The following is a 576,716-nucleotide window of genomic DNA, read 5'->3' as shown; positions in this document are numbered from 1 at the left end:
TTAGGGACACAAACAAAATAAAACTCAAAGGATGGAAAAATATATCAAGCAAACAACAATCCAAAAAGAGCAGGAGTGGCAATATTAATTTCTGACAAAATAGACTTTAAAGTTAAATCCATCATAAAGGATAAGGAAGGACACTATATAATGATTAAAGGGACAATATACCAAGAAGATATAACCATGTTAAATATTTATGCACCCAATGACAGGGCTGCAAGATACATAAAATAAACTCTATCAGCATTGAAAAGTGAGATAGATAGCTCCACAATAATCGTAGGAGACTTCAACACAGCACTTTCGGTGAAGGACAGGACATCCAGAAAGAAGCTCAATAAAGACATGGAAGATCTAAATGCCACAATCAACCAAATAGACCTCATAGACAAATACTGAATGCTCTACCCAACAACCAAGTATACTTTCTTTTCTAGTGCACATGGAACATTCTCTAGAATAGACCACATATGAGGTCATAAAGCAAGTCTTAGCAGAATCCAAAACATTGAAATACTACAAAGCATCTTCTCTGGCCATAAGGCCACAAAAGTAGAAGACAGTAATAGAAAAAGCAGGGAATAGAAATCAAACGCTTGGAAACTGAACAATACCCTGCTCAAAAAACACTGGATTATAGAAGACATTAAGCAGGGAGTAAAGAAATTCATAGAATTCAATGAGAATGCAAACACTTTCTATCAGAACCTTTGGGACACAGCGAAAGCAGTACTCAGAGGTCAATTTATATCAATAAATACACACATGCAAAAAAGAAGAAAGGGCCAAAATCAAAGAACTATCCCTACAACTTGAACAAATAGAAAGAGAGCAACAACGACAACAACAACAAAAACTCCTGAGGCATCAGAAGAAAACAATAAGAAAAAATAGAGCAGAACTAAATGAAATAGAAAACAGAAAAACAATTGAAAGAATTAACCAGACCAAAAGCTGGTTCTTTGAAAAAATCAACAAAATTTATAAAGCATTGGCCAAACTGACAAAATAGAAACAGGAGAGGAAGCAAATAACCCGAATAAGAAATCAGATGGGTAATATTACAACAGACCCAACTGAAAAGAATCATATCAAATTACTATGAAAAATTGTACTCTAACAAATTTGGAAATCTAGAAGAAATGGATGAACTCCTAGAAACACACTACCTACCTAAACTAACACAAACAGAGGTAGGACAAATAAATAGACCCGTAACAAAAGAAGAGATTGAAAACGTAATAAAAAAACTCCCAACAAAAAAAAAAGCCCTGGAACCTGATGGCTTCACTGCAGAGTTCTACCAAACTTTGAGAGAAGAGTTAACACCACTACTACTAAAGGTATTTCAAAGCACAGAAAAGGACAGAATACTCTCACACTCATTCTGTGAAGCCAGCATATCCCTGATACCAAAACCAGGTAAAGACACCACAGAAAAAGAAAATTACAGACCTGTAGCCCTCATGAACTTTGATGAAAAAATCCTCAGCAAAATTCTAGGCAAGAATTCAACAACATATCAAAAAAATAATTCACCATGATCAAGTGAGATTCATACCAGGTATGCAGGGATGGTTCAAGATTAGCAAAACAATTAATGTAATCCACCATATAAATAAAACAAAAGACAAGAATCACAAGATTTTATCAATCGATGCAGAAAAGGCATTTGACAAAGCCTAACACCCATTCATGTTAAAAACTCTCAGCAAAATAGGAATAGAAGGAAAATTCTTCAACATAATAAAGGGCATTTATACAAAGCAAATAGCCAACATCATCCTAAATGTAGAGATTAGAAAGCATTTTCCTTGAGAACAGGAACCAAAGAAGGATGCCCCTTATCACCACACTTATTCAACGTTGTGCTGGAGATCCTAGCCAGAGCAATTAGGCTAGATAAAGAAATGAAGGGCATCCAGATTGGTAAGGAAGAAGTAAAAGTACCTCTATTTGCAGATGACATGATCTTATACACAGAAAACCCTAAAGAATTCTCTAAGAAACTACTAAAACTAATAGAAGAGTTGAGCAGAGAATCAGGATACAAGATAAACATACAAAATTCAGTTGGATTCCTCTACGTCAACAAAAAGAACATTGAAGAGGAAATCATGAAATTAATACCATTTACAGTAGCCCCCAAGAAGATAAAATACTTAGGAATAAGTCTTACCAGAGATGCAAAAGTCCTATACAAAGAAAACTACAAGACACTATTGCAAGAAACCAAAAGAGATCTACATAAGTGGAAAAACATGCCTTGCTCATGGATAGGAAGATTTAACATTGTAAAAATGTCTATTTTACCAAAAGCCATCTACAGATTTAATGCAATTCTGATCCAAATTCCAATGACATTTTTTAATGAGATGGAGAAACAAACCACGAACTTCATATGCAAGGGCAAGAGGCCCCGGATAAGTAAAGCATTACTGAAAAAGAAGAACAAAGTGGGAGGCCTCACTTTACCTGATTTTAGAACCTATTATTACCGCCACAGTAGTCAAAACAGCCTGGTATTGGTACAACAGATACATAGACCAATGGAACAGAATTGAGAATCCAGGCATAAATCCATCCACATATGAGCAGCTGATATTTGACGAAGTCCCAAAGTCAGTTAACTGGGGAAAAGACAGTCTTCTTTTTAACAAATGGTGCTGGCATAACTGGATATCCATCTGCAAAAAAAGAAACAAACTGGTACCTCAGACTATGCAGAAAAACTGATTCAAAATGGATCAAAGAACTAACCATAAATTCTAAAATGATGAAGATCATGGAAGAAAAAAGAGGGACAACGTTACGAGCCCTAATACATGGCCTAAACAGTACACGAAACATTACTGAAAATGCAAAAGAGAAACCAGATAACTGGGAGCTCCTAAAAATCAAACACGTATGCTCATCCAAATGTTTCACCAAAAGAGTAAAAAGATTACCTACAGACTGGTAAAAGGTTTTTAGCTATGACATTTCTGATCAGCGCCTGATCTCTAAAATCTACATGATGCTCTAAAACTCAGCCATAAAAAGACAAATAACCCAATTAAAAATGGGCAAAGGATATGAACAGACATTTCACTAAAGAAGACATTCAGGCTGCTAACAGATACATGAGGAAATGCTCACGATCATTAGCCACTAGAGAAATGCAAATCAAAACTACAATGAGATTCCATCTCACTCCAACAAGGCTGGCATTAATCCAAAAAACACAAAAGAATAAATGTTGGAGACGTTGTGGAGAGACTGGAACTCTTATACACTGCTGGTGGGAATTTAAAATGGTACAACCACTTTGGAAATCAGTTTGGAGCTTCCTCAAAATGCAAGAAATAGAACTACCATATGTTCCAGCAATCCCACTCCTTGGAATGTATCCTAGAGAAATGCGAGCCTTTACCTGAACAGATATGTACACACCCATTTTCATTGCAGCACTGTTTACAATAGCAAAAAGATGGAAGCAACCACGGTGCCCATCAACGGATGAATGGATAAATAAATTATGGTATATTCACACAATGGAATACTACACATCAATAAAGAATACTAACGAATCCATGAAACATTTCATAACATGGAGAAATCTGGAAGACATTATGCTGAGTGAAATTAGTTGCAAAAGGACAAGTATTGTGTAAGACCACTATTATAAGAACTCAAGAAATAGTTTAAATGGAGAAGAAAATACTCTTTGATGGTTATGGGGGGGGGGAGGGAGGGAGGGAGAGGAGTATTCACTAATTAGATAGTAGATAAGTTTTATTTTAGGTGAAGGGAAGGACAATACACGATATAGGAGAGGTCAACACAACTGGACTAAACCAAAAGCAAAGAAGTTTCCTGAATAAACTGAATGCTTCAAAACCCAGCATAGTAGGGGCAGGGGTTTGAGGACCATGGTTTCAGGTGACATCTAAGTCAATTGGCATAATAAAATCTATTAAGAAAACATTCTGCATCCCACTTTGGAGAGTGGCATCTGGGGTCTTAAACGCTAACAAGTAGCCATCTAAGATGCATCAATTGGTCTCAACCCACCTGGATCAAAGGAGAATGAAGAACACCAAGGACACAAGGTAATTACTAGTCCAAGAGACAGAAAAGGCCACATAAACCAGAGACTACAACAGTCTGATATCAGAAGAACTAGATGATGCCTGGCTACAACGGATGATGGCCCTGACAGGGAACACAACAGAGAATCCCTGAGGGAGCAGGAGGGTAGTGGGATGCAGACCCCAAATTCTCATAAAAAGACTAGACTTAATGGTCAGACTGGGACTAGAAGGACCCCGGAGGCCATGATCCCCAGACCTTCTGTTAGCCCAAGACAGGAAACATTCCCAACATCAACTCTTCAGAGAGTGATTGCACTGGAATATGGGATGGAGGATGATACTGGTGAAGAATAAGCTTCTTGAATCAAGTAGACGTATGAGACTATGTTGGCATCTCCTCTCTGGAGGGGAGATGAGAGGGCAGAGGGGGCCAGAAGTTACCCGAATGGACACGAGGAGAGAAAGTGGAGGGAAGAACTGTGCTATCTCATGAGAGGGAGTGTGATTAGCCGTGTATAGTAAAGCGTATGTAAATTTTTGTGTGAGAGACTGACCTGATTTGTAAACTTTCACGTAAAGCACACACACACACACACACAAATTACCAGAAAGTGCCAAGTAGGACAACACTGGATGGGGTGAAATTAATGGGTCCAGGGTAACCAGGTTAGAAACACTGAGAATGAACCGAGGAATCTTTGATACTTTGAAGCCTTGCCAAGCAAAAGCAGAGCTGAAGCCACTATTGTTACCTGGTCAAGCTCTCACAGACAGAATAAAGATAGGCATTTTGCTGAAACAAGTCAACGTAGTAATGACATTAATTAATAGTAACAAAATTAGCTGTGTTAAATAGCAATTCACAGCTCTTGACTATGAAGGCAGTTCCAAGTTCAGGATTCCAGAACAGAGTCATCACACACCGGCCCAACATATGGGGCAAGCTGTATCACTTTGCTATCCTTGAGACAGATACATTTTACTTTCAAAGGACCTTTCTTTCTGTTTCTTGCCTGAGAGGTAGGGAATGTAGGAACACGTGTGTGTATTGTGATTGTGTGTGTGTAGGGAAGGGAGTTTCTTTTTCTTACGTGTATTGTCCTGGGTGTTCATCCCTTCTGGTGTTAAACTCCAGAGAAATTTTAGCATCCAGTCCAATTCCAAAATAGTTGTTCATGACATCTTTCTTTGACGCATCTGAAATTAGCCAAAGGGAACAAGACAGACACTGTTGCAGGAAAGAAGTGCCACTATCATTGGGTTGTAAATTTCCTCTGTATGATAGAAAGCCTCCTCCATGTTGGACAAAGAAAAAGTTCTTGAGAGGCACATGTATATGTCCTATTGTGTGAACAACTAGCTTGTTAACTCTAAGTGAGGGCATCCAGCCAGTTGGGAGGATTGAGTGGGACTGGGTCTCATAATAAAGAAGCAACGTTTATGATTTTAGTCATCTTTGGAGGCCCTCAGGTATAAGTGACCAATATTTTCTCCACATATAATAAAAAAAGGAAGTAGAGTCATTGACTGATTCCCTTAAAGAACTTTGAGCATCCCAGATAAAAAACGTATCATGAAAGTTAAGTGTGTACTGCTCTCAGAGGTGTTGACTCCCTTATAGCACTTTCACATCAAAGGGCAGAGTGAGCACACAGTTTGGGGAAAAGATTGACAAAAGAGGGCAGATAAGTAAACAACCAAAAAGGTCAGGCAGTTTTTTTGAATCTCTTGCATCCATCTGGTGGATGACTGAATGAATACCCCCTCCCAGCTGTCAACATCAAAGCCAGTGATGTGCTGGAGCCAGTTCATTCCAACTCATGTAAGCTGATTATGCATGACTCTTCCCAACTCTGCATTCAGTGACATCACATCAATAGCTTGAAATTGGCCATGGTGGAGGTTTTATACTAAGAATATATCAAGGTTTTTTTTTTTTCCCCTTAGAGAGGTGGTTGTTAAACATTTGCCAGCATAACACTGATCAAAACTTATTAGGTTAAGTCTGTGAAACCTCAGACATGAACTTAAGCCAATGGTGAGGTGGAGTGGGGTGGGGGCTGGAGATAGGAATAAATGGGAAGCTCCAGAAAATTTAAATAATTTCTAGCTGTGTCATTCTTTTGGGAAACTGAAAGTAGGTACAGTTCAGCCACTTAATCATGATAGTTTTTTCTATTCATTACTAAGCTGGCCCCACTTCTCTCACATGAGACCCCCACATTCCAGAAATTAGAGTTTTTCTGATGTCCAAACTGATCTTCTTAATGGAACTCAAAATGAGTGAGCGTGGTGGGGCCTGGCTGGGAATAGTCTAAAGAGATAGGCCTGGTGAGACAGACTTCCTTAGGTTTGCTTCCTAGTCTCCTAATGTTCATTTATTTATTTATTTTTTGCATCTCCAACCACTTAATGTTAAAGGCAACACAATAGAAAAACAAGTCTTCTGAAATAACAGCAAGCACTAACATTTATTGTTTATAATAATAACAATAATAACTGCTAACACATTTAGCACTTAATTATGAGTGCCAAGCACCAGTCTAAGTACTCTGCATATAAAAACTCAGTAAATTCAACAAACCTAAGAGGGCGTGTCCTACAATTTGCTCCATTTTACATGTGAGGAAACAGAGACTCAGAATCACTTGCCTAAGATCACATAACTAGTAAGTGGTACAGTCAGGATTTGACTCATGATATCTTGAGACTGTGCTCTTAACTAAAGAAAAGAAGGAGCCATAAAAAAGGTGATAGGGTTAACACTTGCATCGTTTCAGGCATAAAATGTAGGTGCTTCAATTTGAGATTATCCAGGTCTTCACTTTTGAGAGAAGATATAGAAGACAAAATGCTATGACGAGAACCTGGACAAAGAGGCATCACATTGGTGTCAAATGCAAACAATAAATCCCTGTTCCCTGCTTGTATTTCACCCATTTTCTCTATAGGGCAGGGTCAAAATCAATGACATTCTCATAGATAACATTCAGGCAACACAATAGAAAGACAAGTTGTGTTGTTCTCATTCCAAAGAGTGATTTGCTTGAATGGACAGGGACTTTAAATGAGAGAATAGTAAGGCCAGGCTGCTGACTTGCTGGCAGTCAAAACAGCTTTAAAATTTAGGATTCATCAGGTCAGCCTTTTCAAATGTCTAACAGGATCATTTCTTTGGGGGGGAGGGGCATCTTCTGGAGTGTAGGATTATGGTTAAAGGAGGAAGCATGAAAATATATTTTTATTTTCTGGAAACTAGAAGACAATTATGAAGGATAGAATAAGAAAAAGATGAGAAAGATCCTTACAATGTCTTGGGGTTGTCCTATTAGTATCTTCTGAGTCATCTCCCAGAAGGAAAATTGAAGTAAAGTTCTTAACTGATATCCTCTGTCTGCTTTCCTCATCTAGAACTATAGAGGAAAAGGTGAAGGAAGACAGGAAAGAAGGGAGGGAGGAAGGGAAGAAAGAAGGGAGGGAGGAAGGAAGGAAAGGTGGGAGGAAGGGAGGATGGAAGGAAGGAGGGGAGAGAGTGAGGGAGAAAGGAAGGAAAGAGGAACTGAGGGAGGGATGAAGGAAGGGAGGGAGGAAGGAAGGGAGTGAGGAAAGAGGGAAAGAAGGGAGGGATGGAAGGAGGAAGGGAGGGAGGAAGGAAGAAAAGGAGTGAGGGAGAGAGGGTGAAAGAAGGAAGGGAGGGAGAGAAAGAGGGAGGAAGGAAAGGGAGCGAGGGAGGGAGAAGGAAGGAAGGGAATGATGTTGAGAGGAAGGAAAGGGGATGAGGGAAGAAAGGAGGAAGGAAGGGAGTTATAGAGGGAGAAAGAAAGCAAAGGAGTGAGGGAGGGAGGAAGGAAGGGAGGGAGGATGGAAGGAAGGGAGGGAGAAAGGAAGGGAAGGAGGAAGGGAGGAAGGGAGTGAGGGAGGGAGGAAGGAAAGAAGGGAAGTATGGAGGGAGGAAGGGAGGAAGAAAGGAAGAAATGCAGGCAGGGAGGGAGGAAGGAAGGAAGAGAGGGAGGGAGAGAAGAAGGAAGGAAGGGAGCAGAGAGGGTGGGAGTGACAAAAGAGAGAGATGGAAGGAGGGACAGAGTAAGGGAGGGAGTAGAGAGGAGGGAGGATTGGTCACAATTATTGAGCATCTGTTGTGCTTAGTTAATACCAACCAACCAATGTGTGGGTAGATAACAGACTCCCATTTGACTGTCATCTCTTGTCCATGATGCTGTTTTTAGTTTCAGCTTCCTTAATATTGTTGCCCTTGTGTCTCTTCATACCCATGCCTGAAATTTCTGTCTTACTGGCTACTCTTATTCTATCACCCAGTAAATATGATTGTGAGTAGAAGCTCTAGGGAACAGGGTGGGGAACCCTCTGCTCTTCTACCTCCATTTTCACGTCTTTGTTAGCTCGTTTACTCACATGACTTCTGTATAGACTTTAGCCTCCAGGACCATGCCACACTCTTTCACTCAAATGTCCCACCCATGCCTGGAATATTTGAGAAGTCTCCTTCTTCTCACCAGCCTGTATCTTGCATAGCTTGGGTGCTCAGACTGAAACAGAGGACAAAGGCTGTAGGTTCAATACCTACCCTGCCAGGGGGGCCTTTCCCTGTCCTATGGTCACAAGCTGTACCTCTGAATCTGACAAAAGAGTTGATGTAGCAGGCTGAGGGTTGGTTGTGACAGGGCTATGGCTACATCAGATCAATCTTATCCCCACTACTTGGAAACTAACTACAGAAACAGAGGCAAACTGTTTAATTCTTTCACAGTGCAGAAGGAAGATATCTGTCCTTTCCTGGAAACTTGGCTGAGGTTGTCCTTAAAGGTACTGTCTTAGTTATCTAATGCTGCTATAACAGAAATGCCACAAGGGGAGGGGTGGCTTTAACAAGCAGAAATTAATTATTTCACAGTTTAGGAAGGTAGAAGTCCAAATATTGGGCATTAGCTCTAGGGGAAGGCTTTCTCTCTCTGTTGGCTCTAGGAGAAGGTCCTTGTCTCTTTTTAGTTTCTGTTTCCAGGTTCCTTGGAGATCTCATGTGGCATAGCATCTATCTTCCCCCATCTCTGTTTGCTTGCTCAATCAGCTCTTTTATATCTCAGAAGAGATTGGCTTAAAATACACCCTGTGGTAATACTGTGTCATTAACATAACAAAAAAACCCACTCCCCAATGGTATTATAACCACAGGTATGGGGGTTAGAATTTACAACACATATTTTGGGGGGACACAATTCAATCCATAAAGGTGCCAAGGCAAGGGACGGTGCCATGGCTAAACTCAAAGGCCAGCCAAAGGGACTACCTTGCTGCATGGGACTTCTGCTCAATTCCAGTAGCTCAGGTAGAACAGACTTGGTCTTATACTATCTTATAATCTATTTTCAAAGAAGTGGTATGGAGAAGTAGCAGTCAACATTTTAAATGACGAAGTTGGGGGAGTTTTCATACAAAGTTGGAGGCTTGCAGATTGTCATCAGTTGTAGGCAATGGCAATCAATGACATAATGGCCAGGACCAACCTCAGGACACTTGTGTTTGATTAATACTATGCAAGACATACAGAGATTGTCTTAGTCATCTAGTGCTGCTGTAACAGAAATACCGGAAGTGGATGGCCTTAACAAAGAGAAATGTTTTCTCTCACAATCTAGAAGGCTAGAAGTCTGAATTCAGGGTGCCAGCTCCAGAGTAAGGCTTTCTCTTTCTGTCGGCTCTGGGGGAAGGCCCTTGTCATCTATCTCATCTATCTTCCCCTAGTCTAGGAGCTTCTCAGTGCAGGAACCCCTGGTCCAAAGGATGCGCTCTGCTCCTGGTTCTGCTTTCTTGGTGGTATGAGGTCCCCCTGTCTCTTTGCTGGCTTCTCTCTTTTATATCTCAAAAGAAATTGACTGAAGACACAACCTAATCTTTTAGATTGAGTCCTGCCTCATTAGCATAACTGCCTCCGAACCTGCCTCATTACCATCACAGAGGTAAGATTTACAACACATAGGAAAATCACATCGGATGTCAAAATGGTGGACAATAACACAACACTGGGAATCTAGCCATGTAGACACACATTTTGGGAGACATAATTCAATCCATAACAGAGGTGAATATCATTTTCTTTCTAAAAGTCACAGGCTTGGTGGTTGGAAGGAAGCAGAGGCAGATGGAAAAAAATTTCATGGCTGGTGGTGGAGGTTGACAGTGCTTTGAGCAAGGCCACTTAACAGCTATAATTGCTTAGGATGAGTGTTAATTCAAAAAGTAAATATGTAACAAGATTTGAGTGCCTGGGGAATAGGAGAAGCCAAAGAAGCAACTGATCAGGACTGAAGCTTTTCAAATCGGAGTCTGAGTGAGGACTGACTCTGGGTGTTATGTGAATGCAGAAGCTAGTCAAATTTTGGTAGTGGAGTCAGCAAAAGCAGAGTTAGGGAGACCAGTAAACCAGCCACTGCAACCCTCCCTTTCTCCTGCCTCAATCACCACAACCCTAATCACCGTACCTTGTTCAACTTGAAATACAAGGAGTTTCAAGGATTTCAGGATATTATAGGCCTTTGTGGCCAACTCCAACTTGCACCTGGATATGTGGTCTAGTTGAGGCTTTTCATCTGCTTTGCCACTGTCTGGATGTACTGTTGTGATTTTCTCAACAGTTATAGCTGCTGCCTCCTCAGCTAGGACATCAAACAGGACACTGAGCTTATTGTACATTCCATCACTCTATATAGGGAGAAAGGAGACAGGGCATTGTTACCAGGGATCAGCAGATAAGAGCACGGAATGAGAAGTGGGGGCAGCATGGGGTAGGGGGAGGGGAGTAGTTGGCCAGGAGGACTGAGCATAGAAAGCCACATGTGGTGGGATGAAAGTTTGGGGAAAGTGGTACTTGGGTAGATGTGAGAAGATAACCAAAGGGTTCATGGGTTATCAAAAGCATCATTTGTTTCTGAGCACCTCAGCCATCAGTGTATGTTTCTGGGTCTTTCTCATGTCAGACTGGCTGGTAAAATGATGTGTAACATGGCAAATTAGAGGAAAGAAAAACATTTCTGGGTTGGTGTTTTCATGGACATGTTCCTATGGATGTCGTGTGCCTCTGAATGGGTGCCTGGTGTCTGCCTTTGTAGGTGTGTGTTTAGGTATGTACATCTGTTGCGTGATTATGGCTTTGATTCTCAGCTTCATCACCTAATAGTCCATGACCTAAAGCAAGTTACTTAACCTGTTCATGCCTGTATTTCCTAGGGCAGTTGTGAGGATTAAATAGGTTAATACATTAAAAAAAATACATTAAAATTTTAATACATTAAAAGTGCTTAAAATAGTCTCTGGCACACAGTATATATAAGCGTTAGCTATCATTTTTGCTGTTGTTAACAGAGGTGAATGTGGGTGCATTTCTAGTGTGTGCTTGTATGTACATATTTCCAAGCATGCTCTGGTATTCAACAATGTGCATGCATGCTTGGTGTACACTTGTGTCTAGATGTGGGCAGATGCTTGGTACCTGCTTAGGTACATGGCACATGTACATGCCTGCATAGTGCCACTCTTCATTTGGAGAAAGGTTGAATATTGTTGAAGTTGGACCTTCCCCATCAGGAAGGCCTCTCACTGCCCCTCCTTTCCTCCTTTTATAATTCCCAGTGAGAGGCACATTTGGTTCTATTAGAAAGGGAGCTGTGGCTCCAAGATGAATACAGACAAAAGAAATGGAAACTTACTTTCAAAATCGCAGACTCTATTGCTGTATATCCCCCACGGGTCTGTCAGTTTGTCGTACTGTGGGGGCTTGTGTGTTGCTGTGATGCTGGAAGCTATGACACTGGTATTCAGATACCAGCAGGGTCACCCATGGAGGACAGGTTTCAGCTGAGCTTCCAGACTAAGACTAGGAAGGACCCGGCAGTCTACTTCTGAAAAGCATTAGCCAGTGAAAACCTTATGAATAGGAGTGGAACATTGTCTGATATAGTGCTGGAAGATGAGCCCCCGAGGTTGGAAGGCACTCAAAAGATGACTGGGAAGAGCTGCCTCCTCAAAGTAGAGTCAACCTTAATGACGTGGATGGAGTAAACCTTTTGGGACCTTCATTTGCTGATGTGGCACGACTCAAAATGAGAAGAAATAACTGCAAATATCCATTAATAATCGGAACCTGGAATGTACTAAGTATGAAACTAGGAAAATTGGAAATCGTCAAAAATGAAATGGAATGCATAAACATCAATATCCTAGGCATTAGTGAGCTGAAATGGACTGGTATTGGCCATTTTGAATTGGACAATCATATAGTCTACTATGCTGGGAATGAGAACTTGAAGAGGAATGGTGTTGTACTCATCGTCAAAAAGAACATTTCAAGATCTATCCTGAAGTACAACGCTGTCAGTGATAGGATAATATCCATACGCCTACAAGGAAGACCAGTTAATATGACTATTATTCAAATGTGTGCACCAACCATTAGGGCCAAAGATGAAGAAATAGAAGATTTTTATCAGCTGCTGCAGTCTGAAATTGAAAGAACATGCAATCAAGATGCATTAATAATTACTGGCGATTGGAATGCAAAAGTTGGAAACAAACAAGAAGGACCAGTAGTTGGAAAATATGGCCTTGGTGATAGAAACAATGCTGGAGATCAAATGACAGAATTTTGCAAGACCAATGACTTCTTCATTGCAAATACCTTCTTTCACCAACATAAATGGCCACTATACACATGGACCTCACCAGATGGAACACACAGAAATCAAATTGACTACATCTGTGGAAAGAGACGATGGAAAAGCTCAATATCATCAGTCAGAACAAGGCCAGGGGCTGACTGTGGAACAGACCATCAATTGCTCATATGCAAGTTCAAGCTGAAACTGAAGAAAATCAGAGCAAGTTACGAAAGCCAAAATATGACCTTGAGTATATCCCACCTGAATTTAGAGACCATCTCAAGAATAGATTTGATGCATTGAACACTAGTGACCGAAGACCAGACAAGTTGTGGAATGCCATCAAGGACATCATCCATGAAGAAAGCAAGAGGTCACTGAAAAGAAAGAAAAGACCAAGATGGATGTCAGAGGAGACTCTGAAACTTGCTCTTGAGCATCCAGCATCTAAAGCAAAAGGAAGAATTGATGAAGTAAAATAACTGAACAGAAGATTTCAAAGGGCCTTTTGAGAAGACAAAATAAAGTATTATAATGACATGTGCAAAGAGCTGAAGATGGAAAACCAAAAGGGAAGAACACGCTCGGCGTTTCTCAAGCTGAAAGAACTGAAGAAAAAATTCAAGCCTCGAGTTGCAATAGTGAAGGATTCCGTGGGGAAAATATTAAACGATGCAGGAAGCATCAAAAGAAGGTGGAAGGAATACACAGAGTCATTATACCAAAAAGAATTAGTCGATATTCAACCATTTCAAGACGTGGCATATGATCAGGAACCGATGCTACTGAAGGAAGAAGTCCAAGCTGCTCTGAAGGCACTGGTGAAAAACAAGGCTCTGGGAATTGACGGAATATCAATTGAGATGTTTCAATAAACAGATGCAGCACTGAGGTGCTCACTCGTCTATGCCAAGAAATATGGAAGACAGCTTCCTGGCCAACTGACTGGAAGAGATCCATATTTATGCCTATTCCCAACAAAGGTGATCCAACCGAATGTGGAAATTATAGAACAAGATCATTAATATCACATGCAAGCAAAATTTTGCTGAAGATCATTCAAAAATGGCTGCAGCAGTATATCGACAGGGAACTGCCAGAAATTCAGGCTGGATTCAGAAGAGGACATGGAACCAGGGATATCATTGCTGATGTCAGATGGATCCTAGCTGAAAGCAGAGAATATCAGAAGGATGTTTACCTGTGTTTTATTGACTATACAAAGGCATTCGACTGTGTGGATCATAACAAACCATGGATAACAGTGCGAAGAATGGGAATTCCAGAACACTTGATTGTGCTCATGAGGAACCTTTACATAGATCAAGAGGCAGTTGTTTGGACAGAACAAGGGGATACTGATTGGTTTAAAGTCAGGAAAGGTGTGCATCAGGGTTGTATTCTTTCACCATGCCTATTTAATCTGTATGTTGAACAAATAATACAAGAAGCTGGACTATATGAAGAAGAATGGGGCATCAGGATTGGAGGAAGACTCATTAACGACCCACGTTATGCAGATGACACAACCTTGCTTGCTGAAAGTGAAGAGGACTTGAAGCACTTACTAATGAAGATCAAAGACCACAGCCTTCAGTATGGATTACACCTCAACATAAAGAAAACAAAAATCCTCACAATTGGACGAATGAGCAACATCATGATAAATGGAGAAAAGATTGAAGTTGTCAAGGATTTCATTTTACTTGGATCCACAATCAACAGCCATGGAAGCAGCAGTCAAGAAATCAAAAGACTCATTGCATTGGGTAAATCTGCTGCAAAGGACCTCTTCAAAGCATTGAAGAGCAAAGATGTCACCCTGAAGACTAAGGTGTGCCTGACCCAAGCCATGGTATTTTCAATCGCGTCATATGCATGTGAAAGTTGGACAATGAATAAGGAAGACCGAAGAAGAATTGACGCCTTTGAATTGTGGTGTTGGCGAAGAATATTGAAGATACTATGGACTGCCAAAAGAATGAACAAATCTGTCTTGGAAGAAGTGCGGCCAGAATGCTCCTTAGAGGCAAGGATGGAGAGACTGCGTCTTACATACTTTGGACATGTTGTCAGGAGGGATGAGTCCCTGGAGAAGGACATCATGCTTGGCAGAGTACAAGGTCAACAGAAAGGAGGGAGACCCTCAACGAGGTGGATTGACACAGTGCCTGCAACAATGAGCTCAAGCATAACAACGATTGTAAGGATGGCGCAGGACCGGGCAGTGTTTCGTTCTGTTGTGCATAGGGTTGCTATGAGTCAGAACTGACTCAACGGCACCTAACAACAACAACAACATTGCTGTATATTATTCCGTTTTATCTGACTCCAGGCCTTTACAATATCAACCACAAAAATTTCCACTGCCAAGCATTTTTAAGCATAGAAATCTAGAAAGACAAGGTAAATGATATAATGTTAATGTAATATGGACCATGAGGTCCAGAGCTCTTCATCTCTTGTAATGTCATCCATCCGTCTTCTGCCTCCCCCTTCTTCTCTCTGTCTCTTTCCTGATCTCTCTATCTCTCTGTTTTTTTCTGCTTCTTCATGTACACATGGTGAAATATGCTCCATCTCTTCTTCAGTCCAGTGTCACATCACTTCTTACATCAAGCACCTAAGAGTGTTTAGCATTTATTATTCCTAATTCCAAATTTTCAGGAAGTCTCTAGGTGGACTCAAATGGTTTGCCTAAGACTCCTAGGCAAAAGTTGATTGTTCTAAACCCACCCAGAGGTGACTCTGAAGACAGGCCTAGTGATCTGCTTCTGAAAGGTAACAGCCTTGAGACCCTATGGAGCAGTTCTAATCTGCACACATGTGGTCACCATGAGTCAGAATTGACTTGAAGGCGACTAACACCAACACCAACAACTTGGGTTAGGTTTTCACCCTGGTCAAATTAGCTGTGGTTCAAGGGCCCAGCTAATTTAGTACAAGCATAATGACATTGGAAGAACTACCCATCCTAGGGCCATTCTCAAAGGAGAGTGCGGTGAACTGAGCAGAAACCCAACGAAGAGTGTCAGGAGAAAGGAAGGACCCACATATTTAGAAGGAGAGAATGTGCTGCTCAGTCTATGATAAAGTAGGTGTATGTATTACTACAGAGACCTTTCCTGGTGGCAAAAATGGAAGGCAAGGTATCCCGACTGTAGGGAGTTCTGCTCTGCTCTAGATTGGTCTGGAATATTGTGTTTTCCTTTTGTAATCCTTCTTCCAAATTTCTAGTTTGGAATTTTTTCTTTTTGGAATAGCAGGTGTCCTCATCTCAATCTCATCTTTCTTACTTAAACTTTTCACTTAGTAGGCTTGAATTGGGAGAAATTCAGTTTTGGAAGGTAAGCATATAACCCTTGGTCTCAACACCCCAAGCTGTCAAAATGCACCCCGTCTTTGACCTGAGAATAGCTTGTGAGGAACAAAAACACCTCAAGGATGAGGACAAAGGAAGACTGACCTGGTTGCAATGATCATCTCTGTGGGGAACTTGGCCTTCAGGATTTTGTTCAGCTCAGTGGTTGCAGATTCTAAGTGTTGGATGGACACAGCCTAGGGAGAAAAGGAGTGCTCAGCCTTGGAACCTTAGTACTATGACATAGTGTGCTACCATCCTCATCCCCCATGGCTTCATTATTTCCTACTGACTATCAGTAACTCAACCATTTCTCTGGAAATAATTACCATCAAAAAGTTGTTGTTAAAGGAAAATATCCCCATAGATAATCTTGGATCTGTGATCATACTAAAAATAAGGGGTATATATTTGTTTCTTCTTATTTAAATTAATAATGAAAAACTCCTATGAAGGAAGTACTATTTGCCCCATGTTTCAAATGGACAAACTATCCCATATTACACAGCTAGTAAATGATAAAGCTGAGAATTGAACCCAATTCTTTTCAATGCCAGAGTGTCACCTCTTAAATTATTAAAATATTAGTAATAACAACAGTATCTCCTTATATAGTACTTACTATATGCCAGGATTATATATATATATGCAGTCATGTAATCCTCACAACAACCCATTTTCAGAGGAAGAAACTGAGGCACGGGGAAGTGGTAGCTGATAAGTGGCACAACAAGGATTTGATTCCAGGCAGTCTGGCTCTTGAATCTGTACTCCTAACTACAACTTGTACTCCTTCCTCTCTATCACTCCCTACATTCAATGGTCTACCAAGTCCTAATGATTTTATCTCTGCAATGTCTCAAACATGCCTACTTCTCCTCATCCCCATTACCCCAGTCAAATCACCATCATATCTTGCCTAGACTATGACAATATCTATTATACCTGTTTTCCTTGCCTCAAGTCTTTATCCCTTCAATCACTTCTCTACTCACCATACAACTCCTCTGCTTAAAACTCTTCTATTAGCAGAATAGATAGATGGCTAGGTATGTGATAAAGCAAGTGTAGTGAAATGTTAATGGCAGAATCTCCAATTTCAACTTTTCTGTACAAAGGGTCACTATGACTCAGAGTCGACTCAAGGGCAATGGATTTCTTTTTTGGTATGTTTTTAAATTTTCATAATTAAATAACATAAGTAAAGAAAACCCCTCTATGAGTCTTATTGCTCTTAAGGTAAAAGCTCAAACTTCCTACCACGGTTTAGCAGATCCCTTCTTGCCTGGTCCTTGATTACCTCTCCAGCCTCATCTTTAGTCACTCTCCCTACATGCCGCTCTCTGGTCCCAATACCCCAGCCATTATGAACATATTTCAGTTCTGTGAATATTCCATGCTCCCTTGCCTTCAAAACTACACGTGTTGTTCCATCTGCCTGGAACAAGCCTCCTCTTTCTTATTCTCCTGGTTAACTCTCTCTAGTCCTCAGGTATTCCAAAATGGCACTTCTTCTTAGAAGCTTTTTCTGATTTTCCCAGACTGGATTAGGTACACTTGCGGTGTATTCCCAACCCCCTCTACTTCCTCATATCCTAAAACTCATACTACTTTGTTAAAGCTGTTTGTTTTTCTATCTTTCCCACTAGAACATGAGCTCTATGACACCAGGGACTATGTCATTCTTCTTTACCCTCTAGGACATAAGAACAGCTCCTAGAACAGTATCTCACACCTAGTAGTTATTCCACAAATATTTTTGAGTGAGTGAATGAATGAATGAATGGTTGAATGAATTATATCCCCGATGCCTAACACAGTTCTTGGCAAATAGCTGCTGAATGACGTGTCCCCAGTCCTCAGTGATCGCATCCTCATGCGGCCCATGGATGATATAAAAACTTCCCTCTTGACCTTGCTTATTGTTTCATTATGTAATAAAGAGTTTTGCCTGAATCACAGCTGGGAAGTAGTTACCTCAAATTGGGGTACATCCATTGCAACCTGTCCTCTTGACAGTGGGATTTGCCAGGGATTGTCACGGATCATCACACTCCATCTGAAATGAAGTTCAAGGACAGGTATTTAGGAATCCGTTTCATCACAAGCTGGAATCAGTGGTTCACAGGTCAATAAAATCAAGACCAAAACCAAAACATTGCTGTGGAGCTGATTGCAACTCATAGCGACCCTATAGGACAGAGTAAAACTGCCCCATAGGGTTTCCAAGAACGCCTGGTGAATTTGAACTGCCGGCCTTTTGGTTAGCAGCTGAGGCCAATAAAGAGGCCAAGAATGTGTGGTGGGAAGAGGTGGGTTTCACGGGGTTCCTATGCAATCTCTGGCCACCTGATCTCAAGGTATACCACAAGAGGGACCTCTGTCTCATGCCTTCTATAGGCCAGTGTGATGGAAAAAAATCATAATAACGTTCTTACGGAACAGTGGTTTTTCAACCAGAGGTAGCCATCAAGACTGCCTGAAGTGTTTTTGTAAAATACACATGCCAGGGCCCTACCCAAGAACCACTGAATAAGAATCTTTGTGGTTGAGCCCAGCTTGGTATCTTGAATAAGCTCCCTAGTAGATCCTGATAAGAAGCCATAAATCAAATACTCATACGTGCCCCAGCATAGAAAATCTTCTCCAGAGGTAGAATGGCCACACTTTCTCTTCTCCAGAGTGGAGATAATCTAGGCCAATTGTTTGTGAACCCCCTTTTTTGTTTCTTTGGGCACCTGACGAAACTATGAATTCTTCCCCAAGAAAAGATGTGCTTGCATAGATAATTGGCAGTATAATTGAAGGAGGCTCACAGAGGTCTGGAAATCTATCCATGGAGCCCCTGCTCTAGAACCTTTTATGTTTGATAATGGGCTTTAGTGATGTTTGATGTCTATATGATAGCCTCTGGCTTTGCAAAAGACAAAAAAGACAAGCACCTCAAAACTGCACTGCACTGAAGCCAGAAAGGAAATGAAACTTTGTGAGAGAGGTTAGAATATTCCTGAGGGAGATGATGTAACTGGGAACAGCTGATGTGAGACTGAAAGAGGCACAAGGGCCATGTCTTTTGGCTACTCACCTGTCTAGTTCTACCTTGTTGAGGATGTTCAGGGGTGACTTGTTTTTATTCCAGAATGCGCCCCAGCCCAGGGCATGGGCCAAATCATTGCCAGTTCCAAGCAGGATGACTGCAAGCTGACACTGCAAGAACAAAAGCAAACACCGTTTTCAGGTGGTCCTACCAAGCTACACTCATAAAAGAGCCCAGACAGTGTTCTTTGGGAAGGATTGTGGTCTCAAAGCCAGTGGTGGTAAGGGACTTATGATTCCAGGAAGTACAATGGGAGGACTTTTGAAGTTGAGTGAAATTTTCCCTAAGGAATAGGACATATTCCTAGCAATACTGAACTATTAAGTAAAGGGAAAAGTCACTGGCATATGCCAGTATTTTATAGCCATGCTTACAGAGGAGAAATATAGCCACAAATTTCTATCTGGGATAGGTCAAGGAGGTGTGGTGCCTCAGGAGACAATGCTACTGGAGTCAGAAGAGCAGGGGGCTGCCTGGGGAGGATGCGAGAGGTAGAGGAAAGTTTCTGCTACTCTTGATACTAAGGGAAGAAAATCAGTGGCCTCAGGATAGGAAGGAACTTGGGGGTTTAATGCTTTTTGAAGCCACTTCATTTTTGCTTGCTCTCCTCCCCTTCAACACTTTATTTTGGGCCCTGGGAAATAGAGCATTGCTAATTCCTCCTGCTAACTCCCTCATTTCTCCTTCCCACAGACAGACAACCAGAAAATGGTCTAGGTGAATAGGCTTAGGCTGGAAATCTACCAGTCAGGTTGACTACAAAGACTAGAGCAGGCATGAATTGTGCAGACTAGGAAAGTAAAAACCAAGGTCTTCTTGAGATGAGCAACCTCACCTCTTCAGTTTCTCTAGCAATGGCTAAACTGAATCAGCCAGACACTCACCTTTTCATCTAATCCAAAGGCATCAATCAAAGACCCAGCTCACACTGCCATCTCCACCACAAACCACAATGCAAAAGCAAGAAAAGTTCTTGAACATACACGGCCTGGCAGGAAGAGGGGAAAAGGGAATCATTTTATGAGCTGCTGGGTTTCGTAACTCTTTCCTACAATGTGTCAGGATATTAGGACTGCTGCTTTGGCACCCTGCTAACAGGCTGCCTGCATTTTTTCCCTTAGCCTCTATCTCTTTGTATACCTAAGATCACGATGTTCTCACAAGCAATCCCAGAAATCAGACCTTGCCTCAACCCACACTATGCTACACCCAACCTCAACTTGCTGAGGGGCAGTGGGCTCACAGGAACCAGAGCTGAGCAGTCAGATGGCCCCAAAATAAAAAAGGCCTTTAGTAGAGATGTATATATTTGGTCCCAGGAAAAAGAGAGCAGCAGAAAAGGTGGAAAGGAGGTAGGCAATGCCCTTTGCCTCTTCCTCTGCCGTCAAGAGATAAGGTTTTATCTCTTCCAACCAGAAAGAGTGAAGCAAATCTGAGAGCAGGATGTGAGCTTGAAGGGATTCCCGGGAAAAGGCTAAAAGTCCTCCAACCAGCCAACCCAAAATGCGATGGAGTTATGTGTCTGTATCCTGACTTGAGAAAATAGCTCTTTCCTGCCCAGATACAAGAACTGATTCCAGGAAGCTTATCCTAATCTAGAATGCATAGAGGGAGGAGTCCCTTCTATATGCCCAACTATATGTGCTAACCCACAGTTACCCTGCTTCAGGTCCACCCTCTGTCAGGTCAAATGCTTGAGATGGGTTAAGGTATTGCTTGAAATTTCCAAGTAAAATAATTCCTTGATGATCTCCACTTTTGGAGTTGATGAAGATGAGTAGGGGACATGAACAGCTCCAGAAGTCTGAAGAAACCACTAATTGGCCTAATACACACACAAGAAGAAAAGAAAAAAGAATAGGGCCATTGAGATAGAAACGAGACATGACTCAGCATCAAATTTTGCAAGGACTTTTTGAGTACCTGTCCCAATTTTTGAGACTGAGGAGCAAAAGCAAACCCAGGATACAATCTAAAGGGGCTGAAAAGTCTTTTCCTAGCTGTTGCCAGATAAACTGTATTTTCCAAGCAACTACTATATACCAAGCATCATGCTAGGGGCATAGGCCTTGTCCTCAAGCTGGGAAGACAGACCCATACACAAGATTATGTTGGAACACAAGGAATAAGATAATTAGTGCCACAACCAAGGATAAGTAAAATGCTATAGGGAAACTGAGGAAGGAGAAGGTTGAGAGCCCAAGAAGAGGATCAGTACAACAGATAGTCATCTCTGCTTTGGAAAGCTCAGTTCTCACAATGAGAAGATACCAGGTCAGGAAAGGGTGTGAGAGAGTGGGAGGAAAGGCTTCCATTTAGCCAGGAACTAATGACAGACCTTGACAATGTGAGGTGGAGTTTTAATCGTTTCTCTAAGGCTCTGGCAGAGCAATCCCTGTTATCACACTAACTTTCCAGGGAAAAAAGACTATAAGGAAATTATCTGAATAAGGGAGAAACTTTTAATAATCCCCAACACTGAAGTTCCCCATAAAAAAGCGGTGTTACCAAAAACCAAACTCGTTGCCATCCAGTTGATTCTGACTCATAGCAACCCTATAGGACAGAGTAGAACTGCCCCATAGGGCTTCCAAGGAGTGGCTGGTGGATTCAAACTGCCGATCTTTTGGTTACCAGCGGAACTTGTAACCACTCCGCCATGTGTTACAGCCATATAAATACTCAAAGCAAGCCAGCTCATGCTGAAGCTTAGAGTCTGTTAGCAGAGAGACATTCTGTGAACCATGAATGCCCTCGAACCTCCAAGCCTCTGAGCTCATGAGTTGCTGGGCTGCCCCAGTAAAAAATAAATGCATGGGTCAAAAAGCAAGTGGCTCACTCCAGAGTGGGGGAGGAAGGTGGATTGAGATATCCCATTTGTTGTAACCTAGTTTTTTTTTTTTTTTTTAGATGAACGGGAACTTGAAGGAAGGCTGCTGACTTGGGCAGATCTGATGGTTGTTCTGCCTGGAAAAAATCTAGGACAGGTTTCCTCTATGGTACAATTCCCACTAGTTGGCCAGTAGAGCTACCTTAGCTAGGTAGCCAGTTTGCTCCAAATTTTCAGGGCTTGCTAGATCTCACAATTACAAGGGGGGCCTGTTGTGTCTCCTCAGTAGCATAGCTTGGAAGTCATTACTCTCTCTGAACACTTCACCCAAAAGTGGCACCGTTTTCAATTTTTTTTATAAAGGGTAATATCTTGACACAGTAGTAGTTAAGACTCATTCATTCACTTAATTATTCAATGAATATGTGTTGAGGGCATTCTCTGTGCCTGTCCTTGTTCCATGTTCTGAGACTAGAATAATAGACAGTATAGACAGTCTCTGCTTTAGTGGAGCTTATAGTCTAATGGAGGGAGACAAACCATAAAAAAAAATAGACTGTAAAGTATTGTGAAGAAAAATAAAGCAGGGAAACAGTACACAGATTGAAGAGGTGTTATTTTAGATAGGGTAGTCAGTACAGTCTCTCTGGGGAAGTGACATTTGAGATGACAATTAAATGAAGTGTCATTCAAATATCTTAGGGGAAAGTGTTTCAGGAAGGAAGAAGAAGTGCTAGAACCCTGAGAAAAAAGACTCTCTGGGGTGTATGAGGAGCAATGAATAAGAGGCTAGCATGGCTAGGGCGGAGTTAGTGAGGGGGAAGTGGCAGAAGATGAGGTCAGAGAGGTGACAGGGCCTGGATAAGATGACAAGATGTTAGCAGAAGCAGTATGAAAACAAGGTGTGACGGTTTAGTATGTAATCGAAACATGAGGTGTCAGGCTATAAAATATAAAGAAAGCATTCAAAAGGTGGCAATTTTTTATGTGCTGGCTCCCTGTCATGGATTGAATTATGTCCCCCAATTTGGCGGGGTCCTGATTTCCGGTATTGTGTGGTTTTCCTATATGTTGTAAATCCTACCTCTATGATGTTAATGAGGGAGGATGGGCAGCAGTTGTGTTAGTGAGGCAGGACTCAACCTACAAGATTGGATTGTGTCTTGAGGCAATCTCTTGAGATATAAAAGAAAGAAGCATGCAGAGAGGGAGATCTCATACCACCAAGAAAGCAGCACCAGGAGCAAAGCAAATCCTTTGGACCCAGTGTCCCTGCGCCTGAGAAGCTCCTCAACCAGGGGAAGATTGATGAGAAGGCTGACAGAGAGAGAAATCCTTCCTCTGGAGCTGACACCCTGAATTTAGACATCTAGCCTACTTTACTGTAAAGAAATAAATTTCTCTTTGTTAAAGCCACCCACTTGTATTTCTGTTATAGCGGCACTATATAACTAAGACACTTCCCTACCAGCCAACGGTGTAGGTCTTAGCTTACTTACCTCTCCTAGATTTTAGAATCTGACTTTGCTCTGTGCTTCCCTACTTCACTCATCAGCCTCTCGTCAATGGGAGCATGTGACTTTGGGTTTGCACCCCAGTTAAAGGATTTATGGAAACAGCTTCTTGCCAGCATCTAGTGGACCTGTGAGCTGTGCTTGAAAGCAAGGACTCACGTTGCCAGAGGACCAGGAATAGACCTGTCCATGTCCCAATGATTATAATATTGTCAAAGGCCCTTTGGAGTAGTCCCTTTCTGAAGGTCGGGTACCAGTGGCAATGAGGCCAACTACTGTGTTTGGGCCTCAGTTTCCTTATCTGCAGAATGAATCAATCACAAAATAACCTGTTTTCCAGAGTTTAGATAAAAATGTACTCTTAGTCATCTAGTACTGTTACCAATTGCCAATTTGACACAAAGGGTCCTGGTTTTCTCCCTAGTAAGAGTAATACACGCGAAAGACAAACTTTATCTTCAGCAAGCTTTATTTTGCTTGAGTCAAGCAAAAGGAGTCGGGGGGATCTAAGCCTCTCCAAAAGACTGACTCGAAAAGGGAAGCAAGGCCAGGGCGCTTATGTGGGTTCGGTGGAGACAAGAGAGTAATGAATATTTAGTGGGATTCTTTCAAGGGGTGGGTACATCTCAGAATGGCAGTGCATGCTAATTAGGTTGTGCACACACACATCTGGAATCTAAGATGGAACCCAGTGATATTCAAGATGGAGTCCTCTCGGCACCCCTTGGCATCACTTATGAGATATAGCACAAGCGCGCTTGATCTTCAGCATTACATCGCCGTCTTTGGAGAGCTAAGGAAGGTCAAACAGCAGTCACACTCTGCTTCTCTGTGCATATGGAGCCTGCAAAGGAGGAGGGGACTAGAAAGACACTAAGAAGGAGATAGTAATTCAAGGGCTGCCCCAATCCTATCTCATGTTGACAGGGTGGGTTCCTGTTTACCCAACTTCTAGATGATACTCTTTTAAAAGCTCTTTTGTTCAGCCACGGGCACAGTTATTCCAATTTGTCTCAGTGCTACCATAACAGAAATACCACAAGTGGATGGCTTTAACAAGGAGAAATTTATTCCTCACAGTCTAGTAGGTTACAAGTCCAAATTCAGGGCGTCAGCTCCAGGGGAAGGCTTTCTTTCTCTGTGGACTCTGGAGGAAGGTCCTTGTCCTCAATCTTCCCCTGGTCGAGGAGATTCTCAGGTGCAGGGACCCCGGGGTCCAAAGGACGCACTCTGCTCCCGGTGCTGCTTTCTTGGTGGTATGAGGTCCCCAACTCTGCTTGCTTCCCTTTCCTTTTATCTCTTGAGAGGTAAAAGGTGGTGCAGGCCACACCCCACGGAGACTCCATTTACCTTGGATCAGGGAGGTGACCTGAGCAAGGGTGGTGTTACAATCCCACCCTAATCCTCGCAACTTAAAATTAAAATCACAAAATGGAGGACAACACATGTCCTAACCAAGTTAATACACACATTTTGGGGGGGACATAATTCAATCCATGACAATGAACCTTTGAAAGATAGGAGTTATGCTGATGAGAAATGGAAATATGAACTGATTCTTAAAGATGAAAAGATGTTCAAACTTACTGACACTAAGAAATACACAAATTAAAACTAGTCCATGGTACCATGTTTTCCTTGGGTAGCAGACTGGCAAAAATTCAAAAGTTAGATAATACACTTGACTGAGGAAGCCATGGGGAAATATGCACTCTCATATACTGAGGATGGAAGTGCAAAATCATACGAGTCCTATAGAGGGCAACTTGACAGTATCTATGGAAACTACAAAGGCATATGCATTTTTAAAAATAATTTTTATTGTGCTTTAAGTGAAAGTTTACAAATCAAGTCAGTCTGTCACATGTAAGCTTATATACACCTTACTACATACTCCCATTTACTCTCCCCCTAATGAGTCAGCCCACTCCCTCCTTCCAGTCTCTCCTTTTGTGACCCTTTTGCCAGTTTCTAACCCTTTCTACCCTCCCATCTCCCCTCCAGACAGGAGATGTTAATACAGTCTCAAGTGTCCACCTGATACAAGTAGCTCACTCTTCATCAGCATCTCTCTCCAGCCCATTCTCCAGTCCCTTCCATGTCTGATGAGTAGTCTTTGGGAATGGTTCCTGTCCTGGGCCAACAGAGGGTTTGGGGACCATGACCGCCGGGATTCTTCTAGTCTCAGTCAGACCGTTAAGTCTGGTCTTTTTATGAGAATTTGGGATCTGCATCCCACTGTTCTCCTGCTCCCTCAGGAGTTCTCTGTTGTGTTCCCTGTCAGGGCAGTCATTGGTTGTGGCTGGGCACCATTTAGCTCTTCTGGTCTCAGGATGATGTAAGTCTCTAGTTCATGTTGCCCTTTCTGTCTTGGGCTCATAGTTATCGTGTGACCTTGGTGTTCTTCATTCTCCTTTGATCCAGGTGGGTTGAGACCAATTGATGCATGTTAGATGGCCGCTTGTTAACATTTAAGACCCCAGACACCACACTTCTAAGTGGGATGCAGAATGTTATCATCATAGAGTTTATTATGCCAATTGACTTAGAAATCCCCTGAAGCCATAGTCCCCAAACCCCCGCCCTTGCTCCGCTGACCTTTGAAGCATTCAGTTTATCCTGGAAACTTCTTTGCTTTTGGTCCAGTCCGGTTGAGCTGACCTTCCCTGTATTATCGTCTTCCCTTCACCTAAAGTAGTTCTTATCTACTAACTAATCCGTAAATAACCCTCTCCCACCCTCCCTCCCTCCCCCCTCTCATAACCACAAAAGAATGTGTTCTTCTCAGTTTATACTATTTCTCAAGAACTTGTAATAGTGGTCTTATACAGTATTTGTCCTTTTGCATCTGACTAATTTCACTCAGCATAATGCCTTCCAGGTTCCTCCATGTTATGAAATGTTTCACAGATTCATCACTGTTCTTTATCGATGCGTAGTATTCCATTGTGTGAATGTACCATAATTTATTTAACCATTCATCCGTTGATGGACACCTTGGTTGCTTCCACGTTTTCGCTATTGTAAACAGAGCTGCAATAAACATGGGTGTGCATATATATCTGTTCGTGTAAAGGCTCTTATTTGTCTAGGGTATATTCCGAGGAGTGGGATTTCTGGGTTGTATGGTAGTTCTATTTCTAACTTTTTAAGAAAACGCCAGATAGATTTCCAAAGTGGTTGTACCATTTGACATTCCCACCAGCAGTGTATAAGAGTTCCAATCTCTCCACAGCCCCTCCAACATTTATTATTTTGTGTTTTTTGGATTAATGCCAGCCTTGTTGGAGTGAGATGGAATCTCATCGCAGTTTTAATTTGCATTTCTCTAATGGCTAATGATCGAGAGCATTTTCTCATGTGTCTGTTAGCCGCCTGAATATCTTCTTTAGTGAAGTGCGTGTTCATATCCTTTGCCCTCTTTTTGCTTGGGTTGTCTTTTTGGGTTGAGTTTTAACAGAATCATATAGATTTTAGAGATCAGGCGTTGGTCAGAGATGTCATAGCTGAAAATTTTTTCCCAATCTGTAGGTGGTCTTTTTACTCTTTTGGTGAAATCTTTAGATGAGCATAGGTGTTTGATTTTTAGGAGCTCCCAGTTATCTGGTTTCTCTTCGTCATTTTTGGTAACGTTTTGTATTCTGTTTATGCCTTGTATTAGGGCTCCTAACGTTGTCCCTATTTTTTCTTCCATGATCTTTATCTTCCATCATCTTTAACTTTATGTTTAGGTCTTTGATAGACTTGGAGTTAGTTTTTGTGCATGGTGTGAGGTATGGGTCCTGTTTCATTTTTTTGCAAATGGATATCCAGTTATGCCAGCACCATTTGTTAAAAAGACTATCTTTTCCCCAACTAACTGACACTGGGCCTTTGTCAAATATCAGCTGCTCATATGTGGATGGACTTATATCTGGGTTCTCAATTCTGTTCCATTGGTCTATGTGTCTGTTGTTGTACCAATACCAGGCTGTTTTGACTACTGTGGCTGTATAATATGTTCTAAAATCAGGTTGAGTGAGGCCTCCCACTTTCTTCTTCTTTCTCAGTAATGCTTTGCTTATCCGGGGCTTCTTTCCCTTCCATATGAAGTTGGTGATTTTTTTCTCCATCACATTAAAAAATGTCATTGGAATTTGGATTGGAAGTGCATTGTATGTATAGATGGCTTTTGGAAGAATAGATATTTTTACTATGTTAAGTCTTCCTATCCATGAGCAAGGTATGTCCTTTTTAGTTTCTTGCACTAGTACTTTGTAGTTTTCTTTGTATAAGTCTTTTACATCTTTGGTAAGATTTATTCCTAAGTATTTTATCTTCTTGGGGGCTACTGTGAATGGTATTGATTTGGTGATTTCCTCTTCGATGTTCTTTTTGTTGATGTAGAGGAATCCAAGTGATTTTTGTATGTTTATCTTGTAACCTGAGACTCTGCCGAACTCTTCTATTAGTTTCAGTAGTTTCTGGAGGATTCCTTAGGGTTTTCTGTGTATAAGATCATGTCATCTGCAAATAGAGATAATTTTACTTCTTCCTTGCCAATCTGGATGTGCTTCATTTCTCTTTCTAGCCTAATTGCTCTGGCTAGGACCTCCAGCACAATGTTGAATAAGAGTGGTGATAAAGGACATCTTTGTCTGGTTCCCGTTCTCAAGGGGAATGCTTTCAGGCTCTCTCCATTTAGGGTGATGTTGGCTGTTGGCTTTGTATAAATGCCTTTTATTATGCTGAGGAATTTTCCTTCAATTTCTATTTTCTGAGAGTTTTTTTTTATCATGAATGGGTGTTGGACTTTGTCGAATGCCTTTTCTGCATCAATTGATAAGATCACGTGGTTTTTGTCTTTTGTTTTATTTATATGGTGGGTTACATTAATGGTTTTTCTAATATTAAACCAGCCTTGCATAAAAAAATACCTGGTATAAATCCCACTTGGTGGTGGTGGATTATTTTTTTGATATGTTGTTGAATTCTATTGGCTAGAATTTTGTTGAGGATTCTTGCATCTATGTTCATGAGGGATATAGGTCTGTAATTTTCTTTTTTTGTGGTGTCTTTACCTGGTTTTGGTATCAGGGATATGGTGGCTTCATAGAATGAGATAGGTAGTAGTCCATCATTTTCTATGCTTTGAAATACCTTTAGTAGTAGTTGTGTTAACTCTTCTCTGAAAAGTTTGGTAGAACTCTGCAGTGAAGCCGTCCGGGCCAGGGCTTTTTTTTTTTTGTGGGGGGGGGAGTTTTTTGATTACCTTATCAATCTCTTTTTTTGTTATGGGTATATTTAGTTGTTCTACTTCTGATTGTGTTAGTTTAGGTAGGTAGTGTTTTTCCAGGAATTCATCCATTTCTTCTAGGTTTGCAAATTTGTTAGAGTACAATTTTTCATAATAATCTGATATGATTCTTTTAATTTCAGTTGGGTCTGTTGTGATATGGCCCATCTCGTCTCTTATTTGGGTTGTTTCCTTTTCCTGTATTTCTTTAGTCAGTCTGGCCAATGGTTTATCAATTTTGTTAATTTTTTCAAAGAACCAGCTTTTGACTTTGTTAATTCTTTCAATTGTTTTTCTGTTCTCTATTTCATTTAGTTCAGCTCTCATTTTTATTATTTGTTTTCTTCTAGTGCCTGATGGATTCTTTTGTTGCTCACTTTCTATTTGTTCAAGTTGTAAGGACAGTTCTCTGAGTTTGGCTCTTTCTTCTTTTGGTATGTGTGCATTTATCGATATAAATTGGCCTCTGAGCACTGCTTTTGCTGTGTCCCAGAGGTTTTGATAGGAAGTATTTTCATTCTCGTTGCGTTCTATGAATTTCTTTATTCCCTCCTTTATGTCTTCTATAACCCAGCTGTTTCTGAGCAGGGTATTGTTCAGTTTCTAGGTATTTGATTTCTTTTCCCTGATTTTTCTGTTATTGATTTCCACTTTTATGGCCTTAAGTTCTGAGAAGATGCTTTGTAATATTTCTATGTTTTGGATTCTGCAAAAGTTTGTTTTATGACCTAATATGTGATCTATTCTAGAGAATGTTCCATGGGCAGTAGACAAAAAGGTATATTTTGCAGCTGTTGGGTGGAGTGTTCTGTATAGGTCTATGAGGTCAAGTTGGCTGATTGTAGCAATTAGGTCTTCCGTGTCTCTGTTGAGGTTCTTACTGGATGTCCTGTCCTTCTCCAAAAGTGGTGTGTTGAAGTCTCCCACTATAATTGTGGAGGTGTCTATCTCACATTTCAGTTCTGTTAAAGTTTGTTTTATGTATCTTGCAGCCCTGTCATTGGGTGCATAAATATTTAATATGGTTATATCTTCCTGGTCAATTGTCCCTTTAATCATTATATAGTGTCCTTCTTTATCCTTTGTGGTGGATTTAACTTTGAAGTCTATTTTGTCAGAAATTAATATTGCTACTCCTGCCTTTTTTTGATCGTTGTTTGCTTGATATATTTTTTTCATCTTTTTTTTTGAGTTTTAGTTTATTTGTGTCTCTAAGTCTAAGGTGTGTCTCTTGTAGGCAGCATATAGACGGATCGTGTTTCTTCATCCAGTCTGAGACTCTCTGTCTCTTTATTGGTGCATTTAGTCCATTTACATTCAGTGTAAGTGTAGATAAGAATGCGTTTAGTGCTGTCATTTTGATGCCTTTTTGTGTGTGTTGTTGACAATTTCATTTTTCCATTTACTTTTTTGTGCTGAGACGTTTTTCTTTGTAAATTGTGTGTTCCTCATTTTCTTAGTAGTTGAATTTATGTTTGCTGAGTCGTTTTGTTTTTCTTGGTTTTTATTTTGAGTTATGGGATTGTTAGACCTCTTTGTCGTTACCTTAATATTTGCCCCTATTTTTCTAAGTAAAAACCTAACTCGTATTGTCCTATATCGCCTTATTTTCCTTCCCATATGGCAGTTCTATGCCTCCTGTATTTAGTCCCTCTTTTTGATTATTGTGATCTTTTACATAATGGCTTCAATGATTCCCTGTTTTGAACATTTTTTTCTTTTTAAAATTAATCTTACTTTGTTTTTGTGATTTCCCTATTTGAGTTGATATCAGGATGTTGTGTTCTGTGACCTTGTGTTGTGTTGTTATCTGATGTTATTGATTTTCTGACCAAACAATTTCCTTTAGTATTTCTTGTAGCTCTGGTTTGGTTTTTGCAAATTCTCTAAGCTTGTGTTTATCTGTAAATGTTTTAATTTCGCCTTCATATTTGAGAGAGAGTTTTGCTGGATAAATGATCCTTGGCTGGCATTTTTTCTCCTTCAGTGCTCTATATATGTGATCGCGTTGCCTTCTTGATTGCATGGTTTCTGCTGAGTAGTCTGAGCTTATTCTTATTTATTCTCTTTTGTAAGAGACTTTTCTCTTATCCCTGGCTGCTTTTAAAATTTTCTCTTTATCCTTGGTTTTGACAAGTTTGATGATAATATGTCTTGGTGTTTTTCTTTTTGGATCAATCTTAAATGGGGTTCGATGAGCATCTTGGATAGATATCCTTTTGTCTTTCATGATGTCAGGGAAGTTTTCTGTCAGGAGTTCTTCAACTATTTTCTCTGTGTTTTCTGTCCTCCCTCCGTGCTCTGGGACTCCAATCACTCGGAAGTTATCCTTCTTGATAGAGTCCCACATGATTCTTAGGGTTTCTTCATTTTTTAAAATTCTTTTATCTGATTTTTCTTCATTTTTTTATATTGGTGTTAATTGCTTTATCCTCCAGCTGCCCCACTCTGCATTCCAGTTCCTCGATTCTGCTCCTCTGACTTCCTATTGAGTTGTCTAATTCTGTAATTTTACTGTTAATCTTTTGGATTCCTGAATGCTGTCTCTCTGTGGATTCTTGTAGCTTATTCATTTTTCCACTATGTTCTTGAATAATCTTTTTGATTTCTTCAACTGTTTTATCAGTGTGTTCCTTGGCTTTTTGTGTAGATTGCCTTATTTCATTTTTGAGGTCATTCCTGATGTTTTGAAGCATTCTGTAAATTAGTTTTTTATATTCTGCATCTGACAATTCCAGGATTGTATCTTTGTTTGGGAAAGATTTTGATTCATTAATTTGGGGAGGTGTAGACGCAATCACGATCTGCTTCTTTACGTGGTTTGATATCGACTGTTGTCTCCGAGCCATCTATAAGATATTGTAACGGTTTATTTTATATTTGCTCACTGAGACTTATCTTGTTTTGTTTTCTTTCAATATACGCAGTTGGGCTACTAGATTGTGCTGTATTGATTGTTGTGGCCCTTAAATCACTTATGTCCTCTTACCAGCTGGTTTGGGCCATTACCAGAAATATAAGCCTTAGAGTCCATTCACTATTCTTGAGTAGAATCTGATTTTGGGTCACCAAGTGTGTGGGGTAGACTGTCACCTCTTCGCTTAGAGGAGTAGTGGTGATAGTTGTGTGCACCATAGTCAAGTAGCAGCAGGGGGTCACATTCTGGGGGGGGGGCAGGATGCTGACAGGCTTCTCCCAAGTGCCAGTGAAGTAGGTGTGTCTCTATTCCTAAAGCACTTTGGTGGGGGGGGGCTCTGCAGCTGTACCTTAGGCACCCAATGCATGTACCTCTACAGATTGGGAGATGTCACTATCCTCAGGCCCCTGTGGCAGGAGGTTAGGTGGTTTGGGTGGAGCTTCAGCCCTCAGTTCCCCGTTGTGGGTCAGTGAGGGCTCTGTTTAATAGGTGGAGTTATCAGACCTGGGAAACTTGTCTTTCCAGTAATCCACTAAAACAATTACAGTCAGATCCCTATCAGAGTTGCCTTTGCATTATAATAGCCACCTTGTTCTCTGTAGGGATGAAAGCCCAAGACTGTGGATCTCAAATGCTTGGCTGGAGCTTGTTCTGTATTTTTAGTCCAATTTTGGGAAGTCAGGGAAGGATTCCTGGTCCCTGGGTTTTTTGTAGCTGCTTGTCTCAGGCCAGGAGAATAGATTAGGAAAAGACAAAACAAACAAAGAAAAAAAAACCTGTAGAGCACTTCACTCTCTGGCCCAGGAAATTCCAATGTTAATGAAGCCACCTGGGAAGAGGAGGGGAGGGGAGGGATCAGATAGATAGGAGAGAGTAGCACCCCTGAATATAGGCAAAATTACTTATCTTGCTTGGTGATGACTGTCTCATTTGAGATTCCCCAGGGGCTTATGGACTGTGTGTGCTGGCTGGGCAGAGATTGCCTCCGAGGGTCAGGCCTGTGTCCCATGCTTGCGCTGTCTCAGAAAAGCCGTGGTTATTTCCTCTGCTCCCAGTCCAAAGCCCAGCGCCAAGGTTCCCCAGCTGGGAGGCCACACTCCTGGCTCCAAACCAGTCGCTGCCTCCCGGTGACTTCTCCTCCTGTCAGCCGTGTCACTAGACTGCCTGCATGCACTGGCTGGGCTTTCCCTGAGGTCACTTCTGGGGGCTAGGGCTGTGTCTCGTGTTTGCGCCATCTCAGGATGCCGTGCTCAAGTCCCCTGTGCCCAGTCCAATGCCAAGCGCCAAGGTTTTCTGACTGGGATGCTGGCTCCAGGCTCTGAAAACAGTCGCTGCTTCCCCGTGGTTGTTTTTCTCTCGTTAGCTCCTGTGCAGCCTGCTTGTGCTGGCTGAATCTCTACAGAGGTTACCCCAGGGGGCTAGGGGTTAGGGCTGTGTCCCGTGCCTGCCCCGCCTCAGCAAGCCACAATCAGCCCCCCCACTCGGCACCAGGGAACTGCGGGGGCTCAAGGCTGTGGGGTGGGTCGCGGGTTCCAGAAGCGGTCGCTGGTTCAGGACGCAGCTTTTCACGCACCTGTCACTCAGGTCAACTCTTTAGATCTGTGTTTGATGGTCAGGGTTCGTAGATTGTCATGTATGTGATCAATTCATTTGTTTTTCCGAGTCTTTGTTGCAAGAGGGATCTGATTTCCTAGTCAGCCATATTGGCCCCGCCCCCCGGCATATGCATTTTGACCCAGTAATTCCACCCCTGGAAATTTTTCCTGTAGATACGTATGTAAAATGACATGTGTGAGGTTGTTCACTACAGCATTATTTTAAAAGAGTGAAACCACCAAATTATCCATTAATAGGGGACTGGTTAATTAAGTTATGGTATATCCATATGATGAGATATCTTGCAACTGTAAAAAAGAGTGAGGATGCTCTCTTTTGTTGATATGGAAAGATCTCCAAAATATATTGTGAAGGAGAAAAAGAAAACAAAACACAAACATGGTACAGAACAATATGCATAGTGTTAAAAGGGGGGGATAAGAATATATGTTTATATTTATGATAAGAAAGAAGTACTGGAAGGATATTCAAGAAACTAATGGCAGTGATTAAATATTTGTGAGTGGGGGTGAGGTGGAGTTGTAGGAGATTGATCAGATCAGAAAAAGAGCAATATTTTTTCACTGACTATTGGTTCACACACACACACTCCTACTCCCCCAAAATGTTTGACTGGTAAATAATAATTTAATTGTAATCCTTCTTCCCTTCCTTTGCCCCCTTCCCTTCCTCCCCACTGTGTTCTTGAAGTTAAGGTTTAGCTACCCACCATCAGGTCTCTGAGGGCAGTGGGAGGGATGACTGATGATCGATGATGTACAAACCAACATTCCTTGGAAAACCGTCTCTTGCAATCTTCATGCACCTGAAGCAATAAAAGAAGAGAAAGGAGGAAAAGGGAGGGGGGAGAGAAAACGATAACACTGATTGGTCTTGAATTCCAGTCCTAAGATCTGGGTCCCTAGTGTTCAAATCTTCCTTTCTGACATTTGGTGCCACAGACATACCCCCGACTCACCTGGACACATCCATGCTATCCCAAGCCTCAACTGTCCCTAAATGTGAACTCTGAACTCTAGTCCTTTCAAAGGTGGCTTTCAAACACTAACCCATCACCATGGAGTCGATTCTGACTCATAGTGACCCTATAGGATGGAGTAGAACTGCCCCATAGGGTTTCAGGCACTGAGAAAACATTAATCCTAAGGCCTAATCTTAGTGGCCTGCAGAGTGGGAAGCTTACTTGCAGTATAAGAGGGCTACTCCTCATAATATGCTATCACGCTTAAATCCTTACAGCAGCTGTGTGTGGTAGGGAAGACATTATTAGGTTCATTTTAGAAATGAGGACACTCAGAGAAGTAAAGGGTCTTGCCCAAGATCAAAAAGCTGGGAAATGATAGAACTGAGACTCTATTGCCTTCCCCATAAGTGGCCATTCTGTTCAGATTTCCAACATCTTCAAGTACCACTTCTAGGACCATTACACAGTTCCTGGGGGACATGAACCTGGCCCAGATATTCAAAGGTAACTAAAACAGAGCCAGAGGACAGCCAGAGTGTGCCAAGAAGAAGATTATACTTCAATTTCTTCTTGTCCAGAATAATCAGTTTGAGAGAAATACCTAAAAGTCTGGAAAGTCTAGAACATAGTTTCTCAAATTCAACACTATTGGCATTTTGAGTCAGGTAGTTCTGTGTTATCAAGGTCTACCTGTACATTTCAGGTGGTTTAGAAACATCCTGAGCCTCTACCCACACCTCCTCCCTCCACCTCGAGTTGTGGCAACCAAAAATGTCTCCAGGCATTGCCAAATATTTGGAGGGGGAATCACCTCCAGTTGAGAACCCTTATCTACAGGTATTGTAGTGTTGAAGTTAAGAGTATAAATCAAGACTCTCTTACTGGCTGAATGAACCTCAGTTTCCTTATCTGTAAAATGGGAACAATGAGGCCTGTATTATTAAGGTTGTTGTAAGGACTAAAAGAGATCAGGCATATAAAGCACTCAATAAATAGTGGAAATAATAATATTGTGTCAATATTCTTATCCATGGATACCTAGCGGTGTAGTGGTTAAGTGCTGCAGCTGCTAACCAAATGGTTGGCAGTTCGAATCCATAAGGTGCTCTATTGGGAAGTTCTACTCTGTTCTATAGGGTCACTATGAGTTGGAATCGACTCCATGGCAATGGGTTTGGGTTTTTTTTATTCTTATCCATTATTAATTAACAAATATTACAAATTTCTAGGAAATGGTTAATGAGGAATGTAGAAAGTTTATTAAGAGGTAGACTCAGAACTTATTTGTTAATTGCCCATGCTGCCATATGAGAGTTAAACTTTTTTCATTTGCCAATTAAGAAACATTAGAGATGAGAGTCTTAAATTTTTCTTCCAAAGACTCTAGAGCCAGATCTGGAAAGTCAGGATACTGAGCTCTATATGATGGAATTGGTATAATTTATGTTGGGGTAAGGGTCTCTGAGATCTCTATCTATGTGTCTGAACAGTCAAGTCCAAGCCACCCCTATTCCCAAAGTCAGGTTCTCCAGTAAGGAGATGAGTCTTACTGTAGAATTGCACCACAAACACCGGAAATCTTGAAGTATTTGATAACTGCCACAGTTCTTATGACACACTGCACACTGAGAGCTGACAGGCATGTTTCCTTCTATCCACTGATGTGGCATGTTTTTCTGAAGGGTAAAGAGAGACAAGAGGTAAAAGTTAGAAATATAAGGAGAGGAAGTGCCAACTGAAATAACAGTAATTCTCACTGCTCAATGGGGGACATCAAGGAAATTCTTCCTGGTGTTACCCTCCTCACCTCCAATGCTAGTGACCAATGACAAGTAAGAGTGGGGAGCTTTCATCCTTTGAGGCCGGTTTGATTGTGAGCCTGGGGAAGAAGCTTTTTGGGGGGGCATCTTGAGAGAGGAAAAAGTCTTCCTTCCCCTGTGTGTCCTGGCTGAAAGGGAGATGGGAGAGGGCAACTGTGAGAGGGTATGACTGGCACTCAATATTTCATCTGCAGGCAGAAGGAAGTCATCAGTGATAGACAAAGTATTCCACTTGCAGTCTTTGCTTGCTCTCAAAGCGCATATTCTGTGAGATTTGACTTTGCAAACTGTGACAGGAGGAAGAAAAAAGATGAGTGTGAGTCTGGTGACAATGAAGATTCTAATTCCCTTCCCTAAGTTGCTCTTAAAGGTAGAATCCAGATGCATTCTAAATAGTTCTGATCCACCTCCAAAGGTCTATTTCCCATATGATCCAGTTCCTTTTTATTCCTACCAGTTAAACTTCCTAGTATCCCAATTTGAATGGGGATTGATGGTAAGAATGAGGTGATTTCTGTCTCTCCAACCCTTGTGACCACATTGTCCCATTCCCCCATATCCGGTCCTCCATTTTCATTCATAAGAATTCCCCCTCATACCAGTTTCCTCCCATCTCCTTTCCTTAGTCTGTTAAGTGTCAGGTTTAACCTCATACCAGAGTCAGTGACCTAGTGTGAGTCAGTGATACTAAAGCCACATGAGGGCCTTCACCCCATCCCTACCTACTGAGCTCCACTTCATAAACAAATCAGGAAGATACCTTTATAGATGATAACATTTCTAGATAAGGCAGGAATGCTCTCGCGACAAACATTGCAGTGCTGGGTTCTACTACTGTGGCTGGAGTACCAATAGTGCATGCCAACAAGGAAAGGGTTGTTTTCTGCTGCAGGTATCTAAAACAAATAAAAGGGAAAGGATTTGAATGGAAAGTTAATCACAGAGACAGATTAAGGAAGGCCAGAAACTCTGCTGCTAAGGCTGAATGGCCAGCTATATAGGTGTCAGAGCGTGTGAAGGGGAAGACTAAAAGTCGAAGCCTAAGAAATCTCCCACCTCTGATGGCCGGTGGTTTTGAATAGGGAAAAAGAATAGGGGGCCAGATCATGGAATAGGAGGTGAAGGCAGGGTCAGAGATCTTTATGTTGCTTGACCAAACTACTGCATTGGTTTAGTCCAGCCAAAACTTGTTCTGTTAGCCTTGGACTTAATTCTCTTTGAGTATTGAGCAAAAGGAGGTGGTGAGTTGGAAATTCAGTGATATCCAAGTTCTCTGGCCAGGGAAGGAGGCAGGGCTCTGTCTCTGGGCTAAGGTATGCTTGTTAAGCTGTAGCTACCTCCTGGAGACTTAAACTTAGCTTCCTGGTCCTACTGTTTCCAGATGAGCAGAACATTGCTTTACCTGGACAACAGTTTCATCTCAGGGGATTCTTGCTCAATAATTCTTTTCTGAATACCACGCTCTGACTGCCCACAGCCAGTTTCCTGATTAGTCAATTAATTCATTCAATAATTCATTAAACAATTGTTTATTGCAGTAAAATATATGTAATATAAAATTTGCCACATTAACCATTTTTAAGTGTCTAATTTAGTGGCATTAATTATATCCACAATGTTGTGTAAGCATCACAACTATCTATTTCCACAACTTTTTCATCGCCCCAAACAGAAACTCTTATATTCACAAAGAAATAACTCTCTATTCTCCTCTTGCCCAAACCCCTGGTAATCACTAATCTACTTTCTGCCTCTATGCATTTGGCTGTTATATAAATGAGATCATATAATATTCTGTTATATTTGACTTATTTCACTTAGCATAATGTTTTCAAGGTTTATCCATGTTGTGGCATGTATCAAAACTTCATTTCTCTTTATAAGCGAGTAATATTTTATTTTAGTATATACTACAATTTGTATAAACACTTGGGTTGTTTCTATCTTTTGGATATTGTGAATAATGATACAATGAATATTGGTGTACACATCATTTTGAGTCCCTGCTTTCAATTCTTTGGGTATATATCTAGGAGTAGAATTGCTGGGCCATAAGGTAATTCTATCTTTAATTTTTTTTCCTTAATAGATTTTATTATGACAGTTGGCCTAGATGTCCCCTGAAACCATGGTCCCCAGACCCCCGCCCCTGCTACTCTGGCCTTTGAAGCATTTGGTTTACTCAGGAAACTTCTTTGCTTATGGTTTAGTCCAATTGTGCTGACCTCTCCTGTAGTGTGTGTTGTCTTCCCCTTCACCTGAAATAGATTTGTCTACTATCTAATTAGTGAATACCACTCTCCCTCCCTCCCAACCCTCATAACCATTAAAGAATATTTTCTTCTCTGTTTAAACTTTTTCTTCAGTTCTTATAATAGTGGTCTTATACAATATTTGTCCTTTTGCAACTGACTAATTTCACTCAGCATAATGCCTTCCAGGTTCCTCCACGTTATGAAATGTTTCACAGATTCCTCACTGTTCTTTATCGATGCGTAGTATTCAATTGTGTGAATATACCATAATTTATTTATCCATTCATCTGTTGATGGGCACCTTGGTTGCTTCCATGTTTTCGCTACTGTAAACAGTGCTGCAATGAACATGGGTGTGCATATATCTGTTTGTGTAAAGGCTCTTATTTCTCTAGGATGTATTCCAAGGACTGGGATTGCTGGATTGTACGGTAGTTCTATTTCTAGCTTTTTAACAAATCAAATTGATTTCCAAAGTGGCTGTAACATTTTACATCCCCACCAGTAGTGTAAGTGTTCCAGTCTCTCCACAACCTCTCCAACATTTATTATTTTTTGTTTTTTGAATTAATGCCACCCTTGTTGGAGTGAGATGGTATCTCATTGTAGTTTTGATTTGCATTTCTCTATAGGGTCGCTATGAGTTGGAATTGGCTCAACAGCAGCGGGTTTGGGTTTTTTTTTTTAATGGGTAGTGATCATGAGCATTTCCTCATGTATCTGTTAGCTGTCTGACTGTCTTCTTTGTTTAAGTGCCTGTTCTTACCCTTGCCCATTTTTTAACTGGGTTATTTGTCTTTTTGTTGAGTATTTGCAGTCTCATGCAGGTTTTAGAGATCAGGCGTTGACTGGAAATGTCATAGCTAAAAACTTTTTCCCAGTCTGTAGGTAATCTTTCTATTCTTTTGGTGAAGTCTTTGGATGAGCATAAGTGTTTGATTTTCAGGAGCTCCCAGTTAACCAACTTCTCTTCTGGTGTTTGTGCATAGTTAGTAATGCTTTGTATACTGTTTATGCCATGTATCAGGGCTCCTAGCATTGTCCCTATTTTTCTTCCATGATTTCTATCATTTCAGATTTTATATTTAGGACTTTGATCCATTTTGAGTTAGGTTTTGTGCATGGTGTGAGTTATGGGTCTTGTTTCATTTTTTTGCAGATGGCTATCCAGTTACGCCAGCACCATTTGTTAAAGAGACTGTCTTTTCCCCGTTTAACTCTTTTGGGGCCTTTGTCAAATATCAACTGCTCATATGAGGATATGAGGATGGATTTATGTCTGGATTCTCAATTCTGTTCCATTGGTCTATGTATCTGTTGTTGTACCATACCAGGATATTTTGACTACTGTGGCGATATAATATGTTCTAAAATCAGGTAGTGTGAGGCCTCCCACTTTGTTCTTCTTTTTCAGTAATGCTTTACTTATCTTTTTTTTTTTACTTATCTGGGACCTCTTTCCCCTCGTTGGAATTTGGATTGGAATTGCCTTGTATCTATAGATTGCTTTCGGCAGAATAGACATTTTTACAATTTTGAGTCTTTCTATCCATGAGCAAGGTATGTTTTTCCACTTATGTAGGTCTCTTTTGGTTTCTTGCAGTAGTGTCTTGTACTTTTCTTTGTACAGGTCTTTTACGTCTCTGGTTAGATTTATTCCTAAGTATTTTATTTTCTTGGGGGCTCCTGTAAATGGTATTGATTTGGTGATTTCCTTTTTGATGTTTTCTTTGTTGGTGTAGAGGAATCCAACTGATTTTTGTATATTTATCTTGTGCCCTGATAGTCTACTGAACTCTTCTATTAGTTTCAGTAGTTTTCTTGAGGATTCTTTAGGGCTTTCTATGTATAAGATCATGTCGTCTGCAAACAGAGATATTTTACTTCTTCCTTGCCAATATGGATGCCCTTTATTTCTTTATCCAGCCTAATTACTCTGGCTAGGTCCTCCAGCACAAGGTTGAATAAGAGTGGTGATAAAGGGTATCCTTGTCTGTCTCCTTTTCTTGAGGGGAATGCTTTCAGACTCTCTCCATTTAGGATGATGTTGGCTGTTGGCTTTACATAAATGCCCTTTGTTATGTTGAGGAACTTTTCTTCTATTCCTAACTGGCTGAGAGTTTTTATCATGAATGGGTGTTGAACGTTGTCAAATGCTTTTTCTGCATCAATTGATAAGATCATGTGGTTATTGTCTTTTGCTTTATTTATATGATGGATTACATTCATTGTTTTTCTAATGTTGAACCATCTTTGCATACCTGGTATGAGTACCACTTACTTGGTCATGGTGAATTATTTTTTTGATATGTTGTTGAATTCTCTTGGCTAGAACATTGTTGAGGATTTTCACATCTAAGTTCATGAGGGACTTAGGTCTGTGATTTTCTTGTGGTGTCTTTACCTGGTTTTGGCATTAGGGATATGCCGGCTTCATAGAATGAGTTTGGGAGTATTCCATCCTTTTCTATGCCCTGAAATACCTTTAGTAGTAGTGGTGTAAATTCTTCTCGAAGTTTGGTAGAACTCTTCAGTGAAGCCATCTGGGCCAAGGCTTTTTTTTGTTGTTGGGAGTTTTTTAACTACCTTTTCAATCTCTTCTTTTGTTATGGGCCTATTTAGTCGTTCTACCTCTGTGTTAGTTTAGGTAGGTAATGTGTTTCTAGAAACTAATCCATTTCTTCTAGGTTTTCAAATTTGTAGAGTACAATTTTTCATAGTAATCTGATATGATTCTTTTAATTTCAGTTCGGACTGTTGTGATATCACCCATCTCATTTCTTTTTCATGTTATTTCCTTCCTCTCCTGTTTTTCTTTTGTCATTTTGGCCAGTGGTTCATCAATTTTGTTAATTCTTTCAAGGAAGCACTTTTGGTCTTGTTAACTCTTTCAATTGTTTTTCTGTTCTCTATTTCATTTAATTCTCTTCTAATTTTTGTTATTTGCTCTCTTCTGGTGCCTGCATGTTTCTTTCGTTGCTATTTTTCTACTTGTTCAAGTTGTAGGGTTAATTCTTTGGTTTTGGCCCCTTCTTTTTGGATGTGTGCTTTTGTTGCTATAAATTGACCTCTGAGCACTGCTTTAGCTGTGTCCCAAAGGTTCTGAAAGGATGTGCTTTCATTCTCATTGGATTCTATGAATTTCTTTATTCCATCTTTAATTTCTTCTATAACCCAGTTTTTTCCAGCAGGGTGTTGTTCAGTTTCCAACTGTTAGATTTCTTTTCCCTGCTTTTTCTGTTATTGATTTCTACTTTTGTGGCTTTATGGTCAGAGAAGATGTTTTGTAATATATTGATGTTTTTGATTCTGTTAAGGCTTGCTTTATGACCTAATATGTGGTTTATTCTAGAGAATGTTCCATACACGTTGGAAAAGAAAGCATAATCAGCGGCTGTTTGGTGGACTGTTCTGTATATGTCTATGAGGTCAAGTTGGTTGATTGTGGCATTTAGGTCTTCCATGTCTTTATTGAGCTTCTTTCTGGATGTCCTGTCCGTCACTGAAAGTGGTGTGTTGAAGTCTCCTGCTATTATTGTGGTGCTGTCTACTCATTTTTCAATGCTGTTAGAGTTTGTTTTATGTATCTTGAAGCCCTGTCTTTGGGTGAGTAAATATTTAATATGGTCATATCCTCCTGGCATATTGTCCCTTTAATCATTATATAGTACCCTTCCTTATCCTTTGTGGTAGATTTAACTTTATAGTCTATTTTGTCAGAAATTAATATTGCCACTCCTGCTTTTTTTTGGTTGTTGTTTGTTTGATATATTGTGTTCCATCATTTGAATTTTAGTTTGTTTGTGTCTTTAAGCCTAAGGTGTGTCTCTTGTAGGCAGCATATAGATGGATCTTGTTTTTTTTATCCATTCTGCCACTCTCTGTCTCTTTATTGGTGCATTTAGTCCCTTTACATTCAGTGTAGTTATGGATAGGCATGTGTTTAGTGCTGTCATTTTAATGTCTTTTTTGTGTGTTCTCGACAATTCCTTTTTTCCACTTTATTTTTTGTGCTGAATATTTTTTCTTTACATATTGCCTTTTCCTCTTCTTCTTTGTCGTAGGTTTTGTTTTTGCTGAGTCTTTATGTTTTTCTTGTATTTTATTTTGATGTGTAGGATTGTTAGTCTCCTTTGTGGTTACCTTATTATTTACCCCTATTTTTCTAAGTTTAAACCAAATTTTTATTTCTTTATATTGTCTTGACTTCCTCGCCAAATGAAAGATGTATGACTATAGTTTTTATTCTCTTTTTATTGTTTTAATATTGTCGCCTTTTACATAATGACATTGCTGTTTCCCCATTTTGAGTGTTTTTTTTTAATCTTGATTTATTTTTGTGATTTCCCCCATCTGAGTTGATACCTGGCTGGTCTGTCCCGTGTTCTAGTCTGGAGTTGATAACTGATATTATTGATATTCTAACCAGAGAACTCCCTTTAGTATTTTGTATAGTTTTGGTTTCCTTTTTACAAGTTCCCTAAACTTGTACATATCTGGAAATGTCCTAATTTTGCCTTTATATTTGAGAGACAGTTTTGCTGGATATATGATTCTTGGCTGGCAATTTTTTTTCTTCAATGCTTCATATAAGTCATCCCATTGCCTTCTTGGCCGCATGGCTTCTGTCGGGTAGTCTGAGCTTATTCTTACTGAATCTCCTTTGTAGGTGACTTTTCATTTATCCCTAGCTGCTCTTAAAATTCTTTATCTTTGGTTTTTGCAGGTTTGATTATAATATGTCTTAGTGACTTTCTTTTGAGATCTGCCTTGTGTGGGGTTTGATGAGCATCTTGGATAGATATCTTCTCATCTTTTACAATATCAGGGAAGTTTTCTGCCAACAAATCTTCAACAATTTTCTTTGTATTTTCTGATATCCCTCCCTGTTCTGGTACTCCAGTCACTCGTAGGTTATTTCTCTTCATAGGGTCCCACATGATTCTTTGGGTTTCTTCATTTTTTTTAATTCTTTTATCTGATTTTTCTTTGAATACATTGGTGCCAAGTGTTTTATCTTGAGTCTCACTTTTTCTGCCTTACATTTCCTCAATTCTGCTCCTCTGACTTTCTACTGAGTTGTCTAATTCTGTAATTTTATTGTTAATCTTCTGAATTTCTGGTTGCTGTCTCTCTATGGATTCTTGCAGTTTACTAAATTTTTCATTATCTTCTTGAATAACCTTTTTAATTTCTTCAACTGCTTTTTCTGTGTTCCTCAGCTTGTTCTGCATTTTGCCTGATTTCCTTCCTGATCTCTTCAAGTGTTCTGTATATTAATCTTTTTATTCTATATCTGGTAATTCCAGGAAGACATCTTCATCTGGAAGATTCCTTGACTCATTGTTTTGAGAGCTTATTGAAGCAATCGTGGTCTGCTTCTTTATGCTGTCTGTGAGCCATCCATAAATTATTGTATTAATTTATTTTAAGCTTGCCTACTGTATCCTAGCTACTTGCTTTCTTTTGTTTTGATATTTGCAAATGGGTTGCTTGAGTGAGCTAGCTTGATTATTTGAACCTTTGAAGATCTAACATCCTGTCACCACATGGCTGGAGCTTTTACCAGGTATATGAGCCTAGGAGTCCATTCACTCGTTTTGAATGGATTCATCTCAGGTATTCAGGTAGTTGATCATCAAGTCTGTGGTACAGGCTTTGTCCTACAGTCTTAGAGGGGCAGGGGTGATTGGTGTAGGCACAGGTATGTGGTTGCAGCAGGGGGGTCATACTCTGAACATGACAGGGGGCTGACTGCCATCCTGTGAGTGTCTTTGAGGAATGCACGTCCCTGTTCCCTAGAGCACACAGGTGGGTGGGTTCTGCAGCTGGAACATGGGCAACCGATGCTTTTGGTTGTAAGGACTGAGAGGCACCACTTATCCTTGGACCCCTGTTGTGGGTGGCTAGGTGACATGGGTGGATCCCCAGTCCTCAGGCCCCTGATGTGTGTAGGTGAGGACCGTGTTTAATAGGCAAAGCAGTGTCAAACATCAAGAACCCCCCTCCCCAGCTCACAGCTGAAACAGTTGAATTCAGATCTCAGGGACATACAGCATTGCAGTAATGAGGGCCTAATCTCCTGAAATGGACCCACACAGGTCCATGCAGGGGTGAAAAGTATTCAAAGTCTGCAGATGATTTGTGTCTGGGCAGGAGCTGCTCTGTCCTGAGATCCTCAGCTTAGTGGAGCTGGCAGATTATCTTTTCCCCCAGTTGTTAATTTATTCCTTCTCCAGGGCTGGGAGAATGGCTCAGGACGTGCAGCAGAACCTGGGCTTGGAGAATGGCTCAGGACGTGCAGCAGAACCTATCTCAGGTCCAGGGAAATCCCCAGCCTCTGAAGCCAGCTTGGGAGCTGTGGGCGTGGTACAATAAATGCAAGTACTTAGCTTTTGCCAAGAGGGCTGTTCTTCTCTGGTTCCTTAGGCAAGAGTAGACTGTGTGGTTTGCTGTCTTTCCCTGAGAAAACTGCATCCCAAAGGCTACCACCGGCCCCACTGCAGTCACTCCAGTGGGTTGTGCCTGAGAGATACTGGTTCCCACTGAGTCAGGTCTGGTAACTCCTCCTCGCTTCCGAACCATCTCTCCCTCCCCCTGCCGCTCAGTCTGATTTCCTGTCTTTGCCGTTGAGGTTCTGGGCTCCTGGCCTGTCATACGTGTAATTGTTTCACTTGTTTTTTTAGGTCTTTGTTGTAAAAGGGATCACCTGAAGCGACTGACTACTCTGCCATTTTGGCCTCACCTCTGTATGTTTGATTTTTTGATGAACCACCTTATTGTTTTCCACAACAGCTGCACCATTTTGCCTTCCCACCAGCAATGCATGAGGCTTCCAATTTCTCCACATCCTCTCCCAACACTTATTATTTTCCATTAAAAAATTAATAGCCATCCTAGCGGGTGTGAGGTAATATCTGACTGTGGTCATTAAACAAATATTTACTGAGTGATGTCTATGCACTTGGCATTTTTCTAGGAATTGGGGATATAGTGATGAACAAGTCAAATCTCCTGCTCTCATGGAGTGACATTCAGTTTGGGTTCCTCTTTCATGGTTTTGAATATGACATTTACTGTTAGCCTTCCTTTGAATTCTGCATTTGTTTACCACAGCCTGACTCTCATGATTGTAGGGCAGGCATAGGATTGAAAGAAAGGGGGCTGGGCACACAAAACCCCCAAGTTTGTTTTGTTTGTGCCCTCCACATGGCTCTTCCATTCTTTCTCTAATTCCTGTGAGTGTCTAGTTTTCTCCTTCTCTGTATTCTTCTGAAGTTCACATTATTGTTGACATTATAATGGGGTGGGTGTGAGAAGGCATGAGAAGAATTTTAAAAGAACTATATACTCTCCCTGATACCAGCTGATAGTGTCCCGTTAGAGAGAGAGAGCTACTAAGGACTCTGGCACATTATATGTTCAACTTTGATCAATTTAAAGGAATTAGCCATCCAAGATAAAGTCTGCACATGGCACTCCCTAATCCCTCTTTCCCCATCTGACATGCTAGGTATGTGCTAAATTGCTGCTGGATTGACAAAGATGCTTCGGGGAAGAAAAGCTACTTTTATGAGCTAATGGCTCACCTGCTCCTGGATTACAGTACTTTATCATTACAATATGTCTACTGCATGCTAAGACCCTGGAATCCTTCAATACTGCAACCCAAAGCTTGACTTTTTTCTTCAGTTCTTTCAGCTTCAGAAATGCTGAGCGTGTTCTTTCCTTGCGGTTTTCTATCTCCAGGTCTTTGCACACTTCATTATAATACTTTGTATTCTCGAACTGCCATTTGAAATCTTCTGTTCAGTTCTTTTACTTCATCATGTTTTCATTTCACTTCGGCTACTCTACTTTCAAGAACAACTTTCAGAGGCCCTTCTATCATCCATTTTGGCGTTTTCTTTCCTTCCTATTTTTTTTTAATTGACATCTTGCTTTCTTTGTGTATGATGTCCTTGAGGTCATTCCACAAGTCGTCTGGTCTTCGGTCATTGGTGTTCAATGAATCAAATCTATGCTTGAAATGGTCTCTAAATTCAGGTGGGATATACTCAAGGTTGTACTTTGGCTCTTGTGGACTTGTTCTAATATTCTTCAATTTCAACTTGAACTCTTATATGAGCAATTGATGGTCTGCTCCACAGTCAGCACCTGGCCGTGTTCTGATTGATGTATTGAGCTTTTCCATGGTCTCTTTGCACAGATTTAGTTGATTTGATTCCTGTGTACTCCATCTGGCAAGGTCCACATGTATAGTCACCATTTATGTAGTTGAAAAAAGGTATTTGCAATGAAGAAGTCGTCGATCTTACAAAATTCCGTTATGCGATCTCCAGCATTATTTCTATTGCCAAGGCCATATTTTCCAACTACCAGTCCTTCTTCTTTGTTTCCAACTTTTTCATTTCAATCATCAGTAATTATCAATGCATCTTGATTGCATGTTTGATCAATTTAAGACTACAGATGTTGGTAAAAATCTTCAATTTCTTCATCTTTGGCCTTAGTGGTTGGTGCGTAAATTTGAATAATAGTCACATTAACTGGTCTTCCTTGTAGGCACATGGATATTATCCTATTACTGACAGCATTGTACTTCAGGATTAATCTTGAAATATTCTTTTTGACAATTAATATGACACTATTCCTCTTCAATTGGTAGAGTAGAGGATCAGCGAAAAAGAGGAAGCCCCTCAACGAAATGGATTGACACAGTGGCTTCAACAATGGGCTCAAGCATAGCAATGATTGTGAGGATGGCGCAGGACTGGGCAGTGTTTCATTCTGTTGTATATATTGTACATATGGTCACTATAACCTGGAACTGACTGATGGCACCTAACAACAACAACAAGACTCTGGAAAGTTCTAGGAATGTCAGAGTAGAGAGTGGAGAGTCCTGAGGAAGTGACATAGTCTTGGCTTTGGTGCTCTTAGATCCTAGCACCTTCCCACTCCCCAAGCCACTAGACTGTAAACCTATAAGCATCTTCCTTCCTTCCTGTAATTACTAGTTATTAAAGCCTACTATGTGTTGTCTACCATGCTAGGCACTAGAGATACAGAGATGATAAACCACAGTTTTTGCCCTTAAGGAGTTCACAGTCTACTGGAGGAGACAATTTCCTAAACAGATCATTCCAGTATAGAGCGACAAGTGAGCTCTCCTAGAACGTGCAAGGTGCTACAGGACCATGTGGAAGAAACACAGGGCTCTGCTTGGATAGAATATCAAACTTCATGGCCAAAATGACTATAGAATATAAACAAATATACAAAGTAAACATTGTCTTGGTTCAGCAGCTGAGGAATATATAAGTTGGGACTAGTATTCCTTGTGGTTATCCTATTCCATAAGGAAACTTTGGTACATCCAAACCCTGCATAAGTATGTCATTACAGGCCGTTTTACTTGTTGACACAGATTAAAAATCCATTTTGAAGAAAGATTCAAAACTGTAGCATGCATGCAAACCACTGATCTTTGAATGCTAAGGAAGGCTGTTTGACTTAGTTTGTGATTGTTCGGGTTTTGTGTTTGATTTTTAATCTCTCTGAAGTACTTAGGTGAATACATTCATGCAGAATCCATTGCTCCAGTCAGATTCTTCACTGCTGTAGGGAAGCGAAGGGCATTTTCTCCATCTCCTGAATGCCTTTCAGCATAATTGAGTAGTCAGACGTGCACACTTATTATTTGTCTAATCCTTAATAAGATCTTGTTAGTCCAGGTACATCATAAACTCTAAAGCATTATCCAAATGTGAGGACGTAATAATATTAAGCAAAGTACATAAAACTCTCAGAGGATACATCCATACAGCACAAAATCTTTTAAAGATGTAATTCCTTAAAAGAATCATCTTTGAGATAGCTTTTATGATGAAAAGTGGTGTTTAGATAAGTCAAAGTCAGTAGCGTACACAGTAACTTGAACTCTACTGCTCTGCTATACCAAGGTTTGTGTAATTACAGACGGTTAGTGTCTCCCAGGTTGTTGGTAGGGTGGCTATACTGTCTAAATCAGGACACTTTCAACAGTGAAATTGGGAGGTGTTAATAATTATGCTGGGACAACAGGCATAAACTGAATTTGTCCTGGGCAAACCACTAGCCATGGAGACACTTTGCATGAATTAGAGAGTCATTTAGCCACCTCGAATTTGTTTGTTGATCTATAAAATTCAATTGTCTGGCTTAGTATTTCTACTCCCTAATCACAAGGGGGAAGGGGCTAAAGGAAAGAAAGGAGAATTATTTGGGCACAAGAATTGAAAATGTCTTTCCAAGAGCATGGATTAAGAGATGGGAGACCTAAGATCTTAATTCTGCCACAATAAACTTATTTTGACAAGGCAACTGGACCTTTCTGAAGCTCAGTTTTCTCATTTGCTTAATAAAATCTTACAATCATAAACTTTTCAAGTTCAAAGGAATCTTGGAGCTCTCTTGTCTTACTGCCAAACTGAAAAGTTAATTTTATGTACAACATTCTGACAAGCAGTTGTTCAAATAGTTTGCTTGTAACACTTCCCAATGTTAGGGAGCTCTCTATCTCAAGAGATAGCTTACACCATTCTTCCAGTTCACATTGAATGTTAGAAAGTTCTTTCTTCTACTGGGACAAAATCTAAGAAAAAAGCTTCTTAAGATTTAGAGCTTTAGGAGTATTAAACGGGCTCTTTTGCAAAACATTGAATTCTATCTTGGTAAGTGTTCAAATAAAAGCTATATGACTTATGATCTCCAGATGCTCTAGGATCTAGAATCTGGAGTCTAGATGATTTTCAAAGTCCATTTTTGTTTCCAAAGTCAATGATTCCATGACAATTCATTAAAAAGAGCTAACCCAGGGCAGGGCCAAGATGGCGGAGTAGTCAGATGCTTCTGGTGAATGCTCTTACAGCAAAGACCCAAAAAACAAATGAAAAGATTACATTTATGACAAGCTAGAAGCCCTGAACATCAAAGACAATGTTAGAAAATGGACTGAGAGGCAGGGGGAAGGAGACACAGTTCAGAAGAGGAGAGGAGTTGCCGGACATGAATGGCAGGGAAGCCCCAGGCACCATTCCTGGGAGTGACTGTAGTGGGTCTGGTGGTAGTGTTTGGCTGCAGTTTCCTCAGGGAGAAACATCCAGCCCCACAGCCTACTCACACCTCCAGAACCGGAGAAGAATGGTGCTTTCAGTAAAAGCTAAGTACTTGCATATATTTTACCATGCCCTCCACCTGAAGTTGGCCTCAGTGCCTGTCGATTTCCCTGGGCTTGAGATAGGTCCTGTTGCATGACGTGAGCCATTTTCCCAGACTTGGAGAAGGAATAAATTCACACTGGGGAAAAGATAATTTGCCAGCACCACTAACGTGTGGAGCTCAGGACAGAAGTGGCTCCTGTCCAGGCATAAATGGTCTGTGGACTTTGAATAGCTTCCCCCCCCCCGCTGCATGGAACTGTGTGGTCCTATTTCAGGAAAATAGGCTCTTGTTGGCAGACCACAACTGTTTCAGCTGTGTGGTGGAGAGGTAGATTTTTGATGTTTGACGCCCCTTTGCTTATTAAACAGGGTCCTCACCTACCCACATCAGGGACCTAATGGTTGGTGGCTCCACTCGGGTCACCCAACCACCTGCAATAGGGGTCCAAGGATAACTGGTACCTCCCAGTCCTTACAACAAAAAGCATTGGGTGCCCAGTGTCTATCTGCAGAACCCAACCACCTGTGCGCTGTAGGGAACAAGGGCATGCTTTCCTCAGAGACACTTGGGGGATGGTTCTTAGCCCCCTGCCTTGTTCAGAGCGTGACCTCTGCTGCAACCAGATACTGGCACCTACACCAATCACCCCTACCCCTTTAAGATTTTAGGGCAGAGCCTGTGCCACACACTTCATGAGAAACAAACTGGACACCTGAACTGAATCCATACAAGAAAAGTGAATGGACTCCTAGGCTTATATACCTGGTAACAGCTTTAGCCATCTGGTGACAGGACGTTAGAGCTTCGAAGGCAAAAATAGTCAAGCTAGCTCACTGAAGCAACATATTTGGACGCATCAAAACAAAACAAAGAAAGAAGCTAGGATATAGTAAGAAAACATAAAATAAACTAATACAATAACTGATAGATGGCACAGAGACAACAGTCAATATCAAATCACATAAAGAAGCAGACCATGATCGCTTCAACAAGCTCTTAAAACAGGGAATCGAGAGATCTTCAGAATGAAGGCGCCTTCCTGGAATTACCGGAAGCAGAATACAAAAGATTAATGTACAGAACTCTTCAAGATATCAGGAAGGAGATCAGGCAATATGCAGTACAAGCCAAGGAATACACAGATAAAAGTGGCTGAAAAAATTAAAAAGGTTATTCATGAACATAATGAAAAATTTAATAAGCTGCAAGAATCCATAGAGAAACAGCAGTCAGAAATTCAGAAGATTAACAATAAAATTACAGAAATCGACAACTCCATAGAAAGTCAGAGGAGCAGAATTGAGCAAGTGGAAGGCAGAATTTGTGAGATTGAAGATAAAGCACTTGCCACCAATATACTTGAAAAAAAATCAGATAAAAGAATTTTCAAAAATGCAGAAACCCTAAGAATCATGTGGGACTCTATCAAGAGAAATAACCTATGAGTGACTGGAGTACCAGAACAGGGAGGGAGAACAGAAAATACAGAGAGAATTGTTGATTTGTTGGCAGAAAACTTCCCTGATATTGTGAAAGATGAGAAGATATCTATCCAAGATGCGCATTGAGTCCACATAAAGTAGATCTTAAAGAAAATCACCAAGACATATTATAATGAAACTTGCCAAAACTAAGATAAACAGAGAATTTTAAGAGCTGCAAGGGATAAACTAAAAGTCACCTACGAAGGAGAGTCAATAAGAATAGGCTTGGATTGCTCAGCAGAAACCATGCAGGCAAGAAGGCAGTGGGATGACTTACATAAAGCATTGAAGGAAAAAAATTGCTAGCCAAGAATCATATATCCAGCAAAACTGCCTCTCAAACATGAAGGTGAAACTAGGACATTTCTAGATAAACAGAAGTTTAGGAAATTTGTAAAAACCAAACCAAAACTACAAGAAATACTAAAGGGAGTTCTCTGGTTAGAAAATCAATATAAGATAGCAACCCAAGGCTAGGACACTGGACGGAGCAATCAGATGTCAACCTAGATAGGGAAATCACAAAAATAAATCAAGGTGAAAAACGCTCAAAACAGGGAAACAGCAATGTCATTATGTAAAAGAAGACATTAAAACAAGAAAGAGGGACTAAGAAATGTAGTCATAGATCATTCATATGGAGAGGAAGACAAGGTGATATAAAGAAATAAAAGTTAGGTTTAAACTTAGAAAATAGGGGCAAATATTAAGGTAACCACAAAGGAGACTAACTATTCTACTCATCAAAATAAAATACGAGAAAAAAATAGAGACTCAGGAGAAACAAAATCAACTACAACGAATATAAGGAAAAGACAATTTATAAACATAAGTTCCTCAGCATAAAAAATTAAGTGGAAAAAAGAAACTATCAACAACACACAAATGAAAACATCAAAATGACAGCACTAAACACACACCTAGCCAATATTATGCTGAGTGTAAATGGACTAAATGCATGAATAAAGAGACAGAGTGGCAGAATGGATAAAAAACAAGATCCGTCTATATGCTGCCTACGAAAGACACACCTTAGACTTAGAGACACAAACTAAAATTCAAAAGATGGAAAAAATATATCAAGCAAACAACAATCAAAAAAGAGGAGAAATGGCAATATTAATTCCTGACAAAATAGGCTTTAAAGTTAAATCTACCACAAAGGATAAGGAAGGACACTCTATAATGATTAAAGGGACAATATACCAGGAGGAAATAACCATATTAAATATTTATTCACCCAATGATAGGGCTGCAAGATACATTAAAAAAAAAACTCTAACAGCATTGAAAAGTGAGATAGACAGCACCACAATTATAGTAGGAGACTTCAACATACCACTTTCGGTGAAGGACAGAACATCCAGAAAGAAGCTCAGTAAAGACATGGAAGATCTAAATGCCACACTCAACCAACTTGACCTCATAGACACATACAGAACACTCCTCCCAACAGCAGCCAACTATACTTTCTTTTCTAGTGCACATGGAACATTCTCTAGAATAGACCACATATCAGGTCATAAAGCAAGCCTTAGCAGAATCCAAAGCACTGAAATATTACAGAGCATCCTCTCTGAGCATGAGGCCATCAAAGTAGAAATAAATAAAGAAACAGCAGGGTAAAGAAATCAAACACTTGGAAACTGAACATACCCTGCTCAAAAACTACTGGGTTCTGGAAGACATCAAGGATGGAATAAAGAAATTCATAGAATCCAATGAGAATGAAAAAACTTCCTATCAGAACCTTTCGGAACCAGTGAAAACAGTGCTGAGGACAATTTATATCAATAAATACATACATCCAAAAAGACAAAAGGGCCAAAATCAAAGAATTATCCCTACAACTTGAACAAATAGAAAGAGAGCAACAAAAGAAACCCTCAGGCACCAGAAGAAAGCGAGTAATAAAAATTAGAACAGAATTATATGATACAGAAAAGAGAAAAAAATTGAAAGAGTTAAGAAGACCAAAAGCTGGTTCTTTGAAAAAATTAACAAAATTGATAAACCATTGTCCAAACTGACAAAAGAAAAACAGGAGAGGAAACAAATAACCCAAATAAAAAATGAGATGGGCAATATTACAACAGACTCAACTGAAATTAAAAGAATCGTATCAAATTACTACAAAAAATTGTACTCTAACATTTGAAAACCTAAAAGAAATGGATGAATTTCTACAAACACACTGCAAACACACAAACAGAGGTAGAAAAACTAAATAAACCCATAACAAAAGAAGAGATTGAAAAAGTAATTAAAAACTTCCCCCGAAAAAAAAGTCCTGGCCTGAACAGCTTCACTGCAGAGTTCTACCAAACTTTTGGGGAAGAGTTAACACCACTACTACTAAATATATTTCAGAGCATAGAAAAGGACAGAATACTCCCAAACTCATTCTATGACGCCAGCACATCCCTGATACAAAACCAGGTAAAGACACCACAAGAAAAGAAAATTACAGACCTATATCCCTGATGAACTTAGATGCAAAAACCCTCAACAAAATACTAGCCAACAGAATTCAATAACATATCAAAAAAATAATTCACCGTGACCAAGTGGGATTCATACCAGGTATGCAGGGTTGGTTCAACATTAGAAAAACAATGTAATCCACCATATAAATAAAACAAAAGACAAGAGCCACACAATCTTACCAAGTGATGCAGAAAAGGCATTTGACAAAGTTCAACACCCATTCATGATAAAAACTCTCAGCAAAACAAGAATAGAAGGAAAATTCCTCAAAATACTAAAGGGCATTTATACAAAGCCAACAGCCAACATCATCCTAAATGGGGAGAGTCTGAAAACATTCCCCTTGAGAGTGAGAACCAGACAAGGATGCCCTTTATCACCACTCTTATTCAACATTGTGCTGGAAGTCCTAGCCAGAGCAATAAGGCTAGATAAAGAAATAAAGGGCATCCAGATTGGTAAGGAAGAAGTAAAAGTATCTCTATTTGCAGATGACATAATCTTATACACAGAAAACCCTAAAGAGTCCTCAAGAAAACTACTGAAAGTAATAGAAGAGTTCAGCAGAGTATAAGGATACAAGGTAAACATACAAAAATCAGTTGGATTCCTCTACACCAACAAAAAGACCATTGAAGAGGAAATCACCAAATCAATACCATTTACATTAGCACCCAAGAAGATAAAATGCTTAGGAATAAATCTTACCAGAGATGTAAAAGACCTATACAAAGAAAACTACAAGACACTACTACAAGAAACCAAAAGAGGCTTACATAAGTGGAAAAACATACCTTTCTCATGGATAGGAAGACTTAATATTGTAAAAATGTCTATTCTACCAAAAGCCATCTATAGATACAATGCAATTCCAATCCAAATTCCAACGAAGGGAAAGAGGCCCCAGATAATTCCACCGACATTTTTCGATGAGATGGAGAAACAAATTACCAACTTTATATGGAAGGGCAAGAGGCCCTGATAAATAAAGCATTACTGAAAGAGAAGAATAAAGTGGGAGGTCTCACTCTACCTGATTTCAGAACCTTTTATACAGCCAAGTAGTCAAAACAGCCTGGTACTGGTACAACAACAGATACATGGACCAATGGAACAGAACTGAGAATATAGACATAAATAAATCCACATATGAGCACCTGATACTTGACAAAGGTCCAAAGTACATTAAATGGGGAAAATACAGCCTTTTTAACAAATGTTGCTGGCATAACTGGATATCCATCTGCAAAGAAATTAAACAAGACCCATACCTCTCACCATGCACAACACTAACTCAAAATGGATCAGAGACCTAAACATAAAATCTAAAACGATAAAGACGAAAAACAAAAAAATAGGGACAATGCTAGGAGCCCTAATACATGGCATAAATAGTATACAAAACATTACTAACAATGCAGAAGAGAAACTAGATAACTTGGAGCTCCTAAAAATCAAACACGTATGCTCATCCAAAGACTTCACCAAAAGAGTAAAAAGATTACCTACAGACTGGGGAAAAGTTTTTAGCTATGACATTTCTGATCAGTGTCTGATCTCTAAAATCTACATGATACTGCAAAAACTCAGCCACAAAAAGAAAATGGGCAAAGGATATGAATAGGCATTTCACTGAAGAAGACATTCAAGTAGCTAACAGATACATTAGGAAATGCTCATGATCATTAGCCATTAAAGAAACGCAAATCAAAACTACAATGAGATTCAATCTCACTCCCAAAAAAAAAAAACGAAACCAATAAGGCTGGCATTAATCCAAAAAACACAAAATAATAAATGTTGGAGAGGTATGGAGAGACTGGAACACTTATACACTGCTGGTGGGAATGTAAAATGGTACAACCACTTTGGAAATTGATTTGGCGCTTCCTTAAAAAGCTAGAAATTGAACTGCCATACGATCCAGCAATCCTACTCCTTGGAATATATCCTAGAGAAACAAGAGCCTTTACACGAACAAGTATATGCACACCCGTGTTCATTGCAGCACTGTTTACAATAGCAAAAAGACGGAAGCAACCAAGGTGCCCATCAGTGGATGAGTGGACGAAAAAATTATGGTATATTCACACAATGGAATACCATGCATCAATATAGAACAGTGATGAATCTGTGAAACATTTCATAATATGGAGGAATCTGGAAGGCATTATGCTGAGTGTAATTGGTCAGATGCAAAAGGACAAATATTGTATGAGACCATGATTATAAGAACTTCGAAAATAGTTTAAACAGAGAAGAAAATATTCTTTGATGGTTACCAGACTGGGGAGGGAGGGAGAGGTAGGGTTTTTCACTAATTAGATAGTAGATAAGAACTATTTTAGGTAAAGGGAAAGACAACACACAGTACAGGAGATTTCAGAACAACTGGACTAAACCAAAAGCAAAGAAGTTTCCTGAATAAACTGAATGCTTCAAAGGCCAGTGTAGCAGGGGCGGGAGTTTGGGGATCATGGTTTCAGGGGACATCTAAGTCAATTGGCATAATAAAATCTATTAAGAAAACATTCTGCATTCCACTTTGAAGAGTGGCGTCTGGGGTCTTAAACGCTAGCAAGTGGCCATCTAAGATGCATCAGTTGGTCTCAACCCACCTGGATCAAAGGAGAATGAAGAACACCAAAGACACAAGGTAATTTTGAGCCCAAGAGACAGAAAGGGCCACATAAACCAAAGACTACATCAGCCTGAGACCAGAAGAACTAGATGGTGCCCGGCTACAACCGATGACTGCCCTGACAGGGAACACAACAGAGAACCCCTGAGGGAGCAGGAGTGCAGTGGGATGCAGACCCCAAATTCTCATAAGACAGACTTAATGATCTGACTGAGACTTGAAGGACCCCAGAGGTCATGATCCCCAGACCTTCTCTTAGCCCAGGACAGGAACCATTCCCAAAGCCAACTCGTCAGACAGGGACTGGAGTGGAATATGGGATAGAAAATGATACTGGTGAAGCGTGAGTTCCTCGGATCAAGTAGGCAAATGAGACTACATGGGCAGCTTTTGTCTGGAGAAGAGATGAGAGAGCAGAGGGGTTGGAAGCTGGCCGAATGGATACGAAAATAGAGAGCGGAAGGAAGGAGTGTGCTGTCTCATTAGATGGAGTGCAACTAGCAGTATATAACAAGGTATATATAAATTTTTATTGGAGACTGACTTGGTTTGTAAACTTTCACTTAAAACACAATAAAATTAAAAAAAAAAAAAAGAGCTTTTATTCTAGTCTCCCATTGCCCGTTGTGGTCAATTTCGACTCATAGCAATCCTATAGGACAGAGTAGAACTGTTCCATAAGTTTCCAAGGATCAGCTGGTAGATTAGAGCTGCTGACTTTTTGGTTAGCAGACAATTTTTTAACCACTGTGCCACCAGGGCTCCCTAGTTTCCCAAGCAGCTCCTTATTTCCAATTTTTCTATTTTTGGTTCTTCTTTTCAATCCCCCAAGCTCAAGCTTTTCATCTACCCATGACTCCTCTTTCTCCTTTGCCTCTCTCTATTTAAGTTCTCTCTCGTTTCCAACCCAGTATCTACTATTTGTCCCCTCTTTCTATCCTCATTCTGGGCCTTAATTCTATCTTGCCTGAATGTCTGATCTTCTGGCCACCAGTTTTTGCTTGTCTAATTCATCTTGTCTTTCTAAAGTATCTCTCTGACTGTCTATGTTCCCTTTCGAATCCATTCTCTTGAAAATCATCCTTAAACTGAGCTTCGATGACATTGCAAATCTTCTCTACTCCTTAGTCTGGCATTGAAAATCCTCCACAATCAGGCCCAACCTGCCTCTCCAGACATACATCTCAGACTCACTTCCCAGAACTCCTCTAATTAAATCAATTTCCCTTTTACTGTATTCGAAAAAGCCTCTGTTTCCTGTTTTTCAGCTTTCACTTATACTAGTTATCCTGCTCAGGATCCCCAACCCCTTACCCCCAATAAAATCCTATCCATCCTTCAAGGTCTGTCTCAAATCTCTCCTCTATTAACTCTTCCCAGAGGACTCCAGCCCATACTTATCTCTTCCTCCATGAACTCCTATACCACTTTACTGTCTATTTTCAGTCATCTGGCAATCTATCTTGCAACATCTCTATAAACTGTTATTCATCTCAAACATTGTTTTTAACTGTTCCCTTTGTAAATGTCTTGTCTCCCTAACTGCCGAAAAAAGTAACTGAGGCCAGAAGCCAGAGCTACACTTTTTTTTTCTATTCCCCATGGTGCGGAATTGGGCACCTAGTAGGGGCTCACTCATTAATGTGTACTGACTAGTTTCCAATCCCCAGTGAAAACCCAGTGCCGTTGAGTTTCCAATAGATTATCCAATTACTTTATAGTGACCTTAATAGGCCAGTGAGTTCGTGGTTATTGGTCCCTCACCCTACTTGTCAGGCACTCATTGTGACAGAAGATAGAACGGACTGTTAGAGATAAGGTATATATGTGAGGAGGCACATTTGACTAAGCCTCAAGCAAGACAGATTGCTACAACGCTGGTGGTGAGACCTTTCACTATTGGCTAAAAATGTTCCTTAATAGGTTTAGATCCCTGAAGCAACTCCATAAAGGCTGTGACTATACCTGATACTCACAACTCTTCCAAGAGAGTAAACAGGCAAATAACTTTTTTTTTTCATTCTAATTTGTGCTGGGTAGAGCACTGCGTGATTAAATCAATTGAGTCAGGAATGGCACATCAATTCTCTGATGGCTTTCTCTAGCATATTTCATATTCCTGGGCTAAAAATTGAAATTCAAAGTATCGTATGTGAACTTTTATACAAAATATAAAACGTTACATGATTCATAAGAAGCACTCAGTTTGAATAGTGGTAAGCCAAGGGAAGAAAAAGGGTTGATTCATCAGGGGTCAGGATGGGAGAGGAACATGGAATTCATAATTTTTTTTTTGTGGCTATCTCTAATTCTATGCCATAGTAGCCTTGTGCTCATGGGTGTGTGGGGAGGGGAGATATACTTCTCCATCAGGAAAGGGAGGAGAAAATAAGAAAGTAGTGAAATGCTGAGTGTTATGTCATGCAAAGACCATCCTCAGATTCTAAATAGTCTCTCAATTAAGCATATACAATGCGGGCCTTTGAAGAGGCACCCAGGCCCCATCTCAGCCAACTTGTCATGTTCCCCCAAACATATAGTTATGAGACTAAGTGGTCAAAAGCCTAAGAAACCCTCGGAGGGTGGGGATGGATGGTTCTTCTCCATAGCATTATTTTTACTTTTAAACCCCATTATTTACTGAGCCACATTCCGCACAATGCCACCACAAATGCTGAGCATACTCTTCTGCCCTTTGCTAGTTATTTAAGACATCAGGTTCTTTTTAGGGCTGGATGTCATCTTCCCCTTTATCTACAAGACTTTTACATCAGAACTTTGCTTTAGGATAAACCATATATCATTCCTTTCCCAAACCCTTGCTCCAAGATTCGTTTATTTAATCAACAAATATTTATTGAGCGTCTACAAACAAAAGACAACTCCCCCCCCCGAACTTATGTAACTTCTAACTGTGGTAGGGCTACAGAAGAGTGAGCCTAGGGCATGGACCGAAGTTTGAACAGTGGCATCATTGTTGCAGGGAACAGTGTTCAAGAATGTGGTATTTCCAGGGGGAAAAGGAACCCTGCTAAGCTTTGGGAAAGATTGCTCCTTGTTATTCTCTCTACATGTCTTTTGTGGTGGACAGAAAACAGAGAGGCAGGATGGTGTCGTGGGGAGGGTTGAACAAGATGGCACTGTCAGCAGTCACACACTCCTGCTTCCCTAAAACAAATACAGATGAAACCAAGCAAAAACTGATGAAACCAATAATCTCAGAACTCTGGATAGCAGTTAAAGAGGTGGAGAACCAAAGTGAACACTGAATCAAGAAAATGGTATCATACAGACAGCAGGAGAATGAAGATTCATCACATGTCCTCACCCCACCCCCCATCCCAGCTCAAAGTAGGCATCTTGGGGTGGCCACAACCAGCACCCGCATGCAGAGAGCCTAGGGTTGGAGCATCACAGATAGCACAAAGTGGGTCAGGCCTGGGACAAAGCAGTTCTGTGAGCACAATGAAGGCTGAAGCTCCTGTGAGTCCTAGGAAAGGGCAGCACAGTGGGCACAGTGCAGCCTATAGTAGTAAAAACAGTTGAGCTTGGGACAGAGAGGCATGGTGGGTACTGTACAAGCTGAGACACCTGAGAAGTTGGGCCTGGGACAGAGATGGTTGGCAAGCATAATGTGGGAGGGAGTTCCCATGAGTCCTGGGAAACAGCAGTGCAGTGGGTGCAGCACAGGCCATGGTGCATGAGTTGTTAGCCTGGGACAGAGAGGTTCAGGGAGCACAGTGTGGCTCGAACCACCTGGGCAGTCAGAACTGGGGCAGAGTGGCTTGGTGAGCATAGCATAAACTAGAGTTACTTTGAGGCCCAGGAAACAGTAGCATGGAAACCATAGTGTGGGCTTGAGTTTATGAACACTCAGGCCTGAGACAGAGAAACGGTGAGCACAGTGTGGGCCAAACACCTGAGTGTTGGGCTGAGGACAGAGGAATTCAGCGAGCTTAGTATAGGCTGCAATTCTCATGAGTCCCAGGAAGAAGCAATGAGGTGAGTACAGCACAGACTGGAGTCCATGAACAGTAAGGACACATGGTGCATCATCAATAGCTGTTGCTTCCAGGGTGGGATTCTGAAGCTCATGCAGCTGAGCCAACACTCCTTGGAGAGGAGTCTTGTAGTGTGTCAGGTGCAGATCCTGGGTGGAGGGGAGTCTAGTAACAGGGTTGCACAACTGGTGTTCACAGTGGAGAAGATTGATGGTAAGCAATTAGAGATAGTTGGTAATCACAAATGGGGGATGGGAAGGGCTACAGGGGCATAGCCAACATCCGTGGGGGAAAGTCTGGTACTGGAGTAATATGGGCAGCGTCCCCAATATCTGGTGCGAAGGAAACAACAGCAAGTGCTACAAGCCATAGAATTTGATGCTGAAGTGGCATAGCCAGCACCCCCACTCAGAGAGTGGCAGGTGGCAGGAAGATCAATAGGGAGAAGACAACAGCAAGTGCACATAGATGGGGAATTTGGAATTGAAACAGAGCTACAATCTTCAATTATCTAAATAATAATAACAATAGTAAAGAAGAAGTGCAAGAAGACTCTAATCTCCAGAGTTATCACAATAAAATAGCCTAATGTCCTGATTATGACAATCATAAAGCATATGGCGGGGCAGGTAAAGATAGCCCATATGAAAGACCAAACTAAGGGAACAGAAACTGTCCCCAAGGAAAGACAGATAATGGAATCAGTAAACAGACTTTAAAGCAATGGTATTAAGCATACTCAAAGAGTTAAAGGAAAACACAGAAAAAGAATGAAATAAATCAGGAAACCAATACAAGAACAAAACAAGAATTTTAATAAAGAGATAGAAATAATAAAAAAATAGAAATACTGGAGATGAAAAGTACTATAACAGAAATAAGCAATTCTCTGGAAGGGTGCAGCAGCAGATTTGAATTGGCAGAAGAAAGAATCAGCAAATTTAAAGATAGGGCAATTGAGGTTGTTCAGTCTGAGGAGGAAAAAGAAAAAAAGAGTGAAGAAAAATGAACAAAGCCTGAGGGATATGTGGGACACCATGAAGTAGAATAATGTACTCATTATGGAAGCCCCCAAAAAAGAGAAAGAAAGGGACAGAAATAATTTCTGATGAAAAAATGGCTGAAAACTTCTTAAATATGATGAAAGACAGGAACTCACACATTAAAAAAGCTCAATGAACTCCAAGTATGAAAAATCTAAAAAGAGCCACACCGAGGCATGTTAAAATCACACTTTTGAAAGCCAAGGGCAAAGAAAAATTTTGAGAGCAGCACGAGAGAAGTGAATTATCACATACAAAGGGTCCTCAATAAAATTAAGCACCGATTTCTCTTCAGAAACCATTCAGGCAAGAAGGCAGTAGAATGACATATTTAAAGTACTGAAAGGAAAAGCTGTCAGCCAAGAATGTCATTCAAAAATAAGGATGAAATTAAGACATTCCAGATAAACAGGAATTTGTTACTATTAGACTGGCCCTACAAGAAACACTAAAAGGAGTTCTCCAGAAGGAAAAGTAAGGTCACCAGATAGTAACTTGAAGTTGTAAATATAGGGGGAAAATCGCCTTTGAAGGGAATGTCTTGACAAGTATACAAGTCAGATTTAAGGTATTTTTTGTTAGCAAATACAACTGGTATGTCTTTCATGATCTGTAATGAAAAAAGCTTAAAAAAATAAAAATTGTCTATGTCTATCTCTACATCTATATGGAGCCCAGGTGGAACAATGGTTAAGCTGCTAACCAAAAGGTTGGAGGCTCGAACCCACCCAGTGGCTCAATGGGAGAAAGACCTGGAGATCTCCTTCCACAAAATTTACAGCCAAGAAAACCCAATGAGGCAGTTCTACTTTGTTACATGGGATTGCCATGAGTCAGAAACGACTTGATGACACCCACCACCAACATGTATATATATATATATATATACCCACAGCTGTTGTTATATATATAAACCCATTGCTGTTGAGTCGATTCCGACTCATAGCAACCCTATAGGACAGAGTAGATCTGCCCCATAGGGTTTCCAAGGAGTGGCTGGTGGGTTGAACTGTTGATCTTTTGGTTAGCAGCCAACTCTTAGCCACTGCACCACCAGGTTACATTTAACATCTTATACTTAGAACAACATGGTTTATATTGATACTAACTTTACTTCGGTTACATACAAAAATGGTGTACTTATGACAAACCTCCCTCCCATTTATGTTGTTGTTATCACTGACTACATTTTTATACCTTGGATACCCTGTAATTTAATCTTAGGAAAATCCTAAATTTAGGTAAAGAGACAAAGATAAAAAAGATGGACACTATATGATGATAAAAAGTGAATTCATCAAGAAGATATAGCCATTATAAATATTTATGCACCTAACCTCAGAACCCAAAAACTTATAAACAAACACTGACAGAATTGAAGGGAGAAATAGACAGGCCTACAAAAATAGTTGAAGACTTTGACACACCACTTTTGGAAATGGGTAAGACAACTAGAAAGAAGATCAATAAAGGAACAGAAGACTTATATGATGCTAGTAACCAATTAGACCTAACAGACATACATAGAACACTCCTCCGAACAACAGCACACTATCCATTCTCCGGTGCACATGGATCATTCTCCAGGACCTTATCTTAGGACATAAAACCAGTCTCAATAAATTTTAACAGGTTGAAATAATACAAAGTATCTTTTCTGATCACAATGGAATGAGACTAGAAATTAATAACAGAAAGAAAACTGGAAAATACACATATATGTGGAAACTAAATAACACACTGTTAAGCAACAAATCGGTCAAAAAAGAAAACAAGAGAAAAACTGAAAAATACTTAGAGTTGAATGAAAATGAAAACACAACATACCAAAACCTATGGGACACAATGAAGGCAGTACTCAGAGGGAAATTCATATCAATAAATGCCTATATTAGAAAAGAAGAAAGATCTCAAATCAATAGGCTAACTTTACAACTTGAGGAACTAGAAAGGGAAGAGAATACTAAAGGCCAAAGCTATCAGAAGAAAGGAAAAACAAATATCAGAGCAGAAATAAATGAGAGAGTAGAAATACAACAGAGAATCAACAAAACCAGATTCTTTTTCAAAAAGATCAGTAAAATCTTTGGTTCACAATGATGGAAAAATCGCATTGATTAAGGGTAGGGTTACACAGTTGATTATTGCAATTACTGTCAATAATTTGTATACCTGTAAAAAGTTGAGTTAGCAAAAGTTGTGCGATAGATATATTTACAAGAATGACCAAAAAAAAAAAAAAAGTAGCTTTTGAGGCTGCTTATGTACAAACACCTCATGGAATTTGGTTCCTTTGTTTTGGGGGTCTAGGGTCATGGTTCCATGAGACATCCCAGTTACTGGCCGAATAATGTGTTTAGTGCTTCTGTTCTACCTCCTATTTTACTGCACAGTGCCTGGGGTCTTAAAAGCTTACAAGTGGCCATCCAAGGCATGACAATTCATTTCTATTCACCTGGAACAACAGAGGAAGAAGGAGAATCAGGGATAAGAGGAGGATATGGATTGTGTGGGTAACTACATCTATGAACAACTCTCTCCTCTGCCATGAGAACAGAAGAACTGGATGATGCCTGGCTACCATTACTGAACATTTTGGCCAAAGATTCTATAGAAGAATCCTGATCAAAGGAGGGGGGAAATTAATTTCAATTTCTCATGGACTCCAGACTTTCTGAAGCAATGAAGGCTGGATGAACCCCTGAAACTATTGCCCTGAGATAATCTTTAAACCTTAAACCAAGAATACCCCTGAAGTCTTCTTAAAACCAAACAATAATTTAGCTTAACTAGCAAAAAATGTCTGTCTTCAACATTATGCTCTTTTAAGATCTATCTCTATGGGGTCAAAGTGACAACAACTAGAAAGTTTAGACAGAAACCTTAGGGGCAGTGCATTTATGTTAATGAGGGAGGAATAACTCAGAAAAGAAGGGTGAGAATGTTTGCACCACTTGAAGAATGTAATCAATATCACTGAATTATGCATGTAGAAACTGTTGAATTGGCGTGTTTTGCTGTGTATATTCTCAACAGCAACAATAACAAACAATAAAATAAATTATAAAAGAGATTAATAAAGATGACAAACCATTCGCTAGACTGACAAAAAGAGAGAGAGAAGATGCAAATACCTAAAACTGGAAATGAAAGTGGGGACATTACAACTGACCCTTTAGAAATAAAAAGGATTGTAAGGGAATACTATAAACAGTTATACACCAAAAAATTAGATAACTTAGAGGAAATGGACAAATTCCTTGAAACACACAAACTCCCTACATTGACTGAAGAAGAAATATTGGATCTCAACAAGTGAATGGATTGAATCAGTTAAAAAAAAAAAAACTTTTCAACAAAGAGAAGTCTTGAACCAGATGGCTTTACTGGGAAATTCTACCAAACACTTACAGAAGTGATGCCAATCCTACTAAAAAGATAGAAGAATAGGGAACACTTCCCAATTCATTCTATGAGGTGAGCATTACACTGATACCAAAGCCAGTCCAAGGCACCACAAGAAAAGCAAACTACAGACCAATATTCCTAATGAACACTCAACAATATACCAGCAAACCAAATCCAAAAACATATTAAAAGGATTTATCTCAGGATGCAAGGTTGGTTCAACATTAGAAAATAAATCAATATAATACACCACAAAAATAGAAGAATAACCACATGATCATCTCAATCAATGCAGAAAAGGCATATGACAAAATTGAACACCCTATATAAAAGGAGCCCTGGTGGTGCAGTGGTTAAGAGCTTGGCTGCTAACCAAAGGTCAGTAGTTCAAATCCAACAGCCACTCCTTGAAAGCCTTATGGCGCAGTTCTACTCTGTCTTATAGGGATGGTATGAGTCGGAATCAACTCGATGGCAATGGGTTTTTTATTTTTATTTTTTGTTCGGTATAATAATAAAAACACTCAACAAGATAGGAATAGAAGAGAAATTCTTCAATATAGAAAGGGCATTTATGAAAAACCCACAGCTAACATCATACTCAATGGAGAAAGACTGAGAGCCTTCTCATAAGATCAGGAACAAGACAAGAATACCTACTGTCACCATTGCTATTCAACATCATTCTGAAAATCCTAGCTAGAGGAAGTAGGTGAGAATAAAAAAGAATAGAAAGGTATCTAAATCTGGAAAGAGAAAGTAAAACTATTTTTCATAGATGTCATGATCCTATACATAGAAAACCCCAAAGATTCCATAAGAAAGCCATTACAGCCAATAAATGAATTCAGCAAGGTGGTAGAGTACAAGGTCAACACACAAAAATTATCAGCAATAAGCAATGAGCAGGTAGAAATTAAGGAAACATCACCATTTACAATATCTTCTAAAAGAATATTTTAAAAGTACCTAAAAGTACCTAGGAATAAATTTAACCAGGAAGGTGAAAACTTTGTACATAGAAATTTATAAAACACTACAAAAAGAAATTAAAGAAGATACAGAAATGGAAGGCCAATCCTCCAATTCATGGGGAAGGGCAAGGGACCCTAAATAACTAAAGCAATCTTGCTAAATCTATTCAATGGGGAAAGAAGTAGCTATTCAATAAATGGTGCTTGTAAAATTGGATATCCACGTGCAAAAGATGAATCAGGATCCATGCTTCACGCCATTCAGAAAAACCAATTCAGAATGCATCAAGGAGCTAACTGTGAAGACTACAACCATAAAATTCTCAGAAGGAAATACAGGGGCATGGCTGCAGGATCTAGTTTTTTTTTTTTTTACCAATGAATTGTCAGATATGACAACAAAAGCACGAGCAGAAAAAGACAAAATAGATAAATGGGATCTCATAACAATTAAACACTTTTGTTCATCATAGGACTTTATCAACAAAGTGAAAAGACAACCTACAGATTGGGAGAAAATTTTCAGGAACCATATATTTGATAAGGGTCTAATATCCCAAATATATAAAAAAGACTTCTACAACTTAACAACAAAAAGACAACCAAATCAAAAAATGGGCAAAGGACTTGAACAGACATTTCACCCAAGAGAATATTCAAATGGCCAACAAGCACATGAGAAGATGCTTAACGTCATTAGCCATTAAACCAAACCAAACCTGTTGCCATTGAGTCAATTCTGACTCACAGCGACCCTATAGGACAGAGTAGAACAGCCACATAGGGTTTCCAAGGAGCGGCTGGTGGATTTGAACTGTCGACCTTTTGGTTAGCAGCTGAGCTCTTAACCACTGCGTCAAAAACCACAAGATACAACCTCACCCCATTAGAATGGCAAAGACCAAAAAAAAAAAGGGGGGGAAACAACAGGTTTGGGCAAGGTTGTGGGGGAGCTGGAACCCTCATCTATTGCTAATGGGAATGATACAGCCATTGTGGAAAACAGTTTGGTAGTTCCTCAAAAAGTTGAACATAGAACTACCATATGATCCAGCAATCCCAATCCTAGGTTTATACCCAGAAGAAATGAAAACAGGGATGCAAACAGAAATCTGTTCACCGATGTTCATTGCAACACTTTTCACAGTAGTCAATATGTGGAAATAACGGAAATGTCCATCAACAGATGAATGGATAAACAAAATGAAGTCCTGATGCATGCCACAACATGGGTGAACCTTGAAAACATTATGTTGAGTGAAATAAGTCAGTTGCAAAAGGACAAATATTGTATGATATCACATATAAAATAAGCAAATATATAGAAATCAAAGATTATTAATATTTACCAAGGGTGGAGGGGAGGGAGAAAAGGGGTAGTTTTTGCTTAGGGGGCATTGAGTTTATGTTAATTGTGGTGAAATCACTTGGAAATTATAGCAAGAATGATATCAAAACTTGAAGAATGTAATCAATGTCACTGAATTGTACATGCACAAATTGTTGAACTGGTAAATGTTTTGTTGTGTATATTTTCATCACAACAAAAAAAAATCTTAAAAAAGAAAAGAACATAGGCTTTGGAGTCACACAGCTTGGTTCTAAATCCTGGCTTAGGTAGTTATTTTACCTTGCTCTTGCTCTTTCCCCTTTCTGAGCTTGTTTCCTTAGCTGTTATTGGAGTCACTCAGAAGCCCGAACTCAAGATTGTTGACTTCAGCTTTCCTAACATAAGGGCATCTAAGTTAGCTGTTCACATACATCTTGAGTGCCTCATCCATTGGGCATACTATGACATCAACATATCAAGTGGATGTGTACAGGGGCATCTAAACTACATACTTCCTAAGGTATGAGTCTAAATGAGTTACTCCTATTTATGAATAATTCTGGAGATTTCCTCATGATAAACCCAAACCAAACCTGTTGCCTTCAAATGGATTCTGACTCATAATGACCCTATGGGACAGAGTAGAACTGCCCCACAGGGTTTCCAAGGAGCAGCTGGTGGATTTGAACTGCCAGCCTTTTGGTTAGCAGCCAAGTTCTTAACCACTGTGCCACCAGGGCTCCTTCCTCATGACATGCATGTATAATTCCTGAAAAGCATGTTCTCTGCTTCCGTCTTATTATTCCCATTTGAAAGGTGGCTTAACTATACAATCAATTAAATATTTACCCCTGAGAGTTGTATGGATTCTCAGCTAGTTCCCTTACCTTACAAATTTCTCACTGATGGACAGTTTTTATGACATTAATCCGTTCTTCCAGAAACCCTGGTGGCCTAGTGGTTAAGTGCTACAGCTGCTAACCAAAGGGTCGGCAGTTTGAATCCACCAAACGCTCCTTGGAAACTGTATGGGGCAGTTCTACTCTGTCCTATAGGGCCGCTATGAGTCGGAACCAAATCGACGGCACTGGGTTTAATCCATTCTTCCATATCTTTCCAGTTGGGTGCAGCCAGGGTGACTTTTTGCTGTGGTGTGATCACCTAAACCAAAACTCACATCATTAGCTGGTTCCCATCCCACAACTTTGCCTTCAAACAGAACCTGTGAGCTCTCCAAGGAACTAGATAGATCTACCAAGCACAACCCAAGCCACTTCTTGAAGACAAGCCACAGTTCCCCAAGCCACTTGCAGCTCCTCATATATCCACCAAAATAGTGGTAACTAACACTTCAAGGGCACCTACTATGTGCCAGGCACTATTGTAACACTTTATGTATATTAATTCATTTAATCTTCACTACAACCTCATGAAATGGGTATTATTATTTTCCCTATTTCACAGACAGGAAAACCAAGGCAAAGAGAGTTAAATGACTTGCCAAGGTCACCGAACTTGTAAAAATCCAAGCCAGAGTTGAAATGCAAATTCTTTATTTCCAAAATTCATGCTCTTAAACACTAAGACATACACCCATCTATTTCAAGAAAGGCTACCTGAAAACTTGACTCGTTTACTGCCACCCTGTCTACTTGAAAGTGGTAAAAATAAGTGGCTATCAATGAATGAATAATAAACAAAATGCGGTACATACTTACAATGGAATACTACACAACCATAAAGGATAATGATGAGTCTTCGAAACATAACGTGGATGAATCTGGAGAATATCATGCTGAGTGAAATAAGTCAATCACAAAAGGACAAATATTGCATGACCTCATGCTTATAAAAAGACAAAAATAAATGTACATGCAGAAAACAACATTTATTGGTGGTTATCACAGATGGACAGAACAAGGGGATACTGAGTGGTTTAAAGTCAGGAAAGTGTGCATTAGGGTTGTATCTTTTCACCATACCTATTCTATCTGTATGCTGAGCAAAAATCCAAGAAGCTGAACTATATGAAGAAGAATGGGACATCAGGATTGGGGGAAGACTCATTAACAACCTGCATTATGCAGATGATACAAACTTGCTTGCAGAAAGTGAAGTGATTTGAAACACTTACTGATGAAGGTCAAAGCCTTCTTTATGGATTGCACCTCAACATAAAGAAAACAAAAATACTCACAGCTGGGCCAATAAGCAACATCATGGTAAATGGAGAAAAGATTGAAGTTGTCAAGGATTTCATTTTACTTGGACCCACATTCAACACCCATGGAAGCAGCAGTCAAGAAATCAAAAGACACTTTGCATTGGGCAAATCTGCTGCAAAAGACCTCTTTAAAGTGTTGAAAAGCAAAGATGTCACCTTGAAGACTAAGGTGCACCTGACCCAAGCCATGGTATTTTCAATCGCATCATATGCATGTGAAAGCTGGACAAAGAATAAGGAAGACTGAAGAAGAATTGACACCTTTGAATTGTGGTGTTGGTGAAGAATATTGAATATACCATGGACTGCACAAAGAATGAACAAATCTGTCTTAGAAGAAGTACAACCAGAATGTTCCTTAGATGCAAGGATGGTGAGACTGTGTCTTATATACTTTGGACATGTCGTCAGGAGGAATCAGTTCCTGGAGAAGGACATCATGCTTGGCGAAGTACAGGGTCAGCGGAAAAGAGGAAGACCCTCAACAAGATGGATTGACACAGTGGCTGCAACAATGGGCTCAAGCGTTGGGTTGCTATGAGTCGGAACCGACTCGACAGCACCTAACTACAACATCAGAGATCGGAGGGGGGAAGAGGAGGAATTACTCTTTAGATAGTAAACTCTTGTTATTTTTTTGATGGGGGAGGTAACACCGAAGGTGGGTGAAGTGCACACATCTTGACCAAGGTAAGTGATGTCACTAAGAAGTACACATACACATACAAAATGACGTTTTTGTTATATGCTAGGACTTATGTAATTTTGCAACAATAGCAATAACAACCAAAAAATATATGTGTGGTTATATATGTCTGTGTGCATGTCTATAGGTATGTATATTTGTGTATATGTGTGTGCGTATGTGTGTGCATATGTGTGTGCTTGCATGTACATTCATATATATATATATACACCAAGGCACTGGGTTTATAGCTATATATATATGTAAAAAACAAAGCACATGGGGGCACTGTTATGGATACTTCTTAGACATAACCAAACACCTCATAGTGTTGGTTTTCCGGGTTTGAAGCCTTAGGACCATAATTTGTAGGACAACTTGGTCAACTGGAATAATATAGTTCATAAAGTTTATGTTTTACATACTAATTTGGTGAGTAGAGTCTGGGACTTAAAAACTTGCGAGGAGGCGGAGCCAAGATGGTGGAATAGACAGACGCTTCCAGCGAGCCCTCTTTACAACAGACCTGAAAAAACAAGTGAAACGAGTATATTTGTGATAAGCTGAGAGCCCTGAGCGCCAAAGGCAAGCTTAGACAACGAACTGAGGGGCAGGGGGAAAAAGAGACTGTTCAGAAGTGGAGAGGAGTAACCGGGCCTGAATCGTGGGGAACCCTCAGGCACCATTCCTGGAGCAGCGGCGGTGGTGGGCTGGTCCTAGTGTTAGGCCGCAGTTTCCTCAGGGAGAAGCAGCCAGCCACACAACCCACTCACACCTCCGGAACCTGAGAAGAACGGTGCTCTCAGCAAAACTAAGTACTTGCGTATATTTTACTGTGCCCCCCCCCACCCCCAAGCCAGTTTCAGCGGCTGAATCTCTGGGCCTGAGATAGGTCCTGTTGAGCACCCAGAGCCATCCTCCCGGCCTTGGGGAAGGAAAAAATTAGCAATTGGGGGGAAAAGATAATTTGCTATCTCCGTTAACCGGGGAGCTCAGGAAAGAAGCGGCTCCTGTCCAGGCATAAACCGTCCGTGGACCTTGAGCACCTTTCCCTTCTACATGGACCTGTTGGGGCCTATATCGGGAGAATAGGCCCTTGTTGGCAAACTCCAACCATTTTAGTTGTACAGTGCAGAGGTGGGTGTTTGAGGTTTGACATTGCTTTCCCTATTAAACAAGGTCCTCACCTACCCACATCAGGGACCTAAGGACTGGTAGCTCCACTCAGGTCACCCAGCCACCCACGACAGGGGTCCAAAGATAACTGCTACCTCCCAGTCCTTAAAACCAAAAAGTTTGGGTGCCCATGGTCCCTCTGCAGAACCCACCCACCTGCATGGTCTAGGGAACAGGGACGCGTTTTCCTCAGAGACACTTGGGAGTCGGTTCTCAGCCCCCTGCCTTGTTCAGAGCATGACCCCTGCTGCAATCAGATACCAGTATATACGCCAATCACCCCCGCCCCTCTAAGACTGTAGGACAGAGCCTGTACCACACACTTGATGATCAGCTACCTGGAAGCCTGAGCTGAATAGATAAAAGAAAACTGAATGGAATCCTAGACTGATATACCTGAAAACAGCTCTAGCCAGCTGGGGACAGGACACCAGAGCTCCAAAGGCAAAAATAACCAAGCTATCTCACTCAAGCAACCCATAGGGGTATACCAAAACAAAACAAAGCAAGCAGCTACGACACAGTAAGCAAGCATAAACTAATACAGTACCTTATAGATGGTTTGGAGACAACAGTCAGATAAAGCAATTGAAGAAATTAGGAAGATTTTTCAGGCACATAATGAAAAGTTTAATAAGCTGGAAAAATCCACAGACAGCAATCAGAAATTCAGGAGATTAACAATAAAATTACAGAATTAGACAACTCAATGGAAAGCCAGAGGAGCAGAATTGAGCAAATAGAAGCTAGAATTTCTGAAATCAAAGATAAATCACTTGGCACTAATATATTTGAAGAAAAACCAGATAAAACAATTAAAAAAAAAACAAAGGAACCCTAAGAATCTTGCGGGACTCTATCTAGAGAAATAACCTATGAGTGATTGTACTACCAGAACAGGGAGGGATAGCAGAAAATACAGAGAAAATTGTTGAAGATTTGTTGGCAGAAAACTTCCATGATATTGTGAAAGATGAGAAGATATCTATCCAAGATGCTCATCAAACTGCACATAAGGTAGATGTTAAAAGAAAGTCACCAAGACATATTATAATCAAACTTGCCAAAACCAAAGATAAAGAGGGAATTATACTAGCAGTGAGGGATAAACGAAAAGTCACCAAAAAAGGAGAGCCAATAAGAATAAGCTCAGAGAGTAACTGGGAGTGTGTAGCAAGGTGTATATGGTTTTTTGTGTGAGAGACCGACTTGATTTGTAAACTTTCACTTAAAGCAAAATAAAAATTATAAAAAAAGAAGAAGAAGCTCGGACTACTCGGCACAAACTATGCAGGCAAGAAGGCAGTGGGATGACATATTCAAAAAGTTGAAGAAAAAAAATTGCCTGCCAAGAATCATATATCCAACAAAACTGTTAAATATGAAGGTGAAATTAAGACATTTTCAGATAAACAGAAGTTTAGGGAATTCATAAAAACCAAACCGAAACTACAAGAAATAGTAAAGGGAGTTCTTTGGTTAGAAAATCAATAATTTCAGGTATCAATGCAAGAATAGAACACTGGGCAGAGCAACCAGAAGTCATCTGAGACAGGGAAATCCAAAAAAACAAAGCAAGATTATATTAAAAAAAAAAAGGTCAAAACACGGTAACAGTGATGTTATTATATAAAAGAAGACAACATTAAAATAATAGAGAGGGACTGAGAAATATAATCATACATCTTCCACATGGAGAGGAAGATACAGCGATACAAAGAAATAAAAGTTAGGTTTAAATATAGAAAAAGAGGGGTAAATAATAAGGTAACCACAAAGAAGGCAAACTATCCTTCTCATCAAAATAAAATACAAGGAAAAAATACAGACTCAGCAGAAATAAAATCAACAACAGCAAATATGAGGAAAGAACAATATATAAAGATAATCTACTCAGCACATAAAATTAAGTGGGAAAAAGAAACTGTCAACAATACACAAAAAAAGGCATCAAAATGATGGCACTAAATTCATGCCTATCTATAATTACCCTGAATGTACATGGACTAAATGCACCAATAAAGAGACAGAGAGTGGCAGAATGGATTAAAAAACAAGATCCGTCTATATGCTGCCTACAAGAGACACACCTTAGAGACACAAACAAACTAAAATTCAAAGGATGGAAAAAATTCATCAAGCAAACAACAATCAAAAAAGAGCAGGAGTGGCAATATTAATTTCTGACAAAATAGACTTGAAAGTTAAATCCATCATAAAGGATAAGGAAGGACATTATCTAATGATTAAAGGGACAATACACCAAGAAGATATAACCACATTAAATATTTATGCACCCAACGACAGGGCTGCAAGATACATAAAACAAACTCTAACAGCATTGAAAAGTGAGATAGACAGCTCCACAATAATAGTAGGAGACTTCAACACACCACTTTTGGTGAAGGACAGGACATCCAGAAAGAAGCTCAATAAAGACACAGAAGATCTAAATACCACAATCAACCAACTTGAATTCATAGACATATACAGAACACTCCATCCAACAGCAACCAACTATACTTTCCTTTCTAGTGCACATGGAACGTTCTCTAGAATAGACCACATATTAATTCATAAAGCAAGCCTTAGCAGAATTCCAAACATTGAAATATTACAAAGCATCTTCTCTGACCATAAGGCCATAAAAGTGGAAATCAATAATAGGAAAAGCAGGGAAAAGAAATCAAACACTTGGAAACTGAACAATACCCTGCTCAAAAAAGACTGGATTATAGAAGACATTAAGGATGGAATAAAGAAATTCAGAGAATCCAACGAGAATGAAAACATTTGTACCTTTGTGATACAGCAAATTTATACACAATAAATGCACACATCCAAAAAGAATAAAGGGCCAAAATCAAAGAACTATCCCTACAACTTGAACAAATAGAAAGTGAGCAACAAAAGAAACCCACAGGCACCAGAAGAAAACAAAAAATAAAAATTAAAGCAGAACTAAATGAAATAGAAAACAGAAAAACAATCGAAAGAATTAACAAGACCAAAAGCTGGTTTTTTGAAAAAATCAACAAAATTGATAAACCACTGGCCAAACTGACAAAAGAAAAGAGGAGAGGAAGCAAATTACCCAAATAAGAAATGAGATGGGCGATATTACAACAGACCCAACTGAAATTTAAAAGAATCATATCAGATTATTATGAAAAATTGTACTTAAACAAATTTGAAAACCTAGAAGAAATGGATGAATTTCTAGAAACACCCTACCTACTTAAACTAACACAAACAGAGGTAGAACAACTAAATAGACCCATAACAAAAGAAGAGATTGAAAATGTAATAAAAAATCTCCCAACAAATAAAAGCTCTGGTCTGGACGGCTTCACTGCAGAGTTCTACCAAATTTTCAGAGAAGAGTTAACACCACTACTACTAGAGGTATTTCAGAGCATAGAAAAGTACTGAATTCTACCAAACTCATTCTATGTAGCCACCATATCCCTGATATCAAAACCAGGTAAAGACACAACAAGAAAAGTAAATTATAGACCTATGCCCCTCATGAATGTAGATGAAAAAATCCTCAACAAAATTCTAGCCAATAGAATTGAACAACATATCAACACCTGATCTCTAAAACCTACATGATACTGCAAAAACTCAACTGCAAAAAGACAAATACCCAAATTAAGTAATGGGCAAAAGATATGAATAGACACTTCACTAAAGAAGACATTCAGGTAGCTAACAGATATATGAGGAAATGTTCACAATCATTAACCATTAGAGAAATGCAGATCAAAACTACAATGAGATTTCATCTCACTCCAACAAAGCTGGCATTAATCCAAAAAACACAAAATAATAAATGTTGGAGAGGATCTGGAGAGATTGGAACACTTCTACACTGCTGGTGGGAATGTCAAATGGTACAACCACTTTGGAAATTGATTTGATGCTTCCTTAAAAAGTTAGAAATAGAACTACCATATGATCCAGCAATCCCACTCCTTGGAGTATTCCCTAGAGAAATAAGAGCCTTTACACGAACAGATATATGCACACCCATGTTTATTGCAGCTCTGTTTACAATAGCAAAAAGATGGAAGCAACCAAGGTGCCCATCAATGGATGAATGGATAAATAAATTATGGTATATTCACACAATGGAATACTACTCATCGATAAAGAACAGTGAGGAATCTCTGAAACATTTCATAACGTGGAGGAACCTGGAAAGCATTATGCTGAGTGAAATTAGTCAGTTGTAAAAGGACAAATATTGTATAAGACCACTATTATAAGAACCTGAGAAATAGTTTAAACTGAGAAGAACACATTCTTTCGTGGTTATGAGAGGGGGGAGGGAGGGAGGGTGGGAGAGGGGCATTCACTAATTAGATAGTAGATAAGAACTACTGTAGGTGAAAGGAAAGACAGCACACATACAGCGGAGGTCAGAACATTTGGACTAAACCAAAAGCAAAGAAATTCCCTCAATAAACTGAATGCTTCGAAGGCCAGCATAGCAGGGGCAGGGGTGTGGGGACCATGGTTTCAGGGGATATCTAAGTCAATTGGCATAATAAAATCTATTAAGAAAACATTCTGCATCCCACTTTGAAGAGTGGCATCTGGGGTCTTAAACACTAGCAAGCAGCCATCTAACATGCATCAATTGGTCTCAACCCACCTGGATCAAAGGAGAATGAAGAAAACCAAGGACACAAGGCGATTACAAGCCCAAGAGACAGAAAGGGCCACATGAACCAGAGACTGCATCATCCTGAGAACAGAAGAACTAGATGGTGCCCAGCTACAACAGATGCCTGCCCTGACGGGGAACACAACAGAGAACCTGTGAGGGAGCAGGAGAGCAGTGGGATGCAGACCCCAAATTCTCATAAGACCAGACTTAATCGTCTGACTGAGACTGGAAGGACCCCGGTGGTCATGGCCCGCAGACCTTCTGTTGGTCCGGGACAGGAACCATTCCCGAAGCCAACTCTTCAGACATGGATTGGACTGGACAATGTGTTGAAGAGAGATGCTGGTGAGGAGTGAGCTTCTTGGATCAGGTGGACGCTTGAGAGTATGTTGGCATCTCCTGCCTGGAGGGGAGATGAGAGGGTGGAGGGGGTTAGAAGCTGGCGAAATGTGCATGAAAAGAGAGAGTGGAGGGAGAGAGCCGGCTGTCCTATTAGGGGGAGAGTAATTGGGAGTGTGTAGCAAGGTGTATATGGTTTTATGTGTGAGAGACTGACTTGATTTGTAAACTTTCACTTAAAGCACAATAAAAATTATAAAAAAAATCAAAAGACACATTGCATTGGGCAAATCTACTGCAAAGGACCTCTTTAAAGTGTTGAAGAGCAAAGATGTCACTGTGAAGACTAAGGTGCACCTGACCCAAGCCATGGTATTTTCAATCAGATCATATGCATGTGAAAGCTGGACAATGAATAAGGAAGACCAAAGAAGAATTCACGCCTCTGAATTTGTGGCATTGGCGAAGAATATTGAGTATACCGTGGACTGCCAAAAGAACGAACAAATCTGTCTTGGAAGAAGTACAACCAGAATGCTCCTTAGATGCAAGGATGGTGAGACTGCATCTTACATACTTTGGACATGTTGTCAGGAGGGATCAGTCCGTGGAGGAGGACATCATGCTTGGCAGATTACAGGGTCAGCAGAAAAGAGGAAGATCCTCAATGAGGTGGATTGACACAGTGCCTGCAACAATGAGCTCAAGCGTAACAACGATTGTAAGGATGGCTCAGGACCGGGCAGTGTTTCATTCTGTTGTACATGGGGTCGCTATGAGTTGGCACTGACTGGGTGACACCTAACAACAACAACAATTTGTTTGTTTCTTTGAATTTTCATCTCAGGTCCTTGTTCAACTTAGTGGCCCCAAGCACGTAAAGGTTTGTTTGCATGTACATATTTTATCGAGTTGAGGCAACCCACGAACTGAGTGATTTTTGGCTTCTGCCTGTGCAAATTGGCTTCCTGGGGTGCTTATTGGATTTTTAAATAAATAATGGTTGATTTAGAAACAGTGACTGGGGTAGCAGGTAAGTTCCTCTGAAAATCAGAAAACCAAACGCATTGCAGTCGACTCTGTAGGACAGAGCAGAACTACCCCATAGGGTTTTTAAGGCTGTAATCTTTTCAGAAGCAGAATGTCACATCTTTCTCCTGCAGAGTGGCTGGCAGGTTTGAACTGCAGATCTTTCAGTTAGCAGCCAAGAGCTTAGCTACTGTACCATCGGGCTCCAGTTTCTCTGAAGTGTAGCAGAATTTAGAAGGAAAGGGACTACAGGAACTTTACCTTCTCCAAGATCAAGGTTTGGATATTCGTAGAAGTTCAGAGTTGATGATATACAGCCTGTGTTTAGAATCTATACCACAGGCTCTATACCTATGTGGCTTTCTAACCCATCCCCTTAAAAAAAAAACCCAGTGCTGTCAAGTCGATTTTAACTCTTAGTGACCCTATAGGACAGAGTAGAACTGCCTCATAGGGTTTCCAAGGAGCGGCTGGTGGATTCAAGCTGCTGACTTTCTGGTTAGCAGCCATAGCTTTTTTTTTAATTGAACTTTAGGTAAAGGTTTACAGAACAGACTAGTTTCTTATCAAACAGTGCACACATTGTTGTATGACATTGGTTAACAACCCCATGGCATGTCAACACTCCCTTCTCAACCCTGGGTTCCCTATTATCAGCTTTCCTCTTCCCTCCTGCCTTCCAGTCACTATCCCAGGGCTGGTGCGCCCCTTTAGTCTTGTTTTGTTCCATGGGCCTGTTCAATCTTTGGCTGAAAGGTGAACCTCAGGAGTGACCTCATTACTGAGCTGAAAGGGTGTCCAGGGGCATACTCTCAGTCTCTGTCAGGCCAGTAAGTCTGATGTTTCTTTTTGAGTTAGAATTTTGTTCTACATTTTTCTCCAGCTCTATCCAGGACCCTCCATTGTGATCCCTGTCAGAGCAGTCAGTGGTGGTAACCGGGCACCATCTAGTTGTGCTGGACTCAGTCTGGTGGATGCTGTGGTAGATGTGGTCCATCAGTCCTTTGGACTAATCTTTCCCTCGTGTCTTCAGTTTTCTTCATTCTTCCTTGCTTCCGAAGGGCTGAGACCAGTGCAGTATCCTGGGTAGCAGCCATAGTTCTTAACCACCGCACCACCAGTGCTCCCATCCCCTTACTATACATAAGTCACATTGAGATTTATCTGCTTCCAACTTGGTAATATGTATCTCACATGTATTGGCTTCTCACACACAAACTCTAAACTCAGAAACTGCAACCTCCGTTGGTTCTGGAAGACCCTACCCACTCACTCATTTTGTCTTCTGGAGAAAGTGACAGCGGCTATAGTTAAGAGGTTGCAAAATGTTTGCCTGTGGTCATCTTTGGCCTGCAGATAAGTTTTGTTTGACCCTTACAATTTTTTTTCCATTGAATTAGTTGCTAACTTTTCAAAATTATAAAATTTCAAACAAGAAGCCCAGATTTCCAACTTCTTTTGAAAAAAATGAAATGAGCTGGTAACACTGGTCAGCATTTAAACATTGCAACAATTACCTAGAATTTACTAGCATTAGACTTGGGCACTTCATTTCTCCACACTCCCTGCTAGGTCTTGTTGACTCTTCTGTTACAAACCAGCCTTCCATGGGCATTGCACAGACATCCTGTACTTAAAGCTTGTGCAGTAAAGTAACCAGCTAAATGTCATGGGTCAAAGAGGAGGTAATTGTGGTTTGACTGGTATACCCAATCACAGGATGGATGACTGGGTAGACACTGTCTTGGTGGAACCCCTCATTTGAACCAGAAGTTGAATGGCAATGGACATGAAGATTCCAAGGCTCTTTCAAAAGGTTTCTGAGTTCACATAACTCTAAATATCTGCCCCCTCTCTTTTGTTATTTTCTGCATGCTGACTTGCTATTGTTTGTCTACATGAATTATCAGTCCCTCCCCCTTTACTCCCACCACCCATTTCTTGGAAACAGGGACTGTCTGAAACTTCTTTAGTTACCCCTCAGGGCCTATCAAAAGATGGAGTACACAGTAGGAGCTCAGAAAATATATGTTTACTGATCAAATGAATGAAGCAGTTAATCCAATGATAGTTATACCACCAAGTCCTTTTTTTCTTGACTAGGGTCACTATGAGTTGAAATCAACTCATTGGTTTTTTTTTTTTTTTTTTTAATGACAAATGCTAGGTTCACGGAAGAGGAGCTGAAGGATTTGATGATTTGCTGTGTCCTGAGATTAATTTAGTTGCTATATCCCCAGATGGATAATAAAAAAATAGAATGTCATTAATTAGATTAGCAGGGCACAGATGAGGAAAGAAAATGGAGTATTTATTAAGAAACAGGAAGGGGAATTAAAGAGTGACCATTACTAAGGATTGATGGACATAAATGGCTGGGGAGAAGAGATTGAATTCTACTTATTTCAGCAAGTATTTCAATTCACAGTAGGCCCAGGGTCTGGGAATCTTCAGGAGAAACAAATTCCCCTCCTCATTTCCTCATCACCTCCTCATAATCATCCTACCCTGAAAGGAACAGGAGGAGAAGAGAGTTGGGTATGATGGCCGGGTGAAAGGAGGGCAGTTGAAGTTAAGGGAGGATAAAAGGGATCATTTGCCACATTTTGACTGGGGAATCCAGGGTTATAGGTTACAAGAATGGAAACGAATGAGTATTTTTTAAAAGGGTAATCCCTGAGAGCTTGTTTCCAGATTACCTACAAATTTGTCTCCTATGGTATTAATATCCATAATGTTAGCTGTTTTGGGTCAGAGTTAGTAATTTGTGCTGAATGAAAAAACAGGTGTTAACTTCATTGTTATCTTCTGCAAGGCACTAATTCTTCATTCGGTTCCTCTTTACAACGTTGTCTTGCGTCTTTTAACTTGATGGAGAGATTAAGCAATTTAAGAAACACAGAGCTTACCCACTCTCTAACATTGATGTTCTGTGCCTGTCATGGTTAACTATGTCCTCCTGTTTCCAGATGGTAATTTGGTTTTAACAGAAACAAAGTAGATAGGCAAAAAAAGGTCGTTTTCCACAGGCTGTCCACCCTGTTCTGATGCCAAGGGAATATAGGCTTTGGGCTGACAAGCCATAGTGTCTGCCAGAAGCAGTTCCAGACTTGATCTAAAATTTGTTCATTGGAAGACAGCTCCATAATCCACTTTAGGACTCTTCCTCAATGTCCACTAGTGAGACACAGCTCGAAACTCTCCCTTTCCCATAACATTAGAACCTGGATATCAGGTATCAGGGCCTCATCCTTGCTGTAGCTTTTCCACTTAAAGAACTCAAACCAGAAACCAGTTTCCATTGAGTCAACTCTGACTCATGGCGACCCCACATGTGTCAGAGTAGAACTGTGCTCCATTGGGTTTTCAATGACTGATGTTTTGGAATAAGATTGCCAGGCCTTTCTTCTGAGGTGCCTCTTGGTGGGCTCAAATCTGCAACGTTTTGGTTAGCAGCTGAGCATGTTACCCATTTGTACCACTAACAACCGCCCCTAAAACAGCCAAAGTATAGACAAGATTTTTGTTTGATTATTTTATTTTCAATGAGTATTATGTATATTCATGCCCCTGTCATGAAACATGGCCATATGTTTATGCCACCTGTGTTAGCTAGAATGTTCCTTGTATATTCCACATATTCTTTGTAAGCTAAAGTATTCCACCCATTCTTTTTTTCCCCCATTCTGGCTATTTTTAGACACATCTTTATTGAGAAATAATTCACATGCCATAAAATTCACCTATTTAAAGTGTTTAATGTTCACATAGTTGTACAACCATCATGACAATCTAAGTTTACAACATTTTCATCACCCCTGAAAGAAACCTGTGCCCATTAGCAGTCACTCAGCATTACCTTACTCTAGCCCAAAAAAAAAAAAACCCATTAATCTGCTTTTTGTCTCTATAGATTTGTCAGTTCTGGGCATTTCTTGTAAGTTGAATCATACAATATATGGTCTCTTGTGAATGGCTTGTTGCACTTAGCATGTTTTTGAGATTCATAATATGGTAGTATGGATCTACTTCATTCTGTTTTATGGCTTCATTCTGTTTTATTGCTGAATGATATTCCATTTTATGGCTATACCACATTTTGTTTATCCATTCATCAGTTGATGGACATTTTGGGTCATTTCTACCTTTTGGCTATTATGAAAAATGCAGCTATGATCATGTGTGTACAAGTCTTTGCGTGCATATATGCATTATTTCTCTTGGGTAAACGCCAAAGAGTAGAATTGTTGGGTCATATGATAACTCTATGTTTAACAATCTAAGGAATTGCTGAACTCTTTTCCAAAGTGGCTGCACCATTTTACATTCCTACCGGCAATGAATGGGGATTTCAATTTCTCCATGTCCTTGTCAGCACTTGTTGTCTGTCTTATTTATTATTTGAGTGTGATGGGCTAACATTGTGACTTGTTTTGCATTTCCCTGACGACAAATGATGTTGAGCATCTTTTCAGATGCTTATTGGCCATTTGTATATCTTTGGGGAAATGTCTATTCAAATCCCTTGCCCATTTTTAACTGGGTTATTTGTCTTTTTATTATTGAGTTGTAAGGGTTCTTTATATATTCTGGATATCAGTCCTCTATCAGGTATGCGGAAACCCTGGTGGTGTAGTGGTTAAGAGCTATGGCTGCTAACCAAAGTGTCTGCAGTTCAACTCCGTCAGGCACTCCTTGGAAACCCTATGGGGCAGTTCTGCTCTGTCCTATAGGGTTTCTGAGTCAGAATTGACTCGACATCAACGGGTTGGTTTTTTTGGGTGCAAAATGAAAACAGAACGTAAAGATTTGGAAAATTCTGTTGTACAACCTAAGGACACATGTCCTAAAATTTTCAACAAGGACATGGTTGCACAGTCCTGTTAAGGAGATTAAGCCTGTGACTGATGGATCTAACCAACTACCACACCAGAAAACCCACGAGCTTACACTGAAGGGGACAGAGAAAGAATGCTGTCTGCAGCTTGGAATCCTATAGGCAGGAAACAGGCCAAAGGAGCTACATCTGTTGTCCTCTAAGAAAAGAAAAGGACCATCCCCGGCGTGGCTTAGAGAGCAACAGAACTATTGGAAGGAGCACGGGAACCTGGGCCTTCTGGGTTTCAAAGGTGGGGCTACAGCTTCCTGGGATTCAAAGAGTCAGATCTTCACCCACTCGGTTCTGAAGTGTGGGGTTGCTGTTAAGGTGTGCCAGGGTGATGGTGCCACCTCCCAAAGCTGAGGGGCTGGGGCTGCCATGCCAAGGGGCAGAAGAATGGGACCTGCCAGGGCCAAGGTGGTGGGATCAGCACTCAGATGGACTAGGAGAATGGGGCCACCCAAAGCCAAAGGAGCAGAGTTGCCATCTCAGTGGGCCTGGAAAGCAGAGCTGAAGCCCAGGGCTGAGGGGCCTCCACCCAGCATCCAGAGGGTGTGGCCAACACACAGAGTCTGGAGAGCAGGGCTCTTGCCTAGATGATCTCAGAGAACAGGGGATTATTTTCAAGCCTTGAGAGAGCTAATGTAAATTGTTCTTCTGGGTTTTGGACTTGCTTGGTGCCTGTTATCCCTTCTTTCCCACCAATTTCTCCCATTTGTAATGGAAATGTTTACCTTGTACCTGTTTCACTATTGTACTTTGGAAACAGATAACTTGTAGTTTAGATTTCACAGGTTCACGGATGAAGAAGAATTTTGCCCCAGAATGGAATGCGCCTAACGTCTCCAGAGCCCACAAAGATAGAAAGCCTTCTCCTAGAACTGGCATTCTGAATTCGGACTTCTAGCCTCCTAAACTGTGAGAAAATAAATTTCTGTTTGTTAAAGCCATCCACTTGTGCTATTTCTTTTATAGCAGCACTACATAACTAAGACAGCTAATATGTAGAAATAGTTGATTTTTGTATATTGATTTTATATCTGCAAACTTGTTGAGCTCATTTATTAGCTCTAGTAGGTTTTTAAATTTTCTTTGTGGATTCCTTGGGTTTTTTCTGTATGCAAAATCATGCCATCTACAAGTAAAGATGGTTTTAATTCTTTCTTTCCAATCTGAACGCTTTTATTCCATTTTCTTGCCCAATTGCTTTGGCTAGAACTACCTATACAATTTTGAGTAGAATTAGAGAGTTTGGACATCTTTGTCTTATGCTTGATCATGGGAGTAAAGCACCTAGTCTTTTGACATTAACTATGATGTTGACTGTTAATTTTTCATAGACAGCCTTTAACTCATTAAGAAAATTAACTTCTATTACTAATTTATTGAGTCTATTTTTTTTTTTATGTACCATGAAAGGGGGTCAGATTTTGTCAAATACTTTTTCTGCATCTATTTTGGTATTTTTTTTATTGGTATTATCACGTGGTTTTTGTACTTTATTCTATTAATATGCAATATTACAATAATTGATTTTGGATGTTAAACCAGCCTTGTACTTCTGAGATAAATCCCACTTGGTCATGGTGTATAATAATCCTTTTTATAGGTTGCTAAATTTGATTTGCTAGTATTGTGTTGAGGATTTTTTTTTTTACGTCTATATTTATAAGACATATTGGTCCATAGTTGTGATGTCTTTGCCTGGTTTTAGTATCAGGGTAACACTGGTCTCATAGAATGAGTAGGAAAGTGTTCCCACCTGTTCTACTTTCTGGAAGATTTTATGAAGGAATGGTATCAATTCTTCTTTAAATGTTTTTTTTAGAATTCACCAGTGAAGCCATCTGGACCTGGGCTTTCAATTGTGGGTAGTTTTTTAATTACTAATTTAATCTCTTTATTTGTTATAGTTTAATTCAGATTTCCTATTTCATCTTGAGGCAGTATAGATAGTTTGTGTTTTTCTAGTAATCCTTTATAATCCTTTTTATAGCTGTAGGGTCAGTAGTAATATGCCCTTTTTCATTCCTGATTTTAGTAGTTGACTTTTATTTCTTTTTATGTATGATCTAGCTAGAGGCTTGTCAATTTTGTTAATCTTTATAAAAAGTTTTTTTTATTTTCTCCATTGTTTGCCCCTACTGTTTTTTCTATTATCTATTTCATTTATTTCCATTTTAATCTTTATTATTTCCTTCCTTCTGTTCTATTTGGATTTAGTTTGCTCTTATTTTTCTAGTATATTATGGTGCAAGGTAAAGTTACTGATTTCAGATCTTTTACTTTTTTAAGTTTTTTATGTTTACAGCCACAAATTTCCCTCTAAGTGCTGCTTTAGCTGCATCCCATAAATTTTGGTATTTTGTTTTAATTTTCATTCATCTTAAAGTTCTTTATAGTTTCCCTGGTGATTTCTTCTTTGACCCATTGATTATTTAGCACTGTGTTATTTAATTTCCACAATTTGTGAATTTCCCAAATTTCCTTGTGTTATTGTTTTCTAATTTTACACCACCGTGATCAGAAAACATACATTATACAATTTCAGTTCTTTTAAACTTATGTTACTTGTTTTATGGCCCATCATATGGTCTACCCTGGAGAATGTTCCACATGCACTTGAAAAGAATGTGTATTCTGTTGTCATTGGGCAAAGTGTTCTATAGATGTCTGTTAGGTCTGGCTGGTTTCAGTGTTGTTCAAGGTTTCTATCTCCTTATTGATATTCTATCTACTTGTTCTATCCATTATTGACAGTGGGGTATTAAAGTCTCCAACTATTATTGATCAATTGCACACTTCTCCATTCAATATTGTCAGTTTTTGATTCATGTATTTTTGAGGCTCTGTGGTGCATATAATTATAATTTTCTATTTTCCCAATTGATTCTTTTATCATTATGAAATTTCCCTCTTTAAGTTTAGTAACATTGTCTATTTTAAAGTCTATGTTGTCTGATATTAGTATAGCCACTCCAACTTTCTTATGGTTGTTTTCATGACATATCATTTTTAATAATTTTACTTTCACCTTATTTGTATCTTTGAATCTAAAATGTCTCTTCTGTAGACAGCAGACCTTGTTTTGTTTTGTTTTTAATCCAGTTGATAAGCTCTGCCTTTTGTATGAATTGTTTAATACATTCATATTTAATGTTATCATTGATTTAGTTGGATTTACATCTGCCACTTTGTTTTTTGTCTTCTATATGTTTCATGTCTTTTTTGTTCCTTTGGTCCTGTCTTATTGTCTTTTTTTGTATTAAGTGGCATTGTGTATATTTTGGGTTATTTTCTTTCAAGTTGCTCTAGAGTTTAAAATAAACATCTTAACATATCAGAATTTACTTCAGATTTATGCTAATTAAATTCCAATGAGATACAGAAACATTACTCCTATGTAGCTCTATCTGTCCTCCCTTTTTCATCCTATGATTCTTATACACATTTCATCTATATGTATTAACGAATGCAACAATACATTGTTAGAAGTGTTACTTATATAATCTTATGTCTTTTAAAGAATTCAAGAGACGAAAGGAGAGCAAGTATGTGTTTATAAAGTTTGTTATATTTACCTTCCTATTTACCTTTTCTGTTTTTTTCTTTTCTTCCTGTGGGTTTCATTTATGATCTGTTGTCATGTCCTTACTCCAATATATCCTTGCCCCCCACTTTCCTCCTTTGTAGTGTTATTGTCAAATACATTACATTTCTATATGGTATAAACCCCTATAGACCCAACAATAAAGTTATATACATATTGTTTCATGCCCCTGATCTTCAAGGCTTTTCCCTTGACATGCCAGACCTGGAGATGTCCCATACACCTGGAGAGCTTCTACTCTACAAGTAGGGGCAATGTAGAAGGAAGCCCTGTTGCTCTCAACTTTACTTGCCAGTAATAGAGCTTCTGCCACATAAGGCTTGGAGAGGTTAGAAACACTAGTGGCCTGCCTCTCCCATGGTGAAACTGTAGCCTTAAACTGGGATCTGGGAAGCCCATTTCCTTGGCCACACTCACACCAGCATAGCATTTCCATTAGACAGAGCTGGATGTGGGGAATGGTTCATGGCTATAGAATCTACTTGTTCTTAGAGTTTTAGTAGATTTTCTGGAACGAATGTTTCTCCATTTGCCCTTATTAATATTTCCAGACACTTCAAATGATGTTTTTATAAATATAATTTTATCCAGTTAAATGGTTGCTTTTTGGAAGGAATAAAGCCCCCCATGCTTCTCACTCTGCCATTCCAGAAGTTGGTCTGGACTTCGTCTGTTTTTGCATGGGTTCTGTCTGCATCTCTCTGGCCATCAGAAGGCTCCTTGGCTTAGTAATCACTTCTCAGGTGGTCTGGGGGTTGGATATTCCTCCCCTTTATTTTCTTCTTTTCTTAGCCAGAAGAAGTATTCGGTCTCAGTTTGGCTTCAAAGAAGCAGCCATTTGAAAGCCCTGAGATCATCATGGTAGTGTCCACCATAAGGGGAAACTATGAACAACAACACATTCTCTTTTTAGTACTGCCTGTTTGTGTTCTCCAAAAGATTAACCTAGGGCCACCCTCAAATAGATTTAACTAAGGCCAAAGGAGAAATAGCATCAATTTCCCTTTGGGTCTCCCATGAACATTAAAAACTCTAATGACTGTCTCTTTCTTGTGGGGTTAGATTATGGCTGTTATAATTTTCTTATTATGCTTCATCCCTAATTTTTGTGTTGGTTACCTCTTTACTCCCAGCTGCCCCAGGATTGGATCTTTTATATTTATCCATTCGCTTTACTCTCTACCTGTGTCTTTATTTTCTGGAAGATAAAAAGGACATGCTGCTCCACCTGAGATTTAGACATTTAGGGGAAATCATTGTGGGTGACTACATATTTGTCAGCATAAATATTTGAAATGCTCAGTCTCCACAATTCAATTTTTCACGATTCATTTGTTAAATATCAAGTGTCAGCAGGGGGCACAGGTCTGAGACGTCATCCAGAAGTCTCGTTGTAGTAATGAGATAGAGTTGGCTTAATTCTTTCTAATTTTATATGTAAACACATTAGGCTTGAAGCAGCTATTGATGTGCCTTCTTTCTTTCTGTTTGAAACCCAATCTTCAGCTTCAGGGTGTGTAAGGAAGAGGAGGGCAATGTTCCCTAATGAAGATTTATTTCCCAGATCAGTCATCCCCTTTGTGGTTTTCTTGTTCAAATCATTGCAGCTCCAAACTAAGGTCCAAGGTCAGCCTGTAGCGCCAAAATTGCTCACTTTGTTAACCAGTGTAGATTCTCCTCTCCATTCACACCCACCCTACACTTTTGCTGGACTCCTGCTTGAAAATGAGCACCTCTTTAGCTCTTCTTGTCACATAGAGCAGCTTGGGAAATAAGGAGCTGGCTTTCATGCTTTCAAAGGCCTTGGTATTACTGGTGGAGCTTGGAGGGGAGAAGATGATTCCCTGAGGGGGTGGAAGCTGGCATATTTGGAGTGAGTTCTGAATAGTGATGCAGGATGGTTTTCTGGGGGAGGGGATATGGTATAGAGGCAAAAAAAAAAAGGAACTTGAAGAAAGAAAGAAGGAGCAGTTTGTTCCTCAAATTAGTCCCTCAAGTTTACCTACAGGAGCCATCTTTTGGGGTACAAATGTCTATTGTGGCCCATGTGCTACCTAGTCTTCTTCCAAACAGCTCTGTAGCTGCCACAGGCAAGACATGAGGTTCTTCTTCTCTGGGTTCTTTAGCCTAATTGCCTTGGAATTGTCAAAGATTTGGCTAATAGGAGGAGGAGAATTGAATTGGCTATTGCCATCTGGTTCCGTACCCTCTGCACTCCTTTCCTGGGGGCATTTTGAGTTTCCAGAAGCACCAATAAGTTGTTAAATATGCTGAAATATATTAAGGCAGAAAGGGATTAATTGGACATTCCAAAGCTCTGGATGTGCAGAAATAATTATCTACACAATGTGTAGATAGTGTATAACTCTCTTTTTTATTTTGGGAAAAACATGAAAATAAGAAAAAAGCACCTTAATGTGTAACATATTTTTATGCAAATAACACATGTATTATACTTTTTTGCCAACCACACCCCCCACAAGGTATTTTCATAAGCATACTATGCCAATTTTTTACATTGCTGTAATTGGTATCACTAAATTGTACACCCAAAATATACTGAATTGGCAAATGTTGTGTTATATGTATTTTACAATGATTAAAAATGAATATGCACACACACAAAACCCCACTTTGAGTGATCAATAAGAACTGCTTTTCTGAAAAAGAGAGAGAGCTGAGAAAGACAGAGTATAACTTTGCCCTCACTGCCACTTCCACTCCAAGCGATTTCCCTGGTACAGTCAAAATTCTCTGCCTCCTTTCAGTCACCAGTCCCAAGGAGGGGGAAGAAGTTCTAGGGTGGATTATAAAACCAAAAAAAAAAAAAAACCTGCTTGGAATGTGGACTAGGTTCAGGAAAAAAAAAAAAGCCAAGTTGTCTGCACTAAACCAGTGATTTATCCTAATGCAAGTCTCCCAATGAAAGTGCAGCATTTGTTGTTCTTTCTCAACAGGAATGGGAGTGATTTCCCAAGCCCATACTCATATACACATAGCTGTCTCCTAAAAAGTTTTCTTTCATCCCTGTTCAAAATATCAAATGCAAATTAATAACTAGAGAAAAGGAAAGTCATATGCCTAGTGGTACTTGAACCCCAAATCTCAGCCTACCTCACTAATGCATGCTGTGAATGGTTTTCTGTGTTCTCATTCCTTAGTCAGTAGAAGAGCTTATCATTCTTGCTCACTGGCTCTAGTCTTTACTGGCCAAGGTCATTGGAGTGGGTTTTTGATTGCATAATCTCACATTCTCCACTAGTATCTTATCTGAGAACTAAACAAACTCATGTCTTATGACTTATCATTAAATAACAGTTTTTAAATTCATTTTCAAGTGGGCTCATTTTAACTTGGGAAATACAATAAAAATGCATCATTTTTATTTCTTCATTCCCACTGTCATAAAAATCCTAATTGTCTAGTGGAAAGCTGGACTTACTCCCAAGGCAATGTGAAAGTCTCTGTTCTTGTTAGCTGCCATCAAGTTGGTTCCAGCTCATAGCGACCCTGTGTACAACAGAACAAAACACTGCCAGGTCCTGAGCCATCCTCACAATGTTTCTATGTCTGAGCCCATTATTGCAACCACTGTGTCAATCCATCTCATTCAGGGTCTTCCTATTTTTTGCTGACCCTTTACTTTACCAAGCATGATGTCCTTCTCCAAGGACTGGTCCCTCCTGATAACATGTCCGAAATACATGAGGTCAAGTCTCACAGTTCTCACGTCTAAGGAGCATTTTGGCTGTACTTCTTCCAAGACAGATTTATTCGTTCTTCTGACAGTCCGTGGTATATTCAATATTCTTTGCCAATGCCATAATTCAAATGCATCAGTTATTCTTCAGTCTTCCTTATTCATTGTTCAGTTTTCCCATGCATATGAGGCAATTGAAAATAGCCTGATTTGGGTCAGGCACACCTTAGTCCTCAAGGTGACATCTTCGCTTTTTAAAATTTAAGAGAGCTTTGCAGGAGATTTGCCCAATGCAATACATATTTGATTTCTTGACTGCTGCTTCCATGGGCATTGATTGTGGATCCAAGTAAAATGAAATCCTTGACAACTTCAATATTTTCTCTGTTTTTCATAATGTTGCATATTGGTCCAGTTTTGAGGATTTTTGTTTTCTTTATGTTGAGCTGTAACCCGTACTGAAGGCTAAGGTCTTTAATCTTTATCAGTAAGTGCTTCAAATCCTCTTCACTTTCAGCAAGCAAGGTTGTGTCATCTGTATATTGCAGGTTATTAATAAGTCTTCCTCCAGTCCTGATGCTGTATTCTTCTTCATATGGTCCAGTTTCTCAGGTTATTTGCTCAGCATACAGACTGAATAAGTATGGTGAAAAGATACAGCTTTGACACACACTTTTCCTGATTTTAAACCACGCAGTGTCTCCTTGTTCTGTTCAAACAACTGCCTGTTGGTCTATGTACAGGTTCCTCATGACCGCAATTAATTGTTCTGAAATTCCCATTCTTTGTGATGTTATCCATAGTTTGTTAAGATCTGCACAGTCGAATGCCTTGGCATAGTCAAAAAACACATATAAACATCTTTTTGGTATTCTCTGCTTTCAGCCAAGATATATCCGACATCAGCAATGGTAACCCTCATTCCACATCCTTTTCTGAATCTGGCTTAAATTTCTAACTGTTCCCTGTCTATGTACTGCTACAACTGTTTTTGAATTATCTTCAGCATAATTTTACTTGCATGTGATATTAATATTGTTTGATAACTTTCACATTCCATTGGATCGCCTTTCTTTGGAATGCATACGAATATGGATCTCTTCTAGTTGGTTGGCTAGGTAGCTGACCTCCAAATTTCTTGGCATAGATGAGTAAGTGAGTGCTTCCAGCATTGCACCTGTTTGTTGAAATATCTCAATTGGTATTCTGTCAGTTCCTGGAGGTTTGTTTTTCACTCATGCCTTGCTGGCAGCTTGAACTTCTTCCTTCAGTACCATCGGTTCTTGAGCATATGCTACCAAGTCTCTGATTACTTCTGGGGTTTGAACTTAGGCAGTAAGTGACTCTAGAGCTCAGGAAGCCAGCTAGGTATAGGGCAATGGGAAATAGTAGAGATTTTGACAAACTGAAAATGTTTGCTACCCATGAAGAGGAATTCAAATTCAATTTTTGTTTACTAAAAATCATAATAGTCAAACAAAACTCTTTGCAGGCCACCAGTTTGCAACTTGACCTGGATTCTTTTTCTAGTCTGCTGCAGACTTGTGGAATGACTTTGCATTCTCTGGGCTTCAGTTCCTCCATCTTCCAAATGAAAGGGTTGCACTTAGACACTAGAGCAATTATTTTCAGTCTTTTTGCTTTTTGTTTATCTGTTTAAAGCAGAACCCTCCCTTCAAAAAAAATCTTAGCATGAAATACCAAGATATTTAAAATATAACCTGCCACCCCAGATATAAATCTACAAATGAATTCTTTAGGCAGGTTAAATATTCTTGGCTTGACAGAAAATAATACTTCAGGGACTTCCGGCCAACATGGCACCATAGACAGAAGTACCACGCCACCCCTCCACAGCAACAACCCGAAAAACTAAGTAAAACAGAGACAAACATCAGTCCTGGAACCCACAGTGTCAAATGAAGATACAAAACACTCAGCCAAGCGCCGAATGGGATAAGAACCTGACCGAGAAGAGAAATGAGGAGAGATACGTGCAGAGGTCCCCTATTGGCTAACACAGCATGGATTTGCCATCTTGGACTCCTGTCAGAGGTTGGTGGGCAGGCACCATGGGAGAGCAGCTTCACGGAGCTCCCAGTAGGAGACAGAGCACCTGGTAACCAGCAATACACACTTCCCACTCCCCATCCTCTCCCCGCTGCTCTATCTCTGTGCTTCCTGGCTGGCAGTTGTGGCTCAGCCAACCAGAAAGTACAGCATCCGTGCCACTTGGATTTGCCTTGCTCACATTGGATACCGGTGAACAGGGAGTGCGGGAAAGCAGCTTCACGAAGTTCCCAGCAGGAAACAGAGCACTTGGTAACCAGCGACATATGCTTTCCTAACCTCCCACCCTTGCTCCCCCCACTTCAGCCTCCTTCGCTTCCAGCTGGCCATAGTCTCTTGGCTGGGAGGCAACTGCTTCAGCCAGGTCTGCTTGGATTCACCCTGCCCATGCTGGCCAGCTCCCTGAGTGCCATTTGTCTGTTGCTGATGTTGCTTTTTCCCATTTCTTTTGGTTTCTTCCATGCCTCTGACCACCTCCCCCTCCTTTCTCTTGAGCACCTGGCTCCATGTACCATCTTTGCTTCTTCTTGAAAGGCTGTAAAGTGCACTCAGCTAGGGAACCATTCCTCCGGCCCACAACACCATGCTGGTGGGATCCCTGGGGCTTTGTGTTTGTTTGTTTTGCTTTATTTTGTTTTTCTTTTTTTTTTTTTTTTGTGACTTGGGAGCCCCTTCTAGCCAGGCTGCACTGCATGTCTTAGGAGCCACCCCCCTAGTCTGTGCAGCCTCATCAGTGGGATCCCTGGGGGCATTTCTTTTTTTCTTTCTTTCTTTTTTAAATATTTGTTTCCTTTCTGCCTTTCTTCATTTCTCAGTTCTTGTCTCTCTGTACTTACCTTCTTTTTCTGTCTCCTGAATATCTGGTACTGAATGACATCTATACCCCCTCTAGCCAGGCTATACTACACACCCTGGGAGCCACTTCTCTGGTCTTCTCAGTCACACCAGTGGGACCCCTGGGGGCTTAGTTTTTCTTTCTTTTTTTTCCAAATTTCTTACCTAGTTATTTTTTCTTTTTCACTTTTTCTCTTTCTTTCCCTTTTTGTCCTTCTCCATTTCTCAGTTTCTCATCTCTCCACTCCAATGGCAAGCTCCCTTAGCACTCTTTTTTGCTTGTTTGTTTACTATTGGCTCCTGTTTCTCCCTCCCCTCTCTCCTCTTTTCCCATATCCATATTAGCCCCATGCATCACAACCTCCCCTCTCCTTCCTACCTACCTGTGCTGTGTGCTGAACATCACGCCCCCAAGCAGCATAGGCACAGCCTACCACAACTTGCCTGACACTGATTCCCAGACTGCCCTGTTGGCCCTAGTACAGGCAACAAACAACCCATCCCAGCCCCTCCCATTCAGCTGGACCTGCCCTGCTGCTCAATAACTGAGTGATGGCTATGCTGATTGGACAAGGAGGTGGAAAATACAGTGAACACATATGAGTAAACAACAGAGAACCCACAGCATGCCTGCTCAGATATAACCAAATGAAACAAAAAAGCAGGACGAAATAAACAGATCTACAATCAATAAATGAATAACTAATGAATGTCCTGAAGACAGAAGACAATATCAAAACATACAAAAAAAAAAAGACAGGATGGTTCCAGTAGGCATCCAAAATAAAACACCAGATGACTTTCCAGTAGAAGAAAAGCCACTAGAACTACCTGACAGGGAATTCAAATCTCTAATGTTCAGAGCTATCCAAGAGTTGAAGCAAAAAGCAGACAAAAGTGAGGAAAAAATAGACAAATTCGTAGACTAGGCAGACAAATTCATGGAAAATACAGACAAAAAATGGAAAGATTCAGGAAAATAATACAGGAACAAAATGCCAAATTAAATTCACAACTAAAATTCATACAAAAACAACAATTAGAAATCCAAAAGATAAACAAGAAGATTTCAGAAATGGACAGTGTTATAGAAGGGCTGAGAAGCAGGTTTGAAATGATGGAAGACAGAATCAGTGAAACCAAAGACAAACACTTGGATACAACTCTTTTTGAGGAAAAATAACAAAAAAGAACAAAGAAAAATGAAGAAACCCTGAGAATTATGTGGGATACAGTCAGCAAAAAATTGCAAGTGATCAGAGTTCCAAAACAGGGGGAGAAAATGGAAAACACAGAGAGGATCATTGAAGAATTGCTGACAGAAAACTTCCCTAACATCATGAAAGATGAAAAGCTGACCATCCAAGAAACTCAACGAATCCCATATAGGATAGACCCCAAAAGAAAATCACCAAGGTATATCATAATCACATTCACTAAAACCAAAGAAAAGAAAAAATCCTGAGAGCAGATACACACATACATGGGAGAAACAATAAGACTAAGCTCTGATTATTCAGCAGAAGGCATGCAGGCAAAGAGGCAATGGGATGACATGCACAAAACTTTGAAACAAACAAACAAAAATGCCAGGCAAGAATATTATATCCTACAAAACTCTTGTTCAAATACGATGGTGAAATTAGAACATTTCCAGATAAATAGAAATTAAGGGAATATGTAAAAACCAAACCAAACTTACCTGAATTATTAAACAGAATTCTTTGGTCTGAGAACAAACAACCACAGACCACAGCCTGAATCTAGGATGCAAGATTGTGCCAGCCAGATACCAGCCTAGGAAATGAACTCTCAAGGGCTATCCAAAATGAAAAGAATTACAACAGGGAACCAGAGAGGTTCATCTGTAGATGACAACAACATCAGAACAATCAAAGAGGGACTAAATGGTGTAGGTACAGAACTTTCTGATGGAGAGGAAGGCAAGGCGATACCAAGTAATAATAGACAGCTTCAAACTTAGAAAGATATGGGTAAATTTCAAGGTAACCACAAAGAAAGTTAACAAACCTACTCATTAAAATAAAGAAGAAAAACATAAAGTCTCAATAAAAACAAAAGAAATGAAAAAGAAATCCACAAACAATAGGAATTCAGCACAGGAGAGTAAGAGGAACAAAGAAAATATCAGCACCACAAAAAAAGCACTACAAGATGACAGCAATATTCACACCTATCAATAATTACATGGAATGTAAATGGCCTAAATACACCCATTCAGAGACAGTGACAGAATGGATTTAAAAAAACAGTACCCATCAATATGCTGTCTACAAGAGACACACCTTAGAAACAAAGACGTAAATTTATTAAAACTCAAATGATGGAAAAAAATATATATCCAGCAAATAACTACAAAAAAGAGCAGGAGTGGCAATACTCAACTAAGATACAATAGACTTTAAAACAAAATCCACAATAAAAGACAAAGAAGGGCACTATAAAATGATTACGGGGCAATCTGTCATAAACACTTAACTATAATAAACATCTATGCGGCCAATGACAGAGCTCCAAAATACATAAAACTCTAACAGCACTGAAAAAGAGAATCTTACAGCTCCACAATAATAGTAGGAGACTTGAGCACACCACTCTCGGTAAAGGACAGAACAGCTAGAGAGAAACTCAACAAAGATACAGAAGATCTAAAGGCTGCAATCAACTAACTTGACCTCATAGACATATATAGAACACTCCACCCAACAGCTACGAAGAACACATTCTTTTCCAACACATGTGGAACGTTCTCCAGAAGAGACCATGGGGCAACCCTCAACAAAATCCAAAACACTGAGATAATACAAAGTGTTTTCTCTGACCACAATGCTGTCAAAGTAGAAACTAACAACAGGAAGAGCAAGGAAAAAAGTCAATTACATGGAAACTGAATAACACCCTGCTTAAAAATCACGCGGTAATAGAAGAAATCAGGGATGGAATCAAAAAATTTCTAGAATCAAACAAGAATGAAAACGCATGATGCCAAAACCTTTGGGACACAGCAAGGGCAGTCCTCAGAGGTCAATTTATAGCAATAGATGCACACATTAAAAAAAAGAAGAAAGGGACAAAATCAAAATATTAGCTACGTGACTTGAACAAATAGAAAGAGAACAGCAAAAGAAGCCCACAGCCACCAGAAGAAAGGAAATAATAAAGATCAGAGCACAAGTAAATGAAATAGAGAATTGAAAAACAATAGAAAGAATCAACAAAACCAAAAGTTGATTCTTTGAAAGGATCAACAAAATCGACAAACCACTGGCCAAATTGACAAAAACACAAGAGGATGCAAATAACCCAAATAAGAAATGAAATGGGGGACATTACAACAGACCGAACTGAAATAAAAAGGATTATAACCGAGTATTATGAAAAACTATACTCCAACAAATTTGAAAACCTAGAGAAAATGGACAAATTTCTAGAAACACATCACCTACCCAAACTAACACAAAATGATGTTGAAAATCTGAACAGACTCATAACAAGAGAAGAGATTGAAAAGGTAAAAAAAAAAAAACTCCCAACAAAGATGGCTTCACTGGAGAATTCTACCAAGCATTCAGAGAAGACCTTATGCCAGTACTACTCAAACTATTTCCGAACACAGAAAAGGAAGTGATACTTCTGAATTCATTCTATGAAGCCAGCATAACCCTAATACCAAAACCAGGCAAAGATGCCATAAAAGAAAGAAAGAAAGAGAGAGAAAGAAAAAGAAAATTACAGACCAATATCTCTCATGAACGCAGATGCAAAGATGTTCAACAAAATTCCTGCCAATAGAATTCAGCATCATATATAAAAAAAATAATACACCACGACCAAGTAGGATTCATACCAGGTATGCAAAGATGGTTCAACATTCGAAAATTAATCAACTTAATCCACCACACAAATAAAAGGAAATAAAAGAATCATATGAACATCTCATAGCAGAAAAGGCATTCAACAAAGTTTAATACCCATTCCTGATAAAAGCTCTGAATAAAATAGGTACAGAAGGGAAATTTCTGAACACAATGAAGGACAGCTATGCAAAACCAACAGCCAACATCAGTCTAAACGGAGAGAGGCTGAAAACAATCCCCCTTGAGAACAGGAACAAGACAAGGATGCCCTTTATCACCACTCCTATTTAATATTTTGCTGGAAGTCCTAGCTAGAGCAGTAAGGCAAGAAAAATAAATAAAGGGCATCCAAATTGGTACTGAGGAAGTTAAACAGTCCCTATTTACAGATGATATGATACTATACATAGAAAACCGAAAAGACTCCACAAGAAAACTACTGGAACTAATAGAAAGATTCAGCAAAGTGGCAGGATATAAGACAAATATACAGAAATCAGTTGGATCCCTATACATCAGTAAAGAGAACTATGAAAAGGAAATTAGGAAAACAATACCATTTATAATAGCCCCTTAAAAAATACTTCAGAAATCTAACCAGGGATGTAAAGGACCTATACAAAGAAAACTACAAAACGCTGCTGCAGGAAACCAAAAGAGATCTACATAAATGGAAAAACATACCTTGCTCAAGGATAGGTAGACTCAACATTGTGAAAATGACAATTCTATCCAAAACGATTTAAAAATACAATGCAATCCTGATCCAAATACCAACAGCATTCTTTAAAAAAAAGAGAGATGGAAAAATTATCATTAACTTTATATGGAAAGGGAAGAAGCCTGGGAGAAGTAAAGCAGTATTGAAGAAGAAGAATAAAGTAGGAGAACTCGCATACCTGACCTCAGAAACTACTATAGAGCTATGGTAGTCCAAACAACCTAGCACTGGTACAACGACAGACATATTGACCAATGCAACAGAATTGAGAACGCAGGTGTAAATCCATCCACCTATGGTCACCTGATTCCACAAGGACCCAAAGTCCATCAGACAGTATTTTTAACAAATGGTGCTGGCAAAACTGGATGTCCATCTGCAAAAAAAAAAGAAAAAAAGAAACAGGACCCATATATCACTCCATATACAAAACTAATTCAAAATGGATCCAAGACCTAAATATAAAGCCAAAAACTACGATGTTCATTGAAGAAAAAATAGGATCAAAGATAGAGGCCCTAATACACGGCATTAACAGGATACAAACCATAACCAACAGCACACAAACTCCAGAAGATAAGCTAGATAACTGGGATCTTCTAAAAATTAAACACTTACACTCATCAAAAGACTTCACCAAAAGATCAAAAAGAGAATCTACAGACTGGGAAAAAATTTCTGGCTATTACAAATCAGACAAAGTCTAATCTCTAAAATCTACAAGAAAATCTAACACCTCTACAACAAAAAGACAAATAATCCAATTTAAAAATGGGCAAAGGAAATGAACAGACATTTTTACCAAAGAAGACATTAAAGCAGGCATCAGACACATGAGGAAATGCTCGAGATCACTAGCCATTAGAGAAATGCAAATCAAAACTACAATGAGATACCATCTCACGCCAGCATTACTGGCACAAATCAAACAGGAAATAACAAATGTTGGAGAGGCTACAGGCAGATAGGAACTTTTATGCACTGCTGGTGGGAACGCAAAATGATACAACCATTCTGGAAAACGATATGGCACTTTCTAACCAAAGAACTCCCTTTAGTATTTTTTGTAGTTATCATTTGGTTTTTACGAATTCCCTAAACTTGTGTCTATCTGGAAATGTCCTAATTTCACCTTCATATTTGAGAGACAGTTTTGCTGGATATATGATTCTTGGCTGGTAATTTTTTTCCTTCAATGCTTTATATAAGTCTTCCCGTTGCCTTCTTGCCTGCACGGTTTCTGCTAAGTAGTCCGAGCTTATTCTTATTGAGTCTCCTTGGTAGGTGACTTCACTTTTATCCCTAGCTGCTCTTAAAAGTCTTTAGCTTTGGTTTTGGAAAGTTTGATTATAATATGTCTTGGTGACTTTCTTTTAAAATCTACCTTTTGTGGAGTTCGATGAGCATCTTGGACAGATACCTTCTCATTTTTCATGATATCAGGGAAGTTTTCTGCCAACAAATCTTGAACAATTCTCTCTGTATTTTCTGTTATCCCTCCCTGTTCTGGTACTCCAATCACTCTCAGGTTATTTCTCTTGATAGAGTCCCACATGATTCTTAAGTTTTCTTCATTAAAAAAAAATTCTTTTACCTGATTTTTCTTCAAATATATTGGTGCCAAGTGCTTTATCTTCAAGTTCACAAATTCTGCCTTCCACTTGCTCAATTCTGCTCCTCTGACTTTCTATTGAGTTGTCTACTTCTGTAATTTTATTGTTAATCGTCTGAATTTCTGATTGCTGTCTGTCTATCGATTTTTCCAGCTTATTAAATTTTTCATTATGTCCCTGAATAATCTTTTTAATTTCTTCAACTGCTTTATCTGTGTGTTCCTTGGCCTGTTCTGTGTATTGCCTCATTTCCTTCCTGATGTCTTGAAGGATTCTGTATATTAATCTTTTGTGTTCTGCCTCTGGTAGTTCCAGGAATGCACTTTCATCTAGAAGATCCCTTGATCCTTTGTTTTGAGAGCTTGTTGAGGCGATCATGCTCTGTTTCTTTATGTGACTTGATATTGACTGTTTTCTCCGAGCCATCTACATAAGTTATTGTATTAGTTTATTTTGTTTGCTTACTGTATCATAGCTTCTTGCTTTGTTTTGGTATGCCCAAATGGGTTGCTTAAGTGAGCTAGCTTGATTATTTTTGCCTTTGGAGCTCTGACATCCTGTCCCCAAATGGCTAAAGCTTTTATCAGGTGTATCAGTCAAGGAGTCCATTCAGTTTTCTTGTATGAATTCAACTCAGGTGTCCAGGTCATTGATCATCAAGTGAGTGCTTCAGGCTCTGTCCTACAGTCTTAGAGGGCTGGGGCAATTGGTGTAGGTATCAGTATCTGGTTGCAGCAGGGTATCACACACTGAACAAGGCAGGGGGCTGAGAATCATCCCCCAAGTGTCTCTGAGGAAAGCGTGTCCTTCTTCCCTAGAGCATACAGGTGGGTGGGTTCTGCAAACAGACCATGGGCACCCAATGTTTTTGGCTGTAAGGACTGGGAGGAACAGGTTATCCTTGGACCCCTCTCATGGGTGAATGGGTGACGTGAGTGGAGCTACCATTCCTTAGGCCTCTGATGTGGGTAGGCGAGGACCCTGCATAGTAGGCAAAATGGTGTCAAACACCAAACACTCACCTCTCCACCGCACAGCAGAAACAGTTGTAGTCTGCCAACAAGGGCCTATTCTCCTGAAATAGGCCCACACAGGTCCCTGCAAGGGGGAAAGGTACTCAAAGTCCATGGACTGTTTATGCCTGGACAGGAGCTGCTTCTGTCCTGAGCTCCCCCAGTTAGTGGAGCTGGCAAATTATCTTCCCCCCAAATGCAAATTTATCCCTTCTCCAAGGCTGGGAGAATGGCTCTAGTTGCTCAACAGGGCCTATCTTAGTCCCATTGAAATCAGCCACTGAAGCAAGCCTAGGGGCGGGGGGTGCACTAAAATATACGCAAGTACTCAGCTTTTTCCAAGAGTGCCGTTTTTCTCTGGTTCTGGAGGTGTGAGTAGGCTGTGTGGCTAGCTGCTTCTCCCTGAGGAAACTGCAGCCGAATGCTAGTACCAGTCCACCACAGCTGCTCACAGGAATGGTGCCTAAGGGCTCCTTGAGATTCAGGTCAGGTAACTCCTCTCCACTTCTGAACCGTCTTACTCCCCCTGCTGCTCAGTTCATTTTCTAACTTTGCCTTTGATGTTCAGGGCTCCTAGCTTGTCATAAATATACTCATTTCACTTTTTTTTTCAGGTCTTTGTTGTAAGAGGGCTCACCAGAAGCATCTGTCTATTCTGCCATCTTGGCCCCGCCTCTTAGTCTGTGAATATTTCCAAGGATTTACTTCATTTTATTCATTCATTCACTGCTTTAGTTTGTTTTTCATAATATTTGCTTGGAAAATTTTAGAGAATGAGATGCATTCATATGAGGCAACAGGACTTTGAATGATTGCTTCACTGGAGCCTTCCTATGGCTTCCTCCAAATGGTCCATATCTAGAGATTGTTTAAAAATTGTTTAGAGTGGGAATTTCTAGCCCTCATGGAGTCATGGGGCCATCGCTTTCTTCAGAGGGTGTTTTAAAGGACTCAAAAAGATTTCCCCCCAAAGTAATGACTATGCAACTTTAATTGAAAGCAGCATGGCATACATCATAATTCCACTGTTCCCCTCCCTTTCCCCACAGAGCAGAGGAAGTAGCAGATGACTCTCCCAGATGCATCCTATGTCTTCAACTCTAGATTAACATCTTACAAGTCTAAATCACTGAATGAACCACATAGGCTAGGAAGTAGTGGTGCTAGGATTCATGCTAGGCTTCCAGTTGTCCCAATTTCAGTTCCTTATCTTGATCTAGCTGGAGAAGAAACAGAATACCCCTAAGTAGCACAAAGAAAGTTTTTGTACTAAAAGAGTGGAATTAAGAGGGATGATTGATTTCACTATTGTCCACTTAATCCTGCCTTTCCCTCCTCAATATTTACACTCATACCTCTGACCCACATGGACAGTGCCTGCCCTAAAACAAATATTTTTCAGAAGACTAACAGAATAACTAGTCAAGCGTAGCATCACCCGCCCCAACCAGGTTTCTTTAAATCCCTAAATTAGGGGTGAATAACTTTTTAGGACCATTAACGCATAAAAAGTCAGTGGGGGAGTCAGTGATAGATCATTCACAAGTAGAAAGAAACTGCAATCACAATTGTTAAAAGTAAGCACATGGGATTGGAACCAGCTTTTCATTTCAACCTATTACATTAGTGTGGCATAGCTAGAGAATACACAAAAATGAGTTATAAACAGGAAACACAACTTTTGGAATTTTTATTAGTTGTTGTTAGGTGCCGTCAAGTCAGTTCTGACTCATAGCACCCTTATGCATAAAAGAACGAAACATTGCCCTATCCTGCGCCACCCCTACAATCGTTGTTATACTTGAGCTTATTGTTGCAGCCACTGTGCCAATCCACCTCGGTGAGGGTCTTCCTCTTTTCCACTAACCTTGTACTTTGCCAAGCATGTTGTCCTTCTCCAGGGACTGAGTCCTCCTGACAACATGTCCAAAGCATGTAAGATGCAGCCTCACCATCCTTGCTTCTAAGGAGATTCTGGTTGTACTTCTTCCAAGACAGATTTGTTCGTTCTTTTGCAGTCCATGGTATATTCAGTATTCTTCGCCAACACCACAATTCAAAGGTGTCAATTCTTCTTCTGTCTTCCTTATTCATTGTCCAGCTTTCACATGCATGTGACGTGATTCAAAACACCATGGTTAAGAGTGGGGCCAAGATGGAGGAATAGACAGACACTTCTGGCAAGGCCTCTTACAACAAAGACCCAAAAAACAAGTGAAATGAGTGTATTTATGACAAGCTAGGAGCCCTGAACATCAAAGGCAAGGTTAGAAAACAAACCGGGGGCAGAGGGAGGAAGAGACACTTCAGAAGTGGAGAAGAGTTACCAGACCTGAATTGCAAGGAGCCCTCAGACACCATTCCCAGGAGGGGCTGAGGTGGGCTGGTACTAGCATTCGGCCACAGTTTCCTCAGGGAGAAGCAGCCAGCCACACAACCTACTCACACCTCCAGAACCAGAGAAGAATGGCACTCTCAGCAAAAGCTAAGTACTTGCGTATATTTTACCTCACCCCTCCCCGCCCTCACTCCCAAGCCAGCTTCAGCACCTGATTTCCCCAGGCCTGAGATAGACCCTGTTGAGCACCTAGAGCCATCTTACCAGCCTTGGAGAAGGAATAAACTTGCAATTGGGGGAAAAGATAATTTCCCAGCTCAACTAAAGGGGGAGCTCAGGGAAGAAGCAGCTGCTGTCCAGGCATAAACAGTCCATGGACTTTGACCTACCTTTCCCCTCTGCATGGACCTGTGTGGGCCTATTTCGGGAGGCTAGGCCCTTGTTGGTGGACTAGAATTGTTTCCACTGTGTGGTGGAGAGGTGGCTGTTTGATATTAAACAGGGTCCTCACCTATGCACGTTAGGGGCCTAAGGACTGGTGGCTCCACGCAGGTCACCCAGCCACCCACAACAAGGGTCCAAGGATAACTGGTACCTCCCAGTTCTAAAAACAAAAACACTGGGTGCCAGTGTTCCATCTGCAGAACCCATCCACCTGTATGCTCTAGGGAAGAGGGACACGCCTTCCTCAGAGACACTTGGGGGATGATTCTCAGCCCCCTGCCTTGTTCAGAGCATGACACCCTGCTGCAATAACACACCTGTACCTATGCCAATCACCCCTGCCCATCTAAGACTATAGGACAGAGCCTGTACCACACACTTGATGATCAATGACCTGGACACCTGAGTTGAATTCATACAAGAAAACTGAATGGACTCCTTGACTGATACACCTGATAAAAGCTTTAGCCATTTGGGGACAGGATGTCAGAGCTCCAAAGGCAAAAATAATCAAGCTAGCTCACTTAAGCAACCCATTTGGGCATACCAAAACAAAGCAAGAAGCTATGATACAGTAAGCAAACAAAATAAACTAATACAATAACTTATGTAGATGGCTCGGAGAAAACAGTCAATATCAAGTCACATAAAGAAACAGAGCATGATCGCCTCAACAAGCTCTCAAAACAAAGGATCAAGGGATCTTCTAGATGAAAGTGCATTCCTGGAACTACCAGAGGCAGAACACAAAAGATTAATATACAGAATCCTTCAAGACATCAGGAAGGAAATGAGGCAATACACAGAACAGGCCAAGGAACACACAGATAAAGCAGTTGAAGAAATTAAAAAGATTATTCAGGGACATAATGAAAAATTTAATAAGCTGGAAAAATCGATAGACAGACAGCAATCAGAAATTCAGAAGATTAACAATAAAATTACAGAAGTAGACAACTCAATAGAAAGTCAGAGGAGCAGAATTGAGCAAGTGGAAGGCAGAATTTGTGAACTTGAAGATAAAGCACTTGGCACCAATATACTTGAGGAAAAATCAGGTAAAAGAATTTTTTTTAATGAAGAAAACTTAAGAATCATGTGGGACTCTATCAAGAGAAATAACCTGAGAGTGATTGGAGTACCAGAACAGGGAGGGATAACAGAAAATACAGAGAGAATTGTTCAAGATTTGTTGGCAGAAAACTTCCCTGATATCATGAAAAATGAGAAGGTATCTGTCCAAGATGCTCATCGAACTCCACAAAAGGCAGATTTTAAAAGAAAGTCACCAAGACATATTATAATCAAACTTTCCAAAACCAAAGCTAAAGACTTTTAAGAGCAGCTAGGGATAAAAGTGAAGTCACCTACCAAGGAGACTCAATAAGAATAAGCTCGGACTACTCAGCAGAAACCGTGCAGGCAAGAAGGCAATGGGAAGACTTATATAAAGCATTGAAGGAAAAAAATTACCAGCCAAGAATCACATATCCAGCAAAACTGTCTCTCAAATATGAAGGTGAAATTAGGACATTTCCAGACAGACACAAGTTTAGGGAATTCGTAAAAACCAAATGATAACTACAAAAAATACTAAAGGGAGTTCTTTGGTTAGAATATCAATAATATCAGTTATCAACCCAAGAGTAGAACACTGCACAGTGCAATCAGATGTCAACCCAGTCAGGGAAATCACAAAAACAAATCAAGGTCAAAAAATGCTCAAAACAGGGAAACAGAGATATTATTATGTAAAAGAAGACAACATTAAAACAATAAAGAGGACTAAGAAATATAGTCATATAGGTCTTTCATATGGAGAGGAAGACAAGGTGATACAAAGAAATAACAGGTTTAAATTTAGAAAAATAGGGCTAAACAATAAGGTAACCGCAAAGGAGACAAACTATCCTACACATCAAAATAAAATACAAGAAAAAAATAGAGACTCAGCAGAAACAAAATCAATAACAACGAATATGAGGAAAGGACAATATATAAAGATAATCTACTCAGCACATAAAATTAAGTGGGAAAAAGAAACTGTCAACAACACACAAAAAGACATCAAAGTGATACCACTAAATTCATACATATCCATAATTGCACTGAATGTAAATGGACTAAATGCATCAGTAAAGAGACAGAAAGTGGCAGAATGGGTTAAAAAAATCCATCTATGTGTCTTGCCTACAAGAGACACAAATAAACTCTAACTCAAAGGATGGAAAAAATATACCAAGCAAACGACAATCCAAAAAGAGCAGGAGTGGCAATATTAATTTCTGACAAAATATAATTTAAAGTTATATCCATCAAAAAGGATAAGGAAGGAAACTATATAATGATTAAAGGGACAATATACCAAGAAGATATAACAATATTAAATATTTATGCACCCAATGACAGGGCTGCAAGATACATAAAAAAAACTCTAACAGCATTGAAAAGTGAGATAGACAGCACCACAATTATAGTAGGAGACTCCAACACACCACTTTTGGTGAAGAACAGGACATCCAGAAAGAAGCTCAATAAGGACACGGAAGATCTAAATGCTACAATCAACCAACTTGACCTAATAGACATATATATACAGAACACTCCACCCAACAGCAACCAAGTATGCTTTCTTTTCTAGTGCACATGGAACACTCTCTGGAATAGACCACATATTAGGTCATAAAGCAAGCCTTAGCAGAATCCAAAACATTGAAATATTACAAAGCATCTTCTCTGACCATAAGGCCATAAAGGTGGAAATCAGTAACAGGAAAAGCAGGGAAAAGAAATCAAACACTTGGAAACTAAATAATACCCTGTTCAAAAAAGACTGGATTATAGAAGACATTAAGGATGGAATAAAGAAATTCATAGAATCCAATGAGAATGAAATCACTTCCCACCAGAACCTTTGAGACACAGTGAAAACAGTGCTCAGAGGTCAATGTATATGAATAAATGCACACATACAAAAAGAAGAAAGGGCCACAATCAAACAATTATCCGTACAACTTGAACAAATAGAGAGCAACAAAAGAAACCCTAAGGCACCAGAAGAAAACAAATAAAAAAATTAGAGCTGTACTAAATGAAATAGAAAACAGAAAAAAAATGGAAAGAATTGACAAGACTAAAAGCTGGTTCTTCGAAAAAATCAATAAAATTGACAAATCATTGGACAAAAGAAAAACAGGAAAGGAATCAAATACTCCAAATAAGACTTCAGATGGGCAATATTACAACAGACCCAACTGAAATTAAATGAAACATATCATATTACTATGAAAAATTGTACTCCAACAAATTTGAAAACCTAGAAGAAATCGTTGAATTCCTAGAAACACACTATCTAAACTAACACAAACAGAGATAGAACAACTAAATAGACTCATAATGAAAGAAGAGATTCAAAAGGTAATCAAAAAATTCCGGACAAAAAAAAGCCCTGGCCCAGATGGCTTCACTGCAGAGTTCTACCAAACTTTCAGAGAAGAGCTAACACCACTACTATTGAAGATATTTCAAGGAATAGAAAAGGATGGAATATTCCCAAACTCATTCTATGAAGCCAGCATATCCCTGATACCAAAACCAGGTATAGATACCACTCAAAAAAGAAAATTACAGACCTATATACTTCATGAACACAGATGCAAAAATCCACAACAAAATTCTAGCCAATAGAGTTCCAAAAAATATTTCACTATTACCAAGTGGGAATCATACCAGGTATGCAGGGATGGTACAACATTCGAAAAACAATTAAAGTAATCCATCATATAAATAAAACAAAAGATAAGAACCACATGATTTTATCAACTGATGCAGAAAAGGCATTTGACAAAGTTCAACACACATTCATGATAAAAACTCTCAGCAAAATAGGAATAGCAGGAAAATTCCTCAACATAGTAAAGGGCATTCATACAAAGCCAATAGCCAACACCATCCTAAATGGAGAGAGCCTGAAAGCATTCCCCTTGAGATCTGGAACTAGACATGGATGCCCTGTATCAGCACTCTTATTCAACATTGTGCTGCAGGTCCTAGCCAGAGCAATCAGGCAAGATAAAGAAAGAAAGGGCATCCAGATTGTCAAGGAAGAAGTAAAAGTATCTCTATTTGGCAGATGACATAATCTTATGCACAGAGAGCCCTAAGGAATCCTCAAGAAAACTACTGAAACTAATAGAAGAGCTCAGCAAAGTATCGGGATACAAGATAAACATACAAAAATCAGTTGGATTCCTCTACACCAACAAAAAGAACATCGAAGAGGAAATCACCAAATCAATACCATTTACAGTAGCCCCCAAGAAGATAAAATACTTAGGAATAAATCTTACCAGAGAAGTAAAAGACCTATACAAAGAAAACTACAAGACACTTCTGCAGCAAACCAAAAGAGACCTACATAAGTGGAAAAACATACATTGTTCATGGATAGGAAGACTTAACATTGTAAAAATGTCTATTCTACCAAAAGTGATCTGATCTATAGATTCAACGTAATTTCGACCCAAATTCCAACCCCATTTGTTAATGAGATGGAGAAACAAATCACCAACTTCATGTGGAAGGGAAAGAGGCCCTGGATAGGTAAAGCATTACTGAAAAAGAAGAACAAAGTGGGAGGCCTCACTCTACCTGATTTTAAAACCTGTTTTACCACCTGAGTAGTCAAAACAGCCTGGTACTGGTAAAACAGACACATAGACCAATGGAACAGAATTCAGAACCCAGATATAAATCCATCCACATATAAGCAGTTGATATTTGACAAAGTTTCCAAAGCAGTTAAATGTCTAAAAGACAGTATTTTTAACAAATGGTGCTGTCATAACTGGATATCCATCTGCAAAAAAATTAAAAAAAAAGAAACAGAACACATACCTCACACCATGCACAAAAACGAACTCAGACGGATCAAAGACCTAAATATAAAATCTAAAACAATAAAGTTCATGTAAGAAAAAATAGAGACAACATTATGAGCCCTAATACATGGCATAAACAGTATACAAAGCATTACTAACATTGCAGAAGAGAAACCAGATAATCAGACACCTATGCTCATCCAAAGACTTCACCAAAAGTGTGAAAAGATTACCTACAGACTGGGAAGAGGTTTTTAACTATAACGTTTCTGATCAGCGCCTTCTGTCTAATATCTACATGATACTGCAAACACTCAACCACAAAAAGACAAATAACCCAATTAATAAATGGGCAAAAGATATGAACAGACACTTCACTGAAAAGCCATTCAGATAGCTAACAGATACATGAAGAAATGCTCACGATCATTAGCCATTAGCCAAAAGCAAATCAAAACTACAATGAGATCCCATCTCACTCCAATAAGGCTGGCATTAATCCAAAAAACACAAAATAATAAATGTTGGAGAGGTTATGGAGAGACTGGAACACTTATACACTGCTCGTGGGAATGTAAAATGGTACAACCACTTTGGAAATCCATTTGGCGCTTCCTTAAAAAGCTAGAAATTGAACTGCCATACGATCCAGCAATCCCACTCCTTGGAATATATCCTAGAGAAATAAGAGCCTTTACACGAACAGATACATGCACACCCATGTTTATTGCAGCACTGTTTACAATAGCAAAAAGATGGAAGCAACCAAGGTGGCCATCAATGGATGAATGGATAAATAAAGTATGGTATATTCACACAATGGAATACTACGCATCGATAAAGAACAATGATGAATCTGTGAAACATTTGATAACATGGAGGAACCTGGAAGGCATTATGCTGAGTGAAACTAGTCAGAGGCAAAAGGACAAATATTGTATAAGACCACTACTATAAGAACTCGAGAAATAGTTTAAACAGAGAAGAAAATATTCTTTGATGGTTAGGAGAAGGGCAAGGGAGGCAGGGTAGGAGAGGGTTACTCACTAATTAGATAGTAGATAAGCACTACTTCAGGTGAAGGGAAAGACAGCACACAGTATAGGAGAGGTCAGCACAACTGGGCTAAACCAAAAGGAAAGATGTTTCCTTAATAAACTGAATACTTCAAAGGCCAGTGTAGCAGAGGCGGGAGTTTGGGGATCACGGTTTCAGGGGACATCTAAGTCCATTGGCATAATAAAATCTATTAAGAAAACATTCTCCATCTCACTTTGGAGAGTGGCTTCTGGGGTTTTAAACGCTAGCAAGTGGCCATCTAAGATGAATCAATTGGTCTCAACCCACTTGGACCAAAGAAGAATGAAGAACACCAAGGACACAAGGTAATTATGAGTCCAAGAGACAGAAAGGGCCACATGAACCAGAGACTACATCATCCTGAGACCAGAAGAACTAGATGGTGCTCAGCTACAACCAAGGACTGCCCTGACAGGGAACACAACAGAGAACCCCTGAGGGAGCAGGAGAGCAGTGGCATGCAGACCCCAATTTCTTGTTAAAAGACCAGACTTAATGGTCTGACTGAGACTAGAAGGACCCCAGTGGTCATGGCCCCCAGACTTTCTGTTGACCCAGGGAAGGAACCATTTCCAAAGCCAACTCTTCAGACAGGGATTGGACTGGACAATAGGTTGGAGAGGGATGCTGGTGAGGAGTGAGCTTCTTGGATCAGGTGGACACTTGAGACTATGTTAGCACCTCCTGTCTGGAGGGGAGATGAGAGTGGAGAGGGGGTTAGAAGTTGGCAGAATAGACATGAAAGGAGAGAATGGAGGGAGGGAGTGGGCTGTCTCATAGGGGGAGAGAAATCGGGAGTATGTAGCAAGGTGTATATAAGGTTTTGTGTGAGAGACTGACTTGATTTGTAAACTTTCACTTAAACACAATAAAAATTAAAAAAAAAGAAACTAACATGGCTTGGGTCAGGCACACCTTAGTCTTCAAGGTGATATCTTTGCCTTTCAACACTCTAAAGAGGCCCTTTGCAGCAGATTTGCCCAATGCAATGTGTCTTTTGATTTCTTGACTGCTGCTTTCATGAGGGTTGATTGTAGATCCATGTAAAATGAAATCCTTGACAACTTCAATCTCTTCTCCATTTATCATGATGTTGCTTATTGGTCCAGTTGTGAGGATTTTTGTTTTCTTTATGTTGAGGTGCAATCCATACTGAAGGCTGTGGTCTTTGATCTTCATTAGTAAGTGCTTCAAGTCCTCTTCACTTTCAGCAAGCCAAGTTGTGTCATCTGCATAACGCAGGTTGCTAATGAGTCTTCCTCCAATCCTGATGCCCTGGTGTTCTTCATATAGTTCAGCTTCTCGTATTATTTGTTCAGCATACAGGTTGAATAGGTATGGTGAAAGGATACAACCTTTCCTGACTTTAAACCACTCAGTATCCCCTTGTTCTGTCTGAACAACTGCCCCTTAATCTATGTACAGGTTCCTCATGAGCACAGCTAAGTGTTCTGGAATTTCCATTCTTCACAATGTTATCCATAATTTGTTATGATCCACACAGTTGAATGCCCTTGCAAAGTCCATAAAACACAGGTAAATATCCTTTTGTTATTCTCTGCTTTCAGCCAGGATCCATCTGACATCAGCAATGATATCCCTGTTTCCACGTCCTCTTCTGAATAGGGCCTGAATTTCTGGCAGTTCCGTATCAATATTCTGCCGCAGCCGCTCTTGAATGATCTTCAGCAAAATTTTGCTTGCATGTGATATTAATGATGTTGTTCTATAATTTCCATATTTGGTTAGATCACCTTTCTTGTGAATAGGCATAAATAAGAATCTCTTCCAGTCAGTTGGCCAGGAAGCCGTCTTTGAAATCTCTTAGCATAGACGAGTGAGCATTTCCAGTGCTGCATCCGTTGGTTGAAACATCTTAATTGATATTCCGTCAATTCCTGGAGCCTTGTTTTTCACCAGTGCCTTCAGTGCAGCTTGGACCTCTTCCTTCAGTACTGTCAGTTCCTGATCATATGCTACCTCTTGAAATGGCTGAACATTGACAAATTCTTCTTGGTATAGTGACTCTGTGTATTCCTTTTTTCTTAGTAACAACATATAAAAATATTTTAGTTCCATATTGTGTATACTTAGTGAGAATAGAAGAAAAAGAAACACAGAAAGACAAAACATTAGAAAGTAGGAAAAGAAGAAAGGGAAGCCAAGGGAGGGAGACAAAAAGTGTTGGGGAGAAGGAAGACAGAGTGAGAAAATAAAGAAAAGAAAAACCTCATGAGTTGAGAGAGGCATAAGAATTAATTACTCTGATCTTCCTTATATTGACAGCCATCCTTAACAATGTCTCTAACCAATGGCTCTCAGCCTCTACACGTACACCACAATGACAGGCAGCTCCCTTCCTCATAAGACTGTTCATTACACCCTTGGCCAGTTCTGACTCTGATAGGCAGGTTTTCTTCCTCTTAGGCCCCAAACTGCCTCACTGTAATTTTCACCCACTGGTCCCATTTCATCCCTCTGAAGCTTCACAGAATACATCTGATCTATCTTCTACATAATAATCCTTTAAAATATTTGATGACTTCTCTCTTCTCCTATTCTTCTCTTTTTTAGCTTGAACATCCCAGTGCCTTTGGCTGTTCCTTGTATGAATAGTTCCCCGTTGTCCTCCTCTGGACACATTTATCAACACTTCACTATAAAATGTGGCACCATTAATTGAATGTACTATTCTAATCTAGACAGCGAGCCAAGGATCACCCTTCTTCTGAACATGATTAATTGCAATAGTCTACAATTTGGTTGTCTTGCAGCATTAATCAGTATAGTGTGAGCATGGTCATTCTATAAGCTACAGTCCAGTAATCATTTCTCTTTCTTGCCCACGGTGATACTGTGGAAGAGCTTGGGAAATCCTTGCTGAAATATGTGTTCTTTTGGACATTCACAGGCTATAAAGGGGGGTATCTTAGTTTCCTGGACTATGGCTCACAATGCCTGAAGAATGGGTTCTTCTTCTCAGAAGAAGGGGGAGAATGTATTTGTGTAGATATCTGCCAGTCTGAACTAAAAAGAACTAAAAAAAAAAAAAAAAGAACTAGTCAGCTTTAAATGGAAAATGGAGGAAAGGGAAAAAATATCTAACCAAAAACTGTAAAATGAGCTAGTACAGGGGATACCATATAGGGCAAAATAAGAACAGTAGAGGAAGAATTTGGTAATTGACTGAGTAGAATAAGTGGCAGAAAATAATGGGTATGTCCTCAGGTATACAGAGTTGGGGCAGTTAAAATTTTGAACTTTAGCAGAAGGGGATAAATACGACCTCCTAGGAATCATGAAGACTTAGCGAAGGGATATATGGCATGGTGGAGAGGAGGTTTTTCCCATTCCCATTGAGTTGATTCCAACTCATAGCGACCCTATAGGGCAGAGTAGAACTGCCCCATAGGGTTTCCAAGGAGCAGCTGGTGGATTTGAACTGCTGGCCTTTTGGTTAGCAGCCGAGCTCTTACCTACTGCACCATCAGGGCTCTGGTGAGAAGGTAGAGAAACAAATGAGTGTTTACTATAGACTACCTGACCAGAGAGAGGAAAGGAGTGGTTTATCCTTAATGCTTAGACAAGCATTGTTTTCTCATTGTTGACTCACTTTCAACAATTTAAATATAATTTTTCATTCTCCCTGCCACCTTCTCCTTCTCCACAAGCTATTATCGTTCTCTTTGTCTTGACCCCAATGGCACAATTCTTTTGTAAGCATTTCAAGGGTGAGATAAAAACCGTGAAACTTGTCCAGTTGGGTTAGTGGGTGGGTGCCAGAAATGTTTGTGTGGGAAGATGGTAATGACATGTTGGCTAACATTAGGGCATAAGTTGACACCCTTTACTTTTCCTTTGACTTGTTCTTTTATGCCAAACTAGGGACACTTTTATCTTCCTTCCTCTCCTTCTTTTCCTTCTTTTCATAGATTTCCGAGTTAGTTCGTGTACCCAGAGCCAACTACATAATTTGTGAGGCCCAGTGCAAAATGAAAATTCAGGATCCCTTATTCAACAAGCAGAAAAAAGTGCCATTAAAGTACTAAAATGCAAAGCTTTTTCCTACTATCCATGATTTCTCTTGAGTTGTCATGGTGTTTTTATTTGCAATTTGATGTCATTCTAAGTAAAGAAAAATTAAAATTTTGAAACTAGCATGAGTTTTACATTCATCTGTATAATGTACAATGCTAGTTTTAAAAGCAAAGATAAGAGCATTTAACTCATACAAAGAATCACCAAAATTACATAATTTGTATTTAGCAGCTCATATATGCATGTGTATGAAATAAAAATAGTTCAGCTGTTTTTATTTCACTTCCTGGTATTTGCACATTCTACCAACACTCTCTGAAAAGAAAAGAAACTATGGGTTGCCGTATCTTTCCATTCCCTTTTATGTCATCATATTCAGCATAATTAGTTGTCTTATACAGGGAAGTAACATGAGTAAGAAAGTATATGGTAAGATTCTTTGGTTGTTTGTGTTTTATATAACATCATTGCCTTCTTTCTGCATTTGAAGCAAGTTCTAGTTTGAGTGGAAAGTATTGCCTCTCTGGGCTGTCAGCATCCTCTCTTACTCAGTCATAGATGTAACATGCTTAACTAACTTGTACTTGATTAGAGTCTCACTGAACACCCACGCATAACAGGTCCACAGGGATTCTGTGTTCATGGGGCCACACAAATGCCATACACAAATAAAGTGGTAAGGAACATGGGTGGATTTAAATATTGTGTGAATCTGTTCTGCTCACATGCATGCTTCATTGTCCTACTGAACGTCACCTACAAAACACAAGTTCAAAGATAAAATTATCAAGAATTTCAAGATGGCAACAGAAAAGCATTAAAACAAGTGCAGGGCCCTTCTGAGCATGAGGATCCCCATTTGACTACACAGGTTGCACACTGATGAAGCCACCCCTGTCTGTACCCCTAGTGCTGATTTCCTTCTGCTGGTTGGGTTGTATCTACTATAGCTAGTCTACAAGAGAACACAGACTTCAAACTGGATGGAACTAGCAACCAGGTCAAAGGCTGCCACCTAATAAAATAGGAGCTAACAACAATTTATTCTACCAGGCCCCTAGCTAGACCATACCCCATTATCTTCTCCAAACATAAACCTTTATATTTAGATAATTTTGATGTGATCAACCCAAGCCTTCCTAAAAATTCACATAAACTTTTGGGAAGAGTTGTGCTTTCAGAATAGTTTGGCTTGCTTTTTGTTTGTCACATGATATATCAACAAAAATCATGATGCTAAACAAATCCCAGCACTCTAGCCAAAGAAATGATTGGATCATGACTGTCAAAAATTCCTAGTAATGTGTGTGTGTGTGTGTGTGTGTGTGTGTGTGTGTGTGTAGTCTTCTAGTATCTCTTTGCTTCATTAACCAGAATGGTCCCTCCCCCTCTTATATTTTTCCAGTTTGCACACTTTGAAACAATTGATCTGTTTCACATTGCCTTGGCAGAAAGCAGCTATAGGAACATTTGCCACAGTTTTGGGGTGAGGAATACTGAGAAAGACTAACTGGGCAGGAGTGGGGGGAGGGGACAGCTGGGAAGGAGAATTGCCACACCCACTCGTTGATTCTTTGGACTTCAGATTCCCCAAGTATCCTTTGACACCAAAGCATGTATGGAAATCCACTTAAGGCAGTCTTACAAATAAGTGCTGAAGATTATTCATGCAAACATTTTCTACCAACCCCCTGATAAAAAAAGGAGAAAAAATGTTGATTCCGTTACCCATTACCAGCCCAGCATAAAGCTTAGCTAATTTTAGGGGAAGGACTATTATAAAAATGAGTCCTCCTGGTAAATATGATTTAGAAGAGTATCATTGAAAGGTTTTCAAGAGGTAGCTAATATGTTGTTAAAAAAAGAGTCAGGATGATTGAGCTACATGACATCTCTTTTTTTTTTCTTAACTTTTATTGAGCTTCAAGTGAACGTTTACAAATCAAGTCAGACTGTCACATATAAGTTTATATACACCTTAATCCGTACTCCCACTTGCTCTCCCCCTAATGAGTCAGCCCTTCCAGTCTCTCCTTTCGTGAAAATTTTGCCAGCTTCCAACCCTCTCTATCCTCCCATCCCCCCTCCAGACAGGAGATGCCAACACAGTCTCAAGTGTCCACCTGATATAAATAGCTCACTCTTCATCAGCATCTCTCTCCTACCCACTGTCCAGTCCCTTTCATGTCTGATGAGTTGTCTTCGGGAATTGTTCCTGTCCTGTGCCAAAAGAAGGTTTGGGGACCATGACCGCCAGGATTCCTCTAGTCTCAGTCAGACCATTAAGTATGGTCTTTTTGTGAGAATTTGGGGTCTGCATCCCACTGATCTCCTGCTCCCTCAGGGGTTCTCTGTTGTGCTCCCTGTCAGGGCAGTCATTTGTTGTGGCCGGGCACCAAGTAGTTCTTCTGGTCTCAGAATGATGTAGGTCTCTGGTTCATGTGGCCCTTTCTGTCTCTTGGGCTCTTAGTTATCGTGTGGCCTTGGTATTCTTCATTCTCCTTTGATCCAGGTGGGTTGAGACCAATTGATGCGTCCTAGATGGCTGCTTGCTAGTGTTTAAGACCCCAGACGCCAATCTTCAAAGTGGGAGGCAGAATGTTTTCTTAATAGATTTTATTATGCCAATTGACTTAGATGTCCCCTGAAACCATGGTCCCCAGACCCCTGCCCCTGCTACGCTGGCCTTCGAAGCTTTCAGTTTATTTAGGAAACTCCTTTGCTTTTGGTTTAATCCAATTGTGCTGACCTCCCCTGTATTGTGTGCTGTCTTTCTCTTCACCTAAAGTAGTTCTTATATGCTATCTAATTAGTGAATGCCCCTCTCCCACCCTCCCTCCCTCCCTCCTCTCGTAACCACAAAAGAATGTGTTCTTCTCAGTTTTAACTATTTCTCAATTTCTTATAATAGTGCTCTTATACAATATTTGCCCTTTTGCAGCTGACTAATTTCACTCAGCATAATGCCTTCCAGGTTCCTCCATGTTATGAAATGTTTCAGAGATTCCTCATTGTTCTTTATCAATGCGTAGTATTCCATTCTGTGAATGTACCATAATTTATTTATCCATTCATCCGTTGATGGGCACCTTGGTTGCTACCATCTTTTTGCTATTGTAAACAGTGCTGCAATAAACATGGCTGTGCATATATCTGTTTGTGTAAAGGCTCTTATTTGTCTAGGATATATTCCAAGGAGTGGGATTGCTGGATCCTATGGTAGTTCTATTTCTAGCTTTTTAAGGAAGCGCCAAATCGATTGCCAAAGTGGTTGTACCATTTGACATTCCCACCAGCAGTGTATAAGTGTTCCAATCTCTCCACAGCCTCTCCAACATTTATTCTTTTTTGTTTTTTAAATTAATGGCAGCTTTTTTTTTGTTGTTGGAGTGAGATGAAATCTCATTGTAGTTTTGATCTGCATTTCTCTAATGGGTAATAATCATGAACATTTCCTCATATATCTGTTAGCCACCTGAATGTCTTCTTCAGTGAAGTGTCTATTCATATCTTTTGCCCATTTTTTAATTCGGTTATTTGTCTTTTTACAGTTGAGTTTTTGCAGTATCATGTAGATTTTAGAGATCAGGCGCTGATAAGAAATGTCATAGCTAAAAACTTTTTCCCACTGTGTAGGTAGTCTTTTTACTTTTTGGTGAAGTCTTTGAGCGTAGGTGTTTGATTTTCAGGAGGTCCCAGTTATCTAGTTTTTCTTCTACATTCTTTATGATGTTTTGTATACTGTTTATGCCATGTATTAGGGCTCCTAATGTCCCTATTTTTTCTTCCATGATCCTTATAGTTTTAGATTTTATATTTAGGGCTTTGATCCATTTTGAGTTAGTTTTTGTGCACGGAGTGAAGTATGGGTCTTGTTTCTTTTTTTTTTTTTTTTTTTTGCAAATGGATATCCAGTTATGCCAGCACCATTTGTTAAAAAGACTGTCTTTTCCCCATTTAACTGTTTTCGGGCCTTTGTCGAATATCACCTGCTCACATATGAAAAAAAAATTTTTTTTTCATATGTGGATGAATTAATTTCTGGATTCTCAATTCTGCTCCAGTGGTCCATGTATCTGTTGTTGTACCAGTACCAGGCTGTTTTGACTACTCAGGTGGTATAACAGGTTTTAAAATCAGCTAGAGTGAGGCCTCCCACTTTGTTCTTCTTTTCCAGTAATGCCTTTATTTATCCGGGGCCTCTTTCCATATGAAGTTGGTGATTTGTTTCTCCATCTCCTTTAAGAATGTCATTGGGATTTGGATCAGAATTGCATTAAATGTATAGATCGCTTTTGGTAGAATAGACATTTTTATAACGTTAAGGGTTCCTATCCATGAGCAAGGTATGTTCTTCCACTTATGTAAGTCTCCTTTGGTTTCTTGCAGAAGTGTACTGTAGTTTTCTTTGTATAAGTCTTTTACATCTCTTCTAAGATTTATTCCTAAGTATTTTACCTTCTTGGGGGCTACTGTAAATGGCATTGATTTGGTGATTTCCTCTTCGATGTTCTTTTTGTTGGTGTAGAGGAATCTGACTGATTTTTGTATGTTTATCTTGTATCCCGATAGTCTGCTGAACTCTTCTATTAGTTTCAGTAGTTTTCTGGAGGATTTCTTAGGGTTTTCTGCATATAAGATCATGTCATCTGCAAATAGAGATACTTTGACTTCTTCCTTGCCGATCTGGATGCCCTTTATTTCTTTGTCTAGCCTAATTGCTCTGGCTAGGACCTCCGGCACAATGTTGAACAAGAGCAGTGATAAAGGGCATCCTTGTCTGGTTCCCGATCTCAGTGGGAATGTTTTCAAGCTCTCTCCATTTAGGGTGATGTTGGCTGTTGGCTTTGTATAAATGCCCTTTATTATGTTGAGGATTTTTCCTTCTGTTCCTATTTTCTGAGAGTTTTTATCATGAATAAATGTTGGACTTTGTCAAATACCTTTTCTGTATCAATTGATAAAATCATGTGATTCTTGTCTTCTGTTTTATTTGTGTGGTCGATTACATTAATTGTTTTTCTAATGTTGAACCATTCCTGCATATCTAGTATGAATCCCACTTGGTCATGGTGAATTATTTTTTTGATGTTGAATTCTATTGGCTAGAATTTTGTTGAGGATTTTTGCATCTACATTCATGGGGATATATGTTTATAATTTTCTTTTCTTGTGGTGTCTACCTGGTTTTGGTATCAGGGATATGGTGGCTACATAGAATGAGTTTGGTAGAATTCCATACTTTTCTATGCTCTGAAATACCTCTAGCAGTAGTGGTGTTAACTCTTCTCTGAAAATTTGGTAGAACTCTGGAGTGATGCTGTCCAGACCAGGGTTTTTTTTGTTGGGAGTTCTTTTTTATTACATTTTCAATCTCTTCTTTTGTTACGGGGTATTCTACCTCTATTTGTGTTAGTTTAGGTAGGTAGTGTATTTCTAGAAATTCATCCATTTCTTCTAGGTTTTCAAATTTGAGTACAATTTTTCATAGTAATCTGATATGATTCTTCTAATTTCAGTGGGGTCTGTTGTAATATGGTCCATCTCATTTCTTACTCAGGTTATTTGCTTCCTCTCCTGCTTTTCTTTTGTCAGTTTGGTCAGTGGTTTATCAATTTTGTTGATTTTTTCAAAAAACCAGCTTTTGGTCTTGTTAATTCTTTCAATAGTTTTTCTGTTTTCTATTTCATTTAGTTCTGCTTTAATTTTTATTATTTGTTTTCTTCTGGTGACTGTGGGTTTCTTTTGTTGCTCTCTTTCTATTTGTTCAAGTTATAGGGATCATTCTTTGATTTTGGCCCTTTCTTCTTTTTAGATGTGTATTGATATAAATTTGCTGTATCCCAAATGTTTTGATAGGAAGTGTTTTCATTCTCATTGGATTCTCTGAATTTCTTTATTCCATCCTTAATATCTTCTATAATCCAGTCTTTTTTGAGCAGGGTATTGTTCAGTTTCCAAGAGTTTGATTTATTTTCCCTGCTTTTCCTACTATTGATTTACATTTTTATAGCCTTATTGTCAGAGAAGATGCTTTGCAATATTTCGATGTTTTGGATTCTGCTAAGGCTTGCTTTATGACCTGATATGTGGTCTATTCTAGAGAATGTTCCACGTGCACTAGAAAAGAAAGTATAGTTGGTTGCTGTTGGGTTGAGGGTTCTGTATATGTCTATGATGTCAAGTTGGTTAATTGTGGCATTTAGATCTTCCGTGTCTTTATTGAGCTTCTTTCTGGATGTCCTGTTCTTCACTAAAAGTGGTGTGTTGAAGTCTCCTATTATTATTGAGGAGCTATCTATCTTACTTTTCAATGCTGATAGAGTTTGTTTTATGTACCTTGCAGCCCTGTCGTTGGGTGCATAAATATTTAATATGGTTATATCATCTTGGTGTATTGTCCCTTTAATCATTAGATAATGTCCTTCCTAATCCTTTCTGATGGATTTAACTTTAAAGTCTATTTTGTCAGAAATTAATATTGTCACTCCTGTTATTTATTTATTTTTAAAAATAATTTTTATTGTGCTCTAAGTGAAAGTTTACAAATCAAGTCAGTCTGTCATGTATAAGCTTATATACACCTTACTACATACTCCCACTTATTCTCCCCCTAATGAGTCAGCCCGCTCCCTCCTTCCAGTCTCTCCTTTTGTGACCATTTTGCCAGTTTCTAACCCTCTCTACCCTCCCACCTCCCCTCCAGACAGGAGATGCCAACACATTCTCAAGTGTCCACCTGATACAAGTAGCTCACTCTTCATCAGCATCTCTCTCCAGCCCATTGTCGTTCCTTCGATGTCTGATGAGTTGTCTTCGGGAATGGTTCCTGTCCTGGGGCAACAGAAGGTTTGGAGACCATGACCGCCGGAATTCCTCTAGTCTCAGTCAGACCATTAAGTCTGGTCTTTTCATGAGAATTTGGAGTCTGTACCCCACTGTTCTGCTCCCTCAGGCGTTCTCTGTTCTGCTCCCTGTCAGGGCAGTCATTGGTTGTGGCTGGGCACCATCTAGTTCTTCTGGTCTCAGGATGATGTAAGTCTCTGATTCACGTGGCCCTTTCTGTCTCTTGGGCTCATAGTTATCATGTGACCTTGGTGTTCTTCATTCTCCTTTGATCCAGGTGGGTTGAGACCAATTGATGCATCTTAGATGGCCGCTTGTTAGCATTTAAGACCCTAGATGCCACACTTCAAAGTGGGATGCAGAATGTTTTCGTAATAGTATTATTTTGCCAATTGACTTAGAAGTCCCCTTAAGCCATAGTCCCCAAACCTCCGCCCTTGCTCCGCTGACCTTCGAAGCATTCAGTTTATCCCGGAAACTTCTTTGCTTTTGGTCCAGTCCAGTTGAGCTGACCTTCCATGTATTGAGTATTGTCCTTCCCTTCACCTAAAGTAGTTCTTATCTACTAACTAATCAGTGAATAACCCTCTCCCACCCTCTCTCCCTCCCCCTCTCATAACCACAAAAGAATGTGACCTTCGAAGCATTCAGTTTATCCTGGAAACTTCTCTGCTTTTGGTCCAGTCCAGTTGAGCTGACCTTCCGTGTATTGAGTATTGTCCTTCCCTTCACCTAAAAAAAAAAAAATTTTTTTTCACCTAAAGTAGTTCTTATCTACTAACTAATCAGTAAATAACCCTCTCCCACCCTCCCTCCCTCCCCCTCTCATAACCACAAAAGAATGCGTTCTCAGTTTAAGCTATTTCTCAAGTTCTTATAATAGCGGTCTTCTACAATATTTGTCCTTTTGCTTCTGACTAATTTCACTCAGCATAATGCCTTCCAGGGTCCACCACGTTATGAAATGTTTCAGAGATTCCTCACTGTTCTTTATCGATGCGTAGTATTCCATTGTGTGACTATACCATAATTTATTTATCCATTCATCCGTTGATGGACACCTTGGTTACTTCCAGCTTTTTCCTATTGTAAACAGAGCTGCAATAAACATGGATGTGCATATATCTGTTCCCGTAAAGGCTCTTATTTCTCTAGGGTATATTTCGAAGAGTGGGATTTCTGGGTCATATGGTAGTTCTATTTCTAACTTTTTAAGAAAACGCCAGATAGATTTCCAAAGTGGTTGTACCATATGACTTTCCCACCATCAGTGTATAAGAGTTCCAATCTCTCCGCGGCCTCTCCAACATTTATTATTTTGTGTTTTTTGGATTAATGCCAGCCTTGTTGGTGTGAGATGGAATCTCATCGTAGTTTTAATTTGCATTTCCCTAATGGCTAATGATTGAGAGCTTTTTCTCATGTATCTGTTAGCCGCCTGAATATCTTCTTTAGTGAAGTGCGTGGTCCTATCCTTTGCCCACTTTTTGTTTGGGTTGTTTGTCTTTTTATGGTTGAGTTTTAACAGAATCATGTAGATTTTAGAGATCAGGCGCTGGTCGGAGATGTCATAGCTGAAAATTCTTTCCCAATCTGTAGGTGGTCTTTTTACTCTTTTGGTGAAGTCTTTAGATGAGCATAGGTGTTTGATTTTTAGGAGCTCCCAGTCATCCGGTTTCTCTTCGTCATTTTTGGTAATGTTTTGTATTCTATTTATGCCTTGTATTAGGGCTCCTAATGTTGTCCCTATTTTTTCTTCCATGATCTTTATCTTCCATGATCTTTATCTTTATGTTTAGGTCTTTGATCCACTTGGAGTTAGTTTTTGTGCATGGTGTGAGGTATGGATCCTGTTTCATTTTTCTGCAAATGGATATCCAGTTGTGCCAGCACCATTTGTTAAAAGGACTATCTTTTCCCCAATTAACTGACACTGGTCCTTTGTCAAATATCAGCTGCTCATATGTGGATGGATTTATATCTGGGTTCTCAATTCTGCTCCATTGGTCTATGTGCCTGTTGTTGTACCAGTACCAGGCTGTTTTGACTCCTGTGGCTGTATAATATGTTCTAAAATTGGGTAGAGTGAGGCCTCCCACTTTCTTCTTCTTTTTCAGTAATGCTTTACTTATCCGGGGCTTCTTTGCCTTCCATATGAAGTTGGTGATTTGTTTCTCCAACACATTAAAAAATGTCATTGCAATTTGGATCGAAAGTGCATTGTATGTATAGATGGCTTTTGGTAGAATAGACATTTTTACAATGCTAAGTCTTCCTATCCATGAGCAAGGTATGTTTTTCCACTTATGTAGGTCCTTTTTAGTTTCTTGCACTAGTACTTTGTAGTTTTCTTTGTATAGGTCTTTTACATCTCTGGTAAGATTTATTCCTAAGTATTTTATCTTCTTGGGGGCTACTGTGAACGGTATTGATTTGGTTATTTCCTCTTCGATGTTCTTTTTGTTGATGTAGAGGAATCCGAGTGATTTTTGTATGTTTATCTTATACCCTGAGACTCTGCCAAACTCTTCTATTAGTTTCAGTAGTTTTCTGGAGGATTCCTTAGGGTTTTCTGTGTATAAGATCATGTCATCTGCAAATAGAGATAATTTTACTTCTTTCTTGCCAATGCGGATGCCCTTTATTTCTTTGTCTAGCCTAATTGCTCTGACTAGGACCTCTAGCACAATGTTGAATAAGAGCGGTGATAAACGGTATCCTTGTCTGGTTCCCGTTCTCAAGGGAAATGCTTTCAGGCTTTCTCCATTTAGGGTGATGTTGGCTGTTGGCTTTGTATAAATGCCTTTTATTATGCTGAGGAATTTTCCTTCAATTTCTATTTCCTGAGAGTTTTTTTTTTTATCATGAATGGGTGTTGGACTTTGTCAAATGCCTTTTCTGTATCAATTGATAAGATTATGTGGTTTTTGTCTTTTGTTTTATTTATATGGTGGATTACATTAATGGTTTTTCTAATAAATCCCACTTGGTGGTGGTGGATTATTTTTTTGATATGTTGTTGGATTCTATTGGCTAGAATTTTGTTGAGGATTTTTGCATCTATGTTCATGAGGGATATCGGTCTGTAATTTTCTTTTCTTGTGGTGTCTTTACCCGGTTTTGGTATCAGGGGTATGCTGGCTTCATAGAATGAGTTAGGTAGTATCCCATCATTTTCTATGCTTTGAAATAGCTTTAGTAGTAGTGGAGTTAACTCTTCTCTGAAAGTTTGGTAGACCTCTGCAGTGAAGCTGCCTGGGCAGGGCTTTTTTTTTGTTGGGAGATTTTTGATTACCTTTCAATCTCTTTTTTTGTTTTGGGTCTATTTAGTTGTTCTACTTCTGATTGTGTTAGTTTAGTAGGTAGTGTTTTTCTAGGAATTCATCCATTTCTTCTAGGTTTTCAAATTTGTTAGAGTACAATTTTTCGTAATGATCTGATATGATTCTTTTAATTTCAGTTGGGTCTGTTGTGATGTGGGCCATCTCGTTTCTTATTCAGGTTATTTGTTTCCTTTCCTGTATTTCTTTAGTCAGTCTGGCCAATGGTTTATCAATTTTATTAATTTTTTCAAAGAAGCAGCTTTTGGCTTTGTTAGTTCTTTCAGTTTTTATTATTTGTTTTCTTCTGGTGCCTGATGGATTCTTTTGTTGCTCACTTTCTATTTGTTCAAGTTGTAGGGACAGTTTTCTGATTTTGGCTCTTTCTTCTTTATGTATGTGTGCGTTTATCGATATAAATTGACCTCTGAGCACTGCTTTTGCTGTGTCCCAGAGGTTTTGATAGGAAGTGTTTTCATTCTCATTGCATTCTATGAATTTCTTTATCCCCTCCTTAATGTCTTCTATAACCCAGTCTTTTTTGAGCAGGGTGTTTTTCAGTTTCCAAGTACTTGATTTCTTTTTCCTGATTTTTCTGTTATTGATTTCCACTTTTATGGCCTTGTGGTCTGAGAAGATGCTTTATTATATTTTGATCTTTTGGATTCTGCAAAGGTTTGTTTTATGACCTAATATGTGGTCTATTCTAGAGAATGTTCCATGTGCAGTAGAAAAAAAAGTTTACTTTGCAGCAGTTGGGTGCAGTGTTCTGTATAAGTCTATGAGGTCAAGTTGTTTGATTGCAGCAATTAGGTCTTCCATGTCTCTGTTGAGCTTCTTACTGGATGTCCTGTCCTTCTCCGAAAGTGGTGTGTTGAAGTCTCCTACTATAATTGTGGAGGTGTCTATCTCACTTTTCAGTTCTGTTAAAATTTGATTTATGTATCTTGCAGCCCTGTCATTGGGTGCATAAATATTTAATATGGTTATATCTTCCTGGTCTATTGTCTCTTTCATCATTATGTAGTGTCCTTCTTTATCCTTTGTGGTGGATTTAACTTTAAATCTATTTTGTCAGAAATTAATATTGCTCCTCCTGCTGTTTTTTGCTTGTTGTTTGCTTGATATATTTTTTTCTATCCTTTGAGTTTTAGTTTTTTTGTGTCTGTAAGTCTAAGGTGTGTCTCTTGCAGGCAGCAAATAGACTGATTGTGTTTCTTCATCCAGCCTGAGACTCTCTGTCACTTTATTTTTGCATTTAGTCCATTTACATTCAGTGTAATTATAGATAAGTATGTGTTTAGTACCGTCATTTTGATGCCTTTTTGTATGTGTTGTTGAAAATTTCATTTTTCCACTTACTTTTTTGCACTGAGACGTTTTTCTTTGTAAATTGTGTGTTCCTCATTTTCAAAGTAGTTGAATTTATGTTTGCTGAGTCGTTATGTTTTTCTTGGTTTTTATTTTGAGTTTGGAATTTTAGACCTCTTTGTTGTTACCTTAATATTTACCCCTATTTTTCTAAGTAAAAACCTGACTTGTATTGTCCTATATTACCTTGTTTCCCTCTCCATATGGCAGTTCTATGCCTCCTGTATTTAGTCCCTCTTTTTGATTATTGTGATCTTTTACATATTGACTTCAATGATTCCCTGTTTTGAGCATTTTTTTTCTTTTTAAAATTAATCTTAATTTGTTTTTGTGATTTCCCCATTTGAGTTGATATCAGGATGTTCTGTTCGGTGACCTTGTGTTGTGCTGGCATCTGATATTATTTGATTTTCTGAGCAAACAATTTCCTTTACTATTTCTTGTAGCTTTGGTTTGGTTTTTGGAAATTCTCTAAGCGTGTGTTTATCTGTAAATGTTTTAATTTCACGTTCATATTTGAGAGAGAGTTTTGCTGGATATATGATCCTCGGTTGGCAGTTTTTCTCCTTCAGTGCTCTATGTATGTCATCCCATTGCCTTCTTGCCTGCATGGTTTCTGCTGAGTAGTCTCAACTTATTCTTATTGATTCTCCTTTTTAGGAGACTTTTCTTTTCTCCCTGGCTGCTTTTAAAATTTTCTCTTTATCTTTAGTTTTGGCAAGTTTGATGATAATATGTCTTGGTGATTTTCTTTTTGGATCAATCTTAAATGGTGTTTGATGAGCATCTTGGATAGATATCCTTTTGTCTTTCATGATGTCAGGGAAGTTTTCTGCCAACAGATCTTCAACTATTCTCCCTGTATTTTCTGTTATCACTCCCTGTTCTGGAACTCCAATCACATACAAGTTATTCTTCTTGATAGAGTTCCACATGATTCTTAGGGTTTCTTCATTTTTTTAAATTCTTTTATCTGATCTTTTTTCAGCTATATATTTGTGTCAATTCCCTTATCCTCCAGGTCCCCCACTCTGCATTCCAATTGCTCGATTCTACTCCTCTGACTTCCTATTGAGTTCTCTAATTCTGTACTTTTAAGCTTTTGGATTTCTGAATGCTGTCTCTCTATGGATTCTTGCAGCTTATTAATTTTTCCACTATGTTCTTGAATAATCTTTTTGATTTCTTCAACTGCTTTATCGATGTGTTCCTTAGCTTTTTCTGTAGCTTGCCTTATTTCATTTCTGAGGTCATCCCTGTTGTCTTGAAGCATTCTGTAAATTAGTTTTTTATCTTCTGCATCTGGCAATTCCAGGATTGTATCTTCATTTGGGAAAGATTTTGATTCGTTAGTTTGGGGAGTTGTAGAAGCAATCATGGTCTGCTTCTTTATGTGGTTTGATATCGACTGCTGTCTCCGAGCCATCTATAAGGTATTATAGTGATTTATTTTATATTTGCTCACTGAGTCTTATCTTGTTTTGTTTTCTTTCAATATACATAGATGGGCTACTAGATTGTGCTGTCTTGATTGTTGTAGCACTTGAATCACTTATGTCCTAATACCAGGTGGTTAGGGCTGTTACCAGATATATAAGCCTAAGGTTCCATTCACTATTCTTGAGTAGAATCTGATTTTGGGTCACCAAGTGTGTTGTGGAGACTGTCACCTATCCACCTAGAGGAGTAGTGGTGATAGTTGTATGCACCAGATTCTAGTAGCAGCAGGGATTCACACTCCAGGGGGGCAGGATGCTGATAGGCTTCCCCCAAGTGCCAGTGAGGTAGTTGTATCTCTATTCCTAAAGCACTTTGGTGGGTGGGCTCTGCAGCTGTACCTTAGGCACCCAATGCAAGTACCTCTACAGATTGGTAGGTGTCACCATCTTTAGACCCCTAAGGCAGGAGGCTAGGTGGTTTGGGTGGATCTTCAGCCCTCAGTTCCCCATCTATGGTCAGTGAGGGTTCTGTTTAATATGCAGAGATATCAGACCTGGGAAACTTGTCTTTCCAGTAATCCGCTAAAACAATTACAGTCATATCCCTATCAGAATTGCCTTTGCATTATAATAGCCACCTTATTCCCTGTGGGGATGAAAGCCCAAGACTGTGGATCTCATATGCTTGGCTGGAGCTTGTTCTGTATTTTTATTCCAATTTTGGGAAGTCAGGGAAGGATTTTTGGTCCCTGGGTTTTTAGTAGCTGCTTCTCTCAGGCCAGGAGAATCGGTTAGGAAATGACCCCCCCCCCAAAAAAAAAACCACAGAGCACTTCACTCTCTGGCTCAGGAAATTCCAATGTTAATGATGCCACCTGGGAGGGGGAGGGAAGGGATCAGATAGATAGGAGAGAGTAGCACCCCTGAATATAGACAAAGTTACTTATCTTACTTGGTGATGACTGTTTTATCTGAGATTCCTGAGGGGTGTGTAGCCTGTGTGCATTGGCTGGGTTGAGAGTGCCCCCGAGGGTCAGGCCCACATCCTGTGCTTGTGCTGTCTCAGAAGCCATGGTCAGTTCCTCTGCTCCCAGTCCAAAGCCCAGCGCCAAGGTTCTCCAGCTGGGACAGTGCACTCCAGGCTCCAAAACCAGTCGCTGCCTCCCGGTGACTTCTCCTCCTGTCAGCCGTGTCACTGCATTGCCTGCGTGCACTGGCTGGGCTTCCCCCGAGGTCACTTCTGGGGGCTAGGGCTGCATCCCGTGTTTGCGCCGTCTCAGGGTGCTGTGCTCAGCTTCCCTGCGCCCAGTCCAAAGCCTGGCGCCAAGGTTTTCTGACTGGGACGCTGGCTCTAGGCTCCAAAAACAGTCGCTGCTTCCCCGTGGTTGCTCGTTCTCAGTCTACGTCACTCAGGTCAACTCTTTAGATCTGTGTTTGATGGTCAGAGTTTGTAGATTGTCATGTATGTGATCGATTCACTTGTTTTTCTGAGTCTTTGTTGCAAGAGGGAGCCGAGGTAGCTTCTACCTAGTCAGCCATCTTGGCCCCGCCTCCTCTTTTTTTTAATAATTTTTATTTTGTTTTAAGTGAAAGTTTACAAATCAAGTCAGTCTCTCACACAAAAACCCATATACACCTTGTTACACACTGCAGTTACTATCCGATCTTATTCTTATTGGCTCTCCTTTGTAGGTGACTTTTTGTTTATCCCTCACTGCTCTTATAATTCTCTCTTTATCTTTAGTTTTGGCAAGTTTGATTATAATATGTCTTGGTGACTTTCTTTTAACATCTACCTTATGTGCAGTTCGATGAGCATCTTGGATAGATACCTTCTCATCTTTCACAATATCGGAGAAGTTTTCTGCCAATAAATCTTCAACAATTCTTTCTGTATTTTCTGTTATCCCTCCCTGTTCTGGTAGTACTATCACTCATAGGTTATTTCTCTTGATAGAGTCCTGCATGATTCTTAGGGTTTCTTTTTTTTTTAATTGTTTTATCTGGTTTTTCTTCAAATATATTAGTGCCAAGTGATTTATCTTTGATTTCAGAAATTCTAGCTTCTATTTGCTCAATTCTGCTCCTCTGGCTTTCTATTGAGTTGTCTAATTCTGTAATTTTATTGCTAATCTTCTGAATTTCTGATTGCTGTCTGTGGATTTTTCCAGTTTATTAAACTTTTCATTATGTTCCTGAATAATCTTTCTAATTTCTTCAGTTGCTTAATCTGTGTGTTCCTTGGCTTGTTCTGCATATTGCCTCATTTCCTTCCTGATGTCTTGAAGGGTTCTGTATATTAAACTTTTGTATTCTGCAACTGGTAATTCCAGGAATGCACTTTCATCTAGAAGATCCCTGGGGTCTTTGTTTTGAGTGCTTGTTGAAGTTATCATGGTCTTTTTCTTTATGTGACGATATTGACTGTTGTCTCCGAGCCATCTATAAGTTATTGTATTAGTTTATGCTTGCTTACTGTGTCGTAGCTTGTTGCTTTGTTTTGTTTTGGTAAATACTTATGGGTTGCTTGAGTGAGCTAGCTTATTTTCACCTTTGGAGCTCTGACATCCTGTCCCCAGCTGGCTAGAGCTGTTATCAGGTATATCAGTGTAGGAGTCCATTCAGTTTTCTTGTATGAATTCAGCTCAGGTGTCCAGGTAGCTAATCATCAAGTATGTGGTACAGGCTCTGTCCTACAGTCTTAGAGGGGCAGGGGTGATTGGCATATACACCGGTATCTGATTCCAGCAGGGGGGTCACGCTCTGAACAAGGCAGTTGGCTGCTAACTGTCCCCCGCGTGTCTCTGAGGAAAACGTGTCCCTGTTCCCTAAAGCGTGCAGGGGGCAGGTTCTTCAGATGTACCATGGGCACCCAAAGTTTTTGGTTGTAAGGACTGGGAGGTTATCTTTGGACCCCTATCACTAGTGGCTGGGTGACCTGAGTGGAGCTACCAGTCCTTAGGTCCCTGATGTGAGTAGGTAAGGACCTTGTTTAATAGGCAAAGCAATGTCAAACATCAAACACTCACCTCTCCACTAAACAGCTGAAATGGTTCGAATTTGCCAACAAGCGCCTATTCTCCCAAAATAGACCCACACAGGTCCATTGAGAAGGGAAAAGTGCTCAACGTCCACGGACAGTTTATGCCTGGACAGGAGGTTCTCCTGTCCTGAGCTCCCTTGGTTAGTGGAGCTACCAAATTATCTTTTCCCCCCAGTTGCAAATTTTTTCCTTCCCCAAGGCCAAGAGGATGGCTCTAGGTGCTCAACTGGGTCTATCTCAGGGCCAGGTAATTCAGCCACTGAAGCCAGCTTGGGGGTGGGGGGGCATCGTAAAATATATGCAATTACTTAGCTTTTGCCAAGTGCGCCGTTCTTCTCAGGCTCCGGAGATGTGAGTAGGCTACATGGTTGGCTGCTTCTTCTTGAGGAAACTGCACCTGAACGCTAGCACCAGCCTGCCACCGCCGCTGTTCTGGGAATGGTGGCTGAGGTTTCCCCACGATTCAGGTCCGGTAACTTCTCTCCACTTCTGAATGGTCTCTTCCTCCCCCTGCCCCTCAGTTTGTTGTCTAAGCTTGCCTTTGATGCTCAGGGCTCCCAGCTTGTCACAAATACACTCATTTCACTTGTTTTTTCAGGTCTTTGTTGTAAAGAGGGCTCGCTGGAAGTGTCTGTCTATTCCACCCTCTTGGTGCCATCTCAAGGCTGTCCCAAGAACATTTTTTTAAAGAGATGGAAAAACTTATCATTAACTTTATCTGGAAAGGGAAGAAGCCCTGGATAAGTAAAGCACTATTGAAGAAGATGACTAAAGTAGGAGGACTCGCATTACCTGACCTCAGAACCTACTCTACAGCTATTTTAGTCAAAACAGCCTTATGCTGGTACAACTACAGATACATTGACCAATGGAACAGAATTGAGAATCCCGATGTAAATCCATCCACCTATGGTCACCTGATCTTCAACAAGGGCCCAAAGTCCATCAAGTGCAGAAAAGACAGTCTTTTTAGCAAATGATACTGGAAAACTGGGTATCCATCTACAAAAAAGTGAAACAGGACCCATACCTCACACCATATTAAAAAACTAACTCAAAATGGATCAAGACCTAAATATAAAGCCAAAAAGTATAAAGTTCATAGAAGAAAAAATAGGATCAAAGCTGGAGGCCTTAATACAAGGCATTAACACTATACAATCCACAACCAACAACATACAAGCTCCAGAAGATAACCAGGATAAGTGAGATCATCTAAAAATTAAACACTTATGCTCATCAAAAGATACACCAAAAGAGTAAAAAGAGAATGTATAGACTGGGAAAAAAATTTTGGCTATACACCTCTACAACAAAAAGACAAATAATCCAATTAAAAATGGGCAAAGGACAGTGTCAGTTAATGGCGGAAAAGATAGTCTTTTTAACAAATGGTGCTGGCATAACTGGATATCCATTTGCAAAAGAATGAAACAGGACCCATACCTCACACCATGCACAAAAACTAACTCCAAGTGGATCAAAGACCTAAACATAAAGACTAAAACGATAAAGATCATGGAAGAAAAAATAGGGACAACCCTAGGAGCCCTAATACAAGGCATAAACAGAATACAAAACATTACCAAAAATGACGAAGAGAAACCCGATAACTGGGAGCTCCTAAAAATCAAACACCTATGCTCATCTAAAGACTTCACCAAAAGAGTAAAAAGACCACCTACAGACTGGGAAAGAATTTTCAGCTATGACATCTCAGACCAGCGCCTGATCTCTAAAATCTACATGATTCTGTCAAAACTCAACCACAAAAAGACAAACAACCCGATCAAGAAGTGGGCAAAGGATATGAACACACATTTCACTAAAGAAGATATTCAGGCAGCCAACAGATACATGAGAAAATGCTCTCGATCATTAGCCATTAGAGAAATGCAAATTAAAACTACGATGAGATTCCATCTCACACCAACAAGGCTGGCATTAATCCAAAAAACAAAAAATAATAAATGTTGGAGAGGCTGCGGAGAGATTGGAACTCTTATACACTGCTGGTGGGAATGTAAAATGGTGCAACCACTTTGGAAATCTATCTGGCGTTATCTTAAACAGTTAGAAATAGAACTACCATACAAGCCAGAAATCCCACTCCTCGGAATATACCCTAGAGATACAAGAGCCTTCACACAAACAGACATATGCACACCCATGTTTATTGCAGCTCTGTTTACAATAGCAAAAAGTTGGAAGCAACCAAGGTGTCCATCAACGGATGAATGGGTAAATAAATTGTGGTATATTCACACAATGGAATACTACGCATCGATAAAGAACAGTGACGAATCTCTGAAACATTTCATAACATGGAGGAACCTGGAAGGCATTATGCTGAGCAAAATGAGTCAGAGGCAAAAGGACAAATACTGTATAACACCACTATTATAAGATCTTGAGAAATAGTAAAAACAGAAGAACACATACTTTTGTGGTTACGAAGGGGGGAGGGAGGGAGAGGGTTTTTTATTGATTAATCAGTAGATAAGAACTGCTTTAGGTGAAGGGAAAGACAACACTCAATACATGGAAGGTCAGCTCAATTGGACTGGACCAAAAGCAAAGAAGTTTCTGGGATAAAATGAATGCTTCAAAGGTCAGCGGAGCAGGGGCGGGGGTCTGGGGAACATGGTTTGAGGGGACTTCTAAGTCAATTGGCAAAATAATTCTATTATGAAAACATTCTGCATCCCACTTTGAAATGTGGCGTCTGGGGTCTTAAATGCTAACAAGCGGCCATCTAAGATGCATCAATTGGTCTCAACCCACCTGGAGCAAAGGAAAATGAAGAACACCAAGGTCAGACGACAACTAGGAGCCCAAGAGACAGAAAGGGCCACATGAACCAGAGACCTACATCATCCTGAGACCAGAAGAACTACTTGGTGCTCGGGCACAACAGATGACTGCCCTGACAGGGAGCACAACAGAGAACTCCTGAGGGAGCAGGAGATCAGTGGGATGCAGACCCCAAATTCTCATAAAAAGACCATACTTAATGGTCTGACTGAGACTAGAGGAATCCCGGCGGCCATGCTCCCCAGACCTTCTGTTGGCACAGGACAGGAACCATCCCCGAAGACAACTCATCAGACATGAAGGGGACTGGTCAGCGGGTGGGAGAGAGATGCTAATGAAGAGTGAGCTAATTATATCAGGTGGACACTTGAGAGTGTGTTGGCAGCTCTTGTCTGGAGGGGGGATGGGAGGATAGAGAGAGAGGGAAGCTGGCAAAATTGTCAAGAAAGGAGAGACTGAAAGGGCTGACTCAATAGGGGAAGAGCAGGTGGGAGTACGGAGTAAGATGTGTGTGAACTTATATGTGACAGACTGGATTTGTAAACGTTCACTTGAAGCTTAATAAAAGTTAATAAAAAAATGTCGTTGGAATTTGGATTGGAAGTGCATTGTATATATACATGGCTTTTGGTAGAATAGATATTTTTACAATGTTAAGTCTTCCTATCCATGAGCAAAGTATGTAGGTCCCTTTTAATTTCTTGCAGTAGTACCTTGTAGTTTTCTTTGTATAGTTGTTTTACATCTTTGGTAAGATTTATTCCTAAGTATTTTATCTTCTTGGGGGCTACTGTGAATGGTATTGATTTGGTTATTTCCTCTTCGATGTTCTTTTTGTTGATGTAGAGGAATCCAAGTGATTTTTGTATGTTTATCTTGTAACCTGAAACTCTGCTGAGCTCTTCTAATAGTTTCAGTAGTTTTCTTGAAGATTCCTTAGGGTTTTCTGTGTATAAGATCGTGTTGTCTGCAAATAGAGATAATTTTACTTCTTCCTTGCCAATCTGGATGCCCTTTATTTCTTTGTCTAGCCTAATTGCTCTGGCTAGGACCTCCGGCACAATGTTGAATAAGAGTGGTGATAAAGGGCATCCTTGTCTAGTTCCTGTTCTCAAGGGAAATGCTTTCAGGCTTTCTCCATTTAGGATGATGTCGGCTGTTGGCTTTGTATAAATGCCCTTTCTTATGTTGAGAAATTTTCCTTCTATTCCTATTTTGCTGAGAGTTTTTATCATGAATGGGTGTTGGACTTTGTCAAATGCTTTTTCTGCGTCAATTGATAAGATCATGTGGTTTTTGTCTTTTGTTTTATTTATATGGTGAATTACATTAATTGTTTTTCTAATATTGAACCAATCTTGCTTACCTGGTATAAATCCCACTTGGTCATGGTGAGTTAGTTTTTTGATATGTTGTTGAATTCTATTGGCTAGAATTTTGTTGAGGATTTTTGCATCTATGTTCATGAGGGATATCGGTCTGTAATTTTCTTTTTTTGTGGTGTGTTTACCTGGTTTTGCTATCAGGGATATGCTGGCTTCATAGAATGAGTTAGGTTGTATTCCATCCTTTTCTATGCTTTGAAATACCTTTAGTAGTAGTGGTGTGAACTCTTCTCTGAAAGTTTGGTAGAACTCTGCAGTGAAGCTGTCCGGGCCAGAGCTTTTTTTTTGTTGGGAGTTTTTTGATTACCTTTTCAATCTCTTTTTTTGTTATGGGTCTTTTTCGTTGTTCTACTTCCGATTGTGTTAGTTTAGGTAGGTAGTGTTTTTCCAGGAATTCATCCATTCCTTCTAGGTTTTCAAATTTGTTAGAGTACAATTTTTCTTAGTAATCTGATATGATTCTTTTAATCTCAGTTGGGTCTGTTGTGATATGGTCCATTTCATTTCTAATTTGGGTTGTTTCCTTTCCTGTATTTCTTTAGTCATTCTGGCCAATGGTTTATCAATTTTGTTAATTTTTTCAAAGAACTATCTTTTGGCTTTGTTAATTCTTTTGATTGTTTTTCTGTTCTCTAATTCATTTAATTCTGCTCTAATTTTTATTATTTGTTTTCTTCTGGTGCCTGGTGGATTCTTTTGTTGCTCGCTTTCTATTTGTTCAAGTTGTAGGGACAGTTCTCTAATTTTGGCTCTTTTTTCTTTATGTATGTGTGCATTTATCGATATAAATTGACCTCTGAGCACTGCTTTCACTGTGTCCCAGGCTTCTCAACTTTTAATGTGTACACAGATCTCCTGGAGATCTGGTTAAAATGCAGACTCTGGTTCAGTGGGTTTGGGGTGGGGCCTGGGGTTCTGCCTTTATAACAGCTTCCCAGGAGACAGCTAGGTGCTAGGTGGCTTTCATTTATTATTTTTAATAAAGTTTACAGACAAGAAAATGAACTCAGGGGTTGGGCAAGTTACACAGGTTCATGGATTAAGTAAGTGACATAGAATCCTGCACTCTAGAATTTGTACACAGTTCATTCTAATACCAAAGCTGGGCTCTTTCCATTCCACCACACTGGATTTCTGGAGCAGGATGAGGGCAGTTGGTATATGAATGGTGTATGGATCAGGAAAAAAGGAAGCATTTCAGTATTTCAGTGGGAGCTGCCTGAAGTACATTTAGATCTAATCCTTGGGGTTGTTTTTGAGAGCTTATCAGCAAGGACACTGCTTTCCATGGAGCTGAGAGTGAGTGTGAGACTAGAATATCAGGTAAAAGCAAATTATACTAGTAGATAGAACTCAAGATTGGAGAAGGTCTAGAAGGTGGTTCACCTCTCATCAGGCTAGACTTCAGAATTGGACTCTATAACTGTTGAAGTCTTCACCTGAGATTATACCCCTTGTTGAATCTTCCTTCATTCTAAATGCTGAATTGGGCTAGTTGTGATGTTCCTATCGGTTAACCATAGGGGAAGAAATGTATCAGTGAACTAAAGGGCAGGGCGGTGGTCCTGAGGTCTTTTTAAGGAGAAAAACAGCACACTTCAATCCCGTGGTAACAGAAGTAACATGTGGCATAAAGTCTGTGTTCCCTATCAGGGTGCTTTTGGAATAAATGTTGTAAAGCTGTGCCCCTAACAAAGGTTGTGGCAGATGCTGGCACTTTATTAGGGATAACGAATGGTATAGCATCAATGCTGTCCCTGAGGGGCCAGGGTAAATGTTTAGGGATGTTCATGAGTAAGGCTTTGGTCATATGGCTACCTATGAGGGACATAGGTGATCAATTCCTATCTAATACTTTTCAGCAGAATATTAGGGTATATCGTCACCTCAGTCAAAACACATGAGATATGTTTTTGTCCTTAGCACCTTTTATTGAAGTATGACCCTTGATGATAATCTGCCAGGTATATCAATGTCAGCCGAGAAGGGAGTGGTGGAGGACATAAATGCAGAAATATAATTAAAAAAAAATGATAGCTTCACATGGGATACATGACCCCTGACAGTTGTACAACAAATACTGTTTCTTTATCTATAGGAACAGACCCCTGCCCCACCCCCTCTAAAGATCTACTAACCTTCAAACAATACAATATGCTGTTACAGAAATATTGTTGGCATAGAAAACTCCTCGGGCAAGGACAACTGGAGTCACCATGCTCCAGATGGGTGGAAGTGGCCATAAAATGCCTAGCTTCTTCCATCTGGGGCCTGCAGAGTAGCATGTGTAGGGATGCTGGAGTTAAGGGTGTGGCTCTGCTGCCCCGGGAGCTTTTTGGCACAGAGGTTAAATGGAAAACAGAACCTGAACCTGGTCTTGAAAGAGGCTTTTCGTCTTTTTACCCTCTCTCCTTTCCTCTGCTTCCATAATCTCTCCCTTTCTAGACCTTTATTTATTTATATCTCTCTCTCTCTCTCTGAGATTCCCCTTTGGCATTTACTGCTACATCCTGGATGAGTCTGCAGCTGGTGAGACTCAAAGAGACTCAATTATCCAGCCTTCTGGGGAGGTAGGATAGTCGGGGTGGGACATGTGATAGGAACTCTTGCACCAACTCCTGTCCATCTCAACCAACTTACTCACTACCCACTAGGGCCTGTATGAGTATTTGAAGGGAAAGGGTAGAAGTCAGGACCAATAAGTGTCTTTGGTGGAAATCCCTTGGTGTGCACTCTAGACTGCTACCTTCTGGCAGGCCTGGGAGGAGGGCTGGGCCCAGGAAATGAGAAGGACAGAAAGGCACTGTATCTCAAGTGATATTGGCAGCTTTGCAGCACTATCATGCACAATGAGAATGCCAGGTCAGGAATGCTGGGAGTCAATGTCTATTTAGTAGTTAACTTTTGTCTGCCAAGTTTCACTGCTCAGTATAACATTTTTGAGTTATTTTTTAAGTGATTTGAAAACTGTCCCTCCATGTGAAAATGAACAACCTGGTGTTGTATTCTAATTTTAACTCTATAAGCTAATTTAGGGTGGGAAGGGGGACAAAAGCAACTGAGCCAATTATACTTTTAGTGTCAGAAACTTAAGGTACAGCCAATCTAACTAACACTAATTAGAAAAAGCCCAAACCTTGGCCCTGGTGTCCAGGTAAGTGAGTAGTCTTTTCCCTGGGCCCATATTCATAAAAAAGCTATGCATGATAGAATACATCAGTCTCATACCCCCCGATACAGGACATCTCAACTTGCTAATTCTTTGTCCTTGAGCCTGTTTAAAAACCAAGATGGCAACCACAGCCTCTATTCATAGCACTCCTCCTACCTTCTTCATCCTTAGCTTGGGTATGCCTAGCCTTTTACAAGTCATCAGCCTTCCTGAATAGAGTAGAATCCTCCACTGGAGGGAAAAATGACAGTTGACATTCAAACAGCAGTTCTAGCAGCAACAGTGGTTCTAAGAGCATACCAGGGTTCCACAGAACTGGCTAAGCTCCCCCCCACCAAGAACACTCTGTTGGCCAAGATTCTCCCATTGTTTTCAAATACAATGAAGAGGAAACAGAAGCTAGTAACCAGTATTTGTAACAGCAGCAAAGTTCCTTAGCAAATTTTTCAGGTGAATGAGGCACCTCTTCTGCTACAGTTAACTTCCAAGGGCCCTGAGGAACTCAGCAGTCAGTAGAAGAGATGCCAGGGCTTGGCTGGGCTGACCAGTACCAGAGGTTGGCCCCAGTTAACAAGGAATAGGGTGCTGAGTTGGATAATAGGGCAATGTTTGGCCATCTACTCACAACTCTCTTCCTCCCATTACCCACCTGAGAGCTTTTCCAGGATAGGAGCTGGCTACCAGTGTCAGAACCCTGGCAACATCAGCAGCATTGGTTGTTTGCATGCCTAAATTCCTGGCTGTATTTATTCCTGGGGTGGACTATTATTTGCTCTGGGGGACTGGGCCTAGGTGCCCCTGGTTTGGTTACCTGAATCAGGTTGCCAGGCTGAGGAAAGTAATTGTTGAATAGAGGAGCTCCTTTTGAGCTCACCTTTACTCATTTCTCAGCCTGGAGATGGTAGAGAAATGGACAAAATTTTGCCAGTTTCAGGATTTTTCAAGAAAAGAAAAAGTAGGAAAAAATTGAACCATGCTACCAAAAAAAAAAAAAAAACCCACTGCCATCGAGTCAGTTCTGACTCATAGCGACCCTATAGGATAGAGTAGAACTGCCCCATAGAGTTTCCAAGGAGCGCCTGGTGGATTCGAACTGCTGACCTTTTGGTTAGCAGCTGTAGCACTTAACCACTACGCCACTAGGGTTTCCTGAACCATGCTAGGGAATGCTAAACTCATGACCACCCAGACTTCATGGGAAGCATAGGGCCAGGCCACAGTAGGGAGGCTCTCTGTTCAAAGTGAGGACTCTTTTTTAGACACTTGTCAGTTATGGTGTGAAGAATTCAGGGCCTTGGCACTTGCTTACCAAGCCATGGTAGATTCAGGCTGATCTGCAGAAAATGCTTTCCTTCTGGGCTAACTTTTTCCTCTCCAACTTCCCTCTTCTCGCTTTATTAGTTAAAAAAGGAAAAAAATGAAAACATAAAAATAAATAAAATCAAAAGGCCATTTAAAATATAACAATAAAGAAAAAAAAAAGCCACCCCTCCCCAATAATGAAACATGTATCCAGAAGTCAGCTTTGATAGCGCTATTAATGGTCCACAGTGTGAAACCCTGGGGTGGGCACCTAAAACATCCAGCAATGAAAGGACAAGGTGGAAGCAGAATGTGACAGGCCCAAAGTTTTAGGTCAGGAGGAAGGCTACACCAGCCAAAGCTGAGAGCAGGGTTCCTTCTCCTCAACTAGTTGCTGGAGAAGGTGAGGGCGGAACCAATTTGCTTCAGTCTGGCTCTTTCCAGCAAGGCACCTGGGAATTCCTGGCCTTTGCTACAGTTCTGTTAAGTGCAATTCCCAGTTCTGTGCTTCCCACTACCAAAGCTTGGGCAAGGCCCTGAAACTGATGGTAGGTGAATACCCTGAAGGCAGTCAGACCCCTGTGGGAAATGGAGCCTCTAGCCTTGAGAGGCTGATTAGGTGGTTGGTGAGTAGATAACATATTTGGTGTCCTAGTACACAGCAGAACTTTGTTGGTTCTGTGTGCAGTGAATGCTTGCCTATGCAAACTGTTGGAAGGAGAGTGTGGTTGTGTGATTACAACTTGTTGCAAGTCCCTTGGGGAGAAGCTTGGAGCCTCCCCAGGGTCTCCTAGCTGGCTAGGGGAACTGCTAAGGAAGGGGCAGTGAGAGAAGTCTAGAGCAGAAAGTATGGAACAAACTGCTAACTAACTGTTATCTAATTGCTAATGAAGATTGAAAGCACTTCCCACTGTGGTTGGGCAGGGATGCTGTGGCAGACTGCTGGTGGAATTAGAAGTTGCCGGGCCCCAGGAGTAGGCTCTCTCTGAGACATTTGAGCTGCTCTTCCCCGAGCTTGATCTTCTCCTCCAGCTCTCGCTGCTCAATGATGAGGGCAGATTTCATCTTCACGAAATGCTGGTAATCTTGGAGCTGGTCCTGAGGCAGGTAGCAGGAGACCATGCTAAACACCAACTTCTCCCGGTGGTCAACATGCTCCTTCAGCTCCTTGGCATCTGCCAACTGCCCAGTCAGCTGCTGCTTCTTCTCTATCAGCACCAACTGGGGATGCAGAGGACTGATTAAGGATCATCTAATTACCAGTCAAATCCGCCAGTCATCTGCCTAACTCAGGGCTCCCCTAGGGATGCTACCACAAAGCAATGATACAGTCTGATAATTGAACAACCCTAGATTTCCTGCCCTTAGGTCCATCTGCATACAAAAGCCTGTCTTTCCTTTAGCAGGAAGAGTATAAACACTATAATTTCCTCTTTTCAGCTCTAAGGCTGCCTTAGAGTGGTTAAGAGGCCTACCCATTTCTTGAGAGCAATGGTTATCAAAATCTTTAATCTGTAGGCAACCACTGAGGTTGGGTAGAAGAAAGCTGAGTCTACCTAACTTGCCATAACCAACTCCTCCTCCTCTGATAAAGCCAGCCTGTGTCCTGTCCACCTGGTAAACAACCATCATTATGATGGCAATGCTTTCTAAAATGGTGTCTCTGTATGAGTGTGCATGTTTGAGTGTATGTATCCATGTGTGCATGCACATACATACATGCTTCTTATTGTGGATTCAAATTTGTACCCAAAACCACTTGTAGTGGGAATGGTAATGCAGTTTTGGTTAAGAAATATACACAGAGTGACCCAACCTATGAAACTGACAACTTCCCAATCTCAAATTACTTGGTGAGACCTCCTCCTCCAACTCTGAAATCCAAAACCAAACCAACTCATCACCATTGAATTGATTCTGACTCATAGTGACCCTACAGTACAGAGTAGAACCGCCCCATAGGGTTTCCAAGGAGTGACTGGTGGATTCAAACTGCCGACCTTTTGCTTAGCAGCCATAGCTCTTAACCACTGTGCTACCAGGGCTCCTCCAGCTCTGAAATTGGGGTAAAATTGCTACTGCTGCTACTGCTGGCAGCCAGCACTGATTCATTGTTTGCCCTCTTGTTCCAGGTCCTGTTTTAAGGAATTAAAATGGATTATCTAATTTAATTCTCACAACAACCCCATGAAGTAGGTCTATGTTCACCCCATTTTATAGATGAAGACTTTAAGACAATGAGGTTAAATAAATTGCCCACAGTCACATAGATAATAAGTGATAGAGTCAGAATTTCGAGACACTTGAAATCCAGTGCCCACATTCTCAGAGACCCTGACTTTACCTTCTCCTGGTTGGCCTCTGCATCAATGCTGTTGAGAGCATTCTCCACCCGGGCCAGTCGTCCAGAGAGTGACAGCAGCAGGTTGACCACTTTGTCCAGGTCCCCGATAAACAAACGGTATTTTTCAAACTCATTAGATTTGCAGACGGCTTTCAGGTTGGCCTCCACCTCCTCCCCAAGGGAGGAATTGGCATTGATGTCCTCCAGCAGCCCTCGCTGGGCCTCCCGCAGGACAGAGAGTTTTCTGCCAATGCTTTCAATCAGCTGTATCTAGGGGAGTTAAACAGGAGGAGACAAAGGATGAGAATGGGGATTAAAAGAAACTGATCTGCGCTCAAAATCTGTTTTGGGACCTAAGGAATAGATCTGTGGGTCCTATCCTAGTAATGGAAACAAAGAAAATGTGAGCAAGTCCTGAGCAATTCCAGTTTTTTAGACAGGCATCTTCCCTCTCAGGCTCTGCCAAAGCACTTCCATCTCTTTAGCTTTAGTAGGAATCTCCATGTCACCAACAAAATCCTTGGCTTAAGATAAGTGGTATCCATGGGCTAAACTTCATTTGCCAAGTGCAATTTAATAAATATTTGCGGAGACTTTAATAAGTAGGAATTGGAGTGCTTTGAAGAGCCTAGGTTGGAAAAGTATTGTGATCAAGTATTTGCCTATCACTGTGTTCATTCTCTTTCAATCTATTTAAGTATCTGTATGGTACTATGCTAGGTCCCTGCCCACTAAGATTGGTTTCTGAGGCTTTTTGAATAAGAGTGTGAGTTCTGGAATCACTATGACTTGGTTTGATTTCCAGCTCTGCCACTTCCTACCTGTGTGACGTTGGGTGATATTACTTTGTTGAGCTTTGTTTGTCTGTAGAATGGGGGGTAATTGCAGTACCCTCTGCACTGGGTAATAAGGTAATAAGCACTCAATGAGATAATGAACACAAAGAGCTTGGCACAGAGTAAGTGCTCAAGAAAAGCAAGCTATTATCATTATTCAGTCTGGCCCCACCACACCATTCTAATTTCACTCCTCAGAACCTATCAAGATTAGCTTCTCACTCTCCTCTATGCTCACAACATACTTGTATTCCTGATTTGCTTATGCAGTCCCATCTGTTCTTTATCTCTTTCTTTACTTTGGCTGGGGCCTTGGTGGCATGGTAGTTAAATGTTTGGCTGCTAATCAAAAGGTCAGCAGTTCAAATCCACCACAGCTGCTCCTTGTAAACCCTATGGGGCAGTTCTACTCTGTCTTAAATGGTCACTATGAGTTGGAATCGACTCGATGGCAATGGGTTTTTTTTGTTGTTGTTGTTTTGTTTACTTTGGCTATTTATAATCTTTTTTTCAGGGCCCAGTTTTACTCCCACCTTCCTTAGAGGAAGCCCTCCATGGTAGCCCTATGCTCAATTATCTCTTGTATTCCCTGAACTCCCAAGGCTTTATTTAGAGTCAGAATCCTCTAGCATAATTGGAAGTTGTTCACTTTCTGTTTCATGTGTGTGAGTCTGATTTCCTGGCCTACTACTATTGACTGTAAGTTTCTCAAAAGAAGTACTGCCTGTGCCTTCTGATTTGTATCTCCTACAAGTTCTGGGACTGCACTTATAGGAAGGCAGTGAGGTAGAGTGGAGTTTCGGAGTCAGAGACACCTGGATTCCAATCCCACTTACTCCAAATTGTGTGAACTTGAGCAAGATATCTAATCTCACCAAAACTTCTATTTTTCCATCTTTGAAATGGAGGAACTGAACCCCGCCCCCCACAGGGTTGTTATGAGTGTTAAATGAGTTCATAGAAGTAAAATATTTAGTATCATGCCTGGCACATTGATATGGGCTCAAAACATGTTTACTGATGCTATAATAACAATAATTTTCATTATTATCATCATCATTGTCATTATACCAGGCATTCTGAGCTAAAGGATACTTGTTTAGCTGCAAGGTTATGACAAGAATGGACCCATCCTATATTGTCCACAGCCTTTGCAGCCAGTATTGCATTATGGTTAAGAGCATGGACTCTAGCGCCAGACTACCTGGGTTTGAACCCCAGCTCAGCCATGAAGTAGTGGTGTGACCTTGAGCAAATTACTCAATCTCTTTGTGCCTCAATTTCTCCATGTAAAAAAAATTAGAATAATCATAGCATGTACCTCATAGAGTTGTTATAAGAATTAAATGAGTTAATATATGTTACATTCTTAGAATAATGTTTTGCACAAAAGAAGTATGTTACAGTGCTTTATTATTATTCTAGCCCAGGAACTCTGGGATAAGAGGCTTGTAGTTTGCTACAGTGTGTTCCTTTCTAGTAGTTTACTTAGAGATGTCCAAGGTGACCAAGATCAAGTCAGGAAGTCACCAGGATCTTAGTGGGAAATGTAATATATTTGCTTTTGGGGAAAATTCCAAAACCCACTGAGGGTTGGGGATCAGTGATATGAATGAGGCAATTGGATGCCAAGAGGCTCCCAATTATATCTGCATACTCTGCTCTTCCCCAACAAAACTCAATGCCAGGGACAAGGGATGAAAAAAAAATTTTAAAGGGATGGATAAGGGCCAAATGACCAACTTGGAAATCACCCACCCACCCTGGTCTGGGAGGGTGAAAGTGCAGAGAGCCATTTCCGTCTCTGCACTTGTGCTCTGCAACTTTAACCTCGACCCTGGGGAAAGTATAGAGAAGAGGGCTATGAAGTCATCGCAGACCCAGACAGGGCTGAGTTGCTTTTCTGGTATATTGAAAATCGGTAACCCTCCTCACCTTTCTTCCTCAAATACAAAAACTGTCCTAGCCCATCCACAATCACTTCAAATCACTATCTGCTATTCTGTGCTTTGACATTCAAGATCATTTCTCTCTTTTCCTGGTCAGGCTTTTATTAGGTCTGTTTTGGCCAAGGCCAGGTCCTAGTAAACCAGGAGCAGCCTTGCCATGCTGAAAGAACATGGGATCCAAGCAAGGAAGTAGTCATTTGAATCAATAAAACTTTGACATCACCATGCTTCCAATTTCTTCCCTAACATTTTGCTTCAGATGGGAAGGTGGGGGGCAGGCTCTTGTAAATGGCCCTGATCATGTCCTGCAAGAGAAATATGGACAGAGGTGCAATTTACATTGAGTTCAGATGTCCAAGAAGTGGTAAATTGGGCCTTTTAGGTTGCTATGGCAACCCTATTTGCTTATGAAATTAAATGGGTAAGTGCAGGGAGGGCAAAGTGATTCCAGGAATTTGATTAAGCTAGTGATACTTAGAGGGGGAAAACCCAGACCTAACCCACTGTCTTTGAGTCAGTTCTGACTCAGCAACTCTATAGGACAAGGGTTTCCAAGGCTGTAAATCTTTGTGGAAGCAGACTGCCACATCTTTCTCCCACGGAGCGGCTGATGAGTTTGAACCACCAATATTTTTGTTAGCAGCCGAGCATTTAACCACTGCGTCATGAGGGCTCCTTTACAGGGATAAAGGGGGAGGCTTTGTAACAACATCATCATCATCTCCATTTATCTATTTTAGTCTTTTTATGAGTCTATTGACCATCCTTGCCAATAAATAGTAAAGTTTGTCATCGTATAATTTCTCCATTTTGTTCTTAGGCTGTTCCCTCTTCTAGGAAGTTACGCTGTCTGGGCTAAAACCCATTGCTGTGGAGTCAATTCCAACTCATAGCAACACTTTAGGACAGAGTAGAACTGCCTGTAGAGTTTCTAAGACTGTAAATCTTTAAGCAGACATCTTTCTCCTGCTGAGCTGGTGGCAGGTTTGAACTGCCAACCTTTCCGTTTGCAGCTGAGTGCTTAACCACTGCACCATGAGGGCTCCTAGAAAGTTACACAGATGATAAAATCATTGATACTGCCATTGGTTAGAGCTCACTGGCAGAAACTATGATGTGCCCCGGGCAGGGAGTTACTTACAAGGCTGGCTTATTTCAGAGGGACAGCAAGCAGAGTAGAAAGTCAGTGTTAAGTCCTGGATATACCACTTACTCTGCAAAGGTGGACAAATTAGTCCCCTTAGCTGGTAAAAAAGGAGATAGTAACATCTATCTTGTAGAGTTGTTCTAAGGGTTAGAGAGACACTGTGATGATGATTTTGATTACTACTACAACTATTAGTACTATTATTGAGCACAGAAAGGAAATACAGAGTCCATAAAGCAAGCTATAGCTGTGCTTAAATTACAATTATTAGACTTAACCAATACCAGTATCCTGATCAAAAAAAGACTGCAGTTGGTCTAGGAGAAAATCAGAAATTCCCTTTTATTTCTGTATTGAAAATACAGGAATGCACCAAGAGGGTCTGGGGAGTTTAGAGGGCTGATTGCCCTCCAGGCAAACAAGCTAGATGTTAAATATTCTCTAGGGTGTATCAAAAAACTTCACCTTTTTTTGAGCCAGTTCATGGTCAACTTCCTCCTCTCCCAGGCCAGTCTCTGCCATCTCCGGCTGGTCCTTCAACTTGTTCAGAAGCTCTGCCTTGGCCACAGAAATATTGTAATAAGCTGTGTAAGAGGTTGGGATCCCTGGGGTCTCCTGAGGAAGGGAGAAGTGTCTGTAGAAACAAAGAATGAACATTCGAGAACCTCTGATGAGAGGTTGCTGATCTTTCTGTCTCTTAATTTTCCCATCTGTAAAAAGGGACCCTGCTTCATCAGAAGTTGTGAAAGAAGGAAATAATGGATTAGAAAGCAATGTTCAAATACAAATAAGCCACATGAGAGGTATATAGAAGGCAAGTAAAGGCAAACTAAGAATTTAAAAGGCTATTTCCATGTCCCTGACTTCATCAGCTAGGGGGACTTCTTTAAAGATAATTTGGTTTGATCATTAACATCCCACAAAACTGGCAGTCCCCTAAGTTCTGGACTTCTGATAATCAATGATTACCCCTTGTTCATGACCCAGTATACAGATCCCAAGGGAAGGGCTATATGGTAGGGCAGTATCAGAGACCTTAGCTATTTGTCCTCCAAGCCTGCTGGCTTCCCTCATACCCTTCATCCAACCCCACACCAGGCTCTAGTCTGCTTGCTTACAAAGGCACCCTGTGGCTTTCCTGGGCACTCTCATCATTTCTTCTTTCCCGATGACACTCCTGCTTGAAACGGCCCCTCCACTGCAGATTTCCCACAGCAAAGAGGTCACACATGACCTCAGCAGCAGTCACCAAGTTGGAGGCTGGGTTTAGCACTCCTGCCAGGGACTTGTCATGGCCCCCCACATCTGTCATGTGCTCTTCTGAGACTGCCTGCTGTGGGGCAGAACTTCGGCCTGAGAAAGGATAGCGTCTCTCTACTTCTGGCATATCCCCAATGGACCCAGCCTCCTCCATGGTTGCAGAATGAAATGGAAAAACAGTGGAATCAGTGACAACCAAGGGCTTGATAAGTGTAGCAGCAGACCCTGTTGCCTTGGGTTCACCAAAGTCTGAGGGGCTGACGTGTTGCTTTTCAGAGCCCCAGCCCATAAAAGAGAACTGCTCCTTAGGAAAGAAGTAGCTCTGGCTCCATGCTGGCTTGGGTTTTGACTCTTCTGCCATCAAGGCTTCTGGTCTGGAGTGAGGAAGGAAGTAAAGAGAAATGCTTCACTGTTGGTTTCAGAGATGGAGGGGCAAATAATTCTACCCATGGTTTATGCAAGCGGTCGCTCACAGCACTGTATTCCTTGTTGCCTACCCGCCACCCCTACCCTCCACCTGTCTGTGTCACTGCCCTTTCGCTAACCTCTAGCTGTTCAAAAGGGAGAAATGGAGAAGCTCTTAGATAAAAGTCAAAAATAGTGGTTAAAAGGCTCCATAGCTATTTATTGATTCATGCTATGCTGTCTCCTAATTCATCACACAAAAGAAATTCAGCCATACTAATATTCCTCATTCTAGGTAAATTCATTTTCCACGTAGGTTTTCAAGCTTAACATTTGTACAGTGTTTACTATACCCCAGAAGCTGCTCTAAGATATATATATCTATATAGATAAAAAAAAATAGATACAGATATATAGGTATAATTTAATGCTCATGACAACCATTTTACAGATATGAGAATATGAGGCACAGAGAGGTAAAGTGACTTTCTCAAGAACACCAGCCAGTAGATGGGCAGAGCTGTGATTTGGACCTAGGCAAGCTGACTCTAGAATCTGTGCTTTCAACCACTATGCTATACTGTCAAAGGGACAACTTGACATCATATGAAAACCCCATTTAAGGAATTCTGTGTCTGGAGTACATCTATGTTGACAGAGAAGGGAGAACATTCTGGAGGGAAGATGACAGTATGAACTTAGAGACTTTCTATCTACATAAAAATAGTGGGTGCACGTAAGAGTTCAGAGTTAGAAAGTACTGTAAAGAAAAAAAAGATGTGCTAATTGGAGATTCAGTTCCTCAGAAGACATAGCCCTCTATCATATTATATCATATTAGGCAACTATGTTCTAGGGCTTCTTTCCTCATCACCTCCACTTACATGGCAAGGGTTACAGGAAATCTCTGAGAACGTAATCCAAGTTCGATAATGGACATCAAAGCAAAAAAAAGATTCATTCTGCGGAGCACCGAGAATAAATGCATAAAGTCCATAAAGCAAGCTATATCTGTACTTAAATTGCAGTTCTTAGACTTAACCAATACTTGGTAACTCCATTAACCTGCTTCTAAATGCATCCCAGCAGTTTTAAATTAAATACTACTTGGGTTACCGAGATTCTGCAGTTTAATTTAGCAGAAATTAGGACATCATTTTTCACATTTTAGATTCGAAATATTACAGATGTGCTTACCTCTAACACAAAATCTCAAAGCCACTACCTTCTGGTTAGGAGTCTGTGCTCTCTTAAGGTCTGGAATGGGATCTTCTTGAGATGCCCTGAGAACCTGGGGCAATGTAGTGGGCATAGTGAGCCAGAATACCTGGGCTGCGATCCTGGCTCTGCTACCTTGTGACCTTGACAAAGTTACTTTACCTCTCTGTGCCTCATTTTTCTCATCTAAAAAAATGGGTGATACTAATGGTATCTATTTCATAGGTTTGTTGTGAAGATTAAATCGATCATTACATGAACTTGCTTAGAACAATGCTTGGCACATCGTAAGCAGGCAAAAAATGTTAGCTATGTTGGGAATGATGTTGCTCCTTAAATCTCCATCATGCATAGGATATATATAATTGATTTTTGAAGCCACAAGCCAGGGATGTGTGCAAACAAATGTTTCCACTCTCATCTCGTACTTACTTAAAAAAACAAACCTCCGAAGCAAGAAACAAGATCTCTGGTAATAGCAATTTCCTTCTCTCTGGTCAAGGTGCCAATATGTATGCAGGTACAATGAAGGAGGAAGGACCAAGAGGTTGCAAGTGGTATGGCTGGGACCTAGAACCGCTATGTTTGGTACACATTGCCATACAGGAGACATGAGGGCTTCATGAAGGCATGGCCTACTGAAACAAGATCTCTGAGAGAGGCTGCCTAGGATGGCAAAATCAGCATGGGTTTTAGAGCCAGACAGATCTGGCTTTGAATCTTTGCTGTGTAACTCTGAGTTAGTTAGTACCTTATTTTGCTAAGCTTCAGTTTCCTCATCTTTCAAATGAGGAATAATAATACCCCAGAGGGTTGTTTGGAGGATTAAATAAAATAATGGATGTAAAGTGACTAGCACAGTGTCTGGTACATAATAAGTGTTTAATAAATGTTCATTCATTTGCTTATTCATTCTTTTCTTCTAAAATCTTAATTAAGTGCCTACTATGTTTTTATGTCCTAGGTCACCTTCCCTTTTCACAAAATGTTTTCTAATGACAATAAGATGCTCCCCAGTTAGATGGTCAGCTTGAGAAGCAGTCTCATGGCGTCTGATAAGAGCTTCTCACAGTGGTTGGGAGCCACATCCTGTAAGTGCTATGCTTGTGGTAACTCAGGCTGTAAAAATTCTCAACTGGATTTGCCTGAGACTGGCTGCTGTCAATAAAAGACATGACAACAAGATACTTCTAACAGCAGCAAATCTGAGACAATTTCTTTCTATAAAAGGATTTAAAGAAAGCACTTAGAAGGATAGACATACCTAGCCACACCTCCCTCAGCAGAGAGTGGGCTGAGCTCTAGGCAGGAGGTAGACAGAGCTGAAAGACAACTCACTGACTGAAGATGGGTCTGGGGCTTTTGCTTTGGAACAAAAAGACAATCACCCCCTATGGAGCACACAGATGAGCACTGGCACAGTGAAGTGAATAGAACTGGCAATCTTGCTGCCAGACTACACTCCTGCTTTTGCCTCCCTGCCCAGGCCCCTCACCCTGCCAACTGCCACCTATTATCTGCTGAAGCAAACACAAAGAGGCAGGGGAATAAGGGTGGAGGTGAAGGAGAAAGTGAAAGAGAAAAAGAATGCCCTTACTGTTGTAAGAAATTATCAGGGCATAAAGCACCTAACCCTGGGAACACTTTTGATGTTGCGGCTAAGGAGAAGAGTTTGGAAACTGAGGCTACTTATCCAAGAGCAGAGCAGGTCAGGTCAGGAGCTGACTTCTTATTCTAGAGTGCAAGCAGAAGAGAAGGCAGAAAAAGGTCTGAGCCAGGCTGCTGGGAAAGACCTACTACAGGCAACAAGGGTTTAATGCCTTCTGGGTCAGGCGCCACTATACCTTAAAGACAAACCAAGACATGCTTTTTTAAAATAATGATGTTTAGGAATAAGAACACCAAAAGCTACCATTTACTACGTGCGCTAAGAATGGAGCTATGTCCTTTACACCCCATTGCTGTTGAGTCGATTCTGACTCATAGTGACTCTACAGGACAGAGTAAAACTGTCCATAGGGTTTCCAAGGCTGTAATCTTTACAGAAGTAGATTGCTGCATCTTTCTCCCATGGTGCGGCTGATGGTTTCGAGCCACCAACCTTCCAGTTAGCAGCCGAGTGCTTCGCCACTGCCCCACCAGGACTCCTTCCCATCCTTTACATAGGTTATCTTAATCTTTGCAACAACCGTGTAAAACAGGTATCCAGGTGAGAAAACTGAGGCTGGGAGCAATTTAACTGACCAGCCCAAGGTCACACAGCTCGTAAATGGTGGAGGTAGAATTCAAACTCATGTTGCCACCTGATATGACTCCAGCACCTGTCCTGTCTCTTCAGGGACTCAGTGTCTTTCACAGAGGTGGATTATCCAATTGGCAAGGTAAGCACAGTGCTTACCTTGCTTACGAGATCATCTGTAGTGAACAATTTCACGTGGGTTTCACTACCTCCTTGATGGTGAGATCCATGTGAAATTGTTCATTACAGATTAGTTAAGTAAGCAGAAGTAAGCCCCTGTCAGAGATTGTACCTTTGAACAGTGGCTTTGATTCTATAACAAGGTGCTGTGGGGTTGGGATAGAGACAGATGCCAGCCATACCTAGAAGCAGAATCTTTGATGTGGTGAAAAAAAAGTGAAATTGTTCACTACAGACAATCTAGTAAGCATTGTGCTTAACTTGCCTATTGGATAATCCACCCCTGCCTTTCTAAGCACTTACTTGGGGGAGTTAGTGGACTTAGTGTCCAGGGCCAGCTGCTCTGATGTCCTCCAAAGCCCACTGATGCCATAATAGCAAGTGGGGTTAGCCTGCTCAGTTTGAGATCCGAAGTGGCCACCTATTGGAAGTACGCTGGGCAGGAAATTGCTGGAATGGAGATCAAAGGCCTTTTGCTCTGCTGGGAAGCTTTGTGAACCCTGCCTTAAGACTTCCAGGTGACCAAAGCCCAGGGGTTGTGGCTGCTCCAGGACATCCTCAGTGTTGAGGGCAGAGGAACCAGTGGTTTCTGAACTGAAATACTGGGGTGGCAGTTCCTCCTCCTCCTCTTCTTCTTCCTCCCCCTCTTTCCCTTCCTCCTCTTTCTTCTCCTCTTCTCCCTCCTCCTCTTCCTCTTCTTTCTCTTGCTGCTGCTGCTGCTGCTGCTGCTGTTGCTGCTGCTGCTGTTGGGCAGCTCGGAGGAGCCTGTACTTCTCCCAGTTGGGGGGTGGAGGGCGAGGAGGAGGAAAGGCCTTCTTCCTGGCTCCAAGAGGATCCAGCTGGGTCTCATCAACTTTGGCAAAGAGCTCTCTCCGATTCTGACCCCAGGCCTGAGAGCTCTGTTGCTCCAAGCTGATATGACTCTCTGAGAAGGCCCGGCTACGCAGTGGGCGGGGCATGGAGGAAATGGAGCTCCCCTCCTCATAAACTGAAGTTTCCTCTGTTTTTTTTGAGGAGTGCTTCAAGTCTCCAAGGAGGTCAAGGGAAGAGGTTGCTCGGTAGCTTGACAAGTTTAGCGCTGGGTTCTCAAGGCAAGGATGAAAGTGGGTTGCCCATGAAAAGTTACCCTTGGAATGAGCAGTTTTCCTGCAAAATAGCAGATAAGGGTTGAGTAAAAAAGAAGCAAGTTGCCGATGAGCCCAAATTTTGGATGACATCATTTATGTAAAATTTAAAACTGCCACAAAACAATAAAATATATGTAGTAAATGTAATAATAATAATAACATAATGATGGCTAACATTTACTAAGCAGATATTAAATGCTAGTCATTGTTTTAAGTGCTTTACATGTATTAACATATTTAATCCTCACAATAATCCTATGAGGTAGCTATTACTATTGTCCTGATTTTACAGTTGAGGAAAATGAGGCACCGACAAGTTAAGTAACTTGCCTGGGGTAATAAAGTTAGTAAGTGGTGGAACTAGGATTTGAACATGAACAGTCTAGCTCCAGAGTCTGAATACACACACATCACCCTGTCTGTTTGTAACACTTGGAATGGATGGGCTATGTTCTGGGGCTTACCAATTGGGTTATCTTGCCACATCTGTTATTTTTGTTTTGTTTTTAGTTATGGAACATGTCAAATATTTAGAAATCTGCAGAGACTACTATAGTAAACACTTATGTTCCCACCTACTGCCAAGAATTAGCACATTTTAATAATTTGTCATCTATGCTTCATGATTTTTTTTAAGAAATAAGAAGTAATACCCTTTGTATCACTCTCCACTTCCATTCCTCTACTGCCTCTCCAAATGTAACTAGTATTATGAATTTGATATGTATAATTTCTGTCCATGTTTTTATACTTGTAACTAAAAACATCAAGCAGGCCACTCACAAATACCTGATATTTTGGATTTAAAATATCTCTTAATGCAATTCTAACCAGAATTCTCACCAGGAATCTTTTAACTACAGAAGTTTTAAGAAAAAAAGCAGGAGATGTTAAAGAATATTCTGCTACAGAAAAAAAAAATGTGAGGGGTAAGTAAGGGGTTAAGCATATTACAAAGTAATTATAATTAAAACAATGTGTTACTGATTAATGGAACAGAATGGAAAGTCCAGAAACAAACCAAACTATCTGTAAAAAAAAAAAAAAAGTTCATATTAAATTAGCCTTCCAAAACAAGTGATAAGGAAAGATTATTTAATAATTCTTTTTGGATAACTGTAGAGCAATGTTATTTGGAGCTACACCACATATTATATACTAAAATAAATTCCAGATTCAAGAGTTAAGTGTGTGTGTGTATATAATTTTAATATATTATAGATATAATTATGTATATATTTGAATTTATAAGAAAAAACTATCAGAAAATTAAAAAGACTATCATACTTGAGGTGAAATAAGATTCTCATCTTATAAACAACAGAAGAAAATCTCCAAGGAAAAAAAGCCCAGCTTTTTTTGAATATGTATAAAAAGTCAAACTTCTGTATAATAGAGTGACCAAAGTCAAAGGACATGTGTTCAGTCTCAGTGTGTAAAGAGTTAAGCCCACTAAGTCAGGAGACCTGGCTTCCTGTTGTACCCTGTGAGCAATCAACTTCATGCTAAGTACTTTCCAGTGACAGGAAATTCCAGGGATTCAATTAAATCATTGGACAGGATATTCATTCAGTAGTCATGATGAAGGCTGAGACTATTTCATAAAAAAATAATACACATAGTGATGGCCAAGCTCAGATAGAATGGAAAACAAAATTTCCCTCACTGCCCTCATCTCCAGCCCCTACCCTGGCTATCTCATCTTTCACGTGGATCAGAAATTCACATCCACATCCCCTTTCTGTTCTCACTTGGGCCTTACCCCACCTATAGCTCCTTAAGATTCTAACAATCTCTTGTGTGCAAACTGTTCTGCCTGGCATTTCCCATCAGGAAAACAAAAAGGTTATGAGTGGAAAGAAAAGTATGACAAATGCATACCAGGCAGAGAGGCCTTTCCTGACAACCCTATCTAAAACAAAGACTATTTATCTAATTACCCTTATTCTACCCCACCTGGCATTATATTACATATCTATTTTTGTTTATTTTGTGTTCTACCCTCTAACTAAAATGTAAGCTTCATGAGGGCAGAGATCTTGTGTCTTGTTCATCTGGCACCTAGTGCCTGACACATAGTGAGTGTTCTATGAATATTTGCTTAATAAATGAATTAATACCCCCCAAAAAATAAGGGTCATAATATTTTTATCTGAAAAAAAGTTGAATTAAAGGTTAAAAAAACAATAAAATAAAGAAGGGCACTGTAATGTTAAAGACTAGAACACATGATAAAGATCCAAAGTACTCTGAATATGCAACAAATAATATAGTATCAAAATTCATAAAGCAAACTCTATAGGAGATGCAAAAAGAGGCACAAACTAAATATGAGACTTTTTCAGGTGGTAAATAAAGACAATCAAAAAATAAGAAATTGGAAAATACAAATTTATCCATACAATAAAAAAAAAAGGCTATACTTTCTTTTTGGAGCCCTAGTGGTGCCAGTGTTTAAGTGTTCGGCTGTTAACCAAAAGGTCAGCAGCTCGAATCCATCAGGCGCTCCTTGGAAACCATATGGGGTAGTTCTACTCTGACCTATAGGATCGCTATAAGTCGGAATCCACTCGATGGCAATGGGTTTGGTTTTGGTTTGGATCATTATAATCATACTTTTTTTAAACCAAAAGACAACATCATGCTTAATATTAAAGATGCATTCGCACTAAACTTAGGAACAAGGCAAAGGTGTCCACTTTCCCCAATGATACATAAAACAATTTTTAATATCAAAAATTTAAAGAATCGATATGGGGGAGGGCCAAGATGGTGGAGTAGTCAGACACTTCCGGTGATCCCTCTCACAAAAAGACCTGAAGAAACAAGTGAATCAATTATATATATGGCAGGCTAGGAGCCCTGAACATCAAAGACAAAGTAAAGAAATTGGACTCAGTGGCAGGGGGAGGGAGAGACAGTTCAGAAGAGGTGAGGAATTACCAGACCTGACTTGGCAGGAACTGGTGCCCCTCAGGCACGATCTCCTGGCACGACTGTGGCAGAGCTGGCAGTAGGATTCTGGACCCAGTTTCCTCAGGGAAAGAGAATGAGCTGCACAGAGTCAACTCATGCCTCCAGAACCAGTGAAGAACAGTGCTCTTGGCAAAAGACACGTACTTGTTGTCTAATTTACCACATGGATCAAAAAGCACTCCTTGCAAAAGAATTCTCTGCCATTATTTTTTTTAATAATTTTTATTGTGCTTTAAGTGAAAGTTTACAAATCAAGTCAGTCTCTCCCATGTAAACTTATATACACCTTACTACATACTCCCATTTACTCTTCCCCTAATGAGTCAGCCCGCTCCCTCCTTCCAGTCTCTCCTTTCGTGAACCTTTTGCCAGTTAAAAAAAAAAAAATTTTAACCCTCTCTACCCTCCCATCTCCCCTCCAGACAGGAGATGGCCAACACAGTATCAAGTGTCCACCTGATACAAGTAGCTCACTCCTCATCAGCATCTCCAACCCATTGTCCAGTCCATTCCATGTCTGATGAGTTGTCTTTGGGAATGGTTCCTATCCTGGGCCAACAGGTTTGGGGATGACCGCCGGGATTCTTCTAGTCTCAGTCAGATCATTAAGTCTGGTCTTTTTAATGAGAATTTGGGGTCTGCATCCCACTGTTCTCCTGCTCCCTCAGGGGTTCTCTGTTGTGCTCCCTGTCAGGGCAGTCATCGGTTGTGGCCGGGCACCATCTAGTTCTTCTGGTCTCAGGATAATGTAAGTCTCTAGTTCCTGGGGCCCTTTCTGTCTCTTGGGCTCATAATTATCTTGTGACCTTGGTTTTCTTCATTACCATTTGGTACAGGTGGGTTGAGACCAATTGATGCATCTTAGATGCCCGCTTGTAAGCATTTAAGACCCCAGACGCCACACTTCAAAGTCGGATGCAGAATGTTTTCTTAATAGAATTTATGTTGCCAATTGACTTAGATGTCCCCTGAAGCCATAGTCCCCAGACCCCCGCCCTTGCTCGGCTGACCTTCAAAGCATTCAGTTTATCCAGGAAACCTCTTTGCTTTTGGTCCAGTCCAGTTGAGCTGACCTTCCCTGATTTGAGTATTGTCCTTCCCTTCAACTAAAGTAGTTCTTATCTACTATCTAATCAGTAAATGGAAACGCTGGTGGCGTAGTGGTTAAGAGCTACGGCTGCTGACCAAAGGGTCCGCAGTTTGAATCTGCCAGGCGCTCCTTGGAAATCCTATGGGGCAGTTCTACTCTGTCCTATAGGGTCACTATGAGTCGGAATCGACTTGACGGCGCTGGGTTTGGTTTTTGGTTTTAATCAGGAAATAACCCTCTCCCACCTGCCCTCCCTCCCCTCTCTCGTAACCACAAAAGAATGTTCTTCTCAGTTTATACTATTTCTCAAGATCTTATAATAGTGGTCTTATACAATATTTGTCCTTTTGCAACTTACTAATTTCACTCAGCATAATGCCTTCCAGATTCCTCCATGTTATGGAATGTTTCACAGATTCATCACTGTTCTTTATCGATGGCAGTGGGTTTTTTTTTAGTATTCCATTGTGTGAATATACCATAATTTATTTATCCATTCATCCGTTGATGGACACCTTGGTTGCTTCCAGCTTTTTGCTATTGTAAACAGTGCTGCAATAAACATGGGTGTGCATATATCTATTCGTGTAAAGGCTTTTATTTCTCTAGGATATATTCTGAGGAGTGGGATTGCTGGGTTGTATGGTAGTTCTATTTCTAACTGTTTAAGGAAACACCACATAGATTTCCAAAGTGGTTGTACCATTTTACATTCCCACCAGCAGTGTATAAGAGTTCCAATCTCTCCGCAGCCTCTCCAACATTTATTATTTTGTGATTTTTGCATTAATGCCAGCCTTGTTGGAGTGAGATGGAATCTCATCGTAGTTTTAATTTGCATTTCTCTAATGGCTAATGATCGAGAGCATTTTCTCATGTATCTGTTAGCCACCTGAATATCTTCTTTAGTGAAGTGCGTGTTCACATCCTTTGCCCTCTTTTTGATTGGGTTGTTTGTCTTTTTGTGGTTGAGTTTTAACAGGATCATATAGATTTTAGAGATCAGGCACTGGTCGGAGATGTCATAGCTGAAAATTTTTTTCCAATCTGTAGGTGGTCTTTTTATTCTGTTGGTGAAGTCTTTAGATGAGTATAGGTGTTTGATTTTTAGGAGCTCCCAGTTATCTGGTTTCTCTTCGTCATTTTTGGTAATGTTTTGTATTCTGTTTATGCCTTGTATTAGGGCTCCTAGGGTTGTCCCTATTTTTTCTTCCATGATCTTTATCGTTTTAGTCTTTATGTTTAGGTCTTTGATCCACTTGGAGTTAGTTTTTGTGCATGGTGTGAGGTATGGGTCCTGTTTCATTTTTTTGCAAATGGATATCCAGTTATGCCAGCACCATTTGTTAAAAAGACTATCTTTTCCCCAATTAACTGACACTGGGCCACTGTCAAATATCAGCTGCTCATATGTGCATGGATTTATATCTGGTTTCTCAATTCTGTTCCATTGGTTTATGTGCCTGTTGTACCAGTGCCAGGCTGTTTTGACTACTGTGGCTGTATAATATGTTCTAAAATCAGGTAGAGTGAGGCCTCCCACTTTCTTCTTCTTTTTCAGTAATGCTTTAGTTATCCGGGGCTTCTTTCCCTTCCATATAAAGCTGGTGATTTGTTTCTCCATCACATTAAAAAATGTCATTGGAATTTGGATTGGAAGTGCATTGTATATAGAGATGGCTTTTGGTAGAATAGACATTTTTACTATGTTAAGTCTTCCTTTCCATGGGCAAGGTATGTTTTTCCACTTATGTAGGTCCCTTTTAGTTTCTTGCACTATTACTTTGTAGTTTTCTTTGTATAGGTCTTTTACATCTCTGGTAAGATTTATTCCTAAGTATTTTATCTTCTTGGGGGCTACTGTGAATGGTATTGATTTGGTTATTTCCTCTTCGATATTCTTTTTGTTGATGTAGAGGAATCCAAGTGATTTTTGTATGTTTATCTTATACCCTGAGACTCTGCCAAACTCTTCTATTAGTTTCAGTAGTTTTCTGGAGGATTCCTTAGGGTTTTCTGTGTATAAGATCATGTCATCTGCAAATAGAGATAATTTTACTTCTTCCTTGCCAATCCTGATGCCCTTTATTTCTTTGTCTAGCCTAATTGCTCTGGCTAGGACCTCTAGCACAATGTTGAATAAGAGCGGTGAAAAAGGGCGTCCTTGTCTGGTTCCCGTTCTCAAGGGAAATGCTTTCAGGCTTTCTCCATTTAGAATGATGTTGGCTGTTGGCTTTGTATAGATGCTAGAATTTTTATCATGAATGTGTGTTGGGCTTTGTCAAATGCCTTTTCTGCATCAAATGATAAGATCATGTGATTTTTGTCTTTTGTTTTATTTACATGGTGGATTACATTAATGGTTTTTCTAATATTGAACCAACCTTGCATACCTGTTATAAATCCCACTTGGTGGTGGTGGATTATTTTTTTGATATGTCTTTGAATTCTATTGGCTAGAATTTTGTTGAGGATTTTTGCATCTATGTTCATGATGGATATAGGTCTGTAATTTTCTTTTTTTGTGGTGTCTTTACCTGGTTTTGGTATCAGGGATATCCTGGCTTCATAGAATGAGTTAGATAGTATTCCATCATTTTTTATGCTTTGAAATACCTTTAGTAGTAGTGGTGTGAACTCTTCTCTGAAAGTTTGGTAGAACTCTGCAGTGAAGCCACCTGGGCCAGGGCTTTTTTTTGTTAGGAGCTTTTTGATTCCCTTTTCAATCTGTTTTTTTGTTATGGGTCTATTTAGTTGTTCTACTTCTGATTGTGTTAGCTTAGGTAGGTAGTGTTTTTCTAGGAATTCATCCATTTCTTCTAGGTTGGCAAATTTGTTAGAGTACAATTTTTCATAATAACCTGATATGATTCTTTTAATTTCAGTTGGGTCTATTGTGATATGACCCATCTCGTTTCTTATTTGGGTTATGTGTTTCCTTTCCTGTTTATCAATTTTGTTAATTTTTTCAAAGAATCAGCTTTTTGGCTTTGTTAATTCTTTCCATTGTTTTTCTGTTCTCTAATTTATTTCGTTCAGCTCTAATTTTTATTATTTGTTTTCTTCTGGTGCCTGATGGATTCTTTTGTTGCTCACTTTCTATTTGTTCAAGTTGTAGGGACAGTTCTCTGATTTTGGCTCTTCTTTATGTATGTGTGCATTTATTGATATAAATTGACCTCTGAGCACTGCTTTTGCTGTGTCCCAGAGGTTTTGATAGGAAGTGTTTTCATTCTTGTTGCATTCTATGAATTTCTTTATTCCCTCCTTAATGTCTTCTATAACCCAGTCTTTTTTGAGCAGGGTATTGTTCAGTTTCCAAGTATTTGATTTCTTTTCCCTGATTTTTCTGTTATTGATTTGTACTTTTACGTGCTTGTGGTCTGAGAAGATGCTTTGTAATATTTTGATGTTTTGGAAGGTTTGTTTTATTACCTAATATGTGGTCTTTTCTAGAGAATGTTCCATGGGTACTAGAAAAAAAAGTATACTTTGCAGCAGTTGGGTGGAGAGTTCTGTATAAGTCTATGAGGTCAAGTTGGTTGATTGTAGCAATTAGGTCTTCCACGTCTCTATTGAGCTTCTTACTGGAAGTCCTATCCTTCTCTGAAAGTGGTGTGTTGAAGTCTCCCACTATAATTGTGGAGGTGTCTATCTCACTTTTCAGTTCTGTTAAAGTTTGTTTTATGTATCTTGCAGCCCTGTCATTGGGTGCATAAATATTTAATATGGTTATATCTTCCTGGTCTATTGTCCCTTCAATCATTATGTAGTGTCCTTCTTCATCCTTTGTGGTGGATTTAACTTTAAAGACTATTTTGTCAGAAATTAATATTGCTACTCCTTCTCTTTTTTGATTGTCGTTTGCTTGATATATTTTTTCCATCCTTTGAGTTTTAGTTTGTTTGTGTCTCTAGGTCTAAGGTGTGTCTCTTGTAGGCAGCATATAGATGGATCGTGTTTCTTCATCCAGTCTGAGACTCTCTGTCTCTTTATGGGTGCATTTATTCCATTTATGTTCCGTGTAATTATAGATAAGTATGTGTTTAGTGCTGTCATTTTGATGCCTTTTTGTGTGTGTTGTAGACAATTTCATTTTTCCCCTTACTTTTTATGCTGAGACGTTTTTCTTTGTAAATTGTGTGTTCCTCATTTTCATAGTAGTTTAATTTAAGTTTGCTGAGTCGTTTTGTTTTTCTTGGTTTTTATTTTGAGTTATGGAATTGTTAGACCTCTTTGTTGTTACCTTAATATTTACCCCTATTTTCTAAGTAAAAACCTAACTCGTATCGTCCTATATCGCCTTGTTTTCCTCTCCATATGGAAGATCTATGCCTCCTGTTTTTAGTCCCTTTTTTGATTATTGTGATCTTTTACATAATGACTTCAATGATTCCCTATTTTGAGCATTTTTTTTCTTTTTTAAATTAATCTTAATTTGTTTTTGTGATTTCCCTATTTGAGTTGATAGCAGGATGTTCTGTTCTGTGACCTTGTGTTGTGCTGGTATCTGATATTACTGATTTTCTGAGCAAACAATTTCCTTTAGTATTTCTGTAGCTTTGGTTTGGTTTTTGCAAATTCTCTAAGCTTGTGTTTATCTGTAAATGTTTTAATTTCGCCTTCATATTTGAGAGAGAGTTTTGCTGGATATATGATCCTTGGTTGGCAGTTTTTCTCCTTCAGTGCTCTATATATATCATCCCTTTGCCTTCTTGACTACATGGTTTCTGCTGAGTAGTCTGAGCTTATTCTTATTTATTCTCCTTTGTAGGAGACTTTTCTTTTCTCCCTGGCTGCTTTTAAAATTTTCTCTTTATCTTTGGTTTTGGCAAGTTTGATGATAATATGTCTTGGTGTTTTTCTTTTTGGATCAATCTTATATGGGGTTCGATGAGCATCTTGGATAGATATCCTTTCGTCTTTCATGATGTCAGGGAAGTTTTCTGCCAACAGATCTTCAACTATTCTCTCTGTATTTTCTGTTATCCCTCCATGTTCTGGAATGCCAATCACACACAAGTTATTCTTCTTGATAGTGTTCCACATGATTCTTAGGGTTTCTTCATTTTTAAAAATTCTTTTATCTGATTTTTCTTCAGCTGTATTGGTGTCAATTGCCTTATACTCCAACTGCCCCCCCTGCATTCCAATTGCTCGATTCTGCTCCTCTGACTTCCTATTGAGTTGTCTAATTCTGTAATTTTATTGTTAATCTTTTGGATTTCTGAATGCTCTCCCTCTATGGATTTTTGCAGCTTATTAATTTTTCCACTATGTTCTTGAATAATTTTTTTGATTTCTTCAACTGCTTTGTCAGTGTTCCTTAGCTTTTTCTGTAGCTTGCCTTATTTCATTTCTGAGGTCATCCCTGATGTCTTGAAGCATTCTGTATATTAGTTTTTTATATTCTGCATCTGGCAATTCCAGGATTGTATCTTCATTTTGGAAAGATTTTGATTGTTTAATTTGGGGAGTTATAGAAGCAATCATTGTCTGCTTCTTTATGTGGTTTGATATTGGCTGCTGTCTCCGAGCCATCTATAAGATATTGTAATGATTTATTTTATATTTTGCTCACTGAGTCTTATCTTCTTGTTTCATTTTCTTTCAATATACGCGGATGGGCTACTAGATTGTGCTGTCTTGATTGTTGTAGCCTTTGAATCACTTATGTCTTATTACCAGCTGGTTTGGGCTGTTACCAGATATATAAGCCTAAGAGTCCATTCACTATTCTTGAATAGAATCAGCTTAGGTGTTCTGATTTTGGGTCACCAAAATCACTGTCACCTATTAACTTAGAGGAGTGGTGGTGATAGTTGTGTGCACCAGATTCTAGTAGCAGCAGGAGGTCACACTCCGGGGGGGGGCAGGATGCTGACAGCCTTCCCCCACATGGCAGTAAGGTAGGTGTGTCTCTATTCCTAAAGCACTTTGGTGGTTGGGCTCTGCAGCTGTACCTTAGGCACCCAATGCATGTACCTCTAAAGACTGGTAGGTTTCAGTATCCTCAGACCCCTTTGGTAGGTGGCTATGTGGTTTGGGTGGAGCTTCAGCCCTCAGTTCCCTGTTGTGGATCAGTGAGGGCTCTGTTTAATAGGTAGAGATATCATACCTGGAAAACTTGTCTTTCCAGTGATCCGCTGAACAATTACAGTCAGATCTCTATCAGAATTGCCTTTGCATTATAATAGCCACCTTGTTCCCTGTAGGGATGAAAGCCCAAGACTGTGGATCTCATATGCTTGGCTGGAGCTGGTTCTGTATTTTTAGTCCAATTTCGGGAAGTCAGAGAAGTATTTTTTGTCCCTGGGTTTTTAGTAGCTGCTTCTCTCAGGCCAGGAGAATGGGTTAGGAGAAGGAAAAAAAAAAAAAAAACACTGAGCACTTCACTCCCTGGCCCAGGAAATTCCAATGTCAAGAAGCCACCTGGGGCAGGGAGGTGAGGGATCAGATAGATAGGAGAGAGTAGCACCCAGCAATATAGACAAAGTTACTTATCTTGCTTGATAATGACTGTTTTATCTGAGATTCCCGAGGGGCTTGTAGCCTGTGTGTGCTGGCTGGGTAGAGATTGCCCCGAGGGTCAGGCTCCTGTCCTGTGCTTGTGCTGTCTCAGAAGCCGTGGTCAGCTCCTCTGCTCCCAGTCCAAAGCCCAGCGCCAAGGTTCCCTGGCTGGGACACTGCACTCCAGGCTCCAAAACCAGTCGCTGCCTCCTGGTGACTTCTCCTGTCAGCTACGTCACTGTGCTGCCTGCATGCACTGGCTGGGCTTCCCCCGAGGTCACTTCAGGGGGCTAGGGCTGTGTCCTGTGTTTGTGCCCTTTCAGGAAGCTGTGCTCAGCTCCCCTGTACCCAGTCCAAAGCCCGGTGCCAAGGGTTTCTGACTGGACGCTGGCTCCAGGGTCCAAAAACCATCGCTCCTTGCCCATGGTTGCTCGTTCTCTCATTAGCCGCGTCAGTGTGCAGCCTTCTTGCACTGGCTGAGTCTCTACCGAGGTTATCCCAGGGGACTAGGGGTTAGGGCTGTGACCCGTGCCTGCCCCACCTCAGCAAGCTGCAATCAGCCCCACGACTCGGCAACAGGGAACCACAAGGGCTCAAGACTGTGGTACGGGACGCCAGATCCAGAGGCGGTCACTGCTTCAGGGTGCAGCTTTTCTCTCCCGTCACTCAGGTCAACTCTTTAGATCTGTGTTTGATGGTCAGCGTTTGTAGATTGTCATGTATATGATCGATACACATGTTTTTCTGAGTCTTTGTTGCAAGAGGGATCCGAGGTAGCTTCTACCTAGTCAGCCATCTTGGCCCCCCACTCAAGGGTCTCTCCCATTATTCTGATACCTCTTCCCTCTGCCCCAGACCCCAAGCCAGCTTCAGTGGCTGTTGATTTCCCTGGGCTGGTGATAGGTCCTGCTGCAGACCATGAGCCACTCTCCTGGCCTTGGGGAAGGAACAAATTAACAAATGGGGAAAAAATAATCTGTCAGCTCCCCTAAACTGGGAACTCAGGGCAGAAGCAGCTCCTGTCCGGGCACAAATGGTCCATGGACTTTGGATGCATTTCACATCTGCATGGACCTGTGTGGGCCCATTTCAGGAGATTAGGGCCTTGTTGGCAAAGTACAGCAGTGTATGTGCCTCAGTTCTGAATTCAACTGTTTCAGCTGTGCCGTGGAGAGGCGGGTTTTTGATGTTTGACACCATTATACCTATTAGATAGGGTCCTCATCTACCCACATCCAGGGCCTGAGGACTGGTGGCTCCACCTACACCATCCAGCCACCTGTGACAGGGGTCCAAGGATAACTGGACCCCTCCCACACCTTACAGTCAAAAGCATTGGGTGCACATAGCCCTGCTGCAAGCCCACCCACCTATGTGCTCTAGGGAACAGGGACGTGCTTTCCTCACAGATACTCAGGGGATGGTTATTATCCCCTTGCCTTGCTCAGAGCATGGCCCCCAGCTGCAACCAGATACCTGTGTCTATACCAGTCACCCCTGTACCTCTAAGACTATAGGTGAGAGCCTGCACCACACAGTTGGTGACTGACTACCTGGACACCTAAGCTGAATCCATATAAGAGAAATGAATGGGCTCCTAGGCTCATATACCTGGGAACAGCTCTAGCCATCTGGTGACAGGACATTAGAGCTTTCAAGGTGCAAATAAGCTAGCTCACTCAGGCAGCCTATTTGGGCATATCAAAACAAAACACAGCAAGAAGCTAGGGCACAGTAAGCAAACATAAAATAAATTAATACAATAACTTATAGATGGCTCATACATAACAGTCAATATCAAATCACATAAAGAAGCAGACCATGATCGCTTCAACAGCTCCCAAAACAAAGACTCAAGGAATCTTCCAGATAAAGATAAATTCCTGGAATTGCCAGAGATAGAATACAAAAGATTAATGTACAGAACACTTCAAGAGATCAGGAAGGAGATCAGGCAAAACACAGAGCAAGCCAAGGAACACACAGATAAAGCAGTCCAGGAAATAAAGACGGTTATTCAAGACGATAATGACAAATTTAATAGGCTGCAAGGACCCATAGAGGGACAGCAATCAGAAATTCAGAAGATTAACAAAAAGATGTCAAAATTAGACAACTCAATAGAAAGTCAGAGGAGCAGAACTGGGGAACTGGAAATCAGAATTAGTGAGATTGAAGATAAAACACTTGGTACCAATATATTAGAAGAAAAATCAGATAAAAGAAATATTAAAAAAATGAAGAAACCCTAAGAATCATGTGGGACTTTATCAAGAAAAATAACCTACGAGTGATTGGAGTGCCAGAACAGGGAAGGATAACAGAAAATACAGAGATAATTGTTGAATATTTGTTGGCAGAAAAGTTCCCTGATATTGTGAAAGATGGGAAGATATCTATCCAAGATGTTCATCAGACCCCACATAAGGTAGATCTGCCCAAAAAGTCACAAAGACACATTAGAATCAAACTTCCAAACCCAAAGATAAAGAGAGAATTTTAACAGGAAAAAGAGTAAAAGACAATATATAAAGAAAAACTACTCAGTACAGGAAATTAAGTGGGAAAAAGAAACTGTCAACAACGCACAAAAAAAGACATGAAAATGACAACACTAAACACATAAAAAAAAATACCTAACCATAATTATGCTGAATGTAAATGGACTAAATGCACCAATAAAGAGATAGAAAGTGGCAGAATGGATAAAAAAACATGATCCGTCTATATGCTGCCTACAAGAGACACACCTTAGACTTAAAGACACAAACAAACTAAAACTCAAAGGATGGGAAAAAATATATCAGGCAAACAACAATCAAAAAAGAGCAGGAGTGGCAATGTTAATTTCTGACAAAATAGACTTTAAAGTTAAATCCACCACAAAGGATAAGGAAGGACACTATATAATGATTAAAGGGACAATATTCCAGGTGGATATAACCATAATAAACAACACAGCTTCGAGATCCATAAAACAACCTCTAACAGCATTGAAAGGAGCGATAGACAGCTCCACAATAATAGTAGACTTCAACGCACCACTTTCAGTGAAGGACAGAACATCCAGAAAGAAGCTCAATAAAGACACAGAAGATCTAAACGCCACAATCAACCAACTTGACCTCACAGACATATACAGAACACTCCGCCCAACAGCAGCCAAATATACTTTCTTTTCCAGCACACAGGGAACATTCATATATCAGATCATAAGGCAAGCCTCAACAGAATCCAAAACATCAAAATACTACAAAGCATCTTCTCTGACCATAAAGCCATAAAAGTAGAAATCAATAACAGAAAAAGCAGAGAAAAGAAATCAAACACCTGGAAAATGAACACCTTGCTCAAAAGCTACTGGGTTATAGAAGAAATTAAGGACAGAATAAAGAAATTCATAGAATACAATTAGAATGAAAACACTTTCTATCGGAGCCTTTTGGAAACAGTAAAAGAAGTGCTTACCAATAATCCTAAACCCAGTGCCTTAGAGGTCAATTTATAGCAATAAATGCACATATCCAGAAAGAAGGGCCAAAATCAAAGAATTATCCCTACAACTTGAACAAATAGAAAGAGAACCACAAAAGAAACCGTCAGGCACCAGAACAATGCAAATAATAGAAATTAGAGCAGAATTAAATGAAACAGCAAACAGGAAAACAATTGAAAGAGTTAATAAGACCAAAAGGTGGTTTCTTGAAATGATTAACAAAATCGATAAACCATTGGCCAGACTGACAAAAGAAAAACAGGAGATGAAGCAAATAACCTGAATAAGAAATGAGATGGGGGAGGCGGGGCCAAGATGGCGGACTAGGGAGACTCTACCTCGGATCCCTCTTGCAACAAAGACTCGGAAAAACAAGTGAATCAATCAAGTACATAACAACCTACGAACCCTGAACAACAAACACAGATTTAGAGACGGAAAACGAACAAATACAGGGAAGCAGCGATTGTTTTCAGAGCCTGGAGCCAGCGTCCCAGTCAGGTAACCTTTGGCGCCCGATTTAGGGCAGAGCCCAGGGGAGCTGATGGCGCAAACAAGGGGCCCAGCCCTACCCCCCTGAACTCACCCCGGGAGGGGGCCCAGCCGGTTCACGCGGGCAGCGTGACGACGCAGCCGGTGGGAGAAATCCCCGGGAGGCAGTGACGGGTCTTGGAGCTGGGAGAGCAGCGTCCCCACCGGGGAACTTTCCTGCCGGGATTTTGACTGGGCGCTGGTACGGCACAAGCACGGAGAGCTGCTCCACTCCCCTGAACTAACCCCGGGAGGGGGCCCAGCCAGTCCACGGGGCGGCACGGCGACAGCTGGTGGGACGAGAAGTCACCGGGAGGCAGCGACTGATTTTGGAGCCGGGAGTAAAGCCTCCCAGCAGGGGAATCTTCACGCTAGGATTTAGACTGGCAGCGGGTGGCTTCAGAGGGCCAGACCCCCGGGGGCAATCTCCACACAGCCAGCACACATAGGCGACACGCCCCACGGGAATCTCAGATATAATGGTCATTCCAAGCAAGAAAAGCAACTCTGGCTATATTCTGAGGTGCTACTCTCCTATCTCTCCCCCACCCTTCCCAGGCGGCTTCATTAACATTGGAATTGCCTGAGCCAGAGGGAGAACGCTCCACGGTGGCTTTGCTTCCCCCCCGTTTTTTTTTCCTTTGGTCTTTTCCTAAACCACTCTTTCAGCCTGAGAGAAGGAACAACAACAACAACAACAACAACAAACCCAGGGACCAAAACTCCACCCCTAATTGGACTGAAAACACAGAACCAGCTACAGCCAACCATATATAATCCAAATCTCAGACTTTCATCCTTACAGGGAACAAGGTGGCGGTTATAACCAACCCAAAGGCAATTCTGATAGGGATCTGACTGCATTTTTTTTAGTGGATTTTCTGGAAAAAATAGTTTCCCAGTGATGGCTTGGAGACAGCAGTCCATATCAAACCACATAAAGAAGCAGACCATGACAGCTTCTACAACCCAACAAACAAAAGAATCAAAATATTTCCCAAATGAAGATACAATCCTGGAATTATCAGATACAGAATATAAAAAACGAATTTACAGAATGCTTCAAGACATCACAAAGGAAATAAGGCAAACTGCAGAAAAAGCCAAGGAACACACTGATAAAACTGTTGAAGAACTCAAAAAGATTATTCAAGAACATAGTGGAAAAATTAATAAGTTGCAAGAATCCATAGAGAGACAGCATGTAGAAATCCAAAAGATTAACAATAAAATTACAGAATTAGACAACGCAATAGGAAGTCAGAGGAGCAGACTCGAGCAATTAGAATGCAGACTGGGGCATCTGGAGGACCAGGGAATTAACACCAACACAGCTGAAAAAAAATCAGATAAAAGAATTTTAAAAAATGAAGAAACCCTAAGAATCATGTGGGACTCTATCAAGAAGGATAACTTGCATGTGATTGGAGTCCCAGAACAGGGAGGGAGGACAGAAAACACAGAGAAAATAGTTGAAGAACTCCTGACACAAAACTTCCCTGACATCATGAAAGGCGAAAGGATATCTATCCAAGATGCTCATCGAACCCCATTTAAGATTGATCCAAAAAGAAAAACACCAAGACATATTATCATCAAACTCGCCAAAACCAAAGATAAAGAGAAAATTTTAAAAGCAGCCAGGGAGAAAAGAAAGGTTTCCTTCAAGGGAGAATCAATAAGAATAAGTTCAGACTACTCAGCAGACACCATGCAGGCAAGAAGGGAATGGGACGACATATACAGAGCACTGAAGGAGAAAAACTGCCAGCCAAGGATCACATATCCAGCAAAACTCTCTCTCAAATATGAAGGCGAAATTAAGATATTTACACATAAACACAAGTTTAGAGAATTTGCAAAAACCAAACCAAAGCTACAAGAAATACTAAAGGATATTGTTTGGTCAGAAAACCAATAATATCAGATACCAGCACAACACAAGGTCACAAAACAGAACATCCTGATATCAACTCAAATAGGGAAATCACAAAAATAAATTAAGATTTATTAAAAAAAATGCTCATAACAGGGAATCATTGAAGTCAATATGTAAAAGATCACAATAATCAAAAAGAGGGACTAAATACAGGAGGCATAGAACTGCCATATGGAGAGTGATACAAGGCGATATAGAAGAATACAAGTTAGGTTTTTACTTAGAAAAATAGGGGTAAATAATAAGGTAACCATAAAGAGGTATAACAACTCCATAACTCAAGATAAAAGCCAAGAAAAACGTAATGACTCAACAAACATAAAGTCAAACACTACAAAAATGAGGATCTCACAATTTACTAAGAAAAAGTCTCAGCACAAAAAAGTATGTGGAAAAATGAAATTATCAACAACACACATAAAAAGGCATCAAAATGACAACACTAAACACTTATTTATCTATAATTACGCTGAATGTAAATGGACTAAATGCACCAATAAAGAGACAGAGAGTCTCGGACTGGATAAAGAAACATGATCCGTCTATATGCTGCCTACAAGAGACACACCTTAGACTTAGAGACACAAACAAACTAAAACTCAAAGGATGGAAAAAAAATATATCAAGCAAACAATAAGCAAAAAAGAAGAGGAGTAGCAATATTAATTTCTGACAAAATAGACTTTAGACTTAAATCCACCACAAAGGATAAAGAAGGACACTACATAATGATAAAAGGGACAATTGATCCGGAAGATATAACCATATTAAATATTTATGCACCCAATGACAGGGCTGCAAGATACATAAATCAAATTTTAACAGAATTGAAAAGTGAGATAGACACCTCCACAATTATAGTAGGAGACTTCAACACACCACTTTCGGAGAAGGACAGGACATCCAGTAAGAAGCTCAATAGAGACACGGAAGACCTACTTACAACAATCAACCAACTTGACCTCATTGACTTATACAGAACTCTCCACCCAACTGCTGCAAAGTATACTTTTTTTTCTAGCGCACATGGAACATTCTCTAGAATAGACCACATATTAGGTCATAAAACAAACCTTTGCAGAGTCCAAAACATTGAAATATTACAAAGCATCTTCTCAGACCACAAGGAAATAAAACTAGAAATCAAGAACAGAAAAACTTGGGAAAAGAAATCAAATACTTGGAAAATGAACAATACCCTCCTGAAAAAAGACTGGGTTATAGAAGACATCAAGGAGGGAATAAGGAAATTCATAGAATGCAACGACAATGAAAATACTTCCTATCAAAACCTCTGGGACACAGCAAAAGCAGTGCTCAGAGGCCAATTTATATCGATAAATGCACACACACAAAAAGAAGAAAGAGCCAAAATCAGAGAACTGTCCCTACAACTTGAACAAATAGAAAGTGAGCAACAAAAGAATCCATCAGGCACCAGAAGGAAACAAATCATAAAAATGAGAGCTGAACTAAATGAATTAGAGAACAGAAAAACAATTGAAAGAATTAACAAAGCCAAAAGCTGGTTCTTTGAAAAAATTGATAAACCATTGGCTAGACTGACTAAAGAAATACAGGAAAGGAAACAAATAACCTGAATAAGAAACGAAAAGGACCACATCAAAACAGAACAAACTGAAATTAAAAGAATCATATGAGATTATTACGAAAAATTGTACTCTAACAAATTTGCAAACCTAGAAGAAATGGATGAACTCCTGGAAAAACACTACCTACCTAAACTAACGCATTCAGAAGTAGAACAACTAAATAGACCCATAACAAAAAAAGAGATTGAAACGGTAATCAAAAAACTCCCAACAAAAAAAGCCCTGGCCCGGACGGCTTCACTGCAGAGTTCTACCAAACTTTCAGAGAAGAGTTAACCCCACTACTACTGAAGGTATTTCAAAGCATAGAAAATGATGGAATACTACCCAACTCATTCTATGAAGCCACCATCTCCCTGATACCAAAACCAGGTAAAGACATTACAAAAAAAGAAAATTACAGACCTATATTCCTCATGAACATAGATGCAAAAATCCTCAACAAAATTCTAGCCAATAGAATACAACAACATATCAAAAAAATAATTCACCACGATCAAGTGGGATTTATACCAGGTATGCAAAAGGCTGGTTTAATATCAGAAAAACCATTAATGTAATCCATCACATAAATAAAACAAAAGACAAAAACCACATGATCCTTATCAATTGATGCAGAAAAGGCATTTGACAAAGTCCAACACCCATTTATGATAAAAACTCTCACCAAAATAGGAATTGAAGGAAAATTCCTCAACATAATAAAGGGCATCTATGCAAAGCCAACAGCCAATACCACTCTAAATGGAGAAAACCTGAAAGCATTTCCCTTGAGAATGGGAACCAGACAAGGACGCCCTTTATCACCGCTCTTATTCAACATCGTGCTAGAAGTCCTAGCCAGAGCCATTAGGCTAGACAAAGAAATAAAAGGCATCCGGATTGGCAAGGAGGAAGTCAAATTATCTCTATTTGCAGATGACATGATCTTATACACAGAAAACCCTAAGGAATCCTCCAGAAAACTACTGAGACTAATAGAAGAGTTTGGCAGAGTCTCAGGTTATAAAATAAACATACAAAAATCACTTGGATTCCTCTACATCAACAAAAAGAACACCGAAGAGGAAATAACCAAATCAATACCATTCACAGTAGCCCCCAAGAAGATAAAATACTTAGGAATAAATCTTACCAAGGATGTAAAAGACCTATACAAAGAAAACTACAAAGCTCTACTACAAGAAATTCAAAAGGACATACTTAAGTGGAAAAACATACCTTGCTCATGGATAGGAAGACTTAACATAGTAAAAATGTCTATTCTACCAAAAGCCATCTATACATACAACGCACTTCCGATCCAAATTCCAATGTCATTTTTTAAGGGGATAGAGAAACAAATCACCAATTTCATATGGAAGGGAAAGAAGCCTCGGATAAGCAAAGCATTACTGAAAAAGAAGAAGAAAGTGGGAGGCCTCACTCTACCTGACTTCAGAAGCTATTATAGAGCCACAGTAGTCAAAACAGCCTGGTACTGGTACAACAACAGGCACATAGAGCAATGGAACAGAATTGAGAATCCAGATATAAATCCATGCACATATGAGCAGCTGATATTTGACAAAGGCCCAGTGTCAGTTAATTGGGGAAAAGATAGTCTTTTTAACAAATGGTGCTGGCATAACTGGATATCCATTTGCAAAAAATGAAACAGGACCCATACCTCACACCATGCACAAAAACTAACTCCAAGTGGATCAAAGACCTAAACATAAAGACTAAAACGACAAAGATCATGGAAGAAAAAATAGGGACAACTCTAGGAGCCCTAACACAAGGCATAAACAGAATACAAAACATTACCAAAAAATGACGAAGAGAAACCCGATAACTGGGAGCTCCTAAAAATCAAACACCTATGCTCATCTAAAGACTTCACCAAAAGAGTAAAAAGACCACCTACAGACTGGGAAAAAATTTTCAGCTATGACATCTCCGACCAGCGCCTGATCTCTAAAATCTATATGATTCTGTCAAAGCTCAACCACAAAAAGACAAACAACCCAATCAAGAAGTGGGCAAAGGATATGAACACACATTTCACTAAAGAAGATATTCAGGCAGCCAACAGATACATGAGAAAATGCTCTCAATCATTAGCCATTAGAGAAATGCAAATTAAAACTACGATGAGATTCCATCTCACTCCAACAAGGCTGGCATTAATCCAAAAAACACAAAACAATAAATGTTGGAGAGGCTGTGAAGAGATTGGAACTCTTATACACTGCTGGTGGGAATGTCAAATGGTACAACCACTTTGGAAATCTATCTGGCATTATCTTAAACAGTTAGAAATAGAACTACCATACAAGCCAGAAATCCCACTCCTCGGAATATACCCTAGAGATACAAGAGCCTTCACACAAACAGACATATGCACACCCATGTTTATTGCAGCTCTGTTTACAATAGCAAAAAGCTGGAAGCAACCAAGGTATCCATCAACGGATGAATGGGTAAATAAATTGTGGTATATTCACACAATGGAATACTACGCATCGATAATGAACAGTGACGCATCTGTGAAACATTTCATAACATGGAGGAACCTGGAAGGCATTATGCTGAGCGAAATTAGTCAGAGGGAAAAGGACAAATATTGTATAAGACCACTATTATAAGATCTTGAGAAATAGTAAAAACTGAGAAGAACACATACTTTTGTGGTTACGAGGTGGGGAGGGAGGGAGGGAGAGTGTTTTTTATTGATTAATTAGTAGATAAGAACTGCTTTAGGTGAAGGGAAAGACAACACTCAATACATGGAAGGTCAGCTCAATTGGACTGGACCAAAAGCAAAGAAGTTTCTGGGATAAAATGAATGCTTCAAAGGTCAGCAGAGCAAGGGTGGGGGTTTGGGGACCATGGTTTAAGGGGACTTCTAAGTCAATTGGCAAAATAATTCTATTATGAAAACATTCTGCATCCCACTTTGAAATGTGGCGTCTGGGGTCTTAAATGCTAACAAGCGGCCATCTAAGATGCATCAATTGGTCTCAACCCACCTGGAGCAAAGGAAAATGAAGAACACCAAGGTCAGACGACAACTAGGAGCCCAAGAGACAGAAAGGGCCACATGAACCAGAGACCTACATCATCCTGAGACCAGAAGAACTACTTGGTGCCCGGGCACAACAGATGACTGCCCTGACAGGGAGCACAACAGAGAACCCCTGAGGGAGCAGAAGATCAGTGGGATGCAGACCCCAAATTCTCACAAAAAGACCATACTTAATGGTCTGACTGAGACTAGAGGAATCCTGGCGGCCATGGTCCCCAGACCTTCTGTTGGCACAGGACAGGAACCATCCCCGAAGACAACTCATCAGACATGAAAGGAACTGGACAGTGGGTGGGAGAGAGATGCTGATGAAGAGGGAGCTAATTATATCAGGTGGACACTTGAGATTGTGTTGGCATCTCATGTCTGGAGGGGGGATGGGAGGATAGAGAGAGTGGGAAGCTGGCAAAATTGTCACGAAAGGAGAGACTGGAAGGACTGACTCATTAGGGGGAGAGCAAGTGGGAGTACGGAGTAAGATGTATGTAAACTTATATGTGACAGACTGACTTGATTTGTAAACGTTCACTTGAAGCTCAATAAAAGTTAATAAAAAAAAAAACCAATAAAAAAAAAGAAATGAGATGAGTGATATCACAACAGAACCAAATGAAATGAAAAAATCATATTAAATTACTACGAAAAATTGTACTCTAACAAATTTGAAAGCCTAGGGGAAATGACCAAATTTCTTGAAATATGCTACCTACCTAAATTAACAAAATAGAGGTAGAACAACTAAATAAACCCATAACAAAAGAAGAGATTGAAAGGTAATTTAAAAACTCCCAACAAAAGAAAGCCCTGGCTTCACTGGAGAATTCTACCAAACTTTCAGAGAGGAGGTAACACCAATAGTACTAAAGGTATTTCAGAGCATAGAAAAGGATGGAATATTCTCAAACTCAATTCTATGAAGCCAGCATACCCCTGATACCAAAACCAGGTAAAAAAAATCACAAGAAAAGAAAATTACTGACCTGTATCCCTCATGAACTTAGACGCAAAAATCCTCATGAAAATTCTAGCCAATAGAATTCAACAACATATCAAAAATCTAATGCACCATGACCAAGTGGGATTCAAACCAGGTATGCACGGATGGTTTTACATTAGAAAAGCAATCAATGTACAAATAAAACAAAAGACAAGAACCACATGATCTTTTCAGTTGATGCAGAAAAGGCATTTGACAAATTCCAACACTGATTCATGATAAAAAGCTCTCAGCAAAATAGGAATAGAAGGAAAATTCCTCAACATTAGAAAGGGCATTTTTACAAAACCAAAGGCCAACTTCATCCTAAATGGAGACAGTCTGAAAGCATTCTCCTTGACAAAGGGAAGCAGACAAGGATGCCCCGTATCACCATTCTTATTCAAGATTGTGCTGGAGGTCCTAGCCAGAGCAAATAGGCTAGATAAAGAAATACCGGGCATCTAAATTGGTGAGGAAGATGTGAAAGCATCTGTATTTGCAGATGACACGGTCTTATACACAGAAAACCCTAAAGAATCCTCAAGAAAACTACTGAAACTAATAGAGGATTTCAGCGGAGTATCAGGATAAACATACAAAAATCAGTTGGATTCCTCCACACCAACGGAAAGAACATCGAAGAGGAAATCACTAAATCAATAACATTTACAATAGCACCCAAGAGGATAAAATATATGATCTATAGATAATCCCAATTCAAAGTCCAATGACATTTTTTATTGAGATGGAGAAACAAATCACCCACTTCATATGGAAGGGAAAGAGGCCCCGGATAAGTAAAGCATTACTGAAAAAGAAGAACAAAATCGTGATTTTTGAACATATTATACAGCCACAGTAGTCAAAACAGCCTGGTTCTGGTACAACAACAGAAACATAGACCAATGGAACAGAATTGAGAATCCTGACATAAATTAATCCACATATGAGCATCCGATATTTGACAAAGGCTCCAAAACAGTTAAATGGGGGAAAAGACAGTTTCTTTAACAATTGTGCTGGCATAACTGGATATCCATCTGCAAAAAAATGAAACAAGACCCAAAGCTCACACCATGCACAAAAACGAACTCAAAATGGATCAAAGACCTAAATACAAAATCGAAAATGATAATGATCATGGAAGAAAAATAGGGACAATGCTAGGAGCCCTAATACATGGCATAAACAGTATACAAAACATTACAAATGATGCACAAACACCAGAAAAGAAACTAGATAACTGGGAGCTCCTAAAAATCAAGCACTTATGCTCATTCAAAAACTTCACCAAAAGAGTAAAAGGATTACCTACAGACTGGGGAAAAGTTTTTGGCTATGACAAATCTGATCAGGGTCTGATCTCTAACATCTACATGATACTGCAAAAACTCAACAACAAAGAGACAAATAACCCAATTAAAAAATGGACGAAGGGTATGGACAGACACTTCACCAACAGATACATGAGAAAATGCTCACAATCATTATCCTTTGGAGAAATGCAAATCAAAACTGTAGTGAGATGACATCTCGCCCCAAGAAGGCTGGCATTAATCCAAAAAACACAAAATAATAAATGTTGGGGAGGTTGTGGAGAGACTGGAACACTTATACCCTGCTGGAGGGAATGTAAAGTGGTACAACCACTTTGGAAATCTATTTGGTGCTTCCTTAAAAAAGCTAGAAATAGAACTACCATAAGATCTAGCAATCCTACTCCTTGAAATATATCCTAGAGAAATAAGAGCCTGCACACGAACAGATATACGCACACCCATGTTCACTGCAGCACTGTTTACAATAGCAAAAGATGGAAGCAACCAAGGTGCCCATTAACAGATGAATGGATAAATAAATTATGGTACATTCACATAAAGAACAACAATGAATCCACGAAATGTCTCATAACATGGAGGAACCTGGAACCCGTTATGCTGAGTGAAATTAGTCAGTTGGCAGAAGGACAAATATTGTATGTGACCACAATGATAAGAACTCAAGTAAAAGTTTAAACAAAGAACATATTCTTTGATGGTTATGAGGGCAGGAGGGAAGGAGAGGGGTATTCGCTAATTAGATAGTAGAGAAGCACTATTTTACATGAAGGGAAAGACAACACACAATACAGGAGAGGTCAACACAACTGGACTAAGCCAAAAACTAAGAAGTTTCCTGAATAAAACTGAACACTTCAAAGGCTAGAGTAGCAGAGTCACAGATCTGGGGACCATGGTTTCAGGGGACATCTAGGTCAATTGGTGTAACAAAATATATTAAGAAAACGTCCTGCATCCCTCGTTGGTGAGTGGCCTCCGGGGTCTTAAACGCTAGCAAGCGGCCATCTAAGATGCATCAATTGGTCTCAACCCACCTGGAGTAAAGGAGAATGAAGAACACCAAAGACACAAGGTATATATGAGCCCAGGAGACAGAAAGGGCCACATAAACCAGAGACTACATTAGCCTAAGATAAGAACTGGATGGTGTCTGGCTACCACAGATGACTGCCCTGACAGGGAACACAACAGAGAATCCCTGTTGGAGCAGGAGAGCAGTGGGATGCAGATCTCAAATTCTCATAAAAAGACCAGACTTAATGGTCTGACTGAGACTGGAGGGACCCCAGAAGTCATGGTCCCCGGACCCTCTGTTAGCCCAAGACTGGAACCATTCCCGAAGTCAACTCTCCAAACAGGGATTGGACTGGACTATAAAACAGAAAATGATACTGGTGAGGAGTGAGCTCAATACATGAGACTATGTGGGCATCCCTGTCTGGAAGCGAGATGAGAAGGCAGAAGGGGACAGGAGCTGGTTGAATGGACACGGGGAATACAGGGTAGAGAGGAGGAGTGTGCTGTCTCATTAGGGGAGAGCAGCTAGGAGTACATAGCAAGGTGTGTATAAGTTTTTGCATGAGAGACGACTTTATTTGTAAACTTTCACTTAAAGCACAATAAAAAAAAGATTTGATATGGCGTGTAAGGAAACAAATGATTACATACACAGTCGATGGGAGCATAAATTGGTGGAATCCCTATGGAGAGAGATGTGGAAAGAAGAAGGTAAAATGTGCATATCCTTTGATCCAGCAACTCGACTTCTAGGAATTTATTGTACAGATATATTCCCAATGTGTGCACAAAAGGATACCTATAAGGATATTCACTGAAGCTTAGTATGTAATCATAAAAGACTGGAAAGAATCTAAATGTCTCTCAATAGGGGACTAGTTAAGTAAAATAGAAAATATCCAAATATGGAACACTATATAGCTGTTCAAAAAAATGCAGATCTATATGTAATACAGAACAATCACTGAAATACAATAAATGCAAAAAAGCAAGATATAGAATACAAACAATATGTATAATGTATTTTCATTTTTGTAAAAAAAGTGTATATGAATGCACACATTAATTTTCTGGAAGTATACAAAAGAAATTGTTAATGATGTTTTACTCTGAAGGGGTATACTGATTGTTTGAGGTGGGGCTCTTTTATAGTGTGTGTGTGTGTATTTGAGTGTGTATTTTCATATGTGTTTATATATAATATATATACATACATATACACTAAATATAGTTATTACTTTTTTCAGTTAAAAATAAGTAACATTTAAAGATAAAGAAAAATAAAGCATAAATCTGATTATGTTACACATTTCCCTGCTTTAATCCTATTGCGGCTCCCTATTGTTCATAAAATACAGACAGACCCCTTAATATGACTTCTAAGGCTCTTTAAGATTTTGCCACTCCCACACCTCTCTTGCCTTTACATACTGTGTTCGTTTGAATCACTTTCCCTTTCCCCTCTCTCCTGACTTACTCTTCAGATTTCCACATAGATATTTTTCCCTTGTAGAAGCCTTTCCTGATCCCCAAAGTGTGGGGTAGGTGCCCAGATTCTAAAAGCACCCATTCATTCTCCTATAACAGTACTTACCATGACTGCTTAGTTGTCAGCCCCTTCCATATGCCCATCTTGAGGGCAAAACCCATGTCATGTCATCACTATATCACCAGTCTCCAGCACAGTGCCTGGCACATAGTGGGTGCTCAGTAAATGTTTCTTCAGTGTGGAATAAATGCAGGCGTGCATGACTATGGTGAAGAGTTCTCTCCTACTCTAACCTTAGAGAAAATGCTGTCAGGCATGGAGAACAATGAGTGTAGCAGGTGAAGCAGTCAATAACTGTCCAACTGTTCCAGAATTTCGTTGGGGTAGGGGGATGTAGGACTTACCTTGAGGTTGTTTTTGCATAACAAGTTCACTGACTTACTTAAATTGGTATTTCTTTGGGGGCAGGCTAATGGAAATTACTCATTTTGCTTAACCTTATCAAGCTCCTCAATTCTTGGAGTCTACATGATACACAAAGTGCACCACACTCCTCAAAACCAGCTGCCTGGAGCTTCTCTGTTTTGATCAAGGCTGGTGCCTTGTCAGAGCCTTCCTTAACTACACACCGCAAAGGATCAGGTTTTTGTTTCAGGTAGGTGCTTCAACAAGACACCACTTATTAATTCAACACTGTGTCTGAGCCAGGCCCTGTGCTTGCCCTCTAGCCCTGCCCCAGCCAATATCTAGGAATTGGTGTCCAAAGCCTGGAGGGGTTGAAGGATTACTGCATATCCTCTTGCCTTCACTGCCTTATATAAGTCAAGTGGCTTCCAGAACCTGAACAAGCTCATCTACCTTGGGACTTTTGTGGTTCTCTTTTCCTTCACTCTGGGTGTAGAGAAATATAATGTCATCTCTCCACTCTACTTTGGCTCTAACCACTCTGCCCTCCTTCTTCCCCAAATTAGGTCCCACTGTCCCCTCCCTTTTTGTCCAGGTCATTTATTCTTTAGGAAATAGTGGTCAAAGAACTTCATTTATACTTATTTTTTCTCTCATTTTTGTCCTTAAAAATATAAATATATTAGGAAATTAGTACATATAAGGAATTTATGAATAAACTACCAGCATGTATTGGGAGTACATGTTCCACGATCCAAAAAAGTTAGAAACCACTGGTCTGGGACAGTAGTTCCTAATCAAAGTGGTTCCTAATCAGAATTACCTGGGGAAGCTGTTTAAAATGAAAATTAATGGGCCCCACCGATTTAGTACCTCTGTGTATAGGGTCACTATGAGTCAGAATCGACTCGATGGCACTGGGTTTGGTTTTGGTTTTTGGTGTTGGAGCCGTGGTGGAGCCCTGGTGGAGCCCTGGTGGTGCAGTGGTTAAGAGCTTGGCTGCTAAGCAAAAGATTGACAGTTCGAATGTAACAGCTGCTCCTTGGAAACCCTATGGGGGCAGTTCTACTATCTTATAGGGGTGCTATGAGTCAAACTTGATGGCAATGGTTTGGTTTTGGGTTTGTTTTTTGTGGTGAAGCTTAGGAATCTTCATTTTAAACAATTTACTCAGTGGATTCTAGCACAAGTGGTTCAGGGTCCATTCTATGAGAAACATGGGTCCAGAGTAAAAGGTGTAGGAGTATTGTGGCTTTGAGATGGAGGTTTGGGAAAAAGTTATTTGTTCCAGTTTGGTTGGTTTCCAAACTCTACATCTTTTTCCCCACACTTCACCAAACACACTCAGTTGTCCATTCCTACCTCCTGTCCCTTTGTTCATGCTGTCTCTGGCTCTCTCTCCCTAAATCACCTTCATCTCCAATCTAGATCTTATGAAAGGCAGGCAGGGACAGCAGCATCCTTAAAGGCCCTAGTTGGGCCAATGTCCTGCAGCTGTGGTGAGAAGTACCCTATTCCAGGATACTCATCAAATTTACCGCTCGCTCCTTTTCCCTAGGCAGGGCACGGGAAAGGCAATAGTGCAGAGTGGAAAGAGTACAGTGTTAGACTTGGGATTGTGTTCCAGTAAAGTTTTAAAATCTGGCTCCATAACTCACAAGCCATATGACCTTGAGCAAGGTGTTTAATTTATCTCATTTTCAGTAAAATACCTATTTTACAAAGCTGCTGTGAGGATTACCTATATAAGAGGTGCCTAGCAATGATGCCGGGTACATGGAATGGAATGGCACTTAATAAATGATAGCACTATCTCTATGGTTAGAGTGAAGTCCCTTACTAAGAGTCACTGCACATGATTGTGCAAGTTGTTCAGTGTACAACCTTCACTGCTGTATGCTTCAGCCCTGATCCTTGCACCCATGATGAGAGTTGAACGGCCTTGACTCATGGCAGACTTCGGGTCTCAGCTCAGCCACATGCCTGCCTAGCCACAAGATCCTAGCTAACCAAAGATTTTAACCCTGGAGTCATTCACTCAGTCTTCTAATCTAACTTAAAAGGCACGTTTAACCAAAAACCAAACCCATTGCCAGTTAGTCGATCCCGATTCATAGCGACCCTATAGGACAGAGTAGAACTGCCCCATAAGGTTTCCAAGGAGTGGCTGTTACATCGAACTGCCAATCTTTTGGTTAGCAGCCTAGCTCTTAACCACTATGCCACCAGGGTTTCCTTGCTTCTTAAAAGAAGTGTAAAGATGAAAAGCACTAGATATTCAAAGGTGTCCTGTTTAGATAGTGTCAAGGATTGAGTTGCATCCCCCCAAAATATCTGTCAACTTGGCTAGTCCATGATTCCCAGTATTGTGTGACTGTCCACAATTTTGTCATCTTACGTGATTTTCCTATGAGTTGTAAATCCTACCTCTATGATGTTAAAGAGGCAGGATTAAAGGCAGTTAAGTTAATGAGGCAGGACTAAAACTATAAGATTAGGTTGTATTTTAAGTCAATCTCTTTTGAAATATAAAAGAGAGAAGTGAGCAGAGAGACATGGGGACTTCATACCACCGAGAAATAAGAGCCAGGAGAATAGTGCATCCTTTGGACCCAGGGTCCCTGCTCTGAGAAGCTCCTCAGTTGGGGAAGATTGATGACAAGTACCTTACCCCAGAGCCAACAAAAAGAGAAAGCCTTCACCTGGAGCCCTGAATTTGGACTTCCAGCCTACTAGACAGGGAGAGAATAAACTTGTTTGTTAAAGCCATCTACTTGAGGTATTTCTGTTCTGGCAGCACTAGATCACTAAGACAGGTAGTAGCCACTTAATGTGAGCCTTACAGAATTTACCCCTGGTGGCTAAGTTCAGAATCAGTTGAAAGAAAAGAACATGCTCTTCTAGGGGCATCTAGTGCCACAGTTCATGGCACTGTGACCCTATCTAGAGGCACCGGGTTCTAATGAGGCAAACTGGAAATTGCTATTCTCTGCAGCAACCTGGTTTTCAAAGCACTGCCCATGTAATGCCAGCCTGGGCACTGCAGAGTCAATTACATTAGGAGCAGAGGAGGTAGGACTCCAGAAAGGGGGAGGACTACCCTTAGTGGGATCAGCTGGGTCAATGCGTATACAAGTCATTCCTTCAGTAAATACTTATTGAATATTACACTAAGCAAGATGACCAGATCAAAAGGGAGCAGACTGATATAGTACCTGTCTTCCTGATGCTAACAATGGAAGCAAAATGGTGAGTGGGAGGCTTCCTTTGAAGATAATCGGTCTCCAGAAGTTCTATCTACAAAAGGAAGAAGCCTCCTGTGTTCACAGAAATCTACAACTCAGTTCTGGAGTGGAGGGCAATGAGATTCATTAAGGGAAAGGGACTATAGATGGTTTCTTATGTTTTACTATGTGTCAGGTACTGTTTTAGGCACTTTCATATATTTATTTCAATTAATCTTTACACCACCACATTGCAGTGGGTATCATTCTTGACAGTTTGCAGATGAGGATCCTGTGGCTTTAAAAGGATAAATCAGTTGACCAGCTAGTAAGAAGCAGTAGTGTACACACTGGAATTTGCCTTTTCTGACTCTGAGGGACAATCCACTGAAGCAAGGACTCCTGGGGTGGGGCAAAAGGTACCCACACGGGGCAAAAAGTACCCACACTATACACATCCTCAGGTGTCCATGAAGACTATAGTCTCCTTGCTGGAGAAAGAGGAGAAGGCATGAAAGCTAAGCATGAGAAAAGGCTTTGTTGACACCACCAAGGGGGCTACATTCAAAAACAAAAGCAAATTGCTGCCAAGTCCTGGGATGTTCTTCTGTTTTCCTCTTGGCACAGGCTTCCTTTTCTTTTGATGAACAGATTTTCCCCTTTTGTTAAAATCTTTTTTTTTTTTTTTTGCCTAATAGTGATTGGAAATGAAAGCCAATGTTTGCTGAGGCTGAACAATCTCCTCCTGCCTCTTCCTCTACCCTTTTCAAGTTTTCTTGTTTGGAAATTCTATTTTTAAACTCACCACAATAGTTTGGAGTTCAAAGAGCTGAGCAGCAAGAGAGCACATGTCCAGCCCCTCTCCCCTTTCCCCCCACCCCACAGCAGCCAAAAGATAAGATTGCTCCAAGAGAAACAGCCACTCCCAGGTTATTGCTGGAGGAAATATTTAGAAGATCCAGGAAGCGAGACACAAGAAGGCCACACAGGGTGGGAAAAAGGGGCCAGAGAACCTATTTCTGCTATCCCTCTGTGCCCCTGGGTCACAGTAAAGGACAATTAGCCTGGCAACAAAAATGCAAGGTTCTCTGAGCCTTCTACAAGTCCCCAGGTGTCTGGCATAAAGCGTCCTTTGAAGATAATCAGAGAAGTCCTTGCTTTATTGGGGTTGTCCTAGGTAAAGTTTAGCTCCCTCTTCCCAATCACCTCAACTTGCAATTTCAAGAAGATCTTCCCATTACTCCCTTAGGCCCTACCTACTGTCATAGACATGGTGCTAAAGGATGGTGATAATCACTCTTGTTTACTGACTGTGAAGTGTCAGGGACAGGTCTGGACACTTGACAGGCTTGATCTCATTTAGCCCTTGATACAATCTTATGACATGGATATTCTCTTCTCCATGTTATAAATGAGGCTCAGAGAGGTTAGACAAGTGAGCGAACACAAAGAGAAGGTTCATCTGACTCCGACACCCCTGGTTTTGCTAGCACAACATGCTGGTTCTCCAGTGTTCTCAGTACCTTCTCAAGGGGCTTAATAAAAGACATTTTATGAGTATATAACACATTGTCACAGGGTCAGGGGGTTTGATATCCACAACAGTAATTTAGGTGAGGCTGGTCAAGGTTATTAATGTTCTAATCTCTAATCCAGTGGTTCTGAAACTTAAGCATACATCAGAATTGCCCGGAGGACTTGTTAAAACAGATTGCTGGGCCTTGTCACCAGAATTTCTGGTTCAATAGATCTGAGGTGGAGTAGTAGTACCTAACAACACCAACATTCTCCCATTAGGGTTTTATAATTTCCCTTAAATAAGTTTTGCGTGTTGTTGTTGTTAGGTGCTGTCGAGTTGGTTCCGACTTGTAGAGACCCTATGTACAACAGAAAGAAACACTGCCCAGTCCTGCACCATCCTCACAATTGTTTTGCTTGAGCCCACTGTTGCAGCCACTGTGTCAATTCATCTCATTAAGAGTATTCCTCTTTTTTGCTGACCCTCTACTTAACCAAGCTTGATGTCCTTCTCCAGGGACTGGTCCCTCCTGATACTATATGTCCAAAGTATGTGAGACAAAGTCTTGCCATCCTTGCTTCCAAGGTACTTCTTCCAAGGTTTGTTTGTTCTTCTGGCAGTCCATGGTATAGTCAACATTCTTTGCCAACACCATAATTCAAACACATCAGTTATCCTTTGGTCTTCTTTACTCATTGTCCAGCTTTCACATACATATGAGGCTATTGAAAACACCATGGCTTGGGTCAGGTACACCTTAGTTCTCAAAGTGGCATCTTTGCTTTTTTACACTTTGAAGAAGTCATTTACAGCAGATCTGCCCAATGCAAGGTGTCATTTGATTTCTTTGTTTTTGGCTTCAAAGAGAAGAAATTTATTTTCTCACAGTTCTGGAGGCTAAAAGTACAAATCAGGACCTCAGCCATGTCAATTCCTTCTTTGTTGGTAACACCTGGGCATTCCTTGATTCTTGTTGATTCTCACATGTCATCTGCCTTCCCCAGTATATACTTGCTTCTATATTAATCTACCTTTTTTATAACTTAGAAGTGATTAGGTTTTGAACACACTCTACACTGATTTGGCCTCATTTAACATAGCAAAGAGAACCCTATTCTCAAATGGGATTTTTTTTACATTGTTTTTTTAATAGGATAATTGTAATTCTCACAGGAAAAGCACGTATGGATGCAAAATCTTTTTTGTTTTAATTTTTTTATCATACTTTAGATGACGGTTTACAGAGCAAACAAGTTTCTCATTAAAAAATACACACATTGTTTTGTGACATTGATTGCCAACCCGAAGACATGTCAACACTGGTGCGCCCATTTAGTCTTGTTTTGTTTTATGGGCCTGTCTAATCTTTGGCTAGGAATTCCTGGTGGTGTAGTGGTTAAGAGTTCGGCTGCTAACCAAAAGGTTGGCAGTTTGAATCCAGCAGGTGCTCGTTGGAAACCCTGTGGGGTAGTTCTACTCTGTCTTATAGGGTCACTGTGAGTCAGAATCTATCAGACGGCAACGGGTTTGTAATCTTTGGCTGAAGGGTGAACCTCAGGAGTTATTTCATTACTGAGCTCCAAAGGTGTCCATGGGCCATATTCTCGGGGTTTCTGCAGTCTGTATCAGAACAGTAAGCCTGATTTTTTTTTTTATAAGTTAGAATTTTTCTCCAGCTCTGTCAGGGTCCCTCTATTGTGATCCCTGTCAGAACATTCAGTGGTGGTAGCTGGGCCCCATCTAGTTGTGCTGGACTCAGTCTGGTGGAGGCTGTGGTAATTGTGGTCCATTAGTCCTTTGGACTAATCTTTCCCTTGTGTCTTTGATTTTCTTCTTTCTCCCTTGCTCCAGACAGGATGAGATCAGTGGAGTACCTTACATGGCCGCTCACAGGGTTTTAAGACCCCAGATGCTACTTACCAAAGTAGAATGTAGAACATTTTCTTTATAAACTATGTTATGCCAGTTGAGCTAGATGTTCCCCAAGGCCATGGTCCCAGTAGCCCTCAGCCCAGTAATTTGGTTCCTCAGGGAGTTTGGATGTATCTATGGAGCTTCCATGGCCTTGCCTTGGACAAGCTGTGCTGGCCTCCCCAGTGTTGTGTACTGTCTTACCCTTCACCAAAGTTACCACTTATCTATTGTCTATTAAGTGGTTTCCCTTCCCACTCTTCCCCTCCCTAGCAACCACCAAAGATTGTTTCTTTCTGCCTCTAAACCTCCTCATGAATTTTTATAGTAGTGATCTCATATAATACTTGTTCTTTTGTGATTGACTTATTTCGCTCAGCATAATGGCCTCCAGATTCATCCATGTTGTGAGATGCTTTGCAGATTCATCATTATTCTTTATCATTGCATAGTATTCCATTGAGTGCATGTGCCATAGTTTGTTTATCCATTCATCTGTGGATGGGCACCTTGGTTGTTTCCATCTTTTTGCTATTGTGAATAATGATGCAATGAACATGGGTGCACATATGTCTATTTGTGTAATGGCTCTTATTTTTCTAGGATATATTCCTAGGAGTGGGATTGCTGGATCACATGGTATTTCTATTTCTAGCTTTTTAAGGAAGTGCCATATCGTTTACCAAAATGATTGTACCATTTTACATTCCCACCAGCAGTGCATAAGAGTTCCAATTTCCTTGCAACCTCTCCAACATTTGTTATTTTCTGCTTTTTTGATTTGTGCCACTAATGTCAGAGTGAGATGGTATCTCATTGATTTGCATTCCTTTAAAGGCTAGTGATCGGGAGCATTTCTTCTTGTATGTATTAGCCGCTTGGATGTCTTCTTTGGTGAGGTGTCTGTTCATATCCTTTGCCCATGTTTTAATTGGATTATTTGTCTTTTTGATGTAGAGGTGTTGGATTATCCTGCAGATTTTAGTGATTAGGCTTTCGTTGAATTTATCTTAGCCAAATTTTTTTTCCGGTCCGTAGGTTCTCTTTTTACTCTTTTGTAGAAGTCTTTTGATGAGCATAAGTGTTTAATTTTTAGAAGATCCCAGTCATCTAGCTTATCTTCTGGTGTTTGTGTATTGTTAGTTATGGGTTGTATCCTGTTAACGCAATGTATTAGGGCCTCTAGCATTGACCCTATTTTTTCTTTTATGACCTCTATTGTTTTTGGTTTTATATTCATGTCTTTGATCCATTGTGAATTAGTTTTTGTGTATGGGGTGAGGTATGGGTTCTGCTTCATTTTTTTACAGATTGACATCCAGTTTTGCCAGCACCATTTGTTAAAGTTTGCCTTTCCCTATTTGATAGGCTTTGGGTCTTTGTCGAAGATCAGGTGACCAACCATAGGTGGATGGATTTACATCTGGGTTCTCAATTCTGTTTCAGTGGTCATTGTGGCTGTTTTGACTACCATAGCTGTATAATAGGTTCTGAGATCAGGTAATGCGAGTCCTCCTACTTTATTCTTCTTCTTCAATAGTTCTTTACTTATCTGGGGCATCTTTCCTTTCCATATAAAGTTAATGATTAGTTTTTCCATCTCTTTAAAGAATGCTGTTGGTATTTGGATCAGGATTGCATTGTATTTGTAGATTGCTTTGGGTAGAATTGACATTTTCACAATGTTGAGTCTTCCTATCCATGAGCATAGTATGTTTTTCCATTTATGTAGATCTCTTTTGTTTTCTTCCAGTAGTGTTTTGTAGTTTTCTCTGTATAGGTCTTTTACACCTCTGGTTAGATTTATTCCTAAGTATTTTATTTTTTTAAGGGCTATTATCAACATTTTTATTTTTTTTAAGGGCTATTATAAACAGTATTGCTTTCCTGATTTCCTTTTTGTAGTTCTCTTTGTTGGTGTATAGGAATCCAACTGTATGTATGTTTATCTTGTATCCTGCTACTCTGCTGAGACTTTCTACTAATTCCAGTAGTTTTCTCATGGAGTATTTTGGGTTTTTCTATGTATTGTACCATATCATGTACAAATAGGTACAGTTTTGCTTCTTCCTTACCAATTTTGATGCCCTTTATTTTTTTTCTTGCGTTATTGCTCTAGCTAGGACTTCCAGCACAATGTTAAATAGGAGTGGTGATAAAGGGCATCCTTGTCTTGCTGTCATTTGGTTTCTTGACTACTGCTTCTGTAGCCGTTGATTATTGATCCAAGTAAAATGAAATCCTTGACAACTTCAATCTTTTCTCTGTTTATCATGATGTTGCTTATTGGTCCAGTTGTGAGGATTTTTGTTTTCTTTATGTTGAGGTGTAAGCCATACTGAAGACTGTAGTCTGATCGTCAGTAAGTGCTTCAGGTCTTCTTCACTTTTAGCAAACAAGGCTGTGTCATCTGCATATCTCAGGTTGTTAAATGAGTCTTCCTCCAGTCCTGGTGCTGTGTTCTTCATATAGTCCAGCTTCTTGGATTTTTTTGCTCAGCATACAGATTGAATAAGTATGGTGAAAGGATACAACCCCAACACACACCTTTCCTGATTTTAAACCATGCAGTATCCGCTTGTTCTGCTCAAAAACAACTGCCTCTTGATCTATGTACAGGTTCCACACGAGCACAATCAAGTGTTCTGGAATTCCCATTCCTCAAAATGTCATCCATAATTTATCACGATTCACAGAGTTGGATGACTTTGCAGAGTTAATAAAACACTGGTAAATGTCTTTCTGGTATTTTATGCTTTCAGCCATGATCCATCTGACATCAGCAATGATATCCCTCATTCCACGTCCTCTTCTGAATCCAGCTTCAAATTCTGGCAGTTCCCTGTCAATGTACTGCTGCAACCTCTTTTGAATGATCTTCAGCAAAATTTTACTTGTTTTTTTTTCTATAATATAAATAAAATTGTTTGATAATTTCAACATTCTGTTGGATCACCTTTCTTTGGAATGGGCACAAATATGGATCTTCCAAATTTCTTGGAATAGACAAATGAGCACCTCCCACACTGCATCTCTTTGTTGAAACATCTTACCTGGTATTCCGTCAATTCCTGGAGCCTTGTTTTTTGCCAGTGCCTTCAGTGAAGCATGGGCATCTTCCTTCGGTACCATCAATTCTTGATTATATGCTACCTACTGAAGTGGCTGAATGTTGACCAGTTCTTTTTGGTACAGTGACTCCGTATAATCCTTCCATCTTCTTTTGATGCTTCCTGTGTTGTTTAATATTTTCCCGGTAGAATCCTTCACTATTGCAACTTGAGGCTTGAATTTTCTCTTCAGTTCTTTCAGCTCGAGAAATGCTGAGCGTGTTCTTCTCTTTTGGTTTTCTAACTCCAGGTCTTTGCACATTTCTTTGTAATATTTTACTTTGTCTTCTTGAGCTGCCCTTTGAAATTCTCTGTTCAACTCTTTTATTTCATCATTTCTTTTGGTCACTTTAGCTACTCTGTGTTCAAGAGCAAGTTTCAGAGTGTCTTCTGACATCCGTTTTGGTCTTTTCTCTTTCCTGTTGTGTGTGTGTGTGTGTGTGTGTGTGTGTGTGTGTGTGCTTTAGGTGAAAGTTTACAGCTCAAGTTAATTTCTCATACAAAAATTTATACACATATTGTTATGTGACCCTAGTTGCAATCCCTATAATGTGACAGCACACTCCCCCTTTCACCCCAGATTTCCCACGTCCATTCAACCAGCTCCTATCCCTTTCTGCCTTCTCATCCTGCTTCTGGACAAGAGCTGCCAGTTTAATCTTGTGTATCTACTTGAACTAAGAAGCACGCTTTTCACAGTATTATTTTATGTTTTGTAGTCCAGTCTAATCTTTGTCTAAAGAGTTGGCTTCAGGAATGTTTTTAGTTCTGGGTTAACAGAGAGTCTGGGGGCCATGTCTTCAGGGCTTCCTCTAGTCTCAGTCAGACCATTAAGTCTGGTCTTTTTATGTGAATTTGAGTTCTGCACCCCAGTTTTTTTCCTGCTCCAACAGGGACTCTCTGTCGTGTTTCTTATCAGGGTGGACATTGCTGGTTGCCAGCACCATCTGGTTCTTTTGGTCTCAGGGTGATGGAGTCTCTGGTTTATATGGCCCTTTTGTCTCTTGGGCTCATATATTCCTTGTGTTTTGGTGTTCTTCATTCTCCTTTGCTCCAGGTGGGTTGGGACAAATTGATGCATCTTAGATGGCTGGACAGTAGCTTTTAAGACCCCAGACGCTACTCACCAAAGTGGGATGTAGAACATTTTCTTAATAAACTTTGTTATGCCGAATGACCTAGATGTCCCCCAAAGCCATGGTCCCCAGACCTGTGTCCCTGCTACTCTGTCCCTCAATGTGTTTGGTTGTGTTCAGGAAACATCTTAGCTTTTGGTTTAGTCCAGTTGTGCTGACTTCCCCTGTATTTTATGTTGTCCTTCCCTTCACCTAAGACAATTCTTGTCTACTATCTAGTTAGTGAATTCCTCTCTCCCTCCCTCCCTCCCCACCCTTGTAATCATCAAAGAATATTTTCTTCTGTGTTTAACCATTTCTTGAGTTCTTAAAATATATTTGTCCCTTTGCGACTGGCTCATTTCACTCAGGATAATGCCTTCCAGTTTCATCCATGTTGTAAGATGTTTCTAGGATTCATCATTGTTTTTTATCCTTGCTTAGTATTCCGTTGTATGATATACCATAGTTTGTTTATTCATTTGCCTGTTGATGGGAACCTAAAAAATACCATAGTTTGTTTATTCATTTGCCTGTTGATGGGAACCTAGGTTGTTCCCATCTTTTTGCTATTGTGAACAGTACTGCAATGAACATGGGTGTGCATATATTTATTCATGTGACAGCTCTTATTTCTCCAGGATATATTCCAAGGAGTGGGATTGCTGGATCGTATGGTAGTTCTATTTCTATCTTTTTAAGGAAGCCCCAAATCAATTTTCGACATGGTTGTACCATTTCACATTCCCACCAGCAGTATGTAAGCGTTCCAGTCTGTCTTTATTTTTGGTTTTTTGGATTAATGCTAGCCTTGTTGAGGTTAGATGGTATCTCACGGTAGTTTTGATTTGCATTTCTCTAATGGCTAATGATCCTGAACATTTCCTCATGTATGTGTTAGCCACCTGAATGTCTTCCTCGGTGAAGTACCTGTTCATGTATATTGCCCATATTTTAATTGGGTTATTTGTCTTTTTGTTGTTGAGGTTTTGCAGTCTCTTGTAAATTTTAGAGATTAGACCCTGATCAGATATGCCATAGCCAAAAATTTTTTCCCAGTCTGTAGGCTGTCTTTTTACTCTTTTGGTGAAGTCTTTGGGTTGGATGAGTATAAGTGTTTGATTTTTAGGTGTTCCCAATTATCTAGTTTCTCTTCTGGTGTTTGTGCATAGTTAGCTCTGGTTTGTATTCTGTTTATGCCATGCATTACGGCTCCTAGAGTTGTCCCGATTTTTTCTTCCATGATCTTTATCATTTTAGATTTTATATTAAGGTCTTTGATCCACTTTGAGTTAGTTTTTGTACATGGTGTGAGGTATGGATCTTGTTTCATTTTTTTTGCAGCTGGATATCCGGTTATGCCAACAACAATTTATGCCATCACCATTTGTTAAAGAGACTGTCCTTTCCCCGTTTAACGGACTTTGGACCTTTGTCAAATGTCAGCTGTTCATAGGTGGATGAACTTATGTCTGGATTCTCAATTCTCTTCCATTGGTCTATGTATTTGTTGTTGTACCAGTACTAGGCTGGTATAACTACCATAGCATTATAATAGGTTCTAAAATCAGGTAGTGTAAGGCCTCCCACTTTGTTCTTCAGTAATGCTTTACTTACCCAGGACTTCTTTTCTTTCTATACGAAGTTGGTGATTTGTTTCTCCATCTCGTTGATAACTGTTGAGGGAATTTGAATCGGGATTGCATTGCATCTGTAGATTGCTTTGGACAGATTTGACATTTTCACAGTGTCGAGTCTTCCTATCCGTGAGCAAGGTATGTTTTTCCACTCATGTAAGTCTCTTTCAGTTTCTTGCAGTAGTGTCTTGTAGTTCTCGTTTTATGGGTTTTTACCTCTCTGGTTAGATTTATTCCTAGAGTATTTTATCTTCTTAGGGGCTGTTGTAAATGGTATTGATTTGGCCATTTTCTCTTAGAAGTTCTCTTTGTTGTTGTAGAGGAATCCAACTGATTCTTGTACGTGTATCTTATATCCTGATACTTTGCTGAAATCTTCTTAGTTCCAGTAGTTTTCTTGTGGATTCTTTGAGGTTTTCTGTACATAAGATCATATCATCTGCAAATAGGGATACTTTTACTTCTTCCTTACCAATTTGAATGCCCTTTGTTTCTTTCTTTTGCCTTATTGCTCTGGCTAGGACCTCCAGCACAATGTTGAAAAAGAGTGGTGAAAAAGGGCTTCCTTGTCTGGTTCCTGTTCTCAAAGGGAATGCTTTCAGACTCTCTCCATTTAGGATGATGTTGGCTGTTGGCTTTGTATAAATGCCCTTTATTATGTTGAGGAATTTCCCTTCTATTTGTCTTTTGCTGAGAGTTTTTATCATGAATGGGTGTTGGACTTTGTCAAATGCCTTTTCTGTATCAACTGATAAGATCATGTGGTTCTTGTCTTTTGTTTTATTTATGTGATCGATTACATTGATTGTTTTTCTAATGTTGAACCATCCCTGCATACCTGGTATGAATTCCACTTGGTCATGGTGAATTATTATTTTGGTATGTTTTTAAATTCTACCAGCTAAAATATTGTTGAGAATTTTTGTGTCTGTGTTCATGAGGAATATTGGCCTTTATTTGTGTGTGTGTGTGTGTGTGTGTGTGTGTGTTGTCTTTACCTCTTTTTGGTATCAGGGATATGGTGGCTTCATAGAATGAGTTTGGGAGTATTCCATCCTTTTCCACCCCCTGAAATACCTTTAGTAATAGTGGTGTTAACCCTTCACTGAATGTTTGGTAGAATTCGCCAGTGAACCCATCGGGGCTAAGGCTTTTTTGGGGGGGAGCGTGGAGATTTTTAATTACCTCTTCAATCTCTTCTTTTCTTGTAGGTTTATTTAGTTTTTCTACCTCTGCTTGTGTTACTTTGGGTAGGTAGTGTGTTTCTAGAAATTTGTTCATTTTCTCTAGGTTTTCAAATTTGTTGGAGTACAATTTTTCATAGTATTCTGTTATGATTCTTTTAATTTCAGTTGAGTCTGTTGTGATATTGCCCATCTAATTTCTTATTTGGGTTATTTGCTTCCACTCCTGCTTTTCTTTTGTCAGTTTGGCCAGTATCTTATCGATTTTGTTGATCTTTTCAAAGAAGCAGCTTTTGGTCTTGTTAACTCTTTCAATTGTTTTTCTATTCTCTATTTCACTTACTTCTGCTCTAATTTTTATTATTTCCTTTTTTCTGGTGCCTGAGGGCTTCTTTTGCTGCTGTCTGTGTATTTGTTTGAGTTGTAGGGTTAGTGTTTTTATTTTGGCCGTTTGTTCTTTTTGGATGTGTGCATTTATTGTTATAAGTTGACCTCTAAGCACTGCTTTTGCTGTGTCCCAAAGGTTCTGGTTGGATGTGTTTTCATTCTCATTTGATTCTGGGGACTTCTTTGTTCCATCCTTGATTTCTCCTATAACCTAGTAGCTTTTGAGCAAGGTGTTGTTCAGTTTCCATGTGTTTGATTTTTTTTTCCTTGCTTTTTCTGTTATTGATTTCTATTTTTATGGCTTTATGGTCAGAAAAAGTACTTTGTAATATTTTGATATTTTCACTTTTGTTAAGGCTTGCTTTGTGGGTCAATATGTGTTCTATTCTAGAGAATGTTTCATGTTTGGTCCAAAGAAAGTATACTTGGCTGCTGTTGGGTGGAGTGTTTTGTATATGTCTACGAGATAGACATATGTGTCTTTAATGAGCTTCTCTCTGGATGTTCTGTCCTTCACCAAAAGTTGTGTGTTGAAGTCTCCTACTATTATTGTGGAGCAATTTCTCTATTCAATGCTGTTAGAGTTTGTTTTATGTATTTTAGAGCCCCATCGTTGGGTGCATTAACAATTATTATGGTTACATCCTTTTGATATATTGACCCATTAATCATTATATAGTGCCCTTCCTTATCCTTTGTGGTGGATTTAACTTTAAAGTCTATTTTGTCAGAAATTAACATTGCCACTCCTGCTCTTTTTCGATTGTTGTTTGCTTGGTATATTTTTTCCATCCTTTGAGTTCTAGTTTGTTTGTGTTTTTGAGTCTAAGGTGTGTCTCTTGTAGGCAGCACATATACAGATCTTGTTTTTTTTATCCATTCTGCCACTCTATGTCTCTTTATTGGTGCATTTAGTCCATTTAAATTCAGAATAATTATTGATTGGTAAGAGTTTAGTGCTGTCATTTTGATGTATTTTTGTGTGTGTTGTTGACAGTTTCTTTGTTTCACTTATTTTTTCTGCTGAGTCATTTTCACTTATGTATTTTCTTTCCATCTTTTTCATTTTTGTTGATTTTCTATTTGCTGAGTCTTTATGTTTTTCTTGTTTTTGTTTTTTATTTTGATGTGTAGGATTGTTATATTCCTTTGTGGTTATCTTAATATTTACCTCTATTTTTCCTAGTTTAAACCAATCTTGTATTTCTTGATATTGCCTTGACTTCCTCATCATATGAAAGCTCTATGACTACATCATTTAGTCCCTCATTTTTTGTTTTAATGTTGTCATCTTTTACATAATGATGTCTCTGTTTCCCTGTTTTCAGTGTTTTAGCTTTGATTTATTTTTGTGACTTCCCTATCTGGGATGATATCTGGTTGTTCTTTCCTATATTCTTGTCTTGGGTTGTTATCTGATATTATTGATTCTCTAACCAGAGGACTACCTTCAGTATTTCTTGCAATTTTCATTTGGTTTTTACAAGTTCCCTAAACTTCTGTTTTTCTGGAAATGCCCTAATTTTGCCGTCATATTTGAGAGACAGTTTTGAGGGATGTATAATTCTTGGCTGGCAATTTTTTTCCTTCAAGGTTTTATATATGTCATTCCATTGCCTTTTTTTTTTAAATTGTACTTTAGATGAAGGTTTACAGAACAAACTAGCTTCTCGTTGAACAATTAGTGCACATATTGTTTTATGACATTGGTTAACAATCCCATGACATGTCCACACTCTCCCTTCTTGATCTTGGACAGATTTCCTGTCCCGTCCTGCCTTCTAGTCATTGCTTCTGGGCTGGTGTGCCCTTTTAGCCTTGTTTTGTTTTATGGACATGTCTAATCTTTGGATGAAGGGTGAACTCAGGAGCAACTTCATTACTGAGCTAAAAGGGTGTCCAAGGGCCATACTAATGGGGTTTCTCCAGTCTCTGTAAGGCCAATATGTCTGATCTTTTTATTTTGTGAGTTAGAATTTTTTTCTACATTTTTCTCTAGCCCTGTCTGGGACCCTCTATTGTGACCCCTGTCAGAGCAGTCAGTGGTGGTAGCTGGGCTCCATCTAGTTGTACTGGACTCAGTCTGGTGGAGGCTGTTGTAGTCGTGGTCCATTAGTCCTTCAGACTAATCTTTCCCTTGGATCTTTAGTTTCCTTCATTTTCCCTTGCTCCCAAAGGGGTAAGACCAGTGAAGTATCTTAGATGGCCACTCACAGGCTTTTATGACCCCAGACGCTATTCACCAAAGTAGAACGTAGAACATTTTCTTTATAAACTATATTATGCCAACTGACCTAGATGTTCCCTGAGACCATGGTCCCTTTTTTAGCTTTCTAAGGAAGCAGCATATCATTTTCCAAAATGGTTGTATCATTTTGCATTTCCATCAGCAGTGCATAAGAGTTCCAGTCTCCCTGAAGCCTCTCCAACTTTTGTTATTTCCTGTTTTTTTTTTTCTTTTGACTCATGCCAGTAATGCCAGGGTGAGATGGTATCTCATTGTGGTTTTGATTGCAAATCAAAACCACCGCCTTCTTGCTTGCATGGTTTTTGCTGAGTGGTCAGAGTTTAGTCTTATTGACTCTCCTTTGTAGATAACTTTTTGTTATCCTAGCTGCTCTTAAAATTCTCTCTTTTTCTTTAGTTTTGGCAAGTTTGAGTATAATATGTCTTGATGACTTTCCTTTAGGATCTACCCTGTGCGGGGTTCAATGAGCTTCTTCGATAGATATCGTCTCGTCTTTCACAATATCAGGGAAGTTTTCTGCCAACAAATCTTCAAAAATTTTCTCTGCATTTTCTGTTATCTCCCCTCCCCCAATTCTGGTACTCCAATCACTTGTAGGTTATTCCTTTTTATAGAGTTCCACATAATTCTTAGGGGTTCTTCATTTTTTTAATTCTTTCATCTAATTTTTCCTCAAATACGTTGATGTCAAGTGCTTTATCTTCAGTCTCACTAATTCTGACTTCCATTTCCTTAATTCTGCTCCTGTGAATTTGTATTGAGTTGTCTAGTTCTGAAATTTTATTGTTAATCTTTTGGATTTCTTTTTGCTGTCTCTCTATGGATTCTTGAAGCCTGTTAAGTTTGTCATTATGCTCTTGTATAACCTTCTTATGTTCCTCTGTTGCTTTGTGTGTTTCTTGGCTTGTTCTGTATTTTGCCTGATCTCCCTCCTGATCTCTTGAAGAGCTCTGTATATTAATCTTTTGAATTCTGCTTCTGGTAATTCCAAGACCTTATCTTCCTTCAGGAATTTCCCTGGTTCTTTGTTTTGGTCATTTGCTGAAGCCATCATGGTCTGCCTCTTTATGTGATTTGATATTGATTGTTGTCCCTGAGCCATCAATGAGTTATTATATTTATTTATTTGTTTGCTGTGTCCTAGCTTCTTGTTTTGTTTCTATGTGCCCAAATAGGCTGGTAGTGTGAGCTACTTTGATTTTTGGCATCTTTGAAGCTCTCTCATCCTGTCACCAGGTGGTTAGAACTGCTACTAGTTATATGAGTTATATGAGTCCTTTTACTTTTCTTGGGTGGGTTCAGCTCAGGTGTCCAGGTTGTTGGTCACCGAGTGTGTGGTGCAGGCTCTCACCTACAGTCCTAGATGGGCAGGGCTATGTAGGAGTGATTGGAGCAGGCACAGGTATCTGGCTGCTGTAGGGGGGTATGTGCTTAGCAAGGTAGGGAGCTGATGGTTGCCCCTGAGTGCCTGTATAGAAGGTATGCCTCTGTTCCCTACAGCATGTAGGTTGTTGGGTTTTCCAGCCAGGTTTTGGCACCCCATGCTGTTGGCTGTAAGGGCAGGGAGGTGCCACTTATTCTCAGACTCCTATCTTCGTGGCGCCACCAGTCCTCAGACCCCTGATGTGGTAGGTTAGGACCATGGTTAATGCGTAGGATAGTGTCAAACGTCACAGATCTGCCACTCCCCCTTAGCTGTTGCAGTTGAAAATAGGCTTTAGGTATGTACCCTGTTGTACTATGCTAATGAGGACCTAACCTGTTGAAATGGGCCCACACGGGTCTAGGCAAGGTTGAGAGGCATTCAGAGTCCATGGACTCTTTATGCCTGTGCCTTGGCAAAGGGGCTGTGCCTGCCCTGTGGTCCCGGTTTAGGGGAGCTGGCAATTTTTTTTCTTGTTTGTTATTTGTATGTTAATTTGTTCCCTCTCCAAAGCCAGGAGAATGGCTTGGGGTGTGTGACAGGTCCCGCTGAAGCTGGACCAGGACTGGAGCAGAATGAGGAGGGTGTTGGTGAATGTGAGAGTGGTACTTCCCAGAGGGGGAAGGGTTTTTTTTTTTAATCCTTCAGGGTAGGTTAGATGCTTGCACCTAACTTTCTCAGACCAGTGTCACATCCCCCTGGTTTCAGGGGCTTGTGCAGACTCTCTGCCACTTGGTTTCTCCCATTGTGGTCCTGAGCACTACTGCTTGCCTCAGCCTGTGTGCGCTGGCTGATCCAGCCTGCAGGGTGCCAGCCAGTCAGTTCTGGAAAATTCTTGCTGCTTCTGAACTGTCTTTCCCTCCCCCTGCCACTCAGTCTGACTCCTCAACTTTGTCTTTGATGTTCAGGGCTCCTAGATTTTCATATACAATTGATTCATTTGTTTTTTTTTAGGTCTTTGTTGTAAGAGGGACCACAGGAAGCATCTGACTATCCTGCCATCTTGGCCCTGACTCCTCTTTCCTGTCTTTTTAATGACTTCTTGCTTTCTTCATGTATGATGTCGTTGATGTCATTCCACAACTCATGTGGTCTTCTGTCATTAGTGCTTAATGAGTCAAACCTATTCTTGAGATGGTCTCTAAATCCAGGTGGAATATACTCAAGGTCATACTTTGGCTCTCATGGACTTGTTCTAGTTTATTCAGCTTCAACTTGAACTTGCATATGAGCAATTGATGTTCTGTTCCATAGTCGGCCCATGGCTTCATGCTGACTGATGATATGGAGCTTTTCCATCATCCCTTTCCACAGATGTAGTCTATTTGATTCCTGTGTATTCTATCTGGCAAGGTCCACTTGTATAGCTGCCATTCATGTTGGTGAAAAAAGATATTTGTAATGAAGAAGTCATTGTTGTAGCAAAATTCTATCATTCGATCTCCAGCATCATTTCTATCACCAAGGCGATATTTTGAACTACCAATCCTTCTTATTTCTTTCCAATTTTTGCATTACAATCACCAGTAATTATCAATGCATCTTGATTACATGTTTGATCAATTTCAGACTGTAGAAGTTGGTAAAAATCTTCAATTTCCATTTGATTTTTTTACCTACACCCATCATTCCAGTTGTGGCAAAAATTACATAAGAAAGGTTAAAAAAAAAAAAACAAGTTGGGAGTGGGGGGGAGTAAGGGGAAATTATATCAGGATTTCTCCTCTCAAATGTCATCTCTTTCCTTCACCTTTCCTAGTCCTTCTCAACTTTCTTGAGACTTTAAACTGTGATCTGTCGCCTCCATCCTCAACGCAGGTACTTTTCCCCTTTCCGCTAACCTCTTCTCTTTTTAAACTTAATCCAGTTTCCCAGATCCTGACAAAAACTACATTTAAACCAGTGGTTCTCCAATTTTAGTGTGTGTCAGAATCACCTAAAGGGCTTGTTAAAACACAGGTTGCTGGGTCCTGCCACCAGGGTTTTGGATTCAGTAGGTCTGAGGTGAGGCTTGAGAATTTGCATTTCTACTGAGTTCTCAGGTGATACTGATGTTGCTGGTCCTGCCACCACATTTTGAGCACCACTGACCTAAACCTTATTGCTTCCTGCTTCCTCTAACTATCACCCCATTTTTCCCCTTCTTATTTTAAAGATTTTTAAAATCATACAGTAACATATAACCATTGTATTAGAAATACGTGAGAAGAAACTGGAACCCTCCTACACTGCTGATGGGGATTTAAAATGGTGCAGCCCCTTTATCCACAAATGGATAAACATAGAATTGCCATATGATCCAGCAATTCCACTCCTAGGTATATACTCAAGAAAATTGAAAACACTTGTTCACAGAAAAACATGTTTCCAAATGTTCATAGCAGCATTATTCATAGTACACAAAAAGTGTCCTTCAGTTGGTGGATGGATAACAAAATGTGTTATATCCATACAATTGAATATTATTCAGTAATAAAAAGGAGTGAAATACTGATATACATTATAACATGGATGAACCTTGAATATATGCTAAGTGAAAGAAGTCAGACGAAAAAGCCCGCATATTATATGGTTTCATTTATATGAAATGTGCATAAAAGGCGAATCTCTAAAGGCAGAAAGTAGATCCATAGTTGCTTGAAGCTGAGGGTAGGAATGGAGAGTGACTGTAAATGGAAATGAGGAATCTTTTTAGGGCGATGGAAATGTTCTAAAATTACATTATGGTGATGATTACATAGCATTGTAAATTCACTAAAAATTATTGAATTGCACACTTAAAACAGATGAATTTTATGGTATGTAAATCTGTTTGCAAGGAGCACTGGTGGTGCAGTGGTTAATTGCTTGGCTGGTAACCAAAAGATCTGCTGTTTGAACTCACCAGCCACTCTGCAGGAGAAAGAGGTGGGAGTCTGCTTTTGTAAGTATTATAGCGTTGGGAACTCTATGGGGAAATTTTACTCTGTCCTATAGGGTCACTTGGGGCAGTTCTACTCTGTCCTATAGGGTCACTATGAGTCGGAATCTACTCAAGGGCAACAGGTTTGGCCTTTTTGGTTTTATTGGGTCACTTTTTTATGAGTCAGGTTTTTCTTTAAAGTTGTTTGCATTTATTCTCTACACACCCCCTTACAGACCATCGTGCCACCCACTTTCTATGCCCACACTTGACTAAATTTGCTTTCATGATGGTCACTTGTAATTCTAAACCGTCAAGTCATCAGCATTTATCTCCTTATCTTCTATGGTGGTATGCTGGCTTATCTCTATATCTATCTATGTCAATAACTTTCTCCAAGTCACTGGGGTCGGAGTTATTTTTGACTTATCTCTTTTTTTTCCTGAGTCCCTTCATCAAGTTTTCTGTGTTCTCCCCTAAAAGGTCTCATGCATCTGTACAATTCACATGACAAGCAATACAAATACTAGACACATGAAAAATGTTCAAACTAGAATGATCAAAGTAAGAAAATTTAAAGTATAATATGTTTCAACGACATGAAAAAAATTGAATGATGGCAAAGTTTTGGAGAAACTGCTATATATATATATACCTACTCCTCACTTATCAATATCTTGTTATCCATCATTTTGCATTTACAACAATAGTGAAAAATCTATTATCCAACTATTTTGCGCATTAATGATGTATGCCTGGTAGTAACAGACATTGTGTTATGAGGTGAGAGTACCACTGACTGTGATTGGTTATATGTCAGCTTGGCTGAGCCATGATTCTCAGTGGTTTGGCAGTTATGTAATGATGTAGTTTGTCAGTTATGTAATGATGTAATTTGGCAGTTATGTGATGATGTAATTTGGCAGGTATGTAATGATGTAGGCATCCTCCATTTTGTGATCTGATGTGGTCATCCTCCATTTTCACATAATGCCAATTTTCACATAACGACACGGTGAACATAACCATGTTGATATGTGAGAAGTGTGTGTATGTGTGTTGATATGTGAGAAGTGTGTGTATTTTGGTGAATTCTATCAAGAACCATAAGAACATTCAAATTTTTTAAACTAGTAATCCCAACTCCTGACAACTGTTTTTAATCAATTTGAAATGAGAAAAAGGCTAGAGCTACTCAAAATGTTTTCTGCAGCATTATTTCATAACAGCAAGAAATTGAAAACAACCTAATTATCCAAGAATATAGGAGCAATTAAGTAAATTAGAGCACAATAAGCTACTAAAATATCATACAGCCATTAAAAATTATAACTATCAATGAAGGCTTATAATAAATGAAAAATTGTTTACCAAGTAATACTTAGAGGACAGAAAAGAAGCAAGGGCACACAAAATCACATCTACAGAATTGCTGTATAATCATGCCAAAAGAAATCTCTATACCTATAGATAAAAGCTGGCAGAGAAATGAAAACAATCAGGGTGGTAGGGTGGTCGGAATAAGGCTCTTTCTTTTTTTAATTTTTCCTGTAACACTGTTTTCAGAATAAACAAACCTTTTTCTTCAAAAATATTTCACATATTTATCCATTCTGCTCCATTCCTATCACTACCCCCACTCCAGTCCAGGATCATGGCCCCTGATTAGACTCCTTACAACCCATCTAGGCGGCAAATGCTGCCAAGTTGCCTAAAGTACCACATTTATCATGTCACTTACCTGATCAATAACCTTCAATTGCTCCCATACTGGCTATCCTGTTTAGTTTCTAAGGTCTGCATGACCTGGCCCTATATTTCACTATTCAGCCTTCTCTGCTGTAACTCTTCCTACCTCTATTCCTCCACCTCCTCCTCACCATCACAACTAACATTTACTAAGAGTTTACCATGTGTCAGGTTTTGTTCTAAATGCTTTACATATACTAATTCATTTAATTCTCACAACAACCATATACAAGGTAGGTACTGTCAGCCCATTTTACAATGGGGAGGGGAGTGGAGGGAAAGTATTATTCCCAGTAATTCTAATGCACACTCAATTTTGAGTACCACTGCCCTTGATATAATAATACCTACCTAACGGAGCTGTATACCAAGCTCACACAGCTAAAGAACGGAAGAACCTGGATTTGAACCCAGGCCTGCTGATTCCAAGGGTCAGAACTCATGAATAGCCACACACCTGCTTAGTCTTCCCTCTGGGACTTTGCTTCTGTAGATCTCAACCTTCAGTGCTTTTACCCTCCAATGAACTTAGAGCACAGTAATACTAATCATGTATTGGATACATACCATGTCCCAGGTGCTTCTTGTTTGAACCATGTATTTGACATTTTTCATCTTATGCAACTCTTGTGAGTAAGCAAAAGCTGAGTTTAAATCCTGGCTGGCCCTTAACTAGCTGTGAGACTTTGAGTAAATTACTTAGTCCTCTGAATCACAGATTCTTTAGGTCAGTGGGTCTCAAAGTATGGTCCTAGGACCAGCTGCATCAGCATCACCTGGGAACTTGTTAGAAGTGCAAATTCTTGAGCCCCACCAAGACTCACTAAATCATACACATTGGGGGTGGGGTCCAGCCATCCATGTGTTAACAAGTCCTCTCAGTAATTCTAATGCATACTCAAGTTTGAGAACCACTGCCCTAGATATAATAATACCTACTTAACAGAGTTATTGTGAAGACAAAACCTAACATAGTATATGTAGCTTAGCTCAGGGCACATAGGTTGTTTCAAAAGTGATAATTTTATTATTGACTGCTACTTAAGTTTGTTTGGGTTAGTCTTCTTGCTCAAGCTGTGGGCAGGGACTGTGCTTCCTGTTACTCTTTCTAGTATTTCCTACCTTCCCTAGCAAAAGCCTGTACATACATAGGTGTTGAATAAAGTCTTCTTACTTCACTGATTGGTCAGTCAGAGGACCATTTTGGAGAGGCACTGTAGTGTAGTATAGTGTAGTGTTCCCAAAGCTACACAGCCTGTGTCTAGTCAGCTTACTAGGCAAATGAATTAATCTGTCTGTGCCTCAGTCTGTTCTCTCTGTCAAATAGAGAGACTAATAGTACATACCCCATAAGATTATGGCAATAAATAACTAGTATATGCAAAGTGCTTAGAATGGTGCCTAGAACAGAGTACTATGCTCAAAAAATATTAGCATTATTTTTGTGTCATTTCACCCATTCAAAGATGGAGGAGACTGCATTTTTTCATTTGACAAGCAAGTGAAAAACGCCTCTTGAGCAACTTTTCTGTGTCAGGCACTAAACTAGGTATAGAGGATAAAGCTATAATCAAGGTTTTGTCTCCACTCTCGAGGGTCTCTTAATATGAGCAACTTGGCAGGCCTAGTAGACTGAAATGACTTCCCTAAGGATATGGTGCAATTTAGTACCAGGGTGGGGAGATCAAGATCAGCTATAGAATCCCCACCCAAGACTCAGACCCCTGAGATATGATGCTGAGAGATCAGTGAGAAGGGTATCTTTAGGGATCCTAATTGAAGCAGGTACAATGGAAAAAGCATGAGCTTTAGGGCCAGACAAATCTGGGTCTGAATCCTGGCTACATCACTTACTAGCTGTGTGACCACAGCTAAGTTACATAAGCACTCTGGACCTCAGACTACTTAGCTATAAAATGGGTAGTAAAATGGATTGTTGGGAGAAATAAATAAGATTGTGGATGTAAAAAGATCCAGCCCAGTTACTGACACTTAATAGATGATTAATAAGTGCTGGATTTCTCCTTCCTCCCATTGCCAACCAGAAAACCAATAGGTTTCCCAGACTTTGGAGTTAAAGGAAGGCCAAAATTGTTCCTGACTACACCACCAATTCCCAGGGGATAGTGTAGTCACCCAGAAAGAACCCTGGATTTTTTAGGGGTCAGGGGACCCTATTCTAGGCCCTCCCTTGGTGCCCCCAAATTAGAGACACATAGGTACAGCTTAGAGCCTTCTCTCCTGGCTCCCCCTTCATTCCTGGAGTTTGAGTTAAAAAATCAATATAATTTAGGTTTTTTTGTACAATTTGGGCTGGGAAGAACTAACTAAAAGAGTATATCAAGGAGTTTCACAAAGGAGAAGGTCCAGCCAGGCTGGAAGAGAGCAACCCAAGAGAAGGTAACCACTCACTCATTATAGTCATCTATAGTGCCACTCCAGGAATTGTAATCTATCATTAGGATTATCTGCCCCTGGGATTTTAACTAATCCTACAAAAAAAGGTGGCAGTACCCAAGGAACAGGTACCTCCAAAAACTCTGGGGCAAATACACAGCAGTGGCTGGGCAGTCCTACCTTCTCTCTTTCCCTTCCAACTATCAAATGGTCCCTAAGAAGGCAGGGACAGTTCCTGCTTCTCCTTTTTGTTTCAGCACCGTCTGTTCCCATATACCCTTGTGCCTGAGGAGGGCTGCCTCAGGTCTTTGAGCTGATGGGCACAATGTCCCACAGTACCACCCAACTGCTATGTATTCCAAAATGTATTCAGTTTGGTCTGTAGTCCAGCTGTCTGGTGGGCAGCAGCTAGATTACATCTATGACAACAAGCCATTGGTATGGATACCACACCAGTTTCCTCAAAGGAAACCAAGCAAACAGAAGTTTTTACCAATTTCTACAGATGTCCAGAGGTATTAACTCTCAACTCTCTGGATGGTCACTTACCTCCCTGACTGGCTGATCTTCCTGTTTCCTGTTATTGGTTTCCATTTGTCTCCAGGAAATTCCTGCAAAGTAAAATTCTGATAAATTAGGGAGCTCTGAGAAGCCAGGTATCTAGATAGCCTGAAAAATGTTAAGAGGTCAGGAACCTGTCCCTGGCCAGACCTCCCATCTGGGTCCTTCTAATCTCCCAGACAAACTATACAAATATGTACCTGTAGGGCTGTCTTTCTGCCAGGAGGTCTGCTCAGCTGTTATGGGCGTGCAGAGACTAAGAAAGCACTCAAGTACTTGAATTAAAAAAAAAAAAACACTGCCATCGAGTGGATTCAGACTCATAGCAACCCTATAGGACAGAGTAGAACTGCCCCATAGAGTTTCCAAGGAGCACCTGGTGGATTCGAACTGCCAACCTTTTGGTTAGCAGCCGTAGCACTTAAATACTACACCACCAGGGTTTCCAGTACTTGAATAGTGTGGTCTAAAACTCTGCCTTTCCTTCTCTTTCTTCATTCCCCTCCCAAATCATGTCAAAAACTAGTTTAGCACGTTTGCTGTTTGCTCTGGCTCTTTTCGTTTGTTCTGCCGGGTGAACCTGCCCATTCCTCCTACCTCTTCCAACATAGAAAGCATCTTCTTGGAAGCTCTGGCCCTTGAGGTGGCTTTGAGGCCTGAAGCTACTGCTGCTGCACGATACTCTCCCAGGGTAAGGCAGATGGGGGAGCATACCAGCACATCCCACCTGTACTATGGTGGGTTTTCCTTCTCCTCCTCCAAGACCCACTGGCAGAGGCTGAGATGGGCTCATCTCTGGCGAACCTGAATGCCACATTCCCTACATTACAGTCTCTACCCTGGGCATTTTTTCCTTCTGGGTTTTGCCCAAGCAACTCTTTTCCCTCTAGCCCAAGACATATGAACCATTTATAAAAATGTTTCTGCTTTCCGATTCTAGTTCCAAACCTAATGGAAATTTGCCTGTGAGATTCTCCCAGATTTTGCAACCTGCACCCTCTACCTAGAGGCCAAGAGCTTAGCCCAATGGGAATGCACACTTTTTCCTAAACCTCAGTGATCTTTAAAATTCCCTCTTTATCCAATGCTATTGGTCCCATTGAAAGTTTTATTACCTTTGCCCTGGTGAAATACCTGGTTAAGTGGAAAGAACATAGGCCTTTGGTATCATACTAGTTAAGACACTTATTTGGTGGATTATTTGAGGGAAATATCTCACCTTCCTGAACCTCAGCTTCCTACTGGCAAACAAACATAGTGTAGTACAACCAGAACACTCCTTAGAAGCAAGGATGGTGAGACTGTGTCTTACATACTTTGGACATGTTATCAGGAGGGATCAGTCCCTGGAGAAGGACATCATGCTTGGTAAAGTAGAGGGTCAGCGGAAAAGAGGAAGACATTTAATGAGATGGATTGACACAGTGGCTGCAACAATGGGCTCAAGCATAACAATGATTGTAAGGATGGTGCAGGACTGGGCAGTGTTTCATTCTGTGGTACATAAGGTCACTATGAGTCGGAACTGACTCGATGGCACCTAACAACAACGTCTCACCTCACTGAACCTCAGTTTCCTATTGGCAAACAAAGATAATGTTATCTAGCTTTGCTGGGTTACCTGCTGTAAAGATAAAAGGAGATGTGCATAGAGAATGTCTAGCATAGTGCTTGGCACATAGAGCCTCTGAATAAACAGTAGCTATGAGGACTTGAAGCACTTACTCATGAAGATCAAAGACTACCGCCTTCAGTATGGATTACACCTCAATATAAAGAAAACAAAAATCCTCACAACTAGACCAATAAGCAATAAGCAACATCATAATAAATGGAGAAAAGATTGACGTTGTCAAGGATTCCATTTTACTTGGATCCGCAATCAACACCCATGGAATCAGAAGTCAAGAAATCAAAAGATGCATTGCATTGGGCAAACCTGCTGCAACAGACCTCTTTAAATTGTTAAAAAGCAAAGATGTCACCTTGAAGACTAAGGTGCACCTGACCCAAGCCATGGTGTTTTCAATCGCCTCATATGCAAAAGCTGGACGATGGATAAGGAAGGCCGAAGAAGAATCGATGCATTTGAATTACGATGTTGGCAAAGAACACTGAATATACCGTGGACTGCTAAAGAATGAACAAATCTGTCTTGGAAGAAGTACAACCAGAATGCTCCTTAGAAGCAAGGATGATAAGACTACATGTCACATAACTTGGACATGTTATCAGGAGGGATCAGTCCCTGGAGAAGGACATCACGCTTGGTAAAGTAGAGGGTCAGCAAAAAAGAGGAAGACCCTCAATGAGATGGATTGACACAGTGGCTATAATAATAGGCTGAAGCATAACAACGATTGTGAGGATGGTGCAGGACTGGACAGTGTTTCCTTCTGTTGTACATCGGGTTGGAACCAAATCGACAGCACCTAACAACAACAGGTGGTGAAAACGGTTTGCACTTGACTACTAACTGAAAGGTTGGCAGTTTAAAACCACCCAGTGGCACCACAGAATAAAGTCCTGGTGATCTGCTTCCATAAAGATTACAGCCAAGAAAACCCTGAGATGGGCTCAGTTCTACTCTGTAATACATGATGTTGCAGTGAGTCGGAATTGACTTGACGGCATTTTTTTTTTTTTGGTGGAAAAGATTGGAGTCCCCGGGTAGTGCAAATGGTTAACATGCTGAATTGCTAACCAAAAGGTTGGAGGTTCAAGTCCACCCAGAGGCACCTCAGAAGACCTGGTAATCTACTTCTAAAAGGTCACAGCCATTGAAAACCCTATGGAGTACAGTTCTACTCTGACACAAATGGAGGAGGCATGAGCTGGAATCATTTTATGGCAACTGGTTACGGAAAAGATTAGGTTTATATCCTGTCTCCAGCTTTCACAGGGCCAGCAGTCCTACCTGTTTCTGTCACATCAGAGAAGCTATAACCACTTGTGCTTCAGACTCTGCCTCAATGTCCTTGTGAGATGTCACTGCCCTCAAAGACACCATTACTTGTTCAGCCACAGTGGGAGCCAGGATTTCCTGTCCATACCCTGTGTAGCCCTGTGAAAGTGCTCAGTAAAGAGCAGTAGAGAAACCAAACAAAGTCCTGTACTAACTCCCAACCTCCTTCCCAGATGCCAGTATCACCTCACTTTTTCTCCCCCTGCACCACTTAGGTTACTGAAAATTGCCTATGCCCTTTGAATCAAAGAGGTAGCTATCCCCATGTCTTGTTGCAGAAGGGGATTGTCCGGGAAACTCTCTACCCAGATGGAAGTTATAATACTAGATGGCATCCTGCCACACTGGAGAGGAGCTGGGCTTGGCAATCAGCTTATGGAGAGGCACAATTAGGAGCTTGGCCTCTGAAGCTAGATCACATGGATTCAAATCCCAGACCTGCCCTTCACTAGCTGTGTGACCTCAGGCAAGCTACTAACTTCTCTTCATCTCAATTTCCCCAACTATATAATAGTGACAATAATAGTACCTATATCTTGATTGTTCTGACAACTAAATGAGTTGATATATGTAAACCACCTAGAACAGTACCTGGTGCACAGTAGGCTAGATTTGTGACTTCTCTCAGTCTCAGCTTCCTCAGCTGTAAAACAGATATCCCATTATAACTTATCCCATTCCAACTCATAGCAACCCTACAGGACAGAGTAGAACTTCCCCACAGGGTTTCCAAGGAACAGCTGGTGGATTTGACTGCCGACCTCTTGGTTGCCAGCCAAATGCTTAATCACTTCCAGTCACCAGGGCTCCACTTATACAATTGTTAAATTGGAATAATCTGATCGTGTATGCAAAGCTAACTCTCACAAAGAATGAGGGGTATGTATGTGACTCTGCGTGTGTTGATTTCAGTTCTCCTAACAGCACTGACACAGTGGTTAAGAGCTACAGCTGCTAATCAAAAGGTTGGCAGCTCGAATCCACCAGCCTCTCCTTGGAAACCCTATAGGACAGTTCTACTCTGTCCTATAGGGTCACTATGAGTCAAAATCGATTCTACTTGGCAATGAGTTTTGGTTTAACAGCACTGAACAGGTGCCAGTTAGCTCCTCCCCAACCTCCTCCAGGATCTTAGCCCTACCTCGGATAGCCACCATTACACTTGCTTTAGTCATCTGAACCAGGATATCCAACCCATTGTACAAGGCTTCCAGGTGTTTAGGGGTGGGGGGACACAGGTGGCAGGGTAGAAAGGGGCATGAAGTAGCTGCTAGATGGCCATCCACATGTCTGAAAGCCTAGTGTCTAAGCAGACCTGCTTAGGCAGTCTAGCAGGCATCAGGAACTCAATGTGTCCCTCCCTTAAAGTACAAAAGGACAGACATGTTATAGGCACAGGCACATGTGCATTGCTGTTGCAAACAGCTACAACTTACAAATTGCACCTCCTTCCCTTGCAGTGGTTGGTTGCACAATGGTTAAGTGCTCAGTTGCTAACCAAAAGGTTGGTGGTTCAAACCCACGAGCTGCTACGCAGAAGAAAGATGTGGTAGTCTGCTTCCTTAGAGATCAAAGCCTTGGAAACCCTATGGGGCAGTTCTACTCTGTCCTATAGGGTCAGTATGAGTTGGAATGAACTTGATGGCAACAGGTTTGTTTTATTTTGTTTGGGCCCCTTATGGAGTTGCTTGTCCTGAGCTGATGCCTCTGCAGCCATCACCTCCTCACTTCCCCCTCAATTTCAGACCCCTTTTTCTATGTCTACTTGCAGGTCCTTCTTTCAGCAAACGTTTCTCAAGCTAAGCCAAAATTCTCCCTCTCCCTTTAAAAAAAAAATCACACTTATAATGTAATTACTCTCTGCTAGTCACTGTTCTAAGTGCTTTACACATGTTACATCATTTAATCCTCATAAGCAGCTTATAAAATAGGTCCTGTTATTACCCCTATATTTTAGATGGAGAAATTTAAGCATTGTAAGTTCTGGAGAAGGGATTGAACCCAGGATGTCTGGTCCCAGCATCAGTGCCCTTAAATCATTATTTTATATTTCTTTGCTTACTTTTTTCAACATTTTATTATAAATATTTTCAAACATACAGAAAAGTTGAAAGAATTTTACAGTAAGCACCCATATCCCACCACCTAGATTCTACAATTAACATTCTGATATCTTTGCTTTATCACATGTCTATTTATTCACCTCTCTATCCATTCACTAATCCATCTTAAATTTTTTATGCATTTCGAGTAAGCTGCAAATAACTTTATCCCCATAATTTGAAAACTCAAATGGAATGGACAAATTCCTTGAAAGACACAAGATGTGAAAGCTCACTCAAAATGAAATAGATATCCTGGAGGAGGGGGCCAAGATGGCTGACTAGGTAGATGCTACCTCGGATCCCTCTTGCAACAAAGACCTGGAAAAACAAGTGAATCGATCACATACATGACAATCTACGAACCCTGACCAACAAACACAGATTTAAAGAGTTGACCTGAGTGACAGAGACCGAGAATGAACAACTGCAGGGAAGCAGCGACGGTTTTCGGAGCCTGGAGCCAGCGTCCCAGTCAGGAAACCTTGGCGCTGGGCATTGGACTGGGTGTAGGGGAGCTGAGCACGGCATCCTGTGACGGCGCAAACACGGGGCACAGCCCTACCCCCCTGAACTGACCTCGGGAGGGGGCCCAGCCAGTCCGTGCAGGCGGCCCAGCGACGCAGCTGGAGGGAGGAGAAGTCGCCGGGAGGCAGCGACTGGTTTTGGAGCCAGAAGTGCAGCGTCCCAGCTGGGGAACCTCGGCGCGGGGCTTTGGAATGGGCGCAGGGGAGCTGAGCACGACATCCTGTGACGGTGCAAACACAGGGCACAGCCCCAACCCCCTGAACTGACCTGGGGGGGCCCAGCCGATCCGCACGGGCAGCGTGGCAACGCGGCTGGCAGGAGGAGAAGTCACCGGGAGGCAGCGAATGTTTTTGGAGCCCGGAGTGCAGCGTCCCAGCCGGGGAACCTTGACGCTGGGCTTTGGACTGGCAGCGGAGGAACTGACCGCGGCTTCTGAGACAGCGCAAGCACGGGATGCGGGCCTGACCCTCGGGGGCAATCTCTACCCAGCCAGCGCACACAGGCGACGCACCCCTCGGAATCTCAGATAAAACAGTCATCCCAAGCAAGATAAGTAACTTTGTCTATATTCCGGGGTGCTACTCTCTCCTGTTTTTCTGAACCCTCCCCTCCCCTTCCCAGGCGGCTTCATTAACATTGGAATTTCCTGAGCCAGAGGGAGAACTGCTCTGCAGTTTTTCTTTTCCTTTTTTTTTTTTTTTGGTCTTTTCCTAACCCATTCTTCTGGCCTGAGAGAAGCAACCACAAAAAACCCAGGGACAAAAAATCCTTCCCTAATTGGACTAAAAACACAGAACCAGCTCCAGCCAAGCATATGTGACCCACAGTCTCGGGCTTTCATCCCTACAGGGAACAAGGTGGCTATTATAATGCAAAAGCATTTCTGATAGGCATCTGACTGCATTTCTTTTAGCGGATTTAATGGAAAGACAAGTTTCCCAGGTCTGATATCTCTGCGTATTCAACAAGCCCTCACTGACCCACAACAGGGAACTGAGGGCTGAAGGTCCCCCCAGACCACCTAGTCTCCTGCCTTAGGGGTCTAAGGAGGGTGAAACCAACCAACCTGTAGAGGTACTTGCATTGGGGGCCTAAGGTACAGCTGCAGAGCCCACCCACCAAGGTGCTTTAGGCATAGAGACACACCTACCTCACTGACACTTGGGGGAAGCCTGTCAGCATAATGCCCCCCCCCCGGAGTGTGAACCCCAGCTGCTACTAGAATCTGGTGCACACAACTATCACCACTACGTCTCAAGGTGGATAGGTGACAGTGTGCATCACACACTTGATGACCCAAAATCAGATTCTACTCAAGAATAGTGAATGGACTCAGGCATATATATCTGGTAACAGCCCAAACCAGCTGGTAATAGGTCATAAGTAAGTCAAGGGCTACTACAATCAAGACAGTGCAATCTAGTAGCCCACCTACGTATACTGAAAGAAAACAAAACAAGATAAGACTCAGTGAGCAAATATAGAATAAATCACTACAATATCTTAGTGATGGCTCGGAGACAGCAGTCGATATCAAACCACATAAAGAAGCAGACCATGATTGCTTCTACAACCCCCCAAACTAAAGAATCAAAATCTTTCCCAAATGAAGATACTATCCTGGAATTACCAGATACAGAATATAAAAAACTAATTTACAGAAAGCTTCAAGACATCAGGGATGACCTCAGAAATGAAATAAGGCAATCTCCAGAAAAAGCCAAGGAACACACTGATAAAGCAGTTGAAGAACTAAAAAAGATTATTGAAGAACATAGAGGAAAAATTAATAAGTTGCAAGAATCCATAAAGAGACAGCATTCAGAAATCCAGAAGATTAACAATAAAATTACAGAATTAGACAACACAATAGGAAGTCAGAGAAGCAGACTCGAGCAGTTAGAATGCAGAGTGGGAAATCTGGAGGACCAGGGAATTAACACCAATATAGCTGAAAAAAAATCAGATAAAAGAATTAAAAAAAATGAAGAAACCCTAAGAATCATGTGGGACTCTATCAAGAAGGATAATTTGCATGTGATTGGAGTCCCAGAACAGGGAGGGAGAACAGAAAACACAGAGAGAATAGTTGAAGATCTGCTGACAGAAAACTTCCCTGACATCATGAAAGATGAAAGGATATCTATCCAAGATGCTCGTCGGACCCCATTTAAGATTGATCCAAAAAGAAAAGCAGCAAGACATATTATCACAAAACTTGCCAAAAACAAAGATAAAGAGAAAATTTTAAAAGCACCCAGGAATAAAAGAAAGGTCTCCTTCAAGGGAGAATCAATAAGAATAAGTTCAGACTACTCAGCAGAAACCATGCAGGCAAGAAGGCAATGGGATGACATATATAGAGCACTGAAGGAGAAAAACAGCCAGCCAAGTATCATATACCCAGCAAAACTCTCTCTGAAATATGAAGGAGAAATTAAGATATTTACAGATAAACACAAGTTTAGAGAATTTGCAAAAACCAAACCAAAGCTACAAGAATTACTAAAGGAAATTGTTTGGTCAGAAAACTAATAATAATATCAGATACCAGCACAACACAAGGTCACAAAACAGAACATCCTGATATCAACTCAAATAGGGAAATCACAAAAATAAATTAAGATTAATTAAAAAAATGCTCATAACAGGGAATCATTGAAGTCAATATGTAAAAGATCACAATAATCAAAAAGAGGGACTAAATACAGGAGGCATAGAACTGCCATATGGAGAGTGATATAAGGCAATATAGAACAATACAAGTTAGGTTTTTACTTAGAAAAATAGGGGTAAATATTAAGGTAACCATAAAGAGGTATAACAACTCCATAACTCAAGATAAAAGCCAAGAAAAATGTAACGACTCAACAAACATAAAGTCAAACACTAAGAAAATGAGGATCTCACAATTTACTAAGAAAAACGTCTCAGCACAAAAAAGTAAGTGGAAAAATGAAATTATCAACAACACACATAAAAAGGCATCAAAATGACAACACTAAACACTTATTTATCTATAATTACGCTGAACGTAAATGGACTAAATGCACCAATAAAGAGACAGAGAGTCTCGGACTGGATAAAGAAACACGATCCGTCTATATGCTGCCTACAAGAGACACACCTTAGACTTAGAGACACAAACAAACTAAAACTCAAAGGATGGAAAAAAATATATCAAGCAAACAATAAGCAAAAAAGAAGAGGAGTAGCAATATTAATTTCTGACAAAATAGACTTTAGACTTAAATCCACCACAAAGGATAAAGAAGGACACTACATAATGATAAAAGGGACAATTGATCAGGAAGACATAACCATATTAAATATTTATGCACCCAATGACAGGGCTACAAGATACATAAATCAAATTTTAACAGAATTGAAAAGTGAGATAGACACCTCCACAATTATAGTAGGAGACTTCAACACACCACTTACGGAGAAGGACAGGACATCCAGTAAGAAGCTCAATAGAGACACGGAAAACCTAATTGCAACAATCAACCAACTTGACCTCATTGACTTATACAGAACTCTCCACCCAACTGCTGCAAAGTATACATTTTTCTCTAGCGCACATGGAACATTCTCTAGAATACACCACATATTAGGTCATAAAACAAACCTTTCCAGAATCCAAAACATCGAAATATTACCAAGCATCTTCTCAGACCACAAGGCAGTAAAACTAGAAATCAAGAACAGAAAAACTAGGGAAAAGAAATCAAAAACTTGGAAAATGAACAATACCCTCCTGAAAAAAGACTGGGTTATAGAAGACATCAAGGAGGGAATAAGGAAATTCATAGAACGCAACGAGAATGAAAATACTTCCTATCAAAACCTCTGGGACACAGCAAAAGCAGTGATCAGAGGCCAATTTATATCGATAAATGCACACACACAAAAAGAAGAAAGAGCCAAAATCAGAGAACTGTCCCTAAAACTTGAACAAATAGAAAGTGAGCAACAAAAGAATCCATCAGGCACCAGAAGAAAACAAATAATAAAAATGAGAGCTGAACTAAATGAATTAGAGAACAGAAAAACAATTGAAAGAATTAACAAAGCCAAAACCTGGTTCTTTGAAAAAATTAACAAAATTGATAAACCATTGGCTAGACTGACTAAAGAAATACAGGAAAGGAAACAACCCGAATGAGAAACAAGAAGGGACACATAACAACAGACCCAACTGAAATTAAAAGAATCGTATCAGATTATTACGAAAAATTGTGTCTCTAACAAATTTGCAAACCTAGAAGAAATGGATGAATTCCTGGAAAAACACTACCTACCTAAACTACACATTCAGAAGTAGAACAACTAAATAGACCCATAACAAAAAAAGAGATTGAAACGGTAATCAAAAAACTCCCAACAAAAAAAGCCCTGGCCCGGACGGCTTCACTGCAGAGTTCTACCAAACTTTCAGAGAAGAGTTAACACCACTACTACTAAAGGTATTTCAAAGCATAGAAAATGATGGAATACTACCCAACTCATTCTATGAAGCCATCATCTCCCTGGTACCAAAACCAGGTAAAGACATTACAAAAAAAGAAAACTGCAGACCTATATCCCTCATGAACATAGATGCAAAAATCCTCAACAAAATTCTAGCCAATAGAAGTCAATGACATATCAAAAAAATAATTCACCACGATCAAGTGGGATTTATACCAGGTAAAAAGCATTAATGTAATCCACCACATAAATGAAACAAAAGACAAAAACCACATGATCTTATCAATTGATGCAGAAAAGGCATTTGACAAAGTCCAACACCCATTTATGATAAAAACTCTCACCAAAATAGGAATTGAAGGAAAATTCTTCAACATAATAAAGGGGATCTATGCAAAGCCAACAGCCAACATCACTCTAAATGGAGAGAACCTGAAAGCATTTCCCTTGAGAACGGGAACAAGACAAGGATGCCCTTTATCACTGCTCTTATTCAACATTGTGCTAGAGGTCCTAGCCAGAGCAATTAGGCTAGACAAAGGAATAAAAGGCATCCGGATTGGCAAGGAGGAAGTAAAATTATCTCTATTTGCAGATGCATGATCTTATACACAGAAAACCCTAAGGAATCCTCCAGAAAACTACTGAAACTAATAGAAGAGTTTGGCAGAGTCTCAGGTTATAAGGTAAACATACAAAAATCACTTGGATTCCTCTACATCAACAAAAAGAACATCGAAGAGGAAATACCATTCACAGTAGCCCCCAAGAAGATAAAATACTTAGGAATAAATCTTACCAAGGATGTAAAAGACCTATACAAAGAAAACTACAAAGCACTACTACAAGAAATTCAAAAGGACATACTTAAGTGGAAAAACATACCTTGCTCATGGATAGGAAGACTTAACATAATAAAAATGTCTATTCCACCAAAAGCCACCTATACATACAATGTACTTCCGATCCAAATTCCAATGTCATTTTTTAAAGTAATAGAGAAACAAATCACCAACTTCATATGGAAGGGAAAGAAGCCTCGGATAAGCAAAGCATTACTGAAAAAGAAGAAGAAAGTCGGAGGCCTCACTCTACCTGATTTCAGAACCTATTATACAGCCACAGTAGTCAAAACAGCCTGGTATTGGTACAACAACAGGCACATAGACCAGTGGAACAGAATTGAGAACCCAGATATAAATCCATCCACATATGAGCAGCTGATATTTGACAAAGGCCCAGTGTCAGTTAATTGGGGAAAAGATAGTCTTTTTAACAAATGGTGCTGGCATAACTGGATATCCATTTGCAAAAAAATGAAACAGGACCCATACTTCACACCATGCACAAAAACTAACTCCAAGTGGATCAAAGACCTAAACATAAAGACTAAAACTTTAAAGATCATGGAAGAAAAAATGGGGACAACGTTAGGAGCCCTGATACAAGGCATAAGCAGAATACAAAACATTACCAAAAATGATGAAGAGAAACCCGATAACTGGGAGCTCCTAAAAATCAAACACCTATGCTCATCTAAAGACTTCACCAAAAGAGTAAAAAGACCACCTACAGATTGGGAAAGAAGTTTCAGCTATGACATCTCCGACCAGCGCCTGATCTCTAAAATCTGTATGATTCTGTCAAAACTCAACCACAAAAAGACAACAACCCAATCAAGAGGTGGGCAAAGGATATGAACACGCACTTCACTAAAGAAGATATTCAGGCAGCTGACAGATACACGAGAAAATGCTCTCGATCATCAGCCATTAGAGAAATGCAAATTAAAACTACGATGAGATTTCATCTCACTCCAAGAAGGCTGGCATTAATCCAAAAAACACAAAATAATAAATGTTGGAGAGGCTGCGGAGAGATTGGAACTCTTATACACTGCTGGTGGGAATGTAAAATGGTACAACCACTTTGGAAATCTATCTGGCGTTATCTTAAACAGTTAGAAATAGAACTACCATACAACCCAGAAATCCCACTCCTCGGAACATACCCTAGAGAAATAAGAGCCTTCACACAAACAGATATATGCACACCCATGTTTATTGCAGCTCTGTTTACAATAGCTAAAAGCTGGAAGCAACCAAGGTGTCCATCAACAGATGAATGGGTAAATAAATTGTGGTATATTCACACAATGGAATACTACGCATCGATAAAGAACAGTGACGAATCTGTGAAACATTTCATAACATGGAGGAACCTGGAAGGCATTATGCTGAGCGAAATGAGTCAGAGGCAAAAGGACAAATATTGTATAAGACCCCTATTATAAGATCTTGAGAAATAGTATAAACTGAGAAGAACACATACTTTTGTGGTTACGAGGTGGGGAGGGAGGGAGGGTGGGAGAGGGTTTTTTACTGATTAGTTAGTAGATAAGAACTACTTTAGGTGAAGGGAAGGACAATACTCAATACATGGAAGGTCAGCTCAACTGGACTGGACCAAAAGCAAAGAAGTTTCCGGGATAAACCGAATGCTTCAAAGGTCAGTGGAGCAAGGGCGGGGGTTTGGGAACCATGGTTTAAGGGGACTTCTAAGTCAATTGGCCAAAAATTCTATTATGAAAACATTCTGCATCCCACTTTGAAATGTGGCGTCTGGGGTCTTAAATGCTAACAAGCAGCCATCTAAGATGTATTAATTGGTCTCAACCCACCTGGAGCAAAGGAGAATGAAGAACACCAAGGTCACACAATAACTATGAGCCCAAGAGACAGAAAGGGCCACATGAACCAGAGACTTACGTCATCCTGAGACCAGAAGAACTACTTGGTGCCCGGCCACAACCAATGACTACCCTGACAGGGAGCACAACAGAGAACCCCTGAGGGAGCAGGAGATCAGTGAGATGCAGAACCCAAATACTCACAAAAAGACCATACTTAATGGTCTGACTGAGACTAGAGGAATCCCGGCAGTCATGGTCCCCAAACCTTCTGTTGGCCCAGGACAGGAACCATCCCCGAAGGCAACTCATCAGACATGGAAGGGACTGGACAGTGGGTAGGAGAGAAATGCTGATGAAGAGTGAGCTATTTGTATCAGGTGGACACTTGAGACTGCTTTGGCATCTCCTGTCTGGAGGGGGGATGGGAGGGTAGAGAGGGTTGGAAGCTGGCAAAATTGTCACGAAAGGAGAGACTGGAAGGGCTGACTCATTTGGGGGAGAGCAGGTGGGAGTATGGAGTAAGGTGTATATAAACTTATATGTGACAGACTGACTTGATTTGTAAACATTCACTTGAAGCTCAATAAAAATTAAAAAAAAATTACTTCAGTTGCAAACCCCACTAAGAATTTAAGGAATAAATAAAACTAATCTCACACAAACTCTACCCAAGTAAGAAAGAAGGACAACACATGCCAAAGTTTCTCTAATTGATAAGAGTGGCTCACTGTGCCTAAAGTGTGAACTGTACATACTGCCTGTAAACTGACTGCTGAACAATTGTTTTGTTTCTGAGATATGGAAATTTTGGTATGTGCTAGGCAAACGGTGCCTATGTGACCAGCTTCCAATAAAAATCTATGAGTCTCTAATGAGCCCTTCTTGTAGTAAACATTTCACATATGTTGTCACAATTCATTGATAAAGAGAAAAATAAAATGTGCCCTGTGTGAGAGGACAGTTGGAATCTTGTGCCTGGTTTCCTCTGTACTTCACTCCATGCACCTTTTCCCTTTGCTGATTTTGCTTTGCATTCTTTCTCTGTAATAAATATTAGCCATGAGTACAACTGTATGCTGAGTCCTAGTGAATCACCAAACGTGGAGTTACCCTTAGGGACTTCCAACAGAGCTACTGTGATCCAAGGCCAATTCCTAGAGAGTCAGGCTTAAAAATAAAACCTGGCTCATCCCTGGGGGCCTGTAAGTCTGTGCATATACTCTAGACTGTGTCCCCTGAGCAGTGACCGGGGAGAACCTCTGAGCTATTCGTCTCTACTGAATGTGGAACAAAATTGTAAACTCCCTGAACTGTGAAAACACTCTCCAAACCACACACACATCTAGTGGCAAAAGATGAAAATGTAATGGGCTAGGATAGCTTAAGTACAACATTTGATCATTAAGTGGTTTACATAAACACAGAGGCAACCCCTAGGAAACCAGGCAAAAGATATAAACAAGGAAAGAAATCTCAACAGTGACATCAGAGGCTTCATATTGTCAGGAAAAGACTTTATGAAATTGATCCAGGTAAGTCACTAAAGAAACAGACAAACAAACAACAACAATTTCTGATAGCAAATAATCAGAATCCAGGCTGGCTACAATATATCATCTAAAATATTAAGTTTGTTTTTGTTTTTTTTTAATGAGACATGCAAAAAAAAAAAAAAAACACAGAAAAATGTGACTATTGCACCAGGGTGGGGGAGGGTGCAGAATAAGACAATAGAAACTGCCTTAGAGGGAGTCCAAAATTTGGACTTAGAAAATAAAGATTACAAAGTAGTTATTACAAATATGTTCAAAGAACTGAAGGAAAACATGTTGAAGGAATTAAAGGAAAGTATAACACCAATGACTCATCAAATAGAGAATATCAATAAAGAAGGCAAAACTGAAAAAAAAAATAGATATCCTGAATGGCCCTATATCTATTTTAAAAAATTGAATTTGTAATTGAAAATCTTCCCACAAAGAGAACTCCAGGCTCAGATGACTTCAATACTGAATTATATGAAACATTTAAGGAAGAAATAATACCAATTCTATACAAACTCTTCCTGAAAATAGAAGAGAATACTTCCCAACTCGTTCTATAAGGCCAGCATTACCCTGATATCAAAACCAGACAAAGATATTATTAGAAAACTACAGACTAAAATCCCTGATAAAGATGTAAAAATTCTTAATAAAATATTAGCAAATCCAATCTAGTAACATATAAAAAGGATAATACATCATGACCAAGTTGGTTTGGGATTGCTTGTCTGGTTCTCAATTCAAAAATCAATCAGTATAGTTCACCACATCAGCAGAATAAGAAAAAACTATATGATTATCTCAATAGATATAGAAAAAGCATCCACTCCTGGTAAAAACTCTCAGAAAACTGGGAATAAAGGAGAACTTCTTCAACCTGATAAAGGACTCTACAGAAAACCTACAGCTAACATACTTGAAAGAAAAAAAAAAAACTTAGTAGTGAAAAATTGGGAACAATGTCAACTCTCACTACTTCTATTCAACATTGTATTGGAGGTTCTAGAAAGTGCCAAAAGGTGCCCTTCTCTCCACAAAAATGTACACATAGTGGAAAGGAAGAGATAAAATTTCTTCTATTTCTAGGTGACATAATTGCCTACGTAGAAAAAAAAATTTTTTTAATCTACCAAAAAGCTACTAGAATAAGTGTTTTAAGCAAGGTCACAGTACATATACAAGGCCAGTATACAAAAATCAATTGTGTTTTTATATAATAGTAACAAAGAATTTTAACTTGACATTGAGAAAACAATACCACTTACAGTAGCATCAAAAAACACGGAATCTTAGGGAGAAATATAAAAAAAATGTGCAAGACTCGTATGCTGAAAACCACAAAATAAGTTGCACACATCAGTATACAGTATATGATGGCATGCATATCATTAAGGAAAGATTCAGTATTATGATATTTTTAAGATAAAATTTACTTTCAGTGAAATACGCAAGTATTAAGTGTACGTTTGTTGAGTTTTTACAAATGTATATACCAGTGTAACTCAAACCTTATCAAGATACAGAACATTATCATCACCCCACAAAGCTTCCTCCTGCACTTTCCCAGTCAATCCGGTCTCCGTGCCACCTCTCAGAGGTACCACTGCTTTGATTTCTGAGTTTAAAAATATGTATTTTTTCACTTTAGAGATCACATAAGTGCAATTTTTGGTGATTGAATGACTTGCTAAAGGTCCCTCAGATGCTAATTATACAATCAGGACATAAATCCTAGTTGTGTCCATTTTATGAGGCAAACATTATTTTTATCTAAAAGATGAGGTAACTGCAATTTTGGTGGTTGAGTGTCTTGCTCAAGGTTACTATGCTACCACCTGTTGAAGCCAGGTCTATATAGTTCTAAAGAATTATAATTGTTGTATTTTCAAATGATTTACCTTTCTCCTCACAAAGAGAATAATGAAGCTCACCCATCCAAAAACCAAGTCCTCACCTGCACCGCTGGCTTCCTGAGTTTCCAAGTGTTGCCAGGTGCCAAGCTGCTGTCCTCAAGGGTACTATGCTGGGAATTATGATAGCAAGCTGAACACCGGATGCACTGGTGGTGGTGGCATCGGCAATTGTAGCAGTTTGGCATCATATTTCTTTTTAGCAAGGCAGGACAGATTTCTCCAGAACAATAAATGCAAAGGTCATGGACTACAGCTCCCTGAACACTGCAGGAGTAAGAGCAGGTACTGCAGTAATCAAACTCACCACAGTGTAGTGGCTTATGACACATGGAGTGCTCTAGGCCTTTGCTTGCAAAGCATTCGAGGTAAGTGGGAGTTTCTAACTGAAGGGGTGACATGGAATGATATGATTGGTCTGTGGAACGACATGACTGGTCCAGGGGATGGTGTCTCAAGTCTCTGTAGCTGGAGCTCATTGGCTGGAAGTTTTGGTCTATAGTCTTTGGTCTCTGGGTAAAAGTCTTGTTGCTATGAATGGCTAAACCTGGCAAATGAGACGTGGATAAAGATTTGCTACTCTCTTCAAATAACTTTCTTCTGTCTGCAAAGGGCAAGAGGATGGCTTCCTCCCCTGTTTGGGTAGTCGAAGGCTTCAATTCCTTGCTGTTACCTGGGTTAGAAGGGCCATCCATGGCTAGTGCCACATGTGGCTGCAGGTTATGCTCTGGAGACCATCTCCAACGACCTCCATGGGTTCCATGGTGAGCGTTTGTTTTCTCAGAGTTTGAAGAGGATGGATCAGCTTTCCACCAGGTGTTTAAGCCCCCAAAGGACTGGTCAGACCTCTGGTCAGTGCTTATTTGTCCCTCCAAGTCTGTTCTAGATTCATGGCTCTCAGGGGCTTGACTAAGGCACTCTGAAGACCTAGCCCTGAGTATCACACTCTTGTTGAGGAGCTTGTCCCTGGGGCTAGGTGGTTCTTGATATGAAGATAGAAGAGATGAGTTAGAGTTAGGAAGTAGAGGACTTTCTGGAGGCTCCTCAGTTTCTTCTACTGGCTCCTTAGTGTCACACAGCTGTGAAAAGGGGCCCTTACTTTTCTGGAGCTGGGCCTTCCTTCTCTGAATTTCATTACGTAGATTGGTAGCAAAACGCTCACTCTTCCGCCGGTTTTGGGTAGAGCGGCCCCGGGTCCCTCCACTTCGCCTACTACCCATGTGGCCACACTCCTTGGGCTCAATGCCTACTTCTTCAATTGCCTCTGTGCCACTGGTTACTTTAGTGGTTGAAGAAAAGTCCCTGGATTGATGAACAGGGGGACCAGAGACAGACGGCTGTTGGCTTGTCAATTCATTACCTCCTCTGATTGGGTCCAGGAAACCTCTTTCTGGAGGGTGTCCATCAGCGTCTCCATGTGAAGAACTGCTTGGGCTCTGGTGTCCTAAACTCAAAGGCCTATCATCCATTGGCCTGTTTTTTTTCTCTTTGCTGAGCTGGTCCTGGGTTCCTCCTGCAGGGGGACATGGACTTTTCTTCCCTGTGTGCCTGCTATGCAAGGGGGACAGGGTCCACTGGTGCCCATCCTGCCCAGATGGGAGCTCCATCCCCTTGCTGCCCCTAGTATCAAGGTGCACGTGCTGCAGGTGGGATGCTAGCAGTTGTTCAGGAGCACTATGACGATGCTCTGTGGGCCCTGTGAGATGCGGAGGGTTGCTGACAGAAGTAGCCTTAGTTTGCTCTGTTGAAGACTTGTTGAGTGGGTTGTGATCTGTGCTGGAAGCCTTGTCACAGGATTTTGGGTAACCAGCAGCTTTGGCTGAGGTCTCCATCAGTAGATGTTCACAGCCCTGCTGGCTGAAGTCAGGAGGCTGGCTGAGTTCACAGTTCTGATGCCCCTCACTGGTCTCTTGGTCTTGTCTGCTGAGGCAGCAGAACCTGTTAGGGCTCCTTGGGGACAGCATGGCCTCTGAGCTGAGTTTCTCCTTCTGTTGCAAGGAGTCCACAGGCCCAGAAGCCCTGCGTTTCTCTCCATTGAGGAGTTGGGCTCTGGAGGCCTGAAGGCTATCTCGCCTCACTGGAGGTTGTGGTGGGCCCTTTGATGCTTTGGCAGGCCCTGAGTGGTAGCCATCCTGTGGGCAGAATGGCATCTGGGGGCTGGCGGTTAGGTGGCCCCCGTTACTGCGTCGGCCACCTCCTGAGGTCTCAGCCACATTAGGCCTGCCATTGGGGGCCTTACCTGGCCCTGGGCTTTGCATGATGCAGTCTGCAGAGGCTGGCTCATCTGGCCTGAGGGAAAGGGCACAGTCAGAGGCATTTGAGCTGGCTGAGAAGGAGCTGTAGGCTGAGTCACGCTGGTTGGGGTACATGTTCTGGTCAATGGGCAAGAGGTGGCCCTCATAGGTGGCTTGGCCTGGTTGCTCCAGGCTCTCCATGCTACCAATGGAGCTGCTTTTCTCAGTGCTGCAGTGCCGGGAGAGTGGACACCACTGCACACACACGTCACTGTAAAACACAGGGCACAGAGGTTAGCTAGCTAAATCACCAAGTCCCTTTCCCACCCTGGCCAGCCCTGCCATGGGAGAAGGCAGGACAATCCAGAGGAACTCATGACACGAATGAGAGGAAAGTAAGGCAAAAAGGAGGAAAGGAAAACTGGGGCCCCACAAGGATGTGGAAAAGGGATGGGGACCAGACGGCATATGGACGAGGGATGGGGAAACATCCCAAAGATTAAAAGTGTGAGAACTCCATGGGGGTTGTCTGTTTCCCTGTCATCAGCCAGTCTGGAATTGCTTCTGGGTTGTCCCTGTTGCTAGGGAGCCAGCATGCATCTCTCTGCCCAGACAATCACAGAATATCAGCATTAGAGAGGGGCCCTCAAGGACTGATTCAGTTTCAGACAGAGCATTTTATAAATTAGTGGTTCTCAAACTTTAGTGCACATCAGAATCACATGGAGGGCTTGTTAAGGCACAGGTTACTGACCCTCATCCCTAGAGTTTTGTCTGCATGGGGCCTGAAAAGTTGTACTTTTAACTAGTTCCCAGGTAATGTTGGCGCTGCTGGTCCAAAGACCATACTTTTTTTCAGAATCACTGGTGTAAAGCAAGCACAGCAAAGGGAAGCAATTTGGGGGAAGTGATTTTCTCAAGATTATCCAGCTAGCTAGTGGCACAGAGAGGACCAGAATTTAGGTGTTCTCTGTTCTTCTTTTCTTGATAATAGTAATCCTGACCCTTTACTGAAGACTTACAATGTGCCAGGCACTTTACAATGTCTCATTTCAAGCAGAAGGGGAAAGATTATTATCTTCACTTTACAACTGAGAAAATAAGAGCTTCTCTAATATAAAGTAAGCCAACAAGCTCACAAAGCTGCTAAAGAAGCAGAGCTGGGGTTTGAATCCAGGCCTCTGTGACTTCAATGTCTTAGCTCATCTGCTAATACCATCTGTTAAAGGGGAATAATAATAACATCCATATCAGAGGGTTGCTGTGTAGAAGAAATCAGATCATAAATATAAACCCTTATTACAGCCTGGGCACCTAGCAAAGGTTCAATACATGGTAGCTGCTGCTATCATGGTTGTTGTTGTCATTGTTATCAGCACAATCTCTGCTGCTATTATTGATACTCTAGTGGCCCCTGCCTACCCATGCCTCACTCATCCCCCACACCAAAGCCAAGCTGGGGAGACAAAGGAAGGGGCTAGGATAAGATGTTATCTTGAATTTTAAGTACCGTTTCCCACACACAAAAGCAAACTGAGCCAAACTATGCCAGTAACTCCCTATGGCTAAAACCCCAGAAGCTGCATGCTGATCTCATAAAGGCTGTAGTCAAGAAAGCCAGAGTTGAGCTATGGCAGAAGCCCATGAGGCCCTTGGGTCAGCCTCCCCTGCCTTTGCCCCTTAGCTATTCTGCTCAATTGGCCTCTGTGCTAGGAATTCATCAATTCCTTTTTGGCAAGGAGACCTGCTATTCACTCCACCACCCTTCCTGCCGAAAACAAAACAAAACAAAACAAAACACACCTCCTCACTCAAATAGGAGCCAAGCTCAGAATATGGTTCTTGCGTTCTACCAGAACAAAACTGCCTCTGCTATGAGTCCCTGGCTTCCGATGTCAAATAAAGTCATCAAGTGGGAGAAAAGTCAACCCTTAGCTTCCTTGAGCCTCCTCAACATAAATCCTTTCTTAGAGGGAAGACCTTGCTGTAGAAAGGAAAAGGCAGCTTTGGTGGCTCTCAGCTTGCTGAAAAATTTTTATACCTCTTCTGGGAAAATGTTTCAGCAACAACAGATAGCACAGTCACCACATCAAAGACCCTGAGTACAGTGATCCTCATTGCAGGGAAACCCTGTTATTTAAGGAGGTCTTTTTTTTTTTTTTTTTTCATTTTGAAGTCTTTGGCTCTGTGGCAGAGCTGATAAACAATGGATGAGATCATCAGTGAGTCAATGTATACAGAGATGAGGACTAGAACTGAGTGCTGGGGCCCTCCTGCATTAACAGATTAGGGAGGAAACAAAAAAAGAGACTGAGAAGGGGCAGCCAGCAAGGTAGGACAAAAAGCAGGAGAGCGTTGTGTCTTGCAAGGCAAGTGAATAAGTATTTCAAGTAAATATTTTCCAGAAGGAAAGGAACTGGCCCAAAGGCACAAAGAGAGTTAGCAGTAGACTAGGACTAGGACCCAGGTTCTCTAGACTCCCAGTTCATTTCCCATTATACTGCTGTAGGCTCTATAACATCCAACAAGAACTAGAGCAGAGGAGGAGGAGTCGCCTGATTGCCTACCTTCCATCCTATCTTGAAGGGAGGGCTCTAGACTCACCTTGTGTTGCAGCCTGAATGCCAGGACAAGCTGAAGGCTTCAGAAGGGAAATGCATGGTGGTGGCCGCTTCAGGGCATCCCTCCAGCAGCTTGGCCACGTGCCATGAGTGTGGCCTACTGACAGGGGCGTTCCTCCTACAGCGGGAAAGGGACAGGAAGTTAACTTGGGGAACCAGAGCTGAAATCACTTCCCAAGCAGCTTCCGCCCCACCCCTTCTTTCCCTCAAATGAAGTAGAACATCTTGCAAGGAGTTGGTGGGTGTGGGAATCTTAGTGGCCCTCCTCAGCTCCCAGTACTGAAATCTCCTTCACCCTGAGGGTGATCCCTGGGAATAAGAATGTCAGCTTCACAGGGATCTTTTGTTCGCTGATGTATCCCAAGCACATACAACAGTGCCAGACATGTCCAAGCCTGTTGCCATCTAGTCAATTCCAATTCATATAGTAGATACTTAATATTTGTAGGATAAATGAGTGCAGTGCTGCTGTCCAATGAACAGTAAGCCTACCTTCACTTCCCTTTGATGAAAAAATATTCAATATGGCCAATCTTCCTATTTTTCTGAGAAAGGAACAGCCAAGTGATTAAGAAGTTCAAGTAAGTCAAACTGGGCTGGGAATTCTCCAATTTTCACTAATTCATTCAGTAAGCATAAGTGTGCTTACTGTGTGCCATCTGTGTTTAGCTCTGATACTACAGGGATTAATCAAACACAGTCTTTGCCCTTGAGAGCTTACAGCTCAGTGGGGGAGACAGAGCAAATTCAAACACAGTGTGGTAAAGGCATTGAGAGAGTGAAGGGTATGGCAGGCACTGAAATGAGACACCTGAGTTTGTAGGCAAAGTGGTATCAAACCAAAAAACCCATTGCCATGGAGTCAATTTCAACTCACAGCGACCCTATAAGGCAGAGTAGAACTGCCCCATAGGGTTTCCAAGGAGTAGCTGGTGGATTTGAACTGACAACTTTTGGTTAGCAGCCAAGCTTTTAACCACTGCACCACTGGGGGAGGCCCAAATCCTGTGAGAGAAAATAGAACAAAGAGGTGAAGGACACAGTGCTAGGCTGAGAGAGGGAACTGGCTGCTCAGTAGGCCAGGTGTAAACAAAGGGAAAACAGGTCTGAGGCCACAGCGCTGAAGGCAGCCACAGGGTCTGCCTGATGCTGGAGGTTGCAGCCACAACTCTTGTTCTGTTTTAGACAGGATCCATCCCTCCCCCCTGGCATACTTCACTTTAACAGGTGCCACCTTTGCAAGTGAGGAAGAATGGTAGGGGGTAGAATGCACATGAGGCATGGGAAGTGTAGAAGATAAAGCTATGATTGATGAAAGACAGAATGAGGGAGTAAGGGGGTTGAGGGGAAACAGAGAGGGTGGAGAGGGCCAAATAGATAATAGAGATAAGAGGGAGAGATGAAAGAAGGAAGAACAAATGGCAGAAAGGGAGAAAACTCAGAGAAGGATTATAGAGAAATTCAGTAGAGAGAAATGGATGACAGAAAGAGATGAATGAGACAGTAAGAGAAATGATAAATAAGTAAATGACAGAGAGATAAACAGATGATGGATTATTTATTAATTTATTCACTCATTTAGTGTGCCAGGATCCATACTAGACACTGAGGGCACAGAGTTGAATAAGATAAGCCCCGTTTTCAATAAGCTTGCTATATACTGAGATAAATTAGCTAATTATCAGTAGTAGTGGACAAAATCAAGCTGGATGATTCAATCCTAGGTGGAAATGCCCCCCACCCCCCACCCCCTGGCAGAAAGACTGAAGGCTCCAGCAGTGCAAGCTCTCCAGGGATGAGGCCTAAAATAGAAATCCTGAGGAGAAATGGACTTTCTGGGAAAAACATGGATTGAATGGTAACAGACCAGACACAAGGAGGTACAAGAGGAAGGGGCAAGAGAAGCTGTTCACCAAAGGTCAGAAACCAGAGCCACAGGTCAGGAGCAGTGGCTAAGATTTAAGGAAGAGGGAATCTAGGTGAAGACACCACTTGGCAATCACATTGTTCTAATATGGATCTCAGAGTGCCCAGAGTGCCATCCCACAGAATGGCTCCTCTCCTCCTTACATCCAAAATACTGCATCAGCCTACCAGCCAGTTTCCCCTTATTCCATCTCCAATTACTGCTTTTAGATCATACCACCTCAAACATCAAATGACTTGGGGCACTTTCCTATTCAAGAACATCAGCTGGCTCCTGTTTCTTATCCTGCATCAAATGTAAACTGGGTCAGGCATTCAAAGACCTCTATAAACTAACTTTACCTGCCTAGTCCAATCTCTCATGTCTCTGCTCCAACCAAACCCTGCAACCAGCTCTGTCCCTTTCTGACTCTGTGACTTTGTTTGTGCTGTTGGTTTTCCAGTGGCATTTAGCACAAGCTTTGTAGTTGGACTGCCTTGGTTTGAATCTAAGCTCCACCATTTATTAGCTATTGTTTTGGACAGGTGACTTCACTTCTCAGAGCCCCCGTTTCCATAGCAATAAAATGGGGGTAATCATATCTACCCAATGGGGTTGTTGTGAGAATCAAATGTGATAATGCATGTCAATTGCTTAGAACGGGGTCTGGCAAGTCCTAGACCAATTTTAAGTAATACTATGACTGCTACCTCTGCCAAGAATGCCCCCCTTTTGTTTTGTTAATCTAAATCGTACATGTTCTTCAAGGTATTACTCAAGTACCATCTCCAGGGAGCTTGTCCTGAGTAATCCAGCCCTCACGATTTAGCCTATAATATGGTGTTTTATATCGATCATCATCATCTCATGTATGTTAATCTCATCCCACCAACTATACCAAGCCAGTAGGCAATGAGACGAAAAGGGGTGAAACAGATCTAGGTTTATATCCTAGCTCTACCACTTTAGGTATGTGATTCTATGCAAGTCATGCAACCTGTCTGAGCCTCAGTTTTCTTATCTGAAAAAGGAAACAATAATCCTTAACTGGTTAGGTTATTGTTCAGATTAGAGATAATATTCTGAAAGCATCCAGCACAGAGCCTGATTAATAGCATGTGGTCAATAAATGGTAGGTACTACAGTAATGGTTATTATCTCAGACTTGTCCTTGATAGTTTAAGTGTTTCCCCACCAGGCTTACCCAGATCTGTCCGCCCACTGTCAAGGATCTGCCACACCACTCCCTTGGCACACTTTGAAAGGCAGCCTGCAAAGCTTTCTACTCTCTTTAGGGTTTTTCCAGGAGTAGAAAACAGTCCCAAAGAAGACAGAAGATAGGGCAGTAGGGAGTCTGGGAACACTGGAAGAAAATCAAAGGAAAATCCAAGCTGTGGAACCAGGGGCCAGAGCTGGAGCCTTTTAGCCCTAGTTTGGGAAAGGAGAGAAAACTGTCAATAGGGCCTAATATTTGGTCTATTACTATTCCTGAACAGCCCTAGACTTGGAGTCAGTACACACTTACTTTCTAATCCTACCTGTGTGACCTTGGACAAGTCAGGTCTCTTCTCTGAGTTGCAGTTCCTCCATTTGTAAAATGGGGAAGATGACCATTCTTTTCTCACAAGTTGTGATCTGGATTAAATGCAGTCCCTATGTGTGAAATCACTCAGCATAACACCTGACATGTAGGTATTCTATAAAATTTAAAAAATGACAACAGGGACTATTTATTGAACACTTACGATGTTCCAGGCACTAAGCATTTTTTTTCTAACTTCAGAATTTTTATTATTTTTTAGGCTTAGCAACTAAGAACTTTTTATGCATTAGCTGATTTAATTCTCACTCCAACCCTATGTACTAAGATCTATTACTGTCTCCACTTTACAGATGAGGAAATATAGGCACAGAAAGCTTAAGTGATTTGCCAAGAGAACACAGATGGTAGCCAGCAGAACTGGGACCAAGATCCAGATCCTCCAGGCCTTTGTAGGGTACCACACAGCCACCTCCCCAAAGAGGGGTCTGTCTCTAACAGCTTGTATATGTGAGGCTTCCCATAGCCATTCCCTCAAGAAGCAGCCAGGAAAAAAAGGTCTCAGTAGTTTTAGAGTTTAAACCAGCCCCTCCTTAGGCAGTGGGAAGGGGAATGAGGAGAAATAAACAGAGAGGTAAGAAAATGCCAACCTCCAAATCATGCAGCTCAAGGCCTAGCTGTGAAAGCAATGCCCCTGGTGCCTGCCCTTTCTACTAAGACTGGCTTGGATACTATCATTGAACATAACCCCATTATCCATTGCCCCAAAATGCATTTTTAAGAAGCAAAAATAAAGGGAAGTTGAAGAAAGAAAGCAGGAAAGGTGGAGGGGCAGCAACCATGGCAGCCATGGCTACTGGTTGTACCTACCATGAAAGTTACCCAGGGTGGAGAGATGGCTTAGGAGAGAGCTGGTTGTCCTGCCAGCTCAGACTCTCATCCGACAACACCTCCAGCCAGCCCCCAGGGCTTCCTTCTGCAGGCTGGTTCCTACTTTAGTTGGGGCCCCTCTGCCCTCCAGTTAAGGCCTCCTGAGGCAAGGGGCCAGCAGCTCAAGATCCTGAGTGTGATCCAATATACTCAGGGACAGTCAGGCCCCAGTTTCAAAAACAGAGTGGAGTAGCATTGAAGGAAAGGTACGACCATCAGCATGGTTGGGCCTAGATGTGGCCACAGTCTTGGGCAATGCGAAGAGCTGGATAGGAGTAAAGACGCTGCTCCAGGAACCAGTGAGCACCCAGGTGGCAAAGGGAAGGATGAAAGTCAGTTCCAGCAGCATAAACAGCCTCCTGTTCTCTGCTCCAACCTCCTCTGAGCCCTGGAACGCCCCCTTCTACAGCTCAGTGGCCAATAAGGAGGCTGGGACCCCAGCCACTGCTAGAACTCAGGAAAGGAGCAAGGAAATGATGTTTGGGAAAGATAAAGCCAGTGTCTAAAAAGAATTTTTAAAAATATACATAAGTGAGAGAGAAAAATACCCCAGACACATACACTTAAAAGAATTCCTGTGCTTCCTGGACTGAACTGATCCCACCCAGGCATCTCCGGAGGTCCTCTGGGCCCAGGAAAGGGAAAGCCCAGATTAGCCAGGCCTGTCAGCCTCCAGGTCTAGGGAAGTAGCACTACACCTGACTTTACTGGGAGCAAGTGACCTAGAGATTTTTCAACGTATAGGGTCCCTTTGAGATGCAAAGTCTCACAAAACACTCTTGGCCATTTTTACAGGGTCTGGACTTCCTATGGGCACCTAAGCAGACCCAAAGAAAACTGTTTCACACCAGAGACTTCAACTTCAGAAAAGCTGTTCTTTAGCAATGCTGGATTAGTAGTGCTTGGAGTCAGGGTCCCTGGCTCTGACGTGAATTCACTCTGACCCCTGGCAACTCACTCCCCCGCTCTGGGCTTCTGTTTCCTCCTCTGGAAAATAAAACATTGGACCCAGTCATCACAAATAACCTTTCCAGCTATAGCACTGCATGATGTAATCGTCCTAGGCCCCAGCCTGGGGCTTAAAAAGATGTCCTTACCGACCTGTGCAATAGCCAGAACCCATAGCAGCCCCCCATAAGTTTGTCGTACCCTTGAGCTCAGGCTCAGGCATCAGAATTTAATTTCTCTTGGGGATTTAGAGCTAGAGCTTTCCCTCTTTGTAATATTCCTGATTCTTACTCCAGTTTCCCTTGGCCTCTGGCCCCAGTTCCAGCAATTTCTGGCCCGAGTGCGTGCGTGTGAGGAGGAGGGTGCTTACACAAGCTCCCTGAGGACAAGAAGTATGCTAGGCCCCATTATCTCTCTTCTCTCTGTAACTCATAGGGAAGTCTGGATGACTTTTGTCTATTCCATAAAAGGCAGGTGCCATCGAAGCAAGTCCATGGGTCCTTCTTTGGTAATTAAAAATACTGTATCGGGGGAGTTTAGGAGTTTTGGGAACATATAGACCCGGCTTTGAATCTTAGCTCTACTATTCACTAGTTGTTTTGCCTTGGGCAAGTCACACAGCCTCAATTTCCTCATCTATAAAGCATGCTTGGCGCATGGCAGGTGCTCAATAAGTGGTGTCTATTATTAATAATAAAAAAAAATTATGATTAATATTATTCTCTACCAAAAATAATAATGGGTAAGGCACCACACACACACACACACACACAAAACTCGTTGTCACTGAGTTGATTCTGACTCATAGTGACCCTATAGGACAGAGTAGAACTGCTCCACAGGATTTCCGAGGAGTGGATGGTGGATTCGAACTGCCAACCTCAGTAGCAAGAAAAATGATTTCTTCAACCCAAATGAAGATGGAAGAGAAGGTGTTAGCTAAGAGAAGGCTCAAAAGTCAGATCCAGTACTCTAAAAAAGTTCTTTTCAAACTTTAGTAGGCATACTAATCCCCTGGGGATCTTGTTAAAATGCAGATTCAGATTCAGTATGTCTGAGGTGGGGTCCAGATTCTATAATTCTAACAAACTCCAGAGTGATGCAATGCTGCTGGTATAATAACCACACTTTGAGTAGCAATACACTAGGGAATAACCCCTTTCAGCTTCTGGTCTGAAAAAGTATCAGGAAAAACATTTTATTCTCACGTCATTACTCACACCTGGTGTCTTAGGCTGGGTTATTCTCTAGAGAAGCAAAAGCAGTGAAATACACACACACACACGCACAGATTTATCTCAAGGAAAAGGCTCACACGGTTATAGAGACTGGCAAGTTCCAAGTCTGTGGGGCAGGCATCAGGCTGGAGGTGTCTCCTAACTAACGTAGCTTCTTCTGACTGACGAACCCAAGACTGGCAGATCAGACAGCAGGCCACTGGCTCACAGGCTGTGGAGATCAATGAATCCCCAAATCGGCAGGCAATAGGGCAGGCTGCTGGCTCAAGTCCCAAAAACTGGAGGTCAGTGATAATGAGCCAGATTCAGGATCCAAAGCACGCCAGTGAGCTTTGCCAGAACGTCCATATGTATATTGCATGCAGGCCACATCCCTGAGGAAACTCCCCTTACAACTGATTGGCTGATCACATCAGATCACATCATGGAGGATGACTACAATATTATGTAACTGCCAAATTACATTATTGCATAACTTCCAAGCCACTGAGTATCATGGCCCAGCCAAGTTGACACACAACCTTAACTATCACAGTCCACCCCTTGTCAACTTAGCACCTGCACACATCTCCTTAAACCATACACAATCTCTAAGTAAAGACAATTACAAAGTCATACTTGCACCTAACATGATACAACTAACATGCATAGCCTTGTTTACATCTTATATTTTATAAGTGAAGAAACAAAAATATATGATTCATGCATACAATGAAGAAATATTCATAGTAATTACAGTCCTCGTTTTTGCAACTGGTCACTATAACTGGTATTTATAACTACCTTCTTCCACCTCCCATTCCGTATTCCCTTTGCCCTCAGCAAGCGCCTCAGCTGGTTGTGGTTCTTTGCTTGGTAAGGTGACCCAAACATCATTCCTGAAGGGCCTGGGCCATAAGTCCAAACCAAACCAAACCCATTGCCGTTGAGTCGATTCCGACTCATAGCGACCCTATAGGACAGAGTAGAACCACCCTATAGAGTTTCCAAGGAGCGCCTGGTGGATTTGAACTGCCGACCCTTTGGCTAGCAGCTGTAGCACTTAACCACTATGCCACCAGGGTTTCTGGGCCATAAGTAGTCACGTCAAATTTGGGTTGCTGCAGTTTTCCATTGTCTTTAATCACAGGTCATGGTAGTACTAAGAGACACCCTAAGGAATCGCCTGCATTCTACACATACTTTTTTTTTTACCTCAATTCTACAACATCAATCAGTTTCCCTTGGTAGTCAGGGTCAGTCACACCAGCCAATATGGTAACTCCCTTCTTTGCCTGTTGGTCCAGAGGCATGAGGAGCCCAACATGGTCAGGTAGCATCCTTAACTTCCAGTTCAATGGAATCTGTGTTGTATCTTCAGGTGGAAGCATTCCTTAATTTGGAACTAAGACCTCTAAACCAACAGAGCATATGGTTGTGGGGACAAGAAGCAAAAATTTTGCAAGTGGGTAACGAGGGGTAATACGGAATGGTGCCACTCCATCTCCACCATTTGATTCTTGAACTCTTGAATTATGGCTATGGGAGAAACAGCACCATATATTGCATGCTGGTTTAGAGCATATACAGCCTCCTGGAGAACATTTCCCCAACTCTGCAAAGTGTTGTCACCTAGCTGGCACCATAATTGTGTCTTTAGAAGGCTGTTCCATCGTTCTATCAAGCCAGCTGCTTCAGGATGATGGGGAACATGCTAAGACCAGTGAATTCCATGAGCATGGGCCCATTGTTGTACTTCATTTGCTGTGAAGTGAGTCTCTTGATCAGAGGTGATGCTGTGTGGGATACCATGATGGCGAATAAGGCTTTCTGTGAGTCCACAGATAGTAGTTTTGCAGAGGCATTGCATGCAGGGATGGCAAATCCGTATCCAGGAATAAATGTCTATCCCAGTAAGAACAAAATGCTGCCCTTTCCATGATGGAAGTGGTCCAATATAATCGACCTGCCACCAGGTTGCTGGCTGTCTTAGTCATCTGGTGCTGCTATAACAGAAATAACATAAGTGGATGGCTTTAACAAAGAGAAGTTTATTCTCTCACAATCCAGTAGGCTAGAAGTCCAAATTCAGGCAGCAGCTCCAGGGGAAGGCTTTCTCTCTCTGTTGGCTCAGGAGGAAGGTCCTTGTGATGCATCAGTCTTCCCTTGGTCTGGGATCATCTCAGGCACAGGGACCCTGGTTCAAAAGACACACTCTGCTCCTGGTGCTGCTTTCTTGGTGGTATGAGGTCCCCACTCTCTGCTTGCTTCACTTTCCTTTTATCTCTTGAGACATAAAAGGTGGTGCAGGCCACACCCCAGGGAAACTACCTTTACATTGGATCAGGGATGTGACCTGGATAAGAGTGGTGTTACAATTCCACCCTAATTCTCTTTAGCATAAAATTACCATCACAAAATGGAGGACAACCACACAATACTGGGAATCCTGGCCTAACCAAGTTGACACATATTTTGGGGGGACACAATTCAATCCATGACACTGGCTAATCACTTTGAGGAATGGTACCATATCAGGGACTCAGTGATGGTCTCTGCTGCTTGCAGATTGGGCATTCAGTAGTGGCTGTAGCCTCATCGGCCTTGGTGCATGGAAGTCCATGTTTCTGAGCCCATGCATAAACCCTATCACTGCCACCATGGCCACTTTGTGCTGGGGAAGATAGATGACTGGTTCCCACACAATGTGTCATTCTATCCACTTGATTATTAAAACCCTCACCCTTTGGTGAGTATTCATGTGAGATGTAAATATCTTTACTTCTTTGGCCCATTTAGAGAGATTTATCCACATACTTCTTCCCCATACCTCCTTGTCATACTTCCAATCATGTTCTTTCTAAGTCCCTGATCATCCAGCCAAACCATTGGCCACAGTCCACAATCACATATCTGGCCATTTCTCCTTCCAAGAAAAGTGAGCAGCTGCAGTGCTGGAAGTTCTGCCCATTGGGAGGATTTTCCTTCATTACTGTCCTTCGGATGGTCCTAGAAAGGGGCTTCAATGCTGCTGCTGTCCACTTGGCTCTGGCTCTTCCTACCATAATAGCCCTTACTTCTCTTGTCAGGGATCCAATATGGAGGTTCTGCCAGTTGCTGAGTATGTCTATTACAATTATTCATTCTGGAACTGGGGAAATCAATGCAGGTTGAGTTCAGGGATACATTGGACCCACTGTGAGATGAATCTGAGCTAAAATTCCATTAATAGCCTGACCTCCACATGCCCCTACTCTGACTGGTGGGCCACAGTAACATTTTGGGTTTCCTGGAATTAGTGTCAGTTGAGAGCCAATATCCAGTAATCCTCAAAAATTCTGACTATTTCCTGTTCCCCACTGAACAGTCATTCTCGCAAAAGGCCATAGATCCCTTTGGGGAAGAATGGGAGAAAGATTAACAGTGTAAATTTTTGGCAGTGTAGTTGGGTCCTTCCTAAAGGGACCCCGGCTTTCCCTTCATTCAAGTGGTTATGGGTCTGTAAATGGGCTCAAGAATGGGAATTGATTGAGGGGCCATGACCCTCTATTCTGGCAATTTGAGATAGACTGCTGTTCACTTGACCTAGAATTTTATTGCTGGTATAGATCGAGTAAATATTTAGTAGATTTCCCAACTATTTCATTCCTAGGGACACCATGACTAAGAAGCCAGCACCATCAATCCATACATGTCAGACTATTCTGACTACTGCTTTGACTCCACTGTCCATTATGGTAACCACGCCAACCTTGTCTTTTTGATTGAGTGCCACCACTTGGCTTCTACCACCACTGGGTCCAATTAGCCCCATTGTAGTTAGGTGTCTTAATTCAGTTAGGGCAGCTCCAATTGTCAAATAAAGTAGCATAAAATAGCAATCACAGCAGTCTTCAAGGATGCTGGGGCTCCCTTCATAAATTTGTTTCTCACCATTGTGGTAAAAGGTGTGTCTTCTGGGCACTCCATGTGTGGGTATGTGGGTCTAACCTGGTAAATCCACTCTAACATGCCAATTTCCCTAAGCCTTTGGATACCTTCTTCTACAGTATACTAAGGCAGGTCTGGTAGTTCAACTTGATTTAGTGTAGGTCACTCTGTAATCCATGCTTCAGCGAACCAACCAAATAAACTGTTAGATTCTTTCCTGCCTTTTCCAGCTGAAACATTGAATGAAGAATTTGTGCTTAGTAGGCCCATATCAATAAATTCAGGCTGATGCAACTTTACTTTTCTTGCACCATTATCCCACACCTTTAATAGCCATTCCCACACATATTCCCCAGGTTTCTGTTTGTACATATTAGAAAAGTCAAGCAGTTCTTTTGGAGTGCAGTGTATCTCCTCCTGGGTCATAATTTCTACCTCACCTTTTGGAACTCGCTGGGGCTTTAGTCTAGTTATAGGTCTAGAAGCAATAACGGGTGTTAGGGATGTGTTCTGAGAACATTCAGCAATGTCTCGTAAGGCATCTACCTCAGGCAATGCCCCAGGCAATACTCAGACGCCTCCCCAGGTGATGACTCAGATAAGACCCTTCAGGCACAGCTGGGTTAATCTCATCAGACGAGGGTAGAACGAATAATGGCTTTAATTGGGTGACTGGCTTAGCAGACAAAGATGAAGCGATATCTTCAGATAGGAGTAAGAGGGCTGGTTCTGTTGGCAGGAGTGATTCAACGGAAATTTGGGACTAAGTTTCCCCAGCTTCCTGATTATCTGCCCATATGTCTCCATCCCACGTTTCAAGATCTCGTTTCTTCCCAGTCAATGCCCTCAATTTACCTTCAGACACCATTTGAAGTTGGGAATTCAATTAGTGTTGTAATTTGGCCACTTTTACAATAAGACTCTGGGTTTAGTTTTTGGCAATATTAGTTCTGTTACTATAAGAAATAAGCTTTCTTTCAGGGCACAAATCACAACTTTCAGGTCTTTTATGTGGTGCTTGAATTGTGACTCTGAAGCCCTGATCTCATCTCTTTCTTTTACCACTTTGTCTAGCAAAAGTAGGACCAACCAACCAGCTTCCTTATACTTCTCATTCTGACAAAATTGCAGAAAAGTATCAAACATGTGATCACCCAGAACCTTGCTCTTCACCAATACTTGATCTATTGGTGGTGATATATTGCCACCTCACACCATGGATTAGCAGTGCCCTCTTTACCATTAGAGGCAGAGTCATCGGCACCTCTAAGACTAATCAAATTTGCAAACCAATTTAGAAAACTCATCTTTATGATTTTGTTTCTCTAAAACCACTCTTGGTACCAAATGTCTTAGGCTGTGTTCTCTAGAGAAGCAAAACCAGTGAAGTGTATTTATATATATATATATAGAGAGAGAGAGAGAGAGAGAGATTTATCTCAAGTAAATGGCTCACATGGTTGTAGAGGTTGGCAAGTCACAAGTCCATGGGTCAGGCATCAGGTTGGAGGCTTTTGACTCACATAGCTGCAGGGAATGATGAACTCAGGATTGGAGGCCAGTTAGGAGGCTACTTGTTCACAGGCTGCAGGGGCTGACAAATCTCAAGATCGGTAGGCAATATGGCAGGCTGCTGGCTCAAGTTCCAAGAACTGGAGATCAGATGATGATAAGCCAGATGCAGGGTCCAAACAAGCCAGTGAGCTTTGCCAGAACATCCATATATATATTGGATGTAGGCCGAATCCTTGAGGAAACTCCCTTTACAATTGATTGGTTGATCACATCATGGAGGATGACCATATCATTACATAACTACCAAACCACTGATAATCATAGCCAGCCAGGTTGATACACGACCTTAACTGTCACATCTGGGTACCCAGCCTGTCCTAATCTTCTGGACTGTCAACTGCCTTACTCCTTCCACTCAGTATCCCTGCCAATAAGAGTGCTGGCTTGATGAGTCTTGCCGATCACTTCCTTGCAAATAAAGAGCAACTAGTTTGGCAGCAGGAAACCCTAGTGGCATAGCGGTTAAGTGCTATGGCTGCTAACCAAGAGGTCAGCAGTTCGAATCCGCCAGGCAGTCCTTGGAAACTCTATCGGGCAGTTCTACTCTGTCCTATAGGATTGCTATGAGTTGGAATCGACTCGACGGGAGTGGGGTAGTTTGGCAGCAGTCTGGCCCTGTCAGTGGCCACGTGAAGCTGATGAAGTACGACTAGATGTGCGAACTTGTTCATGGGAATGAATGGGGAAGGGAGCCAGGATGGGAGTGTGAAATGTGGGTAGTCACCAGATGAGGTGATAAGCAGGTGGGCACAGACAACATACATGAGAAATTCTTGAACAAAGGAAGACAAGAGAGGGACTTGAGCAGTTTGGCTAGTTTGGGATTTTGGAAAGAGGCTGAGGACTGGGCGAGGGCAAAGGCAAGTACTCTCCCACTTAGCAGAGCTGAGTTCCAGATAACCTGACTAAGTATGACCTCCTATGTTAAATGGAAAGGAAAGGTGACTGCTTCTTTTCCAAGCATTCAGAGGATAAGGACTTGGCGGGGGGGGGAGGGGTTAGAGAAGAATGCGCTACGCAGGCAGAAGTGGCACATGAGCCAAAAGCTGGCTCCAGAAGAGTCCTTGTAAGGCTGTTTGTGAGAAGTGAACAGGAGGGACGTAGACTAATTCTGAAAGAAGTCAGTCTCTAGTTACCTCACTTGGCCTTTACCACAGTATCTTCTGATAGTACTACTTGTCTCTGAGCCTGGCTCTCAGCAGACCCCCCAAGAGATATTGGCAGGGGGCCAAGCAGGAAGAAAACCGTGGCTCTCCCCTAACCCAGTGCAAGAAGGAAAATATGGCCCCTGTTTCTTGAGGGGTTGTGCCTAGCTTGAGCTCTGGGCCATAACCTACTGGAGGGTCTTTCCTCTTTTGAAAGTGTTTGGATAAGGATAAATACAAAATAGTGTCCTTGATTAGCCATGTTTACTTTTGGTGGCTCTTCCAGACTCCCCCCAGATAGCACATTCCACCTGCCCCACATGAAGGAGCCAGAGCTTGTTCTGGCTGGCTCAGCAGGAAGGGGAGTCCACAGACAGGATGGTGGACAGAACAATGCATGGCTTGTTTATCTGACAGAAAAGGGGAAAAGCTGCTTGGTCATCATGGGCCTATGAAGTCCCCCCACCCCCACCCCATTGTTAGTCAGCTTCAGCTGAGGACATTGCAGCCTGGTCATCCAGAGGCCCTTACCTATTAAAGACCTAACTGAGGGGATGGAGATATATATATATATATATATATATATATATATATATATATATATATATATATATATATATATATATAAATTTTAAAGAGAACTTGAGGACCTTTAAGATGGTGATTTTCTCATCAGTCTTAGAAATTTCAAATCTAGGTCATCTGAGAGATGTGTTGTTTATGGAGAAGTGGCTTTTGGAATCCAGCTCTGCCTCCCCACCACACCTCACCGCACCTCTCATGTAAATCTGCTGGTTCCCTCTCTCCATCCCCACCCTGGGATCCATCCTTGGCTAAAAACAGAACACAGGAAGGGAATAAGAAAGAAAAGAAATGTCAGGGTGGAAATGAACAAGCCCCCAGGGGCTTATCAGGTGGGTGGCTTTTGGCTTTCTGAGTAGTGAGTGATAACTTCATCTGGCTAAAGGTCTTTACATTTGACCTTCTGTTTTCATTTCTCCGTTTTCACACTGAAATCTTTAAAACATGGGGATACTTCTTTTTCCAAGGAAAGTTGGAATGAAGTAACCATAAAAATGACTCTGGAGAGCTTTGCAAATATTAGGAGCTAGACAAATGCCTAGTATTTTAGAAACAGAATATTTAGAATCTTCTTTCAGAGTGGAATGAGGGCCAACTTCTATGCATAGTCTGATAAAACATACCACTATAGATTGTTTCTTGTCAATGATCCCAAAGGCGAGGAGGTGTGTGGTGCATATTTCATAGCTTCTACCCACTTGCTAGAAGCAAGGAGAGCAAGTCAAGAACATCAAGAACCCTGCTTAATGAACCCAAACCAAACTCATTGCTGTCAAGTCAATTCTGACTCATAGCGACCCTATACGACAGAGTAGAACTGCTCCATAGGGTTTCTAAGGAGAAACTGGTGGACTCAAACTGTCGACCTTTTGGTTAGCAGCCAAACTCTTAACGCTACTAGGGTTTCCTGCGTATGTCTGCATAATGAACGAAGGCTTTCTCTCTCCCCTCTAAGCTAAGGGTGCAACACCAGAGGGCTGAAGGAAACTTCAGATGAGCACACGGGAAAATGGCAGCATGTTTTCAGAGAACCATCTGACTCAACAGATGGCCTCAAGGATTCTGCTGTGGGGCCCAATTTCCCAAACCGAAGGATTCTGCTGTGAGGTCCAATTTTCCAAACCAACACCCAAGTGACAAAGAAGGTGGAAGATGTTTGTCCTCCAGCTCTGTTTTCTATTTAGTAATATTTATAGTATCCCTTAGGAAGGAGGCTGCTGGAAAATACAAGGTTTCTTCTTTTTTTCCCTTCTACTTTAAATCCATTATCTCCTTCAGCTTCAACTCAATATTAGAGATACTGCTTTTCAGGGGTCTGATGAAATGCACAAAAGTTTTCCCCAAAGTCAAGTCCTAAAGCCCTTACTTAGAACTACTGGCCGCATCCTGAGTCATCTCCACTACTAAAGACATGAAGCCCTAGCTAGACCCTCAATAGAACTAGTAAAAAAAAAAAAAGTAGCACCCATTTACTCTGCTTTGAGCAAACATGACAATGAGAAAGGGCCAACACTTAGCAGAGCTGGAGCACTGTGGACAAGGGGAAGAATAGTGGGAGATGAGGTTGGAGCAGTACATAGGTCAGATCATGGAGGCTTCAAAGGAGCTTGGATTTTATTCTCAGTGCATTGGGAAGCTTCTGGAGGTTGTTAAGCAAGAGGCTGACATTATCCCACTTGGCTAATGAATTTAGGGGAACAAGAGTAGAAGTCAGGAAACCAGTTTAAAAGGCTCTTGAATGTAAGAGATAATGGTGATTTGTTCTACGGAGGTAGCAGTAGGGATAGAAAAAAGAGGTTTGATTATAGATATCTTGAAGAGGTAAGAGCCCATAGTATTTGCTGATGGATGTAAAGGAAAAAGCAGAATAAACCACGACACTTGTGTCTTTGGCATCTGGATCTTCCTAGCACAGTATTAATTCCCGAAACGGAGTCATTGGTAGTTCTCAAAAAAAAAAAAAAAGTTGGCAGTCTTCACCATTTTTTATTCAACCATTTAGGGAGCTCCTATCTACATTTAAGGCACTAGGCCAGGCACAATGGAATATGCCAAAGTAAAGAAGACATAATCCCTGTGCTCAAGGAATTTACAGCGTGATAGGGGATGGAAGAAAATATCCTAGTGTCATAAAGGAACTGCTAACAAAATGAGTTAAAAGAAGGAGAAATCACAGCTGGTTGAATTAAGGAAGGCTTCAGAGATTTTTTTTTTCAGAGAGACTCTGGTCAGCCGTTGAGCTAATTTTTGAAGACTCAGTATAATTTCATCTGGGAGATTGGAGGAGGGATCATGCCAGGTTTTGCGTGAACAGGGGTGGAGAAGGCAGGAATATGCTGAAGGAAGCACGCACAGTTTTTACTAGGCACATAGGAAGTAAACTTAGGATGATGCAAGGGCATGACGTGCCTTAAGTGCCAGTTAAAGCGTATACTTAACATAATCCAGTAGGCAAGACAGAGGCCTTAAACTTCCTGAGTAAAAGAGCAACCTGGTAAAAGCAGTATTTTAGGAAGGTTATTCCTTTTTTTATTGTTGTTTATTTTATTTTTAATTTTTATTGTGCTTTAAGTGAAAGTTTACAAATCAAGTCAGTCTCTCACACAAAAACTTATATACACCTTGCTACATACTCCCAATTGCTCTCCCCCTAATGAGATGACCCGCTCCCTCCCTCCGCTCCCTCTTTTCCTGTCCATTTTCTCAGCTTCTAACCTCCTCTACCTTCTCCTCTCCCCTCCACGGAGGAGATGCCAACACAGTCTCAAGTGTCCACCTGATCCAAGAAGCTCACTCCTCACCAGCATCCCTCTCCAACCCATTGTTCAGTCCAATCCATGTCTGAAGAGTTGGCTTTGGGAATGGTTCCTGTCCTGGGCCAACAGAAGGTCTGGGGGCCATGACCACCAGGGTACTTCTAGTCTCAGTCAGACCATTAAGTATGGTCTTTTTATGAGAATTTGGGGTCTGCATCCCACTGCTGTTCTGCTCCCTCAGGGGTTCTCTGTTGTGTTCCCTGTCAGGGCAGTCATCAGTTATAGCCAGGCAGCATCTAGCTCTTCTGGTCTCAGGCTGATGTAGGCTCTGGTTTATGTGGCCCTTTCTGTCTCCTGGGCTCATAATTACGTTGTGCCCTTGGTGTTCTTCATTCTCCTTTGATCCAGGTAGGTTGAGACCAATTGATGCATTAGATGGCCACTTGCTAGGGTTTAAAATCCCAGACGCCTCTCTCCAAACTGGGATGCAGAATGTTTTCTTAATAGATTTTATTATGCCAATTGACTTAGATGTCTCCAGAAACCATGATCCCCAAATCCCCGCCCCTGCTATGCTGGCCTTCGAAGCATTCAGCTTATTCAGGAAACTTCTCTGCTTTTGGTTTAGTCCAGTTGTGCTGACCTCGCCTATATTGTGTGTTGTCTTTCCCCTCACCTAAAGTAGTTCTTATCTGCTATCTAATTAGTGAACACTCCTCTCCCACCCTCCCTCCCTCCGCCCTCTCATAACCCTCAAAGAATATTTTCTTCTCTGTTTAAACCATTTCTTGAGTTCTTATAATAGTGGTCTTACACAATATTTGTCCTTTTGCAACTGACTAATCTCACTCAGCATATTGCCTTTCAGATTCTTCCATGTTATGAAATGTTTCACAGATTCATCACTGTTCATTATTGTTCATTATTGATGCATAGTATTCCATTGTGTGAATATGCCGTAATTTATTTTTCCATTCCTCTGTTGATGGGCACCTTGGTTGCTTCCATCTTTTTGCTATTGTAAGCAGAACTACAATGAACATGGGTATGCACAAATCTGTTCGTGTAAAGGCTCTTATTTCTCTAGGGTATGTTCCAAGGAGTGGGATTGCTGGATCACATGGTAGTTCTATTTCGAGCTTTTTAAGAAAGCGCCAAATTGATTTCCATAGTGGCTTTACCATTTTACATTCCTACCAGCAGTGTATGAGTGTTCCAATCTCACCACAGCCTCTCCAGTATTTACTGTTTTGTGATTTTTGGATTAATGCCAGCCCCATTGGAGTGAGATGGAATCTCATTATAGTTTTGATTTGCATTTCTCTAATGGCTAATGATCATGAGCCTTTTCTCATGTACCTGTTAGCTACCTGAATGTCTTCTTTAGTGAAGTGTCTGTTCATATCCTTTGCCCATTTTTTAATTGAGTTATTTGTCTTTTTGCAGTTGAGTTTTTGCAGTATCAAGTAGATTTTAGAGATCAGGCGCTGATCGGAAATGTCATAGCTAAAAACTTTTTCCCAGTCTGTAGGTAGTTTTTTTACTCTTTTGGTGAAGTCTTTGGATGAGCATAGGTGTTTGATTTTTAGGAGCTTCCAGTTATCTAGTATTTCTTCTGCATTGTTAGTAATGTTTTGTGTACTGTTTATGCCATGTATAAGGGCTCCTAACATTGTCCCTATCTTTTCTTCCATGATCTTTATCATTTTAGATTTTCTATTTAAGGTCTTTAATCCATTTTGAGCTCATTTCTGTGCATGGAATGAGATATAGGTGTTGTTTCATTTCTTTTGCAGATGGCTATCCAGTTATGCCAGCACAATTTGTTAAAAAGACTGTCTTTTCACCATTTAACTGTTTTGGGGCCTTTGTCAAATATCAACTGCTCATATGTGGATGGATTTATGTCTGGATTCTCAATTCTGTTCCACTGGTCTATGTATCTGTTGTTGTTGTACCAGTACCAGGCTGTTTTGACTACTGTGGCAGTATAGTAGGTTCTAAAATCAGGTAGAGCAAGGCCTCCCACTTTGTTCTTCTTATTCAGTAATGCTTTACTTATCCGGGGCCTCTCCCTTCCATATAAGTTTGGTGATTTGTTTCTCCATCTCATTAAGGAATATCGTTGGAATTTGGATCGGAATTTCATTAAATGTATAGATTGCTTTTGGTAGAATAGCCATTTTTATAAGGTTAAGTCTTCTTATCCATGAGCAAGGTATGTTTTTCCAAATATGTAGGTTTCTTTTAGTTTCTTGCAGTTTTCTTTGTATAAGTCTTTTACATTTCTGATAAAGTTAAATGGTATTGATTTGGTGATTTCCTCTTCAATGTTCTTTTTGTTGGTGTAGAGGAATCCAGCTGATTTTTGTGTGTTTATCTTGTATTCTGATGCTTTGCTGAACTCTTCTATTAGTTTCAGCAGTTTTCTGGAGGATTCCTTAGGGTTTTCTGTGTATAAGATCATGTCATCTCCAAATAGAGATACTTTTACTTCTTCCTTGCCAATCTGGATGTCCTTTATTTCTTTGTCTACCCTAATTGCTCTGGCTAGGACCTCCAGTACAATGTTGAATAAGAGAGGTGATAAAGGATATCCTTGTCTGGTTCCTTTTCTCAAGGGAAATGCTTTCAGGTTCTCTCCATTTAGATGATGTTGGCTGTTGGCTTTGTATATTTTGAGGAATTTTCTTTCCATTCCTATTTTGCTGAGAGTTTTTATCATGAATGGGTGTGAACTTTGCCTTTTCTGCATCAATTGATAAAATCATGTGATTCTTGTCTTTTGTTTTATTCATGTGTTGGATTACATTGACTGTTTTTCTAATGGTGTGCCATCCCTGCATACCTGGTATGAATCCCACTTGGTTATGGTGAATTATTTTTTTGATATGTTGTTGAATTCTATTGGCTAGAATTTTGTTGAGGATTTTTGCATCTAAGTTCATGAGAGATATAGGTCTGTAATTTTCTTTTCCTTTTTTTTTTTTTTTGTGGAGTCTTTACCTGCATTTGGTATCAGAGATATGGTTGCTTCATAGAACGAGTTTGACAGTATTCTGCCCTTTTCTATGCTCTGAACTACCTTCAGTAGTAGTGGTGTTAACTCTTCTCTGAAAGTTTGGTAAAACTCTGCAGTGAATCTGCATAGGACAGGGCTTTTTTTGGTTGGGAATTTTTTGATTACCCTTTCAATCTCTTCTTTTGTTATGGGTCTATTTATTTGTTCTACCTGTTTGTGTTAGTTTAGGTAGGTAGTGTGTTTCTAGGAATTCGTCCATTCCTTCTAGGTTTTCAAATTTTGTAGAGTACAATTTTTCATAGTAATCTGATATGGTTCTTTTAATTTCAGTTGGGTCTGTTGTAATATCGCCCATCTCGTTTCTTATTCGGGTTATTTGCTTCCTCTCCTGTTTTTCTTTTGTCAGTTTGGCCAGTGGTTTATCAATATTGTTCATTTTTTCAAATAACCAGCTTTCGGTCTTATTACTTCTTTCAATTGTTTTTCTCTCTTCTCTTTCATTTAGTTCTGCTCTAATTTTTATTATTTGTCTTCTTCCGGTGCCTGAGGGTTTCTTTTGTTGCTATGTTTCTATTTGTTCAAGTTGTAGGGATAATTGTTTGATTTTGGCCCTTTGTTCTTTTTGGATGTGTGCATTTATTGATATAAATTGACCTCTGAGCACCGCTTTTGCTGTGTCCCAAAGGTTCTGATAGGAAGTGTTTTCATTCTCATTGGATTCTATGAATTTCTTTATTCCATTCTTAATGTCTTCTATAATCCAGTCTTTTTGAGCAGGGTATTGTTCAGTTTCCAAGTGTTTGATTTGTTTTCCCTGATTTTTCTGTTATTGATTTCCTCTTTTTTGGCCTTATGGTTAGAAGATGCTTTGTAATATTTCAATGTTTTGGATTCTGCTCAGGCTTGCTTTATGACCTAATACGTGGTCTATTCCACAGAATGTTCCATGTGCACTAGAAAAGAAAGTATACTTGATTGCTGTTGGGTGGAGTGTTCTGTATATGTCTATGAGGTCAAGTTGGATGATTATAGCATTTAGATCTTCTGTGTCCTTATTGAGCTTCTTTCTGGATGTCCTGTCCTTCACTAAAAGTGGTGTGTTGAAGTCTCCTACTAGTATTGTGGAGCTGTCTATCTTACTTTTCCATGCTGATAGAGTTTGTTTTATGTATCTTGAAGCCCTGTCATTGGGTGCATAAATATTTAATATGGTTATATCTTCTTGGTGTATTGTCCCTTTAATCATTATATAGTGTCCTTCCTTATCCTTTCTGGTGGATTTAAATTTAAAGTTTATTTTGTCAGAAATTAATATTGCCACTCCTGCTCTTTTTTATTGTTGTTTGCTTGATAGATTTTTTTCCATCTTTTGAGTTTTAGTTTATTTGTGTCTGTAAGTCTAATGTGTGTCTCTTGTAGGCAGCATATAGGCAGATCTTGTTTTTTAATCCATTCTGCCACTCTCTGTCTCTTTATTGGTGCATTTAGTCCATTTACATTCAGTGTAATTATGGATAGATATGAATTTAGTGCTATCATTTGATGTCTTTTTTTGTGTGTCATTGACAGTTTTTCCCCCACTTAATTTTATGTGCTGAATAGATGATCTTTATATACTGTCCTTTCCTTATATTCATTGTTGATTTTGTTTCTGCTCAGTCTCTATTTCTTTCTTGTGTTTTATTTTGATGAGCAGGATAGGTTGTCTCCTTTGTAGTTACCTTATTATTTACCCCTATTTTTCTAAATTTAAAACTAAGTTTTATTTCTTCATATTGCCATATCTTCCTCTCTATATGGAAGGTCTATGATTACATTTCTTAGTCCCTCTTTATTATTTTAATGTTGTCTTCTTTTACATAATAACATCGCTGTTACCCTGTTTTGAGCTTTTTTTTTTTTTTTTTTTTTTTTAGTCTCGCTTTGTTTTTTTGATTTCCCTTCTGGGTTGACTTCTGATTGCTCTGCCCAGTGTTCTAGTCTTGGGTTGATACCTGATATTATTGATTTTCTAACCAAAGAACTCCTTTAGTATTTCTTGTAGTTTTGGTTTGGTTTTTACTAATTCCCTAAACTTGTGTTTATCTGGAAATGTCCTAATTTCACCTTTATATTTACGAGACAGTTTTGCCGGATATATGATTCTTGGTTGGCAGTTTTTTTCCTTCAATTTTTTGAATAGGTCATCCCATTGCCTTCTTGCCTGCATGGTTTCTGCTGAGTAGTCTGAGCTCATTCTTATTGGCTCTCCTTTGTAGCTGATTTTTCGTTTATCCCTATCTGCTCTTAAAATTCTCTCTTTATCTTTGGTTTTGGTAAGTTTGATTATAATATGTCTTGGTGACTTTCTTTTAACATCTACCTTACGTGGAGTTCGATGAGCATCTTGGATATCTTCTCATCTTTCAGGATATTAGGGAAATTTTCTCCCAACAAATCTTCAAAAATTTTCTCTGTATTTTCTGTTGTCTCTCCCTGTTCTGGTACTCCAATCACTTGTAGGTTATTTCTCTTGATAGAGTCCTACATGATTCTTAAGTTTTCTTCATTTTTTTAAAATCCTTTGTCTGATATTTCTTTCAAATGTATTGGTGTGAAGTGATTTATCTTCTAGTTCAGATATTCTGGCTTCTGCTTGCTCAGTTCTGCTCCTCTGACTTCTACTTAGTTGTCTACTTCTTTAATTTTATTGTTAATCTTCTGAATTTCAGATTGCTGTCTGTCTATGGATTTTTCCAGCTTATTAAACTTTTCATTATGTTCCTGAATAATCTTTCTGATTTCTTCAGTTGCTTTATCTGTGTGTTCCTTGGCTTGTTCTGCATATTACCTCATTTCCTTCCTGATGTCTTGAAGGGTTCTGTATATTGAACTTTTGTATTCTGCCTCTGGTAAGTCCAGGAATGCACTTTCATCTAGAAGATCCCTGGATTCTTTGTTTTGAGAGCTGGTTGAGGCAATCATGCTGTGTTTCTTTATGTGACTTGATATTGACTGTTTTCTCCAAGCCATCTATAAGTTACTGTATTAATTAATGTTTGCTTTTTTACTGTGTTGTATCTTCTTGCTTTGTTTTGTTTTGATATACCCAAATGGGTTGCTTGAGTGAGCTAGCTTGATTATTTTTGCCTTTGGAGCTCTGACGTCCTGTCCCCAGATGGCTAGAGCTGTTATCAAGTATATCAGTCTAGGAGTCCATTTACTTTTCTTGTATGAATTCAGCTCAGGTGTCCAGGTAGCTAATCATCAAGTATGTGGTACAGGCTCTGTCCTACAGTCTTGGGGGCAGGGGTGATTGGTGTAGGTACTGGTATCTGGTTGCAGCAGGGGGTCACTCTCTGAACAAGGCAGGGGGTTGAGAACTCACCCCCGAGTGTCTGTGAGGAAAGCATGCCCCTGTTCCCTAGAACATGCAGGTGCGTGGGTTCTGCAGATGGACCATGGACACCCAATATTTTTGGTCGTAAGGACTGGGAAGTACCAGTTATCCTTGGACCCCTGTCGTGGTGACCTGAGTGGAGCTACCAGTTCTTAGGTCCCTGATGTGGGTAGGTGAGGACCCTGTTTAATAGGCAAAGCAATTTCAAACATCAAACACCCACCTTTCCACCGCACAGCTGAAGTAGTTGTAATCTGCCAACAAGGGCCTATTCTCCTGAAATAGACCCACACAGGTCCATGCAGAGGAGAAAGATGCTCAAAGTCGACAGTCCATTTATGCCTTGACAAGAGCCCCTTCTGTCCTGAGCTCCCCCGGTCAGTGGAGTTGGCAAATTATCTTTTCCCCCAAATGCAAATTTTTTCCTTCTCTAACTGGGAGAATGGCTCTAGACACTCAACAATGCCTATTTCAGGCCCAGAGAATTCAGCTGCTGATGCCGGCTTGGGGGTGGAGGGGCATGGTAAAATATACGCAAGTACTTAGCTTTTGCCAAGAGCGCCGTTCTTTTCTGGTTCCAGAGGTGTGAGTAGGCTGCATGGCTAGCTGCTTCTCCCTGAGGAAACTGCAGCCGAACGCTAGTACCAGCCTGCAAGCGTGGCTCCGGGAATGGTGCCTGAGGGCTCCCCGCGATTCAGGTCTCGTAACTCCTCTCTGCTTCTGAACAGTTTCTTCCTTCCCCTCCCCCTCTGTTTGTTTTCTAAGCTTGTCTTTGATGCTCTGTTCTCCTAGTTTGTCGAAAATATACCTGTTTCACTTTTTTCAGGTCTTTTTTAAAGAGGGCTTGCCGGAAGCATCTGTCTATTCCGCCATCTTGGCTCCACCCCAGGACTTCTGTTGTTAATTTTTTTACTTATCATGCTTTAAGGGAAAGATTACAAATCAAGTCAGTCTCTCATACAAAAACTCATACACACCTTGCTGTGTACTCCTAGCTGATCTACCCCTAATGAGACAGCACAGTCCTCCTCTCCACCCTGCATTCCCCGTGTCCATTTGACCAGCTCCTGTCCCCTTCTGCCTTCTCACCTTGCCTCTGGACAGGAGCTGCCCACATAGTCTCATGTGTCTACTTGAGTCAAGAAGCTCAATCCTCACCAGTATCATTTTCTGTCTTATAGTCCAGTCCAATCCCTGTCTGAAGATTTGGCTTGAGGAATGGTTCCAGTTTTGGGCTAAAGGAGGGTCTGGGGACCATGACCTCCAGGGTCTCACTAGTCTAAGTCAGACCATTAAGTCTGGTCTTTTTAAGAGAATTTGAGATCTGCATCCCACTGTTCTCCTCCTCCGTCAGGGATTCTCTGTTTTTTTCCTCGTCAGAGGGGCGATTGGTGGTAGCCGGGCACCATCTAGTTCTTCCGGTTTCAGGCTAATGTAGTCTCTGTTTTATGTGGCCCTTTCTGTCTCTTGGGCTCATATTTACCCTACGTCTTTGATGTTCTTCATTCTCCTTTGATCCAGATGAGTTCAGACCAATTGATGCATCTTAGATGGCCACTTGCTAGCATTTAAGACCCCAGAGGCCACTCACCATACTGGAATGCAGAGTGTTTTCTTAATACATTTTGTTATGCCAATTGACCTAGACATCCCCTGAAACCATGGTCCCCAGGCCCCAGTCCCTACTACTGTGGCAGGAAGGTTACTCTTGTAGCCAGGTCCCTGCGTGGTGCAATGATTTGTGCTCAGTGCATTTTTTTTATTCTTGTAGTCGTATGTAGGATGAATTGCATGGAGATTACTGGAAGCAGAGATGTGAGTAAGCTAGTGCAATAGACAAAATGAAAGATGAAACCAAAGCGATGCCAGTGGGGATGGAAAAGAATGGAAGGATGTGCAAGAGAACTTAAGAGACCAAATCAATGGAGCTGCACTATTAATCAGATACGGAGGAAAGAGGGAGATAAGATGACTGTGTGGCACCTGGGACAGTGGTGGTATCACTAATCTAGATAGGAAACTCAGAGCAGGAGCTGGCTTTGGGAGACATGAGTTTGATTTCAGACGTGAGTTTGCTGGCAAAATATGTGAAGAGGCATGCCCAGAAAACAGCTTGATGTCTGGGCTGCAGTGCTAGAAAGAGGTTAGGGCAGGATCTGGACATGTGGTCATTATCTACAGAGAGGAGGTAGGTGAGACTGTGGCAGTGGATGTGACTCCCCAGGCTGAATGCATGCAAAAGAAAAAGGGTGGATGACAGATCTCTGAACAGTTTTATTTCAGATGGGAGAGGAAAAAGAACTGGTGAAAGAGACAAAACAATAAAATTCCATTTTCAATGATACTGACAAAGAATTTTTTTTTTAATATGTGTCAGCAGAATTGCAGGAAAATAAAACCTGTTGCCGTTGAGTTGATTCCGACTCATAGCGACCCCACAGGACAGAGCAGAACTGCCCCATAGGGTTTCTAAGGAGCAGCTGGTGTATTCGAACTGCCAACCTTTAGGTTAGGAGCCATAGCTCTTAACAAATGTACCACCCGTGCTCCAGTAAGGAAACAGGATTCTCATTCATTGCCAGGTGGAAATGGAAATTGGTATACTCTTTTTAGAGGGCAATTTGACCATATGTTATGAAGAGACTTAAAAATGTTCCTACTACCAATGATCACCCCGACAGGGAACACAACAGAGAGTCCCTGATGGAGCAGGGGAAAAGTAGGGTGCAGAACTCAAATTCTAGTAAAAAGACCAGACTTGATGGTCTGACTGAGACTGGAGGGACCCCAGAAGACATGGCCCCCAGACTCTCTGTTAGCCCAGAACTAAAACCATTCCCAAAGCCAAATCTTCATGCAAAAATTAGACTGACTATAAGACATAAAATGATACTGGTGAAGAGTATGCTTCTTGGCTCAAGTAGACACATGAGACTAAATGGACAGCTCCTGTCCAGAAGCAAGATGAGAAGGCAGAAGGGAACAGAAGCTGGTTGAATGGACACGGGAAATACAGGGTGTAGAGGAGGAGTGTGCTGTCACATTGTAGGGAGAGCAACTAGGGTCACATAACAATGTGTGTATAAGTTTTTGTATAAGAAACTGACTTTAATTATAAATTTTCACTTAAAGCACACACACACACAAAATGTCCCTACTGTGCTTGCTTCAGCCCACATATATTAAGACTGGAATGATTCAGAGATTAGCATGGCCCCTGCACAAGGATAGCATGCAAATTGGTAAAGCATTCCATTTTTTTTTCTGGAACTAGATAGTGATGATGGTTGCACAATTTTGTGAATACACTAAAACCCACTGAATTATATGCTTTAAAATGGTGAACTTTGTTGTTGTTGTTAGGTGCCATCGAGACGGTTCCAACTCATAGCGACCCTATGCACAACAGAATGAAACACAACCCGGTCCTGAGCCATCCTTACAATCATTGTTATGCTTGAGCTCATTGCTGCAGCCACTGTGTCAATCCACCTTTTTGACAGTCTTCCTCTTTTCCGCTGACTCTGTACTCTGCCAAGCATGATGTCCTTCTCCAGGGACTGATCCCTCCTGACAACATGTCCAAAGTATGTAAGACACAGTCTTGCCATCCTTGCCTCTAAGGAGCATCCTGGTTGTACTTCTTCCAAGACAGATTTGTTCGTTCTTTTGGCAGTCCACGGTATATTCAATATTCTTCGCCAACACCACAATTCAAAGGTGTCAATTCTTCGGTCTTCCTTATTCATTGTCCAGTTTTCACATGCATATGATGCAATTGAAAATACCATGGCTTGGGTCAGGCACACCTTAGTCTTCAGGGTGACATCTTTGCTCTTCAACACTTTAAAGAGGTCCTTTGCAGGAGATTTACCCAATGCAATGCGTCTTTTGATTTCTTTACTGTTGCTTCCATGGCTGTTGACTGTGGATCCAAGTAAAATGAAATCCTTGACAACATCAATCTTTTCTCCGTTTATCATGATGTTGCTCATTGGTCCAGTTGTGAGGATTTTTGTTTTCTTTATGTTGCGGTGTAATCCATACTGAAGGCTGTGGTCTTTGATCTTCATTAGTAAGTGCTTCAAGTCCTCTTCACTTTCAGCAAGCAAGGTTGTGTCATCCGCATAACGCAGGTTGTTAATGAGTCTTCCTCCAATCCTGATGCGCTGTTCTTCATATACTCCAGCTTCTCATATTATTTGCTCAGCATACAGATTGAATAGGTATGGTGAAAGAATATAACCACGACGCACACCTTTCTGACTTTAAGCCAATCAGTATCCCTTTGTTCTGTCCAAACAACTATCTCTTGATCTATGTAAAGGTTCTTCATGAGCACAATTAAGTGTTCTGGAATTCACATTCTTCGCAATGTTATCCATAATTTGTTATGATCCACACAGTCGAATGCCTTTGCACAGTCAATAAAACACAGGTAAATATCCTTCTGGTGTTCTCTGCTTTCAGCCAGGATCCATCTGACATCAGTAATGATATCCCTGGTTCCATGTACTCTTCTGAAACCAGCCTGAATTTCTGGCAGTTCCCTGTCAATACTGACAAGGTGAACTTTATGGTATATGAATTATACCTCAGCAACAAAAAAATACTCCCATCCTTTGATTCAGTTCTTTCACTTCTAGAATTTTATCTTAAGAAAGCAATTTGAGATGTACACATTAATTTATGTGTATGAAGTGTCACCTGCTGCAGAGTTATTTATAATGGTTAAAACTGGAAGTATCCTAACTGTCTAAAATTTAGGCAGGGTCAGGTGAAGTATTCTACATCTGTGTGATGGAGTAATAGTTGGCCATTAAAAACTATGTTTTCAAAGACTATTTAACAATCGTGGAAAAGGCTTAAAATATAATGGTAGGTGAAAAACAGTATACAAACTTGTACATAATACTAGCCAATTCAAAAAAATATATATGTGTATACATATATATTCATATACATGCATATACATATTAAAAGGCTGGATGCAAATGCACTAATATCTTTCTAGTGGTTATTTATCTTTGTGTGGCGGGATTAAAGGTCATTTTAATGTTTTATACTTTTAAAATTTTTCTGGATTTTCCAAATTACATGTGTATTACTTCTCTAATAAGGAAAAAGTTTCTAAGGAAAAATGACATCATTCTATATGGACATATCATTTATCCTTGCAAATATTTGACACAATTGTCTGATACATTCCTAAATTAGGAATCTGCAAATATACTTGTGATTCCACTTAACTATTTCAAACATCTGGATTTTGCCCTCAAGGAAATCAGCCTAGGGGCCACAACCTAGCAAAGTGCTTTCCTCCAATTGGGCTTTGATGCTTGGTAATGGATTCCTCTGTTTGTTCTATTAACTTTTTTTAAACTTCATCTGACCTTCCCCCCCCCCCACACATATTAGCACTGGGAACTGTTCTTTGCTGTGAGTGTGGGCAAGGGTTGGAAGAACAATGAACAAGTTTGAGGGGAGGCCAGGTAGAGGAATGGGAAGTGTTGTCCAGGTCAGAATTAAGGTCACTCCCTAAAGATTGAAACAAATTCCACTCAGGGCTTCTTTGGCTTTAATTCCTTTCTAGGTGCCTGATGGACTTGGTGGGACAAAGTTGGGTGGGGAGGGGACAAAGTACAGGAAAGTCTGGTGGGGGTAGCAGCAAGCAACATCTGTGAAGCCATCTAATTGCTAACATGTATATACCATATTTACAGCTCATAAAGAACATTCATAGACACCACTCCATTTAATCCTCACAACCACCTTATAAACTCCACTTTAGAAAAGAAGAAACTGAGACTCAGGGAGGTGAAGTAAATCATGCAAGTCCTGAACTCAAGTTCTTTGCTTCCAAATTCATGTGTATTTTCACTTAAATCAGTGGTTCTCAAAGTTTGTTCTTTAGACCAACAGCAGCAGCATCTGAGAATTTAGAAATGACATTCTGAAGCCCCTCCCCCCCCGCCGCCTCCCCAAACCTATTGAATCAGAAACTCTGGGGGTAGGGCACAAGATTTTGAGTTTTTAAAAGTCCTCCAAGTGATTCTGATTCATGCTCTTTTGAGAACCATCACTCTAAAAGTGCTCTGATGAACACTGGTGTACAGCTACCATGTATTTTAAAACAGATTTTCAAATGGCTTCTTTAAAATACTGGTTCCTGTTGCTGACTTGAATGGGATCTTGCCTTCTAAGGCAGGCTGGGAGCTTCCCTTCAACTGCCAGTGGCTATGTAAGTAACAGAGGGAAGCTGCTTGAAAAACACTTGGGTTCCAGGTGCAGGAAGACACTTCTTCATGATGAAGAAGATACCAAAATCAACAGGGTAAACCTCAGGTCACAGTTGCTATTATCAGGGTATGATATGAGCTGGTGAGCAGCTGCCATACATCTACTTCCCCTTCAGAAGTCTCTCTTCATAAAGGCTTTCACTTGCTTCCACAATGTTCTTTATCAGCTCCTGGGAAACCCTCTTTTCTGAGGTATTTATATTCACAAAGCTTCATTTCTTGGTTTTCAGTTGCCATTTTTTTAAGGATTTTGACACAACAATTTGGAAAAAATACAGCTGTTGCAATGAAGTTATTTTCCTTCTGTGGAACATGGACTCCCCTATTCTCACTTCCATAACCTACTCTCCACTTAATTTCTTCAGTGCAGGTAACTGTCCTCTCTCCCCTCTTTATCCCTTCTATTTTCTCCCTCTTCTCTCTCCAGCATGCACACATGCAAGCACACATAGAGGTACTCAATCATACACATTCTTTCCCCTTGGGATGGAGGAGACAAACCAGTTATTTTTTTTAAACAAGACTTGAATTAAATTGAATTTTAAATTTAGTCAAGGTGATATCTGTAAAATTGAAGAAAAAACCCACACATGAACAGATTAACTTGAAAATGCTAAAGCTGAAAGAATCATGGAATGACAATTATAAATATTAAGTACGCAAATTCTAGCAGTCATCAGAATTTACTGTATTTGCCCTTCTATACAGATACCAGGATTGATTCATTCATTTATTTAGTCATTGAGTTAGCCATTTATTAGTTATTGAGAGACAAGCAGACACTGTTCAAGGTGCTGGGGACAAAGTACTGAATAGAACAGACAAGACCTCAGTTTTCATAGGGTTCAACTCCATGGGATTCAACTCAGGAAATATATGTCAGGCAGTGATAAGTGCTATGAAGAAAGAGAATGCAGGGTAAGGGGGTAGACTGACTGGCAGGAGGGTAAGGAGTGAGAACCAGTGCTGTTTTAGAGACTGCAGTCAGGGAAAGCCTCTGTTACGTAATATTTGCGCATTGGAAACCCCTGGTGGCGTAGTGATTAAGAGCTACAGTTGCTAACCGAAAGACTGGCAATTCAAATCTACCAGGCACTCCTTGGAAACTCAGAGGGATCAGCAAAGGAAATTGTCCTTAGGCAGGAACAGTTTATTCTCTCCAAAACCAAAAAAAAAAAAACCTTTTGCCATCGAGTCAATTTTGACTCATAATGACCCTATAGGACAGAGTACAACTGCCCCATATGGTTTCCAAGGTGTGCCTGGTGGATTGGAACTGCCAACCTTTATGGTTAGCAGCTGTAGCTCTTAACCACTGAGCCACCAGGGTTTCCTTACTCCCTCCAAGAACAGCAAAAAGAACAAGCATGAAGGCTGATTTAGCTGGACTGGAATGAGCAAGACAAAGAGGGGCGGGAAATGAGGCTGGAGAAGTAGCTAGGGGTCAGGTAAGTAGGTCATGTTAAGGACTCTTAATTTAATTTTAAGAATGGTGGGAATAAACTCTGTGTCTACCATGTACCTAGTAGGTGCTACGGAGTTTAAAAATTCTTCAGTATGATACTTGTTCTCAAGAAGCTTTGAATTTGAATTTTGGAAAGATGCATCTGTTGGCAGTTTGTAGGGAGGAAAGAGGCAGATGGATCAGTTATGAAATGAATGCTACAGTCCAAGTGAACTGTGATTCAGGGATAGAGTGGAGAGGCATATTTGAGAATTGCCTAGTCAAGGAGACAGATGTGATGGGTAAAGAAGACATAAGAGCCCTGAGTGTTTACCAGATTTCTCACCTTAGTAAATGATGCAGTCTGTCACCATAAGCAGAATTTAAAGGAGTAGTTTAGTTTTGGACAAGTTGATTTTGAAGTATTTTTTTTAAAGCATCACTTGCAGAAGCCAAACCATTCAAGCAATACAAACGTATATACAATGAAAAATAAGTCCCACACACTTCAGGGAAAACTACTGTTAACAGTTTCTTTTTTATTCCTGGGTGGAAGTATAGCAAAGTGTTAAAAGAACAAGCTCTGGGACCAGAGTATCTGGATTTGAATCTACCATTTTTAAATGTGTGGCCTTCGGCTAATTATTTAACATCTCTTCCTCACTTATGTTATCTAAAACGAGAGTTATAATAATAAAACACAAAAGAGGCGCAGCCAAGATGGCAGAAGAGACAGATGCTTCCGTTGAGCCCTCTTTACAATAAAGACCCGAAAAAACAAGTGAAACGAGTATATTTGTGACAAGCTGGGAGCCCTGAGCATCAAAGGCAAGTTTAGACAACGAACTGAGGGGCAGGGGAAGGAAGAGACCATTCAGAAGCGGAGACGAGTTGCCGGAGCTGAATCACGGGCTCGGCGGGCTGGTCCTAGCGTTCAGGTGCAGTTTCCTCAGGGAGAAGCAGCCAGCCACACAGCCCACTCACACCTCTGGAACCTGAGGAGAAGGGCACTCTCGGCAAAAGCTAAGTACTTGTGTATATTTTACCGCACCCTCCCAACGCCAAGCCAGCTTCAGCGGATGAATCTCTAGGCCTGGATAGACCCTGGTGAGCACCTGGAGCCATCCTCCCAGCCTTGGGGAAGGAAAAAATTTGCAACTGGGGGGAAAAAGATAATATGCTAGTTCCATTAACTGGGGGAGCTCAGAACAGAAGCAGCTCCTGTTCAGGCATAAACTGTCCATGGACATTGAGCACCTTTCCCTTCTGCATGGACCTGTGTGGGCCTATTTCAGGAGAATAGACCATGTTGGCAAACTCCAACCATTTCAGCGGTGCGGTGGAGAGGTGGGTGTTTGATGTTTGACATTGCTTTGCCTATTAAACAAGGTCCTCACCTACCTCTAACAGGGACCCAAGGACTGGTGGCTCCACTTAGGTCGTCGAGCCACCCACAGCAGGGGTCCAGGGATAACTGGTACCTCCAAGCCCTTACAACAAAAACTTTGGGGGCCCATCGTCCCTCTGCAGAGCCCACCCACCAGCACGCTCTAGGGAACTGAGACGCATTTTCCTCAGAGACACTTGGGGGTCGGTTCTCAGCTCCCTGCCTTGTTAAGAGCGTGACCCCCTGCTGCAATCAGATACAGGTATATACGCCACTCACCCCTGCCCCTCAAAGACTGTAGGACAGAGCCTGTACCACACACTTGATATCAGCTACCTGGAGCCTGAGCGGGGAATTCATACAAGAAAATTGAATGGACTCCTAGACTGATATAACTGATAACAGATCTAGCCAGCTGGAGACAGGACACCAGGGCTCCAAAGGTGAAAATAAGCTAGGTCACTCAAGCAACCCATAGGGGTACACCAAAACAAAACAAAGCAAGCAGCTACGACACAGTGAGCAAGCATAAACTAATACAATAACTTATAGATGGCTTGGAGACAACAGTCAGTATCAAGTCACATAAAGAAACAGGCCATGATCACCTCAACAGGCTCTCAGAACAAAGAATCCAGGGATCTTTTAGATGAAAGTGCATTCCTAGAATTACCAGATGCAGAATACAAAAGTTTAATATACAGAACCCTTCAAGACATCAGGAAGGAAATGAGGCAATATGCAGAACAAGCCAAGGAACACACAGATAAAGCAACTGAAGAAATCAGAAAGATTATTCAGGAACATAATGAAAAGTTTAATAAGCTGGAAAAATCCATAGACAGACAGCAATCAGAAATTCAGAAGATTAACAATAAAATTACAGAATTAGATAACTCAATAGAAAGTCAGAGGAGCAGAATTGAGCAAGTAGAAGCTAGAATTTCTGAACTCAAAGATAAATTACTTGGCACTAATATATTTGAAGAAAAATCAGATAAAAGAGTTTAAAAAAATGAAGAAATCTTAAGAATCATGTGGGACTCCATCAAGAGAAATAACCTACGAGTGACTGGAGTACCAGAACAGGGAGGGATAACAGAAAATACAGAGAACATTGTTGAGGAAATTTGTTGGCAGAAAATTCCCCTGATATTGTGAAAGATGAGAAGATATCTATCCAAGATGCTCATCGAACTCCACATAAGGTAGATCTTAAAAGAAACTCACCAAGACATTTTATAAGCAAGCTTGCCAAAACCAAAGATAAAGAGACAATTATAAGTGCAGCGAGGGATAAAAGAAAAGTCACCTACAAGGGACAGCCAATAAGAATAAGCTTGGACTACTCGGCAGAAGCCATGCAATGATTAAAGGGACAATACACCAAGAAGATATAACCATATTAAATATTTATGCACCCAATGACAGGGCTGCAAAATACATAAAACAAACTCTATCAGCATTGAAAAGTGAGATAGACAGCTCCACAATAATAGTAGGAGACTTCACCACACCACTTTCAGTGAAGGACAGGACATCCAGAAAGAAGCTCAATAAAGACACGGAAGATCTAAATGCCACAATCAACCAACTTGACCTGGTAGACATAAACAAAACACTCCACCCCACAACAACCAAATATACTTTCTTTTCTAGTGCACATGGAACATTCTGTGGAATAGACTACATATTAGGTCATAAAGCAAGCCTGAGCAGAATCCAAAACATTGAAATATTACAAAGCATCTTCTCTGATCATAAGGCCATAAAAGTGGAAATCAATAACAGGAAAAGCAGGGAAAAGAAATCAAACACTTGGAAACTGAACAATACCCTGCTCAAAAACGACTGGATTATAGAAGGCATTAAGGATGGAATAAAGAAATTCATAGAATCCAATGAGAATGAAAACACTTCCTATCAGAACCTTTGGGACACAGCAAAAGCGGTGCTCAGAGGCCAATTTATATTAATAAATGCACACATCCAAAATGAAGAAAGGGCCAAAATCAAAGAACTATCCCTACAACTTGAAAAAATAGAAAGAGAGCAACAAAAGAAACCCACAGGCACCAGGAGAAAACAAATCATAAAAATTAGAGCTGAACTAAATGAAATAGAAAACAGAAAAACAATTGAAAGAATTAACAAGACCAAAAGCTTGTTTTTTGAAAAACTCAACAAAATTGATAAACCACTGGCCAAACTGACAAAGAAAAACAGGAGAGGAAGCAAATAACCTGAATAAGAAATGAGATGGGTGATATTACAACAGACCCAACTGAAATTAAAACAATCATTATCAGATTAGTATGAAAAATTATACTCGAACATATTTGAAAACCTAGAAGAAATGGAGGAATTCTTAGGAACACACTACCTACCTAAACTAACACAAACAGAGGTAGAAAAACTAAATAGACCCATAACAAAAGAAGAGATTTAAAAGGTAATCAAAAAACTCCCAACAAAAAAAAGCCCTGGTCCTGACAGCTTCGATGCAGAGTTCTACCAAGCTTTCAGAGAAGAGTTAACACAACTACTACTAAAGGTAGTTCACAGCATAGAAAAGGATGGAATACTACCAAACTCATTCTATGAAGCCACCATATCCCTGATACCAAAACCAGGTAAAGACACCACAAGAAAAGAAAATTATAGACCTATATCCCTCATGAATGTAGATGCAAAAATCCTCAACAAAATTCTAGCCAATAGAATTCAACAACATATCAAAAAATAATTCTCCATGACCAAGTGGGATTCATACCAGGTATGCAGGGATGGTTCAACATTAGAAAAACAATTAATGTAATCTACCACATAAATAAAACAAAAGACAAGAATCAAGTGATTTTATCAATTGATGCAGAAAACGCATTTGACAAAGTTCACCACTCATTCACGATAAAAAACTCTCAGCAAAATAGGAATAGAAGGAAAATTTCTCAACCTAATAAAGAGCATTTATACAAAGCCAACAGCCAACATCACCCTAAATGGAGAGGGCCTGAAAACATTCCCATTGAGATCAGGAACCAGACAAGGATGCCCTTTATCACCAGTCTTTTTCAACATTATGTTGGAAGTCCTAGCCAGAGTAATTAGGCTAGACAAAGAAATAAAGGGCATCCAGATTGGCAAGGAAGAAGTCAAAGTATCTCTGTTTGCAGATGACATGATCTTAAACTCAGAAAACCCTACGGAATCCTCCAGAAAACTACTGAAACTAATAGAAGAGTTCAGCAGACTATCGGGATACAAGATAAACATACAAAAATCAGTTGGATTCCTCTACACCAACAAAAAGAACATCGAAGAGGAAATCACCAAATCAATGCCATTTACAGAAGATAAAATACTTAGGAATAAATCTTAGAAGAGATGTAAAAGACTTATACAAAGAAAACTACAGTACACTTCTCCAAGAAACCCAAAGAGACTTACATAAGTGGAAGAACATAACTTGCTCATGGATAGGAAGACTTAACATTATAAAACATTATAAAAATGTCTATTCTACCAAAAGCGATCTATACATTTAATGCAATTGTGATCCAAACCCCAAGGACATTCTTTAATGAGATAGAGAAACAAATAACCAATTTCATGTGGAAAGGAAAGAGGCCCCGGATAAATAAGGCATTACTGAAAAATAAGAACAAAATGGGAGGCCTTACTTTACCTGATTTTGGAACCTATTATACCGCCACAATAGTCAAAACAGCCTGGTACTGGTACAACAACAGATACATGGATCAATGGAACAGAATTGAGAATCCAGACATAAATCCATCCACGTATGGGCAGTTGATATTTGACAAAGGCCCCAAATCAGTTAAATGGGGAAAAGACAGTCTTTTTAACAAATGGTGCTGGCAGAACTGGATATCCATCTGCAAAAAAATGAAACAAGACCCATACCTCACTCCATGTGGAAAAACTAACTCAAAATGGATCGAAGACCTAAATAAAAATCAAAACGATAAAGATCATGGAAGAAAAAATAGGGACAACATTAGGAGCCCTAATACATGGCATACACAGTATAGAAAACATTATAAAGAATGTAGAAGAAAAACTAGATAACTGGGAGCTCCTAAAAATCAAACACTTATGTTCACCCAAGGACTTCACCAAGAGTGAAAAGACTACCTACAGAGTGGGAAATATTTTTAGCTATGACATTTCTGATCAGCGCCTGATCTCTAAACTCTACATAATACTGCAAAAATTCAGCTGCAAAAAGACAAATAACCCAATTAAAAAATGGGCAAAAGATATGAATAGACACTTCACTAAAGAAGATATTCAGGTAGCTAACAGATATATGAGGAAATGTTCATGATCATTAGCCATTAGAGAAATGCAGATCAAAATTATAATGAGATTTCATCTCACTTCAAAAAAAAAAAAACTTTAACAAGGCTGGCATTAATCCAAAAAACACAAAATAATAAATGTTGGAGAGGCTGTGGAGAGATTGGAACACTTCTACACTGCTGGTGGGAATGTCAAAAGGTACAACCACTTTGGAAATCAATTTGGTGCTTCCCTAAAAAGTTAGAAATAGAACTACTATATGATCCAACAATCCCACTCCTTGGGATGTGTTCTAGAGAAATAAGAGCCTTTACATGAACAGATATATGCACACCCATGTTTATTGCAGCACTGTTTACAATAGCAAAAAGCTGGAAGCAACCAAGGTGGCCATCAACGGATGAATGGATAAATAAATTATGGTATATTCACACAATGGAATACTACGCATTGATAAAGAGCAGTGAGGAATCTGTGAAACATTTCATAACATGGAGAAACCTGGAACGCATTAAAAAAAAATTAGGTTGAGTGAAATTAGTCAGTTGCAAAAGGACAAATATTGTATAAGACCACTATTATAAGAACTTGAGAAATAGTTTAAACTGAGAAGAACACATTCTTTTGTGGTTACGAGAAGGGGGAGGGAGGGAGGGTGGGAGAGAGGTATTCACTAATTAGATAGTAGATAAGAACTACTTTAGGGGAAGGGAAAGACAGCACACAATACAGGGGAGGTCAGCACAATTGGACTAAACCAAAAGCAAATCAGTTTCCTGAATAAACTGAATGCTTTGAAGGCCAGCGTAGCAGGGACAGGGGTCTCGGGACCATGGTTTCAGGGGACATCTAAGTCAATATGCATAATAAAATCTATTAGGAAAACATTCTGCATCCCACTTTGAAGAGTGGCGTCTGGGGTCTTAAATGCTAGCAAGCAGCCATCTAAGAGGCATCAATTGGTCTCAACCCACCTGGATCAAAGGAGAATGAAGAACACCAAGGACACAATGTGATTTGGAGCCCAAGAGACAGAAAGGGCCGCATGAACCAGAGATTAAAATCATCCTGAGACCAGAAGAACTGGATGGTGCCCGGCTGCAACTGATGACTGCCCTGACAGGGAACACAACAGAGAACCCCTGAGGGAGCAGGAGAGCAGTGGGATGCAGACCCCAAATTTTCATAAGACCAGACTTAATGGTCTGAATGAGACTGGAGGGACCCTGGTGGTCATGGCCCCCAGACCTTCTGTTGCCCCAGGACAGGAACCATTCCCGAAGCCAAATCTTTAGACATGGATTGGGCTGGACAATAGGTTGGAGAGGGATGCTGGTGAGGAGTGAGCTTCTTGGATCAGGTGGACACTTGAGACTATGTCGGCATCTCCTGCCTGGAGGGGAGATGAGAGGGAGGAGGGGGTTAGAAGCTGGCGAAAAGGACACGAAAAGAGAGAGTGGAGGGAGACAGCAGGCTGTCTCATTAGGGGGAGAGTAATTGGGAGTGTAAAAATTTTTTTTTTTTAGCAAGGTGTATATGGGTTTTTGTGTGAGAGACTGACTTGATTTGTAAACTTTCACTTAAAGCACAATAAAAATTATTAAAAAAAATAAAATAAAATACAAAAAAGCATACTATATATACTTGCTTTCTGTGCTTATCATAACTTGGAGATATTTTCATATCTGCACTTACTTTTTCACAGTATATTTAACTTTTCCCCATTTGATGAATACTGAGGTGGTTTCTAATCTTTTGCTTATACAAGTAATGCTGCAATGAATATCCTATTATATGTCTTCACACACATACATGGTTGAATCTGTCAGACAAATGCCTACAAGTTGAATTCTGGGTCACAGGGTATACATATATTTAAATGTCATAAATTCTACCTGGAATCCAAAGAGGTTATGTTAATTTCCAATCATCATGTAGTAGAGCAGAGCTTCTCAAACTTCCATATGCATACAAATCAACTGGGAATCTCACTAAAATGCAGATGAATTCAGTAGGTCTTGGTAGAGTCTCAGATTCTGTATTTGTAACAAGCTCTTAGTTGATACACAAGCTACGGGTCCAGCAGCCAGTATAAGAGTGCTGTTTTTCCACAGGCTTGCCAAAAAATATGTATTAAATGCTTTGATTTTTGCCTTTCTGATAGGTGAAATGTGTATCTTGTTGCTTATATTAATCCGTATTTTTTTAATTATGTATTTCTTTCCATTCATCTTTATAAGCCAACTTTCTTTTTCTCTAAAATTCCTATTCAGGTCCTTTTCTCCTTGATAATGGCTTGTTGGCATTTTTCTTAATGATTTTTAAGAGATCTTTATATATTAAGGGAAACAGCCCTTTGCCATATAAGTTGCAAAACCTTTGTTCAAGAGGTTTTTTTTTGTTTGTTTTGCTTTGGATTTTGCTTATTTATTTATTTATATTGGTGCCTTATATTTTTGTTTTGTTGTTGTTGTTCTTAGGTGCCGTCGAGTCAGTTCTGACTCATAGTGACCCTACGCACAACAGAACAAAACACTGCCTGGTCCTGCGTCATCCTTACAATCGTTGTTATGCTTGAGCTCATTGTTGCAGCCACTGTGTCAATCCACCTTTTTGTTGTCTTCCTTTTTTCCGCTGACCCTGTATTCTGCCAAGCATGATGTCCTTCTCCAGGGTCTGATCCCTCCTGACAACATGTCCAAAGTATGTAAGACGCAATCTTGCCATCCTTGCTTCTAAGGCGCATTCTGGCCGCACTTCTTCCAAGACAGATTTGTTCTTTCCTTTGGCAGTTCATGGTATGTTCAATATTCTTCGCCAATGTCACAATTCAAAGGTGTCAACTCTTCTTCGGTCTTCCTTATTCATTGTTCAGCTTTCACATGCATATGATGTGATTGAAAATACCATGGCTTGGGTCAGGCACACCTTAGTCTTCAGGGTGACATCTTTGCTCTTCAACACTTTGAAGAGGTCCTTTGAAGCAGATTTGCCCAATGCAATGCATCCTTTGATTTCTTGACTGCTGCTTCCATGGCTGTTGATTGTGGATCCAAGTAAAATGAAATCCTTGACAACTTCAATCTTTTCTCCATTTATCATGACGTTGCTCATTGGTTCAGTTGTGAGGATTTTTATTTTCTTTATGTTGAGGTGTAATTCATACTGAAGGCTGTGGTCTTTAATCTTCATCAGTAAGTGCTTCAAGTCCTCTTCACTTTCAGCAAGCAAGGTTGTGTCATCTGCATAACGCAGGTTGCTAATAATGAGTCTTCCTCCAATCCTGATGCCCCGTTCTTCTTCATATAGTCCAGCTTCTTGTATTATTTGTTCAGCATACGGGTTGGTATGGTGAAAGAATACAACCCTGACGCACACCTTTCCTGACTTTAAACCAATCGGTATCCCCTTGTTCTGTCCAAACAACTGCCTCTTGATCCATGTAAAGGTTCCTCATGAGCACAATTAAGTGTTCTGGAATTCCCATTCTTCGCAGTGTTATCCATAGTTTGTTATGATCCACACAGTCGAATGCCTTTGCATAGTCAATAAAACACAGGTAAACATCCTTCTGGTATTCGCTGCTTTCAGCCAGGATCCATCTGACATCAGCAATGGTATCCCCGGTTCCACGTCCTCTTCTGAAAAAAACCGGCTTGAATTTCTGGCAGTTCCCTGTTGATATACTGCTGCAGCGCTTTTGAATGATCTTCAGCAAAATTTTACTTGCGTGTGATATCAATGATATTGTTCTATAATTTCCACATTTGGTTGGATCACCTTTCTTGGGAATAGGCATAGATATGGATCTCTTCCAGTCAGTTGGCCAGGAAGCTGTCTTTCATATTTCTTGGCATAGACGAGTGAGCACCTCCAGCATTGTATCTGTTTGTTGAAACATCTCAATTGATATTCCATCAATTCCTGGAGCCTTGTTTTTTGCCAATGCCTTCAGAGCAGCTTGGACTTCCTTCAGTACCATCAGTTCCTGATCATATGCCACCTCTTGACATCCAGGTTTTGTGTCTTGCTCAGGAAGACTTTTTATATTTCAGGATAAAATCATATATTAAACCATGTCTTTGGATCAATTTATAAACTTAATATAGTCCAATGATCTGTCTATTCATGTGCTAGTACCAAATGGTTTTAATTACTGTAATTTTTTAATATGTTTCAACAGGACTAGTCCCTTTCCCTCTTATTATCTTCTTTTTCAGAGTTTTCCTAATAATTTTAAGCAGTTATTGTTAAATTGTGCCGATTCATGGTGACTTCATGTGTGTCAGAGTAGAAAGTAGTAGAACTCTGACACACATAGTGTTTTCAGTGGCTAATTTTTCTGAAGTAGATCATCAGACTTTTTTCAGATGTACCTCTGAATGGACTAGAACTTCCAATCTTTCAGTTAGCAGCTGAGTTCATTAACCATGTGCACCATTCAGGGACTTCTAAGTCACGTATAGATTTATATTTCCACATGTACTTTAGAATCAGCTTTGATATGTTGCTTTATGATGTGCATGGGAGACATCTTCGTGGAGAAGTCAAATGTGCAGTTGAAAATAATAATATGGAATCTAGAAGTGTGGTCTTTTCTGAATATCGAAATCTAGGAGTTTCTAGTGGTACTTTAAGCATCTCAAAAAGAATTTGAAAAGAGTCTGAAACAGTTCTCAAAGTGCGGTTCCCAGACCAGCAGCATCAGCATTACCTGAGAATTTCTTAGGCCCTGCTCTAGACCTACTGAGTCAGAAACTCAGGGTGGGGATAAGGGGTGGAGAAAGGGGGATAGGGGTGGAAGTGGATGGACAGTGTGCTTTAACAAAACCTGCAGGGCATTCTGATACACTCACATTTGGAACCACTGTTCTAAGGTATAAAACCCAAAAACCCCCCAGTGCCGTTGAGTCGATTCCGACTCATAGTGACCCTATAGGACAGAGTAGAATGACCCCATAGACTTTCCAAGGAGCGCCTGGTGGGTTCGAACTGCCGACCCTTTGGTTAGCTGCCATAGCACTTAACCACTATGCCACCAGGGTTTCCATTCTACGGTATACCAGTGGTTAAGAGACAAAACTACATTTACATTTTTGTTTTGCTTTGTTTTAAATCCTTAAATGTCTGAGCTAGCTCAAACATCGTAACCACTGTTTACTCCTTCTCTTCTTCAGCCTTTATAGGAATCAGTCACCAAGTCCTGGATTTGAAATATCTCTCCTTATTAACTTGTTCTGTCTCTTTTTACTGTCACCATTCCCTCGTCTCTGTAAGCAATCATGTCACACGGTCTCCCAATATCCAGTCCAACCAACACCAGTTTCTTGCTTATTCATCTACTTACAATCTTGCAATGGTTCCCCACTGCCTATTAAATAAAATTGAAGTTCTATAACTTCTATAGGTTGTTCAAATTTATTTCTCACTGATCTTCTCCATAAATCTTATGTTGGATATTGTTGTTAGGTGCTGTCCAGAGAACTCTCTTTAGTATTTCTTGTAGTTTTGGTTTGGTTTTTACAAATTCCCTAAACTTCTGTTTATCTGGAAATGTCCTAATTTCACATTCATGTTTGAGAGAAAGTTTTACTGGATATACAGTTCTTGGATGGCAATTTTTTTTTTCCTTCAAGGCTTTATAAATGTCATCCCATTGCCTCCTTGCCTGCATGGTTTCTGCTGAGTAGTCTGAGCTCATTCTTATTGACTCTCCTTTGTAGGTGACTTTTCTTTTATCCCTTCCTGCTCTTATAATTGTCTCTTTATCTTTGGTTTTGGCAAGCTTGATTATAATTTGTCTTGGTGACTTTCTTTTAAAAAAATTTTTTTTTTTAAGATCTACCTTATGTGGAGTTCAATGAGCATCTTGGATAGCTATCTTCTTATCTTTCACAATATCAGGGAAGTTTTCTGCCCACAAATCTTCAACAATTCTCTCTGTATTTTCTGTTATCACTCCCTCCACCCCATTCTGGTACTCCAATCACTCGTCGGTTATTCCTCTTGATAGAATTCCACATAATTCTTAGGGTTTCTTCATTTTTTTTTAATTCTTTTATCTGATTTTCCTCACATATGTTGGTGCCAAGTGCTTTGTCTTCAATCTAATTCTGACTTCCATTGCCTCACTTCTGCTCTTATGACATTCTAATGAATTGTCTATTTCTGAAATTCTGTTGTTGATCTTTTGAATTTGTTTGCTGTCTCTCTATGGATTTTTGTAGCTTATTTAATTTTTCATTATGTTCTTGAATAATCTTCTTAATTTCCTCTAACGCTTTATCTGTGCACTGCGTGGCTTTTTCTGCTTTTGCCTGATCTCCTTCTTGATCTCTTGAAAAATTCTGTATATTAATCTTTTGTATTCTAACTCTGGTAATTCCAGGAAGTTATCTTCCTTGTGAAGATTTCTTGATTCTTTGTTTTGGGAGCTTGTTGAAGCCATCGTGGTCTCCCTCTGTATGTGAGATTTGATATTGACTGTTGTCTCTGAGCCATCAATAATTTATTATATTTATTTATTTTATGTTTGCTTACTGTGTCCTAGCTTCTTGTTTTGTTTTGTTTTGATATGGCCAAAAAGGCTGCTCCAGCGAGCTTGTTTGATCGTTGGCACCTCTGAAGCTCTAGCATTCTGTTGCCAGGTGGATAGAGCTGTTACTGGGTATGTGAGCCCAGGGGTCTGATCACTTTTCTTGTATGGATTCAGCTCAGGTGTCCAGGTAGTCAGTCACCAAGTATGTGGTGCAGGCTCTCACCTACAGTCCTAGACAAGCAGGGGTGATTGGTGTAGGCACAGGTATCTGGGTGTAGTAGGGGTTCACATGCTGACAAAGGCCAGGGGGCTCACAATTGCCCCTGAATGTCTGTGAGAAAAGTGTGTCCCTGTTCCCTAGAGTGTGTAGATGGGTGGGTTTTGCAGCTGGACTATGGGCACCCAATCCTGTTGGCTGGAAGGAGTGGAAGGCACCACTTATTCTTGGACCCCTGTTGCAGGTGGGTAGGTGTCCTGGGTGGAGTCACCAGTCCTCAGGCCCCTGTTGTGGGTAGGCGAGGACCCTGTTTAATAGGCTGAGTGGTGTCAAATGTCACAAATCTGCCTCTCCACTATGTAGCTGAAACAGCTGAAGTCAGACTTCAGGTATATACCCTTTTGTACTGTGCTGAGGGCCTACAGTGTTGAAATGGGCCCACACAGGTCTAAGTAGGGGTGAAAGGCATTCAAAGTCTGTGGAACCCTTATGTCTGTGCCTAGGCAAAGGGGCTGTTTCTGGCCTGAGTTCCTGGCTTAGGGGAGCTGGTAGATTATTTTTTCCTCTGTTTGTTAATTTGTTCCCTCTCCAAGGCCGGGAGAATGGCTCAGGACAAGTGCAGAGTCCTTCTTCAGGCCCAGGGGATGCAGCCTACTGGAACCCAGTGCAGAGTGGGAAGGGAGGAAGTAAGTGGGAGAGAGGTTTTTCCCAAAGGGGTATTTTTGGATCCACAAGGTAGGTTAAACACAGGTATTTATCTATTTGCCAATTGAGGGCCGCTTCTCATTTATTCTGGAGGTTTGAGCAGACTCTTCATCGCTCGTTCTCTCCCGATGTAGAAAATGTGTCCCAAATGCCACTGCTTGTCTCATGGTGCTCAGGCCAGTGGAAGTGGTCATTGGGGTGCCAGTTCCCACAGAGTCAGGTCTGGCAACTCCTTGCTGCTTCTGAACTGTTTCTCCCTCCCCCTGCCACTCAGTCAGATTCCTCAACTTTGCCTTTGATGTTCAGGGTGCCTATCTTGTCATATATAATTGATTCACTTGTTTTTTGGGGTCTTTGTTGTAAAAGGGACCACAGGAAGTGCCTGACTACTCCACCATCTTTGCCCCGCCTCCTTTCCTTCCATTTTCTTTTGATGCTTCCTGCGTCATTCAATATTTTCCCTGTAGAATCCTTTAATCTTGCAATATGAGGTCTGAATTTTTTTCTTCAGCTCTGTCAGCTTGAGAAATGCCAAATGTGTTCTTCCCTTTTGGTTTTCTCACTCCAGGTCTTTGCACATTTCATTACAATACTTTACTTTGTCTTCTCGAGCCACCCTTTGAAATCCTCTGTTCAGCTCTTTTACTTCATCATTTCTTCCTTTTGCTTTAGCTACTCTACATTTTAATGAGCAATTTTCAGAATCTCTTCTGACATCCACTTTGGTCTTTTCTTTCTTTCCTGTCTTCTTAATGACCTCCTGCTTTCTTTGTGTATGATGTCCTTGATGTCATTCCATTAGATTGTTGTTGTTGTTTTTAGGTGTTGTCCAGACAGTCCCAATTCATAGCAACCCTATGGATAACAGAACAAAACACTGCCCAGTCCTGCGCCATCCTTACAATTGTTGTTATGCTTGAGTCCATTAGTCCATCTCATTGAGGGACAACCTCTTTTTTGTTGACCCTCTACTTTATCCAGCATGATTTCCTTTTCCAGGAACTGATCCCTCCTGATAACATGTCTAATGTATGTGAGACATAGCCTTGCCGTCCTTGATTCTAAGGAACATTCCGGCTGTATTTCTTCCAAGACAGATTTCTTCATTCTTTTGGAAGTCCATGATATATTCAATATTCTTCACCAACACCATAATTCAAAGGTGTTGATTCTCCTTTGAGCTTCTTTATTCATCATTCAGCTTTCCCATGCATATGAGGTGATTGAAAACACCATAGTTTGAGTCAGGTGCACCTTAGTCTTGAAGGTAACATCTTTGCTGTTTAACACTTTAATGAGGTCCTTTGAAGCAGATTTGCCCAATGCCATGCATCTTTTGATTTCTTGACTGTTGCTTCCATGGGTGTTGATTGTGGATCCAAGTAAAATGAAATCCTTGACAACTTCAATCTTTTCTCCGTTTACTATGATGTTGCTTAATGGTCCAGTTGTGAGATTTTCGTTTTCTTTATATTGAGGTATAATCCATACTAAAGGCTTTATGTAGTCTTTGATCTTCATCAGTAAGTACTTCAAGTCCTCTTCACTTTCAACAAGCAAGGTTGTGTCATCTGCATAACGCAGGTTGTTAATGAGTCTTCCTCTGATCCTGATGGCCTATTCTTCTTCATATAGTCCAGCTTCTCAGCTTATTTTCACAGCATACGGATTGAATAACTATGGTGAAAGGATACAACCCTGAAACACACCTTTTCTGATTTTAAGCCATGTAGTATCGCTTTGTTCTGTTCAAATGACTGCCTCTTGATCTATGTACAGGTTCCTCGTGAGCACAATTAAGTATTCTGGGATTCCCTTTCTTCACAATTCTTCAGAATTTGTTATGATCCACACAGCCTTTTCATAGTCACTAAAACACAGGTAAACATCTTTCTGGTATTCTCTGCTTTCAGCCAGAATCCATCTGACATCAGCAATAATATCCCTGGTTCCACGTACTCTACTGAATCTGGTTTGAATTTCTGGCTGTTCCCTGTTGATATACCGCTGCAGCCACTTTTGAATGACCTTCAGCAAAATTTTACTTGGGTGTGATATTAATGATATTGTTCAATAAATTCTGCATTTGGTTGGACCACCTTTCTTGGAAATAGGCATAAATATGGATTTCTTCCAGTCAGTTGGCCAGGTAGATGCCTTCCAAATTTCTTGGTATAGAGGAGTGAACACTTCTAGTGCTGCATCCATTTGTTGAAATATCTCAGTTGGTGTTCTGTCAATTCCTGGAGCCTTGATTTTTGCCCATATCTTCAGTGCCACTTGGACTTCTTCCTTCAGTACTATCAATTCCTTATCATATGCTACCTCCTAGAGTGGTTGAACATCCACCAGTTATTTTTGGTATAGTGACTCTGTGTATCCCTTCCATCTGCTTTTGATGCTTCCTGCATTGTTTGGAAACCCTGGTGGTGTAGTGGTTAAGTGCTACAGCTGCTAACCAAAAGGTTGGCAGTTCAAATCCACCAGGTGCTCCCTGGAAACTCTATGGGGCAGTTCTATTCTATCCTGTACGGTCATTATGAGTTGGAATTGACTGGACAGCAAAGGGTTTGGTTTTTTGGTTTTGCATTGTTTAATATTTTCCCCGTAGAATCCTTCAATATTGCAACTCGAGGCTTGAATTTTTTCTTCAGTTCTTTTAGCTTGAGAAATGCAGAGTGTTTTCTTCCCTTTTGGTTTTCTATCTCCAGGTCTTTGCACATGCCATTAAAGTACTTTAGTTTGTCTTCTCGAGTTGCCCTTTGAAATCCTCTGTTCAGCTCTTTTATGTCATCCTTTCCTCCTTTTGCTACATTCAAGAGCAATTATCAGAGTCTCTTCTGACACCCATTTTGGCCTTTTCTTTCTTTCGTGTCTTTTTAATGAACTCTTGCTTTCTTCATGTATGATGTCCCTGATGTCATTCCACAACTTGTCTGGTCTTCGGTCATTAGTGTTCAACGTGTCAAATTTATTCTTGAGATGGTCTCTAAATTCAGGTGGGAAATACTCAAGGTCGTACTTTGGCTCTGGTAGACTTGTTCTAATTTTCTTCAGTTTCAACTTGAATTTGCATATGAGCAATAGATGGTCTGTTCCTCAGTTTGTACCTGGCCTTGTTCTGACCGATGATATTGAGCTTTTCCAACGTCTCTTTCCACAGATGTAGTCGATTTGATTACTGGGTATTCCCTCTTGTGAGGTCCACATGTATAGTCACCATTTATGTTGTTGAAAAAGGGTATTTGCAATGAAGAAGTTATTGGTCTTGCAAAATTGTATCATGCAATCTCCTCCATCATTTCTGTCACCAACACCATATTTTTCAACTACCGGTCCTTCTTCTTTTTTCCAACTTTCACATTCTAATTGCCAGTAATGTTCAGTGTATCCTGATTGCATGTTCGATCAATTTCAGACTGAAGAAGTTGGAAAAATCTTCAATTTCTTCATCTTTGGCCTTAATGGTTGGTGGGTAAATTTGAATTATAGTCATAGTAACTGGTCTTCCTTGTGGGGGTATGGATACTATCCTATCACTGACAGTGTTGTACTTCAGGATAGATCTTGAAATGTTCTTTTTGATGATGAATGCAATGCCATTTCTCTTCAAGTTGTCATTCCTGGCATAGTAGGCTATATGATTGTCTGATTCAAAATGGCCAATACCAGTCCATTTCAGCTCACTAATGCCTAGGATATTGATGTTTATGCGTTCCATTTCATTTTAGAAGGTCTCCAATTTTCCTAGATTCATACTTTGTAAATTCCATATTCCGATTGTTAATGGATGTTTGCAGCTGTTTCTTCTCATTTTGAGTCATGTTCGTCAGCAAATGAAGGTCCTGAAAGCTTGACTTGATCCACTTCATTAAGGTAAACTCCACTTTGACTAGGCAGCTATTTCCCAGTCCTCTTTTGAGTGCCTTCCGACCTGAGGCACTCATTATCTTGCACTATATCAGACAATGTTCCGCAGCTATTCATAAGGTTTTCACTGGCTAGTTGTTTTCAGAAGTAGACTGCCAGGTCCTTCTTCCCAGTCTGTCTTAGTCTGGAAACTTAGCTGAAATCTGTTTGCCATGGGTGACTCTGCTGGTATTTGAATATTGGTGACATAGCTTCCAGCCTAACAGCAACACACAAGCCCCTACAAAAGGACAAACTGACAGATGTGTGGGGGTCCATTAGATGGGCCTCCTAAATAGTCCCCAAATCAACATTTCTGTCCATCCTTTCTGTTGCATTCCTGCATACAGTTTAGGAATTAGGCCAAACTTCCCCTCCTTTTTGCTAGCTCATTGTGATCTTTTCTTTCTCCATTCTTAAAAATCACCTGTTGTTAGCCTTTTGATAATTATTTACTTTGTTGCTCAACCATTTTACTTTTATGGCTTTTCTTCCTCAAGTAGCACAGGACTAGAGCATGCTTCTGTTGTCCCCACCACATTGTTTAACAGATTGCTATGCACATGTTAAGCATTCAAAGATGTTTATTAAATCAATGAAATTGTACTATGATAACTTGCTATTTAAAGAGCTCTTTGGTGAATTAATTTTTGGAAAATGCCTACCTTCTGGAAACCCTGGTGGCGTAGTGGTTAAGTGCTACAGCTGTTAACCAAGAAGTTAGCAGTTCAAATCTGCCAGGCGCTCCTTGGAAACCATATGGGGCAGTTCTACTCTGTCCTATGGGGCAGTTCTACTCTGTCCTATGGGGTCACTATGAGTCAGAATTGACTCAACGGCAGTGGGTTTGGTTTTGGCTTGCCTACCTTCTTTTGAAATTTCAGATGCCATATTCAAAACAATATATGTTCACTGGATGTGTACCAGGTATCACTTTGTCATGAAGTACTGATTTAACCCTTGCCAGATCTCTGTCAGGTAGAAAGTATTACCTGAGTTACTCATAAAGACAAAACCATGGGATGTTTAAAAATTTGCCCAGTATTTCCACTATTTCCACTGAGTAATCAGAGGCTACATTAAAACTCCCCCAAGTGCATTGCTCTATCCTCTATAACACAAATTTCTTTTTTTTTCATTTTTATTTTTCAAGCGGGGACCCATTGTTCTTAGTTCAATTATAAAAATTGTTGTTCTATTGTTTAGATGTGAGAAAAACTCTAACAAAATATGTAAATAAGGAATATATTTATACCTCAAGTTTGGTGTCTAATTACATTTACTAAGAATAATGAGAGAAAGTACCTTTGTGTCTCTGAAGTAAATGTGTGCTATATATACAGGCGGAAACCCTGGTGGCGTAGCGGTTAAGTGCTACGGCTGCTAACCAAAGGGTCGGCAGTTCAAATCCTCCAGGCGCTCCTTGGAAACTCTATGGGGCAGTTCTACTCTGTCCTATAGGGTCGCTATGAGTCGGAATCGACTCCATGGCACTGGTTTTTTTTTTTTTTTTGGTATATACAAAGGGAAATGAGATGCAGCAGTGTGCTCTATTAACTTTCATAATTATGCATCTTATGTTCCAAAAATGACTTGTTGTTTGACAGCAAGGGGAAATGACAATAGTAAGAATTATGGCAAAAGCACATAAGGTTAACCAATATATAACAGACCCCTAAATATGCACATTTTAGATATTTTCCTTTATTGGTGTTTATGATTTATTATTTAGAAACACCATAACTAATCTAACAGAATATATTTCTCTATTAAAGATGCCTGAAATAAGAACATGCGCACACGAAATTAATTAATTTTTTTATGACACATAGTAGATATATCACTTAAGGGAGATTTTGTTTCACAAACACAATAACCTACACATAATGAGGTGTCAACTTCTCCAGTGATACTTGGTCTAAAACACACACAGACTTAGGGGAAATTTAAACCTATTGGGAGGAAAAGTCTAGACTAAAAACTTTTTTTTTCCAGTATCTCTCCATGCACACTTTATTAAACATAGCACACCCCAAAGAAACGGGAGGAATGCAGAATACTAATGACAGCATTTTCTCTCTGACTGAGACTGACCCAGCTTCAGGTCAGAAAAGACTATGCTTTTCGCCCAACAGATGGCTACAGGATGTCTTTATGTAAGGAGCCAACAACCATCACTTCAACTGCAAGCAGACGCACACCTAGAACCTTAACCTTTACTCCATCCAAGAGCCAACTAACTCAGTTTAATTCTTCTACTGAAACTAGCAAGAATCCCAGGTCAAGGCAACGCTAAAGCCAGGCTGGCTGAGAAAGATTTGATTATCCTCTTAGATCAATTTATACTCTTTTTCCCTCTGGACTCTACTGGGGGCAAGGTTACTACTGAGGATGACACTTACAAGGTAAGGCAAGGGAGAAAGCATGAGTAGCCTCAGGATTTTAAAACTCATACAAGGATTTTTGAAGATCCTTATTAAAATATGCCATTTAAAACCTCTGAAAATCTCATTCTTAGGTGCTGTGAAATTGATTTTGACTCATAGCGACCCCATGTGACATAGTAGGGTGGTCCCATAGGGTTTTCTAGGCTGTAATCTTTACGGAAGCAGATCTCCAGGTCTTTCTCCTGCATAGCTGCTGGGTGGGTTCAAACTGCCAGCCTTTCAGTTAGCAACTGAGTGCTTAACCATTGCACTACCAGGGCTTCTCTGAAAATATTACTGAGACAAAAGTCAAGTAGGTAGGTAGGAAACAACTGAGGTGTTAGAGAGAACACACTAGATATGGAATCAGACGGACATGGTTGTGAGACAGTGGACATGTCAGTTCATTTCTTTCTACCTCAACGTCTTCATTGGTAATATGCAGATATATTGGCAAAGTAGTAAAGAGCTCAGCTGCTAACCAAAAGGTTGGCAGTTCGAATCCACCAGCCATTCCTTGGAAACTCTGAGGCACTTCTTCTCTGCCCTATAGGGTCATCGTGAGTTGGAATTGACTTGACGGCAATGGGTTTGGTTTTTTTTTTTTTTTTTTTTGGTTATACTTCACAATAGGGCCATGATGATTAAATAATGTGATGCACTTGAAAGGTGCCAGCACTGTATCTGACCCATAGTAAATGCTGGGATAGAGGAACAAAACTAACATTTGCACAATGTTTATTAAATCTGGAAATAATCCTGGTTCTGGTTGAGCCATTTCAAACTTAGGCGGGAGGCATCTTGGGAGAACCCTTGCCTGAATCACATCCCTGAGGAGAAATAGTTCATCCGTTTTTGGTCTTAACATTTTCAAGCCAAGTACTGGGTAAGGGACTGATACAGCACTATTTCAGACAGCTGAGTTAGAATATTCCCAATGGTTGAAATTTCCTCAAACTCAGCAACATTGTTTCAGGGAAAAGAGATAGGCTCTGGAGTTACACACAGAGACTAGATTATTAGCTATGTGGCCTTAGACAAGTGATATGTCCATTCCGGTCCTTGGTTTCCTCATATCGTACCTTCCTTGTAGAGCTATGGTGAGAATTCAACAGATGAGAGGTGCTATCGTTATTGCATTCTCATGAACTCATGAGGTCCTAGGACAAGCAAGCTACTCAGTTCCTGGGGTATAATACACAGGCAACACAGAGCTATTTTCCCAGCCCAGCTGTCGAAAACCAATGGCCATTGCAAGTGTTTATCTTGATGAGCAATTAGGAATGGAGAAGAAATTATTTTGTAATACAAGCACTTTACTATGGCATGAAAGAGGCCTCTATCGATTCTTCCTATGATGGGAGATTCATCATAATAGCGATCCTGAATCACATATGACAAATCAACCATACTCCCTATCACTTCGTAAGTGCCCTCTCCCACTCACCCTTAAACTTTCCCTTATTCAACCTCAAGCTTTTCCCAGGAAGTGCAGAGTAGCAAAGAATCACAAGAAAAAGAAAAGAAAGGATAATGCAAGAAAAAAATTCCCAACTTCATACAAAATGCATGTACCAAAACTAGTTTTTTGTAATTTTTGTTCAAAATATTCCATTTTATAGGAAGGGTCACAGGTACTTTAAAGAGATATCTTTCTGAAATGCAAAGAGGGACAACCTCCAATAAATAACCTCCACTGTGTATGTTTTGTGTATGTAAATTTAAATCAAATTTTATGACTGGGAGAAAGAGAAGAGCAGGTGATGTTCTACTGTTTCCTGTAGAGTGGAAACCGACCCGGGTAACTTCTCAAAGACTATTCAAAGGCAATCAATGCACTCTTGCTAAATTGAAGCTTTCACTCAAAATAGAAACTGGCCTGAGGTCCAGAAAGCTAGAAATTCAGGGACAAGTCCCCAGAAGGAATTTTGACACTTGCACCAAGATCCAGGGTTGGCATGTTTAACAAGACCCAAGTCTAAGACTTATTAAGCTGTTGCTTAATAATAATAATAATAATGACCACTGGTGAGGTAAACCTCAACAGCTTCAGGATTCACATGCTGGCTTTTAACATTTATAAAATATAAATGTTTAACATTATAAAATGTAAGCTCCATGAGGGAGAGGATCATTTTGTTCACTGCTGTATCCCCAATTCCTACAATAGTGTCTGGGACAGAGTATGGACCTGGTAAAAATTGTCGCATGAATGAATGTGTGAATGTATAGTTCCTCTCCCTAGGCCTAGCCCTTAAATACATATCCTCCAGGATTTTGTCCCTGGTCCTCTTCCTTTCTTCTCTATACTACACTTTCTGGAAGATTCCATCCACACTAACAACTTCCACTACCATCTACACAAATAACTCTCACTCTAATTATTGAGTCCTCCTTTCTCTCCTGCATCCCAGAAATATATTTACAACTGCCTACGATACACTTCCACTTAGATATCTTAAAAACACTTCAAACTCCACATGCCTAAAACTAAGCTCATTAATTTCCTCTCTTCTCAGATATAATGTATCTCAGGTACCCAGTGCAATGCTCATTACACGGTAGGCTCTCAAAAACTGCTAGTTCCTATAACTTGATCCAGTCTTTTAAGCAAGAAACCTTGGACTCATCTTTGACTCATATTTCTTTTCTTCACTGAACCTTCCCCTCAACTTTCAAGTACTTGGAAGACTGACAACCCAACACCTCTGCTATTCTCAGCCTCTTATCTTTGCTCCAATGACTCTCACTGCCTTGTCTGGCATACATTTATTCACTTCAAAGCTATTCAGTGAATATTGAGCATTTAACCCTGCTAGGAGCCCTGGTGGCACACTGGTTAAGAGCTTGGCTGCTAACCAAAAGGTCAGCAGTTCGAATCCACCAGCTGCTCCTTGGAAACCCTATGCGGCAGTTCTACTCTGTCCTATAGGGTCGCTATGAGTTAGAGCCTACTCGATGGGAATGGGTTTGGTTTGGTTTTAGGCACTATGATGGAGCCCTGGTGATGCAGTAGTTAAGAGATCAGTCTGCTAACCAAGAGGTCAGCAGTTCAAATCCACCAGCTGCTCCTTGGAAATCCTATGGAGCAGTTCTACTCTGTCCTATAGGGTTGCTATGAGTCAGAATCAACTGAACAGCAACGAGTTTGTAGGCACGATGATGGCTATGCTGAAGATACAAGGATAAATAACACATGGACCCTGCCCAAAATTTACAGGGGTGAAATAGACAAGTAAATAGATGGTTATAATACAGTAAGTTCCTGGTTAAGAGCATCGGGCTTACCAATAACCTGTACTTAAAGCCTATTGTATTAAAAATTTGAGTTAAATACAATGATTTGTAATAATGAACAAATCCACACACTACTTTGGGACTGCCCGTATAGTATAAGAAACCCTGGTGGCATAGCGGTTAAGAGCTATGGCTGCTAACCAAAAGGTCAGCAGTTCAAATCCACCAGGAGTTCCTTGGAAACTGTATGCGGCAGTTCTACTCTGTCCTAGGGTCGATATGAGTCAGAATCGACTCGACGGCAGTGGGTTTGGGTTTTTGGTTTTGGTATAGTATGAACAGTTCTAGATAGAAGAAATCAGAAAGTGTTTATGGGAAGAAAACCTAATATAGATGAAAGGGCTAAGGATTGCTTCTTAAAAGTGGTGAAGCCTAGGTCAAGTCTTGAGTGTCCAGTAAAAATTAGTTAAGCAAAGAAGAGGAGGGAGCAGTCACCATTCCCGGAAGAAGGAGCAGATTGAATGAAGAAAAGCACAGAGAGATGCAAGACAATGGTATAGTTGGGGAATTCCAAGCAGTTGAATGTGACTGTAGCATACAGTGCAGCTTATATGAAGATGGTGGAGATAAGTACGGGGTATATTCTAAAGGGCCTTACCAAATGAAGTTAAAACCCAAAAAACCAAACCCATTGCCATCGAGTTGATTCTGACTCATAGCAACCCTATAGGACAGAGTAGAACTACCCCATATGGTTTCAAAGGAGCGCCTGGTGGATTTGAACTACACCACTAGGGTTTCCCAAATGAAGTTAGAGAGTTTATATTTTATCCTGAACCTCAAAGGATTTTGATGAGTAAGGATTTCATGGTCAGATTTACATTTTAAAAGATCACTCTGGTTGCAATGTGGAAAACAAATTCAGGAGATAGAAGTATGGCAAAGTTGGAGGTAGATAAACCAGTCGAGATGCTTGAGAAATGGTTTTAATTTTCCTGGTGTCCAGATTTCTGGGGTTCATGGAATTGGGGTGACCCACTCAGGACATTTGTCCTTAGATGTTCATTTGAATCTTGACCCTTGAAGGGACTAGTCTCCTAAAAGTCACCTTTAAGTAAAACAATAGTCTTGCTAATTAGCAAGATTGTTTTGCCTTAGGCATTGTGCTCTTTTGAAGAATTCAGTCAGTTTCAGGAAACAGAAACTCCAGGGTCTGACTGGAAGCTGTGTTTTAGGGTAAATTGTTATAAAAACACTGTTCTGTCCCTGTTTCCATGGCAATGTTGATGGGATGGGGTATAAGAATCTTTGGAAGTTTTCTCATCTTTGGAACTCTTATCTGACCTGCAGACCAGATGTTCCCTGGTTCATGAACTGAAAAATAAAACTAATGAGTTCATATACAAATATAATTTTGTGAATATTTTATCTTTAACACACTGTTGCAGAGAACAAGCAAGAGAAAAAAAATTGAGAAATTTTCAGTAGGTAAAAACACCAGAACTTGATGATTAATTAGATACAGAGATGAAGATTTGAGAAAACTGAGTTCAAGGTAAACTCTTCACTTTTACAGAGATATACAGGAGGAGAGGCAGATTTCAGCAGGATTTTGAGGTGAAGGTTAATGATACACATGTGAAGTTTTTGAGATACCTGTGGGGTGTACAAATGGAGAATGAAGTGGGATATACAGGAGAGTGGTCTGGGATGGAGTCAGAGATTTAGAAGTCATATTGGTGACTGAAGAAACCCTGGTGGTGTAGTGATTAAGTGATACAGCTGCTAGCCAAATGGTAGGCCGTTCAAATCCACCAGGCACTCCTTGGAAACTCTATGGGGCAGTTCCACTCTGTCCTATAGGGTTGCTATGAGTTGGAATCAATTCAACAGCACAGGGTTTGGTTTTGATTTGGTTTTATTGGTGATTGAAGTCATGGGAATGAATAGTGTATAGTGTGAGAAGAGTAGAGAGCCTTGCAGAGAATTTTGGGGACTATTAAAGAGAAGGAAACTCTGGTGGTGTAGTAGTTAAGTGCACAGCTGCTAACCAAAAGATGGGCAGTTTGAATCCACCAGGTGCTCCTTGGAAACTCTATGGGGCAGTTCTACTCTGTCCTATAGGGTTGCTACGAGAAGGAATCGACTCAACTGTAATGGGTTTTGATTTATTTGTTTTTATTATTAAAGAGAAGGTGTGAGAAATCACGGAAAAGTAATAGAGAAATAAACAAAAAACAACCAGGGAGGGACAGTGTTACAGGAGCCAAAACAGGAGAAACTTTTGAGAAGAAAGGACTGCTTAACAAGAGGTGAAGCAAGATAAGAACTGAGAAGTGTTCATTGTTTTAAATAATTAGCAATTAAATGACTTTGGCCAGAGTTACTAGACAAAAGGTAGATTGCTATGGGTTGTGCTTGTAAATGGAAGGTGAAAGAGTAGAAATAGTGAGTGTAGACAACTCTTTAAAGTAGTTTAGCTATGAAATCAAAAAGAAAAAAAGAGAAATACTTAAAAAAAAAAACATAGATTTGGGAAAGTTTGTTTTCAAGATGGGAGAGACCTGGGCTGGTTTGTAGACTCAAGGGGAAAGAACCAGGAGAAAGAGAAGGGTAATAAGCTGACAATACAGGAAAAAAGGAGAGTGGGAATTAAAGGAGTAATATTTATTAAGGAAGTGGAAGGGAATGAGGTCCAGGATACAGATGAAAGAAATGGGTATGTCCAAGGGAGGAGATAAACTCTTTTGATAATATCCCTTTGGGTTTCAGGAAAGGGATGATGGGGGGGGGGGAAGTCATTTAGTAGCATCTGTACAGGGTCCTGAATGCTGCAATGAAGTATTTGGACTTATCTCTGGAGGCAATGGGGCTTTTTTTTTTTTTTTTAGAAAGTGATAGGACCCAGACTAAGCACAATAGAGATCTCGTAACTCATGAGATTTACCTGAACCACAATTATTTCCAATTGAAATAAATACAGACACGTGCTTTAGGAAGATTACTTTGTCAGTAGTGCACAGAATGGGTTGGAGGGCATCCAGATATGAAGTAATGTGTCCCTGGCAGTCACAGGAAGAAGGCAAAGGAGATCGATGAGATGGATATTAGAAACACTGAAAAGGGAGTTCAGAAAGAACTTGGGGGCTGTTGAGGGTAAAAGGGAATTGAACAGGATTTTATAGTTGTGAACTTGACATACAGGGGTGGGAAAGATTCCATGGTCAGAAATAGAGATGTTAGGACATCAGGAGGCTGGTTGAAGGATACAGTCTGCTTTGGGATGGCAGTCTAAGGAGAAAGTCAGCTGGGTAGAGGGGTCTGGAAATCTGCATCCAGGAGAGAGCTGAAACCTTTTGAAGTGGATCAATTCATATGAGAAGAGCAAGTACAGGAAAAAGATAAAGGATGGAATCATAAACATACTTTGGGTGTAGTTTCCCTCAGGTGCAGGAAGGCTTCCTAGAGGAGACAGCAAACAGTGGCAGAAACAGAGACAGAAACGGTGGAAATAATGTTCAATTGGTAAGCAGAAACTGTTTTAGTCCCACCTTTGTTACTTCCAAGTTTTGTACCTTAGGAAGGTCTTCCTCATTCTAGGCCTCAGTTTTCTCACCTATAAAATAGGATTGCCGAGTACAGCAATTACACAGACACTTTTTAGCTCTGACATTACATGTTCCTTTGATTGGAGCTTGACTTGGGATGTGGCCAGTCTTTGGTTTGGCAGAGAAGAGTGGAAAACATCGTAGGTCAGGGAACGATATAGAAAAGGTAAAGATGTACATGGTGTTTTAGTCATCTAGTGCAGCTATAACAGAAATACCACAAATGGATGGCTTTAACAAAGAGAAATTTATTCTCTCACAGCCTAGGAGGCTAGAAGTCTGAATTCAGGGTGCCAGCTCCAGGAGAAGGCTTTCTCTCTCTGTTGGCTCTAGGGGAGGGTCCTTGTCATCAATCTTCCCTGGTCAATGAGTTTTCAGCATAGGAACCCCAGGTTCAAAGCCTGCACTGTTCTCTTGGCTCTTGTCTCTTGGTGGTATGAGGTCCCCCTTTCTCTCTGCTCACTTCTGTCTTTTATATCTCAAAACAGATTGACTTAAGACACCACCTAATCTTGTACATTGAGTCCTTCCTCATTAACATAACTGCCAATAATCCCATCTCATTAACATCATAAACCCATTGCTATCGAGTCGATTCTGACTCACAGTGACCCTACAGGAAGAGTATAACTGCCCCATAGATTTTCCAAGGAGTGCCTCGTGGATTTGAACTGCTGACCTTTTCGTTAGCAGCTGTAGCTCTTAACCACTATGCCACCGGGGTTGGTAGGATTTATATAACACATAGGAAAATCACATCAGATGACAAAATGATGAGCAATCACACAATACTGGGAATCATGCACTAGCCAAATTAACACACATTTTTGGGGGGGCGGCGGGGACAGAATTCAATCCATGACACATGGTGACTTAAGAAAAGAGAAGTAAATCAATTTGAAACTAGATGTTTTTTGCAACTTGAGCTATCCAACCCAATGATTATTTTCGTTGACAATCGTTAAGGCACTATATGACTGATAACACCTGGTCTATGTTGTCAAATGTGCTAGTCATTAAAAGGTAATTTGTGTAATGACGTTTTAACCAGTATTGTACTCCTTGCTAAAATCTTTGCTAAAAGATAAGTACTGCCTTCTTTTGACTTACTCAGGAAAAGGAAAAGAATAGTTACCCGATAACTACTCTGTGTTAGGCACTTTGATATGTTTAACTAAAATGTAATTTCATCAAGTTTTTTGTTGTTTTGTTTTAATGTATTATATTACCTGCAGTATCTCCAGTACCTGGAACAGTTCATATAGTAGACACTCAATACATATTATTTGAATGACTTTAACACACACACACACACACACACACAAATCTCATTTAATCCTTACTCAAATTGCAAAAGAGGCATTGATAGTCTCATTACACTGGTGGAAAAAGAAAGGCTAAGAGAGATTATATAAACTTGCTCAAAGTCACACAGCTAGTAGAGGTAAAGCCAGGGTCAAACAAAACAAACTATAAACTCCATGAGGGTAGGGAATGCATCTGTCTTATCCTTTATGGTATCACCAGCAGCTAGCTCAGTATCTAGATTATAGTAGTTAATAAATATTTTTTGAATAACTGGAAGCAAGCAAGCAAACACATACCTCTGTGAACTCAAAAACCATTAATTTTGCCCTATATCAACAACATTATCTCCCAAATTCAGAAGAATAACTGAATCTTGAGAACTCATCTGTTTACCTAGCATGTTTGTTAGTTTAAATGTTCTGTGATTTCTGATTGATTCTCACTTCTAGACTATGATGATTCTCTTTGAATCTTTTGAACCTTTAGATAGAATATCAAGATATTCTTTTTGGTGGCTGTTTTATACCAGGGGTTAGCCAACTTTTTTTGTAAAGGGCCAGGCAGTAAATATTTTAGGCTTTGTGGGCCTTACAGTCTCTGCTGTAATTAATCAATTCTGCCATTGTGGCACAAAAACAAACAGCACATAAACAAATGAGCATGCCTGTATTCCAATAAAACTTTATTTACAAAAACAGGTGGTAGGCTGGATTTGACCCACAGACCATATTTTACCTATTCATCCTTTATAGTATTACTTTGGTATTTCAATCTCTTGCCTTTCTGGGACTTCTCTAACACTGTGTCAAATATTCTGGTACACGCATGAAGCTCTGCATATCCCTGATGTATTAATATATGACAGAAAAACTCTAGTTTTAACAAGAACCCCTTCCACTTAATCGTAAATGGCAGGGGCATTATGGCAACAACAGAGAAGCGTCAGCTAGGGAGGTTGGCCCGTGGCCTGTACAAGACCCCAAGATATGGCAGTTCCTTTTCATAGTTTTCCTGTTGGTCCAAGATTTGGGCATCAGGTTTGCAGGATAAAAACTAGATTTCTTTTTTTTTTCCATCAGTGTATTCAGTGTTACTAAAAAAAAGGGCACTTAAATAACGACACTCGTAAGAGACTGAATGAAGTACTATATGCCAACTTAGGTGACCACTAAGTTACTCATATTCATAGATTAGTTCCTGCTTCTCTACTTCAGGACACATAAAAAGAAAAATCCTGAGTCCTTCCTATGGGCCACACAGGGCACTAGGTGCTAGGGATACAATAACTAATAAGGAGCAATCCCTCCCCTCATGGTTCTTCCAGTTCAGAGGTTGGAAATTTTTTTCTGTAAAGGACCATATAAGAAATATTTTAGGTTTTTTGTGTCATACAGTCTCTCTCACAACTACTTCACTTTGCTGTTGTAGTGCAAAAGCAGCCATAGACAATACATAATAGGTATGGTTGTGTCCTAATGAAACTTTACAGATACTGAAATTTGAATTTCATATAGTTTTCACATGTCATGAGATATTATTTTTTATTTTTCAACCATTAAGTATATATATACATGGAAACCTTGGTGGCATAGTGGTTAAGTGCTACAGATGCTAACCAAAAAGCTTGGCAGTTCAAACCCACCAGCTGCTCTGTGGGAGAAAGATATGGCAGTCTACTTCTATAAAGATTTACAGCCTTGGAAACCCTATGGGGCTGTTCTACTCTGTCCTATAGGGTCGCTGTGAGTCGAAATTGACTTGATGGCAGTGGATAGGATGTATATATACTCAACCCATTACCACTGAGTCAATTTTGACTCATAGCAACCATTTATATATATATACATATATATCTCCATCTGTCAGCTTATTGTACTGTGGTGGCTTGCATGTTGCTATGATGCTGGAAGCTATGCCACTGGTATTTCAAATACCAGCAGGGTCACCCATGGTGGACAGCTTTCAGTGATGATTCCAGACTAATACAGACTAGGAAGAAAGGCCTGGTGACCTACTTCTAAAAATTAACCAATGAAAACACTATTATCACAACAGAATATTGTTACTTTGGACACATCATCAGGAAAAACCAGTCACTGTAAGGGGACATCATGTTTGGTTAAGTGGAGGACCAGTGAAAGTGAGGGAAACCCACAATGTGATGGATTTACACAGTGGCTGCAAGATGAGACTCAAACATGCCAATGATCATTGGGATGGTGCGGGAGCAGCAGCATTTCATTTTGTTGTACATGAGAGGGCCACGAGTCAGTGCCGACTTGATGGCAACTTAACAACTATATATATATATATATATATATACATACATATATAAGTATTTTTTTTCAAGTCATTCAAAGAATATATATTGAGTGCCTACTATGTGCTAGACACTATTCCATGTATTGGGGATACTGCAGTTAATACAATAGATTAAAAAAAAATCAACCTTGCCCCATCAAATTATATTTTAGTTAAATATATGAAAGTGCCTGAAACAGAGTAGATATTTGGTAACTGTTCTTTTACTTTTCCTGAGTAAACAAAAGGAAGCCAGGATAATAGGCAGACTAGAAGAATTTAAAACAACAGTATTAAGCATGCTCAAAGTACTAAAGGAAAATGGGGAAAAATAACTAAGGAAAATACAAAGAACTAAAAGAAATAAGGAAAAAATATATAGAAAAAATGAGAAAATCAATAAAGAGATAAAAAACAAACAAACAAAAAACCCACTGCCATCGAGTCAATTCCAACTCATCGTGACCCTATCCAGAAGATATAACAGTTATAAATATACACGTATCTAACATCAGAGCCACAAAGTATATAGACACTGACAGAACTGAAGGGAGACATAAACAGTTCTACAATGATAGTTGGAGACTTCAACACACCATTTTCAATGATAGACAGAACATCTAGAAAGAGGATCAAAAAGGAAATAAAGGATTTGAACAACAATATAAACCAACTAGACCTAACAGACATATACAGAATACTCTATCCAATAACAACACAATATGCATTTTCCTCTAGTACACATGGATCATTCTTCAGGATGGACCATAGGTCATAAAACAATGAATTTAAGAAGACTGAAATCATGCAACGAATCTTCTCTGACCGTAATGTGATAAAACCAGAAATTAATAACAGAAGGAAAACTGGAAACTAAACAAATATGTGGAAATTAAACAACACACTATTAAACAACCAATGGGTCAAGGAAGAAATCAAAAGAGAAATCAGAAAATACTTAATGTCAAATGAAAATGACAGCACAACATACCAAAACTTATGGGATGCATTGAAGGCAGTGCTCAAAGGGAAATATATAACAGTAATGTGTGTATTAAAAAAGAATAAAAATCCCAAATCAATAACCTAACTTTATACCTTGAGAAACTAGAAAAAGAAAAGCAAACTAACCCCCCCCCCCAAAAAAAAAGCTACCAAAAAAAGAGAAACATAGGAAAAGAAATAGAAAGAATCAACAAACCCAGAAACTGGTTCTATGAAAAGATCAATAAAACTAACAAAACTTTAGTTAGCCTGACAAAAAAAAGACAGAGGATTCAAATAACAAAAATCAGAAATGAAAGTCAGTACATGACAACCAACCCTACAGAAATAAAAAGGATCATAAGAGAATAGTATGATAACTTTGATGAAATGGACATATTCCAAGGAACACATAAACTACCTAAACTGAATCAGGAAGAAATAGAAAATCTCAATAGCTCCATAACAAGTTAAAGGGTTGAACTGGTAACCAACAACATTCCAACAACAACAACAAACATCCTGGACCAGATGGCTTTACTGGGGAATTTCACCAAACATTTAAAGAATTGACCCCAATTTTTCTCTAACTCTTCCAAAAAAAAAAAAAGAAGAGGAAGGAACACTTCCTAGCTCATTATATGAGGCCAGCATTACCCTGATACCAAAGCCAGATAAAGACATCACAAGAAAACTACAGACCAATAATCCTTTATATAGATGCAAAAATCCTCATTAAAATACTAGCAAACTAAATCCAACACCATGTTAAAAGGATTATATACCATGACCAAGTGGAATTTATTCCAGGAATGCAAAGGTAGTTAAACATTAGAAAATCAATCAATGTAATACACCACCTTATTAACCCAAACCACCCCACTGCCTTCGAGTCAATTCCGACTCATACCACCCCTTAGGACAGAGTAGAACTGCCCCATCAAGTTTCCAAGGAGCATTTGGTGGATTTGAACTGCTGACCTCTTGGTTACCAGCCATAGCTCTTAACCACTACACCACCAGGGTTCCCACCCCATTAACAGAACAAAGGAAAAGAACTACATGATCATCTCAATTGGCACAGAGAAGGCATTTGACAAAACCCAACACCCTTTCATCATAAAAACACTCAACAAGCTAGGAATAAAAGATAGATTTCTTAGTCTGATAAATGGCATTTATGAAAAACCTATAGCTAACATCATACTCAATGGAGAAAAATTGAGAACTTTCCCCTTAAGATCAGGAACAAGACAAAGATGCCCACTCTCACCATTGCTATTCAATATGGTTCTGGAAGTCCTAGCTAGAACAATTTGTCAAGAAAAAAGTAAAAGGTATCCATATTAGAAAGAATAAGTAAAAATATTCCTAATCCCGGATGACCTGATCGTATATATAGAAATCCTAAAAGAATCCACAAGAAAGCTACTAGAGCTGGGAAAGGAATTCAGCAAAGTTACAGGGTACAAAGTAAACACACATAAATCAGTTGGGTTTATATACGTCAGCAATGACCAATTTGAAAAGAAAATGCCATTTACAATAGCATCTAAAAGAATAAAATATCTGGGAATATATTCAACCAGGGAAGTGAAAGACTTATACACTGAAAACATGACAGAAAGAAATTAACATATAGACCAGTGAAATAGAATTGCGAGTCCAGAAATAAACCTACGCATGTGTGGTCAACTGATTATTGACAATAGTCCTAATTTAATTCAATGGAGGAAGAATAGTCTTTATAAATGATGCTGGGACAACTGGATCTTCAAACGCAAAAAATGAAGTTGGACCCATATTATTACACCATATGCAAAAATTAATGCAAAATGGATCAATGACCTAAATGTAGGAACTAAAACCACAAAAGTCTTAAAACAAAGCATACAAAGCATAGGGATAATACTTTGGGACCTAGTTTTATCTGAGATATGAAACCAAGTGCATGAGCAATGAAAGACAAAATAATTTTTTTTTAAATTTTGTTGTGCTTTAGGTGAAAGTTTACGGTGCAAATTAGTTTCTCATTCAAAAAATTATACACAAATTGTTTTGTGACATTGGTTGCAATCCACACAATATGTTAGCACTCTCCCCCTTTCATCCCAGGTTCCCTGTGTTATTTGTCCAGTTTTCCTGTCCCTTCCTGCCTTCTCAGAAGTTTTGGCTTTGGGCAGGAGTTGCCCATTCAGTTTCCTACACATGAATGAACTAAGAAACAGGTTCCTTATGTGTGTTACCATTTGTTTTATAGGCCTATCTAATCTTTGGCAGAAAAGTGGGTTTCAGGAGTGGCTTCAGTTCTGAGTTAGCAGGGTGTCTGGGGACCAGTGTCTCGGGGGTTCCTCATCCCTTGCAAGTGGGATTGAATATTAGTTCAGCTGCTGTGGACAACAGTTTGGAAATGCCTCAAGAAGTTAAATATAGAATTATCATGTGAGTCAGCAATTCCAGTCATAGGTATATACCCAAAAGACTTGAAAGCAGGGACTCAAACAAGTCCTTGTACATCAATGTTTATTTCAGCACTATTCACAATAGCCAAAAGATAGAAACAACCCAATTGTCAATCAACAGATAAAATGATAAATAACATGTGGTATATATACATACAATGGAATATTATTTAGCCATAAAGAGAAATGAAGTTCTGATATATGTTATGACAAGGATGAACCTTGAAAACATTATGCTGAATGAAATAAGTCAGACAGAAGAGAACAACTATTTATATGATCACATTTATATAAAATATTCCGAATAGGCAAATACATAGAGACCAAAGCCAATTGTCCTAATATTGTTTTTCAGTGCTTCTGTTCTTCCTCCTTGTTCATTGCATAGTGCCAGGGGTCTTAAAAGCTTGCGACCATCCAAGCTACAACAATTGATCTCCATTTACCTGGAGTAGCAGAGGAAGAAGGAGAGTCAGGAATTGGAGGAGGAAATGGAATGCGTGTCTGGTTGCCTTCATGAACAACCACCTCCTATGCCATGAGACCAGAAGAACTGGATGGTGGCCAGCTACCATTACTGAACATTTCGGTTGTACAGAATTTCAAATTCTCAATGGAATCTAGACTTTCTGGAGCCACTGAGACGAGAAGAATCCCCTAAAATTGCCCTGAGATAATCTTTAAACCTTAAACTTCAAACCAAAACTATCCCCTGAAGTTGTCTTTGAACCAAACAGTAGTTTAGCTTAATTATTAAAGTAAGACTGCCTTGAACATTGTGCTCTTTTAAAGAATTATCTATGTGGGATCAACTTGACAACAGCTACTCGAAAGCCTAGATGAGAAGCTGAGGGGGGCAGTTAAATGTTAATGGTAGTGAAATAATTTGGAAAAGGATAGGGAGAATGATTGCACAAATTGAAGAATGTAATCAATGTCACTGAATTGTACATGTAGAAATTGTTGAAATGGTTTATCTTTTGCTGTGTATATTTTCACCAAAAAATACAATAAATTGAATTTAAAAAACAGTTGAAATTGCAAATGCTTTGACATATATATATTTATATATATATATATTTCACCACAATACAATGTTTAAAACAGGATGCTGAAAGAATGGGAGAAAATGAGATCTGAGGCCATGATGATATCGAAGGGCAGGTATAAAAAGAATGGGTGTGTGAGAAAGCTAGAAGAAGAGCAGAGGTTGTTATTTAGTTGGATTTAGTCTTTGTCAACCAATTCTTGAGAATTATGCCCTAATATCTCAAGGGTTGCTATGAGTCAGAATCGACTCGATGGCACTGGGTTTGGTTTGGGTTTTCGTATCTCAAGGCAGTGGTTCTCAAATTGTACGTGTTTCACCTGGAAAGCTTGTTAAAACCGATGGGTAGGCCCTGCTCCCAGAGTTTTAATTCATTAGGTCTCGATGGTATCCAATAATTTCATTTCTAACAATTTCCTAGGAACCATTGCCCTAAGGGATTTATTGTATGGAATGATTTAACTTATTTCCTATGTGCCTAATGTTTAAATTGAGATAATAATTATTTTCTGTGTTCTGTGATTCATATGAGGACTCTGATGGAGAAAGGGGCCATACCTGTTGTTGATCACCAGAACCTAACACAGGTTAAGCATTCAATAAATATTTGTTGACTGGAAAATTAGCAGTCAAGGGAGTAAGCTGTTAATACAGAAGTGAATATTGTTGAAGTTAAGATCAAAGACCCATAAGACAAAATGTATGATCCTCTAAAAAGGCAATGAAATCTTTCAGTAAGACAGCAGGAATTATGGTAGGGAATATGACTGTGAAGCAAGTGCCAAAGTATAAAATGGAAGTAGGAGAATGACCTGGAGGCTGGCTGATAACATTGGTGAGAAAATGTTGAGAATGATAAAGCCTGCTTTTTTGAACTTTAAAAGTGAAGGGAGTTTGCTGGAAGGAGTAATGGTTTGGAATTTGTCAATGGAGATCATTTATAAATAGGGCATCTACTGTCCATTAAATTGTGTGGCTTGCTTTTTTTTTTTTTCCGAATCACTTAACACAGGAACCCAAGACTTTACTAACGCCATCAAAAATCACTTGTACCCATTTTCTCTCTATGTACAGCTGTGTTATTCCCTCCACATACATCCTCTTTCTTCCATGCACATTTCTTCCTAAGGTCATTTCTAAGTGTTTTATGTGTTTGATTGATATTGTGAATGAGATATCTTTCTCCTTATAGAGTCTAATTAGTTATTGTGGTCTAGTTAAATTTAACTTTAAATTAAATTTGTGCTTCTTTTACTTCGACATTAAACTGTTTGTAACATCTTACAGCTTCCTCAATAATGAGTTAAATAAAATTTTAACACGTGTTCATATTTATGTCTGTAGAGAGTCATGATTTTACCTTTTTGAAATTATTTTTAACAGTTGCAATAAAATGTCCAACTTTATTGAATTGGATTTAATAGAATTTTAATTATGAATTTTGCATCTAAATCCACAAATTGGATAGAATATTCTTTTTGGAGCAGCCTTTGTCAGATTTTAGTATCCGAGTTCAAAAACAAAGTGAATATTCCTACAATATTTTCAATTCCATGGTGGTGTTATTGAATTGAACTTGGCTATTTCCTAAAAAAAAAAAATTTAAAGGAATTCACTAATAAAAAATCTGGTCCTGAAGTCCTTTTGGAAGTCTCTCTTTGATAATTGTTTTCCATGTTTAGACACTAACAGGTCTATTTAGTTTTCAACTTCTCAATATTTTTTGGCATTTAACATTTTCTTAGATATTTTTAATTTCTCTGAGACTTTAAAATGTATCAAGATGCAACTATAGTAGTCACTTATGATTTAAGAAACCTCTGTATCTGTTGTTATATTTGTCATTTATATTTTATTTACAATTTATTGTTGTTTTCTTGGTTACATTTGCTTATCTATTTAATTCATCCTCCTAGAAAAAAATAAAAAGAACCTAGAGCTTCACTTGGGTCTTAGTCATGTAATTTAATTCCTCATTTTTAATAATGAAATACTTAAGGCTATGAATTTATTTCTAAATGCTGCTCTCAAAGTTTTGATAAGTCATGATCTCATTTTTTATTATTTTAATTAATTTCCTAATTTTGGGGGGGGCTGTTTTGAAATATTCAAGAAGTTGAAGACTCTTTGTTTAAATTTGAAAAGTGGCATGATCAGATGCCTATTTTAGGAAGCTCACTCTGCTGGATGTGTGGAGAATGGATTGACTGGAAAGAGGGGAGACTGGAAGCTGAGAGGCCAGTGAGAAGGAATTGACAATAGTCCAGGTGAGAAATCACAAGTGATTGGATTAAGAAAAAGGCAACAGAGAGTTTTTTAACAGGTAGAATCATCAGGGCTTGGAATTACTTGGGTTGGAGGAGAATGAGGTGAGAGAGAAGAAGGTGACACCTAGCTTTCTGGCTTAGCTGACTGAGTGGATATCTAAAAGGCAATATATAAGGAAGAGCTAGGCAGACTTCTTAGACCATTTTCCAAAGTTTCTTCTCTTCATATTCATCCCAAAGAACTGAAGCCCAGACCTAAAACACAGTGTTGGATCTTTGTCTGTTGAATGCTTCTACCTTAGTATAAAACATTAGGCTAAATATTTATAAACCTTCAGGGAAATTACATGTTTTTATGTCCTAAGAATGCAAACCTTCATAAATCTTAAGGGAAATCACATGTCTTTATGTCCTGAGAGCAGCAAAGAATTTGAGATAAATCTTGGAATAAGCAAGAGGCAATAATTTCCTATAACATCCTTAGGGTATGCCATATGTGAAGGTTAATTTTTCTACAAGAGTGAAAACAAATAAATTAGAAATAAATAAATAATGTCTCTAAAGCCTCAACCAATAGGGGTTGAGAGGGGTAGCCTGAAAGAGTAGGCAGTGAAGGTTCAGGGAGCCACAGGACCTGCCACACTATAAAAATCAAAGGGTCCCACTATCCTCAAGGCTACAATTATAGCTACTCCTAAGTGATTCGTAGTGGGAGATGATGCTATAAAAGAGAGAAAAAGGGCATGGAGCTCAAAAGGAAAGATAAGTGGCTCAGAAGAACCAAAAGACTTGAAAGCAAGGAGTCATACAGACTCATGTATACCAGTGTTCACTGCAGCATTATTCACAATAGCCAAAATGTAGAAACAACCCAGTGTCCATCAGCAGGTGGATGGATAAACAAAATATGGTATGTCCATAGAATGGAATATTATTCATCCATAAAGAGAAATGAAGTTCTGATACATGGTATGACATGGATGGAACTTGAAAACATTGTTCTGAATGAAATAAATGGGATAGAAAAGGTCAAATGTTGTATGATCCCACTTATATGAAAAATCTAGAATAGGAAAATGCTTAGAGACAAAATATTATTAGTGGTTAATGGGGCTAGGAGGAGGGAACCATGGGAGTTATTGCTTAAGGTGTGCTGAATTGCTGTTTGGGGTGATGAAAAACATTTGTAAATGGAGAGTGGTGATGGTTTCACAACATGGTGAATGTACTTAATGTCACTTAAAAATGGTTAAAATGCAAAAAGGAGACTAACAATCTTATATATCAAAATAAAATACAAGAAAAACATAAAGACTCAGCTAAAACAAAATCAACAATGAAAAAGAGGAAAACAATTTATAAAGAAAAGCTACTCAGTACAAAAAATTAAGTGGAAAAAAGAAACTGTCAAGAACACACAAAAAAAGACATCAAAACGACAGTACTAAACTCATACTTGTGCATAATCACGCTGAATGTAAATGGAATAAATCACCAATAAAGACACAGAGAGTTGCAGAATGGATAAAAAAAAACACTATCCATCCATACGTTGCCTACAAGAGACACACGTTAGACTTAAAGACATAAAGAAACTAAAACTCAAAGGATGGAAAAAAATATATCAAGCAAACAACAATTAAAAAGAGCAGGAGTGGCAATACAAACTTCTGACAAAATAGACTTTAAAGTTAAATCCACCACAAAGGATATGGAAGGACACTATATAATCATTAAAGGGACAATATACTAGGAGGATATCACCATACTAAATATTTACACACCCAACGACAGGGCTTCAAGATACATAAAACAAACTGTAACAGCATTGAAAAGCGAGATAGACAGCTCCAAAATAACAGTAGATTTCAACACACCACTTTCAGTGAAGGACAGAACATCCAGAAAGAAGCTCAATAAAGACATGGAGGATCTAAATGCCACAATCAACCATCTTGACCTCATAGACATATACAGAACACTCCACCCAACAGGTACAAAGTATACTTTCTTTTCCAATGCACATAGACCATTCTCCAGAATAGACCACATATTAGATCATAAAGCAAGCCTTAACAGAATCCAAACCATCAAAATATTACAAAGCATCTTCTCTGACCATAAGGCCATAAAAGTACAAATCGATAACAGGAAAAGCAGGGAAAAGAAATCAAACACTTGGAAACTGAACAATACCCTGCTCAAAAACGACTGGGTAACAGGAGAAATTAAGGATGGAATAAAGAAATTCACAGAATCCAATGAAAACGAAAACACTTCCTATCAGAACCTTTGGGGCACAGGTAAAGCAGAGCTCAGAGGTCAAGTTATATCAAATGCACACATCCAAAAAGAAGAAAGGGGCAAAAGCAAAGAATTATCCCTACAACTTGAACAAGTAGAAAGAAAGCAACAAAAGAAACCCTCAGGCACCAGAAGAAAAAAAAAATAAAAATTAGAGCAGAATTGAATGAAATAGAGAACAGAAAAACAATTGAAAGAGTTAACAAGACCAAAAGGTGGTTCTTTGAAAAAATCAACAAAATTGATAAACCATTGGCCAAACTGACAAAAGAAAAACAGGAGAGGAAGCAAATAACCCAAATAAGAAATGATCCAACTGAAATTAAAAGAATCATATCAGATTACCATGAAAAAGTGTACTCTAACAAATTTGAAAACCTGGATGATATGAACAAATTTCTGGAAACATGCTACCTACCTAAACAACTAAATAAACCCATAACAAAAGAAGAGATTGAAAAGGTAATTAAAAAAACTCTAAACAACAACAAAAAGCCCTGGCCCTGACGGCTTCACTGCAGAGTTCTACAAAACATTCAGAGAAGAGTTAACACCACTGTTCCTAAAGGTATTTTCAAGCATAGGAAAGGACAGAATACTCCCAGACTCATTCTAGGAAGCCAGCATAACCCTGATACCAAAACCAGGTAAAGACACCACAAAAAAGAAAATTACAGACCAACGTCCCTCATGAACTTAGACACAAAAATCCCCAACAAAATTCTAGCCAATAGAATTCAACAACATATCCAAAAAAAAAAAAATTTCACCACGAGCAAGTAGGATTCATAGCGGGTATGCAGGGATAGTTCAACATTAGAAAAACAATCAATATAATCCATCAGGTAAATAAAACCAAAGACAAGAGCCACATGATCTTATCAATTGATGCAGAAAAGGCACTTGACAAAGTCCAACACCCATTCATGATAAAAACTCTCAGCAAAATAGGAATAGAAGGAAAATTCCTCAACAAAGTAAAGGCCATTTATACAAAACAAACAGCCAACATCATCCTAAATGGGGAGAGTCTGAAAACATTCCCCTTGAGAGTGAGAACCAGACAAGGATGCCCTTTATCACCACTCTTATTCAACATTGTGCTGGAGGTCCTAGCCAGAGCAATCAAGCTACATAAAAAGAATGAAGGGCATCCAAATTGGCAAGGAATAAGTAAAATATCTCTATTTGCAGATGACACGATCTTATACACAGAAAACCCTAAGGAATCCTCAAGATTCCTTGAGGATTAGTTTCCTACTGAAACTAATAGAAGACTCCAGCACAGTATTAGAAAACAAGATAAATATACAAAAATCACTTGGATTCCTCTACACCATTAAAGAGAATGTTGAAGAGGAAATCACCAAATCAGTACCATTTACAATAGCCCCCAAGAACATAAAATACTTAGGAATAAATCTAACCAGAGACCTAAAAGAGCTATACAAAGAAAACTACAAGACACTACTGCAAGAAATCAAAAGAGACCTCCGCAAGTGGAAAAACATACCTGGCTCGTGAATACAAAGACTCAGTATTGTAAAAATGTCTATTCTACCCAAAATGATCGATCTATAGATAGAATGCAATTCTGACCCAAATACCAATGACATTTTTTAATGAGATGGAGAAACAAATCACCAACTTCATATGGAAGGGAAAGAGGCCCTGGATAAATAAAGCATTACTAAAAAAGGAGAACAAAGTGGGAGGCCTCACGCTACCCAATTTTAGAGCATATTATACCTACTATACCACCACAGTAGTCAAAACAGCCTGGTACTGGTACAACAACAGATACATAGACAAATGGAACAGAATTGAGAATCCAGACATAAATCCATCCACATATGAGCAGCTGATATTTGACAAAGGCCCAAAGTCAGTTAAATGGGGAAAAGACAGGCTCTTTAATAAATGGTGCTGGCATAACTGGATATCCATCTGCAAAAAAATGAAACAAGACCCATACCTCACACCATTCACAAAAACTAACTCAGAATGGATCAAAGACCTAAATATAAAATCTAAAACGATACAGATCATAGAAGAAAAAATAGGGACAACACTAGGAGCCCTAATACGTGACATAAACAGTATACAAAACATTACTAAAAGATTACCTACATACTGCGAAAAAGTTTTTAGCTATGACAATTCCAATCAGAGTCTTATCTCCAAAATCTATGTGATACTGCAAAAACTCAATAAAAAAGACAAATAGCCCAATTTAGGAGGCGGGACCAAGATGGCAGACTAGGTAGACGCTACCTCCAATCCCTCTTGCAACCAAGACTCGGAAAACAAGTGAATCGATCACATACATAACAATCTACAAACCCTGAACAACAAACACAGATTTAGAGACGGAGAACGAACAAATACGGGGAAGCAGAGACTGTTTTCGGAGCCTGGAGCCAGCGTCCCCGTCAGGTAACCTTGGTGCCGGGCTTAGGTCTGGGCCCAGGGGAGCTGAACACAAAATCTTGTGATGGAGCAAACAAGGGGCGCAGCCCTACCCCCCTGAACTGACCCCGGGAGGGGGCCTAGCCAGTCCGCGCAGGCGGCGTGGTGATGCGGCTGGTGGGAGAAGTCCCCGGGAGGCAGTGACTGGTTTTGGAGCTGGGAGTGCAGCGTCCTAGCTGGGGAACCTTGGCGCCAGGCTTTTGACTGGGCGCTGTCATGGCACAAGTACGGGGCGCAGCCCTACTCGCCTGAACTAACACCGGGAGAGGGCCCAGCCAGTCCGCGGAGGCGGCGCGGCGACGCGGCTGGCAGGACGAGAAGTCCCCGGGACGCAGCGACTGATTTTGGAGCCGGGAGTGCAGCGTCCCAGCAGGGGAACCTTGACGCTGGGCTTTGGACTGGCAGCGGAGGATCTGACCGCGGCTCCAGCGGGCCAGACCCTTGGGGGCAATCTCCACACAGCCAGCACACATAGGCAACACGCCCCTCGGGAATCTCAGATAAAATAGTCATTCCAAGCAACATAAGCAACTTTGGCTATATTCCAGGGTGCTACTCTCCTGTTTCTCTGAACCCTCTCCCACCCTTCGCAGGCGGATTCATTAACATTGGAATTTCCTGAGCCAGAGGGAGAACGGCTCCGGCTCCGTGGCGGCTGTGCTTTTCCTTTTTTTTTTTTTGGTCTTTTCCTAACCCATTCTTCTGGCCTGAGAGAAGGAACCACAAAAAACCCAGGGACCAAAAATTCATCCCTAATTGGACTAAAAACACAGAACCAGCTACAGCCAAGCATATATGATCCAAATCTCGGACTTTCATCCTTACAGGGAATAAGGTGGCGGTTATAATCCAAAGGCAGTTTTGATAGGGATCTGACTGCATTTTTTTTTAGCAAATTTTCTGGAAAAACAAGTTTCCCAGGTCTGATATCTCTGCTTATTCAACAGAGCCCTAACTGACCCACAACAGGGAACTGAGGGCTGAAGCTCCCCCCAGACAACCTAGCCTCTTGCCTTAGGGGTCTAAGGAGGGTGACACCTACCAATCAGGAGAGGTACTTGCATTGGGGGCCTAAGGTACAGCTGCAGTGCCCTCCCACCAAGGTGCTATAGGAATAGAGACACACCTACCTCACTGACACTTGGGGGAAGCCTGTCAGCATCCTGCCCCCCGGAGGGTGACCCCCAGCTGCTAATAGAATCTGGTGCACACAACTATCACCACTACTTCTCGAGGTGGATAGGTGTTCGGGTGCAGCACACACTTGATGACCCAAAATCAGATTCTACTCAAGAATAGTGAATAGACTCAGGCATATATATCTGGCAACAGCCCAAACCAGCTGGTAATAGGTCATAAGTAAGCCAAGGGCTACAACAAACAAGACAGCACAATCTAGTAGCCCGTCCACGTATATTGAAAGAAAACAAAACAAGGTAAGACTCAGTGAGCAATTACAGAATAAACCAATCTTAGTGATGGCTCAGAGACAGCAGTCGATATCAAACCACATAAAGAAGCAGACCATGACAGCTTCTACAACCCCCCGAACAAAAGAACCAAAATCTTTCCCAAATGAGGATACAATCCTGGAATTATCAGATACAGAATATAAAAAACTAATTTACAGAATGCTTCAAGACATCAGGGATGACCTCAGAAACGAAATAAGGCAAACTGCAGAAAAAGCCAAGGAACACACTGATAAAACCGTTGAAGAACTCAAAAAGACTATTCAAGAACAGAGTGGAAAAATTAATAAGTTGCAAGAATCCATAGAGAAACAGCACGTAGAAATCCAAAGGATTAACAATAAAATTACAGAATTAGACAATGCAATAGGAAGTCAGAGGAGCAGACTCGAGCAATTAGAATGCAGAGTGGGAAATCTGGAGGACCAGGGAATTAACACCAGCATAGCTGAAAAAAAATCAGATAAAAGAATTAAAAAAAATGAAGAAACCCTAAGAATCATGTGGGACTCTATCAAGAAGGATAACTTGCGTGTGATTGGAGTTCCAGAACAGGGAGGGAGGACAGAAAACACAGAGAAAATAGTTGAAGAACTCCTGACAGAAAACTTCTCTGACATCATGAAAGACGAAAGGATATCTATCCAAGATGCTCATCGAACCCCATTTAAAATTGATCCAAAAAGAAAAACACCAAGACATATTATCATCAAACTTGCCAAAAACAAAGATAAAGAGAAAATTTTAAAAGCAGCCAGGAATAAAAGAAAGGTCTCCTTCAAGGGAGAATCAATAAGTTCAGACTACTCAGCAGAAACCATGCAGGCAAGAAGGCAATGGGATGACATATACAGAGCACTGAAGGAGAAAAACTGCCAGCCAAGGATAACATATCCAGCAAAACTCTCTCTGAAATATGAAGGCGAAACTAAGATATTTACAGATAAACACAAGCTTAGAGAATTTGCAAAAACCAAGCCAAAGCTACAAGAAATACTAAAGGAAATTGTTTGGTCAGAAAGCCAATAATATTAGATACCTGCACAATACAAGGTCACAAAACAGAACATCCTGATATCAACTCAAATAGGGAAATCACAAAAACAAATTAAGATTAATTAAAAAAATATGCTCATAACAGGGAATCATTGTAGTCAATATGTAAAAGATCACAATAATCAAAAAGAGGGACTAAATACAGGTGGCATAGAACTGCCATATGGAGAGTGATACAAGGCGATATAGGACACTACAAGTTAGGTTTTTACTTAGAAAAATAGGGGTCAATATTAACGTAACCACAAAGAGGTATAACAACTCCAGAACTCAAGATAAAAGCCAAGAAAAACGTAACGACTCAACTAACATAAAGTCAAACACTATGAAAATGAGGATCTCACAATTTACTAAGAAAAACATCTCAGCACAAAAAAGTAAGTGGAAAAATGAAATTGTCAACAACACACATAAAAAGGCATCAAAATGACAACACTAAACACTTATTTATCTATAATTACGCTGAATGTAAATGGACTAAATGCACCAATAAAGAGACAGAGAGTCTCGGACTGGATAAAGAAACACGATTCGTCTATATGCTGCCTACAAGAGACACACCTTAGACCTAGAGACACAAACAAACTAAAACTCAAAGGATGGAAAAAAAATATATCAAGCAAACAATAAGCAAAAAAGAAGAGGAGTAGCAATATTAATTTCTGACAAAATAGACTTTAGACTTAAATCCACCACAAAGGATAAAGAAGGACACTACATAATGATAAAAGGGACAATTGATCCGGAAGATATAACCATATTAAATATTTATGCACCCAATGACAGGGCTGCAAGATACACAAATCAAATTTTAACAGAACTGAAAAGTGAGATAGACACCTCCACAATTATAGTAGGAGACTTCAACACACCACTTTCGGAGAAGGACAGGACATCCAGTAAGAAGCTCAATAGAGACACGGAAGACCTACTTACAACAATCAACCAACTTGACCTCATAGACTTATACAGAACTCTCCACCCAACGGCTGCAAAGTATACTTTTTTTTCTAGCGCACATGGAACATTCTCTAGAATAGACCACATATTAGGTCATAAAACAAACCTTTGCAGAATCCAAAACATCGAAATATTACAAAGCATTTTCTCAGACCACAAGGCAATAAAACTAGAAATCAAGAACAGAAAAACTAGGGAAAAGAAATCAAATACTTGGAAACTGAACAATAACCTCCTGAAAAAAGACTGGGTTATAGAAGACATCAAGGAGGGAATAAGGAAATTCATAGAGTGCAACGAGAATGAAAATACTTCCTATCAAAACCTCTGGGACACAGCAAAAGCAGTGCTCAGAGGCCAATTTACATCGATAAATGCACACATACAAAAAGAAGAGCCAAAATCAGAGAACTGTCCCTACAACTTGAACAAATAGAAACTGAGCAACAAAAGAATCCATCAGGCACCAGAAGAAAACAAATCATAAAAATGAGAGCTGAACTAAATGAATTAGAGAACAGAAAAACAATTGAAAGAATTAACAAATCCAAAAGCTGGTTCTTTGAAAAAATTAACAAAATTGATAAACCATTGGCTAGACTGACTAAAGAAATACAGGAAAGGAAACAAATAACCCAAATAAGAAATGAGAAGGGCCACATCACAACAGACCCAACTGAAATTAAAAGAATCATATCAGATTATTACAAAAAGTTGTACTCTAACAAATTTGCAAACCTAGAAGAAATGGATGAATTCCTGGAAAAACACTACCTACCTAAACTAACACAATCAGAAGTAGAACAACTAAATAGACCCATAACAAAAAACAGGATTGAAACGGTAATCAAAAAACTCCCAACAAAAAAAAGCCCTGGCCCGGATGGCTTCACTGCAGAGTTCTACCAAACTTTCAGAAAAGAGTTAATACCACTACTCCTAAAGGTACTTCAAAGCATAGAAAATGACGGAATACTACCCAACTCATTCTATGAAGCCACCATCTCCCTGATACCAAAACCAGGTAAAGACATTACAAAAAAAAAGAAAATTACAGACCTATATTCCTCATGAACATAGATGCAAAAATCCTCAACAAAATTCTAGCCAATAGAATTCAACAACATATCAAAAAAATAATTCACCCCAACCAAGTGGGATTTATACCAGGTATGCAAGGCTGGTTTAATATTAGAAAAACCATTAATGTTATCCACCACATAAATAAAACAAAAGACAAAAACCACATGATCTTATCAATTGATGCAGAAAAGGCATTTGACAAAGTCCGACACCCATTTATGATAAAACCTCTCACCAAAATAGGAATTGAAGGAAAATTCCTCAACATAATAAAGGGCATCTATGCAATTTTTTTTTTATGCAAAGCCAACAGCCAACATCACTCTAAATGGAGAGAACCTGAAATCATTTCCCTTGAGAACGGGAACCAGACAAGGATGCCCTTTATCACCGCTCTTATTCATCATTGTGCCAGAAGTCCTAGCCAGAGCAATTAGGCTAGACAAAGAAATAAAAGGCATCCGGATTGGCAAAGAGGAAGTAAAATTATCTCTATTTGCAGATGACATGATCTTATACACAGAAAACCCCAACGAATCCACCAGAAAACTACTGAAACTAATAGAAGAGTTTGGCAGAGTCTCAGGTTATAAAATAAACATAAAAAAATCACTTGGATTCCTCTACATCAACGAAAAGAACATCGAAGAGGAAATCACCAAATCAATACCATTCACAGTAGCCCCCAAGAAGATAAAATACTTAGGAATAAATCTTACCAAGGATGTAAAAGACCTATACAAAGAAAACTACAAAGCTCTACTACAAGAAATTAGAAAGGACATACTTAAGTGGAAAAACATACCTTGCTCATGGATAGGAAGACTTAACATAGTAAAAATGTCTATTCTACCAAAAGCCATCTATACATACAATGCACTTCCGATCCAAATTCCAATGACATTTTTTAAGGTGATAGAGAAACAAATCACCAACTTCATATGGAAGGGAAAGAAGCCCCGGATAAGCAAAGCATTACTGAAAAAGAAGAAGAAAGTGGGAGGCCTCACTCTACCTGATTTCAGAAGCTATTATACAGCCACAGTAGTCAAAACAGCCTGGTATTGGTACAACAACAGGCACATAGACCAGGGGAACAGAATTGAGAACCCAGATATAAATCCATCCACATATGAGCAGCTGATATTTGACAAAGTCCCAGTGTCAGTTAATTGGGGAAAAGATAGTCTTTTTAACAAATGGTGCTGGCATAACTGGATATCCATTTGCAAAAAAATGAAACAGGACCCATACCTCACACCAAGCACAAAAACTAACTCCAAGTGGAAAAAAGACAAATAGCCCAATTTAAAAAATGGGCAAAGGATATGAACAGGAACTTCACCAAAGAAGACATTCAGGCAGCTAACAGATACATGAGGAAATGCTCACATTCATTAGCCACTAGAGAAATGCAAATCAAAACTACAATGAGATACCATCTCACCCCAACAAAGCTGGCATTAATTCAAAAAACACAAAATAATAAATGTTGGAGAGGTTGTGGAGAGACTGGAATGCTTATACACTGCTGGTGGGGATGTAAAATGGTACAACCACTTTGGAAATCGATTTGGTACTTCCTTAAAAAGCTAAAAATAGAACTACCATAAAAAAAAAACCCAAAAAACCAAACCCGCTGCTGTCGAGTTGATTCTGACTCATAACTACCATGGGATCCAGCAATTCCACTCCTTGGAATATATCTTTGAGAAATAAGAGCCTTCACAGGAACGGATATATTCACACCCATGTTCACTGTTTACAATAGAAAAAAGATGGAAGCAACCAAGGTGCTCATCAATGGATGAATGGATAAATAATTTCCGGTATAGTCACATAATGGAATGATACAAATGATTAAGAACAACAATGAATCTGTGAAACATCTCATAACATGGAGGAATCTAGAAGGCATTATTCTGAGTGAAATTAATCAGCTGCAAAAGGACAAATATTCTATGAGACCACTATTATAAGAACTCAAGAAAAAGTTTAAATTCAGAAGAAAAAAATCTTTGATGGTTACAAGGGTGTGGAGGGAGGGAGAGGAGTATTCACTAATTACATAGTAGACTAGAACTATTTTAGGTGAAGGGAAAGACAACCCACAACACAGGAGAGGTCAGCACAAATGGACGAAACCAACAGCAAAGAAATTTCCTGAATACAAATGCTTCGAAGGCCAGAGCAGCAAGGATCGGGGTTTGGGGACCATGGTTTCAGGGTACACCTAGGTCAATTGGCATAACAAAATGTATTAAGAAAACTTTCTGCATCCCACTTTGGTGAGAGGTGTCTGGGGTCTTAAACGCTAGCAAGCGGCCATCTAAGATGCGTCAATTGGTCTCAGCCCACCTGGAGCAAAGGAGCATGAAGAACACCAAAGACATGTGGTAAAGATGAGCCCAAGAGACAGAAAGGGCCACATAAACCAGAGACTACATCAGCCTGAAACCGGAAGAACTAGATGGTGCTCGGCTACCACAAATCACTGCCCTGACAGGGAACACAACAGAGAACCCCTGATGGAGCAGGAGAGCAGTGGGATGCAGACCTCAAATTCTCGTAAAAAGATCAGACTTAATGGTCTGACTGAGACTGGAGGGATCCTGGAGGTCATGGTCCCCAGACCCTTTGTTAGCCCAAGACTGGAACCATTCCTGAAGCTAACTCTTCAGACGGGGATTGGACTGGAGTATAAGATAGATAATGGCTCAGGTAGACACATGAGACTTTGTGGGCACCTCCCTTCTGGAGGTGAGGTGAAGGAAGAGTGGGACAGGAGCGGGCTGAATGGACACGGAGAGTATAAGGTGGAGAGGAGGAATGTGCTGTCTCATTAGAGGGAGAGCAAGTTGTGTATGTATAACTTTTTGTATGAGAGACTGACTTGATTTGTAAACTTTCACTTAAAGCACAATAAATAAATAAATTTAAAAAAAAAGATCCCTACTTGCCTGAAACTAAGAAGGCCTAGCGGTTCAGCTGTCTCTTCCTCTATTTGGCAGGCAGTTAGAGTTTGTGTCAAGCCCTTTCTTCACGTTATCAAAGTCACGGAGTATTTTTCCATCTTTCAAAAACACTCAGAATTTGGCAGGCTTCACGGAGACTTCTTCCCTGCCAATATACAATACCATCTCTTTCCTGGTAACCCAACACAGTCCCAGTTTGTTATTTGTCCCAGTCCAGCAGGAAAATAATGAGAGAGGAACAGAAGATGCCTTTTAAGGTTTATGAAGCAAAGAAAAATGGTAGATTTCAGGAACTGGGAAAGATTTATGAGCAGGGGTATAGCAAAAGGGTCAGACGGAGTGGTTCTAGCATCCCATTCTGGGTTCAGGCCAAAAGGGGGTGAATTGTCTGGAAAGAATTTTAAAACAATAAAAGATAAATAATGGCAAAAAAAAGGTTAAAATGGCAAATTTTTTGTTATATGTATATTACCCAAAACCTGTTGCCATCAAGTTGATTTTGACTCATAGCAACAGTATAGGACAGAGTAGAACTGCCCCAGAGAGTTTCCAAGGCTGGTGGATTTGAACTGCCGAGCTCTTAACCACTGTGCCACCAGGACTCCGTATATATTTTACAACAATAAAATTTTTTTAAAGATGAAAGAGTGGCCAAATAGCCCACCAATACACAGGTGCTTTGGCAGCAGCAGAATGATTGTGCACAGATTTGTCCCTAGCTCCTTTCTATCTATGCTACTCTATAACCTGGAATGCCTTTCCCCTTCTGATAGTTTATTATTCAAATTCTACCAACCTTTAGGTCCAATTCCATCTCCTCCATGGAGTCTTACCGAATCAATCCCTTTTGAAGTGATCTCTCTTTCCTTTAAACTCTAATAGCAATTGCTCTCTGAAGAATCCATTATTCTGAACGCATCATCCTGTGAAGTCTCCTTTATTGCTTTTTTAAAAGCAATAAACATGTCACATGTGTGTCTTTCCTCCTCTGTTAGACTATATACTCTTCATGTTAAGGGTTTCTATCTAAGAGTTTGCCACAGCCCACAGAGTGCCTAGCATGACTGGTAGTGGAGTATCATCAAATATACATTGGTATATGGTTGAGCAGTGGCAGTTTGTTACAAAGGAAGAGACGAGAAAAAAAATGCTGAATTAGGTAGTCCCTTGGTGTGTTTTGAGTCATTTAGTGCTCTCACCACCAGAAAAGGAAACTGAGTCTTACAGAGATAAATTTATCTACAGTGACATGGCTAGTGTGTGGCAAAGCCAAGATTTGACTCAAAGGCCCTTTCTCCTATGCCATTCTGCTTCAGTTGTCTGAAAAATTCTGTTCACATGAAACACCTCTTTCCTTGATGATATTGAAACAGATGTAACTCTACTGAGGCTTTGCTACCAACCAAAAGGTTTCGGCAGCCTCTGCACCTTATAGCAGATCTCCCTGCACCTTACCTCCTGACAATCAGCTTGAGGATCCGGAAGGAGCCTTTGATGAGGATGAGGGCCTCTTGGCGGGAGCCATACAATGGAGTGCCGTTGATATTCACCAGCTCATCACCAGTCCTCATCTTCTGGGACAAGGCTGCCTTGCCTCCATCTTCAATCTGTGTCGTAAAGGATAAAACAGAAAGCAGGTGGTGAGGTGACTCCTTTCCCAAAATTCTGCTTCCTGTCTCCTCCCAATCTCTGAGCCATGAGTAATACTGAGAGATGGCTCCACGCGCTCCAGGGGACAGCTAAATAGCTGAGCAAAGACCGTTATTTACTGAAGGCAAAGCTTGGGCAAACCCTTGAGGAAGTAGGCAACCCAGCAACACAGAAATAATGCAGTCCCTGCACTGGAGAGTAAACAATCCATTTGGGGAGATAAGAAAATGACAATGGGAAGGAACTCCACAGTGTGGACTAAAGTAGCAGCGTGGCATAGCAAAAAACAAACAAACACACACACACACACACACACACAAATTAGAGCCAGAAGAGCTAGGCTCCAGCAAAATGACCTCTGGTAAGTCTTTTCCTCTCTTTGGGTAAGTTTTAGAGTCTGACAAACATGAGTTTGAATCTTGGCTTTACTACTTCCTAACTATGTGGCCCTGAGCAAGTTACCTTACGTCTTTGTGTGTCAATTACACATAGTATCATACATGAAATGTAGATAAAAAACATACCTACCTCATAGGATTGTTAATATATAAAATGGCTCAATAAATATGAGTTCTGATTATTATAACAAGGGGGTTGAATCTGAAGATCTTGAAGGTAGCTTCCAGCTCAACATTCTGTGAGTGAAATTGCAAATTCAAAAGATACAAAGTATGTACAAAGTTAGCACTTGTCTCTTCAACAAGTGACTAGAGTGGTGATTTCAGTGTCTGGCACAGTGGGCATTCAACAAAAGTTGGGCATATGGGTGTTCACTGTTCCACTGCAGCCTACAAAATTTCAATTGACCAGGACAATCTTGGCAAGAAGGTAGTCAGGCTGCGGGCATTGAAAGCAAAGGCAGAAATAAGAGCTCCTGGGGTAGGTAAAAGCAAAGCAGAATATCCCCAAGAGTCTTGCTATGGCTAATTTTATATATAACATTCATTTTACCACTAAGGTGAGTTCGATCTATTTGAACATCAATCCCATCCATGGTTACAGGAGTCATCCATTCATTAATTCATTTCTCAAATATTTAGCAAGTTTCTATTATACACAGTACAACAGGCTAAATGATATGAAATAGGCACACATAGCTCCTAGCCACATGGTTGGGTCACAGTCTAAAGTTTATATTCCACTGTTAAGTCAAGTAAAGAAAGACAGTTAAGTAAAGTAAAGACAGTTAAGTAAAGAAAGGTCTAACTCACTTAAGTAATCAGGAAGGTTTTTTGAGGTGCTGGTGTGGTGAGGGTGATTAAAACAATACAATCCTTGGGGAAAGGCATATTCTAAATGGGGCAACTAAATGCTGGCCTTCACTGCCGGTGTTTTTGCACTTACCTCCATTCAGGTCTCCCTCTCTCTCCCAGTCTTTCATAGCATCCCCCCAATCCATCCCCACACCACAGAAGTTAGAATATTGCTGGGCTTTGGATTGGTTTGTTCATCTGCAATTTGGCAGATGAGACCTCCTGAGTGCAGAGAAAAATGTTAATTCAGGATTTAAAAAACACCACCAAATGAATTAAAATTATGAGTTAAATCACAGAATTATTAACTTTATTGCTACTAACCCAATAGTTTTTTAAAAAAATTAAACTTGCCCAACAAATCATAGGTTAGCCAAGTGATGGTAAATATATGTACCTTTGTTCCAGTACCTCGGCCACCACTCAAGATAAAAAAAATTCAATATTAGTAAATGGGGAACAGCTTTCAGCAAACTAATTAGTATCACACTGTTACTTCTACTGTCATTATCATTATTACTTCACAGTCACTACTGCCTATGGCAAAAAAAAATTAAAGGAAAAAAAAGTGCTGCACTTGAATTTCAGAAGTTCTAGTTGAATGACTCATTCCTTCGGCATCCATGGAAGGCCCCCAGCATCAGGCAGGACTTTCAACACATATCAGCCATTTGAAGGGGCTTCCTTAGGCTAACAAAGAGCCACAAACAGGAGTCTAACTAATGAATGCTAATAGATTTTCTCTGTTGATGTTCGTTAGTCTTAATTCACTCTACTCGTTTTTTTTTCATACAACTCAATTATCTATATTACTGTTACCCATGGCAAGTCTTTCCTTCAATATGTATTAAGTACCACCTCAGGTTAATTAAGCCTTCTGTTACATCAACAGAGCCCTGGTGGCACCATGGTTAAGAGCTTAGGCTGCTAACCAAAAGGTCAGCAATTTGAATCCACCAGACACTTCTTGGAAACCCTATGGGGCAGTTCTACTCTGTTCTACAGGGTCTCTATGAGTTGGAATTGACTCGGCAGCAATGGGTTTAGTTTTTCTGTTTGTTTGTTTGTTTGTTTTGGTTACATCAACAAGATTTCTGTGTATTCTAGGACAGAAGATTAAAGTAGGAAACCTTTTAAACTAAAATGTTTAATTATTTCTATAGCGAAAGTTCAGACTTTTGCTTTCCCTACTACCACTTCAGTTGTCACTATTTGAGCCCTTGCACTATGTGAGCTCTTTCTTGGACTACAGCCTAGGGCTGACTACTCATGCCTATTTTTCTATTTTTTGTCCCTTCTGAGTCACCAGCGGCATCCGCTTCAGGACAGATATGTTGTGTGTAATAATACCACTTTAGTACAAATGTGAAGATTCTCAAACAATAAACCAACAAATTACAGGTACTCGGCACAATCCCCAAGTCCAGACAGGTCCAGATCAGGAAATTAAACTCCATTTGGTGGGAAATCTTTTGGACTATACCCCAAAGTAGCCCTTTTTCAGATCCAGGGCATTTACTGTGCAATTTAATTGACTCCTTCTTATCCTGAATGTTTTGGTCCTTTTTTCTTATTGCTCACTAGTCTTTCTCTACTTCTCTCTACCTCTGTATTCCTGGGGTCCAACATGTCTTCCATTTATTGTTTGGCCTGCTGACAATCTGCTCTCCAATTTGTTTATATAGAAGACAAAGCAAATGTCCATGTTTCCAGTAAGGAAAAGGAGAAAAAAGGAAAGAAAAGGAAGGAAAAGGGAAGATATGCATATTATTTTGAAAAAGGTCTCGGTTTCTCCTTTCCACCACCCTCCTCACAGCTCTGGCAGGGGCCCAGGAAAAGCATGAATCAACAAACTTGTTGCGATTAACATGCCCTGCCTTAAGGAATTGTACAGATTCATTTGATGCTGTCCATTCAGTAAGGCTGGTCAACTTTCTAGCTTTTCCTGAATCAGACCTTCAGGGTGGCTTTTCTGTTTCATTTGAAGTGTTGTGAATTCTCAGATTAGACCCAAACACATTGAAATGTCAGTATAAACACACATCACAAAGCTCAATGTAAACGATGGTCAACTTACATGCCATTTTGGATTATCCAAGTGATTGGCTAGCAGTGAGGGCCCCAAGTAACTGAAAATTGGGTATGTAAAGGTCAAGCAACCAAAAGCAAGCTGGGGTCTGGAAAGCTGGGAAGAGCTGACTGACCTTGGGCAAGTCCCTTTCCCCTTTTGAGGCTCCTCTTACCATTACTGGTAAAACATGCGGGCCTAGCTAGATAATATCTGAGGGCCCTTACAGCTCTGATATTTAGCAACCTGTGGATAGTTAGCAAAACTAACATGCACTATCCTTTTGCTGACACAGATAATCCCAGGTTTTCACCCTTTGTACTTTGCCTTCACCCATGTTTCACTCCTTCAAAGCTTACTAATTAACATCTATCAATTCTCCACGGTCTTTATCCATTGTTTCAGGGAGTCCCCCAAGGTTGGAACACTCAATAAAACACAGTCAGCACACAGAAAGAGAGTGAGAGATTACTGAAGCTCCATTTTGTGCTGGTGAGCTGGCTATCTACAAATTTTTGACAGCTCTTCAGTGAAGCATGAAGTGCTCTGACAGCTGTCAACAAAATGACAAGTTGGCATCTTGAGAGTAAAGGCAAGGAAAATGTGATAATGGCTTTCTAGTAGCTTTTATTTAGTCAGATACTAGCAGATAGTAGCTTGGACCTTTTGAATAAACTGAGGAGATATAAGAATGGGAAAAAAAAGAAATATTAGACCAGGTTACCTCGAAAAAAAATTCATTCACCTGGAGAAACACCACCTGCACCAATAACCAAAAAATATAGCATGCCTATTACAGTAGTGTAAGAGCAGCACTAAAAATCAATGACATGATTGTGAATACCTCTGCTTGCTACAAGAAATTTATTGGGAAAAAATGGGCATTGACTGAAACTTTCTCAGCCAGTTTTAGGAGCTCTGGCCAAATTACCAGCCCATACTCCTACCTCCACTAGCTTGTCCATAGCCTAAGAAGACAAACAGCATATATGTTTAGACTGATGTGCTTTTTTTTTTTTGCAAATCAACAGAAAAGTCTCACTCAGAATATAGTAGTTCTATGTTTTTTGGGTTTGATTGCTTAAAAAGAAAATATCTTCTAAATTTTTTTTTAGTATTTTTGAAAGATTTTTAAGTTTTTAATAACACTCTAGATACCTATTCAGCAATTTGGTCTTTTCTGGGAAATCAATAGACAGCAAATGTAGGGATGGAAATAAGCTGGCCTTGGAAAGTTTCATTATTAATAAGTGGAATAAAGTCCTTGATTATTCTAAAATTTAGTTTGAAATCTGGAGCAAACCACAGATTGGGGCTTACTTACGCTTGTCCTCTCTCCCTGTTGGTATCCATTAGAATTTGATCACTCTAGGGGCTGATAATGGGTGCCCTGGACAGGGGATATACAGACTTTTAAACCTATACAGTCTCCTTGCTATGGCTTTCAACACGCTGATTCCAGGTTGCAGACATACTGGCTGCCCTAACTTGTCTTTCTCAGCAATTCTCTCCCTTAAAAATCCCTTTCAAATTTCCCAAGTAGTCTAGACTAAAAAAAACAAGAAAATAATGCTTTTAATTTCATCTCCCTTATTTCAACCCAGTTTCCCAAAAGGAAAAACAGAAAACAAAAACCTATCTCTTAAATAAATGGGAATTCAAAATCAACAAACCAATTTAAAAAATAAAGTAAGGAGGCTTGATTCAAAGTAGTAATCCCTGTAGAGAGAGTGGGGAGGCTGACACCAAAGAAGAAGCCATTCTTTCCCTCTGCCAACTAAAAATCAGATACTAGAATCCTACAAGGAGCTCCCCCATAGTGCAAGGCTCTGTGGATTAGACCCAAGGGCTCCCTTTATCTTAGGCCAATGGAACCATGCTATGCCCAAAGCACAACCTAACCGTACAGACAGCTCCTTCTTCCTCGACTGCTTAATCACCACCTAGTTTACTAATCTTCACAACAAAGGTCCTCTAAACTCCAAATCATTAAATTTCCGTAGGGATCAGCCCAAGTCAAATTCTGAGTATCTTTGCCCAAAACTCAGTCAGCCCAGAGCCAAGCTCAGCTCTAAGAATTTGGTGATGAGAAAAAAGGAGTCAAAAGCACTGTACTCTATGTCAGCAACCAAAAATGAGTTTGTGTTTGGTCCTACCGAGTTGGATCTTTGTGCTGTCTCTGTAAACCAGGTACGCGAGGGCAAAAAGCACTGTGCAAGAGTAAACTCGGGCTTTCTATATTATTAGCAAATATATTCATTGGGGTCTTGTTTACACTTTGTCATCTCAAACCATTTATTTACACTGACGTCTTCTGCTGACATTAATTTTATCAGTGTTCATCATAAATGTTAGTCTTCAGTGATTTAGAATGATAGTTTCCAGAGTATGTACTCCAGTTTGTAAACAAGATGATCCATTGGAAGGGGGGCCGTGATATTAGAACTTCTCTTTATATTTATTTTATCTAAAAAGTTTTAAAAATCAAGCTTTATAATATTTAATATTGGAAGTAGTAAATTATATCATCCATAAATAAAAATATGTATATTAGGGACATATGTTCAAAATATTTTTTTAAATATTTTTATTGTGTTTTAAGTGAAAGATTACAATCAAGTCAGTCTCTCTCACAAAAACCCATATACAGCTTGCTACACACTCCCAACTACTCTCCCCCTAATGAGACAGCCCGCTTTCTCCCTCCACTCTCTCTTTTCATGTCCATTTCGCCAGCTTCTAACGCCCTCCACCCTCTCATCTCCCCTCCAGGCAGGAGATGCCAACATAGTCTCAAGTGTCCACCTGATCGAAGAAGCTCACTCCTCACCAGCATCCCTCTCCAACCCATTGTCCAGGCCAATCCATGTCTGAAGAGTTGGCTTTGGGAATGGTTCCTGTCCTGGGCCAACAGAGGTCTAGGGGCCATGACCACCAGGGTCCTTCTAGTCTCAGTCAGACCATTAAGTCTGGTCTTTTTATGAGAATTTGGGGTCTGCATCCCACTGCTCTTCTGCTCCCTCAGGGGTTCTCTGTTGTGTTCCCTGTCAGGGCACTCATCGGTTCTAGCCAGGCACCATCTAGTTCTTCTGGTCTCAGGATGATGTAGTCGCTGGTTCATGTGGCCCTTTCTGTCTCTTGGACTCTTAATCACCTTGTGTCCTTGGTGTTCTTCATTCTCCTTTGATCCAGGTGCGTTGAGACCAATCAATGCATCTTAGATGGCTGCTTGCTAACATATAAGACCCCAGACGCCACTCTTCAAAGTGGGATGCAGAATGTTTTGTTAATAGATTTTAATATGCCAATTGACTTAGATGTCCCCTGAAACCATGGTTCCAAGACCCCTGCCTCTGCTACGCTGGCCTTTGAAGCATTCAGTTTATTCAGGAAACTTCTTTGCTTTTGATTTAGTCCAATTAGCTGAACTCCCCTGTATTGTGTGCTGTCTTTCCCTTTACCTTATCTACTGTCTAATTAGTGAATGTCCCTCACCCGCCCTCCACCCCTCTCTTAACCACACAAGAATGTTTTCTTCTCATTTTATACTATTTCTCAAGTTCTTATAATAGTGGTCTTATACAATATTTGTGCTTTTGCAACTGACTAATTTCACTCAGCATAATGCCTTACTGGTTCCTCCATGTTCTGAAATGTTTCACAGATTCCTCACTGTTCTTTATTCCATTGGGTGAATATACCATAATTTATTTATCCATTCATCCGTTGATGGGCATCTTGGTTGCTTCCATCTTTTTGCTATTGTAAACAGTGCTGCAATAAACATGGGTGTGCATATATCTGTTCATGTAAAGGCTCTTATTTCTCTAGGATATATTCCAAGGAGTGGGATTGCTGGATCCTATGGTAGTTCTATTGTTAGCTCTTTAAGGAAGTGCCAAATCGATTTCCAAAGTGGTTGTACCATTTGACGTTCCCACCAGCAGTGTATAAGTGTTCCAATCTCTCCACAGCCTCTCCAACATTTATTCTATTGTGTTTTTTGGATTAATGCCAGTCTTGTTGGAGTGAGATGAAATCTCATGGTAGTTTTGATCTGCATTTCTCTAATGGCTAATGATTGTGAACATTTCCTCATATATCTGTTGGCTACCTGAATGTCTTCTTTAGTGAAGTGTCTATTCATATCTTTTGCCCACTTTTTAATTGGGTTATTTGTTTTTTAGAGTCGAGTTTTTGCAGTATCATGTAGATTTTAGAGATCAGGTGCTGATCAGAAATGTCATAGCTAAAAACTTTTTCCCAATCTGTAGGTAGACTTTTTACACTTTTGGCGAAGTCTTTGGATGAGCATAGGTGTTTGGTTTTTAGGAGCTTCCAGTTACCTAGTTTTTCTTCTACGTTCTTTATACTGTTTTATATACTGTTCATGCCATGTATTAGGGCTCCTGACATTGTCCCTAATTTTTCTTCCATGATCTTTATCGTTTTAGATTTTATATTTAAGTCTTTGATCCATTTTTAGTTAGTTTTTGTGCATGGAGTGAGGTATAGGTCTTGTTTCATTTTTTTGCAGATAGATATCTAGTTATGCCAGCACCGTTTATTAAAAAGGCTGTCTTTTCCCCATTTAACTGTTTTGGGGTCTTTGTCAAATATCAGCTGCTCATATGTGGATGGATTTATGTCTGGATTCTCAATTCTGTTCCATTGGTCCATGTATCTGTTGTTGTACCAGTACCAGGCTGTTTTGACTACTGTGGCCGTATAATAGGTTGTAAAATCAGGTAAAGTAAGGCCTCCCACTGTGTTCTTGTTTTTCAGTAATGCCTTATTTATCCGGGGCCTCTTTCCCTTCCACATGAAATTGGTGATTTGTTTCTCCATCTCCTTAAAGAATGTCCTTGGGATTTTGATCGGAATTGCATTAAATGTATAGATTGCTTTTGGTAGAGTTGACATTTTTATAATGTTAAGTCTTCCTATCCACGAGCAAGGTATGTTCTTCCACTTATGTAAGTCTCTTTGGGTTTCTTGGAGAAGTTTACTGTAGTTTTCTTTGTATAAGTCCTTTACAACTCTGGTAAGATTTATTCCTAAGTATTTCATCTTCTTGGGGGCTACTGTAAATGGCATTGATTTGATGATTTCCTCTTCGATGTTCTTTAGTTGGTGTAGAGGAACCCAACAAATTTTTGTATGTTTATGTTGTATCCTGATACTCTGCTGAACCCTTCTATTAGTTTCAGCAGTTTTCTGGAGGATTCCTTAGGGTTTTCTGTGTATAAGATCGTGTCATCTGCAATTAGAGGTGCTTTTACTTCTTCCTTGCCAATCTGGATGCCCTTTATTTCTTTATCTAGCCTAATTGTTCTGGCTAGGACTTCCGGCACAATGTTGAGTAAGAGTGGTGCTAAAGGGCATCCTTGTCTGGTTTCCGATCTCATTGGGAATGTTTCCAGGCTCTCTCCATTTAGGGTGATGTTGGCTGTTGGTTTTTTATAAATGCTCTTTATTAGGTTGAGAAATTTTCCTTCTATTCCTATTTTGCTGAGAGTTTGTATCATGAATGAGTGTTGAACTTTGTCAAATGCCTTTTCTGCATCAAATGATAAAATCATGTGATTCTTGTCTTTTGTTTTATTTATATCGTGGATTACATTAATTGTTTTTCTAATGTTGAACCATCCCTGCATACCTGGTATGAATCCCAATTGGTCATGGTGAATTATTTTTTTGATATCTTGTTAAATTGTGTTGGCTACAATTTTGTTGAGGATTTTTGCATCTACATTCACGAGGGATATAGGTCTATACTTTTCTTGGGGTGTCTTTACCTGGTTTTGGTATCAGGGATATGGTGGCTTCTTAGAATGAGTTTGGTAGTATTCCGTCCTTTTCTATGCTCTGAAACACCTTTAGTAATAGCGGTGTCAACTCTTCTCTGAACGTTTGGTAGAACTCTGCAGTGAAGCCATCCGGACCCGGGCTTTTTTTTGTTGGGAGTTTTTTGATTACCTTTTCAATCTCTTCTTTTGTTATGGGTCTATTTAGTTGTTCTACCTCTGTTTGTGTTAGTTGAGGTAGGTAGTGTGTTTCTAAGAATTCCTCCATTTCTTCTAGGTTTTCAAATTTGTTTGAGTATAGTTTTTCATTGTAATCTGAAAGGATTCTTTTAATTTCAGTTGGGTCTGTTGTAATATTGGCCATCTCATTTCTTATTTGGGTTATTTGCTTCCTCTCCTGTTTTTTTTTGAAAGTTTGGCCAGTGGTTTATCAATTTTGTTGAGTTTTTCAAAAAACAAGCTTTTGGTCTTGTTAATTCTTTCAATTGTTTTTCAGTTTTCTATTTCATTTAGTTCAGCTCTAATTTTTATGATTTGTTTTCTTCTGGTGCCTGTGCGTTTCTTTTGTTGCTCTCTTCCTATTTGTTCAAATTGTAGTGATGACTCTTTGCTTCTGGCCCTTTTTTCTTTTGGGATGTGTCCATTTATTGATATAAATTGGCCTCTGAGCACCGCTTTTGCTGTGTCCCAAAGGTTCTGATAGGAAGTGTTTTCATTCTCATTGGATTCTATGAATTTCTTTATCCTTAATGTCTTCTATAATCCAGTCTTTTATGATCAGGGTATTGTTCAGTTTCCAAGTGTTTGATTTCTTTTCCCTGCTTTTCCTGTTATCAATTTGTACTTTTATGGCCTTATGGTCAGAGAAGATGCTTTGTAATATTTCAATGTTTTGGATTCTGCTAAGGCTTGCTTTATGACCTAATATGTGGTCTAATCTGGAGAATGTTCCATGGGCACTAGAAAAGAAAGTATAGCTGGTTGCTGTTGGGTGGAGTGTTCTGTAAATGTCTACGAGGTCAAGTTGGTTGATTGTGGCATTTAGATCTTCCGTGTCTTTATTGAGCTTCTTTCTGGATGGCCTTTCCTTCACCGAAAGTGGTGTGTTGAAGTCTCCTACTATTATTGTGGAGCTGTCTATCTCACTTTTCAATGCTGATAGAGTTTGTTTTATGTATCTTGCAGCCCTGTCATTGGGTGCATAAATATTTAATATGGTTATATCTTCTCGGTGTATTGTACTTTTATCATTATATAGTGTCCTTCCTTATCCTTTATGATGGCTTTAACTTTACAGTCTGTTTTGCCAGAAATTAATATTGCCACTTCTGCTGTTTTTTGATTGTCGTTTGCTTGATATATTTTTTCCATCTTTTGAGTTTCAGTTTGTTTGTGTCTCTAAGTCTAAGGTGTGTCTCTTGTAGGCAGCATGTTTTTTAATCCATTCTGCCACTCTCTGTCTCTTTATTGGTGCATTTAATCCATTTACATTCAGGGTAATTATGGATAGGTATGAATTTGGTGCTATCATTTCGATGCCTTGTTTTGTGTGTTGACAGTTTCTTTTTCCCACTTGATTTTATGTGCTGAGTAGATTTTCTTTATATATTGTCCTTTCCTTATATTTGTTGTTTTTGATTTTGTTTCTGCTGAGTCTGTATTTTTCCCTTGTATTTTATATTGATGAGTAGGATAGTTCGTCTCCTTTGTGGTTACCTTATTATTTATCCCTATTGTTCTAAATTTAAAACTAACTTTTATTTCTTTGTATCACCGTATCTTCCTCTCCATGTGGAAGGTATATGATTACATTTCTTAGGCCCTCTTTATTATTTTAATGTTGTCTTCTTTTAGATAATAACATCACTGTTACCCTGTGTTGGGCTTTTACTTTCTTTTTTTTTTTTTTTTTAATCTTGCTTTGCTTTTTTGGATTTCCCTTTCTGGGTTGACTTCTTGTTGCTCTGCCCAGTGTTCTAGTCCTGGGTTGGTACCCAATATTATTGATTTTCTAACCAAAGAACACCCTTTAGTATTTCTTGTAGTTTTGGTTTGGTTTTTACGAATTCCCTCAACTTGTGTTTATCTGGAAATGTCTTAATTTCACCTTCATATTTAAGAGACAGTTTTGCTGGATATATGATTCTTGGCAGGCAATTTTTTTACTTCAATTTTTTAAATATGTCATCCTATTGCCTTCTCGCCTGCATGGTTTCTGCTGAGTAGTCCGAACTTATTTTTATTGGCTCTTCTTTGTTGGTGACTTTTCTTTTATTCCTCGCTGCTCTTATAATTCTCTCTTTATCTTTGGTTTTGGTAAGTTTGATTATAATATGTCTTGGTGACTTTCTTTTAACATCTACCTTATGTGGATGTTAAAAGTTCGATGAGCTTCTTGGATAGATATCTTCCCATCTTTCACAATATCAGGGAAGTTTTCTGCCAACAAATCTTCAACAATTTTCTCTGTATATTCTTTTATCCCTCCCTGTTCTGGTACTCCAATCACTCCTAGGTTATTTCTCTTGATAGAGTCCCGCATGATTCTTAAGGTTTCTTCATTTTTTTTAATTCTTTTATCCAATTCATCTTCAAATATATTAGTGCCAAGTGATTTATCTTCGAGTTCAGAAATTGTAGCTTCTACTTGCTCAATTCTGCTCCTCTGACTTTCTATTGAGTTATCTAATTCTGTAATTTTATTGTTAATCTTCTGAATTTCTGATTGCTGTCTGTCTATGGATTTTTCCAGCTTATTGAATTTTTTATTATGTTCCTGATTTCTTCAGTTGCTTTATCTGTGTGTTCCTTGGCTTGTTCTGTGTTTTGCCTCATTTCCTTCCTGATGTCTTGAAGGGTTCCGTATATTAAACTTTTGTATTCTGCATCCGGTAATTCCAGGAATGCGCTTTCCTCTGTTCTTTATGTGATTTGATATTGACTGTTGTCTCCGAGCCATCTGTAAGTTATCGTATTAGTTTATGCTTGCTTACTGTGTCGTCGCTGCTTGCTTTGTTTTGTTTTGATATACCCAAATGGGTTGCTTGAGTGAGCTACCTTGATTATTTTCACGTTTGGAGCTCTGATGTCCTGTCCGCAGCTGGCTAGAGCTGTTATCAGGTATATCAGTCTAGGAGTCCATTCAGTTTTCTTGTATGAATTCAGCTCAGGTTTCCAGGTAGCTGATCATCAAGTGTGTGGTACAGGCTCTGTCCATCAGTCTTAAAGGGGCAAGGGTGATTGGCATATATACCGGTATCTGATTGCAGCAGGGCATCACGCTCTGAACAAGGCAGGAAGCTGAGAACCGACCCTCAAGTGTCTCTGAGGAAAATGTGTCTCTGTTCCCTAGAGTGTCCTTGTGGGTGGTTTCTGCAGTCAGACCATGGGCACCCAAAGTTTTTGGTTGTAAGGACTGGAAGGTACCAGTTATCTTTGGACCCCTGCTGTGGGTGGCTGGGTAACTGGAGTGGAGCTACCAGTCCTTGTGGTAGGTGAGGACCTTGTTAGGCAAAGCTATGTCAAATGTCAAATGCCCACCTCTCCACTGCACAGCTGAAAAGGTTGGAGTTTGCCAACAGGGGCCTATTCTCCCGAAATAGGCCCACACAGGTCCATGCAGAAGGGAAAGGTACTGAAGGTCCACAGACGGTTTATGCCTGGACAGGAGCCGCTTCTGTCCTGAGCTCCCCTGGTTAACGGAGCTAGGAAATTATCTTTTCACCCCAGTTGCTAATTTTTTTCCTTCCCCAAGGCCGGGAGGATGGCTCTAGGTGCTCACCAGGTTTTATCTCAGGCCCAGGGATTCAGCTGCTGAAGTTGGCTTGGGGGTGGGGAGGGCGCAGTTAAATATATGCAAGTACTTAGCTTTTGCCGAGACAGCGCTGATCTCCTCAGGTTCCGGAGGTGTGAGTGGGCTGTGTGGCTGGCTGCTTCTCCCTGAGGAAACTGCAGCCAAATGCTAGGAGCAGCTTGCCACCGCCACCGCCGCCACTCTAGGAATCGTCCCTGAGGCCTCCCCATGATTCTGGTCCAGTGACTCCTCTTCACTTCTGGATGTTCTCTTCCTCCCCCTCCCCCTCAGTTCGCTGTCTAAGCTTTCCTTTGATGCTCAGGGCTCCCAGCTTGTCAGAAATATACTCGTTTCACTTGTTTTTTCTTGTCTTTGTTGTAAAGAGGGCTCGATGGAAGTGTCCGTCTATTCCTCCATCTTAGCTCCGCCTCCAAAATATTTTTACTGATGTAAATTTTTACTAAAAAATTTTGGCTAGATCATAGACCTAAATGAGAGGGCTGAAACCATAAAGCTTTTAGAAGAAAACATAGGAGAATGTCTTTGCTACCTTTATGTAGGCAAAGATTTTTGGGGGCAGGAAGCAAAAAGTAATAACCACAAAAGAAAAAATGATATACCTGAGCAAAATAAAAAAAATATGTTAACCAAAGTATCAATAAAAAAGTGAAAAGGCAAACCATAGACTAGGAAAAAATATCTATAATACATATATCTGGTAAAGAACTTATATCTAAAATATAAAAATAACACCTACAAATCAATAAGAAAAAAGACAAACAATTAACAGTTGGCAAAAAATTCAGACACTTCACAAAAGAAAATGGCCAGTAGGCATATGAAAAGGTGCTTAACGTTATTTTTCATCAGGGAAATGCAACTTAAAATCACAGTAAAATATCACTACACATCCGCCAGAATGAGTAAAATTAAAAAGACTGAACATGTTAAGTGTTGGCAATGATGTACACCAATTTGAATTCTCTTACATGGCGGGTGGGTGTGTAAAATTGTAGAACCACTTTGGAAATCTGTACACATACTCTCTGACTTAACAATTCCACACCTACGGATCCTCAAGAGAAAGAAGTGCATGTGTTCACAAAAAGGTACAATATTGTTCATAGCAGCTTTATTTATAATAGACAAACTGGATACAACCCAAATACCCACCAACACACACACACACGAGCATACTACAAAGCAATTAAAAAGAACAAACGACTGATACATGCAGCAAAATGGATGAATCTCAAAAACGATGTTGAATGAAAGAGACCAGACTAAAATAATACACACTTCTGAACCCCCCTCCCACCCTGTTGGTTTTGAGTCAATTTTAACTCATAGTGACCATATATATATACTATATGATTCCATTTTATATAAGGGTCAAGAGCAGATGAAACTAATTTATGGTGATAAAACTCAGAATAGTGTTTATCTCTGGACAAGATGTACTGACTGTAAAGGCACATAAGTATAATTTTCTGGGGTTGCTGTAATTGTTCTACATATTGATCTGGCTGCTGATTACATGGGAATATACATATCCAACAATTCGTTGAGATTAGTTCATTTTATTTTACGTAAGTTATTTCTTAATTTAAGAAAGAATTTTAAAATTACAGACTTATAGACTGTACAGCTTATATTTCTGAAGGAGGGATCAAGGCTAAGGCAATATTGATACACACTCATAGCTTTAATCAAGGTAAAAAGTTTCATTTAAAGGACAAGCTTCACAATAGGGCTCTAATTTGTGAATTTGCGCATTGTTCCTCTCTGCTTTGAGACAGTATTTGCTCCTCCCTCCCCAACAAGGTAGATGATTTCTTCATTTGCCAACTGGTTAGGTCCCTGGGTGGCATAAATGGTTTGCACTTGTCTACTATCTGAAAGGTTGGTGGTTCAAATCCACCCAGTGGTACCATGGAGTAAAGGCCTGACAACCTGCTTCCATAAAGATTATAACCAAGAAAACCATATGGAGCTCAGTTCTACTCTGTAACACATGAGGTCACTGTTAGAATCAACTCTATGGCAATGTTTTTTGTTTTTGTTTTTTTTTTGCCAACTGGTAAGGGTTAAAAGTTTTATTTTATCTTTTTTTTTTTTACCACGAATTTCTGTCTTGACATATAATCAAAAGACAATTCCTCATCGAATGTTGGAGCCATCTACTGCTGCCTCTCTTGTTTATCCCAGATATGTCTCCTTCTCATGGATCCCAGAGTTCTTCACAGCACCTCCCAGCAGCAAAACTCAGGTCAGGCCATTGTCACACAGGCAACTAGCTGTTGCCCCCTCATTGCTTCTTGGCTGCCTATCAAGCTATGAATTTCATTGGTACAAGCAATCAAGGAAGCTGGTAAAGCTGATGTGATAGAAAAAGTTCAGGGAGGACTGAGGTGGAAGAACTGTAGCATAGGATATGGTAGAGTGCTAAGACTCTGATTCTGATTTCTAAAAGCAGTTGTCAGCCAACAGAGTTCAGTATACACAACCATGATATAAACTCCCTTGTATATAGGGTTAATAAAAGAGTCTAGCAAAAACCAGTAAGTCCAGCATGCCCTCCAGTATCAAGAGAGCACTGTGGAAACCCTGGTGGCATAGTGGTTAAGTGCTATGGCTGCTAACCAACAGGTCAGCAGTTCAAATCCATCAGGCATTCCTCAGAAACTCTATGGAGCAGTTCTACTCTGTCCTACAGGGTCACTGTGAGTCAGAATTGGCTCAAGCGCAATGGGTTTAGTTTGGTTTGTGGTGTGCAAATATAATGGGTGGGCTTAGGTGGCTGAAAAGATCAACAGTCTTTTTCATACCACCTAACATAAAAACACTGGAAGTAGGACATAGCAGTTCATCAGCATTTATGAACCGTGCATTAATGCTCATAAGAAATACCCAAATTAGAGTTTGGCGGGAGGCGGGCGAGGCGTGAGTGTGGGGATCACCTATATTTCCCTAAAGTGACCCTGGGGGGGGCGCCCAGACGTTCGTGAGGGCCACGTCCACCCAGTTCGTGTGAGCAGTGCGGCGCACCAGAGGGAGAAATCCCTGGGAAGAAGTGACTGGTCTTGGAGTGGGGAGAGCAGCGTCCCAGCCGGGGAGCCGTCCCGCTGGGATCTTGGCAAGAGCGGGCGGGGTGTGAGCGCATTTCCCTGAATAGACCCCGGGGGCGGGCCCAGCTGTTCGTAAGGGCCACGCCCACTCAGTTCGCGCGAGAGGTGCAGCGCACCGGAGGGAGAAATACCCGGGAGGAAGTGACGGATCTTGGAGCGGGGAGAGTAGCGTCCCAGCCGGAGAGCCGTCCTGCCGGGATTCTGGCGGACGGGGGTGGAGCGTGAACACGGGGATCAGCTCTATATTCTGTGGTGCTGCACGCCTAGCTCTCTGATCCCTCCCCCACCCTCCCCAGGCGGCTCCATTAACATCCGAATACCCTGAGCCAGAAAGAGAATTCAGATAGGGATCTGACGGCATTTTTTTTTAGCTGATTACCTGGAAAATCTAGTTTCCCAGGGATGGCTCGGAGACAGCAGTCCATATCAAACCACATGAAGAAACAGACCATGACAGCTTCTCCAACCCCCCCAAACAAAAGAGTCAAAATCTTTCCCAAATGAAGATACAATCCTGGAATTATCAGATACAGAATATAAAAAACTAATTTACAGAATGCTTAAAGATATCACAAATGAAATTAGGATATCTGCAGAAAAATCCAAGGAACACACTGATAAAACTGTTGAAGAACTCAAAAAGGTTATTCAAGAACATAGTGGAAAAATTAATAAGTTGCAAGAATCCATAGAGAGACAGCATGTAGAAATCCAAAAGATTAACAATAAAATTACAGAATTAGGCACAGCAATAGAAAGTCAGAGAAGCAGACTCGAGCAATTAGAATGTAGACTGGGACTTCTGGAGGACCAGGGAATCAACTCCAACATAGCTGAAAAAAAACCAGATAAAAGAATTAAAAAAAAAAGAAGAAACCCTAAGAATCATGTGGGACTCTATCAAGAAGGATAACTTGCGAGTGATTGGAGTCCCAGAACAGGGAGGGAGGACAGAAAACACAGAGAAAATAGTTGAAGAACTCCTGACACAATAATTCCCTGACATCATGAAAGACGAAAGGATATCTATCCAAGATGCTCATTGAACCCCATTTAAGATTGATCCAAAAAGAAAAACACCAAGACATATTATCATCAAACTTGCCAAAACCAAAGACAAACAGAAAATTTTAAAAGCAGCCAGGGAGAAAAGAAAGGTTTCCTTCAAGGGAGAATCAATAAGAATAAGTTCAGACTGCTCAGCAGAAACCATGCAGGCAAGAAGGGAATGGGACGACGTATACAGAGCACTGAACGAGAAAAACTGCCAACCAAGGATCATATATCCAGCAAAACTCTCTCTGAAATACGAAGGTGAAATTAAGATATTTACAGATAAACAGAAGTTTAGAGAATTTGCAAAAACTAAACCAAGACTGCAAGAAATGCTTAAGGAGATTGTTTGGCCTGATGACCAATAATATCAGGTACCAGCACAATACAAGGTCACAAAACAGAACGTCCTGATATCAACGCAACTCGAATAGGGAAAGCACAAAAACAAAGATTAATTCTAAAAAATAAATAAATAAACAAAATAATACACATAACAGGAAATCATGGAAATCAATAGATAAATGATCACAATAATCAAAAAGAGGGACTAAATATAGGAGGCATTGAACTGCCAGGTGGAGAGTGATACAAGGCGATATAGAAGGATACAAGTTAGGTTTTTAATTAGAAAAATAGGGGTAAATAATAAGGTAACCACAAAAAGGAATATCAATTCCATAACTCAAGAAAAACGTAACGACTCAACAAACACAAAGTTAAACATTATGAAAATGAGGATCTCACAAGCTACTAAGAAAAACGACTCAGCAGAGAAAATTATGTGGAAAAATGAAAAGGCCAACAACACACATGAAAAGGCATCAGGATGACAGCACTAAAAACTTATTTATCTATAAATACGCTGAATGTAAATGGACTAAATGCACCAATAAAGAGACAGAGAGTCACGGACTGGATAAAGAAACACAATCCATCTATATGCTGCCTACAAGAGACACACCTTAGACTTAGAGACACAAACAAACTAAAACTCAAAGGATGGAAAAAAATATATCAAGCAAACAATAAGCAAAAAAGAAGAGGAGTAGCAATATTAATTTCTGACAAAATAGACTTTAGACTTAAATCCGCCACAAAGGATAAAGAAGGACACTATATAATGATAAAAGGGACAATTGATCAGGAAGACATAACCATATTAAATATTTACGCACCCAATGACAGGGCTGCAAGATACATAAATCAAATTTTAACAGAATTGAAAAGCGAGATAGACACCTCCACATTTATAGTAGGGGACTTCAACACACCACTCTCGGAGAAGGACAGGACATCCAGTAAGAAGCTCAATAGAGACACGGAAGACCTACTTACAACAATCAACCAACTTGACCTCATAGACTTATACAGAACCCTCCACCCTACTGCTGCAAAATATACTTTTTTTTCTAGCGCACATGGAACATTCTCTAGAATAGACCACATATTAGGTCACAAAACAAATCTTTGCAGAATCCAAAACATCGAAATATTACAAAGCATCTTCTCAGACCACAAGGCAATGAAGCTAGAAATCAAGAACAGAAAAACTAGGGAAAAGAAATCAAATACTTGGAAAATGAACAATACCCTCCTGAAAAAAGACTGGGTTATAGAAGACATCAAGGAGGGAATAAGGAAATTCTTAGAAAGCAACGAGAATGAAAATACTTCCTATCAAAACCTCTGGGACACAGCAAAAGCAGTGCTCAGAGGCCAATTTTTATCGATAAATGCACACATACAAAAAGAAGAAAGAACCAAAATCAGAGAACTGTCCCAACAACTTGAACAAATAGAAAGTGAGCAACAAAAGAACCCATCAGGCACCAGAAGAAAACAAATAATAAAAATGAGAGCTGAACTAAATGAATTAGAGAACAGAAAAACAACTGAAAGAATTAACAAAGCCAAAAGCTGGTTCTTTGAAAAAATTAACAAAATTGATAAACCATTGGCTAGACTGACTAAAGAAAAACAGGAAAGGAAACAAATAACCCGAATAAGAAACGAGAAGGACCACATCACAACAGAACCAAATGAAATTAAAAGAATCATTTCAGATCACTACGTTAAATTGTACTCTAACAAATTTGAAACCCTAGAAAAAATGGATAAATTCTTAGAACAATACTACCTACCTAAACTAACACATTCAGAAGTAGAACAACTAAATAGACCCATAACAAAAAAAGAGATTGAAACGGTAATCAAAAAACTTCCAACAAAAAAAAGTCCTGGCCCAGACGGCTACACTGCAGAGTTCTACCAAACCTTCAGAGAAGACTTAACACCATTACTATTGAAGGTATTTCAAAGCATAGAACAAGACGGAATACTACCCAACTCATTCTATGAAGCTACCATCTCCCTGACACCAAAACCAGGTAAAGACATTACAAAAAAAGAAAATTTTAGACCTGTATCCCTCATGAACATAGATGCAAAAATCCTCAACAAAATTCTAGCCAATAGAATACAACAACACATCAAAAAAATAATTCAGGGGTAGGGGGCCAAGATGGCGGACTAGGTGGACGCTGCCACGGATCCCTCTTGCAACAAAGACTCGGAAAAACAAGGGAATCGATCACATACATAACAATCTACGAACTCTGAACAACAAGCACAGACTTAGAGACAGAAAACGAACAAATACGGGCAGACAGCGACCGTTTTCAGAACTAGGAGCCAGCGTACCAGGCAGGTGACCTTCGGAGCCCGATGTGGGGCAGAGCCCAGGGGGGAAGACGGCACAGACGGGGGGCCCAGCCCTTGCCCCCCGAACCCATCCCGGGAGGAAGTCTAGCTGGTTGGCGCGGGCGGCGTAGTGGCGCAGCCGGAGGGAGAAGCACCCGGGAGGTAGTGACTGATATTGGAGAGGGGAGAACAGCGTCCCAGCTGGGGACCCGTCCCGCCGGGAGTTTGGCAGGAAGCGGGCGGGGCGCGAGCGGGGGGGGGAGGTCAGCTATATTTCCCTAAAGCGACCCCGGGGGGGGCCCACACGTTCGTGCGGGAGGACACCCACCCTGTCCGCGCGTGCGGCGTGGCGAACCGGAGGGAGAAATCGCTGGAAGTGACTGGTCTCAGAGCGGGGAAAACAGCGTCCCAGACTGGGAGCCATTCCGCTGGGATTTGGGCGCGCGCACGGGCGGGGCGTGAGCGCGGGGTCCAATTATATTCCCCTGAATTGACCCAGGGGGCGGGCCCACCTGGTGGTGCGGGTGACGCCCACCCAGATCGCGCATGTGGCGCGGTGCACGGGAGGGAGAAACCCCCGGAAGTGACTGGTCTCCGACTGGGGAAAGCAGCGTCCCAGCGTGCCAGCCGTCCCGCTGGGATCTGGGGGAGAGCGGGCGGGGCAGGAGTGCGGGGTCCAATTATATTCTCCTTAATAGACCCTGGGGGTGGGCCCACCCGTTCATGTGGGAGACACCCACCCAATGCGCGCGAGCGGTGCCGCGCACCGGAGGGAGTAGTCCCCGGGAGGAAGTGACTGGTCTCCGAGCAGGGAAAGCAGTGTCCTAGTCGGGAAGCCGTCCCGCCCGTATTTTGGCGGAGGGGGGCGGACTGTGAACGCGGTGTTCAGCTCTATATTCTGTGGTGCTACACTCCCAGCTCTCTGATCCCTCCCCCACCCTCCCCAGGCGGCTCCATTAACATCCGAATACCCAGAGCCAGAGGGAGTATTCAGATAGGGATCTGACGGCATTTTTTTTTGGCTGATTACCTGGAAAATCTAGTTTCCCAGTGATGGCTCGGAGACAGCAATCCATATCAAACCACATAAAGAAACAGACCATGACAGCTTCTCCAACCCCCCAAACAAAAGAATCAAAATCCTTCCCAAATGAAGATACAATCCTGGAATTATCAGATACAGAATATAAAAAACTAATTTACAGAATGCTTAAAGATATCACAAACGAAATTAGGATAAATGCAGAAAAAGCCAAGGAACACACCGATAAAACTGTTGAAGAACTCAAAAAGATTATTCAAGAACATAGTGGAAAAATTAATAAGTTGCAAGAATCCATAGAGAGACAGCATGTAGAAATCCAAAAGATTAACAATAAAATTACAGAATTAGACACCGCAATAGAAACTCAGAGGAGCAGACTCGAGCAAATAGAATGTAGACTGGGACTTCTGGAGGACCAGGGAATCAACACCAACATAGCTGAAAAAAAATCAGATAAAAGAATTAAAAAAAAAATGAAGAAACCCTAAGAATCGTGTGGGAGTCTATCAAGAAGGATAACTTGCGAGTGATTGGAGTCCCAGAACAGGGAGGGGGGACAGAAAACACAGAGAAAATAGTTGAAGAACTCCTGACACAAAAATTCCCTGACATCATGAAAGATGAAAGGATATCTATCCAAGATGCTCATCGAACCCCATTTAAGATTGATCCAAAAAGAAAAACACCAAGACATATTATCATCAAACTTGCCAAAACCAAAGACAAACAGAAAATTTTAAAAGCAGCCAGGGAGAAAAGAAAGGTATCCTTCAAGGGAGAATCAATAAGAATAAGTTCAGACTACTCAGCAGAAACCATGCAAGCAAGAAGGGAATGGGATGACGTATACAGAGCACTGAACGAGAAAAACTGCCAACCAAGGATTCTATATCCAGCAAAACTCTCTATGAAATATGAAGGAGAAATAAAGATATTTACAGATAAACACAAGTTTAGAGAATTTGCAAAAACTAAACCAAGACTGCAAGAAGTGCTAAAGGAGATTGTTTGGCCTGATGACCAATAATATCAGGTACCAGCACAATACAAGGTCACAAAACAGAACGTCCTGATATCAACGCAACTCAAATAGGGAAACCACAAAAACAAACAAATTAAGACTAATTCTAAAAAATAAATAAATAAACAAAATAATACACATAACAGGAAATCATGGAAATCAATAGATAAATGATCACAATAATCAAAAAGAGGGACTAAACATAGGAGGCATTGAACTGCCAGGTGGAGAGTGATACAAGGCGATATAGAAGGATACAAGTTAGGTTTTTAATTAGAAAAATAGGGGTAAATAATAAGGTAACCACAAAAAGGAATATCAATTCCATAACTCAAGAAAAAAGCCAAGAAAAACGTAACAACTCAACAAACACAAAGTTAAACATTATGAAAATGAGGATCTCACAAGCTACTAAGAAAAACGTCTCTGCACAAAAAAGCATGTGGAAAAATGAAAAGGCCAACAACACACATGAAAAGGCATCAGAATGACAGCACTAAAAACTTATTTATCTATAATTACCCTGAATGTAAATGGACTAAATGCACCAATAAAGAGACAGAGAGTCACGGACTGGATAAAGAAACACGATCCATCTATATGCTGCCTACAAGAGACACACCTTAGACTTAGAGATACAAACAAACTAAAACTCAAAGGATGGAAAAAAATATATCAAGCAAATAATAAGCAAAAAAGAAGAGGAGTAGCAATATTAATTTCTGACAAAATAGACTGTAGACTTAAATCCACCACAAAGGATAAAGAAGGACACTATATAATGATAAAAGGGACAATTGATCAGGAAGACATAACCATATTAAATATTTACGCACCCAATGACAGGGCTGCGAGATACATAAATCAAATTTTAACAGAATTTAAAAGTGAGATAGATACCTCCACATTTATAGTAGGAGATTTCAACACACCACTTTCGGAGAAGGACAGGACATCCAGTAAGAAGCTCAATAGAGACACAGAAGACCTACTTACAACAATCAGCCAACTTGACCTCATTGACTTATACAGAACTCTCCACCCAACTGCTGCAAAATATACTTTTTTTTCTAGCGCACATGGAACATTCTCTAGAATAGACCACATATTAGGTCATAAAACAAATCTTTGCAGAATCCAAAACATCGAAATATTACAAAGCATCTTCTCAGACCACAAGGCAATGAAGCTAGAAATCAAGAACAGAAAAACTAGGGAAAAGAAATCAAATACTTGGAAAATGAACAATACCCTCCTGAAAAAAGACTGGGTTATAGAAGACATCAAGGAGGGAATAAGGAAATTCTTAGAAAGCAACGAGAATGAAAATACTTCCTATCAAAACCTCTGGGACACAGCAAAAGCAGTGCTCAGAGGCCAATTTTTATCGATAAATGCACACATACAAAAAGAAGAAAGAACCAAAATCAGAGAACTGTCCCAACAACTTGAACAAATAGAAAGTGAGCAACAAAAGAACCCATCAGGCACCAGAAGAAAACAAATAATAAAAATGAGAGCTGAACTAAATGAATTAGAGAACAGAAAAACAATTGAAAGAATTAACAAAGCCAAAAGCTGGTTCTTTGAAAAAATTAACAAAATTGATAAACCATTGGCGAGACTGACTAAAGAAAAACAGGAAAGGAAACAAATAACCCGAATAAGAAACGAGAAGGACCACATCACAACAGAACCAAATGAAATTAAAAGAATCATTTCAGATTACTACATAAAATTGTACTCTAACAAATTTGAAAACCTAGAAGAAATGGATAAATTCTTGGAACAATACTACCTACCTAAACTAACACATTCAGAAGTAGAACAACTAAATAGACCCATAACAAAAAAAGAGATTGAAACGGTAATCAAAAAACTCCCAACAAAAAAAAGTCCTGGCCCAGACGGCTACACTGCAGAGTTCTACCAAACTTCAGAGAAGACTTAACACCATTACTATTGAAGGTATTTCAAAGCATAGAACAAGACGGAATACTACCCAACTCATTCTATGAAGCTACCATCTCCCTGACACCAAAACCAGGTAAAGACATTACAAAAAAAGAAAATTTTAGACCTATATCCCTCATGAACATAGATGCAAAAATCCTCAACAAAATTCTAGCCAATAGAATCCAACAACACATCAAAAAAATAATTCACCCTGATCAAGTGGGATTTATACCAGGTATGCAAGGCTGGTTTAATATCAGAAAAACCATTAATGTAATCCATCACATAAATAAAAGATAAAAACCACATGATCTTATCAATAGATGCAGAAAAGGCATTTGACAAAGTTCAACACCCATTTATGATAAAAACTCTTACCAAAATAGGAATTGAAGGAAAATTCCTCAACATAATAAAGGGCATCTATGCAAAGCCAACAGCCAATATCAATCTAAATGGAGAGAACCTGAAAGCATTTCCCCTGAGAACGGGAAACAGACAAGGATGCCCTTTATCACCACTCTTATTCAACATCGTACTTGAAGTCCTAGCCAGGGCAATTAGGCTAGACAAAGAAATAAAGGGCATCCAGATTGGCAAGGAGGAAGTAAAGCTATCTCTATCTGCAGATGACATGATTGTATACATGGAAAACCCTAAGGAATCCTCCAGAAAACTACTGAAACTAATAGAAGAGTTTGGCAGAGTCTCAGGTTATAAAATAAACATACAAAAATCACTTGGATTCCTCTACATCAACAAAAAGAACACGAAGAGGAAATAACCAAATCAATACCATTCACAGTAGCCCCCAAGAAGATAAAATACTTAGGAATAAATCTTACCAAGGATGTAAAAGACCTATACAAAGAAAACTATAAAACCCTGCTACAAGAAATTCAAAAGGACATACTTAAGTGGAAGAACATACCCTGCTCATGGATAGGAAGACTTAACATAGTAAAAATGTCTATTCTACCAAAAGCCATCTATACATATAATGCACCTCCAATCCAAATACCAATGTCATATTTTAAGGGGATAGAGAAACAAATCACTAATTTCATATGGAAGGGAAAGAACCCCCGGATAAGCAAAGCATTACTGAAAAAAAGAAGAAAGTGGGAGGCCTCACTCTACCTGATTTTAGAACCTATTATACAGCTACAGTAGTCCAAACAGCCTGGTACTGGTACAACAACAGGCACACAGACCAATGGAACAGAATTGAGAACCCAGATATAAATCCAGCCATGTATGAGCAGCTGATATTTGACAAAGGACCAGTGTCAGTCAATTGGGGAAATGATAGTCTTTTTAACAAATGGTGCTGGCATAACTGGATATCCATTTGCAAAAGAATGAAACAGGACCCATACCTCACACCATGCACAAAAACTAACTCCAACTGGATCAAAGACCTAAACATAAAGACTAAAACGATAAAGATCATGGAAGAAAAAATAGGGACAACCCTAGGAGCCCTAGTACAGGGCATAAACAGAATACAAAACATTACCAAAAATGATGAAGAGAAACCAGATAACTGGGAGCTCCTAAAAATCAAACACCTATGCTCATCTAAAGACTTAACCAAAAGAGTAAAAAGACCACCTACAGATTGGTAAAAAATTTTCAGCTATGACATCTCAGACCAGCGCCTGATCTCTAAAATCTACATGATTCTGTCAAAACTCAACCACAAAAAGACAAAAACCCAATCAAGAAGTGGGCAAAGGATATGAACACACATTTCACTAAAGAAGATATTCAGGCAGCCAACAGATACATGAGAAAATGCTCTCGATCATTAGCCATTAGAGAAATGCAAATTAAAACTACGATGAGATTCCATCTCACACCAGCAAGGCTGGCATTAATCCAAAAAACACAAAATAATAAATGTTGGAGAGGCTGCGGAGAGATTGGAACTCTCATACACTGCTGGTGGGAATGTAAAATGGTACAACCACTTTGGAAATCCATCTGGCGTTATCTTAAACAGCTAGAAATAGAACTACCATACAACCCAGAAATCCCACTTCTGGGAATATACCCTAGAGATACAAGAGCCTTCACACAAACAGACATATGCACACCCATGTTTATTGCAGCTCTGTTTACAATAGCAAAAAGCTGGAAGCAACCAAGATGTCCGTCAACGGATGAATGGGTAAATAAATTGTGGTATATTCACACAATGGAATACTACGCATCGATAAAGGACAGTGACGAATCTCTGAAACATTTCATAACATGGAGGAATCTGGAAGGCATTATGCTGAGCGAAATGAGTCAGAGGCAAAAGGGCAAATATTGTATAAGACCACTATTATAAGATCTTGAGAAATAGAAAAAACGGAGAAGAACACATACTTTTGTGGTTACAAAGGGGGGAGGGAGGGAGGGAGAGGGTTTTTTATTGATCAATCAGTAGATAAGAACTGCTTTGGGTGAAGGGAAAGACAACACTCAATACAAGAAAGGTCAGCCTAATTGGACTGGACTAAAAGCAAAGAGGTTTCCAGGATAAAATGAAAGCTTCAAAGGTCAGCGGAGCAGGGGCTGGGGTCTGGGGAACATGGTTTGAGGAGACTTCTAAGTCAACGGGCAAAATAATTCTATTATGAAAACATTCTGCATCCCACTTTGAATTGTGGCGCCTGGGGTCCTAATTGCCAACAAGCGGCCATCTAAGATACATCAATTGGTCTCAAGCCACCTGGAGCAAAGGCAAAGGAAGAACACCAAGGCCACACGACAACTAAGAACCCAACAGACAGAAAGGGCCACATGAACCAGAGACCTACATTATCCTGAGACCAGAAGAACTAATTGGTGCCCGGCCACAATCGATGTCTGCCCTGCTAGGGAGCACAACAGACAACTCCTGAGGGAGCAGGAGGCCAATGGGATAAAAAAAAAAAAAAAAAAAACAGACCCCAAATCCTCATAAAAAGGCCATACCTAATGATATGAATGCGACTAGAGGAATCCCAGAGACAATGCTCCCCAGAAGTTCTGATGGCACAGGACAGGAACCATCCCCGAAGACAACTCATCAGGCATGAAAAGGACTGGTCAGCGGCGGGGAGAGAGATGCTGATGAAGAGTGAGCCAATTAAATTAGGTGGACACTGGAGAGTGTGTTGGCAACTCTTGACTGGAGGGAGGATGGGAAGATAGAGAGAGAGGGAAGATGGCAAAATTGGCACGAAACGAGAGACTGAAAGGGCTGAGTCAACAGGGGGAGAGCAAGTGGAAGAAGGGAGTATGATGTATGTAAACCTACATGTGACAGACTGATTGGAATGGTAAATGTTCACTTGAAGCTTAATAAAAATTAATTAAAAAAAAAAAGAAATACCCAAATTAAAACAAGAAAGGATGTTAAATTCCACTCAGTTACTAAAGAGAAATGGGAGTTATTCTACTCGGACTAATAAAAGCTTTATTTCACCAGTATCAACTCATCGTTGATGTTAAAACTAATCTTCAAGTTGATTAAAAAAAAAATGTCTTTTTAACTTGCCAGCTGAATGTGAATGAGTTAGATACAGCTTTCCAGCCCAAGAGGATGTGATTTTCTGGAATGAGAGCCATCCCAAGGCCAGGCTCACTCAAGAACTCATTGCTGATTCCCTGAAGCCATGTATTTACGACCCATTATGCAAAAAACCAAAGACAGTTTCAAAAGAGTGCACATACCCAACATTAGTCATTTCTGACTGGAAAAGGACCAAGAGACTAACACTGTTTAGGGGAGAGGCCAAATGCTGCCTCTGGAAACCACTAGGCCTGCTCTGCTCTCTGGAAACTCCTTGTTCAGCTTACCAGACACCCTGTGCCCTCTACCAGATGTAAATGAAGGGAGAAGGGGTTTGCTTTCTATATTCCACAGCTGGGGCCCCTGCATTCTGTTCCTAAGACTTTATTTGTGCCTACTTAGGCCCCCTTTCCCCAGCAGTGACTTTATTCTCTGGTCTTCACTTACCCTCTGAACAGTGGGAGAAAAAGGGGGAAAAGATGCATTTAACTTACTCCCATCCTTTTTCATAACCTACCAAGGCCTATGTGTATGTTGCAAAGGCAGTAACAATAACATTCTTTACTGACCCTAGGGTAAATATAACTTAAGCACACTTGCTGCTGCTTTCACACTGTGCTGCAAATCTAGGAACAAGTGAGCCATCACAGTATTCTGTTCCAAGCTACTGTCCTGTTCATAAGGCAACTGAGAAATAACACACCATCTCTTCCCTGCTCAGAAAGATGCATCAAATAGCATAAAACAAAACCGTTTCCACAATAGGGAAAACAGAGAGAGAAATGCACTCAATTGTTTACGGGTGTTAGTAGTGGGTGGGGACTGTCAAATCTCAGAGTATTTACCCTTAGCAATGGCAGAAGAAGCTTGAAAAGAAAATGACGGGGGAAATGATGGGCATTTAAGTTCAAGACCTGGAGAATAAATAAGGGTAAAGCAGTGAGGAAATCATTTTTTTCTGATATCAGCCTTGCTTTTTAGGTTAAAGCTAAACGAAAAGAAAGAACAGATTTTAGTTCATGTCCTTGCTCACGCCCACTTCTCTAACCTTAAACACAAGGGAGAGTCCTGTCCCTTCTATGGTGGTTGACACCTTCTAATAGCAGACTTTACAAACATTGCCACTGAGGGTGTTCCCCACAGCCAAGATCACTCTTATGCTTTTCCTCCTCCCCTGAGTCTTTCCCCACCACTCGCTAACCATCCCTTCTGTATACACACTCCCACCTCTCTCTCCCTTCAGGCATTTGAGCTTGCCTTTTTTACTTCATTCCCCAGTCCTTCTCCCAGGGTTTCCTATATGCAACCTTCAGTCATCCTTGTCATTAACATCTGGTACTCATAATAGACACTAATTAAATCAGACCAAGAGACCAAGGAATAATCATTAAATATAGATAACAGCAGATCAGAAGCTCTACATGATCTGGCCATGTCTGCCTTTCTGATTGGATTTCCTAAGACCACTCACACACTTCAGTCACACTGAGTTTTCTGTTCCTCAGAGAAGTTAAGCCCATCCCCACCTCAGAGCCTTTGCACTTGCTGTTCTCTCTGCTGAGAACACTGTTCTTCTAGATCCTTATATAGCTCCTTTTCATCATTTAGGCGTCAGCTCAAAAGCTATCTGCTCAGGGAGGCATTTCCTGACTACCAGTACAGGTCTCTTCTCTCTTTCCCCCACCCTAGTCCTCATCACTTTCCTTTCCATCACATTACCCTGTTTTATTTTCTTCATAGCCGTTATCACTGTTTTGTATTATCTTGTGTATATCTATCTATCATCTATCTATATCTATCATCTATCTATCTATATCTATCATCTGCCTATCATCTATCTATCATCTATCTTTCTATCTCTCTAATCTATCTATCCATCTATCCATCCATCCATCCGTCCATCCGTCCGTCCGTCCGTCCGTCCGTCCATCCATCCATCCATCCATCCATCTATGTATCCATCTTTAAACCAAACTAAACCCTTTGCCATTGAGTTGATTCCAACTCAGTGAGCTCCTATATGACAGAGCAGAACTGCCCCATATATTTTCCAAGGAGTGGCTGGTGGATATATATATAACTGCTGTTGTTAGGTGTTGTTGAGTTGGTTCCAACTCATAGTGACCCCATTTATGACAGAATGAAACACTGCCTGATCCTGCTCCATCCTCACTATTGTTATGCTTGAGCCCATGGTTGCAGCCACTGTGTCAATCCATCTCATCGAGGGTCTTTCTTTTTTGCTGACCCTCTACTTTGCCAAGCATGATGTCCTTCTTCAGGGACTGATGCCTCCCAATAACATGTTCAAAGTATGTGAGATGTACTCTCGCCATCCTTGCTTCTAAGGAGCATTCTGGTTGTACTTCTTTTTCTTTATATATACATATAACTTTTATTGTGCTTTAGCTGAAAGTTTACAAATCAAGTCAGTCTCTCACACAAAAACCCATATACACCTTGCCACACTCCCCATTACTCTCCCCCTAATGAGACAGCCCGCTCTGTCCCTACACTCTCTCTTTTCATGTCCACTTCACCAGCTTCTAACATCCTCCACCCTCTCATCTCCCATCCAGGCAGGAGATGCCAACATAGTCTCAAGTGTCCACCTGATCCAAGAAGCTCACTCCTCACCAGCATCCCTCTCCAACCCATTGTCCAGTCCAATCCATGTCTAAAGAGTTGGCTTCGGGAATGGTTCCTGTCCTGGACCAAAAGAAGGCCTGGGGGCCATGACCACCGGGGTCCTTCTAGTCTCAGTCAGACAATTATGAGAATTTGGGGTCTGGATCCCACTGCTCTCCTACTCCCTCAGGGGTTCTCTGTTGTGTTCCCTGTCAGGGCAGTCACCGGTTGTAGCTGGGCACTGTCTAGTTCTTCTGGTCTCAGGATGATGTAGTCTCTCGTTCAGGTGGCCCTTTCTGTCTCTTGGGCTGGTAATCACCTTGTGTCCTTGGTGTTCTTCATTCTCCTTTGATCCAGGTGGGTTCAGGCCAACTGATGCATCTTAGATGGCCGCTTGCTAGCATTTAAGACCTCAAACACCACTCTTCAAAGTGAATGTTTTGTTAATAGATTTTATTATGCCAATTGATTAGATATCCCCTGAAACCATGGTCCCGAGACCCCTGTCCCTGCTACACTGGCCTTCGAAGCATTCAGTTTATTCAGGAAAATTCTTTGCTTTTGGTTTAGTCCAATTGTGCTGACCTCCCCGGTATTGTGTGCTGTCTTTCCCTTCACCTAAAGTAGTTCTTATCTACTATCTACTTAGTGAGTGCCTCTCTCCCACCCTCCCTCCCTCCCCTTTCTTGTAACCACAAAAGAATGTGTTCTTCTCAGTTTAAACTATTTCTCAAGTTCTTATAATAGTGCTCTTATACAATATCTGTCCTTTTGCAACTGACTAATTTCACTCAGCGTAACGCCTTCCCGGTTCCTCCATATTATGAAATGCTTCACAGATTCCTCACTATTCTTTATCGATGCGTAGTATTCCATTCTGTGAATATACCATAATTTATTTGTCCATTCATCCATTGATGGGCACCTTGGTTGCTTCCAGCTTTTTGCTATTGTAAACAGTGCTGCAATAAACATGGGTGTGCACATATCTGTTCATGTAAATGCTCTTATTTCTCTAGGATATAATCCAAGGAGTGGAGTTGCTGGATTGTATGGTAGTTCTATTTCTAGCTTTTTAAGGAAGCGCCAAATTGATTTCCAAAGTGGTTGTACCATTTAACATTCCCACCAGCCTTGTAGAAGTGTTCCAATCTCTCCACAGCCTCTCCAACATTTATTATTTTGTGTTTTTTGGATTAATGCCAGCTTTGTTGGAGTGAGATGAAATCTCATTGTAGTTTTGATCTGCATTTCTCTAATGGCTAATGATTGTGAACATTTCCTCATATATCTGTTAGCTACCTGAATGTTTTCTTTAGTGAAGTGTCTATTCATACCTTTTGCCCATTTTTAATTGGGTTATTTGTCTTTCTGCAGCTGAGTTTTTGCAGTATCATGTGGAGTTTAGAGATCAGGCGCTGATCAGAAATCTCATAGCTAAAAACTTTCTCCCAGTATGTAGATGGTCTTTTTACTCTTTTGGTGAAGTCTTTGAATGAACATAGCTGTTTGATTTTTAGGAGCTCCCAGTTATCTAGTTTTTCTTCTACATTCTTTATTATGTTTCGTATACTGTTTATGCCATGTATTAGGGCTCCTAACGTTGTCCCTATTTTTTCTTCCATGATCTTTATCGTCTTAGATTTTATATTTAGGTCCTTGGGAATTCTACAGGGCAGTTCTACTCTGTCCTATAGGGTCGCTATGAGTTGGAACTGATTCGACAGCACTGGGTGGCACTGGATTTAGGTCTTTGATCCATTTTCAGTTAGTTTTTGTGCATGGAGTGAGGTATAGGTCTTGTTTCATTTTTTTGCAAATGGATATCTGGTTATGCCAGCACCATTTGTTAAAAAGACTGTCTTTTCCCCAGTTAACTGTTTTGGGGCCTTTGTCAAATATCAACTGCCCATATGTGGATGGATTTATGTCTGGATTCTCAACTCTGTTCCATTGGTCTATGTATCTGTTGTTATACCAGTACCAGGCTGTTTTGACTACTGGGGTGGTATAATAGGTTGATAAAATCAGGTGGAGTAAGGCCTCCCACTTTGTTCTTGTTTTTCAGTAATGCCTTATTTATCCGGGGCCCCTTTCCCTTCCATACGAAGTTGGTGATTTGTTTCTCCATCTCATTAAAGAATGTCCTTGGGATTTGGATCGGAATTGCATTAAATGTATAGATTGCTTTTGGTAGAATAGACATTTTTATAATGTTAAGTCTTGCTATCCACGAGCAAGGTATATTCTTCCACTTATGTAAGTCTCTTTTGGTTTCTTGCAGAAGTGTACTGTAGTTCTTTTTGTATAAGCCTTTTACATCTCTGGTAAGATTTTTTCCTAAGTATTTTATCTTCTTGCATCTTGGGGGCTACTGTAAATGGCATTGATTTGGTGATTTCCTCTTCGATGTTCTTTTTGTTTCTCTAGAGGAATCCAACTGATTTTTGTATGTTTATCTTGTATCCCGATACTCTGCCGAACTCTTCTATTAGTTTCAGTAGTTTTCTGGAGGATTCCTTAGGATTTTCTGTGTATAAGATCATGTCATCTGCAAATACAGATACTTTGACTGCTTCCTTGCCAATCTGGATGCCCCTTATTGCTCTGTCTAGGACTTCCAGCACAATGTTGAATAAGAGTGGTGATAAAGGGCATCCTCGTCTGGTTCCCGATCTCAATCGGAATATTTTCAGGCTCTCTCCATTTAGGTTGATATTGGCTGTTGGCTTTGTATAAATGCCCTCTATTACGTTGAGGAATTTTCCTTCTATTCCTATTTCACTGAGAGTTTTTATCATGAATGAGTGGTGAACTTTGTCAAATGCCTTTTCTCCATCAATTGATAAAACCACGTGATTCTTGTCTTTTGTTTTATTTATGTGGTGGATTACATTAATTGTTTTTCTAATGTTGAACCATCCCTGCATACCTGGTATGAATCCCACTTGGTCATGGTAAATTATTTTTTGATATGTTGTTGAATTCTATTGGCTAGAATTTTGTTGAGGATTTTTGTATCTATGCTCATGAGGGAAATAGGTCTGTAATTTTCTTTTCTTGTGGTGTCTTTTGTATCAGGGATATGGTGGCTTCATAGAAAGAGTTTGGTAGCATTCTGTCCTCTTCTATGCTCTGAAATACCTTTAGTAGTAGTGGTGTTAACTCTTCTCTGAATGTTTGGTAGAACTCTGCAGTGAAGCCGTCCGGACCTGGGCTTTTTTTTTGTTGTTGGGAGTTTTTTGATTACCTTTTCAATCTGTTCTTTTATTATGGGTCTATTTTTTTTTATTTGGTTGTTCTACCTCTGTTTGTGTTAGTTTAGGTAGGTAGCGTGTTTCTAGAAATTCATCCCTTTCTTCTAGGTTTTCAAATTTGAGTATAGTTTTTCTTAGTAATCTGATATGATTCTTTTAATTTCAGTTGGGTCTGTTGTAATATCGCCCCTCTCATTTCTTATTTGGGTTATTTGCTTCCTCTCCTGTTTTTCTTTTGTCAGTTTGGCCAGTGCTTTATCATTTCTGTGGATTTTTTAATAAAAAACCAGCTTTTGGTCTTCTTAATTCTTTCAATTGTTTTTCTATTTTCTATTTCATTTAGTTCAGCTCTAATTTTTATTATTCGTGTTCTTCTTGTGCCTATGTGTTTCTTTTGTTGCTCTCTTTCTATTTGTTCAAGTTGTAGGGATAATTCTTCGCTTTTGGCCCTTTCTTCTTTTTGGATATGTGCATTTATTGATATAAATTGGCCTCTGAGCACTGTTTACGCTGTGTCCTAAAGGTTCTAATACAAAGTGTTTTCATTCTCATTGGATTCTATGAATTTCTTTACTCCATCCTTAATGCCTTCAATAATCCAGTCTTTTTTGAGCAGGGTATTGTTCAGTTTCCAAGTGTTTGATTTCTTTTCCCTGCTTTTCTGGTATTAATTTCCACTTTTATGGCCTCATGGTCAGAGAAGATGCTTTGTAATATTTCAATGTTTTGGATTCTGCTAAGGTTTGCTTTATGACCTCATATGTGGTCTATTGTAAAGAATGTTCCATGTGCACTAGAAAAGAAAGTATAGTTTGTTGCTGTTGGGTGGAGTGTTCTGTATATGTGTATGAGGTCAAGTTGGTTGATTGTGGCATTTAGATCTTCCATGTCTTTATTGAGCTTCTTTCTGGATGTCCTGTCCTTCACCGAAAGTAGTGTGTTGAAGTCTCCTACTATTATTGTGGAGCTGTCCATCTCACTTTTCAAAGCTGAATTTGTTTTAGGTATCTTGCAGTCCTGTCATTGGGTTCATAAATATTTAATATGGTTATATATTCTTGGTGTATTTTCCCTTTAATCATTATATACTGTCCTTCCTCATCCTTTCTGATGGATTTAACTTTAAAGTCTATTTTGTCAGAAATTAATATTGCCAGGAGGCGGATCCAAGATGGCGGAATAGACAGACACTTCCAGCGAGCCCTCTTTACAACAAAGACCTGAAAAATCAAGTGAAACATATATTTGTGACAAGCTGGGAGCCCTGAGCATCAAAGGAAGCTTAGACAATGAACTGAGGGGCGGGGGGAGGAACAGACTGTTCAGAAGTGGAGAGGAATTACCAGACCTGAATTGCAGGGAGCCCTGAGGCACCATTCCCAGGGCAACGGTGGTGGCGGTGGTGGCAGGCTGGTACTAGTGTTCAGCTGCAGTTTCCGCAGGGAGAAGCAGCCAGACACACAGCCTACTCACACCTCTGGAACCTGAGGAGAAGGGCACTCTTGGCAGAAGCTAAGTACTTGCGTATATTTTACAGTGCCCCAGCACCGCCAATCCAGCTTCAGCGGCTGAATCCCTGGGCCTGAGATAGACCCTGGTAAGCACCTAGAGCCATCCCCCGGTCCTTGGGGAAGGAAAAAATTTGCAATTGGGGGGAAAGGATAATTTGCTACCTCCATTAACTGGGGGGAGCTCAGGACAGAGGCAGCTCCTGTCCAGGCATAAACCATCTGTGGACCTTGAGCACCTTTCCCTTCTGCATGGACCTGTGTGGGCCTATTTCGGGAGAATAGGCCCTTGTTAGCAATCTCCAACCATTTCAGCTGTGCGGTGGAGAGGTGGGTGTTTGACGTTTAACATTGCTTTGCCTATTAAACAAGGTCCTCACCTACCGGCATCAGGGACCCAAGGACTGGTAGCTCTACTCAGGTCACCCAGCCACCCGCGACAGGGGTCCAAAGATAACTGGTACCTTCCAGTCCTTACAACCAAAAACTTTGGGTGCCCATGGTCCCTCTGCAGAACCCACCCACCAGCAAGCTCTAAGGAACAGAGACACATCTTCCTCAGAGACACTTGGGGGTCGGTTCTCAGCTCCCTGCCTTGTTCAGAGCATGACCCCCTGCTGCTATCAGACACCAGTATATACGCCAATCACCCCTGCCCCTTTAAGACTGATGAACAGAGCCTGTACCACACACTTGATGATCAGCTACCTGGAAACCTGAGCTGAATTCATACAAGAAAACTGAATGGACTCCTAGACTGATATACCTGATAACAGCTCTAGCCAGCTGCGGACAGGACACCAGAGCTTCAAAGGCAAAAACCATCAAGGTAGCTCACTCAAGCAACCCATTTGGGTATATCAAAACAAAACAAAGCAAGCAGCGACAACATAGTAAGCAAGCATAAACTAATATAATAACTTATAGATGGCTCAGAGATAACAGTCAATATCAAGTCACATAAAGAAACAGACCATGATCACCTCAACAGGCTCTCAGAACAAAGAATCCAGGGGTCTTCTAGATGAAAGCACATTCCTGGAATTATCAGATGCAGAATACAAAATTTTAATATACAGAACCGTTCAAGACATCAGGAAGGAAATGAGGCAATACACAGAACAAGCCAAGGAACACACAGATAAAGCAACTGAAGACATTAGAAAGATTATTCAGGAACATAAGGAAAAGTTTAATAAGTTGGAAAAACCCATAGACAGAGAGCAATCAGAAATTCAGAAGATTAACAATAAAATTACAGAATCAGATAACTCAATAGAAAGTCAGAAGAGCAGAATTGAGCAAGTAGAAGCTAAAATTTCTGAATTCAAACAAATTCCTTGGCACTAATATATTTGAAGAAAAATCAGATAAAAGAATTTAAAGAAATGAAGAAACCTTAAGAATCATGTGGGATTGTATCAAGAGAAATAACCTACGAGTGATTGGAGTACCAGAACAGGGAGGGATAACAGAAAATACAGAGAAAATTGTTGAAGATTTGTTGGCAGAAAACTTCTATGATACTGTGAAAGATGAGAAGATATCTATCCAAGATGCTCATCGAACTCCATGTAAGGTAGATGTTAAAAGAAAGTCACCAAGACATATTATAATCAAACTTGCCAAAACCAAAGATAAAGAGAAAATTATAAGAGCAGCGAGGGTTAAACAAAAAGTCACCTACAAAGGAGAGCCAATAAGAATAAGCTCAGACTACTCGACAGAAACCATGCAGGCAAGAAGGCAATGGGATGACATATTTAAAAAATTGAAGGAAAAAAATTCCCTGCCAAGAATCATATATCCAGTAAAACTGCCTCTTAAATATGAAGGTGAAATTAAGACATTTCCAGATAAACACAAGTTGAGGGAATTCATAAAAACCAAACCAAAACTACAAGAAATACTAAAGGGTGTTTTTTGGTTAGAAAATCAACAATATCGGGCATCAACCCAAGACTAGAAGACTGGGCAGAGCAACCAGAAGTCAACCCAGAAAAGGAAATCTAAGAAAACAATGCAAGATTATAAAAAAAAAAAAAAGCCCAAAACAGGGTAACAGCAATGTTATTATCTACAAGAAGACAACATTAAACTAATAAAGAGGGACTAAGTAATGTTTTTTTTTTTTTTTAAGTAATGTAACCATACACCTTCCATATGGAGAGGAAGATATGGCGATACAAAGAAACAAAAGTTAATTTTAAATCTAGAAAAATAGGGTTAAATAGTAAGGTAACCACAAAGGATACAAACTATCCTACTCATCAAAATAAAATACAAGGGAAAAATACAGATTCAGCAGAAAAAAATTCAACAACAACAAATATGAGGAAAGGACAATATATAAAGAAAATCTACTCAGCACATAAAATCAAATGGGAAAAAGAAAGTGTCAACAACACACACACAAAAAAAAACATCAAAGTGATAACACTAAATTCATACCTATCCATAATCACCCTGAATGTAAATGGACTAAATGCACCAATAAAGAGACAGAGAGTGGCAGAATGGATTAAAAAACAAGATCTGTCTATATGTTGCCTACAAGAGACACACCTTAGACTTAGAGACACAAACAAACTAAAACTCAAAGGATGGAAAAAATATATCATCCAAACAACAATCAAAAAAGAGCAGGAGTGGCAATACTGATTTCTTTTTTTATATAATTTTTATTGTGCTTTAAGTGAAAGTTTACAAATCAAGTCGCTCACACAGAAACCTGTATACACCTTGCTAAAAAAATAACACCCAGTGCCATCGTACACACTCCCAATTACTCTCCCCCTAATGATACAGCCCGCTCTCTCCCTCCACTCTCTCCTTTCGTGTCCATTTCGTCGGCTTCTAACCCCCTCCACCCTCTCATCTCCCCTCCAGAGCACCCTTCTCCTCAGGTTCCAGAGGTGTGAGTGGGCTGTGTGGCTGGCTGCTTCTCCCTGAGGAAACTGCAGCCAAAAGCAAGTACTAGCCCACCACCACCATTGCTGCCACTGCTCCGGGAATGGTGCCTGAGGGCTCCCCGCGATTCAGGTCCAGTAACTCCTCTCCACTGCTGAAAGGTCTCTTCCTCCCCTTGCCCCTTAATTCATTGTCTAAGCTTGCCTTTGATGCTCAGGGATCCCAACTTGTCACAAATATACTTATTTCACTTGTTTCTTCGGGCCTTTGTTGTAAAGAGGGCTCGCCGGAAGTGTCTGTCTATTCCGCCATCTTGGCTCCACTGGTTGTACTTCTTTCAGGACAGATTTGTTCATTCTTTTGGCAGTCCATGGTATATTCAGTACTCTTCACCAACACTGTAATTCAAACGCACCAATTCTTCGGTCTTCCTTATTCATCATCCAGCTTTTGCATGGATATGAGGTGATTGAAAACACCATGGCTTGGGTCAGGTGCACCTTAGTCTTCAAGGTGACATCTTTGCTTTTTAACACTTTGAAAAATTGTTTCCCAGCAGATTTGCCCAATGCGATGCATTGTTTGATTTCTTCACTGCTGCTTCCATGGGTGTAGATTGTGGATCCATGTAAAATGAAATACTTGACAACTTCAATCTTTTCTCCGTTTATCACAATGTTCCTTATTGGTCCAGTTGTGAAGATTTTTGTTTCTTTATGTTGAGGTGTAATCCATACTGAAGTATATATATCTATATATACATATATATATGTATATATAGACTTTCTGTAAGGATACTTACATTACAGTGGCGGAAAGATACAGAAAATTGTCCCTTTACAGCTGTATCACTGGCAGCTAATAAAAAATGTCTGCTATATACTAGGTGTTGAAATTAGTATTAGAAGGGATCTGGGGATATCACTCCATTCACTGGCCTGATTCTAGACAAATAACATTATTTCACTTTGCTGATTTAACTGAGTTTCAAGGAGGTTAAGAGCCTTGCTCAAGATACAGCACCTACATTAGGCTTGAGATATTTTCTTCTGTGAGGTTGTGATGAAACTGAGATAGGGACGAAAAGGGGATTGAGCCCCTGGGCAAGGAATCCCGCAACACCTGCAACCTGCAACTTACAAAATTTATGTGCGTGAACAATAAGCAAAAAAGAAGAGGAGTAGCAATATTAATTTCTGACAAAATAGACTTTAGACTTAAATCCACCACAAAGGATAAAGAAGGACACTACATAATGATAAAAGGGACAATTGATCAGGAAGACATAACCATATTAAATATTTATGCACCCAATGACAGGGCTGCAAGATACATAAATCAAATTTTAACAGAACTGAAAAGGACATAGACACCTCCACAATTATAGTAGGAGACTTCAACACACCACTTTCGGAGAAGGACAGGACATCCAGTAAGAAGCTCAATAGAGACACGGAAGACCTAACTACAACAATCAACCAACTTGACCTCATTGACTTATACAGAACTCTCCACCCAACTGCTGCAAAGTGTACTTTTTTTTCTAGTGCACATGGAACATTCTCTAGAATAGACCACATATTACGTCATAAAACAAACCTTTGCAGAGTCCAAAACATTGAAATATTACAAAGCATCTTCTCAGACCACAAGGCAATAAAACTAGAAATCAAGAACAGAAAAACTAGGGAAAAGAAATCAAATACTTGGAAACTGAACAATACCCTCCTGAAAAAAGACTGGGTTATAGAAGACATCAAGGAGGGAATAAGGAAATTCACAGAATGCAACGACAATGAAAATACTTCCTATCAAAACCTCTGGGACACAGCAAAAGCAGTGCTCAGAGGCCAATTTATATCGATAAATGCACACATACAAAAAGAAGAAAAAACCAAAATCAGAGAACTGTCCCTACAACTTGAACAAATAGAAAGTGAGCAACAAAAGAATCCATCAGGCACCAGAAGAAAACAAATCATAAAAATGAGAGCTGAACTAAATGAATTAGAGAACAGAAAAACAATTGAAAGAATTAACAAAGCCAAAAGCTGGTTCTTTGAAAAAATTAACAAAATTCATAAACCATTGGCTAGACTGACTGAAGAAATACAGGAAAGGAAACAAAAAACCTGAATAAGAAACGAGAAGGGCCACATCACAACAGACCCAACTGAAATTAAAAGAATCATATCAGATTATTATGAAAAATTGTACTCTAACAAATTTGCAAACCTAGAAGAAATGGATGAATTCCTGGAAAAACACTACCTACCTAAACTAACACATTCAGAAGTAGAACAACTAAATAGACCCATAACAAAAAAAGAGATTGAAATGGTAATCAAAAAACTCCCAACAAAAAAAAGCCCTGGCCCGGATGGCTTCACTGCAGAGTTCTACCAAACTTTCAGAGAAGAGTTAACACCACTACTACTAAAGGTATTTCAGAGCATAGAAAATGACGGAATACTACCCAACTCATTCTATGAAGCCACCATCTCCCTGATACCAAAACCAGGTAAAGACATTACAAAAAAAGAAAATTACAGATCTATATCCCTCATGAACATAGATGCAAAAATCCTCAACAAAATTCTAGCCAATAGAATTCAACAACATATCAAAAAAATAATCCACCACGACCAAGTGGGATTTATACCAGGTATGCAAGGCTGGTTTAATATTAGAAAAACCATTAATGTAATCCATCACATAAATAAAACAAAAGACAAAAACCACATGATCTTATCAATTGATGCAGAAAAGGCATTTGATAAAGTCCAACACCGATTCATGATAAAAACTCTTACCAAAATAGGAATTGAAGGAAAATTCCTCCACATAATGAAGGGCATCTATGCAAAGCCAACAGCCGACATCACTCTAAATGGAGAGAACCTGAAAGCATTTCCCTTGAGAATGGGAACCAGACAAGGATGCCTTTATCACCGCTCTTATTCAACATTGTGCTAGAAGTCCTAGCCAGGGCAATTAGGCTAGACAAAGAAATAAAGGGCATCAGGATTGGCAAGGAGGAAGTAAAATTATCACTATTTGCAGATGACATGATCTTATACACAGAAAACCCTAAGGAATCCTCAAGAAAACTACTGAAACTAATAGAAGAGTTTGGCAGCATTTCAGGTTACAAGATAAACATACAAAAATCACTTGGATTCCTCTACATCAACAAAAAGAACATCGAAGAGGAAATCACCAAATCAATACCATTCACAGTAGCCCCCAAGAAGATAAAATACTTAGGAGAAAATCTTACCAAGGATGTAAAAGACCTATACAAACAAAACTACAAAGTACTAGTGCAAGAAACTAAAAGGGACCTACATAAGTGGAAAAACATACCTTGCTCATGGATAGGAAGACTTAACATAGTAAAAACGTCTATTCTACCAAAAGCCATCTATACATACAATGCACTTCCGATCCAAATTCCAATGTCATTTTTTAAGGTGATAGAGAAACAAATCACGAACTTCATATGGAAGGGAAAGAAGCCTCGGATAAGTAAAGCATTACTGAAAAAGAAGAAGAAAGTCGGAGGCCTCACTCTACCTGATTTCAGAACCTATTATACAGCCACAGTAGTCAAAACAGCCTGGTATTGGTACAACAACAGGCACATAGACCAGGGGAACAGAATTGAGAACCCAGATATAAATCCATCCACATATGACCAGCTGATATTTGACAAAGGCCCAGTGCCAGTTAATTGGGGAAAAGATAGTCTTTTTAACAAATGGTGCTGGCATAACTGGATATCCATATGCAAAAAAATGAAACAGGACCCATACTTCACACCATGCACAAAAACTAACTCCAAGTGGATCAAAGACCTAAACATAAAGACTAAAACGATAAAGATCATGGAAGAAAAAATAGGGACAACCCTAGGAGCCCTAATACAAGGCATAAACAGAATACAAAACATTACCAAAAATGACGAAGAGAAACCAGATAACAGGGAGCTCCTAAAAATCAAACACCTATGCTCATCTAAAGACTTCACCAAAAGAGTAAAAAGACCACCTACAGACTGGGAAAGAATTTTCAGCTATGACATCTCCGACCAGCGCCTGATCTCGAAAATCTGTATGATTCTGTCAAAACTCAACCCCAAAAAGACAAACAACCCAATCAAGAAGTGGGCAAAGGATATGAACACACACTTCACTAAAGAAGATATTCAGGCAGCTAACAGATACATGAGAAAATGCTCTCGATCATTAGCCATCAGAGAAATGCAAATTAAAACTACGATGAGATTCCATCTCACACCAACAAGGCTGGCATTAATCCAAAAAACACAAAATAATAAATGTTGGAGAGGCTGCAGAGAGATTGGAACTCTCATACACTGCTGGTGGGAATGTAAAATGGTACAACCACTTTGGAAATCCATCTGGTGTTATCTTAAACAGTTAGAAATAGAACTACCATACAACCCAGAAATCCCACTCCTCAGAATATACCCTAGAGATACAAGAGCCTTCACACAAACAGATATATGCACACCCATGTTTATTGCAGCTCTGTTTACAATAGCAAAAAGTTGGAAGCAACCGAGGTGTCCATCAACGGATGAATGGGTAAATAAATTGTGGTATATTCACACAATGGAATACTACGCATCGATAAAGAACAGTGAAGAATCTGTGAAACATTTCATAACATGGAGGAACCTGGAAGGCATTATGCTGAGCGAAATTAATCAGAGGCAAAAGGACAAATATTGTATAAGACCGCTATTATAAGATCTTGAGAAATAGTAAAAACTGAGGAGAACACATACTTTTGTGGTTACGAAGGGGGGAGGGAGGGAGGGAGGAAGGGAGAGGGTTTTTTATTGATTAATCAGTAGATAAGAACTGCTTTGGGTGAAGGGAAAGACGACACTCAATACATGGAAGGTCAGCTCAATTGGACTGGACCAAAAGCAAAGAAGTTTCCGGGATAAAATGAATGCTTCAAAGGTCAGCGGAGCAGGGGCGGGGGTCTGGGCAACATGGTTTGCGGGGACTTCTAAGTCAATTGGCAAAATAATTCTATTATGAAAACATTCTGCATTCCACTTTGAAATGTGGCGTCTGGGGTCTTAAATGCTAACAAGCGGCCATCTAAGATGGATCAATTGGTCTCAACCCACCTGGAGCAAAGGAGAATGAAGAACACCAAGGTCACACGACAACTAAGAGCCCAAGAGACAGAAAGGGCCACATGAACCAGAGACCTACATCATCCTGAGACCAGAAAAACTAGTTGGTGCCCAGCCACAATCGATGACTGCCCTGACAGGGAGCACAGCAGAGAACCCCTGAGGGAGCAGGAGATCAGTGGGATGCAGACTCCAAATTCTCATAAAAAGACCATACTTAATGGTCTGACTGAGACTAGAGGAATCCCAGCAGTCATGGTCCCCAAACCTTCTGTTGGCCCAGGACAGGAACCATCCCCGAAGACAACTCATCAGACATGAAAGGGACTGGACAGTGGGTAGGTACGAGGTGCTGATGAAGAGCGAGCTAATTATATCAGGCGGACACTTGAGACTGTGTTGGCATCTCCTGTCTGGAGGGGGGATGGGAGGATAGAGAGAGTTGGAAGCTGGCAAAAATGTCACTAAAGGAGAGACTGGAAGGGCTGACTCATTAGGGGGAGAGCAAGTGGGTGTACGAGTAAGATGTATATAAACTTATATGTGACAGTCTGACTTGATTTGTAAACGTTCACTTGAAGCTCAATAAAAGTTAATAAAAAAAAATTTATGTGCTTGGCTAATGACATAAAAACCCCATCATGTAATATGCGATAAGAAAAAAACAAACAACATACTTCCTTGTAAGATGTTTTTCAGAAGGACGGGCCAGATCTGGTCCCTGGAGCATGTGCAGACATCTGCAAGGTGACTGATGGATGACCTCCCTCTGATGCAAGTACCCGAGGCAGAAATAGAATGGGCTCTGCAATGGGGACTGCGCAGGCGCGACACCCCGTAATAAATACTGCTACGCAGTCCCGAGAGCCTTTGCTAGAGGTTCCATCTTGGATTCCAGATGTGCGCGCAACCTAATTTAGTATGCATCACCATTCTGAGAAGTACCCACCCCTTGAAAGAAATCTACTAAATATTCATTACTTTATTATCCTGGTCAAACCCACATACCAAAAAAAAGCCCCGGAAAAACCTTTTTTCAGGGGAACAGAGGCTAGCATTGCCTGGTCCCTCTCTGTTCCCCACTCGCAAGCCTTTACTCTCTTTTTGCCTCTATTAAACCTTTGTTCGTGTGGAACCTCTGAGCCTATCTTGGTCATTCTTGGTCAGTAGAAGGCAAGAACTTAGGCAGGCCTTAGTCCTGAGCTCAGAAGCCCTGACCTGCAACAAAAGCTTTCTATTTTCCATGGGTCTACTGTCATTCATAAGCAGACCTGGTGGATCAATGGTTAAGTGCTCAGCTGCTAAGTGAAATGTTGGCAGTTCAAACCCACCCAGCAGCTCTGCAGGAGAAAGACCTAGTGATATGCTTCCATAAAGTTTACAGCCAAGAAAAGTCTATGGGGCAGTTCTACTCTGTCACATGTGGCTGCTAAGAGTCAGAATCGATTTGATGGCACTCAGGGACAACAACCACATTACCATTCATGATCCTTAACTAGCAATGAAAAGAGTTCTGGTTAAAGATGGACTTTAAGTCTCTAAGCGTTTTAAAAAGCACCATTATTATAGGCTCAGAATATTCCAGAATAATTACCCTTTGAGCTAAATGTCTACTGTTTGTCATTAGTGCCCAGAAGTGAATGTTGAGCTCTTCACTAGGTGGAAGGAATAAAGCATTTAAGGAAACTTAGGGATATGGCAACAATACCTTGGATACACATATGATGCTTTGTAGTTTTTAACATTCCCAGCCTTAGGAAGTTAATTTAAAACACACACACACCCTCACAAACAGACCATGAACACTAGAGATTTAACTAATCCCAGCATATGGGAATTCGAAGTACAACATCTACTCCATCTTTCTGTGTACCGACATTACAAGAGGCCTTTCCAGTCTACCATCCCTAAAAATTTTAAGAGCAAGTCCAGACGACGGGCATAAGCCAGATTCTAATTTGATTTAGTACTTAGTTAACCAATTCCCTCACACCCCTTAAAAGGTGAGGGGAGGGAAACTTATCAATGTCTGAATGAGAGTTCCCCCGACCCAATTTTATGTAACTACGGTTCCTTCCTTAAAAAAAAAAAAGGCCATTTATTCAGTGTTTAACTCCGTATGATTTAGTGTTTATGCCTTTGTAAGGCTTTTCATATAAAGAAACCCACAGATCAGAAGACAATTCTTTGTTAAACCAGGTTTCCTGATTTGGGGTTTAGAAAATATGGCCATCATGTTATGGCTTAAAAAAAAAAAGTTTAAATATCTACAGTGTACATTCAGCACTAATGGACAATAAGTGATAACAAAGTCTTGTCAGGTCTGATTCAGATTACCTGTGGCTGCTGTGAATTATATAGAATTAAAGAAAGTTTAATGGTTCTCTAGCAATTTGTCTTGGCCAAGGCAACTAATGCTTCAATCAAACTGCTCTCCCCAAGACAATTTCTGTTCCTGTCTAAATCATGAGTGTGTCTATGATTAAGCTTTCAATGGCACCCTCATACAAATGCCAAAGTGTTTAGTTTTTTTCTCCTACTCAAATACACCCTCATACAAATGCAAAAGTTTCTTTTTTCTTTCTTTCTCCTACTCTCCCTTTTTCTTCTTCTTTATGGATGGGTACATTAACTGCTCTGGTAGTTTTGCCTAGACAAACTGCCTGGCTAGAGTTGATGAAGAGAAGCGCTTTTAAGATTTGATTTAAAGGGAGGAACCAACAGTGAGAAGATGAAAACAGGACAAATATAAGTTGGCCTTGTTCCTTTCCCCTGCAATCCTGACAGCTAGAGCCATTTCACCCTAACCTGTAAGGGGCCTGGACCCACCCTGCACCATGACCTAAGATAGCAGCCAGGAATGCATCCCACCAAAGGCAGGCAACACACCAGACAAAGAGAATACTTTTGCATGACAAGTTGTCCTCTCTTTAGCAACCCAGGTGGCCTGAGGCTGTGATTCTGCCACAGATTGCTGGCATCACTTTCACAGAGCTGGTACAGTGGACAAAGGCCAAGAGTACAAAGGCCAGAAAAGCATTCTGCAAACTTGCAACAAAGCCCTGTACAATTCTGATGCTCATTCATCCTGTGGATAGCAGACATTCTGGGTCTAATCTCTCTTATCAGTCCATTTTCACCTCTGTTGCGCAGTCTATCCTAAAATCTCACGTGGAGCTTCAGCACTAGTACCTCTGCTTTGGCTAAGGTGATTCCTAGGCCCTTTGCCCAGCTAATTCCAGTCACATTTACTGGCCACGCTGGGGAGAAAGCTCATTTTAAGTGACTACTGCCATAGAACCAGTGGGAGGGAAGGGCGGAAACCACAGGATTCCTACTGTGCTCTGATTGCCACTAATGCATTTCAGCTGCAAAGCGAAGGTTCGGTTCGTTGGGGGAGTCGAGAGAGGAAATGGGTTCCATGTACAGGCCACTTTAAATTGTTCACAATTGCGTGCTTGAGAATAGTCTCTACTAAACATTTAGCATGCCCATTAGCACAAGTCATAAAGCTTTAGGATTTGCTGCGCTGTTGGCCCAAACTGCCTGAGCTGCTTCCCTAAGGTAAAGATGATTAAACGGTTGGCAAATCAGATATATGCAGGAAGGATAAAGGAGTTCCAGGGATGGTTAAACCTTGACCCAGGAAGGATGGTTTAATAATTATTTTTAAGAATATAAAGAACTTAGAGGGTGAAGACCAGCTGTTGCCTTTTTTTTAATTGTTGCTTTAGGTGAAAGTTTACAGAGCAAATTAGTTTCTCATTAAATAAATAATATGCATATCTTTTTGTGACTTTGGTTGCTAACCCCAGGACATGCCAACACTCTCCCTTCTTGACCTCAGGCACCCCATTTCCATTCATCCAGTTTTCCTGTCCCCTCCTGCCTTCTTGTCCTTGTCCCTGGGCTGGTGTGCCCATTTAGTCTCATATACGTGGTTGAGCTACGTGTATTATTCTCCATTTTATGGGCCTGTCTAACCTTTGGCTGAAGGGTGAACCTCAGGAGCGACTTCAGTACTGAGTTCAAAGGGTGTCTGGGGACCGTACTCACGGGGTTTCTCCAGTCTTTTCCCAATTTTGATTGAAGAAAGAGCAAGGGAAAAGAAACTGAAATTGCAGTAAGAGGGATGATGTTAGCAGTTCTGCCAGGGAAAGTAGGTAAATATTAGACTGAGTGGACGGTCAATGAAGGTTGTGGAATTTCCTTCTTTGGAGAGGACCTTCTGTCTGGGCTCTTTCTGTGTGGTCCTTCCAGAGGGCTGAGGGCTGAGGGCTGAGGGCTGAGGGCTGAGGGCTGAGGGCTGAGGGCTGAGGGCTGAGGGCTGAGGGCTGAGGGCTGAGGGAAGAGAGGCAGCCAGAAGTTCAATGCAGGTCCCTCTCAGTACTCAGAATCTCTCATTTGTAACATTCAAGGATCTGTAACAGGGATCACTGGGAGAGGCTTGAAAAGAGATAATCAACAAGCAGTTTGCTGCTGATCTCTATGTTTAGATTTACCCCCCATTCTCTAGCCGGTTCTATGAACCAAGGTTTTGCCCTGGTCCTCACAGTCCCAAGAAAGAAACTTAATCTTGTCTCCCTAGAGCCTCTAAGCCATGCATATGGGAACAATATTTTCTAACCCAAAAGCAGGACATGGTCTGACAATTGCCAAATTAGTGCTGTCCCAGGAAATCTGGGATGCATGATCTCCATAGTCCCATATTATCTTTTTTCTGAGGCTCCCAACACAGGAGGGAGTTAATTAAAACTGTGCCATGTGCTTTGGGGCCTGGATTCTTTCTTTGTGTGTGGACAAGATCGGTTAGTACTGGTGAAAAGCCAGGGTCACGATAAGCCCAGACTGAAATCCCTGCAGTGCAGGTTGAAGAAAGAGGTAGTGTATGTGCCCTCCCTAGTGTCCCCCACTCCAAAATTTATCACATGCAGGAACACATTGTACAAGGTGTGCCTATTCTCTCTCAATTATAAATAAAGCCATAAGGTTGTAGAGAGGAAGAAACATGGTCTGGCACAGAGGATTCTATTAGTGATTCATTTATTTATTCATTCATTCCTTAGAGCAGCAGTTCTCAGAGTGAGGTCCCTGGACCAGCAGTATCAGCATCACCTGGAAACTTGTTTGAAATGCAAATTCTCAGGCTCCATCCTAGGCTTACTGAATCAGAAACTCTAGAGGTGAGGCCAGCAATCTGTTTTAATTCCATCGGGTGATTCTTTTTTTAAAAACTTTTGGGGGAAATATACATAGCAAAAATATATTATTTCAGCAATTTCTAAATGTGCAATTTGGTGACATTGATTACATTCTTCAAGTTGTGCAACCATTCTCACTATCTTTTTCTAAGTTATTCCACCACCACTAACATAAACTCACTGTCCTCTCAGTTTCTCATCTAACCTTTCAGGTTGCTGTCATCAAGTTGATCCCATATAGATAATTCCTTAAAAGAGCACAATGCTCAAGGCAGACTTACTTTACTAACTGAGCTAAACTATTGTTTGGTTCAACAAAGACTTCAGGGGATAGTTTTTGCTTGAGGTTTAAGGTTTAAAGATTATCTCAGGACAATAGTTTCAAGAGTTCATCCAGCCTCATTGGTTCCAGAAAGTCTGGGTTCCATTGAGAATCTGAAATTCTGTTTTGCATTTTTCCCTTTTTGATTAGGAATCTTCTACAGAATCTTTGATCAAAACCTGCAGCAATAGTAGCCACGCACCATCCAGTTCTGGTCTCATGGCATAGGAGGCAGTTGTTCATGGAGGCAATTAGGCACACATTCCATTTCCTCCTATTCCTCACTCTCCCTCTTCCTACTTCAGGTGAATGGAGACCAATTATTGTAGCTTAGATGTCCACTTACAAGCTTTTAAGATCCCAGGTACTACGCAACAAACTAGGAGGTAGGACTGAAGCACTAAAAAACAATATTAGGCCAAATGACTGGAATGTCCCATGAAGTCATGACCCTAAACCTCCAGGTGATCTGATGAGTGCTAAAGTGTGAGAATTCCTTGATTTGAACTCATGGTGGTGATGCTCACATCGTCAATCAGCATCAGTACCATTAACCAAAAGGATCAAAGCCACAGGCATGTTTGGGAGGGACAGGCACTAGCTCATCAGTATCTCTGTCAGTTCAGCCTATAACACCCCTCACAATCCCTGATCATTGAATAGTCTGATTCCTGTTTGTTGCTGGCATTGTATGCTGTAGAGCCAACTCTGACTCATAGAGACTCTATACAACAGAGTAAAACTGCCCCATAGGGTTTCTCAGGCTGTAATCTTTTTTTTTTTTTTCATTTTATTTATTTTGTTGTGTTGAGAATATACACAGCAAAATATACACCAATTCAACAGTTTCTACATGTACAATACAGTGACATTGATTACATTCTTTGAGTTGTGCAACCATTCTCACCCTTCTTTTCTGAGTTGTTCCTCCCTCATTAACATATACTCACTGCCCCCTAAGGTTTATGTTTTAGTTGTCTAGTGTGACTATAACATAAATACCACAAGTGGATGGCTTTAGCAAAGAGAAATTTATCCTCTCACAGTCTAAGAGGTTAGAAGTCCAAATTCAGGGTGCCAGCTCCAGGGTAAGGCTTTCTTTTTTTGTCAGCTCTGGGGGAAGGTCCTTGTCATCAATCTTCCCAGGTCAAGGAGCTTCTCAGCACAGGGACCCTGGGTCCAAAGGACACACTATTCTCCTGGCTCTTGTTTCTTGGTGGTATGAGGTCCCCATTCTCTCTGCTCACTTCTCTCTTTTGTATCTCAAAAGAGATTGGCTTCAAACACAACCTAACCTTGTAGATTGAGTCCTGCCTCATTAACATAACTGCCAATAGTCCCATCTCACTAACATTGAAAAGGTATGTTTTACAACACAAAGGATAATCACATCAGATGACAAAATAGTGGACAATCACACAACACTGGGAGTCATGGCCTAGCCAAGTTGAAACATATTTTTGGGGAACACAATTCAATTCATGACAGTTCCTATCTAATCTTTTGAGTTGCTGTTGTCAATTTGATCCCAAATAGTCCTTAAAAGAGCATAATACTCAAGGCAGACATTTTTTGCTAGTTAAGCTAAACTAAACTATTGTTGGGTTTTAAGAAGACTTTGGGGGATATTTTTAGTTTAAGGTTTAAAGATTATCTCAGGGCAATAGTTTCAGGGATTCATTCAGCCTCTATGGCTCCAGAAAGTCTGGAGACCATGAGAATTTGAAATTCTGTTCTGCATGTTCCCCGTTTTGATCAGGATTCTTTTATAGACTCTTTGATCAAAATGTTCTATAACGGTAGCTGAGAACCATCCAGTTCTTCCCGTCTCACGGCGAAGGAGGCAGTTTTTCATGGAAACAATTAGCCAAACAATCCCTATCCTCCTACTATTCCTGACTCTCCTTCTTCCTTTGTTGCTCCAGGCAAATAGAGACCAATGGTAGTGCCTTGGATGGCTGCTTGCAAACTTTTAAGACCCCAGGCACTATACAACGAACTAGGAGGTAGATCAGAAGCACTGAACACATTATTAGGCCAATTAACTGGGATGTGCCTTGAAAACATAACTCTAAAGCTCCAAACGAAGAACCAAATCCCATGAGGTGTTTGGTTTCACATAAGCAACCTCAGCAGATACTGTTTTTTCTTTTCTGGCTGTTGTAAGCATATCTATCACACAACTTTTGCCAATTCAGGTTTTTACAGGTGTACAATTTATTGACAGCAATTGCAACGATCAGCTGTGCAACCCTACCCTTAATCAATGTGATTTTTCTATCACTATTAACCTCTTTTTCCCCCCTCCCTCCAGCCCCTGGTAACCACTTATGAACTTTGGTCTCTATACATTTGCCATTCTGTAATCTCTATAGGGTTGCTATGAGTCGGAAATTGACTCAACTGCAATGGGCTTGGCTCAGCTTGGGCTAATCTTTTTTTTTTTTTTAATAATTTTTATTGTGCTTTAGGTGAAAGTTTACAAATCAAGTCAGTCTCTCACATATAAACTTATATACACCTTATTACATACTCCCACCTACTCTCCCCCTAATGAGTCAGCCCACTCCCTCCTTCCAGTCTCTCCTTTCCTGACCCTTTTGCCAGTTTCTAACCCTCTCTACCCTCCCATTTCCCCTCCAGACAGGAGATGCCAACATAGTCTCAAGTGTCCACCAGATACAAGTAGCTCACTCCTCATCAGCATCTCCAACCCATTGTCCAGTCCATTCCATGTCTGATGAGTTGTCTTCGGGAATGGTTCCTGTCCTGGGCCAACAGAAGGTTTGGGGGCCATTACCGCCGGGATTCCTCTAGTCTCAGTCAGACCATTAAGTCTGGTCTTTTTATGAGAATTTGGGGTCTGCATGCCACTGTTCTCCTGCTCTCTCAGGGATTCTCTGTTGTGCTCCCTGTCAGGGCAGTCATCGGTTGTGGCCAGGCACCAACTAGTTCTTCTGGTCTCAGGATGATGTAGGTCTCTGGTTCATGTGGCCTTTTCTGTCTCTTGGGCTCATAATTACATTGTGACCTTGGTGTTCTTCATTCTCCTTTGATCCAGACAGGCTGAGACTCATTGATGCCTCTTAGATGGCCTATTGTTAGCATTTAAGACCCCAGACACCACACTTCAAAGTGGGGTGCAGAATGTTTTCTTATTAGAATTTATTTTGCCAATTGACTTAGATGTCCCCTGAAGCCATAGTCCCCAAACCCCGCCCTTGCTCCTCTAACTTTTGAAGCAGTCAGTTTATTCAGGAAACTTCTTTGCTTTTGGTCCAGTCCAGTTGAGCTGACCTTCCCTGTATTGAGGGTTGTCCTTCCCTTCACCTAACGTAGTTCTTACCTACTTTCTAATCAGTAAAAAACCCTCTCCCACTCCCCCTCCCTCCCCCGCTCATAACCACAAAAGAATGTTTTCCTCTCTGTTTAAACTATTTCTCAAGATCGTGTAATAGTGGTCTTCTACAATATTTGTCCTTTTGCCTCTGACTAATTTCACTCAGCATAATGCCTTCCAGGTTCCTCCATGTTATGAAATGTTTCACAGATTCATCATCGTTCTTTATTGATGCGTAGTATTCCATTGTGTGAATATACCATAATTTATTTATCCATTCATCCATTGATGGCCACCTTGGTTGTTTCCAGCTTTTTGCTATTGTAAACAGAGCTGCAATAAACATGGGTGTGCATATATCTGTTCGTGTAAAGGCTCTTATTTCTCTAGGATATATTCCAAGGAGTGGGATTGCTGGGTTGTTATGGTAGTTCTATTTCTAGCTTTTTAAGGAAGCACCAAATGGATTTCCAAAGTGGTTGTACCATTTTACATTCCCACCAGCAGTATATAAGAGTTCCAATCTCTCCGCAGCCTCTCCAACATTTATTATTTTGTGTTTTCTGGATTAATGCCAGCCTTGTTGGAGTGAGATGGAATCTCATCATAGTTTTAATTTGCATTTCTCTAATGGCTAATGATTGAGAGCATTTTCTCATGTATCTGTTAGCCACTTGAATATCTTCTTTAGTGAAGTGTGCGTTCATATCCTCTTACAATTTTTAATTGGAATGTTTGTCTTTTTGTGGTTGAGTTTTAACAGAATCACATAGATTTTAGAGATCAGGCCCTGGTTGGAGATTTCATAGCTGAAAATTTTTCCCAATCTGTAGGTGGTGTTTTTACTCTTTTGGTGAAGTCCTTAGATAAGCATAGGTGTTTGATTTTTAGGAGCTCCCAGTTATCTGGTTTCTCTTCGTCATTTTTAATAATGTTTTGTATTCTGTTTATGCCTTGTATTAGGGCTCCTAACATTGTTCCTATTTTTTCTTCCATGATCTTTATCGTTTTAGTCTTTATGTTTAGGTCTTTGATCCATTTGGAGTTAGTTTTTGTGCATGGTGTGAGGTATGGGTCCTGTTTCATTTTTTTGCAGGTGGATATCCAGTTATGCCAGCACCATTTGTTAAAAAGAATATCTTTTCCCCAATTAACTGACACTGGGCCGTTGTCAAATATCGGCTGCTCATATGTGGATGGATTTATATCTGGGTTCTCAATTCTGTTCCATTGCTCTATGTGCCCGTTATTGTACCAGTACCAGGCTGTTTTGACTCCTGTGGCTGTATAATATGTTCTAAAATCAGGTAGAGTGAGGCCTCCCACTTTCTTCTTCTTTTTCAGTAATGTTTTACTTATCTGGGGCTTCTTTCTCTTCCATATGAAGTTGGTGATTTGTTTCTCCATCACATTAAAAAATGTCGTTGGAATTTGGATTGGATGTGCATTGTGTATAGAGATGCCTTTTGGTAGAATAGACATTTTTACTATGCTAAGTCTTCCTATCCATGAGCAAGGTATGTTTTTCCACTTATGTAGGTCCCTTTTAGTTTCTTGCACTAGTACTTTGTAGTTTTCTTTGTATAGGTGTTTTACATGTTTGGTAAGATTTTCTCCTAAGTATTTTATCTTCTTGGAGGCTATTGTGAATGGTATTGATTTGGTGATTTCCTCTTCGATGTTCTTTTTGTTGATGTAGAGGAATCCAAGTGATTTTTGTATGTTTATCTTGTAACCTGAAATGCTGCCAAACTCTTCTATTAGTTTCAGTAGTTTTCTTGAGGATTCCTTAGGGTTTTCTGTGTATAAGATCATGTCATCTGCAAATAGAGATAGTTTTACTTCTTCCTTGCCAATCTGGATGCCTTTTATTTCTTTGTGTAGCCTAATTGCTCTGGATAGGACTTCCAGCACAATGTTGAATAAGAGCGGTGATAAAGGCATCCTTGTCTGGTTCCCATTCTCAGGGGAAATGCTTTCAGGCTCTCTCCATTTAGAATGATGTTGGCTGTTGGGTTTGTATAAATGCACTTTATTATTGGGCTAATCTTTATGGGAGCAGACTGCTAGGTGTTTTGTCCCACAGAGTCACTGGTGGGTTCAAACCACCAACGATTCCATTAACAGCTGAGCACTTAATCACTGAGCCACCATGGCTTTTTATTTTGACTCCTACTTCATACCAAGGGTTAACTCAGCTTTGTCTGCTCCAATAGGCCTTTTCCAAATAGGTCAAAGTACCTGTGGGCTTCTTATCTAAATCCTGGTCAGGCACACACTGTCCATTGAGTGTTCTTTGCATACATTTCAGCCCTTACCCTAGATCTGAGTCTCAATGAACTGAGTTCTATTTGAGGACCAAGCCAGGAATATTTTATGATTAGCAGTATTATTTATTTATTTTTTACATTTAAACAAGCAGATAAAAGAGTCTCTGCTAAAAAAGAGCAGCCATTAATTCCAGCCCTTACACTTTATAGACATTAAATTACCAATAAAATAATATAATTATTCAATGTTTCACCTCATTTTAAACTTATAAAGTTAATTACTGTAATCAGTTGGCAATCTTTCACTTATGTTTTTTTAAAAGTAGAAGGAATGCTTGAGGTGAAATTTATTAAACTGAAGGGAACTGAAGACCAGATCTTATGCCACTATTTCTCCCCCAGAGCATCAGGCAATGAAGAAAAAGAGATCTCAACACAGCCTCCCAGTTAGAATCACTGACTTCTGGCTGGCAACAGAGAAGCTGGTTCAGTTAGGGAAGTTACGCAGGACAGTTAAAAACAACATAACCGAGGGAACTTTCTAGGGTGACAGTCGTATTCTATATATTGATAAGGGCTTGGAATATACTGACACATGCATATGTCAAAACTCACCCAAAGATACACTTAAGATCTGTGCATTTCATTGTATGTCCAAGAGGGTGCTTTAAAAGAAAAACAACAAACTGTAAACAAACATTGACCTCTAGTAAATGATGCGAGTGCCAAAATATTTATGGAGATCTGTACTGATGTCCTCAATTTGCTTTAAAATACATCAGAAAATAGTAGGAATTGATGGATGGATAGAGGGAAACAATAGATATGTGATAAAGCAAATGTAGTAAAAACAGTAGAATCTAGATGATCGGTACATGAGTGTTCAAAGTAAAAGTCTTTCAACTTTTCAATATGTTTGAAAGTTTTTATGATAAAATGTGGGAAACACACACAAAGAAGCCAAAAAAAAAAACACCTGGATTTAATCAACAGTCAGAACTTTGTTGTTCCACGAACAATAAACACGAGCTGAGAATCTACTGAATGCTAGGTATTAGTTCAAATTCTGACTCTGTCATTTAGTATCAGTGTGACCTTAGACAAGTCACTTTACCTCTCTGAAACCTGTTTCCTTATCTGATAAATGGGGAGAATAATTGCATCTACTTCATTGAGTGCTTATTGTTAAAATCACATATAAAGCACTAAGCATTTGATGAAAGTAGGGAATTCTCAGTGAAGTACTTCTTGTTCCTCTCTCTAGTGGGACCCGCAGGGTCTCAACCTTAGAAATCCTTTCCTGCTAGCCTCAGCTTAAGTGATGAGAACTTAAAAAAATTTTTTTTTATTGTGCTTTAGGTGAAAGTTTACAACTCAAGTTAGTTTTGCATACAAAAATTTATACACACATTGTTATATGACCCTAGTGGCTATCCCTATAATGTGACAGCACACTCCCCCTTTCCGCCCCGGATTTCCTTGTCCATTCAACCAGCTCCTCCTATCCCTTTCTGCCTTCTCATCTCTCCTCCAGACAGGAGCTGCCCATTTTGTCTCCTGTATCTACTTGAACTAAGAAGCACACTTTTCACAAGTATCATTTTGTCTTATACTCCAGTCTAATCTTTGAAGAGTTGGCTTTGGGAATGGTTTTAGTTCTGGGTTAACAGACAGTCCAGAGACCATGTCTTCTGGGGTTCCTCTAGTCTCAGTCAGACCATTAAGTATGGTCTTTTTATGTGAATTTGAGTTCTGCACCTCACTTTTCTCCTGCTCTATCAGGGACTCTCTGTTGTGTTTCCTGTCAGGGCAGTCATTGGTGGTAGCTGGGCACCATCTAGTTCTTCTGGCCTCAGGCTGATGGAGTCTCTGGTTTATGTGGCCCTTTTTGTCTCTTGGGCTAATATTTTCCTTGTGACTTTAGTGTTCTTCACTCTCCTTTGCTCCAGGTGAGTTGGGAAAAATTGATGCATCTTAGATGGCCGCATGGTAGCTTTCAAGACCCCAGATGCCACTCACCAAAGTGGGATGCAGAACATTTTCTTAATAAACTTTGTTATGCCAATTGACCTAGATGTCCCCTGAAACCATGGTTCCCAGAACCCCACCCCTGCTATTCTGTCCCTGGAAGTATTTGGTTGTGTTCAGGAAACTTATTAGCTTTTGGTTTAGTCCAGTTGTACTGATTTCCCCAGTATCATGTGTTGTCTTTCCGTTCACCTAAGATAATTCTTGTCTACTATCTAGTTGTGGAATTCCCCTCTCTCTCCCTCCCCACCCTTGTAACCACCAAGGCATGTTTTCTTCCGTGTTTAAACCTTTTCTCAAGTTCTTATATTAGTGGTCTCATACAATATTTGTCCTTTTGCGACTGACTAATTTCACTCAGCATAATGGCTTCCAGATTCATCCACGTTATGCAATGTTTCGAGGTTTCATCGTTGTTCTTTATTGTTGCATGGAATTCCATTGGGAAACACTGGCGGCATAGTGGCCAAAAGATTGGCAGTTTGAATTCACCAGGCCCTCCTTGGAAACTTTACGGGGCAGTTCTACTCTGTCCTATAGGGTCGCTATGAGTCGGAATTAACTCAACGGCAGTGGTTGGTTGGTTTTTTTTGGTTAGTATCCCGTTGTGTGAATATACCATAATTTGTTTATCCATTCATCCATTGACGGACACCTAGATGGCTTCCATGTTTTTGCTATTGTGAACACTACTGCAGTGAACATAGGTGTGCATATATGTATTCGTGTGACAGCTCTTATTTCTCTAAGATATATTCCAAGGAGTGGGATTTCACCCCCTCGTTGGGGTGAAATGGTGTCTCATTGTAGTTTTGATTTGCCTTTAATAGCTAATGATCCTGAGCATTTCCTCATGTATCTGTTAGCTGCCTGAATGTCTTCTTTGGTGAAGTGTCTGTTCACATCTTTTGCCCAACTTTCTGTTGTTAAAATTTTGCAGTGTCTTGTAGATTTTAGAGATTAGACCCTGATTGGATATGTCATAGCCAAACTTTTTCTCCCCAGTATGTAGGTTCTTTTTTTTTACTATTTTGGTAAACTCTTTTAATGAGCCTAAGTGTTTGATTTTTAGGAGCTCCCAGTTATCTAGTTTTCTCTCCTAGTGTTTGTGCATTGTTAATTATGTTTTGTATTCTGTTTATGCCATGTATTAGGGCTCCTGGTATTGTCACTATTTTTTCTTCCATGATCTTTATTATTTTAGATTTTATATTAAGGTCTTTGATGAATTTTGAGTTAGTTTTTTTGTGCATGGTGTGACGTATGGGTCTTGTTTCATTTTTTTGCAGGTGGATATCCAGTTACACCAGCAACATTTGTTAAAGAGACTGTCTTTTCCCCCATCTAACAGACGTTGGGGCTTTGCTCATAGGTGAATGAATTTACATCTAGATTTTTAATTCTGTTCCACTGGTCTGTGTATCTATTATTGTACCAGTACCAGGCTGTTTTGTCTCCTATGGTGGTATAAAAAAAAATAGGTTCTAAAATCAGGTAGTGTGAGGCCTCCCACTTTGTTCTTCTTCTTCGGTAATGCTTTACTTATCTGAGGCCTCTTTCCCTTCCATATGAAGTTGATTTGTTTCTCCATCTCATTAAAAAATGTAGGTGGAATTTGAATAGGGATTGCATTGTATCTGTAGCTCACTTTCGGTAGAATTGACATTTTCACAACATTGAGTCATCCTATCCATGAGCAAGGTATGTTTTTCCACTTATGTAGGTCTCTTTTTTTGTTTCCTGCAGTAGTGTCTTGTAGTTTTCATTGTATACGTCTTTTACGTCTCTGGTTAGATTTATTCCTAAGTATTTTACCTTCTTGGGTGCTATTGTAAATGGTATTGATTTGATGATTTTCTCTTTTACGTTCTCTTTTTTGGTGTAGAGGAATCCAACTGATTTTTGAATGTTTATGTTGTATCTTAATAATTTCCTGAAATCTTCTATTAGTTCCAGTAGTTTTCTTGTGGATTCTCTGGGATTTTCTGTGTTTAAGATCATATCATCTGCAAATCGGGATAGTTTTACTTCTTCCTTACCAATCTCGATGCCTTTTATTTATTTATATAGCCTAATTGCTCTGGCTAGGATCTCCAGCACAATGTTGAATAAACCAAAAAAACCAAACCCACTGCCGTCGAGTCGATTCCAACTCATAAGAGTGGTGATAGAGGGCATCCTTGTCTAGTTCCCTTTCTCAGGGGAAATACTTTCAGATTCCCTCAATTTAGGATGATTTTGGCTGTTGGCTTTGTATAAATGCCCCTTTTATGTTGAGGAATTTCCCTTCTATTCCTGTTTTGCTGAGAGTTTTTATCATGAATGTGTGTTGGACTTTGTCAGATGCCTTTTCTGCATCATTTGGTAAGATCACGTGGTTCCTGTTTTTTGTTTTATTTATGTGATGGATTACATTGATTGTTTTTCTAATGTCAACCCATGCCTGCATACCTGGTATAAATCCCACTTGGTCATAGTGAATTATTTTTTTTAATATGTTGTTGAATTCCCTTGGATGGAATTATTTTTTTAATATTTATTGTGCTTTAAGTGAAAGTTTACAAACCAAGACAGTCTCTCATACAGCCCACTTCTTCTCTCCACTTTCTATTTTCATGTCTGTTCAACCAGCTTCTGAACCCCTCTGCTCTCTCATCTCCTCTCCAGACAGGAGCTGCCCACATAGTCTCATATGTCTGCTTGATCCAAGAAGCTCACTCTTTGCCAGTATCATTTCCTATCCCATAGTCCAGTCCAATCCCTGTTTGAAGAGATGGCTTTGGGAATGGTTTCTGTCTTTGGCTAACAGAAGGTCTGGGGGCCATAACCTCTAGGGTCCTTCTAGTCTCAGTCAGACCACGAAGTCTGGTGTTTTTAGGAAAATTTGAGTTCCGCCTCCCACTGCTCTCCTGCTCCATCAGGGGTTTCTGTTGTGTTCCCTATCAGTGTAGCCATCGGTTGAAGCCAGGCACCATCTAGTTCTTCTGGTCTCAGGCTGATGTAGTCTCTGGTTTATGTGGCCCTTTCTGCCTCTTGGGCTCATAATTACCTTGTGTCTTTGGTGTTCTTCATTCTCCTTTGCTACAGGTGGGTTCAGGCCAACTGATGCATCTTAGATGGCCGCTTGCTAGCATTTAAGACCTCAAACACCACTCTTCAAAGTGGGATGCAGAATGTTTTCTTAAGAGATTTTATTATGCCAATTGACTTAGATGTCCCCTAAAACGTTGGTCCCCAATCCCCCATCCCTGCTACTCTGGCCTTTGAAGCATTTGGTTTATTCACGAAATTTCTTAGCTTTTGTTTTAGTCCAGTTGTGCTGACCTCACCTGTATTGTGTGTTGTCTTTCCCTTCACCTAAAATGGTTCTTATCTATTATCTAATTAGTGAAACCCCCTCGCCCTCCCCCCCTCCCCACTCTGGTAACCATCAAAGTATATTTTCTTTTCTGTTGAAACTAATTTTCAAGTTTTTGTAATAGTGGTCTCATACAATCTTGTCCTTTTGCAACTCACTAATTTCACTCAGCATAATGCCTTCCAGGTTCCTCCATGTTACGAAATGACTCACAGATTCATCATTGCTGTTTATCGTTGTAAAGTATTCTATTGTGTGGATATACCATAATTTATTTATCCATTCATCCACTGATGAGCACCTTGGTTGCTTCCATCTTTTTGCTATTGTAAACAGTGATGCAATGAAAACACAGGTGTGCATATATCTGTTTGTGTAAAGGCTCTTATTTCTCAAGGATGTATTCCAAGAAGTGGGATTGCTGGATCGTATCGTAGTTCTATTTCTAGCTTTTTAGGGCAGCGCCAAATCAATTTCCAAAGTGGTTGTACCATTTTACATTCCCACCAGGAGTGTATAAGTGCTCCAGTCTCTCTACAACCTCTCCAACATTCATTATTTTGTGTTTTTTTGGATTAATGCCAGCCTTTTTTTTTTGTTAGAGTGAAATGGAATCTCATTGTAGTTTTGATTTTCATTTCTCTCTTTTTTTTTAATGGCTAATTATCCTGAGCATTTCCTCATGTATCTGTTAGCAGCATGAATGTCTTCTTTGTTAAAGTGCCGGCTCATATGCTTTGCCCATTTTTTAATTGGCTTATTTGTCTTTTTGTAGTTGAGTTTTTGCAGTATCATGTAGATTTTAGAGATCAGGCGCTGATCAGAAATTTCATGGCTAAAAACTTTTTCCCTGTCTGTCTGTAATCTTTTTACTTTTTTGATGAAGCATTTGGATGAGCATAGGTGTGTGATTTTTAGAAGCTCCCAGTTATCTAGCTTCTCTCTTGCATTGTTAGTAATGTTTCGTATACTGTTTATGCCATATATCAGGGCTTCTAGCATTGTCCCTATTTTTTCATCCATGACCTTTATCGCTTTAAATTTTATATTTAGGTCTTTGATCCATTTTGAGTTCATTTTTGAGCATGGCGTGAGCTATGGGTCTTGTTTCATTTTTTTGCAGATGGATATCCAATTATGCCAGCACAATTTGTTAAAAAGACTATCTTTTCCCCATTTAACTGATTTTGGGTTTTGGTCCAATATCAGGTGCTCATATGTGGATGGATTTATGTCTGGGTTCTCAATTCTGTTTCATTGGTCTGTGTATCTGTTGTTGTACCAGTACCAGGCTGTTTTGACTACTGTGGCAGTATAATAGGTTCTCAAATCGGGTAGAGTGAGGCCTCCCACTTTGTTCTTCTTTTTCAGTAATAATTTTCTTATCTGGGACCTCTTTCCCTTTCATATGAAGTTGGTGATTTGTTTCTCCATCTCATTAAAAAACGTCGTTGGAATTTGGATCGGAATTGTATTAAATCTATAGATTGCTTTTGGTAGAGTAGACATTTTTACGATGTTAAGTCTTCCTATCCATGAGCAAGGCATGTTTTTCCACTTATGTAGGGCTCTTTTGGTTTCTTGGAGAAGTGTTTTGTTATTATTATTATTATTATTATTATTATTATTATTATTTTGGTGTAAGTCTTTTACAACTCTGGTAAGATTTATTTGTAAGTATTTTATCTTCTTGGGGCTACTGTAAATGGTATTGATTTGGTGATTTCCTCCTAAATATTCTTTTTGTTGGTGTAGAGGAATCCAACTGATTTTTGTATGTTTATCTTGCATCCTGATGCTCTGCTGAACTCTTCTATTAGTTTCAGTAGATTTCTTGAGGATTCCTTAGGATTTTCTGTGTATAAGACCATGTCATCTGCAAATAGAGATACTTTGACTTCTTCCTTGCCAATCTGGATGCCTTTATTTCTTTATCTAGCCTAATTACTCTGGCTAGGACCTCCAGCACAATGTTGAATAGGAGTGGTGATAAAGGGCATCCTTGTCTGGTTCCCAAACTCAAGGGGAATGCTTTCAGACTCTTCATTTAGGATGATGTTGGCTATTGGCTTTGTATAAACGGCTTCTATTTTGTTGAGGAATTTTCCTTCTATTCCTACTCTGCTGAGAGATTTTATCATGAATTGGTGTTGAATTTTGTCAAATGCCTTTTCTGCATCAATTGATAAAATCACGCAATTCTTGTCTTTTGTTTTATTTATGTGATGTATTACATTAATTGTTGTTCTAATGTTGAACTATCCCAGTACACCTGGTTTGAATCCCATTTAGTCATGGTGAATTATTTTTTTGATATGTCGTTCAATTCCATTGGCTAGAATTTTGTTGAGGATTTTTGCATCTAAGTTCACGAGGGATGTAGGTTTGTAATTTTCATTTTTGGTGGTTTCTTTACCTGGTTTGGTATGAGGGATATGCTGAGTTCAGAGAATGAGTTTGGCAGTATTCCGTCCTTTTCTATGCTCTGAAATACCTTTAGTAGTAGTGTTGTTAACTCTTCTCTGAAAGTTTGGTAGAACTGTACATTGAAGCTGTCCAGGTCAGGGCTTTTTTTGTTGTTGGGAGTTTTTTGATTACCTTTTTAATTTGTTCTTTTGTTATGGATTTCTTTAGTTGTTCTCCCTCATTTGTGTTAGTTTAAGTAGGTAGTGTGTTTCTAGAAATTCATCTATTTCTTCTACATTTTCAAATTTGTTAGAGTACAGTTTTTCACAGTAATTTGATATGATTCTTTTAATTTCAGTTGGGCCCTTTCTAATATCACACATCTCATTTATTATTCAAGTTATTTGCTTCCTCTCGTTTTTCTTTTGTCACTTTGGCCAATGGTTTATCAATTTTGGTAATTTTTTCAAGGAACCAGTTTTTGTTCTTGTTAACCCTTTCAGTTGTTTTTCTGTTCTCTATTTCATTTAATTCTGCTCTAATTTTTATTATTTGCTTTCTTCTGGTGCCTGAGGGTTTCTTTTGCTGTTCTCTTTCTATTTGTTCAAGGTGTAGGGATAAATCTTTGATTTTGGCCCTTTCTTCTTTTTGTGTGTGTGCATTTATTGATGTAAATTGACTTCTGAGCACTCCTTTACCTGTGTTCCAAAGGTTTTGATAGGAAGTGTTTTCATTCTCATTGGATTCTGTGAATTTCTTTATTCCATCCTTGATATCTTCTATGACCGAGTCACTTTTGAGCAGGGTATTGTTCAGTTTCCAAGCATTTATTTTCCCTACTTTTTCTGTTATTGATTTCTACTTTTATGGCCTTACGGTCAGAGAAGATGCTTTGTAATATTTCAATGTTTTGCATTCTGCTAACACTTGCTTTATGACCTTATATGTGGCCTATTCTGGAGAATGTTCTATGTGCACTAGAAAAGAAAGTATACTTGGTTCCTGTTGGGTGTAGTGTTCTGTATAAGTCTATGAGGTCAAGTTGGTTGATTATGGCATTTAGATGTTCTGTGTCTTTATTGACCTTCTTTCTGAATGTTCTGTCCTTCACTGAAAGTGGTGTGTTGAAGTCTCCTACTGTAATTTTGGCACTGTCAACCTCACTTTTCAATGCTGTTAGAGTTTGTTTAATGTATATTGTACCCCTGTCATTTGGTGCATAAATATTTAATATGGTAATATCCTCCTGATATATTGTCATTTAAATCATTATTTAGTGTCTTTCCTTATCTTTTGTGGTGGATTTAACTTTACAGCCTATTTTGTTAGAAATTAATATTGCCACTCCTGCTATTTTTGATTGTTGTTTGCTTGATTTTTCCCCATCCTTTGAGTTTTAGTTTTTTGTATCTCTCAGTTTAAGGTGTGTGTCTTGCAGGCAGCATATAGATGGATCATGTTTCTTAATACCTTCTGCCATACTTTGTCTCTTTATTGGTGCATTGAGTCAATTTACACTCAGCGTAGTTATGGATAGGTATGAGTTTACATTCAGCGTAGTTATGGATACATATGAGTTTAGTGCTGTGATTTTGATGTCCTTTTTTGTGTGTTCTTGACAGTGTCTTTTTCCCACTTAATTTTTTGTGGGGAGTAGCTTATATATTGTCTTTTCATCTTATTCATTCTTTGTTGATTTTCTTTCTGCTGAGTCTCTATTTTTTTTTATATTTCATTTTGATGAGTAGTTACCCTCGTATTTATCCCTGTTTTCCTAAGTTTAAATCTAACTTTTATTTCTTAATATTGCCTTGTCATCCCCTCCATATGAAAGATCTATGTGTATATTTCTTAGTCCCTCTATATTGTTTTAATGTTGTCTTCTTTTACATAATGACATCACTGTTTCTCTGTCTTGAGCGTTTTTCATCTTGATTTGTTTCTGTGATTTCCCTATCTAGGTTCACATCTGATAGCTCTGTCCAGTGTTCTAGTCCTGGGCTGATATCCGATGTTATTGATTTTCTAACCAGAAAACTCCCTTTGGTATTTCTTGTAGTTTTGGTTTGATTTTTTTTTTTTATTGTGCTTTAACTGAAAGTTTACAAATCAAGTCACTCTCTCACACAAAAACCCATATACACCTTGCTACACACTCCCAATTACTCTCCCCCTAATGAGACAGCCTGCTCTCTCCCTCCACTCTCTATTTCATGTCATTTTCGCCAGCTTCTAACCTCCTCCACCCTCACATTGCCCCTCCAGGCAGGAGATGCGAACATAGTCTCAAGTGTCCACCAGATCGAAGAAGTTCACTCCTCACCAGCATCCCTCTCCAACCCATTGTCCAGTCCAATCCATGTCTGAAGAGGTGGCTTCGGGAATGGTTCCTGTCCTGGGCCAACAGAAGGTCTGGGGCCATGACCACCGGGGTCCTTCCAGTCGCAGTCAGACCATTAAGTCTGGTCTTATGAGAATTTGGGGTCTGGATCCCACTGCTCTCCTGCTCCCTCAGGGGTTTTCTGTTGTGTTCCCTGTCAGGGCAGTCATCGGCTGTAGCCAGGCACCATCTAGTTCTTCTGGTCTCAGGATGATGTAGCCTCTGGTTCATGTGGCCGTTCCTGTCTCTTGGGCTCGTAATTGCCTTGTGTCCTTGGTGTTCTTCATTCTCCTTTGATCCAGGTGGGTTGAGACCAATTGATGCATCTTAGATGGCTGCTTGCTAGTGTTTAAGACCCCAGACGCCACTCTTCAAAGTGGGATACAGAATGTTTTGTTAATAGATTTCATTATGCCAATTGACTTAGATGTCCCCTGAAACCATGGTCCCCAGACCCCTGTACCTGCTACACTGGCCTTCAAAGCATTCAGTTTATTCAGGAAACTTCTTTGCTTTTGGTTTAGTTCAATTGTGCTGACCTCCCCTGTATTGTCTGCTGTCTTTCCCTTCACCTAAAGTAGTTCTTATCTACTATCTAATTAGTGGACACCACTCTCCCACCCTCCCCCCTCTCATAACCACAAAAGAATGTTTTCTTCTCAGTTTAAGCTATTTCTCAAGTCCTTATAATAGTGGTCTTACACAATATTTGTCCTTTTGCAGCTGACTAATTTCACTCAGCAGAATGCCTTCCAGGTTCCTCCATGTTATGAAATGTTTCACAGATTACTCACTGTTCTTTATTGATGTGTAGTATTTCATTGTGTGAATATACCATAATTTATTTATCCATTCATTCGTTGATGGGCACCTTGGCTGCTTCCATGTTTTTGCTATTGTAAACAGTGCTGCAATAAACATGGGTGTGCATATATCTGTTCGTGTAAAGGCTCTTATTTCTCTAGGATATATTCCAAGTAGTGGGATTGCTGGATCGTATGGTAGTTCTATTTCTAGCTTTTTAAGGAAGTGCCAAATGATTTCCAAAGTGGTTGTACCATTTGACATTCCCACCAGCAGTGTAGAAGTCTTCCAATCTCTCCACAGCCTCTCCAACATTTATTATTTTGTGTTTTTTGGATTAATGCCAGCCTTATTGGAGTGAGATGAAATCTCATTGTAGTTTTGATCTGCATTTCTGTAATGGCTAATGATTGTGAACATTTCCTCATATATCTGTTAGCTACCTGAATATCTTCTTTAGTGAAGTGTCTATTCATATCTTTTGCCCATTTTTTAATTGAGTTATTTGTCTATTTCCAGTTGAGTTTTTGCAGTATCATGTAGATTTTAGAGATCAGGGGCTGATCAGAAATGTCATAGCTAAAAACTTTTTCCCAGAGTGTAGGTAGTCTTTTTACTCTTTTGGTGTTTGGATGGGTGTAAGTGTTTGATTTTTAGGAGTTCCCAGTTATCTAGTTTTTCTTCTACGTTCTTTATAATGTTTTTATACTGTTTATGCCATATATTAGGGCTCCTAATGTTGTCCCTATTTTTTCTTCCATGATCTTTATCGTTTTAGATTTTATATTAGGTCTTTGATCCATTTTGAGTTGGTTTTTGTGCATGGAGTGAGGTATGGGTCTTGTTTCATTTCTTTGCAGATGGATATCCAGTTCTGCCAGCACCGTTTGTTAAAAATGCTGTCTTTTCCCTATTTAACTGTTTTGGGGCCTTTGTCAAATATCAACTGCTCATATGTGGATGGATTTATATCTGGATTCTCAATTTTGTTCCATTGGTCCACATATCTGTTGTTGTACCAGTACCAGGCTGTTTTGACTACTGTGGCGGTATAATAGGTTCTAAAGTCAGGTAAAGTAAGGCCTCCCACTTTGTTCTTGTTTTTCAGTAATGCCTTATTTATCCGGGGCCTCTTTCCATTCCATATGAAATTGGTGATTTATTTCTCTATCTCATTAAAGAATGTCCTTTGGATTTGGATCAGAATTCCATTAAATGTATAGATCGCTTTTGGTAGATTAGACATTTTTATAATGTTAAGTCTTCCTATCCACGAGCAAGGTATGTTCTTTCACTTATGTAAGTCTCTTCTGTTTTCTTGCGGAAGTGTATTGTAGTTTTATTTGCATAGGTCTTTTACATCTCTGGTAAGATTTATTCCTAAGTATTTTTTCTTCTAGGGGGCTATTGTCAATGGCATTGATTTGGTGATCTCCTCTTCGATGTTCTTTTTGCTGGTGTAGAGGAACCCAACTGATTTTTGTATGTTTATCTTGTATCCCCATACTCTGCTGAACTCTTCTATTTGTTTCAGTAGTTTTCTGGAGGATTCCTTACGGTTTTCTGTGTATAAGATCATATCCTCTGCAAATAGAGATACTTTGACTTCTTCCTTGCCAATCTGGATGGCCTTTATTTCTTTATCTAGCCTAAGTGCTCTGGCAGGACTTCCAGCACAATGTCAAATAAGACTGGTGATAAAGGGCATCCTTGTCTGGTTTCTGATCTTAATGGAAATGTTTTCAGGCTCTCTCCATTTAGGGTGATGTTGGCTGTTGGCTTTGTATAAACGCCCTTTATTATGTTGAGAAATTTTCCTTCTATTCCTATTTTGCTCAGAGTTTTTATCAAGAATGATTGTTGAACTTTGTCAAATGCATTTTCTGTATCAGTTGATAAAATCAGGCGATTCTTGTCTTTTGTTTTATTATGTGGTGGATTACGTTAATTGTTTTTCTAATGTTGAACCATCCCTGCATACCTGGTATGAATCCCACTTGGTCATGGTGAATTATTTTTTTATTTTTATTTTTTTTATCTTTTATTGAGCTCCAAGTGAACTTTTGCAAATCAAGTCAGCCTGTTACATATAAGTTTATATATGTACACTCCATACTCCCACTTGCTCTCCCCCTAATGAGTCAGCCCTTCCAGTCTCTCCTTTCGTGACAATTTTGCCAGCTTCCAACTCTCTCTATCCTCCCATCCAGCCTCCAGACAGGAGATGCCAACACAGTCTCAAGTGTCCACCTGATACAAATATCTCACTCTTCATCAGCATCTCTCTCCTACCCACTGTCCAGTCCCTTCCATGTCTGATGAGTTGTCTTCAGGAATGGTTCCTGTCCTGGGCCAACAGAAGGTTTGGGGACCATGACCGCCAGGATTCCTCTAGTCTCAGTCAGACCATTAAGTATGGTCTTTTATGTGAATTTGGGGTCTGCATCCCACTGATCTCCTGCTCCCTCAGGGGTCCTCTGCTGTGCTCCCTGTCAGGGCAGTCATCGATTGTGGCCGGGCACCAACTAGTTCTTCTGGTCTCAGGACGATGTAAGTCTCTGATTCATGTGGCCCTTTCTGTCTCTTGGGCTCATAGTTATCGTGTGACCTTGGTGTTCTTCATTCTCCTTTGCTCCAGGTGGGTTGAGACCAATTGATGCTTCTTAGATGGCCGCTTGTTAGCATTTAAAACCCCAGATGCCACATTTCAAAGTGGGATGCAGAATGTTTTCATAATAGAATTATTTGGCCAATTGACTTAGAAGTCCCCTTACACCATGGTCCCCAAATCCCTGCCCTTGCTCCGCTGACCTTTAAAGCATTCATTTTATCCAGGAAACTTCTTTGCTTTTGGTCCAGTCCAGTTGAGCTGACCTTCCATGTATTGAATATTGTCCTTCCCTTCACCTAAAGCAGTTCTTACCCACTAACTAATCAGTACAAAACCCTCTCCCACCCTCCCTCCCTCCCCACCTCGTAACCACAAAAGTATGTGTTCTTCTCAGTTTATACTATTTCTCAAGATCTTATAATAGTGGTCTTATACAATATTTGTCCTTTTGCCTCTGACTGATTTCGCTCAGCATAATGCCTTCCAGGTTCCTCCATGTTATGAAATGTTTCACAGATTCTTCACTGTTCTTTAACGATGCATAGTATTCCATTCTGTGAATATACCACAATTTATTTATCCATTCATCCGTTGATGGACACTTTGGTTGCTTCCAGCTTTTTGCTATTGTAAACAGAGCTGCAATAAACATGGGTGTGCATATATCTGTTTGTGTGAAGGCTCTTATTTCTCTAGGCTATATTCCAAGGAGTGGGATTTCTGGGTTGTATGGTAGTTCTATTTCTAACTGTTTAAGATAACGCCAGATAGATTTCCAAAGTGGTTGTACCATTTGACATTCCCACCAGCAGTGTATAAGAGTTCCAATCTCTCCGCAGCCTCTCCAACATTTATTATTTTGTGTTTTTTGGATTAATGCCAGCCTTGTTGGTGTGAGATGGAATCTCATCGTAGTTTCAGTTTGCATTTCTCTAATGGCTAATGATCGGGAGCATTTTCTCATATATCTGTCAGCTGCCTGAATATTTTCTTTAGTGAAGTGCGTGTTCATATCCTTTGCCCACTTCTTGATTGGGTTGTTTGTCTTTTTGGGGTTGAGTTTTGACAGAATCATATAGATTTTAGAGATCAGGTGCTGGTCGGAGATGTCATAGCTGAAACTTCTTTCCCAGTCTGTAGGTGGTCTTTTTACTCTTTTGGTGAAGACTTTAGATGAGCATAGGTGTTTGATTTTTAGGAGCTCCCAGTTATCTGGTTTCTTTTGGTCATTTTTAATAATGTTTTGTATTGTGTTTATGCCTTGTATTAGGGCTCCTAATGTTGTCCCTAATTTTTCTTCCATGATCTTTATCGTTTTAGTCTTTATGTTTAGGTCTTTGATCCACTTGGAGTTAGTTTTTGTGCATGGTGAGAGGTATGGTCCTGTTTCATTTTTTTGCAAATGGATATCCAGTTATGCCAGCACCATTTGTTAAAAAGACTATCTTTTCCCCAATTAACTGACACTGGGCCTTTGTCAAATAACATCTGCTCATATGTGAATGGATTTATATCTGGGTTCTCAATTCTGTTCCATTGGTCTATGTCCCTGTTGTTGTACCAGTAACAGGCTGTTTTGACTACTGTGGCTGTAAAATAGGTTCTAAAATCAGGTAGGGTGAGGCCTCCCACTTTCTTCTTCTTTTTCAGTAATGCTTTACTTATCCGAGGCTTCTTTCCCTTCCATATGAGGTTGGTGATTTGTTTCTCTGTCACATTAAAAAATGACATTGGAATTTGGATCCGAAGTGCATTGTATGTATAGATGGCTTTTGGTAGAATAGACATTTTTACTATGTTAAGTCTTCCTATCCCTGAGCAAGGTATGATTTCCACTTAAGTAGGTCCCTTTTAGTTTGTCGTAGTAGTACTTTGTAGTTTTCTTTGTATAGGTCTTTTACATCTTTGGTAAGATTTATTCATAAGTATTTTATCTTCTTGGGGGCTACTGTGAATGGTATTGATTTGGTTATTTCCTCTTCCATGTTCTTTTTGTTGATGTAGAAGAATCCAAGTGATTTTTGTATGTTTATCTTATAACCTGAGGCTCTGCCAAACTCTTCTATTAGTTTCAGTAGTTTTCTGGAGGATTCCTTAGGGTTTTCTGTGTATAAGATCATGTCATCTGCAAATAGAGATAATTTTACTTCCTCCTTGCCAATCCGGATGCCCTTTATTTCTTTGTCTAGCCTAATTGCTCTGGCTAAGACGTCTAGCACGATGTTGAATAAGAGCAGTGATAAAGGGCATCCTTGTGTGGTTCTCGTTCTTAGGGGAAATGCTTTCAGGCTCTCTCCATTTAGAGTGATGTTGGCTGTTGGCTTTGTATAGATGCCCTTCATTATGTTGAGGAATTTTCCTTTAATTCCTATTTTGGTGAGAGTTTTTATCATAAATGGTGTTGGACTTTGTCAAATGCCTTTTCTGCATCAGTTGATAAGATCATGTGGTTTTGTCTTTTGTTTTATTTATATGGTGGATTACATTAATGGTTTTTCTAAAAAAAAAAAAAATTTTTTTTAGCCAGCTGGTATAAATCCCACTTGGTGGTGGTGGATTATTTTTTTGATATGTTGTTGAATTCTATTGGCTAGAATTTTGTTGAAGATTTTTGCATCTATGTTCATGAGGGATATAGGTCTGTAATTTTCTTTTTTTGTGATGTCTTTACCTGGTTTTGGTATCAGGGAAATGGTGGCTGCGTAGAATGAGTTAGGTAGTATTCCATCATTTTCTATGCTTTGAAATACCTTTAGTAGTAGTGGTGTTAACTCTTCTCTGAAAGTTTTGTAGAACTCTACAGTAAAGCCATCAGGGCCAGGGCTTTTTTTTGTTGGGAGTTTTTTGATTACCGTTTCAATCTCTTTTTTTGTTACGGGTCTATTTAGTTGTTCTACTTCTGATTGTGTTAGTTTAGGTAGGTAGTGTTTTTCCAGGAATTCATCCATTTCTTCTAGGTTTGCAAATTTGTTAGAGTACAATTTTTCGTAATAATCTGATATGATTCTTTTAATTTCAGTTGGGTCTGTTGTGATGTGGCCCTTCTCATTTCTTATTCGGGTTATTTGTTTCCTTTCCTGTTTTTCTTTAGTCAGTCTAGCCAATGGTTTATCAATTTTGTTAATTTTTTCAAAGAACCACCTTTTGGCTTTGTTAATTCTTTCAATTGTTTTTCTGTTCTCTAATTCATTTAGTTCAGCTCTAGTTTTTATTATTTGTTTTCTTTGGGTGCCTGATGGATTCTTTTGTTGCTCACTTTCTATTTGTTCAAGTTATAGGGACAGTTCTCTGATTTTGGCTCTTTCTTCTTTTTGTATGTGTGCATTTATCGATATAAATTGGCCTCTGAGCACTGCTTTTGCTGTGTCCCAGAGGTTTTGATAGGAAGTATTTTCATTCTCGTTGCTTTCTATGAATTTCCTTATTCCCTCCTTAATGTCTTCTACTTCTATAACCCAGTCTTTTTTCAGGAGGGTATTTTTCAGTTTCCAAGTATTTGATTTCTTTTCCCTAGTTTTTCTGTTATTGATTTCTACTTTTATGGCCTTGTGGTCTGAGAAGATGCTCTGTAATATTTCGATGTTTTGGATTCTGCAAAGGTTTGTTTTATGACCTAATATGTGGTCTATTCTAGAGAATGTTCCATGAGGGCTAGAAAAAAAGTATACTTTGCAGCAGTTGGGTGGAGAGTTCTGTATAAGTCAATGAGGTCAAGTTGGTTGATTGTTGTAAGTAGGTCTTCCGTGTCTCTACTGAGCTTCTTACTGGATGTCCTGTCCTTCTCCGAAAGTGGTGTGTTGAAGTCTCCTACTATAATTGTGGAGGTGTCTATCTCACTTTTCAGTTCTGTTAAAATTTGATTTATGTATCTTGCAGCCCTGTCATTGGGTGCATAAATATTTAATACGGTTATATCTTCCTGGTCAATTGTCCCTTTTATCATTATGTAGTGTCCTTCTTTATCCTTTGTGGTGGATTTAAGTCTAAAGTCTGTTTTGTCAGAAATTAATATTGCTACTCCTGCTCTTTTTTGCTTATTGTTTTCTGGATATATATTTTTCCATCCTTTGAGTTTTAGTTTGTTTGTGTCTCTAAGTCTAAGGTGTATCTCTTGTTGGCAGCATATAGATGGATAGTGTTTCTTTATCCAGTCTGAGACTCTCTGTCTCTTTATTGGTGCGTTTAGTCCATTTACATTCAGTGTAATTATAGATAAGTATGCCTTTAGTGCATTATTTGTTTTTCTAATTTTGAACCATACCTGCATATTTGGTATGAAACCCACTTGGTCGTGGTGAATTGTTTTTTTGATATGTTGTGGAATTCTATTGGCTAGAATTTTGTTGAAGTTTTTGCCTCTACATTCATAAGGGATATAGGTCTATAATTTTCTTTTCTTGTCGTGTCTTTACCTGGTTTTGGTATCAGGGATATGGTAGCTTCATAGAATGAGTTTGGTAGTATTCCATCCTTTTTTATGCTGTGAACTACCTTTAGTAGTAGTGGTGTTAACTCTTCTCGGAAAGTTTGGTAGAACTCTGCAGTGATGCTGTCCGGACCAAGGCTTTTTTTCTTGGGCATTTTTGATTACCTTTTCAATCTTTTCTTTTGTTATAGGTCTATTTATTTGTTCTACCTCTGTGTTAGTTTAGGTAGGTAGGTTGTTTCTAAGAATTCCTCCATTTCTTCTAGGTTTTCAAATTTGTTCGAGTATAGTTTTTCACAGTAATCTGATATGATTCTTTTAATTTCAGTTGGGTCTATTGTAATATCGGCTATCTCATTTCTTATTCGGGTTATTTGCTTCTTCTACTTTTTTTTTTTTTTTTTTGCCGCTTTGTCCAATGGTTTATCAATTTGGTTGAGTTTTTTTAAAAAACCAACTTTTGTCGTTAATTCTTTCAATTGTTTTTCTGTTTTCTATTCCATTTAGTTCAGTTCTAATTTTTATTATTTGTTTTCATCTGGTGCCTGTGGGTTTCTTTTGTTGCTCTCTTTCTATTTGTTCAAGTTGTAGGGATAGTTTTTTTGATTTTGGCCCTTTTTTCTTTTTGGATGTGTGCATTTATTGATATAAACTGGCCTCTGAGCACCGCTTTTGCTGTGTCCCAAAGGTTCTGATAGGAAGTGTTTTCATTCTCATTGGATTCTATGAATTTCTTTACTCCATCCTTAATGTCTTCTATAACCCAGTCTTTTTTGAGCAGGGTATTATTCAGTTTCCAAGTGTTTGATTTCTTTTGCCTGCTTTTCCTGTTCTTGATTTCCACTTTTATGGCCTTATGGTCAGAGAAGATGCTTTGTAATATTTCAATGTTTTGGATTCTGCTAAGGCTTCCTTTATGACCTAATATGTGGTCTATTCCACAGAATGTTCCATGTGCACTAGAAAAGAAAGTATGCTTGGTTGCTGTTGGGTGGAGTGTTCTGTGTATGTCTACAAGGTCAAGTTGGTTGATTGTGGCCTTTAAATCTTCCGTGTCTTTTTTGAGCTTCTTTCTGGATGTCTTGCCCTTCACCGAATGTGGTGTTCTGAAGTCTCCTACTATTATTGTGGAGCTGTCTATCTCACTTTTCAATGCTGATAGAGTTTGTTTTATGTATCTTGCAGCCCTGTCATTGGATGCATAAATATTTAATATGGTTATATTTTCCTGGTTTATTCTCCTTTTCATCATTATATAGTGTCCTTCCTTATCCTTTCTGATGGATTTAACTTTAAAGTCTATTTTGTCAGAAATTAATATTGCCAGTCCTGCTGTGTTTTGTTGTTTGCTTGATATATTTTTTCCATCTTTTGAGTTTTAGTTTGTTTGTGTCTCTAAGTCTAAGGTGTGTCTCTTGTAGGCAGCATATAGATGGATTTTGTTTTTTAATCCATTCTGCCACTGTCTGTCTCTCAACTCGTGCATTTAGTCCATTTACATTCAGGGTAATTATGGATAGGTATGAATTTAGTGCTATCATTTTGATGTCTTTTTTTGTGTGTTGACAATTTCTTTTTCCCACTTGATTTTATGTGCTGAGTAGATTTTCTTTATATATTGTCCTTTCCTCATATTTTTTGTTGTCGAATTTGTTTCTGCTGAGTCTGTATCTTTTCCTTGATGAGTAGGATAGTTTGTCTCCTTTGTAGTTACCTTATTATTTACCCCTTTTTTTTTTGGTACACCCCTAAGGGTTGCTTGAGTGAGCTAGCTTGATTATTTTCGCCTTTGGAGCTCTGGTGTCCTGTCGCCAGCTGGCTAGAGCTGTTTTCAGGTATATCAGTCTAGGGGTCCATTCAGTTTTCTTGTATGAATTCAGCTCAGGTTTCCAGGTATCTGATATCAAGTGTGTGGTACAGGCTCTGTCCTACAGACTTAGAGGGGCAAGGGTGATTGGCGTATATACCCGTATCTGATTGCAGCAGGGGGGTCACGGTCTGAACAAGAAGGAGGCTGAGAACCAACCCTGAAGTGTCTCTGAGGAAAACGCATCCTGTTCCCTAGAGCGTGCTGGTGGGTGGGCTCTGCAGAGGGTCTATGGGCACCCAAAGTTTTTGTTGTAAGGACTGGGAGGTACCAGTTATCCCTGGACCCCTGTCGCGGGTGGCTGGGCAATCCAAGTGGAGCCACCAGTCCTTAGGTCTCTGTTGGGTAGGTGAGGACCTTGTTTGATAGGCAAAGCAATGTCAAACACCCACCTCTCCACCGCACTGCTCAAATCGTTGACGTTTGCCAACAAGGGCCTATTGCCCACACAGGTCCATGCAGAAAGGAAAGGTGCTCAAGGTCCACGGATGATTTATGCCTGGACAGGAGCTGCTTCTGTCCTGAGCTCCCCCAGTTAATGGAGGTAACAAATTATCTGTTCTCCCCTGTTGCAAATTTTTTCCTTTCCCAAGGCTGGGAGGACGGCTCCAGGTGCTCACCAGGGTCTATCTCAGGCCTAGGGATTCAGCCGCTGAAGCTGACTTGGAGGTTGGGGGGGCCTGTAAAATATACGCAAGTGCTTAGTTTTTGCCGAGAGCACCCTTCTCCTCAGGTTCTGGAGGTGCGAGTGGGCTGTGTGGCTGGCTGCTTCTCCCTGAGGAAACTGCGGGTGAATGCTAGGACCAGCCCACCGCCACTGCCGCCCCCGCCGCTCCAGGAATGGTGCCTGAGGGCTCCCCGCAATTCAGGTCCTGTAACTCCTCTCCACTTCTGAAGGGTCTCTTCCTTCCCCTGCCCCTTAGTTCATTGTCTAAGCTTGCCTTTGATGCTCAGTGCTCCCAGCTTGTCAGAAATATACTCGTTTCACTTGTTTTTTCGGGTCTTTTTTGTAAAGAGGGCTCAACGGAAGCATCTGTCTATTCCACCATCTTGGCTCCACCTCCAGTTTTGGTTTTATATTTTTGAATTCCCTAAATTTCTGCTGATTTGGTGATGTTCTAATTTCACCTTCATATCTGAGAGACAGTTTGGTGCATATATGATTCTTAGCTGGCAATTTTTTTCCTTCTGTTCTTTATATAAGTCATACCATTGCCTCCTTGCCTGCATGGTTTCTGCTGAGTAGTCCGAGCTTATTCTTATTGACTCTCCTTTGTATTTGACTTTTCGTTTATCCCTAGCTGGTCTTAAAATTGTCTTTATCTTTGGTTTTGGCAAGTTTGATTATAGTATATCTTGGTGATTTTCTTTTAAGATCTACCTTATGTGGAGTTCAATGAGCATCTTGGATAGGTATCTGCTCATCTTTTGCAGTATCAGGGAAGTTTTCTAAGAAGAAATCTTCAACAATTCTCTCTGTATTGTCTGTTATCCCTCCGTGTTCTGGTACTTCAACCAGTCGTAGGTTATTTCTCTTGATAGAATCCCACATGATTCTTCGGGTTTCTTCATTTTATTAAATTCTTTTATCTGATTTTTCTTCAAATACTTTGGTGCCAATTGCTTTATCTTCAGTCACCAATTCTTCCTTCCACTTGCTCAGTTCTGTTCTGCTGACTTTCTATTGATTTGTCTAAGTCTTTAATTTTATTGTTAATCTTTTGAATTTCTGATTGCTGTCTTTCTATAGATTCTTGCAGCTTATTAAATTTTTCATTATGTTCTTAAATAACCTTTTAAATTTCTTCAACTGCTGTATCTGTGTTTTCCTTGGTTTGTTCTGCTTTTTGCTGGATCTCCTTCTTGATCTCGTTCTGGATGTCTTGAAAAGTTCTATAAATTAATCTTTCGTATTCTGCGTCCAGTAATTCCAGGAATGCACTTTCATCCAGAGGATCCCTTGATTCTTTTTTGAGAACTTGTTGAAGCGATCATGGTCTGCTTCTTTATGTGATTTGATATTGACTGTTGTCTCCAAGCCATCCATAAGTTATCATATTAGTTTATTCTGTTTGCTTACTGTATCTTAGCTTCTTGCTTTGTTTTGTTTTGATATGCCCAAATATGCTGCCTGAGTGAGCTAGCTTGATTATTTGCACCTTTGAAGCTCTAACGTCCTGTCACTAGATGGCTAGAGCTGTTACTAAGTATATGAACCTTCGAGTCCATTCACTTTTCTTGTATGGATTCAGCTCAGGTGTCCAGGGACTTGGTCATGAAGTGTGTGGTACAGGCTCTGTCCTACAGTCTTAGAAGGTCAGGGGCAATTGGAGTAGGCATAGGTATATGATTGGAGTGGGGGGTCATGCTCTGAACAACCATCCCCCAATGGTCTGCGAGGAAAGCGCATCCCTGTTCCCTAGGGTGCACAGGTGGGGGTGTTCTGCAGCCAGACCATGGGCACCCAATGCTTTTGGTTGTAAAGACTGGGACGCATCACTTTTTCTTGGACCCCTGTCTCAGGTGGCTACATGATGTGGGTGGAGCCACCAGTCTTCAGGCCCCTGATGTGGGTAGGTGAGGACCCTGTTTAATATGCAAAGCAGTGTCAAACATCAAAAACCCACCTTTCCACTGCGCAGAGGAAACAATCGGTCAGATCTCAAGCACATACAGGGTTGCAGTCTGCCAAGGGCCTAATATCCTAACTTGGGCCCACGCAGGTCCATGCAGGGGTGAAAGGTATTTGGTGTCCGCAGACTGTGCCTGAACAAGAGCCACATCTGTCCTGAGCTCCTCAGCTTACTGGAGCTGAGAGATTGTATTTTTCCCCAATTGTTAATTTGTTCATTCTCCAAGGCCAAGAGAATGGCTCAGAACACACAGTGGGACCTATCACACACCCAGGGAAAACGACAGCCACTGAAGCAGGCTTGGGGGCTGAAGTGGCAGTAAAATAAACGCAAGTACTTAGCTTTTTCCGAGAGCACTGTTCTTCTCCAGATGTGTGAGTAGACTGTGTTGCTCGCTGTCTCTCCCTGAGGAAACTGCATCCCAAATGCTACCGCCATCCCCGCCACGGTCCCCCATGGGGTTCGTGCCTGAGGGGTGCTGGTTCTGGCCAAGTCAGGTCCAACACTCCTTGCCGCTTCTGAACTTCTTCTCCCTCCCCCTGCCACTCGGTTTGATTCCTTACTTTGCCTTCGGTGTTCAGAGCTCCTAGTTTGCCATATATATAATTGTTTCACTTGTTTTTTTAGGGTCTTTGTTGTAATAGGGATCACCAGAAGCACCTAACTACTCCACCGTCTTAGCCCTTCCTCCTCCTGTTTAATGTATTTTGGAGCTCTGTCATTGGGTGCATAAAAATTTATTATGGTTATGTCCTCCTGGTGTATTGACCTTTTAATCATTATGTAGTGTCCTTCCTTATCATTTGTGGTGAATTTTGCTTTAAAGTCTATTTTGTCAGAGATTAATATTGCCACTCCTGCTCTTTTTTTGATTGTTTTTTGCTTGATATAATTTTTTCCATCCTTTGAGTTTTAGTTTGTGTCTTTAAGTCTAAGGTGTGTCTCTTGTGTGCAGTATATAGAGGGATTTTTTAAAATTCATTCTGCCACTCTATGTCTCTTTATTGGTGCATTTAGTCCATTTACATTCAGCATAATTATTGATAGGTAAAAAACTTTTTTTCTAGTTTTTTTATGAATTCAGTGCTGTCATTTTGATGTATTCTTTTGTATGTTGTTGACAGTTTCTTTGTTCCGCTTAATTTTCTGTGCTAAGTTGTTTTTCTTTATGTATTTCCTTTTCATCTTTTTCATTGTTGTTGATTTTGTATTTGCTGAATCTTTACGTTTTTTTTTTTAATTTTGATGTGTAGGATTGTCAGGTTCCTTTTTGGTTACCTTAATATTTACCTCTATTTCTCTAAGTTTAAACAAATCTTTGATTTTTTTATATTCCCTTGACTTCCTCTCCATATTAAACATCTATGACTACATTATTTTGTCCCTCTTAATTTTTTTAATGTTGTTATCTTTTGCATATTGACATCTTTTTTTCCCTACTTTCAGTGTTTTGGTTTTGATTTATTTTTGTGACTTCCCTATCTAGGTTAATATCTGGTTTTTCTGTCCTGTGTTCTAATCTTAGGTTGCTATCTAATGTTATTTATTTTTTAACTGGAGGACTCCCTTTATTATTTCTTGTTACTTTGGTTTGGTTTTTACAAATTCCCTAAACTTCTATTATCTGGAAATGCCCTAATTTTGCCATCATGTATGAGAGACAGTTTTGCTGGATATATAATTCTTGGCTGGCAATTTTTTTCTTTCAAGGCTTTATATATTGCATCCCATTGCCTTCTTGCCTGCATGGTTTCTGTTGAGTAGCCAGAGCTTAGTCTTTTTGACTCTCTTTTGCAGGTGACTTTCATTTATCTGTAGCTGCTCTTAAAATTCAGGGAGTGCAGGAATCCCTGAAGCCAAACCGGGACCTGGAGAAGAGCAGGGAGGGGACAGGTAAATGGGAAAGAGGTATTTCCCAAAGGGGGGAAGGATTTTTTTGATCCACATAGTAGGTTAGATGCTTGTACTTATCTTTTACCAATTAAGCCCCATGTCTCCCTGGTTCTAGAGGCTTGAGCCTAGTCTCTACCACTTGGTTTCTCCCAATGTGGAAAACACATACTGAGCACTACTGCTTGCCTCAGTTCATGCATGCTAGCTGATCTAGCCTGAAGGGTGCCAGCCAGGATAGGTCTGACAGATCCTTGCTGCTTCTGAACTGTCTCTCCCTCCTGCTGCTGCTCAGTCCAACTCCTCAACTTTGTCTTTGATGTTCAGGTCTCCTAGATTGTCATATATAATCAATTCACTTCTTTTTTTTTTTTTGGTGGGGGGTCTTTGTTGTAAGAGGCACCATGGGAAGCCTCTGAGTACTATGCCATCTTGGCCCCACCTCCCTTTTTTTTCTTGAAAATTGTTTGCAGCTTGGGTTAAGACCTTAGGTTATGATATTTCTACATGGCTCAAGTGTTTCAACTGACTCCCTGACATTCAACCATGTTTTGGTCTGCAAACCCTGTTTTGCAAACAAGAAAACAAAAAAACAGAAACCAACTTTACTGAAAGGAGTATAAAGCAAAATTTCAGAAAAAGCATGAAGTTGGAGTGTGGTCTAAGGTAGTTCTGCCCATATCTGCTTGAACCCATGATCAAAATGCTTGGTCACTAGCTCGCTCTCTCCCTTATATCTGGCATCTTTTCCAGATCTAGGATGATTCTCAACAAAAAATGGGCCCTGTCATTTGGAAAAACTCATGCCTGCCACTTGTTGGTTTACTTTTCCATTCACTTTCTGGAAATATTTTCTCAGCACTCTTCCCCTTAATTAAGATACTATCATTCACTAATTGGTGTCAGAGAGGTGAAGCGTTCCACCTTCTAAGGCAATGGTCATGCTATTCTGCAAGTGGTTGCCTCTGGCTTTTATGAGTACCTTAACTGATTTGGGACAATAGATATGTTGGGTGTGTCCGCCAGGACAACACTGCCAAACTGGGTCTGAGAACATGCAGGTGGGTACCTATCTCAGGAACACAGAGTTTGCCAAACAGAAGAAACTCTGGTTTGAGAAGCTGCTCAAGAGGGTGGCTTAGGAGCCTGCTGAACAGCAGAGTTCTCTGTAGCACAGGAAACTATGAACCAAGAGTGCAGCAGACACTTTAGTGGTCAAATCCAATCAGTCTGTATAAAATTAAGGTGTTTTAGGAGGCAAGCGAGCCTTGGGCAGGTAAAGTTTGTATACAAGATAATAGTGACAAGCAAAGCTTCGTCACTGGGAAACATCTAAACCTGAGGTTTGGTTCAGGGATTGGATCATACAGATTTTACATAGTGTTATGGATGGAATTGTGCCCCTCCAAAATGTGTGTCAATGTGGCTAGGCCATGATTCCCAGTATTGTGTGGTTGTCCATCATTTTGTGATCTGATGTGATTATCCTATGTGTTGTAAATCCTAACCTCTATGATGTTAATGAGGCAGGATTAGAGGCAGTTATGTTAACATAAGGCAGGACTCAATCTATAGGATTAGGTTGTATCTTGAGTCAATCTCTTTTGAGATATAAAAGAGAGAAGTAAGCAGAGAGGAGAGGGACAACATATAACCAAGAAAGAAGTAGGGGGAGTGGAGTGTGTCCATTGGACCTGGAGTCCCTGCACTGAGAAGCTCCTAGACCAGGAGAAGATTGATGACAAGGACATTCCTCCAGAAACAACAGAGAGAAAAAGCATTCCCCAGGAGTGATGCCCTGAATTTGTACTTCAAGCCTGCTAGACTGAGAGACTACATTTCTGTTTGTTAAAGCCATCCACCTGTGGTATTTCTGTTATAGCAGCGCTAGACAACTAAGACACATACCATATCCTTATAGAGGAGTCCCTGGATGGTGCAAATTGTTAACATGCATAGCTGCTAACCAAAAGGTTGGAGATTCGATTCTACCCAGAGGTGCCTCAGAAGAAAGGCTTGGTGATCTACTACCAAAAAAGCAGCCATTGAAAAACCCTTTGGAGTATAGTTCTACTCTGACACACATGGGGTCACCATGAGTCTGAATTGACTCCACAGCCAACTGGTTATATATTCTTTTTTTCTTTCTTTTATTGAACATTAGATGAAGGTTTAGAGAACAAACTAGTTTCTCATCAAACAATTAGTACACACTTTGTTGTATGACATTGGTTAACAACCCCACGACATGTCCACACTCTCCCTTCTCAATCCTGGGTTCCCTATTACCAGCTTCCCTGTTCCTTTCTGCCTTCCAGTCCCTCCTCCAGGGCTGGTGTTCGCCTTTAGTCTTGTTTTGTTCCATGGGCCTGTTCAATCTTTGGCTGAAGGGTGAACCTCAGAAGTGACCTCATTACTGAGCTGAAAGGGTGTCAGGGGGCCATACTCTCAGGGTTTCTCCAGTCTCTGTCAGGCCAGCAAGTCTGGTCTTTCTGAGTTAGAATTCTGTTCCACATTTTTCTCCAGCTTTGTCCAGGACCCTCTATTTTGATCCCTGTCAGAGCAGTCAGTGGTGGTAACTGGGCACCATTTCATTGTACTGGACTCAGTCTGGTGGAGGCCATAATAGATGTGGTCCATTAGTCCTTTGGACTAATCTTTCCCTTGTGTCTTTAGTTTTCTTCATTCTTCCTTGCTCCCAAATAAGTGAGACCAGTGGAGTATCTTAGATGGTCACTCACAGGCTTTTCAGACCCCAGATACTAATCACCAAGTAGAATATAGAACACTTTCTTTATAAACTGTGTTATGCCAATTGAGCTAGATGTTCCCTGAGGCCATGGTCCCCACAGCCCTCAGCCCAGTAATTTGGTCCCTCAGGGAATTTGGAAACACTGGTGGCATATTGGTTAAGTGCTATGGCTGCTACCCAAAGGGTCGGCAGTTTGAATCCACCAGGAGCTCCTTGGAAACTCTATGGCGCAGTTCTACACTGTCCTGTAGGGTCGCTATGAGTCGGAATCGACTCGATGGCGCAGGGTTTGTTTTTTTTTAATGGAGCTACCACGGTCTTGCCTTGTGCAGGTTATGCTGGCTTCCCCAGTATTGTGTACTATCATACCCTTCGCCAATGTTACTGCTTATCTTTTGTCTATTAAGTGTTTTTCCATCCCCACCTCTCCCCTCCCTCATAACCATCAAATATTGTTTCTTTTTGTATGTAAAACTTTTCATGAGTTTTTACAGTAGTGGTCTCATACAATATTTGTCCTTTTGTGATTGACTTATTTCATTCATCATAATGTCATGTGCCACCACGTGTCTGTCAGTTTATTGTACTGTAGTGGCTTCCGTGTTGCTGTGATGCTGGAAGCTATGCCACCGGTATTCAGATACCAGCAGGGTCACCCATGGAGGACAGGTTTCAGCTGAGCTTCCAGACTAAGACAGACTAGGAAGAAGGACCTCACAGTCTATGTCTAAAAAGCATTAGCCAGTGAAAACCTTATGAATAGCAGCGGAACACTGTCTGATACAGTGCTGGGAGATGAGCCTCCCAGGTGGGAAGGCACTCAAAAGATGACTGGGAAAGAGCTGCCTCCTCAAAGTAGAGTCGACCTTAATGACACGGATGGAGTAAAGCTTTCAGGACCTTCATTTGCTGATGTGGTGCAACTCAAAATGAGAAGAAACAGCTGAAAACATCCATTAATAACTGGAGCCTGGAATGTACGAATTATGAAACTAGGAAAATAAGAATGCATAAACATCAATATAATAGGCATTAGTGAGCTGAATAGGGCTGCTATTGGCCATTCTGAATCAGACAATCATATAGTCTACTATGCTGGGAATGAAAACTCGAAGAGGAATGGTGTTGCATTCATCATCAAAAAGAACATTTCAAGCTCTATCCTGAAGTACAACACTGTCAGTGATAGGATAATATCCATGTGCCTACAAGGGAGAACGGATAATACAAATATTATTCAAATTTATGCACCAACCACTAAGGCCAAAGATGAAGAAATAGAAGATTTTTATCAGCTGCTGCAGTCTGAAATTGATCGAACATGCAATCAAGATGCATTGATAATTACTGGCGATTGGAATTTGAAAGTTGGAAACAAAGAAGAAGGATCATTGTTGGAAACTATGGCCTTGGTGGTAGAAACAATGCTGGAGATTGAATGATAGAATTTTGCAAGACCAACGACTTCTTCATTGCAAATACCTTCTTTCGCCAACATAAACGGCCACTATACACATGGACCTTGCCAGATGGAACACACAAAAATCAAATTGACTACATCTGTGGAAAGAGACGATGGAAAAGCTCAATATCATCAGTCAGAACAAGGCCAGGGGCTGACTGTGGAACAGACCATCAATTGCTCATATGCAAGTTCAAGCTGAAGCTAAAGAAAATCAGAGCAAGTCCACGAGAGCCAAAATATGACCTTGAGTATATCCCACCTGAATTTAGAGACCATCTGAAGAATAGATTTGACCCACTGAACACTAGTGACTGAAGACCAGATGAGTTGTGGAATGACATCAAGGACATCATCCATGAAGAAAGCAAGAGGTAATTGAAAAGACAGGAAAGAAAGAAAGACCAAGATGGATCTCAGAGGAGACTCTGAAACTTGCTCTTGAGCGTCAAGCAGCTAAAGCAAAAGGAAGAATTGATGGAGTAAAAGAACTGAAGAGAAGATTTCAAAGGGCGTCTCGAGAAGACAAAGTAAAGTATTATAATGACACGTTCAAAGAGCTGGAGATGGAAAACAAAAAGGGAAGAACACACAGCGTTTCTCAAGCTGAAAGAACTGAAGAAAAAATTCAAGCCTTGAGTTGCAATAGTGAAGGATTCCATGGGGAAAATATTAAACGATGCAGGAAGCATCAAAAGAAGATGGAAGGAATACACAGAGCCATTATACCAAAAAGAATTAGTCGATATTCAACCATTTCAACAGGTAGGCATATGATCAGGAACCGATGGTATTGAAGGAAGAAGTCCAAGCTGCTCTAAAGGCATTGGCGAAAAACAAGGCTTCAGGAATTGATGGAATATCAATTGAGATGTTTCAATGAACAGATGCAGTGCTGGAGGTGCTCATCCATCTATGCCAACAAATATGGAAGACAGCTTCCTAGAAGAGATCCATATTTATGCCTATTCCCAAGAAAGGTGATCCAACCGAATGTGGAAATTATCAAACAATATCATTAATACCAAACACAAGCAAAATTTTGCTGACGATCATTCAAAAACAGCTGCAGCTGTATATCGACAAGGAACTGCCAGAAATTCAGGCCAGTTTCAGAAGAGGACGTGGAACCAGGGATATCATTGTTGATGTCAGATGGATCCTGGCTGAAAGCAGAGACTACCAGAAGGATGTTTACCTGTGTTTTATCGACTATGAAAGGCATTCAACTGTGTGGATCATAACAAATTATGGATAACATTGCGAAGAATGGGAATTCAAGAACACTTAATTGTGCTCATGAGGAACCTTTACATAGATCTAGAAGCAGTTGTTCAGACAGAACAAGGGGATGATGATTGGTTTAAAGTCAGGAGAGGTGTGCATCAGGGTTGTATTCTTTCACCACACCTATTTAATCTGTATGCTGAGCAAATAATACAAGAAGCTGGACTATATGAAGAAGAATGGGGCATCAGGATTGGAGGAAGACTCATTAACAGCCTGTGTTATGCAGATGACACAACCCTGCTCGCTGAAAGTGAAGAGGACTTGAAGCACTTACTAAAGAAGATCAAAGACCACAGCCTTCAGTATGGATTACACCTCAACATAAAGAAAACAAAAATCCTCACAACTGGACCAATGAGCAACATCATGATAAATGGAGAAAAGATTGAAGTTGTCAAGGATTTCATTTTACTTGGATCCACAATCAACAGCCATAGAAGCAGCAGTCAAGAAATCAAAAGGCGCATTGCATTGGGTGAATCTGCTGCAAAGGACCTCTTCAAAGTCTTGAACAGCAAAGATGTCACCTTGAAGACTAAGGTGGGCCTGACCCAAGCCATGGTAATTTCAATCGCATCATATGCGTGTGAAAGCTGGACAATTAATAAGGAAGACCAAAGAAGAATTGACACCTTTGAATTGTGGTGTTGGTGAAGAATATTGAATATGCCATGGACTGTCAAAAGAACGAACAAATCTGTGTTAGAAGTAGTGCAGCCAGAATGCTCCTTAGAGGCAACTATGGCAAGACTGTCTCTTACATACTTTGGACATGCTGTCAGGAGGGATCAGTCCCTGGAGAAGGACATCAGCTTGGCAGAGTACAGGGTCAGCAGAAAAGACGAAGACCCTTAACGAGGTGCATTGACACAGTGGCTGCAACAATGAGCTCAAGCATAATAATTGTAAGGATGGCTCAGGACCGGGCAGTGTTTCGTTCTGTTGTGCATAGGGTCGCTATGAGTTGGAACTAACTCGATGGCACCTAACAACAACAACAATATCCTGTGCTGAGTTCCTTTTGTTTGTGGATTTCTTTTTCGTTTCTTTTTATTGAGACTTTTTGTTTTTCTTTTTTATTTTGATAAGTTTGTTAACTTTCTTTGTGGTTACCCTTATCTTCCTAGGTTTGAACCAGTGTATTATCACATGATATCGCCTTGCCTTACTCTCCATTAGAAAGTTCTATACCTATACCGTTTATTCCCTCTTTTATTGTTCTGACATTGTTGTCATTTACAGATTAACCTCTCTGGTTCCCTGTTGCAATTGTTTTGGTTTTGGGTAGTCCTTGAGAGTTCATTTCCTAGGTTGGTATCTGGCTGGTACAATCTTGCATCCTAGATTCAGGCTGTGGTCTGATGTTGTTTGTTTTCAGACCGAAGGACTCCATTTAATAATTCTTCTAAGTTAAGTTTGGTTTGGTTTCTACATATTCCCTTAATTTCTGTTTATCTGGAAATGTCCTAATTTCACCATCATATCTGAATGAAAGTTTTGCAGGATATATTATTCTTGACTGGCAATTTTTTTCTTTCAATGTTTTATACATGTCATCCCATTGCCTTGTTGCCTGCATTGTTTCTGCTGAATAGTCAGAGTTTAGTCTTATTGTTTCTCTTTCATATGTGACTTTTTGTTTTTCTTGAGCTGCTTCCAGGATTTTTTCTTTGACTTTGGTTTTAGTGAGTGTGATTATGATATGCCTTGGTGTTTTTCTTTTGGGGTCTATCCTATATGGCGTTCACTGAGCTGCTTGGATGGTCAATTTTTCATCATTCATGATATTAGGGAAGTTTTCTGCCAGCAATTCTTCAATGATCCTCTGTGTTTTCCATCTTCTCTCCCTGTTCTGGAACTCCGGTCACTTGCAAATTTTTTTGCTTTTGATTTTATCCCGCATAATTCTCAGGGTTTCTTCATTTTTCTTTTCTGATTTTTCTTCAGAGTTGTATCCAAGTGTTTGTGTTCAATTTTACTGATTCTGTCTTCCATCATCAAACCTACTCCTCAGCCCTTCTATGACACTGTCCATTTCTGAAATCTTGTTGTTTATCTTTTGGATTTCTAATTGTTTTTGTATGATTTCTAGTTGTGAATCTATTTTAGCATTTTGTTCCTGTATTACTTTCCTGAATTATTCCATTTTTTTGTCTGTATTTTCCATGAATTTGTCTGCCTTTTCCAAAAATTCATCTATTTTTTTCCTCATTTTTGTCTGCTTTTTGCTTCAACTCTTGGATTGTTCTGGATATTAGAGATTTGAATTCCCTGTCAGGTAGTGCTAGTGCCTTTTCTTCTACTGGAAAGTCATCTGGTGTTTTATTTTGGACACCTACTGGACCCATCCTGTCCTTTTTTTATGTTTTCATATTGTCTGCTGTCTTCAGGACATTCAGCAGTTATTTTCTTCATTTCTTGATTGTAGATTTGTTTGTTTTGTCCTGCTTTTTTGTTTTATTTGGTTACGTCTGAGCAGGCAGGCTGTGCAGTTTTTGTTGTTTGCTCCTCTGTAGTCAAGATATTTTTCACCTCCTTGTCCAATGGGCAGGGCCTGTCATTCAGCTATGGTGCAGCAGGGCAGGTCCAGCTGAAGGGGAGGGCCTGGGATGGGTTGTTTGTGGCATGGACTAGGGCTGGCAGGGCAAGCTAGGAATCAGTGCTGGGAGGTTCCAGTAGGCTGTACCTGTGCTGCTTGGAGGTGTGATGTTCAGTGCATGGTGCAGGTAGACAAGAAAGAGGGGGAAGGCTGTGTGTATGGAGCTAACAGGGGTGTGGGAAAGAGGAGATAAAAACAGGAGCCAAAAACAAACAAGCAAAGAAACAGAAAAAAAAGAGTGCTAAGGGAGCTTGCCATTGGAGTGGAGAGATGAGAAACCGAGAAATGGAGAAAAGAAAAAGGGAAAAAGAAAGAAAAAATAATGATAAAAATTTGGAAAAGAAAAGCCCCCAGGGCTCTCGAAGTCCCACTGGTGGGGCTGCTAAGACTGGAGAAGTGGCTCCCAAGCTGCACAGTATAGCCTAGCAAGAGGGAGTATAGATGTCACACAGCACCAGGTATTCAGGAGACAGGAAAAGAAGATAAGTGTAGAGAGACAAGAACTGAGAAATGAAGATAGACAGAAAGGGAAAAAGAGCAAGAAAAAGGGGAAAAAAGAGAGAAGAAAGAAACAAATGCCCCCAGGGATCCCTTCCACACAGCTGCACAGATTGGGGGAGTGGCTCCTAAGCCTTGCAGTGCAGCCCTGCTAGAAGGGGCTCCCAAGCTGTGAAAAGAAAAAGAAAAGAAACAAACAGAACAGAACAAAGCAAAACAAGGGGAAAAAAAGCCCCAGGGATCCCACCAGTATGGTGTCACAGGCCGGGGGAGTAGTTTCCCAGTCCAGCGTGGCTTCAAGTCTTTCAAGAGGAAGCAAAGATGGCACACAGAGCCAGGTGTTCCAAAGAAAGGAGGGGGAGGTGGTAGGAGGCATAGAAGAAACCAAAAGAGATGGAAGGAACCAACACCAGCTCAGGGGCCTGGCCAGCGTGAGCAGGGCTAATCCAAGCAGCCTGAGGCCAAAGCAGTTGCCTCCTGGCCAAGAGACTGTGGCTGGCGGGAAGCAGAGGAGGCTGAAGGGGGGGGGGAGGGGGGTGGCTAGGAAAGTGTATATCGCTGGTTACCGGTGCTCTGTCTCCTGCTGGGAACTTCGTGAAGCTGCTTTCCCGTGCTCCCTGTCCGCTGATCTTCAACGCGGGTGGGGCAAATCCAAGCGGCATGGACGCTGCACTTCCTGGCCAGCCAGCCGCCGATGCCAGCTGGGAAGCTCGGAGGCAGAGCAGTGGGGAGTGAATGGGGGGTGGGAAAGTGTGTATCCCTGGTTACCGGGTACTCTGTCTCCTGCTGGGAGTTCCGAGAAGCTGCTTGTTGGTGCTTCCTGTCTGCTGATCCCCAACTGGGGTCCAAGATGGCAGATCTGTGCTGCGTAGCTGATGGGGTCCTCCGCACATGTCTCTCCTTGCTCTCTGTCCTCTGTCAGCTTCTTATTCCATTTGGTGCTTGGCTGAGTTCTGTCTCTTCATTTGGTACTTCAGGTTCCATGATTGACGTTTGTCTCTCTTTTACTTAGTTTTTTGGGTCTTTGCTGTGGAGGGACGGCCTGTTGCTTCTGTCTATGGCGCCATATTTGCCGGAAAGCCTGATCATATATTCTCATAGAACAACAATCAGGACTTAAATACCTCTAGGAACTGATAAAGTAGATGAAAATAACACTTAAAAAACTAAAATATTTTGAAAGATTTTAAAGATTATTTTGCTGTTTTTAAAATGGACTTAAATTCTTTATAAATATAGGTATTTTTCTTATGTTATATAATTTAACGTATGTTAAGATAGCAACATAGAATAGGGGCTTGAAACTTTTAACACTAGAATATATGAGACTCTGTAATCAAATAATCTTTTCTGAAAAATTTTATACTCCTGTACCAACCAGTTATTAGGGGCCCAATCTTCTACAATTCCCAGAGGCTATGCTATAGAAGATCATGAAGCAACTTTGAAGAATACTATTTTGTCAGTGAAGGTCAGTGTTTAGTTACATTTTGAGACCCTATTACACAGAGAGATTCTTAATTTTGAAACTGTGGATTAGAAGCTCTAGGGAGCATGTGTGGGTTAACCACAACAACATATGGATAGGAGAGGGAAAAGAATCCATCGCTCCATTGTTTACTCATTGTTTTCTACAGACTCTACGCCTTAGTTTGCTCCTGAAGTACAAATAAGGCTGTTTGAAGGCTTTGCTTATATGTGTATTTATGTTATATAGTCCTTTTCTTACCTCCCTTATTGCTTTTATAAGCTCCCGACAGTACCCTCCCATCCCTTCCCCATCTAGCCTGGATGGGTAACTCCTGTGTACTCCCAGAGCACACAGTATACACCTCTACTGTTCTGTGTACTTATCAAATTGTATTGAACTTGTCTGTTCATGGCTCTGTCTCCTCCACTCCAGTGGAAGGTTTCTGACGGCAGGGATTAGGCATTTTTCATTTCTGTGTCCCTAGCACCTATGGGTTCTCAGTAAATGTTTGGCGAACTGTTTGGATAACTTGAGATAACTGACTGGGACTGACTTAGAATCCACCAGTGCCTTGTACACAATTCTGTGTACATACTCTCTGGTGATAGTCATTTAAAAGGGCCTCAAAGGCAGAGGACACCTGACACAGTTTACCAAGTGCTTTCACGTTATCTCCACATAATCTCCATCACAACCCTATTAGAAAGCAAGTCAGATATTATATCAATTCCTATGTGACACAATAGAACTTGCTCAGAGCAGTTTGTTGACTTGCCTAAGGTCACACAGCTAACATGAACTCAGTCAGTACTCTGAATCTGCTCTATTGTTCTCCAGTGCCCATGTTCCTCTTCTATCTGTAAAGATGGCACTGAGAAAGTTTGACATCTATATGGTTTCCTGGATTTAATAGTTGTTAGATTTCTCTCTCTCTTGCTGGATGAGAACAATGTAACAATTTACCCCAATATCTGCTGGCAGTCATTATGATCATGTGACTCAACCTATCTTAAAGCCTGGCTTCTCTCTGGACTTCTTCTTATGTAAGGTAACACATTTCTAAGTTGTTTAAGCCAGTTAGGGGTTTCAGTTACTTGCAACCCAAGTGATACCTAATATATGAGGCCTGATTCCCAAGGAAGACTAAGGCCCAGCCATTCTTCCAGTTTGGCCTTCTCTACAATACTCACAGCCTTGCTGGCTACAGTGGACTATTCTGACAGCCTACATGGGGGTGGGGTGGGAGTAGGAATGAGGAGACTGGATCTCAGAGAAAGGTTGTCAGAGGGTGTTATGGATTGAATTGTGGCCCAAAAAAATATGTGTTGTAAATCCTAAACCTCAGACCTATGGTTATAACCCCTTTTGGGAATGGGTTTTCTTTTTTTATGTTAACAGACCATATCAGTGTATGATGTGTTTTAAGCCAATCACCTTTGAGATATAAAAAGAGCAGATTAGGCACAGAGAAGGAAGCAAAGATGGGGAAGACAGATGTTGTGTCACATGAAGATTACCAAGGAGCCAAGGAACAGAAGCTAAAGAGACAAGGATCTTCTCCCAGAGCCAACAGAGAAAGAAAGCCTTCTTCTAGAGCTAGCACCCTGAATTCAGACTTCTAGGCCCCTAAACTGTGAGAAAATAAATTTCTGTTTGTTAATGCCACCCACTTGTGGTATTTCTGTTATAGCAGTACTAGGTAACTAAGACAGAGAGGTTCCTGAAAACAAATTATTAACTTATTGCTGAAGGACCACCATTTATGAAATCATGTAAATGGCAGAAGCTGGCAACCAACTCAGGAGAGATGTAAGGTATTCTCCACCCCAACTCTACAAGCTGATACTACAAGCTGTGTACTCCCCTGGCAGTGCTACAATCTGCATACCTCCCCAGAAGGCAGTAGTCTATGGTTACTCACATTAGGGCAGCAGTTTTCACTCCCAGCTCCCAAAGGGCCTCACAACACTGTGGTAAGGAAAAGTTCCAGAGAGATGACTTTATGTCTCAGTTGTATTAAGCATTCATTGTGTGGCTGAGACACACTCTCAAAATATTTCCATTTCCCCAGTAATAGAATGGAAATAGTGCTTGCTCTTGCCTTTCCTTCCAAGGACACTGGAGATGTGAATAAGATTCATGAGTTCTGTATGAAGACTAGGAATGTGCCTGTCACTAGCTTCAGGTCTGGCCCCTGGAGTCATTTATAGGATTACAAACAGAATGGTCCTATCTACCAACATTCTCTATGATGTAAGAAAAGAAATAAGCATGTATTTAGTGTCCACTATGTGCTGGATCCTGAGTTTGGCTGTGGGACTACATTGATGAGAGAGCATTGACAAGAGGTCTCTGCCCTCAAAGATTCCCAAGTCTAGTGGGAGAGACAAGTGTATAAATCCAGAAATGTAATATGAGAATTTAAGTGTTGCTGACATCTATAAGGAGAAGTGGTAAGAGCTGAGGCCAGAAAAATGGGCTAAGATGAGATGAGCCTTGAATACAGAGGTAATTCTCAAAATATTTAAGAATCAGCATAACAGGAGTACCAACCAAGCAGAATGGTAGCAGGTCAACACATGGAACAATATCCTCCATGGCCCCTGCTGGCAGGGCACTAATCTTTTAGTTGCTTGGTTTTGGGGAAGTCCAAAAGGGGCTTTAGAGGTAGGGAATAAGGCAGCTAGGGCAGCAGGAGGGGTCTCGAGGGGGTTTGAGGAAGGAGCTGGTATCAAAGTATTTCGCAGTTTTAACAAGCGGTATGTTTTTATGGCTATACCAGTGCATATCAGTTAATAGAGCCCTGCTTTGGTGTCATGTGAATGAGTATTTAACCCTGTGGGCACCCAGGAGCCCAGAAATGCCATATGAGTTAGAAAGAGCACCGTAGCAGCAGTGTTGTGGATGGACTGGGTTTGGGAAGCATGAAGTTGGGGAGGCAAGCAGAAAGGCTTTTGTAGTGCACCAAGCAAGGGAAGATGGATGAAGGCCTGAATTACTGCAGTGGCAAGGGGGAGAGTATTTTTTATAAGCAAGTCCAAAGATGTTTGCACAAATCCCCATGCCTCCAGATCACCTTTGTTCCTAAGAGTTCTCCAGTCCCTTTGCTCTCATGGCTCCAATCGCCTAGCCCAAAACAAATTTACACACACACACACATACACGTATGTTTGCATGACAGATCCTGTTTCAGCATGCATATTCAACTAGTGGCTGGCAGGCTATAATTATGGCAGGCAAGAGACCTGTCAAGAAAAATTCATTCAAATACTGAAGTCATCCTATTCCCAACGGCAGGAGAGTGGCTACAGTATAAACACCTGTATTCATACTACCAACTTATGTTTTGGATAGTCCTCTCTACTTTTCCATGCAATCACGAAATTATCTCATTTGTTCTCTCAACATTGGTATTTTGAGGTGGGTAAAGTTGGTATTTACCACCAATGCGTATAGATGGGAAAATTGAGATTCAGAAAGAAGGAATTTGCCTCAGGTCACTCACAATGTGTGATGACACCAGGACTAATATGCAGGCCTGCTTCTTGCTCCCATGTTCCTCTTACCCTTCCATATGGCCTCCTTCAGACACAATTCCAGATCATTATTTGTTATGGATTGAATTGTGTCCCCCCAAAATGTGTGTCAACTTGGCTAGGCCATGATTCCCAGTATTGTGTGGTTGTCCTCCATTTTGCAATCTGATGTAATTTTCTTATGTGCTATAAATCCTAATCTCTGCCTGTGGTTAATGAGGCAACACCCTTACTCAGATCACAGCCCTGATCCGATGTTAGGGGAGTTTCCCTGGGGGGTAGCCTGCATCACCTTTTATATTACAAGAGATAAAAGGAGAGAGGAGTGAACAGAGAGATGGGAACTTCACACAACCAAGAAAGAAAAGCCAGGAGCAGAGTGCATCTTTGGACCTGGGGTCCTTGTGCTGAGAACTCCTAGAACAGGGGAAGACTGATGACAAGGACCTTCCCTCAGAACTGAGAGAAAGAGAAAGACTTCCCCTGGAGCTGGTGCCCTGAATTCAGATTTCTAGCCTCCTATATATTTTTTTTTTATACCGTGAAACCCTGGTGGCATAGTGGTTAAGTGGTTAGCAGTTCGAATCCACCAGGCTCTGCTTGGAAACTCTGTGGGAGGTTCTACTCTGTCCCATAGGGTCACTATGAGTCGGAATCGACTCGACAGCAACAGGTATACTGTGAGGGGAGCCCTGATGGTGCATTGGTTAAGAGCTTGGCTGCTAACCAAAAGGTTGGCAGTTCAATTCCACCAACTGCTCTTTGGAAACCCTACGGGGCAGTTCTACTCTGTCCTATAGGGTTGCTATGAGTCATAATCAACTCGATGGCACCTAACAATGACAACAACAGACTGTGAGAGAATAAATTTCTGTTTGTTAAAGCCATTCACTTGTAGTATTTATAGCAGGACTAGATAACTAAGACAATTATTGTTTCTACCTCCTAAAAACTAACACTCATTCAATCCATTCTAATGGTCATTTCTAAGATATTACGATTTGAGTTGTATTCCCCCAACATATGCGTTGAAATCTTAACCCCTGAACCTGTGGATGGCATCCTGTTTTGAAATAAGATTTTCCTTTTTTACGTTAATGAGATCATATCAATGTAGGGTGGATCCTAAACCTAATGACTTCTGAGTTATAAAAAGAACAGAATGACACAGAGATACACACAGATGTGATGTGAGGATCATCTATAAGCCAAGGACACCAAGGGGCGAAGGAACACATTGAGCTACTGACAAGGAAGAAGCCAACACAGCCGAGAACCTGATTTAGACTTTTAGTCTCCAGGACTCTGAGAAAATGAATTTCTGTTCTTAAAAGACACACACTTGTGGTATTTGTGTTACAGCAACACTAAGTAATTAAGACATAAGAGAATACTACAGATGACTCAGCGTCTCTTCCACCTATTCTGAACCAATCCTATCCTCCAAGGCCCTGCTCAGGTCTCACTATCTAGTCCTGGACATTTGCCCTGTTGATTCTAAATCAACAAACTCGACCCCTTCTCCTTTAGTTATTAACTGTCTGTATTATTGAGTTAGTGCTTTCTCCTCTCCTGCTGTGTTCTGATTACTCCATCTGTGCCTTCTGGTTCCCTGTTGTCTCAGTGCTGCTTTAACAGAAATACCACAAGTGGGTGGCCTTAATGAGCAGAAATTAATTTTTTCACAGTTTAGGAGGCTAGAAGTCCAAATTTAGGGCGCTGGATCTGGGGAAGACTTTCTCTCTCTGTTGGCTCTGGGAGAAGGTCCTTGTCTCTTTTCAGTTTCTGTTCCTCAGTTCCTTGGTGATCTTCATTTGACATGGCATTTTTCTTCCCCCATCTAGGCTTCCTTGCTTCTGTGCCTAATCTGCTCCTTTTATATCTCAAAAGTGATTGATTTAAGGCATACCCTACATTGATATGTCCTCATTAACATAACAAAGAAAATATTACTCTCAAATGGGATTATATCCATAGGTCTAGGGGTTAGGATTTACAACACATATTTTGGGGGGAGCACAACAATTCAATTACTTGTCTTCTCCTGTTTCTTCTTCCTGCCTATCACAAGGCTTGGTGCACAAGGGAATACTGAGTAAAGTGTTGTTAATGGATGGCCTGATCCATTAAAGTCTCCACTGCTGCACCAGAAGGCCTGAGATTCCCACTTTAAAACAAAGCACTCTGGAGGCGGAGCCAAGATGGCAGAATAGACAGACACTTCCGTCGAGCCCTCTTTACAAAAAAGACCCGAAAAAAACAAGTGAATTGAGTATATTTGTGACAAGCTGGGAGCCCTGAGGATCAAAGGCAAGCTTAGACAGCGAACTGAGGGGCAGGGGAAGGACGAGATCGTTCAGAAGCGGAGAGGAGTTGCCGGACCTGAATCGCGGGGAGCCCTCTGGCACCATTCCCGGAGCGGCAACGGTGGCGGGGGTGGCAGGCTGGTCCTAGACATCGGCAGCAGTTTACTCAGGGAGAAGCAGCCAGCCACACAGCCCACTCCCACGTCTGGAACCTGAGGAGAAGGGCGCTCTAGGCAAAAACTAAGTACTGGCGTATATTTTACTGCACACCCCCACCCCCAAGCCAGCTTCAGCAGCTGAATCCTTGGGCCTGAGATAGACCCAGGTGCACACCTGAAGCCATCCTCCCGGCCTTGGGGAAGGAAAAAATTTGCAACGGAGGGAAAAGGTAATTTGTTAGCTCCATTAACTGGGGGAGCTCAGGACAGAAGCGGCTTCTGTCCAGGCATAAACCGCCCATGGACCTTGAGCAGCTTTCCCTGCTGCATGGAACTCTGTGGGCCTATTTTGGGAGAATAGACCGTGTTGGCAAACTCCAACCATTTCAGCGGTGTGGTGGAGAGGTGGGTGTTTGACGTTTGACATTGCTTTGCCTATTAAACAAGGTCCTCACCTACCCACAAAAGGGACCTAAGGACTGGTGGCTCCACTTGCATCGCCCAACCACCCACGATAGGGGTCCAGGGATAACCGGTACCTCCCAGTCCTTACAACAAAAACTTTGGGTGCCCATAGACCCTCTGCAGAGCCCACCCACCAGCACGCTCTAGGGAACAGAGATGCATTTTCCTCAGAGACATTTCAGGCTCGATTCTCAGCCCCCTGCCTTGTTCAGAGCGTGACCCCCTGCTGCAATCAGATACCGGTATATACACCAATCACCCCTGCCCCTCTAAGACTGTAGGACAGAGCCTGTACCACACACTTGATATCAGCTACCTGGAAACCTGAGATGAATTCATGCAAGAAAACTAAATGGACTCCTAGACTAATATACCTGATAACAGCTCTAGCCACCTGGGGGCAGGACACCAGAGCTCCAAAGGTGAAAATAATCAAGCTGGCTCACTCAAGCAACCCATGGGGTATACCAAAACAAAACAAAGCAAGCAGCTACGACACAGTAAGCAAGCATAAACTAATACAGTAAATTATAGATGGCTCAGAGACAACAGTCAATATCACGTCACATAAAGAAACAGGCCCTGATCACCTCAACAGGCTCTCAAAACAAAGAATCCAGGGATATTCTAGATGAAAATGCATTCCTGGAATTACCAGACGCAGAATACAAAAGTTTAACATACAGAACCCTTCAAGACATCAGGAAGGAAATGAGGCAATACGCAGAACAAGCCAAGGAACACACAGATAAAGCAACTGAAGAAATCAGAAAGATTATTCAGGAACATAATGAAAAGTTTAATAAGCTGGAAAAATCCATAGACAGACAGCAATCAGAAATTCAGAAGATTAACAATAAAATTACAGAATTAGATAACTCGATAGAAAGTCAGAGGAGCAGAATTGAGCAAATAGAAGCTAGAATTTCTGAACTCGAAGATAAATTACTTGGCACTAATATATTTGAAGAAAAATCAGATAAAAGAATTTAAAGAAATTAAGAAACCTTAAGAATCATGCGGGACGCTATTAAGAGAAATAACCTACGAGTGACTGGAGTACCAGCACAGGGAGGGATAACAGAAAATACAGAGAACATTGTTGAGGATTTTTTGGCAGAAAATTCCCCTGATATTGTGAAAGATGAGAAGATATCTATCCAAGATGCTCATCAAACTCCGCATAAGGCAGGTCTTAAAAGAAAGTTATGAAGACATATTATAATCAAGCTTGCCAAAACCAAAGATAAAGGGACAATTATAAGAGCAACGAGGGATAAAAGAAAAGTCACCTAGAAGGGAGAGCCAATAAGAATAAGCTCAGACTACTCGGCAGAAACCATGCAGGCAAGAAGGCAATGGGATGATATATTTTAAAAATTGAAGGAAAAAAATCCCCTGCCAGGAATCATATATCCAGCAAAACTGTCTCTTGAACATGAAGGTGAAATTAAGACATTTCCAGATAAACACAAGTTGAGGGAATTTGTAAAAACCAAACCAAAACTACAAGAAATAATAAAGGGAGTTCTTTGGTTAGAAAATCAGTAATACCAGGTATCGATCCAAGACTAGAACACTGGGCAGAGCAAACAGAAGTCAACCCAGAAAGGGAAATAAAAAAAAAGCGAGATAAAAAAAAACAGCTCAAAACAGGGTAACAGCGATGTTATTATATAAAAGAGGAGAACATTAAAATAATAAAGAGGGACTAAGAAATGTAATCATATACCTTCCATATGGAGAGGAAGATACAGCGATATAAGAAATAAAAGTTAGGTTTAAATTTAGAAAAAGAGGGGTAAATAATAAGGTAACCACAAAGGAGACAAACTATCCTACTCATCAAAATAAAATACAAGGGAAAAATATAGACTCAGCAGAAATAAAATCAACAACAACAAATATGAGGAAACGACAATATACAAAGAAAATCTACTCAGCACATAAAATCAAGTGGGAAAAAGAAGCTGTGAACACACAAAAAAAGACATCAGAATAATAGCACTAAATTCATACCTATCCATAATTACCCTGAATGTAAATGGACTAAATGTACTAATAAAGAGACGGAGAGTGGCAGAATGGATTAAAAAACAAGATCCGTCTATATGCTGCCTACAAGAGACACACCTTACACTTAGAGACACAAACAAACTAAAACTCAAAAGATGGAAAAAAGTATATCAAGCAAACAACAATCAAAAAAGAGCAGGAGTAGCAATATTTCTGACAAAATAGACTTCAAAGTTAAATCCACCACAAAGGATAAGGAAAGACTCTATAAAATGATTAAAGGGACAACACACCAAGAAGATATAACCATATTAAATATTTATGTACCCAATGACAGGGCTGGAAGATACATAAAACAAACTATCATTATTGAAAAGTGAGATAGACAGCTCCACAATAATAGTAGGAGACTTCACCACACCACTTTCGGTGCAGGACAGGACATCCAGAAAGAAGCTCAATAAAGACACGGAAGATCTAAATCCCACAATCATCCAACTTGACCTCGTAGACATATAAAGAACCGTCCACCCAACAGCAACCAAGCATACTTTCTTTTCTAGTGCACATGGAACATTCTCTAGAATAGACCACATATTAGGTCATAAAGCAAGCCTCAGCAGAATCTAAAACATTGAAATATTACAAAGCATCTTCTCTGACCATAAGGCCATAAAAGTGGAAATCAATAACAGGAAAAGCAGGCAAAAGAAATCAAACACTTGGAAACTGCTCAAAAAAGACTGGGTTATAGAAGACATTAAGGATGGAGTAAAGAAATTCATAGAATCCAATGAGAATGAAAACACTTCCTATCAGAACCTTTGGGACACAGCAAATGCGGTGCTCAGAGGCCAGTTTATATCAATAAATGCACACATCCAAAAAGAAAAAAGGGCCAAAATCAAAAAAACTATCCCTACAACTTGAACAAATAGAAAGAGAGCAACAAAAGAAACCCACAGGCACCAGATGAAAACAAATAATAAAAATTAGAACTGAACTAAATGAAATAGAAAACAGAAAAACAATTGAAAGAATTAACAAGACAAAAGTTGGTTTTTTTAAAAACTCAACCAAATTGATAAACCATTGGACAAACTGACAAAAAAAAAAACAGGAGAGGAAGTAAATAACCCGAATAAGAAATGAGATGGCCAATATTACAACAGACCCAACTGATATTAAAAGAATCATATCAGATTACTGTGAAAAACTATACTCGAACAAATTTGAAAACCTAGAAGAAATGGAGGAATTCTTAGAAACAACCTACCTACCTAAACTAACACAAACAGAGGTAGAAAAACTAAATAGACCCATAACAAAAGAAAAGATTGAAAAGGCAATCAAAAAACGCCCAAGAAAAAAAAGCCCTGGTCCGGACAGCATCTCTGCAGAGTTCTACCAAACTTTCAGAGAAGAGTTAAAACAACTACTACTAAAGGAAGTTTACAGCATAGAAAAGGATGGAATACTACCAAACTCATTCTATGAAGCCACCATATCCCTGATACCAAAACCAGGTAAAGACACCACAAGAAAAGAAAATTATAGACCTATATCCCTCATGAATGTAGATGCAAAAACTTCAACAAAATTCTAGCCAATAGAATTCAACAACATATCAAAAAAATAATTCAGCATGACCAAGGGGGATTCATACCAGGTATGCAGGGATTGTTCAACATTAGAAAAACAATTAATGTAATCCACCACATAATAAAACAAAAGACAAGAATCACCTGATTTTATCAACTGATGCAGAAAAGACATTTGACAAAGTTCAACACTCATTCATGATAAAAACTCTCAGCACAATAGGAATAGAAGGAAAATTTCTCTATTCTCAACATAATAAAGCATTTATACAAAGCAAACAGCCAACATCGCCCTAAATGGAGAGAGCCTGAAAACATTCCCACTGAGATCGGGAACCAGACAAGGATGCCCTTTATCATCAGTCTTATTTAACATTCTGCTGGAAGTCCTAGCCAGAGCAATTAGGCTAGATAAAGAAATAAAGGGCATCCAGATTGGCAAGAAAGAAGTCTAAGTATCTCTATTTGCCGATGACATGATCTTATACACAGAAAACCCTAAGGAATCCTCCAGAAAACTACTGAAACTAATAGAAGAGTTCAGCAGAGTATCGGGATACAAGATAAACATCCAAAAATCAGTTGGATTCCTCTAGAGAAACAAAAAGAACATCGAAGAGGAAATCACCAAATCAATGCCATTTACAGTAGCCCCAAGAAGATAAAATACTTAGGAATAAATCTTACCAGAGATGTAGAAGACTTATACAAAGAAAAGTGCAGTACTCTTGTGCAAGAAACCAAAAGAGACTTACATAAGTGGAAGAACATACCTTGCTCGTGGATAGGAAGACTTAACATTATAAAAATGTCTATTCTACCAAAACCGATCTATACATTTAATGCAATTCCAATCCAAATCCCAAGGACATTCTTTAGTGAGATGGAGAAGCAAATCACCAATTTCATATGGAAGGGAAAGAGGCCCCGGATAAATAAGGCATTACTGAAAAAGAAGAACAAAGTGGGAGGCCTTACTTTACATGATTTTAGAACCTATCATACCGCCACAGTAGTCAATACAGCCTGGTACTGGTACAACAACAGATACAGAATTGAGAATCCAGACATAAGTCCATCCACATATGAGCAGTTGATATTTGACGAAGGTCCCAAAACAGTTAACTGGGGAAAAGACAGTCTTTATAACAAATGGTGCTGGCATAACTGGATATCCATCTGCAAAAAAATGAAACAAGACCCATACCTCACTCCATGCAGAAAAACTAACTCAAAATGGAGCAAAGACCTAAATATAAAATCTAAAACTATAAAGATCATGGAAGAAAAAATAGGGACAACGTTAGGAGCCCTAATACATGGCATAAACAGTATAGAAAACATTATAAAGAACATAGAAGAAAAACTAGATAACTGGGAGCTCCTAAAAATCAAACACTTATGCTCATCCAAAGACTTCACCAAAAGAGTAAAAAGACTTACAGACTGGGAAAAAGTTTTTAGCTATGACATTTCTGATCAGTGCCTTATCTCTAAAATCTACATGATACTGCAAAAACTCAACTGCAAAAAGACAACCCAATTAAAAAATGGGCAAAAGATATGAGTAAACACTTCACTAAAGAAGACATTCAGGTAGCTAACAGATATATGAGGAAATGTTCACAATCATTAGCCATTAGAGAAATGCAGATCAAAACTACAATGAGATTTCATCTCACTCCAACAAGGCTGGCGTTAATCCAAAAAACACAAAATAATAAATGTTGGAGAGGCTGTGGAGAGATTGGAACACTTCTACACTGCTGGTGGGAATGTCAAATGGTACAATCACTTCGGAAATTGATTTGGCACTTCCTTAAAAAGTTAGAAATAGAACTACCATAGGATCCAGCAATCCCACTCCTTGGAATGTATCCTAGAGAAATAAGAGCGTTTACACAAACAGATACATGCACACCCATGTTTATTGCAGCACTGTTTACAATAGCAAAAACATGGCAGCAACCAAGGTGCCCATCAACGGCTGAATGGATAAATTAATTATGGTATATTCACACAATGGAACACTGCGCATTGATAAAGAGCAGTGAGGAATCTCTGAAACTTTTCATAACATGGAGGAACCTGGAAGGCATTATGCTGAGTGAAATTAGTCAGTTGCAAAAGGACAAATATTGTATAAGACCACTATTATAAGAACTTGAGAAATAGCTTAAACTGAGAAGAAAACATTCTTTTGTGGTTACGAGAGGGAGAGTCGGAGAGGGGTATTCACTAATTAGATAGTATATAAGAACTACTTTAGGTGAAAGGAAAGACAGCACACAATACCAGGGAGGTTAGCACAATTGGACTAAACCAAGAGCAAAGAAGTTTCCTGAATAAACTGAATGCTTCGAAGACCAGCGTAGCAGTGGCAGAGGTCTGCGGTCCATGATTTTAGGGAACACCTAAGTCAATTGGCATAATAAAATCTATTAAGAAAACATTCTGCATCCCACTTTGAAGAGTGGCATCTGGGGTCTTAAATGCTAGCAAGCAGCCATCTAAGAGGCATCAATTGGTCTCAACCCTTCTGGATCAAAGGAGAATGAAGAACACCAAGGACACAAGGTGATTACGAGCCCAAAAGACAGAAAGGGCCACATGAACCAGCAACTACATCATCCTGAGGACAGAAAAACTAGATGGTGCCCGGCTACAGCCGATGACTTCCCTGACAGGGAACACAACAGAGAACCCCTGAGGGAGCAGGAGAGCAGTGAGATGCAGACCCCAAATTCTCGTTAAGACCAGACTTAATGGTCTGACTGAGACTGGAGGGACCCTGGTGGTCGTGGCCCCCAGACCTTCTGTTGGCCCAGGACAGGAACCATTCCTGAAGCCAACTCTTCAGACATGGATTGGACTGGACAATGGGTTGGAGAGGGATGCTGGTGAGGAGTGAGCTTCTTGGATCAGGTGGACACTTGAGACTATGTTGGCATCTCCTGCCTGGAGGGGAGATGAGAGGTTGGAGGGGATTAGAAGCTGGTGAAAAGGACAGGAAAAGAGAGAGTGGAGGGAGAGAGCAGGTTGTCTCATTAAAAAAAAATTTTTTTTTGTCTCATGGGGGAGGGTAATTGGGAGTGTGCAGCAAGGTGTATATGGGTTTTTGTGTGAGAGACTGACTTGATTTGTAAACTTTCACTTAAAGCACAATAAAAATTATTTAAAAAAAACAAAGCACTCAGAATACATATGTTTGTGTGTGTGTGTCCATTTATCACTCATCCAGTGACCTTGAAGGTAAGTAAACCAATGCTGCTGTTAAAATGCAAAATCATTACATACTTATGTACATTCCAGTAGTAATTGAAGCAAGGAAACTTTTCCCCCTAATTGTTAAAAAATAATAGTATTCTGGTTCCAAGTGGTATAAATTTGACATCTTGTATACATTTCTAAAATAGAGTCCCGGTCAGAAACCAGCTCATGTGTCCATTCCAGTCTGAGAACAGTAGATTTCTACTTAGGGACAATTTTGTTCCTGAAATCCCAATTGCAGTAAAAAGACTAGGAGAGCATGTTGCAAGAAGGAATAAGGCCAACATAGGAGTGATTTGTAGACAATCTCTTTGAAGAGGGAAAGCCTGAGTCATGGGGAAGAGAAGAAAGAATTGGTGAAATGTCATTCCCTCCCCTATCAAGCCTGCCTATACAGGTTTCTAAAGGAAATGAACGGGAATGCAGCTGATAGTTGCTCCCAGGAAGCCCAGATATTTACAAAATGTTCCTTAGACATGAGGGTGGCCAAAGGCATGTGAATGCCAAGAAAACAACTAAGAAAGCAGGTCCCCAAAGAATACTATACACTAGGTTGCCTCATGAATTTCTCATGAGGCGTCCTTAGAGACCAAACTGAGGGTGAGAAAATCATTTTTCTATTTCTTTGAAAACACATAATATTGTCCAAGTACTCACCATGTGCCAGGTACTGTGCTTGACACTTATCAACATCAAGGATTTTGTCGTGTTGGGATTTATATTCTCACTTTACAGACAAGAAAAATGAAGCTCAAAGAGATTTAACTCATTTATCCAATATCACACTATCTTATTGGCTCTGTAATCTGGGTTCTTTCCATTGCACCACTCAGCGTTCTTGTATGTTACAAAAGCTCTGGCAACAAGAAGAAAGCTGACAACCCCTCCTAAGCAAGCATAAGGTTTTACAAAGGCACTTGGTCTTAAAAGATGAGTGGGCTATCCTCTGACAAAGAAAAAGAGTAAAAGGGCATTTATTTGTGGCAGAAGGACTAGCAGACAAATGGGCTGATGCAGTTAAAAAAAATACATGTTCAGGAAAATGATTAATAATTCTGTGGGGTTACCTGAGGGTGAGGACAGGTGAAGAAACATGAGGCACAGTAGTTGAGGCTAGATTATAAAGGGTCTCATATATCATGTTAAGGAATATGAGTTTTCTCCTGGAAGAGATGAGAAAGGTTGGAAATGAGGGAGTAACAACATCAAATCTCTGTTTTGGAAAGAGCACTGTGGCAACCCTGTGGCCAGAAAGTTCTGAGGAGGCATTGACTGGCTGCAGGGAGATGAGGCCAGGCAAGATGACAATAGTCAAGCCTAGAGTGGCAAAGCAAATGGAGGCCCAGCTGAGATAATGCTACCTTTAGAAAAGTCACTCCAAATCAGCCTCAGCCTTTAACCTCAAAGCTGAAATTCTAGGCTTTGCAGCATCACCCCCACAGTACAATCACATTAAACACTGACATTGTTGCTCTGGCCTCAAAACTAGAAACAAGACTTGCTTTGTCCTTTGGGGCCACCCCATTTGTCTCTATCTCCTCAGCTGGTGTCTTTGTTGCTCCCCTGAGCCTAGCCTAGCCCAGGTGGGGAATGTAGAGCGAAGTCAGGTAGGCTCCAAGCAGAAAAGCCCTGATGAGCACAGGTTTCACATTCCCCACATTGCATGGCAATTCACAACCAAATCCTATGGGATAGTTTTCTTCAAAATTTAGGATGGGTTTAGGGCTTTTCCCCTTTCTTTCTTTCTTTCGCTTGTTCTTTTTTTATTAAGTGTGTTTCTGAACTGAAGCTATTTCTTCTGTCCTAAAGTTAAGCAAAAGCAGAGGCAGAGAGAAAATGAAAGTTTGTAACAATGCAGAAATTATGTTTCTGGAGAAGTCCAGCAGAGGGAGGGAAATCCAGTGTGGGGGCCCACAGCAATGTTCAGGGAAGGCCAGAGAATGTGGCTGGTGGGGGTGTGTGTAGGGTGTCAGCTAGGGCAAGTGTAAAGAAGTCAGGAAAAAGCCTACATAAGTGTAGGGGGCTCCCCAGACACCCAAGCCAGTTCCAGCCCTTGGCTTGTTGGTAATCAGCACTCCACAATTTTGCTCTAGTCATCATCATTCGCTGCTGTGGTCCCAGCACAATCTCAGGGTGTTGACTCTCCCCACTAACCAAGCAAATTTAAGTATTAAAATAAACTAAAATTGTGGATACAGACAGCCAGCAATACACTCCTGGGAAGTTCACACTCCCAAAAAACACAGGGTCTTCTAAAAACCTCCTAGGTTTATCCTCCTCCCTCTCTCTCTCTCTCTCTCTAATTATATGTATATATGTACACACACACACACACATATATGTACATACAGACACAGACACACATAAGCAACTCATCACTTAAACTTTACACCACCAGGGCTCCTCAATAAACCAAAAAACCCATTGCCATCGAGTTGATTCCGACAGAGTAGAATTGCCCATAGGGTTCCCAAGGAGCAGCTGGTGGATTCAAACTGCCGACCTTTTGGTTCTCAGTCAAGCTCTTAACCATTGTGCCACTAGAGCCCTTGGGCTTCTCAACAGAGCTGTTAATTTAAAAAATTGTAAATAGTTGTTTCCCTAAATGCTATACATTGTCAGAAAATATGTACACTATATTCCTTTCCTTTGATTTTCTCACTTCATTTCTATCATTTCCTTTGACCATTATATATATAAATATGTATATATCTATATAGATGAAACCCTGGTGGCACAGTGGTTAAGTGCTATGGCTGCGTGTTTTTCCCGTGTGGTTTTCTATCCCCAGCTCTTTGCACATGTCATTATAATACTTTACTTTGTCTTCTGGAGCCACCCTTTGAAATCTTCTGTTCAGTTCTTTTACTTCATCATTTATTCCTTTTGCTTTAGCTACTTGACATTCAAGAGCAAGTTTCAGAATCTTTTCTGACATCCATTTTGGTCTTTCTTTCCTGTCTTTTTAATGACCTCTTGCTTTCTTCATATATGTTGTCCTTGATGTCATTCCACAACTTGTCTGGTCATTAGTATTCAATGCCTCAAATCTGTTCTTGATATGGTCTCTAAATTCAGGTGGGTTATACTCAAGGTCATACTTTGGCTCTCGTGGAGTTGTTCTAAGTTTCTTCAATTTGAACTTGCATATTGGCAATTGATGGTCTGTTCCGCAGTCGGCCCCTGCCTTGTTCTGCCTGAAGATATTGAACTTTTCCATTGTCTTTTTCCACAGATGTAGTTGATTTGATTCCTGTGTATTCCATCTGGCAATGTCCATGTGTATAGTTGCTGTTTATGTTGGTGAAAAAAGATATTTACAATGAAGAAGTCATTGATCTTGCAAAATTCTATCATCCAATCTCCGGCATCTTTTCTATTGCCACGGCCGTATTTTCCAACTACTGATCCCTCTTTATTTCCAACTTTCTCATTAGAATCACCAGCAATTAGCAATGCATCCTGATCAATTTCAGACTCTTCAATTTATTCATCTTTGGCCTTAGTGGTTTGTGTGTAAATTTGAGTAATACTCATATTAACTGGTCTTCTTCGTAGGCGTATGGATCTTATCCTATCACTGACAGCATTGTCCTTCAGGACAGATCTTGAAATGTTCTTGATGATGATGAATGCAATGGCATTCCTCTTCATGTTGTCATTCCTGGCATAGTAGACTGTATGATTGTCCGATTCAAAATGGCCAATACCAGTCCATTTCAGTTCGCTGATGCCTGGGATACCTATGTTTATGTGTTCCATTTCGTTTTTGACCATTTCCAATTTTCCTAGATTCATACTTCGTACATCCCTTGTTCTGATTATTAATGGATGTTTGCAGCTATTTATTCACATTTTGAGTCTTGCCACATCAGCAAATGAAGGTCCTGAAAGCTTGACTCCATCCACTTCATTAAGGTCGACTCTACTTTGAGGAGGCAGCTCTTCCCCAGTCGTCTTTTGAGTGCCTTGCAGCCTGGGGGGCTCATCTTCCAGCACTATATCAGACAATGTTCTGCTGCTATTCATAAGATTTTCACTGGCTAATTCTTTTCAGAAGCAGACTGCGAGGTCCTTCTTCCTAGTCTGTCTTAGTCTAGAAGCTCATCTGCAACCTGCCTGCCATAGGGGACACTGCTAGTATCTGAATACCGGTAGCATAGCTTCTAGCATCACAGTAATACGTGATTATTTATTTAAGGACCTTAACATAGGGAGATTATACTGGATTATCTGGGTAGGCCCAATGTAATTACATGAGACCTTAAAAGAGGAGAATGTTTCCTGACTGTGGCCAAAGGGAGATATGGCTATGTGACTACAGAAAAATGATCAGGGAGATGCAATGTTGCTGGCTTTGAAGATGCAGGAAAACAGCCACAAGCCAAAAAATGTGGGCAGCTTCTAGAAGATGGAAAAGGCAAGTCAAGGAATTCTCCCCTAAGAAAAGAATGAGCCCTGCTGATACCTTGATTTTAGCCTAGTGAGACCCATGTCATACTTCTAACCTACAGAATTGTAAGATAATAAATTTGTGTTGTTTTAAGTCACAAACTTTGTGGTGATTTATTACAGAAGCAAAAGAAAACTAATATGATTGTATTTTCATTTTTCTTGATGGCGTCTCTTGAAGCACAGTAGTTCTTAATTTTAATTAAATACAGTAATTATCAATTTTTTTCTTTTATAATTTATGCCTTTGGTGTTGTATCTAAGAAATCATTGCTAGAAGGATTTCTAGCATGGGGATGTAAGGAGCTTGGTGGGTTCTTTCTCCAAAGAAACAACCATTTAACCAGTGAAATTGATTTTGAAAAAATTAAAGTCTCTGGAGATTGTCCTAATGTCATGTAGGAAATGAATAACATTTGTTCAAGTAAATCTACTAAATTTCAGTAAGAGCAGTAGCTCCATGATACTAGTAGGAACAAATAAAATGGCAGACCAGTCAGAAGTTTAACAGAGAGAACCAGAGAGAAAACCAAGAAGAGCCTTCCTGGATCACTGACATCAATTTAAGCCTGGAAGCCTGTGTGCATGTAATCATAGTGGGAAGTGGGGCAGACTTGAAAGCATTCCCCAAGGCACACACAGATCCATCAGCTCAGGGGGTCTCAACACAAACTCTGATAAAACACTGGCTGAAAAATAAGGTACTTTAACCTAAGGGCAACTCCTAGGAAGCCATGCTTAAAAATAAAATCACATTCATCTTTAGTGGTCTGGAACAATATGCACATGCCCAAGGCTGTGCCCTCACCAGAGAAAATGAAGAGAGAACCTCCAGACTACTAGTCTCTGGCTGAATACAGGGGAAAATCATAAACTCCCTGAATTATGACAGCAAACTCCAAGTCACACACACACACATACAACAGGAAAGAGGGAAAATCTAACTGTCCAGTGGGGCTTAATGGAGCCCTGATGGCACAGTGGTTAAAGTGCTCGGCTGCTAACCAAAGGATCAGGGGTGAAATCCCCCAGCCACTCTGTGGGAGAAAGATGTGGCAGTCTGCTTCTGTAAAGATTTACAGTCTTGGGACCCCTATGGGGCAGTTCTAGTCTGTACTATAGGGCCACTATGAATCAAAATCAACCTGACAGCAATGGGTAGTCAGGCTTCTCTTAGTTATCTGGTGCTGCTATAACAGAAATACCACAAGTGTATGGCTTTAACAAAGAGAAATTTATTTCTTCCCAGTAAAGTAGGCTAAAAGTCCAAATTCAGGATGTCAGCTCCAGGGGAAGGCTTTCTCTCTCTCTCGGCCTTCTCATCAATCTTCCCCTGGGCGGAGCTTCTCTGCACCGGAACCTTGGGTCCAAAGGAAGTGCTCTGCTCCTGGCACTGCTTTCTTGGTGCTATGAGGTCCCCAGTTCTCTGCTTGCTTACCTTTCCATTTATTTCTTGTCAGATGAAAGGTGCTGCAGACCACACGCCAGGGAAACTCCCTTTACATTGGATCAGGGGTGTGACCTTAGTAAGAGTGTTACAATCTCATCCTAATCCTCTTTAACAAAAAATTATAATCGGAAAATGGAGGACAACCACACACTTTGGCCTAACCAAGTTGGCACACATATTTGGGGGACACAGTTCAGTCAATGACAGGGCTTAAGCACAACCTTTGACCAATAAGTGCTTCACATGGACCCAGGGATGGCCCTAAGAAAGCCAAGCTGAAAGACAAAAACAAAGACAAATTTGGAGCATGAATATTAGAGGCTGCACACTGCAGGGGAAATAGGCTTCACAAAATTAATATAGCCAAGTCACCAAAAAATAAACAGATAACCAGAAGAATAGTAACAAGTCCCAGAAAGGAGGGAGGGCATGTTCAGTATCCAAATCTGATATTATGTATTATCTAAAGTGTCCAGTTAAAAAAAAGCAGGATGGCTGACTAGGTAGAAGCTACCATGGATCCCTCATGCAACAAAGACTCAGAAAAACAAGTGAATCGATCACATACATGACAATCTACGAGCCCTGACCATCAAACACAAAAATAAGGAGTTGACCTGAGTGAAAGGGGAGTGAAAAGCCGTGCGCTGAAGCAGTGACCACTTCTGGAACTGGCATCCCACGCCACAGCCTTGAGCCCTCACAGTTCCCTGGTGCCAGAGTGGTGGGGCTGATCATGGCTACTGAGATGGGGCAAGCATGGAATGCAGCCCTAACCCCTAACCCTCTGGAGTGACCTCGGTGGAAACCCAGCCAGCGCACGCAGGCTGCACACCAATGTGGCTGACAGAAGGAGAAACCACAGGGAAGCAGTGACTGGTTTTGGAGCCTGGAGTGCAGTGTCCCAGCCAGAAAGCCTAGGCACTGGACTTTGGGCTAGAAGCGGAGGAGCTGATCACGGCTTCCTGAGATGGCGCAAGCACAGGATGCAGGACTGACCCTCGGGGGCAATCTCAACCCAGCTACATGCCCCTCTGGAATCTCAGACAAAACAGTCTTCAACAAACAAGATAAGTGACTTTGTCTATATTACCGAACTACTCTCTCATATCTATCTGATCCCTTCCCTACCTGCCCCAGGTGGCTTCCTTACCATTGGAATTTCCTGGGACAGGGAGTGAAGTACTCTGTGGGTTTATTTTTCCTAACCCATTCTCCTGGCCTGAGAGAAGCAGCAATTAACAATCCAGGAGGGAAAAATCCTTCCCTGATTTCCCTAAACTGGAATAATAATACAGAACCAGCTCCAGGCAAACATAAGAAATCTAAAGTCTTTGGCTTTCATCCCTACAGAGAACCTGGTGGCTATTATAATGCCAAGGCAATTCTGATAGAGCTCTGACTGTAATTGTTTTAGCAGAGCAGTGGAAAGATAAGTTTTCCAGGTCAGAAACCCTGGTGGCATAATGGTTAAGGGTCAGCAGTTCAAATCCACCAGGCACTCCTTGGAAACTCTATGGGGCAGTTCTATCCTGTCTATAGGGACGCTATGAGTTGGAATAGACTCAATGGCACTGGGTTTGGATACTGCTCTATGTATTAAGCAGAGCCCTCACTGATCCACAGCAGGGAACTGAGGGCTGAAGCTCCAACCACACCACCTAGGCACCTGCTAAAGGGGTCTGAGGATAGTGATGCATACCAATCGTTAGAGGTACAAGCAGTGGGTGCCTAAGGTACAGCTACAGAACGCACCCACCAAAGTGCTCTAGGAATAGAGACACTCCTGCCTCACTGGCACGTGGGGTAAGGCTGTCAGCATCCTGCCCTCCTCAGAGTGTGACCCCCTGCCACTACTAGAACCTGGTGCATAAAACCATCACCACTACTCCTCTAAGTTAATAGGTGACAGCCTACACCACACACCAGGTGATCCACAATGAGGGCACCTAGGCTGATTCTACTTAAGAATACTGAATGGACTCATAGGCTCATATATCTGGTAACAGCTCAAACCAGCTGGTAAAAGGACATAAGTGATTCAAAGGCTACAACAAAATCAAGACAGCGCAATCTAGTAGCCCATCTGGGTATATTGAAACAAAACAAAACAAGAAGATAAGACTCATTGAGCTAATATAAAATAAACCATTACAATATCTTATCAATGGCTCGGAGACAGCAGTCAATATTAAATCACATGAAGAAGCAGACCATGATTGTTTCTACAAATCCCCAAATTAAAGAATCAAAATCTTCCCCAAATGAAGATACAATCCTCAAATTGCCAGATGCAGAATATAAAAAAAAAAACTAATATACAGAACGCTTCAAGACATCAGGGATGACCTCACGAATGAAATAAGGCAATCTACAGAAAAAGCCAAGGAACACACTGACAAAGCAGTTGAAGAAATCAAAAAGATTATTCAAGAACATAATGAAAAACTCAATAAGCTGGAAGAATCCATAGAAAGACAGCATTCAGAAATCCAAAAGAATAACAATAAAATTACAAAATTAGACAATTCAATAGGAAGTCAGAGGAGCAGAATCAAGGAATTGCAATACAGAGTGGGGGAGTTGGAGGATAAGGCAATTGACACCAATGTAGTTGAAGGAAAATCAGATAAAAGAATTAAAAAAAAATGAAGAAACCCTAAGAATCATGTGGGACTCTATCAAGAAGAATAACTCGCATGTGATTGGAGTTCCAGAACAGGGAGGGATAACAGAAAATAAGGAGAGAATAGTTGAAGATCTGTTGGCAGAAAACTTCCCTGGCATCATGAAAGACGAAAGGATATCTATCCAAGATGCTCATCGAACCCCATACAAGATACATCCCAAAAGAAAATCACCAAGGCATATTATCATCAAACTTGCCAAAACCAAAGATAAAGAGAAAATTTTAAAAGCAGCCAGGGAGAAAAGAACGGTCACCTACAAAGGAGAATCAATAAAAATAAGTTCAGACTACTCAGCAGAAACCATGCAGGCAAGAAGGCAATGGGATGACATATAGAGCACTGAAGGAGAAAAAGTGCCAGTCAAGAATCATATATTCAGCAAAACTCTCTCTCAAATATGAAGGTGAAATTAAGACATTTACAGATAAACATAAGCTTAGAGAATTTGCAAAAACCAAACCAAAGCTACAAGACTTACTGAAGGAAATTGGTCAGAAAATCAATAATATCGGATACCAAAACAACACAAGGTCACAGAACACCCTGATATTAAGTCAAATAAGGAAATCACTAAAACAAAATAAGATTAATTTAAAAAAGAAAAAAATGCTCAAAACAGGGAATCATTGACGTCTTTATGTAAAAGATTACAATAATCAAAAAAGAGGGAATAAATACAGGAGGCATAGATCTTCCATATGGAAAGGAAAACAAGGTGATATAGGATGATACAAGTTAGGCTTTTACTTAGAAAAATAGGGACTAATATTAAGGTAACCACAAAGATGTCTAACAATTCCATACTTCAAAATAAAAACCAAGATAAACATAACGACCCAGCAAAAATAAATTCAACTACTATGAAAATAAGGAACATACAATTTACAAAGAAAAACTTCCCAGCACAAAAAAGTAAGTGGAAAAATGAAATTGTCAACAACACGCAGAAAAGGCATCAAAATGACAGCACTAAACTCATAAAAAAAAAACCTCATACATATATATAATTACACTGAATGTAAATGGACTAAGTGCACCAATAAAGAGACAGAGAGTCTCAGACTTCATAAAAAAACATGATCCTTCTATATGCTGCCTACAAGAAACACACCATAGACTTAGAGACACAAATAAACTAAAACTCAAAGGATGCAAAAAAAATATATCACAGAAACAACAATCAAAAAAGAGCAGGAGTGGCAATATTAATTTCTGACAAAATACACTTTAAAGTTAAATCCACCACAAAATATAAAGAAGGACACTGCATAATGATTAAGGGGACAATTGACCAGGAAGATATAACCATATTAAATATTTATGCACCCAATGACAGGGCTGCAAGATACACAAAACAAACTTTAACAGAATTGAAAAGTGAGATAGACACCTCGACAATTATACTACAAGACTTCAACACACCACTTTTGGTGAACGATAGGGCTTCCAGTAAGAAGCTCAATAGAGACACAGAAGATCTAATTGCTACAATCAACCAACTTGACCTCATAGACTTATATAGAACACTCCACCCAACAGCTGCAAAGTATATTGTTTTTTCTAGTGCACATGGAACATTCTCTAGAGTAGAAAACATATTAGGTCATAAAACCAACCTTTGAAGAATCCAAAACATTGAAATATTACAAAGCATCTTCTCAGACCATAAGGCCATAAAAGTAGAAATCAATAACAGGAACACCAGGGAAAAGAAATCAAATACTTGGAAACTGAACAATACCCTCCTGAAAAAAGACTGGGTTATAGAAGACATTAAAGAGGCAATAAACAAATTCATAGAATGCAACAAGAATGAAAACACTTCCTATCAAAACCTCTGGAACACAGCAAAAGCAGTGCTCAGAGGTCAATTTATATCAATACATGCACACGTACATAAAGAAGAAAGAGACAAAATCAGAGAATTGTCCCTACAACTTGAACAAAAAGAAAGCGAGCAACAAAAGAATCCGTCAGGCACCAGAAGAAAACAAATCATAAAAATTAGAGCTGAACTAAATGAATTAGAGAACAGAAAAACAATTGAAAGAATTAACAAAGCCAAAAGCTGGTTCTTTGAAAAAATTAACAAAATTGATAAACCATTGGCTAGACTGACTAAAGAAATACAGGAAAGGAAACAAATAACCCAAATAAGAAATCAGATGGGCCATATCACAACAGACCCAACTGAAATTAAAAGAATCATATCATCAGATTACTACAAAAAATTATACTCTAACAAATTTGAACACCTAGAAGAAATGGATGAATTCTTAGAAACACACTAGCTACCTAAACTAACACAATCAGAATTAGAACAGCGAATTAGACCCATAACAAAAAAAGAGATTAAAAAGGTAATCAAAAAACTCCCAACAAAAAAAAAGCCCTGGCCCGGACAGCTTCACTGCAGAGTTCTACCAAACTTTCAGAGTAGAGTTCACACCACTATAACTAAAAGTATTTCAAAGCACAGAAAAGGATGGAATACTACCTGACTCATTCTATGAACCCAGCATATAACTGATACCAAAACCAACTAAAGACAGCACAAAAAAAGAATTTTTTTATCCCTCCTGAACATAGATGCAAAAATCCTCAACAAAATTCTAGCCAATAGAATTCAACAACATATCAAAAAATAATCCACCATGACCAAGTGGGATTTATACCAGGTATGCAAGGTTGGTTCAATATTAGAAAAACAATTAATGTAATCCATCCTATAAATAAAACAAAAGACAAAAAACACATAGTCTGATCAATTGATGCAGAAAAGGCATTTGACAAAGTCCAAAACCCATTCATGATAAAAATTTCTCAACAAAATTGGAATTGAAGGAAAATTCCTCAACATAATAAAGGGCATTTATACAAAGCCAACAGCCAACAACATCCTTAATGGAGAGAGCCTGAAAACATTTCCCTTGAGAACGGGAACCAGACAAGAATGCCCTTTATCACCACTCTTATTCAACATTGTGTTGGAGGTCCTAGCCAGAGCAATTAGGCTAGACAAAGAAATAAAGGGCATCCGGATTGGCAAGGAAGAAGTAAAATTATCTCTATTTGCAGATGACATGGTCTTATACAGAAAACCCTAAGGAATCCTCCAGAAAACTACTGAAACTAATAGAAGAGTTCGGCCGAGTCTCAGGTTACAAGATAAACATACAAAAATCACTTGGATTCCTCTACATCAACAAAAAGAACACCGAAGAGAAAATCACCAAATCAATACCATTCATAGTAGCCCCCAAGAAGATAAAATACTTAGGAATAAATCTTACCAAAGATGTAAAAGACCTATAAAAGAAAACTACAAGCTACTACCGCAAGAAACTAAAAGGGACCTACATAAGTGGAAAAACATGCATTGCTCATGGATAGGAAGACTTAACATAGTAAAAATGTCTATTCTACCAAAAGCCATCTAGGTATACGATGCACTTCCGATCCAAATTCCAATGACATTTTTTAATGTGATGGGGAAACAAGTCACCGACTTCATATGGAAGGGAAAGAAGCCCCGGATAAGTAAAGCATTACTGAAAAAAGAAGAACAAAGTGGGAGGTCTCACTCTACCTGATTTTAGAACATATTATTCAGTGACAGCAGTCAAAAGAGCCTGGTACTGGAGGCGGAGCCAAGATGGCGGACTAGGCAGACGCTACCTCGGATCCCTCTTACAACAAAGACACGGAAAAACAAGTGAATCGATCACATACATAACAATCTACGAACCCTGAACAACAAACACAGATTTAGAGACGGAGAACGAACTAATACGGGGAAGCAGCGATTGTTTCCAGAGCCTGGAGCCAGCGTACCAGTCAGGTACGGCACAAGCACAGAGAGCGGCTCCACCCCCCTGAACTTACCCCGGGAGGGGGACCAGCCGGTTCCACGGGGGGCGTGGGATGCAGCCGGTAGGAGAAGTCCCCGGGAGGCAGTGACTGGTCTTGGAGCAGAAAGAGCAGTGTCTGAGCCGGGGAACCGTCCCGCAGGGATTTGGACTGGACGCAGGTACACCATAAACACGGAGAGTTGCTCCACCCCCCTGAACTAACCCCGGGAAGGGGACCAGCCGGGTTGTGCGGGCGGCGTGGAACGCAGCCGGTAGGAGAAGTCCCTGGGAGGCAGCGACTGGTATTGGAGCGAGGAGAACAGCGTCCCAGCCGGAACACTCGGTCACGGCACAAGCACGGGGACCTGCTCCACCCATCTGAACTAACCCCGGGAGGAGGCCCAACTAGTTCTAGGGGACGGCACGACCACGTGGCTGGAGGGACGAGAAGTCCCTGGGAGGCAGCAACTGATTTTGGAGTCGAGAGTGCACTGTCCCAGTAGGGGAGCCTTGACACTGGGCGTGGGGCTGGAAGCGGAGGATCTGACCGTCACTCCAGCGGGCCAGACCCCGCCCCGGGCAATCTCCACACAGCCAGCACACATGGGCGACGCGCCCCGCGGGAGTCTCAGATATAATAGTCATTCCAAGCAAGACAAGCAACTCTGGCTATATTCTGAGGTGCTACTCTCCTATCTCTCTGTTCCCTCCCCCACCCTCCCCAGGCGGCTTCATTAACATCTGAATAGCCTGAGCCAGAGGGAGAACTCTGATAGGGATCTGACTGCATTTTTTTAGCGCATTTTCTGGAAAAACTAGTTTCCCAGTGATGGCTCGGAGACAACAATCCATATCAAACCACTTAAAGAAGCAGACCGTGACAGCTTCTCCAACCCCCCAAACAAAAGAATCAAAACCTTTCCCAAATGAAGATACAATCTTGGCATTATCAGATACAGAATATAAAAAACTAATTTACAGAATGCTCAATGATATCAGAAATGAAATTAGGATAACTGCAGAAAAAGCCAAGGAACACACTGATAAAACTGTTGAAGAACTCAAAAAGATTATTCAAGAACATAGTGGAAAAATTAATAAGTTGCAAGAATCCATAGAGAGACAGCATGTAGAAATCCAAAAGATTAACAATAAAATAACAGAATTAGACAATGCACTAGGAAGTCAGAGGAGCAGACTCGAGCAATTAGAATGCAGACTGGGACATCTGGAGGACCAGGGAATCGACACCAATATAGCTGAAAAAAAATCAGATAAAAGAATTAAAAAAAATGAAGAAACCCTAAGAATTATGTGGGACTCTATCAAGAAGGATAACCTGTGGGTGATTGGAGTCCCAGAACAGGGAGGGGGGACAGAAAACACAGAGAAAATAGTTGAAGAACTCCTGACACAAAACTTCCCTGAGATCATGAAAGACGAAAGGATATCTATCCAAGATGCTCATCGAACCCCATTTAAGATTGATCCAAAAAGAAAAACACCAAGACATATTATCATCAAACTCACCAAAACCAAAGATAAACAGAAAATTTTAAAAGCAGCCAGGGAGAAAAGAAAGGTTTCCTTCAAGGGAGAATCAATAAGAATATGTTCTGACTACTCAGCAGAAACCATGCAGGCAAGAAGGGAATGGAACCACATATACAGAACACTGAAGGAGAAAAACTGCCAGCCAAGGATCATATATCCAGCAAAACTCTCTCTGAAATATGAAGGAGAAATTAAGATATTTACAGACAAACACAAGTTTAGAGAATTTGCAAAAACCAAACCAAAGCTACAAGAAATACTAAAGGATATTGTTTGGTCAGAGAACCAATAATATCAGATATCAGCACAACACAAGGTCACAAAACAGAACGTCCTGATATCAACGTAAATAGGGAAATCACAAAAACAAATTAAGATTAATTAAAAAATAATACACATAACAGGGAATCATGGAAGTCAATAGGTAAAAGATCACAATAATCAAAAAGAGGAACTAAATACAGGAGGCATCGAACTGCCATATGGAGAGTGATACAAGGCGATATAGAACAATACAAGTTAGGTTTTTACTTAGAAAAATAGGGGTAAATAATAAGGTAACCACAAAAAGGTATAACAACTCTATAACTCAAGATAAAAACCAAGAAAAACGTAACGACTCAACTAACATAAAGTCAAGCACTATGAAAATGAGGCTCTCACAATTTACTAAGAAAAACGCCTCAGCACAAAAAAGTATGTGGAAAAATGAAATTGTCAACAACACACATAAAAAGGCATCAAAATGACAGCACTAAAAACTTATTTATCTATAATTACCCTGAATGTAAATGGACTAAATGCACCAATAAAGAGACAGAGAGTCACAGACTGGATAAAGAAACACGATCCATCTATATGCTGCCTACAAGAGACACACCTTAGACTTAGAGACACAAACAAACTAAAACTCAAAGGATGGAAAAAAGTATATCAAGCAAACAATAAGCAAAAAAGAAGAGGAGTAGCAATATTAATTTCTGAAAAAATAGACTTTAGACTTAAATCCACCACAAAGGATAAAGAAGGACACTATATAATGATAAAAGGGACAATTGATCAGGAAGACATAACCATATTAAACATTTATGCACACAATGACAAGGCTGCAAGATACATAAATCAAATTTTAACAGAATTGAAAAGCGAGATAGATACCTCCACAATTATAGTAGGAGACTTCAACACACCACTTTTGGAGAAGGACAGGACCTCCAGTAAGAAGCTCAACAGAGACACGGAAGATCTAATTACAACAATCAACCAACTTGACCTCATTGACTTATACAGAACTCTCCACCCAACTGCTGCAAAGTATACTTTTTTTCTAGCGCACATGGAACATTCTCTAGAATAGACCACATATTAGGTCATAAAACAAACCTTTGCAGAGTCCAAAACATCGAAATATTACAAAGCATCTTCTCAGATCACAAGGCAATAAAACTGGAGATCAATAACAGAAAAACTAGGGAAAAGAAATCAAATACTTGGAAAATGAACAACACCTTTCTGAAAAAAGACTGGGTTATAGAAGACATTAAGGAGGGAATAAGGAAATTCATAGAAAGCAACGAGAATGAAAATACTTCCTATCAAAACCTCTGGGACACAGCAAAAGCAGTGCTCAGAGGTCAATTTTTATCAATAAATGCACACATACAAAAAGAAGAAAGAGCCAAAAGCAGAGAACTGTCCCTACAACTTGAACAAATAGAAACTGAGCAACAAAAGAATCCATCAGGCACCAGAAGAAAACAAATAATAAAAATTAGAGCTGAACTAAATGAATTAGAGAACAGAAAAACAATTGAAAGAATTAACAAAGCCAAAAGCTGGTTCTTTGAAAAAATTAACAAAATTGATAATCCATTGGCTAGACTGACTAAAGAAATACAGGAAAGGAAACAAATAACCCGAATAAGAAATGAGGACCACATCACAACAGAACCAAATGAAATTAAAAGAATCATTTCAGATTATTACGAAAAATTGTACTCTAACAAATTTGAAAACCTAGAAGAAATGGATGCATTCCTGGAAAAACACTACCTACCTAAACTAACACATTCAGAAGTAGAACAACTAAATAGACCCATAACAAAAAAAGAGATTGAAACGGTAATCAAAAAACTCCCAACAAAAAAAAGCCCTGGCCCGGACGGCTTCACTGCAGAGTTCTACCAAACTTTCAGAGAAGAGTTAACACCACTACTACTAAAGGTATTCCAAAGCATAGAAAATGACGAACTACTACCCAACTCATTCTATGAAGCCACCATCTCCCTGATACCAAAACCAGGTAAAGACATTACAAAAAAAGAAAATTATAGACCTATATCCCTCATGAACATTGATGCAAAAATCCTCAACAAAATTCTAGCCAATAGAATCCAACAACACATCAAAAAAATAATTCACCCTGATCAAGTGGGATTTATACCAGGTATGCAAGGCTGGTTTAATATCAGAAAAACCATTAATGTAATCCATCACATAAATAAAACAAAAGACAAAAACCACATGATCTTATCAATTGATGCAGAAAAGGCATTTGACAAAGTCCAACACCCATTTATGATAAAAACTCTTACCAAAATAGGAATTGAAGGAAAATTCCTCAACATAATAAAGGGCATCTATGCAAAGCCAACAGCCAATATCACTCTAAATGGAGAGAACCTGAAAGTATTTCCCTTGAGAACGGGAACCAGACAAGGATGCCCTTTATCACCGCTCTTATTCAACATCGTGTTGGAAGTCTTAGCCAGGGCAATTAGGCTAGACAAAGAAATAAAAGGTATCCGGATTGGCAAGGAAGAAGTAAAGTTATCACTATTTGCAGATGACATGATTATATACACAGAAAACCCTAAGGAATCCTCCAGAAAACTACTGAAACTAATAGCAGAGTTTGGCAGAGTCTCAGGTTATAAAATAAACATACAAAAATCACTTGGATTCCTCTACATCAACAAAAAGAACACCGAAGAGGAAATAACCAAATCAATACCATTCACAGTAGCCCCCAAGAAGATAAGATACTTAGGAATAAATCTTACCAAGGATGTAAAAGACCTATACAAAGAAAACTACAAAGCTCTACTACAAGAAATTCAAAAGGACATACTTAAGTGGAAAAACATACCCTGCTCATGGATAGGAAGACTTAACATAGTAAAAATGTCTATTCTACCAAAAGCCATCTATACATTTAACGCACTTCCGATCCAAATTCCAATGTCATATTTTAAGGGGATAGAGAAACAAATCACCAATTTCATATGGAAGGGAAAGAACCCCCGGATAAGCAAAATACTACTGAAAAATAAGAAGAGAGTGGGAGGCCTCACCTTACCTGACTTCAGAACCTATTATACAGCCACAGTAGTCAAAACAGCCTGGTATTGGTACAACAACAGACACATAGACCAATGGAACAGAATTGAGAACCCAGACATAGATCCATCCACGTATGAGCAGCTGATATTTGACAAAGGACCAGTGTCAATTAACTGGGGAAAAGATAGCCTTTTTAACAAATGGTGCTGGCATAACTGGATATCCCTTTGCAAAAAAATGAAACAGGACCCATACCTCACACCATGTACAAAAACTAACTCCAAGTGGATCAAAGACCTAAACATAAAGACTAAAATGATAAAGATCATGGAAGAAAAAATTGGGACAACCCTAGGAGCCCTAATACAAGGTATAAACAGAATACAAAACATTACCAAAAATGATGAAGAGAAACCCGATAACTGGGAGCTCCTAAAAATCAAACACCTATGCTCATCTAAAGACTTCTCCAAAAGAGTAAAAAAACCACCTACAGACTGGGAAAGAATTTTCAGCTATGACATCTCCGACCAGCGCCTGATCTCTAAAATCTACATGATTCTGTCAAAACTCAACCACAAAAAGACAAACAACCCAATCAAGAAGTGGGCAAAGGATATGAACACACATTTCACTAAAGAAGATATTCAGGCAGCCAACAGATACATGAGAAAATGCTCTCGATCATTAGCCATTAGAGAAATGCAAATTAAAACTACGATGAGATTCCATCTCACACCAGCAAGGCTGGCATTAATCCAAAAAACACAAAATAATAAATGTTGGAGAGGCTGCGGAGAGATTGGAACTCTCATACACTGCTGGTGGGAATGTAAAATGGTACAACCACTTTGGAAATCCATCTGGCGTTATCTTAAACAGCTAGAAATAGAACTACCATACAACCCAGAAATCCCACTTCTGGGAATATACCCTAGAGATACAAGAACCTTCATACAAACAGATACATGCACACCCATGTTTATTGCAGCTCTGTTTACAATAGCAAAAAGTTGGAAGCAACTAAGGTGTCCATCAACGGATGAATGGGTAAATAAATTCTGGTATATTCACACAATGGAATACTACGCATCGATAAAGAACAGTGACGAATCTCTGAAACATTTCATAACATGGAGGAACCTGGAAGGCATTATGCTGAGTGAAATCAGTCAGAGGCAAAAGGACAAATATTGTATAAGACCACTATTATAAGATCTTGAGAAATAGTAAACCTGAGAAGAACACATACTTTTGTGGTTACGAGGGGGGGAGGGAGGGAGGGTGGGAGAGGGTTTTTTTATTGATTAATCAGTAGATAAGAACTGCTTTAGGTGAAGGGAAAGACAACACTCAATACATGGAAGGTCAGCTCAATTGGACTGGACCAAAAGCAAGGAAGTTTCTGGGATAAAATGAATGCTTCAAAGGTCAGCGGAGCAAGGGCGCGGGTCTGGGGAACATGGTTTGCGGGGACTTCTAAGTCAATTGGCAAAATAATTCTATTATGAAATCATTCTGCATCCCACTTTGAAATGTGGCGTCTGGGGTCTTAAATGCTAACAAGCGGCCATCTAAGATGCAGCAATTGGTCTCAACCCACCTGGAGCAAAGGAAAATGAAGAACACCAAGGCCACATGACAACTAAGAGCCCAAGAGACAGAAAGGGCCACATGAACCAGAGACCTACATCATCCTGAGACCAGAAGAACTAGTTGGTGCCCGGCCACAATCGATGACTGCCCTGACAGGGAGCACAGCAGAGGACCCCTGAGGGAGCAGGAGATCAGTGGGATGCAGACCCCAAATTCTCATAAAAGGACCAAACTGGATGGTCTGACTGAGACTGGAGGAACCCCGGTGGCCATGCTCCCCAGACCTTCAGTTGACACAGGACAGGAACCATCCCCGAAGACAACTCATCAGAAATGAAAGGGACTGGTCAGCGGGTGGGAGAGAGACGCTGATGAAGAGTGAGCTAATTATATCAGGTGGACACTTGAGATTGTGTTGGCAACTCTTGTCTGGAGGGGGGATGTGAGGATAGAGAGAGAGGGAAGCCGGCAAAAGTGTCAAGAAAGGAGAGACTGAAAGGGCTGACTCAAGAGGGGGAGAGCAAGTGGGAGTAGGGAGTGAGATGTACGTAAACTTATATGTGACAGACTGATTGGATTTGTAAACGTTCACTTGAAGCTTAATAAAAGTTATTAAAAAAATAAAACAGCCTGGTACTGGTACAACAACAGACACATAGACCAATGGAACAGAATTGAGAACCCAGATATAAATCCATCCACAGGTGATATTTGACAAAGGCCCAGTGTCAGTTAATTGGGAAAATGATAGTCTTTTTGACAAATAGTGATGGCATAACTGGATATCCACCTGCAAAAAAATGAAACAGGACCCATACCTCACACCATGTACAAAAACTAACTCCAAATGGATCAAAGACCTAAACAAAAAGTATAGAAAGATAAAGATCATGGAATACAAAATAGGGACAAGGTTAGGAGCCCTAATACAAGGCATAAACAGAATACAAAACATTCCTAAAAATGACGAAGAGAAACCAGATAATTGGGAGCTCCTAAAAATCAAACACCTATGCTCATCTTAAGACCAAAGACCAAAAGAATAAAAAGACCACCTAGAGACTGGGAAAAAATTTCAACTATGACATCTCCGACCAGCGGCTGATCTCTAAGATCTATATGATTCTGCTAAAACCCAACCACAAAAAGACAAACAACCCAATTAAAAATTGGGCAAAAAGTGTATGAACACGCACTTCACTAAAGAAGATATTCAGTTGGCTAACAGATACATGAGGAAATGCCATTAGAAAAATGAAAATTAAAACTGCAATAAGATTCCATCTCACTCCAACAAGGCTGGCATTAATCAAAAAAAAAAAAAAAACAAAATAATATATGTTGGAGAGGCTGTGGAGAGATTGGAACTCTTATACACTGCTGGTGGGAATGTCAAATGGTACAACCACTTTGGAAATCGATCTGGTGTTTCCTTAAAAAGCTAGAAATAGAACTACCATACGACCCAGCAATCCCACTCCTTGGAATATGCCCTAGAGAAATAACAGCCTTTACACAAACAGATATATGCACAGCCATGTTTGTTGCAGCACTGTTTACAATAGCAAAAAGATGGAAGCAACCAAGGTGTCCACCAACAGACGAATGGATAAATAAATTATGGTATATTCACACAATGGCATACTACACAGTAAAGAACAGTGATGAATCTGTGAAACATTTCATAACATGGAGGAATCTGGAAGGCATTATGCTGAGTGAAATTAGTCAGTTGCAAAGGAAGAAATATTGTATGAGACCACTATTATATGAACTCAAGAAATAGTTTAAACAGAGAGGAAAATATTCTTTGATTAGGAGAAGGGGGAGAGGAGTATAAGAACTACTTTAGGTGAAGGGAAAGACAACACAGAATACAGGCGAGGTCAGCACAACTGGACTAAACCAAAAGCGAAGAAGTTTCCTGAATAAACCGAATGCTTCGAAGGCCAGAATAGCAGGGGCAGGGATTTGGGGACCATGGTTTCAGGAGACATCTAAGTCAACTGGCATAATAAAATCTATTAAGAAAACATTCTGCATCCCACCTTCGAGAGAGGTGTCTGGGGTCCTAAACAGTAGCTAAGTGGCCATGTAAAATGCATCAATTGGTCTCAACCCACCTGCAGCAAAGGAGAATGAAGAACACCAAAGACACAAGGTAATTATGAGCCCAGGAGACAGAAAGGGCCACATATACTAGAGACTACATCAGCCTAAGACCAGAAGAGCTAGATGGTGCGTGAAATGCCCTGACAGGGACCACAACGGAGAACCCCTGAGGGATCAGGAGAGCAGTGGGATGCAGACCCCAAATTCTGGTAAAAAGACCAGACTTAAGGGTCTGACTGAGACTAGAAGGACCCCGGTGGTCATGGCCCCCAGGCCTTCTGTTGGCCCAGGATAGGAACCATTGCCGAAGCCAACTCTTCAGTCAGGGATTGGACTGGACAATGTGATGAAGAGGGATGCTGGTGAGGAGTGAGCTTCTTGGATCAGGTGGACACTTGAGAGTATGTTGGCATCTCCTCCCCGGAGGGGAGATGAGAGGGTCGAGGGGGTTAGAAGCTGGCGAAATGGACATAAAAAGAGAGAGTGGTGGGAGGGAACAGGCTGTCTTATTAGGCGCAGAGCAATCGGGAGTATGTAGCAAGGTTTATGTAAGTTTTTATGTGAGAGACTGACTTGATTTGTAAACTTTCACTTAAAGTACAATAAAAATTAAAAAAAAAACAGCTGTCTCCAAGGGCCATCTTTAAAAATACACTTCCAAGTCTCTGATCAAGGAAGACTGCCTAAATCCTAAAACTAATCTGAAAGTCTTTTATGTGAGAAAATAGATTTTGCTTTTCAATTGTCTTTCAAGGAGAAAAATCCAGTATTCCAGGTTTGAATCTTCCTTTATGCCAGACAAACCCTGCAACTACAGGGAGAGTCTGCCACCAGAAATTGTCAGGTCAGCTCAAGGCCTAAATTTAGGCTCCATTTATTTGTATTTTCTACTTCTGAGAAGACAGGAACTATAAAGAATGTTTCACTAGACACCTAAATATACTTTGAGGATCTGTAAACTTACCCATCCATCTCTTACATAGCTGACCCAAGCGAGCACACATACAGTCTGACACACAGTCATACACCCTCATATAATCACACATATGATAGCACACCCTCACACATATAGATACACATCCCCTAAAGTATGGAGGAGAGACAGCGAGCACCTGAGTGATGGTGAATCCTGAGAGAACAGATTAAGCAATGGGGAAGGGAAGAGGGTGGGGAAAAAAGAAATAATTGCCAGGCAAGTAGTTAGTTCTTTGTTGGCCTTTCCCCTGGATCACTTGACTGGCTTGAGGGGCAGGTGCCTCTTCTTTGATGATCCTGAAGTCCCCAACTTAAATTGCTTCCTGCCTCAGTTCATGGCCACTCTACTGAGGTCTGTGATCTCCCTGCCTTGGAGAATGTTTGTAGAATCAAAATGATGCCCTGGTTTAAGAGAGTTACTCTCCCAAAAACAGTGGAGGAGGCTTCAAGAGAGCTTAAAGAACTGTTAATGTTACATTAAGTTTCAACCTTGTAATTTGCAGCCCACGTAGGTACCAATTGAAAGATCAGTTTTCTGTAGAACAAATTATCAGTTTCATTCCAACTGATGTGCCTTCCTTCATAACTTAACAGAAAGACACCTAATACATTTTAATATCCATGGGAGCAAGGCCTAAAAAAATACATTTTAATATCCATGGGAGCAAGGCCTAGCACCGAGTTATCCACTACAGAAGCCACTAGCCATGCATGACTATTGAGCACTTTGAATGTGAATAGTCCAAACTAAGATGTACTTGTGAGTTTAATATACACACAATATTTGAAAGACTTAAGAATGTGAGATACCTCATTAATAACTTTTTATATTGATCACATGTTGAAATGTTAATATTTTAGATATATTGGGCTAAATAAAAAATATTATTAAAAAATCTCACTTGTTTGTATTTACTTTTATAATGTGACTGCTTAAAAATTTTAAATTGCATGTGTAGCTGTCATTATAATTCTCTTAGACAGTGCTGGCCTAACACCTTGCCTGTCACATAGCTGATACTCTATAGATGTTTGTTAAATGAACAGAAGAACAAAAAAAGGACGGGTCTTAACCGAGGTATCAAGGAATGGTTGGTTCAGCTCTGGGTTTAACACAACCCCTTTCTATCTCCTCAAGAGTGGAAACTTGTGCCCATGTGACCATTTATAGCCCCCTTTACTAACACTAAATGGATTTTGCATTTTCAAAAACACATACTTGAAAGGAAAGGCTGTATCCATATGGTCTTGACTCATCTGATACAAGAAAAGCATTCTCGTGGGAGCATCTCAAGTTCTAAAAGCAAAAAGAAAAAACTGGGAGTTTGTAAAACCGTTGCTTGGGATATCACTCGTCTTCTGGGACTAAATAAAACACACTAACCACAGGAAACTTGCTGAAACCTTTGGGAAGAGAGGTGGTGGTGAGGTTTCTTTTTTTTTTTTTTTTTAACTTTTATTAAGCTTCAAGTGAACGTTTACAAATCCAATCAGTCTGTCACATATAAGTTTACATACATCTTACTCCGTACTCCCACTTGCTCTCCCCCTCTTGAGTCAGCCCTTTCAGTCTCTCCTTTCCTGAGAATTTTGCCTGCTTCCCTCTCTTTTTTTACTCCGTACTCCCACTTGCTCTCCCCCTCTTGAGTCAGCCCTTTCAGTCTCTCCTTTCCTGAGAATTTTGCCTGCTTCCCTCTCTCTCTATTCTCCCATCCCCCCTCCAGACAAGAGTTGCCAACACAATCTCAAGTGTCCACCTGATATAATTAGCTCACTCTTCATCAGCGTCTCTCTCCCACCCGCTGACCAGTCCCTTTCATGTCTGATGAGTTGTCTTCGGGGATGGTTCCTGTCCTGTGCCAACAGAAGGTCTGGGGACCATGGCCGCCGGGATTCCTCTAGTCTCAGTCAGACCATTAAGTTTGGTCTTTTTATGAGAATTTGGGGTCTGCATCCCACTGATCTCCTGCTCCCTCAGGGGTCCTCTGCTGTGCTCCCTGTCAGGGCAGTCATCGATTGTGGCCGGGCACCAACTAGTTCTTCTGTTCTCAGGATGATGTAGGTCTCTGGTTCATGTGGCCCTTTCTGTCTCTTGGGCTCTTAGTTGTCGTGTGGCCTTGGTGTTCTTCATTTTCCTTTGCTCCAGGTGGGTTGAGACCAATTGCTGCATCTTAGATGGCCGCTTGTTAGCATTTAAGACCCCAGACGCCACATTTCAAAGTGGGATGCAGAATGATTTCATAATAGAATTATTTTGCCAATTGACTTAGAAGTCCCCGCAAACCATGTTCCCCAGACCCGCGCCCCTGCTCCGCTGACCTTTGAAGCATTCATTTTATCCCAGAAACTTCTTTGCTTTTGGTCCAGTCCAATTGAGCTGACCTTCCATGTATTGAGTGTTGTCTTTCCCTTCACCTAAAGCAGTTCTTATCTACTGATTATTCAATAAAAAATCCTCTCCCACCCTCACTCCCTCCCCCCCTCGTAACCACAAAAGTATGTGTTCTTCTCAGGTTTACTATCTCTCAAGATCTTATAATAGTGGTCTTATACAATATTTGTCCTTTTGCCTCTGACTAATTTCACTCAGCATAATGCCTTCCAGGTTCCTCCATGTTATGAAATGTTTCAGAGATTCGTCACTGTTCTTTATCGATGCGTAGTATTCCATTGTGTGAATATACCACAATTTATTTACCCATTCATCCGTCGATGGACACCTCGGTTGCTTCCAACTTTTTGCTATTGTAAACAGAGCTGCAATAAACATGGGTGTGCATATATCTGTTTGTGTGAAGGCTCTTGTATCTCTAGGGTATATTCCGAGGAGTGGGATTTCGGGGTTGTATGGTGGTTCTATTTCTAACTGTTTAAGATAACGCCAGATAGATTTCCAAAGTGGTTGTACCATTTGACATTCCCACCAGCAGTATATAAGAGTTCCAATCTCTCCGCAGCCTCTCCAACGTTTATTATTTTGTGTTTTTTGGATTAATGCCAGCCTTGTTGGTGTGAGATGGAATCTCATCGTAGTTTTAATTTGCATTTCTCTAATGGCTAATGATCGAGAGCATTTTCTCATGTATCTGTTGGCTGCCTGAATATCTTCTTTAGTGAAATGTGTGTTCATATCCTTTGCCCACTTCTTGATTGGGTTTTTGTCTTTTTGTGGTTGAGTTTTGACAGAATCATGTAGATTTTAGAGATCAGGCGCTGGTCGGAGATGTCATAGCTGAAAATTCTTTCCCAGTCTGCAGGTGGTCTTTTTACTCTTTTGGTGAAGTCTTTAGATGAGCATAGGTGTTTGATTTTTAGGAGCTCCCAGTTATCGGGTTTCTCTTCATCATTTTTGGGAATGTTTTGTATTCTGTTTATGCCTTGTATTAGGGCTCCTAGGGTTGTCCCTATTTTTTCTTCCATGATCTTTATCATTTTAGTCTTTATGTTTAGGTCTTTGATCCACTTGGAGTTAGTTTTTGTGCATGGTGTGAGGTATGGGTCCTGTTTCATTTTTTTGCAAATGGATATCCAGTTATGCCAGCACCATTTGTTAAAAAGGCTATCTTTTCCCCAATTAACTGACTCTGGTCCTTTGTCAAATATCAGCTGCTCATATGTGGATGGATTTATATCTGGGTTCTCAATTCTGTTCCATTGGTCTATGTGCCTGTTGTTGTACCAGTACCAGACTGTTTTGACTACTGTGGCTGTATAATAGGTTCTGAAATCAGGTAGAGTGAGACCTCCCACTTTCTTCTTCTTTTTCAGTAATGCTTTGCTTATCCGAGGCTTCTTTCCCTTCCATATGAAGTTGGTGATTTGTTTCTCCAACACTTTAAAAAATGTCATTGGAATTTGGATTGGAAGTGCATTGTATGTATAGATGGCTTTTGGTAGAATAGACATTTTTACTATGTTAAGTCTTCCTATCCATGAGCAAGGTATGTTTTTCCACTTAAGTATGTCCTTTTGAATTTCTTGTAGTTGAGCTTTCTAGTTTTCTTTGTATAGGTCTTTTACATCCTTGGTAAGATTTATTCCTAAGTATCTTATCTTCTTGGGGGCTACTGTGAATGGCATTGATTTGGTTATTTCCTCTTCAGTGTTCTTCTTGTTGATGTAGAGGAATCCAAGTGATTTTTGTATGTTTATTTTATAACCTGAGACTCTGCCAAACTCTTCTATTAGTTTCAGTAGTTTTCTGGAGGATTCCATAGGGTTTTCTGTGCATATAATCGTGTCATCTGCAAATAGTGATAACTTTACTTCCTCCTTGCCAATCCGGATACCTTTTATTTCTTTGTCTAGCCTAATTGCCCTGGCTAGGACTTCAAGCACGATGTTAAATAAGAGCGCTGATAAAGGGCATTCTTGTCTGGTTCCCGTTCTCAAGGGAAATGCTTTCAGCTTCTCTCCATTTAGAGTGATATTGGCTGTTGGCTTTGCATAGATGCCCTTTATTATGTTGAGGAATTTTCCTTCAATTCCTATTTTGGTAAGAGTTTTTATCATAAATGGGTGTTGGACTTTGTCAAATGCCTTTTCTGCATCAATTGATAAGATCATGTGGTTTGTGTCTTTTGTTTTATTTATGTGATGGATTACATTAATGGTTATTCTTATATTAAACCAGCCTTGCATACCTGGTATAAATCCCACTTGATCATGGTGAATTATTTTTTTGATGTGTTGTTGGATTCTATTGGCTAGAATTTTGTTGAGGATTTTTGCATCAATGTTCATGAGAGATATAGGTCTATAATTTTCTTTTTTGGTAATGTCTTTACCTGGTTTTGGTATCAGGGAGATGGTGGCTTCATAGAATGAGTTGGGTAGTATTCCGTCATTTTCTATGCTTTGGAATACCTTCAGAAGTAGTGGTGTTAACTCTTCTCTGAAAGTTTGGTACAACTCTGCAGTGAAGCCGTCTGGGCCAGGGCTTTTTTTGTTGGGAGTTTTTTGATTACCGTTTCAATCTCTTTTTTTGTTATGGGTCTATTTAGTTGTTCTACTTCTGAATGTGTTAGTTTAGGTAGGTAGTATTTTTCCAGGAATTCATCCATTTCTTCTAGGTTTGCAAATTTGTTAGAGTACAATTTTTCATAATAATCTGAAATAATTTTTTTAATTTCATTTGGTTCTGTTGTGATGTGGTCCTTCTCGTTTCTTATTCAGGTTATTTGTTTGCTTTCCTGTATTTCTTTAGTCAGTCTAGCCAATGGATTATCAATTTTGTTAATTTTTTCAAAGAACCAGCTTTTGGCTTTGTTAATTCTTTCAATTGTTTTTCTGTTCTCTAATTCATTTAGTTCAGCTCTAATTTTTATTATTTGTTTTCTTCTGGTGCCTGACGGGTTCTTTTGTTGCTCACTTTCTATTTGTTCAAGTTGTATGGACAGTTCTCTGATTTTGGCTCTTTCTTCTTTTTGTATGTGTGCATTTATCGATATAAATTGGCCTCTGAGCACTGCTTTTGCTGTGTCCCAGAGGTTTTGATAGGAAGTATTTTCATTCTCGTTGCTTTCTAAGAATTTCCTTATTCCCTCCTTGATGTCTTCTATAACCCAGTCTTTTTTCAGGAGGGTATTGTTCATTTTCCTAGTATTTGATTTCTTTTCCCTAGTTTTTCTGTTATTGATTTCTAGTTTTATTGCTTTGTGGTCTGAGAAGATGCTTTGTAATATTTCGATGTTTTGGACTCTGCAAAGGTTTGTTTTATGACCTAATATGTGGTCTATTCTAGAGAATGTTCCATGTGCGCTAGAAGAAAAAGTATAATTTGCAGCAGTTGGGTGGAGAGTTCTGTATAAGTCAATGAGGTCAAGTTGGTTGATTGTTGTAAGTAGGTCTTCCGTGTCTCTATTGAGCTTCTTACTGGATGTCCTGTCCTTCTCCGAAAGTGGTGTGTTGAAGTCTCCTACTATAAATGTGGAGGTGTCTATCTCACTTTTCAATTCTGTTAAAATTTGATTTATGTATCTTGCAGCCCTGTCATTGGGTGCATAAATATTTAATATGGTTATATCTTCCTGATCAATTGTCCCTTTTATCATTATATAGTGTCCTTCTTTATCCTTTGTGGTGGATTTTAGTCTAAAGTCTATTTTGTCAGAAATTAATATTGCTACTCCTCTTCTTTTTTGCTTATTGTTTGCTTGATATATTTTTTCCATCCTTTGAGTTTTAGTTTGTTTGTGTCGCCAAGTCTAAGGTGTGTCTCTTGTAGACAGCATATAGACGGATCGTGTTTCTTTATCCAGTCTGTGACTCTCTGTCTCTTTATTGGTGCATTAGTCCATTTACATTCAGGGTAATTATAGATAAATAAGTTTTTAGTGCTGTCATTTTGATGCCTTTTTATGTGTGTTGTTGACAATTTCATTTTTCCACATACTTTTTTGTGCTGAGGCGTTTTTCTTAGTAAATTGTGAGATCCTCATTTTCATAGTGTTTGACTTTATGTTAGTTGAGTCGTTACGTTTTTCTTGGTTTTTATCTTGAGTTATGGAGTTGTTATACCTTTTTGTGGTTACCTTATTATTTACCCCTATTTTTCTAAGTAAAAACCTAACTTGTATTGTTCTATATCGCCTTGTATCACTCTCCATATGGCAGTTCAATGCCTCCTGTATTTAGTCCCTCTTTTTGATTATTGTGATCTTTTACCAATTGACTTCCATGATTCCCTGTTATGTGTATTATTTTTTAATTAATCTTAATTTGTTTGTTTTTGTGATTTCCCTATTTGAGTTGATATCGGGACGTTCTGTTTTGTGTCCTTGTGTTGTGCTGATATCTGATATTATTGGTTTTCTGACCAAACAATATCCTTTATTATTTCTTGTAGCTTTGGTTTGGTTTTTGCAAATTCTCTAAACTTGTGTTTGTCTGTAAATATCTTAATTTCTCCTTCATATTTCAGAGAGAGTTTTGCTGGATATATGATCCTTGGTTGGCAGTTTTTCTCCTTCAGTGTTCTGTATATGTCGTCCCATTCCCTTCTTGCCTGCATGGTTTCTGCTGAGTAGTCTGAACTTATTCTTATTGATTCTCCCTTGAAGGAAACCTTTCTTTTCTCCCTGGCTGCTTTTAAAATTTTCTGTTTATCTTTAGTTTGGCGAGTTTGATGATAATATGTCTTGGTGTTTTTCTTTTTGGATCAATCTTAAATGGGGTTCGATGAGCATCTTGGATAGATATCCTTCCTTCTTTCATGATGTCAGGGAAGTTTTGTGTCAGGAGTTCTTCAAATATTTTCTCTGTGTTTTCTGTCCCCCCTCCCTGTTCTGGGACTCCAATCACCCGCAAGTTATCCTTCTTGATAGAGTCCCACATGATTCTTAGGGTTTCTTCATTTTTTTTAATTCTTTTATCTGATTTTTTTTTCAGCTATGTTGGTGTTGTTTCCCTGGTCCTCCAGATGTCCCAGTCTGCATTCTAATTGCTCGAGTCTGCTCTTCTGACTTCCTATTGCGTTGTCTAATTCTGTAATTTTATTGTTAATCTTTTGGATTTCTACATGCTGTCTCTCTATGGATTCTTGCAACTTATTAATTTTTCCACTATGTTCTTGAATAATCTTTTTGAGTTCTTCAACAGTTTTATCAGTGTGTTCCTTGGCTTTTTCTGCAGTTTGCCTTATTTCATTTGTGATGCCTTGAAGCATTCTGTAAATTAGTTTTTTATATTCTGTATCTGATAATTCCAGGATTGTATCTTCATTTGGGAAAGATTTTGATTCTTTTGTTTGGGGGGTTGGAGAAGCTGTCATGGTCTGCTTCTTTAAGTAGTTTGATATGGATTGCTGTCTCCGAGTCATCACTGGGAAACTAGTTTTTCCAGAAAATCTGCTAAAAAAATGCAGTCAGATCCCTATCAGAGTTCTCCCTCTAGCTTAGGCTATTCGGATGTTAATGAAGCCTCCTTGGGAGGGTGGGGGAGGGATCAGTGAGATAGGAGAGTAGCACCTCAGAATATAGCCAGAGTTGCTTGTCTTGTTTGGAATGACTATTATATCTGCAATTCCTGCAGGGCTCGTCGCCTATGTATGCTGGCTGTGTGGAGATTGCCCCCGGGGGGTCTGGCCCGCTGCAGTCATGGTCAGATCCTCCGCTTCCAGCCCCACGCCCAGGGTCAAGGCTCCCCTGCTGGGACGGTGCACTCTCGACTCCAAAATCAGTCGCTGCCTCCCGTGGACTTCTCGTCCTGCCAGCCGCGTGGCTGTGCCGCCCCCGAGAACTGGATGGGCCCCCTCCCGGGGTTAGTTCAGGTGAGTGGAACAGCTCCCTGTGCTTGTGCCGTGACCAAGTGTCCCAGCTGGGACACTGCTCTCCCTGCTCCAAAACCAGTCGCTGCCTCATGGGGACTTCTCCTACTGGCTGCATCCCACGCCGCCCGAGCGAACTGGCTGGGCCCCCTCCCAGGGTTAGTTCAGGGGGGTGGAGCAGCTCTCCGTGTTTATGCCGTACCTGCGTCCAGTCCAAATCCCGGCGGGATGGTTCCCCGGCTGGGATGCTTCTCTCCCTGCTCCAAGACCAGTCACTGCCTCCCAGGGACTTCTCCCACCGGCTGCGTCGCCATGCTGCCCGCGCAAACTGGCTGGGCCCCCTCCCGGGGTTAGTTCAGGGGTGTGGAACAGCTCTCTGTGCTTGTGCCGTACCTGACTGGTATGCTGAGTCCAGGCTCTGAAAACAATTGCTGCTTCCCCGTATTAGTTCGTTCTCCGTCTCTAAATCCGTGTTTGTTGTTCAGGGTTCGTAGATTGTTATGTATGTGATCGATTCACTTGTTTTTCCGTGTCTTTGTTGCAAGAGGGATCCGAGGTAGCATCTGCCTAGTCCGCCATCTTGGCCCTGTCTCAGTGGTGAGGTTTCTTAATGTCTGCTGGTAACTCCAAACTACCAGGCGACATGGTTATAGGGAATATGGAAAAATGGTGTTAGAAAATATGTGTTTTTTAGATGACATTTCAGTAAGACAAGGTTCCCCTTTCCCTTCAGAAGTGTCTGACATAAAATAGAACTTGGGATTTAATAAATGTTAATAAATGTTTCTTGAATCAATGAATGAATAGTACCATAGAAAAGGAGGCGGTGTAGCACAGGATTTATAGTTGGGGACAACTGGGTTTGATTACTGGATCTTCCTCATACTGGTAGCCTTGGGCAACCAGTTCTCAGTTTTCTCATCCGTAAAATGGGGCTAATTAAGTATCTATTTTACAAGGTCATTATGAGGATTTAATAAGTTAACGCATGTAAAGCACTTATCCCTGTAGCAAGCACACAGTAAATACTCAATAGCTATTCTACCCAAACATAATGAAGAGCGGATTCCCAAAGCAATGTTAAATATCTCATCACCCAAGTGATATCATTTGCCTTTACATAATTGCTAATAAGGTCCTTAGCTAGGGAAAATGTGAGGTACCTTAGTGTTGATCCCTATGGAGCTCCGAGAAGAGGATTTGTTTCAAGTAGTAGCAAAGCCTATAAAAGAGCTACAGGTTTGCTGAAGGCAAAGAAACCCATCCATCCATCCATCCATCCATCCATCCATCCATCCATCCATCCATCCATCCATCCATCCATCCATCCATCCATCCATCCATCCATCCATCCATCCATCCACCCATCCCTCCATCCCTCCATCCCTCCATCTATCGCTCCATACATCCTTCCATCCATCCATCTATCCATCAATTCAACAGATACCTACTGTGTACCAAGCACTATTCTAGACTATGGGAATACAGCAATAAACAAATCAGGCAAAGATGCCTGCCCTTACAGAGCTTTTTCCCTAGTAAAAAATAAGACGTACTTTTGTTTTCAGAGCTTGCTCCAATTATTTATATTTCCTTACTTGATTTGGAAACCGCTACCTCCAGATACAGCACTGACCTCTCAAATAGATAATTCAAGGCCTTGCCTGAGGCCCAAAAGGAATGTGTTGCTCCAAGATCTCTGCCACTTCCCCTAACAGCCAAGAACTTCTAGCCAATCAATGCAGTCCCTCCTTAGGCTCAAATCAATCAAAGGATTTGGAGGCTCCCTGCCCACCCATGCATTGGTCTTCACTGCCTTCCCTGCCTGCTACCCACAGAGAGATTTCCCTAACATGCTCTGTCACTTCAAATGTGCTATAAGTTATGTGCTTATGCCAAACCCTCAGAAGGTGAACAAAATCCACAGCACTTCCTTCAGAAAAGTACATTCTCTCATTATCTCCACTGATATCTTTTCCTTAGGAGATGCCATGGTGCAATGAAAGTACCATGGGTTTTAGCATCAGAATGATCAGAATTCAAATCCTAGCTCTATAGTGTACTGTGTGCCCTCAGGCAAACCATTTTAACTCTCTGAGCATCCATCTCCTCTCCTGTGAAACAGAATTAATATCTCCCTCACAGGGTTATGGAAGGATCCCATGAGTTCATATACCTAAGGGACACAGCAACTAGCAGAGTTTGTACTCCAGAAATATTAGTCTCTTCCCAAAATCCTTCCAACCAAGTTGGGTGGTATTTCATGGACAGTGTGAAAGCTATTCTTTGTGGAATTAGGATTTAGCAGCTGCCTCTTAGTAGAAGGCTCATACTAGCTAGCTTCCCATTTCTACATTCAGTAGTGTCACATTAGTAACTTGAAACTGGCCATGGTGAGTTTATTTCCACTCTAGAATCACAAATGCTACAAATCAGGCGTTTTGTTCTTTTCTTGGAGAGATAATTTATCAGCACACCACTGAATTAAACCCCAGAACACAGGGTCAGCTCACTTGTCATTTTGAAAAGGGGACTTTTCTATGCCTAAAAATATAGCTATTCTGTTCTTTTCCATAGAATTCTTTAAACTAATTTTTATTTTGCTTTAAGTGAAAGTTTACAAATCAAGTCAGTCTGTCGCATATAAACTTATATACACCTTACTACATACTCCCGTCTACTCTCCCCCTAATGAGTCAGCCCGCTCTCTCCTTCCAGTCTCTCCTTTCATGACCCTTTTGCCAGTTTCTAACCCTCTCTACCTTCCCATCTCCCCTCCAGACAGGAGATGCCAACACAGTCTCAAGTGTCCACCTGATACAAGTAGCTCACTCTTCATCAGCGTCTCTCTCCAGCCCATTGTCCAGTGCCTTCCATGTCTGATGAGTTGTCTTTGGGAATGGTTCCTGTCCTGGGCCAACAGAAGGTTTGGGGACCATGACCGCCAGGATTCTTCTAGTCTCATTCAGACCATTAAGTCTGGTCTTTTTATGAGAATTTGGGGTCTGCATCCCACTGTTCTCCTGCCCCCTCAGGGGTTCTCTGTTGTGCTCCCTGTCAGGGCAGTCATCGGTTGTGGCCGGGCACCATCGAGTTCTTCTGGTCTCAGGACGATGTAAGTTTCTAGTTCATGTGGCCCTTTCTGCCTCTTGGGCTCATAGTTATCATGTGACCTTGGTGTTCCTCATTCTCCTTTGCTCCAGGTGGGTTGAGACCAATTGATGCATCTTAGATGGTTGCTTGTTACCATTTAAGACCCCAGACGCCACACTTCAAAGTGGGATGCAGAATGATTTAGTAGAATTTATTTTGCCAATTGACTTAGAAGTCCCCTTAAGCCAAAGTCCCCAAACCCCACCCTTGCTCCGCTGACCTTTGAAGCATTCAATTAATCCCGGAAACTTCTTTGCTTTTGGTCCAGCCAGTTGCGCTGACCTTCTGTGTATTGAGCATTGTCCATCCCTTCAGTTCTTATCTACTATCTAATCAGTAAATAACCCTCTCCCACCCTCCTCCCTCTCGTAACCACGAAAGAATGTGTTCTTCTCAGTTTATACTATTTCTCATGATCTTATAATAGTGGTCTTATACAATATTTGTCCTTTTGCCTCTGACTAATTTCACTCAGCATAATGCCTTCCAGGTTCCTCCATGTTATGAAATGTTTCACAGATTCATCACTGTTCTTTTTTTTTTTAATTAATTTTTATTAAGCTTCAAGTGAACATTTACCATTCCAATCAGTCTGTCACATGTAAGTTTACATACATCTGACTCCCTTCTCCCACTTGCTCTACCCCTATTGAGTCAGCCCTTTCAGTCTCTCCTTCGTGCCAATTTTGCCATCTTCCCTCTCTCTCTATCTTCCCATCCCCCCTCCAGTCAAGAGTTGCCAACACACTCTCCAGTGTCCACCTGATTTAATTAGCTCCCTCTTTATCAGCATCTCTCTCCCCCCCACTGACCAGTCCTTTTCATGCCTGATGATTTGTCTTCGGGGATGGTTCCTGTCCTGTGCCATCAGAACTTCTGGGGAGCATTGTCTCTGGGATTCCTCTAATCGCAGTCATACCATTAAGTATGGTCTTTTTATGAGAAATTGGGGTCTGTATCCCATTGGTCTCCTGCTCCCTCAGGAGTTGTCTGTTGTGCTCCCTGACAGGGCAGACATCAATTGTGGCTGGGCACCAACTAGTTCTTCTGGTCTCAGGATAATGTAGGTCTCTGGTTCATGTGGCCCTTTCTGTCTCTTGGGTTCTTAGTTGTCGTGTGACCTTGGTGTTCTTCCTTTGCCTTTGCTCCAGGTGGGTTGAGACCAATTGATGTATCTTAGATGGCCACTTGTTGGCATTTAGGACCCCAGACGCCACAATTCAAATTGGGATGCAGAATGTTTTCATAATAGAATTATTTTGCCAATTGGCTTAGAAGTCTCCTCAAACCATGTTCCCCAGACCCCAGCCCCTGCTCCTCTGACCTTTGAAGCTTTCATTTTATCCCGGAAACCTCTTTGCTTTTAGTCCAGTCCAATTAGGCTGACCTTCCGTGTATTGAGTGTTGTCTTTCCCTTCACCCAAAGCAGTTCTTATCTACTGATTGATCAATAAAAAACCCTCTCCCTCCCCCCTTTGTAACCACAAAAGTATGTGTTCTTCTCCGTCTTTTCTATTTCTCAAGATCTTATAATAGTGGTCTTATACAATATTTGTCCTTTTGCCTCTGACTCATTTCGCTCAGCATAATGCCTTCCAGATTCCTCCATGTTATGAGATGTTTCAGAGATTCGTCACTGTTCTTTATCGATGCATAGTATTCCATTGTGTGAATATACCACAATTTATTTACCCGTTCATCCGTTGACGGACATCTTGGTTGCTTCCAGGTTTTTGCTATTGTAAACAGAGCTGCAATAAACATGGGTGTGCATATATCTGTTTGTGTGAAGGCTCTTGTATCTCTAGGGTATATTCCGAGGAGTGGGATTTCTGGGTTGTATGGTAGTTCTATCTCTAACTGTTTAAGATAACGCCAGATGGATTTCCAAAGTGGTTGTACCATTTTACAATCCCACCAGCAGTGTATGAGAGTTCCAATCTCTCCGCAGCCTCTCCAACATTTATTATTTTGTGTTTTTTGGATTCATGCCAGCCTTGTTGGTGTGAGATGGAATCTCATCGTAGTTTTAATTTGCATTTCTCTAATGGCTAATGATCGAGAGCATTTTCTCATGTGTCTGTTAGCTGCCTGAATATCTTCTTTGGTGAAGTGTGTGTTCATATCCTTTGCCCACTTTTTGATTGGGTTCTTTGTCTTTTTGTGGTTGAATTTTAACAGAATCATATAGATCTTAGAGATCAGGGGCTGGTCGGAGATGTCATAGCTGAAAAATTTTTCCCAATCTGTAGGTGGTCTTTTTACTCTTTTGGTGAAGTCTTTAGATGAGCATAGGTGTTTGATTTTTAGGAGCTCCCAGTTATCTGGTTTCTCTTCGTCATTTTTAGTAATGTTTTGTATTCTGTTTATGCCTTATATTAGGGCTCCTAACATTGTCCCTATTTTTTCTTCCATGATCTTTATCGTTTTAGTCTTTATGTTTAGGTTTTTGATCCACTTGGAGTTAGTTTTTGTGCATGGTGTGAGGTATGGGTCCTGTTTCATTTTTTTGCAAATGGATATCCAGTTATGCCAGCACCATTTGTCAAAAAGACTATCTTTTCCCCAATTAACTGGCACTGGGCTTTTGTCAAATATCAGCTGCTCATATGTGGATGGATTTATATCTGGGTTCTCAATTCTGTTCCACTGGTCTATGTGCCTGTTGTTGTACCAATACCAGGCTGTTTTGACTACTGTGGCTGTATAATATGTTCTAAAATCAGGTTGAGTGAGGCCTCCCACTTTCTTCTTCTTTTTCAGTAATGCTTTACTTATTCGGGGCTGCTTTCCCTTCCATATGAAGTTGGTGATTTGTTTCTCCATCACATTAAAAAATGTAATTAGAATTTGGATCAGAAGTGCATTGTATGTATAGATGGCTTTTGGTAGAATAGACATTTTCACTATGTTAAGTCTTCCTATCCATGAGCAAGGTATGTTTTTCCACTTATGTAGGTTCCATAGAATTTTTTATGTGGCAAGTGAAAAACTCTTATCTCCCCCCAAATATAAAGATCAGCAATATAAACCACCACTAGCATCATTACAAGGCCAAGTACATGGTATGTGCTCAGTAAACATCTGTGAAATGCATGAACCAGTCCAAGAGAGATTATTCGCCATGTTTCGTCAAAGAAACAGAAGCAGCAGTTTGAGACAACATTCAAGATTTGGAAACGAAATGAGGGAAAGGGGTTTTTGCAGAGAGATGGGAACACAAGCCAGAATGCTAGGAGAGAAAGAGGATCTGGAAGAGTAAATAGGTTAAAAGCAAGTCAAAGTTAGAGCACAGAATCCAAAGAAAGACAGGGTACAGGAGGGGCACACGGGAATTAAATCAAATAAGGTCCTGAAAAGGTGACAGGAATAGATCTGGGAGTTGCACTTTATCTGAGAATGGATTTTACAATTTAATTTGTTTTGGGGATCTAGTCTTTTAAAATCATCACAATTATTATTATTTTCTTAAATCACTGCATTGTAACAGCTTTATTGATATATAATTTACATATCATGAAATTCATCCATTTAAAGTATACGATTCAATGGGATTTAGTCTATTTACAGCTGTACAATCGTCACCAAAACCTAATTTTAGAACATTTTCATCATCCTAAAAAGAAACCTCCTCCCTATTCCTACACCCAGCCCTAGGCAGCCATTATTTTTTATCTCTATAAATTTTCCTTTTGTGGACATTTCATATAAGTGTAATCATACAATATGTGGTCTTTTGTGTCTGGGTTCTTCCTGAGATTCATCTATGTTGTAGCATGCATCAGTGCCTCATCTCTTTTTATTGCTGAAAAATATTTCATTGTGTGGGTATAGTATATTTCCTTAGTCCAATCATCAGTTGATATACATTTTGGGCATTTCTAATTTTTGGCTAATGTGAATAACACTTCCATGAATATTCATATACATGTTTTGGTGTAAACGTATGTTTTCATTTCTCTTGGGTGCATATCAAGAAATAGATTGCTCAGTCATGCGATAACTCTATGTTTAACATTTTGAGGAACCACTAAACTGTTTTCCAGAGGGCTGCACAATTTTGCATTCCCACCAACAATGGATGAGGGAGCACAGATTTCTCTACATCCCCGTCAACACTTGTTATTGTCTGTCTTTTTTGTTATAACCACTCTTTGTTGTTGAGTGACATCAATTTTTTAGTCATAGTGACCATATGTGACAGAGTAGAACTGCCCCATAGGGTTTTCTAAGCTATAATCTTTATGAGAGTAGATCTCCAGGTCTTTCTCTAGCTGAGCCACTAGGTGGGTTTGAACTGCCAACTTTTCAATTAGCAGCCACGTGCTTTAATGATTGTGCCAGCAGGGGTCATCTACTGGTTAAAAAATATTATTTCATTGTGGTTTTATTTCAAATCTCTAATGACTAATGGAGGGAAGAATATGCTTGGCATTTCTCAAGCTGAAAGAACTGAAGAAAAAATTCAAGACTCAATTTGCAATACTGAAGAATTTTATGGGGAAAATATTAATGCAGGAAGCATCAGAAGAAGATGGAAAGAAAACATGAAGTCACTATACCAAAAAGAATTGGTCGACATTCAACCATTTCAGAAGGTAGCATGTGATCAGGAACTGTTGTTCCTGAAGGAAGAGGTCTAACCTGCACGGAAGGCATTGGCAAAAAACAAGGCACCAAGAATTGGCTGAGTACCAACTGAGATGTTTCAACAAACTGATGCAGCGCTGGAAGTACTCACTCATCTATTCCAAGAAATTTGGAAGACAGCTACCTGGCCAACTGACTGGAAGAGATCCATATTTATGCCTATTCCCAAGAAAGGAATTCCCACCAAATGTGGAAATTATAGAACAATATCATTAATATCACATACAAGTAAAATTTTGCTGAACATCATTCAAAAGCAGCTGCAGCAGTACAGCAAGAGGGAACTGCCAGAAATTCAAGCTGATTCAGAAGAGGATGTGGAATCAGGGATATCATTGCTGATGTCAGATGAGTATTGGGTGAAAGCAGAGAATACCAGAAAGATGTTTACCTGTATTTTATTGACTATGCAAAGGCATTCTACTGTGTGATCCATAACAAATTATGAATAACATTGTGAAGAATGAGAATCCCAGAACATGTAATTGTGCTCATGAGAAACCTGTATATAGATCAAGAGGCAGTCATCTGAACAGAACAAGGGGATACTGCATGGTTCCAAGTAAGGAAAGGTGTGCATTCAAGTTGTATCCTTTCAACATATTTATTTAATTTGTATGCTGAGCAAATAATCTGAGAAAATGGATTATATGAAGAAGAACAAGGCATCAGGATTGGAGGAAGACTCACTAACAACCTGCATTATGGAGAGGCAGGGCCAAGATGGCAGAGTACTCAAACGCTTCCAGTGATCCCTTGTACAACAATGACCTCCCCAAAAAGTGAAGCCATTATATATATGACAAGTTAGGAGCCCTGAACATCAAAGGCAAAGTTAGGAAATCGAACTGAGTGGCAGGTGGAAGAAGCGACGTTTCAGTAGTGGAGAGGAATTGCAGGAGTTGACTCAGTGGGAACCAGCGCCTCTCAGGCACGATCCCCCAGAGCAACAGTGGCAGGGCTGGGAGCGTTAGAGACATGAGTTACTCGGGGAGAGACAGGGAGCAGCACAGTCTACTCACCCCTCCAGAATCAGAGAACAGCACTCTAGGCAAAAGTTAAGTACCTGTGTCTCCAGTGGTGGTAAATTTCCCTGGGCCTGAGAGAGCTGCTGCTTTGCACCCTGAGCCATTATCCCAGCCTTGAAGAAGGAAAAAGTTAACAATTGGAATAAATGAAAATCTGCCAGCTCCCCGAAGCTAGGAACTCAGGGCAAAAGGGGCTCTTGTCCAAGCACAAATGGTCCATGGACTTTGAATGCCTTTCACCCCTGTATGGACCTGTGTGGGCCTATTTCAGAAGCTTAGGCCATTGATGGCAGACTGCAACAGTATATGTGCTTGAGATCTAACTTCAACTGTTTCAGCTGTGCAGTGAAGAGGTGGGTTTTTGAAGTTTGACACCACTGTGCCTATTAAAAAGGGTCCTCACCTACCCACATCAGGGGCCTGAGGACTGGTGGCTCCATTGACACTACCTAGCTACTCACAACAGGGGTCCAAGGATAAGTAGTGCCTCCCAGTCCTTAAAACCAAAAGCACTGGGTGCCCATGGTCTGGCTACAGAACCCACCCACCTGTGCACTCTAAGGAACTGAGACACACTTACCTCACAGACACTCAAGGACGGTTGTCAGCCCCCTGCCTTGTTCAGAGTGTGATCCTCTGCTGCAACCAGACATCTGTGCCGACCCCAATCACCCTGCCCCTCTAAGACTGTAGGATAGAGACTGTACCACACACCTGGTGACAGTCAACCTGAACACCTGAGCTGAATCCATACAAGAAAAGTGAATAGACTCCTAGGCTCATATACCTGGTAACAGCTCTAGCCATCTGGTGACAGGACATTAGAGCTTCAAAGATGCAAATAATCAAGTTAGTTCTCTCAAGCAGCCTATTTGGGCATATCAAAACAAAACAAAGCAAGAAGCTAAGATACAATAAGCAAAGGTAAAATAAATTATTACAATAACTTATAGAAGGATCAGAGACAATAGTCAATACCAAATCACAAAAAGAATCAGACGAGATCGCTTCAACAACCTCTCAAAACAAAGAATCAAGGAATCTTCCAGATGAAGAGGTCTCCCTGGAATTGCCAGAGGCAGAATACAGAAGATTTACGTGCAGAACTCTTCAAGAGATCAGGCAAAGTGCAGAACAAGCCAAGGAACACACAGATAAAGCAGTCGAGGAAATTAAGAAGCTTATTCGGGGGGGGCCAAGATGGCTGACTAGGTAGACACTACCTCGGATCCCTCTTGCAAAAAAGACTCGGAAAAACAAGTGAATCGATCACATACATGACAATCTACAAACCCTGAACAACAAACACAGATTTAAAGAGTTGACCTGAGTGACAGAGAAGGAGAACGAACAACTACGGGGAAGCAGCGACTGTTCTCGGAGCCTGGAGCCAGTGTCCCAGTCAGGTAACCTTGGCGCCTGGCTTAGGAATGGGCCCAGGGGAGCTGAACACAACATCTTGTGACGGCGCAAACACGGAGCGCAGCCCTACCTCCCTGAACTGACCCCAGGAGGGGGACCAGCTGGTCCGCGTGGGTGGCGTGGCGACGCGGCTGGTGGGAGAAGTCCCCGGGAGGCAGTGACTGGTTTTGGAGCCAGGAGCGCAGCGTCCCAGCAGGGGAACCTTGACTCTGGGCTTTGGACTGGCAGTGGAGGATGTGACTACGGCTTCAGCAGGCCAGACCCTTGGGGGCAATCTCCACACAGCCAGCACACATAGGCGACAAGCCCCTCAGGAATCTCAGATAAAATAGTCATCCCAAGCAAGATAAGCAACTTTGGCTATATTCCTGTTTTTCTGAACTCTCCCCTCCCCTTCCCAGGCGGCTTCATTAACATTGGAATTTCCTGAGCCACAGGGAGAACGGCTCCAGCTCCGCAGCTTTGCTTTTCCCTTTTTTTTTTTTTTTTGGTCTTTTCCATTCCCATTCTTCCAGCTTGAGAGAAGCAACCACAAAAAACCCAGGGACCAAAAATCCTTCCCTAATTGGACTAAAATCACAGAACCAGCTCCAGCCAAGCATATATGATCCAAATCTTGGGCTTTCATCCTTACAGGGAACAAGGTGGCTGTTATAATGCAAAGGCAGTTCTGATAGGGATCTGACGGCATTTTTTTAGTGGATTTACTGGAAAAACAAGTTTCCCAGGTCTGATATCTCTGCATATTCAACAGAGCCCTAACTGACCCACAACAGGGAACTGAGGGCTGAAGCTCCCGCCAGACCACCTAGCCTCTTGCCTTGGGGGTCTAAGGAGGGTGACACCTACCAATCAGTAGAGGTACTTCCACTGGGGGCCTAAGATACAGCTGCAGAGCCCTCCAACCAAGGTGCTATAGGAATAGAGACACACCTACCTCACTGACACTTGGGGGAAGCCTGTCAGCATCCTGCCCCCCCTGGAGGGTGAACCCAAGCTGCTAATAGAATCTGGTCCACACAACTATCACCACTACTTCTCGAGGTGGATAGGTGTCAGGGTGCAGCACACACTTGATGACCCAAAATCAGATTCTACTCAAGAATAGTGAATAGACTCAGGCATATATATCTGGCAACAGCCCAAACCAGCTGGTAATAGGTCATAAGTAAGTCAAGGGCTACAACAAACAAGACAGCACAATCTAGTAGCCCATCCATGTATATTGAAAGAAAACAAAACAAGATAAGACTCAGTGAGCAATTACAGAATAAACCAATCTTAGTGATGGCTTGGAGACAGCAGTTGATGTCAAACCACATAAAGAAGCAGACCATGACAGCTTCTACAACCCCCCAAACAAAAGAATCAAAATCTTTCCCAAATGAAGATACAATCCTGGAATTATCAGATACGGAATATAAAAAACTAATTTACAGAATGCTTCAAGACATCAGGGACGACCTCAGAAATGAAATAAGGCAAACTGCAGAAAAAGCCAAGGAACACACTGATAAAACTGTTGAAGAACTCAAAAAGATTATTCAAGAACATAGTGGAAAAATTAATAAGTTGCAAGAATCCATAGAGAGACAGCATGTAGAAATTCAAAAGATTAACAATAAAATTACAGAATTAGACAACGCAATACGAACTCAGAGGAGCAGACTCGAGCAATTAGAAAGCAGACTGCGAAATCTGGAGGACCAGGGAATTAACACCAACATAGCTGAAAAAAATCAGATAAAAGAATTAAAAAAAATGAACAAACCCTAAGAATCATGTGGGACTCTATCAAGAAGGATAACTTGCGGGTGATTGGAGTCGCAGAACAGGGAGGGAAGACAGAAAGCACAGAGAAAATAGTTGAAGATCTGCTGACAGAAAACTTCCCTGACATCATGAAAGACGAAAAGATATCTATCCAAGATGCTCATCAAACCCCATTTAAGATTGATCCAAAAAGAAAAACACCAAGACATATTATCATCAAACTTGCCAAAACCAAAGATAAACAGAAAATTTTAAAAGCAGCCAGGGAGAAAAGAAAGGTCTCCTTCAAGGGAGAATCAATAAGAATAAGTTCAGACTACTCAGCAGAAACCATGCAGGCAAGAAGGCAATGGGATGACATATACAGAGCACTGAAGGAGAAAAACTGCCAGCCAAGGATCACATAGCCAGCAAAACTCTCTCTGAAATATGAAGGCGAAACTAAGATATTTACAGATAAACACAAGCTTAGAGAATTTGCAAAAACCAAACAAAAGCCACAAGAAATACTAAAGGAAATTGTTTGGTCAGAAAACCAATATCAGATACCAGCAAAACACAACGCCACAGAACAGAACAACCTGATATCAACTCAAATAGGGAAATCTCAAAAACAAATTAAGATTAATTAAAAAAAAAAAAGCTCAAAACAGGGAATCATTGAAGTCAATATGTAAAAGATCACAATAATCAAAAAGAGGGACTAAATACAGGTGGCCTAGAAGTGCCATATGGAGAGGGATACAAGGCGATATAGGACAATACAAGTTAGGTTTTTACTTAGAAAAATAGGGGTAAATGTTAAGGTAACCACAAAGAGGTATAACAACTCCATAACTCAAAATAAAAGCCAAGAAAAATGTAATGACTCAACAAACATAAAGTCAAATACTATGAAAATGAAGATCTCACAATTTACAAAGAAAAACGTCTCAGCACAAAAAAGTAAGTGGAAAAATGAAATTGTCAACAACACACAAAAAAAGGCATCAAAATGACAACACTAAACACTTATTTATCTATAATTACGCTGAATGTAAATGGACTAAATGCACCAATAAAGAGACAGAGAGTCACAGACTGGATAAAGAAACACGATCCGTCTATATGCTGCCAACAAGAGACACACCTTAGACTTAGAGACACAAACAAATTAAAACTCAAAGGATGGAAAAAAATATATCAAGCAAATAATAAGCAAAAAAGAAGAGGAGTAGCAATATTAATTTCTGAAAAAATAGACTTTAAACTTAAATCCACCACAAAGGATAAAGAAGGACACTACATAATGATAAAAGGGACAATTGATCAGGAAGATATAACCATATTAAATATTTATGCACCCAATGACAGGGCTGCAAGATACATAAATCAAATTTTACCAGAACTGAAAAGTGAGATAGACACCTCCACAATTATAGTAGGAGACTTCAACACACCACTTCCGGAGGACAGGACATCCAGTAAGAAGCTCAACAGAGACACAGAAGACCTAATTACAAAAATCAACCAACTTGACCTCATTGACTTATACAGAACTCTCCACCCAACTGCTGCAAAGTATACTTTTTTCTAGCGCACATGGAACATTCTCTAGAATAGACTACATATTAGGTCATAAAACAAACCTTTGCAGAATCCAAAACATCGAAATATTACAAAGCATCTTCTCAGACCACAAGACAATAAAGGTAGAAATCAATAGCAGAAAAACTAGGGAAAAGAGATCAAATACTTGGAAACTGAACAATACCCTCCTGAAAAATACCTGGGTTATAGAAGACATTAAGGAGGGAATAAGGGAATTCATAGAATGCAACGAGAATGAAAATACTTCCTATCAAAACCTCTGGGACAGAGCAAAAGCAGTGCTCAGAGGCCAATTTATATCGATAAATGCACACATACAAAAAGAAGAAAGAGAAAAAATCAGAGAACTGTCCCTACAACTTGAACAAATAGAAAGTGAGCAGCAAAAGAATCCATCAGGCACCAGAAGAAAACAAATCATAAAAATGAGAGCTGAACTAAATGAATTAGAGAACAGAAAAACAATTGAAAGAATTAACAAAGCCAAAAGCTGGTTCTTTGAAAAAATTAACAAAATTGATAAACCATTGGCTAGACTGACTAAAGAAATACAGGAAAGGAAACAAATAACCCGAATAAGAAACGAAAAGGACCACATCAAGACAGAACAAACTGAAATTAAAAGAATCATATCAGATTATTACAAAAAATTGTACTCTAACAAATTTGCAAACCTAGAAGAAATGGATGAATTCCTGGGAAAACACTACCTACCTAAACTAACACAATCAGAAGTAGAAAAACTAAATAGACCCATAACAGAAAAAAGAGATTGAAATGGTAATCAAAAAACTCCCAACAAAAAAAAGCCCAGGCCCGGATGGCTATACTGTAGAGTTCTACCAAACTTTCAGAGAAGAGATAATACCACTACTCCTAAAGGTATTTCAAAGCATAGAAAATGACGGAATACACCCTAACTCATTCTATGAAGCCACCATCGCCCTGATACCAAAACCAGGTAAAGACATCACAAAAAAAGAAAATTACAGACCTATATCCCTCATGAACATAGATGCAAAAATCCTCAACAAAATTCTAGCCAATAGAATTCAACAACATATCAAAAAAATAATCCACCACGACCAAGTGGGATTTATACCAGGTATGCAAGGCTGCTTTAATATTAGAAAAACCATTAATGTAATCCACCACATAAATAAAACAAAAGACAAAAACCACATGATCTTATCAATTGATGCAGAAAATGCATTTGACAAAGTCCAACACCCATTTATGATAAAAACTCTTACCAAAATAGGAATTGAAGGAAAATTCCTCAACATAATAAAGGGCATGTATGCAATTTTTTGTAATGCAACGCCAACAGCCAACATCACTCTAAATGGGGAGAGCCTGAAAGCATTTCCCTTGGGAAGGGAACCAGACAAGGCTGCCCTTTATCACCGCTCTTATTCAACATTGTGCTAGAAGTCCTAGCCAGAGCAATTAGGCTAGACAAAGAAATAAAGGGCATCAGGATTGGCAAAGAGGAAGTAAAATTATCTCTATTTGCAGATGACATGATCTTATACACAGAAAACCCCAAGGAATCCTCCAGAAAACTACTAAAACTAATAGAAGAGTTTGGCAGAGTCTCAGGTTATAAGATAAACATACATCACTTGGATTCCTCTACATCAACAAAAAGAACATCGAAGAGGAAATCACCAAATCAATACCATTCACAGTAGCCCCCAAGAAGATAAAATACGTAGGAATAAATCTTACCAAGGATGTAAAAGACCTATACAAAGAAAACTACAAAGCTCTACTACAAGAAATTCAAAAGGACATACTGAAGTGGAAAAACATACCCTGCTCATGGATAGGAAGACTTAACATAGTAAAAATTTCTATTCTACCAAAAGCCATCTATACATACAATGCACTTCCGATCCAAATTCCAATGACATTTTTTAAGGTGATAGAGAAACAAATCACCTACTTTATATGGAAGAGAAAGAAGCCTCGGATAAGTAAAGCATTACTGAAAAAGAAGAAGAAAGTGGGAGGTCTCACTCTACCTGATTTCAGAACCTATTATACAGCCACAGTAGTCAAAACAGCCTGGTACTGGTACAACAACAGACACATAGACCAGTGGAACAGAATTGAGAACCCAGATATAAATCCATCCATATATGAGCAGCTGATATTTGACAAAGGCCCAGTGTCAGTTAATTGGGGAAAAGATAGTCTTTTTAACAAATGGTGCTGGCATAACTGGATATCCATTTGCAAAAAAATGAAACAGGACCCATACCTCACACCATGCACAAAAACTAACTCCAAGTGGATCAAAGACCTAAACATAAAGACTAAAATGATAAAGATCATGGAAGAAAAAATAAGGACAACCCTAGGAGCCCTAATACAAGGCATAAACAGAATACAAAACATTACCAAAAATGACGAAGAGAAACCAGATAACTGGGAGCTCCTAAAAATCAAACACCTGTGCTCATCTAAAGACTTCACCAAAAGAGTAAAAAGACCACCTACAGACTGGGAAAGAATTTTCAGCTATGACATCTCCGACCAGCGCCTGATCTCTAAAATCTGTATGATTCTGTCAAAACTCAACCCCAAAAAGACAAACAACCCAATCAAGAAGTGGGCAAAGGATATGAACACACACTTCACTAAAGAAGATATTCAGGCAGCTAACAGATACATGAGAAAATGCTCTCGATCATTAGCCATTAGAGAAATGCAAATTAAAACTACGATGAGATTCCATCTCACTCCAACAAGGCTGGCATTAATCCAAAAAACACAAAGTAATAAATGTTGGAGAGGCTGCGGAGAGATTGGAACTCTTATACACTGCTGGTGGGAATGTCAAATGGTACAACTACTTTGGAAATCCATCTGGCGTTATCTTAAACAGTTAGAAATAAAACTACCATACAACCCAGCAATCCCACACCTTGGAATATATCCTAGAGAAATAAAAGCCTTCACAGAATCAGATATATGCACACCCATGTTTATTGCAGCTCTGTTTACAATAGCAAAAAGCTGGAAGCAACCAAGGTGTCCATCAACGGATGAATGGTTAAATAAATTGTGGTATATTCACAGAATGGAATACTATGCATCGATAAAGAACAGTGACGAATCGGTGAAACATTTCATAACATGGAGGAACCTGGAAGGCATTATGCTCAGCGAAATTAGTCAGAGGCAAAAGGACAAATATTGTATAAGACCACTATTATAAGATCTTGAGAAATAGTATGAACTGAGAAGAACACATACTTTTGTGGTTACGAGGGGGGAGGGAGGGAGGGTGGGAGAGTGTTTTTTACTGATTAATTAGTAGACAAGAACTGCTTTAGGTGAAGGGAAGGATCATACTCAATACATGGAAGGTCAGCTCAACTGGACTGGACCAAAAGCAAAGAAATTTCCAGGATAAACTGAATGCTTCAAAGGTCAGCGGAGCAAGGGCGGGGGTTTGGGGACCATGGTTTGCGGGGACTTCTAAGTCAATTGGCAAAATAATTCTATTATGAAGTCATTCTGCATCCCACTTTGAAATGTGGCGTCTGGGGTCTTAAATGGTAACAAGTAGCCATCTAAAATGCATCAATTGGTCTCAACCCACCTGGATCAAAGGAGAATGAAGAACACCAAGGTCACATGATAACTAAGAGCCCAAGAGACAGAAAGGGCCACACGAACCAGAGACCTACATCATCCTGAGACCAGAAGAACTAGTTGGTTCCCGGCCACAATCGATGACTGCCCTGTCAGGGAGCACAACAGAGCACCCCTGAGGGAGCAGGAGATCAGTGGGATGCAGACCCCAAATTCTCATAAAAAGACCATACTTAACGGTCTGACTGAGACTAGAGGAATCCCGGCGGTCATGGTCCCCAAACCTTCTGTTGGCACAGGACAGGAACCACTCCCGAAGACAACTCATCAGACATGAAAGGGACTGGACAGTGGGTAGGAGAGAGATGCTGATGAAGAGTGAGCTATTTATATCAGGTGGACACGTGAGACTGTGTTGGCATCTCCTGTCTGGAGGGTGATGGGAGGATAGAGAGAGTTGGAAGCTGGCAAAATTGTCATGAAAGGAGAGACTGGAAGGGCTAACTCATTAGGGGGAGGGCAAGTGGGAGTACGGAGTAAGGTGTATATAAACTTATATGTGATAGTCTGACTTGATTTGTAAACGTTCACTTGAAGCTCAATAAATGTTAATAAAGAAAAGAAGGTTATTCATGAGCATAATGAAAAATTCATTAGGCTTCAAAAAATCCATAGGCAGCAATAGAAATTCAAAAGATTAACAATAAAATTTCAGAATTAGACAACTCAATAGAAAGTAAGAGGAGCAGAATTGAGGAAGTGGAAGTCAGAATTAGTGAGACTGCAGATAAAACACTTGGCACCGATATAGTAGAAGAAAAATCAGATAAAAGGATTAAAAAAACTGAAGAAACCCTAAGAATCATGTGGGACTCTATCAAGAGAAATAACCTACGAGTGATTGGAGTACCAGAACGCGAAGAGAGAACAGAGAGAATTGTTGAAGATTTGTTGGCAGAAAACCACCCTGATATCATGAAAGATGAGAAAATATCTATCCAAGATGCTCCTCAAACCCCACATAAGGTAGATCCCAAAAGAAAGTCACCAAGACATAATCGAACTTGCCAAAACCAAAGATAAACAGAACATTTTAAGAGCAGTTAGGGATAAACATAAAAAAAAACATAAAGCCGCCTACAAAGGAGAGTCAATAAGAATAAGCTCGGATTACTCAGCAGAACGCATGCAGACAAGAAGGCAATGGGATGACGTATATAAAGAATTGTAAAAAAAATTGCGATCCAAGAATCATATCACGCAAAACTGTCTCTCAAATATAAAGGTGATATTGGGACATTTCTAGATAAACAGAAGCTTAGGCAATTTGCAAAAACTAAATGAAAACTACAAGAAATACTAACTGGGGTTCTCTGGTTAGAAATTCAATAACATTAGATATCAAGCCAGGACTAGAACACAGAACAGAGTAAACAGATATCAGCTTAGTCAGGGAAATCATAAAAAAAAATCGAGATTAAAAAAGAACTCAAAACAGGGAAACAGCAATCTCATAATGTAAAATATGACATTAAATCAATAAAGAGAGACTAAAAAATGTAGTCATAGATCTTGCATATGAAGAGGAAGTCAAGGTGACATAAAGAAATAAAAGTTAGGTTTAAACTTAGAAAAATAGGGGTAAATATTAAGGTAATCGCAAAGGAAACTAACAATCCTACACATCAAAATAAAATACAAGAAAAACATAGACTCAGCAAAAAAAAAAAAACCAACAACAATGAAAAAGAGGAAAAGACAATGTGTAAAGAAAAACTACTCAGCACAAAAAGTTCAACACACAAAAAAAGACATCAAAATGACAGCACTAAAAGCATATGTATCCATAATTACACTGAATGTAAATGGACTAAATGCACCAATAAAGAGACAGAGAGTGGCAGAATAGACAAAAAAAAAATGATCTGTCTATATGCTGCCTACAAGAGACATACCTTAGATTTAAAGACACAAACAAACTAAAAGTTAAAGGATGGAAAAAAATATATAAAGCAAACAACAATCAAAAAGAGCATGAGTGGCAATAGTAATTTCTAAAAAAATACACTTTAAAGTAAAATCCACCACAACGTATAAGGAAAAAAAAAAGACACTATAAAATGCTTAAAGAGACAATATACCAGGAACATATTACCATATTAAATATTTATGCACCCAACAACAGGGCTTGAAGATACTTTTGTATCTTGTACTAACAGCACTAAAAAGTGAGATAGACAGCTCCTCAGTAATAGTAGGAGACTTCAACACACACCACTTTCCTTGAAGGACAGAACATCCAGAAAGAAGCTCAATAAAGACACTGAAGATCTAAATGCCACAACCAACTTGACTTCATAGACATGAACAGAACAGTGCACTGAACAGCACCCACGTACACTTTCTTTTACAATGCATATGGAACATTCTCTAGAATAAACCATGTATTAGGTCAGAAAGCAAGCCTTAACAGAATCCAAAACAATGAAATATTACAAAGTATCTTCTCTAACCATAAAGCCATATAAGTAGAAATCAATAACAGAAGGACCAGGGAAAAGAAATCAAACACTTGGAAACTGAACAACACTTTGTTCAAAAATGACTGGGTTATAGAAGAAATTAAGGGCGGAATAAAGAAATTGATAGAATCCAATGAGAATGAAAACACTTCCTATCAGAATCTTTGGGACACAGCTAAAACAGTGCTCAGAGGTCAATTTATAGCAATAAATGGACACATCCAAAAAGAAGAAAGGGCCAAAATCAAAGAATTATCCCTACAACTTGTACAAATAGAAACAGCTACAAAAGAAATCCTCAAGCACCAGAAGAAAACAAATAATAAAAAATTGGAGCAGAATTAAATGAAATAGAGAACAGAAAAATAATTGAAAAGTTAACAAGACCAAAAGCTAGTTCTTTGAAAAAATTAACAAAATCGATATACCATTGGCCAAACTAACCAAAGAAAACCAGGAGAGGAAGCAAATTACCCAAATAAGAAATGAAATATGTGATATCACAACAGACACAACTGAAATTAAAAAGAATCATATCAGATTACTACAAAAAATTGTACCCTAGCAAATTTGAAAATCTAGAAGTAATGGATGAATTTCTAGAAACACACTACCTACCTAAACTAACACAAACAGAGGTAGAAAAACTAAATAGACCCATGAAAAAGAAGAGATTGAAAAGGTATTTTTAAAATTCCCAGAGAGTAAGCTGAGGCTGGGCTGGGCCTGGGGTTGGGGCCCAGGTGGTTCCCCCGAGATCTGCGCAGTTCCATGGTGGAGGGAACAGAGGATGTGGGCTTTTACAGCACTTAGGAATCCTATGTGCAGAGCTGCCTCCAGAAGTCTCCAGCCTGATTCCTGACCTACAGATTTAGACTTTCCAGATCCCACAATTGTGTGAGCCAGTCTCTCGAGGGTATGGGTCACAACACTGTATGGGTCAATCAAAACTTCCACGTGGATACTGGAGGTGGGGCCAAGATGGCTGACTAGGTAGATGCTACCTCGGATCCCTCTTGCAACAAAGACTCAGAAAAACAAGTGAATTCATCACATACATGACAATCTATGAACCCTGACCATCGAATGCAGACCTAAAGAGTTCACCTGAGTGACAGAGACTGAGAACTAACAACCAAGGGGAGGCAGCACCTGTTTTCGGAGCCTGAAGCCAGCGTCCCAGTCAGGAAACCATGGCGCCGGGCTTTGGACTGGGCGCAGGGCAGCTGAGCATGGCACCCTGAGACGGCCCCAAAACGGGGTGCAGCCCTAGCCCCTGAACTGACCTCGGGGGGAGCCCAGCCAGTGCACGTAGGCAGCACAGCAACACGGCTGACAGGAGGAGAAGTCACCGGGAGGCAGCGAATGGTTTTGGAGCCGGGAGTACAGCGTCCCAGGCGGGGAACCTTGGCGCTGGGCTTTGGTCTGGGAGCGGAGGAACTAACCGTGGCTTCTGAGACAGTGCAAGCACAGGACACGGGCCTGACCATCGGGGACAATCTGTACCCACCCAGCGCACACAGTCAACGCATCCCTTGGGAATCTCAGATAAAACAGTCATCCCAAGCAAGATAAGTAACTTTGTCTATATTCTGGGGTGCTACTCTCTCCTGTTTATCTGAACCCTCCCCTCCCCTTCCCAGGCGGCTTCATTAACATTGGAATTTCCTGAGCCAGGGGGAGAACTGCTCAGTGGTTTTTCTGTTTTTCTTTTCCTTTTTTTTTTTTTTTTTTGGTCTTTTGTAACCCATTCTTCTGGCCTGAGAGAAGTAACCACAAAAAACTCAGGGACCAAAAATCCTTCCCTAATTGGACTAAAAACACAGAACCAGCTCCAGCCAAGCATATGTGATCCATAGTCTCCGGCTTTCATCCCTACAGGGAACAAGGTGGCTATTATAATGCAAAGGCATTTCTGATAGGGATCTGACTGCAATTGTTTTAGCAGATTTACTGGAAAGACAAGTTTCCCAGGTCTGATATCTCTGCGAATTCAACAGAGCCCTCACTGACCCACAACAGGGAACTGAGGGCTGAAGCTCCCCCCAGACCACCTAGCCTCCTGCCTTAGGGGTCTAAGGAGGGTGACACCTACCAACCTGTAGAGGTACTTGCATTGGGGGCCTAAGGTACAGCTACAGAGCCCACCCACCAAGGTGCTTTAGGAATAGAGACACACAAACCTCACTGACACTTCGGGGAAGCCTGTCAGCATCCTGCCACCCCTGGAGTGCGAACCCCAGCTGCTACTAGAATCTGGTGCACACAACTATCACCACTACTTCTCAAGGTGGATAGGTGCCAGGGTGCATCACACACTTGACTCAAAATCAGATTCTACTCAAGAATAGTGAATGGACTCAGGCATATATATCTGGTAACAGCCCAAACCAGCTGGCAATAGGTCATAAGTAAGTCAAGGGCTACAATAATCAAGACAGCACAGTCTAGTAGCCCATCCACGTATATTGAAAGAAAACAAAACAAGATAAGTCTCAGGGAGCAAATATAGAATAAATCACTACAATATCTTAGTGATGGCTCGGAGACAGCAGTCAATATCAAACCACATAAAGAAGCAGACCATGATTGCTTCTACAACTCCCCAAACAGAAGAATCAAAATCTTTCCCAAATGAAGATACAATCCTGGAATTATCAGATACAGCATATAAAAAATTAAATTACAGAATGCTTCAAGACATCAGGGATGACCTCAGAAATGAAATAAGGCAATCTACAGAAAAAGCCAAGGAACACACTGATAAAGCAATTGAAGAACTCAAAAAGATTATTCAAGAACATAGTGAAAAAATTAATAAATTGCAAGAATCCATAGAGAGACAGCATGAAGAAATCCAAAAGATTAACAATAAAATTACAGAATTAGACAACGCAATAGGAAGTCAGAGGACCAGACTGGAGGAATTAGAAAGCAGAGTGGGAAATCTCGAGGACCAGGGAGTTAACACCAATATAGCTGAAAAAAAATCAGATAAAAGAATTAAAAAAAAAATGAAGAAACCCTAAGAATCATGTGGGACTCTATCAAGAAGAATAACTTGTGTGTGATTGTAGTCCCAGAACAGGGAGGGACAACAGAAAACACAGAGAGAATAGTTGAAGATCTGTTGGCAGAAAACTTCCCTGACATCATGAAAGACGAAAGGATATCTATCCAAGATGCTCATCGAACCCCATATAAGATTGATCCAAAAAGAAAATCACCAAGACATATTATCATCAAACTTGCCAAAAACAAAATAAAGAGAAAATTTTAAAAGCAGCCAGGGAGAAAAGAACGGTCACCTACAATGGAGAATCAATAAGAACAAATTCAGACTACTCAGCAGAAACCATGCAGGCAAGAAGGCAATGGGATGACATATACAGAGCACTGAAGGAGAAAAACTGCCAGCCAAGGATCATATATCCAGCAAAACTCTCTCTCAAATATGAAGGCGAAATTAAGACATTTACAGATAAACACAAGTTTAGAGAATTTGCAAAAACCAAACCAAAGCTGCAAGCAATACTAAAGGAAATTGGTCAGAAAACCAATAATATCAGATACCAGCACAACACAAGGTCACAGAACAGAACATCCTGATATCAACTCAAATATGGAAATCTCAAAAACAAATTAAGATTCATTAAAAAAAATGCTCAAAACAGGGAATCATTGAAGTCAATATGTAAAAGATCACAATAATCAAAAAGAGGGACTAAATACAAGTGGCACAGTACTGCCATATGGAGAGGGATACAAGGCGATATAGGACAATACAAGTTAGGTTTTTACTTAGAAAAATAGGGGTAAATATAAAGGTAACCACAAAGAGGTATAACAATTCCATAACTCAAAATAAAAACCAAGAAAAACGTAACGACTCAGCAAACATAAAGTCGAATACTATGAAAATGAGGAACACACAATTTACAAAGAAAAATATCTCAGCAAAAAAAGTAAATGGAAAAATGAAATTGTCAACAACACACATAAAGGCATCAAAATGACAGCACTAAAACACATAGTTATCTATAATTACACTGAATGTAAATGGACTAAACGCACCAATAAAGAGACAGAGTCTCAGACTGGATAAAGAAACATGATCTGTATATATGCTGCCTACAAGAGACTTAGAGACACAAACAAACTAAAACTCAAAGGATGGAAAAAATATATCAAGCAAACAATAAGCAAAAAAGAAGAGGAGTAGCAATATTAATTTCTGACAGAATAGACTTTAAAGTTAAATCCACCACAAAGGATAAAGAAGGACACTACATAATGATTAAAGGGACAATTGACCAGGAAGATATAACCGTATAAAATATTTATGCACCCAATGACAAGGCTGCAAGATACATAAAACAAATTTTAACAGAACTGAAAAGTGAGACACCTCCACAATTATAGTAGGAGACTTCAACACACCACTTTCGGAGAAGGACAGGATATCCAGGAGGAAGCTCAATAGAGACACGGAAGACCTAATTACTACAATCAACCAACTTGACCTCATTGACTTATACAGAACTTTCCACCCTACTGCTGCAAAGTATACTTTTTTTTCTAGCCCTCATGGAACATTCTCTAGAATAGACCACATATTAGGTCATAAAACAAACCTTTGCAGAATCCAAAACATCAAAATATTACAAAGCATCTTCTCAGACCACAAGACAATAAAACTAGAAATCAATAACAGAAAAATTTGGGAAAAGAAATCAAATACTTGGAAAATGAACAATACCCTCCTGAAAAAAGACTGGGTTACAGAAGACATTAAGGAGGGAATAAAGAAATTCATAGAATGCAACGAGAATGAAAATACTTCCTATCAAAACCTCTGGGACACAGCAAAAGCAGTGCTCAGAGGCCAATTTATATCAATAAATGCACACATACAAAAAGAAGAAGGAGCCAAAATCAGAGAACTGTCCCTACAACTTGAACAAATAGAAAGTGAGCAACAAAAGATCCCGTCAGGCACCAGAAGAAAACAAATCATAAAAATTAGAGCTGAACTAAATGAATTAGAGAACAGAAAAACAATTGAAAGAATTAACAAAGCCAAAAGCTGGTTCTTTGAAAAAATTACCAAAATTGATAAACCATTGGCCAGACTGACTAAAGAAATACAGGAAAGGAAACAAATAACCCAAATAAGAAACGAAAAGGACCACATCACAACAGACCCGACTGAAATTAAAAGAATCATATCAGATTATTACGAAAAATTGTACTCTAACAAATTTGGAAACCTAGAAGAAATGGATGAATTCCTGGAAAAACACTACCTACCTAAACTAACACATTCAGAAGTAGAACAACTAAATAAACCCATAACAAAAAACGAGATTGAAACGGTAATCAAAAAACTCCCAACAAAAAAAAGCCCTGTCCCAGATGGCTTTACTGCAGAGTTCTACCAAACTTTCAGAAAAGAGTTAACACCACTACTTCTAAAGGTATTTCAAAGCATAGAAAATGACGGAATACAGCCTAACTCATTCTATGAAGCCACCATATCCCTGATACCAAAACCAGGTAAAGACATCACAAAAAAAGAAAATTACAGACCTATATCCCTCATGAACATAGATGCAAATATCCTCAACAAAATCCTAGCCAATAGAATTCAACAACATATCAAAAAAATAATCCACCACGACCAAGTGGGATTTATACCAGGTATGCAATTTTTTTTTTTATGCAAGGCTGGTTTAATATTAGAAAAACCAAGAATGTCATCCACCATATAAATAAAACAAAAGACAAAAACCACATGATCTTATCAATTGATGCAGAAAAGGCATTTGACAAAGTCCAACACCCATTTATGATAAAAACTCTCAGCAAAATAGGTACTGAAGGAAAATTCCTCAACATAATAAAGGGCATCTATACAAAGCCAGCAGCCAACATCACTCTAAATGAAGAGAGCCTGAAAGCATTTCCCTTGAGAACGGGAATCAGACAACGATGCCCTTTATCACCGCTCTTATTCAACACTGTGCTAGAGGTCCTAGCCAGAACAATTAGGCTAGATAAAGAAATAAAGGGCATCCGGATTGGCAAGGAGGAAGTAAAATTATCTCTATTTGCAGATGACATGATCTTATACACAGAAAACCCTAAGGAATCCTCCACGAAACTACTGAAACTAATAGAAGAGTTTGGCAGAATCTCAGGTTATAAGATAAACATACAAAAATCACTTGGATTCCTCTACATCAACAAAAAGAACATCGAAGAGGAAATCACCAAATCCATACCATTCACAGTAGCCCCCAAGAAGATAAAATACTAAGGAATAAATCTTACCAAAGATGTAAAAGACCTAGACCTATATTAAGAAAACTACAAAGTAGTACTACAAGAAACTAAAAAGGACCTACTTAAGTGGAAAAACATACCTTGCTCATGGATAGGAAGACTTAACATAGTAAAAATGTCTATTCTACCAAAAGCTATCTATACATACAATGCACTTCCAATCCAAATTCCAATGACATTTTTTAAGGTGATGGGGAAACAAATCACCAACTTCATATGGAAGGGAAAGAAGCCCCGGATAAATAAAGCATTACTGAAAAAGAAGAACAAAATGGGAGGCCTCACTCTACCTGATTTCAGAACCTATTATACAGCCACAGTAGTCAAAACAGCCTGGTACTGGTACAACAACAGGCACATAGACCAAGGGAACAGAATTGAGAACCCAGATATAAATCCATCCATATATGAGCAGCTGATATTTGACAAAGGCCCAGTGTCAGTTAATTGGGGAAAAGATAGTCTCTGTAACAAATGGTGCTGGCATAACTGGATATCCATTTGCAAAAAAATGAAACAGGACCCATACCTCACACCATGCACAAAAACTAACCCCAAGTGGATAAAAGACCTAAACATAAAGACTAAAACGATAAAGATCATGGAAAAAAAATAGGGACAACGTTAGGAGCCATAATACAAGGCATAAACAGAATACAAAACATTACCAAAAATGACGAAGAGAAACCAGATAACTGGGAGCTCCTAAAAATAAAACACTTATGCTCATCCAAAGACTTCACGAAAAGAGTAAAAAGATTACCTACAGACTGGGAAAAAATTTTTAGCTACGACAATTCGATCAGCATCTGATGTCTAAAATCTACATGATATGCAAAAACTCAACAATAAAAGGACAAATAACCCAATTTAAAAATGGGCAAAAGGTATGAACAGGCACTTCACCAAAGAAGACATTCAGGTAGCTAACAGATACATGAAGAAAGGCTTATGATCATTACCATTAGACAAATGCAAATCAAAACTACAATGAGATACCATCTCACCCCAACAAGGCTGGCATTAATCCAAAAAACACAAAATAATAAATGTTGAAGAAGTTGTGGAGAAACTGAAACACTTATGTACTGCTGGTGGGAATGTAAAATGGTACAACCACTTTGGAAAATTGATTTGGCACTTCCTTAAAAAGCTAGAAATAGGACTACTGTACAATCCTGCAATCCCACTTCTCGGAATACATTCTAGAGAAATAAGAGCCTTCACATGAACGAATATATGCACACCCATGTTCATAGTGGGACCTTTTACAATAACAAAAAGATGGAAACAACCAAGGTGCCCATCGATGGATGAATGGAAAAATTATGGTATATTCACACAATGGAATACTACCCAATGATAATGAACAATGATGAATCCATGAAACATTTCGTAACGTGGAGGAATCTGGAAGGCATTACGCTGAACGAAATTTTTCAGTTGCAAAAGGACAGATATTATATGAGACCACTATTTTAAGAATTCAAAAAATAGTTTAAACAGAGAAGAAAATATTCTTTGATGGTTACAGGGTGGGGAGGGAGGAAAAGGTGTATTCACTTATTAGATAGTAAACAAGAACGATTTTACGTGAAGGGAAAGACAGCACACAATACAGGACAGGTCAGCACAACTGGACTAAACCAAAAGCAGTTTCCTGAATACAACCGAACACTTAGAAGGCCAGAGGAGCAGGGGTGGGGGTCTGGGTACCATGGTTTCAAGGGATAGCTAGGTCAATTGGCATAACAAAATGTATTAAGAAAACATTCTGCATGCCACTTTGGTGAGTGGAGTCTGGGGTCTTAAAAGCTAGCAAGAGGCCATCTAAGATGCATCAATTGGTCTCAATCCACCTGGAGCAAAGAGGATGAAGAACACCAAAGACATAAGGTAATTATGAGCCCAAGAGACAGAAAGGGCCACATAAACCAGAGACTACATCAGCGTGAGTCCAGAAGGACTAGATGGTGCCCAGCTACAATCAATGACTCCTCTAAAAGGGAACACAACAGAAAATCCCTGATGGAGCAGGAGAACAGTGGGATGCAGACCTCAAATTCTCATAAAAAGTCCAGACTTAATGGTCTGACTGAGACTGGAGGGACCCCAGAGGTCATGGTCTCCATACCTTCTGTTAGCCCAAGACTGGAACCATTCCCAAAGCCAGCTATTCAGACAGGGATTGGACTGGAGTATAAGACAGAAAATGATACTGGTGAGGAGTGAGTTTCTTGGCTCAGGCAGACACATGAGAGTGTGTGAACTGCTCCTGTCTGGAGGCGAGATGAGAAGGCGGAGGGGGACAGGAGCTGGCTGAATGGACACGGGGGATACAGGGTGGAGAAGATGATAGTGGTGTCTCATTAGGGGGACAGCAACTGGAAGTACATAGCAAGGTGTGTATAAGTTTTTGTATGACAGACTGACTTGATTTGTAAACTTTCACTTAAAGCACAATAAAAAAATTAAAAAGAAAAAAAAGAACCTGTGTTTTGCACATGACACAACCTTGCTTACTGAAAGTGAAGAGGGCTAGAAGCACTTATTGATGAAGATCAAAGACTACAGCCTTCAGTATGGATTACACCTCAACATAAAGAAAACAAAAATCCTTACAACTGGACCAATAAGCAACATCATGATAAATGGAGAAAAGATTGATGTTGTCAAGAATTTAATTTTACTTGGATCCATAATTAACACCCATGGAAGCAGCAGTCAAACCAAAACATGCATTGCATTTGGCAAATCTGCTGCAAAAGTCCTTTTTTTTTTTAACTTTTATTGGGCTTCAAGTGAACGTTTACAAATCAAGTCAGTCTGTCACATATAAGTTAATATACATCTTACTCCTTACTCCCACTTGCTCTCCCCCTATGAGTCAGCCCTTCCAGTCTCTCCTTTCGTGAAAACTTTGGCAGCCTCCAACTCTCTCTATCCTCCCATCCCCCTCCAGACAGGAGATGCCAACACAGTCTCAAGTGTCCACCTGATATAATTAGCTCACTCTTCATCAGCATCTCTCTCCCATCCACTGTCCAGTCCGTTTCATGTCTGATGAATTGTCTTCGGGGATGGTTCCCGTCCTGTGCCAACAGAAGGTTTGGGGATCATGACTGCCGGGATTCCTCTAGTCACATCCAGACCATTAAGTATGGTCTTTTTATGAGAATTTGGGGTCTGCATCCCACTGATCTCCTGCTCCCTCAGGGGTTCTCTATTGTGCTCCCTGTCAGGGCAGTCATCGATTGTGGCCGGGCACCAACTAGTTCTTCTGGTCTCAGGATGATGTAGGTCTCTGGTTCATGTGGCCCTTTCTGTCTCTTGGGCTCTTAGTTGTCATGTGACCTTGGTGTTCTTCATTCTCCTTTGTTCCAGGTAGGTTGAGACCAATTGATGCATCTTAGATGGCCACTTGTTAGCTTTTAAGACCCCAGATGCCACATTTCAAAGTGGGATGCAGAATGTTTTCATAATAGAATTATTTTGCAAATTGACTTAGAAGTCCTCTTAAACCATGGTTCCCAAACCCCCACCCTTGCTCCGCTGACCTTTGAAGTATTCAGTTTATCCCGGAAACTTCTTGCAAAAGTCCTCTGTAAAGTGTTAAAAAGCAAAGATGTCTCCTTGGAGACTAAGGTGTGCCTGACCAAGCCAAGGTGTTTTCAATCGCCTCATATGCATGCAAAAGCTGTACAATGAATAAAGAAGACTGAAGAATTGGTACCTTTGAATTATGGTGTTGGTGAAGAATATTGTATATACCATGGACCACCAAAAGGATGAACAAATCTGTTTTGGAAGAAATACAGCCAGCTTGCTCCTTAGAAGCAAGGATGGGGAGACTACTACGTCTCACATACTTTGGACATGTTATCAGGAGTTACCAGTCCCTGGAGAAGGATATCATACTTGGTAAAGTAGTGGGTCGCTGAAAAAGAGGAATACCCTCAACAAGACAGATTGACACAGTGGTTGCAACAGTGGGCTCAATCATAACAACTATTGTGAAAAACGATGCAGGCCGAGGCAATGTTTGATTCTGTTGTACATAGGGTCGCTGAGTTGGAACTGACTGGACAGCACCTAACACCACCACCAACAACAACAATGACTAAAGGGAGCCCTGGTGATGCAGTGGTTAGGAGCTTCAGCTGCTGAACAAAAGGTTGGCAGTTTGAATCTACCAGCCGCTCCTTGGAAACCCTATGGGGCAGTTCTACTCTGTCCTACAGGGTTGCTATGAATCAGAATCAACAGCAATGGGTTTTGGAATGAATAATGATGTTTAGCATCCATGCATGTGCTAATTGACCCTTTTTATATCTTCTTTGGAGAACTGTACAAATTCTTACTCTGATTTTGATAAGTTGTCTTTTTTATTGTTTGAGATGTGAGAGGTCTTTATGTATTCTGAATACAAATTACATTTTAAGACATGATTTGCAGATATATTCTTCCAATCTGTGGGCTGACTTTTCACTTTCTTAATTATGTCTCTTGAAGTGGGAAAGTTTTTATTTTGATTAAGTTCAATTTATCTTTTTTTTTTCCCTTGTATCAGTTGTGCTTTTGGTGTTGTATCTAAGAAATCATTGCCTAAGGCAACATTGGACCCCTGGTGGTGCAGTAGTTAAGAGCTCGACTGTTAACTCGGAGGTCGCAGTTTAAATCCACCAGCCATTCCTTGGATTATTTGCTCAGCATACCTATTGAGTAAGTATGGTGAAAGGATACAACCCTAATGCACACCTTATTGATTTTAAACCATATTGTATGTATCCCCTTGCTCTGTTCAAACAACTGCCTCTTGGTCTATGTACAGGTTTTGCATAAGAGTAATTAAGTGTCCTGGAATTCCCATTCTTTGCAATATTATGCATAATTTGTTATGACCCACACAGTTGAAGGCCTTTGCATAGTCAATAAAACACAGGTGAACATCTTTCTGGTATTCTCTGCTTTCAGCCAAGAACCATGTGACATCAGCAATGATATCCCTCATTCCACATCCTCTTCTCAACCCTTCTTGAATTTCTGGCAGTTCCTTATTGACGTACTCCTGCAGTCGCTTTTGAACGATCTTTCAGCAAAATTTTGCTTGTGTGTGGTATTAATGATATTGTTCACTAATTTCTGTATTCTGTTGGATCGCCTTTCTTTGGAATGGACACAAATATGGATCTCTTCCAGTTGGTTGGCCAGGTAGCTGTCTTCCAAATTTCTTAGCATAGATGAGTGAGAGTTTCCAGTGCCGCATCCGTTTGTTGAAACATCTCAATTGGCATTCCGTCATTTCCTGGTGCCTTGTTTTTCGCCAATGCCTTCAGTGCAGGTTGGAATTCTTCTTTCAATACAATCAATTCTTGATCATATGCTACCTCCTGAAATGGTTTAACAATGGCCAATTCTTTTTGGTACAGTGACTCTGTATTCCTTCAATCTTCTTTTGACGCTTCCTGCACAGTTCAATACTTTGCCCACAGAATCCTTCAAAATTGCAACTTGAGGCTTGAATTTTTTCTTCAGTTCTTTCAGTTTCAAAATGCTGAGCATGCTTTTCCCTTCTGATTTTCTAACTCTAAGTCTTTGCTCATCTCATTATAATATTTTACTTTGTCTTCTTGAGCCACCCTTTGAAATCTTCTGTTCAGCTCTTTTACTTCATCATTTCCTTTCACTTTAGCTACTGTATGTTCAAGGGCAACTTTCAGAGTTTCTTCTCACATCCACTTTGGTCTTTTCTTTCCTTCCTGTCTTTTTAATGACCTCTTGCTTTCTTCATGTATAATGTCCTTGATGTCATCCTACAACTCATCTCATCTTTGGGTCATTAGTGTTCAATGTGCCAAATCTATTCTTGAGATGGTCTCCAAATTCAGGTGGGATATAATCAAGGTCGTATTTAGCTTCTCATCAACTTGTTTTAATTTTCTTCAGCTTCAACTTGAACTTGCATGTGAGCAATCAATGACCTGTTCGATAGTCGGTCTCTGACCTTGTTCTGACTGATGATATTGAGCTTTTCCATTGTCTCTTTCCACAGATGTAGTCGATTTCATTCCTATGTTTTCCATTTGGTGTGGTCCACATGTATAGTCACTGTTTATGTTGTTGAAAAAAGGTATTTGCAACGAATAAGTCATTGGTATTGCAAAATTCTATCCTGCTATCTCTAGCATCCTTACTATCACCAACATCATTTTTTCCAGTTACCTATCCTTCTTCTTGGAAACCCTGGTGGTGTAGTGGTTAAGAGCTATGGCTGCTAACCAAAAGGCCGGCAGTTGGAATCCACCAGGTGCTCCTTGGAAACCTTTTGGGGCAGTTCTATTCTGTCCTATAGGGTTGCTATGAGTCAGAATTGACTTGACAGCAACGGGTTTGGTTTTTTGGGTTTTTTAAAAACCCTTCTTTATTTCCAGCTTTCACATTCCAAACACTAGTAATTATCAATGCATCTTGCTTGCACATTTGATCTATTTCAGACTGCAGAAGTTGGTAAAAATCTTCAATTTCCTCATCTTTGGTATTAGTGGTTGGTGAATAAATTTGAATAACAATCGTATTAACTGGTCTTCCTTGTAGGTGTATCTATGTTATCCTATCACTGACAGCACTGAACTCAGGATAGATCTTGAAATGTTCCTTACAACAATGAACTCAACGCCATTCCTCTTGAATTTGTCATTCCTGGCATAGTAGACCATATTATTGTCTGATTCAAAATGACCAATACCAGTCCATTTCACCTCACTAATGCCTAGGCTATTGATCTTTATGTGCGCCATTTCATTTTTAATGACTTCCAATATTCCTCGATTCATACTTCATACATTCCAGGTTCCATTAATGGATGTTTTCAGCTTTTTTTTTTCTCATTTTGAGTCATCCACCTCAGCAAATGAAGGTCCCAAATGCTTGACTCCAACCATATTGTTAAGGTCAATTCTACTTTGAGGACACAGCTCTTCCCCAGTCATGTTTTGAATACTTTCCAACCTGACGGGCTCATCTTTTGGCACTGTATCAGAGAATGTTCTGCTGCTATTCATAAGGTTTTCAGTGGCCAATTTTTTCATAAGTAGACTGTCAGGTCCTTCTTCCTAGTCTCTCCTTGTCTGGAAGCTCTGTTGAAACCTGTCCCTGAAGAGTTACCCTGCATAAATACAAAACTTATTTCTGCAATCTCATTGATCTCCACTGATCTATATGCCTGTCATTATGCCAGTACCCCACTGGCTTGACTACTGTAGTTTTGTATTAAGCTTTCAAATTAGCAAGTGCAGATCCTCCAAGTTCAATCTTATTTTTCAGGGTTGTATTTGCTATTCTGTGTCCCTTGTATTTATAGGTGAATTTAAGGATCAGCTTGTTATTTTCTGCAAAAACAGTCATCTGGAATTCTGATAGGGATTGAATTGAATCTGTAGGCACATTTGGGAAATACTGGCATCTTAACAATATTGTTGTTGTTGTTAATTGCCATCAAACCAATTCCAACCCATGGTGACCTCATGTGTGCAGAGCAAAACTACTCCATAGGGTTTTCAAGGCTGTGATCTTCCATAAGTAGATCACCAGACCTGTCTTCTGAGGAGCCTCTGAGTAGGTTCAATCCATCATCTTTTTGGCTAGTAGTTAAGCACTTAACCATTTGTGCCATTCAAGGACTCCTTAAACATATTAGGTCTTCCAATTCATGAACATAGGATGTCTATTTCTTTCTTTTCTTTCACCAACATTTTGTAGTTTTCAGTGCACAAGTCTTACACTTTTTTGTTAAACTTATTCCTAATCATTTTATTTTTTGATGCTAATGGGAATGGAGCTGTTTTCTTAATTTCATTTTCAGATTTTTCATTGCTACTGTATAGAATACAATTGATTTTTGTGTGTTGATGTTGTATCCTGCAAACTTGATGACTTTGTTTATTAGTTCTAATAGTTTTTTTTAGTGAATTCCTTAGTGTTTTCTATATACAAGATCATGTCATCTGCAAAGGAAGACAAATTTACTTTTTCTTATTTAATGGCCCTGGCTAGAACCTCCAGTGCAATGTTGAATAAGCCTGGTAAGAGCAGACATCCTAGTCTTGTTCCCAATCTGAAGTGGAAAGCATTCAATCTTCATGATATATGATGTGACCTGTAGGGGTTTTGTAAACACCCTTTATCAGGTTGAGAAAGTTCCCTTCTGTTCCTAATTAGTTAGGCTTTTATCACAAATAGGTACTGGATTTTTTCAAGTGATTTTTCTGCATTATTGAGTTTATCATGTTGTTTTTGTCTTTTATTCTATTTTTATGAGTTGAATTATGCTCCCCAAAAAGATACGTTGAAGTCATAACCCCAATACCTGTGAATGTGAATGTGTTTGGAAATAGGGTCTTTGCAGATATAATTAGTTAAGTTAACACAAGGCCATACTGGATTAGGATATGGCAGCTTACCTCCCAGTTATACTTATGAAAAGAAGAGACACAGAGGGAAGATGGCCATGTGAAGGTGTAGGCAGAGATGGAAGTTATGCAGGCACAAGCCAAGGAATGCCTGGGGCTACCAGAAGCTGGAAGGGTTAAGGATCATTCACTAGAGCTTTTGGAAAGAGCATGGCCCTGTTGGCACCTGAAATTTGGATTTGTAGCCTCTGGAACTGTACGAGAATAATTTTCTATTGTTGTAAGCCATCCACTTTGTAGTAATTTATTATGACAGCCCTAAGAAACTAATACAGATTTTGGTACCAGGGAGTGGGGTGCTGCTGTAACAAATACCTAAAAATGTGAAAGTGGCTTTGAAATTGGGCCATGGAAGAGTTTGAGGTGCTTGATAGAAAAAGCCTAGATTGTCTTGAAGGAACAGTTTTTAGAATCATGGGCACCAAAGATGATTCTGGCAAAGGCTCAGAAACTATGGAGGAGAGCTATAGAGAAAGCTATTGTCTTAGAGAATATATATCATCATGAAAAGGCTGTTGCTAGAAATATGAACATTAAAGATGCTTCTGATGAGCACTGAAATGACCATATTATTTGATACTGGAGGAAAGGTGATATTTGTATAAAGTGGCAGAGAACTTAGTTAAATTATGTTCTACTGTTTTGGGAAAAGTCGAACATGTAAATGATAAACTTGGATATTTAGTTGACAAAATTTCCAAGCAAAATGTGGAAGGTGCAACCTGGTTTCTCCTTGTTGCATATAGTAAAATGTGAGGAGAAAGAGATGAATTGAGGAATGAACTACTAAGCAAAATGGAACCAGAACTAGAAGATTTGGAAAATTCTCAGCCTATCCATATTGTAAAAAAATGAGAAAGCATGTTTTGGAGAGAACACTGAAGGTGTGGCTGGACAACCATCTGCTTAAAGAGATTAGGCATGTGCCTTATGGACCTGATAAACAGTCTCAGAAGAAACATTGTGAACTTGGACAGGAGACAGTTGTGGCATGAAAGGAAGAAAGGCTGTCAGAGTTCTGGGATTCTACAGGTAGGAAATGGGCACTAGAGCTACTTGGCTGCAAACATGCATTATCCTTCAAGAAAAGGGGAAAACGACCCAGGGCATGTACCCAGAGGGTGTGGTGACTACTTCCTTAGTTCCAGAAGGTGGAGTTTCCTCCTGAGTTCCAGGGGGTGGGAATACTGACTTCTCAGTTCCAGGGGGCAGGGCTGCCTCCTGGGTTCTAGGGAGTGGAGCCACCACTGTAGGCTGAGAGGTCGAGCGCCTCAACACAGGGCAGTTTGGGGGCCTAAGAGGCCTCTGCTGGCCCAGAGGGCAGAATGAGCCACAGAAAATTATTCTAAGGCCTTGACAACTAATGGAATTTGCCCTGCTGGTTTGTGAACTTGATTGGGAACCTCTTTTCCATCCAATTTCTCCCTTTTGGAATGGGGATATCTATACTATGCCTGTATTTTGGAAGCAGATTACTTCTTTTCTAGATTTCACAGGTCCACACATGGAGTCATTTAGCGCCATGATGGACCATACCTAGTCTCATCCATACTTGATTTAGATGATTCAGAAAATGAGATTTGTAGCTTTTTTAGTTGATTATATTTAGATGAGATTTTAGGCATAGAGTTGATGCTAAGAATGGGTTAAGACTTTTGCAGATGTAGGAATGGGATAAATGTATTTTGCAGGCAGGTAGGAAGGGCATGAATTTTGGGGGGCCAAAGTGTAGATGGTTATGGGTAAAAGTGTGTTGCCAAAAAAGATACGCCTAATTCCTGTGATGGTTAAGGTTGTATGTCAACTTGGCTGGGCTATGATTCTCAGTGGTTTGGCAGTGGTATGATGTTGCAATAACTTCCATGATGAGATGTGATATAATGTGATCACCTCCATGATGGGATCAGTTGTGAGTAGCCAATCAATTGAAAGGGAGTTTCCATGGGTGTGTGGGCTGCATCGAATATATGTGGACATTCTGGCAAGGCTCGTGGGCTTTTGCTCGTTCTGGATCCTGCAGCTGGCTCTTGTTGGTCTGACTTTCAGTTCTCGGGACTTGAGCTAGCAGCTTACCTGCCATCTTGCCTGCCAATCTTGGGATTCTTCGATCTTTGCAGCCTGAGAGCAAGAACCCTGCTCTCTGACCTGCTGATCTTGGATTCACCAGTCCCTGCAGCTAAGTGAATCAGGAGAAGCTTCTATCCTGACCCACAGACTTGGGATGTTCCTGCCTCTGCAAACACATGAGCCATTTCCTTGATATAAATCTCTCTATATATACATATTTATATGCTTTACTTCTCTAGAGAACCCAGCCTAAGACAATTCCTAACCCCCCAGTACACTTGTAAATATGACCTTATTTGGAAATAAGGTCTTCACAGATGCAATTAGTTATGCTAACATGAGGTGATGCTGGAGTGGGGTGGGCCCTAATCCAGTATGACTGGTGTCCTTATGAAAAAAAGAGAAGATATAAACACACAGACACAGAGGGAAGATGGTCTTGTGAAGGTACAGGCAGAAATAGATGTTATACTGGCACAAGTCAAGGAATGCCTGGGGCTACCAGAAGCTGGAGGAGACAAGGAAGGATCTTTCCTTAGAGTCTTAAGAGTTAGCATGGTGCTGTCGACACTCTGAATTCAGACTTCCAGCCTCTAGAACTGTGAATTGTTGTTTTAAGCCACCCACTTTGTGATAATTTGTTACAGCAACACTAGGAATTCAATACATCTATTAATGCAATGTATTACATTAATTGATTTTCAGATGTTAAAGCAGCCTTGCATTGCTAGGATAAATCTCATTTGGTCATGATGTATATAATCCATTTTATATGTTGTTGGATTTAATTTGCAAGTGTTGTGTTCTGAATATTTGCAACTATATTTATAATGGATGCTGGTCTGTAGTTTTCTCATGTTGTAAAGTTATTGTTGCTGTTGTCAGGTGCCTGTCTTTGTTATCTAGTGCTGCTATAACAGAAATACCACAAGTGGATAGCTTTAACAAATAGAATTTTAATCTCTCACAGTCTAGTAGGCTAGAAGTCCGAATTCAGGGCATCAGCTTCAGGGAAAGTCTTTCTTCCTCTATCAGCTCTGGGGGAAGGTCTTTGTCGTTAATCTTTCCCAGCTGAGGAGCTTCTCAGCCCAGGGACTCCGTATCCAAAGGACACGCTATTCTCCTGGCTCTTATTTCTTGGTAGTATGAGGTCCTCATGCCTCTCTCCTAACTTCTCTCTTTTGTATCTCAAAAGAGATTGGCTTAAGACACAACCTAATCTTGTAGATTGAGTCCTGCCTCATTAACATAACTGATGCTAAGCCCACATCATTAACATCATAGAGATAGGATTTACAAAACATAGGAAAATCACATCAGATGACAAAATGGTGGACAATCACACAATACCGGAAATCATGGGCTGGCCAAGTTGACAGATATTTTGGAGGGACATAATTCAATCCATGACAGTGCCATTGAATTGGTTCCAACTAATAATGACCCTACATACAACAGAACGAAGCACTGCAAGGTCCTGCACCATCCTCACAATTGTTATCCTTAAACCCATTGTTGCAGCCACTGCATCAATCCATCTCATCGAGGGTCCTCTTTTTCTCTGACCTTCTAATTTACCAAGCATGATGTCCTTCTCTAGGGACTGATCTCTACTGAGAACATGTCCGAAGTATGTGAGGTGAAGTCTCACCATCCTTGCTTCTAATGAGCATTCTGGCTGTTGTGAAGGGTTGGTAGTAATTATTCTTTGGTGCAATTCAACACTGAAGGTGTGTGGACCTGAGCTTTTCTTAGTGAGGAGATATTTAACTACTAATCTAAGCTCTTTTTGTTACAAGTCTATTCAGTGTTCCTATTTCTTCTTCAGCAGTGTTGGTCACTTGTATTTTTCCAGAAATTTGTCCATTTCATCTAAGTTATCTAAATTGTTGGCACACAGTTTTTCATTACATTCTCTTATATTCCTTTATGATGTCTCCTCATCATTCCTGGTACCAGTAATTTGAGTCTTCTTGTCTTGTTCAAAATAGCTAAAGAAATGGAAGAAATGATGAAGTAAAAGAGCTGAACAGAAGATATCAAAGGGCAGCACGGGAAAACAAAGTATTATAGCAAAATGTGCAAGGGTCCAGATTTAGAAAACCAAAAGGAAAGAACAGGCTTGGCAGTTTTCAAACTGAAAGCCTGAAGAAAATATTTAACCCTCGAGTTGCAACACTGAAGGATTCTATGGGCAAAATGAAGCCCCAAGGGTGCAGTAGTTGAGAGCTCAGCTGTTAACCAAAAGGTCAGCAGTTCAAATCCACCAGCTGCTCACTGGAAACCCTATGGGGACAGTTCTACTCTGTCCTATTGGGTTGCTTTGAGTCAGAATGGACTCGACCACAACTGGTTTGGTTTGGTTTGGTTATGGGCAAAATAATGAATGACGCAGGAAGCATCAAAAGAAGAAGGAAGGAAAACAGAGTCACTGTACCAAAAATAATTGGTCGATGTTCAACCATTTCAGGAGGTAGCATATGATCAAGGACCAATGGTACTTAAGGGAGAAGTCCAAGCTGCACCGGAGGCAATGACAAAAAATAAGGCTCCAGAGATTGACGGAATACCAATTGAAATGATTCAACAAATGGGTGCAATGCTGGAAGCATTCATTCATCTATGCCAGAAATTTGGAAGACAGCTACCTGGCCAATTGACAGAAAGAGGTCCACATTACTGCTCATACCAATGAAAGGAGATCCAACAGAATGTGTACATTATTGAACACTGTCAGTAATATCACACTCAAGTAAAATATTGTGGAAGCTAATTCAAAAATGGTTGCAGCAGTACGTCAACAGGGAACTGGCAGAAATTCAAGCTGGATTCAGAAAAGGACATGGAACCAGGGATATCACTGTTGATGTCAGATGGACTTGGCTGAAAGCAGAGAATACCAGAAAGATGTTTACCTGTGTTTTATTGACTATGCAAAGGCATTCAACTGTGTGGATAACAAATTATAGAGAACATTGCAAAGAATAGGAATTCCAGAACAACTTAACTGTACTTATGTGGAACCTGTACCAAGAGGCAGTTTTTCGAACGGAACAAGTGGATACTGTGTGGTTTAAAATCAGGAAAGGTATGTGTCCGGGTTGTATCTTTTCACCATACTTATTCAATTTGTATGCTCAGAAATAATCAGAGAAGCTCAACTATATGAAGAAGAACACAGCATCAGGACTGGTGGAAGACTCATTAACAAACTGCAATATGCAGATGACACAACTTTGCTTGCTGAAAGTGAAGAGGACTTGAAGCACCTACTGATGAAGATCAAAGACTACAACCTTCAGTATGGATTGCACCTCAACATAAAGAAAGGAAAAGTCCTTACAACTGGACCAATAAGTAACATCATGATAAACGGAAAAAAGATTGACATTGTCAAAGATTTCGTTTTACTTGGATTCACAATAAATGCCTATGGAAGCAGCAGTGAAGAAATCAAATGACAGGAGAGGGAGCTAACATGATGCTATAGATAGACACACCATACCGTCCTTCTGCAGTAAAGATTAAAAAAAACTAAGTAAAACAGGTACCAACATCAATCCTGGAACCCCAAGCATCAAAGGAAGGAATGAAGAACTTGATCAAGCGTCAAATGGAAGAAACTGACAGAGAATAGAGAACGTGGAAAGCTATGGAATGGAGGTCCCTTATCAGCTAATGTGGCACAGATTCGTGATCTTGGACCATAGCCACCGAGGACCATGGACAGAGAGTATGGGGATGCAGCTTCATGGAGTTCTCAACAGAAGACAGAGCACCCGGTTACCAGAGATACACACTTTCCCATCCTACACCCTTCTTCACTCTATGCCACTTCTGCAGCTTTCCGTGGCCCATTCACTTGCCAGAGAGGCGCCACCTCACTGCAGCATGGGTCTACCCCACCCCAATGGCCACTTCCCAAAGCACCAAATTGTTTTATCATTATTTATTTATTTTGCTTCTTCTCTCTCTCACTCACTGCCTTCCTTTCTTTCTCCCATCCGGCTAGCCCAGTGCACAATCCCCGCCTATTCTTGAAGGGCCATGGTACATTGCTAAGCTAGAGAGCATAAAATAAGGGTACACAGCCTCTCCCAGTCTGCACTGTCTCCACCAGCTAGCTCCCTCAGTGCCATATTTTCTAGTTTGTTTACTTTTTTTTCTGTTTCTTCTCTCCCTTCCTTCCTTTCCTTTCTTCCGCCAACCTAGCCCTGTGCACAGTCCTTGATCCTTCTTGAAGGGCTGTGATGCACTGCTCAGGTAGAGAGCCACTGGCACACAGCTTTCCAGGGTCTTTGCCACTGTCACTGGCTGGTTCCCTCAGAGCCATTTTTTGTTTTGTTTTGTTTTCTGTTGTAGTTGCTTCTTCTCTCACTCTCCCTTCCTTCCCTTCTTTTCTCCCTCTCACCTAGCCCTATGTGTCACACCCCCCTTTCTTGATGGGCCATGCTGCACCACTCAGCTAGAGAGCCACTGGTGCAGAGCCTCCTCGAGTCTGTGCTGCCCCCACAGGTCAGCTTTCTGAGTGCCATTTTCTTTTTTGATTATGATACTGGCTGATATTTATTTATTTATTCTTTTGTATTGTGCTTTAAGTGAAAGTTTACAATTCAAGTCAGTTTCTCATACAAAAACTTATACACCCATTGTTATGTGACCTAGTTGTTCTCCCTATAATGTGACAGCACACTCCTCCTCTCCACCCTGTATTTCCCATGCCCATTCAACCAGCTTCTGTCCCCCTCTGCCTTCTCACCTTGCCTCCAGACAGGAGCTGCCCACATAGTCTCATGTGTCTACTTGAGCTACGAAGCACACTCCTCACCTGTATCATATTATGTCTTATAGTCCAGTCTAATCTTTGTCCGAAGAGTTGGTTTTGGGAATGGTTTTAGCTCGGGGCTAACAGAGAGTCTGGGAGCCATGTCCTCTGGGGTCCCTCCAGTCTCAGTCAGACCATAAAGTCTGGTCTTTTTACTAGAATTTGAGGTCTGCATCCCACTTTTCTCCTGCTCCATCAGGGACTCTTTGTTGTGATTATTACCCATAAAGAGACAGACAGCGAAAGAAAGGATAAAAAAAACACACCTTAGAAACAAAGATGTAAATTTATTAAAAATCAAAGGATGGAAAAAAATATATCAAGCAAACAGCTACCAAAAAGAGCACGAGTGGCAATACTAATGTCAGATAAAATAGACTTTAAAACAAAATTCACCATAAAGGACAAAGAAGGGCATTGTACAATGATTAAAGGGAAAATCCATCATGAAGGCATAACCATAATAAATATATACACACCCAATGACAGTCTTCAAAAATACATAAAACAAACTCTAACATCACTGAAAAGAGAAACTGACAGTTCCACAATAATAGTAGGAGACTTCAACACACTACTCTTGGTTAAGGACAGAACGTCTAGAAAGAAACTCAGCAAAGATGCAGAAGATCTAAAGGTCACAATCAGCCAACTTGACCTCATAGACATATATAGAATATTCCACCCAACAGATGCAAAGTATCATTCTTTTAGAACACAGATGGAACATTTTCTACAACAGACCTCATCTTAGGCCACAAAGCAAGCCTCAACAAAATCCAAATCATTGAGATAACACTAAGTATCTTCTCTGATCGCAGGTAGTAGAAATTAACAACAGGAAGAGCAAGAAAAAAAAATCAAATATATGGGAACAGAATAACACCCTGATTAAAAACCACTGAGAGTAATAGAAGAAATCAAAGATGGGATCAAGAAATTTCTAGAATCAAGCAAGAATGAAAACATACCATACCAAAACATTTGGGACTCAGCAAAGGCAGTTTTCGGAGGTCAATTTATTGCAATAGATGCACATATCAAAAAAGAAGAAAAGGACAAAATCAAAACATTAACTATACAACTCAAACAAACAGAGAACAGCAACAGAAGCCCACTGCCATCAGAAGAAAGAAAATAATAAAGATCAGAACAGAAATAAACGAAATAGAGAATCAAAAAAACAATACAAAGAATTGACACAATAAAAAGTTGGCTTTTTGAAAGGATCAACAAAATCTAAAAACCATTGGCCAAACTGACAAAAGAACAATGAAAAGATGCAAATAACCCAAATAAGAAATGAAATGGGGGACATTACAACAGACCCATCTGAAATAAAAAGGATCATAACAGCGTACTATGAAAAACTACACTCCAAAAGATTTGAAAACCTAAAGGAAGTACACAAATTTCTAGAAACACACTACCTACCCAAAGTAACACAAACTATAGTTGAAAATCTGAACAGACCCATAACCAGAGCAGAGATTGAAAAGGTAATAAAAAAGACTCCCAACAAAAAAAGGCCCTGGCCTAGATGGCTTCACTGGAGAATTCTACCAAACATTCAGAGAAGAGCTTACACCAGTACTACTCAAACAATTTCACAACATAGAAGAGGAAAGGATACTTCCAAATTCATTGTATGAAGCCAGAATAACCCTAATACCAAATCCAGGCAAAGACACCACAAAAAAAAGAAAATTGCAGACCAATATCTCTCATGAATAAAAAAGAGACGCAAAAATTCTCAACAAAGTTTTAGTCAATAGAATTCAGCATCATATCAAAAAAGTAATACACCTCCACCAAGTGGGATTCATACCAGGTATGCAAGGGTGGTTCAACATTAGAAAATCAATCAACGTAATCCACCACATAAATAAAATTAAAGGAAAGAATCACATGATCATCTCAATCGATGCAGAAAAGGCACTCTACAAAGTGCAAAATCAATTCCTGATAAAAACTCTCAATAAAATAGGTATAAAAGGGAAATTCCTCAACAAATGAAAGGGCATCTATACAAAACCAACAACCAACATCATTCTTAATGGAGGGAGGGTGAAAACATATCCTTTGAGAACAGGAACGAAAAAAGGATGCCCATTATCACCACTTCTACTTAACATTGTGCTGGAAGTCCTAAGTAGAGCAATAACACAAGAAAAAGAAGTAAAGGGCATCCAAATTGGTAAGGAAGAAGTAAAACTGTCCTTATTTGTGGATGATATGACACTATACTTGAGAGCCCAAAAGACTCCACAAGAAACCTACTGGAACTAAGAAAGATTCAGTAGAGTAACAAGATATAAGAAAAACATACAAAAATCACTTGGATTCCTATACACCAATAAAGACAATGACAAAAAGGAAATCAGGAAAACAATACTATTTAAATAATCCCTAAAAAAATAAAATTCTTAGGAATAAATAAATCAGGGATGTAAAAGACCTATACAAAGAAAACCACAAACACTACCGCAAGAAAACAAAAGAGAAATACATAAATGGAAAAACATACCATGCTCATGGATGTTGTGAAAATGTCAACTGTACCCAAAGCAATCTACAAATGCAATGCAATCCCAATCCAAATACCAACAACATTCTTTAAAAAGATGGAAAAACTAATCATTAACTTTATATGGAAAGGGAAGAGGCCCCGGATAAGTAATGCACTATTGAAGAAGAAGAATAAAGTAGGAAGACACACGCTACCTGATTTCAGAACCTATTATACAGCTACAGTAGTCAGAATGGCCTGATACTGGTACAACAACAGATTCATTGACCAAAGGAACAGAATTGAGAACCCAGATGTCAATCCATCCACCTACGGCCACTTGACCTCCGACGAGGGTCCAAAGTCCATCAAATGGGGAAAAGACAGTCTTTTTAGCAAATGGTGCTGGAAAAACTAGTTGTCCATCTGCAAAAAAGAAAAAAAAAAGAGGAAACAAGACCCATACCTCACACCATACACAAAAACTTATTCAAAATGGATCACAGAACCAACTATAAAACAAAAAAATATAAAGATCACAGAAGAAAAAAATAGGATCAATGCTAGAGGCCCTAATACATGGCATTAACAGGATACAAACTATAACAACACACAAACACCAGAAGATAAGCTAGATACCTGGGATCTTCGAAAAAAGTAAACACTTGTCCTCATCAAAAGGCTTCACCAAAAGAGTGAAAAGAGAAGCTACAGCCTGGGAAAGAAATTTTGGCTACTACAAATCAGACAAAGTTCTAATCTTTAAAATCTGCAAGAAAATCCAGCACCTCTACAACAAAAAGACAAATAACCCAATTTAAAAAATGGGCAAAGGAAATGAACAGACACTTCACCAAAGAAGACATTCAAGTGGCTAACAGACACATGAGAAAATGCTCGCGATCACTAGCCATTACAGAAATGTAAGTCAAAACCACCATGAGTTACCATTACTAGCACGAATCAAAAAAACAGGAAATAACAAATGTTGGAGAGGTTGCAGGGAGATTGGACCTCTTATGTACCGCTGGTGGGAATGCAAAATGGTGCAACCATTTTGGAAAACGATATGGCACTTCCTTAGAAAGCAAAAAATAGAAATACCATATGATCCAGCACTCCCACTCCTAAGAATATATCCTAGAGAAATAAGAGTCATCACATGAATAGACAAATGCACACCCATGTTCATGGCAGCATTGTTTACAATAGCAAAATGATGGAAACAACCTAGATGCCCATCAACAGATGGGTAAACAGGGTAAACAAACTATGGTACATACACATAATAGAGTGCTACACAACAATAAAGAACAATGATGAATCTGTGAAGCATCTCAAAACATGGATGAATTTGGAGGGCGTTATGCTGAGTGAAATAAGTCAATCACAAAAGGACAAATATTGTTTGATACCATTACTGTAAACAGGTTTACATGTATAAAGAAACAATCTTTGGTGGTTATGAGGGAGGGGAGGGGTTGGGATGGGAAAACACTAATTAAGACAACAGATAAGCGGTAACTTTGGTGAAGGGTAAGACAGTACAAAATTCTGGGGAAGCCAGCACAACTTGATCAAGGCAAGGTCCTATAAGCTCCATAAACACAATCAAACTTCCAGAGGGACTGAATTGCTGGACTGAGGGCTGGGGGAAACATGGTCTTGGGGAGCATCTAGGTCAACTGGCATAACAGAGTTTATAAATAAAATGTTCTACATTCTCCTTTGGTGAGTAGCAGCCATCTAAGATACTCCACTGGTCCCTCACCCCCTTGGGACCAAGGGAGAATGAAGAAAACTGAAGATACAAGGCAAAGATTAGTCAAAGGACTAACAGACCTCAACTACCACGCCATCCACCAAACCGAGTCCAGTACAAACAGATGGTGCCCAGCTACCACCGCTGACTGTTCTGACAGGGATCACAATAGAGGGTCCTGGACAGAGCTGGAGAAAAGTGTAGAACAAAACTCTAACTCACACACACACACAAAAAAAAGACCGGACTTACTGACCTGACAGACTGGAGAAACCCGGAGAGTATGTTCCCTGGACACCCTTTTAGCTCAGTAATGATGTCATTCCTGAGGTTCATTCACCCTTCAGCCAAAGATTAGACAAGCCCACAAAACAAAATGAGACTAAAGGTGCACAACAGCCCAGGGGCAAGGACTGGAAGGCAGGAGGGGATAAGAAACCTGGTAATTGGGAGCCCAAGGTCGAGAAGGGAAAGTGTTGACATGTCATGGGATTGTTAACCAATGTCATAAAACAATACGTGTACTAACTTTTTCATGAGAACCTAGTTTGTTCTGTAAACCTTCATCTAAAGTACAATTTTAAAAAAGTGTATTAAAAAAAGAGTAAAAGGAGAAGCTACAGACAGAGAAAAAGTGTTTGGCTATGACAAATCCAACAAAGGTCTTATATCTAAAATGTACAGGAAAATCCAACACCTCTACAACAAAAAGGCAAATAATTCAATTAAAAAATGGGCAAAGGATATGAACAGACACTTCTCCAAAGAAGACATTCAAGTGGCTAACAGACACAAGAGGAAATGCTCACAATCACCAGCCATTAGAGAAATGCAAATCAAAACCACAATGAGATACCATCTCATCCTGACAGTACTGGCACGAATAAAAAAAAATAGAAAATAAATGTTGGAGAGTCTGTGGGGAGATTGGAACTCTTATGCACTGCTGGCAGGAATGCAAAATGGTACAACCATTTTGGAAAACGATATGGTGCTTCCTTAGAAAACAAGAAATAGAAATACCATACAATCCAGCAATCCCATTCCTAGGAATATATCCTAGAGAAAAAAGAGCCATCACACAAATAGACAAATGCACACCCATGTTCATTGCAGCATTGTTCACAACAGCAAAAAGAGAACAAACCCAGATGCCCATCAAGAGATGAATGGATAAACAAACTGTGTTTCATACACACAATGGAATACTACACAAATATTGCATAAGACCACTACTATAAAAACTCATGGGGAGGTTTCCACACAAAAAGAAACAATCTTTGATGGATACGAGGGACGGGAGGCATGGGGAGGGAAAAACACTAAATAGAGAATTTATTTAGTGTTTTAGATAAGTGGTAACTTTGGTGAAGGGCAAGACAGTACACAATACTAGGGAAGCCAGCACCACTTGCCCAAGGCAAGGTCATGGAAGCTGCATAGGCACACCCAAACTCCCTAAGAGGACCGAATTACTGGGCTGAGGGCTGTGGGGACTATGGTCTTGGGGAACATCCAGCTCAACTGGCATAACATAGTTTATAAGGAAAATATTCTCCATCCTACTTTGGTGAGTAGCGTCTGGGTTCTTTAAGCTTGTCAGCGGTCACTGGATCTGGAGAAAGGGACAATGAAGAAAATCAAAGATACAAGGGAAAGATTAGTTCAAATGACTAATAGACTACAAGTACTATAGCCTCCACCAGACTGAACCCAGAACAACAAGATGGTGCCCAGCTACCACCTCTGACTGCTCTGACAGGAATCACAATAGAGGGTCCCAGACAGAGCTGGAGAAACATGTAAAACAAAATTCTAACTTAAAATAAACAAATAGACCAGACTTACTGTTCTGATAGAGACTGGGGAAACCCAGAGAATATGGCCCCTGGATACCCTTATAGCTCAGAAATGAAGTCACTCCTGAGGTTCGCCTTTCAGCCAAAGATTAGACAGGCCCATAGAACAAAATGAGACTAAAGGGGCACATCAGTCCAGGGGCAAGGACTAGAAGGCAGGAGGAGACAGAAAAGCTGCTAATAGGGAACCCAAGGTTGAGAATGGGAGAGTGTTGACATGTCATAGGGTTGGCAGCCAATATCAGAAAACAATATGTATACTAATTGTTTAATGAGAAGCTAGTTTGTTCTGTAAACCTTCATCTAAACAAAAACCCAGTGCCGTCAAGTCAATTCCGACTCATAGCAACCCTAACACAGTAAACCCAGTGTCATCGAGTCGATTCCGACTCATAGCGACCCTATAGGACAGAGTAGAACTGCCGCATAGAGTTTCCAAGGAGCGCCTGGCAGATTCGAACTGCTGACCTTTTGTTTAGCAGCTGTAGCACTTAACCACTACGCCACCAGGTTTCCTAATAGCAACCCTAAGGTACAATAAAAAAAAAAAAAGGAAACTACTCAGCCTTGAAGGACTCTGAATCTGGGAGCAGAGGAAAGCATCAGGGAACTGCCAAGAGGCAAGAATCAACAAATCAATAATGAGTTCCATAAGGTAGGAAAATTGCTTATTCCACCATCCCTGCCCATTCCCCCAGTCTGATTGCTATGAACTGGTAAAGCAACTCCAATAAAAACAGCTTGCTTCCCTAACTACATCCCCTGCTTGTGCAGAGACAGGACCCTAAGCTTCTGCTCTAAAATCAACAAGGCAGACCTACCCAGGGTTTCATTTGGTGCATGCCAGTACCACCCCTACCCAGTAACTGTCAGCTGCCAGGCTGCTGAGAATTACTATAGAAGGGTCCCTGTAGTGTAGTCTACTCCCAGAGTTAGCACCCCACGTGTCTTCTTGCACACCCCATGTCTCAGGCTTGAGTTAGCACTGAGGACTGCTGACTGAAGTTGCTGCATGCTAGGAAGTAGGCATCTTGAGTGAAGGCTACGGTCACAGCCAACATACCACTGGGGTGGGGGGTGGTCACTGAAAGCAACAAGGTAGAGCTCCCCAGGGGCCTATTCAGAGTATGCCAGCCTCTTTTTCACCTGGTAACTGTTGGCTGCTGGACTGATATTAACTTCTACAGAAGGTTCCTTGCAGTGGAGCCAAGCGATGAGTCACCTAAGTGGAGACTGCTCCCTCAACCACCACAGGGTCACTGGAGTTCAGAAATCAACAAGACAGATCTCTCAGAGGACCTTTTGGGGTGTGCCACCACCTCCTCCTCCTGATACAAAGGAAGGTTGGCTTGTGCTTTCTCTAAATGACAGCTCAGATATAAGCAGCCCCCACAGAGCAAGGAAGGAAGACTCAGGCAAAACTGGAGAGCAACAACCAGCCATTCAGGGGACACACTGTGAGTGGGCTTTCCATCTGAAAACAGCTGTAGAAACGGAGCAGCAAAGAAAATAATAATGAGAGAGGACTGTGCCCCCTGGTGGAAAGCTTGATTAGTGCGTGATATCTTGCTTGAATGGTGGTGCCCACTGTTGGAAAGATAGATCACAGTGTGTTCTCTAGTGTGTTTAGGAGACATTGAAAGTTAAAAACCAAGATCTGGAACTTTCAAATCCTAACCAAATAAGGAAGAGAGAAAGGGTTATCACAGAGAGGGAGAGGAAGCAGTAAACAAAGGTCAAAAGCTCTGCCCACCTGAGACTTTTTTTTGCAGAAAGTAAAAAAAAAAAAAAAAATTTTTTTTTAGGGTGAACAAAAACACCAAATATTGGGGGGCAGAACCAACATGGCACCACAGACACACCGTACCATCCCTCTACAGCAAAGATGCAAAAAAACTAAATAAATCAGATACAAATGTTAATCCTGGAACCATAAGCATCAAATGAAAGGATAAAGAACTAGATCAAACAGCAAATGGAAGAAGAACGAGGAGAGATACGGAGTGGAAGTGCCCTGCCAACTAACACAGCACAGCATTGCCATCTTGAAGCAGAGCCAGCAAAGATCCTGGACAGGGAGGATGGGAAGGCAACTTCACGGAGCTCCCAGCAGGATACAGAACACCTGGTAACCAGAGGAACATGCTTTCCCATCCCTCAACCTTCTGGAGAATAGAAGCAAACATCCCATCCCACCAGCCCCCACCACCAGGATCCACACTAAGAGCTCCTACCTCCACACCTACCCCGTCCCCTCATGTGGCAAGGCTTTTTTCTCTTCTTTTTCTTTCTCCCTCCCACCTAGCCCTCTATGCCACCTTCCCCACTTTCCGCTGGAGTCTCACTGCCATGAATAGAGTGCCACCAGTCCACCACCACCCCAGGTCTGCTCCACTGCCAACTGCTGGCCCCCTCCATGCCTTTTTTTTTTGCCTTTTTTTCACCCTTTCCTCATTTTCTTTCTCCCTCCTACCTACCCCATATGTCACCTTCCTTCCTTCCCACCAGCCCAAGCTGCAACACCGTGACTAGAGAGCCACCAGCCTGCTGCCACCCTGGGTCGGCCCCACCCCCACTGGCCAGCTCCCACTGTGCTGCCATTTTTTTCTTGTCCTTCTCCATCTCACTTAACCCAGTACATCACCTTCCCTCCCTTCCCACCAGCTCCTGGGTCTGCCCCACCCCACTTGCTGGCCCCCACCATGCTTCCATTTTTTTCTCTTTCTTCCTTTTCTTTCTCCCTCCCACCTAGTCCTGTATACCACCTCTCTCCCCTTGCCACTTGCTCCTACCACATAGCCACAGATAGAGTGCCACCAGCACATTGACCACCACTGCCCCAGGTTCGCCCCACCCAAACCCACCAGCTCCCACAGTGCTGCCATTTCTTTTCTTTTTTCTTTTTCTTGCCAACCCCCCCCCCACCTTCACACCAGGCCCTGCAACACCACCATGGCTAGAGCATTTCTGGTGTGCAGGCCTGCCACCGCATTGGACCAGCACCACCTTTCCCCTCCTGCCACTCGACCAGCTGCTGAACAATGGGAAATGAGCCCATATCACTCCCCACCCAATACCCCCATCCATCTGGCAAGGGCCGTGAACACTCTCACATGGCTAAACCAACATCAGGAGGCAGACAGTGCCAACCCAGTCTGACCTCAGCCACTTCACCTAACCAGCGTATGTAAGATGGGTTTGCCCTGCCTGCTGCTACCCTGCCCACCTGGGCAAGGTGGTGAGAGCTATCGTGCCCACAGACAAGCAAGCAGCAAAGCACACCCAGCCCACCTGCACTGACAAAGGAACATATAATCAATATTTAAGGAAAATAATACCTTAATGTCTCAGAGACAGCAGACAATATCAAAACACATAAAAAAGCAGGACAAGATGGCTGTAACAAGTGAACAAAATAATCAGAAAACTCTCCAGTAGAAGAAAAGGCAGAGGGACTACATGATATGGAGTTCAAAAGACTAACATTTAGGAATCTCCAAGAGAACAAGGAAAACACAGACAAAACCAAGGGAAAAATAGACAAAATCATGGAGCATGGACAAAACCAATGAAAACATAACCAAAATTAAGAAAAACAAAGAGAAGGCAGTAGAAGAATTCAGGAAAATAATCATCAAATCATCAAAATAAACAAACAATTAGAAATCATACAAAACCAGCAACTAGAAACCCAAAAGATGAACATTTCAGAAATGGACAGCTCAATACAAGGTTTTAGGAGCAAATTTGAAACAGTGGAAGACACAGTCAGTGAGATTGAAGTCAAATTCATGAATAACACTTGATTTGAGAAAAAATCAGGGAAAAGAATGAAGAAAACCTAAGAATTAAGTGGGACACAATCAAAAGCAAAAAATTTGCACATGTTAGGAGTTCTAGAACAGGTGGAGAAAATAGAAATGCAGAGAAAATTGTTGAAGATTTACTGGCATAAAACTTCCCAAATATCATGAAAGATGAAAAGCTGACTGTCCAAGAAGCTCAATGAACCCTGTATAGGATAGACACCAAAACATATAATCACACTTACCAAAACCAAAGACAAAGAAATAATTCTGAGAGCAGTTCAAGAAAAATGAAAAGTCACTTACAAAGGAGACTAAGGTTTGATTACTTGGCAGAAACAAAGCAGGCAAAAAGGCAATGGTATGACATATATAAAACCTTGACAGAAAAAAAACTGCCAACCAAGACTAACATCCTGCAAAATTCTCTCTCAAATATGATGGCAAAATTAGGACATTTCCAAATAAACAGAAATTAAGGGAATTTGTAAAAACCAAACCAAACTTTCAGGAAATATTGAACTCCTTTGGTTAGAGAATGAAAACTCCAGACAACAACCAGAGTCTGGGACACATAACAACATCTGTCAGATACCAACCTATGTAATGAAAACTCCAGACAACAACCAGAGTCTGGGACACATAACAATATCTGTCAGATACCAACCTGTGTAAAGAACTCTCAATAATAAAACAAGGCTAAAGACTTAAAATAGGCAAACAGAGATGTCAATTTGTAAATAACATAAAAAAATACAAGGGGGAATAAATGATATAGGTATAGAACTTTCAAATGGAGACAAAGTCAAGGTGATATCAAGTAATAAAGTTCTGGTTCAAACTTAGGAAGATAAAAGTAAATTTCAAGGTAACTACAAAGAAAGTTAAAATTTTTATCAAAATAAAAAAGAAGAAAAACATAAAGACTCAGTAAACACAAACTATAATAACAAAAGAAAAGAAAATGCACAAACAAAAAGAACTCACCATAGGAAACTAAGAAGAACAAAGAAAATATCAGCACCACACACACAAAAAAACCCACAAACATATGACAGCAGTAAACTTATACCTATTGATAATCACACTAAATGTAAATAGCTTAAATGCACTCATAAAGAGACAGGAAGTGGCAGAATGGATTAAAAAAACATGACTCATCAATATGTTGTCTACAAGAGACACTTCTTAGACACAAAGACATAAAAAAAAAAAGGATGGAAAAAATATGTCATGAAAATAGTAGCCAAAAAAGAGCAGGAGTGGTGATTCTACTCTCAGATAAAATAGACTTTAAATCCAAATCAGCCATAAAAGACAAGGAAGGCTATTATATAATAATTAAAAGAACAAACTGCCAAGAAGACATAACCGTAATATAAATTTATGCACCCAATGACAGGACACCAAAATACATCTAGGAAGAAGATCAACAAGGAAACAGAGGACCCGAACGATACTATACACCAACAAGACTTAACAGATACATATAAAACATTTTACCCAACAACCACACAATATACATCTACTCCAGTGCACATGGAACATTCTCCAGGATAGACCACATGTCAGGTCACAAAGCAAGTCTCAATAAATTTTAAAAGGCTGAAATCATACAAAGTATCTTCTCTGAGCAAAACGGATTGAAACTAAAAACTAATAACAGAATAATAAACGCTGAAAAATTCACAAACATGTAGAAATTAAACAACACACTATCAAACTACTAATGAGTCAAAGAAGAAATCAAAAGAGAAAAAATTTCTTAGAGTCAAATGAAGATGAAAGAACAACATACCAAAATTTATGGGATGCAGTGAACGCAGTACTCAGAGAGATACTGTCTTAGTTATACTAGTGCTGCTATAACAGAAATACTCACAGTAAAGTAGGCTAAAAGTCCAAATTCAGGGTGTTGGCTCCAGGGGAAGTCTTTCTCTCTTTGTAGGCTCTGGAGGAAGGTCTTTCTCGTCAATCTTCCCCTGGACCAGGAGCTTCTCTGAGCAGGAACCCTGGGTCTAAAGGACGGGCTCTGCTCCTGGCACTTTCATGGTGGTATGAGGTGTCCGTCCGGTCCCCCCCACAGCCCCGTTTTCCCCCCACCCCATTCCCCCCCCCCCGTCTCTTTTACATCTCAAGAGATTGCCTCAAGACACAATCCTCTTGTAGATTGAATCCTGCCACACTAACACAACTGCTGCCCATCCTTCCTCATTAACATCATAGAGGCAGGATTTACAGCATATAGGAAAATCACACAGTAATGGGAATCATGGCCCAGCCAAGCTGATAACACACATTTTGGGGGGACATAATTCAATCCATAACAGAAACTTATAGCGATAAATGCCTACATGAAAAAAGAAGAAAGATCTCAAATCAGCAGCCTTACTCTACAAAATGAGGAACTAGAAATAGAAGAGCAAACTAAGCCTAAACCTACCAGAAGAACAGAAATAATAAAGATCAGAGCAGAAATGAATAAAATCTAAAACAAGCAATAGAGAGAATCAACAAAACCAAAAGTTGTTTCTTTGAAAAGATCAATAAAATTGACAAATCTTTAGCTAGGCTGACAAAGAAAAACAGAAAAAAAGACACAAATAACCAAAAAAAGAAATGAAAGGGGAGAGATTAGAGCTGACTCGGTGGAAATAAAGAGAATTATGACAATATTATTGTCACGGCACTGGGTGAATTATGTCCCCCCAAAAATGTGTGTATCAATTTGGGTGGGCCATGATTTCCAGCATTGTGTGATTGTCTTCCATTTTGCGATTGTAATTTTATGCTAAAAGGATTAGGGTGGGATTATAACACCACCCTTACCCAGGTCACATCCCTGATCTAATGTAAAGGAAGTTTCCCCGGGGTGTGGCCCGCACCACCTTTTATCTCTCAAGAGATAAAAAGGAAAGGGAAGCAAGCAGAGAGTCAGGGACCTCATACCACCAAGAAAGCAGCACCAGGAGCAGAGCACGTCCTTTGAACACGGGGTCCCTGCACCTGAGAAGCTCCTCTTGCCCTAGCCTCACTATACTTCCCCTTCTGAAAAAAAGAAAGAGAGAGAGAGATAGAGGGAGGAGGAGAGAGGGAGGGAGGGAGGGAGGGAGGGAGGGAAAGAGGGAAGGAAGGAAGGAAGGAAGGAAGGAAGGAAGGAAGGAAGGAAGGAAGGAAGGAAGGAAGGAAGGAAGGAAGGAAGGAAGGAAGGAAGGAAGGAAGGAAGGAAGGAAGGAAGGAAGGAAGGGATGGAAAGAGGGAAGGGGGAAGGGAAGAAAAAAATAAATGAAGATGAATGTTACAATTAAGTCAAAGCAAGGATTAACAATTATAAAAAATATAAAGGTCATTTTTGCATAAAATGAAAATATAAAAGGTCATTTCAGGAAATGTTAACAAACTAACTCAGCTACACTCAGTTCATAGGCCTGAGTCCTTAGGCTTAGCAGGCCCAGGGAATAGTATCATAGCTTTGTTGCTTGCACTTTAATGAAGCATATCTGTGCTGGTGGCAGCTAGCAGACTGGCAGGGCTACAAACTGGCATGCCCTTAGGTCTTAAACTAATTAGGGCACAATCGTTCACTTGTTCTAGTCATCCTGCCAATTGCTTCATGAGAGGGGAGGATGGGACCCTTGTCTAAGGCCAGCTCTGGAAACAAGACCTTCTGGGCTTAAGACTTCCTTTCTGAAGAGTTATGTGGGAGCATGCAGGACCATTGACAGGCTCCGTAAGCCTGGCAGTCTATCCTTCTGCCTTAATAACCCGTTCACTAATTACTAAGTGCCTATATTGTACAAGATCCAGTGAGGAAACATAAAAGTAAGGAAGAAAGTACCCTCAAGGGGCTTAGAGTCTAGGGATGGTGGGGAACGTAAGAACCATTGAAAATCTTCGATTTTCTTAAGCCCACTTGCACATCTCAAATTTCAAATATTACTAAATACATCCCACATGTTCTGGAAAAAAAGGAAGACATTTTCTTCCAGAGTCAGTGTAACCTATCTTTTCCCCAAGGATGGGGTATGAGTTCCCCTGTCCTCCAAAAATCATAATCCAATTAAAGGCTTACCAAAGACTACCTGTTCAAGACAAGTGCCAATCACTCCCCTCCAGCACAATACCTCTCCTGCCCATAGACGTATATCCATTGCATTCGCAATCATTGTTCTTGACAAGGTACACACAGGTGAGACATGTCCCTTTACATCCAAGAAGACATACCCACATGGCCGCAGACTTACGAATAGCCTCACCCAGCAAAACTTGCATACCCAGAAATTTATGTGGACACTTCAAAAGCTATGCACATGGTTTGCTTACAAACATAGTCAGAAATGAAAGTAAGCAGAGTGGGAAGGGGTGGTGAAAGTTCACAGGTCAGTGAGCTGGAGACCTGGGTAGAAAGGAGGATGAATGAGTTCAAAATATCCACAGGGTGCTGCTTTTCATGGCAGCAGCATAGACAGCCAGCAGTGACAACTGATGTGCCAGAATTAGAGAGAATGAACTTGTCGAGAGAACTCAGGAAAACAGTTTGGGGATCAATAGCCCCCATCAGTATGCCAGTGATTTAATAGTAATACAGCCAAGGTCCCAGATTAAATCATTTTCATGCCCATTACTCCTTATGGCAAACACCACACAATTCAGACTTAGAGGTTCAAACAACCCAACCTTCCCGACAGGGATCATTGAAAATATTCCTGCAAGGAGCACCCTCAGTAAAGAGGAGCCTGGCAAAGCACACAAGCATCTGAACTCCTCCATGGTCACATGTTCTCCTGCTGCCTTCCACCCTCATGCAGGCTCCCACAGTCTGTTTGCCTTCCTACACCTGGACCTACCTTTTAGCAGAAACCAAGAACATCATTCCTGGATGAGTGCCCAGCATTTGAAGTCACAGAGAATTCAGGCTGTTAGATGAGGAGATACAGATTTAAGACTCCTCAACACACACTTCCCCCTACTCAACAATGCATAAGATAAAGTTACACTCAAGAGGTTCTCTGGCTGCTAGAAAAACAGGAAGCCAGAGGAGTGGGTGTGTGAGTTATTCTCCCTAGGCTGGCCTGAGCTCTATGGAATGTCAGCCTGGCTGGAAAGTTGAGTCTATCCACTGAAGGTGTGACCAACGTATCCTTACGCTGGGCACTGACCAAACAGCCTTGCCTTAAAAAGTATTTCTCCCCAACCCCACCCTCCAACACATACAGAAAGTAGCCAGGTCCTCGGGCTTGGTTCTCTCAAGTGCTGCAGAACCACTCAGGGCAGAAGCAGCTTGGGAGAACTTAGTCTCTCTAATCAAGTGTTTTCCTAGAATTTGAGACTGGCAAAGAATGGGCCTGAACAAACAGCCATCTTCAAAAGCAATTGTTTCACTTCAAGATTACAAGAATCTTTTTTCATCTTGGCAGTCTGGGGGAGGGCATGAAGTTACAGATCCTTTAGAATAAAAGGTAACCACCCACTCATGCATGCATGTTCAAATAGGTGCATTTTATGGGAATCAGGGAGAAATCAACTTTCTCCCCTTACCTTACCCCTCAGAGTCATCAGTTTGCCATGCCTCTAACAATAACAACTGTGATACAATAACTCATTTTTATATGGCACTTGACAGTTTACAAAGTATCCTCAGTCATTATCACATTTAATAAAAACAAATCCAGCTGGCGAAATGGACACGAAAAGAGAGAGTGGAGGCAGAGAGTGGGCTGTCTCATTAGGGGGGAGAGTAACTGGGAGTGTGTAGCAAGGTGTATATGGGTTTTTGTGTGAGAGACGGACTTGATTTGTAAACTTTCACTTAAAGCACAATAAAAGTTATTTTAAAAATCCATTGTGTGCTATAATTAATAAGGGTAATAGTTTTTAATGTATATTCCCTTTGACCTAGCAATTCTGCTTCTTCTATGAATATTTCTTAGTTAAAATAATCAGGTAATTGTGTGAAGTCGTATGTACACAAATGACCAACTGCAGCACTGTTTATAATAGGAAAACACTGTTGACAGTTGCTGTCACATCGGCTCCAACTCATGGCAACCCCATGTACAAGAGAACAAAATGTTCCTACTTCACACCATCTTCACAATTGTTGGTCCATTATTGTGGCTGCTGTAAATTTTAATCACCTTCTAACCTGGGAGCTCATCTTCCAGCACCATATCAAACAATATTCTGTTGTGATCCATAGGGTTTTTATTGGCAAAATTTTAGAGGTAGATCACCAGACCTTTCTTCCTAGCCTGTCTTAGTCTGGAAGCTCTACTGAAACCTGTCTACCATGGGTGGCCTTGCTGGTATTTGAAATACCAGTGGCATAGCTGCCAAGGGCATAGCAACACACGAGCTACCACAGTATGACAAATTGACAGACAGGTGGTAGAGCAAAACATTAGAAGTAAATTAAACATCAATTAATATGGTACTGGTTAAAATAATTATAGTATTGATATAGTCATACTATGGATACTATGAATCCCCCATTAAAATGACCATTACATATGAAAATATTTCTACAATGTTTTGTTAGGTATGAAAATACGGGCTACAAAACAATACACACCATAAAAAAAATTGCCACCGAGTCGATTCCAACTCATAGCGACCCTATAGGACAGAGCAGAACTGCCCCATAGGGTTTCCAAGGAGCAGCTGGTGGATATGAACTGCTGACCTTTTGGTTAGCAGCCAAATGCTTAACCACTACACCACCAGGGCTCCATAATACCATACAATGCATATGATACATACCATATGATCCCATTTTAATGTATGCGTGTGTGTCTATATAGATAAACAGAAAAATACAGTGTGAAATATACATACACCTAAATATCAATGCTGTTTATCTCTAGGTGGTAGGAATATGGATAATTTTCATCTTCTTCTTTAAACTTTTATGTATTTTCTAAGCTCTAAGAGGATGGACCCAGGGATATCATTGCTGATGTCAGATGGATCATGGCTGAATGCAGAGAATATCAGAAAGATGTTTACCTGTGTTTCATTGACTATGCAAAGACATTTGACTGTGTGGATCATAACAAATTATGGATAACATTTCAAAGAATGAGAATTCCAGAACACTTAATTGTGCTTATGAGGAACCTGTACATAGATCAAGAGGCAGTTGTTCAAACAGAACAAGGGGATACTGTGTTTTAAAGTCATGAAAGGTGTGCGTCAGGGTTGTATTCTTTCACCATACCATTCAATGTGTGTGCCAAGCAAATAATCCGAGGAGCTGGACTATCTGAAGAAGAACGAGGCATCAGGTTTGGAGGAAGACTCATTAACAACCTGCATTATACAGATGGCACAACTTTGCTTGCTGAAAGTGAAGAGGACTTGAAGCACTTATTGATGAAGATCAAAGAGCACAGCCTTCAGTGTGGATTACACCTCAACATAAAGAAAACAAAAATTCTCACAATTGGACCAATAAGCAACATCACAATAAACAGAGAAAAAATTGAAGTCATCAAGGATTTCATTTTACTTGGATCCACAATTAATACCCATGGAAGCAGCAGTCAAGAAATCAAACGATGCACTGCATTAGGCAAATCGGCTGCAAAAGACCTCTGTAAAGTGTTGAAAAGCAAAGATGTCACCTTGAAGACTAAGGTGCCCCTGATCCAAGCCATGGTGTTTTCAATCACCTCATATGCAGCAAAATCTGGACAATGAATAAGGAAGACCAAAGAAGAATTGATGCCTTTAAATTATGGTATTGGCGAAGAATATTGAATATACCATAGGCTGCCAAAAGAATGAACAAATCTGTCTTGGAGGAAGTATAACCAGAATGCTCCTTAGAAGCAAGGATGGTGAGACTACGTCTCACATACTTTGGACATGTTATCAGATGGGATCATTCCCTGGAGAAGGACATCATGCTTGGTAAAGTAGAGGTCCAATGAAAAAGGGGAAGACCCTCAACAAGATGGGTTGACACAACGGCTGCAACAATGGGCTCAAGCATAGCAATGACTGTGAGGATGGCACAGGACCACGCGACATTTCATTGTGTTGTACATAGGGTCCCTATAAGTTGGAACAGACTTGACGGCACCCAACAACAGCAAGCTTATATTAAAACAACATACATTATTGCTTTCAATGCCATGGAAAACAATAAAGCTCTATTCATTTTGAAAGGGAGGGATATAGTATACGACAATAAAAAACAACAATAGTAGCAGCTAAAATTAATTGAGCAATTACTATGTACTATAACGTTAAATACAATGATATTTTAATCCTTAAAACAACTCTATGAGATACTTAATATTATCTCACATCTTACAGATAAGGCAAGACAGAAGCTCAGACAAAATGTGACATAATTAAGATTTGAACTAAGTTTTCTCTTGACTTTAAATCTTGTGCTTTTATTTGCTGCTCTACCACCTTCCTTCTCAAGGGCCATTTCTCCCTTGAAGGGCTCAAAGCAATGTATCAAAACCAGATTTTATACTTTTTTAGTACTTATGCTAGATAAGCCTGGTGGCATAGTGGTTAAGAGCTACGGCCGCTAACCAAAAAGGTTGGCAGTTGGAATCCACCAGGCGCCCCTTGGAAACTCTATGTGGCAGTTCTACTCTGTCCTATAGGGTTGCTATGAGTCAGAATCGACTCGACGGCAACGGGTTTTTTGGGTTTTTTTTTGGTATGCCAGATAGACCCCACTGAGAGTCTGTTTCCAGCTCATAACATGGTTTCAAGGAATATGCAGAACTGTCAAGGCCTGATGCCAAAAGCCTGGGTAACAAGAAAATCAGTAACAGCTCAAATTGAACCCTGGTCCCTTAAGTCTCACAAAGGCAATGAAAGTCCTTTTTTTATTAAAACCTTTGCTTCCTCCATCCATTCATTCCATCACTGAGTATTTATCAAGAGCCAGGAATATGTGGGTACAAAGATGAATAAAGCAGACTACCTGCCCTCAAGCCCTGTGTAACCTGGTCCCCAGTGGGGAAGGATCATAGGCCCATTCACCTTACAGGCTTACTTGAGAACCAACTACAAATTGAAATGTGACCAGTGACCAAGGAGCCACATCAGGAAACTCAGAAGGACAGAAAGCAAGTAGCCAAATGCTTCTCTAACTGCTTTTTTAAAATTATTGTGGTGAAAACATACACACCATTCACCAACACAACAACTTCCACATTTACAATTCGATAACATTGATTACATTTTTCATATTGTGCCACGATTATCACTATCTTTTTCCAAAATATTCCATCGCCATTAATCTAAACCAACAAAAACCAAACCTGTTGCTGTCAAGTCAATTTCGACTCATAGCAACCCTATAGGACAGAGTAGAACTGCCCTATAGGATTTCTAAGGAGCGGCTGGTGGATTTGAACTGCCAACCTTTTGGTTAGCAGCCATAGCTCTTAACCACTAAAATAACCCACTGCCGTCGAGTCAGTTCCGACTCATAGTGACCCTATAGGACAGAGTAGAACTGCCCCATAGAGTTTCCAAGGAGCTCCTGGGGGATTCGAACTGCCGACCTTTTGGTTAGCAGCCATAGCACTTAACCACTACACCACCAGGATTTCCTCTTAACCACTGCACCACCATTAATCTATTGCTTTTTAAAGAATAGTATATATACGGATCTAATTAATCAAAATCTAGCAAACATTGTCGAGCAATGACTATGTACCAGGCCTTGTGCGAGGTGTTGTCACTTATGATTACAATTGCAACAACTACTACTATGAAAAATAACAGCTCACATTTTATAAAGGCCTTACTATGTACTATGTGACAGAAACTGGGCTACATGCTTTACATATAAGTCTTCACAAACACAGCTCTACTAACAAGGGTTAAGTTGGAGATTTAAGAGGAAAACAATATAATAAATCCAACAAAAATATCATAGAATTCTCCACAGATCCTCTATATCCATTGCTAGGAATTTGGTGGTCATCTCACAGGCAGAATGGTTTGAATGCCCAGACACCTACATAAATACTTTCCTTTTGGTCTTTTCCTTATTCCAGCTCAGTGGTTCACAAACTTAAAAATTGCCATGTAGGGTTCTATCCACGGATGAAGTGTTTTATGACAATACAAGAGATTGCTAAAGGGGAAGTCAATAATTCATAACTACTGAATTCTGTGCTCATTTTAGTACCTGACATAAAGGGTACATGAGATAATAATAATGACAATATGAATAGCATATGATCAATAAATGGTAGATGCTGCCTTAATATACTAAGCTTCACAACAACACTATCAAGGTTACCACCTTTGACTCTGTTATACAGTGAGGAAACGGGGCTCTGGGAGGTTCAGCTCCTACCACTTTGGTGTGACAAAGCCAAAGTTTAAATCCAGGTCTAACTGACACCAAGACCTATGTTCCTTGAATAGTTTCATGAGAGGTACCTCCGTTCTGGTAAATAAATTATGTTTTACCTAAAAACAATGACCACAGCACAATGAGTAATATGGATCAGATGGGTGAACATGAAGGCATATCTAAGGAAGAATGGTTAGCAGAAAAGTGACATTATCAAAGTTGGGCTTTAGGAAAATTAACCTAATGGTGGTAACATCTGTACTCTGAGGCCATGTCACCTCTCTTTTGAGGTTGAATGCAGGCAGAAAAGCCTAGGCAAAGATATGGAAAAGCCCCCTTTGGTGATGGAAGTCTCCAAGGTGCAAATGTGTCCAGCTGAAGCTGAATTATTTCCTTGAATTCCCAAACTGAGCACTTGGCAACCACAGTTTGCAACCACACTTGCAGCACCACCTCAAAGGGAGGTGAGACAGGAAACTAGGATGCCTGTCATTGGATGTCCAAACGCCTTAGTTAAAAACTTCAAGCTGAATAAGACATCTCAACCTCCCTAGTGTCTCAGAATGGTATCAAGTAGCAATAACACTCTTGGTGACATGTCTAAAATGTGCTAATTTTCACCTGAACCATCTGCATTTAATTTCAAAAAAGATCATCTTGGGCTGAAGAAAGGAGCTCATGAAAAGCAAATGCCAAGGACCATGTACCTCAACTAAGCTGACTGGTACATCTCCTCAAAAAGTCTGCTGCTGTACCCAAGGGAGACTGAGGAGCTTTTCCTGTACTTTTGCCTAATTCTTAGGATGGCCAAAAATCAAGGATGACAATCCCTACCCACCAGGTACCCTGCTTATATCCAAAAGGATTTGAAGTACCTTGTAATAAAAATTCTCAAGTCACAGGATAATAACATTAAAAGAAAGGACTAGAGAAACCTGAGGGAACGATGATTCCACTTAAAAAACAAAAACAAACAAACAAAAAGGCTTTTGTTGATATCTACTACAGTTGAATATTCAAGTTGGTTCTGACCTTCCTGGTAGCCAAGGCATAAAGGTGAGCACTATAGGGTTCAAAACTCTGATCTAACAAAAGTAAACAAGCTAACTCATTAGGTGACAAGCTGTTTGTGAGCATTGGATTTTAAATGAAAATTAATACAAATCTTTATACAAGAGACAATAAAGAATAATGGATGAAAATCAATCAATGTAATCCATCATATAAATGGAACAAAAGAAAAGAATCATATGATTATCTTAATTGATACAGAAAAGGCATTTGTTAAAGCCCAGCACCAATTCCTGACAAACACTCTCAATTAAACAGGAATAGAAAGGAAATTCCTCAACATAATAAAGGGCATCTATTCAAAAGCAACAGCCAACATCATTCTCAAGAGAGAGGCTGAAAGCATTTGCCCTGAGAATGGGAAAGAAACAAGAATGCCCTTTATCACCACTCATATTTAACATTGTGCTGGAAGTCCTAGCCAGAGCAGTAAGGCAAGAAAAAGAAATAAAGAGTATCCAAATTGGAAAGGAAGAAGTAAAACTATCTCTATTTGCAGATGTTATGACCCTATACATAAAGAACTCCCAAGATTCCACAAGAAAATTACTGGAACTAATAGAAAGATTCAGGAGAGTGCAGGATATAAGATCAACATATAAAAATCAGCTGGATTCCTACGCACCAAAAAAGAGAACTTCAAAAAGGAAATCAGGAAAACAATATCATTTATAATAGCCCCCAAAAAGATAAAATAACAACGAAAAACCCAAACCCATTGCTGACAAGTCAATTCTGACTCATAGCAACCCTATAGGACAGAATAGAGCTGCCACATAGGGTTTCCAAGAAGCAGCTGGTGGATTCAAACCGCTCAACCTTTTGTTAGCAATCAAATGCTTAACTACTGTGCCACCAGAGCCCCAAAAGACAAAATACTCAGGAAAAACCTAACCAGGGACACAAAAGACCTATACGAAGAAAGCTACAAAACGCTATTGCAAGAAACCAAAAAAGACCTACATAAATGGAAAAACATACCATGTTTATGGATAGGAAGAATCAGCATTGTGAAAATGTCAATACTAACCAAAAGCGATCTACAAATATAATGCAATCCTGATTCAAATACCAATAGCCTTCTGTAATGAGAATCTTCATCTTTATATGAAAAGGAAAGAAGTCCTGGATAAGTAAAAGATTACTGAAGAAAAAGAACAAAGTAGAAGGCCTCACATTACCTAATTTCAGAACCTACTATACAGCCACAGTAGTCAAAATAGCCTGGTACTGGTACAACAACAGATACATAGACCAATGGAACAGAATAGAGAACCGACATGTAAATCCATCCACTTATGGTCAGAAGTCCCTATGCATCTGTCATTTTGTAGTACTGTGGAGACTTGCATGTTGCTGTGATGCTGGAAGCTATGCTGTCAGTATTCAAATGCCAGCAGGGGCACCCATGGTAGACAGGTTTCAGCTGAGCTTCCAGACTAAGACAGACTAGGAAGAAGGACCAGGTGGACTACTTTCGAAAAGAATTAGCCAGTGAAAATCTTATGAATGAATAGCAGTGGAAGATTGATATAGTGCTGGAAGATGAGCCCCTCAGTTTGGAAGGCACTCTAAAGACAACTGGGGAAGAGCTGCATCTTCAAAGTAGAATAGACCTTAATGATGCGGATGGAGTCAAGCTTTTGGGACCTTCATTTGGTGATATGGCATGACTCAAAATAAGAAGAAACAGCTGCAAACACCCACTAATAAGATGAACATGGAATGTATGAAGTATGAATCCAAGAAAATTGGAAATCATCAAAAATGAAATGGAACACATAAACATCAATATCCTAGGCATTAGTGAGCTGAAATGGACTGGTGTCGGCCATCTTGAATAGGAAAATCATAAGGTCTGCTATGTCAGGAATGACCAATTGAAGACGAATGACGTTGCATTCATCATCAACAAGAACATTTCGAGATCTATCCTGAAGTACAACGCTGTTGGTGATGGGAAAATATTCATACACCTACAAGGAAGACGAGTTAATACTACTATTTTCAAATTTAACTACCAACCACTAATGATAAAGATAAAGAAATTGAGGATTTTACTAACTTCTGCAGTCTGAAGCTAATTGAACATACAATCAAGAAGCATTGATAATTACTGGTGATTGAACTTAGAAAGTTGGAAACAAAGAAGGATTGGTAGTTGGAAAATATGGCCTTGTTGATAGAAATGATTACATGATAAAATTTTGCAAGAGCAATGACTTCACTGCAAATACCTTTTTTCACTAACATAAACAGCAACTATACACGTGGGCCATGCTGGATGGAATACACAGGAAAGAAATCGACTACATCTTTGGAAAGAGATGATGGAAAAGCTCAATATCATCAGTCAGAACAAGCCCAGGAGCCGTCTGAGGAACAGACCATCAACTGCTCATAGGCAAGTTCAAGTTGAACATTAAGATAATTAGAACAAGTCCACAAGAGCCAAAGTACAACCTTGGGTATATACCACCTGAATTTAGAGACCATCTCAAGAATAGATTTGATGCATTAAACACTGATAACTGAAGACCAGACATATTGCAGAATGACATCAAGGATATCACACATAAAGAAAGCAAGAGGTCATTAAAAATACAGGAAATAAAGAAAAGACCAAAATGGATGTCAGAAGAGACTCTGAAACTTGCTCTTGAATGTCAAGTAGCAAAAGCAAATGGAAGAAATGATGAAGTATAAGGGCTAAACAGAGGATTCCAAAGGGCAGCTCAAGAAGACAAAGTAAAGTATCATAATACAATGTGCAAAGACCGGAGCTAGAAAACCAAAAGGGAAGAACATGCTTGGCATTTCTCAAGCTGAAAGAACTGAAGAAAAAATTTAAACCTTGAGTTGTAATAGTGAAGGACTCTATGGGGAAAATACTGCACAGTACAGGAAGCATCAAAAAAAGATTGAAGGGAGGTGGAGCCAAGATGGTGGAACAGACAGACGCCTCCGTTGAGCCCTCTTTACAACAAAGACCCCAAAAAACAAGTGAAACAAGTATATTTGTGACAAGCTGGGAACCCTGAGCATCAAAGGCAAGCTTAGACAATGAACTGAGGGGCAGGAGAAGGAACAGACTGTTCAGAAGCGGAGAGGAGTTGCCAGACCTGAATCACGGGGAGCCCTCAGGCACCATTCCCGGAGTGGGGGCTGTGGAGGCGGCAGCAGCGGCAGCCGGGCTGGTCCTAGCCTTCAGCCGCAGTTTCCTCAGGGAGAAGCAGCCAGCCATACAGCCCACCCACACCTCCGGAACCTGAGGAGAAGGGCACTCTCAGCAAAAAGTACTTGCGTATATTTTACCGCGCCTCTCCCCCACCCCCAAGCCAGCTTCAGCAGCTGAATCCCTGGGCCTGAGATAGACCCTGGTGAGTGCCTAGAGCCGTCCTCCCGGCCTTGGGGAAGGAAAAAATTTGCAACTGGGGGGAAAAGGTAATTTGCTAGCTCCATTAACTGGGAGAACTCAGGACAGAAGAGGCTAATGTCCAGGCATAAACCGTCTGTGGACCTTGAGCACCTTTCCCTTATGTGTGATCCTGTGTGGGCCTATTTTGGGAGAACAGGCCGTTGTTGGCAAACTCCAACCATTTGAGCAGTGCAGTGGAGAGGTGGGTGTTTGATGTTTGACATTGCCTATTAAACAACGTCCTCACCTACCTACAACAGCGACCTGAGGACTGGTGACTCCACTTCTGTCGCCCAGCCACCCACGAAAGGGGTCCAGGGATAACTAGTACCTCCCAGTCCTTACAACAAAAACTTTAGGTGCCCATTGTCCCTCTGCAGAGCCCACCCACCAGCACGCTCTAGGGAACAGAGACGCGGTTTCCTCAGAGACACTTAGGGGTCAGTTCTCAGCCCCCTGCCTTGTTCAGAGCGTGACCCCCTGCTGCGGTCAGATACAGGTATATATGCCAATCACCCCTGCACCTATAAGATTGTAGGATAGAGCCTGTACCACACACTTGATATCAGCTACCTGGAAACCTGAGCTGAATTCATACAAGAAAACAGAATGGACTCCTAGAGTGATATACCTGATAACAGCTCTAGCCAGCTGGGGACAGACACCAGAGCTCCAAAGGCAAAATAATCAAGCTAGCTTACTCAAGCAACCCATATACCAAAACAAAACAAAGCAAGCAGCGATGACACAGTAAGCAAGCATAAACTAATACAATAACTTATAGATGGCCCAGAAACAGGAGTCAATATCAAGTCACATAAAGAAATAGGCCATGATCACCTCAACAGGCTCTCAAAACAAAGAATCCAGGGATATTCTAGATGAAAATGCATTCCTGGAATTACCAGATGTAGAATACAAGAGTTTAATATACAGAACCCTTCAAGACATCAGGAAGGAAATGAGGCAATACGCAGAACAAGCCAAGGAACACACACATAAAGCAAATGAAGAAATCAGAAGGATTATTTAGAAACATAATGAAAAGTTTAATAAGCTGGAAAAATCCATAGACAGACAGCAATCAGAAATTCAGAAGATTACCAATAAAATTACAGAATTAGATAACTCAGTAGAAAGTCAGAGGAGCAGAATTCAGCAAGTAGAAGCTAGAATTTCTGAACTCAAAGATAAATCACTTGGCACTAATACATTTGAAGAAAAATCAGATAAAAGAATTTAAAGAAATTAAGAAACCTTAAGAATCATGCGGGACTCTATCAAGAGAAATAACCTACGAGTGACTGGAGTACCAGAACACGGAGGGATAACAGAAAATACAGATAAAATTTTGAGGATTTGTTGGCAGAAAACTTCCCTGATATCCTGAAAGATGAGAAGATATCTATCCAAGGCGCTCATCGAACTCCACATAAGGTAGATCTTAAAAAAGAAAGTCACCAAGACATATTATAATCAAGCTTGCCAAAACCAAAGATAAAGAGACAATTATAAGAACAGCAAGGAATAAAAGAAAAGTCACCTACATGGGAAAGCCAATAAGAATAAACTCGGACTACTCGGCAGAGACCATGCAGGCAAGAAGGCGATAGGATGATATATTTAAGAAATTGAAGGAAAACAATTGCCTGCCAAGAATCATATTTCCATCAAAACTGTCTCTTAAATATGAAGGTGAAATTAAGACATTTCCAGATAAACACAAGTTGAGGGAATTCGTAAAAACCAAACCAAAACTAGAAGAAACACTAAAGGGAGTTCTTTGGGTAGAAAATCAATAATATCAGGTATTGATCCAAGACTAGAACACTGGGCAGAGCATCAAGAAATCAACCCAGACAGGGAAATAAAAAAAAAAAAGCAAGATTAAAAAAAAAAAGCCCAACACAGGGTAACGGTGGTGTTATATAAAAGAAGACAACATTAAAATAATAAAGAGGGACTAAGAAATGTAATCACACACCTTCCATATGGAGAGAAAGATACGGCGATACAAAGAAACAAAAGTTAGGCATAAATTTAGAAAAATAGGGGTTAAATAATAAGGTAACCACAAAGGAGACAAACTATCCTACTCATCAAAATAAAATACAAAGGAAAAATACAGACTCAGCAGAAACAAAATCAACAACAAATATGAGAAAACGTCAATATATAAAGAAAATCTACTCAGCACATAAAATTAAATGGGAAAAAGAAACTGTCAACACACAAAAAAAGACATCAAAATGATAGCACTAAATTCATACCTATCCATAATTACCCTGAATGTAAATAGACTAAATGCACCAATAAAGAGACAGAGAGTGGCAGAATGGATTAAAGAACAAGATCCGTCTATATGCTGCCTACAAGAGACAAACAGACTTAGAGACACAAACAAACAAACTCAAAGGATGGAAAAAAGTGTATCAAGCAAACAACAATCAAAAAAGAGCAGGACTGGCAATATTAATTTCTGACAAAATAGACTTTAAAGTTAAATCCATCACAAAGGATAAGGAAGGACAGCATATAACGAATAAAGGGACAATACGCCAAGGAGATATAACCATATGAAATATTTATGCACCCAATGACAGGGCTGCAAGGTACATAAAACAAACTCTATCAGCATTGAAAAGTGAGATAGACAGCTCCACAATAATAGTAGGAGACTTCACCACACCACTTTCAGTGAAGGACAGGACATCCAGAAAGAAGCTCAATAAAGACACGGAAGATCTAAATGCCACAATCAACCAACTTGACCTCGTAGACATATACAGAACACTCCACCCAACAGCAACCAAGTATACTTTCTTTTCTAGGACACATGGAACATTCTCTAGAATAGACCACATATTAGGTCATAAAGCAAGCCTTAGCAGAATCCAAAACATTGAAATATTACAGAGCATCTTCTCATATCATAAGGCCATAAACATGGAAATCAATAACAGGAAAAGCAGGGAAAAGATATTAAACACTTGGACACTGAGCAATACTGTGCTCAAAAAAGACTGGGTTATACAAGACATTAAGGATGGAATAAAGAAATTCATAAAATCCAATGAGAATGAAAACACTTCTTATCAGAACCTTTGGGGCACAACAAAAGTGGTGCTCAGAGGCCAATTTATATCAATAAATGCACACATCCAAAAAGAAGAAAGGGCCAAAATCAAAGAACTATCCCTACAACTTGAAGAAATAGAGAGCAACAAAAGAAACCCTCAGGCACCAGAAGAAAACAAATCATAAAAATTAGAGCTGAACTAAATGAAATAGAAAACAGAAAAACAACTGAAAGAATTAAGACCAAAAGCTGTTTTTTGAAAAACTCAACAAAATTGATAAACCACTGGCCAAGCTGACAAAAGAAAAACAGGAGAGGAAGCAAATAACCCAAATAAGAAATGAGATGGGTGATATCACAACAGACCCAACTGAAATTAAAAGAATCATATCGGATTCCTATGAAAAACTATACTCAAACAAATTTGAAAACCTAGAAGAAATGTATGAATTCCGAGAAACACACTACCTACCTAAACTAACACAAACAGAAGTAGAAAAACTAAATAGACCCATAAAAAAAGAAGAGATTGAAAACGTAATAAAAAACTCCCAACAAAAAAAGCCCTGGTCCAGATGGCTTCACTGCAGAGTTCTACAAAACTTTCAGAGAAGAGTTAACACCACTACTATTAGAGGTATTTCAGAGCATAGAAAAGGATGGAATACTACCAAACTCATTCTATGAAGCCACCATATCCCCGATACCAAAACCAGGTAAAGACACCACAAGAAAAAAAAATATAGATATATCCCTCATGAATGTACATGCAAAAACCCTCAACAAATCTCTAGCCAATAGAATTCAAAAACTTATCAAAAAAATAATTCACCATGACCAAGTGGGATTCATACCAGGTATGCAGGGATGGTTCAACATTAGAAAAACAATTAATGTAATCCACCACATAAATAAAACAAAAGAAAAGAATCACATGATTTTATCGATTGATGCAGAAAAGGCATTTGACAAAGTTCAACACTCATTCATGATAAAAACTCTGAGCAAAATAGGAATAGAAGGAAAATTTCTCAACATAATAAAGGGCATTTATACAAAGCCAACAGTCAACATCACTCTAAATGGAGAGAGCCTGAAAACATTCCCACTGAGATCAGGAACCAGACAAGGATGCCCTTTATCACCAGTCTTATTCGACATTGTGCTGGAAGTCATAGCCAGAGCAATTAGGCTAGATAAAGAAGTAAAGGGCATCCAGATTGGCAAGGAAGAAGTCAAAGTATCTCTATTTGCAGATGACATGATCTTATACACAGAAAACCCTAAGGAATCCTCAAGAAAACTATTGAAACTAATACAAGAGTTCAGCAGAGTATCAGGATACAAGATAAACATACAAAAATCAGTTGGATTCCTCTACACCAACAAAAAGAACGTCGAAGAGGAAATCACCAAATCAATGCCATTTACAGTAGCCCCAAGAAGATAAAATACTTAGGAATAAATCTTACCAGAGATGTAGAAGACTTATACAAAGAAAAGTACAGTACACTTGTGCAAGAAACCAAAAGAGATTTACGTAAGTGGAAGAGCATACCTTCCTCATGGATAGGAAGACAACATAAAAATGTCTATTCTACCAAAAGCGATCTATACATTTAATGGAATTCTGATCTAAATCCCAAGGACATTCTTTAAGGAGATGGAGAAACAAATCACCAACTTCATATGGAAGGGAAAGAGGCCCCGGATAAATAAGGCATTACTGAAAAAGAAGAACAAAGTGGGAGGCCTTACTTTACCTGATTTCAGAATGTATTATACCGTCACAGTAGTCAAAACAGCCTGGTACCGGTGCAACAACAGATACATGGACCAATGGAACAGAATTGAGAATCCAGACATAAATCCATCCACATATGAGCATTTGATATTTGACAAAGGCCCCAAAACAGTTACATGGGGGAAAAGACAGTGTTTTTAACAAATGGTGCTGGCATAACTGGATATCCATCTGCAAAAAAATGAAACAATCCTGTACCTCACTCCATGCACAAAAACTAACTCAAAATGAATCAAAGACCTAAATATAAAATCTAAAACAATAAAGATCATGGAAGAAAAAATAGGGACAACGTTAGGAGCCCTAATACATGGCGTAAACTGTATGGAAAACACTATAAATAACATATAAGAAAAACAAGATAACTGGGAGCTCCTAAAAATCAAACACCTATGCTCATCCAAAGACTTCACCAAAAGTGTAAAACGACTACCTACAGAGTGGGAAAAAGTTTTTAGCTATGACATTTCTGATCAGCGCCTGATCTCTAAAATCTACATGATACTGCAAAAACTCAACTGGAAAAAGACAAATAACCCAATCAAAAAATGGGCAAAAGATATGAATAGACACTTCACTGAAGAAGACATTCAGGTAGCTAACAGATATATGAGGAAATGTTCACAATCATTAGCCATTAGAGAAATGCAGATCAAAACTAAAATGAGATTTCATCTCACTCCAACGAGGCTGGCATTAACCCAAAAAACACAAAATAATAAATGTTGGAGAGGCTGTGGAGAGATTGGAACACTTGTACACTGCTGGTGGGAATGTAAAATGGTACAACCACTTTGGAAATCGATTTGGCGCTTCCTCAAAAAGTTACAAATAGAACTCCAATACGATCCAGCAATCCCACTCCTTGGAATATATCCTAGAGAAATAAGAGCATTTACATGAACAGATATATGCACACCCATGTTTATTGCAGCACTGTTTATAATAGCAAAAACATGGAAGCAACCAAGGTGCCCATCAACGGATGAATGGATAAATAAATTATGGTATATTCACACAATGGAATACTATGCATTGATAAAGAACAGTGAGGAATCTCTGAAACAATTCAGAATGCGGAGGAACCTGGAAGGCATTATGCTGAGTGAAATTATTCAGTTGCAAAAGGACAAATATTGTATAAGACCACTATTATAAGAACTTGAGAAATAGTTTACACTGAGAAGAAAACATTCTTTTGTGGTTACGAGAGGGGGAGGGAGGGAGGGTGGGAGAGGGGTATTCACTAAGTAGATAGTAGGTAAGAACTACTTTAGGTGAAGGGAAAGACAGCACACAATACAGGGGAGGTTAGCACAATTGGACTAAACCAAAAGCAGTTTCCTGAATAAACTGAATGCTTCGAAGGCCAGCGCAGCAGGGGCAGGAGTCTGGGGACCATGGTTTCAGGGGACATCTAAGTCAATTGGCATAATAAAATCTATTAACAAAACATTCTGCATCCCACTTTAAAGAGGTCTTAAACACTAGCAAGCAGCCATCTAAGATGCACCAATTGGTCTCAACCCACCTGGATCAAAGGAGAATAAAGAACACCAAGGACACAAGGTGATTACGACCCCAGGAGAGAGAAAGGGCCACATGAACCAGTGACTACATCATCCTGAGACCAGAAGAACTGGATGGTGCCCGGCTGCAACCGATGACTGCCCTGACAGGGAACACAAGAGAGAACCCCTGAGGGAGCAGGAGAGCAGTGGGATACAGACCCCAAATTCTCATAAGACCAGAGTTAATGGTCTGACTGAGACTGGAGGGACCCCAGTGGTCATGGCCCCCAGACCTTCTGTTGGCCCAGGACAGGAACCATTCCCGAAGCCAACTCTTCAGACATGGACTGGACTGGACAATGGGTTGGAGAGGGATGCCGGTGAGGAGTGAGCTTCTTGGATCAGGTGGACACTTGAGACTAGGTTGGCATCTCCTGCCTGGAGGGGAGATGAGAGGGTGGAGGGGGTTAGAAGCTGGCAGAATGGACACAAAAAGAGAGAGTGGAGGGAGAGAGCAGTCTGTCGCATTAGGGGGAGAGTAATTGGGAGTGTGTAGCAAGGTGTATATGGGTTTTTGTGTGAGAGAGTGACTTGATTTGTAAACTTTCACTTAAATCATTATTTAAAAAAAAGATTGAAGGAATACAGGGTCACTGTACCAAAAAGAGTTTGTCAATGGTCAATCACTTAAGGAGGTAGCATATGATCAAGAACCGATGGTACTGAAGGAAGAATTCCAATCTGCACTGAAGACGTGGGTGAAAAACAAGGCTTCAGGAATTGGCGGAATACTAATTGAGGTGTTTCAACAAATGGATGCAGTGCTGCAAGTGCTCACTTCTCTGTGCCATGAAATTTGGAAGATGGCTACCTGGCCAACTCACTGAAAGAGATCCACATTTATGGCTGTTCCAAAGAAAGGTGATCCAACCTGTCCTGGATTGAATTGTGTCCCTCAATTGTGTCAACTTGGCTAGGTCATGATTCCCAGTATTGTATGATTGTCTACCATTTTTTCATCTGATATGATTTCCCTTTGTGTTGTATATCCTATCACTATGGTGTAATGAGATGGATTTGTGGCAGTTATGTTGATGAGATCTACAAGATTAGATAGTGTCTTAAGCCAATCTCTTTTGACATATAAAAGAGACAAGGGAGCAGAGAGACAGAGGGACCTCATACCACCAAGAAAGCAGTACATGTCCTTTGGACCTGAGGTTTCTGCGCAGAGATGCTTCCAGACCAAGGGAAGACTGATGCATCACAAGGACCTTCCTCCAGAGCCGACAGAGAGAGAAAGCCTTCCCATGTAGCTGGCTCTCTGAATTCAGACTTCTAGCCTACTGAACTATGAGTCAGAATCGACTCGATGGCACTGGGTTTTTACTGGGTAGCCTACTGAACTGTGAGAGAATAAACTTCTCTTTGTTAAAGCCATCCACTTGTGGTATTTCTGTTATAGCAGCACTAGATGACTAAGACACAAACGAATGCAGAAATTACTGAACAATATCGTTAGTATCACAAGCAAGTAAAATTTTGCTGAAGATCATTCAAAAGTGGTTGCAGCAGTACATCAACAGATAACTGCCAGAAATACTGGCTGGATTCAGAAGAGGATATAGAACAAGAGATATCATTGCAGATGTCAGATGGATCATGGCTGAAAGCAGAGAATACCAGAGAGATGTTTACCTGTGTTTTATGGATTATGCAGAGGCATTCAACTGTGTGGATCATAACAAATTATGGATACCACTGTGAAGAATGGGAATTCCAGAACACTTAATTGTGCTCGCTAGGAACCTGTACATAGATCAAGAGGCAGTCATTCAAACAGAACAAGGGGATATTGCATAAAGACAGGCAAGGTGTGTGTCAGGGTTGTATAATTTCACCATATTTATTCAATCTGTATGCTGAGCAAATAATCCGAGAAGCTGGACTATAAGAAGAATGGGACATCAGGATTAGAGAAAGACTCATTAACAACCTATGTTATGTAGATGACACACCTTGTTTGCTGAAAGTGAAGAGGACTTGAAGCACTTACTGATGAAGATCAAAGACCACAGCCTTCAGTGTGGATTCCACCTCAACATAAAGAAAACAAAAATTCTCTCAACTGGACCAATGAGCAACATCATGATGACGAGAGAAAAGATTGAAGTCATCAATGATTTCATTTTACTTGTATCCACAATCAACACCCGTGGAAGCAGCAGTCAAGAAATCAAAAAACACATTGCATTGGGCAAATCTGCTGCAAAAGACCTCTTTAAAGTGTTAAAAAGCAAAGATGTCACTTTGAGAACTAAAGTGCACCTGACCCAAGCCATGGTACTTTTATTTGCCTCATATGCATGTGAAAGCTGGACAATGAATAAGGAAGACTGAAAAACTGACACCTTTGAGTTGTGGTATTGGTGAAGAAAATTTAATATACCGTGGGCTACCAAAAGAACCAACAAGTCTGTATTGGAAGAAGTACGGCCAGAATGCTCCTTACAAGCAAGGATGGTGAGACTTTGACTCACATATTCTGGACATGTTGTCAGGAGGGACCAGTCCTTGGAGAAGGACATCGTGTTTGGTAAAGTGGAGGGCCAGTGAAAAAGAGGAAGTCCCTCAATGAGATGGATTGGCACAGTGGCTGCGCCAATGGACTCAAGCATAACAACAATCATGAGGATGGTGCAGGACCAGGAAGTGTTCCATTTTGTTGTACATAGGGTTATGGCAAAACAGGATGTCCTTCTTTAAAAAAATGAAACAGGGCCCATACCTAAAACCATACATAAAAAATAACTTAAAATGAATCAAAGACCTAAATATAAAACCTAAAACCATAAATATCTCAGAAGAAAAAATACAGACAATGCTAGGGCCCCTAATATAAAAAAAATTTTTTTAATTCAATACAAACCATAACTAACAATGCACAAACACCAGAAGATAAACTAGGTAACTGGGAGTTCCTAAAAATTAAACACTTATACTCATCAAAAGACTTCACAAAAAGAGTAAAAAAAGAACCTACAAGCTTCAGTGCCCTACCTCAGAAGTATATCAACTTTCCAGTCCTGTTGTCCTAAAACCATAAATATCACAGAAGAAAAAATAAGGACAATGCTTTTTCTCCACACCTGTTTCAAAGCACCATCAGAAGTGGTTTGCCTTCAGATGGCAAGGCCAAAAATACACCTTCAGTACCCTACCTCAGAAGTATATCAACTCTCCAGCACTATAACCTAAAACCATAAATATCACAGAAGAAAAAATAGGGACAATGCTAGGGCCCCTAATATATGGCATAAATTCAATACAAACCATAACTAACAATGCACAAACACCAGAAGATAAACTAAGTAAATGGAAGTTCCTAAAAATTAAACACACTCATCAAAAGACTTCACCAAAAGAGTAAAAAGAGAACCTACAAACTTGGAAAAAAATTTTTGGCTATGACATATCTGACAAGAGTCTAATCTCTAAAATCTGTAGAACACTTCAACACCTCAATAACAAAAAGACAAATGATCCATTTAAAAAATGGATAAAGGATATGAACAAACGCTTCACCAAAGAAGACTTCAGGTGGCTAACTGACATATGATGAAATGCTCACGATCATTAGCCAATAGAGAATTGCAAATTAAAACTACAATGAGATAACATCTCACCCCAACATTACTAGCACTAATCAAAAAAAACAGAAAAAAACAAATGTTGGAGAGATTGGATTTCTTATGCACTGCTGGTTGGAAGGGGAAATAGTACAACCACTATGGAAAAAGATATGGCGCCTCTTTAAAAGGCTAGAAATAGAAATACCATATGATCCAGCAATCCTGCTCCTAGGAATATATCCTAAAGAAATAAGAGATGTCACAAGAATAGACATATGATATGCACACCCATGTTCATTGAAGCATTATTCACCATAACAAAATGGTAGGAACAACTTCAGTGCCCATCAATAGATGAATGGATAAAAAAATTGTGGTACATACACACAATGGAATACTATGCAACAATAAAGAACAATGATGAATCTGTAAACCATCTCAAAACATGGATGAATCTGGAGGGCATTATGCTGAGTCAAATAAGTCAATCATAAAAAAGGACAAATATTGTATGAGACCACTATTATAAAAACTCAAGAAAAGGTTTACACATAAAAAAAAATCTTTGATGGTGATGAGGGAGATCACCACTAACTAGATAATAGACAATTGTTAATTTTGGTGAAAGGAAAGACAATACACAGTACAGGGGAAGTCAGCACTACTTGACCAAGGCATAGCCATAGAAGCTTCCTGGACACATCCAAACACCTTCAGGGACCAAGTTACTGGGGCTGAGGGGTAGGGACCATGGTCTCTGGGGACATCTAGGTCAGTTGGCATAACATAGTTCGTAAAGAAAATGTTCTACATTCTACTTTGGTGAGGAGTGTCTGGGGTCTTAAAAGCTTACAAGAGGCCATCTAAAATACACGTATTGTTCCCATTGTATTCAGAAAAGGGAGAATGAAGAAAACCAAAGATGCAACGAAAATATAAGTCCAAAGGCATAACAGAACACATGAGCCACACCCTCCACCAGGCTGAGCCCAGAAGTAGATGGTGCCCGGTTACCACCACTGACCACTCTGACAAGATGTGGTTTCATTGCTTGAGCAAATTAATACATCGCCTGGTAGCTGGTATGCAGCTATTGATCTGGCTAAGCCTTTTTCTCCATACCTGTTTCGAAGGACCATCGGAAGTAGTTTGCCTTCAGATGGCAAGGCCAGAAATACACGTATAGTGCCCTACCTCAGAAGTATATCAACTCTCCAGCCTTGTGACATAATTTAGTCCACAGGAACCTCGATTACCTTTCCTTTCCACAAGACGTCACGCTGTTCCATTACATTGATAACATTATGCAGATTGGACCCAGTAAGGAAGAAATGCTGATGACTCTGGACTTACTGGTAAAACATTTGTGCGTTATAGGGTGGGAAATTAATCCTAGAGAAATTCAGGCACCTTCCACCTCAGTGAAAATTCTAGAGGTCCAGTGGTGTGGGGCATAGTGAGATATTCTTGTTAAAGTGAAGGATAAGTTACTGCATCTCGCCCCTCCCACAACTAAAAAGGAAGCACAATGTCTAGTGGGCCTCTTTGGATTTTGGAGGCACTGTAACCCTCGTTTGGGTGTGCTACTCCTGCCTGTTTATCAAGTGACTCGAAAAGCTGCTAGTTTTGAGTGGGACCCAGAACAAAAGAAGGCTCTGCAATAGGTTCAGGCTGCTGTGCAAGCAGCTCTGCTTCTTGGGCCATATGATCCAGCTGATCCAATGGTGCTTGAAGTTTCAGTGGCAGATAGAGATGCTGTTTGGAGTCTTTGGCAGGCCTCTATCAGTGAATCACAGTGCAGATCCTTAGGATTTTGGAGTAAAGTCCTGCCATCCTCTGCAGGTAACTACTCTCCTTTTGAGAAACAGATTTTGGCTTATTATTGGGCCTTAGTAGAGACTGAACACTTAACCATGGGCGACCAAGTCACCATGTGGCCTGAGCTGCCCATCATGAATTGAGTGTTGTCTGACCCACAAACCCATAAAGTTGGATGTGCACAGCAGTACTCCATCATTAAATGGAAGTGGTATATACAAGATCAGGCCCAAGTAGGACCTGGAGACACAAGTAAGTTGCATGAGGAAGTGGCCCAGATGCCCATGGTCTCCACTCCTGTCACATTACCTTCCATCTCCCAGTCTGCACCTGTGGCCCCATGGGGAGTATGATCAGTTGACTGAGGAAGAGAGAAGTCATGCCTGGTTTACTGATGGTCCTGTGTGATATGCAGGCACCACTTGAAAGTAGATGGTGGCAGCACTACAGCCCCTCTCTGGGCCCTCCCTGAAGGGCAGTGGTGAAGGGAAGTCCTCCCAATATATGCCTTAACCTGGAGGCCAGGGTGAAGGCAGAGGCCTTCCAACACTTGCTGTAAGCTGGAGGAGAGAGGATAAAACTGGAGCAACGGTTCTATTTGCCCTCAGCAGGCTATATTCCACCTTTCCACCATATTTGTACCACTAAACGCAGCTCATGGCCAGATACCTTAAAGTTCAGGAATGAGGTAATTAAAGACAGTGCAGTGTCCAGGACAGCAAGAGTTCACTATGTGATCTGTGACAGTGAAAGGTGCTTGGGTAACCTCCTCAAGCCCTAGGCTGACCCCATGATCCTCTATCAAGCATCAAATCAGCCAGCAGTAAGTCTGTAAGAAGACTTTTTAGAGTCGATAAGCCCTTAAGTAAAGAATTAGATGCTTGGACAAAGATGTATGTATAAAGACGTTCTCCACAATGTTATTTATAATAGGAAAAAATTGGAAACCTAAATGACCAATATACAGAACTAGTAAAATAAACTATAATGCATTCATATGATGGGCTGTTACGCAGTAATTTAAAATTAAGCTTTCAAAAATGTCTAATTATACAGGAAAGAGCCATAATAAGTTAAATGGGAGGGAAGGACACAGGCAATATGACCATGTAGTATGATCTCAAATACATATTATTGTTATAATCAAAATATATTACTTTGTTAATGTGAAAACAATCAATTTTATAAAAACAAGATGATAACGTTGACCTTTTTTACAATGTCTTTTGTCTTGCAATTAGTTTTGCCTTTTCTCAGACATGATTTAAGTCACTGCAACAGTGTCTCGGTTTCTTTAGTAAAATGAGGGTGAAAATAACCACTGATCTCCCAGAGTTTCTGTGTTAATGAAATGAGATAATAGAGGTAGAAGCAATTTTTCCAAATATTGGAGTGCTATTCAATTCTCAGCTATTATTGAGGAAATGTTAAATGTGCTTAATGTTCCGTGGCTTGAAGTACTGTAATCAATCTCTCTTGGAGCTAGGCCTTCCTGCCCATCTCCATTGCCATAATCACACCCCAGGCCTTTACCCACTCATTGCCTGAATTTCCACACCAGTTTCTGACCTGGTCCTCCTCCAGCCTCTGGCCCCATCTGTCTACCCTTCATAGAGCACCATGACTCATCTTTCTGATTAGTTAAATACTGTTTCACCTCAGTGGATCCTCAATCCAAATTGTTGTAGTCGATTAGACTCCAACTATAGTGACATAGTAGGACTGTCCCATAGGGTTTCTAAGGAGTAGCTGGTGGATTCGAACTGCCAACCTTTTGGTTAGCAGCCATAGCTCTTAACTACTATATCACAGGGGCTCCAGATTCTCAATAGGTGGTATCTATTAGTAAGTAGCAGTGTGCTGTCTTTCTGCTCAAAGTGTGTCTCTAGACCAACATCATCAGCTTCACCTGGGAGTTTGTTAGACACACAGAATCTCTGGCTCCATCCTGACCTATTGAATCAAAGTCTGCATTTAACAGCATTTTCCCAGGTGATTTGTATGCACAGTAATGTTTGAGAAGCACTGGCCTCCAAACCAAACCAAATCGATAGCCATTGAGTCAGTTCTGACTCACAGTGACCCTATAGGACAGAGCAGAACTGCCCGATAGGGTTTCCAAGGCCATAAATCTTTATGGAAGCAGGATGCCACATCTATGTCCCACAGAGTGTCTGGCGGGTTCAAATCACTGACCTTTCGGTTAGCAATCACTTAACTACTCTCTATCACTGGCCTAGAAAGCCTAAAAGGTGTCAGGTGAAGCAAAGTGTCCACAGCTGTAATTAATTAAAGCAGATTTATTTACTCTTTCGAAGCTGTCCTTGTGTCTCTCATGTTTGTCCATCTCCTCTGGTATATGGTAAGATCCTTAAAAAGTAGTAACATATCCTTTTCTTCCTTTGTCTCAACTCCTACCATTCAGAGGAGCCTCAGTAAGTGCTCTCAACTAAAAATAGTTTTAAAGGCCATATTTGAAAGTAATCATGATCAAATTTGTTTAATATAGCATAGTAGTTAAGAAGATGGAATCTGAGGCCTGTTGGCCAAGAATTAAAAAAACCTGACTTCACCACTTTCTAGTTGAATGATCTTGGGCATGTTACTTAACCTCTATCTGCCTCAATTTTCTCATCTGTGAAATGGAAATACTAATAGTACCCACCTGTCCTAGTCATCTAGTGCTAACAGAAATACCACAAGTGGATGGCTTTAACAAAGAGAAATTTATTCTCTCACAGTCTAGTAGGCTACAAGTCCAAATTCAGGGCACTGGCTCCAAGGGAAGGCTTTCTCTCTCTGTTGGCTCTGAAGGAAGGTCCTTGGGATGCATCAGTCTTCCCCTGGTTTGGGAGCATCTTGGAGCAGTAATCTCAGGTCCAAAGTACACACTCTGCTCCCAGCACTGCTTTCTTGGTGATGTGAGGTCCCCATATCTCTGTGCTCACTTCTCTCTTTTATATATCAAAAGATATTGGCTTGAAACACTACCTAATCTTGTAGACCTCGGCAATATAACTGCCGATAATCCATCTTGTTACATCATAGTGATAGGATTTACAACATATACGAAAATCACATCAGAAGATAAAATGATAGACAATCATACAATCATACGAGGGAATCATGACCTAGCCAAGTTGACAGATAGTTTGGGGGGACACAATTCAATTCACGACACCACCTCAAAGGGTTGTTGTGAGAATTATGTGAGTAAAGAGATGTTAAGTTCTTTAGAATAGCATCTGGCACAGTTACCAAAAGGGGCAGCGTGGGAAAGAGGGTATATAGCATGCACAGGCCTAACAACCTGGCGTTACGGTATTGTTTTTACCTAGCTTGCATAGTTAACTTTTGCATACCCCAGTGATTTTGTGATTGTACAGTTTCCTTCTCCCCTGCCCCCGTCTTTTCCATGATCCTATAAAATTTGAAATTAACCTCTGCTCCTCTTTTAGAAGTAGAACAAGCAATAAATCTGGAGGAGAGAGAGACTAAACAAAGGGCCAGTCTGGTGACTGGAACTAGGATGGCATCAGAGGACCTTTGCAAATACTCGCAGAAGGTCAGAGTGTCTGGAACGCAGTCATTGTGCCCACCTCAGGGGGAACTAACAAATTTCTTGAGCTCTTCAGACACATAACCCATCCCTGTAAAACCCTCCAGTTGGCCACCAGGAGACAGGCAGATTTTGGAGAAGCCCATTCCCCTCCATCTCTTGTGTACCAGTATAGAATAAAGACCCTCTTGCTGCTCGCCTCACCCCATCTCAGTATTGGCTTCTGAGGCAGGCGGCTCAAATCTGTACCTTGCAGTAACATTACCACTGTATAAGTTTTAGGTATTATAAGTGTTTCCTTACAAGATAATAACTAAAAGTATTTCAAAATTTAGGCCATTAATAGCCATGACTAGAAAATTTTTTCCACAATGGACTCTGTGCTAGGAATTTAATACACAGTCTTACTGAATTCTCACAACTCCTCAATGAGGTTTCTAGTTGTAAAAATGGCATGGGGGTCATTTAACTTCCAAGGAGGAAGGAGAATCAAGATCAACAGCCCAAGGGTGATTCCTATAAGTTAGAGGTCAGACATGTCTCCTGCTGGTCTCTCCTGCCACTGTTTCTCTGCCACTGCTTCTCACTGTCTTCAGCGTTACAGCTCTCTCTGTGTTTGCCTCCTGGTTCCAGGAGCTTCTCAGCACAGGAATCCCAGGTCCAAAGGACATGCTCCGCTCTTGGCTCTTCTTCCTTGGTGGTGGTGAGATCCTCTCTTTTCTGCTTCTGGGATAGCTCATTTCAAGCCTAATGGTATGGCAAAACTGACCAATTCCTTTGGTGGGCCACGATTACCTTATTTGCACAGTTCTGCCAAATCGCTTGGGTGGGAGTTATAAGACCATGGAAAAAAGGCCACACAAAAGTGATCCATCGCACTCCAGTGATAGTCTTTTTATTTTAAAAAAGGCAAAATTCGGTTAGACTTGAACTCAGGTCTGGAAGACTTCAGAGTCCATGATCTTTAATATTTATGAGCAGGGGCCTTTACAGGCCATAGAGAAAAGAAACAGTTGACGGTTTTAAGAGGTAATGTAAACAGTTGATTGTTTTAAGAGACAATGTAGAGTAAAGTAAAGGTTGATGGTTTGACTATTTTGGGTCCTCAGATATTGGAAAAGCAGGATCTAGCTTTGTAAGAGTTCACAAGCTTACTGATACAAATAATTAAAATAGTATTTGTGGATATTGCATTCAGTGACCTAAACATGAAACGTACAGCTTGTGGAGAGTAAGCCAAGGGTAATCATCTGGGCCTCTGGTACCTTCTCCTTCAATATTTCAGCCCAAGAAATGGTTAATAGAAACTTGTCTGCATTTGCAGCTACCTAGACTACTCCTGGATAGGAAGTTGTTGTTGTTAGCTGCCGTAGAGTTGGCCCCTGATTCATGGAGACCCCATGCACAATGCCCTGTCCTAGGTCATCTCCATGATCAGTTTTGGATAGGACCATGGTGATCCATAGGGTTTTCACTGCCTGATTTTCGGAAGTAGAAGATCAGGCCTTTCTTCTTCCTCCATCTTATTCTGGAAGCTCCGCTGAACCTGTTCAGCATCATAGCAAGACGCAAGCCTCCACTGACAGACAGGTGGTGGCTGTGCATGAGGTGTGCTTGCAGGGTATCGAACTCAGGTCTTTTGCATGGAAGGTAAGAATTCTACTACTGAACCATCAATGTCTCAGACAGGAAGTAGGCACAGATATTTCTGTGCTCGAATCAGGGAGTCTGGAACACACAGGAAAAGGAGGAGTCTCACAATATGCCTTCAACAGTCCACTCCTGGATACTACTTCCTCTGGTTCTTCTTTCTTGTCCCAGGGAATTACCCAGTCACCACCATCACCATCACCACCAACAATAGGTAAACCACACGCTGTTCTTAAGAGATAGAGGAATACCATAATGCCTGGGATTGGGGCTAGAGCTAGTTTAGTGGGAAACTAGAGGTAACAAGGATTGGAAGGGGTTGGGGTAAGTGGTAGTCAAAGACAGCCTTTGGGAATCTTCTAAACTCATAACAAGAAGTAGCAGCATCTGGTGGAGAGAAAAGGCCCTAAGGCTAGGGGCACAGCTGTATATCTCTCAGTATGGTGTTTGCCATGTGGGTGAGGACACGTATGGCTGCTAAGTAAAAAATCCCTTGGGTAAGGAAGTACGCAGAAGAGTCCTGAGTCAGATCAATGTATAAAAACGAGGGCAGAAAAGCAGAGACACTGAATTATATGTGTATGTAGGTGAGAGATTTTAGTCACTTAAATGAATAAGATTATTTTCAAGTTAACCAAAAAGCAGACAGAGATCATGGGACCTAGAATCAACAATATGCTATGTCAATCAAAGGACCAGAAAGTGGGGAGGAAGAACTGAAGACCACATTACAACCTCAAAGGATGCTGCAGCTAAAAATAAATCAGTGATGGCAGTGATAAGATCTAATTGGAAAACTGTGAGAAAAACAAACAAGGTTGAGTTCTATCTGAAAAGGTGTGCATTAGGGTTGTATTCTTTCACCATACCTATTCAATCTGTATGCTGAGCAAATAATCCGAGAAGGTAGATTATATGAAGAAGAATGTGGCATCAGGATTGAAGGAAGGCTCATTAACAGCCTGCGTTATACAGATGACACAACCTTGCTTGCTGCAAGTGAAGAGGACTTGAAGTACTTACAATGAAGATCAAAGACCACAGCCTTCAGTATGGATTACACCTCAACATACAACAAAAGTCCTCACAACTGGACCAATAAGGAACACCATGACAAACAGAGAAAATATCGAAGTTGTCAAGGACTTCATTTTACTTGGATCCACAATCAACACCCAGGAAAGCAGTAGTCAAGAAATCAAAAGATGCATTGCATTTGGGCAAATCTGCTACAAAGGACCTCTTTAAAGTGTTAAAAAGCAAAGATGTCGCCTTAAAGACTAAGGTGCGCCTGACCCAAGCCATGGTGTTTTCTATCACCTCATGTGCATGCAAAAGCTGGATTATAAATAAGGAAGAACAGAAAAGAATTGATGCCTTTGACTTGTGCTTTGGCAAAGAATATTGAATATACCATAAAAACTGCCAAAATAATGAACAAATTTGTCTTGGAAGAAGTACAGCCAGAATGCTCTTTGGAATCAAGGATGGCGAGACGTGTCTCAAGTCCTTTGGATATACTACCAGGGGGGACCAGTCCCTGCAGAAGGACATCATGCTTGGTAGAGAGTCAGAGAAAGAGAGGAAGAACCTCAACGAGATGGACTGACACAGTGGTTGCAACAATGGGCTCAAGCGTAGCAATGATTGTTAGGATGGCTCAGTACCAGGCAGTGTTTCATTCTGTTGTGCATAAGGTTGCTATGAGTCAGAACTGACTTGACAGCACCTAACATTAACAGCAACAGCAATGAAAGGCTGGACATCAAAATTAAAAAAAATATAAACCATTTACAATGGCATCAAAAATTATGAAATATTTGGGGATAAAATTGAAAAAAAAAAAGTCCAAGCCCTGCACATTGAAAACTACAAAACATGGCTGAGATGAACTAAAGAAGATCTATATAAACGGAGAGATATACCTTGATCATAAATCAGAAGACTCAGTATTGCTAAAGTGTTAATCTCCCCAAATTGATCTATAGATACAGAGCAATCCCAATCAAAATCCCAGCTGACTTTTAAAAGTAGAAATAAATTGATTCTAAACTTTAGGTGGAAATGCAATCAACTTAGGATACTCAAAACTTTTTGAAAAAGATCAAAGTTAGAGGACTTATACTACTTAATTTCAAAACTTATTATAAAGCTATAATAATCAAAAGTGTTATATTGGCATAAAGATATACATATAGATCAATGGAACATAATAAAAACATAATAGAGAGTCCAAAAATAGATCCACACATATAAGGTTAATTGATTGTTGACAAAGGTGCCAAGGCAATTAAATGGGAAAAAGGATAATCTTTTCAACGAATGGTACTGGAATAATTGGATGTGCATATTAAAAAAGAAAGAAAAAACTAACTCTTACCTCACACAACATATAAAAGTTAACCAAAAATGGACCCAAGTGTAAGAGCTAAAACTATAACACTTCTAGAAAAAAATATAGGAGAAGAACTGTAATTACCTTGGGTAAGGCAAAGATTTCTTAAATAGGGTACAAAAAGCACAAACTATGAAATAAAAAAATCATTAAATTGCACTTTATCAAAATGAAAAACTTTTACTTTTCAAAAAACACTCTTAAGAAATGGAAATGTAAGCCACAGACTGGAAGAACATATTTGCAAATCATATATATGCAAAAAAGGACTTGCATATGGAATATATAAGGAACTCAGTACTCAATATTAGGGGGGAAAATAATAAAAATGAACAAAATACTTAAATAGACACTTCCATAAAAAAGATATATGAATGGCAAATAAGCACATTAAAAGTTGCTTAACATCACTAATCACTAGAAAAATATAAAATAAAACTACAAAGAGATACCATTGTACATCTACTAGAATGGCTAAAATTAAATAGACCTTAACAAGTGTTGGTAAGAATGTAGAGGAATGTAACTCTCCTACTCTGCTTGTGTAAGATGTATACAACCACTTTGGAAGATAATATGATAGTTTTTTTTAATGATAAGCATACACCTATCATATGACCCAGCCATTCTACTCCTAGTTTACCCAAGAAAATGAAAGTATAAATTCATAAAGACTTACATATGAATGTTCATAGCAGTTTTATCTGTAATTGCCAAAAACTAGAAACAATTCAAATGTTCAACGATAGATGAATGGACAATCTGTGGTACATCTATACAACTTAATACTATTCAGCAGTAAAAAGGAACAAACTCTTGATACATGCAACAACATAGATGAATGCAAAAATAATTATGTTGAGTGAAAGAAGGCAGATAAAAAATACATACAAATATATGCAAAGTAATCTATAGTGTTGAAAAGCAGTCAAGTGTTGCCTGGGGCTTGTGGGGGTGAAAACATTCTCTGAAGTCTTCTTAAAAGCAAATAAGAGTTTAGTTTAGCTAGTAAAGAATGTGGAACCCCTGGTGGTATAGTGGTTAAGTGCTATGGCTGCTAGTCAAAAGTTCAGCAGTTCAAATCCACCAGGCACTCCTTGGAAACTCTATGGGGGCAGTTCTACTTTGACCTTTAGGGTCACTATGAGTCAGAATCTACTTGAAGGCAATGGCTTTAGTAAAGAATGCCTGCCTTGAGTGTTGTGCCTTTTTTTTATTGTGCTTTAATTTTTTTTTTAAGTGAAAGTTTACAATTTAAGTCAGTTTCACATACAAAAGCTTACACACGCCGTCTTAGTCATCTAGTGCTACTGTAACAGAAATACCACAAATGGATGGCTTTAACAAAGACAAATTTATTTCTTCACAGTAAGTAGGCTGAAAGTCCAAATTCAGGGTATCACCTCCGCGGGAAGGCTTTCTTATTCTGTCCGCCTTCTCATTAATCTTCCCCCAGACTAGGAGCTTCTTTGTGCATGAACCCTGGGTCCAAAGGACACGCTCTGCTCCTGGCATTGCTTTCTTGGTAGTATGAGGTTCCCTGGTCTCGCTTCTTTCTTTTATATCTCAAGAGGCTGCCTCAAGACAATGCAATCTTGTAGATTGAGTCCTGCCTCACTAACACAACTGCAGCCCACCCTCCCTCATTAACATCACAGAGGCAGGATTTACAACATACAGGAAAGCCACACAATACCGGGAATCATGGCCCAGCCAAACTGATACACACATTTTTTGGCGGGGTGGACATGATTCAATCCATGACACACACATTGTTATGCAACCCTAGTTGCTCTCCCTACAGTGTGACAGCATACTACTCTCCACCCTGTATTTACCCTGTCCATTCAACCAGCTCCTAATTTCACCTCCGGGCAGGGGCTGCCCACATAATCTCATGTATCTACTTGAGCTAAGAAGCACACTCCTCACCAGTATCATTTTAAGTCTTGTATTCCAGTCTAATCTTTGTCTGAAGAGTTGGCTTCAGGAATGGTTTTAGTTTTGGGCTAACAGAGAATCAGGGAGCATGTCTTCTGGGGGCCCTCAAATCTCAGTCACTAAGTTTGGTTTTTTACTAGAATTTGAGGTCTGCTTCCCACATTTCTCCTGCTCCATCAGTGATTATCTGTTGTGTGACCTGTCAGGGCAGTCATTAGTGGTAGCTGGGCACCATCCAGTTCTTCGGTCTCAGGCTGATGGATTCTCTGGTTTATGTGGCACTTTCTTTCTCTTGGGCTCATGTTTTCCTTGTGTCTTTGGTGTTCTTCATTCTCCTTTGCTCCAGGTAGGTTGAGACCAATTGATGCATCCTAGATGGCCACTTGCCAGCCTTTAAAACCCCAGATGCCACTCACGAAAGTGAGATGCAGAACGTTTTCTTAATATACTTTGTTATGCCAGTTGACCTAGATGTCCCCTGAAACCAGGGTCCCAAGACCCCCACCCCTGCTACTCTGTCCCTCGAAGTGTTTGGTTATATTCAGGAAACTTCTTCGCTTTTGGATTAGTCCAGTTGTGCCGACTTCCCCCTTATTGTGTGTTGTACTTCCCTTCACCTAAATAATTTTTGTCTACTATCTAATTAGTGAATGCCCCATCTCGCTCCCTCCCCACCCTCATAACCATCAAAGAATGTTTTATTCTGTGTTTAAACCTTTTCTTGAGTTCTTATAATAGTGGTCTTATACAATATTTGTCCTTTTGCGACTAATTTCAGTCAGCATAATGCCTTCCAGATTCCTCCACGTTATGAGATGTTTCACAGATTCATCGTTGTTGTTCATCATTGCGTAGTATTCCATCGTGGGGATATACCATAATTTATTTATCCATTCATCCGTTGATGGGAACCTTGGTTGTTTCCATCTTTTTGCTTTTGTAAACAGTGCTGCAATGAACATGGGTATGCATATATCTATTCCAGTGAGGGCTCTTATTTCTCTAGGATATATTTCAAGTGACGGGATTGCTGGATCTTATGGTAGTTCTATTTCTAGCTTTTTAAGAAAGAGCCAAATCAATTTCCAAAGTGATTGTACCATTTTACATTCCCACCAGCTTTGTTGGGATGAGATGGTATCTCATCGTAGTTTTGATTTATATTTCTCCAGTGGCTAATGACCATGAGCATTTCTTCACATATCTGTTAGCTGCCTGAATGTCTTCTTTCGTGAAGTGCCTTTTCATATCCTTTGCTATTTTTTAACTGGGTTATTTGTCTTTTTGTTGTTGAGGTTTTGCAGTATTTTGTAGATTTTAGAGATTTTTTTTTTTTAGAGATTAGACACCGATCAGATTTTTTCCCAGTCTGTAGGTTGTCTTTTTACTTTTTAGGTGAAGTTTTTGGATGTGCATAAATGGTTGATTTTTAGGAGCTCCCAGTTATGTAGTTTCTCTTCTGGTGTTTGTGCGTTGTTAGGAATGTTTTGCATCTGTTTATCTCATGTATTAGGGCTCCTAGTGTTGTCCCTATTTTTTCTCCCATGAGCTTTATCGTTTTAGATATTATATTTAGGTCTTTGATACATTTTGAATTAGTTTTTGTGCATGGTGTGAGGTATGGGTCCTGTTTCATTTTTTTGCAGATGGATATCCAGTTATGCCACGCCATTTGTTAAAGAGACTGTCTTTTCCCCATTTGATGGACTTTCGGCCTTTGTCAAATATCAGCTGCTCATAAGTGGATGAATTTACATCTGGATTCTCAATTCTGTCCCATTGGTCTATGTATCTGTTGTTGTACCAGTACCAGGCTGTTTTGACTACTGTGGCAGTATAATAGGTTCTAAAATCAGGTAGCGTGAGGTGTGCCACTTTGGTCTTCTTTTTTAGTAATGTTTTACTTATCTGGGGCCTCTTTCCTTTCCATGCGAAGTTGGTGATTTGTTTCTCTATCTCATTAAAAAATGCCACTGGAATTTGGATCAGGATTCCATTGCATCTATAGATTGCTTCGGGTAGAATAGACATTTTATCAATGTTGAGTCTTCCTATCTATGAGGAAGGTATGTTTTTCCACTTATGTAGGTCTCTACTAGTTTTTTGCAGTAGTGTCTTGTAATTTTCCTTGTATGGGTCTTTTACATCTCTGGTTAGATTTACACCAAAGTATTTGATTTTCTTGGGGGCTATTGTAAACGGTATTGATTTGGTGATTTCCTCTTCAACATTCTCTTTGTTGGTGTAGAGGAATCCAACTGAGTTTTGTATGTTTATCTTGTACCCTGATACTTTGCTGAACTCTTCTATTAGTTCCAGTAGTTTTCTTGCGCATTCTTTAGGGTTTTCTGTGTCTAAGAGCATATCATCTGCAAATAGAGATACTTTGACTTCTTCCCTACCAATTTGAATGCTCTTTATTTCTTTTTCTAGCCTAATTGCTCTGGCTAGGACCTCCAGCACAATGTTGAATAAGAGTGGTGATAAAGGGCTTCCTTGTTTGGTTCCTGTTCTCAAGGGGAATGCTTTTAGACTCTCTCCATTTAGGGCGATGTTGGCTATTGGCTTTGTATAAATGTCTTTTATTATGTTGAGGAATTTCCCTTCTATTCCTCTTTTGCTGAGAGTTTTTATCATGAATGGGTGTTGGACTTTGTCAAATGCCTTTTCTGTATCAATTGATAAGATCATGTGGTTCTTGTCTTTTGTTTTATTTATGTGATCGATTACATTGATTGTTTTTCTAATGTTGAACCATCCCTGCACACCTGATATGAATCCCACTTGGTCATGGTGAATTTTTTTTTTGATATGTTGTTGAATTCTATTGGCTAGAATTTTGTTAAGGATTTTTGCATCTAAGTTCATAAGGGATATTGGTCTGTAATTTTCTTTTTCTGTGGTGCCTTTACCTGGTTTTGGTATCAGGGTTATGCTGGCTTCACAGAATGAGTTTGGTAGTATTCCATCCTTTTCTATGTTCTGAAATACTTTTAGTAGTAGTGTTGTTAACTCTTCTCTGAATGTTTGGTAGAATTCTCCAGTGAAGGTGTCAGGGCCAGGGCTTTTTTTGTTGCTGTTGGGAGTTCTTTAATCACCTTTTCAATCTCTTCTTTTGTTGTAGGTTTATTTAGTTGTTCTACCTCTGTTTGTGTTAATTTAGGTAGGTAGTGTGTTTCTAGAAATTTGTCCATTTACTCTAGGTTTTTTAATTTGTTAGAGTATACTTTTTCATAGTATTCTATTATGATTCTTTTAATTTTACTTGGGTCTGCCCATCTCATTTCTTATTTGGGTTATTTGCTTTCTCTTTTGTCAGTTTGGATGACTGTTTACGGATTTTATTGATGTTTTCAAACAACCAGCTTTTGGTCTTGTTAACTCTTTCAATGTTTTTTTTTTATTCTCTATTTCATTTATTCTGCTCTAATTTTTGTTATTTGCTTTCCTTTGGTGCCCGAGGGCTTCTTTTGCAGTTCTCTTTCTATTTGTTTGAGTTGTAGGGTTAATTCTTTGTCCCTTTCTTCTTTTTGTATGTTTGTGTTTATTGCTATAAATTGACCTCTGAGCATTGCTTTAGCTGTATCCCAAAGGTTTTGCTAAGATGTGTTTTCATTCTCATTTGATTGTATGAATTTCTTTGTTCCATCCTTAATTTCTTCTATAACCTAATAGTTTTTGAGCAAGGTGTTGCTCAGTTTCCATGTGTTTGATTTTTTTCCTTGCTTTTTCTTTTATTGATTTTTACTTTTATGGCTTTATGTTCAGAAAAGATGCTTTGTAATATTCCAATGTTCTGGATTCTGTTAAGGCTTGCATTATGGCCTAATATGTGCTCTATTCTGAAGAATGTTCCATGTGCATTGGAAAAGAAATTATACTTGGCTGATGTTGGGTGGTGTGTTCTGTGTATGTCTTTGAGTTCCAGTTGGTTGATTGTGGCATTTAGATCTTCTGTCTGTGTCTTTATTGAGCTTCTTTCTGGATGTTCTGTCCCTCACTGAAAGTGGTGTGTTGAAATCCCCTACGAGTATTGTGGAGCTGTCTATCTCTCTTTTCAATGCTGTTACAGTTTGTTTTATGTATTTTGGAGCCCTGTCTTTGGGAGCGTAAATATTTATTACGGTTACATCCTCCTGGTGTATTGACCCTTTAATCATTATGTAGTGTCCATCCTTATCCTTTGTGGTGGATTTTACATCAAAGTTTATTTTGTCAGAAATTAATATTGCCACTCCTGATCTTTTTTTGATTGTTGTTTGCTTGATATATTTTTTCCATTCTTAGCATTTTAGTTTGTGTGTGTCTTTAAGTCTAAGATGTGTCTTTTGTAGGCAGCATATAGACCGATCATATTTTTTTTATCCATTCTGCCACTTTCTATCTCTTTATTGGCACATTTAGTCCATTACACTCAGCGTAATTATTGATAGGTAAGCGTTTTTTTTTTTTTTTAAGCGTTTAGTGTTGTTATTTTGATGTCTTTTTCTTTGTGTTGTTGACAGGTTCTTTGTTCCACTTAATTTTCTGTGCTGAGTCATTTTTCTTTATATATTTTTTTCCTCTTTTTCATTGTGTTTGATTCTGTATTTGCTGAGTTTTTGTTTTTCTTCTTTTTATTTTGATGTGTAGGATTGTTGGTTTCATTTGTGGTTACCATAATAAAAAAAAAAAAAATATTTACCCCTATTTGTCTAAGTTCAAACCAATCTTTTATTTTTTATATCACCTCGACTTTCTCTCCGTAGGAAAGATCTATGACCACATTTTTTAGTCCCTCTTTTTTTGTTTTAATACCATCATTTTTACATAATGATATCTCTGATTCCCTGTTTTGAGCATTTTAGCTTTGATTTATTTTTGTGATTTCCCTATCTGGGTTGAGATCTGGCTGCTCTGTCCTGTGTTCTGGTTTTGGGTTCTTACCTGATGTTACCGACTTTCCAACCAGAGGACTCCCTTTAGTATTTCTTGTAATTTTGGTTTGGTTTTTGCAAATTCCCTTAATTTCTGTTTATCTGGAAATGCCCTAATTTTGCCATCATATTTGAGAGACAGTTTTGCTGGATATGTAATTCTTGGCTGGCAATTTTTTTCCCTCAACGCTTTATATATGCCATCCCATTACCTTCTTGCCTGCATGGTTTCTGCTGAGTAGTCTGAGCTTAGTCTTATTGACTCTCCTTTGTAGATGACTTTACGTTTGTCCTTAGCTGCTTTTAAAATTCTGTATTTATCTTTGGTTTTGGAAAGTTTGATTATAATATGTCTTGGTGGCTTTCTTTGGGATCTACCTTATGTGGGGTTCAATGAGTGTATTGGTTTAGATATCATCTCATCTTTCACAACGTAAGGGAAGTTTTCTGCTAACAAATCTTCAACAATTCTCTCTGCTTTTTCTGAACCCCTTCCCCCCCGTTCTGGTACTCCAATCACTCGTAGGATTGGAGTTGTCTATTTCTGAAATTTTATTCTTAATCTTCTGAATTTCTGTTCTGGTACTCCAATCACTCTTAGAATTGGAGTTGTCTATTGAGTTGTCTAATTCTGAAATTTTATTCTTAATCTTCTGAATTTCTGTTTGCTCTCACTCTGTGGATTCTTGCAGCCTATTAAACCTGTCATTGTGCTCTTGTATGATCTGCTTAAGTTCCTCTAATGCTTTGTTCTGTGCACTGCTTGGCTTGATCTGCTTTTTGCTTGGTGTCCTTCCTGATCTCTTGAAGAGTTCTATATACTAGTCTTTGTATTCTACCTCCAGTAATTCTAGGATATTCTCTTCCTCCAGAAGATTTTTTGATTCTTTGTTTTGGGAGCTTGCTGATGTCATTGTGGTCTGCCTCTTCATGTGACTTGATATTGACCATTGTCTCTAAGCCATCAATAAGTTATTGTATTTATTTATTTTATGTTTGCTTACTGTGTCCTGGCTCTGGTAAGCTAGTTTGATTATTTGTGCCTTTGAAGGTCTAACGTCCTGTCACCAGGTTGTTAGAGCTATTACTAGGTACGTGAGCCCAAGATTCTGTTCAGTTTTCTTGTATGGATTCAGCTCAGGTGTCCAGGTAGTCAGTCACCAAGTGCGTGGTGCAGGCTGTCACCTACAGTCCTAGATAAGCAGGGTTGATTGGTGTAGGCACAGGTATCTGGCTGCAGTAGGAGGTCATGCGCTGAGCAAGGCAGGAAGCTGACAACCACCCCTTAGTGTCTGTGAGAAAAGCGTGTCCCCGTTCCCTAAAGTGTGTAGGTGGGTGGGTTTTGCAGCCAGACCATAGGCAGCCAATACTGTTGGCTGTAAGGACTGGTAAGGACTGCTTGGCACCACTTATTCTTGGACCCCTGCCGCATGTGCCTAGGTTTCATGGGTGGAGCCACCAGTCCTCAGGCCCCTGTTGTGGGTAGGTGAGGACGCTGCTTAATAGTAGAGCAGTGTCAAAAGTCACAAATCTGCCTCTACACCATGTAGCTGAAACAGTTGAAGTTAGACTTCAGGGTATATACCCTGTTGTACTGTGCTAATGAAGGCCTACGCTGCTGAAACGGGCCCACACAGGTCTATGCAGGGGTGAAAGGCATTCAAATCTGTGGACCCCTTATGCCTGTGCCTAGGCAAAGGAGCTGTTTCTGCCCCGAGTTCCTGGCTTAGGGTAGCCAGATTATTTTTTCCCTGTTTGTTAATTTGTTCCCTCTCCAAGGCCGGGAGAATGGCTCAGGGAGAGTGCAGAGACCTTCTTCTCTCCCAGGGGATGCAGCCGGCTCAGACCCAGTGCAGAGCAGGAAGGGAGCAGGTAAGTGGGTGAGACATTTTTCCCAAAAGGGTATTTTGGGATCCACGTGGTAGGTTCAATGCAGGCACTTATCTTTTGCCAATTGAAGGCCATGTCTCGCTTGTTCTGGAGGGTTGAGTAGACTCTCCTCCACTCATTCTCTCCCAATATGGACAATGCATCCCGAATGCCTCCACTTGTCTTATCACACTCGCCCCAGCAACATCGGCCTACTCGGTGTGGGTTCCCACCAGGTAAGGTCTGACAACTCCTCACTGCTTCTGAACAATTTCTCCCTACCCCTGCCACTCAGTCAGATTCCTCTACTTTGCCTTTGATGTTCAGGGATCCTAGCTTGTCATATGTAATCAATTCACTTGTTTTTTTCAGGTCTTTGTTGTAAGAGGGACTGTAGGATGTGTCTGGCTACTCTGCCATCTTGGCTTATTGTGCTCTTTTAAGATCTATCTATATGGGATAAAACTGACAACAGCAACTCAAAAGATTAGATACAATCCTTAGCAGCTGTAAGTTTATGTTAATAGAGGAGGAGCAACTCAGGAAGGAGGATGAGAATGGCTGTACAACTTGAAGAACATAATCAATGTCACTGAAACGTACATGTAGAAACTTGAAATGGTGTATGTTTTTACTGTGTATATTTTCAACAACAAAAACAAATAATTTTAAAAAATTAGTCTTTTTTTTAATTCACTTAAGAAGTCAGAACCATTACTCAAGAATAGAAGAAGAATAGGTTCCCATATGTTGTTGTTGTTAGGTGCCATTGAGACGGTTCCAACTCATAGTGACCCTAGGTACATCAGAACGAAACACTGGCCTGTTCTGTGTCATCCTCACAATCGTTATTATGCTTGAGCCCGTTGTTGTAGCCACTGTGTCTTTTGAGTGCGTTCCAACTGGAGGCGCTCATCTTCCAGCACTATATCTGACAATGTTCTGCTGCTGTTCATAATGTTTTCACTGGCTAAATTTTTTCAGAAATAGATCACCAGGCCCTTGTTCCTAGTCTGTTTTAGTCTGGAAGCTCAGCTGAAACCTGTCCACTATGGGTGACCCTGCTGGTATTTTGAATACTGAATGCATAGCTTCCAGCATCACAACACGCAAGCCCCAACAGTTAGACAGATGCATGGGGGAGGTTCACATATGGCTCAATAACAATCACAACTGGGTCTATGACTCTCTTAAAGAATCCAATGAAATATATAAGGGGAGGAGGAAAGGTGGCCCTGCGAAAGATGTTAACGGGTTAGGGGAAAGGAGTGTTGACAAAGATATTTTGGGGCCAGAGAGAGAAATCAAGAGCACATTTTTACTTTGGAAAACCAAGTTAGAATCCCTTAGGTAGGTGTCTTGTACTAAGAGCCAATCCATCAACAGATTTTTTTTAAGTACCCACTAGTGACATATAGTTAATGCTTAGTGAACTCAACACTGCAACTGTAACTACTTAAATGTTTCTGACTTCTGAAATGTAATTAAATTGGCACACACAGGGAATTAACAACAGTATCATGATCTTTTAGAGAACATGTTACCCACTGAATTAACTTGTTTGGGTAGTAAATCATGTGCTTGTCTAACATGCTAGATAAGCATATCTCACTCAACCAGAGAGCTTGGCAAACTTCAGATGGAAATCATTTACTAAATACAAACAGGAAACCACAATCACTATGAAAAGAAGGGAGGAAATGGGAAAAGAGAGAAGAAAATAAAAACAAGAGTGAGGAGGAGAAGAGAGAAGAGGAGGGCGGAAGAGGAGGAGGAATAAGGGGAGGGTGAAAAGCAGAAGAAAAAGTAGTTCCGTAGGATGCAGCATTTTAAAGGGGATTTTTATATCACAGAATACAAGGAATCTTTCTACTCCAAAAGAATCACTCCCCCCAACTACTACCACCATCCGTCTCTCTGTGTGTGTGTGTGTGTGTGTGTGTGTGTGTGTGTGTGTAGTATGACTATGGTTGGCAATACTTGAACTGTTTCTTTTCTGGCCCTGTCACTGATGGTATCTGGGAACAAATGTACAAGCCACAGGGCAAGGACAGAAACGGAATTTAGAGCTTAAGAACAAAACTGGATTCAGAAAGAAGAGATTAACACAAACTTAAAAATTTTTTTTAATATGAAAATCAATAACCTCAGATCTTATAGAAATTCCTAAAGCCTAATGCTACTTGTTAAATGCTCTATAGAACACATTTAGGGTGAAAAGCCTGATCCAGTGGTTTATGTCAATGGGCTCTTCCCTCAAGGAGCTGACGTAACCCATAAAGGATATAAAACATGTATACTAGCCTCATTAGAAAGAACAGGATAAGCACTAGAAGAGAGGTACAGAAAATTCTAAGGATTTTGTAGAGGGAGGAAGACCACATATGGCTTTGAAGAATGGAAGACAGGTTAGAATGGAACCAGGAGGAAACATAATTTGCGATGTAGCTCAAGGAATGCATAGTATTTAAACAGGTAGACAGGACTACAAAGGTGTTAAGAGACCATCATGAACAAAGCATTGTTTGGGAAACAGTGAGTGGTCACATTTGGAGCTGACAGTGTATGGCAGTGATTAACAGCATGGGCTTCAGAGTCAGCCTTTCTGGGTTTAACTCCTAGCTCTGCATTTACTAGCTGTGTGACCCTGTGCAAATCATTTGGATTCCATTGCCTCATTTCTATCTCTGTAAAATGAGGAAGAATAACAGAAAGTTACATGATTTCTGTGTGGGTTAAATGAGATAATACATGTAAAAGCACTTAGAACAGTGTCTAACATCCATAAGTGCACAATAAATGTTAGCCATTTTTTTTTTAATTGGATGAAGCCAAAAAGTAGCTAGAATTTTAGTCTGGAAAGGAAGGTAGGAACAATATTACAGAGAACTTGGGATGCCAGATTTGTGGAGATTGCACTTAAATCAAGAAAAAAGGGGCTTTGAATAATAGAGTGTCATAAAGGCAGACTAAGTTTGTGACAGAAGATACATAACAACTCTAGCTACCTGATAATGCAAAGGGCTTCCTTGTGAGAGGGTGTTTCCCATCACTGGAAGGGTCCAAGCACAGCCTGGTTCAAATTCAAGGGTGTTATAAATGGTACTCAGGCATTGGGTCAGTATTGGTCAGCTTGAATGGCCTTTAACATTCCTTTCAACTGTAAGTTGATTTGGGATGAAGACTCTAGGAACAATATGGAGGAAAGACTTGAGCAAAGCACTCCTTAGGAGCACGGAGCACAGCAACCATTCAGTAAGAGAGGGAAGTCTAAGGGAGTGGCAATGTTGGCAGGTGGAAACACACTATTTAGGAAGATTGCCGGTCTAGAATTTAGGAGCTGGAAAGGACCGCAGAGATCAAATGAACAGTCCAGCTTCCTCATTGTACAGATAGGGAAACTAAAACTTTCAGAAAGCGGAAGTGACTTGCAGGAAAAACTTAAAGGGGTGGGGCTAGAGGCAGAGAAGCCAGTCAGAAATCGAGATATAAACTATCAACAGTTTGGAAGAAGGTGGGAGTAGCAGGAATTGAAAGGAAACGGGTGGATATAAAGGCTATTTTGAAGAAAGGAAGACAGACAGGATGTGGTGAGAAACGGGATATAAACCCCGTTGCCATCAAGCCAATTCCGACTCATAGTAACACTATATAGGGCATAGTAGAACTGTCCCATAGGATTTCCAAGGCTGTGTCAACTCGACCACAATGGGTTTGGTTTTGGACCCCTGGTGGTGTAGTGGTTAAGAGCTACGGTTGCTAACCAAAAGGTTGGTAGTTCAAATCCACCAGGTGCTCCTCGAAAACCCTATGGGCCAGTTGCACTCTGTCCTTTAGGGTTGCTGAGTCAGAATTGACTCAATGGTAATGGTTTTGGCATTTTTTGTTGTTGTTGTTATTTTTTTTTGGTCTTAATCTTTACAGAAGCAGACCGCCATATCTTTCTCATGTGGAGCGGCTGGTGGGTTAGAACCACCAACCTTTTGGTTAGCAGCTGAGGCAACTGTTTTAAAAAATGCCCCCCTCCTGAGTGTAGTGCTGCAATGCTGTCTAGTGTTCCTAAGCACAAGAAGGTTGTGATGTGCCTTACAGACCATGTATAGATGAACTTAGTTTAGGCATGAGTTATAGAGCTGCTGGCTGTGAGTTCAGTGTTAATGAATCAACAATATATATTAAATAAAGTGCCTTTAAACAGAAACACACATAAAGCCAGGTTATGTATTGATCAGTTGACAAAAATGTTGTGACCAGAAGCTTGCAGGAACCGAACCCTGTATTTCCCCTAGGAGCAATGGTTCAGTGTTCACTAATTCAGTGTTCATGGTGACTTTATTGAACATAATTACTGCAAATGACAATAATTGAATGTGATTAAACACATTATGACTATTAAAAAAAAGTGGAGGAAGCCTTCTATGATATCTATATCCTTGCTGAAAGTGAAGAGGACTTGAAGCACTTACTGATGAAGATCAAAGACCACAGCCTTCAGTATGGATTACACCTCAACATAAAAAAAAAAATCCTCACAACTGGACCAACTAGCAACATCATGATAAGCAGAGAAAAGATTGAAGTTGTCAAGGATTTCGTTTTACTTGGCTTCACAATCAACACTCATGGAAGCAGCAGTCAAGAAATCAAAAGACACATTGCATTGGGCAAATCTGCTGCAAAAACAAAGATGTCACCTTGAAGACTAAGGTGTGCTTGACCCAAGCCATGGTGTTTTTAATTGCCTCCTATACATGTGAAAGCTGGATGATGATTACAGAAGACCGAAGAATTGACACCTTTGAATTGTGATGTTGGTGAAGAATATTGAAGATACCATGGACTGCCAAAAAAAAAAAAATGAACAAATCTCTCTAGGAAGAGGTACAACCAGAATGCTCCTTAGAGGTAAGGATGGCAAGACTACATCTCACATACTTTGGACATGTTGTCAAAAGGGATCAGTCCCTGGAGAAGGACATCATGCTTGGTAAAGGAGAGGGTCAGCAAAAATGAGAAAGACCCTCAATGAGATGGATTGACACAGTGGCTGCAACAATGGGCTTAAGCATAACAACAATTGTGAGGATGACACTGGACCGGGCAGTGTTTTGTTTTGTTGTACACAGGGTCACTATGAATTGGAACCGACTCGATGGCACCTAGCGACAACAAATATATATATATATATATATATATATACCAAAAAAACCAAATCCATTGCCGTTGAGTTGATTCTGACTCATAGCAACCCTATAGGACAGAGTAGTATTGTCCCATAGAGTTTCCAAGGAGTGCCCGGTGGATTCAAACTGCCAAACTTTTGGTTAGCAGCTGCAGCACTTAACCACTATGCCACCAGGGTTTCTATGTATGTGTGTGTGTGTGTGTGTGTATATAAAATATGTTGTTGTTGTGTGCCATCGGGTCAATTCTGACTCATAGTGGCCCTATAGGACAGAGTAGAAGTGCCCTATAGTGTTTCCAAGGATCCGCTGGTGGATTTGAACTGCTGACCTTTATTTGGTTAGCAGCCGAGCTCTTAACCACTACAACACCAGGGCTCCATATATAATACATACAATATATGAAAAAAGCAAGGTGAAGAATATATATGTTACCTTTGTGTAAAGGAGCCCTGGTGGCACAGTGCTAAACAAAAGGTCGGTGGTTTGAACTCACCAGCCACTCTGTGGGTGAAAGATGTGGTAGTCTGCTTATGTAAACATTTACAACCTTGGAAACCATATGAGGCACTTCTATTCTGTCCTACAAGGTTGCTATGAGTTGGACTTGACTTGACAGCAGTGGATTTACCTTTGAGTAAATAGCAAGAAAAATAATTTATATTCACATTTGCTTATGTATTCATATAAAGATACTTAAAAAAATCTAAGCACAGTGGAGGGTGGGGAAACTGGGCAGATGAGGGACAGGGATGGGTGGGAAACTATTCCCTATCTACTTTTTCATACTAAATCTTTTTTGAACTATGTGAATGCATTACCTACTCAACAAAAAAAAAACAATAAAATAATCATGCAGAGAAGACAAGGAGGATGAAGACAGAGAAAAGGCCATAAACTTGGTGCTCAGGAAGACCTTCGTGGGAGCCAGATTGGAGAGGACTAAGGAATACATAGAACATAAGGAAACAGAGACACTTAGAATATATATACAAACATATGTAACACACCCATATATTGTGTATATGGTGTTTTTGGAGGGAAGCACAAGGAATTGGGGACAGTGGTTGCCTCTAACCCACTCCTGCTGCTGTCAACTGGATTCTGACTCATAGAGACCCTATAGGACAGAGTGGAACTTCCCCATAGAGTTTCCAAGGAGCTTCTGGTGGATTTGAACTGCTTACCTCTTGGTTAGCAGCCATAGCACTTAACCACTATGCCACCAGAGTTTCCTGGTTGCCTCTAGGAAGGGAAATTATGTGGTTTTAGGACAGGGATGAAAGACACTTGCCAATTTATAATTTTTTTAATTTTTTACCATGAACATTTATTATCTATCCCCAAAATAACTATTTAAATACATAATTGTGCTGAAAAGAAAGGAAAGAAGGATTGAAGAAAGAGAGCCCACCACTCACTTATAAAATTTGGTGGCAAAGAGAGGGCAGGTGAGAAGTGTAGCTTTGTAGGAGTCAAAAGGGTCAAGCTGAGCTTTTTGTTTATTGCCACTTTCTCCCCCCGCCAACCCCACCAGTTTGAGAGGCAACAGGGACATTTGGAAAACAGACACTCTAAAATCAGATAAACCCAGTTTTGAATACTAGTAATGCCATTTGCTGTTCAAGTGAATTTTGGCAAGTTACTTACCCTCTGAGCTTCAATTTCTGCATGTTAGAGTCGCTATGAGTCGGAATCGACTCGGCAGCAGTGGGTTTGGTTTTTTTTAGTACAGAGACATTACTTAGTACCTTTCATGCATTGTATCTTTTAATCCCGAGAGTCTAATTCTCAGGTGGTACTCAGGGATCTGTGTCTTTAACAAGCTTCCTAGGAAAGCTTGGAAATGACTAGTATGTCATTTGAACACACAGGTATGACCACAGGAATAGTTGAAATGTAATTCCAAGGTAATAGTGGGAAAACCATATGATTTGGAATTGGCAAGCTGGGTTCAAACCACAGCTCTATAACTTACTGATTTTATTTCTTTGAGAAGGTTACTGTGCCTCTTTGAGACTTATTTATCTGTAAAGTAGGAATAATACCACTTAATTTACAGTAGTGATGAAAGGATTAGAGAGTATGCATATAAAGTTCCCTCAGCATACTAGGTGTCTTAGTTTTCTAGTGCTACTGTAACAGAAATACCACAAGTGGATGACTTTAACAAAGAGAAATTTATTCTCTCACAGCCTAGTAGGCTACAAGTCCAAATTCAAGGCATCGGCTCCCGGGGAAGGCTTTGTCTGTTGGCTCTGGAGGAAGGTCTGTGTTAACAATCTTCCCCTGGAATAGCAGCTTCTCCACTCGGGAACCCCGGGTCCAAAGGATGCACTCTGCTTCAGGCAATGCTTTCTTGGTGGTATGAGGTCTCCCACTCTCTACTCGCTTCCCTTTTCTTTTATCTCTTATAAGATAAAAGGTGGTGCAGGCCACACCCCGGGGAAACTCCGTTTACATTGGATCAGGGATGTGACCTGAGCCAGGGTGTTACATTCCACCCTAATCCTCTTTAACATAATCTAATTTTTTTTAATCTTACATCATTAACCACAGGCAGAGATTAGGATTTACAACATGTAGAAAAATTATATCAATCACAAAATGGAAGACAACCACATAATACTGGGAATCATGGCCTAACCACGTTGACACATATTTTGGAGGACACAATTCAATTCATGACACTAGGCATTTAGTTAAATGGTAACTTTGATCATCCCCAGCTCAGAATTAAGGCTCCCAAGCACACCAAAACAATAATGCCAATTTCCTACTGTGCATTTCAATTCCCTTGCCTCTTTGCACTAAATCTGTTGCCACTGAGTCGATTCAGACTCATAGTGGCCCTATAGGACAGAGAAGAACTGCCTCATAGGGTTTCCAAGGAGTGGCTGGTGGATTCAAACTGCCAAACTTTTGGTTAGCAGCTGAGCTCTTAACCACTGTGCCACCAGGGCTCCACATCAAATATTCCTTTTTTGCACCTATGAGATCACCCAAAGAATTCGCTTCTGCCCTTTTAGCCTTTAATTTGTTCTTAAATGATTTACTGGCTGTTTGGCCTCTGAATGATCATGCCAGCAGCCATGTTCTTCCTTTTTGAGGTGTTATCTCTTTGATAACAACAGTTCCCCTGATGGAGTTTCTCATTTCCATACTCCAGAATCATTCTTCTAAGACAAAATTTTCAACTTTGGAAGACCTTAATGGTAACAAAGTAAGGAGCAAGCTCACCTTCTATGCACCTGTCACCAATGCCTGCAAAGGCTGAATCATCTCCTTTCTAAGACTTTCTTAGATTGTACTTTTTTCATACTTACTAAATGATCCTGATAAGGACAAGTACTTCCCAGGGTCCTTTTCAAGGCTTGTTCCTAATATTCTTCCAGTGATCCAAACTCTCCAACAGTAATCTGGGAAGCAACATGCTAAGAGAAGCCCCCTTAGTGTGTCTTTTAAATTGCCACAGTACTACCACTGTGAGTTTCAATTTGTTCCTGTTAGTGCCCTGACATAAACTAAATGACTACCACAAAGAGTTAGCCACCAATGAGATTAGGCCCCATTAAGAAGGACAGAGCCAGCTCTTTTTGGCCCTTCTCAGTATTTTCAGCTTTGAGAAAAATAATGAGAAAAGGAATGTCATGGTCAAGGGCACTTATGGCACTATGTATGAAATACCAGATGGTGACTCACACCTAAGGCCAGTCAGACAGAACACTTTAGGGCTTGCTAAAGCAACAGTGAACACACACATACACATATGCAGTATGTTCACTTAAAGCTGTCTGTTTTCAGCTGAAGCAGTGGAACACTTAAGACAGAAGACTTATGCTACACCCACCCTGAACACATAGCAACAAGCAGGGTGGCTATTGTTTTAATAGTCTCACAGCAACACTTCCCAACAGCATGGGAATGTTGTAAAAATCAGCTAGCAGGCCTCTCTCACACGCAAACTTCGGAAACACAGCTTGCACACAGGAGATGCAGCAGCAAGAAACCCAAATGTTGCAAACCAAAATCCAGGCAGCTCTGGGACAAACAGGTAACTACCCCATCCTCTACTTCTGCCATCTTCCCTTTCATCCAGGGTTGTATCTGGGATCCCTCTCAACTTCAATCCCCACCACTGTTCGCCTCTGCCTTAGTTATCTAGTGCTGCTATAACAGAAATACCACAAGCGGATGGCTTTAACAAAAATTTATTCTCTCACAGTTTAAGAGGCTAGAAGTCCAAATTCAGGTCCCAGATCCAGGGGAAGGCTTTCTCTCTGTCAGCTCTGGAGGAAGGTCCTTGTTATCAATCTTCCCCTGGTTTAGGAGCTGCTCAGTGCAGGGGTCCCAGGTCTAAAGGACTCATACTCCCGGCTCTTCTTTCTTGGTGGTATGAGGTCCCTCTCTTCTCTGTTTGCTTCTCTCTTTTCTATCTCAAAAGAGATTGACTCAAGATACAACCTAATCCTGTAGATTGTGTCCTGCCTCATTAACATAACTGCCTCAAATCCTGCCTCATTAACGTCATAGAATATAGGATTTACAACACATAGGAAAATTACATCAGATCACAAAATGCAGGACAACCACACAATACTGGGAATCATGGCCCAGCCAAGTTGACACACATTTTTGGGAGACATAGTTCAATCCATAACACCCTCTACGTTTTCCCACTGTCCCTAGCTCACATGTGTGTGTCATTCAAGGCTCCCCCCTCCAAACTTACAGGTGCCACACAAAGACTTCAAAGCTTGGCTAGCATATTCAGATCTTCAAGCCATATCATCTTCCTAATTTGGTGGTTGGGAGTGGAAAGGGAAAAAATGACCAATTATTGAGTACAAAATTTTTTCTTGACTCTTTCTACAAAATCTTTCACTCAGAAAACCACTATGAAGAGTCTACGCTGTACTCTATGCTAAGGATGGCAAGCATAGAAGATAGGACCATTGTCATCCAGGAGATTTTGGAGCCAGGCACAAGGCAGCCAAAGTACCCAAAGATTGTTCCTGGAAAATCAGAACTTCAGCATTCCAAAGATTACTTCTACCTAGAGCAATCTGAGATGATGCCCTTGAGGTTTAGTGCTAGGGTTTGAAGGTTCAACCCACTTTGAAGGGGCAGAAAAAAAGAAGAAAAGGCCTCCCAAGTATTCAGCATGAAGCCTAACCACTTGAGGGACCACCAGGATGGGAAATTATGAGGCCAGAAAAAACCAAGTGTGTTTGGGGGCCAGAAAGGCCATTCTACCTTAAAACCTGGGTCCTGGAAGAAATGTGAGAATGTGAGAGTAAAGTTAGATGGAGAATGCTTCATAACACCAGGTTAAAGTAGTCCGGGCTCTATTCTATAGGCAGCAGGGAGCTATTAAATAATTTTAAGTGGAGGGAGGGGATGATCAAAGGGAAGAAATCATTGAGGAGGCGACTACAGTAGTCTAGTTGTTCCAGAAAGAGGCTTCTTCCTGCCTCTCCCAGGTCTTGTAAGATCCTCCTTCAAAGCTGTTCTCTCCCATCTGAACTCAAGATCTCAGAGTTCATTGTTGTGCATTTTCTTTGAGCTGGGAGAGATTTCAACAACATTTCTTATTTTGAATGAGACTCCTAATGTTGTACTGAAGTTTGGTCAGGGACTTAAATTAAAAAAAAGAAAAACCAGAAGCTTCATCTGAAACTCCCAGTATAGATGAAAGGAATTATAATACATCATTTCCACTTAATAGCATTGGTTGGCTTGGCCCCTGGGGTCAGTGGTTTCCTCTAAGAGCCCAATAGAGGAGCAAGAGGAGAAGAGAGAAAAAGTTAAAAGAGAAGGAGGAGAACTTCCAGCATAGGGCAAAACCTGATCAGTGCTTTTCTGGGCCTGTTCCAGATCACTGTCACTTATAGGCTCGGACTAGAGCTTAGACCTAAATTAGAGCTCTAACCTAGAACCAGGAATGGGCACTGGAAAGGCCCTATTTGGGTCTTAGCAGTGGGAATTAACTCTCCCAGATCCTTAATTCTTTTGGCTTTTATTAGTAACTGGAAAGGGAGAGGGATGTATCCTGAACCCTAATGAAGCTGAGAAGGGTTAAGAGCCAAAATCTTCCTTAAACAGATACAGTATGTGCAGGGCCTGGGCAGGTTTCAGAACACTGCACATTTCTCCAGCCAAAAGCACAGGAAAAAGGCAAAAATTACATATTTAACCCTTTACATCCAGAGAAGAGTATTCTTGTGTGTCGCCAGGGCTCACAGAGAAAAGAGAAGTGAGCAAACTGGCTCTTGTAAAAAAAGCCAAGGCAAGTCTTTTTCACAAAAATACCCCCTAGTAGCTAGATATGCAAATTGATTTCAAAATAAGTTTCATGCTATTTCAACTTGCCAGAGAGAAGAGCCAGTTAAAGGAACCCATGTTCCCATTAGCCTTTAAGCAAGAAGGAAGTTTTGTCTACAAGGAGGTAGAGAAGGGGTGAATTTAGACCAAGTTCCATAGTATAAGCATCTTTACAACATTCTGAATTTCAGTTCTTTACTATATAGAAAAGCAGATGATACTTCACAAAAGTCGTAACAGATCTAGAAAGCAAATCCAAGAAGGATAGAGTGAAGGAGAATGAATTAGTCCTCGCATTGGCAGGTCCGTTTACACACAAAGTTAGCCTTTCCCCAGGAATTTCATCTAGGGTCCCTGGGTGGCACAAACGGTTTTGTCTCGACTACTAACCCAGAAGTTGCCGGTTCGAACAACCCTGCATCCTCTCGGAAGAAAGACCTGGCAACCTTCATCTGTAAAGATTGTTTTTGTTGTTGTTAGGTGCTGCCAAATAGATTTTTATTCATAGTGACCCCACTTGACTCATAGTGACCCACTTGACAGAGTAGAATTGCCCCATAGAGTTTCCAAGGCTGCAGTGTTTAGGAAAGCAGATTGCCATGGCTTTCTCCTGCAGAGCCTCTGGGTGGTTTTGAACTGCCAATCCATTGGTTAGCATCCAAGCCCTTAAGTATTGAGCCGCCAGCGCACCTTTCAGTAAAGATTCCTTTGCCCCTCAAGTTGATTCTGACTCATAGCGACCCTACAGGACACAGTGGATCTGCCCCATAGTGTTTCCAAGGAGGAGCTGGTGGATTCAAACACGACCTTTTCGTTAGCAGCTGAGCTCTTAACACTGCACCACCAGGGCTCCACCTTCTGTAAAGATTACAGCCAAGAAAACCCTATGGAGCACAGTTCTAGTTTGTAACACATGAGATCGCCATAAGTTGGAATCAACTTGACGGCAACCTTTTTTTTTTTTAATACAGGATAGCAGTGCTAGGGTTTGAGTCAAAAAAATCACCCCACATTTGCAAAAGTCTCTGTTAATAATACAACTAATGTTTTCCAGTCAGATTTGCAGAAAATGCATTTGTGAAGTAAATTCCTATCTCTTCTTGATTTTAATATAAAAATCAGGGTGTAGGTGTAGTAAGGACACAACTGAAAGCAATGAAATCACACTTGCAACTTGACAAAGTTTTTTAAAAAGGTCATATTTAAGAATCAAGACTTTTATAAAAATATTAATAATGATATTCACAGATTAATAATACCATACTATAACAAAATAAACACACCATTGCTATCCAGTCAATTCCAACTCATAGGGACCCTATAGGACAGAGTAGAACTGCCCCATAGGGTTTCCAAGGAGCGGCTGGTGGATTCAAACTGCGTTAGCAGCCAAGCTAAGAGGTAGCTGTGCAGAGAGTATAAAACTGCTAATGGTAAAAAATGCAATACAGACGTGAAACTTCGGGGATTTGAGGCCTGTCTCCACATTTAGTTCTTCATACAGAGAAAAAAGCAAACAAACAAACCCGTTGCCATCGAGTCGATTCCGACTCATAGAGACCTTATAGGACAGAGTAGAACTGCCCCATAGAGTTTCCAAGGAGCGTCTGGTGGATTTAAACTGCTGACCTTTTGGTCAGCAGCCGTAGCACTTAACCACACCACCAGGGTTTCCCATATACAGAAAGCAATCCCTAAACATCTTGGCAAGTCAACTGTGTTTTTTTTTTTTATCAGCATCAAACCATTTTAACATTTCAAACTTCATGTTCAAAACTGGCTTTTTGACAGTTTCTTCTCTCTGTTTTGTTTGTTAGGCTTTCCCATCACTTGAAAGTACTAAGGTAACAGAAAGAGTTAAAGCCAGTAACACCTAAATGACTAGGCATCTCTAACATTGGAGGAGATAACAAGGCAAAGCTGTGGCCAGAAATTCCCATTAAAAAACAAAGCAGGGCAGGGCCAAGATGGCGGACTAGGTGGACGCTACTGCGGATCCCTCTTGCAACAAAGACTCGGAAAAACAAGGGAATCGATCACATACATAACAATCTACGAACTCTAAACAACAAGCACAGACTTAGAGACAGAAAACGAACAAATACGGGCAGACAGCGACCGTTTTCAGAACCAGGAGCCAGCGTACGAGGCAGGTGACCTTCGGAGCCCGATCTGGGGCAGAGCCCAGGGGGGCAGACGGCACAGAAAGGGGGCCCACCCCTTCCCCCCCGAACCCATCCCGGGAGGAAGTCTAGCTGGTTGGCGCGGGCGGCGTAGAGGCGCAGCCAGAGGGAGAAGCACCCGGGAGGCAGTGACTGATCTGGGAGTGGGGAGAACAGCGTCCCAGCTGGGGTGCCGTCCCGCCGGGAGTTAGGCGAGAAGCCGACGGGGCTCGAGGGGGGGGTCAACTATATTTCCCTAAAGTGACCCCAGGGCGGGGCCCACACGTTCGTGCAGGAGGACGCACACCCAGTCTGCGCGTGTGGCACGGCACACCAGAGGGAGAAATCCCCGGAAGTATCTGGTCTCAAAGCGGGGAAAGCAGCATCCCAGACGGGGAGCCATTCCGCTGGGATCTGGGCGCACGCGGGCGGGGCATGAGCGCGGGGTCCATTTTTATTACCCTGAATTGACCCAGGGGGCGGGCCCACCTGGCCGTGCAAGTGACGCCAACCCAGTTCGCGCGAGAGGTGTGGCGCTCCGGAAGGAGAAGTCCCCGGGAGGAAGTGACTGGTTCCTGAACGGGGAAAGCAGCGTCTCAACCCGGAAGTCATCCCGCTGGGATTTTGGCACGCGCACGGGCGGGGCGTGACCATGGGACCCAATTATAATCGCCTGAATAGACCATGGGGGCGGGCCCACCTGTTCCTGCGGGAAACGCCCACCCAGTGCCCACGAGCGGTGCCACGCACTGGAGGGAGAAGTCCCCAGGAGGAAGTGACTGGTTTCCGAGCAAGGAAAGCAGTGTCCTAGCCAGGGACCCGTCCAGCCCGGATTTTGGCAAACGGGGGCGGAGCGTGAACGCGGTGTTCAGCTCTATATTCTGTGGTGCTACACTCCTAGCTCTCAGATCCCTCCCCCACCCTCCCCAGGCGACCCCATTAACATCCGAATACCCGGAGCCAGAGGGAGAATTCAGATAGGGATCTGACTGCATTTTTTTTTTAGCCGACTACTTGGAAAATCTAGTTTCCCAGTGATGGCTCGGAGACAGCAGTCCATATCAAACCACATAAAGAAACAGACCATGACAGCTTCTCCAACCCCCCAAACAAAAGAATCAAAATCTTTCCCAAATGAAGATACAATCCTGGAATTATCAGATACAGAATATAAAAAACTAATTTACAGAATGCTTAAAGATATCACAAATGAAATTAGGATAAATGCAGAAAAAGCCAAGGAACACACTGATAAAACTGTTGAAGAACTCAAAAAGATTATTCAAGAACATACTGGAAAAATTAATAAGTTGCAAGAATCCATAGAGAGACAGCATGTAGAAATCCAAAAGATTAACAATAAAATTACAGAATTTGACAAAGCAATAGAAAGTCAGAGGAGCAGACTCGAGCAATTAGAATGTAGACTGGGACTTCTGGAGGACCAGGGAAACAACACCAACATAGCTGAAAAAAAATCAGATAAAATAATTAAAAAAAATGAAGAAACCCTAAGAATCATGTGGGACTCTATCAAGACGGATAACTTGCAAGTGATTGGAGTCCCAGAACAGGGAGGGGGGACAGAAAACACAGAGAAAATAGTTGAAGAAATCCTGACACAAAACTTCCCTGACATCATGAAAGACGAAAGGATATCTATCCAAGATGCTCATCGAACCCCATTTAAGATTGATCCAAAAAGAAAAACACTAAGACATATTATCATCAAACCTGCCAAAACCAAAGATAAACAGAAAATTTTAAAAGCAGCCAGGGAGAAAAGAAAGGTATCCTTCAAGGGAGAATCAATAAGAATAAGTTCAGACTACTCAGCAGAAACCATGCAGGCAAGAAGGGAATGGGACGACGTATACAGAGCACTGAAGGAGAAAAACTGCCAACCAAGGATCATATATCCAGCAAAACTCTCTCTGAAATAGGAAGGAGAAATTAAGATATTTACAGATAAACACAAGTTTAGAGAATTTGCAAAAACTAAACCAAGACTGCAAGAAATGCTAAAGGAGATTGTTTGGCCGGATGACCAATAATATCAGGTACCAGCACAATACAAGGTCACAAAACAGAACGTCCTGATATCAACGCAACTCAAATAGGGAAAGCACAAAAACAAAGTAAGATTAATTCTAAAAAATAAATAAATAAACAAAATAATACACACAACAGGAAATCATGGAAATCAATAGATAAACGATCACAATAATCAAAAAGAGGGACTAAATATAGCAGGCATTGAACTGCCAGATGGAGAGTGATACAAGGCGAAATAGAAGGATAGAAGTTAGGTTTTTACTTAGAAAAATAGGGGTAAATAAAAAGGTAACCACAAAAAGGAATACCAATTCCATAACTCAAGAAAAAAGCCAAGAAAAACGTAACGACTCAATAAACACAAAGTTAAACATTCTGAAAATGAGGATCTCACAAGCTACTAAGAAAAACGTCTCAGCACAAAAAAGCATGTGGAAAAATGGCCAACAACACACATGAAAAGGCATCAAAATGACAGCACTAAAAACTTACTTATCTATAATTACGCTGAATGTCAATGGACTAAATGCACCAATAAAGAGACAGAGAGTCACGGACTGGATAAAAAAACACGATCCATCTATATGCTGCCTACAAGAGACACACCTTAGACTTAGAGACACAAACAAACTAAAACTCAAAGGATGGAAAAAAATATATCAAGCAAACAATAAGCAAAAAAGAAGAGGAGTAGCAATATTAATTTCTGACAAAATAGACTTTAGACTTAAATCCGCCACAAAGGATAAAGAAGGACACTATATAATGATAAAAGGGACAATTGATCAGGAAGACATAACCATATTAAATATTTACGCACCCAATGACAGGGCTGCAAGATACATAAATCAAATTTTAACAGAATTGAAAAGTGAGATAGACACCTCCACATATATAGTAGGAGACTTCAACACACCACTTTCGGAGAAGGACAGGACATCAAGTAAGAAGCTCAATAGAGACACGGAAGACCTACTTACAACAATCAACCAACCTGACCTCATTGACTTATACAGAACTCTCCACCCAATGTCTGCAAAATATACTTTTTTTTCTAGCGCACATGGAACATTCTCTAGAATAGACCACATATTAGGTCATAAAAGAAATCTTTTCAGAATCCAAAACATCGAAATATTACAAAGCATCTTCTCAGACCACAAGGCAATGAAGCTAGAAATCAAGAACAGAAAAACTAGGGAAAAGAAATCAAATACTTGGAAAATGAACAATACCCTCCTGAAAAAAGACTGGGTTATAGAAGACATCAAGGAGGGAATAAGGAAATTCTTAGAAAGCAACGAGAATGAAAATACTTCCTATGAAAACCTCTGGGACACGGCAAAAGCAGTGCTCAGAGGCCAATTTATATCGATAAATGCACACATACAAAAAGAAGAAAGAGCCAAAATCAGAGAACTGTCCCTACAACTTGAACAAATAGAAAGTGAGCAACAAAAGAATCCATCAGGCACCAGAAGAAAACAAATAATAAAAATTAGAGCTGAACTAAATGAATTAGAGAACAGAAAAACAATTGAAAGAATTAACAAAGCCAAAAGCTGGTTCTTTGAAAAAATTAACAAAATTGATAAACCACTGGCTAGACTGACTAAAGAAAAACAGGAAAGGAAACAAATAACCCGAATAAGAAACGAGAAGGACCACATCACAACAGAACCAAATGAAATCAAAAGAATCATATCAGATTACTACATAAAATTGTACTCTAACAAATTTGAAAACCTAGAAGAAATGGATAAATTCTTGGAACAATACTACTTACCTAAACTAACACATTCAGAAGTAGAACAACTAAATAGACCCATAACAAAAAAAGAGATTGAAACGGTAATCAAAAAACTTCCAACAAAAAAAAAGTCCTGGCCCAGATGGCTTCACTGCAGAGTTCTACCAAACCTTCAGAGAAGACTTAACACCATTACCATTGAAGGTATTTCAAAGTATAGAAAAAGACGGAATACTACCCAACTCATTCTATGAAGCTACCATCTCCCTGATACCAAAAGCAGGTAAAGACATTACAAAAAAAGAAAATTTTGGACCTATATCCCTCATGAACATAGATGCAAAAATCCTCAACAAAATTCTAGCCAATAGAATCCAACAACACATCAAAAAAATAATACACCCTGATCAAGTGGGATTTATACCAGGTATGCAAGGCTGGTTTAATATCAGAAAAACCATTAATGTAATCCATCACATAAATAAAACAAAAGATAAAAACCACATGATCTTATCAATAGATGCAGAAAAGGCATTTGACAAAGTTCAACACCCATTTATGATAAAAACTCTAACCAAAATAGGAATTGAAGGAAAATTCCTCAACATAATAAAGGGCATATATGCAAAGCCAATGGCCAATATCACTCTAAATGGAGAGAACCTGAAAGCATTTCCCTTGAGAACGGGAACCAGACAAGGATGCCCTTTACCACCACTCTTATTCAACATTGTGCTGGAGGTCCTAGCCAGAGCAATTAGGCTAGACAAAGAAATAAAGGGTATCCAGATTGGTAAGTAGGAAGTAAAGCTATCACTATTTGCAGATGACATGATCGTATACATGGAAAACCCTAAGAAATCCTCCAGAAAACTACTGAAACTAATAGAAGAGTTTGGAAGAGTCTCAGGATATAAAATAAACATACAAAAATCACTTGGATTCCTCTACATCAACAAAAAGAACACCGAAGAGGAAATAACCAAATCAATACCATTCACAGTAGCCCCCAAGAAGATAAAATACTTAGGAATAAATCTTACCAAGGATGTAAAAGACCTATACAAAGAAAACTATAAAACTCTGCTACAAGAAATTCAAAAGGACATACTTAGGTGGAAAAACATACCCTGCTCATGGATAGGAAGACTTAACATAGTAAAAATGTCTATTCTACCAAAAGCCATTTATACATATAACGCACTTCCAATCCAAATACCAATGTCATACTTTAAGGGGATAGAGAAACAAATCACTAATTTCATATGGAAAGGAAAGAACCCCCGGATAAGCAAAACATTACTGAAAAATAAGAAGAAAGTGGGAGGCCTCACCCTACCTGATTTCAGAACCTATTATATAGTTACAGTAGTCAAAACAGCCTGGTACTGGTACAACAACAGGCACATAGACCAATGGAACAGAATTGAGAATCCAGATATAAATCCATCCACGTATGAGCAGCTGATATTTGACAAAGGACCAGTGTCAGTCAATTGGGGAAATAATAGTCTTTTTAACAAATGGTGCTGGCATACCTGGATATCCATTTGCAAAAGAATGAAACAGGACCCATACCTCACACCATGCACAAAAACTAACTCCAAGTGGATCAAAGACCTAAACATAAAGACTAAAACGATAAAAATCATGGAAGAAAAAATAGGATCTACCCTAGGAGCCCTAATACAGGGCATAAACAGAATACAAAACATTACCAAAAATGATGAAGAGAAACCAGATAACTGGGAGCTCCTAAAAATCAAACACCTATGCTCATCTAAAGACTTCACAAAAAGAGTAAAAAGACCACCTACAGATTGGGAAAGAATATTCAGCTATGACATCTCAGACCAGCGCCTGATCTCTAAAATCTACATGAATCTGTCAAAACTCAACCACAAAAAAGACAAACAACCCAATCAAGAAGTGGGCAAAGGATATGAACACACATTTCACTAAGGAAGATATTCAGGCAGCCAACAGATACATGAGAAAATGCTCTCGATCATTAGCCATTAGAGAAATGCAAATTAAAACTACGATGAGATTCCATCTCACACCAACTAGACTGGCATTAATCCAAAAAACACAAAATAATAAATGTTGGAGAGGCTGCGGAGAGATTGGAACTCTCATACACTGCTGGTGGGATTGTAAAATGGTACAACCACTTTGGAAATCCATCTGGCGTTATCTTAAACAGTTAGAAATAGAACTACCATACAACCCAGAAATCCCACTCCTCGGAATATACCCTAAAGATACAAGAGCCTTCACAGAAACAGATATATGCACACCCATGTTTATTGCAGCTCTGTTTACAATAGCAAAAAGCTGGAAGCAACCAAGATGTCCATCAACGGACGAATGGGTAAATAAATTGTGGTATATTCACACAATGGAATACTACGCATCGATAAAGAACAGTGACGAATCTCTGAAACATTTCATAACATGGAGGAATCTGGAAGGCATTATGCTGAGCGAAATGAGTCAGTTGCAAAAGGACAAATATTGTATAAGACCACTATATAAGATCTTGAGAAATAGAAAAAACGGAGAAGAACACATACTTATGCGGTTACAAAGGGGGGAGGGAGGGAAGGAGGGAGAGGTTTTTTTTTTGATCAATCTGTAGATGGGAACTGCTTTGGGTGAAGGGAAAGACAACACTCAAAACAAGGAAGGTCAGCCTAATTGGACTGGATTAAAAGTAAAGAGGTTTCCGAGATAAAATGAAAGCTTCAAAGGTCAGCGAAGCTGGGGCTGGGGTCTGGGGAACTTGGTTTGAGGGGACTTCTAAGTCAATGGGCAAAACAATTCTATTATGAAAACATTCTGCATCCCACTTTGAATTGTGGCGCCTGGGGTCCTAAATGCCAACAAGCGGCCATCTAAAATACATTAATTGGTCTCAACCCACCGGGAGCAAAGGCAAAGGAAGAACACCAAGGTCACATGACAACTAAGAACCCAAGAGACAGAAAGGGCCACATGAACCAGAGACCTACATTATCCTGAGACCAGAAGAACTAGTTGGTGCCCGGCCACAATCGATGTCTGTCCTGTCAGGGAGCACAACAGACAACTCCTGAGGGAGCAGGAGACCAATGGGATACAGACCCCAAATTCTCATTAAAGACCACACCTAATGGTATGATTGCGACTAGAGGAATCCCAGAGACAATGCTCCCCAGAAGTTCTGATGGCACAGGACAGGAACCATCCCCGAAGACAACTCATCAGGCATGAAAAGGACTGGTCAGTGGGGGGGAGAGAGATACTGATGAAGAGTAAGCTAATTAAATCAGGTGGACACTGGAGAGTGTGTTGGCAACTCTTGACTGGAGGGGGGATGGGAAGATAGAGAGAGAGGGAAGATGGCAAAATTGGCACGAAACGAGAGACTGAAAGGGCTGACTCAATAGGGGGAGAGCAAGTGGGAGAAGGGAGTAAGATGTATGTAAACCTACATGTGACAGACTGATTGGAATGGTAAATGTTCACTTGAAGCTTAATAAAAATTAAAAATAAATAAATAAATAAATAAAATAAAAAGAGAGAGAGAGAGAAAAAAAAAAAAGCAGGTCCATTCCAAGGTCTGTTTGGGCATGAGTTTATCTGGCAATTAACTAATTTTCACAACAATCAGCAGATTAGTAAATTGTCTGCATTGACCATTATGTTCCTAAAATAATGATTCGTTGTTTTACCTGATAAGTGGCCATAAATAAACCTTTTTTTTTTTTGATCTGCCTTTGCAGCTTGTTGATTGTCCTACAGACACCTCAGTGTCAAAAGATCTAAAACTGAAGGAAAACTGGTTCCTGCTTCCAGCTCCTATCACCACTGAGAGCCTTCCAGATTTGAAATGTTGGATTTGTTTCTGACTCCTTCTTCATTCCTCCAGATCCATATGGTACATATTACTGCTATTATTCTGGCAACTGCTAACGTATAAGAATAGTCATCACATTGCCACAGTGACTGACCCTGGGTTTGTCCCTTCAAATTGCCCCTTCCTATCTATTGTTCAATTCTGGTCTTGCTACTATTCTAGGTGCTTTATTTTTAGTACACTAACTCTAATCCTCCAAATCAACAAAATGGCTACCTATTTCTACCTAACTCTAATCCTCCAAATCAACAAAATGGCTACCTATTTCTACCTGATTCTTTAGCCCAGTTCTGGGTTCTCAAGAATACCTGGTTCGACTTGCTGGCCTGACAGAGACTGGAGAAACCCTGAGATTATGGCCCCCGGACACCCTTTCAGCTCAGTAATGAGGTTGCTCCTGAGGTTCATCCTTCAGCCAAAGATTGAACAGGCCCATGGAACAAAACAAGAATAAAGGGGTGCTCCAGCCCTGGGGCAGGGACTGGAAGGCAGGAGGGAACAGGAAAGCTGGTAATAGGGAACACAGGGTTGAGAAGGGAGAGTGTTGACATGTCGTGGGGTTGTTAACCAATGTCATAGAACAATGTGTGTACTAACTGTCTGATGAGAAACAAGTTTGTTCTGTGAACCTTCATCTAAAGTACTATAAAAAAAGAATACCAGGTTCAAATCCATTCACCTTTACATTTTGTAACTCTGCAACAATCAAACAGAGCTCCATTAATTAACTTATTTATTCAGTCACACAAGCAGTGTGACATTGGGTAAGTTACCACTGTGTGCTTCAGTTTCCTCATTGTTATGGATTGAATTGTGAATTGTGTCCCCCAAAAATGTGCATCAACTTGGTTAGGCCAATATTCCTAGTATTGTGTGACTGTCTACCATTTTGTCATCTGATGTGATTTTCCTATGTGTTGTAAATCCTACCTCTATAATGTTAATGAGGCAGGATTAGAGGAAGTTATGTTAATGAGGCAGGACACGACATACAAGATTAAATTGTATCTTAAGTCAATCTCTTTTGAAATATAAAAAAAAGAAGCAAGCAGAGATACGTGGAGACTGCCTACCACCAAGAAAGCAGAGCCGGGAGCGGAGTGCATCCTTTGGACCTGGGGTCCCTATGCTGAGATGTTTCTAGACCAGTGGAAAATTGACAACAAAAGACCTTCCCCCAGAGCTGACAGAGAGAGAAAGCCTTCACCTGGAGCTGATGCCCTGAATTTGGACTTCTAGCCTACTAGACTGTGAGAGAATAAACTTCTGTTTGTTGAAGCTATCCACTTGTGGTATTTCTGTTGTAGCAGCACTAGATAACTAAGACAGAATTTGGTACCAAGAGTGGGGTGCTGCTCTAACAGATACCTAAAATGTGGAAGTAGCTTTGAAACTGTGAATGGATAGAGGCTGGAAGAGTTTTAAGATTGCCTTGAAGAGATTCTTGGTGAAATTATGGACATCAAAGAAAATTCTGGTGAGGACTCAGAAGGAACTGAGGAGAACTGTTACACTGGGGATGGAGCAGGCAGTGAGAAGCACCAGCAGAAGCAGAAGACTAGTAAGAGATGGTGCTGGAGCCCATCCACAGAGTGAGATAGCTGAGTGCCTTTGCTCAGGAGGCTTCCTGGAAGAGTGGAGTGCCTCCAGGCACTTACTGATGGAGCTACATACATAGCTTTGGAACACTTGCCCTAGCAGGGCAGACCTCTGGGGTCTCAAAGGGTGCAGTTGCCACTCAGATGGACTAGGAGAATGGGGCTGACCAAATTTGAGGGAGCAGAGTTGCCATTCCAGTGGGTCTGAAATGCACAGTTGAAGCCCAGGGCTGAGGGGCCTCCACTCAGAACCCGGAGAGTATGGTCAATACTTAAGATTCTGGAGGGCAGGGCCATTGCCTAAATGGTCTCAGAGAACAGAGGATTATTTTCAAGCCTTGAGAGCTAATGTAATGTGTTTTGCTGACTTGCGTGATGCCTGTTATCCCTCCTTTCGTTCCAATTTCTCCAGTTTGTAATGGAAATGTCTAGCTTGTGCCTATTCCACCATTGTACTTTGGAAGCAGTTAACTTGTATTCTAGATTTCACAGATGAAATTTTTGCATTTTGGACTTGGAGTTGATTTAAGACATTTGCTATGATATGATGGGGTGAACATGAATATGTGGCAAGGACATGAATTTGGGGGGGCCAAAGGGTGGAATGTTATGGATTGAATTGTGTCCCTCAAAAATGTGTGCAACTTTGCTAGGCCGTATTTCCCAGTATTGTGTGATTGTCCAACATTTTGTCACCTGATGTGATTTTCCTATGTGTTTTAAATCCTAACCTCTATGATGTTAACGGAGCCCTGGTGGCATAGTGGTTAAGAGCTTGGCTGATAACCAAAAGGTTAGCAGTTCAAATCTACCAACCTTTCCTTGGAAACTCTATTGGGCAGTTCTGTTCTGTCCTATAGGGTCGCTATGAGTTGCAACAGACTCGAGGGCACCTAAGAACAACAACGATGTTAATAAGCAGCATTAGCGGCAGTTATGTTAATGAGGCAGGTCACAATCTACAAGATTAAGTTGTGTCTTGAGTCAATCTCTTTTGAGATACAAAAGAGAGAAGCAGGCAGAGGGGAGTGGGACCTCCTACCACCAAGAAAGCAGAGCTGGGAGTGGAGGGACCTATGGTCCCTGCTCTGAAACACTTCTAGACCAGGGGAAGACTTTCTGCAGAGCCAACAGAGAGAGAAAGGCTTCCCCTGGAGCTGATGCCCTGAATTCGGAGTTCTAGCCTACTAGAATGAAAGAATAAACTTCTGTTTGTTGAAGCCATCCACTTGTGGTACTTCTGTTATAGCAGCACTAGGTAACTGAGACCCTCATCTATAAAATGGGGTTAATAAATAATTTAATATGTATTAAGTTTAAAAACCAGTACCTGGTCCAAGGTAAGCACTATAAAAGCTTTTCTTAGAAAATAAATAAAAGCAACATTTATAGAGCTCTTTGCTAGGGTTTCATGGGCCATAGGAAGAATAGCCCAGCTTCTTTAACAGGCACTCAATAAAATTAATGAATGAACTAATAAGTGCATAAATGAACCAAAAACACATGCCCTGCCCTTGGGTACCTTATGTTGTTAGCTTACTGTGGGGTGGACAAACTGCCCTCAGTCTCCGGTTTGTTTTGTGTCTTTTGAACTTGCAGTACTTGGACTAACTGGAATGAATGCATTCCTTCCTTCCCAGGCTACCTAAATCCTTTATATCTCTCAAGGCCTAGCTTCGATCCTTCTTTTTTCTACAAAGCTCTCTGACCACATCAGTCCGTAATGAAATCTCTTCCCACTAAATAAAAAGCACTTAAAGCTTTTTGTTTCTTAGACTTGCAGTAATACCTCTCTTCTACAACACTGTAATCGCTTTGAGAATCCAGAGACAACATCTCCCAAGGTGGCTGTTTATTATACTCTCTATTTTAGGGTTAGGCACTTTACAGCCAAACCAAACCCCTTGCCATTGAGTTGATTCCGATTCATAGTGATCCTATAGGACAGAGTAGAACTACTCCATAGGGTTTTCAAATTGCAGCTGGCAGATTCAAACTGCTGGCCTTTTCGTTAGCAGCCAAGCTCTTAACAACTGCTGCTGCCATCAGGGCTCCAAGTCTCTTTACAAAGTGCTTAACAAATATGTGTTGACTGATTGGCTGGAGGCTTAACTGAGAGCTATTAGAAATGCCAAACAAGGTTTTGAATAGCTTTGTAAAGTATTGGCTGTTCAGATATTAGTCAGAAGATCACCTATGGTCTTCCAACCTGATCACAGCAGCGGCAGACATCACATTAAAGGTGTCCTGCCATTTCACACAACTCCCAAATTCGCCAAGTCTTGGAATGATTTGGTAACTTCATATACTTAATTATTTAAGTTCAAAATTATCTTAAAAGAATGTTTAATAAGGGACATTTGTGAAATGCTTTTAATTTCTTCCTTAAATCACATACACATCGAGTATTTACGTGTTGTTGTTAGTTGCTGTCAAGTCACAATGGAATGAAATGCTGCCCAGTCCTGCACCATCCTCACAATTGGTTGTGGATTGGAATGTTGCGATCCATAGAGTTTTCATTAGCTGATTTTCAGAAGTGGATTGCCAGGCCTTTCTTCCTAGTCTATATTAGTCTGGAAGCTCTGCTGAAACCTATTCAGCATCGTAGCAACACACAAGTCTCCACTGACAAATGAGTGGTGTCTGCACATGAGGTGCATTGGCTGGGAATCTAACCTAGGTCTCCTGCAAGGAAGGTGAGAACTCTACCACTGAACCACCACTACCCTCAGTATTTATATGAGATAAAATGAATCTCCCTCCCTACTGAAAAAAACAGTGCAAGTTTTATTATTTTCATTTTGCAAATGAGAAAACTGAGTTGCAGAGAGGGAAATGAGTAGCAAAGCTAAGACTAAACTTCAGGTCTTTGGAATCCTAGCACAGCCCCCTTACCTTGTGTCATGGTTACACTAATGTTATGTGTCAACTTGGCTAGGCTATGATTCTCAGTGGTTTGGCAGAATCTATGTTGTAATCATCCTTCATTTTTTGATCTGATGTGAGCAGCCAATTAGTAGAAAGGTGAGTTTCCTTGGGGTTGTGACCTGCACCCAGTATATAAGTGGATGTCCTGGTAAAGCTTCCTCTCTCAAGCGTTCTCTCTCTCAACCCTGCAATTCTTTTAGCGTCTGACTTCTGGTTCTTGGGACATAAGCCAGCAGAGGCCTCCAGCCTGTTGCCTGACCTGTTTGGAACTTGCCAGCCCCTATATTCACGTGAGCAATTTCCTTACAATTGTGTGAGCCATTTTCTTGAAGTAAATTTCTCTCTATAATATACGCTTCACTGGTTTTGTTCCTCTGGAGAACCCAGACTAAGACACTCTGATTTAGATTTAGAACATAACAAACAAAAACCTTCCTTTGGCCCTGACCATTGACAGGCAAATATTGGTAATATTACCAGTTTCAACACTTAATTACATTTCCCTTTCTTTCGCTCTCTCCCTGTTTTTTTTTTCCCTTGTATTCTTATCCAATTCCCTTTTCTTACTTTTTTTCTTCCTCTCTCTTTCATTTATGCAAACATAATACTGTGGAAAGAGCCTAGGAGTTGGAGTCAGACAGAAGTAAATGTTAATGCCAGCTCTTCACTTACTGTGTGACTTAGAGTCTTAATCTCTTCTGAGCTTCAGTCTCTTCATCTGCACAATGGGTACATTAATATCTACCTCAAAGGGTTACTGTAAAGATTAAATGAGAATACACATAAAATACCTAGAAGGAGCAGTATTTGCCACATAGCAGGGTCCTCTTAAAAAACTGGTGGCCTCCAACAAAGTTTATTAAGAAAATGTTCTGCATCCCACTTTGGTGAGTGGTGTCTGGGGTCTTAAAAGCTAGTGAGCAGCCATCTAAGATGCAACAATTGGTTCCAACCTACCAAAGAAGAAAGAAGAACACCAAAGACACAAGGAAAATATTAGCCAAAGAGACAAAAGAGTCCATATAAACCCAAAACTCCACCAGCCTGAGACCAAAAGAACTAGATGGTACCCAGCTACCACTAATGACCACCCTGACAGGGAACACAACAGAGAAGCACAGGAGAAAAGCAGGAAATCAAACTCTAGTAAAAAAGGCCAGACTTAATGATCTGACTGAGACTGGAAGAACCCCAGAAGACATGGCCCCTGGACTTTCTGGTAACCCAGAACTAAAACATTCCTGAAGCCAACTTTTCAGACAAAGAGTAGACTGGCCTATAAGACATATAATGATGTTCGTGAAGAGTGTGCTTAATCTGGGGTGAAAAAGCAGGAATGTATAGTCACATTATAGGGATAGCAACTAGGGTCACATAACAATGTGTATATAAATTTTTGTATGCAAAACTAACTTGAGCTGTAAACCTTCACCTAAAGCACACGCACACACACAAACACAAAAACTGGTTGTCTCACTACTGTCTCTCCTATCTCACCATATCCAGGCATCGACCACCCTTTGAGTTCAAGAGGTTGCTGACATCCAGCCCCAACTAAATTGCCTCCACTCAGTGAGGCACATGCATACAATTAGAATAGCCAGGTCCTTGTGTGATCCACTTTTCAGTCAGTTGTCTTGATCCTCCCTGATTGTGCATTTTAATTGCTACAGAGACCCAAACTCTCAGTCAAGGCCTCCAAGGAACATGAGTGTCAAGACCTGATACTTATCCCCTAAGGCTCCAAGATGTCATCACTTACCCTCTTACCAGAGATAAGCTGCCATCAAAAGCTACCTACCTTTTAGAAGTTTTCAAGGGGTCTTTTAATTACACCAAACACAAAAAGAGAGGGAAAATAGCAAAGCAACCGAACAAAGACAAGGCTTTAGCTTGTTATCCTCTTATGAGCAAAGATGGGGCTGCAGCCATGAGACTCTTAACCCTGTGCCAGAATAACTTGTTGAACCAGATTTACTTGCAGCTCTATTCCATCTCACCCGAACCCCCTCCCCCAAAAGAAAAATCAATTTCTGACGGACTGTGAAAAGCAATATAGGAGAATCATTCAAAACTTCCCTGCCAGAGGCTTAGGAAAGAAGGGAATATACAGCTGGGAATCTGCTGAGTGGCGTTACGGTGGGGGCAAGAAGACACTACAAAGGGTCTGTCCTTCACTTACCTTAACCCTTGATCCTGTCAAATTAGTCCCACCTCCTACATTCCTCCTAGATGTAACATTAAAAGACTTGAGTGAAAGTTAACAGACCATGTGGCATGCAGTTCCTGAGAACATACCAGGAAATAGCCACTTCTGGCAAGACAGGAAATACTAGTGTGCAGAAAAGCAATGCACTGTAAGAACTGCCTGCTGTCAGTCAGCTTTCACATTTTCATAGCCTAGACCAGGTGAGGATCCTGGCCCTTGTAGCACCCCCTACAATAAAGCAGAAACTACTCATAGGAGAGCCTGAGAAGAAACAGGAAGGCACAGAAAGGTGAAGTCACATGGGAAGATTACTCAGCAAGTTGATAAGAGAGTTTAAGGAATGCAACAAGGTCCCACCCTCCACTGAAACAGGATAGAGAGAAATACAGTGTGAGAATTTTTTCCCCTGATTCTGCTATCAATTTCCTAAGTGCCTTCAAATCTTATCAAACTTAATTTCTGTGTTTCTCTTATTCTCCCCACCCCCATGCATGGCTAAGTCAAGATGGCAAAACTGGTACAACAGATTAAAAGGGGCCACTGTGACCGTTGAAGAAAAAAAGTTGGGTTGTGGACAGAGGACAGGGCGCTAATGAATGAACAAAGAGGCAATGGCACTTGAATAAAATAGTCCAAAACGTAGGCCTCAAGCAACAGGTGCTGGTAGGTAGGGGCTGGGAACCAAAAACTGAACATGAAAGAAAGGCAGACTGGATGCATGGAGAATGTGTCTCCGTTGCTACTAGGCAGTGCTCACTCTGTGATACAGCATAGTCACAGACTCACACTGAAAGAGATGGGGGTGGGATGAAGTCAAAGGAGAGTAGTTAGGGCCCACTTTAAGAAACACAGTCATCTTGGTCCTTGTAACATCCAGCATAATTCCAGGATGGCTATGTGTCCAAGTAAACACGCCAGTGTGATGTGGAGAATGTATCATCCCCTGCAAAACTAATGCATAAGACAATCCTTCCACTTGGTCTATTTGCATTGGATGGGGCAAAGGGGCATAAGGAGACAAACTCCTACCCAATCCCAGTCCTTGCAGCACAGTCTTTAGGCAGGAAACATAGTATCTTAACTTATTCATTAATGACTTAAATGAAAGCTGTATGAAGGGAACATTTCAAGAGAGCAACAGGAGACAAAAGATTGGCTCCAAAGAAGCTAAGTAAAAGTGATCCAGGTACCAACATAATCAATATAAAAGGGTCACTTGTTGATACCAGATAACTGTCAGATAAACCTGGAGTTCAGTTTCAGAGAGAAATTTAACCACACATATGCCACACACATACACACACATCTGGTCCAGAATCAAGGAGATGAGCACCTTGAACGCTGATGGTAGTAGAAACCCAAACTCAGCCAGATCTGCGTAACAGAGCTCTCCAGAGCATTTGTTGTCCCTAACTTTTAAATGGATTATTTTCCAAGAGTATCTTTTGTAAATGAGAAGCTTGGAGTTTTGAATACACTTTCCTGTAGATACAATATTATAAATGGTGGTTAGATTATATAATATCATCAGTCATATACTACAGATTATGATAAATAAGTCTCTCCAGAACTGTTCTGAACCTAACCACTATCAATAACATTGTGTCAGTAGGGATCTGTTTCTTAGACTTCAACTCTCTCTTCCCCAAATCCCACACTTTCAGTAATAATGAGAATTAACTTCCATTCTAACCCACTCTGAATAGAGCTCTAGTAGCAATGAAAGATTTTTTTTTTCTAGCTCAGGTGACAAATTATGGGTGTGGGGACACTGGAGGGATAAGGCTGTGGATGCAAGACCTCCAGCAGAAGTGACTCTGGGTTGGTATTTCAGGTACAAACAGAAGACCCCAGGACCCAGAGATGGCAGCAACAGCAGGAGCTTGAAAAAGTCAGTGCCAATGGCAGTGTGCAGGGAGATAGAAATCTGACAGGGGGATGGTGGAAGAGACTGCTAGCTCTATATTCCTACTTAATGGCTCTATAAGTTGGAGTCTGCTTGTATGTCACATATGGTTAGCATCTTCAATCTTGGAGACACCTATTTTTCCCAGAAGAGGAAAATTAAATTCAGAGAGGTTACTCCTACAAACTTCAAGCCAGGAGTGGGGGGAGAGGGGCACTGGTTTGAAGCTATAGAGTTGTGACTTTGATACTAATCATTAAGTGCTACTTCTTTCTTCGGTTATACAAATTCCATCTATGTAAACTAATAACCCTTTTGTACAAAAATATAAGCTCCTGAGGTCAGGGGTTATGTTTTCTCTCTCATCTCCTCCAGAACACATTTTCCAAGGCTGGCTTGGACTAGGGGCAGAAGCAAGTCTATAGGAATAATAGTTGGTGAAATGTGTCCTTCCCAAATCTATTTTGTGGCTATCTCGGATGCCTACATACAGGCCTTGGGAAGACATGGCTTAGCAGCAGCACAGGTACTTCCATTAAAACGCTTTTGTTTGACATAAGGTCTTGGTATGGCATGATCACAGGCAAGAGTTAAAGTGGTCTTCAGGGGCATTTTTTTTTAATGGCCCTATGAAACTTTGGCCAGATCCTCTTCCATTATTATAGTCAGCTTTGGGCTACATACATCAAGGGGAAATGGACAAGCTAGAGTGTATATAGAGCAGAAGTAGAAGACAGGAGGAGAGTCTGGAACCCAGATTCTGTAAAGAACAGTTGAAAGAGTTAGGGCTCTTTAGCTTAGAAAAGTGAGACAAAGGGACATAGTCTCTGTTTTCAGACCTCCCAAGGGATGTCCTGGGACAGTGAAAGCATCTTGTTCTCTGTGGTCTCAGAAGGTAGAACTAGGGCCCATGGATGGTAGGTACAGAAAGAATGATTACAGCTCAACAAAAGCTGTCCACAGTCAAAACTTTCCAAGGATGAAATGGGCTGGCTTAGAAGTGAGTGAGCTCCCTTATGACCATAGAAGAACAAGCTCAGGGATATTGCACAAGAGATTCATGCATTGGTTAAGATTAAGACTAGGTGACTTCCAAAAGGCTCTCCTCACTCTGAGATTCTATAGTTCTAGGTCTCCTCCAAGAACAGCATCAGGCTAGCAGCCCTGAGATTGGTCTGCCTTTTGGTGCTTCAGGGTATGGAGGGTGGGTAATGAGAGCAGCCCTTCACGTAATCTTTGCTGTTTTTCATTAACTTTTCTCAGATGGATAGCATCTCTTTCTCCCTGTCTGAACAAGACTAACTATAAAAATCTTGATGATCCCTCCAGATAATCACACCATAACCACTAATCTCAAGTCTGAGTCTCTCTTTTCTCTTTAATGAAATTCCTGTGGAGGGGGTTAGAAGGAGTAAGGGGGGAAACCATTTTTTTTTTATGGGACAATGCTCAAGTGTCTTCCAGCTAGAGATGAGTTATTTTCTTTGAGTTTTTGGAGAGGGAAATTCCTCTAACAGGTCTGACCTTTTTCACTTCTGGGGGAATACGTGTGGATATGAAAAGGGTATTAGGTAATTATGACAGCCCAGCAAGGCCAAAAGTAGTGTGTACCTGTCTTAGTCATTTAGTGCTGCTGTGGATAGCTTTAATAAGGAGAAATTTATTTCCTCACAGTAAAGTAGGCTAAAAGTCCAAATTCAGGGCATCAGCTCCAGGGGATGGGTTTCTCTCTCTGTCAGCTCTGGAGGAAGGTCCTTGCCCTTAATCTTCTCCTGGTCGAGGAGCCTCTCAGGTGCAGGGACTCCAGGTCCAAAGGACACGCTCTGCTCAGGGTGCTGCTTTCTCGGTGGTATGAGGTCCCCCACTCTCTGCTTGCTTCCCTTTCCTTTTTATGTCTTGAGAGAGAAAAGGTGGCACAGGCCACACCCCAGGGAAACTCCCTTTACATTGGATCAGGGATGTGACCTGGTAAGGGTGTTACAATCCCACCCTAATACTTTCTAACATAAAATTACAATCACAAAATGGAGGACAACCACAGAATTCTGGGAATCATGGCCCAGCCAGATTGATACACACATCTTTGAGGGGACATAAATTAATCCATGACAGTACCCAAAGCTCAGCCAAGGGTTATCATGCATACCACCTACCCTTCTTGCTTCACCTCCCTCCCATTTTCTTTATATTTCCCTGGATGAATACCTACCCCACACCCCCAAATATCCTCTAGTTTCTGGGAGGAGGAAGCAAGTTGGGAAACTGAGGCAATGTAGACCTTTGCTGGTTCTAGAAGCAGAGGTAAGGAAGAGATAAGTGACCAGGCTAGACTAATCTCCCAAAAGTACACTCCATGAAAGTCCCCTTGTGAGTGCCAGCCCCTGGTCTGGGGCATGAGCCCAGCCTGTAACACAGCTAAGATAGTTTCACAGAAACCGTCACTTATCATATAACACTACCTCTGGACCCAACAACAACTCAAAATTGGAGCCAAATTTACTACCACACACAAGACAACCTCAATCTGACTTTGCTCCGCCCCTTGAAATCTCAAGGGGCTCTTTGTCTGCTTCTTCTAAAAATAAGGTCAGAGTGGGATTGAAAGAGGGGCTGAAAACAAAGAGCATGCCCTGCCAGGGTTAGCTTAGTAACACCATTTTCTTAGGCTAAGGACAACCAACAATATTAGAAAAATATTAGAGCTTACCTAATTCATTTTCACATTATCTATGATAATAGAGGTGGAGTAGGTATACCTAGGAGCCCTGGTGGTGCAATGGTTAAGCATTCAGCTGCTAACCAAAAGGCTGGCAGTTTGAACTCATCAGCTGTTTCACAGAAGAAAAGACCTAGCAATCTGCTCCCATAAAGATTACAGCCTAGGAAACCCTATGGGACAATTCTACTCTGTCCTACAGAGTCTCTATGAGTCAGAATTGACTTTGATGGTACACAACAACAGGTATACCTACCCCTATTTTGCAGATAGGGACTTGGATATAGAAAGGGTAAAATGACATAGCAACATAGTGTAGGACCATTAAGTAGAGGGAATAAAGCTTCTTTCTCCTCCTGCTACCCACTTCCCATTCATTCTGCTTTGCTCTAGGATAGTTGTTATTAGTTACTGTACAGTCATTTCCAACTCATGAGGACCCCATGTGCTCAGAGTAGAACTGCTGCATTGGGTCTTCAAAGCTGTGACCTTTTGAAAGCAGATCACCAGGGCTTTCTTCTGAAATGCCTCTGGGTAGGTTCCAACCGCCAACCTTTTGGCTAGTAGTTGAGCACTTAACTGTTTTTGCCACCCAGGGACTCCCTCTAGGGTAGCAACCATCCCCTATTTCCTCACTGTGTCAGATGGAAACTCCCACCAAAAAACGGCCAGGAAACAGACAAATAAGTAAGGTGAGGCTGTCTTCTGCCCTGTCTTGTCCTCTCCACCCCGATTTTCCTCCTCCTCTTTCCACATCCCTCACTGGTCACCCTTTCTTTTCTTCACCCTCAGTCAATCTCAAGGCACAGTTCCAAGAACTCAAAATGAGTATAACAGTCTCACATTCCAGCTCAGAATCTCTCTCTCTTCCTCTCCCTCCCTCCTCTCTCTCTCTCTCTATCTCCCTTTCTCTCTCTCTCTCTCTATCTCCCTCTCTCTCTCTCTCTCATACACACACTCACACACACCTCACAGGAGGATACAACCTGTTATTTGATGCAGATTCATTGGTGCCAAACCCCTGGAAAAGTCACCCATCCCCAAAGAGGATCCTTTTCAAGGCAGAGAGCCAACTTCATGGACGACTGTCTACATTGCAGAGGTAGATCCCCAGGTAGCAGAAAAGCCAGTTCTGATGAGGAAAATATCCCCATTTCATCCTGACAGGCTTCTTGGGTCAATGAGGTAGTATAAAACTCTAGCCAAAGGAATTACTGTAATAACACCAAAGTCACAGGCCGAATTCTCTCACAGGTCATATTTCTTTTACTTGTTCTCATGATCTCACTAAGAACACCACAATGCATGGGGAAACCATAAACCATCCTTAAACACTTGGGATAATCAATAGTTTCTTTTTAAAAATACTTCCTCTTTCTTTGTCACTTGACTGCCAGAGGAGATTATACCAGTCATCATAAATTGGGCAGCTAAATTCCCACATTCAAGGAAATCACAGAAGACAGCAGGAAATGATGATTCCCCCAACATGGTTATTTTCCTAGTCTAAAGTTCCTCCCTTGACAAATACGAGCTAGATCTTTACACTCCATTCTTTCTTTTCCCACCAATCACTTTTATCTCAAATTCCCCCATTCCTCAAATGTCTCTGTATGTTCCACAAGATATCTCTGTCTGTTCCACAAGATATCTCCAAGCATGTACACCATATCATCCCAGACCCAAATTGCTTGTTTCTTCCCATAACACCAGTGGAGGTTTCCCAACATTTTCCCACCATAGCTCTTGTATTCTACCTCTCTCTCTGCCTGACTTGAGATCTTCACAAGTAATTTGGAGTCACCAAAATTGTCTTCTCCTGCACCCTGAGCCCAGATCCCATCAGAGCATACCTACAGCCCAGCCCTCACCTATTTGTTCAACCACAGGCTGGCATGGAAAGGGTCACTGGTGTGGGAGGCTGCTAAGACTGGATATGTAACTGAAAGCTTTTGCCCCATGCTCCTTCACAAACCATGGTACCACCAGAAGAACCAAGAAATACTCTGTAAGTGGTAAGTAAATGCAATAGACTTGAGCCTACCAAGGAGCCCAGGTGGAGCAGTGGTTAAAACTCTCGGCTGCTAATCAAAAAGTCAGTGGTTCAAACCCACCAGACACTCCTTAGGAAAAAAATGTGGCAGCCTGCTACAGGCTTGGAAACCCTATAGGGCAGTTCTACTTTGTCCTTTAGGATGGCTACGAGTTGGAATCAACTTGATGGCAATGTGTTTGGTTTGGCTGAGCCTACCACTGATTCACCATATGATACACCTAAGGCAAACTACTGAATGCATCACAGCATCAGTTTTTCCACAGCCTTCTCTGAATGCCTCACAGGGTAGCTAATGAAATAAGGAATGTGGAAGCACACTGTAAGCAACAGCACTATGAAAATGAAAGAAAGCATCATCCTTCTCAGTAAACAACCCCTGTGGGGAGAAAAGGGCCAGAGCTAGCATAAAGTATTGGCTACTAGATTGTCATGGTCTCATTTAAAGACCATTCAGTTGAATCTCATTTTAGACATGGGGACATCTAGGCCCAGAGAGGGCAAGTGACAGACCCAGGAACCCAGAGCTAACTAGTGGCAGAGCAAGGATGAGAACACAAGTTTCAGATCTGCAAGTCCAATTCTCTTTTTACTACCCTCCACAGCACTCCTGCCAAAGTGTGCAGACTGAGAACACTATTTTTAAGAAGAAATATGTATTGTTCTGAAGCATAAAAGGAAACAAAAACTAAAGTAGGAAAAGGAAAAAGAGTTAAAAAAAACCAGAGTGTTTTGGCAGGGGAAAAAAATACAGGCAACCATTGCACTTAAAAAATACTACGGCCTCTATATATAATGTTGGTGTTAACCCGGTTATCTTTGGCTTTCGTTTAAGGAGCCAGGCTATTTGGAAGGGATGCTAGACGTGATTTCACTCCCTATATACCCAAATGCATGTAATAATGAGACTTCTTATAATAATGAGCCTTCTTATATAAATGCATGTAATAATTGATCATTCAGTGGAAAAGGAATCATTAAAAAGCACCCTGCCTCTCAACACATGAGGCACTTTCTCAACAGCTTGGCCAAGTAAAACCCTCATCTACCCTCAAATAATTCCCCAACCAGACCACAAATTGCTAGCTGCCCCGTACTTAGTAACACCCCTTGCCATACTTGCACTGGCTCACAAAATAACCTGGGACCGTAGCAGCAAGCACTCTATGGGGTGCCTCTCAGCATGGGTCAGCCCCGGGCAAAGGTGAAAAATGACCTTTCCCAAGGCAGGTTGTCTAGGCCAACTGCGGAAATTCTGTGGGTGGTGTGGAGAGAAAAAAAAAGTGAGGAACTGCCAGATAATAAAACCTGTTGATGTCGAGTCAATTCTGACTTATGGCAACCCTATAGGACAGAGTAGAACTGCCCCAGAGGGTTTCCAAGGAGCAGCTGGTAGATTCAAACCGCCAACCTTTTGGTTAGCAGCCGAGTGCTTTAACCACTATACCACCAGGGCAACGCCAGACAAATGAGGGCTGCATATCATATTGTGACCTTGGTGGAAAGAGGGGGGAAATGAGGGAAAGTTTGATTAAAATTAATTCCTGAAGGCTGGGATTCTCCTCCCCAAAGGGGTTGTTTGAGAGTGTTTTTGTTAAAAAAAAAAAAAAAGTTCATTAAGCCGTAAAAAATTCTAGGTGGAGAACACTGGAGGTAGAGTACCTTAGGAGGGGATGTGGGATGGGTGATAAAAGCATCTCAGGCCTCTTAGAAATACATGACAAGTATGGGAGTAGGAGGTGCTAGATGAGGATCTAGGCTGTTATTGGTGTTTGGGGAAATTAAAGAGCCTTGGTTTCCCATGCCAGTCCTCCAAAACGTTGCCTCAGCATACCTCAAACTGCTCAAGCTGGTTGGTACACCATTGCATGGGCGCCCCAGAGTTACTAAGAGTGTTGTCCCAGGGCCTGAAGAACCCTACAAGTTTACCAGCAGCTCCAATGCAAAGCGAAAGCAGCACAGGTTAGTCAGTGCAGGCGGCATTTGGTGAACACCTCTGCTGAGACGTGACCAATGTTAAAAACAAAACAAAAAGTGACATGTGTTCCCCAATGAGAAGTTACACGTTCCTTATCTCCAGCCCAAACCCACATCTACAACTTCAACATCAATTTGAGTGGGTTGGAGGAGGGAGAGCTTTCGGATTTGAGAATTTAATAGAAGCAAAAAAAAAAAGAGGGGGGAAATAAAGTTGTGAAGTTTGTTCCTTCGGCAATCTGGCGTCTCAGGGTCAGACTTCCCACGAGTCTCTTCCCTGTAACAGCTCCAGCGTCCCCTACTCCCTCCCCCCATCCTCACCCCTACTTAGGCGGTTCCTTTTGGGAGTTCCTGAGCACTTGGGAGAGCTCCTCTCTCCTGTCTGCTGTTGTAACTTGGCTTCCAGCACATCACATCCTCCTAAAACAAACAAACCCTGACCGCGGAGGCGGAGGCGGCCGAGGCAGCGGCTGCAGTGGCAGCTCCAGCACAGCCGAGTTCCACCGCACAGAAGTTCTCTCCGCACTTCTCAACATGCAGGAAATCTCGCTTGCGCTGGGGCAGGACTCCGGAGGCAGGGAAATTTCGAACCGATCCAGCCACAGCAAGCCCTGCTAGCTGAATGGGTGTGCGAGCGTCCAGGCGGTGAGGAGTGAGACTGAGAAAAGTCACCAAAGCCTCCCATCTCCTTTCTCACACCCGACCCTCTCCCTGCAACCTTCATTGGCGGGACTGCCCATAGGCCGCTGGAGGGGCCAGAGCTGCCAAGAGAGCTGCCAAGCTTTCTTGCTTGTCCCTTCAGCCACTCACTGTCCTGCAGGGGCGAGGGGCCTCCAAGGATGAAACCTTCACAGCTGCCATTTCCTCCAGCCCAAACTGAGGAGAGCAGCCACCCCTGCGTGGGGGAGCAAAGGCTGCCTCAGAGCCCTCCCGAGTGTGTCTCCACCGCAGGGCTCTAGCATGGGGCCAGCCATACTCTCGTCTGGTGTTTCAGTCCCCTTTCAGTGACTGGTGTCTGCGCCTGGGCCGCTGGCAAGACCGCGCCGCGCTGCTCATGCCCGTCTAGGGGGAATTCACCCCCAGCTCAGGCCGAGCTTCAGAATTGGTTTGAGGGCCCAGTTCCACGGCGGCCCCAGGCTCCAGCTTGCGCATTCAAAGTTGGGCGCCACCGGGACAGAGCCGCCAGCTCTTACCTTAGACACTGTGAGTGGCTCGCAGTGTTCCAGACCCCCCTTAAGGGTGAAGCCCCAGGGGGCCCCCCCTTGCAGCTGCACTGGGACGTACTGGAAGGACCCAGGCTGGTTCTCCATCCTTGGCTTGGCTCAGGAACCGATGGGCTTCTTTTCCTAGGGGTCTTCGTTGCCTCCGCCTGAAACAGCTCCGCCAGGATCGCCCTCCAGCTCCTCCACCCCGCACCTCCCTGCTCCGCCTACTCTCTAGGCTGGAGACCATCTGGCATTGAGCTAGCGCAAGGAGGAAATGACACGGAGTTGGAAAAAAGGGGAAGAGGGGAGAAGGAGAAGGAAAAAAATAAGGAGAGGCGGAGAGATAGCACGTAATGGACAAGAAAACGGAGCAATGGGCAGGAGAAGTCACTGAGACCTCGCCTATAGGATCGCTGGGGAGTGGGAGCAAGGCGAGGCCTCACATCAATTGCTACATTGTTTTATTCAAGCAGGCCCCTCTTTGGTCCTCCTCCTTATTGTCCAGTTCCCCGCCCCTCCAGCCAGCCAAGACAGGGAAGGTGAAAGTCATTAGAGTGGATGGCCCGCGTGGCCAAGTGGGTTAAAACGCTGGTTTCTTTATTAGCGTGTTCACGTTTCTCTGACTTTTTCTTCTGAAGGTCCCCGAGAACCTGGTCCTGGGAGGGTTACAAGGCTGCTAATTTGTAGACCTTGCCTAGAGGTATGGAAAATAAAGTAAGCAGGTCAAGCAGACACAGTGGGGCTGTGTGTGTAGACTGTTCTGTGTGTACGCGCTTAGGTGTGTAGGGTCATTATGAAACATTGCCCTGGACTATTTCTTTAAGTAAAGAAATACTTTGAGGATGCCCCCTGCCCTGACTCAGCCGCACCCTGGCTCACCGCTGGCGTCTATGGGTATCACTGTACTTGTATATGTTTCAGTCATCTGGAGTTCCTGGCATGGCCTTGCGCTTGCCCCACTGAGATGACCAAGCCAAAAGCCAGCAAACTTTATGACTAGCAGTATTGTTTCCACTCCTAACAAACCTGCAGGAATGAGCATCCATTGATAAGCCAGTCAATGTTGTGCCTTTGGGAAGAATTGGCTTTTAAACAGGGTCCAGAACATCTCTGTTCATCTATTCATGCCTGGGCTTGTGGTTTCTGAGCTGGGCTTTTAGGACACACCAAAAAACACAAATGCCCACAGAGATTGTCCCAAAAAGTGAATGTTACTAAATCTTATGCTGATTTCTCAGGCTCGGATTGGGCTGGTTGCCTTCCTACTCGGATGTGTTTTCTCTGGAGCCACATGCAGCCAGTGAGTTTTTAAAGGACATCCCACAAGCAGGAAAGATTTTGACAACTTTAACAGAGTTAAAGGTATGGCAAGTAGGGCATGTGCCCTGCACACCTCTTGAGGAGGGTCACTAAGGTGCAGTTTCCATCGCTCGTCTGTGAGAAGCCATTCAGCAATTTAAAACCAATTGCCATTAGCACTATTTTCCGTAGATAGGCCCCTGCAGTTGTGACTCAATAGGTCATTCCTCCTGTCTCTTGCCTATACTGTCTCTTCCTCTCTTCTTGTGAAGCTTTTTCCCCATCACCGACAAATAGGCTGTGCTCTTTCCACAGTCAACCTTTTGGAGACAAGGTTGCCACTCTTTGCTTCCATTTCCTCACTTACTATTGCCTCTTCAACACACAGTGTTGACCAAACAAATCACTGGAACTTTTCTCACGGGCTCTCCTAGTCAATCCTTTCTTCTAGCCTTCTGAACTGTCTGCATTATATGATGCTGACCTGACTTCTCTTTAATAAAACTGCAGTTTGGATATTTTAGCCCACTTTTAAAAGCCCTTTGAGATGATTCACATGTGAAACCACTATCTTTTAGACTTTCAGACCTACAAAAATAATCTTAATTCTGTTTATTGTTTTGCATTTCCCCAGTTAGAACAGAAAATTGAAGAGAATGGCATCTCAACTTGCTGATTCTTAACAGAGTGTCAACCTGTGACAATAACATTCATTTGCTCTGTCACATCTTGACACTGAGCTTTTTTTTTCTTTTCGAAATAAGATTGCACTTGGTGGAACTCAGCATGTTTCAGTCCCAGCATATTGAAAGTTGCAAAGTCCAGTTCACAGGATATATAGTCATCACTCAAGGACAACTAGAATTATGCATGAAGACTAGAGGAAAGAGCTTTGGAGGCAGAAGACACAAATCTGAGACCTGGCCTTGTCACTAACTATATGGGTGACCTTGGAATAATCACTCAGCTGTTTTCTGTCTCATTTTCCTCACCTGTAAATTTCAGATAATGAGCTTTGACCTACCTGCCTCTCAGGCCTGTTGAGAGACTAAAATGAAATAATGCATATGAAAACAGTTTGGTAAGGAAAACGTGAAAATCCTCACAACCTTATGAAAACGAGCTATGAGCTAGCCTTTGACCAACCAACTTATTTTCATTCCAAACCTTATTACACAATGATGTCTTGTTGTACTCTTCATTATTGCAGCAGAACATGTGTGCAAACAGCACATAAATAGACCTTTTGAATATAGGATGGCTAGAAAAAAAAAAAAAAATTTTTTTTTTTTTTTTGGTTATTACTTTTTACTGAAAAAAATCACTGCTGCTGTCAAGAATTTTATTCTTCTTTGGAAGTGCATTTTTGAAATGGAAAGGGTACTGGGTAGAACTTGAAATGCCTGGATTCTAAGCTGGTTCTGCTACTAATTAGCTGCGGGATATTAAGTAGGTCATTCCCCCTCTCTGAAAATTGAGTTACTTTATTTCTTAAGTTCCTCTACAGTTTGCTAATAATGTGACTACCTTTTGACACATGTCTAGACATAGCGATGTGCAAAATGAGGCTTAACGATGGAGATGAACCAAATGAAAATAAAGTGATGGAGAAGAGTCAAGGGGTGTATTTCTGTCTTTCTCTCTGTGTCTCCCTGTCCCTCTGTATCTGTGTGTGTGGTGTGTGAGTGCATGCTAGAGGGTGACAGACAGATAATGAATTCACTCTAAGGTAGGTTAAATTGACTGTAGGGAAAAAAGGTAGAAAGGCCAGTAAACCTAAAAAAGGTAGAAATAGGAAACTGTATATCAAGAGAGTGATGGTGATTGATAATACACATTTGGATTATAGTTGAAGCTATTTAGGGTAAATAATCTCACCCAAAGGAGCCCTGGTGGTACAGTGGTTAAAGTGCTCAGCTGCTAACCAAAAGGTCAGTGGTTCAAACCCACCAGCCACTCCTCGGGAGAAAGTTGTGACACTCTTCTCTAAAGATTAAAAACCAAATACCCACTGCTGTCAAGTCGACTCTGACTCACAGCAATCCTATAGGAAAGAGCAGAACTACCCCACGGGATTTCCAAGAAGAGCCTGGAGGATTTGAACTGCCGACCTTTTGGTTAGCAGCTGTAGCTCTTAACCACTATGCCAACAGAGTTTCCTCCATAAAGATTACAGCCTGAGAAACTCTATGGGGTATTTCTAGTCTTTCCTGTAGGGTCACTATGAGTCCAAATCGACTGGATGGCAGTGGGTTGGGTTAATTTCGCCCAGGGAAATCAAAATGAGAAGAAAAGGAGGATTTAGGTGGAACCCTGCATTATGCTAATATTTAAAAGTCAAGAAAGATCACAAAGAATCTAAAAAGGGGCAGACAGAGGAGGTGGGCAGAAGGCCAATCAGCAGAAACAGGGAGACAGAAATTCAAACCAATTTGGTCACTTCCACCTCATTTTAAAAATGCCCACAAGAATCTTTCCCTCATTAAAAATCTATTGACCAGTTTACCCTTTTTGAAGGAAGAGGACTGAAACGGCAGTCTTTCTCTGAACTTTATATTTCTTTAAACTTCCTTAGCCAGGCCTTTTGTAAACTCAAATTTGAATACAATTTTCCTCATAGCAGTGCTTCCAGCCCCTTTCTGGCTCAAGTACTCTACTGGGATTCTGGTGAAAACTATGCACTCTGTCCCCGAGAAAGTTCATAATTAGCAAATGTTGTATATGGTTTGGGCTGAGGCTTATAGACCCTAGTGGCAGAATCCCTGCTGTAGTAAAAGACAAGATAAACAGTTCCTTTTTTTTTTAAAGAGTTTACATATTTACTGAGATGATGTTTCAATAAAAAATTTAACTGGAATAATTCAGTGAGTTAAATTTGTCCTAGATTGAGAGAACAGTTGCTAGGTGCCAGGCACTGTGCAAGGCACCTCTGATTGCCTAGATGATTATATGTTTGTATAGCAGTAAGCATGTGTGGATATAAGGCCAAATTTCTATGTACTCTCGAAGATAGATCTGAGTGTGTACAGGGGAGAGAGGGCACTTGGCTTCAAGGGTTGCCTTCCCATAGTTATCATAATGATTCTGGCTCTTCTCCCACAGAGGAAGGTTCTACCTAAAAATATTGCTTAATCCTGTTTCTTTCCAGAATGAAATCACGGATTTGCCTCTTCCCAAATCTGTGCTAACAGAAAAGGGAGCGAGCAGTCACCATTGAGAAACTCTTTCTGTGATGGATCAAAGAGTGTTTGTAGATTGTTCAAGGATCAGGGAAGTTCTCATTTGTCACAGAAAAATTATCGTATTAGAAAAATCTAATCCATGTTTTGTGATTGTTATCTAGTGCTCTATGACACATCCAAGATACCTGGTATATTTTATCAAATCATTTTCTTAATTTTATTACACCTTTTGAAAAAATAAGAGTCAGAATTATAGTCACTATTTTATAAGTGGTGAAACCAAAGTTTCATTGCTTCACTTACTATCCCTCCCAACTTTCCTGGGAATTCAAGTGTAGGTAAACCCAGATTATTCCTGGGTCAGTTGATTCATAGACAAAAGAGGACCATTTTTTTTAAAACAAAGTAGTTTGTGTCATAATTAATATCAAAAGGTGTTCATTTTGAGGCTCGTCAAATAGACCTACTAGATTATTCTAAATGGATTTCTAAGAAGCTCTGGTGGCACAGTGGTTAAGTGCTTGGCTGCTAATGGTATGGTCAGAGGTTCAAACCCATCAGGAGCTCCATAGGAGAAAAGACCTGGTGATCTGCTCCTATAAAGATTGCAGCCTAGGAAAGCCTATGGGGCAGTTCTACTCTGTCATATAGGGTCACTATGAGTAGGAATAGATGCCCTGGTGGTGCAGTGGTTAAGAGCTTGGGTGCTAACCAAAAGGTCGACAGTTCAAACGACCAGGCACTCCTCGGAAACCCTATGGGTTTCAAATGCTGCTTTCTATGAGTTATTACTCCCTGGTCCTTTTATAAGTTTTTGGTGCATACTAAGCTCTTACCTCAACTCCTTCAGGTATGGAAAGAAAAAAAAATTCACACATGCATATACACGCAAAACCCAGCCCTTCTATTAAAAAGTTCTTATCATTTTGCTCTCCTAAAGAGGCAGAAAAAGCATACCGATTCATTGGACGTGGGCAAAACAAAGCCCCAGCTACAGTTTTCAAAAAGCTCTGGAGAAGCATACAAATGACAGTGAAAAGAACTATTTGTGGTGTCAGGGACACCACATACACTCACAGACACACAGACACAGACAGACACACACACAACCAAAAAGAAGAGGTGGGAGGCGAGAGCCTAGGGGTGATGTGCCGCTTAGGCAGAGGGATAGAAAAAGGGATGGGGAGCTTAAGTGACTTTTTTTCTTCCTTGCCCTTTCTTTGGAGCCCTCGTGGTGAAGTGGTTAAGAGCTTGGCTGCTAACTAAAAGGTTGGCAGTTTGAATCTACCAGCCACTTCTCAGAAACCCTATGGGGTAGTTCTACTCTGTCCTATAGAGTCGATATGAGTTGGAATCGAAGGCAATGGGTTTTGGTTTTGCCCTTTCTTTAGTATATATGTATATATATCCAAACTGAAACTCAAACCCAGTGCCATCAAGTCGATTCTGACTATATATATTCACATTCACGTCTGTGGTGGCTTGAGTGTTGCTGTGATGCTGGAAGCTAAGACACCGGTTTTTCAAATACCAGGAGGGTTACTCATGGCAGACAGGTTTCAGCTGGACTTCCAGACTAAGACAGACTAGGAATAAGAACCTGGTGGTCTACTACTGAGAAAATTAGCCAATGAAAACCTTATGAATAGCAATGCAACATTGTCTGATATAGTGCCAGAAGATGAGCCCATCAGGTTGGAAGGCACTCAGAATAGGACTGGGGAAGAGCTGCCTCCTCAAAGTAGAGCCGACATCAGTGGTGTGGATGGAGTCAAGCTTTCAGGACCTTCATTTGCTGATGCGGCATTACTCCAAATGAGTACAGGTACAAACATCTATTAATAATCAGAAAGTGAAATGTACGAAGTATGAATCTGGGAAAACTGGAAGTTGTCAAAAATGAAATGGAATGTATAAACATTGATGTCCTAGGCATTAGTGAACTGAAAAAGACTGGTATTGGCCATTTTGAATAGGACAGAGAGTATACTCTGCCAGGAATGACAAATTGAAGAGGAATAGAGTTGCATTCATTGTCAAAAAGAACATTTACAGATCTATCCTGAAGTACAACACTGTCAGTGATAGGATAATATCCATATATCTACAAGGAAGACCAGTTAATATGACTATTGTTCAAATTTATGTACCAACCACTAATACCAAAGATGAAGAAACTAAAGATTTCTGCCAACTTCTGCAGCCTGAAATTGATCAAACATGCAATCAGTATGCATTGAAAATTACTGGTGATTTGGAAGCAAAAGTTGGAAACAAAGAAAAAAGAGCAGAAGTTGGGAAATATGGCCTTGGTGATAGAAATGACGCTGGAGGAAAACCAACGATTTCTTCACTGCAAATACCTTTTTTAACCAATATAAATGGCAACTACACACATGAACCTTGCCAGATGAAATACACAGGAATCAAATTGACTACATCTGTGGAAAGAGACAATGGAAAAGCTCAATATCATCAATCAGAACAAGGCTGACTATGGAACAGACCATCAATTGCTCATATGCAAGTTCAAGTTAAAGCTGAAGAAAATTAGAGTAAGTTCATGAGAGCCAAAATATGGCCTTGAGTATATTCCACCTGAATTTAGGACTATATCAGGAATAGATTTTACTCATTAAACACTAATGACCGAAGACCAGATGAGTTGTGGAATGACATCAAGGACATCATACATGAAGAAAGCAAGAGGTCATTAAAAAGGCAGGAAAGAAAGAAAAAACCAAAATGGATGCCAGAAGAGACTCTGAAACTTGCTCTTGAAAGCAGAGTTGCTAAAACAAAAGGAAGAAAGGATGAAGTAAAAGAGCTGAAGGGAAGATCTCAAAGGGTGGCTGGAAAAGACAAAGTATTATAATGAAATATGCAATGACCTAAAGTCAGAAAACCAAAAGGGAAGAACAAGCTCAGCATTTCTCAAGGTGAAAGAACTGAAGAGAAAATTCAAGCCTCGAGTTGCAATATTGAAGGTTTCTATGGGGGAAATATTAAACGACAGGGTCAGCATCAAAAGAAGATTGAAGGAATATACAGAGTCACTGCACCAAAAAGAACTGGTTGATGTTCAACCATTTCAGGAGCCAATGGTACTGACGGAAGAAGTCCAAGCTGCACTGAAAGCATTGATGAAAAACCAGGCTCCAGAAATTGACAGAATACCAATTGAGATGTCTCAACAAATTGGTGCATCTCTGGAAGTGCTCTGAAAACAGAGAATACCAGAAAAATATGTACCTGTGTTTTATTGACTTTGCAAAGGCATTTGACTGCGTGGATCATAACAAATTATGGATAACATGAAGAGTGGGAATTCCAGAACACTTAATTGTGCTCATGTAGAACCTGTACATAGACCAAGAGGCAGTCATTCAAACAGAACAAGAGAATACTGTATTGTTTAAAATCAGCAAAGGTGTGTGTCAGAGTTGTATCCTTTCGCCATACTTATTCAATCTCTATGCTCAAAAAATAATCTGAGAAGCTGGACTGCACGAAGAAGAATGTGGCATCAGGATTGGAGGAAGACTCATTAACAACCTGTGATATGCAGATGACATGCTTGCTGAAAGTGAAGAGGACTTGAAGCACTATTGGTGAAGATTAAAGGCTATAGCGTTCAGTATGGATTATACGTTAACATAAAGAAAATAAAAATCCTCACAACTGGACCAATAAACAACATCATGATAAATGGAGAAAAGATTGAAACTGTCTAGGATTTCCTTTTACTTGGATCCAAAATTAATGCCCATGAAAGCAGCAGTCAAGAAATCAAACGATGTATTGCATTAGGTAAATCTGCTGCAAAAGACCTCTTTAAAGTGTTGAAAAGCAAAGATGTTGCTTTGAGGACAAAGGTGCGCATGATTCAAGCCATGGTGTTTTCAATTGCCTCAATACGCATGTGAAAGC

The 576,716-nt window shown here is 40.3% G+C and overlaps 1 protein-coding gene and 1 non-coding gene across 4 annotated transcripts; one reads left to right on the top strand and one right to left on the bottom strand.

Moving 5' to 3' along the window:
* Window positions 1-133,365: 133,365 nt before the first annotated feature.
* Window positions 133,366-568,700, bottom strand: SHROOM4 (shroom family member 4). Of its 3 annotated transcripts, XM_049871854.1 has the most exons (10): window positions 568,294-568,700; window positions 303,653-303,804; window positions 222,466-222,600; window positions 217,672-220,132; window positions 201,402-201,463; window positions 148,768-149,610; window positions 144,281-144,796; window positions 143,628-143,796; window positions 139,231-139,500; window positions 133,366-138,107 (listed from the first exon to the last, which is right to left on the bottom strand). In XM_049871854.1, exons 1-10 carry the CDS (start codon window positions 568,408-568,410, stop codon window positions 137,838-137,840), a joined length of 4,995 nt encoding a protein of 1,664 aa, XP_049727811.1. In that variant the 5' UTR covers window positions 568,411-568,700; the 3' UTR covers window positions 133,366-137,837. The 3 variants fall into 3 exon arrangements, with proteins under 3 accessions (XP_049727811.1, XP_049727812.1, XP_049727813.1); XM_049871855.1 differs by lacking the exons at window positions 303,653-303,804; window positions 568,294-568,700 and adding an exon at window positions 226,799-227,353 and having other exon boundaries at window positions 133,368-138,107; XM_049871856.1 differs by lacking the exon at window positions 144,281-144,796 and having other exon boundaries at window positions 133,369-138,107; window positions 568,294-568,694.
* On the top strand, window positions 248,572-248,674 carry LOC126069817 (U6 spliceosomal RNA). Its single transcript, XR_007516084.1, has one exon. It is a non-coding gene; the product is annotated as a U6 spliceosomal RNA (small nuclear RNA).
* Window positions 568,701-576,716: the final 8,016 nt, after the last annotated feature.

The sequence above is a fragment of the Elephas maximus genome, chromosome X, assembly GCF_024166365.1.
Source record: "Elephas maximus indicus isolate mEleMax1 chromosome X, mEleMax1 primary haplotype, whole genome shotgun sequence".
Classification (NCBI taxonomy): Eukaryota; Metazoa; Chordata; class Mammalia; order Proboscidea; family Elephantidae; genus Elephas; species Elephas maximus.
The sequence above is the reverse complement of the archived record's forward strand: the minus strand, read 5'-3'. Positions and strand labels throughout refer to the sequence as shown.

Coding starts and splice junctions, on each gene's coding strand:
- SHROOM4 (XM_049871854.1), bottom strand. CDS start 568,410: ATGGAGAACCAGCCTGGGTCCTTCCAGTACGTCCCAGTGCAGCTGCAA. Junction 220,133..222,465: donor CATTCAGGCTGCAACACAAG/GTGAGTCTAGAG, acceptor TGTGTTTTACAG/TGACGTGTGTGTGCAGTGGT. Junction 149,611..201,401: donor AAGATCAGCCAGTCAGGGAG/GTAAGTGACCAT, acceptor GCTATTTTGCAG/GAAAACTGCTCATTCCAAGG.